This window comes from Anabrus simplex, chromosome 1 (assembly GCF_040414725.1).
Source record: "Anabrus simplex isolate iqAnaSimp1 chromosome 1, ASM4041472v1, whole genome shotgun sequence".
Taxonomy (NCBI): Eukaryota; Metazoa; Arthropoda; class Insecta; order Orthoptera; family Tettigoniidae; genus Anabrus; species Anabrus simplex.
The window spans coordinates 1365133596-1365590919 of NC_090265.1; the positions used below are offsets into that span (position 1 = coordinate 1365133596).

The window sequence follows — 457324 nt, forward strand, 5'->3', positions numbered from 1 at the left end:
CAGCCCTATGATAGCCCATAGATGTGGATGCCTTGGTCTATAAGGCGCTGGACGTCGGTGTGTGTCGGCAGTTGGAGTCTCACCAGAAATGTGGGACCGGCAGAGTTATAGATGCGGGATGCTCTCTTGACAGGTACTCCGGCCTGGCGAAGGTCACATGTGATGGCAGCAGGCGCTACGTTGGGGTCCATACCACGCAGAACACAGCTGTAAGTTGAGTTATGATCGGATGGTGGTGGTGGCGAAGATGAACATGCCGTATTGTCAGGAGGATCGGTCGACGGTCCCTCGATAGATGGTGGTTGAGACGTTTCCTGGTGACGTGTCTGCTCAGGGTTGGGAGGGAGAGGAAGAGAGGTCAGGAGAGGAGATGGATAGGCCTTCTCGTTCACCACCAGCACGCTCTCAAACCTACACCATCCGTCTCTGCCCCCGGCCGACCCCTCCTCAACCCGTTAGTCCACCCCCTCCTCCAACTAATTTCTTATTTTCGCCACCACCGTCCCCCGCTGACATTTTCCGACTCTTACTCACTTCTCTTGTAACTTTGTCATCGGTGTTTCATCTCCTTGCTCTTCAACTCCCTGATCACCCCCTTGCTTAAAACTTCTCTTCCTTCAATTCCGTCATGTCTCTCTTAAGTCATATATTAAAACCGTTCACATGCACCTCCCTATTCCACAATCCTACTTCCCATCTATCTAACTTTTCCTCTTCGAACACATATCCTATCATTTATGACTTCATTTACCCACCTTCCTTTTCCACACATCTCCTTGACCCGCCCGCATCTCTTGGCCAGAGCGAGGGCGTAACCCTCTAGGTGGCCCACCCCACCCCTTCAGGGTGGAGAATGAAAACGAGAATAGTAGTAGTTCACCTGCATACACCCCAGTGTCAGTGGGTAGGGTCTGACACATCCCACTCTGATGAGTCTAATGTCAGACCTAAGACGAAATGCTGGTTAATAGAGCAAACGCCTGAAAAGCCATACTTCTAATTTTTTATCTGATTTTTAATATGGTACTTTAAAACATGATTCATTTAAGATGCTGGCGGGACCATGTAATTTGAACAAATAATCTGGGAAAATGTAGTTTCTGGGAGCAGATAAATAAGGTTCCACTGTATAATACATCTAGAAGGAAAGAAATATAATACCTGTGAATCAGCTGCATGTTTTTCTTTTGCATCATAATATTGTAATCTCCTGACAGTTGAAACTATTAAGGGTCATTCTTTCTAATTCAATTACTGAACTGTCATACCTTTTCTGATTGAAACATATGGATGGTTTGAGGACAGCTCCTCTCTATATGACTGTCCTTGGGGCTCTGAACTGTTTCTGTTAAGATGGATGTCTACTGAGAGATCAGTAGGCTCAGCACTGCAATTAATCTGAATTCACTTGATGATGCAACAGCATACATACATACATACGAGGGGGGATCAAATATACTGTAAACGGGATTTTATCTTTTATTTAAATTCATTTATTGAAAAACACAAGGCAATTACAATTTATTTTTCCACATAGTTTCCTGTTTTAGAAATACATTTGTCCCAGCGTATGGGCAACTTTTTATGCCCTCATCGTAAAAAGAACAGGGTCATGTCACCAGCAAGTTGCGCATGAAGTCTTCCACTCTCTCGCCATCTTCAAATCGTTGCTTTCCTAGAGCTTATTTAATTGGTCTAAACAAATGGAAATCACAGGGCGATAAGTCCAGGCTGTAAGGAGGATGGTCAAGTGTAGTCCAGTGCATTTCCTGTAGCTTGGAGATAGTTAGAGCTACAGTATGGGGCCACGCATTGTCATGGAGGAGGATGACCTGTCGAATCGGTTGGTCTTGTCTTTTGCGGCGATATGCAACCCTCGCCTTGTTCAACAGCTCGTAGTAGCAAGCAGCATTGATTGTGCGTCGCTCATACACAAAATCAATCAGCAAAATGCTTCACAGTCGAGTCTTGGCTTTCACTGGTGCTGCCTCCCCTTTCCTCCATCACTCCTTACTGGCTTGTTTGGTTTCGAGAGGGTAGTGATGGACCCATGTTTCATCACAGGTGACGATCCAACTCAAAAATGCATCACCTTCTTCCGCAAACCTTGCTGTAAGCCTCTGACAGACCTCCAACGTATCAACTTCAGATTTTCAGTCAAAAGGTGAGGGACCCATCTCGAACACACTTTACAGAACTTTAGGTTGTTTGTGATGATTACTTCACAGCTCCCATAACTGATTCCGACTTGTTAGGCAATTTCTGATACTCTCGCCCGTCGATCGTCGTCAGTAATATCTTCAATCGCATAAATGTTTTCGTCTGTAATACTAAATCAAATCAAATCAAATTAAAATCTGTTTATTTGCAAATGAGGTGTCTTTTTTTTTTGCTAGTTGTTTTACGTCGCACCGACACAGATAGGTCTTACGGCGACGATGGGACAGGAAAGGGCTAGGAGTGGGAAGGAAGCGGCCGTGGCCTTAATTAAGGTACAGCCCCAGCATTTGCCTGGTGTGAAAATGGGAAACCACGGAAAACCATCTTCAGGGCTGCCGATAGTGGGATTCGAACCTACTATCTCCCGGATGCAAGCTCACAGCCGCGTGCCTCTACGCGCACGGCCAACTCGCCCGGTAATGAGGTGTCTACCTCTGTGGCAAATGGTACAATAAAAATACATTACTGTCAAGCACTAAATATTAAATTAACAAGAGAAGAAAATTTTCGTATAATACAATATTATACAATTTACGCTAACAATTTTTTCTATTAAACACACAGCTCATCCTTAATAAATTTATACTGTTTACAAAATTCTACTTATAATATCTCCTGTACTACTTACAAATATAGTCAACTGATATACAGTATGTGGAATTACTTCAAATGATACTATACAACTGGTATAAGATTAGAATTTACATTGCATTTATTTACTTATTTATTATTCTTTTTTTCTACCCATTCTGGAACATAAGTAGCATAACAACCTGCTGTGTCTTAACCAGAGCCCCTTTTGCCACCACTTTTCAGAGTTCCTGAAGGGCCTTCACAGCTACCGTAGCAGTCCCAGGGCCCTCGAAGTCCCCACTGTACTTCACCCCTACAGGCAGTCCCCTACTTTGGCTGTCCAAACTCCTTAGACCAGGGGATGGAATTAATTTATTCACACACATTTGTTTTATTTACAATAACCTGCACTGGTCGAATGCCCTCTAACACTTCATTTATTTTCTCTGTTGCTGTTTATTCTCTTCTTGAATATCTGTACAGATTTTGGAAAACGATCAAACACTATCCCTGGTAAATTGTTCCACTCCTTCACACCCTTCCCAATGAATGAAAATTTATCCCAATCGCTTCTGCTGAAATTCCTTCTAATTTTATATTTGTGGTCAGTCCTGCCGATATAATTATTTTCCAACTGAAGCCTCTAACGGATATCTCCCCATGCTTCTTCTCTTGTATAGGCTCTATATAATCCTATAAGTCTAGTTTTCTCCCTTCTCTTACTTAAAGTTTCCCACCCAAGTTCCTTTAACATTTCTGATACACTACTCTTTCTCCTGAAACCCCCTGTTACAAATCTTGCTGCTTTCCTCTGCACACTATCTATTTCTTTTATTAGGTATTCTTGGTGAGGATCCCAAACACTGTTTGCATATTCCAATAATGGACAAACCATACTCAGGTAAGTTTTTTCTTTTAATTCTTTGTTGCATTCTTTAAGTAGCCTCATTATGACATGTAACAATCTGTATGCTTTCCCAACAATGTCATCAACATGAGCCTTCCAGTGCAAGTTACTTTCAAATCTCACACCTAAGTATTTGCACTTGCCATCTTTTGGGATAACTACCTCATCCAAAGTATATTCAAATTCAGTTTTAAAGCTCCTGTTTGTAAAAGTTGTAACAGTTGATTTGCCTCCATTAACCTTCATATTATTTTCTTCAACCCACTGTTGGATACTTTCAAGGTCCCTTTGTAATTCTGAACAATCCTCAATGTTGTTTATTTCCCTATAAACAATTATGTCATCTGCATAAATCTTATTTTTGATGTTATATTGTTCCCTAAATCATTTACGTATATTAAGAAAAGTAACGAACCGATTATACTACCCTGTGCAATTCCCTTCCAAACTTTCTCTTCCTGTGATACATTATTTCCTACTTTGACTTTCTGAACCCTTGAATTTTGAAATGTTTTTATCCAATGTGTAACTCTTACGTCCAATCCTATTCCCTCCAATTTCTTTGATAATATTCCATGTTCCACTCTATCAAAGGATTTGGAAAGATCTATGGCTATGCAATCTAACTGACCTCTTGAATCCAATTGATCTGATATGTCCTGCTGAAATCCCACCAGTTGTGCCTCACAAGAAAATTTCTTTCTAAATCCATACTGGCTCCTCATGAACTAATTTTTATCATCACATATCCCTCTGATGTACTTTGATATTTAAACCCTCCAGTATTTTACAAACTATACTGGTCAGGCTGATTGGTCTGTAGTTCTCTGGTTTCCTTTTATCACCCTTTCCTTTATAAATTGGTATTATTATAGATTCCTTCCATTCCTTTGGTATTACACTATTATTTATGACATAGTCAAAGAGAACTTTTAAATAAGGCACTATGTACCACCCCATTGTCTTTAATACCTCCCCAGTAATTTGATCACTTCCTGCTGGTTTCCCTTGCTGAAGCAGTTGGATTTCTCTGAAAATATTTTCATTTGTGAATGAGAAGCTTCTTGTTTCCCTCTGTGTCCCTCACTCTCTATTTTCTGTTTCGGTTTCCAACTCCTGACAATCATCTACTGAATCTCTGAATTCCCTACTAAATAGGTTTGCTTTTTCAGTATCTGTTAAATAGTGTTCACCCCCTTCTCCCACCATTGTAGGAATTTGGATTCCTTTTCCTTTTTGATTCTTGATATATGAATACAGTTTTTTCCATTTCCCTTTTTGGTCATTACCCTCTTGAAGTATGCCATTCATATAATTATCTTTTGCTTCCTTTTTCACTCTATTCAGTTTCCTCATTAGCTGTTTTCTAGTTTCTCTTCTCTCCCTACCCTCTTTGATTTTCTTGTTTACTATTCTACATTTTCTTTTTAATTTTCTTATTTCCCTTGTATAATAAACAGGTGTGATGTCATTTTACCCTTCTTAACAGGTACAAATCTCTTCTCTCCTTCCCAAATGATTCCTTTAAATTTAGCCCAAAGTGTATCCACATTACTCCCTTCACGTATCCAACAACTGAATTGTGATTTAAGGTAAGTCCCAAATTCATCAACTTTAGTTTTTCTATACAATTTCTTGTCTTGTGTAACCCTTTTATTAAGCCTTTTTGGTACGAGTACTACATCCATTATTACAGCCTTATGGTCTCCTATTCCTTCAATTACCTCAGTTTTATCAACAATTTCCCATGGTTTAACCAAGAAAACATCTAGTAAGTTATTGAGACAAGTCGGTTCTTGTACTACTTGTGTAAATCCTCCCTCCCAAATTAACTTATTTGCCAGTTTCTGTTCATGGGCTTCACTTGCAGATCCATTCCATTCAACTTCAGGCAAGTTTAGATCTCCCCCAATTATTACCATATCATTATTATTGTTTTTATGAGTATAATCAATTATTTTCTCAAATATTTCCATATCTCTTTCCTCTCTTCCAGGCCTGTGTGTTCCTATAATTCCCTCCTCCTTCATATTATCACAAACTAATTTTATCCCTTTCATCGGTAAACCATTCATGTGAACAATAAGTTTCCTTCACCAGAATGAACACCCCCCTCCCTTTTTATCTCCTCGGTCTCTACGATAGACTGTGTACCCTTCTGGAAATACTTCTCTATTACCCACCCCTTCTCTCAACCACGATTCCACTCCTATCACCACATCAGTCTCATAAGATTCCATCAATGTACCGAATTTTAATTGTTTATTTACTACACTCCGACAGTTTACCAAGAGCAATCTCAGACCCCCTTCCTCCCTAAAACTTGACTGTTGCAATTGGGTAACTTGAAATTCCTTACTTTCCTGAGTTTCATTTTCTAGTTGACTGAGCCAGCTTGAAGTACAGCTGGCTTTTTCTACTAGTTTTCCTGGTCAGTATTATAACTCAAGGGAGTTGCCTGTTTTACAGTACCATACATATCTTAAGATTAATAAAATCTAGAACAATATTTGCTATCTTTCGTTTACCTGAATTGTTTAGATGGACGCCATGTTTTGTATAACAGTATCTCTCAAAACTGCTGCATTCATTAACCTGAGTATTCCGAAAATGTTTACAAATTTTAACAATATCTGTATTGACCTTGTCCACTTCAATGTTCACACACGAGTCTCTACTCAAATCATGCCTGTGGGGCACGTTCACTACAAAGACGTTAGTGTGGGTCAGCTTCCCTAGTGTATGTTTAAGTTGTGATCTTACATTCTTGGCGTCGTCGTGAGCAATGTCGTTCGTCCCTCCGATGATAAGCACTACATCGCCGCTCCCAAAGTTCCTAGTTGCTTCTTATACGTTTTCCAGGACACTGCTGATAGAAGCTCCTGGATATATTTCTCCGGTTGCTGCTATATTCTCGTCGTTAATCACTCCCGCAATTCCTCTTCCTTGGCTATCACCAAAGACAACTAGCTTTGCTGATTTAGGCCTAACTGAATCTTGAATCTGAAAGCTAGGCCTAAATTTTAACCTCGGCACGGCAACGGCAGCGGATCGCGATGATTTGGTTTCACGCGCGCGATCACTTTCTTCCAGAATTAAGTTATTTAGGGCAGAAAACCTATTTCTGATATTTATTTCCGGAAATTCAGTTGTAGATTTCTTCTTAGCCGGCCATCCATGAACTACGGTACTTGACACCACGTGCTCGAGTTTGTTACTGGTACTGGTATATCACTCGAAGAATGGTCAGTCCTAAATTCTAGCAATCGCAGTCTTTCTTTTAATTCTTGATTTTCAACTTTAAAGAGCCTCATTGTTGTTTTGTAGAATGTTTATAATTTCCAATGCACTTTTATATTCCTCATCGATTGTTTTCGGTGCTTCATCGTCAACGCCGTCGCCAACTAAAACATTCCGAACACACTGCTCACAAATCCAGTCAATATTTTCATTAGTTTTTACGTCTCTAGGGCAATTTCCGCACTTATAATGCCACCATCGATCACATGAATCACACAACATTCCATTTTTCACTAATCTTCGACATTTTCCGCACTTTTCGTCACATTTTACGGTTAATTTACTCGGAGGATAAAACACCACGTCGTCATTACCGGGTGCCATTTTGAAAAAAAGGACGGTGATCGTGTTGCTGATTTTACACACGTTCTCATCCTTCCTTGAACTTTTCATGCCAGGAAAGCATACATATCCTTCACAATGTTTGATCACCGAACTGTGCAGTACCCCTCTGGCAAATTTCCGCTACTGTAACTCCTTCTCGAGCAAGAAATTTTATAATTTGGTGTTGCGCAGCGGAGGGGTGCACCTGTTGCTCCGACATTGACGGCGGGAAATATCTAACAGCACGCTTTCCCCACTCCTAACGGTCCCGCCTAAGCATAGCAGAAGCACGGGGCCAGTCCTACCAACTGTTGATGTTCAGGAACAAAAATCCAGTTCATATTTGATAGTCTTTCATACACACATCTTCATTATCAGAGCTGGGAAGTAATAAAGTAATCAAATTATTGTAACAATTTTTTTTTTTCTACTTGTAATTGTTACTTTCACAAAATGTAATTCTTACTCCAAAGTTGCTTCTTGAAATAAAATTATAATCATTACTGGTACATCCTAGTCATTGATGTACATCGCATTGAGGATTTGTCAACTTTATAGCCCCAGCACTCCCACCAAGGGTATAAAGCAGAGGCTACAACATGCACTCCATTTACGCACAGCTTACTGTGGTTGCTAGTTGAGATTTAAACGATCTTGTACTTGTACTTGTGGTAAAAACAAAGCCAGAATAAACATGTGATGGCAAACGGGTTGAGGCATTTCCATTCCTCAATTTGAATAAACATTTTGAATTAATTGGCTCTGAAAATAATTAAAACATGAATGTGACACGTAAACTTTGTTTGGGAGCAATCATTCTGAAAGTTTGTTTAGTCTTACTTAGTAATGATAGCCACTTAATGTCTCTCTGCTAAAAAGCACCAAATGGAGTAATTGTCATCTTAATGATTACTTGTTGACAAAGTAGTTAGTAATTGCAATTGAGTAGAATATTTTTCAGGTAACTGTAATTCAACCTAGTTACTTTTATTTTGTACTTACCTATCACTGTTGATTATAGACTGTTATGCCTATCACTATACAGTCTGTAAGCCTGTGTGAATTTACTAAATACTGCAACAATCTTCTATTTGTAACTAGTTCCGTGGCCTCGTTTAGTTCTATACCTCTTATGATTAAATCATTAGAAACTGAAGCTAACCATAATCGTCTTGGTCTCCCTCTACTTCTCTTACCTTCCATGGCCAAGTCCATTGTTCTCCTAGGTAACCTATCCTCCTCCATTTGCCTTACATGACCCCACAATTAAAGCCGTGTAATGCATACAGCTTTATCAATAGGGTTCATTCCTAACTTAGCCTTAAACTCCTCATTCTGAGTACACTCCTGCCATTGTTCTCACCTGTTTGCACCACCGATCATTCTTGCTACTTCCATGTCTGGTACTTCTAACTTACTAATAACATATCCTGAGTCCACCCAGATTTCACCCCCCATAAAGCAAAGTAGGTCTGATTTCCTAACGACCAGCGTTCTGTGAAGTAAATATAATTTCACGGACTATTTGTTGACAAAGTAGTTAGTAATTGTAATCGAGTAAGATATTTCTTCAGTAACTGTAATTCAGCCCAGTTACTTTTATTTTGTACTTTTCCATCACTGTTCATTATAGATTGTTAAGCCTTTCAGCATTCCAAGAAATGAATTCCATTTTTGCTCAGTATTCAATTACAATTTTAAGATCAAAGGATTTCCAAAAAGAAATTTTGTTTAAATATATATCCACCTATTCAATACTGTACAACTAATTAGTTATATACTACCGCTCGTTAATTTCAATACACCCAATAATTGACATTTAGTTCTCTGTAGATAAGGTCTAATACCATGGGTACGGTTGAGGAAGCAAAGGAATAGTACAACAGTTGTACACGTCATGTTTTTTGTTTGTGGTCATTGAGATACAATAGTATCCAACAAACAATGTTGTGTACATGAACATTATATACCTATCGGATAAGTTTGTTTACCTATTTGCCAACAGACGCCGCATTTGGTGCACCTGTGTTGTTCCCGATACTGATGTGATATCTGCAGCGAATGGCAAGCATTGCTATGATACATAACATGTAGATCCTGCATGTCAGTTCCTTCGTGACAGTTGAAGTTTGCACATCACTAGTATGGCTCCACGAGTGGAGATATCCATAGAAAAATGTGCTGCAATTGTAGCACTTAGCCAAGCAGGTTTATTCGCCAAATTGCAAAACAGTGCAATGTGTCTATAGCGGGAGAGCAATACACCCTTCCCGCCAGAAGACAGCAGGTAGCAATAAGGACATACCATGACCAGGACAACCTTGTAAAACAACTAAAAGTGATGATAAATATATCAGAATTACCATTAAGAGAAATAGATTCAAAACAGCGCCCCAAATTAGTGCAGAATTGGTAGAAATGAACACGACAACAATATCTGTTGCAACAGTAAAAAGGAGACTGGTTGAAGCCAGCTTGAAAGGATGTGTCACAGAAAGAAAACCCCTTCTAAGGCCCATAAATAAACAGAAGAGACTTGAATGGGTTAGAACACATCGTAATTGGACATCGGAAGAGTGGATGAAGAAGTTATTCACCGATGAATTGAAGTTCGAGATTTTTGTAACCAGAAGGAGAATATTTGTTCGCTGATTTGTAGGGGAAAGGGTAGCCCAACAGTGTGTTCTACCTACAGTTAAACACAGTGGAGGTTCTATAATGGTTTGGGGATGTTTTACTGGAGATAGAGTTAGCGACATTGTGAAAATAGAAGGATGTATAGTGTACCATTATATCTGACCGCAAGCATGGATATTTAACGCAGTAATAATTTTGCAGTAGGGCGCCGTTTGTGAGGGCGTGATGCTATATAGAGCGCGGGAATCGAGAAGGTGATTTCCCGAGGCAAGGCGGCGTCAGGTGTGACGAAGAAAGAATATGTGAGGAAGAGAGAAAGAGAGATGGGATTTTGTCGGAGGGAGAGACCTGCCATCTTAACAGAGATTTTAGCGGGAGCAGACAGGCCCACCACATTACGGAAATTGAGCCGTAATTCCCGTAAGTAAAGGTTTTTCAAGAAAATAAAAAGATGGAAATGGTTACTAGAATTTTACGAAGCGGTAGATACCTCTAAGGTTATTAACATAGGATTAGATCAATAAATATGTTCCAAGCAGAACCACCGTGGGAAGCTCTGTAGTGGCCACATTCCAGACTCAAGTTGTTTCTCGGGACTTCCCCTGGCGTCCTTTGGTGTGCGGCCTCATATAAAAGCTGAGTGATATGGGGGGAGATCATCCAGTTGACTATCATATTGCTGCCGGCACGCGTCGCACGTCTGCCTAGATTGCTCCAGAAACCCTTTGTTCAGAACAAAGACAGTGTGTAATTATTACAGTGCGATAACTTTGATCCAGTGGATAGGAGACTTACGGAGACAGGTGTGGATCTGTAAGTGGCGCTATGTTCAGATACCTATCAATGAGATCGCGTGTGCTTAATGCTATCAGTAACCATAGAAAGCTGTACTTGCAGACTCGACTAAATAGCGGTAGGGGCGAAGCTCCCGAGGTGCCGAGGAAGTGTGGACAATCGACTGTGGAGGTCTATATTTATTCTCTGATAGAATGTTGAATCCGAATTAAGCGGGCGTAAAAACAATAACTGAGTAGATAGTTTCTAGAGCAGAAAATAGTTTGTGGTACAGTACACAAGTTAGCGAGTACGCTGCTATATGTGAAGAGAGGACGAGGAGTGTGCATTGCAAAGTGTTAGCGCTGTGTGCTAGCTCAACCTAAGTAAATGTCCAGAATGTGGTAGTGGTTAAAGTGAATCTCTCATTATAGTAAGAAGTCGAGGTATTCTGAGGGGAGTGAGCGGCTAGAACTTCAGAACGTGGCTTCGAAGACGTCACCTTGAACGAGGCATCCCTCAAGAAGAAGGCGGCACTATGGACCAGCGGGGCAGGAAGAATGGACTCCAAGAATCGAACCTGGATGAGACGTCTATCATGATGTGCTAAATCATGTCAGCCATACCCGGAGGGAGAGACGAGGAGATTATTTAAGATAAGTGGACCAATGAATTATTAGATGTATGGTAGAGTTAAGGTATCACGCAGAGATAGTAGAATTAAACGTGTAAATATTCATATAGGATTTGATGGTGGCCCATCAGGCTGCATATTAAGATTGTTTGATATCTACGGGTAAGAGTAGTTAGATGTGTTTTCTTGTATCTTTATATAAAGCGGACAATGAGGTAATATTTTGTTATCGCGGCAAGACGTAGTGTGCCTTGTGATACATATTTGTTTGCGTACCATAGACCGGATATTTTTTCTTTGGGGTCGATCGTGAAATACATTTTACTTGTAGGATTTGGCAATATATGTAATTCCCATTATATTCCAGGGGAAGGGCAGATATACCTGCGTTGTGTAATGTATGCAGGCTGAGGACATTTATTTAGTTAAGGGGCTCTACTTACGTGTGTTAGACAGGCGTAAAATATAGCGGAGGCGCAGGTTTTAACGCTATTCGACTCTGTGCTACTCTGCCAAATGTGGGGTTTGAACCTCTGACTCCTGAGGTTACTGTGTCGCGCCGCATATTGGCGGTGATGGTTTGATATGATTGAATTGTAGAACACTTCATGTGATTCGACTGCGACCCGAGTGAGTGGTCAATTGAAGTCAGGAGCGTGATGTGAGATGTGTTTTTCCTCACTTATTTTATGCCATTGGATGGTATATGTAGAAGCTTGAAAGTCCCTTTGTGAAAGAATGTAGGGTAAGACGTCTAGCGGGTGTTTGTTTACAAGTTTTTTTTGTGTGTGGAAGGGGGCTCCAGACCCGACTTCAGGTCAACGTTCGCCTGCTCCGTATTGGGGTGAGCTCGGCCATTTTTAAAGTGCTCTGGAGGTCGGTCAGTCTCCTTTGGCAGGGAGTCTTTTGCAAAACTGTGTGTCATTGATTTTTATCCATTTTGCCTCGTATTCCTTTCTTGTTTGATTCGCGTTATTAGGGTTGTGTATGTCTAAAAATGTGATCTTGGCACTATGCCACTGGTATATTTGCCCTGTTGGCACAAGTTTCTGCCTGGTGGACGTGGGTTCATATCCGTGTACATATGTAATTGAGGGCGCTAGAATAGGTTATCTTAGTTTATTTTTATTTACCTATTGTGCTGCCAATTTTTGTGTATATAAATATCCCGGTATGGGAGGAAACTTTCATCATAACGGTAATCTCTGCAGGTATCCTTAATTCTACCATTATATCATTTTATGTCGCAGACATAGGGATGTAGTTTCCATGTGTGAGAACACATCCGGTTTTTTTCTTCTTGGTTCACAGATCGACAAATTTCAGAATAACGTCATCATCAAGATTGTAATTGCTTTATTGTCCTTTTAAATTTGTAGAGGTGAGCCTTCGGCGCACGTATGTTGGCACTACAGGTGCAATCCTTGTAATTAACTTGTGTTGTGAATACAAACTTATGCTCAAAATTCTGATCATAGCGAAAGTGTTCCTCATTTGGTAGTTTAATGTAGTATTGAGTTTCCCATGATCCTCTCGTCATAAGAACCCAAATTATCGACCCTTTTCTGCCGATGGTAGCTGAGCTGGTGCCCGTATGCAAGAACAGAAGAGCAGGTAGGTATCATCCTGCAGTATTAATGTGCCCTGTAGGGTATAATAGATCAGAAGCAGTGCCACCGCATACTTCAGTATCATGCAATACCAAGTGGATTGTGCTTAACAGGGTAAGGGTTCAGCTTACAACAGGATAATGACCCAAAACATCAGTCAGCATACTGTACGAACTACATTGCATCAAAGGAAAAACAGAAAGTACTGAAAGATGTGGTATGGCCGTCCCAAAGCCCCGATTGTAATCCCATTGAAATGGTCTGGGATGAAGTGGACAGACATATCAGGGAAGTTAATATATCCAACAATGGACATCTCTGAAATATTGTTAAGGATGTGTGGAATCATATAGATTCACGATACCTACAAAAACTGATTGACCGCATGCCTCGAGTTTGTGAGGCAGTCATTAAATCCAAAGAACCAAAGAAGGATATTTTGATGAAAGTAAAACATAATGATTGTGATTGTATTATATATGTGTAAGTTAATATAATTATCTTTTGTGAGAAATAATGATTTGTGTTGTAAATCTGAAGTACCAGGGTGTATTGAAATTAATGAGCGGTAGTGTAATAAGTGGGTAATTTAAGTTAAATTAGGACCTTGTATGGATCATCTTCAGCTAACATGAACAGTACAAGCTAAAATTACAAGAGTACAAAACACAGATATGCGGTATTTAAAATACATCTTATAGAATAATTGCTTTTTTGCATCTAAAAAGGATCAAAAACAATTAATTCCTTTGGTGTTCTTTAAAAGCAAAATAAGAAAAGACAAAGCCAGTTATTTTTTATTTTTTTAAAATGCTATTTGTTTAGGGCGTTGACCCATGTGGATCTTTTGCCCCTACTGGCACCATATTGTATGAATCTGCGTGTAATTGGAATGGCGGAAATGTGGAATGTTGTGTGAGGGGAAAGGAAGATTAAGGACGTCCCAAACACCCAGTCCCCAGGCCAGGGATATTAATCATTACAATTAAAAAATCCTGACCCAGCCAGGAATGAAACCCGGGGCCGCCAGGTGACAGGCGGTCGCGTTGCCCCCTACACCGCGGGGCCGGACCAAAGCCAGTTAAATTAAATATTAAACACATGGACACGTTTAGAAAGTCTTTTAAAATTCTTGCTGATTAGCATCTAAAAAGATAAAAAACTGATGCTTTGGGTGTTCAGTATAAAGCACTGGTGAAGAAATAGATGCTAAAATGTTCCTTTGTTATGGCTAAATGTAACCATCATTATGTAATACCACTGCTAGTTCTTGAATATGGAACAATTAAGATGATCATTGTTTGAAATCCAAAAATATTATAATAGCAATCTGAAAAAAGGATAGAAAAAGAAATAATGAACGGAAACAATATATATATTAAATAAAACAAGGTGAATAATTAATTAAAACTGCTCACTGAATTATCCTCCTGCCTCGAAGTGTACCGTACACATACAAGTGTTGTTACATCTGAATGAGTGCGAACATGTGAGTGCCTTGAGACAGTACCATCGGAGGGGAGTGGAGAAGAGGGGGAGGGAGTGATATTGGTGGGAACGTTGCATTTGCCTTGTCCAACTAAACCAAAATTTCCTTAAGAATGTGCATTGGATTATCGCTTTGATCAGAATGAATATGCAAGTTTTCTAGTACGTTTAACACTGGTCCCTTATCAGCTATTTGAATGATAACATTTGTTCAATGAGGCAATAATAATAAATTCCCATTTAAAAACAAACAGGTTGCCATCAACACGCTGCAAGCGTGACGTCACGCCAATATCACCCCCTCCCACTCTTCTCCACTCCCCTCCGATGGGACTGTCTTGAGGCTATCACATGTTTGCAGTCATATAGATGTCAAGAACACTTAGTGTGTACCAGTACGCTTCGAGGCAGGAGGATAATTCAGTGAGCCATTTTAATTAATTATTCACCTCATTTTATTGAATATATATCTGTTGTTTCCCTTCCTTATTTCTTTTTATTTCCTTTTTTTTGGATCACTTTTATACATTTGTGTTTTATAAATTGTTCCACACTGAAGAACAAGCAGTAGTTTTACATAATGACGGTTATGTTTAGCCATAATAAAGGAACAATTTAGCTTCAAAATCCTCATCAATGGTTTTACTGCTTCATATTGAACACCAAAAGCATCAGTTCTTTTATCTTTCTAGATGCTAATCAGCAAGAATTTTAAAACCTAATCTGTCCATATGTTTCATTTTTAACTTTACTTGTATACTTTGTTTACTTTACTTTTCAAAGAACATCAAAGGAATTACGGTAGAAGTTCATTACAGCGAAAATTCATAACAGCAAAAATTGTACTCGCTGTAGCAGATTATTGTTATATCTGATTTTTGTATAAAAGTCGGAAAACCTTCCATATACATTAAAATGGGTATGAAATGGCAATCAGTTTGTTCAAAACTTGCATTTCTGTGGATGATATCCACACTACGGCTTACTTGTTTGTTATTTTTCGAAATCCAGTGCTACATAAAAATGTATGTTTAATTTCATTCTGAAAAAATTAATAGTACCGTGCTTCTCTGAATTCAAGACAAACCCCACTTTTTCCTTCATAAAATTTAAATTAGGCTCAAAAAGTGCTTTGTAAAATCATATGAATGCCCTCGTTGTACAGTAGGCCTACGCAATTTTAGACTTATTTTCAGATGCTGAACATTGGCTTTCGTTATGCCGTATTTTTTTGCGGCTGCACAATTATTCTTTATTTCCGCAGGTTTAATGACAATTAACTATAAATTGGCATCATAGTACTGAAGCAAACCCGTTGAAAATTTGCTGGCAGTACATATTCTATGCGTTTCTACAATACGAGGATCCATCAGGAAAATATTCTTGCTGTTACTTTTACTTAGCGTCAGATATAATCGGCTACCGCTACATGCACATCTCGCTTGCTGGGTTCGGCCAAGTTCAGCGACTAGCGATGTATAGGCCTAATTGTGGACGTTGAAGGTCAACGAACAAGATTACTGTGGCACGGTGTGGCCATTCCGCCCTTGTGTTTTTTGTACACATACCTCACAATTTCAACTTCGACTTCTTTAAAGCGTCCTTGTTGTGGACCACTGAATGCATTTTTTGTACAGAAGGTCTACGCATTCTTTTAGCTATCTTTGTCTTCATGCTAATGCCCAATATTGGCTTTAGTTAGGCATATGCCGTATTTTCTTGCGGCTGCACAATTATTCTACGTTTTTGAGTGTTTAATAACCATTAACTTAAAATAGACATCATAATATTGATGAGAACCTGTTGAAAATTTCCCGGCAATACCTCTTCCACCTATCTTTACAATATGACTATCCATCACGAATATATTCCTGCTGTCTATAAACTTAATTTTACTAAGCGTCAGACACAGTAGACTCTGTCACTGAGTAGCTGTGGCCTATCTAAGAATTCGAAGGCTCGCATGTTTTGATGCCCTTCTGTAGATTTGAGAAACTTTTTTTAGAGGATAGTAGAACACCATTCTCTCTTCGCTATTTCCTGAGATCAAGTGATGTTACACACAAACACTGTACAGTGGCGGCCGGTCAATACGTGCTACCGGGCTCCAGCACATAGCTTGCAACTGTAAAGAATTATTTATGTACAGTACAATTATCCTGGTGCCTTTTCTTTGTTTTGAGTACAATACAAATTTATGTTTTGTGAAAATCAGGATGATGTCTGTCGAACACCTAGCTCTGTTCTCCCTGGGAACTTAGCCCATGCTCATGTGAAATGAGCTCTGGCCTGTAGCCTGAAGGAAGCAATATGCAGGCGCAGCCAAGCTTGCAACACACCCCGCAGCCGGTGGGCTATACCATAAACAGGGATCAACTTTCACTGATTCCGTCTATAGTTACTTTCCCTCCCATAAGAGGGTAGGACTGCTTGATGTCTCCTGCTACCCCGATGTTGAACGTGGTAAGCGATTCTGCCACTAGAGTAGCATTGTCTGGGCTCAAAAGTAAAGCGTAAGTGGAGGCAATCTATCGCAAACATAATGCTGTTATTCAGGTAACCAACCAATGCTCATTTAAATATCCATCTTCCTTTCGTGTTGAAAATAGGGAATTCATAGGCGAGTCAAAGAATCTTTGACTGACCCTAAATGTTATCCCGCATTACAATGTAATTTATGCTGGTAATAGGGGAGGTCTCAATGATTCAATTGCTTTGTGCAGTTTTTGATCTCGCGGTTATATTGCTGGTGTGTGTTTTTCTATCATTGTGTTAGTGCTAAAGCTCATACGGAGATTTATCCAAGTATTTATCCACTGCAGTGTATATAAAGTGAAATTAAATTAGTGCTCTTAGTGAGGATCTATATTCCCACGATTCTGTTTGCACTGATGTAGGTTGGAAAGTGAGTATACAGCATGAATAGTGGGGACAGTTTGATGAAAGAACCATTTTCTAGGAGATCATTAGAAGAAAATGTGAACATAAAAATTATAGGTCGTCCCATTCCAGTCTGAAGCTTAACTCAGAAGGCTTCGAGAGGGAAAAATTCCAGTTATGTCAGGCATTTCAACTGTAAAGTTTACGACGATAACAGTTGGATATGTGGTTGTGATGAAAGAAATGCTTTATTTTGTTTACCTTGCATCTTATTAGGAAAATAATGATATCTGGAGTACGAAAGGTGTAAAGGATCTGAAAATCCAGGAGTGTTCTTGGGATTAGTTGATTTCTTGAACAGTTTATGAAGTGCCATTAAGGAATACATGAAATCCAATAAGGTATTTAGGGCACATCAAAAACCATCCAGACTGAATTGCTAGACTGTATGTTGGAAGTCTGCCGTGAAAAGATACTGGAGGAAGTATATAACACTAAATGCATTACTATCATGGCATATGAAACTACTGATGTCTCTGAAGAGATACAGTTGGCAATTGTGTTCAGATACGTATTAAATGGCCAACCACTTGAAAGATTTTTGGGATTTTTTAATCCAGATGGACAAACCGCAGATGCAATATTTGAGTGCATACTGCAGCAGGTCAATAGTATTTTTTGAGTTAATCCAGAGAAAATTATCACCCAAACTTACGATGGAGCATCTGTAATGAATGGTGAAAGAGGTGGAGTTCAAAGGAAAATCAAAGCTAGTCAATTACATTCACTGCTAAGTCCACCAGTTCAACTTCTTATTTGAACACACAGCCTCTCAAAATCAAGCTGCACTCGTATTTTCTGCAGCCTATTTGCATTTTCTGCATTCTATTCCAGATCTCTTCAACATCTGGCAGCTTTGGAAAAAGTGGTAGTACAACAAATTCCAGGATGTTCATTAACAAGATGGAACTTAAAGTCTAGAACTGTCAATGTCTTATATGAAAACAATGATACTTTGTAGCAATGCTTTCTGGACCTGAAAAAGTCAAAATCTGTAAGGACAGTTCAAGAAGCACGTAGACTCAGACACAATTTGGAGGATGAAGAGTTTTTATTTTGCCTGTCCTTCTTTCACAGAATAGTGCCTCATGTAGATATTTTGTACTCCCAGCTACAAGCAAGATCAACAGATGCAATCAAAATAAGAAATGCTGTTGGCATTTTTACGAATGCTGTTGCTTCAGTCAGGGATTCTGTCGATCAAATAGCAAATGAAGTTTCTTCAGAAATGCCACAAAGCAAAAGACGCAGAACGGAATACTACAGGACAGCTGATGCTAAGGATGTTTGTGATCGAATCACTGAAGAGTTAGGTCGAAGATTTGAGTCTGTTTCTTATTTAGAGGTTGCAAATTTATTCGATTCAATTAATTTAAGCAAATATTCAAAACAGTTCCCTGTAAAAGGAATTAACACTGTGTGATGTATACAGACTCCCAGTCAAGAATAGACTAATGACTGAGCTTAGCGTTCTGTACTAATGAACTGATTTCAGAGAAACTGACGGTGCAGTTCCCTTGCTTCAACTGATTCTAAAGAAGAAACTGCAAGATATCTTCACCCAAATAACAGAATTGCTCATGATTTTTATTACTAATTCAATGACCACTTCAGAACCGGAAAGATGCTTTTTGAGTCTTAAAAGAATTAAACCGTTCCATCGAAATACTGTGTGTCAGGAATGGTTGAATGCATTAGCGATGCTATCAAATGAGAAAAAGCTTATCTCAGAAACAATGAACTTCAACTAAAAGGTGATCGACTAGTTTTGCAGCAAAAAAGATCGCAAAAGTGATAAACAATGACACTCCTGACGTCACACGCCACGATCACCATCAATTTGACTGGGGAAGGATTCTGATGGATCTTCTGTCCCTTTGGTGATCCAGCATGTCGCCACTCCACGGACTGACATTTCAGTCCTGGTTCGTATGCACTGGCCCAAAATTCATCGATGGCGATTATTCGTGACAAGAACTGATCGCCGTCCTGTCGCCAGCGTGCAAGGTGGTTGGAGCATATTGCATGGCGCACCCACCTTTGAACTTCCGTCAGTGCATGCGGTACCCACCGCGATGTGATTTTGCGCAGTTGCAGCTCATTACACAATATCCTGTGAACGGTGCGTTTCTTGATGCCACTTGCCCTCTCTAACTCCAGTAGTGTCCATCGTCTGTCTTCATCCAGGAGCTGCTCGATGACGGCACGTGCCACGTCAGTCCGCACACTGACAGGTCATGCCGAAAGTTGCTCATCATTGGTGACACACGTCCTTGCTGAAACTTTCCTACCCACCATGCTACTGTACAGTATGGTAGGGCATTATTCCCAAGGGCTTCCACTAATTCACTGTGACATCCCATCGCATTTCTCCCTTGGAGAACGGCTATTTTGATGTAAGTGCACTGCTCAACACGGGTTACTTCCATCTCGCACGACACTCACCAACTGACTGATTTCACAGCCCTCGCTGCGCTACTACCAGCTATCACAGAGCCATCTGTTGTTCTGCATACACTTCCACACGACACATATACGTTTGTGATCCAAATCAAAATCAAATCAAAATCTCTTTATTTGCAAATGAGGTGTCTACCTCGGTGGCAAATGGTACACTAAAATACATTATAGTCAAGCACTAAATATTAAATTAACAAGAGAAGAAAATTTTCCTATAATACAATATTTTACAATTTACGCTAACAATGTTTTCTATTAAACACACAGCTCATCCTTAATCGTTTACAAAATTCTACTTATAATATCTCCTGTAACACTTACAAATATAGTCAACTGATATACATTATGTGGAATTACTTCAAATGATACTATACAACTGGTATAAGATTAATATTTACATTGCATTTATCTAATTATTAACTTTTTTTTTTTACCCACTCTGGAACTTAAGTACCATAACAACCTGCTGCGTCTTAACCAGAGCCCCTTTTGCCACCACTTTTCAGAGTTCCTGAAGGGCCTTCACAGCTACCGTAGCGGTCCCAGGGCCCTCAAAGTCCCCACTGTACTTCACCCCTACAGGCAGTCCCCTACTTGGGCTGTCCAAACTCCTTAGACCAGGGGATGGAATTAATTTATTCACACACATTTGTTTTATTTACAATAACCTGCACTGGTCGAATGCCCTCTAACACTTCATTTATTTTCTCTGTTGCTGTTTATTCTCTTCTTGAATATCTGTACAGATTTTGGAAAAGGATCAAACACTACCCCTGGTAAACTGTTCCACTCCTTCACACCCTTCCCAATGAATGAAAATTTACCCCAATCGCTTCTGCTAAAATTCCTTCTAATTTTATATTTGTGGTCAGTCCTGCCGATATAATTATTTTCCAACTGAAGCCTCTAACGGATATCTTCCCATGCTTCTTCTCTTGTATAGGCTCTATATAATCCTATAAGTCTAGTTTTCTCCCTTCTCTTACTTAAAGTTTCCCACCCAAGTTCCTTTAATATTTCTGATACACTACTTTTTCTCCTGAAATCCCCTGTTACAAATCTTGCTGCTTTCCTCTGCACACTATCTATTTCTTTTATTAGGTATTCTTGGTGAGGATCCCAAACACTGTTTGCATATTCCAATAATGGACGAACCATACTCAAGTAACTTTTTTCTTTTAATTCTTTGTTGCATTCTTTAAGTAGCCTCATTATGACATGTAACGATCTGTATGCTTTCCCAACAATGTCATCAACATGACCCTTCCAGTGCAAATTACTTTCAAATCTCACACCTAAGTATTTGCACTTGCCATCTTTTGGGATAACTACCTCATCCAAAGAATAATCAAATTCAGTTTTAAAGCTCCTGTTTGTAAAAGTTGTAACAGTTGATTTGCCTCCATTAACCTTCATATTATTTTCTTCAACCAATTGCTGGATACTTTCAAGGTCCGTTTGTAATTCTGAACAATCCTCACTGTTGTTTATTTCCCTATAAACAATTATGTCTCAGCATACAATCTTATTTTTGATGTTATATTGTTCCCTAAATCATTTGCGTATATTAAGAAAAGTAACGGACCGATTATACTACCCTGTGCAATTCCCTTCCAAACTTTCTCTTCCTGAGATACATTATTTCCTACTTTGACTTTCTGAACCCTTGAATTTAGAAATGTTTTTATCCAACGTGTAACCCTTACGTCCAATCCTATTCCCTCCAATTTCTTTAATAATATTCCATGTTCCACTCTATCAAAGGATTTGGAAAGATCTATGGCTATGCAATCTAACTGACCTCCTGAATCCAATTGATCTGATATGTCCTGCTGAAATCCCACCAGTTGTGCCTCACAAGAAAATTTCTATCTAAATCCATACTGGCTTCTCATGAACCAATTTTTATCATCACATATCCCTCTGATGTACTTTGATATTAAAATCTCCAGTATTTTACAAACAATACTGGTCAGGCTTATTGGTCTGTAGTTCTCTGGTTTCCTTTTATCACCCTTTCCTTTATAAATTGGTATTATTATTGATTCCTTCCATTCCTTTGGTATTACACTATTATTTATGACATAGTCAAAGAGAACTTTTAAATAAGGCACTATGTACCACCCCATTGTCTTTAATATTTCCCCAGTAATTTGATCACTTCCTGCTGCTTTTCCTTGCTGAAGCAGTTGGATTTCTCTGAAAATATTTTCATTTGTGAATGAGAAGCTTCTTGTTTCCCTCTGTGTCTCTCCCTCTCTATCTTCTGTTTCGGTTTCCAACTCTTGACAATTATCTACTGAATCTCTAAATTCCCTACTAAATAGGTTTGCTTTCTCAGTATCTGTTAAACAGTGTTCAGCCCCTTCTCGTATCATTGTAGGAATTTGGATTCCTTTTCCTTTTTGATTCCTGATATATGAAGACAGCTTTTTCCATTTCCCTTTGTGGTCATTAGCCTCTTGAAGTATGCCATTCATATAATTCTCTTTTGCTTCCTTTTTCACTCTATTCAGTTCCCTCATTAGCTGTTTTCTAGTTTCTCTACTCTCCCTACCCTCTTTGATTTTCCTGTTTACTATTCTACATTTTCTTTTTAATTTTCTTATTTCCCTTGTATAATAAACAGGGTGTGAGGTCATTTTACCCTTCTTAACAGGTACAAATCTCTTCTCTCCTTCCCAAATGATTCCTTTAAATTTAGCCCAAAGTGTATCCATATTACTCCCTTCACGTATCCAACAACTGAATTGTGATTTAAGGTAAGTCCCAAATTCATCAACTTTAGTTTTTCTGTACAATTTCTTGTCTTGTGTAACCCTCTTATTAAGCCTTTTTGGTACGAGTCCTACATCCATTATTACAGCCTTATGGTCTCCTATTCCTTCAATTACCTCAGTTTTATCAACAATTTCCCATGGTTTAACCAAGAATACATCTAGTAAGTTATTGAGACAAGTCGGTTCTTGTACTACTTGTGTAAATCCTCCCTCCCAAATTAACTTATTTGCCAGTTTCTGTTCATGGGCTTCACTTGCAGCTCCATTCCATTCAACTTCAGGCAAATTTAGATCTCCCCCAATTATTACCATATCATTATTATTGTTTTTACGAGTATAATCTATTATTTTCTCAAAGATTTCCATGTCTCTTTCCTCTCTTCCAGGCCTGTATGTTCCTATAATTCCCACCTCCTTCACATTATCACAAACTAATTTTATCCCTAATATTTCATCCCTTTCATCGGTAAACCATTCATGTGAACAGTAAGTTTCCTTCACCAGAATAAACACGCCCCCTCCCTTTTTATCTCCTCGATCTCTACGATAGACTATGTACCCTTCTGGAAATACTTCTCTATTACCCACCCCTTCTTTCAACCGCGATTCCACTCCTATCACCACATCAGTCTCATAAGATTCCATCAATATACCGAATTTTAATTGTTTATTTACTACACTTTGACAGTTTACCAAGAGCAATCTCAGACCCCCTTCCTCCCTAAAACTTGACTGTTGCAATTGGGTAACTTGAAATTCCTTACTATCCTGAGTTTCTTTTTCTAGTTGACTGAGCCAGCTTGAAGTACAGCTGGCTCTTTCTACTAGTTTCCCTGGTCAGTATTATAACTCAAGGAAGTTGCCTTTTTTTACAGTACATATCTTAAGATTAATAAAATCTAGAACAATATTTGCTATCTTTTGTTTACCTGAATTGTTTAGATGGAGGCCATGTTTTGTATAACAGTTTCTCTCAAAACTGCTGCATTCAATAACCTGAGTATTCTGAAAATGTTTACAAATATTAACAATATCTGTATTGATCTTGTCCACTTCAATGTTCACACACGAGTCTCTACGCAAATCATGCCTGTGGGGCACGTTCACTACAAAGACGTTAGTGTGGGTCAGCTTTCCTAGTGTATGTTTAAGTTGTGATCTTACATTCTTGGCGTCGTCGTGAGCTACATATCTACAAGAAAAAAATAGTTGCCTTGACTTTTGCCCCAATCCTCATATTTAAACAAAATTTCCTTGTGGAAATTCTTTGATCTTAATACTTTCAGCATTCAGTCTGCAAGTCTCTGTGAATTTACTAAATGCCACCACAATTCTTTATTTGTAACTAGCTATGTAGCCTCATTTCATTTTATATCTCTTAAATCGTTACAAACTGAGGCTAACCATCATCAACTTGGTCTCCCACTACTTATCTTACCTTCCATGGCCATGTCCATTGTTCTCTTAGGTAACCTATCCTCATCCACTTGCCACACATGACCTCAACACTGAAGCCACTTCCTAATACTTGAAATTATCTACCTGTTCCAGTTTTGTATTATCAAAGTTACATTTAATTCTCTAACGTTTCTTACTGACTGACATCACTTTATTCTTGAAAATGCTAATTTTTATATCATACTGATTGCAGCTAGTTTCATATTCCAAGATATTAGACTGCAGGCATTCTGTACAATCTGCCACTAACCCAATGAACTCAAATGATGAGGCACACCCACTTACGAGCACATGGCCTACAACTCAGATGATGGGTTGGGCCCGCACATTGCCAGTGTTCAGATATCTTTCTACAGTCCTCTCAGTTCGCAAGAGATGGCTCGTGCCTTAAGATTTTTGTATACTACAAGGTTGACGCAATGGCATGTCAAAGTTTCGCCTTGTTTGACCTTCACACAACGTGTATTTGGAAATATTTCAAATTCCTTTCAAGCCAGTAGTCAATATGGCAACTAGCAGCACGCACATTTTGGAACATGAAGAATTAGTGAAGTTAATTAACAGTGTTTAAGATAGTAATTCCAACGTTAGTGTGAGTGAAGATCTTCAGAAATTAGAAGGCGATAATTTGTGTGAGGAAGTGTTGAGTGTAAATAGTGTTAATGAGTCAGGAAATGTATATATCACTAGTGACTCATAGTGATGATGAGCAAAACCTTTGCGCCAGGCCTCCTCAACTAAAACATGCTTTGAAGTTTATCTTACAAGAACATCATTTTAGGTTAGTACATGTATTCATTCACCTTATTACAAAATTTCATGTTAATATCTAGTATAGTTTTCTTTTAACAATATATTTTTAATTATGCTGCTAAAGTTTAAAACAAATCTAAGAGGTTTATTGAATCCTGATGATGAAGAATGATGCACATATACAAGGCGAGTACAAGAATTGATTTTACATGGTTGTGGATTGTTGAAAAATATTATATTTGAGGGATAAGCCAGAGTACTACCATTATTTATGGAACTGTGTCATGACTTCACGTGTACAGAACATTTAGCATTAATCACTGAAGCTATTCTCAATTTTACTGGACAAACAAAATCATAATACTCAAATGTAAACAAATCTGAGTGACATCTAACCTAACACAAATTGTTTTCCCAATGGAAGAACTTTACATAATATAATACAAACAAATACAAGCTTCAGAGGTCTTGGGTTTGGATCGAATCCTCACCCTATACACAAACTCATTGCACCAATGGGGAACACCATTGTTGACGCTGAATGACATCACAATACAATACACACTAAGCACACACGAGAAATACAAAATTTATATACACAGTACATATGAAACACTAGTCATCTGTCCCAAGTGGTGGTGGTGGTGATATTTGTTTTAAGAGGAAGTACAACAAGGTAATCATCCTCTCTGAACAAATAAGTGGAAAAGAAATTTAAAATATAAAACAAAATTATTTATTCAACAAAGGAATTTGGAAATGCAGTACAAAATAAAACAAAAAAAAAAAAAATAGAATTAGGCCGAAAGGATTACTAGCGTATCAAAAGGGAACGTACGTTCCTGGAGTAACAGTACACTTGAAATTTATATACCCTTGAATAGTCCACTGTCGCACATAAAGTGGATGACGAGATCAGCAGTAGTCGCGTCATCGGCTAGTATGCGTTCGAGTGTTTCCTGCAGGCCAAGGCTCCGTCCTAGGCCAGAGAGATCGGCGCACTCTGTGAGGATGTGGGCCACGGTGAAGTCGGCACCACAAGAACACACTGGGGGGTCTTCCCTCTTTAGGAGATAAGAGTGCGTTGATCGTAAATGACCTATCCTCAGCCTGCACAGTACTATGGCCTCTCTCCGTGAAAGTCGGAAAGAGGACCGCCACATGGTAGTTGTCTTCTTAATTGCTCTCAGCTTGTTGGGAGTTCGGATATCTAGCCACTCCGATTCCCCGGACGCCAAGATGGTTCGACGTAGCTGAGAACAAATATCCTTAGCAGGTACATTGACAGGTCTTGGAGGTAAAAGTGCAGCTTCCTTTGCTGCTTCATCCGCAAGTTCGTTTCCCGCAATCCCAACGTGGCTTGGAAGCCACGCGAACGTGATTCTGGTGCTAGCATGTATCTGCTGCGCCAGCAGGTGTTGAGAGAAACAGGTTTCAATAGACTGCAGAGAGCTTAATGAATCGGTACACATAAGAAAGTGGCTTCTTTCATCACGCAGTGCAAACTGCAGAGCCTCTACGATGGAGTAAAGCTCTGCAGAATACACGCTACATACTTTAGGGAGCAAGATCTTAGTACTCATATCATCAATGACGAAAGAGCAACCAACATTATCTCCGATTTTAGAACCATCCGTGAAGGTAACTCTCGCAGCCGGATATTGGTGAACGAAGTCCTGGAAATACATCCGATGAACGGAGGAATCCGTGTTCACCTTGCGTCTACGGAGCAGATCTAGACGTATATCCGGTCGCGGAACCAACCACGGAGGTACCTCACTAAGAGTTTGTTCAAGGCAACCACCGATATCAATATTCAAATCATAACACAAGCTATCAATCCGAAACCCAACCGGCCGTGTGGCATTCGTCCGGTCTTGGCACCGCTGGTGGTATTGGATGCGATAGATGCATTGATAGCTTGGATGTAGTGGCATTTCATGAATTTTGGCAGTGTACGTGAGGAGTAACTGCTGCCTCCTTATCCGTAAAGGTGGAACTCCCGCTTCAGCGAGCAGGCTGGGAATGGGGCTAGTACGGAAAGCACCCGTTGCCAGCCTTACTCCACTATGGTGAATACTGTCTAAAAGGCTCAGCGTAGATTTTGATGCTGAGCCATAAGCCGCACTTCCATAGTCAATCCGGGAGAGGACCGTAGTCATGTAAAATTGTAGCAGTACCGCACAGTCAGCCCCCATGAAGTGCTACTGAGAAACTTAAGCTTTTAAGTCTCTGCATGCAGGCAACCTTCAATTGACGGATGTGGGGCTGCCACGTAAGTCTCTTATCGAAATGGAGACCCAGGAATCTGCAGGTGTCAACCAATGGTAAGACACTGTTTCGCAAGTGGAGCTCGGGTTCGGGATGCACAGGCCGACGTCGACAGAAGTGTACAACAGAGGTTTTCACTGCTGAAAATCGAAAACCGTGTTGCAGGGCCCATCTATCGACTCGGTTAATAGCTTGCTGTAGCTGTCTCTCAGCAAACGCCACCCTTCCGGAGCTGTAATGCAGAGCTAAGTCGTCTACATACAGCGAAGGGCCCAGCAGCGGCAACTATGCCGTTGATGGCGATTGCAAACAGCGTGACACTCAGTACCGATCCCTGAGGTACTCCATTTTCCTGAACGTAATATTGAGAAAATGGATTCCCTACTTGGACTCGAAAGAGACGGAGGGACATGAAGTTCTCAATAAACGTTGGCAAATTTCACCGAAATCCCCACTGGTGTAGTGTGGAGAGAATCCCATACCGCCAGGTAGTGTTGTAAGCTTTCTCCAGGTCAAAAAACACGGCGACTAGGTGTTCCTTCCGGAGAAAGGCCTCCTGAATGGCGCTCTCCACTCTGACCAGATGATCAGTGGCAGACCGATGAGAGCGAAAACCACACTGGTAGTTAAACAAGAGACCCTCCTTTTCCATGGCCCACTCAAGATGCCAGTTAACCATCCTTTCAAATAGCTTACAGAGGCCATTTGTAAGGCCTATTGGCCTATAACTATCCAGAAGTTTTGGTTCCTTGCCTGGCTTGGGAATTGGTATCACAATTCCCTCACGCCATTGAGATGGAAACACGCCCTCACTCCATATTCTGTTGAATAGGGTGAGGATATCCTTGAGACATCTGTCACTCAAATGCTTAAGCATTTGATTATGGATTTTGTCTGGTCCAGGAGCCGTATCTCTGCATAGCGCGAGTGCACTCCGCAACTCCCACTCCGTGAAGGGCACGTTGTAGGGATGCGAAGCACTAGAGGCAAAAGAGAGATGGTGTGCCTCTGCTTCGCACTTAATAGGAAGAAATGCAGGGTCGTATCTCCTAGAGCTGGATGTATCTGCGAAATGTGACGCGATGTGGTCTGCAATGACTGAAGGAATCATAACTATATATCCATTAATGGAGATTCCCGGTACTGAGGGCACATTCTGTACTCCGATAATACAGCAGAGTTTTGTCCACACTTGTGATGACGGAGTATGTGCCGTGATGGATGACACATACTTTTCCCACGTAGATTTCTTACTTTCTCGAATCAAAAAACCGGGCCTTCGCACGCAGACGCTTAAATGTGATATGATTGGCCATCGTAGGATTCCGACGATAATGCTTAAAAGCCCATCGGCGATCACGTATGGCTGCTGCAATTTCGTCCGACCACCATGGGACCTGTTTCCGGCGACGAATACCGGACGAGGAAGGAATTGTTTCCTCTGCAGCAGCCAAAATTCCAGTAGTAATGGAAGAAATGTGGTCGTCAACAGACTCCAGCATATCATCAGCCATCACTGCGCGTTTTGTAAATTCTGGCCAATTTGCCCGCCGAAGTAACCAGCGCTTGGGTACTTCGGACTGTCTTTGATTCAAGAGAGACAGAATTATCGGGAAGTGGTCACTATCACAGAGGTCGCCGGGTACTTGCCACCGTAGCAGGGGAACTAGCGCACGGCTGCACAAAGTGACATCCAGGTGTGAGAATGTGTCATGCGTGCTACTGAAATGTGTCGGTTCCCCTGTATTAAGCACACAAAGATCAAATAGATTGATCATTCGCTCGAGCATCCTCCCCCTAAAACAGGAAGACGGAGAACCCCATAGTATGTTATGGATGTTCACGTCTTCCAGCATGAGGAAAGGAGGGGCAGCTGACTGAACAAATCTTGTAGTGCACAAATATCAAGGTTATAATCCGGTGGAAAGTACACGTTGCAAACCGTTGTCATTACTGGCAACGGAGTGCGAACTGCAACTGCATTTAGCTGAGTATGGAGCGGTACTTCTTTGCTGAAGATGTCGGAGCGAACTAGGGTACAAACGCCCCCAGTTGCCGCGCCATCCATAACTACTCTGTCTTTGGAAAAAAGACGGTATCCTCTCATAGTCGTGTCGTGTCCAGGTCTCAAACGAGATTACTGTAGACAGACTATGGAGGCCGCATAGACGGATATCAATTGACGTAACTCAGCTAGGCGACAGTGGTAACTACTGCAGTTCCACTGCGATAGTGCCATTGTGTGGATCGGTAAGACTTCGAATTTAGAGCAATTTCTTGCCCTTCTTTTTGTCCATTACCTGCCATGTTCTGCCGCCTTTATCGGTTTCATTTTTGTCACAATCACCATCCACGACAATGAGTGGTTCGGTCCCCATTGTCTCCTCAGAAGAAGGAGGCACGGTGACTGGACCCTCCGAGGACGGTGATCTCATTGATCGGTTACAGTGGGCCTTCTTCCTGGGAGAACTAGGTTCTCCAGAAAGTGATCGAACAAGAGGCCGTCGGGGCCTCTCGCTCTTGCCCACCGTTTCCTTCTTTTTTGGAGGAGAGCCGGCAGATAGCATACCGGATTGCTTCGGGGATCCTGTGACCTCCGATCGAGTTGGAGAAGGCTTCTTCCCCAATTTCTTAAGGGAGCTCAGTGGCTTCCCTTTCTCCTCCTTTGTAATCTGGGCATTGGAAGGAGGGCTGGACTTTCCAGCTCTATTTGGGGAAGTCTTTACCCCCGCCCTGTTGGGGGAGGACTTCCCAGCCGAGCGTTCCTGGGAAACAGCCTTCCCAGGCAATGTCGGCAATAACGCACTTTTCGTTTCTTGAGTTGTTAAAATTCCAGTTTCCTTAGCGATTTTCTTTTGTTGCTGGCTTTGACTTATCGATGCATTTTCAATACTGCTGTTCTGTACAAAACTCTGTGGAGTGATCCGCACGTTTGCAACCTTTTCAGCAAAGGAGATGGAGAACTCCGGAGCAGCCATGGATTTGAACTTCCTCCGGGCGTCTGGATAAGATAGCTTATCCAGCGTTTTCATCTCCTGGATCTTCTTCTCCTGCTTGAATGTGGGGCACTCCTTGGAGATAGGAGCATGCACACCCGGGCAGTTGACGCACACAGGTGGTGGTGTGCAGTCAATCCCAGCATGCTCGCACTTCCCACACATTTTGCAGGTCGTCGTACCTGTACATCGCAGTGAGGTGTGGCCAAACTTTTGACAGTTATAACACCTCATTGGTGCTGGAATGTACGGACGGACAGTGAGACGATACATTGCTACTTTTATTCATTCAGGTACGGTCTTTGCGTCGAAGGTAAGGATGAAAGCACCCATATCGAGTAGCTTATCACCCACACGCCTCTTCAACCTCTTCACGTTGGTTACACCCCGACATGCTAGGTACTGGATCATTGTATCGTCGGAAGACTTAACCAAATCCCTGTGGAATGTAACTCCCTTGCAGGAGTTAACGGTTTGGTGCTTCTCGATTTTCACCTCTACTTTACCGAATGACTTGGCTTTAAGTAGCCGTCTGGACTGTTCAGCCATAGATGTCTTGATAAGTACGGATCCATCTCGGAGCTTGCACATCTTGTCGACTTCACCAATAACAATTTCTTCGATGGAATTGCTTATCATAAAAGGACATTTGTCAAGGAAACTTTTACCATCGACCCTTGAAGCAACCAGGAATCGAGGAAGACGTTCGTCACTCATGTAGTCTACAGGAACTGAAGTATACTGCTTATGTTTTTTAGCAATTTTAGATGCAGTTTTTTGAAGGGTGCCACCCTTTGTTAAAGAAAGAATAGAAAGAGTTTCCGTCTTTGGTCCCATGAGTACTCCGGAAATATGAGGTCAACCTTCGGCAGAGCCAAGGAAATGTACCGAAGACAAGGCTATTTACTCCAGTGTGTGCCCGGTATATGGAGGGGGTCGCTTGGAACTACTCTCCCAGTAGCCATGCATCACCTCGCCACGACCCGAAACTTGTGATTGGGCGAGGATAAAACCTCCGTACTAACCTAATCTACCCGAAGCAGAGGGGGTGGCCGTACAGGAGGAGGAATGGAATTGAAGATGGTGAGAATAGAAGGGTAGAAATAGTGATGAAGAAAAAGGAGCACAGACCCCTCTCAAGCAACTCGCGGGACACCTTGTTAGTCTGGCCCTACACCGAGGCCAATCCAGCATGGGTAACCCTAAGCTGGCACAGCCCTCGGGATCAACAAGCACACAAGCCCCCACACCGACGTCAAGGTCATGGTGTCCCTAGAAGGGGTCATCTGTCCCAACATTGTGAGACTGCTGCACATAAGCCCAGAACTGAACCAGGGTCCAAGACGTCTCCAGGGATCCTAAAGGCACTACTAATGATTTTATATGCAAGAAAATAATAAATAAAAGAAAACTGGGTCACATATTCCGAAGTATATCTAAACCAGTTGAGGAAGTAAGTCAAAAGGTCTCCCCGCAAGGACACATCACAATGATTTACAGTCTCACGGTGCATGTACAAAAAACCACAAAAAATACAAGGAGGCTCGCTTGTAAATGCAGGTACCCTTTCCTTCCACCTGTCAGCTGGAGAGGCATGACATAGTGACAAGCTACCACTGTCAGGTGAGAACAAAATCGCCCCTTTAAAATAATACATTCATAACAGAAAATAACTCCCTCATTACAGTGAGGTAATTAATAATTCATCTCTCAATTCATAAGCCTCCACATGTGTACAAACACGATCTGGCATCAAATATCTCACACCGTGAGTCCTAACTTCGAATCTTCCTAACTTCATCAACTGACGCAAGTGTCAGCAAACATTTTCTTATCTACGCACACAATCTTACACACAGCTGGTTCGGTATTAATCAAACACAAAAATCTGAATATCAAAACACTGGCTTCTATTATTATTATTATTATTATTATTATTATTATCATAGATCCTTTAAAATGTGCCTAATCTATACCTGATGTGCCTATGTGATTTACATAGTCATACATAGTCATAAATTTACCAATTTTTACTTACATCATGCCAACAGAAACACACACGTTAATTAAAAGAAAAACGTGAACACTGATAATTCCACACAATTTAAAGCATAACGGGTCCTACAGTTATTAAAACACATGTTAAACCAACGCAATAAAAATGAAATAATCCCTAGCTAAATATTACATTGGAGGTCATGGTTTGGTTCTTTGGGCGATTCTCACAGCTGCATTTCTCCTTTTGCACAATGTTTTTCAGTTTATCAATAATTGTTTCCAGTTTGTCGCTTAGATTTATTTTGGATCTCTCTGATTGATGTCCACCCCATGAAGGACTTTGACATTATAGATTTCTTTGTGGTACTTTTTATCCATTGCTACAGGTTCATTTTAACATTAAGGCATTTCCAGGTCATTAACTTGTGCGGTTTTCTCTTAAATCTTGTAATCTACTCTTTGTTTAATATTTTGGCAATTGTATAGGATTCTCTCTCTCTTTCTATTTTTGTTTTATATTCACTTCCCAGATAATTTATTCTCAGTCCTTTGGTTACTTCTTCCATTTCTTTTCCACAGAGTAGACATTGATTTTCATTATTTCTCTCCCTCTCCAACCCTTATTTTTATAAATTCCCATAATGCACCACACAATTCCTCTCACTTCACTGTTAGGAAGCCTTTCTCTCCTTATTGCCATATTGCGTATGATTTTACAAAATTCCAGCAGTGTCTTTTTAGTTCCACATTTTGCCATAATCGTCTTGTTTCTCAATATCCTTCACTCTGACCATTACTTTCTTTTGGAATTCCTTATCTTTATACTGAATCTCTTTACCCCATTAGCTTCCCATTCCTATTCTGTCGAGCATCCTTTTCACTTTTGTTAGCCAGTAATCATCCTTTAAGTGTTCCATCTGCTGTTTGTATGCTAAATACATTATTTCCCTCCCCTCTCCCCTTCTTAGCCTTAACCAATATTTTATTACTTTCCTGGCTACGTCTGCTTGAATGCTTATATCCTCACATAGTCTTGAAACTCCAGAATTTGATGTGCACTCTGGAAGCCTCATAATTATTTTTCAGAATTTATTATATCTATTTTTCCCCCCTCTACTTCAATGCCCCATACAATGTTTTTGAAATCACTAGCACATTTAAAATATTTTTAAGCAACTTGTATTCAGTATCTTTCTCTCTGAACACCTTAAGCTGGATAAAGCAGCCAACCCTTTAATTTTAGCACGTCTTATTTGCTCATTACACTTCCCATTCGACGTCATTATAATTCCTAGATATTCCATTTTATTGACAACTTTCAGCTCTATACCCTCTAATCTTCAGCCTCTTTAATTTTTCTTTAATTTCTTTCCTTTTTATATTCCATTACTTTCGTTTTATTAATATTTATTTTCAGATTCCATATTCTGCAATATTCAGCAGTTTTATTAAGAATGTTTTGCATACCACCTGGTGATAGATAGAGCAGTAGGATGTCGTCCGCAAAAACTAGGCCGGGAATTTCTGTATTAATCATACATGGACAAGTTCTATCCTTTCCTTGATTATATAATGCACCATTAATGAAAAGTATGAACAATATTGGTGATTATTTACATCCCTGCTTTAGTCCAATATTTGAGTTTATTCCTCCTACTGCCAAGTCTTTCTTAACTTTAATTGTGCATATCACCTCTGTGTATAATTCTTCTATGGCCCTGATTATTTAGTTTGACAAGCCTATCCTAGCCAGCTTTGCAACAATAGCCCACCTACTCACTGAATCAAAAGCTTTTTGGAGATCTATCGCTGCAATATATAATGCTGCCCAGTTCTGTACCTCAATGTTTCTGATACAAGTTGGCGCTTCCCGGGATGCTAAAACTAGGTCTATCACGCTCCCTCCTGATTCAACAATATACATTAAGTTTCCTGCTGTATCCGCCGCCCATCCACTGTTCACAATATATAATTAATCTATTGCACACATTTATAGTAATTTCTCACCATTCTTGTTACATACTTTATTTTTGGTTCTTCTTGCTTCTATTAGCATTTCATCTATTTCTCTATCATGCATTGGATTTTTTCTCCCAACCTTGCATTGAGATCTCCCATTATAATTATTCCTGCATCTTCATTATTTAATTTGATCTTGTTTATTTCTCTAAACAAGATCAACAAAGAAGGATTTCTTCTCAAAAGGGGACCTAACGGGATGCTTGTAGCAAAAATCAATGAAAATGTATTTTTTCTCCTGCTTTCTTTTATTTATTTTTACTCGAATCATTTCATCCAAACCCACTTCCCATAGCTCTACCTGGTTACATATTTTATCTTTTATGAACACTGATATCCCTCTGGGATAGCGCCCTTTCAGACTCCTCCTTTGCTTCATTTTACTTCAGATTTTATAACTCGGTATTTGCAACTTATATCCATCCGCCATCCACGTTTCAGTCATTGCTGTAATCTCATTTCCCTGCATTAAATCCCTGATCTCATCATTTCCCAATGTACTCATTATACCCTCTATATGTATTACTCCCGCACCCCAGCCTAGTTATTTATTTGCAAGTATATCTGATAAGCTTGCAGCTCAACTCCTGATCATTCTTGATTTTTCTAAGTGAATAATAGATCCACTTGCGGAACTAATTATTATTTCTCCCCCACCCCTAGTTTCCTCAGTACTAGTCACAGCCCTCTTTTTAGGCCAAATGTCCTTTAACACTGGCTCACGTTTTTTCTCTCTCTTCTTCCTGAGCTGGTATCTCTCCGTGGACCACTCCTTCCGTTGCTGCTTATCTGGATTGGTGATGACTCACTTTCGTAACTGGGTTGTCATGGCCTCCATTTCCACTTTGATCAGCAACATCTGCTGTGGCTGCTGCTGTTTCTGCTGCTACTGCAGACTCAGCTAGGCTTTGTTCGTTGTCCATATTCCTGACCTTCCGCATAGCTGACACATCAGGCCGTTGCTCCATCTCGCGTAGCTGGTTCACCAACCACTGACTACTCCACGTGTCACCTACAACCATGAGTCTGTTTCCATGGATATAAGCTTTTAGTCCTGATTGCAGTGCTTTTTGTAGATGAAAGCAAAGTGTTTTCATATTTTTCATTTCCTCTTCATCAAGTTCTTTCTTGATCCATATTTTTGACCCTTTCAGCTTCTTTGCATCCTCCAAAATTTTTTGAGCCTTCAAACTCAATACCATGCATACTGTGATCTTTCTGTATTTTTCCCTAATCTGAATATACAATCAATGTCACTGTCATAGCATTCAACTTCCAGTTCCTCCCCGATTATGGAAAGTACTCTATCCAACAAATCGTTTGGGTTCTCTTTATCCGTCTCTATCAATCAATAGATTATGATATTTCTCCTCCCCTCTGCCTTCTCTCAAATCCGTTCCTGTACTTCCATCTTTCTTATACTTTCTTCTAATTCCAGGACCTTATTCTTCATTTCAGCCATCTCAGTCTTATCCTGTAACAGGCTCTCCTTGCTACCACTGAGTTCTGCTTCTAAGAAGGTCCTCAATTCCTTCGATTCTCTACTTTGTTCCATTATCATTTCCTGTGTCTTATCCACTTTCAAGACCTCTTTAAGCTTTTCTGTATCTTCCCAAGACAGCCCAGGTCCTGGGTTTAGTTCAATACCACCGATCACCAACAACACCATCACCACCACTGATGTTAACACCATCTGCATGATGTTATGGTTATTGATTCCATCCTGAATTGCTTTCATTTTCATTGTGCCTGAATTGCAACTGATAATAACCCTTATAATTTGTTAATAACTATAGACAGGATGTACACCTACGTGGTTACCTCACAATTGTTGTCGAAGGGTAGCTTCTTGTGATGCAGACCAGGCCAGATGTGTTCTGTGACGATTTCCCTTCATTGATATTATGTGTTTTTAAGTTCCGGATCATCCCAGAAGTATTTCTGCCAACGTATGTTACTTCTTTTGAACAAACAACACAGTGGGCTGTGCTACGTGGCATCTCTTCAAAATAACCGACACCCGCGACTTACGTTGTGTTTCGGACACAATTACACATTGCACTGTCATATACCAAAGTACATAATTATGATGCGAATGCTCTATAAAAATGTAAGGAATTATTTCCTTCATCACAAAAATTACGGTAAACACAAGTAGTGGTCATATGATATTGAATGTGGGGTCTGATAACAGTGTAAACCTACAGTACCTGTCCGAAGAACTGGAACAAACTCAAGGAAGTTTAGATTACACATTCCACTTGTAACCGTACGTACGATCCCCGAATTTTTAGGTTAGGAAATTTCGTATATAGTTTGTAATGTTAAAATCATTTAATTTTGTTTATTGAGAATGTAAAAACGTAATATTATAAGAAGAATGTGTAGTTAGGGAATATTGCATATGTGCATCATTATATTTTGTATAAATTTCCGTTTGGGTAAGAGTCTGTAAATATGGCCTAGCCGTAAGGATTGTGCAACCGGGAAAACTGCGACTATATCGGGAAGGACGGTTGAAGTCTGCTGAATGTGTTGCAACAAAGTGGCTTGGAAACACGGGGTACGGCAGGTAGTATAGGCTGAAGAATGGGAGTGGATCAATGTGGATGTACGTGAGTGGACGTTCGATGTCACATCAGACGCACGATAGCCAATACGAGGGCTTTGTTTTAAGCAAGGTTGGGTTGACTGAGTGACGCGTGAAGAAGTGCCTGTGAGAGCGTTGCTACCAGTAAACTTTCCAGGACGTTATAACCACGTGCAGCAAGCCTATATAAGCATGTACGCGTGTGCGGCAAGTCATGACGATCAAGGAGCAGCTGACTGTCGTAGCGGAAGGACATACGTGCCTCTCGCTCCACACTCTCTCTCCTTGCCAGGCGCTCTGTACTTTTCAAGTATCAGCCAGGCACTTGTACTTATAAGTACATCTTCGAAGGAGCATTGTCTGGGCTGTAGCACTTTTCAGTGCTCGCTCTTTCTTCTGTTTCAGGATCTCTTACAGGAGGACCAGGATGGAGAAGCCGACCCTACCAGTGAGACTGGTCGACTACGACTACGAGGCAGCCGTCGAGAGGATACTAGACACGCTCGACACGACGGATACCCCCATCTACGAACGCCTTGGACTGGTGGTGTTCAACCGGCCGGGGGAAGACGACCACAAGGGGACGCTCCAAGTATTCGACAACCTGAACGCGACTGCGGAGTACATCGGAGGGCCACTCCTGCCGATCGTCGGCATTATGGTTCCTACCTGGGCGATCATTATTCGCCCTAACGACGCAGCCAGCTTCAGGATCTACGAGGAGCGCGCGTCCCAGCAGTTCCAGGTCGCCCGGCTACCAGGACTCAGGGAGCACCTGGACGTCTTGGGCTACCAGGAGGCAGCCTCGCAGACGGAGCCAACGACCAAGGACGACGGCGGCGCTCCTGAGCGCCGTGACCCCAGTTGGAAAGCTGTACTGTACGAAGTACACGCAGACCAACAAGGTGCCAACCAGGGCGAAGTGTTCGCAGACGCAGGCCTACCAGGAAGGGCCTGTTACCCGGGCGCAAACCAGGAACGCGCCCGTGATGGTGGAGAGCAACACAGCGGTGGAGAAGGACGCTCCCTGGCGTACCGAGTCTGCTGCCCAGGTCCAGCCTGCCTGCACGTCTGTCGAGTTGCAGACCTCGATGTGCGCCCCCCAGGACAGGGAATGCAGTCGAGTGTTAGCACCGACCGCCGCCGCCAGCCAGGAGAAAGAAGAAGATGGCAACGCAGCAGAGCCACCAGCTACCCCGGGGTCACCAGGCCGGGAGGAGGGCCACCAGGACGAGGCCTCTTCCCCCGCCGAGAAGCAACCCCTGGGAACGACCGCCGCCGCCAACCAGGAGAAAGAAGAAGATGGCGACGCAGCGGAGATACCAGCTACCCCGGGGTCACCAGGCCGGGAGGAGGGCCACCAGGACGAGGCCTTTTCCCCCGCCGAGAAGCAACCCCGGGAAGAAGAAGAAGATGACGCCGCACCAGGAAGCAGAAGGCGTCGCTGGCTCACCAGGAGAGGACCGCCAAGCCGCAACCCAGGACTGCTCCCAGGACCGCAGTCAACCGAGGAGCCAATCAGGAGAGGACCTCAGCAGGCAGCGGCAGTCAGGTGAGAGTAAAACGTCCCCCTCAGCAGCTCTTGCAGTGTTTCCGCTGTCTGAGGTGGGGCCACCGTCAAGTTAGCTGTGGACTCCAAGTGAAGTGCAACCGCTGTGGTGGTGATCACCACTACACGGTCTGCGCTTGCTGTTTCTGACTCTGATTCGGATTGTGTTTCTGTCTCTGATTCTGTGTGTTTCTCACTTGGACCGGCGCGCGGGAGCTACTTTGCGCATAGTCCTAGGCAATGTTGTATTGTTCTTGAGTATCGTTTTCGGAGTGAGCACGCTATATGTCGCTGATGCTAATGAGTTTCTGGTGGCTGTTAGGTCAAAGACGCTACTTAAGTGTTTATTTGTAACTCCAACTCTGTATAATAGTTGGACTACAATTCACCTACGAGATTATGTACAGTGGATGTGGTGATGCGTACAGAATCGAGATTCGGTAGTGGATGTGTGTTTGAGCACAGAGCTGATTCTTGGTCGAGGAAATCGTCGACCGAGTATCCACTTTCAGTTGCAGAAACCTGAGGCGTTACACCAACCTGTGCGGCTCTCGAGAAAGACTCAAGACGTCGATGAAGTGTGTAAATAAGGTTAGGGACGCTCTTCGTAAAGAAGGTTGCATCCGTACGTAGAGAAAGTCGTCGTACTTTTCTCTACCAGATTAGGCTTTTCTTCTGCAACAGTAGAGTGCAGTGCAACTCTTACGTGCAAGGTATGATAAATGTAAATAGTGAAAATAATTTTATGGTGGTTTGAAGATGTTTGTAATTTGTCTTTATAAGCGGCAAACACGAGTTGGTCTCGTTAAGTGATTTGTTTTTAAATTGGTGTTTTTTAGTGGTTTGTAATTTGCCTTGTAAACGGCAAACACGAGTTGATCTCGTAAAGTGATGTTTCTTTCTTCATGTTGGTGGTTTGTAGACGTTTGTAATTTGCCTTCATAAGCGGCAAACACGAGTTGGTCTCGTCAAATGATTTATTTTTGTATGTGGTTTTTAGTGGTCTGTATATTTGCCCTTTGTAAACGGCGAATAGGTGTTGGTCTCATCATGTGATGATTATTGAGGTAATTTATATATTTTTATTTATTTTGGGAGTAAAGTCATGGAAGGAAACTTGCAGTGAATCTATTATCAGTAGAGTATGGATGAACCTGGCTTGCTACCCAAATCTAATTTCAGGGGTAAACAGGTAAGGTTATAAAGTAAGTCTGGAGCTTCGTCAGCCTGATGACCGTTGCCTTGGGAGAGGGAGTTACTCATTGCTCTATATAGTTATATATTCCTGTAATTGTTTTACAGGTGGCGCCCAGACTTGGTATTTACACTTATTTCACTCACCGTTAATTCATTTCATATTTTCTATAGATTGCAAATGGTTACACACTCGTGCGTAATGGTGGTTGCATATGCATCATCAGGTTCTATTGGTTCCAACTTGGATTGGGAATTTTCCTCACACCACAGCAAGAATCCATTATATTATAAGAATGTCGTACGGTTTTATCTACATTTAATTTCTGTATCAGAAATATTGGACCTCAAGCAAGACAGACATGCGTCAATGTTCAACTTTCAATTCTCTACCTGAAGATGCACTTGAAATTTAGAACTCAATAGAAGTATCTGGACCTTGCATTCAACCGGCATATTACACTTCTAAGTGCAATTTTAGAATATTCACTAACAAGGGCATATTTTAATCATCATTGTAAAAATTGTGTGATACTATTCTTACAGTCTAATTGTAATTGACGTAAATCCTGAAAATTTTATTTGTCATTGATCAGTACAACATTATTTTATCTATCACATTTCATCCCTTCACCATTTTATATATGTACATTATCGCTTCACATACACAGTTCGTTCTTTTAAATTTTATTTCCACAATATAATTTTGTCTTAGAACTTCGGCAAATTTATAAGTGTATCTTAGTTAGGCTGATGATGACCCACATAGGGTCGAAACTAGTCCCTTGATAACACATTGTAATGTATTTATAGACATTGCAATTATTGTACAGTATTGAGTAGGTGGAATAAACTTTGTAAATTATATTTATGTAGCAAGATGCATCTTGCCCCGTCTCGAGTTTGAATAATGCACGTCTCTAATATCCAGGTAGGTGTACCTGCAATAGATGTCAGTTTCTGTACTAAGTCTACTCATTTGTGTACTTACCACTGCATACAGTGCCAGAATGTGTATAATTATGTTATACTGCATCAAAACAGCCATCGGTAGAAATGAACACCCTAGTCACTTGTTGACACGTACCTACGGAATGGCGAAGGCACGGACACGCTGTTCGCTACACAATATGGGGACAACACTCTCAAAAATTTCTCGCGAGATGTAGTGTCTGCGTTAGTCTTGATAAATCTTGAAACCTCATCTCAGAGTGCACATTACTAGCTACAATATCTTATGAACTTTACAGGATGAATTAAATTGTGTGGCTTTGTCATGGGTATTCACATTTTGCATACGATGCACTTAAATTATAAAAAGGTTCATAAAAAGAGTCAGTTTATTATATCATATGTCCTCAGTTGCTGAAATGTCTTAGTTAACTTCTGTGTTAATAATAATAATAATAATAATAATAATAATAATAATAATGTTATGGGCTTTACGTCCCACTAACTACTCTTACAGTTTCTGGAGATGAGGTGCCAGAATTTAGTCCTGCAGGAGTTCTTTAATGTGCCAGTAACTCTACCAAAAGGAGGCTGACATATTTGAGCACCCTCAAATACAGTGTCAACTGTGATGTTGCTTTGTAATTACCGGTAACTGGTCATCTCAGTGTAATTAATTACAGTCAGCTCCAATTAGCAATACCAAAACCCAAGTGTAGATAGATTGGAATGTCAAGTGAAGAGAATTCAGCTGAATGAACATCTACAGTCCGTCACAAATGGAAAGCTGTTTCTGTTGCAGTCATTTATGAAAATGAAAATCCACATCCTGTTTCCAGTCATTTGACCGGGTCAGGAATGGAATGAATGAAGCCCCCATCTAGCAGTGAGGATAGGAATTGTGCCAGCTGCCGAAGCCTGTCGCACTCCTCTGGGGAAATGATTAATGAATGACAAATGAAATGAAATGATATTAGAGAGGGTTGCTGGAATGAATTATGACAGGGAAAACCGGAGTACCCGGAGAAAAATCTGTCCCACCTCTGCTTTGTCCAGCATAAATCTCACATGGAGTGACCGGGATTTGAACCACAGAACCCAGTGGTGAGAGGCTGGTGCACTGCCACCTGAGTTACAGAGGCTCTCGCCGTCATTTATATGAAGTAAAAATATTTTGGCCAAGTGCAAGTGATTTTTAATGCAGTGAAAATTTTTTTTGCTAGTGGCTTTACGTCGCACCGACATAGATAGGTCTGATGGCGACGATGAGATAGGAAAGGCCTAGGGGTTGGAAGGAAGCGCAGTGGCGTTAATTAAGGTACAGCCCCAGCATTTGCTTGGTGTAAAATGGGAAACCACGGAAAACCATCTTCAGGGCTGCCGACAGTGGAATTCGAGCCCACTATCTCCCAGATGCATGCTCACAGCCATGCGCCTCTAACCACATGGCCAACTCGCGCAGTAGACATTTTTCACAGAGTGCAATGCAGAGAATGGGTGGGCTAATGTGACAACATAGAAGCCCTTTGGTTGGATAACACTAAAAAAGCTTCTTGAGGCCTAAATGCTTCCCATTTGACACGACTATAATGTGTCTTATCAGAGATCTTTTACATGTTGAAATAACGACATGCATGCTATCGATTTTTCCCGCCTTAAAAAATCCACTAATCTTCGACAAGATTTATAACACAGTCTTCAGTACAAGTATGGCACTGGACCACCAGTGCTAGTTGATAGTCAACTAAATGTAGGTTGATAAATGCTCAGGTAAGAAAGCAAGCAGGAGTCAAAATAAGTCTATGAAACAGAGGGAGAGCAGCATCTTACCATACGGATAGAGTACACATAAAAGAAAAAACATGCATCCAAAACTTTCCACAGCAGCCTTTGTCAGTGAAGGATAGAACAATAATAGAACAGGTCACTGTTGGCAAGTAGATGCAGTGAGAGGTTGAGGGAGTAGTGGAAAAACAAAAAACACACACACATAAGAAAATGGAAAGAAGGAGCGCTTTTCTAATGTTAAGGCTGGGTGCTTCCCTGGACCTGAAAACCAGTTGATGTCCAACTTCGGAATCTCTACAGGCAAGAGGGTGGGCGTTGGGGGTAAACGTTTGAGGACTTTAACTGTAAAACATCCATCAAACGTGGTTTGGTGGTGCCTGGTGTGAATGGGGACAGGAAGATCAATGGTAGGGGTTTTGTAGGTACTACAATGGCCACATATACATTTAAGTAGTGTGTTGCAGTTCAACTATTAAGTGTATATTTATATTTGTCTTGTCATTTTAGAACATACTGCAAAACATTGCCACTAATAACATTTTAAATATAATAATATAAATATTAAGATTAATATCAAATCTTGATTGTCTGCATGTCCTCCACTAGAATTAATGGTAAACAATTCATGTGGTACCACATTTTCCAATCCAGCAACTTCTTCACATCATGTGGACAGTTTATCACATTGCTTAGTTAGATATGTGAAATTTATTTAATATTAATAAATTAAATTAAAATTTTATTTTTCCATTTCCTTTCTTTTCTACCAATTTCTTAAAAGCACAGGGAGTAGAGATAACTCAGATATTTGGGAAAGAAGTAAGATGTTCAACTTACTGCAACATGTTATTTTAATTTTAAAACTTTACAAACGAGGTAGTCATCAATAATTACATGTTTTTATAAATAAATATTTCTACAGTCTTTCAGTTCAGATGATTCTGGATCATCCGCATTGAACTTTATACATAATTAACATAGTTTTCATCTTTATAAAAGATAAATATAGTTAAACCTGAGGCTATTTTTGGATATTCACAGAGAAAATCTTTACAACTGTGAAACTTGATTAACTTAAATTACAAACATATTATACATGTTTTAAGAGTAGTGTCTACAATTGTTGTCCGTAAGTATTTACAGCAGCATGTTGCAAGGCACGCTCCACATCACGGGTGTGCATGCCAGAAACACAGGGCACTCTAACCAGTCCACATTGATATCCAGTTGCTATCCATAAGAAACTTCGGCAATTAGGATTCCACTGGATCTGCAAATCAAAGAAGCTAATTGAAAACCCTCAATTATAAATTTTTACATTACACACTTACGTTAAGGACTGCTACCAATGCACATTCTTTTGGAATTCAGTTTGGAAATGAGAAAAATATACTAAATTCACATCAATAATATGCAGAAAGGAGGTGGAAAAAATAAAAAAATTACAAACTGAATGCTGAGTACTCAGCCCGAAAGCTGGTTGGTTCCTCAACAGGTGTACTAAGAGAAATTGGTAGTGAAGAAGTTTCCCTGTTACTTTCCTCGCTAAGGCAGAAGGCGTTATTACATATTAGTTTACCAAGCCTACTGATATGCAAACAGGAACCAATCCTATGACCAACATTTTCACACAATTCATCACACAGGACTGGCTACATAACAAATAGTGTTACTAGTAATACTCATATCTCAGTCACTTTCATATCATCAAAGCCAAAGATGAGACTGAGAGAGAGAAATTAATATCAAAATGACGACAATGGTGATGTTTGATGTTTAAAGGGGCCTAACAGCTAGGTCATTGGCCCCAATGGTACAAGGTGCAACGAAATGAAACAATAATTTTAACTTCAAAATGTATCCCCTGAATAAAATCTAAAACAAATGATGAAAAAAATGACCATGAATCCAAAACAATCAGTGGATCCAATTCACAATGCCTCATATTCTGAGATGATTGCTTGTTGTCCAAAGGGGTCCAATATCTAGGTCACCTGCCCCTCATAATTGTACTAATCACAATTGACATAGATTCATGGTGCTCCTCACACCGTGGTACTATACTAGACTTAACTAAAGTTGGCGAATGACAGGTGAGGTTGGAGGGAGGAGCACTGCACGTGGCATTTTACGATGTTGCAACATTCCAGCATTCCTTTCTACATTCTCTTACTCCTCACTTCCGGCTCACTTGTTCCCTCCTTCATTCTGACTGCTGTAACATGAACTGGTCTTTCTTCACATTCTTGTTTTCCACTGTAATGGGAGTGATCGCAAATGGGACAAATTTTGCTGCGACCGTGAGCGACTTGGTCTCATGTTGCGTTATTTTTAACAGGGACTGGCCTGATAAGCACAGACAGTAGAGCGCTGGCCTTCTGATCCCAACTTAGCAGGTTCGATCCTGGCTCAGTCCGGTGGTATTTGATATTGCTACAGAACGTACAATCAATAACATTATTATTCTTTAACAGGGGTGGTACCTATAGCCTGACAAATCCTTCAACATGCCCTCTGTCCTATACTTTGTCTCTGTACACCTTATTGGCATAAGTACAGGACGTAAAATAAATAAGAAAAAGTGAGTTCAAGGGCAAGAGGGTGAGCGGGGAGGACGGGGAGTCATAAATCGTGTGTACTCTTTTCCACACCACCCAGCGGTAGAGTACCTGGTGCTTTTCATCGTACTCGAAATATAAATTAAAATACAATGATTGTACATAGTATGTTAATAGTATTATGTTTGGTGTCCTAGCTCCTTAGTGTGCTAAAAGTGTTTTCATATCGATGTACCAAACTCTCTCTAGTTTATGTACTGACCTAACCCGTCCATCACTGCGTGTCTATAGTCAGGCTTAGTGTAGCAGTGCTACGGATACTGTCTGAGTTCTAATTGGACCTCACCGTATACTTGTAATCAACCTAACTGTAACTGAGTATATCTCTTGGAATTTTAACTAATTATCGTGACATCTCTAAGTGTAACCCAAACCTAACCTTTAAATAATTGCATCGTCACCGTTCTTATTATCGCACGTCACAGTGTCATTGTATTTTAAGTGTCTCCCCGCACGTTACAGTGGTAGCAGAGTATTGCAATCGTGACCTTGTCATCTTACCTAATTTGTTAATTAATTATTTCTGTTAACTGATTTGTGACCCCTTTCTGCATTGCTAATCCTGTTGTTCTCTTCCCCTTACCATGAGTGCACGGAGATTACCAATTTTAAGTTTCCTTCGTAAAGAGGAGCTTGAGTATGAAATTTGCATCAGAAATCACTCTTCTACTGGTACAGTGGCTGGTGATATTAAATTGTTAAAAGATTTAGAGGATGTATCCTTTGCGATACCTGATAGTATTGAGAAAACTGCTGGTGAGTCATTGTCCTTGATTTTAAATAGAGTTGATGAGATTCAATCAATTTTTAATTTTCTTAAACAGGGTGAATCTTCTGGTATTCAGTTTAGACGTATTAATAACCGCCTGAAACATTTTGTCGATCGAACCAGAGATCTTTTAACATTTGATCTCCCGTCCCATCTTAAAGATGGCTGTAATCATGTTCTAAACAAGTCCATTAACTTGTTGTGTGATATTAATGACCTTTTAGACAGAGCAACTAATGACACAGATAAGTCTGACCACCCTACCCCTGATGTTAGTGCTAGAAGTATCAGTCAGCACATTAATCCTGATTCTCTGGTTTGTAATCCTGTCAGTCAAGTAAATTCTGATCACCCAGATTTTTCTGGAGCTCCTTCTAAGGTCAATAACCATAGTGCAACTTCGTCGGGGACTGCTGATAAATCTGAAACTGTTCCCTATGATGTAGTAGGTGGATTTCAAAACCTGTGTATTGGTCAACAGACATTCAGAAATTTACCTCACCCAATTTCGATGCTGCTAAAAAATATTTCTAAGTTATCTATTAGTTCCTTAGAAGAAATCGTTTCCTTTCTGAGATTCTTAACTGAATTTTGGGATGTAGCTAAAGTGTTCAATTTCTCATCTAAACAATTATTCCAGGTTATTTATCCCTATTCGACTGGCATTCTATCAAACCTGATTCTTGATGCTATGTCCAAGAATAAAGCTGTCGAGAGTTTTCACTCTGAAATATTAAGTAATTACATCCCATATAGGGCGTTGTCATCCTTAGTGCAGAAATATCACTGTAGAGTTCAAGGAATGAATGAGAATCTTGCTGATTATATCCAGGACATACTACTGTATACCAAAGTGTTCCAGTTGGATATTTCTGAAAGGAACCTAGTAAGCAATATTATTGAGGGAATCTCACCTGCATATCGGTCGTACCTATGTTTTGTTAATAAACCTAATTCTATTAAAGAACTCCAAGAAATTTCTGTAACGGCTGAGAGTGTAAAGTATGCTGATTATTCTAGACAATTTAATACCCCACCTCCCTTAAAATCCTTACCACCTACCTCCCACCATGTCCAACTTACCAGCAATAATCAACGTAAATGTTTCAACTGTGGCTCTAATAATCATTTAAGGAAGAATTGTCCTAGGAAAAACCAACCTAGAAGAACTAATGAATATAGTATGAATCATTTCTGACTAAAAGGTAATATGGTTAACAAGCATATGAATAATTCTAAGATTCATCTAAATTATCCTGCAAATTATTCTGTTAATGACCTATGTTTGAAAGATTTTCCTAAACCATCACCTACCTTGCCTTATGTATGTTGTGACCGTATAGTCACATGAATAATTATTCAGAATTATATATTTAAGGAATTAGTAGGCTTGTAGCTTCCTTTGTTTGGATGCTGGCAGTAGCGTCATATTGCATAACACTTCGCGACAGAGAGGCGCCTAGATCTCCCAGGGGGTGGCTTAGAAAAACTCCCGAACTGCGCGCGTATCATGGAAAAAGGGGAAGAAGAATACAATTTTGCTGACTCCATATTGAAAACAAAAGCCAACGTCCAGCGATGCCAAAGCGATGGGGCGATTTCAGGGGTATTTTCAACTCAATTAAGGCTAAACTAACCAGAAAACATACGGCAAAGTAATAAGAGGATTATTGGATGAATGGAAAAATTGAAAATCAAGGTAGAATAATCTCGCCTACGAATATGCATCTTCAAATGGTTACGTAATTTCCTCGGCGTCCCCACGCCTACAGGGTCGCCAAATACTCTTAGCGAATACTACCCCCACCCCGATTGTATTGGAATTAATTACGACAAATCCACCGATCATCCCGAGTTCCGCATAACAGCGTGTATTTCGGAGTAGTTGGCCACACAAATTGCCGCACCGCTGGGATTCGTAAGCCTTGTGGATCTGGAAAACTAAAATGTGTAGGAGGAAGATGTCTCCCCAAGCATTCCCCACCCTAGAGAGCCTTTATATTTGCCTGCACATATGAGGGTGAAGGCCAGTCTTTGAGGAGTCTACGAGGTGACCACACGGCCGATTTGTGGTCGGGCTTGCCTTTTCTTTGTATAGAAATGTTGATATAAACGGGAGTGCAAATATGTATAATTTCTCATACGAATTGTCGGTAGAGAACTTAACGGAGCGATAGTGCTGTATGAATTACAGATTGTTCGCAACGCGCCACAAAATTACGTGAATTACGTCGTATGTTCGCATCGCGAAACTGTGACGCCGTGATGTGCCGAATCTCGGACGGAGAAAACAATTCTTCAATTCATCTCCCGTGGTAAAGAGAGTCCGTGGTGTGTGAGGAATAATTTGAATTTTGTGAAGGTAGACATATAAAAAAAGGTAGCACGAAATTCCGTGTAATATGATATAAACAGAAAACAAGTACCAAGTTATCGTGCTGAATGACGGCGTAATTGTAGAAGTACAGAGAAACAGACGTACGAGACAGGGTTTTGAAATAAATATAGGAACCCAATGTCACGTTAATTCAGTTTAATAAACTATTGCAGTGACGGAACCGTGATTTCTGTACTTTCTTTGTCGGACTGAGGTAGTATAGCTGCGTCCGGCATCAAATTAATAAATATGCAACTTTCATTCCGCAAAAGATCGCAATCATACCAATAAAAGGGAAAAATTTGCCTGTAACGCGAGTGGAGGAAGTTTTGTAAAGAAAAGTGTAAACAGTGTCATTTCAGTGGTCAAACCCCAACGCTATGGATTATTCCAGGAGCATCATGGAACGTCTTGAACCAGCGATCTCCCACTTCAGCAGGATGGGTTAAGACCTACAAGGCAGCCCTCCTCGGGGCTCGAGAGACGGACGATGGACAACGGACCAACATGTTGAGTACAAAATTATGATCTTATGATATTGATATTCCCTGTAGATAAATCATGTCAGAATATAGGAATAGCATGGGATGATGTTAAATTGAATAATTATAGGAAGATTAGAGTGGTCGGTATTTTCATTTTAGTTTAACCTTTTAAAGTTGTTTGGGAAGGAAACAAATTAGGAATAGAGTATGAATTTCCCATCTAGTTGTCTGTATTGCACGAGCATGATTATATCCTTGTTTTATGAGTACTGTCAGAGGAGACGGGGGGAAAAGGTTAATTAATTTCGTTGAGGTAACAAAGGAGCCTTCATTCTGGGAGAGATATGTGGAAGAAGACAGGTTAAGATGACGTAAGAATCATTGCCATATATCCTGTGAACCAGATAAAGTTGGATAGATGAAGTACTCGTTTTAATGTAAAGTAGTTGGATTTTATGCATGATAATGTAAGGCGTTGCTGTCCAATATGTGTGTGAAGAGTCATGGCACCGAGGTACAAATGTCCACCCTACCAACTCTAGCTAGTGCCCCGTTAAAGAAAATATTTTTTTTTTGTGTGATTGCTTAAATACCTTTTTGGTAGTCCATTTGATTTCATTTAAATTAATCAGTTTGGTCGGATAATCTTATGCCGATCTATTAAAGAATTATAACTTCATGTCAGGTACATAGTCCGTATTATTATTATTATTATTATTATTATTATTATTATTATTATTATTATTATTATTATTATTATTAGTATCATTATTGTGATTATTACGACTATGGTTATTAGTAAATTCTGTGAGGTTATTAAACTCTAGTTTGCTAGCCCGTGGATTGTGGTAGTTTTACTATGGGAGGCACGAAGATGGAACTCCGGACTCATATGAGAGAGAGAGAGAGAGAGAGTAAAATCATGTCACGGCCCAAAGGTTGAGAGATTGGTCTGATGAAGAATACCTGAGCGGGTTTGAGCATAATTCTATGCACCTGTTTGTATTGGTTATTTTGTTCGCGTGAATAAATTGGCCCACTGAATAGGCTTTTGTAAACGCACTAATGTTGGGTTTTTAAAGAAAGAAGTATGTGGCCGGCATGAGGGCGGTTGACAAGGGAATTTATGGCAGCTTTCCCCGGGAGGGTCGAGCTCGCTTGACGGGTCAAACCAGAACTGCTGAAAAGGCAAATGTATGGCCGTCCGTCTCAAGGAAGTGTTTTTCCTCAATCCCTGTTTCGCTCTGCTAGTAAAGGTTTTTTTTTTTTTTTGTTAATCGATTACCACAATCTAATACGGCTAAGAAAGAATGAATGCAGTAACACTTAGTTCATACACATAGAGAAGCGATAGATAGGGTCTTGATTTTTCAGGTTCCCCGACTCGAGAGACCTGTTGGTCTCCCGTTCGTACCTCGGACATGACAAAAGGGAGTCAGTCACACAAACGACGGCTAATGGTAATCCAGATGCAGTTACCATGTATGGAAAATGTTATATTTGTGTTTTCTCTTCCAGGTGTGATAATAGTGTAAATAGGATGTTGTTTTGATGCTAATTGATTTGTTTAATTGAGGCTTCGTGAAAAATCCTTTGGTAGTTCGTTTGAGTGGAGGGTTCAGGCCCTAGAATGTGTATAGTTAGTCCTCAAATGAGGTGATTAGCAGTAACAAGAATTATGTGCATTTCATGTTTTTGCGAGAGGTTGCGACGCCGTGAAGTCGTTTATCATTTTATGATTTTTTTTAAATGTCTTTAAATATTATATTTCTCGTGTTATGTTCGATGTAGGTGGCCACTCTAATCTTAGAGTAAATTAGTGTAACTTGCTGTGTTTTAAATATGTAATTTGGGAATTAATCCCGGGAATATTTATATCCGTAACATCATAGTTTCCTTATAAAATTTTGTAAAAAGTTTGGTTCATTATAATAGTGTTTACCGTACTCAGCAGGTAAAATAATCGTGTCCGCAAACTCGAAACCAAGTTGATCAACCAAGAGCGTAATAAACGCAACTCAAATTTCTCTGAGTTGTTTGAAGTTAAATGTGAACACCCATGTGCTTAATCCGAATAGGTGATTGTTTTTTGTGTTATAAATTTCAACAGTGTATGTCAATAGACCACATTATGAATCTTATAATGATGGGGATAAAAACTTCACTTGGGTGGCAGCCCGGACAAGGTTGTCCGTGGTTGGTATTAAAATTCTATGATGTAATTTAACGTTGAAGTTCAAGGTTATAGATTGTAAATATGTTCAACGGGAGTGAATTAAATAATCAGAAAATTTATTCGTGCCTATGTTTCTTGCCGATAGTTAGCATCCAGAACCTCTTCCGTTCATGTTATGCCTTTAAGTTAGTTGTAAGATATTTTATTTTTTTATCGCCGCGGACGGTCTGCGACTCTGAGTAGCCGGGGTTCAGATCTTAGGAACGGGAGAGTGAGCAGCGACCTTGCTAGGCCGCAGGGCGTTGACCTCTCATGTGAGTGGATTACTTATTCAATCCCAATGAGAGGGAATCGTCACAGGCCGAAAAAGGTCCCTTGACCATCGCCTTCCGTGGAGCATGGTGCCATGTGTTCATGACCCGACAGGGTCACCTCTTTGTTGGCACATGGTACCATGAGCTATGGGGGATGGTGGGAAAGGTCCCATATGGCGCCCTTCGTGTTGGCATTTTCGGCATTTCCAGTAGGTTTTTTCGGTTTTTTCGGTAGGCATTTTCGGATTTTAAATTTTCTGAAAAATGGGCGCATGGCATGGTAATGCCAGAATTAAAAATTTGTAGGAATGGCCAATTATGATAAAGAACTGATTTAGTTCATATTACTGGATGCACATGATTGGACCAATAGGTGAAAATGAATGACGAGTGACAGTAAAATTTAATTTGTACGTGTACGGCGAAGATTGTCGTATGTCATGGTTATTATCATTATTATTATTATTATTATTATTATTATTATTATTATTATTATTATTATTACTACGGCAATAACCATGACGGTCATTCATAGCAATTGACGTACCCAGAAATTAATAAAGGATTCTATTGAATCCGGGAAACAATGGAATGATTTTCCCGAATCTGAGGAAAACGAATATCGATACCCTTCAGGTAACCATATTCATGGGTATTAGTCAGGAGGTACTACTTGCAAGAGGCCTCATTGCTAAAAGTGAGTGTTAATTCATGTGACGAGTTAGATTCTCCGCGGAGTAGCCAAGGTGACCTCAGGCCTTTGAGCTGATTCTGAAGATGCAGTAGATTAGGCTTCAGACGGAAAGTCTTGGGACGGTATTACCCAGTGTATCAGGTGTATCTGCCTCAATGCTGGAAGGATGACCTAATTTATTGGCATATACCACCTGTGTTGGTATTTTATTTCGGATAGCTAATGTATTCAAAATTTTATCGTTAAGTATTATGGCTACATTCTTTAATTTTGATTATGCTCCCGGTGCAACAGGGGTGTAAATGTTAGGCAACTTCGAGTTAGCGTTTCCGTTTTGTGGCTACGTTTTGGACTTCATTCTATTAAATTGTAGAAATTTTCGAAGTTGAGTGGGGAAACAACCTTGAAGAAAACTTGGTTTCGAGTTAATTGACCCAGGTCCTAAGTTCGAGTCTAAAGGGGGGCTCATTTAATGAAAATTGTGTTCGTAATGGAATTAGAACAGATGAAAGAATGGATGCAGGAGATGATTCGCGGTAATAGCGAAAGCATTTTGGCGAAAATTAATCAGAATAACGAGGACATGCAGGGTATGAAAGAAATGATGCGTGAAAATAACGAGGACATGCAGGGTATGAAGGAACTGATGCGTGAAAATAACGAAGACATGCAGGCGAAACTAAATGAGACTAGTGAGGATATTCAGGTAAACATTAAAGAAATGATAGAGAAGGTACAGGAGGAATGCAAGGAAGGGAGAGAGGAGATCAATAAACGGCTAGGTGACTTTGAGGAGCGGTTCGAGCGAATGACTGAACGTCAGAACGAACTAGTTGACCAACTTAAAGTCGATCGAGAACGTTGTAAGAAGGTTACCGAGAAATTAGGAGCGCGAGTAGACGGTGTAGAGGAAAAACAGGAAATTTTTGGCAAGATGATCAACACAGCGGTTGAGCGTGTAGGTTGTATTGAGGCCCAAACTATCAGTATGGCGGAGCAACTCGAGGAACACATTAGAGCGACAGTGGCATATCAGGAAACTACCAGTAGGGAGATTGAAGCAACTAAGGGGGAGATATGTCAGGCTCAGAGCAAACTATGTGATGTGCAACATCAAGCCGTGGCGGTGCGTAAGGAATTTGCTGAGTCAATAGAGAAGCAGGTATCCAAAGTCAAAGAAATAACGACCGAAGAAATAATTTCGATCCGAGAAGAGGTTCATAAGAGGGACGACCAAATATCAGATAGAATCGAGGATTGGTCCCATAAAATCCAGAAGGCGAAAATTAGGGTAGATACCCATGAAAACCTCATCCAAGAGTTGAGAGAAGAGGTAGGAAAATTGAAAGTACGGGAGGATTTTCACGGAAAGGGAAAGGAGTTCAGTCCGATAAAATCGAGCCCCGTTAACCCTTTCGAAATGAAGGTGGAGCCGGAAGGAACAGGTCTTTTTGCTAGGATTAATACCAGTCAGGAACAGTTATCTGGAACGCAAATGCACAATTCGACGTCAATTCCCATTGAACCAATACCCATTTACAATATGATGAAGATGGCGGAAGATAAGCCGAAACGGTTTAAACCTGGGGGAAACATGACTCCAAAGAAATTCTTGCTCGAAATGGACGGATATATGGCCGATAATCGGATAACGCCAGAGCGAAAATTGAGGGTTGTGGAAAGGTTTTTGGAAGACCAGGCCCTCGTTTGGTTCCAAGCGTTCCGGTAGTGCTTTGATGGATATGAGAGCTTTAAAAGGGCATTTCTGGATAAGTATTGGGGAATGCAGACTCAACAGGGGTTGCGATTGGAGTTGTACTCTCGTCGGTACTCCATGACTGGCCCAACGCGCTTCTGTGAGTACTTCACTGGGCAGCTAGTCAAGATGAGAGAACTAGACAATCCCCCGGCAGAAATTGAGCTAATGGCAGCCATTAGTAAGCAATTTCCCGCCGACGTTCAACGCATGTTAATAGCCGCGAACGTAAAGACGGCGGTGGAAATGGAACAGGTGTTGCGGCACCTTGACCAAACGTCCAGTGGGCAGCATATACGAACTAGGCAGACAGAGATGGTCAACGTTTTGGATTGCCAAGGGAGTGCTAATCCAACCAGCCAGAAAGATCAGGGAACAAGTACACGGGAGCTGTACGTTGGGAACCGAAACCCAAGAGATGCGAGGTGGAGGTCTCGACCATGGGAAGAGTCCAGACGTAAATATGATAGACCGGCTTATAAGCAAAATGGTAATAATAGAGAGCGTCGACCATATCCAAAATGGCAACCGCGCAATGACGGAAATTCCCAACAGCGTAGGGAATACTACCAGGGCGACCTTCAGGACAGAAAAAGGGAGTCACAACAGTACGTCCGGGAGCTAAATGCATCACAAAATGTTAAGGACATATGGGAGCAGCCCATTAGGCGATTAACTCAGACGACCGAATGTAAAGGGGCTGAAAGCCTTGCATTGCAACAACACAATGCAAGTCAAAGTAGATTAGATCCCCGTGCGCCAGAATATGAGGCAGCTGAGGGAGATCGTCTAAAAAAAAGCCGAAGTACTAGATGAGGAGATAGCCGAATTTTCGAAGGCTATCGACCCTCAAACATTGTCATGGATAGTGATCACGATCGACACGTGGGTTGTACAATCTGATGAGTTATTGGAAGATAAGTTTCAAACCGACATCAAGGTCGTGAGGGAATTGCCTGTGATTTATATCAGAGTTCATGGGGTCCGAGTTCGTTGTCTTGTGGATACGGGAGCCAGCGTGAGCGTCGTTTCTAGAATACTATTACAAGAACTTCAATCCAAGAATGAAATCCCGGTTATCCCAATATCAAATGTCAAAGTTCGTGGGGTAATCCCTGACAGGACCACGATCTGCAATAGTCAAGCGTATTTGGATCTGGAGATTGGGAAGGATATTATTTCCCACCCGTTCATTGTTTTGTCCAAAATGGAATATAATGTTATCATCGGTTCAGATTTCCTAAGGGAATATAAAGCCCATATCAATATGGAAACAAACGAAATTTGTTTAAAGTTGGATTCGGCCCAAACTGAGATAAAGTTAAATGATTGTGAAGACTTAGAAACCGAGGAAAGGATTTGGATGACGCAGCTCTGTTCAGGAAACACGGAGGGAGAGGAAAACTGGATAGGAGTGGACGGAATGTGCCACAACGTTTTTGAGGAATCTGGAATGACAATCGCCGCATTGGAAACAGAAGAGGAACCATCGTTGGATTCAACCATTCAAGGAAAAATTCATGAAGCCAAAATTGGGGAAAATGAGAAGGATCAATTACTCAAAATTTTAGAGCAATGCAAAGAAGTTTTCGGTTCAAGACCGGGGAAGATCCCAAATTTCCAGTATACCTTGGTAGTAAACAGTTGGGAACCATTTAAGCAACGCCCGTATCCGGTACCAGAAAAGTATCATGACAAAGTCAGTCAAATAATTAGCGAGATGGAGGCTAGTGGTTTGATTATGAAGTCACCAACACCTTTTCTGAACCCACTCGTAATCGTGGAGAAAGCGAATGGGTCCCTTCGCGTTTGCCTTGACGCGAGGGCCATTAATAAGCGCTTAGTCCCCGAGTATGATCAAGCCCCCTGTATCAAGGACATCCTGAAGAAATTTCGGCATATGAAATTGTTTTCTGGGGTCGACTTAACTTCCTCTTTTCATCACGTAGAGTTAGACCCGAAGACCAAAATTTTGACTGGGTTCATGTTTGACCAAACGACGTACGTCTTCAATCGTCTTCCGTTCGGCATTATGAACGCGGGATCCGCTCTTATCCGAGCTCTTGATAGAAACCTTAGCGACGAGGTAAAAGCATTCACTGTAAGGTACATTGATGACATTCTGGTGGCGTCTGAGACAGTCGAGGATCATCTCGAGAAGATCAGGAAACTCTTGCTCGATCTGGATCGAAACAACTTTAAAGTCAACCTTTCAAAGTCACAGTTTTGTCAAAGGAGTATTTTATTTTTGGGACACGTGATTGATGCCGATGGCGTGATCCCAAACCCCATAAAAATTCAAGCAATCCAAAACTTTCCAAGACCAACTAGGGTCAAGCATGTTCGGCAATTTCTAGGGATCTGTAACTTCTTTTCTGATCATTGTCCTGGGTATACCGAAGTCGTAGCACCCCTCCAAAATTTGCTAAAGAAAAATAACCGTTGGAAGTGGAACGAGGAATGCGAAGCTGCTTTCGATAAGACGAAGGAACTCCTCGCCAACAGCGTCAAATTAGGTTACCCAGATTACTCAAAGAAATTCATCGTGCAAACGGACGCATCGAAAATTGGGGTCGGTGCCGTGTTGTACCAAGAAGACCCGGAGGCACGACCAAAGATCACATATCTGGCATTTATGAGCCGAAAATTGAGAACTCACGAGCTCAAATACACAGTGACTGAACTCGAGATGTTAGCCATCGTCACAGCCCTAGGTCATTGGCGAAAGTATATCTACGGTTTCCCCATTGTCTTACGGACGGACCATAAGGCGTTAACGTTCATGCTCAAGTCGACAATGACGAGCGAAAGGGTCAATCGTTGGTGTCTTTTCGTCCAGCAGTATGACTTAACAGTAGAGCATTGTGCTGGGAAAAACAACATTATCGCAGATGCATTGAGTCGAAACCCGGACCCCAGCGAAACTTCCATTTTCCACATCCAACTAGAAGATGAAGACCAGGCCACGCTAGAGAAGTTGAGGACTATAGGGGAGGAGCAAGAAAGAGATCCGGAAACAGGGAAATTGATCAAGTTCTTCAAGCGGAAGATACAACCAGGTACCGCCGAGTACTCAGAAATAGAGAAGAAGGCAGAACGATACAATTACTTCAATGGGATTCTACACAAATTTGTCGATGATAACCACACTCGATACAGGATTGTAGTGCCGCCCGTCTTACATGAAGACTTAATTTGGTTAGCCCACCGAGCCATTGGTCACGCCGGGATCGACAAGGTTGTATCTACGTTAAAGGAAACCTTCATTTGGCAAAATTTGAGGAAGATTGTCCGCCGTGTATTGATGACGTGCGATATATGCCAGCGGGTGAAACACAACACCTTTTTGCTCAAACAACTGCCACGACCTTTGTTGCCGAAGGAGCCCAAAGAGCTCTTCGCGCTAGATTTTTATGGTCCTTTGCCCAAGGCACGACGCGGAATGCAGCATATTTTGGTGTGCGTCGATGTTTTTTCGAAGTTCATCCAACTTTGCCCTGTACAAAAAGCAAATACCAGAGCTGTCATAAATCAGATAAAGAATAAAATCATTCCGAGGATGGGTAAACCGGAGTGTATTTTAACAGACCACGGTTCCCAATTTACCTCCGGAGCTTTTAGAAGGGATATTGAACGGCTAGGGGTGAAGCATCATTTGAGTTCGATTCGCCATCCCGAATCTAATCCAGCTGAGCGGATCATGCGGGAAATAGGCAAATTCTGCCGAATCTACTGTTCCCGTCAACATTGGCGATGGGTGGACGTCCTCCCTATCATTGAGGAGTGTGTTAATGGGACAGTCCACGAATCAACTGGGATGATCCCAAGCGTCGTTCATTTCGATGAAGTGCCCAAGAGACCCTGGGTGAACGTGATCCAATGTCCCCAAGACCCCCGTTTATCCGCGGAACTCTGCATCCAAACGACGGCAGAATACTTGAAGGGACAGGCGGAAAAGAGATTACGACGTCTGCGTGGGAAAAGGTACCATCGGCCGCTACGAGTTGGTGAACTCGTCCTTGTTAAACGACCAGCGATCTCCGATCCCGCAAATAAAATCTATCACAAATTTGCGGAGCTATACATTGGGCCGTATAGGGTCATCGAAAATCTCGATAATAACTCGTACAAGGTCCAGAGTATGGACGGCACAACTGAGACAGTATACAACGCCGCAAATTTGAAAGTATACCATCCTCCAGGAAGCGGCAGAATAGACGCAAATCAGGTGGATGAGAACACCGAAGAAGAGGAAGAGGATCTGGAGAGAGAAGAAGATGAGGATCCATTGGACGAGGAAGAGGACGTTCAAGAGGATGCAATGGTCCACGTGATGTCAACGGTCGAGCAGGAGAACCAAGATGACCAGTGTTGTGAAGAATGCCTAGGATTGTATCAGAAGCGTGAAGCCTTGGGACGGATATGTTTCCTTCTCGAAAGAGAAAATGCCTGGCTGAAATTTGAGTCTCAAAGATTAAGTACTGTCAGAGGAGACGTTCCTTAAAGCAAGATTTAAACCAAGAAATTCGTAACTCCGTTCCAAATTTCTTGAAACCAATGGAGGGGCAGATGTGACCGTATAGTCACATGAATAATTATTCAGAATTATATATTTAAGGAATTAGTAGGCTTGTAGCTTCCTTTGTTTGGATGCTGGCAGTAGCGTCATATTGCATAACACTTCGCGACAGAGAGGCGCCTAGATCTCCCAGGGGGTGGCTTAGAAAAACTCCCGAACTGCGCGCGTATCATGGAAAAAGGGGAAGAAGAATACAATTTTGCTGACTCCATATTGAAAACAAAAGCCAACGTCCAGCGATGCCAAAGCGATGGGGCGATTTCAGGGGTATTTTCAACTCAATTAAGGCTAAACTAACCAGAAAACATACGGCAAAGTAATAAGAGGATTATTGGATGAATGGAAAAATTGAAAATCAAGGTAGAATAATCTCGCCTACGAATATGCATCTTCAAATGGTTACGTAATTTCCTCGGCGTCCCCACGCCTACAGGGTCGCCAAATACTCTTAGCGAATACTACCCCCACCCCGATTGTATTGGAATTAATTACGACAAATCCACCGATCATCCCGAGTTCCGCATAACAGCGTGTATTTCGGAGTAGTTGGCCACACAAATTGCCGCACCGCTGGGATTCGTAAGCCTTGTGGATCTGGAAAACTAAAATGTGTAGGAGGAAGATGTCTCCCCAAGCATTCCCCACCCTAGAGAGCCTTTATATTTGCCTGCACATATGAGGGTGAAGGCCAGTCTTTGAGGAGTCTACGAGGTGACCACACGGCCGATTTGTGGTCGGGCTTGCCTTTTCTTTGTATAGAAATGTTGATATAAACGGGAGTGCAAATATGTATAATTTCTCATACGAATTGTCGGTAGAGAACTTAACGGAGCGATAGTGCTGTATGAATTACAGATTGTTCGCAACGCGCCACAAAATTACGTGAATTACGTCGTATGTTCGCATCGCGAAACTGTGACGCCGTGATGTGCCGAATCTCGGACGGAGAAAACAATTCTTCAATTCATCTCCCGTGGTAAAGAGAGTCCGTGGTGTGTGAGGAATAATTTGAATTTTGTGAAGGTAGACATATAAAAAAGGTAGCACGAAATTCCGTGTAATATGATATAAACAGAAAACAAGTACCAAGTTATCGTGCTGAATGACGGCGTAATTGTAGAAGTACAGAGAAACAGACGTACGAGACAGGGTTTTGAAATAAATATAGGAACCCAATGTCACGTTAATTCAGTTTAATAAACTATTGCAGTGACGGAACCGTGATTTCTGTACTTTCTTTGTCGGACTGAGGTAGTATAGCTGCGTCCGGCATCAAATTAATAAATATGCAACTTTCATTCCGCAAAAGATCGCAATCATACCAATAAAAGGGAAAAATTTGCCTGTAACGCGAGTGGAGGAAGTTTTGTAAAGAAAAGTGTAAACAGTGTCATTTCAGTGGTCAAACCCCAACGCTATGGATTATTCCAGGAGCATCATGGAACGTCTTGAACCAGCGATCTCCCACTTCAGCAGGATGGGTTAAGACCTACAAGGCAGCCCTCCTCGGGGCTCGAGAGACGGACGATGGACAACGGACCAACATGTTGAGTACAAAATTATGATCTTATGATATTGATATTCCCTGTAGATAAATCATGTCAGAATATAGGAATAGCATGGGATGATGTTAAATTGAATAATTATAGGAAGATTAGAGTGGTCGGTATTTTCATTTTAGTTTAACCTTTTAAAGTTGTTTGGGAAGGAAACAAATTAGGAATAGAGTATGAATTTCCCATCTAGTTGTCTGTATTGCACGAGCATGATTATATCCTTGTTTTATGAGTACTGTCAGAGGAGACGGGGGGAAAAGGTTAATTAATTTCGTTGAGGTAACAAAGGAGCCTTCATTCTGGGAGAGATATGTGGAAGAAGACAGGTTAAGATGACGTAAGAATCATTGCCATATATCCTGTGAACCAGATAAAGTTGGATAGATGAAGTACTCGTTTTAATGTAAAGTAGTTGGATTTTATGCATGATAATGTAAGGCGTTGCTGTCCAATATGTGTGTGAAGAGTCATGGCACCGAGGTACAAATGTCCACCCTACCAACTCTAGCTAGTGCCCCGTTAAAGAAAATATTTTTTTTTTGTGTGATTGCTTAAATACCTTTTTGGTAGTCCATTTGATTTCATTTAAATTAATCAGTTTGGTCGGATAATCTTATGCCGATCTATTAAAGAATTATAACTTCATGTCAGGTACATAGTCCGTATTATTATTATTATTATTATTATTATTATTATTATTATTACTATTATTATTATTATTATTATTATTATTATTAGTATCATTATTGTGATTATTACGACTATGGTTATTAGTAAATTCTGTGAGGTTATTAAACTCTAGTTTGCTAGCCCGTGGATTGTGGTAGTTTTACTATGGGAGGCACGAAGATGGAACTCCGGACTCATATGAGAGAGAGAGAGAGAGAGTAAAATCATGTCACGGCCCAAAGGTTGAGAGATTGGTCTGATGAAGAATACCTGAGCGGGTTTGAGCATAATTCTATGCACCTGTTTGTATTGGTTATTTTGTTCGCGTGAATAAATTGGCCCACTGAATAGGCTTTTGTAAACGCACTAATGTTGGGTTTTTAAGGAAAGAAGTATGTGGCCGGCATGAGGGCGGTTGACAAGGGAATTTATGGCAGCTTTCCCCGGGAGGGTCGAGCTCGCTTGACGGGTCAAACCAGAACTGCTGAAAAGGCAAATGTATGGCCGTCCGTCTCAAGGAAGTGTTTTTCCTCAATCCCTGTTTCGCTCTGCTAGTAAAGGTTTTTTTTTTTTTTTTGTTAATCGATTACCACAATCTAATACGGCTAAGAAAGAATGAATGCAGTAACACTTAGTTCATACACATAGAGAAGCGATAGATAGGGTCTTGATTTTTCAGGTTCCCCGACTCGAGAGACCTGTTGGTCTCCCGTTCGTACCTCGGACATGACAAAAGGGAGTCAGTCACACAAACGACGGCTAATGGTAATCCAGATGCAGTTACCATGTATGGAAAATGTTATATTTGTGTTTTCTCTTCCAGGTGTGATAATAGTGTAAATAGGATGTTGTTTTGATGCTAATTGATTTGTTTAATTGAGGCTTCGTGAAAAATCCTTTGGTAGTTCGTTTGAGTGGAGGGTTCAGGCCCTAGAATGTGTATAGTTAGTCCTCAAATGAGGTGATTAGCAGTAACAAGAATTATGTGCATTTCATGTTTTTGCGAGAGGTTGCGACGCCGTGAAGTCGTTTATCATTTTATGATTTTTTTTTAATGTCTTTAAATATTATATTTCTCGTGTTATGTTCGATGTAGGTGGCCACTCTAATCTTAGAGTAAATTAGTGTAACTTGCTGTGTTTTAAATATGTAATTTGGGAATTAATCCCGGGAATATTTATATCCGTAACATCATAGTTTCCTTATAAAATTTTGTAAAAAGTTTGGTTCATTATAATAGTGTTTACCGTACTCAGCAGGTAAAATAATCGTGTCCGCAAACTCGAAACCAAGTTGATCAACCAAGAGCGTAATAAACGCAACTCAAATTTCTCTGAGTTGTTTGAAGTTAAATGTGAACACCCATGTGCTTAATCCGAATAGGTGATTGTTTTTTGTGTTATAAATTTCAACAGTGTATGTCAATAGACCACATTATGAATCTTATAATGATGGGGATAAAAACTTCACTTGGGTGGCAGCCCGGACAAGGTTGTCCGTGGTTGGTATTAAAATTCTATGATGTAATTTAACGTTGAAGTTCAAGGTTATAGATTGTAAATATGTTCAACGGGAGTGAATTAAATAATCAGAAAATTTATTCGTGCCTATGTTTCTTGCCGATAGTTAGCATCCAGAACCTCTTCCGTTCATGTTATGCCTTTAAGTTAGTTGTAAGATATTTTATTTTTTTATCGCCGCGGACGGTCTGCGACTCTGAGTAGCCGGGGTTCAGATCTTAGGAACGGGAGAGTGAGCAGCGACCTTGCTAGGCCGCAGGGCGTTGACCTCTCATGTGAGTGGATTACTTATTCAATCCCAATGAGAGGGAATCGTCACAGGCCGAAAAAGGTCCCTTGACCATCGCCTTCCGTGGAGCATGGTGCCATGTGTTCATGACCCGACAGGGTCACCTCTTTGTTGGCACATGGTACCATGAGCTATGGGGGATGGTGGGAAAGGTCCCAATGTGCACACATCAATGATGTTCCTGTATGTATGTTACTTGATTCTGGCAGTTGTATTTCTGTGTTAAGCCATTCTTGGTATTTAAAATTTAAATCCCTATGCAAGTTTTCTGATATTAAGAAGGTTGAATCTTCATTTCGGTCTGCAAATTCTACTGCTCTGGAAATCTTGGGTTCAGTTGAAGTAAAAGTTAGAATAGGAACATATACTTGGAAGTTCAGTTTTTTAGTTGCTAGTCACTTATCCTGTGATGGTATACTAGGTCATAATTTTCTGTATCATACTGGTTTAGTGTTAAACATCCAAGATCAGTATTTCTTTTTTAAATTTTCTCCTTCGGTTAATTTTCCCTTTTGTCAACATGTTAAGTATAACGTGGCTCATGAAAACAACCTTGTTAACCATGAAAATGTAATTTCCGCTTCAGTTTCTACTAAGAATTTTACTTATCAGGGTCAGATGCCCCTTGAGAACAATTTGATTAGTCCTGACCATGTAACTTCTGATTCTCATAAAGTTGAAAATATTTATTCTGATCAAAATAAGGTGCCCTGTGAGGACTATTTTGATGATGATGAAAAGGCTGATCCTCTTCCATTTAATCTTGAACATCTCAATGACCTTCAGGCTAAGAAAATCAGGGATTTGTGTAACGAGTTTCCAGATGTCCTTACAAATAGGTTAGGGGTTACTGATGTAATTAAGTACAAGATTGAATTAACTGACCCAACTCCAGTGAGATCTCCTCCATACCGTCTATCTCCACCTAAAATGAAAGCATTAAGGGAAATTATTGACCAAATGCTAGAGGAAGGTGTTATCAGAAAATCCACCTCTCCTTATTCTTCACCTATTTTCTTAGTTCCCAAAGCTCAAGGGGGATTTCGAGCTGTTGTTGATTACAGAGCCGTCAACCAGAAAATAAGCATTCAGTCCATCCCTCTCCCTGACATTCATTCATGCTTCGCATGGTTTGTTAATGCTAAGGTCTATTCCTCCTTCGATTTAAATCAAGCCTATTTCCAAGTTCCTTTAGAGGAAGAATCTAAGAAGATTACTGCCTTCGCCACTGACTGGAACCTCTATGAATTCAATCGACTGCCCTTTGGCGTCTCCAGTGGCGCAGCTGTTTTGACAAGGCTGTTAGACAACATTTTTAGTGACATTAAATTTAAATACATCTACCATTTTCTTGACGATCTTGTTATATATAGCGAATCATTTGAGGATCATTTGATACACCTCAAGGAAGTATTGACCAGACTTCGCAAGGCTGGATTAACTGTTAAACCCTCTAAGGTCAAATTTGCATCTTCTGAAATTCCCTTCTTAGGTCATATTATTTCTGGTAATGGGGTCGCTATTGATCAGAGTAGGACTCTTGCTATTCAGCAATTTCCACCACCTAAAGATGTCAAAGGCGTTGCCCGATTCATTGGCATGGTAAACTTTTTCAGGAAATTTGTCCCTAAGTTTGCAGAGAGAGCTGCTGCATTAAATTCACTAAGAAAGAAAAATGTAAAATTTCAATGGGGTGTACCCCAGCAGGAAGCCTTTGATGATCTGAAACTAGCATTATGTAATGCTCCTGTTTTAGCTATGCCAGATTTCAATAAAGAATTCATTTTACAAACCGATGCTTCTCACAATGCTATTGCTGCTGTACTACTGCAAGATAGTGAACTTGGTAGACGTGCCATTAGTTATGCATCAAGAACTCTTTCTGATACTGAATGTAAATTTTCTGTTTATGAACTTGAGGCACTTGCTGTTCTATTTGGACTTGAAAAGTTTAGGCTTTACCTTGAACATGTTCCTTTCATTCTGGAATCTGACAATCAAGCTCTTAGTTGGGTACTAAGTAAACCTAGGAAAACTGGTCGCATTGCTAGATGGGCTGTAAGAATTTTAGCATTTAAATTTCAAGCCAGACATATTAAAGGCACTGACAATGTAATTGCAGATGGTCTTAGCAGAATGTTCTCCTCTAAAAATGTAAATCATAATCTAGGATCCTCCCCTGAGAATATCACTAAACCTACTAATCCTGTCAATCTGCCTCCTACAGATAGCCTAAAGTTAGGATCATCCTTAAATAATTCAACCAATGCCATATTAACTGATTGCCCATTCCTTTTTAAGGACATTGCTAAGACTCAACTAGAAGACCAGGAACTAAAAATCCTCATTGATAGGATTAATAATGGTGAAGTCATCAAACCTTATGTGCTTAAAGATCAGGTCTTGTGTTGTAAGGCTAGAGCAGATAACAAGTTCAAAATTGTAGTCTCTGCTATTTTAGTACCTGCATTATTTAAGTACTACCATGAATCTGTTTTTGGTGCTCATTCTGGAGTTTTTAAAACTAGAGAAAGGATCAGAAAACATTTCATTTGGAAAGGAATGGATAGTGAAATTAGAGAAAGGATTAAGAATTGTAAAATTTGTTCCATTAGCAAACCTTCCCTGAATAAACACATTGGCCTCTTGTCATCATCTCAAGCTCAACGACCTATGGAAAAGTTGTTTATCGATTATGTGGGACCATTCCCCCGTAGTTCACGCGGTTCCAGATTTGCACTTGTATGTGTTGACGGATTTACCCGTTTTACCTGGATTTTCGCTACTCGGGTTGCTAACTCCCAAACTACAATTAACTGTCTCCAACAAATTTTTTCTTCCTTTGGAACCTGTAAGTTTTTAGTTTCTGACAATGCCCAATGTTTCAAAAGTCAGTTATTTCGCAAATTCTGTTTTGACTTATCTATTGCTCACATTACTACCATTCCATATTATCCTAATGCTTCATTTTCTGAACGTGTCAATCGGAACCTTAAAGCGGCCTTGATTGCATATCATCATTCTGACCAAGCTAAATGGGATACTTCCTTACATTGGCTGGCCTTTGCTTTCAATTCTGCTATACATGAATCCCACAAGAAGACCCCCTTTTCATTAATGTTTACCTTTCCTCCTAATACCCCTCTTACCAATTTGTGGTCCATCAATGATCTTCTTCCTGAAAAGATTGATGCTGGTGAGATCCGCAAGGTGTGGAAGCAAGCTAAGAAAGCATTAAAGGTTTCATATGACAAAGTTGAAAAACAGTATAATAAAGGACGAAGAGCCACCAAGCTCTCTCTCGGCGATAAAGTCTATGTTAAAACATACTACCAAAGTTCTGCTACTAATAATTTTTCTGCTAAGCTATCACCTCGTTACAGAGGACCCTGTACCATTTTGGAGTTTCTCTCTCCTGTATCTGTTTTGGTCAAGGACGATGAGAACAATCGAATTAGCAGATTTCACCTTTCTCAAATTAAAAATGCATGATTGTAAATGTTAACTGTGGTGTATCTATCTAATTGTTGTAACTGTATTTATTTCTATCATCATTTCTGGGTATATTGTAAATTCTAAACTCCTTACTTGCTTAAGTATTTTACATATTTGTTATCCTGGCTGGTGCATTCTATTAATGCTATTTGTTTGGTTTTCATGTTCTGCCTTGGGTTTCCCATCCACTAACACATTGCATGGAGGTTGAATGATGTTTTGTTGGAGCAACATTGATTTAATTCTTATGGAGATGGTTTGGTGGACATCACATTGCTTTAAGGGTTTGATATTAAATTTGTTCCCTCCTGGACTGGGAATTCAACAACCATGTAAGTCTGTAGTCTTAAATTTTAATTTATTATTGGTATTAAAGTTATATTTGTTTTTTTTGTTCTCCTTGTTCTCTTAACCTTGTTTAGGTATTTTTCTAATTGAAACACTATGTGGATCTAACCAATGTTATCCCTCTATTTTACCAGCTTGATCTGTATATCACCTATGCAGTCCTGTGAACTTCTTGGAAATATCCCTTTGTTGAAGTATATCATAGTGTTTTATCTTGTCCTAATCTTACATTATGTTTCCCTAGCCGCTGCCTGAATTATGTCGAGATGCTGTTACCTATTTAATTATTTATCATGCCATTTATTTCAGTATTTAGATCCCTGCTTATTTTGGGTTTTGGTAAATTATATTCCTTTTCTCTCCTTGTAAATGTTGTCCTTGAATCATTATACCTCATGTAAAATACTCCATTTACAGTGTCCTACTAGTTACGCCTTGTGTTATGAAGTTGTGATTTGAACCTACCCTTACCTTCAGCATCCATATGTTGGTTAATCTGGTTTTAAACCTGTTAGAGAATGTATTGTGGATTATTACTCCTTTTAACTGTGAATGGTTCAGTGTCATGTAGGTAAAGTACCTGCTACATTAGTTGCATGTATTGGTGTGTAATCTTGCAGTAACCTGAAATTAACCTTGTAAACTATTTCCTGAATTATTATCATCATTTTGGGTCTGGTTCTAGTGGTAAATTTGTTCCTGCCTGTCTGCAATTTTTTGTTGTGGTTTTTTCCCTTGGCCTGTTATCCTAAATTTTAATTTTAAACATTTATTATTGTTATCTATTACTGGTAGTTTGTGGTAATGTTATGGGTGATAGACCCAGCCTTATTTAGTGTTGTTCTTGCCTGAACATGGTCATGTGTTATAACAATCTTTGAAAATTTTTCCTGTAGCCCTTGTCTTGGTGGGAAGTAAATTCTATTGCTTATGGTGTCCTAAATTTTCTCCTCCTTATGTTCTGGTGCTCCTTTAGAGTACTACCTACCTAGTTTTCTGTTCTGGCCTCATATCCTGAGATCTAACCAATTCGTGTTGGGTTATTTTCATTTAATTTAACACCATGGTACGAGGTATGTTTCTTGAACAAGTTTAATTTTATCTGGTGTGTACCTTGGCGGTGGGGAGGATTCGGTTCATGTTAGTATTGTCGGTTAGGGGATCTTCATTACCAACTCTAATATTTTTGCTTGTCATCGTTTACCCATCTCATGGCTGGTATATTTTATTTAACCTTGATGCCTAGTGTTAGGTAAGGTTGTTACAGACGGTATGGGACGTCTCGTATGTGAGTTTATTCACCCTATTTTTAGTTCAAGGTTTCCCCTGTGTCCCTCTTAGGGAATCTGTCGTTCTTGGGTATGCATCGACCCCTGACTTACGTTGAATTCGGTGTGTTTCGGTATGGAACATTATGTTCTTTCTTAATTTGTATCGGATCACCTGGTTTCTTATGTAGTCACTTGGTTCTTTCAATTCAGTTTGGTGAACATCAACCCACCCATTGCCTTCATTCTCTATCTGTACCCTTGTATTATACCCTTCGCTGGTTCTGCTTGTCCTGTCTCTCCGTGGGTTAATAGTTACTGTATTCCTTAACCCTGGCCTGCCTGTGGTATCTTATTCAGGTAATAGGTTGTTGTTCATCATTGTTCCTTGGATTGGTGATAGTTGTCGTAGATTTCGTGTGGATTAACCTTTGAGCTCTCTTGTACACCTATGGAATTCCAAATATCCCCACATAATCTCCTTCTGTTTTCCTTCCTGGACATAATCGGATGCACATTGCTTACCTGTGGATTTTAGATTGCTTTCTTCCTCATTTCTTCAAACCATTTACCGTTTTGAATTTTTTTTCTTCTCGCACACCTTCTAAACTCCATTGGTACATACCAGTTACAATTATCTGTAAAAATATGCCATGGTAATGTGGTTTCTTGATAACCATGCCAATAGGTAAGAATTATCTCATGATCTAATCATCTCATTTACCCTGCGATACTAATTTCTCTCTGTGAAACTCGTGTTTGCTTGTTATTGTCTCTTGGATATTATACCAGTAAAATTTAATCAATTTTGGCATCCTGGTATTATTGCTTGTGGTATATCGTTGGGGTTTTTGTCCTACCTTGGGATCTGGCATGTTCCAATGAAGGTTATAACTGATATTTTTGGAAAACTACTACTGCTGGTCATCATTTCTGGGTTACATGAGGTTACCTAACATATGTTATCTGGTGATATTCTTCAAATTTTCCATTTTGTTAATTCTTGATGTACTACTTACTTCTTGATTACCCTAACCCTTATTAGGATTGTCCCAAACCTAGGGTTTTTCTTGTGTGTTCTTATGTGTGATTGGAGTTTTGGTGGTTTCCTTACCCTAGTTGATATTGAATGTATTAAGGAATTGTGCTGAGGGTTCGATGCCCTTTTAAACAATGGTGCAACGTCTCTTCTGATTGTTTTGGTTTCGGGGGTAAGGCATGGTAGACATGTAGGCTAGATATGCTTTAGGTATGTTATATGTGGGATGGTGCGGTTACCATTTCTGATCTGTTTGGGGTTCTTGGGGTAAGCGTCGTGTTCATGATGTGAATTTGAATCTTGTTTTTTTTTAAAAAAAATTGGTTTTTATGGTGGGAATTTTGTAGTTCTCTTAAAATTACATGCCTTGTTGAGGGTCTAACTGTCATGTCAGGTTGTTTGGTACGTGTGCATGCCTCCTTCTGTCATCGCCCATGTTTTCGTGTCCTATTTCCTCCTCGCATATTCCATTATTTTTATGGAGTGTGCCTTGGTTTGGTTCCCTTATTCGGGTGTGGGCTGTCTGTCTTGCCTCATCCGTTTATGACTCGGTGAGATCCATACAGTGTGCACTTGCATGTAAAGTATTCCTAGATTGGTTGCGTTGTGCATTTCATGTTGCGAAGACACAGACATTTGGGTTGTTGAGTAATAATTAGAGACTTTTGGGCAATTGTTGGCCTTGTTTTTATGCCAGCCAAACCTACTCCATGTTGTTATGTAATTCATTTAAAATGTTACATATTAGGGTCACCCTCCGTGAATAATACTATTGAATGCAACCTTCTAAGGGGAATGTACTAATCATTCACTAACCCTTATGTATGTTAACCTCGGGGAATATAGTTGTACCTTTAATTTTGAGACTGTTTGCTCCAAGGAGATGAAGTTAATGCGGATTAGTATTTCCTTGTGTCACTTAATAGGGCTTATTATTATGATGTGGTGTCACATGAGTTATTTTTGTTTTCATCCCTTGGAGAATTTCATTTAAATAACACAGTCTCGGGTGGAGGTTTTTATTCAATGTAAGCATTTAAGTCTACTAAATGTAACCTCGCTTGTAGCCTGAAAGATAAAGTTTTCTTTCCTCGGTGGTCATATTACAATTAAGAAAATCTATTACTTGCCACTTCTAAATTACTCTTGCAAAAATTTTGTAACATCATACCTTCAGTTATGGCATATGACATTTCAATAATACTGCGTTTTAGTCGCATTATGGTTGTTCTGGTGGTGCTGTGGCCTTCCCCTCTTGTTTCAGAGCTGGTCTGGAGCTCTACGTTCGTGATATTCAAAAACCAGGACCATGGTACATCATACCCCTGATTTGATGGAAGTCTACATCTCCCTCGATTCTCCAAATGTATTGCTATCCACGTTTAAAAAAAAAAAAAAGAAGGCCACATTGTGAAATCTCGAAAGCCTTTGGACTCTAGTATTCGTAAACGTATACTGGTGCCTGTGTATCCATGATCGCTACTCATGTTATATTAATTTTATTATTATTGATTCATTTTCTATCCCCTGGGGGGGGTTTTGGGGGGGGGAGAGTTGTAAGGTTAATACTTTAAGTTTAATCTCCTTCAAACATGTCCTCCTTAAATTGTTAGCAGAGGTATACATATCTTTGTCTGTGTACCTCTGTATCACGCTGCTCTCATTGTGGCTATTTTCCTCCTTCCCCCTCCACTCGCTCCCTATTACTAGCGATAACGGCGGGGCCTTGATTAGTGTTGTGGAAGCCATTTTGCATTTTTGTTTCCTGTCCTTGTACGGGACGGACGTGCCATGTGAGGGTTTATATTAATCCAGGGTTTTCCCTGGTTTTTTCCCCCCTTTTGGGGTGTAATTTTGGTAGGTTCTGACGTTTTTTGACTATTCTTATTTTATTTACGTAAATTCAACTTGCGTTATATTTTTCTGTTCTGATTCTCCTTCGGAGCCGTCATTCTCGCTAGTCCATAACTGACCCCTTTTTAAAACTCATTTTCTTCTGGTTCTCGGTTTTATTTTTCAGTGGTCGGCTATGCTAATTTAACCTTCCCTTTATGCAAGGTATCAAAGTTGTTCTATTGAATGAATGTAATTCTGTATAGGGTTATACCCATTTCAAACTTGGCAAGCTAAATATGCCTGACAGATCTATAAGCTTAAACCTTTATCACCAACCACCCTGGGTGGTAAATTGTTATTTCTTAACGGAGCTGAGAAAAATGAATTCCAATCCCTTCAACAGTGTTTGGTTTCTCGTTGACCGTCTAATTTTAATTTTAGTTCACGGTTGCCTTGGTGACTTTTATTGCCATTGAGATTGATTGACATTGTTCGATTGAGGGAGTTGACTAATGTTTTTGCTGGAAACTGACACGGGTACGTTTACTGTTGGTTCTTGTGAACTTGACTTGGAATTTTGGGGAATTATTATTATTGATTTCTTTATTTCTCCACGGTAACTGATTTCTTAGTGAGATCCGTGCGATCTCTATTGCGATTTGGGTACGTGAAGTGTTGAATTTGGGAGTAACTTCTCCGTTTCCTGTAAGGCTCTGGTTGTGTCGGTGTGGAATTTTATTGCAATTACTCCTCTGCGCTTGTAATGCCGTTCTGATTATGGGCATATGATCTAACCTATGAAATATTATATCGAGCAGTTATTTCTGCTCCCGCCGATACGTTCCTGAAGTATTGGTAAATATATTACCGTGTTTCCCATTTCTGGTCTCCACTGGCCCTGTGGTGTCACACATTGAATTTATTTCTTAAAACTGTATTCTGCTATTTCTCGAGTTAACCATTTTTATTGTGCCCGTGCTGTACCTCTGGTTTGTGAGGTTTTTCATGTTTCGCGTTTTGGGGCTTTTCCTGTTTTCTGTGTCCTGTTAATTTATGCAGGTATTTCCAGATTAACATCGTGGTAAGGATAGAATTCATTTCTCTCCTTGTGATTGTGAATTCATGTAAATTATTATTAGCTCCACCCTTTGAATCTTTAATTTCGCAAACCTCTTGATTAATCTTCGTTTAGTTCAACCTGGTGTAGTATTTCATTTTGTGTTTAAATTAAATTTCTATATTCCTAAAACCTCGGCTTATCCTTTCGTGTTTATGAAAGTGCACTAATTGTTAGATTACCATGATACTGTAACACTATTGGTCACGGTTGCAAAGATCCAAAAGCACCTTCTACATACCATCCTCGAGGTAAGTTGTTTGTTTTTTTTAAAAAAAACTGGCATTTACTTATTGCTTTCGCTGTTTCTATGTGGTGACTCTGTGTGATAAGTTACTTGGATTTTCTGGGTGCATTATCTTCGGTAATTGCTGTGCACCGGAATACTTACTGCCTTTGAACTGTCACTTGACAAACGCCTACTACATCACTGTGTCTCGAGACTTACCAGATACCTTGGTACCAAAGGATTATTAACTAGTGAGTCGCTCTGAGCTACTAGTGTTATGTTTGGTGTCCTAGCTCCTTAGTGTGCTAAAAGTGTTTTCATATCGATGTACCAAACTCTCTCTAGTTTATGTACTGACCTAACCCGTCCATCACTGCGTGTCTATAGTCAGGCTTAGTGTAGCAGTGCTACGGATACTGTCTGAGTTCTAATTGGACCTCACCGTATACTTGTAATCAACCTAACTGTAACTGAGTATATCTCTTGGAATTTTAACTAATTATCGTGACATCTCTAAGTGTAACCCAAACCTAACCTTTAAATAATTGCATCGTCACCGTTCTTATTATCGCACGTCACAGTGTCATTGTATTTTAAGTGTCTCCCCGCACGTTACAAAGTAATCTCATGGTTCCAATTCCATCACCCCTTGGTCGCCCCTTTTAGTCTCATCTTACGATAAGCAGGAGATACCGTGGGTGTATTCTTTGTCTGCATCCCCCACCCACAGGGGGTCAATATCAAAATAGAAATAAGTCCTTCAAAAGGGAATGAGTATTCCCTGTGTAAACAGATATTTTAAATTTAGGACTCTTTTTAATAAGCCCACTCTCTCTCATAAAGCAAATGACGAGATTAGTACAAGTCTCATCATAAGCTAATGTGCGAGCAAGTGTTTTCGGGCAGGTGAAACTGGCTATATGCAAACACACTGGAGGATCTTCTCTCCTGAGGAGATCTATCCTCAACCTACATAAAACTACATCCTCCTTCCATAGACCAGAACAAAAACTGCTACAGAGGAGTTGTGTTTTTAATTGGCCACAGCTTCATGGGCATTGGAACAGCTAGCAATTTTGACTCCCAAGACATCAAGATTCTTTGGAGTGGATGAGAGGTAATATCCCTGCCAGGTAAGTCCGTATATCTAGATAGTAGCGAAAGCATCTCTTTCTCAGCCTGATCTCTTGTTTCTTCATTATTCTCATGCACTTAAGCAATGCACAGGCGATTCTGATGCCAGCAACAAAAAATATGTCTTGCGGGGAAGCTGTATTGCCTTACAGAACAGTGGCACACTGGGTAAAAGCCTTCAACGATGGTCGGCAAACTGTGGCGGACATTCATCGGGCATGGTACCAAAGATTTAAAAAAAAAATTTTTTTTTTTACAATTTGCTTTACGTCGCACCGACACAGAGAGGCCTTACGGCGATGATGGGACAGGAAAGGGCTAGGGGTGGGAATAAAGTGACTGTGGCCTTAATTAAGGTACAGCCCCACAGACCAAACCTGATGTGAAAATGAGAAACCACAGAAAACCATCTTCAGGGCTGCCGACAGTGGGGTTCAAATCCACTACCTCCTGAATGCAAGCTGACAGCTACGTGACCCAAACCGTGTAGCCACCTGCTCGGTATACCAAAGACTGTTGTGGTAAACAGAAAGATACTGACTACAAAGAAATTCAAAAAGTCGGTACACAGGAGAAAGTAGCATCATTCATTTTACATATTCGTCTGGCAATTTTTTTTTTACAATTGGCTTTACATGGCACTGATTCAGCCAGGTCTAACAGCAATGAATACATAGGACTGGGAAGAAAGCAATTTTGGCCTCAATTAGGATACAGCCCCAACATTTACCTGGTGTCAAAATAGGAAACAACAGAAATCTATCTTTAGGGCTGGTGACAGTGGGGTTCAAACCCACCATCTTCAGAATTTAAGCTAACAACTACACGACCTGAACCGTGCAGCCAATTCACTCAGCGCATGAAGCTCTGTGGTATATTCACTTTAAATATCATCGAGCTAGTGTTATAGCAAATGAATGAACTTACAACATCCTCAGTAACATTAGAGCTGTATACATATACCAGTCCCAGATCAGGAAATGGGTGAATGAGACTCTGGAAATATCTATTACTAGCAAGATACCAGTGCTTCGCTACGGATTTAAACTGAAAGTTATCATTCAAAATTCTACATTTTGGAGAGTCCACTGACGGCTGAGCCTGTTAATACACCCTCAATTCATATGTTAAACGGTTTTGGGAAAATTATTATTTATTTTCTGATCTAACACTCCTTTGAACCCAGTAAGAAGAATTAGAATGTTTTAAACCCCACCTTATTTAACATCTGGGACGTAAAGGTGACCAACCTATGAAATTTTGATTTTGTACGCAGAACAGTAATGGAGGAATTAATGTATTTTTGGGAAGTTTATTAATGTCTGGGACATAGAAGACCACCCTTCATGTAAAATTTTAAGTCTGTGCCTGGAACGGATTTGGGAGAATGGATAATGTGTTTTTGAGACTAAACAACAAGCTAAATCCCTTAGGGGAGAAATATTTTAAGTATACGATATTCTACATCTACGACACAAAAGAAGAACCTTCTTGCAAAATTACAACTATGTACGTCGAACAGTATTGAAGGGATGAATAATTTTGTTTCCGTAACTAACCTCATTTAACATCTTAGGGGTGGAATGTTTAAAATGTTTTAATAGGATTTTAAATATATACCGCTATTTGAAATTTTGTCTTCATAACTTAAACGGTTTAGGAGGAAGGAATGAATATATTTCTTTTCAGATCTTAACCCCATTTAACTCTCTGAGGGGATAAATTTGTTTCAAGCCTTCTGTTAGTTCACACCTAGAATATCATTTGAAATTTCAACTTCACAATTCAAACAGTTTCATACAAATATATTTTTGTCATGATTCCTCACCCCGACACCCCCAGTCAAAACCCCTTAGGGGTGTATTGTTTGGAGACCACTTCTTACTTAAAATTTGATATAGAATTTTGTTTGTATAGAAGGCAGCACCGATCTCCGAGAAATAACGAGATGAAACCACATTTATTATTTAGGCCTATTATATATATTAAGCTTGTGGAATTTGACTGGTAATTTGAGTGGTTTAAATCATTAAAAATGAGACATTCAACATGCTCAAGAATATGTATGTACCATTAATGGTGTACAGTCTTAAAGATGTTCCTCCAGTTGTATATTAAGTTGAAGGTTATTTCAGTTAAATCCGCCGAGTTTTACAAATCAAGTTTTGCGGCAATAAGGAAAAGGAATACGAAATTTGGTTGAGTACCTTGGCAGCTGTGAAGACTTAGTTTTAGAACTTCAACTTCCACATGGTCCCAATTCTTATGTATGTGAAATATTTTGAATTATATCATATTTGAAACCTAGGACATTGAACATTCTTGTAAAATTACAAATTCACACGTCAAATGGTTTGGAGGGATGAATAATTTTGTCATAAATATTCACCCCCCACCCCCACCCCGGCCAAACCTGTTAATTGTGTATTATTTTAAGACCTGTTATTATTTAAAATCTAAAACATATAGGAGCAACAATCATGTGTGTTGTTTTAAGACCACTTCTTAATTACAATGTAAGGCATACAGGAGCAATCATCATGGGAAGTTTCAACCTCGTATTTCAAATGGTTTCAGACAAGTTAATATTTTTATCATCAGGTACAAATCCTGGTCAAAATATCTTAGGAATATATTGTTTCAAGACCACTTCTTATTTAAAATCTAAAATGCATAGGATGAACAAACATGAAATTTCAACCTCATATGCCAAACGGTTTCAAAGAAGTAAATATGTTTGTCATTGAACATTACCCCCACTCAAAACCTAGTTCTTATTTAAAATCCAAGACCTCGAGGAGTGACCACCATGTGAAATTTCAACCTAGTAAGTTAAACAGTTTTAGAGATATGAATATTTATGTTTTCAGGCCCTACTTTCCCAGTCTAAACACCTTAGGGGTGTATTTTGATTTAAAATCTAAGATGTATAGGACAAACATCATGTGAAATTTCAAGCTCGTATGTCAAACGAGTTGAGAGAAATGAATATTTATGTAGTCAGCTAGCCCACTCCAATCAAACCCCTTAGAGATGTATTGTTTTCAGACCACTTCTTATTTAAAATCTATTCAAGTACAGGAGCAACCATCATGTGAAATTTCAACCTCATATGTCAAACGGATTCAGAGAAATTAATGTTTTTGTTTTTGGATATTAAGGCCCCACTTAACATCTAAGGGCTGAGTTTTGCTTCTAAACTTGTGGTATTTAACATACAGTTCATAAAGGAACAAACATTAAGTGAAATTTCAATTTTGTTTGGTGAACAGTTTCAGAGTAATGAATATCTTGATTTTCAGTGTTTTTCCCCCTATTTCATCCCCTTAGAGGTGGAATTTTTTGAAACCCTCCTTAGTGGGTGCCTACACCACATTAGCAATGTATCGCCGAAATTTAATTAGATTATGTCGAGTAGTTTTGGTTGGGCATTGATTGCCAATTTGTCAGGACATTGCCTTTTATATAAATAGATAAGTGTCCTCATAAAAAGACTTCAACCGCCTAATCACTTTTTTCACCCCCTGAAGTGGATTTTCCGAAAGCTACGTGTTTCATTTTTTAAGGGAATTCCAAATACCGACTTTCATGTCTCTTACATCTTCAAATTTTGATACAAAAGTATCCTCATAAAAAGGAATACAACTCTTCCAAAACAGAAAACGTTGTTAGTGGAATGTAAAACAAATAATATTAACAAGAATACAACTCATTTTTCACTTCTTTTCCCTTTAAGTGGATTTTCCAAAAACAAAAGAATATATGTTCCTTTAATTTAAAGAAGATCCCAAATACCAATTTTCACGTCTATGTTAAAATTTTGAGATGTATCATCATAAATATAATAATAAACCCTTTTTCAGTCTTTCCCCCATTATGTGAATTTTCCAAAAACAAAAAATATGCACATTTCATTGTTTTTAAAGAATTTTCATGTCTGTAGCATGTTAAATTTTGCAGATACACTGAAGATATACTCACTTTAAAAATTAACCGCCTGTTTCACAACCACTTAAGTGCATTTTTCAAATACAAAAAATAACTGTATCTTTACTTTTAAAGAAGATTCCAAATACCAATTTCCACGTCTGTAACAAGTTATTACTTTTTTTCCCCATTTGCTTTACGTCACACTGGCACAGACAGGTCTTAAGCGACAATGGGATAGGAAAGACCTAAGAGTGGGAAGGCCGTGGCCTTACTTAAGGTAGAGTCCCAGCATTTGCCTGATGTGAAAACGGGAAACCACAGAAAACCATCTTCAGGGCTGCTGACAGTGGGATTCGAACCCACAATCTCCCGGATGCAAGCTCACAGCTGCGCGACCCTAACCGCACAGCCAATTTGTCCGGTATGTAACAAGTTAAAGTTTTGATATACTGTATGTGTCCTCTTAAAAGTAATTTAACCACCTTTTTCAGATTCACCCAACCCCAGGTGGATTTTCCGAAAAAACATGCATTTCTCGATTTTTAAAGAAGAATCCAAATACTAATTTTCATGTCTGTAGCATGTTATATTTTGAAGATATATTGTAGATACACTTACTTTAAAAATTCACCCCCAATTTTACTTCTTTTCACTTCCCCTTAAAGTGCATTTTTCAAAAACAAAAAACAAAATTGTGTCTTTACTTTTAAAGGAGGTTCCTAAAACCAATTTTCACGTCTGTAACATCTTCAGGTTTTGAGGTATACATACATACATACATACATACATCATTATAGACCATTATGCCTTTCAGCGCTCAGTCTGCAAGACTCACTGAATTTACTAAACATCGCCACAATCCTCTATTTGCAACTAGTGCTGTGGACTCATTTAGTTCTATACCTCTTATCTTTAAATCGTTAGAAACTGAGTCTAACCATCATAGTCCTGGTCTCCCTCCACTTCTCTTACCCTCCATAACAGAGTCCATTATTCTCCTAGGTAATCCATCCTCCTTCATTCGCCTCACATGACCCCACCACAGCAGCCGGTTTATGCGTACAGCTTCATCCACGAAGTTCATTCCTAAATTAGCCTTTACCTCCTCTTTCCGAGTTCCCTCCTGCCCTTGTTCCCACCTGTTTGTACCAGCAATCACTCTTGCTACTTTCATGTCTGTTACTTCTAACTTATGAATAAGATATCCTGAGTCCAACCAGCTTTCGCTCCCGTAAAGCAAAGTGGGTCTGAAAACAGACCGATGTAAAGATAGTTTCGTCTGGAAGCTGACTTCCATCTTACAGAATACTGTTGATCGCAACTGCGAGCTCACTGCATTACCTTTACTACACCTTCATTCAATCTCACTTACTATATTACCATCCTGGGAGAACACACAACCTAAATACTTGAAATTATCGACCTGTTCTAGCTTTGTATCACCAATCTGACATTTAATTCTGTTGAATTTCTTACCTATTGACATCAATTTATTCTTCAAAAGGCTAATTTTCATACCATACTCATTGCACCTATTTTCAAGTTCCAAGGTATTAGACTGCAGGCTTTCGGCACAATCTGCCATTAAGACCAACTCGTCAGCATAGGCCAGACTGCTTCCAACATTTCCACCTAACTGAATCCCTCCCTGCCATTTTATACCTTTCAGCAGATGATCCATGTAAACTACGAACAGCAAAGGTGAAAGATTACAGCCTTGTCTAACCCCTGTAAGAACCCTGAACCAAGAACTCATTCTACCATCAATTCTCACTGAAGCCCAACCGTCAACATAAATGCCCTTGATTGACTTTAATAATCTATCTTTAATTCCATAGTCCCCCAGTATGGCAAACATCTTTTCTCTCAGTACCATCATATGCTTTCTCAAGATCTACGAAACATAAACACAACTGCCTATTGCTCTCGTAGCATTTTTCAATTACCTGGAGCACACTGATAATCTGATCCTGACAGCCCCTCTGTGGTCTGAAACAACACTGGTTATCATCTAACTTCCTCTCAACTACTGATTGCACCCTCCCTTCCAGGATGCCAGTGAATACTTTGCCTGGTATACTAATCAATGGATGGTGTGAATAAAAATGAGTGTAAGCGAGTGAGCGTGTGCTTGCTGAGTGCCTGAGTGTCTTCCTGCCGATGAGCTTCCACTCCGCATTTGCGGTGAATAAAAATATAGAGCGCAAGCACAGCGTACACTCGAGTGTCTGGAGCAGCCACTCAGTGTCACTGATCAAGGTCGTGCATGTGCCATGTTATATAACACCTTAGACTGCGATAACACTTCGATGACTTCCAGGTAGTTCAATGCTTAACATGGCACTGACAGTGTGGAATTCCAGTCCGCTTTTATCTCCATTTTAAAGGTACATACAATTATGTTTTCTATTGCTATTTGCTTTACGTCGCACCGACACAGATTGGTATTATGGCGACGATGGGACAGGAAAGGCCTAGGAATAGGAAGGATGCGGCCGTGGCCTTAATTAAAGTACAGCCCCAGCATTTGCGTGGTGTGAAAATGGGAAACCACGGAAAACCATCTTCAGGGCTGCCAAAAGTGGGATTCGAACCCACTATCTCCCGGATGCGAGCTCATAGCTGAGCGCTCCTAACCGCACGGCCAACTCGCCCAGTAATTATGTTTTCAAAGTCACAGTTACCGGATAAGATGCACAAGAAAACAAGTGCAATAAATGCAGTTCAGTGTGAACTACTCGCTAAATTTAACTGAAACATTTCCGTCCAACAACTGTCTGATTTGCTGAATGGTCAGCATTGAGGCCTTCGGCTCAGAGGGTCCGGCTGGGTCGGGGATTTTAATCGCCTCTGATTAATTCTTCTGGCCTGGAGACTGTGTGTTTGCGTTTGTCCCAACACTTTCCTCTCCATATTCGCACAACACACTATGCTACCAACCATCACAGAAACACGCATTAGTGATTAAATCCCTCCATCTAGGGTTGGCGTCAGGAAGAGCATACGGCCGTAAAACAGGGTCAAATCCACATGCGCGACACAACTCGCACCCAGGACCCCACAGAGGTGGGAAAAGCGGTAGAAGGTGATGAAGAATTTCCGTCCAACAACTGTTGGTAAAAAATTACAAAACATGAAAAGAAGACATATATAAAGTAGAATTAAAGCGTACGGGAAACAAATGCATATCGTTAAATAATGGGAGAAGCGGCTGATGAATCTGATGCAGAGGGAGAATAACCCTACCATCAGTAGGTACCAAAGGTAGGAAATCATAGCCTGAATATTACGACATTAATAAATTGAGGAAAATGGTAGGCCTATAACGTAAATAACAAACATTAATTATGATGAAAATAATATATTGACAATTGAATGAAATTTTTTAGGAGCCAGATCTGCAGGACCGGATGAGTTGGCCGTGCGATTAAGGGCGCGCAGCTGTGAGCTTGCATCCGGGAGATTATGGGTTCGATCCCCACTGTCAGCAGCCTTGAAAATGGTTTTCCGTGGTTTCCCATTTTCACACTAGGCAAATGCTGGGGTTGTACCTTAATTAACGCCACCGCCGCTCCCTTTCTACTCCTACGCCACTCCTATCCCATCGTCGCCATAAGACCTATATGTGTGTCGGCGTGACGTAAGCAAGTTGTAAGATCTGCAGAAGTTGTCATCCCTTCAACTTCCTACAGAGGCGTCATAACTCTGCAAACATCGGAGTTTCTCCAAATTCGGAAGTCATAGACAGAGTCAGGCCGTGATACATCTACACTGGTTGAATTCTTCCTTTCCGTTGCAAGTGGCCTGTGCGTTAATGCTAGGGACCCCTTTTCTGTAAATGTAGTTGTTACGGAGATATCCGTGGTAGTTAGAGGTGAAAGAAGGTGCGGGCGGGAATAGGTCTCAACTACAAAATTAAAGTTAATTTAAAACTTTAACAAAGGTTATATTTTCAAAACTTAACAATGATGACATAGAATTTATAAACTTAACAAGTCAACAACAAGCCAAAATCAGGTACAAAGAAATCACAAGATTTAGGGGGTTATTACAAGATCTGGGCTCCGAGCCCCAAATATAACTTCTGAGCTCTCAGCTCACAATAACAAGATACCAAAGGGCAGAACACCCTTAATTACATGGAGCATTAGCTCCCAACTTTACATCTCAAGCCTCTCTAAGGCACTTTTACCACAACACTATAAAGAGCTGTCCCGCTCTCGATCTTTCAAGCCTATAAAGGCAATAACGGACTCTTACACAACCTGCCATCAAGGCATAATAAAGAAACAGGGGTATATCGTACCCAATCTACTGGGCCTTCGCAGGAAGGAAAACAAACGGGTTAAGTAAATGGCCCAATTTACAAAATTGAATGGAGGCGATAACTTGCACTCCTACACCAAGTTTTGTCTAAAACCTATGTGGCGCTAGGCCGATCATACAGGGGCTAATCCCAAGCTAGGGAGGTGACACGTATGAGAAAACTTTACTACATTAAAGAAGAGAAGAACGGTTATGAAAACGTAGTCACCTCCTTTTTCAAAAATGAAGGGGAGTTCGAGAGGGTGAAGCACTCTCTATCCCCGCTTTACAGATTTGTAATTTATAGACAGACAGAAAAGAATTTACGTTTTAAAAAGGTGGGTTACGTACTAAAGGTTTCGAACCCTCCCCGAGAGTTAAACTGCTGAGCTAGCAAGAAATAAAGATGTTAACAGGCCATTACCTTGTAGATGAACTGCTGCTTGAAGAAAGAGGCGCTTCCCGCCCCCTGCTACATATTCACACATTAAGAGAGATGTTACTGAAGTGGCACCGAGACAAGAAAATCAGCAGTTTATATATCCTCGTGGAACATTCGAGACCTTTCATGAATGATAACAACCCGCCCACAAACTTTTATTGGCCAACAGCAAAAATTAATACACAAGACGAGGAAGAAACACCTTACTGGTGGAAAATTAATTACGTAAATTCATGACTGGTTACATTCAAAACGGGCAGAAAGAAAGGATTTATATTGCCAACCCACAAACCACAGAACAAAATTTAGTAAAAATAAAACTTAGGAATACAATATTTCTTCAAGAAAGTTCATTCCATTGCACCAGAGTGTGTTACCATAGTTTTGGGTAGTGACATCTGTTAGAGAATGTTCAAACTTCTTGATACGGAGCAAACAAACACAAATCAAAATAGACACAGTTCAGAACACTTCAAAATTACCATATTTACAGTAGTGACATCTTCTGAGAAACCGTTGAGTTAATACAGTTTGTTAAAGTTCAGACTTTCTCCTGTAGAGAAGTTTCAACTGGCGCAATATTTGAATTAGCGGCGTGGAGGTGTACCACCCGGTACAGTAGTCATTCCCATGAATATGTGGCTTCTGAAGTTGTACATGAGTACAGTCTACAGTTCCGACAGCATAAGTGAAGCTCAAACGTTCTTGCCACTTAGCCCGTGCTTCCTGCATCTGAGCAACATTTGCTGGAATTTTATCTAGTAATCTGCTTTCATTTCTCTTCATGTCGAAACCTGCGAAAATGTTCTTGACACAGTTCTCCGAGATGTCTTCACCAACTCCACTCTGAAACCCAGGTTCACCAACATAACGCAAGAAGATTTACAGTTTTTCTTCATTTGTTAGTGCACCACCTCGTGTTTCTTTGGAATGCCCAAGGAAATGCTCCGCTAACCATTCAGCATGCTCCTTGAAAATCCACAGCCTGTTTCCAGTCATCTGACCGGGTCAGGAATGGAATGAATGAAGCGGTGAGGATAGGAATCGTGTCGGCTGCCAAAGCCTGTCTCACTCCTCTGGGGCAATAATTAATGACTGACAGATGAAGTATAATGATATTGGAGAGTGCTGCTGGAATGAAAGATGACAGGAAAAACTGGAGTACCCAGAGAAAACCTGTCCCACCTCCGCTTTGTCCAGCACAAATCCAGGGGCGTATTCTCCATGAATGCAAGGCATTCATTGCATGCGTTATGATAACACAAAGAACTGTCTGATGTACGATTTTAGGTTGTTTCAAGTCAAATATTAACGATTTCATCTCTCAGAAGTTCAAAAGGTCCGCGCAACTGTACTGGTTCCGTTGATTGACTACGCGTGGTGCTGGTGTAGTCTCGCTGTCTACTCCACTCTAGGAAAAAAGAGACAGCGAATGGAGGAGTTAAGGATGTAAGGCATTCAATCTTAAAATTGCATTCGGTGGCAGACATAGTTCTGAAACCCTCCGAACGATGTCGCTGCAATTGAAACTTGGTCAGAATTTGTCACCCCATACCCGTGCTACCCTCTGCCATCTGTTAGCAACTTGGAGAAAGTCGGCATCTTTACAGCGAACAGGACCCACAGATTACCCCCCAGCGAGAACCCAACGTGACGAAATTGACCAATGCCACTGGGGTGACTTACCTCCAGTGCTTGAGTTGTGGCTAACTAGTGAGTTAATTCATTGTGTTTTCGGTGTTTTATTATATTTTGCGCACATGTGGTATTAGCGATGGATCAGTCTAAAACGGATATAATTGTAAATCAGTTTGAAAAGCCATTTACTGGCCGTTCGTCTGATGAAGAGATTCAAATAGTTAAAGTTCTTCTTCTTCTTAATCTGCTTACCCTCCAGGGTTGGCTTTTCCCTCGGACTCAGCGAGGGATCCCTCCTCTACCGCCTCAAGGGCAGTGTACTGGAGCTTCAGACTCTGGGTCGGGGGATACAACTGGGGAGGATGACCAGTACCTCGCCCAGGCTGCCTCACCTGCTATGCTGAACAGGGGCCTTGCGGGGGATGGGAAGATTGGAAGAAATAGACAAAGAAGAGGGAAGGAAGCGGCCGTGGCCTGAAGTTAGGTACCATCCCGGCATTTGCCTGGAGAAGTGGGAAACCATGGAAAATCACTTCAAGGATGGCTGAGGTGGGAATCGAACCCACCTCTACTCAAGTTGACCTCCCGAGGTTGAGTGGACCCCGTTCTAGCCCTCGTACCACTTTTCAAATTTCGTGGCAGAGCCGGGAATCCAACCTGGGCCTCCGGGGGTGGCAGCTAAAAACACTAACCACTACACTACAGAGGCGGACCCTCGTAAATTTAAAAACAGAAAACAAGAATTGTGTACGCACGTTCAATCCAGAAACTTACAGTAAAACTGTTTGGCTCGAGTTCACCTACATGTAATTAGGGTGAGTAGAATTGAAATTTACTTAATACATTATGTTAACTGCATGGTTACTAGTTGCATGCCTCAGTGGAGATTCCAGGATACGCCACTGCACAAATCCCACATGGCGTGGCCGAGATTTGAACCACGGAACCCAAAGGTGAAATGCCGGCGCGCTGCCGTCTGAGCCACGGAGGCTCTTCAGCATGCTCCTTACTGGACCTTTGTAACACTCTGTAATCAAGTTGAGATGATTCTCTTCTTTCTTTCTTTCTTTCTTAATCTGCTTACCCTCCAGGGTTAGCTCTTCCCTTGGACTCAGTGAGGGATCCCACCTCAACCGCCTCATGGGTAGTGTCCTGGAGTTTCAGACTCTAGGTCGGGGGATACAACTGGGGAGGATGACCAGTACCTCGCCCAGGCGGCCTCACCTGCTATGCTGAACAGGGGCCTTGGTGGGGGATGGGAAGATTGGAAGGGATACACAAAGAAGGAGGAAGGAAGCGGCCGTGGTCTTAAGTTAGGTACCATCCCGGCATTTGCCTGGAGGAGAAGTGGGAAACCTTGGAAAACCACTTCCAGGATGACTGAGGTAGGAATCGAACCCATCTCTACTCAGTTGACCTCCCGAGGCTGAGTGAACCTCCCTCCAGCCCTCGTACCACTTTTCAGATTTAGTGGCAGAGCCGGAAATCGAACCCGGACCTCCGGGGGTGGCAGCTAATCACACTACCACTACACCACAGATGCGGACGAGATGATTCTCTGCGAAGTTTATATAATTTTCTTTTCCGATTAACCACCACCATTACCTCTGCCATGCTATTGAATGTGATACTATCATTTGGAGTCACCTACTGAGTTAGCTCAAGGAAACATGAGCAGGCGCTTACCAGAAAGAGTGCCTGCTTTATCTTTATTCACCAGAAATCCGGAGCACCCACTCTGCTACTCGAGCGACTGGAGTGTGTGCTCAAGGTCACAGGTCTGCTGCGAGTGACTGCTTCCGACAGGCGGTTTTTATTCACCTCATTGCGAGTGCCTGTTCTAAATTCGCGAGTAAAGAGTGCGTGCTCATTTTTATTCACACCACCCAATGAGATACCTTGACAGTTGCTGCAATTCTTCCTGTTCCCTTGCTTATAGATAGGTGCAATTACTGCTTTTGTCCAGTCTGAAGGTACCTTAACAACACTCCATGCTAATCTTACCACTCTACGAAGCCATTTCATTCCTGCCTTCCCACTATAGTTCACAATTTCAGGCCTAATTTCATCTATTCCTGCTAATTTCCTTTCCACTTCCTCAAGCGTAATTACACCAACATCATTTTCCTCCTTCCCATGAGCTCGGCTATTCGCAACACCACCAGAAAGATTTCCTTTTACGTTGAGAAGATGTTCAAAATATTCCCTCCACCTCTCCAATGATTCCCTGGGATCTATTATGAGTTCGTCTGAATTACTCAAAACACTGTTCATTTCCTTTTTCCCTCCCTTCCTAAGATTCTTTATTACTGTCCAGAAAGGTTTCCCTGCTGCTTGACCTATCCTTCCCAGGTTATTACCAAAATCTTCCTACGACTTCTTTTTGGATTTAACAACTATTTGTTTCGCTCTGTTTCTTTCATCTACGTACAAAGCCCTGTCTGCCTCAGCCCTTGTTTGGAGCCATTTCTGATAAGCCTTATTTTTATGTTTACAAGCTGCTCTCACTTCATCATTCCACCAAGATGTTTGTCTTTTCCCATCTCTACATGCAGCTGTTCCTAGGCATTCCCTTGTTTTTTGTACTACAGCATCCCTGTATGCCACCTATTCTCTTTCTATATCCTGAACCTGCTTGCTGTCTACTGTTTGAAACTTCTCACTAATCATATCCATATACTTTTGTCTAATTTCCTCGTTGTGGAGATTTTCTACCCTTATTTGTTTGCAAACAGATTTCACTTTCTCTACCCTAGGTCGAGAGATACCTAGTTCACTACAAATCAGATAGTGGTCTGTATCATCGAAAAATCCGTGGAAAACCCGTACAGTCCTAACAGACTTCCTGAAATCAAAGTTGGTTAAGATATAGTCTATTATGGATCTGGTAACCCTAGTCTCCCATGTGTAGCGGTGAATAGCCTTATGCTTGAAGAATGTATTTGTAACTGCTAAACCCATACTAGCACAGAAGTACAGCAAATGCTTTGTACAGCAAATGTTTGCCATTCCCATTAGCTTCCATATCTTCCCCACATTTACCAATCACCCTTTCGTATTCTTCAGTTCTATTTCCAACTCTCGCATTGAAGTCGCCCATTAGCACTATCCTATCCTTGCTGTTGACCCTGACTACAATGTCACTCAATGCTTCATAAAACTTGTCAACTTCATCCTCATCTGCACCCTTACATGATGAATACACTGAGACAATTCTCATCCTAATTCCTCCAACTGCCAAATACACCCACATCATTCGTTCATTCACATGCCTAACAGAAACTATGTTGCGTGCAATAGTATTCCTGATAAACAGTCCAACCCCACACTCTGCCCTTCCCTTTTTAACACCCGTCAAGTACACTTCACAATTTCCTATCTCTTCCTTGTTATCTCCTCTTACCCGAATATCACTTACTCCTAGTACACCCAGAAGCATCCTCTTTGCCGACTCAGCCAGTTCTACTTTCTTTCATCCATACGCCCCATTAATATTGATAGCTCCCCATTGAATTCCATTTTGTTTGCCAAGTTGTTTCCAAGGAGTCCCTCGCCTGTCAAATGAGAGTGTGACTTTGTTACTCCCCTACGTCCGAGGCTTGCTTAAAATGTTCTGTTCGCGGTAAATTTATGAAGCAGGATGCTACCCTACTTACACATAGTCCAAGTGAGGATCTCTCTTCTAACGGGTTAGGTACCCCGGTGGATTGTATAGTCTTAGCCGCCTGAGCACAAGGAGGGCCATGACTCAAAATATGTTTGAGATGTCCACTGCTATTCCATAGCAACTGGTATCCCGATTCTCAGAACCACTTACTACATCACTCAGCCGTTGCCCATGGTTCATGAACTAGGACGTGACTACAGTAATCCACACCATGAACCATTCATATAATATAATACATTCATATAATATATAACTGAAAAAACTTACCTTATTAATGGATGCGATGGGATACATGTGAGCAGGTGGAGAAGTCATTTTCTCTGATTTGCGCATCCACTGCCTTGATTCTCGAGGCATCTCTTTCAAATCTCTCTAAACAAGAAAAAAAGTCTTCATTTTACAAACGCTGCTAGGAACATTAACTTTCAACTATGCTGCTATATAAATAATGCATAGTAATCCTCTGTGGCAAAACTGGAACACGGTTATTTGGTCCAGAATATCATCATTTGCCTGTAAAGTTATAGTTAATTAATTAAAAGCAAAAAATGTTCCAAAAGTGAACCGTAGATAGTGAAGAAAAGTTATTATTATTATTATTTTTTGCTAGTGGTTTAATGTTGCATTAAAACATCAAATTTTTTTTTTGTTGTTGTGACAAGGATGGAAATTAGTTAGGTTTGGGAAGGAGCAGATGTGGCTTCAGCTAAGGTGCAGCCCCAGCATTACACAGTGTGAAAATAGGAAAGCATGGAAAACCATCTTTAGGTCTGCTGACAGTGGGATTTGAACCCACCCTCTCTCAAATGCAAGCACACAGCTGCATGACCTGAACTGCGCAGTTAACTTGCTCTTGTAAAAGTTAACAATGATTCAAGTACAGTAGAGTCTCAATAATTTGAGATGGACAGGACCAAGACTACCTCGAACTATCAACAAATTTGGACTTATGAAATTACATGAAAAAGCCTGTGTTCACAAAAAAAAAAATTAACTTAGTTAAACATGACAGCACAGTAATTTAGAAAACAAAAACATAAAGATTGCTTAAAAAAATTGTCAAGTGTCCTTTGAAAATAAAAAAACTCTAGCTAAATAATGTGGGACCTATTCCAGTAGTGATGAAATAAACACATACTTCATTACATTTAAAAAAATGTCAAGAGTCTTCTGTTTTAATGAACTGCACCATTCCCAAGCAGCAATGTTACACTACAGTCTATACAACAGGTTATCCGTCAGGTTCACCTTGCGCTGTTGTTTGATGATGTGCATACCTTCCTCTAGTACAGTGTGCACTCCACACATCAGTGGTACAGTATCTGTCACATCCTCATCACTTTCACATTTTGTTGGTGCACTCATCATATCTATGTATTTGGTCAATGCATAAGTTCGTGCAGTTCTTATATTTTATATTATATTATTTTATTTTACTGTCACTGTCATGCACTGTAACTCACGTCATCAGTGATATATTCACCTCCACTCTCTATGACCTTCTGCCAACATTCAGATAGCAGTTGAATACCTCGCCTGTAGAACTGTTTTGGTTTTGACCGGAAGAAATCCATTAGCCAGCCATTGGTCAAGAGAAGCTTTATCAGGAAACACTTGTCCCTGAATGTGGTTAGAAAGAGAGAGGAAAAGATGAAAATCTGAGGGGACATAGGTCAGGGATATACGGAGGATGAGGAAGATATTCTCAGCCAAGTTCGGCAATAACGCCTTTGGTCCATTGCGCTGTATGTGGATGAGCATTATCATGGAGAAAAAAGACTGGTTGTTGTCTTTGTCTTTTGTTTCTGTATCTCACCCATCGAATGCAAATGGGGTACAATAGTTGACCAATTACATTAAAAAACTTGTGCCATTTCCCACGTTGTTTGACAAGGATTCTCATGAAACAACTCATTCAAGCGATTTTCGTCAAAATCTGAAGGTCTTCCAGAACGTGGATCATCACACAAGTCAAACCATCCTGCTCGAAAGTGGGAAAACCATTTCTATGCAGTTCTTTCAGCAATTGCTTCATTCCCATACACTTCACAAACTGTTCTCACAACTCCTGCTGCACTGGATCCTCGGTTATAAACTCAAAGAGTAAAATGTGTCAGAAATGCTCACTTTTCTCAACTTGACATTCCATATCTGTTTGTCTGAAATATACACAAATAATATGTTCACAATGAAGAAAGCCTGTGTTTCACAACACAGACACTCCAAACTCAGTTAAAACAATGGAATAACAATAAGCAATCCCTTCATGCCACATTGTTGCAACCCAAAAGAATACCGACCGGGCGAGTTGGCCGTGCAGTTAGGGTCGCGCAGCTGTGAGCTTGCATCTGCAAGATAGTGGGTTCAAACCCCACTGTCGTCAGCCCTGAATATGGTTTCCCATTTTCACACCAGGCTGTACTTTAATTAAGGCCAAGGCCGCTTCCCTCTCACTCAGAGGCCTTTTCTATCCCATCATCGCCATAAGACATCCATGTCAGTGCGACGTAAAGCAAATAGTAAAAAAAAAGACACCGTAAGAACGTATGCATTGACCCAATAATTTCCAGTTGTTCACCACCTTTTATCATACCACAATGTCCGTCTCATTGGCGCTTTCATGACATGGAAGTCTTTTAAGAAGGTTATAGCCAGCAACTGGCACCAATACATTTTCTTCAGGCATTCCACAACTCCCATATCCACAGGCTGAACTAAACTAGTGATGATAGGTGGCAAAAATAAGGCATGGATACCATGACTCTGTGGTTCATCTTCACTTGGATGTGAACCCGCACTGTCCAGTGTTAAACTTGCTTTTCATAGGAAACCTTTCTCATTCTGAAAATACTTCACCTGTGGTATACAATCATTAAAAGTCCAATTCTTGAATATTTCCTGTGCCGGTTGCTACAGTCTCTTCTATAAGCAATAGAAGATTATTATAGCATGTGTGTAGATGATAGGCAGTGCTGCCATGGTAACGTGTTGAAATACTAGCAGACTTTCTGATAACAAGTTTAAGCTTATGATTTCATTAACCGTTGGATGCAGCCAGAGCTGTAAGACATTTCTTCTTTTATATATATATATACTAGCAAGATACCCGTGCTTCGCTACGGTATTATAATGAAATTTATAATTGAATGCTTAACGTTTCATATACAATCCGCCGATATTCGTGATATGACCCGTTTTCTGAGAGATTCCCCCGAAATTCGCGATCTGACTCGTTTTCTGAGAGATTATGGCAACGTTCCTCCCATTTTTCAATCTTTCTTTCCAGCAATCGATTTCGTTCTTCCCGGGCTAGGTCCAGGTATTCCACCCGGTCACTTGGGTCCCTAAATCTTTGCCATCTTTTCCTATAAGCATTTTTAATGTGGATCAAATCCTTGAGGAGATCCGAGGTAGTGTCGTCGTGGGTGCCTTGGCGGTAGTGAACCCGCGGCCTGACTGCATTCGTAGTCATTACCCGTCCAGGACCCGTTTCCAGCGCGGTCCGCACATTTTGACGACGGTCCAGAATATTATTATTATTATTATTATGGTGGGTGAAATTAGTTGAATTTAGGTTATTATTATTATTATTATTATTATTATTATTGATGTTCTGGACCCCACAGCAAGATGAAAGACCGCTACTTGGCGGTAAATTACATCTGCTGCCATTGTCATTGATGACAATATGACCAGCACCATTGTTGCCCGTAGTCAAGTGCGCAGGATTTCTGGCGATACGAATGACATACTCCTGTGCATTATTGACCTTATTATAGAGGTGAGCAATTGAACGGTCAATCTCATTACTATAGTTTATTTCATGTGTTTACATTTTTATTTCTATGCCAGAAGAATCTGCTGTAATCTAAGAAGATTCTCCACAGGAAAAGATGGCTCTTGAAAATGAACCCGGGAAAGATTAAAAATGATCGGTTGATCGGTTTATGATCTGAATAAGTACATTGTAAATCCACAGCCCATTTCTAGCCATTCAACCGGGTCAGGAATGGAATGAATAAAGCCCTCAGCTAAAGGTAAGGATAGGAATTGTGCCGGCTGCCGAAGCCTGTCGCACTCCTCTGGGGCAATGATTAATGAATGACAAATGAAATGAAATGATATTGGAGAATGTTGCTGGAATGAATGATGATGGGGAAAACCGGAGTATGGGAAGAAAGACCTGTCCCGCCTCCGCTTTGTCCAGCACAAATCTCACATGGAGTGACTGGGATTTGAACCACGGAACCCACTGGTGAGAGGCCGGCGTGAGGCCGCCTGAGCCACGGAGGCTCCTTATAAGTACATTATGAACAGTAAAATCAATTAGTCTCATCTCTATTTTCACGTCACAGTGGTTGATTTATCCCCCCTCCCCCCAAAAAAGGTGTGTTTCTTTATGTTTAAAGGAGAATCCAAATACCAATGTTCACGTGTGGTACCTTCAGTTTTAAGATATAAGTATCCCCATAAAAGTAATTAACTTTTTTCACTTACTTTCACACTCCCCCCTCTTAAGTGAATTTTCCGGCAAAAAATATTTGTTTCTTTAATAGTAAAGGATCTTCTAAATACCAATTATCTTCAGTTTTGAGATATGTGTCCTCATGAAACGAATCCAACTCCTTTTCACACCCGCCCCCAAAGATAATTACCCCCCACCCCTCCAAAAAGCGTTGTTTTATTTTTAAAGAAGATCTAAATACAAATTTTCACGTCTGTAACAATTTTAGTTTTTATTAGATTTAAGTATCCTCATACAATTAATACAATTAATTTTTCAATTTTTTCACCTCCCCCCTCCCTTCATTGGATTTTCCGAGAATACCTGTTTCTTTACTTTAACAGAAAAATTCCAAATACCAGTTTTTACGTCTGTAAGATTTTACATTTCTAACATATATTGTAGATATAGTCTTTCTAAAAATTCACCCCAATTTGTCACTCCTGTTTAACCTCCATTAATTAGATTTTCCAAAAACAAAACAAAAAAATGTTTATTTCTAAAGGAGCCATATACTAATTTTTAGGTCTGTAATATCTTCAGTTTCTGAATTATATGTATCCTCATTAAAGACATTCAACCCCTTATTCACAATTTTCACCCCTCCTATTGGGATTTATAGAAAACAAAAAACTATGTGTTCTTATTTTTAAAGGAGATTCTAAATATCAATTTTTACATCTGCAAACTTTTAAAGTTTTGAGATATAGATAAACTCATTTTAAAAATTCACCTCCTTTTCACCCCCCATTATTTAGATTTTCCAAAAACAAAAATACTTTTTTCTTAATTTTTAAAGGAGGTTCCAAATTTAAATTTTCATGACTGTAACACCTTCAATTTTTGAGATATAAGTCTCCTCATAAAAGGTGTTCAACCCCTTTTTCCCCCCTTTTCAGCCCCCTTCATGGGATTTTCCGAAAACAAAAAAATACGTATTTCTTTATTTTCAAAGAAAATTCCAAATACCAATTTTTATGACTCTAAACCTTTACGTTTTTGAGAAATAGATATCCTCATTTTAAAAATTCAACCCCGTTTTCACCCTCTTATTGACGAAATATCCAAAAATCCTCCCTTAGCGAGCACCTACATGTTAATATGAATGTATCCCCAAAATTTTATTTCTCTACGTCCAGTAGTTTCGGCTCGGCGATGATGAATCAGTCAGTCAGGACAAGTTATTTTATATATATATATTTTTTACCAGGAGCATGATTTTTCTTTACGCAAAGCAAGATGCTTAGTCGGTGACTGGCCCTGAAAGTGGGCTTCCTTTTATCTCTGCTGGATAAACCACATGTACAGTGAATCACTCTTTTCTTTTTAATACTCTGATGCTTTCAATGACTTTCAGTCAAAATTCATCAGAGCATTTATTAGATGAAAATATTTCAAGTTTATTTCTGTTTTGCTGACTGACCTAACCAACACCCTATTCTCCAGCAAGATTTTCAAATGTCTTACACTTGTCATTCTTCTTTATGCTTCGAACTTCACTTTTGAGGTAACACATTTCCTTGTGTGTTTTGTACTTTTGTCAGAACTCATAGTGAACAACAACAAAATATTACCGGTAACAAACTTCAACTGGTCAAACAAACATAATGAACCACAACCACATGCACAAACAATACAGTCAAAGATCTGACTGATTCCTTTATAGGACATTGAACAATGTAGGCGAGGAGGAGGGAGTAGTGGATAGGGGCAGGGGTAGGGGAACTGCCAGACTGTGTTCAAGGTCAGTCTCTGTTTAGCTTTCACCTCAAATAAAGCAACCACACAATGAAAACTGAAAATTTAGTACTTTTGATAATTCAAATTTTTAAACTCAGATTTATGGAAATACTGAACAATCGAGACTCTACCGCATCATTTGGCAGTACAGTATAGAATTTGGTATAAGTGACAGGCATAAAATTCTATTCAACATTAAATGGTGTGAAATTTAAAGAGAAGCTCGTGTGGCATACAATATTTTCACTAACAAACTAAACAAAGTACTTAAACTACCAATTGCACCCAAGGGTATTATTTAAACTCTTACAGCATGTACTTAATTTTTTTAATGCCCATCACCGTTCCTACTATGTAATAATACATTCATACATAATAAGGAGATTCTTTCATAAGTCCTAGCAACTCCATTTGTCTTCCAATAATGTGGGAGCATGGTGAATTTTAACAGGGTAGCATATGAAGATGTGGAGATTTTCCTTGTCCTTTTGTGTTTTCATGTTTATCCTTGTCTCCTATTTATATGTTCCCTCTTCCTACACAGATTTGTTATTGTGTTCATCCTATTATGAGTTTCTATTCATGTTTCTCTCACTATACAACTCAGTGTATATGTTTAAAAACCTGTGCCACCATCAGATGGCGTTTGTGTGGACTGGTGTCTTGTTAACAACACACACAAAAGTTACTGTGGTACTGGCCATTCTTCAAGATGGATGAAAGTTGAATAGCAATAATATGAAAACAGCATTTCCTTGAGGCAGAAATTCACATCAGTGTCATACAGAGCTCAGAGAAGTGTAGGGTGATGGAGCTTTGCCTTATCAAACTGTTTAGGCCTTCAAACATACATGTGTAACAACTGCTGAACTGTCACAGAATGGACGTCCTACATCCCGCTGCACAAAAGTATCTGTGACCATTATCAAAAAGAGTTTAACAGAATACTGACAGTGTTTCAAATTTTAAGGGTATTTCTGTGGTGACAGCATTGTGAATTTTACAACAGGCCTTACAGATGTGCAAGATTTGTGTTCATCTTGCCCATTGATAAAATACTGTAATGATTTTTATTTGCCATTCAAATGCTCCTTGCCACTAGCTCTGTACTTCGATCCACTTTGATTCTAGCATTGAGAAGCACATTCCTGTATCTTTGAAATGAAGTGGATTTACATTGCTGCTGCTTTATTGGAAGATATAACTAGAGTTGCCATCACTTACAAAACCATCCTTATATTAGCTGTCTGAAGTAAAACCATTTTCAACAATTATCCTGTTGGTTCTAAGCTAGGTCATTCGTAAAGTGTAATCTCTAATGGAATAGGTAAATGTTCAACTTTCTCCACAATCTAATGGAAATTAAAGGAAAAACATAATATCCTGACCCCCATCCTACTGCATGTATTCTGTACACCAGAAGAGAAGCAAGGTTTCCGAACCTATAGGATCATCATTGTCTTAATGAAGGAGAGTTCATATCCCTATCCAAAAGTGCATGTTCTATTATATTAATTTTTTGTATATGCTTATTATATGCACTGTAAACAAATGCAGTCTGTCACGCAATATTTTCTATCTAAGAATGGTGTAGTTGTCACTATCCAATTTTCTACTCATTGCACTGATGTCATCTTCCGATCCAATGGCCAGATCTAATATTTTCACTGACCGAAGGAAACAGCTTTATTGTGAAATCAATGTTCAGAGAAGAACCATGCATGAGAAGAGATTGTGAAAAACTGATGTTAATAAATCAATGGCTCTATAAACACAGAATATCTTATACAAAACACTTGATACTTATGAAGCAGTTTGTTATGTCCGCACCTATTTAAAGCACTATAATATAGTTCAGAAGGTACTGAGTGGAGTGGCTGCATGTGTTAACAAGCAAAGGCTATGGAACCAAGTTCCACAAAGTGAGTTCAAACTCCAATGTTGGCTGTCCTGAGAATGGTTTTCTCTGGTTTCCCATTTTCACTTTCAGGCAAAGGATATTTCCTATTCATAGGTCACAACCAATTCCTTCCACCTCCTTACACAATTTCATTCACCATTATTTCATCTTCTTTAGCTCCTCAACTGAGGTTGGCATTAGGGAGGGCATCCAGTCATAAAAAACATGCCATGTAATTTCATCTCACCTTATCCCCGACCCCATATCGGGGAGTGGGACTAAGGGATAGACATACACTACAGTTCAAATAGAATAACTTTGGGCTTTTCCCGCTGCTACAATGATTTGAGAGCAAGGCATAGCCTTGAGGCTATCAATCACGTGTCAACAGCATGTAGGATCCACAGCTGTGATTGGTGATCTCAAGGCCATGCCTTGCCTTCAAACCAGTGTAGCGGCAGAAAGCGCCCAAAGTTATAACTTCCGAACTACAAATATGTCAGAAAATGTGGAAAGTTACCACCAACTGTGTTCACACATTTATGTGCCTCCTAAAAAAACCTGATGATTTTTACTGTTATGGGTTACCCAACCCAAGTAACCACCAGGTTACCAGGTTTCCCGAAGCCATAAAATATGTCCACAGACTCCCCAAACAACCAAACGTAGTACTCTTTATAACCACACATCCTGGTCTAAAAAAGAAAAAGGCATTCAACTCTTTCCTTATGCTCACCTCAAACCCAAGATCATTGTCTAAAAAGCCCCACAATCACATTCAGGTGCCCACCAGACCTCGAAAACATCCTCACTCTCTATGAACAATACCAATCCTCACCCTCTTCTGGTTCTCCCGCCAGTGAGCACAACTGCTCTAAGACTGGCTGTATATAAATATACAGAACCATTTTCACCCGCAGCACTACTACCAAGTTTTTTTTTTTTGCTATTACATAGCACAGATACAGATAGGTCTTATGGCGATGATGGGACAGGAAAGGTCTAGGAATGGGAAGGAAACGGCTGTGGCCTTAATTAAGGTACAGTCCCAGCATTTGCCTGGTGTGAAAATGGGAAACCACAGAAAACCATCTTCATGACTGCCGACAGTGGGGTTCGAACCCACTATATCCCGGATGCAAGCTCAGAGCTGCGCGCTCCTAACCGCGCGGACAACTCGCCCGGTACTACCAAGTCTTAACCCATACAAGGTAGCCATGACAGCATTTCATCCCACATCTATCAGCTTCAATGCAGGCTCTACCCAGCTTTCTACATTGGCTTAACCACCAATACTCTAGCCAAATGAACATGTCGTCGCCACAGTACCTGCAAAACCCATAACATAAATCTTCTGGTTCCCATCCAAACCTGCCTCTATCAAACCACATTTGATGATTGTTGCACAGTTCAATTCCTTAAACATCCATTACCATCTTTCCACTCTCTTGCCCACAGAGATTCTGAAGTTGGAGATCAACTGCACCCAGTCTTAATATCAGATAACTCTTCCTTTTACCCATTTCCTCATCTCATTCATCTCTCTCTCCCTTTACCATATAACAGCACTTATTAGTCAACACTGAACACTACCAGAGCTGTCCATTGATTAAAAATTTTGATTGGTTAACCGAATTACTTTAATCGATTAATCGGCCAATTAATCACATTTCAATTGGTTTCACACCTATAAGTTTGAGAAAACCATCCAGCATAATATATATTTATAATTCGATATGCTATAACGAAGACATGTTTTTATTTTAAATTTTAATTGTATTGGTGCCATGTAAGTACTGGTAATCAAAAATTTAAAAAAAGGTACGTTGATATTTTGAATGTATGTCAATATTGATGATTTAATGGTACAAAAGTTTGAAACTGTGAAGTTGACAATTACAGTCACACCTCTTTGCTCCAGGACTTCAAAATTGTTAGTACATTGACATAAACAGAACAAAGGGACGTCCTTCCCTTATTAACAATATTTCCAGCATCACTAAACACTCCCTCACAAGGAACTGAAGTAGCTGGAATGCAGCAATTTTTCCGCTAAGCGTGCAAGATGTGGAAGCTGGACTGAATGTATTTCCTACCACTGCAGAGGGTCTGTGAAGTCATCTAGTTCCAGCAACGACTTGTCGAGTGCCATCTCCACCATAAGTGGTGTCAAACTTGAAACCATAATGGCATGACCAGAATCTTGTTTGTCTTCGACAGTTTCAAAATTCAGTTTTCTCTTCTTGCTGCATGGTTTTATTGGAAATTGTACTCCGTCCACGTCTCTCTCCGAAATTCATTTCCACATGGATTTCTGGTCCTTTTTTTCAATACATCTATTTAAATGTAGGATCAAGAGCAGTAGCTTCTTGGTATGTCTTCAAATTACACCGATCATTTATCCTAGCCATTAAATCTTCTACAAGAGTCCTTTTAAATCTAGCTATGTACCCAGGCTCGGCATCGGAGCAAGGTAAAGATAATTTCAAGCGTGTTACTTCAGGCAATACAACGCTACCTGTCATATACCATATTTACGTGAACAATCCCCGCACTAACTTTAGGGAGGCTGATTTTGAAAAAAATAGCAAGCACCTCAATTTCGTGCCTCAATTTTTTAAATATATGTGCGGGTATTATTTGCGTAAATACGGTATTTGCTACCATTAAGTAGGTCTGATATTTCTAAGCATGGCTAAAGGCACACTATCATGTTTCCTATTACCTCCTATTCAAGTGCTGTTAGAGGTTTGACATTTGAAGAGTGGGTCGATATGACATCTATAATACCCCTTTTAGCCTTCATTTAAACTTAATTGTAGAGTGTGGGCTGCACACTGAAAATAGTCTTAGTTCACTCTTTCAACTCGTAGAAGGATGTCTCTAGCATTGTCAGTGCAAAGAGCAACAATACACAAACTACATCTTTAAACTCTTCTGTACAGTTAGCGGCATTGTGGGTTCTGAAACATGATCTTCTTGTAATGTTGAATTAAGATCGGGAGGTTGTGGGTTCGGATCCCACTGGTGTCCGGCTGGCCATTTTTGTTCTGTACTTAACATCTCTTCAACATGTACTACATGTACGTAACACGGCCTAATATGTTGAAAGTCTGTTTCGATTACAATGCGGTCATGAAAATTCAATATTCATTGAATTAAGATATTCTTGATTTGAATCAATCCAGTGAGCTGTAACCCCCAAGTAGCTACAGTTAGATATGGAAATCCACTTCACTAGTTTATTCTTAATTTTAGTTTCCTTATTAGAAGACACAGTCTTCACTATTAGGTGCTCGAACGTTGACTGAGAAGATGAACTAGTAGTGACATTGATACATGTTGGTATACTTTGGGAAGGATGTACGGGATGATATTGAAGACTATTTGTACTTTCCGTATAACTGAACGATTTTCTGCATTTCTTACAAAACTTTTTTTTTTTCTGTCACCTTACTTAAAATAAACACGAAATTCTTACAAAATTTTCCACCTTCTCAATACTTAAAAAATTTTGTATTTATTTTAAGTATAGTCTTAACTCAATATGGAACCTAACCATGAAGTTTATTACTTTGAATGTCACCTTACCATAACAGTTTCGTTAAAATCCAAAACTTTTACTAAGTTTTCTTTGCTTCGGTTCATAAGCCATATTTGTAACTGAAGTTCACAAACACTGAATGTGAATAGTGAATATATACTGTCTTCTGAATAATAACCACACATGAGCTGAGGTTTAAGTTGTCACTTTTCCTACTGCTTCTTTCTGGCAATTGGTATCTGTCCATTCACACATTATCTGGAAATTCCTTAATGACAGTCCCTTCAAATACCTTCCCCACCCCTACCTATTATGCTGCCCGACCGTGTTTTGTAAAGGTCCGCAAATATACTACAGTGGCCTGTCCGGAATTTCCTTTCCAATAGTTTGTAAAAGCAATGGTCTTAATTCTAGTATTAGAAGAAAGCAAACAAGCTATTTTGTAGAGCCTCCGTGGCTCAGACGGCAGCGCGTCGCCCTCTCACTGCTGGTTACCATGGTTCAAATCCCGGTCACTCCACGTGAGATTTGTGCTGGACAATGCGGAGGTGGGACAGGTTCTTCTCTGGGTACGCCGGTTTTCCCTGTCATATTTCTTTCCAGTAACACTCTCCAATAAAATTTCAATTCCTCGTTTTCCATTAATCATTGCCTCCCAGCCGGCACAATTCCTATCCTCGCCGCTAGATGGGAGGTTCATTCATTCCATTCCTGACCCTGTCAGATGACTGGAACAGGCTGTGGATTTTCATTCAATAGATGTATACTTACCAGATATTGTAATAGGAGTTGAATCATGGCTGAGAAAAGATATAATGGATGCAGAAATATTCTCACGGAACTGGAGTGTGTATCGTAGAAATAGCATAGGAATGGCAGGAGGGGGAGTATCCATTCTGGTGAAAGAAGAATTTGTAAGCTACAAAAATGTTAAAGATGACAAACATGATATTCTAGGTGTAAGGATCATCTCTAAAGATAATAGGAAACTTAATGTCTTTGGAGTGTACAGACCGAGAAAGGATAGCGCTGACGCTGATTCAGAATTATTTGATAAGATAATCATCTATGTGGGAAACGATATGGAAAGGAACGTGATTGTAGCGGGTGATCTCAATTTACCAAATATCAATTGGGAAGGTAATATGAACGACAAGAAACATGACCAACAAATGGCAAGTAAGTTAATATGGGAAGGACAGCTGATTCAGAAGAAAATGATGTAACCAATTAGAGGCAAGAATATTCTGGATGAGGTGCTGGTAAAACTAGATGAGCTCTATAGAGAAAACAAAGTAATAGATGGTATTACTGATCACGAAGCTGTCCTTGCCATAGTTAAAAAGAAAAGTTATAGAAAGGAAGGTCTTGAAAGTAGGACTATTAGGTGTCTGGTCTCGTGGTGTAGGGGGCAATGTGTCCACCTGTCACCCGGCGGCCCCGTGTTCGATTCCTGGCCGGGTCAGGGGTTTTAAATTATTATTAATATCCCTGGCCTGGGGACTGGATGTTTGTGTCGTCCTTAACATATTCCTCATATTCAACACTCTACACTTCCATGCAGGTTCATATCATACGGTGAAAGTAGTGGCAAAAGACATACAGAGGTCGACACCATGAACAGCTAAGGATAAGATGATGGCAAGCATAATTAGCAGTCATATAAATTTTAGTGAAAAATGGAAGGCTATGTATAGGTACTTTAAGGCAGAAACAGGTTCCAAGGATATTCCAGGAATCATTAATGAACAAGGAGAGTGTATATGCAAGGATCTTCAAAAGGCAGAAGTATTCAGCCAGCAGTATGTAAAGATTGTTGGTAAAGAAGTAAAGAACAGGTAAGAAGAAGTAAAGAAGTATTAAAATTTACCTATGATAACAATGACATTTACAGTAAGATACAAAAGTTAAAAATAGAAAATCAGCTGGAATTGATAAGGTTTTGGGGGATATACTACAGACAATGTGTTGGGATATAGTACCATATCTTAAGTACTTATTTGGTTATTCTTTGGTTGAAGGAGCAATACCAAATGAATGGAGAGTTGCTATAGTAGCCCCTGTGTATAAACGTGATAGACAAAAAGCTTAAAATTATAGGGCAGTCAGTTTGACATGCATAGCATGTAAGCTTTGGAAAGGATTCTTTCTGATTATATTAGATATGTTTGCAAAATTAATAACTGATTCGATAGAAAGCAGTTCGGGTTTAGGAAAGGTTATTACTCTGAAGTTCAACTTGTAGGATTCCAGCAAGATATAGCAGATATCTTGGATTCAGGAGGTCAAATGGACTGCATCACGATTGACCTATCTAAGGCATTTGATAGGGTAGATCATGGGAAACTACTGGCAAAAAAGAGTGCAAATGAAGTAGACAAAACAGTGACTGAATGGGCGGCCATATTTCTAGGAAACAGAACTCAGAGAATTAGAGTAGGCGAAGCTTTATCTGACCCTGTAACAATTAAGAGGGGAACTCCTCAAGGCAGTGTTATTAGACTTTGTTTTCTTATATATATCAATGATACGAGTAAAGAAGTGGAATCAGAGATAAGGCTTTTTGCAGATGATGTTATTCTGTACAGAGTAATAAATAAGTTTCAAGATTGTGAGCTACTGCAAAATGACCTCGATAATGTTGCAATGGTACGATGATAAACAGGGTTAAAAGTCAGGTTGCGAGTTTCACAAATAGGATAAGTCCTCTCAGTTTTAATTACTGCATTGATAGGGTGAAAGTTCCATTTAGGGATCAATGTAGGTACCTAGGTGTTAATATAAGGAAAGATCTTCATTGGAGTAATCACATAAATATGTTGCCAAAAAAGGGTAGAGATCTCTGCACATGGTTAAGAGAGTATTTAGGGGTTCTAGTAAGGATGTAAAGGAGAGGACATATAAGTCTCTGGTAAGACCCCAAAGAGAGTATTGTTCCAGTGTATGGGACCCTCACCAGGATTATTTGATTCAAGAATGGGAAAAAAATCCAAAGAAAAGTAGCTCGATTTGTTCTGGGTGATTTCCGAAAAGAGTAGCGTTACAAAAATGTTGAAAAGTTTGGGCTGGGAAGACTTGGATGAAGGAAGACTAGGTGCTTGACTAAGTGGTATGTAATACCAATATAGTTGGTCTGTTATTGGACATTATAAATTTTCCAGCTAACTCATTCCTGGTTGCCAGTGTTTCGCCCCAGTGTGCTAAGCTGGGCTCATCAGATGGTAAATAGCACACCTACCAAGACGCAAGGCTAGTGCATACCATGGAGGCCACTGCGTAGGCTACTTGGAGCCACCGGCAGTGTCAATGGACGGAACAAATATTTCAGGTTCCCTACGGTAAGTTATTCCAATCCCTAACTCCCCTTCCTAAAAATGAATATTTGTCCCAATTTGTCCTCTTAAACTCCAGCTTTATCTTCATATTGTGATCTTTCCTACTTTTGAAGACATCACTCAAACTTATTTGTCTACTGATGTCATTCCTCGCCATCTCTCCACTGACAGTTCGGAACTTACCACTTATTGCAAGTGATTAATTTCACTTTTAGACCATATTGAAATTCAATATATTAAAATTTACAATTAATTTACTGAAACCCACCTGTTCAACACTTTACAGTCTTTATGACTATTATATAATTATTCTATTAAGATCGTTAGGGTATAGGTTTCACCTGTCATAGCAGGCATCATCAGCCATAAATTCTATACTCTTAAATCAGCACTCTGAAATGGATGTTATATTTAAAACTATTCCTTAAAAACTAGTTTACAATAATTTACAATGATGTATAAGAACATTATGGTCACATTTTGGATTGAATTGGTTAATCTTGTCTTAAAGTTTTAATATGATATTGTATTTATGTTCCCATCTAATGGAGACAACGTAAAATAATATTAATACTAAGTTGACAAATGAAGTCAAATAGGAGTCAAAATATTTACAACAGATTTTTCAGTATATACAAAAAAATCAATATGCTCAGTTTAAAATGATTTGTGGATAATCTAAAATCTTCTGTATATTGAAATCTTTTCTTTATTAAAATGAGAGTCTTTATTAATAATATTCGAAGTGAAAATGCTGGTTAGATAGCAAGTATAGCTAGTGGAGGATGCTGATCAAGTCTCATTCATAACAAGTTATTCCATCCTCTCTTTAAATATGCTAGTATGCTGCCTAAGTTATGAAACTTGTGAAGTTATCACCCGTGTAAGTCTGAGAATCCAGTTGAACTCCTCTTCAGACTTACACGGGTTATAACTTCACAAGTTTCATAACTTAGGCAGCATACTAGCATATTTAAAGAGAGGATGGAATAACTTGTTATGAATGAGACTTGATCAGCATCCTCCACTAGCTATACTTGCTATCTAACCAGCATTTCCACTTGGAATATTATTAATAAAGACTCATTTTAACACAATCACATCATTTGACAACCCTAGCTCGCATAAGTTATTCACGGCTTATGAATCCAATGATGAGCTCAGCTCGCAGCGATGCACTGCTGTATATCAATACATGTAGTTCAGTTACTAACTCAAAGATGCCACTTGTATGCATTCTGAGCTGAAATTTAGACATTTGGCTTTGGTTATTTCCTACACTCCAGGTTATCACACACTTCTGGAACAAAAGATAAAAGAATCCTTGTTCAAATTATTTCGCTCACGTCAGCTGGAATCATGGCGCCAAGCAGATGTGTTGATGTTCATGAAGATGGAATACGAAAGCTAATAGATAGTGTTTTAGAGAGCGATTATGAAGACAGTGATGTTTGTGATGACGAAATAGACCCTGAAGGTCTCAGGTCGAGTTTAGTAGTGCTGATGACACGGAAAGTGATACAAATGGTGATGGTGGGCAAGTCTACAGCGAGACCACGTGACCTCCAGAAAGGTCGTAGTTTTCTGTAGGCTGTAGATATGTCATTGAAGATTTACTTGCTTTTAACTCCTAAAGGGGTAAAACACCTCAGCGTGTTTTTGTGGTGCCGAATTCATCGTGGCCCACATCCTCACAACGTGTGACGCAGTGCTGGATTTAAATGGATTTTCTCAGCGAACTGCTACAGTATTTAAATAGGATGTGAATGGGTTAATAAAGAAAAGATTTCAATCTATAGAAGATTTTAGATAATCCACAATTCATTTTAAGCTGAGCATACTGATTTTTTATACATACTGAAAAATCTGTTGTAAATATTTTGACTCCTATTTCACTTCAACTGTCAACCTAGTATTAATATTATGTGTGTTAATATAATTTTACATTGTCTCCATTAGATAGGAAAATGAATACAATATCCCATTAAAACTTTAAGAAAGATTAACCAATTCAATCCAAAACGTGACCATAATGTTCTTATACATCATTGTAAATTATTGTAAACAACTAGTTTTTAAGGAATAGTTTTAAAACATCCATTTCAAAGCTCTGACTTAAGAGTATAAAATTTATGGCTGATGATGCCTGCTATGACAGGTGAAACATGTACCATAACAATCTTAATAGAATAATTATATCATAGTCATAAAGACTATAAAGTATTGAACAGGTGGTTTTCAATAAATTAATTGTAAATTTTAATACATACCACTTACAAGTGACATACAAGTTAAGTCGAGCAGCTCGTCTCCTTTCTCCCAAGTCTTCCCAGCCCAAACTTTGCAACATTTTTGTAACGCTACTCTTTTGTCAGAAATCACCCAGAACAAATCGAGTTGCTTTTCTTTGGATTTCTTCCAGTTCTCGAATCAAATAATCCTGGTGAGGGACCCGTACACTGGAACCATACTCTAGTTGGGGTCTTACCAGAGAATTATATGCCCTCTCCTTTACATCCTTGTTTACATGCTTCTAGACCTGTAAGAATATCATTTGCCCTTTTTTTCCCTGATACTTTACTTTACAGAACATCACCTCAAGATTTTCATATGTTTCTTGCATAATAACTAAATGAGCAATGGGAACTGATACAAGTTCACTTTCATTGCGAAGAAGAACACACTTCAAAACAAGCGTGGAAGCATCAGTAAAAAGTCACCAGTGAGTGGTGTCATAATGTGGTACTCCTAGTTTCAGCATAATCTCTGGAACATAGCTGCAGTAAACCAAAGTTCCCTCGTTAGAAAAAGATAGAAATTCTTCGCCTTGTCTGTACCAATAGTACGTCGTCCCTGGTGCAGACATGTTCCTTTCATGGAGTCTAGATCTAACTACCTCAGCAGATTCCTTTGTAAGACAAAGATCTCAAACCAAGTCATTTAAGAGACTTTTCTTGAAAAGTTTGGTTTCTTTCCTAGCAACTTCTGGTGAGAAATCACAGTCAAAGATAGCAGCAGCCATTTCTGCCTCATCTTCAGAAGAGGAGCCATCATATAATCGTCCCAGACTCTATGATACTGGTACATAAGGGCCATGATGAACGGGTAGAATTGTGGATGAAATATTACTTGGATACACAATCTTACTTTCGTTCCTGCTGCTAAAACCCATCAAGCTCACCAAACAGAAGTAGCAGTGGAAACTGTGGTCTGTAGGTTGTCCCCACCCCATTGTGTTCTGAATGGCAGCGCTGTATTCTTGCAATTCATCCACTATCATAACTGCTCTACAAAGGTCCTGCAAACTTTACGAGTCTCCAACAGCTTGTCTTGGTCTCTCTGTTTGATGCCAAAGTACACACAATAGGCCTTTCTGACGAACTCTATTATATTGCGCCACTGTTTTATCAGCACAAAACTTCCACCTGCTTAGCACAATATATCTGGACTGTTCATGCAACCACGATGTAACATGATGATTTAAGTTCAATATAGAGAATAACATATTATGTCACTCACATACAGGACACTATCTATTCTCATTAGCAAGTGAAGTATGACCCAGACTGAAATGCACAAAACACTGCAACAGAAGGGTGCTAATCAGCAAACGTACTGTGTTGTAGAGAGTTGTCAACTCTAAGTTGTGAATGTGATTATGAAGGTTTCCCAAATGGCTGCAGTAGTTCACATTAATAAATTAATTCAGAGAAGTTATTCAAGGCAACACTTCTCACAACAAAGAAACATGTGTATTAGTGTGTGTGCATAAAAAAAGAAATATGGGATATTAGAAAAACATAATAGGGTTTTTAAAGAAATGTGATGTGATGCAGAAAAAGTAACGCCGGATCCCGTTTCAGGGTGCAAAAGCCATCCTAGAAAACTATACAGGATGATGGCAATGAAACCATCGCAGGGCAGTGATATCAGTTAGAAGGAATAAACCAGCAACAGATAGAGCATGCATGGGCCAGAACCTTAAACCATAAAAGATCACCTTCATCTAACAGTCTACAAATCAGAAGTACTGTATATACTGAATCTACTTACCGTATAAAAGTCACACAAAATAACACCATACTTTTTAGCCACATCTTCATACATTCCAGGACGAAAGGTTGCACTGCTGTCATGTGTTCCAGAAGGATCACTTGCACTAACACTTTCTGAGGAAGATAATTTCTTAGAAAGCTTCGTCCGTTCTTTAGTAGTACTGACAACCATTTGGTACACTTTCACATTATCAGGATTACCCGATTTCTTTTCTGAATCTTTACTAGAAATTGGATCCTCATTATCCTTACTAATTGCTTTATGTAAGGGAAAGGACACTTTAAATTTTGATGTTAAATTTAGTCTTTCCATATCTTTCTTCACAGTACGCAACAGTTTTTTCTCTGGCTCACTCAGCATTGAGTAACAGCGTTCTTCCACCGCATCATCAGGTTTTGCAGAGACAACTTCCATATCAGTTTCACTTTGAAACTCATCGGATAGTACTTCTTTATTCACCTTGAACATTTTTTCTTTCACTTGCTGGAATGGCAAAATGATACACTGCTTTCCTGTCCGCGGGTGTCTTTCTACCAGAAATGAAATACCCTGCTCATCTTCAAGACTTTCCATGGTAGTTGTTTCATCCTCTGCTGGCACTTCACTTAACTTCTCTGGACTGCTTGGTTGTGTATAAATTGGAGATGAATTACTATTCTCTTCAACTTCATCTTGCTTCTCTTCAACAGTTCTGTCTGTAATACTGGAAAGTTTTCGACAAGGATGCATACATAAGTGATGACATGTATGCACTCCGTCAACCTCTTCAAAATCCTTCAGTTCTATGAAACTCAGTATCTGTAAATAAAAACAAAAAGAAGAATGATTTTAATTTTCATCTCTTTCCAGTAAGTTACACAGATACTGTATTTATCAAATTTAACAAATAAGGTAAGTGCTCCAGTAAATGACCATTTAAGCATCATTAAATCTATCATTTACATTTAATCACTAATAATCTAAGAATACAAAGTTCTCCTCAGTTCATATTTGAAGAATTCAGACTTGAACTACTTGGTTTAGTACCTCGACATGCAAAGAAGATACAAGATATATGGTGACAAACTTTCCATTTGCTAGAACATCAATGAATGACCATTTCATTCTATTTGTTAACTACTCTTGCACTTGTAAATAATTAGGAATAAATCCAAGTTACAAGGACTTCATTTTCTTATTTATATATTTTTAAAATGTTTTACAGCAGTTGGGAAGTACGAGGGTGAGTCAATAAATACGTCACAAACGTGTGTGCCTTATACCATTTGAAATGTATATTTACTCATTTACTCATTCAGGACTAATATTTCAGGTTCCCCATGGGAATTGACATCTATATCATCTGATAGCCAGGCAGGCATCAATTTCTGAAAATGAGACTAAGTCTCTCATAGTGCGTTGGCATTGCCGGTGGCTTCAAGTAGCCTGCGCACTGGCCTCCACGATATGCACTAGCCATGCGTCTTGGTGGGAGTGCTATTTACCAACTGATGAACCCAACTTAGCACACTGGGGCGAAACGCTGGCAACAAGGAATAAGTTAGCTGGAAAATTTATAATGTCTAATAATGGACCATTTATATTGGTATTATAAATTTACTCATTCGGGACTAATATTTCAGGTTCCTTATGGGAAGCAACGTCTATATCACCTCAGACATCTGTCTTTTCCCAAAAAGACTTCATGAGCTGCATAGTCTAGGATCACCTCGTATTCTACCAGAAAGTCATGACCTAATATAATGTCAGGTATTAGGTTCTGAATCACTGCAACGTTAATTACAATAGGCAGGTCCATGCATTTAGCGGTTAGGTTAATCTGTCCTTGGATGGAATAAGTTACCCCGACCGCTGCTCCCACTACCCTTCCGAGATGGTGAGACTTCTTAGGTGGTAGTAATCTGGCAACAGTCTCAGTTACAAATGAGTGGCTTGCTTGGCTGTCGAGTATGGCTGAAAAATGCTCATAGCCTATCTTCAAGATAATAACTGGGCAAGGTTGGCCTGTGCTGATCACAATCGGACCAATTCCTTTCCTATCTGACCAGGGCTGCTTGTCTGTCTGGTCTTGAGACGCATTCGTGTTCCTGGTTCCACCCCCCCCCCCCTCAATCCAGAATGGGCCGGACCTGGTTTTCCGATGCCAAAGTTGGGCATTTGTTCTTCAGGTGTCCCGTTCTTCCACACTGGTAGCATTTCCTAACCGAGCTGGTCTCTTCCATGGCTTTGCTCATGTGTTCTTCTTCCAACTGAGTGATGATTCTACGTAGATTGTCAAAGGATGGTTGCGATACTTTCACTAGGGGTCTAATCTTATCGTGGAGTAGCTCTACGATGTCTGGTAAGATCTCGTTCTTGCTTCCTTCAGGATGCAGCCACTTGAAGAGCTGGTACTTCTGGAGGATGAACGCGCTAGCTCTCAAGCCGGTGGGTTGTGCATCAGTCAGTAGCTTCCTTTTCAGAGCTCTTCACCCCTTCGGAATTAAACCTAGCAAGAAATTCCCTCTTGAAATCAGTCCAGTTTAAGTTTAAGCCCTTCAAGTTATTCCACCAAGTAGCAGCTTGCCCCTTTAACTGTGGTGTGACGAGTTGAACGAAGATGTCCTCCAGTAGAGTAGTCCTTCCTAGTAGACTGACTGACCCCTCAATGAGTTAGTCGGGTTCTCTTCCAGTTGCCCGTAGTATTCCGGAATGGTCTCTTTAATGACCTTTGGGTCTAGGTGTGCTGTATTACCGGTTAGGTTTGAGGGGGTTGAAGGTGTGGCGATAGGTCCTGTTCGAGTTAATCTATCTTCTACCACATGAAGGATACTTCCTCTTATATTCTGCACATCTCCCTTGATGGTCGAAATCCGGTTTTCTAGCCTTCCTTCAATGGCAGAATATGCCTCCCAAAATTTCCTTTGACGTTAGAAATTCTTCTCTCAACCTGTTGTTTGATGCCGGAAACCTGGATTTCCATCTCCTCCTTGAGGTTTGAGATGTCCCCTTCCAGCTGGCCTACCCTACTATCAACCTGCTCAACCTGCCCCGGTTTTGACCTGATGTCCGATATCTGCTGTGTTAATTGACTGGTGACGTCACTAATTTGGGATAAAATTTTATCATCTATGGTTGAAATTTTTTATCCTAGGCACTGTTCTACTTTGTAAACCTGCATGTACACTTGATATATCTGCCTGGTTAAAACTGTACTAGTTTCAGAAACCTTGTCATCTACCTTCAAAATTTGCTCGGAAATCTGTTCTGTTAAAATGGAATTAACTTGTGAAATCTGTTCTGTTAAGGTGGAATTAACTTGTGAAATCTGTTCTCTTCAGGTGGAATTAACTTGTGAATTAATGTCTGCGATTTTGTCATTTACTTTCAAAATTTGATCTGTTGAGGAGGAACTGAGTGTCTGGATCATGCTCATTAGGTTGGAACACACTGCGGTCATATTTGCCTCCTCTTCCAATGACGAGTAAGGTTGTTCATCCACCTCGATAAAAAACTTTTGCGGATCTGCACCGTTTTTAATGAGGTCTTCTTCTAGCCGTGTCTTCAATGTTCTCTTACCGCCATTCATCGGAAGATTTCGTTTTGCAAGTTCGTCTTGAAGTTGTGTTACAGACATATTTTCCAGTATCACTTGCATTTTGTTCTGATTTTCACTTACACTCTTATTCACTACCGAAAATTATTCTCACGCCCTGACACACATGGTCGCCAGTTATCGTATTTACAAAGATGCACACAAGGGATGTTGTCAATTGCGTACACTATTTTATTTACAAATATATCACGCACACACGCACACACACACACTAATAAACTGTCATCTTGAACCAATCAAAGAAGCATACCCTGCCAGGCCAGGCTTCTACGAAAGTATGACCCAACATGTTTTTCTCGAATCTTCTTGAGTCTCCAATAACCTATGTACAAATTAATAGAATGTTCTGTAAAACTCTTGTGACAAACGTATGCTGTTCTAGACTACTACCCTGTGTTGCGCAACTTTACATTAGATTTATACATCATATTTACAGGTAATACGAGGGTCGAGTCATAAGTCATGGCAACTACTTTTTTTCTCGCGAACAGGAGACAACACGGAAAATTTAAGATATGTATTTGGAAATATGGGGCATGTACTTATGCATAGTGCCTGAAGACAATTCTACCTTCAGGAGATTCTCGTAGGAAAGTGACAGAACACAGGCCATTGGTAAACATTGTTTTATTATGGTACAGACAGAAAATACACAAGGCTACGTACAAAGGGCAGGTCTCCACTGGTTGCAGACCTTTGAAATAATCACCCAAGGTTTACGGTGCATTGCCAGTGTTGGGACAGGTGCTGAATACCATTCGCTGCATGTGTATCGTTAACGTGTGGCACCTCCGAAATGCTGTTACAATGTCGTCTTTGTTAGCAAACAATTGTCCACATAATGGTTTCTTGACTTTGGGGATTAGACCATAGTCACATGGGCTCAGATCAGGCAAATAAGGCGGGTGTGGAGGAACCTCCCATCCCCACCGGTGTGAGCGATGCTGAACGATGGCTGCTGTGTGAGCTGTCGCATTATAGTGTAGGATTATGGCACTGTCCAAAAGATCTGGACGTTTGGTTCACACTGCACGGTGAAACTGGTACAATAAAAAGGAATTGTAATAAACTGCACTGACAGTGTGCCCCTCACGCACTGCATGACACACAAGAACACCTTGAACATCGTATGCCAGCATGACACACAAGAACGCCTTGAACATCGTATGCCAGGATTACTATAACCCCGTCCGGCTCCATGGCTAAATGGTTAGTGTGCTGGCCTTTGGTTACAGGGGTCCCGGGTTCGATTCCCGGCAAGCTCGGGAATTTAACCATCATTGGTTAATTTCGCTGGCACGGGGGCTGGGTGTATGTGTCGTGTTCGTCATCATTTCATCTTCATCATGACGCGCAGGTCGCCTACAGGAGTCAAATCAAAAGACTTGCACCTGGCGAGCTGAACATGTCCTCGGACACTCCCGGCACTAAAAGCCATACGCCATTTCATTTCACCATAACCTCGCCACTGTTCTATAGGGCATGGCATGCACACCTAATGCTTCCTGAAGCTCTGCATGGCATTGGCATGCATTTCTGCCGTGGAGAACTGCTATTTTAATATACGATCGTTGCTCCTGCTTGTTGATGCTCTCACTCACACACTGAACTTGGGGGCATGCTTAGACCCACACTGTTATTTACATACACCATCTAGTGGCATCATACACAAGTACATACTTTACGTTTCCAAATGCATATCTTAGATTTTCCGTGTTGTCTCCTGTTCGCGAGAAAACAATAGTTGCCATGACTTATGACTCGACCTGCGTAGTACATTATATACTATTAATTACGTGTTCTTACATTAACACTTTAGCGTACCCACGGTTCCTGCAAAAAACTGACATGGTAATGATTCATTGTTACCAGGCTTTGTTGTTATTATTATTATTTCATTATTTACATGCCAAATAGCAGCATTTTGCACAGAACAAGAAGAGCACAGTTTTAACTCCCCGGGAACTGCCAACTATCTGTATTTATTAATTTTCTTAGAGTTTAAAACATGTGCTCACTGGAGTTCGGTGTCTTGTTTACATCATGGTTGGTGTCCGACTCGTTGGCTGAATGGTCAGCGTACTGGCCTTCGGTTCAGAGGATCCCGGGTTCGATTCCCGGCCGGGTCGGGGATTTTAACCTCCATTGGTTAATTCAAATGGCCCGGGGGCTGGGTGTTTGTGCTGTCCCCAACATCCCTGCAACTCTCACACCACACATAACACTATCCTTCACCACAATTACACGCAGTTACCTACACATGGCAGCTGCCACCCACCTTCGTCGGAGGGTCTGCTTTACAAGGGCTGCACTCGGCTAGAAATAGCCACACGAAATTAAAAAAAAAAAAATCATGGTTGGTGGCAAATTTGCGATCATTCCTCTTTGTTTTCGTTGATGATACTGATTATATAGTGAAATTAAGCAGTATCATATGTATTATATTTAGATTACAGTAAAACCTCATTAATTCGAAGTCGTTGGGTCTCAAAAATCAGACTTCGAATTACGTGATTTCGAATTAACCGCCAATTCGCAATTCAGAAGTACCAACCCTCGCTGCGTTACAAAATATTCTAAGGCCCGTTACTGCATGCAGTTAACCTTGATTCACAGTTTATACCTTTCAAATGCCATGAAAAAAGACTATTTCCAAAATGTATGCAAGAAGGTGTATTTACAGTATTCAAATAATGCACTTGGATATCTCGCTGGCAAACATAACCTGACGCAACGAAAGAAAGAAGAAAAAGCACGATTCAAAGACGAGAAATCTATGCTGGCTCCCATGTGCAAGTACTTTACTCACTGAATTACTATACTGTAAGCATTTCAGATGCCTTGTATTTACACAGAAAGTGCCCGATGTCCTTAAAATCGAAATTTCCGATGCCTATACTTGTACGATTTCCCGCCATGGCACTTCTCTTGTACTTCAGAAATGTAAACACTTGCCGCGTCACAAAGTATTTTAAGACTCATTAATACATGCAATCACCTCGATTCACGGTTTAAACCTTTCAAATGCCATGGGAAAAAACTATTTCCAACATGTATCCAACAAGGTGCATTTACAATGTTCAAATAATGCACTTGGGTAAATAACTTACAAACATAACCTCACGCAACGAAAGAAAAATATCACACAATTCAAAGACGGGGATAAATTATGCTGGTTCCCCTGTGCAAATGCATTATTTTTTGGATTTCTGTACTGTTTGCATTTTTAGATGCTTTGTACTGGCATAGAAAGTTCCCGACGCCCATAACATTGTGGCTTATCGATCTTTCCTATGACGAGGGGATGAAGTTGCTCGCTTCCATGTGCATTGCAACAGCTGCCTACGTTATAATACAAGGCCTTGAAATGCACTCGTGGAAACGGGTTGCTTCCTAGTTCAACATTCAGCCGCTAGGATCGCGGTCTTGCCCCCTTGTATTTCGCATGGCCGTGTATGTCAATAAGTAAAGTATATCCTAAATAAAAAGAACTGAATGTTTTTGCGAGTATTGACAGTACTTTATTTATAGAGCGGTGCTGCATTGGCTTGGATCTGTCATTGAAGTTTCAAAACTTTCCTTCTGAGGGGCTTCTTATCAAGTTTCAAAACTTTCTGTCTTCTACTTGAGTGGCTCAAAGCAATGTTGTCTAACAGAGGTCTCAGAAATTTTCATAGTAGAAAAAGAGGTGGTTTGTCGCCTTTACACTTTCCACACTTAATTTCACTGTTGAACATGTCTTTCAAAAAAATAAACGTACACCTTTTAGTAATTCTCTTCGGGACAAGTACTACGTAGCGGAAGTGACAAATTCCGTCGTTCACTGCAGAAGTGCCACAGACGATGATTTTTGGTATCTGAGGGCTCCTCAATCTTGAAAACGAATAAGACACAATGTTGGACTTTGAGTAGCTGGAGAACAGATATGTTCTAAACAGCCTTTACAGTCTGTTTTTTCTTTTGCCACACGAACCATAATGTCATTGTATTCCACTTGGCGTCTTAGGTAGCTGAAGAAGAGCTCGATGTATAGCTCGTTAGGTTCCTCGTCAATGCATAATGCAAATGTATACTTATGAGGTATTTTACGCAGGCCACAGTGGACTGGGTAGTCAAGATCTATGCCTGACACATTTCTCTCATGATTCTTTTTTACTTTCTCTGAATGCATTTTAAGTTTCTAAATATATGACAGGAAATCATTAATTAACCAACTGAGGAGTTCATCGTCAGTACTAAAAGATGTTTTTTTTTTTTTTTTTTTTTTTGCTAGTGACTTTACATTGCACCGACACAGATAGGTATTATGGCGACGATGGGATATGAAAGGCCTAGGAATTGGAAGGAAGCGCCCGTGACCTTAATTAAGGTACAGCCCCAGCATTTGCCTGGTGTCAAAATGGGAAACCACGGAAAACCATCTTCAGGGCTGCCGACAGTGGGATCCAAACCCACTATCTCCCAGATGCAAGCTCACAGCCGCGCGCCCCTAACCGTACGACCAACTCGCCCGGTTACAAGATGCTTCTTTGTTCTCGTTCCTGAATATGTCCCATGTGAGGCATTGCAGACGTTATGCGCATTGAACAATTTAATAACATGCTCCATAAAACAAATGGCTTATTTTAAACTGCATTTTATGCTCTCGGGACAAAACCACCTCCATACTTTTCAAACCAGAGATTGTTTCAGGGGAAAATACAATATTTTTAGCTCTTGCTACATTCATTTTCGTGAAATTTGTTGGGCAAATTATTTTCCTCGTTGGTTTCCTAATTTAAGATTTCTGAGTTTGAAGATGCCTCTCAAATGATTGCCGGTCACGGTAGCATAGTTTAAAGAAAAGTCCAGTGACAAATTTTGGGATCGCCCGATTCTTATGACGTAACTCGGATAAAAACTTAGGAACAAATGCCTACTTCGATCAGCTTGAAGTCATATCTCATGCGTAATACTTCCTCTGTATAATGTTTCGAACATAGAACATTCACTGGAAACTTGTGAAACGAAATTCCATTACCTTCAATTTCTCGTGAATAAACTATGACTGGAACTGCGAATGCTTAATTAACATCAGACAAATACATAATACATTCACAACTAACTCAGTTAATGAACAAGTTTAAAGGCGCGAGCCTGGTAGACTGGGGGCAGGAAAGCGATCCTAGCGGCCTGGCATTGAACTTCAATGTAACCACTTCCGTAGCGTTTTACGGGCTCTACTTCCAGGCCTTGTACTATAACGTAGGCAACGATTGCAACGCACTACAATGACCCCCATCCCTCACACTTGTACGATTCCCCGGCTGGCACTTCCTCCTTTAAAACCATATGATCATTTGGGCTCGCATTAAAATAAAGTAATACAGTTTCATCGGCAATGACAATATTGTTTGGTGCCTACGAATTTATTATATGAGCCACGTTTTTTTAAATATTATTATTATTTTCATCAACTGTCGGCATCGCCAGTGTTCGCGGATTCTGTTTTCCCGCACACTGCCCGTTGCGTGATATTACGGCGTTCCTTAAAAGTTTGAATACAAAAGAATTCCGATTTCATTCAACTTGGTAATCATGAAGCGCACTGTAGATCCAACGAAGTGAGTGTAAATGCGGAAAGCTACGGTACCACTCCACGTTCCGGAATACGCGTTCTATTATGACGCGGATAAATTTTGAGTTGAAATTACTCTGTAACATACTACTGTTTTAAAATGTAACGGCAGTTTTGAATTAAAAGTCTAAATTTCGGTAATGGGGCCGACATTGTACTTCGAATTACGAATTATCCGTATTTCGAATTAAACAAAGTAAATAACATGCAAAACTGTATCTCATGTTTCCGGGAACGAGACCTCCTTCAAATTAGGCGGGATTTTGAATTAAGCGATTTCGAATTATCGAGGTTCTACTGTACTTGCTAGTTCATTATGACATAGTTTTCTTAGGTAATTAGGTGCATTTTGTAAGCGAGGTGTTAGATATACTGTTGACAAACTTAACCATAATAGGTATTATGTTTGATCCTACAGTGACTTGTCTGAATCTGTTACAGAACTATTTAAAATAGTTTTACTTGAGTCTGCCTTGTCAATACACCTTATAATGATAGAAAACTATTTATTTTACCAAACATGTTTCGAGAAACACATCCATTCCCTTCATCAGTGTTAGATATAGCCTCGTCGGATATAGTTCCTTTAGGTTAGGACTAGTTATTTATCGCATGCGACATGGCAAATAGAGTAAATTTAGCCAACAATTTCACTGAATCGATATTCAAGTAATGATGTTTCTTTGTCAGAATCAGAAGGTGTAAATGACGATGATAATAATCCAGCATCTCCAGTAAGAAATGTGTATTTTATATCAAATGGCCGACTTTTTTCAGTGATACATCACTTTACACAATTTAATCTATCCTTGTATCTAGTGCACATAGAATCTTGATATTTACCATGCTAGTAAACAATAATATGACCTTTCTACTAACATCAATCTCAAATTTGTACACTGAACACCGTTTCTCAGAATTACTTCAAAACTTTCAAAATCTGAAACTTGTAACTTTGTTTCCACATTTATTATTAAAAATAGAATCCTTCTGGTTCAGGGATATGACTTACATGCAGTTATAATAAGTAATATATACTGTAAGTTTACAAACTTTCATGCCGTTATCTTTATTGGTGTGCCTTCCACGTATTTTAAAAAGAAATGTGTGCATAGTGGGGTAAATATGGCTAATAATTTTCACACATCCATCACTTGAGGGCTTGAAAGTGAAAGGGTTAAATAAACTCTTATTAACCCCTTAACTGGGTATTAAATTCTCCACATGCGTAACTTGCCCTGAGTACTTTTTCCCCACTTTGTGATATTTAAATATTTCCTTCATAAATGTCTACGCAATTAGTTAAATCTAATACGATAATAATAATAATTCTTTAATAATGAGATACTAACATTATGAAACTGTCAAAATACCTGCACAATCAAGCAGATCTCTTTTACGTTTGGAAGTCATTCTTCGCGACATAAATGGCTGCGCGGGAACTTCACGCCAAAACAAATACATTTCACGAAGCTGTGACAGCTCTAAAAAACAATACACAGTGTGATCTCGTGGAAAACACATCAACTAATGCGATAGACTCCATGGCAACGCCATATGCCTTCACATTCAAGATAAATAAGAGATATATTTTACAATCGACTAATGCCGCCATACCCACTGTAGAAGCACAGTGCGAAAACGTCCACAGACGTCATACCCACTTAAGGGGTTAATATACATACAACAGATGTATCGTGAATTAACCTTGCATATTTTGTTACACAAGACAGATCATACAACACTCAAGTAATAAATGATACAACCACAATTTATACCAAATAAAGTCCATAGATAACTACGTAAATAATAACAACACCACCAACAACACCAACACCTACTAACCGAGCTCGATATATTCACTATTTACCCATGTGTTTAGAGAATTGTTTCCAATTCATTGTATAAAATTTTAGATTATTAGAAACTTTAGTCACACCACATGAAGGTGAATGTGAATAAACAGAGGCTAATCACTATTTGTTCCTTTAGTTTACACAATAGAGTAAAATAATATATTATTATTGGTCCACCTTTTCAATACAAAATGAAAATTACATAGGGACTAGTTTCGACCTAGTAATAGGTCATCATCAGCCTGAAGTAAGTCAAAGATCGAAGAAAACATAAACAATGTAAACACAAGTACAGTCTCTTTAAAGGTACATACCAAGTGGGAAGTTGAGTAGAGATATATTAAAAATAATAACTCATCCAAATTGACGAAGCACTGAGCGGAATTTATGTAAAGTTCGGTGCGCCGTATATTATAAAAGACCACTGTGAACTAAATGATGCAATAAAGAAGAATAGTAGGTTGAATGCTGGCTTCTTCTTAGCTGTTGTATAATCGAAGAAGATTACGTCGTGTTTTATAAAGTATTGATAGACGTCAAAATACATGGATGTTGGAAGGCTCTTCAGTTTTTTTGAACATGGCAATAGTTGCGTGTGGAGGCTTAGGAAACCAGAGAAGCGTTATATTATGTTTATGTTTTCTTCGATCTTTGACTTACTTCAGGCTGATGATGACCTATTACTAGGTCGAAACTAGTCCCTATGTAATTTTAATTTTGTATTGAAAAGGTGGACCAATAATAATATATTATTTTACTCTATTGTAATCACAGTTCAATACGGATCTATCATTATGAAACTTATTTCTTTCAGTTTACACATTTCCCAGTTGGGATTTGAACAGAGTTCTCAGACTTGCCGAATATCTACATTTAAACCGTGAAATTAGAACTTTACATGAATAAAAGAAGTTTGAAACCTTCCCCTCAAGCTATCTGCCTGGAGCTATCACATGTTAAGAATATTCTGCCATTACCTTGAGTTGCTGGGTCTTCCGAACGCCGGCAGTGGCCCCTGCCACCTTAGTATATGCCGCACACAATAAACTGGAGTGATGACAAATTACGATACAGCCCTAAAGTGCCCAGCTTTTATAGTATTTCAAGGGGAAGTTCTCAGAACTCTTTACAGATAGGCTGTACACATCCCCAATTTTAATTGGCTAGAGAGAATATTCACAAAAATTGTGATTGGTTGATAGATACAGGAGTTGGAGGGGGCAGAAGTGTTGACAACCTTGACACAAGAACAAAACAATCTTCAAAAACTAAGGTTAGCCAACTGTGAAAATCAACTTTTCCTTAAGAATTCATTGTCCTTAATCCCACCTGAGGGGGCACTTAGGCCGATGGTAGAGACATTTAACAGTTGCAAACCCAAGTATCTTGCATTACATTACTTCAAGTTCTATTATATAGATGGCCTTATAGCCTGTCGCACTCCTCTGGGGCAATGATTAATGACTGACAGATTAAATGAAATGATAGTGGAGAATGTTGCTGGAATGAAAGATAAGAGTAAAAACCGGAGTACCCGGAAAAAAATCTGTCCTACTCCTGCTTGTCCAGCACAGATCTCGCATAGAGTGACTGGGATTTGCACCATGGAACCCAGCGGTGAGAGTCTGATGCGCTGCCGTCTGAGCCACAGAGGCTTACGTGGAACCCATTGTTCTACACAAAACCACAGAAGAAGTCACGTCAAGCAGAGTATGTAACTATCCAGTTGAAAGATAAACCTTCCATAAGACCATCATCTGTTATAAAGTCCAGAGAAGTTACAACCTAGTCAAAATCGAGAAGCCAGAAGTGGCCATATCAAAGTGTACATAGCTTGGAAAAGGACCGAATATCAAAGAGAAACATAATGAGCATAGAGTCACTAGACAGATCGGTTCAGCTACAGTAAATCCAATTTTGAAGCGGTACAGACAAACAGGGTCCTTTTTATCACTGACAGAAGGAAGTTGTGGTTGGGCAGCTCAATGAAAGTGAGCATGACATGTTTGCTGATCAGGGTGTGGTTTCGTGATAAAGATAAAGAATATTTGGAACTGGTGGAATTCATGCCAAATGTATTGCTGTTGTTTTGAAGAACAGAGGAGATCACCTCAAGAATTAAAGTATGTTTTTCTATACAGTGAAACTCGGTTAAGAAGTTCCCGCATAAGAAGTTTTACCGCCTAAGAAGTGTGATATTCTTGGTCCCTTGATCAGTTGCATTAAGACATATGTATATTTTTCCCGTTTAAAGTGTTCTGTTGTAAATATATTTCCCGCTTAAACAGTTCAGATTTTAGAGCCCCTTGAGATAGAAAACGTCCGCTCAAAGCAGCCCGTGGTTAGAACCCTCCAGTCTCCGCGCAAGTTGCACCCTGTGTTAGACCGTGCGCGCGCTCGCGGTGTGTGTCTGGTGTCACGGAACATGTGCGGGCCTGCCACGGCCATATGACGTCGCGCTATGACAACACGGACAGCAGATGCTCACTCTCGACTTGTGGAATCGAATCGAACCCATCAGTCAAAATTTCCACTCCACCGTTCCATCTAACGGAATAAAATCGAACGGGATTCTATGTAAGAAACATAAAGTACGCAATGAATGATTTGATAAAACTTTAATGCAGTAATTTGCGGGCCGCGACAGGGTGAAGTCATTAATCGAGGTGGCCTAAACATTAATTAAAAACCGTAAAGTGCATTTGCCCACAACATTACTGTTAACCTACCACAAAACTGAATATTCTAACCTGTCTGATTTTTCATTCCCTTGCTTATTTCCTTCCAGGCATTCTATCTTACGTTGTTGCAATAATACTTGTGGGCCTTGGCGTAGAGGAAATTACGTTTTTGAACTAAACTGATAAGATTTTCCGTGTCTATTATTAGTGAGATGAATAAAAACAACTTCGCGACTCTATGCAGGAAACAGCCGATTTGCCAGCAGCCAGCTGATACACATGCCGCCAAACAGCCAACCGAAAGATCCCGATCGTGTACGAAGTTGAACGAATGTTGACAGACAACTGGGTGTTGAGGGAGGCACACATAGGCATTGCAATACCACGTGTTGGCATAAAATTGAAAGTTATTTTTAATTTTACCTTTATACGAGCTAAACATTGTATTATCGTGTTACTCGTAATTATTACATCACATTATTAGAACGTAGCACAAGGATGAGGAGACATGAAATAAAATTCTTGCGGGGAAAGAAACTGTTTACGTTTAGATGTGCTAGCGTTGCTACTGCACCTTTATCTCACCCACGTAATACCCCGGATACATTTCCATGCACTAATTTCTACCAACTTCGAACCTGTGTTTCTTTTCTTCATTACCTATAGCATGAAGAGGATTGAAGCGGGAAAATAAACTCAATACTGGCTTGGCCATGCGGTACTTGTGAAACAGCCAGAAACTACGCCCGTTGCCGTGACAACCAGTAGGAATGCAGGGGCGATTTAGGCCTAGGTTCTAAGAATCTCTTAAGAGTAAGTTGCTAGATTTCCCATTTGCTGCCGTTATCCTTGAAGCAGGTGTCAGGGGTGTGAGGAAGATAGAAAGCACATGCTAACAAACTAGTACACGTCTTGTCTTTGCTTCTTGTAAGCCTAAGCTACGGATTGCCAAGCATAGTGTAGCGTCGTAATTAGTATGAATAGGAGTAGGTGAAGTTAGTTGTACTTGTAATGTCAACGTACAAGCTTTTTTTTAAAAGTGAAAATGAGCGCAACTCAGAGGAAAGAGATCAAGCGAAAGGCACTAACAATAAAAGACCAAGTGGAGATTATAAGGAAAGTGGCGTCATCTACACTTTCTCGTGTTGCTTTGGCAAAGGAGCTGGGGATGCCGCCGTCTACTTTGAACGATATTATAGCGAAGAAAGAAGAGATATCTGCTTCTGCAGGGAATACTGCAGCAAATTGTAAGGAAGTTAAATCTGAAAAGTACGATGAAATAGAACAAGTTCTGCTAATATGGTTTAAACAACAGCGAAGTTTAAACATACCTTTCAGTGGGACTATTGTGCAGGAGAAAGCCTCATGCAAATTAAGGGTACCTTTTACCGCGTCGAGCGGGTGGCTGGAACGCTTTAAAAATCGAGCCGGCATCGTTTACAATGCCGGCCCCGTGGTGTAGGGGTAGCGTGCCTGCCTCTTACACGGAGGCCCCGGGTTCGATTCCCGGCCAGGTCTGGGATTTTTACCTGGACCTGGTTCGAGGTCCACTCAGCCTACGTGATTAGAATTGAGAAACTATCTGACGGTGAGATAGCGGCCCCGGTCTAGAAAGCCAAGAATAACGGCCGAGAGGATTCGTGGTGCTGACCACATGACATCTCGTAATCTGCAGGCCTTCGGGCTGAGCAGCGGTCGCTTGGTAGGCCAAGGCCCTTCAAGGGCTGTAGTGCCATGGGGTTTTTGGTTTTCGCTTACAAAACAATTTGTTGCGAAGCAGAGAGTGTAAGTTCGGAGGGAAGGGAAGTGTGGAAGGACATGGTTCTGCCTGCTAAAATAATCAAACCTTGCAACGTTTTTATATAACTTAATATGTTCCCTTCTCTTATCAAATATATTTATAATATGGTATGTTCAATTATTTTACTTTATCTCTAAAAATATTGTCATGATAATCAAATTTTTATATTGTGGCTTTCTGTAAGCAGCTCTTATATATCGGCCTATTTCGGTATTGTTCACAAACAAGGAAATCTGTTGGCTGTGTGTTTCACATGTATTTCAAAGTACAGAATAAGTTTTTGGGCATTACCCCTTTTAAGAAGTTTCCTGCTTAAGAAGTTTTTTTTTTGCAGTCCCTTGAAAAACTTCTTAACAGAGTTTCACTGTAATTGAAGAACAGATTTTCAGTAGTTCTTATGGCATATTATGAGAACATATTTCTGTATATTGTTTGGATTAATTTGCATGCTACTGTATGTAGTAAAAGGAGCAAGAAGTATGATAGTAAAACATTATAATATGTACATACCATTCTTTTATCCTTCATTCCCTTCTCCGTATCAACTGCTACCAACAACTGATGTGGAAAGATGGCAGTCAACTCTCCAGCTTGGGTGCCCTGGGCAATACTGTTCATCCATTCACTGGCAGATATAGACTGAAAAAACAAAGAATTTTTTTTAGCAATTGCTTTCAAAAAATGAAAATGAAAAAATTGGGATAGACAGACTTGGAGTCACTACTGCTGAGACATTTGGTGGAAAATGTATTACCCAAGGTGCTGTACAGTTGGTAAGAAAGAAATGAGTAATGAACTTGCATGCCTTTTATTTCATTTATTTCTCACAATGCTAATTTGTAAAATTTTGTTGACAAGACAATGGATTTATAACTGTTAAGTTCTTCAGTCTGTTGAAACTAATTTATGAATAATTAAAATTTAGGAAATAAAACCTGAAAAAGAAAACTTATAACAACAGATTATACCTGAAAAGTAAACAACTTAATAAAATACATTGATATGTCCTGTTCTTGATGGAACAACATCAAATTCTATCAAATTACACACTTTTTTTTTTTTTTGCTAGTTGTTTACGTCGCACCGACACAAATAGGTCTTATGGTGACGATGGGATAAGGAAGGGCTAGGAGTGGGAAGAAAGCAGCCGTGGCCTTAATTATGGTACAGCCCCAGCATTTGCCTGGTGTGAAAATGGGAAACCACGGAAAACCATTTTCAGGGCTGCTAATAGTGGGGTTCGAACCCTCTATCTCCCGAATGCAAGCTGAAGAAAAGTTGGGAAACATTCACCCAGGAAGATTTGAACTGTGAGAAAAAAATTATTTGGTATTATAAGAAACTGTTAGAATGAAATGGTAAACACAGAATTTGTGAAGAATAAAGGAGTAATACAGACAAAACCAGAAGAGATAATGAACAGATGGAAAGAATATTTCAGTGAACTGCTGAACGTGGGAAACCAGACTATGTGGAGAAGGTATCCAGGCAACAGGAATAAAAGAAGGTAACAGAAGGATGATGATGATGACTGTTAATGTTTAAAGGGGCCTACCACCTAGGTAATTAGCTCCTAATGGTATGAGGTGAAACTAAATGTAATAGTAATTAGAATTTTAAAATGTATCCACAGACTAGAATTTAAAATTGATGGTGGAAGAAATTATTATGAATTTGAAATAATCAGCAGATCTAATTTGCAATTCCTTATTTTCTTATCAAATGATAAAAAATATATTAAAGTAAAACAAGACATTGCTCTTGAAGTGAAATCATATATACAGTATACTGTAATTCAAATTAAAAGTTAAAAACACATTAAAATACACAAGGACTAACTAAAACAGAGTCCATACAATAAAACGTAGTTAACAATAAAATAAAAATGAAAAACAAATGAAAAATTCACACAGGCCACTGACCCTCATAAAATGGATGACGAGATCTGTTGACCGCTTGTCACCTTGTACAATGACGGAGATGAAACTCGGAAGTTTTAGACTACGGTGCAGATCGGCCAGGTCCACGTACTCCATAAGGATGTGTACCACGGAGAGGTGACCACCACAAGTACACACTGGGAGGGCTACTTGCTTCAGTGAGTAGGAGTGCGTTGCTCTAGCGTGGCCGATCTGAAGACGACATAATACCACTGCTTCTCTCCAAGAATTCCAAAGGGAAGTCTTCCATACCTTCGTAGTTCCTTTTATCGTTCGCAGCCTATTTGGAAGAGAGGTGGTCTGCCACTCCATCTCCCAATGGAACATAACCAAATGTCTCAGCTGAGAATGAATATCACTGGCTGGAACCTTGTAAAGCAACGGCGGGCAATGGAACCGCCTCCTGGGCAGCCTTATCAGCTAACTAGTTTCCTTCTACACCCATGTGGCTTAGGAGCCACAAAAACATGATTCTGATGCTGGTTCTTCAACATCCGGCCAGCAGGTCTCCTGGATCCGGTGCACCAGAGGGTTCAACAATGATAAAGGTGTTTTAATTTATTCCACCTATTCAATACTTATATTATCACGTATAGTTGTTACATAATTAAATTCTTAGTTGCATGGGACATGTTTCGCCCTCAATTAAGGGCATCTTCAGCCTAAATACAATAATCAAAAATACAACTAAATTAAAAGTGGACGTTAAATACAATCATCAAAAATACAACTAAAATAAAAAGTGGAAGTGACACCAGAGGGTGTCAAGGGAAAAATGCATCAATAAACTGCAACAAGCTCGAGGAGGCGGTACACAGCAGAAAGTGCTGGCGTTCATTGGACAGCGCATACCGCAGAGCTTCAAGGATAATACAACACGTTTGCGAAAACATCCCAAGAAGATACAGGAGGCTATCCTCGCTGAGGTGTTTCAACATCTGGTTAGGGACATTATCTGGTCTGGGAGCCATGTCATTGCAAAGCGTCAAGGCAAGTCTCCTTATGCTTGGTGGCAAAACTAAGAGGACAACATTCTGCCTCCCGCTTCAGAGCTAGGGATTCAGGATGGTAATTCCCAGAACCACATACATCTGTGAAATAGCTTGCAAGGTACTCAGCAAATGCACATGGATTAGAGACGATACTGCCTGCATTGGAAATACCCGGTGCTGAGGATAGTCCTTGCACACCTGAAATGCATGTAAGTTCAGTCCACACTTGAGTTGACAGTGTATGACTTCACATATCTGTCCCATGAAGCTTTCTTCTCTGTTGAATAAGAACTCGCGCCTTAGCACAAAGTTTTTTCAATTTTATCAAGTTGGCCACAGTGGGGTGCTCATGATAGCATTTATGAGCATGACATTGTTCTTTTATAGCTCCTAAGCAGCAGCAAGAATAACTTATTTGATGTAAGTTATATCTTCGTCTATGCTGCAGCTATTTGCATCATTAAAAACAGCTAGTGATATGAACTTTGGCCAATAAGCACGTTTAAGAATCAACTGTGGAGGAGCCTTGATGGATTTCTGTTTGAACAAAGTAAGAATACTGGGGAAATGGTCACAGTCACAGAGGTTATTGTGTACATCCCACCGAAACAGGGGAACGAGCACACGGCTGCAAAGACTAACATCACTGCGGGAGAAGGTACCCGTGCACTATGCTGAAATATGTTAGTTCCCCTGTATTCAAAATATATAAATCCAGCTCTCTTATTAACTGTATTCAAAATACATAAATCCAGCTCTCTTATTAACTGCCCCAACTCCCCTTGTGGGACAAGGCATTTCAGGGCCCCATAATGGGTGACGGGCATTAAAATCTATAAGATCAATTACATCATTGTCAGAACAAGTGAAAATACCATCGCCACTGGAAGCCCAGTTGGCACAATCCTGTTTCGTCGAGTATAGTCTAAAATTTCTCAGGACCATATGATGACCTGGTCTGAGATTAGTTTCTTGAATACAGACTATACTCGCCGCAAAAAGACTGATTAGCTGGTGCAGCTCAGTTAGATGCCTGTCATAACCATTACAATTCCACTGTAACAGTGACATAGCGTGGAATTTTTGGAAGAGTTTTGGGTCATAAGCGGCGAGACGCTTTCTAACCCAAAGATGGAGATGGATGCTCGAGATGCATCACTTCGACACCGGAGGTGATGTACACCTTGAGCTTTTTAGACACTCTTCGGGAGCAGCGTTTCCTCCTATGGGGGAAGTACGCAGATTTTCCAGCAGGTGGATTTTCTGGCGCTGATACATACCCTCCAAATGGAGGACATGTTTCCCCATTTGTAGGAGGGTGGGGAGCGCCTGGTAAGGGTGTCCTTTCTTCCCGCCTTCTTTCCTTGGTTAGACAGGCTGGGAGATGGATTCTTTGCTCCGCCGGCTTGGGCACGGTACGGCTTTCACCAATCTCTTGGGGGAGGGAGACTTTGGCTTGTATTTCTTAGCCGGCACAGGCATCTGTGTGGTCGAAGGCTGGGTAGACCCCATCTTTGAGCTTTTACTCTTTGCAGCGTTACTCACCGTAGCAACTGCTGCCTTGGACACAGCAATCTTCGCACGTGTTGACGAAGCAAACGACGAACCTGGTAGAATCTGTGCTATCACGCTAAAGTCTAGTGTTTTGAAGGAGCATTCATGGAATTAAACTTACAGTAGAGGAGACCATCTAGGATCTTCTTCTCAATGAGATATACTGGACAGTTTCTATCTCGAGGAGAATGAAGATCAGAGCAGTTAGTGCACTTGTTCGGGAGTGTGCACTCTTCCACTCCATGAGCTTCTCTTCCACGTGTACTACACACAGATGGATTCGAACAACGAGATACCATGTGTCTGAATCTTTGGCATTGATAGCACTGCACTGGATGCGGGATATACGACCTCACATCGCAACGATAGGTTGTAACCTTGACTTTCTCTGGCAACTCTGACAATTTATAGGAGAGAATGAATGCACCCGTGGCAACATCTTCAACATTAACTTAGCGTGTAATGCACCAGACATGTGTCAAGCCATGTGCTTCTTCCATCAACTTACCGCCAGTGTTCAAGATGAGATCGCGGGGGATGATGACTCCACAACCCCGATTCAAGGACAGGGGTTTCGCCAAAGTGGTCCAACTTGAGCAACTGCTCAAGCAGAACTGCAGTGCGCGTCTTCAGTCACAAGCTACCGCTGCACATTTTTTTAAGTCTTCAAGTTTGTCATAGACACCTTCAATGTGTCTACTGAACAACATAGACTTCACCAGCTTAAACCTTGCTATTGTTTCTGGTAGCAATCAGGAACCTATGGAAACTGGATCTCATGCCTTCGCACTGTGCTTGATCCCAGGGGTTTGCCACCCCACCCCCCACTCAGGGAATCATAAGTTAAAGACTTGCGGGCAGACCATCCGGGGCAGACTGTAGGCGTTTGTTTCCAGCTATGCCCAGAAACATCTTCCCCGAATGCCAACCACTCCGATCACGGGTCTCTGTAGCCGAACCAAGCTGCCAAGACAATACCCACCTGGTCATAGCAGGTATTGCCCAGGGTCAATATTCGACAAGATATAATATTACAAGTTACAAGTATAATATGGGCTGACTGAGGCAATGAGCATTAGCACTCCCTTGCTCAAATCACCCGCAATAGCACCCACCCCATAGCGTGTACAGAGTGATAAGTATACATTAAAAAAAATTTAAAAATAGTGCGTCCTTTTGGCATTCAGCTGTGCGAGGACCAGTGTGCATTGTCAGGTCAGCTGTGCGAGGACCAGTGTGCATTGTCAGGTGGATACTACTATTGAGTATATGGTGCTCCCACCCAACTGGTCTCTTGGGATACCGTCTGAGCTTTCGAGCATAATCGCACACATAAGAGGCCCATTCCCAAGCAGCATGCACATCAGATTTTGATTCGGTCTACAACTAACCCTAAAGAAGAAATAAAGAAGGGACCGATGGCCACATGACCCTTTTAGTCACCTTCTATGACAGGCAGGGATTGCTTGTGGATGTATTCAGCCCCTCTCAACTACAGGTGGTACAACACATGGTACCAAAGCTACAATTCATTTCTGTGTCTACGTCACCCCTTTTAGTAGCCTCTTACGACACGCAGGGGATACCATAGATGTATTCTCTGTCTGCATCCCCACCCACAGGGAGTTGTTTTGTTTCTTTCAAGATATAATATGTCCATAAGAAATAAAGGCGATTCATACCATTTGAAACAGAACAACTAACTTTTGTAGTATTAAAAATTAAATAATTGAAGTTCAACCAATTCAATACATAAAAGAATGACTTGAAAAAACAATTGTAAAGAGAAATTGTTTTTTCAAGTCATTCTTTTATGTATTGAATTGGTTGAACTTCAATTTATTTAATTTTTAATGTTAATAATTTCAATACGGAACAATGAAATTTTTATCTTTAAATAAATTTTATAGTGCATATAAATCCATATATATGCGCATATTCTTGACATACGTGCACATAAATACATACATAATTGCAGTTTTTATTATTATTATTTTGTATAAAACAACATATAATATTCATATTCAAATCGGTACAACAATGCAAAGAAATGAACGTGTAAAAATTCAGTTCGCCACTGGAAGCCTTTACAATACGGTGACCAGATGTCCCTTATTTTGCGGGATTGTCCCTCATTTCTCTAAAGTGTCCCACTTTCCCAGCAAAAAATATATTGGACACATATTGTCCCATTTTTCGTGAGCCGTTCCATACATTTTAAAAGACCCTGTTTAAACTTTATTTAACAAAAATCTCTGATGTATATTCCTCATTGTGTAAAGTAATTACAGTTTGTTTCCTTGGCACTAAATATAAAAAAACCAGCGAGACAGATGCACATAAAATGTAAAAATGGCAACTTATAATCCTACATATTGAACACCGTTTTGACATGAATATGTCTTATGGCTGGGGGTCATCCGAGAATTTGTGTAACGTGACAAAATGTGTACCACCAGTGACATCACATTAGTTGTTACCATAGGCCTTGGTCGCCAAAGATAATGCGGTTGTGGATTTGCATAAATAGGGTGTGTTGAAATAGAAAATGTACCGTCGGTGACATCACATTAGTTGTTACTGTAGGCCTTGGTCGCCAAAGATGCTGTGGCGGCTGTGGATTTGCATAAATAGGGTGTGTTGAAATAGAAAGTGTACTGTCACTGATGTCACATGCTCTATGAAATGATGCAAATAAGTGTTTCATAATCAATATTTGAGTTTTGTTTATTCAGGGTTCCCACAAGTAAGCTAGGTCTGTTTCCGTGTATTTTCTCCTGTGTTTTCCCTGGGATATTTCCTTTTTCCCTGCGTTAAATTTAGTGGGACATGGTACATAAGAGTGACGATCAAATATGCTTATCACTCTGGAATCATCATCTAGAAACATACTGTATTTAGCACGAACACTTACAGTAGCATAAAGAACTTTAAATGTATTGTAAATCAAACAAGCTACATCTTATCATAAAGTGCCAATCTGTGAAGTGGGCTATCAGTAACCCCATCGTACACAGCCACTATAGAAAACATTATAAGCAACAAAAATTACTACAATGTTCTCAGCAAGCCATCAATCACTCTTCAAACGAATGCCTGTGTTCGTCAGGGACCTTATTCTTGAAATTGGCATTGAGTGCCAACTAAGGATAAGTTATAAGGAGATTCCCACCTTCCAATACTTGTTAATTTCCTATAGCTAGTTTATTGTTTACATGATATAATCCAGCTTAATCTAAGTGCATACAAATTAGAACATGTTTCGTTCTGATTATGGAACATCTTCAGCTAAAAGATTTGCAAATGATTATGATGATGAAATAAAATGTTCATTCATGTTGAGTTAAAATTTCCAACAAGTCAGTGTCCAGGTAACGAATAAAATCGGCGTAAGGGAGGACGCTAAATACAACACGACCGATTACGAGACTCATTTTAACAGTCTAACTTCAAAGCTCAACTTCAACTACGGTTGTTTCAAGAGTTCCCCCGACAACCATATTTTAAGAAAATCTTTTATATACTCAATTTTATCTTCAAGATCAACAAGCATACATGTCTCCAGCATAAAGAAGACCACTTACGCCGATTTTATTCGTTACCTGGACATTGACTTGTTGGAAATTTTAACTCAACATGAATGAACATTTTATTTCATCATCATAATCATTACATGTGTTTTAATTGTCCTGCCATTATTGTCAAATCTTTTAGCTGAAGATGTTCCATAATCGGAACGAAACATGTTCTAAGTTGTATACACCTAGAGATTAAGCTGGATTATGTCATGTAAACAATAAACTAGCTATAGGTAATTGACAAGTATTGGAAGGCGGGAATCTCCTTAAAACTTAACCTTAGTTGTGTTGAGCCGATACGGGACAAAATATGAGATTTATAAGCTGTAATTGAGTGCCAGTTTCTAAACATGCTCAAAAGAGAAACGTATGGTTTCGTGTTCAGAAACTCAGGTATGAGTTCTGTTCGTTTAGCTAATGGAAGTGTTATTCGAATACATATGTTGGTCAACTAATGCATACAAAAAAGCACCAATGACACATTATATTCTTTGTAGAATTAATTTCTGTGATGATTTCAGTTTCTCATAATAATTTCTCCTTAATGGTGAGATGAAACCTGTAACCATTATGGGCAGTCCATTACAGTTAGTGCCTCTACGCTATGTAAATTATATGGGTACCTTTTAAAACACTGGGCGTTTTAAAAAGAATGTTAAGAAGAAAAGAGTTATTGTCTTTTTAATTTAGAATACACACTTCAAGAAATGTTTTGCACCAACTGTATTTATTGTGTTCGTGAAGAATTTTCGCTCTAAGAGTTGTTGCACGACAGACAGACATTCGAATGACGTTTAATGCTACCTGTTAATGGACGTAGAGGTAATAACACAGTTTCAGAACAGTCTAGAAGAGTGCACTGTTCCAGTCATGTGTGAACACAACATGACAAGAGCACATTTATGTCCTGTGTAGTACACAGACATGCCTCAAAGAGACTTTACTACTTTTGTCCATATGCGCATAGTGATACTGCATCAGGGCAATTGCTGGCCTGGATGGTGTACACCATAGCTATATTGTGAAGACATACAGCTGCTATTGTGACAGAAAATGTTGAAAACCGTCCTTGCAGTAGTCGCCTGCGGTCAACAACAGCATCTGATGATCATCACATACCAATCCTGGTTCGCAGGAACCCAGCGGACACCGCAATAGAACTGCGCAATGTCATATGGCAGGCAACTGGTAAAGCTGTATCTATGCAAACAACCAGAAACAGTCTCCACAGAGACCACCTATACTCAATTGTTGTACACTGAAACTAAATAAGGCCATTATTTTCCATGTTCCTATAGTTTTGTCACTAGCAAGACCTAACCAGCCCAGACCAATATTTCGTAGCGCTAACATATCTTTACCGTTCATGTTTTGTGTTCTTCAGTAACTGTGGATAATGCTCTGACGTTGGCAAGCCTGTTTAGTGCATTGCGAGCTCACCAGAGCCGTTCCTATGTTGAACCTATAACCTATAGGTACTTATATTTTTCTGTTGTACGAAGACCAGTAACCACTAAAATCCTTGCCAAATGAAAAAGCAAGTAGAAGTATTCTGATTCAGCAGTTGATATTTGGAGAACAAACCTTATACATAGAGGAAAAACAAGTATTTTGCAAAGTACACAACAGTGCATATATTGCTGGGTTTTAGTCTACAGATGCATGCAAATTTTTCCATTTTCAGTGCATATGAATACATCCTCTAGTGACAACTCAATAGAATATGATATAACAATGTTAGAGGTGGAATTAGCAATTCGTAAAATGAAAATGGGCAAGGCACAAGGTACGAAAGAAAACAGTGTGGAAATGATAAAGGCTGTTGGACTACAATAGGTGTACTACAGACTGTTAAAGTGCATATGGAAACAGAAACATGTGCCAGAAGACTGGGGAAAGGGAATAGGCTGAAAAAAGAAAAATAATAATAATAATAATAATAATAATAATAATAATAATAATAATAATAATAATAACCATCTTTAAGAAGGGGGACAAAAAAGTGTGCAATACCTATAGAGGAATCACACCCTTATCACAAGTGGAAAATTATACTGGAAAGGATATTAAAGAGGAGAATAAGAAGGTAGAATAAGAGTTGCAAGAAAAAAAGTATGGCTTTAGAAGAGGAAGATCTACAGTGGATCCAATCTTCAGCATGAGGCAACTGATGGATAAGAATTGAGAATATGGAATAGATCTGGTCATGACATTCATAGATCTAACAAAGGCATACAATAGCATTCCCAGGGAGAAGGTTTGGGAAACCATAGTCAAAAAGAGACTGGATACACAAACTGTAGAAATGGTGCAAGCAATGTACAACAATTGTGTCAGCAGCATAGACTCCATTGGGAAAGACAGAAAGGTTTAGAAATGAAACTGGACTAAGACTGAGGAGTGAGCTGTCACCTCTTTTGTTTCTAATGGTTATGGATGAAATTGTAAAGGAGACAAAGGAATCATATGGGAGTAAGGAGATTAAGTTATTACTAACTGCAGAAGATACTATGGTCAGGAGAATGAACAGCAAAGAAATACAAGAACAACTTCATGCACTGAACAAAAAAATTGATAAGTATGGTATGAAAATCAGTGCAGAGAAAAGAAGACCATGGTGATATCAAGAGGAGAAAGACAAGAGAAAGGTAGTGTGAAAAGTGGTAGTCAAAATATTGAAATTGTTGACAGTTTCAAATATCTAGAGAGTGAATTAATGCAGACTATAAGGCTGGACACGGAGATTACCAAGAGGATGCAACAGGGCAATGCATTCTACCAGAGTGTAAGAAACCTTGTCTGGAATAAGGAAGTACCAAGCAAGTGTAAAGAGATAGTGGACAAAACGTATTATGCACCCATACTGACGTATGCGGCAGAGATATGGACAATGACAAGTAGGGAGGAAAGTAGAATTCAAGCCAGCAAAACGAAATACCTAATAAGTATGATCGGAAAGACAAGAAAAGACAGACTGAGAAACAAAGATGTGAGAAAGGTGGTCGGAATAGAAAACCTAAAGGAGAGAATTGATAGGAAGTAAACCAAGATGGTTTAGACATGTTAAGAGGATGAAAAGAATACCAAAACAGATGATGGAGATAAAGTTTGAGGGAAAGAGAGCGAGAGGGAGACCTAGAACCAAGGTGGATCAATTCAATAAAAAGAAGTGCAAGAAGAAGAAATCTGAACTGGGACAAAATGATTGAAGAGGAGAGAGGAAGGTGGAGAAGTGTCATAAATGCCCCAACCCGGCAGGAGCTGAATAAAGGGAAAGGAGGGATGATGATAATGATCTAATTTTTTATCACACGACATGGGAATTACAATTTTCATTGAAGCTTGCGTTACAGACTATGTATGACATTACTGAACCACTACGTCGACAAAGAGGAAGTCTCTCTACAAGATTTAATAAATTTGGTTTTAAATATTTTCTTTCAATGCAAATTCAAAATGCACCTCCATCCAACAATACAGTTTCAAAAATAATGAATTTAGAAATTAGGTGTCATACAGAAACACATTTCAACTCATAAGAATCAATATGAAGAAGTTATTTACAGAAAATGATTCTCAGGTAATGATAAAGTAAGGTTCCCAGCCAAGCCTGATATTATACACAGTTATTTGAGCCCATTTCATTTCTTTGATCTTTTCATTATGATTTTCTCTGGTCACTGTCCTTGTTCTGACTGACATTATAGGTTTATGGAAGCTAGAGAGTACATTCACTGTTGACCTTCAATGACGCTTCTTCATAGCATCCTGACACTTGACTTTTTAAAAGACCTTTCTCTGTTGAAGAAAGCGGGGGGGGGGACTAACTTGATTTCCACAAGCAACCAACCAACTAAAAGCATTCACTGAAAAAGAAATTACTGTATTTAAACATGAGAAGTCTTACCCAAGCAGCTGAATTTTGAGCAAGAAGAGGATACGGTTTAAAACCAAAGCCTCGGGGAGTATTGATTGTGCCATTACAGTGGCCCATACTGGAACACAACAGAAACACATAAAGATCAATAATAATCAACACAAAAGACAATAAATGTTTCACTTAATAACTGTATTATTAATAAAAATAAACAGAAAGAAACTCACTTATATACATCATCAAAGGAAATAATGGAGGAAGGCCAATGGGGAAGCCACAATCCATCAGTGATCATACCCCTTCGAACTGTATTAATAGGTGAAGATGTATCTTCCAAGTCCCATAATTTCATCGTACAATCCACTGAGCCTGTCATCAGATAACGGCCATTTTCCTCACGGCTGAAGTCCAGAGCTGCATAAAAGAAAAGGAAGATCCATTTTTAAAATTTTTTAAAATGTGATTATGTTACAAATTGAATTTATAAAAGCTGCAGAATTCATAAGGATACATTTTAATTTGAGAACCAAGTATTTGAAGAATCGTGAGGAAAATTGAGTTCCAAATCCTAAACCCGATAAAATACAAACTATTACAAAATATCACGATGAACAAGGTAATCTGCCAGAGCCAAAGCTAATGTTTAGTTCTCAAGTAATCTAAAACATTCAAGGATATTTCATGTTGTGTAAGGGAATTTATAAATTGCATACCAATTACTATAAAAATCTAAAGCTTAGTGAAATAATATCTTCTTACTCAATTCCTGTAACTAAATCATTTTCTCTGTACATTAAGAAAAATATGATTTTGTGTGACTAAAATAACCATCCCATCAATATCGCATAAATCCACAGCGACCACTGAATCAATTTCTGTCTATATGAATGAATGCACGTTTATTTCAATACCACAGAAAAGCACCTGGGCATACTTTTAAAAAACTCAGCATGTATTTTACAACTGAGGCGCTCAGCATAATAACATCAAAGTATGAGAGTATACTCCTCATCTATCTTTCATATGCTGAAGTCTCAAATGAATTGGGATATGCCAGAACTCTCATATTCCACCTTTAAAATTCATCCGTATTGAAAATGAACATATTCCCGGTGAATAAATAACATATCCCAACAGTGTGCACTTTTGTTGATGTCCACTGAGAGGTCATGATATCGTAGACAGTAAGGCAGCATCCGTGCCCAGAGTGTGTTGTTATTCCCGAATTTCTGGTAAAAGGGCAAAACTCAACTGGATGGGTTGTAAACAAAGGGAAGTTGAACAGAAACAGTGGCAAAAAATTTCACAGTGGTTCCAGAAAAAATATGGGAACCATTAGAGATTTTCTGTTAACATTCGTCAATCATCTTGATTGTCTTACGGCATTTGATGGGAGAAAACTCCAGAAGTTAGGCCAGAACTGAATCACACATATATTCCATAATTTAACACGTATCAAGCTTATATTGATCCATTTCACAATTATAGGAAAGTGCTGTTATTTACAAATGGAACCTATAAAGATCAACATTCGACATATATAAAAAAAAAAAAGGCAAATTATGGAAATATAACGCAAGAATCAAGGCCAACGCGTTTCAGTGTCACTAAACACACTGACTATATTACTAGACATTCAAGTGTTTTTAAAACTTCTGTAGTAAATGATAAGCATTCAATTTAATAGACATTTATATTTTATACAATACATAATCAACATAATATGAAACTTGTAATTTTATGCAAGAAGGAACTGACATTTAATCATTAGATTTAAAAGCCAACCATACACGGCATATTTAAACATTATCAATATCTGATGTTATATAAGACAAATTGTTATAATATTTTACCACATAACAACGCAAGATCCAAGCAATAAGTATTTTAGACTTTAAAGTACAATGATTAGGCTTTAAAGTACATTAGTGTGTTTATGTAAAAATATTTTATAGAGGTCAACACGCATTTATATTTTGCCTAAAATAATATCACTCCAGCAATAAGGTATAAAGATGTAACATGATATTTTATTATAATTATCACGCAAGCTTTATTTATCAAATTTTACTGATAGTCTATTCACGATTGTACATAAGTATAAAAGGGATTCGATTCAACAGAATAAGCAACAATACCTAAGATAGATGCTTAATCAACCCAAGGATGCATTCTGTCAGCCCAAGGGCATGTATATAATAGACAAAGTTTTGTAATTTTAATTTTTAATTTTAACACAACGCTTAGAAATTTGTAAGTTTTTAAGATAAATTTTCACTGAAAATTATGAAACAATATATCATGAAGGTCTTTCAGAGGTATAAGATAGAAATGCAAATGTGATTCTGATATAGCTGAGGATGACCTATGCAGGGTCGAAACCGGTCCTAGATTGTAATACTTTACAAGAAAATAAATGTATTGATTAGGTGGAATTTTTCTTTCCTTTTATGAAGATTCGTCAATCAACTTGTGTGTTTCAAAGTTTGTCTGGTGATGTGAAGGAGACATACTTTATCCAGGTTTATGGACTTGTGATTATAATAAGCAGAATACCTTTTGGATTTCATCGAGAAAAATCAACCTCGAAAGGCATTCAAAAAGGACAGACTTGTCAGAGAAGAAAGTAAGTCCAAGTTTACCTACAAGTATGATGTTATGGTGAAGAATGAAGTTAAGCCACTAAGTCAGAAGGCATTCCTGAACATATCTGGTATTACTCTATGAACATATCTGGTATTACTCTACGTCGCATCAAGGTAAGAGGTTTGTGTGTTGTTACCTAGTGAGGTTATGTTTTACACTGCTTATATACACACTGTAACAGAATGCAATATGGCCTCCGTTTTACTAATTTTTTAAATGTTTCCTGCAGCCTTTATGAATACATTAGCGTATCACATACAAACTATTGCTACTATTGCAGACAATATTTTAACCAGGGTCTGTCAATAGCTTCTTTCCTTTCATTACAGGATAACATGTCTCTACATCCCCTTTAGCTGTGGTTCTATTGCTGTGATATTTCGATCTGTGGCTGTGAAAGGCTTTTTTTTTTTTTTTTTGAAAATTGTATATCTATGGGTACACTTTTTGAAAACTGTGAATTCACTTCTCCTGTAACAGGCTAGCAATACCTGGCTGCAAAAACAGCAGGACCGCACTGTTGACCTGTCACTGCTAAGCAGTGTCTCGAAGGGGGGGGTGCCAATCCAACTAATGAGCCCAAATGGCATGCCTGGGTGAAATTCTGCAAACGCACACAGTCTAACCATGCAAAAGCTGCTTCTATTGCTGTGATATTTATACATATCTTCAGTTCACTCAGTTGAGGAAATGTACAGACTTTATGTTCAAGAATGCAGTGAAAAATTTGCTGATAAAGGTACAGATTCTGATCAGCAAAGAGTAATACAAATAAAGCTTCACACATATTGTGATGTTTTCGATATATGCATTAATAATTTTAAGATAACTTTAGCAGACACTTGCAAGTTTTGTGATGAGTAGGTGCACAGCTCTGGATTTAGAGTAATAAAACAACTGCATTTAGCTCAAGTGGCAGCAGAGAAAACACAAATGACCCAAAATATATAATTGTGTAGTGGTGAAGATAGTTGTAGTCTACTTCTTAATGTCAATCTTGTGTCAGCTATGGACACATAACGTTGGTATTCATATGTTAAATGATAATAGAGCAGTTAAGAATGTATGATCTGAAAATGTAGTTTCAAATGGCTGAGATTATATTGGTTCCTGTTTCTTAAAACTTCTCTCTCAGCTGATATCAGAGTTCATTTCTAATAACCTGATCATACAGACTGATTTTTCATGCCAGGATACTCACAAATGGCTATAGATAGGGATTTTGCAGCTACCAAAGAAAAGAAAGATGCAGTGTATATATTGCACTGATTGATGGTGTGTTGTCATTAAAACATTAAGAGTAAAAAACCCTTCCAATATTAATAAAATGAACAGCTAAGGAAGAATGGCTGAACAAGAAGTGCAGGTATGGTGAAGCTTATATGGTCCCGGGACTGCATTTGCCCGAGCCTCTGTGTTCCTGCACGGCCAATTATATGTATCTTTCTCCAGAGTTATATCTTTCAATAATAGTTTTGTTTCTCTCAGCAAAAATGAGAAACAAGTTGTACTCGAAGACTGCATTGTCACTTCCAAAGTTGTATTTAAGGAGAGACTGTAGATATAGGCATAAATAATTGTAAATCATTTGCTTGAAATAAAAAAACATAACCTTTTTCCTTAAGTCTCTCATTATAAACCTATTCGGGAAAGTGTAGTTTATGAACATGCAAGATTTATCGCACGGGTCTGCTAGTTTATTTTCTGTTATTAATGTGTTCTCTAAGTTTGGTTTTTTGCATGAATAAAATTATTTATAACTTAGCCTACACAACTGCACTTTATTCCTAACTTTTACATTCTGTTCAACCATTTTTCTCGCAACTCAGCTAGTCTAAATACAAGATTATCTCTGTTATTATAGGCTGTAGAGAAAAATATGTTAAGAAAAAATTAGGAAATTTATTTTCTAGAAATTTGTTCATGTTGTACTTTTTGATAGAACCACTAATAACATGATTATATGAAGATAGAATTCTAGATTTTATCCTAAACAACTATTTTAGCTAACATAAATAAAATTATTCATCATCTACATAATAACATTTATTCTTAACCTTAATAGTTTGTAGCACATAGTTACTGATACTTCATGCCTATTATTCAAAGGTAAAATGATTGTCTACACAGCACAGGCTTGTTCCTACACAAATTCCATGTTAGAGTTTTATTCCTGACCATTACATATGAACTTCTATTACATTCAATTCAATCATTTTCCAACAATCGGCTCAATTCAATCATTTTCTCACAATCGGCCTGGTTTTAAATAACTTCAAAAAACGTTGATACATTTATATTCTAGAAACTCTACCATTCCTCAAATTAAAGTTGAAAATCAACATTATTAGTCAGAACTTGGAGTAGAGTAGGACTAATGTAGAACACAAAATCAAGCAAAACTTTATTATGTTTTAAAAAATCACATTTTTTTTTTAGCAAGTGTACACTTTTTAGTAAACCATGTTTAGCCCTAGATAGTCTCTGCTGCCTTCATCTACTAATTCCTCCACCTAGCAAAAGTTTTCCTTTCAATGCGCCTGCAACAACAAGTGCTGCTATCTTCTCAGCAATTGTAGCATTAGGAGACTTCACATACTGCATAACTTTACAAAGTAGAATTTTATCAGCTGCATGTCTCAGTTCAGGTATGTTTTCACGTTTACTAGCATGGCAAGCAAGATCATGTTCTTTGCAAGCAGCATCTAACATATTAATACCAGGATCAGCATGTGCTAGACAAACATCGAATTGAGTGCAAGGGTCACAGTATTGATAGCTTGGAAGAGGAAGCTCAATAGCAAGAAGATCAATTACTTTATTAATAAGCGCATGCCCAGCATGCTTCCTCAATGCACGTCTCTTCTGTGTTTGCTTGTTCGCTCTCTTTGTAGCCATGTTAAATGTTCATAAGTGAAGTCAACTAATTTGTTTTAGGGCCATGATACAGTTTAAATAGTTGGCATATATGACACTGTCCCACTGAGCACTTTTAGATACACTTGTTGATCATATAGACTACACGCCAGAAGCCCTGACAGAATAGGATCTCTAAATTTTACAATATTTAAAATTCTTCCACTGTTTTGATACTTTTTTTGCCTTTGGCAGAAGTTTTTTATTTGTCAACAGTACATGTTTCGTTCCTTATTTAGGAACATCCTCAGCTGTTATTGTAGCTTAGGTGAATTGCTAAGATTTAAAATACATTAATTTGCAGGTACGGCACATTGATTCATTTAAAAACTACTGAAATTACCAATTACATTAAAAACAATGTAGGTTTAGTGTGTTAATAATGTGAGAGCGGATGATTACATAGTTGGTCAGCTTAAAAACTATGTCTATTCATTTGAATAGTTGTTAAAAATTTCATTTTGTTACATTAAAAAAGTGTTTGCGGTTAAAAGTTTTAAAAAATATTTGACTTCGTAACACTGTTCAAATGATTGAATTTTTTATCTTCTGTTCCTTCCAGGTATGTTGTTATATATTATGAGTTTGCTTATGGTGCCTTTGATTGAGTCTAGTGTGGAACTTTGAAGCTGATTGCTGAACAATATTTGTGAAGGGAGTTTCGTTTCAATTTCTGAAATGAAATAAAATAAGGAAATGGAAATTTGTTTAAAAAACATGTGTCTTTACATGATAACTAAAAGTATAAAAAAGTTCTTTACCTTGCTATGGTAGACTCCAATTCTACTGTGACCCTGGAGGGACGTTTGTTGCTGCTTTGCGTCTTGTATAGTAATGGTGTGTGCGTTCCGTTGTATGCTCCTCCTTAGGGGGAGGCAAGGTTGCGGAGAGGGTAGGGGGCGTGTCGGTTACTGTGACGGCATCAACTTTAGAGGGGCTAGGGAGAGGGGACTTACAAAATGGCGGAGGTTCGTTCTTATTTATCCTGTTACTGTTTGTATTGCGTCTTTTGCCTAAAATTTCAAGACTTGATAGTGTTCCCTCAAATATAGGATTTCTAATGTCAATAGTTTCATTTAGGTTATTGTCCTGATTGCTTTTTTGTTCTAAATAAATGTATAGATTTTCTAATGTGTTAAGGAGAGCTCCTTTGTTTATTTTATGCAATATAGTTAAATCCTGTTCTATGGTTGTAAATTGATGTCCGGTTGAACTCATGTGTTGACCCATCGCAGAATTTTTTTTATGTCTTTCAGCGTTGACATGCTCCTGGTATCTTACAGTAAAACTGCGCCCTGTTTGTCCGACATAACTTTTCTTGCATTGGTGACACTTCAATTTATAAACTCCTGATTCAGAATGTTTGTTTTTTCCTAGGGAATTAACACTATTGTAATTAAATAATTTATGCTTTGTGTTATTGCTGGTTGAATATGCGATCTTATAATTATATTTTCTAAATAAATTGGTTACTGTGTATAAATTAGGGTTATTAAACGTGAACTTGGCATATTTGCCTTTCTTTTTTGTTTCGGGTTTTAGGTTAGTTTGTAATTTCTGTTTGAATTTACCGATTATTTTGTTTATTATTTTTGGTTCAGAACCGTTGTATTGGGCTTGTTTGCGAATAAAGCGTAGTTCTTTTTCTCTTTCTGTGTGTGTAAGGGGTATATTAAACGCTCTATATATGTAACTTAATAAGCTGACCTTTTTTGCGATTCTGGGTGCAATGAGTAGTTCTTTATTGTAATGGGAGTGAAAGTGGGTTTCACTGTGTATCTTGAAGACAAACTCTTCCTTTTTCAGTGTTACATTTATGTCTAAAAAGTTAATGGAGCTTTCTTTTTCTTTCTCTAATGTAAACTTTATTCTGGAATCAAGTGTATTTAATTTAGTGAGGATATTGTCACTGTTATTCTCTCTTTGATCTATTAAGGCATAAGTGTCGTCCACAAAGCGTATCCATAAATTGAGACCTTCTATTTGTCCTATTATTTTGGTATGTTTGAGGTAATCAAGATAAATATTGGCTAAAATGCCGGAAGCGGGAGCACCGATTGGGAGGCCTTATTGTCTGTATATTTTTTTTATTGAAAGTGAAGTAATTGTGTTTAGTAACGAATTTAAGTATATTAATGAAATCTTCTACTTCTGGCATGCCGAGTTGTTTGTGTTCTATAAGATTCTTCCTGATAATTTTTATTGTTTCGTCCACTGGAATATTTGTATACATGTCCTTGATATCAAAGGGACATGTTACTTGATGTGGTGTTAATTTAAAGTTTTTGAGTACTTTGCAAAAATCTACTGAATTTTTTATTAAAAAACAGAAACTTTTCTTAATAACAGTACTTTTTTGGAAATAAAATCAACACTAAGATAAATCAACACTGATCTGCATTTAGGGCAGTCACCCAGGTGGCAGATTCCCTATCTGTTGTTTTCCTAGCCTTTTCCTAAATTATTTCAAAGAAATTGGAAATTTATTGAACATCTTCCTTGGTAAGTTATTCCAATCCCTAACTCCCCTTCCTATAAATGAATATTTGCCCCAGTTTGTCATCTTGAATTCCAACTTTATCTTCATATTGTGATCTTTCCTACTTTTATAAACGCCACTCAAACTTATTCGTCTACTAATGTCATTCCACGCCAACTCTCTGCTGACAGCTCGGAACATACCACTTATGGAAAATTCTAAGTTCCCATGGAGAATTAGATACTTTTCACCAATAGAGCTTGTCATATCATCCCACTCTGATGAGTCTAGTGTCAGACCTAAGACGAAACGCTCGTTAATAGAGCAAACGCCTGAAAAGCCTTACATACCACTTAGTCGAGCAGCTCTTCTTCTTTCTCTCAATTCTTCCCAGCCCAAACTTTGCAACATTTTTGTAACGCTACTCTTTTGTCAGAAATCACCCAGAACAAATCGAGCTGCTTTTCTTTGGATTTTTTCCAGTTCTTGAATCAGGTAATCCTGGTGAGGGTCCCATACACTGGAACCATACTCTAGTTGGGGTCTTACCAGAGACTTATATGCCCTCTCCTTTACATCCTTACTACAACCCCTAAACACCCTCATAACCATGTGCAGAGATCTGTACCCTTTATTTACAATCCCATTTATGTGATTACGCCAATGAAGATCTTTCCTTATATTAACACCTAGATACTTACAATGATCCCCAGAAGGAACTTTCACCCCATTAACGCAGTAATTAAAACTGAGAGACTTTTCCTATTTGTGAAACTCACAACCTGACTTAACTCCGTTTATCAACATACCATTGCCTGCTGTCCATCTCTCAACATTTTCGAGGTCACGCTGCAGTTGCTCACAATATTGTAACTTATTACTCTATAGAGAATAACATCATCTCCAAAAAGCCTTACCTCTGATTCCACTCCTTTACTCATATCATTTATATATATAAGAAAACATAAAGGTCCGATAATAGTGCCTTGAGGAATTCCCTTCTTAATTATTACAGGCTCAGATAAAGCTTCACCTATTCTAATTTTCTGAGATCTATTTTCTAGAAATATAGCAACCCATTCAGTCACTCTTTTGTCTAGTCCAATTGCACTCATTTTTGCCAGTAGTCTCCCATGATCCACCCTATCAAATGGTTTAGAAAGGTCGATCACGATACAGTCCATTTGACCTCCTGAGATCGAGACCCTACAATTAAAACTCAGAAAGAGTTAAAAACACTATTAAGAAACGCAACCTTTATTTTAAGTGAACAAGACGTCCAAAAACTGATAAACATGAATCCTGGCCTTCCAACAGCAAGAGCCTTACCAAAGTTACATAAAGGAGGAATTCCTATAAGACCAATAATAAACTTCCGCGACAGCCCTACTTATAAAATGTCGCAATACGTACATCCTTTCCTAACCAAACATTACATTTTTCACAACAAGACACCAATAAAAAATTCAGTAGACTTTTGCAAAGTACTCAAAAACTTTAAATTAACACCACATCAAGTAACATGTCCCTTTGATATCAAGGACATGTATACAAATATTCCAGTGGACGAAACAATAAAAATTATCAGGAAGAATCTTATAGAACACAAACAACTCGGCATACCAGAAGTAGAAGATTTCATTAATATACTTAAATTCGTTACTAAACATAATTACTTCACTTTCAATAAAAAAAATATACAGACAATAAGGCCTCCCAATCGGTGCTCCCGCTTCCGGCATTTTAGCCAATATTTATCTTGATTACAAACATACCAAAATAATAGGACAAATAGAAGGTCTCAATTTATGGATACGCTTTGTGGACGACACTTATGCCGTAATAGATCAAAGAGAGAATAACAGTGACGATATCCTCAATAAATTAAATACACTTGATTCCAGAATAAAGTTTACATTAGAGAAAGAAAAAGAAAGCTCCATTAACTTTTTAGACATAAATGTAACACGGAAAAAGGAAGAGTTTGTCTTCAAGATAAACAGGAAACCTACTTTCACTCCCATTACAATAAAGAACTACTTATTGCACCCAGAATCACAAAAAAGGTCAGCTTATTACAGTTACATATATAGAGCATTTAATATACCTCTTACACACACAGAAAGAGAAAAAGAACTATGCTTTATTCGCAAACAAGCCCAATACAACGGTTTTGAACCAAAAATAATAAACAAAATAATCGGTAAATTCAAACAGAAATTACAAACTAACCTAAAACCCGAAACAAAAAAGAAAGACAAATACGCCAAGTTCACGTTTAATAACCCTAATTTATTCACAGTAACCAATTTATTTAGAAAATATAATTATAAGATCGCATATTCAACCAGCAATAACACAAAGCATAAATTATTTAATTACAATAGTGTTAATTCCCTAGGAAAAAACAAACATTCTGAATCAGGAGTTTATAAATTGAAGTGTCACCAATGCAAGAAAAGTTATGTCGGACAAACAGGGCGCAGTTTTACTGTAAGATACCAGGAGCATGTCAACGCTGAAAGACATAAAAAAATTTCCGCGATGGGTCAACACATGAGTTCAACCGGACATCAATTTACAACCATAGAACAGGATTTAACTATATTGCATAAAATAAACAAAGGAGCTCTCCTTAACACATTAGAAAATCTATACATTTATTTAGAACAAAAAAGCAATCAGGACAATAACCTAAATGAAACTATTGACATTAGAAATCCTATATTTGAGGGAACACTATCAAGTCTTGAAATTTTAGGCAAAAGACGCAATACAAACAGTAAAAGGATAAATAAGAATGAACCTCCGCCATTTTGTACATCCCCTCTCCCTAGCCCCTCTAAAGTTGATGCCGTCACAGTAACCGACACGCCCCCTACCCTCTCCGCATCCTTGTCTCCCCCTAAGGAGCAGCATACAACGGAACGCACACACCATTACTATACAAGATGCAAAGTAGCAACAAACGTCCCTCCAGGGTCACAGTAGAATTGGAGTCTACCATAGCAAGGTAAAGAACATTTTTATACTTTTAGTTATCATGTAAAGACACATGTTTTTTAAACAAATTTCCATTTCCTTATTTTATTTCATTTCAGAAATTGAAACGAAGCTCCCTTCACAAATAATGTTCAGCAATCAGCTTCAAAGTTCCACATTAGACTCAATCAAAGGCACCATAAGCAAACTCATAATATATAACAACTTACCTGGAAGGAACAGAAGATAAAAAATTCAATCATTTGAACAGTGTTACGAAGTCAAATATTTTTTAAAACTTTTAACCGCAAACAGACTTTTTTAATGTAATAAAATGAAATTTTTAACAACTATTCAAATGAATAGACATAGTTTTTAAGCTGACCAACTATGTAATCATCCGCTCTCACATTATTAACACACTAAACCTAATCGAAACCGATTTTCAACATATTAGGTCGTGTTACGTACATTTAGTACGTGCTGAAGAGATGTTAAGTACAGAACAAAAATGGCCAACCAGACACCAGTGGGATCCGAACCCACAACCTCCCGATTTCGCGCCCACAACCTCCCGATTTCGCGTCGGATCCCACTGGTGTCTGGTTTGTCATTTTTGTTCTGTACTTAACATCTCTTCAGCACGTACTAAATGTACGTAACACGACCTAATAGGTTGAAAATCGGTTTCGATTACAATGCGGTCGTGAAAATTCAATATTCATTGACTTGGCCCTCAACGGGCAACTTAAACGCACTCTACAGTGTGATGGTAGTAGTACCAGGCCTGTAGCTCAGATCCTTTCTAACAGAACAAAGATGGCCTAGGCCACCATAGCTCAATTGGTAGAGCAACCGACGCGAAATCGGGAGGTTGTGGGTTCGGATCCCACTGGTGTCTGGTTGGCCATTTTTGTTCTGTACTTAACATCTCTTCAGCACGTACTAAATGTACGTAACACGACCTAATAGGTTGAAAATCGGTTTCGATTACAATGCGGTCGTGAAAATTCAATATTCATACACTAAACCTACATTGTTTTTAATTTAATTGGTAATTTCAGTAGTTTTTAAATGAATCAATGTGCCGTACCTGCAAATTAATGTATTTTAAATCTTAGCAATTCACCTAAGCTACAATAACAGCTGAGGATGTTCCTAAATAAGGAACGAAACATGTACTGTTGACAAATAAAAAACTTTTGCCAAGAGCAAAAAAAGTATCAAAACGGTGGAAGAATTTTAAATATTGTAAAACTTAGTGATTAAATTTTGATACGGAAAATGAAGTTGATTACTTGCAAGAATAGGATCTTGCGCCCACTCACGGTGAACTTTCCTCCAGATCTTCTTTAGAGCATTCACAGGCCCGTCAGGAACTCTGAAAAGTGGTGGCAAAAGGGGCTCTGGTTAAGACGCAGTAGGTTGTTATGTTAGTTAGGTTCCAAAATGGGTAAAAAATAAATCTATATAAATAAAAATGAACCTTTAAATGTGTTGCTACGCGCAAAACTCAGGAACGGATGGGCCAATTTGGCTATTTCTTTTTTTCAAATATTTGCCGAAGTCCGAGTAAGGTTTTTACAAAGAGAAAAATTGGAAAAAATGCCAGGAAAAACATAAAAGCCCCACTTCTCTTTTTCCATTCAAACTGTTCGTCTCTCTTTCCTTCTCCCATGTTTGCACTTAGCGCTGTCCTCCTCTAACCCAGCGTGTTTGCTGTCCGTAAATCTCAGTGTTATCCGTTAAAATGGGAGAATATCGGATTATGTACGAAATTTCAAGCCGCATTTGATGCCGTTAAAAAAAAAAAGTTTACAAAATAACTGAGTGTGAAAATGTTAATATAATTAAATGTTACCTCAAATGCAAAATCTTAACTGCAAAGAACTTATGACATAACTCCTATTTTATATTCACTATATTTGTAATTTTTTCACTGCTGGTAAAGGAACACTTCAGATTGATGTAAATAAGTTTGTTTTTAAATTTAAATGATAAGAACGTGCACTATTTGTGTTTCTTTTCAGTTATGTTCAGAGATTTTTATGTGCAGGCACGAAAAAGTCAGTCGCTGGCCAACTTCTTTGCTAATGAATTTGCATGGGGGGTCAAAGCGAGGCAAATGGTCTTCAGATATGGAAGTTATTTTTAAAACAAACCCCAAGTTCTTATCTAGCTTAGTTCTCAGTTTGTGACAGGAAGGATGTCTCCTTGGGTTTTGGTTTCGCGCGTACGCTCCCTGACTGTCGCATGCAGTGTCGTGTTTTGTTATAGTAGACCTTTGTCTACCATGATTGTTTCTAAATCTTCGCTTCTCAACAAAAAAGTTTGATTTCTTTGGTTGATTGGTTTATTTTGTGTGTGATTCCATATACAGTATACTCAATTCAAAACTCATCCCGCCTATAAGACGCGGGCGGAGCAACTTAGGTCGAAGAACTCGAAATGCTACAAGCCAAGCTAATTTTCAGTCTAATCAGACTGCACAACAACGTGAAGAGCGAAATGAAACTGAAAGGATTCGGATATCACAATTTCGTGCAGCGTGTCGTTCAGCTAATAATCTCCCATGAATCGAGCTGCTATCAGTTACAATGTTTCAATTGACTACAGTGTCCGACTCGTTGGCTGAACGGTCAGTGTACTGGCCTTCGGTTCAGAGGGTCCCGGGTTTGATTCCTGGCCGGGTCGGGGATTTTAACCTTAAATGGTTAATTCCTACAGCATGGGGGCTGGGTGTATGTGTTGTCTTCATCATCATTTCATCCTCATCACGATGCGCAGGTCGCCCATGGGAGTCAAATAGAAAGACCTGCACCTGGTGAGTCGAACCCATCCTGGGATATCCCAGCACTAAAAGCCATTCGACATTTCATTTTCAATTGACTACAGTTCCTACCAATGCGTTGCTTTTGGATCTATGAACTCAGTTTGCCAAAATTGTAAGGCACTGAAATACAAAAATGAAGCCGCTGGATTGTGTTGCGCAAATGGCAAAGTGAAATTAGTTCCATTGATTCCACCACCAGATCAATTGTACTCATTGGTTTCAGGAACAGGAACAGATTCCATACATTTCCTTACAAATATCCAAAAATATAACAACTGCTTTCAAATGACTTCATTTGGGGCAACAAATGTACTTCGGGACAATTTCATACCAACTTTCAAGGTAACATATAACTAACAGACTTATCCCCCATATTGCTTTGTTTATTTTATTTTATAGTTTTTGTGACAAAAATTTAATTTACAGATTACTTGATTTGCAACGGGGGATAATTATGGCTCTGTGAGGGGTTTGAAGACCTGCTGAACAGTTCCCATCTATGTTACAGTCAATCAGGGTTATTTCTGGGTAGTGATAGGTGGTGACCTATTTGAGCATTTCCTTATTCACTATCAAGATATTAATATTGCAGGTAATGAAAACATGTTTTTCTAGTAGTTTGTTACTAACTTTTGGTAGCAGTAGAAAATTAACTCATTTGATGTTGATGATGTAGTCATTTGCATTATTCTGATTTTTGCATGCAGTATAGACTGAATTTGAGTTCGTTCCATTGTCATTTATTTTTGACAGAACGACGTCTGTCAGGTCAGCTAGTAAATAAATAAATGCAATGTAAATTTTAATCTTATACCGGTTGTATAGTATTATTTGAAGTAATTCCATATACTGTATATGAGTTGACTATGTTTGTAAGTACAGGAGATATTATAAGTAGAATTTTGTAAACAATATAAATTTATTAAGGATGAGCTGTGTGTTTAATATAAAAAATTGTTAGCGTAAATTGTATAATATTGTATTCTAGGAAAATTTTCTTCTCTTGTTAATTTAAAATTTAGTGCTTGACAATAATGTATTTTAGTGTACTATTTTGCCACCGAGGTAGACACCTCATTTGTAAATAAAGAGATTTTGTTTTGATTTGATAATAGGTCCTTACTATTCCCTACCACATTTAAAGGTACATATCTGTTTTAACACTCCTCAATAACTGCTTTAAACCTGTGACCTGTGCTGCAATAGTTTATATATTTACATTTGGCCATCAAAAACGTTTTGGATTACTTAAAATTGTATTAAATTTTATCATCAAAATTTGGGGGACACTGTACTGCACGTGTCGATTTTTCTGGGACTTGCACAAGATATAAGCTTATAGATATTTCCTAACAAGTGTCCAATTAAACATTTAATTTTCATTGGTTCTTTCTTTATTTGTGTCAGAAGTATCAACCTTACTTACAGATATTTAAAAAGAACATGATATCTACATTCCTACTATACAACTATACAGGTCTATTATACAGTCGCAGTATTAAAAAAAAAAAAAAAAAAAAACAACAACATGATATCTACATTCCTTAATATTTAGAAATTTCATGATCCGTATTGAAGTGGGATTACAATAATTGAAATTAAGAGGGTTCCTCCCATTCAATACAAAGATATTTATTAACATGAATGAATCGCATATCGTTCACATAAGGTACTAGTTTCGGCACCAAATTATGTGTCATCATCAGCCAACAAGTCAAATCGGGCAAACACAATATAACCTCAAAACAACTTTAAAGCACACTATAACACTTGCACAGATGAATATGAAATAAAATATGGTACATGATGATGATGCATTTCAGTTTAAAATCCGTTAAAATGACGATGACTCCGTTATTGTATACCCATGGCGGTTTGTCCAGCCTGTACATGTCTTTAGTTTTGTAAACTATTAAATTATGCTGCGGAGTTTGTCATATGTAGTTGACACTATGTGTGTTCTGTAGTTTGGTCCCGAAAAATAAACATAAACATGAACTTGGTTAAATCCAAATAATTAATTCCCACTTCAATATGGGTTTTGGAACCTGGAGAAGAAATTAAAAGTCGAATTAGGCAAAAGATCGGAAGTAAAGATTAAAAAGAAAAGTCTAGAAAACCCGAGAGAATACTAGAAACAAACTCGCCCTGAGCAGCGTGAGTGATTGGCGGATGGAGCTGGACTGATGGATGCGATCATAAGGTTAAGGGGCGAGACGGAAGGGAGGAGAGGGGACGGGTAGAGGCGGATCAACTGTCACGGAGCTAAGGTGGAGCGGAAGGATGTGGTAGTGGGGGTAAATAAATATCTTTGTATTGAATAGGAGGAACCCTCTTAATTTCATTATTGGAATCCCACTTCAATAAGGATCATGAAATTTCTAAATATTAACGAAAATGCCTACCAGGCAAACAAAAAAAAAAGCCTATCAATATATGGGTTTAAAAATTAAAGTCGCCAAATTGGGCAAAGATATTAGCTTCTTGAAGCAATGCATTATACACAATTTAACACCAAACTTTCTGAAAGGAACGATCAAAAAACATCGTTCCGCACCACATTCCGTCCGAACCCAACAAAAAACGAACAAAATTTGGTTGAAACACGAACTTTATTTTTTTATATATAAGAAAAAATCGTTTTTAAACAATAAACTTTACGAGACTCACCTTGAAGCAGCCAATCTGCTTCCTGGCATTCAATTTGAATTTATTTCTAAATCAGGTTAATAACAAACTGTTTGACATACTCTCACAAAAACAGTTTACGTTAGAAAATAAATTAGCTGCATTAAAAATGAACAGAAATGCATCAAAAACTCAGCCCAAAGAAACCAGTTTGCAAAGAAACTTAATCGAGAATTTCCATCCTCCTGTAATCAATCTTTCAAACGTAATTTTAACCTTGGAAGAAACCACTATTTTAGCGAAAGATCCGAAACATAATTGGCCTAACATGAACAAAATAAACGCAGTCACTAACTTAATTATTGAGTCGGAAGCTACAATCAATAAAATGCCACTAGAAGATCAAGATGAAATTAGATTTGAAGTAAAAAGACAATTAGATAAGATGTTCAGTTCTAATAACGTAAATAAAAGAAATCCCCCTATCAATTCCAATGTTAATAATTTTACTCCCGAATATAAACAAATCGCGGAACTTAGAAAGAAAATTAAAAATAACGATCTAATTGTCACAAAAGCGGATAAAGGAAATACTACAGTTATCATGGACAAAACTAATTACATATCTAAAACCAAAGAATTTTTTAACAACAGCACATTTACAATAATCAATAAAGATCCTACACAGAAAATACAGCGACAATTAAAACAAACGTTAAAGAATATATCTTTTCTTTTTACAGATCAAGAAAAATCGAAACTATTAAATATGAATCCAGATTTACCAACAGTTAAAGCCCTCCCTAAAATACATAAAACTGATGTTCCTATCCGGCCTGTTATTAACTATAAACCTAGTCTTCTATATAAAATTACGCAATTTTTTCAACTAAGAACTATCAATTTCTCTCTAAAAAATCCATCAAAAACACCACCGAACTAATTGAAAAAATGAAGTCATTTAATGTACAACCCAATCATACCGTTCATTCTTTCAAAAAATACCGGGCGCGTTGGCCGTGCGCGTAGAGGCGCGCGGCTGTGAGCTTGCATCCGGGAGATAGTAGGTTCGAATCCCACTATCGGCAGCCCTGAAGATGGTTTTCCGTGGTTTCCCATTTTCACACCAGGCAAATGCTGGGGCTGTACCTTAATTAAGGCCACGGCCGCTTCCTTCCAACTCCTAGGCCTTTCCTATCCCATCGTCGCCATAAGACCTATCTGTGTTGGTGCGACGTAAAGCCCCTAGCAAAAAAAAAAAAGTAAATATGTATAAAAGCATACCCACAACCAAACTTTTCTCCATTATTGAAAATAACTTAAACAGAGCTCTCTCAGCTAATTAGAAATACAAGATTTTATTTCTCTTCTGAAACTGGTCATCAACAATAATTTCTTTAAATTTGATGAAACCATCTATCAACAAAATGGACTGGCCATGGGATCACCCGCATCGGGAATTCTAGCGGACATTTATTTAGACTTTCTGGAATATACAAAAATAATTTAGCATTGCTTTTCCAAACATCCTCATGTGGGCGAGATATGTTGACGACACATTTATTATAATCGATGAAGAAATCAAGAATGCGATCTCTACCCTGCAAGAACTAAACAACATTGACCACCACATCAAATTTACGCTTGAGTCCGAAAATAATAAAGTAATTAATTTTCTGGATTTAACTATTCTCAGAAAACCATCTGCTCTTTCATATCGAATCTTCCAACAGACACAAACGGCCAATACTATTCGTCAAGATTCCAAACACCCCCAAACACACAAACGTGCAGCGTATAATAGCATGGTGCACCGTGCATTCCTGATACCTATGTCTAAAAAAGACCTCAATAGTGCACTATAAGAGCAATCGCCAAATTCAACGGTTACAGCAGATCATTTGTAGAACAGATAATCAATAAATTTAGACACCGGCCCAAGACTACTCTCACAAAAGAAAAACCTATAACTACCATTTCATCTACTTTTACATTCAATGACGGTATCCATCAAATCACCAATCTCTTTCGAAAACATAACGTAAAAATTTTCTTCAGAACTAATAATAGGACTTCAGAAATTATACATAATTCAACATCAGTCAACACTTCTAACAGATTTTCCAAATCTGGGATCTATAGATTCAAGTGTATCAAATGCAGCGCCTCCTACGTGGGACAAACAGGACGCAACTTCACAACCAGATATTCAGAGCTCGTCAACGCAGTAAGATATAACAAGTTTTCTGCTATATGCCAACACATTCATGACTCTAATCATAAGTTTACTGATATAGAACATGATTTTGAGATAATTCAAATAGCAAACAAAGGGCCAATTATGAACATTGTCGAAAATTGTTTCATTCACTGCGATCAATATTTCAACCCTAACTATAATTTAAATGAAATTTCTGAGAAATCTAATATTCTTTATGATTTCTTAATTAAATGGTTAAGAAATATTAGACCACCTAAAAACAATTTGATCTTTCAAACCATACGCAGTATATATCCACATCATTTACCCCCACTACACACATCCTTCCGCTCCACCTTAGCTCCGTGACTGTTGCTCTGCCTCTACCCCTCCCCTCTCCTCCCTTCCGCCTCGCCCCTTAACCTTATGATCGCATCCATCAGTCCAGCTCCGTCCGCCGATCACTCAGGCTGCTCAAGGTGAGTTCGTTTCTAGTATTCTCTCGGTTTTTCTAGACTTTTCTTTTTAATCTTTACTTCCGATCTTTTGCCTGATTAGACTTTTAATTTCTTCTCCAGGTTCCAAAACCCATATTGAAGTGGGAATTAATTCTTTGGATTTAACCAAGTTCATGTTTATGTTTATTTTTTGGAACCAAACTACAGAACACACAGTGTCAACTACATATGACAAACTCCTCAGCATAATTTAACAGTTTACAAAACTAAAGACATATACAGGCTGGACAGACCGCCATGGGTATACAACAACGGAGACATCGTCATTTTAACGGATTTTAAACTGAAATGCAACATCATCATGTACCATATTTTATTTCATATTCATCTGTGCAAGTGTTATAGTGTGCTTTAAAGTTGTTTTAAAGTTATATTTCATATTCATCCATGCAGGTGTTATAGTGTATTTAAAGTTGTTTTAAGGTTATATTGTGTTTGCCCGATTTGACTTGTTGGCTGATGATGGCACATAATTTGGTGCCGAAACTATTACCTTATGTGAATGATATGTGATTCATTAATGTTAATAAATATCTTTGTATTGAATAGGAGGAACCCTCTTAATTTCAATTATTGTAATCTACATTCATACTATACAAATATACAGGTCTGTTAAACAGTCACAGATAAAGCAACAGTTCAAGGGATAGATAATTCTTGCCCAGTATTGGGCGACGTCAATAGCGTTCGGGGAGGCTGCAATCAAGTCTTTCACAGTGCACATTGAAGGACATAAAACACACTGACATAGATGTTGGATTGTCTGCTGCTCTCCGCAATCACAAAGTGATGAATCACTTGAGATTTTTTGGTTTAGATTAATCGAAAGGTAACTCCTGTGCGCTCAATGGGCTTTACTTTTGCAGTGCCACTTCCAGTTGCACCATCTAGTGCAAGCTATCTTCAGGAAGCATGTCGCAGGGTGTTTGAATTCTGTCTTCAGCACCATGCAGAATGGACGTGTTGTCCAGAAGCTCTGTGCTCTATGGGAGCTCTGGCTTCTCTTGTGGTAAGCAAATCTTATATTTCCTATTGTAACTTAACTTTACTTTTTTCACTGTTTAATTTGTCACAGGAGTTTACCCATCAATTTTTCTATCAGAAATAGATTGTAATTTACGGTGGTGTAGGAGGTTTTACATCCATGTTCACGTTGCCACGAGGAAATCCTTTTTTAACAGTTTTGTAACTTAAATTAATTTTTCATTAGGCTTGACCTCAGTAATTCTGATTCTTTTTAACATGTTTTCCAATGACCTGTATTTTATTTCTTTAGTGAATGTGGGCGCTTCACATTTAAGGTGTTTTCCATGAAGACTAGCATCGGTAAGATTGTAAGACTGCAACTTTAGGGTTTGTTTTTCTATTTTCGGTTTTACGTCAATGGTAGTGTTCATTATTTTGTTTTTGGATGTTTTTATAATAAATAAGTATTTACAATAAGTAGATATTAACTAAAAAAATTTTTGTTCGAAGTTTCAGCCCCAAAAGTTTCTTCGATCCACAACCTCGTAGGGTTCCTTCCGCTGTCCACATCCTGCTCTTCGTTTGTGTATTTTACCTTGTTTAATTTTGATTTCATGAGATGGTTTTAACTATTCTAAATTGCATTTAATGTTCCAAATATTGTGTTTTTATTTTATAATTGTTAAATTAAAGCCCCAGTCACCGCTACAAAACCCACCCCATAGACTGTTTACATTTTTATTTACCATTTTCCATTGATCATAATAGCTATTTTTAAATGTCCCCGTTCCCTTTTTATCAGCCATATGGTATTGCCCAATAGCCTTACTTTTACAACATTCCTTTCAAAAACATTTATATTTAACTCTGACAAGACAGTTTACTGATCGCTTATACCATCTATTACTTCAGTTTCCCTACAGAGCTCATCTGGTTTTATCAGCACCATGTCTAGAATATTTACCCTCTAATTGGTTAATTACTATTTAATTCAGCTATCATTCCCATAATCACTTTTTCACCATTTGTTGGTCATGCTTTCTGTCATTCGCATTCCCTTCCCAGTTAACATTTGACAAGTTCAGATCACCCCCTACAATAACGTTCCTCTCTGTATTGTTCCCCACGTAGCTGATTATCTTATCATATAATTCTGCATCAGCGTCAGTGCCAGCCTTGCCGGGTCTGTACCCCCGAAAAACATCAAGTTGCCTATTGTCTTTAGAGACTAGTTTTACACCTGTAATATCATGTTCCTCATCCTTAATTTTTTCATAACTTACAAATTCTTCTTTCACCAGTATAAATACTCCCCCTCCTATCATTCCTAACCTGTCCCTACAATAAATACTCCAGTTCCATAAGAAAATTTCCGAATCCATAATTTCCCTTCTCAGCCATGATTCAATTCCTGTAACAATATCTGGTAAATATATATCTATCAAATAACTGAATTCTATTCCTTTGTCTACAGTTTAACACACTAACGATTTTATGTCATCCTTACTCGACTTCATGCTTCCTAAACTGTCATCACCACTCCCTGGTCCACCTCATTTTCCTGAATGTACCTCTCTATAACTCTTCCAAACAAACCTCCCAACTTATACGTACCAGTGCAGTTCAAGTGAAGGTCATCTCAGCGTAGGTCCATATCTCCTACCCACTCATTAGGATCTACAAATCTCACTTCCAATTTCCCACATTCCCATTCCGTAGTCTCATTTAAATCCCCAATTACCCTGCATTCAGTATCCCTCCTACACATATCCCACTGATAACAATCTCTGCTTCCTTAAACTTCTTCCGTGCTGCTGTAACCAGATCCCAAACATCTCCAAATGTGTTAGTACCAATTCCTGCTTGCCTAATAATAATAATGTGTGTGTTGTGTTTGAGTCATCAGTCCACAGACTGGTTTGATGCAGCTCTCCATGCCACCCTATCCTGTGCTAACCTTTTCATTTCTACGTAACTATTGCATCCTACATCTGCTCTAATCTGCTTGTCATATTCATATCTTGGTCTACCCCTACCGTTCTTACCCCCTACACTTCCTTCAAAAACCAACTGAGCAAGTCCTGGGTGTCTTAAGATGTGTCCTATCATTTTATCTCTTCTTCTCGTCAAATTTAGCCAAATCGATCTCCTCTCACCAATTCGATTCAGTATCTCTTCATTCGTGATTCGATCTATCCATCTCACCTTCAGCATTTTTCTGTAACACCACATTTCAAAAGCTTCTATTCTCTTTCTTTCTGAGCCAGTTATCGTCCATGTTTCACTTCCATACAATGCCACGCTCCACACAAAAGTCTTCAAAAACATCTTTCTAATTCCGATATCAATCTTTGAAGTGAGCAAATTTCTTTTCTTAAGAAAGTTCTTCCTTGCTTGTGCTAGTCTGCATTTTATGTCCTCCTTACTTCTGCCATCGTTAGTTATTTTACTACCCAAGTAACAATATTCATCTACTTCCTTTAAGACTTCATTTCCTAATCTAATATTTCCTGCATCACCTGCCTTCGTTCGACTGCACTCCATTACTTCTGTTTTGGACTTATTTATTTTCATCTTGTACTCCTTACCCAAGACTTCATCCATACCATTCAGCAACTTCTCGAGATCTTCTGCAGTCTCAGATAAAATAACAATATCATTGGCAAATCTCAAGGTTTTGATTTCCTCTCCTTGGACTGTGATTCCCTTTCCAAATTTCTCTTTAATTTCCTTTACTGCCTGTTCTATGTAAACATTGAAAAGGAGAGGGGACAAACTGCAGCCTTGCCTCACTCCTTTCTGGATTGCTGCTTCTTTTTCAAAGCCCTCAATTCTTATCACTGCAGACTGATTTTTATACAGATTGTAGATAATTCTTCGTTCTCGGTATCTGATCCCTATCATCTTCAGAATCATAAATAGCTTGGTCCAATCAACATTATCGAATGCCTTTTCTAGATCTACAAATGCCATGTACGTTGGCTTGTCCTTCTTGATTCGATCCTCTAAGATCAGACGTAAAGTCAGGATAGCTTCACGTGTTCCTACATTTCTTCTGAAGCCAAATTGATCTTCTCCCAACTCAGCTTCAACTTGTTTTTCCATTCTTCTGTAAATAATACGTGTTAAAATTTTGCAGGCATGAGATACTAAACTAATGGTGCGGTAGTTTTCACACCTGTCAGCACCGGCTTTCTTGGGAATAGGTATAACAACATTCTGCTGAAAATCGGATGGGACTTCTCCTGTCTCATACATCTTGCAGACTAAATGAAATAACCTTGCCATGCTGGTTTCTCCTAAGGCAGTCAGTAATTCAGAGGGAATGTCATCAATTCCAGGTGCCTTGTTCCTATTGAGGTCACTCACAGCTCTGTCAAACTCTGACCTCAAAATTGGGTCTCCCTTTTCATCAGCATCAACAGCCTCTTCATGTTCCAGAACCAAATTATCTACATCTTTACCTTGATACAACTGTTGGATATGCTCCTGCCATCTTTCTGCTTTGTCTTCTTTCCCTACGAGTGGTTTTCCATCTGAGCTCTTAATATTCATACACCTAGATTTCCTTTCTCCAAAGGTTTCCTTGATTTTCCTGTATGCAGCATCTACCTTTCCCAGGACCATACAGCCTTCGACATCCTTGCATTTCTCCTTCAGCCATTCTTCCTTAGCTGCCTTGCACTTTCTATCCACTTCATTCTTTAATCGCCTGTATTCTTTTCTGCCCTCTTCATTTCTAGCATTCTTGTATTTTCGTCGTTCATCAATCAGGTTTAGTATCTCCTGAGTTATCCACTGATTCTTAGTTGATCTTTTCTTCCTTCCTAACATTTCTTCAGCAGCCCTACTGACTTCATTTTTCATGACTCTCCACTCTTCCTCTATAGTGTTTCCTTCAGCCTTTTCATTTAGTCCTTGTGAAACATGTTCCTTGAAACAATCCCCCACATTCTTTTCTTTCAACTTGTCTAGATCCCATCTTTTTGCATTCTTTCCTTTCTTCAGTTTCTTCAACTTCAGATGGCATTTCATGACCAACAAGTTGTGGTCAGAGTCCACGTCTGCTCCTGGGAAAGTTTTGCAATCCAACACCTGGTTTCTGAATCTCTGCCTAATCATAATGAAGTCTATTTGATACCTTCCAGTGTCTCCAGGTCTCGTCCACGTATACAGCCGTCGTTTGTGGTGTTTGAACCAAGTATTGGCAAGGACTAAATTATGATCAGTGCAGAATTCAACCAGACGACTTCCTCTTTCGTTCCTTCGTCCCAATCCAAATTCTCCTACTGTACTACCTTCTCTTCCTTGGCCTACCACTGCATTCCAGTCTCCCATCACAATTAGATTCTCGTCACCTTTTACATATTGTATTAAATTTTCTATCTCCTCATATATTCTTTTGATTTCTTCATCATCCGCTGAACTAGTAGGCATATAGACCTGCACTATTGTGGTGGGCATTGGTTTGGTGTCTATCTTGACGACAATAATTCTTTCACTATGCTGGTCGTAGTAGCTTACCCGCTGCCCTATTTTCTTATTCATTATTAAACCAACTCCTGCATTTCCTCTGTTTGATTTTGTGTTGATAATTCGGTAGTCGCCTGACCAAAAATCTTGTTCTTCCTGCCAACGTACTTCACTTATGCCAACTACATCTAACTTTAGCCTATCCATCTCCCTTTTCAGATTCTCTAACCTACCACAACGATTCAAACTTCTAACATTCCACGCTCCGACTCGCAGAATGTCAGTATCCATCTTCCTGATGATCGCCACCTCTCGTGTAGTCCCCACCCGGAGATCCGAATGGGGGACTAGTTTACCTCCGGAATATTTTACCCGGGAGGAAGCCATCATCAGTACATCATTCATACAGAGAGAGCTGCATGTCCTCGGGAGTTAGTTATGGCTGTAGTTTCCCGTTGCTTTCAGCCGTGTAGCAGTATCAACACAGCTAAGCCATGTTGAGTATTATTATAAGGCCGTATCAGTCAATCATCCAGACTGCCGCCCTTGCAACTACCGAAAGGCTGCTACCGCCCTTTCGATGAACCATTCGTTAGTCTGGTCTCTCAACAGATACCCATCCGATATGGTTGCACCTGCGGCTCGGCTATCTGCATCATTGGGACACGCAAGCCTCCCCACCGCGGCAAGGTCACATGGTTCGCAGAGGAGGAATAATAATAATAATAATAATAATAATAATAATAATAATAATAATAATAATAATAATAATAACAACAACGTTATTTGCTTTACGTCCCACTAACTACTTTTACGGTCTTCGGAGACGCCGAGGTGCCGGAATTTAGTCTCGCAGGAGTTCTTTTACGTGCCAGTAAATCTACCACCACGAGGCTGTCGTATTTGAGCACCTTCAAATACCACCGGACTGAGCCAGGATCGAACCTGCCAAGTTGGGGTTAGAAGGCCAGCGCTTTAACTGTCTGAGCCACTCAGCCTGGCTCCTACTTGCCTTGCATTGTTGGTACCAACATGGAAAATTACCACCTTCTCCTTACCCTCCTCCCTTCCTTCTATTTTCTTCAACATTTGCCTTAACCTGATTCCTGGATAACACTCTACCCTCATTCTCTTTCCTTTTTGTTTTGAACAGTGTAGTTTACATACGTCACATATATCCCGGCATGCACTGCTACACAACTAATCAAAGAATATACACGTATGATGTAAAGATCGTTTCAATATTTCTTCACTATGCTCCTTGACAACAGTTCAAAATTATGGACACCCAAATTCATGCAGATCAATAACTATACATGTTGATTGTAGACAGTCATGCAACCATTCCTTCTTTTCACAACCCTTCACAAACACCAGATCTGCTCCAGAGAAATAACCATTTATGGGCATAGCTAGCATGCGATAAGGAAGACCTTTTTCTTTCCATTGCAGTCCTAAATTATTATTAATCCATTGTGTCTGCTTTTTATCATCATCTGTGTGCAAACAATATGGGAAAGGTGGGCTAAATACTAAACCTACAACATTTGGTGCCCACAATACAGTGCAATCTAATTTAAACACAAATTTGTTTCCATTCTCTTTAAAACCTTGCACATCAACTAGTGAAGCTCTCATCATGATGAACTAAAAAGCTGGCAAATCTCCAGCACAGTATTTTGTCCACTAAGTAAAATATTCCTACACATAGCATATATAAATGCTTGAGCTAACGAGAGAGAGCTTGTCAGCAAACAAGTTTAAACATGTCCATGTAATCACTGTGTGTCTGTCAGCTGATCAGCTCTGCCCTTCTACAAGTGCCACCTGCTGTTGTTTTGTAAAACATGCTACTCCTAGATAAGAGTGTGGGAATGCACACCTGCAGTTTACAACTGCTGTTATTCCTTATTTCATGCATGCTCCATAAAGTTTGAATCCCATTAAACCTTGCACAAGACAGTGTAGAGAGCTAACTGGTAGGTGTACCTCTACCTCAACTTGTGACACCACCTGAACTTCCACGTCGCCTCCTCAGCTTCCACCTCAACTTCTGCCTCTACCTCTATCAACTCTTCAGCCTCCACCTCTACCTCCGCCTCTAGGATGAGCTGCGCTGCAGGTGTAGGCAGTTAGGAAATGTAGTTGATATGCTGACCATGCTTCGCCTGACTACCTACAGGCTAACTAGCTGGATGGTTGACATGGATAGCTTAGAGATTTTTTTGCTAGTCTGCTTTACGTCGCACCGACACAGATAGGTCTTATGGCGATGATGGAACAGGAAAGGGCTAGGAGTGGGAAGGAAGGGGCCGTGGTCTTATTACCAGATATTGTAATAGGAGTTGAATCATGGCTGAGAAATGATATAATGGATGCAGAAATTTTCTCACAGCACTGGAGTGTGTATCGTAGAGATAGGGTAGGAATGGTGGGAGGGAGTGTATTCATTCTGGTGAAAGAAGAATTTGTAAGCTACGAAAAAGTTAAAGATGAGACACATGAAATTCTAGGTGTAAGGCTCATTTCTAAAGATAATAGGCAACTTGATATATTTGGAGTGTACAGACCGGGAAAGGGTAGCACTGACGCGGATTCGGAATTATTTGATAGGATAGTCGGCTATGTGGGAAACGACATGGAAAGAAATGTGATTGAAGCGGGAGATCTGAATATGCCAGATGTCAATTGGGAAGGAAATGCAAACGACAGGAAGCATGACCAACAAATGGCAAATAACTTAATATAGGAAGGACAGCTGATTCAGAAAGTGATGGAACCCACCAGAGGGAAAAATATCCTGGATGTGGTGCTGATAAAACCAGATGAGCTGTGTAGGGAAACTGAAGTAATGGATGGTATTAGTGATCATGAAGCTGTTTTTGTCGTAGTTAAAAATAAATGTGATAGAAAGGAAGGTCTTAAAAGTAGAACTATTAGGCAGTACCATATGGCTGATAAAGCAGGAATGAGGCAGTTTCTAAAAAGTTACTATGATCGGTGGAAAACGGTAAATAAAAATGTAAACAGACTCTGGGATGGGTTTAAAGAAATTGTTGAGGAATGTGAAAACAGGTTTGTACCTTTAAGGGTGGTAAGTAATGGTAAAGACCCACCTTATTGTAATAGAGAAATGAAGAGACTAAGAAGGAGGTGCAGACTGGAAAGAAATAGAGTTAGAAATGGCTGTGGAAGTAAGGAGAAATTGAAGGAACTTACTAGAAAATTGAATCTAGCAAAGAAGTCAGCTAAGGATAACATGATGGCAAGCATAATTGGCTGTCATTTAAATTTGAGTGAAAAATGGAAGGGCGTGTATAGGTATTTTAAGGCAGAAACAGGTTCCAAGAAGGACATTCCAGGAATAATTAATGAACAAGGGGAGTGTGTATGTGAGGTTCTTCAAAAGGCAGAAATATTCAGTCAGCAGTATGTAAAGATTGTTGGTTACAAGGATAATGTCGAGATAGGAGGAGGAGACTAAAGCCACAGAAGTATTAAAATTTACATATGATAACAATTACATTTACAATAAGATACAAAAGTTGAAAACTAGAAAAGCGGCTGGAATTGATCAGATTTCTGGGGATATGCTAAAGACAATGGGTTGGGATATAGTACCATATCTGAGGTACTTATTTGATTATTGTTTGGTTAAAGGAGCTATACCAGATGAATGGAGAGTTGCTATTGTAGCCCCTGTGTATAAAGGAAAGGGTGATAGACATAAAGCTGAAAATGACAGGCCAGTAAGTTTGACATGTGTTGTATGTAAGCTTTGGGAAGGCATTCTTTCTGATAATATTAGACATGTTTGTGAAATTAATAACTGGTTTGATAGCAGGCAGTTCGGTTTTAGGAAAGGTTATTCCACTGAAGCTCAACTTGTAGGATTCCAGCAAGATATAGCAGATATCTTGGATTCTGGAGGTCAAATGGACTGTATCGCTATTGACCTGTCTAAAGCATTTGATAGGGTGGATCATGGGAGACTACTGGCAAAAATGAGTGCGAATGGACTACACAAAAGAGTGACTGAATGGGTTGCTATATTTCTAGAAAATAGATCTCAGAGAATTAGAGTAGGTGAAGCTTTATCTGACCCTCATTCTCATTTTCACACCAGGCAAATGCTGGGGCTGTACCTAAATTAAGGCCACGGCCACTTCCTTCCAACTCCTAGGCCTTTCCTATCCCATCGTCGCCATAAGACCTATCTGTGTCGGTGCGAAGTAAAGCCCCTAAAAAAAAAAAAAAAAAAAAAAACTACCCGATTACAAATCAGAGGAAAGTAAGGAAGCAAACGCATCACAATTGTGACGAGCGGGTTGCCTACCCAACAGCACGTGAAGAAGATTTTTTTCAGTGTTAGTGTACCGGTACTGAACATCATTACAGTAAAGCCTCATTAATTCAAAGTCGTTGGGACGCAAAAATCAGACTTCGAATTAACCATCAACTCATAATACAGAAATACCAAACCTTGCCGCATCACAAACTATTCTAAGACCCATTACAGCATGCAATTAACCTTAATTCACACAGTTTAAGCCTTTCAAATGTCATGCAAAAAGCTATTTCCAAAATGTAACCAACAAGGTGCATTTACAGTATTCAGATAATGCACTCGGGTAAGTCAATGACAAACATAACCTCACACAACAAAAGAAAAACAAAGCATGATTCAAAGAGTAGGAGAAATCTATGCTGGCTCTCGTGTGCAAGTGCTTTATTCATTGGATTACTGTATTGTATGCATTTTATATGCCCTGTACTTGCATGGAAAGTGATCAATGCCCTTGAAACTTCGTGGCTTAACAAAGTTTTCTATGACGAGGGGATAAAGTCTACTGCTTCCGAGTGCATTGCAACACAGTACAATGACCCCAACCCTTGTACAATTTCCCGGCTGGCACTTCTCTTCTTTCAAATAATAAGTTTGTTAGGGCTCGGCATTAAAAGAAACAATGCAGTTTCATCAGCATTGACAATATTGTCCGGTGCCTCCGAATTGATTATATAAGCAACGTTTTCTTGCCAACTGTCGGCATCGCCAGCGCTTGCGGATTCTGCTTCTCTGCATACTGTTACGTGATATTGTGGCGTTCCTTAAAATGCTGAATACAAAAGAATTAAAATTTCACTGGAACCTAGCAAATATGAAGCACACTGTAGACACATCGAAGTGAGTGAAAGTGTGGAAAGCTACCCTGTACGTTCCGGAAGACGCGCTCTATCATGACGCGGATAAATGTTGAATTTAAGTTACTCTGTAAAATACTTTTTTTTTTTTTTTTTTACTCTAAAGGCAGTTCTGAACTAAATTTGTGTTAAATTCAAGTGCAGTGGTTGCTGACTACCTTAAATATTCATTTGTGCCTGGGAGTGTTCAGAAAAATATCACAGACTTTTTTCAAAAAATAAAGTCTAGGAGATAATGTATCGGTACAGGGTAAAATTTGAGATGCTGAAAACTTCTTACAAGTACCTGTACTTTATGTTATTACTTCACGTAAATATAAGTATCCTAATTTTCCTCTCATTTAATAAATATAGTATTAAGGTTTTTTTATGTGTAAATTCACATTGAAATAACGTAGATTCTTCAACAGCTTTAGCAATAGGCGAGTTTTTAAGAATTGAATTATTTCAGTATAAAAAAGTTTCACTATTACAAATTAATTTCTGAAGTCCCCAAAATTTTGTTATACTGGTATTTAACTGGATATGTTTGAGTTCTGTTTGTTGTCTACATATTTTTGTGCCCGGTCCTCAGGGTAAGGTTTGAGGACGGGGCCAGAGCCCCCAATTATAATTATTAATACACATACTCCCATTTGCTCACTGATGCAGCAGACAGTGACCTTTACTTACATTTTCTTCTTCTTCTTCTTCTTCTTCTTCTTGCGTTACGGCCTCTGTAGGACCACGGACAGCTCCTTCACGGATTGCATTTTCTTTTTCTCTTCCCAGAACCTCTTCATCCTTTCTCTTCTTCTCTCCCGCTCTTCTTCCGAGATATTCAGTATCCTCTTCTCTTGTCTACTCCACTGGTGACTCTCAATCCTTTTCCTGTATCCATCCCTATCATTGATCTCTGGCATATTAGTCGGTATGTACTTGCTTTTCCAATTTTCCTTTTCTTCCACCTTGATCCCCAATTCTGACCAATCTTTCCGGAGTTCAACTACCCACTTGGTTCCTGTCTTTCCTCGTGTCCTCGCTGTTGTTTCCCATACTCTTTTCGTCATTCTATCCATATTCATCCTGATTACATGTCCCACAAACCGTGCTCTTTTCAGTCTGATTTCTTCTGAGATTGTCCTCATGTTCCGGTATAGTTCTTCCCTGGGTCTCCTCATCCATCTCTCACCTCCTCTCTTAGGGCCTAGTATTTTCCTCAATATTTTTCTCTCTTCTTTCTCTAGTTGTTCCGCACCATTTCTTCCTAGTGCTATTGTCTCAGCAGCATATAATACAGCATTTCTCACCGTTGCCTTGTAATGTCTGATCTTTGCGTCTGTAGATATATTCTTTTTATTGTATATATCTCTGGTCATACAGAAGGCTGATCGCATCTTCTTTATCCTCTCTGTTATTCCCTCATTACTCCTATTCCTTCCTGTTATAAATTCTCCTAGGTACTTGAATTTGTCCACCTTTTGCACGGTGCCTTCCGGTGTTGTCCAATCCTCAGTGGTATTCAATGTCTTTGTCTTGTTGTAGGCGATCCTCAGTCCTACCCTTCCGGCTATATTGCTTTACTTACATCAACTTAAAGGTACGAATTTCAAGAATATCCAGTGTTCTCCCTAGGCCCTTTCAAATGGGCACACCGTCCTGCCATTTTTACACATCGCCCAGCTAACGTACAGTAATCTAGATATATGCTAGTTACATAATATTAATACATATTTGAGTCAATAGGTGTTCCAAATTAAAATGTAAATACTGTAAACCTGTTAATTTAAATGATAAATATTCCTTATTGTCAGCATAATTGAATCAATTACATTGGAGTTTAAATGTTTATCTTGACTATCACGTAGTGCCGTACACGAGCAGTGACTCAATTAGCACGTAATCCCATGCGAGCACGTCACAGAGCGGTAAGCTGATTATGAACGAGCAGTAGAACGCTAGAAGTTCAAAATACTCTATTATGATAACACTAAAATAGTTCAGTCTTGCAGTTCACTTCTCTGATTATTGTTAATTAAAATTTCATCATATTAACTTTTTACATAGTATTCCTCGCCTGGCTACTCATTTCTGCCACCCGGCTGATGAAAATTTCTGTAGAGAACACTGGTATTATTAGCTTTATTTATGTAAAGAATCATTCTGAAAAGCTACTAGCAACAATTCTGGGATTTTAAAACTTCTGTATGGAAGAATAGGTAAGAAAATAATTCAGAAGCAATTAAAAAACGACAAATACACAATATCAAAAGATGAAAATATGCTAAAATGCAACCAAATAAGGAATCCAATTTCAGAGTTGGCTACACCATTATTATTTTAACCTCCCAATGGGAATAAGAAAATGAGGAAAAGGAAAGGACGTGGTCAACTTCTGGGCCCTGTTTCAAAGGACACATCATTGCCCTCCATATGAATGTAAGTGTCAAAAGGGTATCATTATTTCTCATGCTACAATTAATGTGGATAAAAAGAAAATTAGTGTAGAAAAAATTCTAAAATATTATAAAACAGAATGAAAAATTTCAACCATAGAAAGTCAACAAAACTCTCAAAATAAGAACAGACCATACCTGAAACTGTTGCTTGATGTGCCTGGAATACGTGAAATGGATAAATTATATGGGACTTTCCCTCCATGTTTGACAAGAGAGAAGATGATGATCCTGTGTCCCACACAGCTACCATCCCATTACTAAAACTTCCAGCAATAAACCTGAAATGTATCAGTAAATATTTGAGATTTGGTGTTTTTCATTGTACAATTAATTTACTATTTTTGCATCAAAATCATGCATTATCATGTTCTTCCTGTAACCAACTGTCACTCACATACAGGGAAATGGACTAAAAATATGGACCATCTAAGTAATTATTAGCTCAATGCTGGGAAAGAGTATGAAGTTGGAATATTACAAGACAATCTATACAGAGAAGCACGATTACAGAACACACACACATATATATATAAAATATATATATAAAATATACACACACACTGTATATAGAACCTTTGTCGTTAAACATTCAAGAATATTTTGAACAAAGTTAAATTGTAAGCTTTTTATAACCATCATTTAATATAAACCCACAACAACATTAAAAACCAAGTACTGAACCTTGCAAAAGAGGCTCAGTGTCAAAATAGCTTTTTGATAAGAAAGAAATACATTACTTTAATATAAATATTTCAAAGTTTTGTATGCATAAAAAATGTTGTCTATTTGTATGAAAATCCCTGTAAAGTGTAAAACACTGCAAGTACAATCTTTCAATTGCATATGACATCTTGAAGTTAGAAAATTAGGGAAGATCAATTGTTAATGCATTTTCCTTACAAATTTTGGTTCATGCCATTCCTATGACAATATTATGATAATAAAGAATGTGTAAACTGCTATTATTCCTAAACAGGCACTTCTGGCGGAGAAAAAAGTTAACTGTGTGTTAAGTTCCTCAATAATCTAATTATTACATCAAGTCCGAATATAGATTCCCATAAAATATATAGTGCTCCTCTTCAGAGAGATATTCCATCATGGGCTTCAGATCACGCTTCTTTCCAGAAGTTATGCTGTTTTTTAAACTACTTAAATGAAGCTCAGCCTTCAGCAGGTTATCCACAGGTCTTTCTTCTTTTTGAGGACAGAAATCTGTTTCCATTCTCTGCCTTCATTGAAGGCATCTCTGATGAAAACGGTGCCAGGAGACATCTTTTCAGCTATCTCCTGAAAGTTAAAAAAGTCACCTTTTCCCATTTCCAGAAAGTGAATGAATTGCTCAGCTTGGCAATTTTTACAACTGTGAGGAGGTCATTGGAAATGTAAATTCATGTGCCTCTTTTGTTTTCTATTAGAGCAAAATCACTGTTAAAATTCATTAAACTGTGTCTGCTTACAAATAATGTATGCTCTATTATATCAAATACATTGTTAAGCCACCAGAAACAAATACAAGAAAAACAACATGATGTTCTCATCCTGCCCTATGCAATTGTCATTCCAGAAGCGCACCTTCCTGGTTCTCCTCTCCTACCTGTCCGAGTTCATATTGTAAACAACTAACACCTCAACATTCACTACAAATCTGCAGAAGCACAACAGAACAGCTGTTACAGCAAGATAAGGGATAAGGAAATGACTTTGTGACACACCTTTTGCGCCATTTTGTAGTAACCATAACAAGCATTACACTGAGAATATCGCTTAGTTCTTTTGAAGTGCAATCTATAATGATATTATTTAACACCATTCTATGGCAAAATCTTAATATATTAAAAATTAGCACAGCCCCTTTGTAAGGTTAAGTATTCAATTATGACATTTCTTACATTTCTGAACAGTTCAACAATTTCATAAATTTGCTCTTTTAATACGTATGGTTATGAGTGAACATGTATTAAGAATACTTAAAAAAAAAAAAAAAAATTAAACTTTCTTCTGCCACATTTTTTCCACATTTTGGGCCTGTCTTAAAGCCAGATGTTCTTCCTGACATCAACTCTATCTGGAGGGACATATACACTGTTGAATGTTTCTACCGTGGTCAGCAGTGTGGTGTGTACAGTATATTAAAAAGGCATTTTTATGACAAAAGTACTAGGTTGGTGAGCGAGAGGAGTTAACCTGACACGGCTAAAACCCCTGATCTGGCCAGAAATTTAACATGAGACCCTCAGACCTCAGCAATGAATGTTTTCTTTTATTTTTATTTTTACAAGTTGCTTTACGTCGCACCGACACAGATAGGTCTTATGGCAGTGATGGGATAGGAAAGGGCTAGGAGTTAGAAGCAGCCGTGGCCTTAATTAAGGTACAGCCGCAGCATTTGCCTGGTGTGAAAATGGGAAACCACGGAAAACCATCTTCAGGGCTGCCGATAGTGAGGTTCAAACCCACTATTTCTCGAATACTAGATACTGGCCGCACTTAAATGACTGTAGCTATCGAGCTCCGTACTGAATATTTGGCCAAGGAGCTGGAAGAAAGGACATTAAACACATCATCATCATCATCATCATCATCATCATCATCACCATCAATCATCATCAGAGAGCCAAAATTCTTCTTATGTAACAAATCTTTTTTGGACCGACCTCAGTCAAATTATATTTGCTTTAATTATTGCTTATATCTGACATTAAAACACAGTAAGCAGTCTTTACTCATCTGAAAATGAAACGAAGACACTATTAAAGATAATACTTTTAATTCTGATTATGGGTTTATTTAAGCAGACATCTATATGTCTTTTCACGAGAGTTTAATCCTGATGTAAACATGGTATGTCCACACCTCCCCCAAAGAAAGAGTTGTGATTTGCTGAGCATGTAGTACCGAACTCCACCCCGTGTTCAGACGTACAGGGCTGCGCATCACACACGACAAAAGTGCGAAGATGTGAACTTATGAATAAACGGCTAAACCTGGATTCAGTTCATTTAGTTTATTGAACACATTCACAATGCACTGCCTATGGTCACTTCTGAGCGGTATTCCTTTTTTGTGCTTCACTACATGCGATGGTCCTACCTCTTGCTCCATTTCTCTCACTATGAATACCGACACTGACTGCTGCTGCAAGATGCAACACCTTATCTTCACGGTGTACAGCTTGGGACTTCCCCTCACTACGAGATGATTTCCTGTATTACACCACGCCTTGTGCCTTCATCTCTCGTTATTTAATCACTATTTTATTAATAAAAGCATACATATACCAGTATATGTGACAACCATATTTTAATTTGATTACGAATTCTTCCAAAGTCTCTAAATGTAATAAACTAAAATAAAATAAAATTAATGCGACGTACTACTTTTCTTCGAGCTCGCATATAGTCGAGCGAGTGTGACGGTTGCTTCTCCAATTAACTACGTTTATGTCCACGTGCAAAGGAAGGTGCTCCACCTATTTGTTTACATCAGGATTAAACTCTCGTGAAAAGCGGTATAACCAACTTAAGAACAAGTATTTCAGTCAAGATGTTAGTCTTTAGAGTACAGGATTTCACAGCAAACTGAGCATCTATTTGAATGAAATACAACAGATCAATGGTTTTATATTACTCCTAGCACACATTATGCAGTTATTCAGTCAGTGTACCGTACAGTCATACGGGTCTTATCTATCCTGCTCTATTCCACGAACTTTAATTTTTTTGTAGTTCATATTTTAATGTGTTTAACTTAAATTCCTTACCAGTACTTGTCAGTTTTATGTGGTTTCCCATTTTCACACGAGGCAAATGCTGGGGCTGTACCTTAATTAAGGCCACGCTCGCTTCCTTCCCACTCCTAGCCCTTATCTTTTCCCAGCATCGCCATAAGACCTATCTGTGTCGGTGCGACGTAAACAACCTTGCAGATTATAAGATAGACATTACAAATACTAAGTAAATAGGACTGTAGACAACAATAAACTAAGTTCTAAGAATGAAGCAAGGGCAAATCAAAAAGTAAGTTACACTTCCAAGTTATGACCATTTATGAAACCACCTACACATAGGCAACACGGTTATGACAACATACAATATAAGTTCACTTTTCCATATAGTCCCAAAAAGACTAAACATTTCTCAGAACGGTCAGCCAACTTTTTGATTATGGATGCGTAGAAATCATCTCCAATGCTATGTTTTCACCTGGAGACAGCTGCTTTCACCTCCTCATCGTTTCGGAATCATTGTCCACCAAGATCCTTTTTCAGCTTACCAAACACATGATAATTGAATGGTGCTAAGTCTGGACTGTATGAAGGATGTTGCCATACCTTCCACTTGAATCGCTGAAGGAGTTCGGGCATTGCATTATCGTGCATCAAAATCACACCGGTGGTCAATTTTCACTGCCAATTTTCTTTAATTACCTTATGCAACCGGATCAATGTTTAACAGTATGAAGCCGAGTTGACTGTCTTGCCTTTCAGCATAAATTCTATGTGCACAAGACCCTCCATGTCAAAGAACACTGTCGCCATTACCTTTCCTGCTGAAGCTTAGACCTTGGCCTTCTTTCGCGGTGGTGATGTGGTGTGCACCTATTCCATCGATATTCTCTTTGTTTCGGGGGACCCACGTTTCATCCCCTGTGATGATTCACCGCAGAAACTCGTTGCCCTCCACAGAATACCATTGTAAAAATGCCAGTGACAATTGAAAATGTTGTCCCTTGTGAACATCGGTGAGCAGACATGGGACCCATCTTTGACACAGTTTACGAAATCCAAGGTGCTGGTGAACAATGAAGAACACACTGCCATACAAAATGTTCTGCATGCTGGCAATTTCCTGCAGTGTTATGCGTCAATTCTCTCTAATGATCCCATCTACAGGGTCAACATCTGCAATGGTACTGGAATTGCGGGCCTGCCTTCGCGATATTCGTCCGTGAGATCCATGCGCCCGGCGTCAAATTGCTTACACCACTTTACAATACCTGAGCAAGAAATTGCACACTCACCACGTAGAGCAGTGATTTCACGATGAATGTCCATGCAATTGAGGCGTTTATCCCACAGAAATCTGATCGTTGCACACACCTCCAATTTGGAGTGAACATCTAGTTAACACGCCATTGAGCCTAGCCCACTCTGCACACACAACACGACATGATACCACACCAACCTTCCTATTGGACGTGTCAGCAGTTACTGTTGTTTGCTACGCATTGGCCACGGTCACGACACACAGCATGCTCTTGTGGCGAGCTAGTGAAACTTACTTTTTGATTTGTCCTCATATAAACACTGTGGTCTTACACTAGTATACGGGCTACCCAGCCGATGTATGGTTCACCCAGAACATGTGTTATATTCGCCATTAGGAAGTTAAAAATTTAGAAACAGGATTTCCACTTCTGGGGAGGTGTATTACTCTGAGTTCACTCTGTCTACATCAAAACTGAATATCAGGTTAATTCCTGCGTGAAAAGGCAGCTGAGCAGAGAGATGACCTTGCTATCCCACTTAGTGCTGAGGTTATAAAAAGTGGAACCCTTCACCTTCACCGTGCCTCCTTGATATGTATGGAGACAGATTTACTTTACATTAGCCTAACAAAATTTATGTGGGCCCACTTCATAATTGATGTTTTCTATTTCAATTTAAAAATTGACACCAATTAAATGTTAGATAGAATCTTTTGAAAACATGGTGCCATGAAGTAAAATCTGAAATCTTACAACAAGAAAGAAGAAAATATACTAGAAGACTGGATTAAAGGTATAGACCCATTATGTAGGAAAATGAGTAGACAGAAATCTAGTAACTACAGGGATATTACCATTCTGTCACAATGATGCAGCATAATGGGGGGGGGAAAGCAATACAGCAGAAACTAAACACTACAGTACAAAAAAAGAAGGTAACAACAGATCTGATGCTTGCTGTTAAGGACCATGGAGAAGTGTTGTGAGAAAGGAAAAAAAAAAAAAGTGATCTTATATTCCTTCCTATTGCAAAGGCGTATGATAGTGTACAGAGACTCATCTAATGGGAATACATGCAGAACAGGAACATACAAAAGTACTTTGTGAATTAACGTCAACATGCTCTATGAACACAGCCAGAGTTGTGTCCAAATAGGTGTTGGATATCCAAAGTAGATTACAGCAAGTTGAGTAGCACAACAAGGCAGAGCATTACTGTCACTTTTATTCACCACTCTAAAGGATGAAATAATTGAGTTATGAGACTTATCAATCAAGAATACTGAGGTAAAACCCTTACCTTTGCATAGGATGTAGTGATATGGGGCAAAGGAAAGGCAGAATTATTGGAATGATAAACCTTTCTAATCTCAAATAAAATAGTAATATAAAAAATTAAGTTCTGAGAAGGAAACCATAATTTAATTTCACTGATTGCAAAGGTTAAAAACATTTAGTCCTTTTCAATCATGAAATTACCAGCATTTTTCCCCAGTGCACAGTGGGCCAGGAATCATATCTAGCTGGACAAAAGTCGTTTTGGGAAGTTAATTGGAACAATATTTCATTGGCTTGGAACAAAAACAACCAATGTCCATTTTTTAACATTTTCAGGTTTTAACATGCTCTTTATAATTCTGAGCGATCTTTCGAATGGAACAACAGCCAATGTCCTACATCATCTCTAAATACTATTTTTTTTGCACTGTCACAACCAATCTCCTTTGGCAATGTATCAGAAATCTGGGGGCTAGAAGAACTAATGTTAACATTGGTTGTTTTTGCATGCACCGAAAGAGGTCAACAAATGTCAGCAACTGCAATCAAAGTGTATATCAGGCAAGTTATTGTTCTCGTTTACAGCTGTGTTTTGCACTCCCTGTCTTGGTTAGAAGGATGGTAGTGTTACAAACATGTGTATATTTGCCTGGTCATTGTTTCTCTGCTGCTTAACAATGGATGAACACAGTCGATCTTGGAAAATTCTTCAAATATGTAGAGAGATTCCGCTAAACACAGGTAAGCCACCCTTAAATTCTTATCTTTTCAATCTATTTTCATGTAAATAATGCTTGGAATTCACGCTTTATGTTTTTACTCCTTATCCTTGCTATGTTCTGTTTTGCTTACGTGGATAATTCCTGGAACTAGGTGGATATTATCAATCTTCAATTGTTTTTTGCAGATGATGATCTGTTACCCAGTGACCTTACATCCAAAACAGAAGGCAGCACTTTCCCTGCGTGCTGTGTTATTAACCCACCAGCTTACCTAACAAGTCGAATCAACGGGATGCACGAGCCTGTGCCCGGCTTACTTAACCGTTGAATCGATGGGGTAATGCAGCGTCCTGCTTTATCGATGGTAAAGGGAAGGTAGTACATTATAAACTCAACAAATGGCATTACAATCATTCTTTATATCTGAAGGAAGTCTCTTCCGCTGTATTTGAGTCATGTTTAGGGGATTAACTGCATAAATTGAAGATAGCATTGAGCTGATGTCACGGGTGTTCAGTGAGTAAAGATGAGCACGCACGAGGCTATTACCGAGCGAGAAATCGTGGGTATTTTACTGAATAGTGATTGTGAAGAGGATTATTATATATCTGAAAGTTCTACCTGTGAATCTAGTGATGTGTATACGTTAACTGTGCTTATTGAAGTTAGTGATAGTAACACGAGTCAAGAAGCAGATGTAAATATTACGAACGTAAATGTTCCGGTACAACGTAAGAATTACTATGCGAGTTTATAGTGCATAGTTCATATTTTTCACTGTAATGTAGCACATTCCATCGAAATGATTATTTTTGAGTATTTCTATGAAAGTTTGACACAGTTTGAGCCAGTAGTTGCAGTGATATTATTATTTAAGTGCAGTCTTGCATGGACCTTATAAACACCAGCATTTAAATGGTAATTTAAAGATCCGGAATTGATGTTTATAAGGTAAGCAGATGGGTTAAGGAAATACTATTCACTGTATCTCAAGATGAAGAATTAGTAAATGGAAGTGGCAAAATTACCAGCAGAAGAGAAAATGCCAGTGAGCGCTTATACACTTCTGAAGGTAAGCCCAATAGAATGCATATGGAATTGAACTGATCAGCAGAAATTGTGTAGATACAGTCACATAAAAAACATAATCCTACTATCATTAAAAAGTCATCTTTTTTTTTTTAAACAGATACCTTGATACAAGCTCTTGAACATGAACCAATTTTTCTAGAGGAAGGGAACAGTGTATTGAGTGCATATGTAGCTACTGAAAATGATACGTAGTTCGAAGTGCAAGTAGTATGTGAAAATGAACATGTGAAAAATGTAGAGACAGTCACCTTTATTACATTGCAAAATTGTGGAACTGATGCCAAGTGTAGCTACCTATGAGCACTTGGAGGTGAATAAGTTTTCATCTCACAGCATATTTTCCTTCACATTCTTAATTATTTTATGAACATGCAATATGGTCATAAAATATTTATTTAGACACCTGTATTCCCCATTTTTACAGATGATACTGTTAGTGAGACTGCTGAATATCATACACCTCATTCAAAGGAGAGCAGCTCTTCTTCAGATGTACATGAGATGGAGTATGGAGAAGAACATCCAAACCTCATCGAAGATCAATTACAGGTAAATTGTACAGTGAGCAAATTGAGACTAGATACTGAAGTTTCAAGACAAGATAACAGAGACGAAGGTAGCCAGTCTAAACCTTGCATGAAAGGCAGAAAGAAAGAAGGCAGTTCATCTAGAAAAAGAAAAAGAAATCCTGATACTTAACAAAGGAACGTCAGAAAGAACGTTGAGCCGCAGGTGAGCCATATCTGTCAGACGTAAACCTGTGCCGGGTAAGGTACTAAACCTCCATGTTGTTGTCGCCATAAATGTAACATACCAGAAGGTAAAAGACTACAACTGAATTTCTGGAAATGGACTTCACGAGACACCGAGGACCACATCGAAATTAAAAATCTCATCTTCCGGAGCAATTGGAGCGCCTCCATGCAGAGCCTGCCACAAAAAAAGACTAACCTTAAGTCTGTTCTGGAATATATTCATCCCTCAAGCTGACCATTTTACCACAACTTAGAGCAAACTGAAGATGCTGTAGACTTGGCACCATGTGTGAGTTCATATGAAGAGGAAATGTAATGACTCATTAAAATTACTTAACTCTTGCTTGAGGAAAGAATGTATCATAATGTAGGCTGAGAATGCATAGTTATCCTTGTTCAAATTTTCTTATCAGTGATGTAAAAAGAATGTTTCCAATATGTGTATAATAACACAATAATTCGTAACTTTCAAAACTTAAAACTGTTTGTAAACTTTATTTATCATGTAAAGTTAGGTTCAACAAGCATTCTGGAGAAAGAAAAGTATAATGTACAAACAACGAATGTCCATGGATTCGGCACTTACTTACATGAACAACAAACAATGTCCCCTTTTTTATCGCTATTATTAGCATTAAACGGTTATTGAGGCTGAAACATTTGTAAGACAGCTAACAAATAGTCAATAAAATAACAGGTTAGGCGAAACAGCTGATAGGTCCGCAGCAATCGAATGCCAAAGTCGTGCTCCAAACTTGAGACGCCATTATCTCACCAGGTATCAATTTTTAGTAGAGACAAAGTCTCTCATAGTGCCTTGGCACTGCCGGTGGCTCCAAGTAGTTTACGCAGTGGCCTCCATGGTATGCACTAGCCAGCGTCTTGGTACCAACTGATGAGCCCAACCTAGCACACGAGGGCGAAACGCTGGCAACCAGGAATGAGTTAGCTGGAAAATTTATAATGTCCAATAACGGACCATTCATATTGGTTCACTTTCAATGTCACAAATGAAGATCAAATAAACACTGAAGTTGTGATGCATCAGCCACTTCCGATAGCACGCCTCTTAATGCGTTAGTTGACAAGGAACTCTCTTTGTCATAACAGGGTGAAGAAGAAACGGATTAGTTTAATCTTGGTATTAGGTTGTCGCAAGGGGTAAGCACTTATATTTTTAATGTCTATAATAACTATTGGAATTGGGCCCTGGGAATCAATTTGGGAGGAGTCATTATGACTCTGGCAAATGGGAGTGAAACACGTTGTTGCCAATCATCTGCAACATGAAAATATTGGATTCAGCAAGAGAATCCAACTAGCCTCTTTCACTCCAACTCCCGCATATAACCTGCAAGAGGTGCCCCTGCTAAGCCGAGCAACCCAGTGGAAGGTTGGGTACCAATCCCAGCGGAAAGTTGGGTCGGCAAACAGATCAGTGCTGGGGGCTTCAAGGCTTACAACCTGGACAGTTAACAAATAGTTACCTCGGGTAACCACCCTAAACTTTTTCTTAACTCTCGCAACATAGAGAAAACGACCAACAGAAAAACTACCCCCAGGTAGCATAAAATCCACCCCCAGTTTTGATCGGGCAAGCAAACCTTTGGATTCAGGGGAGCTTGCACCTTCATGTGAGATGAAGAAATGTTTTAAGTTCTTGGTGACCATCAACATCAACTCCCTCCTAGAGACAGGAAAAGTAAAACGTACACTAGATGTTTTACCTGAACACAACATCCTGATAACAGCTGTACGAGAGACCAGATTCCTCAATCAAGAAGTGATAGAATCACAAGGTTATCGGATCTGCAAAGGGCAACCAGGTGAAAGAGTGATGAAGAATGTGCCTCACTTGGGGACAGGCTTTATAGTCGGCAACAAAATGATCAACTCCATCATCTCCTTTTCATCTCCAAATGGAAGAAAGTCCACTATAGCCTTTAAAACTCTCAACAAAGCATACACAGTTGTTAACTTCCATGCACCTATTAATGACACCAACAGGAAAGATATTGAAAATGTGGAAATCTTTTGGAGGGTATTCGAAGAGACAATGGACGGGATCCCAAAGCACCACATAACTATTTTAATGGGAGACTTTAATGCCCAGACTGGCAAAGAGAGAAAATTCAAGAACATAGTTGGAGATTACCCACCCCACAAGAGGACCAACAGGAATGGAGAAAGGCTGATTAACCTGTGCAAAAATTACAACTTAGTCCTCAAATCTACAGCTTTCAAAACGCCTTCCTAGAAAAGCCATGACTTGGAGATGGCCTAACTCAATGCTTGGGGAATTTCAACTGGACCATGTAGCCATCAGCAAAAGGAACAGCAAAGAAATGCTGAATGTCTAAGTATTGAGAAGTGCAAACATTGATTCAGACCACTATCTTTGATCAAAACCAATTTCATACCTCTTAAAAGAAGCAGAGAAAACCACTGCACCAGGTCGCGAATTCCAAGGTTCAATCCAGCCAAGCTGAAAGATAACAATAACTTAACCGAGACCCTGGCTAAAAACAAAGAGAAAAAAAGATTGGCGTCAACTACAGAAGGCACTAATAGATGCAGTGACAACCACCATCCCGGAGGTCAGAAAGAACAAACATCCACAGTGGACAACTATATGTGACAAAGCAATAGGAGAGAGAAAGCAAGCATGGCTAAAATGGAACCGTAACAAAAGTCTGGATAACCATGAAAACTTCTTAGAAGCTAGGAAAACTGCTACTAAAATTATCAGAAACACTAAGAGGCAGTACAATAAAGATATTATTGACCAAGCAGAGAGGGATTTTCAAAGAAACAACACTAGAGACTTCCACGAAACTTTTAAATCTCAAATAAAACCCTACTCAGCCCCTACACTTCACCTTCAGGGAGCTGACGGAAAGCTGAAACTGAACAATTAAGAGTGCACCACAGTTCTAGCAGAGTATTACAACAACCTTCTAAATTCAAAGGAACCCAAGGAGAAACTTCATTTTGAACCTCAGGATGTTACTATGTCGGACTCTCTCCCACCAACAAAGGGGGAGATCCAGAAAGTAATTTCAGAATTGAAATCTAACAAAGCAGCGGGCGAGGATGGAATCATAGCAAAGCTCTGGAAATACGCTGATGAGGAGTCTGTCCAAAGTATCCATGAAATCATATCTAAGATCTGGGTGACAGAAGCGTTACCTAGCGGCTGGACCTCAGCTATCATCCACCCGTTACACAAAAAAGGCGACAAATCAGATCTCAACAACTACAGGGGGATTTCCCTCGTATCAGAGACGTACAAGATACTCTCCAAAGTGTTACTCACAAGAGTAGAGGCTCAACTAGACTGCTGCATCGGAGAGTACCAGGCTGGGTTTCGCAAGTCAAGGTCATGTGCCGAACAAACCCTGAACCTCAAAACCATCATCACTTACAAAAACCTAAGTGCCTCACATTACGTGGCAACATTTGTCAACTTTCAGAAGGCCTAAGATTCAGTAGATAGAGAGTCACTCTTCCAGGCACTGGCTGAACTGGGACTAGATAAGAAAACCTTGAATCTTGTGAAAGCAACTCTTACCAGCACTACAGCCAGAATCAAATTCAGAGGGGAACTGTCCCAGAGCTTTGAGATCAAAACACGTATTAGACAAGGGAATGGCCTATCTCCAATTCTCTTCAACTGCCTACTCGAACAAGTCCTTCGTAAGTGGACGAAAATGCTAAAGGATGACTCGGGATTGAGAATAGGCTACAAGAAAGACAAGTTAACAGTCAAGTGTTTAGCCTTCGCAGATGACCTTACACTCCTGGTATCCAGTGTGGGGGAAGCTATCCATCAACTATCCTCTCTCGACCACATAGCAGCTAAAGTAGGGTTGAAGATCGCCATCAACAAAACACAGTTTATCGCCAAGATCAGAGATGCACCCAAATCAATCCCACTGGGGGACAAAGCAGTACAAAGGACTCCTTCAAGTACCTAGAAGTATGGATAACCCCAAACATGAATGAAGATCAGGCCATGAACAGCAGATGCATCAAATTGGAAAGCGCCTATCACCTATGTAAGATTATGTACAAATCCAAATCTCTCTTCCTTAACCTCAAAATCAGGCATTACATTACTGTAGTGAGACCATCAATACTATACGCCTCAGAATGCCTAAACATGGTAAGGAAAGGACAACTTAGAAAACTGGAGCTGAAGGAAAAGAAGATCCTGAGAAAATTCATGGGTCCTATTAAAGAAGAAGGTAAGTACAGAATCAGGCACAACAACGAACTGTACCAACAATTGGAGAGCATTACAACATCTATGAGGAAGAGGAGATTGAACTTCTATGGTCATGTCATGAGAATGGACAATCAGAGGCTCACCTCCAGAATCTTCCACACCATCTCTAGAGGGAAAGCAACTAATGCCAAGCAGGCAAGACTTGTCAGAAAAAGACCTTCAAGAACTGGACAATGCTCCCATTGAAATCTATGACAGGAATAGGTACAGAACATTGATTGATTGATTTATTTATTTATTTACCGTATGATGAATCTATGTACACACATGTATATAGTTCAAGGTAAATGTGCATAGTCACAAATCCGTACAATACTATAACTCAAGGTCTAGCATTTTGACCCAATCAACTGCTTCATCCGATGTGCGGTGAATGTCCATTAGTGTTCCTTTGAAAGCTCGAATTGGGCAGTCAGCAACAATGTGGTGGATTGACTGAGAAGAGACACCACAATCACAATCTGCAGAGCTAGTCCAACCCCATTTGCACAACAGATAACCACATCTGTCTTGTCCAGTTCTTATCCGATTGATGATTCTCCACTGTCGTCTTGGAAGATCAAATCCTTGTACTAGTTTAGAAGGATTCTCAACCAGATGTTTGTTCACTACTGAAGACTGATCCCACTGGGCTTTCCATGAACTGTTAACATGAAAAGAGGTTCTTTCAAAATCCACTGCTGTACGCCAGGGTGGTTTCCTTGATTTCAGTCGTTGATGTTCAGTGTGCGTAATATCTTGATGGATGGGTAGTTGGGGGTTCTGCTCAATGTTCTTCCAAACCTTTAGGAGAGCTTCTGATCGTCTTAGGACTGGAGGTGGAATATTGCTGAAAACAAGAAGCCATAGTGTGTTCATGCTCCGAATGCAACCCGTGATTATGCGCATTGCCTGATTGAGTTGTACATCGATCTTCAAATCAAAATCAAAATCTCTTTATTTGCAAATGAGGTGTCTACCTCGGTGGCAAATGGTACACTAAAATACGTTATTGTCAAGCACTAAATATTAAATTAACAAGAGAAGAAAATTTTTCCTATAATACAATATTATACAATTTACGCTAACAATGTTTTCTATTAAACACACAGCTCATCCTTAATAAATTTATATTGTTTACAAAATTCTACTTATAATATATCCTGTCCTACTTACAAATATAGTCAACTGATATACAGTATGTGGAATTACTTCAAATGATACTATACAACTGGTATAGCATTAATATTTACATTGCATTTATTTATTTACTTTTTTTTTTTTTTTTTTTTTACCCGTTCTGGATCCTAAGTAGCATAACGACCTGCTGCGTCTTAACCAGAGCCCCTTCTTTGTGTGAACACTATTGATCCAAGAGGGGCAGCAGTATTCAGCAACAGAATATGATAAGGCTAATGCTGTTGATCTTAGAACAAGAGTATTGGCTCCCCATGATGTACCAGCAAGTTTCTGAAGAATATTATTTCTAGTTTTTACTTTAGCAGCTACATTTGAGAGATGTTGCTTGAAAGTCAAAGTTCTATCAAGTGTTTTTCCCAAGTATTTTGGTGTACTGCAGAACGGCAGCACTTCACCTCGGAATCTGACTGTTGGTTTGTAATTAGACTGTTGCGTAAGTGGAATGTAGATATAACTGTTTTTTGAGGATTTAGGTGAAGGCACCATTTCTTGAAGTATACATCCAGAGCTTCCAGATCAGTGGCTAAAGTAGTTTCAGCATCATAAAAGTTGGAGCACTGAGTCACCAAACAAATGTCATCAGCATAAATGAATTTTCTTGATGATGTGTCTGGGAGGTCGGATATGTACAGATTGAAAAGAAGGGGGGCAAGGACTGATCCTTGAGGTAAACCATCATTTAATTTAAACACTCTACTTCTGTCATTATTAGCGTAGATCTGGAAGTACCTATTACTGAGCATATTGCTAAGTAAGGCCGTAAGTTTACGACAGGGGATCACACTCAAAAATTTTAGAAGGAGTCCTTCTCGCCAGGCAGTATCATAGGCAGGTGATAGATCCAAAAAGGCAGCCACGCTTACTGATTTCCACTCATATCCATTTTCAATATACGTGGTGAGAGACAGTACTTGATCAATACAACTTCTTCCACGTCTAAATCCTGCTTGCTCTATAGGAATGTAGCTGTTGATTGTTTCATAAATTCTATTGTAGATCAGTCACTCAAGGAGTTTATATGTAACACTTAGAAGTGCTATTGGATGGTAGCTTTCCTCTGTAGATGGATCTATATTTGGTTTCCGTATGGCTATTATCTTTGTTTTCTTCATCAGAGGTGGTATGTTTCCAGTTTGCAGAATATTAGTGAAGAAGTTGGTTAACCATTTTATTGTGGCTGGTCCGCAATGAGCCAAAAATTCAGGATAAATTCCATCAAATCCTGCAGCTTTTCCAAGTTTCATACTTTTTATTGCGGCTTTAGTTTTCCCTTCTTTGAATGGAGCAGAGAATTCAGAAAACGGCAGCGCTGCTCTTTTCTTCAACTTTAACTTGATATCCTTGTTGGTTCGCTTGTCTTTTGTGTTTTTGGAAACATTATACAGAGCCAATTGTGACCTGTGAAAAAGTATGATCACTTACAAATTTACTAAATTACCATAAACTTATAAGGAATTCAGCCCTATTCATGACCACAACATATAGCCTATAGAGTGTTCTTCAATTTCCATCCTTCAAATGTTGTGCACATCAAACTCTCTCCAGTCACTAACAGAAAAAACAGTACATCTGTAAGGAGGTGTGAAATGGACTCAGGAGCGAAAAGACATTCACAGTGCAAGAATGATTTTCTATTGCACAAATATGATCTCGATATCTCTAAGGACATTTTAAGGACTATTAAAAAATATAAGTGCTTTTAAGTGTAATTTTGGTATAAAATGGAAGCAGTGTGGTAGAAAGAAAGATTGTTTTCTTACCAAATGCAGTGCATGGCTAGATTATTTAATAAAGATCAGGGACTTGTAATGGAGAAACCTGGTCCTTCAAGAATGGGAAGACCAAAGAAGTTTTTTACTGAAAGTGGAGTTAAAACAAAACGTAGACATATCCAGCGTTTAGTAGAAGAGAAATCTTATGACGAATTTGTATTGGCCGCGGAGGTATCACTTAGGTCCACTGGTAAAAAGGATACTGCAGGTATTCTTAAAAATATTGTGGAATCATCACTGCAAAGGGCTACGAGGTTATAAGAGAGCTTTCAGATCACTATCAGTGCCTCTCATGTGTTATAGCGCAGGAGAAGCTTTAGGGTTTTTGATAGATAATGAGTTTTCAAAGAGACAGTATGTCAACATACAAGTTGGGGCAAAAGTTAGGAAGAGTGACATTTATACAGCTTGTAATGTTGTGACAGAAACAAAACTGAAGCGCTACCCTCCAAAGGCAGCTCTCAAGGTAACAGAGATGTCTGCTGAAGTAATATTGCAGGCTCTTGTAGACCACGCAATTCATCGACTTGTAAGTGTGCAAGCTGAAAGCAGTATTCAAGTGGGGCTGAGATGGTAGTAGTAATCAAAGTGTTTACAAACAAAAATTCCAGTTGGAAAATAGAGAGATAAGTGACTCAGATATATTTGTTATTTCTTTGGTGCCTTTGTAGTTACATTCCGTTTCAAATGGGACAAAAGTAATAGGCATCTATGGCAAAATCCTGATCGTTCCTGTCCAAGATTTCGTCGTCCAATCAAGATCCTGTACCAAAAGGAGATATCGAACATGTGTAAGAGAGAAGCTCACTGTACTGAGGAGAAAATATGATCTTTGGTTCCCAGTAAAGTTGTTGCTGAAGGCGTGAATTGTAATTTAATTACGGACTTTGCCCTGACTATGGCTGATGATAAAGTCTGCAATTTTCTGTGTGAAATGCTAGCACAAAATGTTATGTGGAGCTACACCTAAAAACCTGAACAATATTCTGTTTAGATCAAAATGAGATGTCAGCCATTTTTAATTTGGTCTTTCACCCCTACATGTATACATTAGATTTTTTTAATGCCTTTGACATATTGCCTACCGACTTGATGTAAAAGCATGGCTGATTAGAAAACCCGAAGATAAAGTCAAGCTGCTATGAGGAAGCAGCAGATAGTAGCATGATTTCACTCTGAAATGGGTCTAATCGTTGATGTGGAGGAGCAGAAAATTCCAATGATGGGAATACTGCTCAAAGATTCTTGTGTGACCCAGTCAAATCAGCTAGAATTATTGGAAGGAGTGAAGAAATAATCACAAGATTTGCTGTGATTCTGCATGCCGTATTGACTGGGCTTCCTGTTGTTGATAAATTTGATAACTTTACTGCAGACACAACACATCTGTATCTTAAGTTATAACCATGGTATTTCCTTCCATCTACTGTACACAAGATTCTTATACATGGAGGAAGTATAACTGAATCAGCCATCCTGCCAATATACGCTGAGTGAAGAAGCGCAGGAGGCAGGACATAAGCACATTAGGCAATACAGCGAGGGTCATACAAGAAAATAGTCTCGAGAGTACAACATTCAAAATGTGTCTAACAGGCTTTTGTTTAGTTCTGTCCCGGTGATAACAAGTACTTCTCCTTTCTTGCATAAGAAGAACGAGCCTTTGCCATTTGAAGTGCGGCAGTTGCTACGGGAACCGACAATTTTCAGCGGAACACAAACCTTGCGACCTGCAGATGAAGAGGATGACGACAATGAGAGAGCCGATGACGATGAGGATGATTTCTAGGAGCAGTGAGCAAAGATAAAGACACATTGTGTTACTATAAAACCGAGACTATTTTCAAATCAAAGGAGTATTTATAATATATAGTATAGAGTATATAATGGGTGGTCCACCAGCCCCTTGCAATCCAGTTTTGTGCATCTCTTCACATTTACTACAATTCTGATCAACATCGGTCTCTCTCCCTAAACCGGGGTAACATAACGAGATTTGTGTTTATGGGCTAGAAGACAGCAGGATTCAGGAGCGCCACTATTAATTCATTATGGGTACCTCAAATGAACCCGTAAAATGAGTACAGATGCGCAGAATAAGTAATTTAAAACAGGAAGTGGACATAAAGACTGGGAGCACGGTACTGTATAGGCTAGGAAGTGGGTGCTGTAGGTCAAGTGTTGCAGTAGCTCTCATGGTAAGCGGGCAGGGAGGAGATATGTGATAGTGCATAGTGCTCGAGGTAGGAGGTTCGAATCCCACATAAGAATTCTTTTTAACAGCCAGTTGCCCGGGATGTGGCAAGGTTGTATAACCAAAACCGGTATTTTTCACAGAATGATTTGTTTATTTGGTCCTGAAAAGGGCTGATGGTCTAGAGCTGGGTTGATAGAGGCTAAGAAACATGAGATAGGATTTCCGCTATCCATGTTGTTTAACGCAGCACCTGCTCGAACTGACAACCTCCGTGGTCAATACAGAGCTGCGTGCGATGTTGTAAGGACTGTCTGGCCCATTGCAACATCTCTGGCAAAACGGATCGGCATGCCTCGGTGATGAGCTGTCTAAGGTGACAAGGACTGGCCGGCTCCTGTGCATATACCAGTACATGGCCTCACAGAAAAAAAATCCAGGGGCGTAACATCGGGTGATCTGGGGGGCCAGGGGACAGGTTCTCACCCTTCCTATCCACTTATCCGGATACGACACATGGAGATGGTTCCAGACGACCACCGCCGAATGCGGTGGAGCTCCGTCATGTTGAAACCACATCCTGCAGAGGTCAAGGAGTGGCAAATGTTCCAATAATGGTGGTAGTTCATCTTGGAGAAACCGCAGATAGCATTGGGTGGTCAGATGGCCCTTAAAGAAATGGGGACCAATGAGGTGATCACCCATGATTCCACATCGTACATTCACACCCCACTGTACCTGAAAAGCTGTCTGTCACATGCAGTGGGGATTATCCACACTCCAGTAATGCATATTATGGCGATTAAGGGTTCCATTGTCATGGAATCGTGCTTCGTCCGTAAATAAGAAAGTTGCTAGAAAAGCAGGATCTGTGTCCAGATGCTGTAGGATCCATTAACAGAATGGCACCTGGGCATCGAAATCATGACCATGGAGCTCCTGGTGTAAGTGCAGATGGTACAGGTGAAACCGATGGGTATGCAATATCCGCATAACAGAAGCTCGGCTGATGTTCGTCTCTTATGCAATAGCCTGTGTGCTTGTATGAGGGTTACGCCGGAGAGCGTCAAACACGACTTCTTCATTGTCAGCAGACATCACGGGATGATCTCGAACAGGTCGTGTCCTTCCCAGGGGTGGTGGACCACCCAGTATGTACCAGTACATGTCTAACAATAAAATGTCAAACGTAAAGTATTACAGATAAAAACGACTTTTGTCCATTCAATATGATTCCTGGCCCACTGTGCAGTGTAGCAGTGGGCTCTTCAGTTGGAATGCTACACCTTTCTACGATGCTGTAGTGGTGTCTCAATAGCGCACTAGCCGCCAGTGTCTTGGAAAAGTGTAGCAATCCAACTGATGAGCTCACTGCTACACGGGCAAAACGCTGGCAATTTCACGACTGAAAAGGCCTAAAGAGTTTTAAAAGTTTTTAACAATAATACAAATCAGTGAACAGAAAATCTGCATCACTCTAGATAGAGCAAACCTGGAAGTAGAGACCTTCCAATAATGGCATAGTAAAACGAGAATACTGTAATTCATCATCTGCATAAATTCCAGAAAGTGTACAGAAAGGAGTACAATTTTACCACCGAATGAGAAAGCTCCTCAGGGATAAACAAGTTCCTTCAAGATCCAAATTAGTACAACAACCGGGCGAGTTGGCCGTGCGCGTAGAGGCGCGCGGCTGTAAGCTTGCATCCGGGAGGTAGTAGGTTCGAATCCCACTATCGGCAGCCCTGAAAATGGTTTTCCGTGGTTTCCCATTTTCACACCAGGCAAATGCTGGGGCTGTACCTTAATTAAGGCCACGGCCGCTTCCTTCCAACTCCTAGGCCTTTCCTATCCCATCGCCGCCATAAGACCTATCTGTGTCGGTGCGACGTAAAGCCCATAGCAAAAAAAAAAAAAAAAAAAAAAAAAAAAAAAAAAAAAAAAAAATTAGTACAACAAAGGAATTCTTTGTATCAGACTACACACTTGCCATACCTAGCAGATGGAATCAATAATTCTTGACAGTGATTAAGAACTTTATTGAAAACTAAGTACTGTACTGTAAAAGAACGAGTGACAAATAATCATACATATAAAAAAATAGAAATTTTATACAGAAAGAAGAGACAAGGGCAAATACTGAAAACATAAATGGAGGTACAGCCCTAGCATCTGCCTGGTATGAAAATGGGGACACCATGGGAAACCAATATTCAAGGCAACGGACAGTGTGCTTCGTACCCACCATCTCCCAAACGCAAAGCTCACAGCTACGTGACCCAAACCACACAGCCAACTCGCTCAGTATTTCTTTCATCCATAAGCCCCACTGATACTGAAAGCAACCCATCGAATTCCATTCTGTCTGCTACGTTATTTCTATGGAGTCCCTAGCCTGTCAAATGGCAGTAGGATTCTCATAATGCCCATACAATGAAGCAAGCCAAAGCAGTGGACAAGGCATTCAACCAGACATGCTGAATTATCATTGGGTGTCTACATCTCGCTCCATTATCTTGCTAATATAGTACCTGCCGACATCTGTAGAAAAGTAACTGACAGGAAAGAGAAGAACAAGGCAGTAACATCTTTGGCCCATCAACTGTTTGGATATTTTTTTGTTTTGTTTTTGTTTTACGTCGCACCGACACAGATAGGTCTTATGGTGACGATGAGACAGGAAAGGGCTAGGAGTGGGAAGGAAACGGCCGTGGCCTTAAGTAAGGTACAGCCCCAGCATTTACGTTGTGTGAAAATGGGAAACCACGGAATGTTTGGATATCAGCCAACATCTCAGACAGAGTAGGAGCTCCTTAACATCCACCGAGGCATTTGCAAAAATATGATGGCAAGCATGGGATCAAAAGTGGCATATGAGAAGTAAGCATCTAAATGAATGGCTGATGCCAGATGAACATCTTCCTTGTGGCCACGTGGCAGATTGGGTGACTTGGAAATCAAGCAACAGAGACTGCATTCAGGAATCACAAGATGCAAGACATACCTCAAGAAGTGGGGCTTCAGTGTGGATTCCACATCATGAAAATGTGGAGAAGAGCAGACAACAGCCCATTTGTTGCAATGTAATACTAGCCCAGCTAGTTGGACAGAAGAAGACCTGCTCAAGGAATCAACTAATGCACTTTAAGCGGCTAGTGTTTGGTCCATAAAAGTGTAATCCTGTGATCAAATATTATTTTTTAAAGTACAGTGAAACCTCATTAGCACGTACCTCATTAAGACATTTTTTTACTTAGCACCTCATAAATTCGAAGTCCCGTTTCATGTCATATTAAATCTATATAAAAATACTCCACTTATACGCCACAAATTTTCGCTATTACAGTTTAGTATGATCAAATTTTTTGTAGCTCTAAATTAAAAAACAAAATCCCTTTTGAAAGGAACATGATTTCCAAAACAGGTCAGAGAAATTTGCACACAAATAGGAAAATTACTTCAATTCCTGAATTTTATAGGGTAAATTACACCTTCGATGAACAAGGCGTTAGCCTCAGGGAAGTTCAATTTTGCTGGCCGGTTTTCAGTGATATTGCTGAATAAACTAGTAAGCCTGTTTGTGCTTGTATTTCACAATCAATTCATAGATCATCATCATCATCAATGTCCCACTCCAGTCACCTGGGTGTGGTTCAATTCATAGGTAAAAAAATTAATTCTGTGTTGAGTGATACAGTGAAAGGCACAGTAGTGAATATTTGTCGCGTGATAGCCTACCCATGGATAAGGCACATAATCGTGTGAAATTGACTAGCATGATGCATATTTGTCTTGTGGTAGCCCAGTTATGGATACTGAAAAAATTGTGAAATCACTTACTAATGAAAACAAAATGAAAATCTAGGAAGTGGACAGACATCCGCATCTTTCAAAGGTTGTGCATATATTGAAACTTGCACCTTCGATCTTCAACTCGAGTTGATTGCAATGTTGTCACATTCAAGATTGCAGTCAAAATAATTCTCTTGTACATGGCCAAGGTTAACCTCCAAATAATTCAAGGTCAAAAAGAGTGACCAGAAAACAATGTGTAATAACCCATTCATCCGAAATATAAGGCTTTAACTAACATTTGTTTTAGGAAGAGTGCAATCTGCAATGACACGTTGATCATTTTCAGGTGCCAATGCAAATGTTTTTATATTTGTTTGCTGTTTTACACACCTTTTAATACACTTGTTATTTAATAAACTCCAGAGGAAAAGCTTTTCATATTTGTTTTCTTGTCTCTTTTACGCATTTTAATACTCTCATCTCATCTTTAGAAACGATAGACAGGCTATAATATTTCACTGTATGCATATATAAATGATGTAAAATGCTAGCTTGTCAAAAAAAACCATACTGAATATTTACATATCCTTATTGGATAGTTTTTATTTGTGTATTCAGCAGTATGTTTTCTCGCTTAATACGTTCTCTTTCCCTGTCCCCTGCAGAAACATCTTAACAAGGTTCTACTGTATATATGTATTAGTTTTTCAGTGTGAAATTTGGAAACTGAAATGGTAAATAAATACAGGTCGAAGGGTTGCTAAAATACATTTTTATAACACTAAAAGTAAATTTATTGGATTATCGGGAAAGTGCTAAGACAACAATATTAAGCCCCATGAAAACAATGAGGCTCAGAAGTTAGTTGATAGTTCAGAACACCGAGCTCGATAGCGTAAATGCGGCCAGTATCCACTATTTGGGAGATAGTGGGTTCGAACTCCACTGTCGGCAGCCCTAAAGATGGTTTTCTGTGGCTTCCCATTTTCACACCACGCAAATGCTGGGGCTGTACCTTAAGGCCATGGCCAGTTCCTTCCCACTCCAAGCTGGTTAGCTCTACACCAACGATCTAGATAGGTAATATAAATAACCAAGAAACTAACATCTACTGACAACAGAATGTCAAATGGCATTGCAGGAACATTTAAACATCTAGTCAAAATGTGATAAGGATTTTTAACGAGGAAATAGTTGCTTGTTTTGGTAATACCGGTAACATGACAGCAATGAACCAGAAAATAAGCTCACCACAACACGTTCAAGAAAATTACAACTCCTTTCCTTAGCTATCCTTGAATTGCTTCAATACTATATTTCTATTCATGACTATGACAATGCATATTATTTTAGGGATTAATATATTCAGCAGAAATTAATGTATACAAATCAAGAGCTAAATCCATACCTAATCATAAATACATCTAATCCTATACAGAAAATAACATGTTTAACAAAATTAAGAAAGCAAAGCAGTAGGCAATTAATACTAATATTAACAAGTTACATGGAGAATGACAAATGTATATCAATATTTTCTTCTTTTACTTCTTGTTGTTACTGTAAATGTCAGGTATTTGCTGCGGTACGTCCCATGAGCATACCTTCCGCAGGCGATATAATTTTAAGAAAGCAGACTGGAACAAGTTCACTGCATATCTGGAAGATGCTGTATCTTATGTAAGTATTTCTATGACTGACGACGACCTGTTTGTAGATGCAGTGAACAAGAGCTCCAGACAGTCAATTCCCAGAGGTTGTCGAATGAATTATGTTCCTGGTCTCAATCAACATTCCTCAGCTCTGCTGGCTGAATACATTGATCTATTCGAGACAAATCCCTTTAGGCAAAGATATCAGGGATAATTTAATAAAAATCCACCTATTTAATACTTGATCTAAATAAGTCTACATATAATCATGTAGATAATAACTACATTAAACGTGGAAAGTATTGGAAAAAAAAAAAAATGGGAAGTATTGAATAGGTGGTTTTTATTAAATTTTTTTTTTTTATTTTTTGCTAGGGGCTTTACGTCGCACCGACACAGATAGGTCTTATGGCGACGATTTTATTAAATTATCCTTGATATCTTTGCCTAACGTCATCTTCAATACGGATCAATAATGAGAGTTGTTACTTGTAACAAATCCCTTTGGCGAACAGACTGTGCAGAAAGGTCTAGAGTTGACAACAATGCTAGCGGAAGATAAACAAAATCATTGGATATCTACCCTTGAAGAGCTGGACATGTCTAAAAGTAGTCAGAAAGCCTGGCGACTCTTAAAGAGGCTTAATAATGACTTCACAAAAGCCCCTGTACACGTCAATTTGTCCCCAGATGCCACTGCTCATCAACTTTTGCCCAATGGAAAAATAGGGGGTTATATGAATAGAGTTAAAATAGAACGCCAAATAGATAAGGAGTCTAGCAACCTCACTAATAATATCACCCTAGAGGAACTAGAGAAAGCCATAAACAAATCCAAAAATGGCAAGGCTACAGGTCTGGATAATATGAGAGTGGAACAAATAAAACATTTTGGTTCCAGAGCAAGGAAGTGGGTTGTTGATTTTCTAAACAATTGCCTGCAGAGTAAACAGATACCTAAGGTGTGGAGGAAGTCTAGAGTGATAGCTATTTTGAAACCAGGTAAGGATCCATTATATCCTAAGAGCTACAGGCAAATTTCATTACTTTGTCACCTATATAAGATATTTGAGAGGATCCTACTTGAGCGCCTCACATCTAAAGTAGATCAACATCTTATTCCAGAACAGGCGGGCTTTAGATGCGGAAGGAACTGCACTTCACAGTTGCTCAATTTAACTCAGCACATAGAGGATGGGTTTGAAAGACGTAAAATCACAGGAGTGGTATTCGTGGACCTTACAGCAGCGTACAACACAGTGCATCATAGAACTTTGATCACCAAGCTCTATAACTTCACCAGAGACTATGGTTTCACGAAGATTGTTGAAACTCTCCTGCAGAATCGCCGGTTCTTTGTTGAGTTTCAAGGAAAGTGCAGAAGGTGGAGGGATCAACGGAATGGACTTCCTCAGGGCAGTGTCCTCTCGCCAATCCTCTTTAACATCTACACAAATGACCAGCCAAGGCCTTCCTATACAAGAAGCTTCATTTATGCCGATGACCTGGCTTTAGCTGTCCAGTGCGACGACTTTCAAACCACTGAAATGTAGCTCTCAAATGCACTTAAAGAACTTTCAGTGTACTATCAGAAGAACCGGCTACTGCAAAACCCGACTAAGACCCAGGTGTGTGCATTTCATCTTCGAAATCGAGAAGCTGTGCATGACGTGGGAGGGTAAGCAACTGAAGCATTGTTTTACACCAAGGTACCTGGGTGTCACTTTAGACCGGACCTTAACATACAAGAAACACTGTGTTAACTCTGGACAGAAAGTCTCAGCCCGAAATAACATCCTCCGTAAACTTGGCTCAAGCAAATGGGGAGCCCATCCAACTTTGTTAAGAACCTCAGCTCTTGCTCTGAGTTTCTCTGCAGCTGAGTATGTGTGTCCTGTATGGTTCAGGTCAGCCCATATGAAGCGGGTGGATGCAGCCCTTAATGAAACATGTAGAAAAGTAACTGGGTGTCTGAAACCTACTCCCACTGACAAACTCTACTGCTTGGCTGGTATTTCTCCTCCAGACATTCGCCGAGAAGTGTTTGCAAGGCAAGAGAGGCCGAAGGTAGATCTCACAAGCAACCACCCGTTACTTGGACATTGACCTCCACCCAGAAGACTGAAGTCCAGGAAAAGTTTCCTCAATGTCTCCAAGGCTCTGGATAAACCAACAAGAACAGCACGTTGTGATAGGTGGCGAGCAAAAATGGAGCATCTTTCTGATTGGATGGTGCCTTCTGAATCTCCACCCCCCTGGTCATCATTTGGAATGGACAACCTGGAAGGCACTGAATCGTTTGAGGAGTAGAGTAGGTAAATCCAAGAATAACCTAAAAAAAATGGGGTTATCGGAAAGATCAGTCAGACCTCTGCGATTGTGGTGAGCAACAAACTACCCAACACCTGTATGACTGTCAGTCCTGCCCTGTTCGTTGTACACTTCAAGACTTGATTCAAGCCACTGAAGAGGGAATTTCTGTTGCCCATTTCTGGGCAGACATTGTGTGAAACATGTTTTGTGACAAACTGTATTTTGTTTTATTTGTATATAATACCTTATTTATATTTTTAAGTTTCTCAACACTCTGACACGAAATAAATAAATAACTGTAAATGTAGTTGACCTTCAGCTGCTCCTTTCAGTTCAGGGTCAGCAAATACAGAGAGAGTAGTCTTGTCATTGGTGTACCAGCTCTTCTGGAATATATTGCTTCATGAGCAACTCTTTGCCAAGATCTTTTCCATATAGCCCTTGGTTTTCCTTTACCAGTGGGTGGTGGTTCAATTCTCAAGGCTCGATGGGCCAGATGGTTTTTGTTTCATCATTAGACATGACGATTTCATTTCAGCTGCTCAGCATCCATTTCCTCTATGACAGGATAGGCTAACTTAATACCTATTCAGGGCTAAATTAAATTTAATACATCTATCAGGGGCAAGATGATGCAATAACTTTTGTTTTACCCATACAGAGGGAAATATATACTGTAGGTAGTTACCATTTAATAAACAAAAAATGCTGAAAATTTGGCATTACTCACCACAAAATAGAAATAAAATGAATTATCTTTCTGCAGGAATGAGCACAAGAATCTTGTGAAACACAGTTTTATGGACCTTAAACAGTAAGTGTGTGTATGTGTGTTCAACATGAGTATTGTGGTTTCTGAATATGGGAAACCAATTATTTAAAATCCAATTCTAATAGTGAGGGGTGCCATTCGAAGAGTGTGAGAATAATGAATCTGCAAGTCTATTTCTGTTCTTAGATTTTGCTTGCTTCAGTGAAGAAAATGCTGCTTCACATAAGATGGTGTTTGCAAAATAACCAACAAAGTGAGAACGTGTACAGTCTACTGCAAAACACTGTAAACTTGTGCAGTGTTCTAATAACAACTAAATACTATGTCAATACTCCAATCAAGTTATGATTTTGAAAAGTAAACCTCCGCCTCCCGAAGGTATCACCACCTTGACGAAGGCAAAATATATTTTGCCGGGTGTTTATTGGAGGCTTGCGTGGTCAAATGATCCTTAGAGCTATGCCGGCGGGAGCATCTGCTCCTGGTAGGGCCACCCAAGCCGGACAGGTCTAAGGTGATGATCCAGACTAAGAGTGATACCCTGGTCCTCCAGGTTGGGGGTTGAGCGTAGGGTTAACTCCCCTACCTCGTAAAAAACCAACTGTTACGGATAAATCAAATCAAAATCAAATCAAAATTTCTTTATTTGCAAATGAGGTGTCTACCTCGGTGGCAAATGGTACACTAAAATACATTATTGTCAAGCACTAAATATTAAATTAACATGAGAAGAAAACTTTTCCTATAATACAATATTATACAATTTACGCTAACAATGTTTTCTATTAAACACACAGCTCATCCTTAATAAATTTATATTGTTTACAAAATTCTAATTATAATATCTCCTGTACTACTTACAAATATAGTCAACTGATATACAGTATGTGGAATTGCTTCAAATGATACTATAAAACTGGTATAACATTAATATTTACATTGCATTTATTTATTTACTATTTTTTTTTTTACCCGTTCTGGATCCTAAGTAGCATAACGACCTGCTGCGTCTTAACCAGAGCCCCTTTTGCCACCACTTTTCAGAGTTCCAGAAGGGCCTTCACAGCTACCGTAGCGGTCCCAGGGCCCTCGAAGTCCCCACTGTACTTCACCGCTACAGGCAGTCCCCTACTTTGGCTGTCCAAACTCCTTAGACCAGGGATTTATTCACACACATTTTTTTAAATTTACAATAACCTGCACCGGTCGAATGCCCTCTAACACTTCATTTATTTTCTCTGTTGCTGTTTATTCTCTTCTTGAATATCTGTACAGATTTTGGAAAAGGATCAAACACTACCCCTGGTAAACTGTTCCACTCCTTCACACCCTCCCCAATGAATGAAAATTTACCCCAATCGCTTCTGCTAAAATTCCTTCTAATTTTATATTTGTGGTCAGTCCTGCCGATATAATTATTTTCCAACTGAAGCCTCTCACGGATATCTCCCCATGCTTCTTCTCCTGTATAGGCTCTATATAATCCTGTAAGTCTAGTTTTCTCCCTTCTCTTACTTAAAGTTTCCCACCCAAGTTCCTTTAACATTTCTGATACACTACTCTTTCTCCTGAAACCCCCTGTTACAAATCTTGCTGCTTTCCTCTGCACACCATCTAGTTCTTTTATTAGGTATTCTTGGTGAGGATCCCAAACACTGTTTGCATATTCCAATACTGGACGAACCATACTCAAGTAACTTTTTTCTTTTAATTCTTTGTTGCATCCTTTAAGTAGCCTCATTATGACATGTAATGATCTGTATGCTTTCCCAACAATGTCATCAATATGACCCTTCCAGTGCAAATTACTTTCAAATCTCACACCTAAGTATTTGCACTTGCCATCTTTTGGGATAACTACCTCATCCAAAGTATATTCAAATTCAGTTTTAAAGCTCCTGTTTGTAAAAGTTGTAACAGTTGATTTGCCTCCATTAACCTTCATATTATTTTCTTCAACCCATTGTTGGATACTTTCAAGGTCCCTTTGTAATTCTGAACAATCCTCAATGTTGTTTGTTTCTCTATAAACAATTATGTCATCTGCATACAATCTTATTTTTGATGTTATATTGTTCCCTAAATCATTTGCGTATATTAAGAAAAGTAACGGACCGATTATACTACCCTGTGCAATTCCCTTCCAAACTTTCTCTTCCTGAGATACATTATTTCCTACTTTGACTTTCTGAACCCTTGAATTTAGAAATGCTTTTATCCAACGTGTAACCCTTACGTCCAATCCTATTCCCTCCAATTTCTTTAATAATATTCCATGTCCACTCTATCAAAGGCTTTGGAAAGATCTATGGCTATGCAATCTAACTGACCTCCTGAATCCAACTGATCTGATATGTCCTGCTGAAATCCCACCAGTTGTGCCTCACAAGAAAATTTCTTTCTAAATCCATACTGGCTCCTCATGAACCAATTTTTATCATCACATATCCCTCTGATGTACTTCGATATTAAACTCTCCAGAATTTTACAAACTATACTGGTCAGGCTGATTGGTCTGTAGTTCTCTGGTTTCCTTTTATCACCCTTTCCTTTATAAATTGGTATTATTATAGATTCCTTCCACTCCTTTGGTATTACACTATTATTTATGACATAGTCAAAGAGAAATTTTAAATAAGGCACTATGTACCACCCCATTGTCTTTAATACCTCCCCAGTAATCTGATCACTTCCTGCAGCTTTTCCTTGCTGAAGCAGTTGGATTTCTCTGAAAATATCTTCATTTGTGAATGAGAAGCTTCTTGTTTCCCTCTGTCTCTCTCCCTCTCTATCTTCTGTTTCGGTTTCCAACTCTTGACAATCATCTACTGAATCTCTAAATTCCCTACTAAATAGGTTTGCTTTCTCAGTATCTGTTAAATAGTGTTCACCCCCTTCTCCCACCATTGTAGGAATTTGGACTCCTTTTCCTTTTTGATTCCTGATATATGAATACAGCTTTTTCCATTTCCCTTTGTGGTCATTACCCTCTTGAAGTATGCCATTCATATAATTCTCTTTTGCTTCCTTTTTCACTCTATTCAGTTCCCTCATTAGCTGTTTTCTAGTTTCTCTACTCTCCCTACCCTCTTTGATTTTCCTGTTTACTATTCTACATTTTCTTTTTAATTTTCTTATTTCCCTTGTATAATAAACAGGGTCTGAGGTCATTTTACCCTTCTTAACAGGTACAAATCTCTTCTCTCCTTCCCAAATAATTCCTTTAAATTTAGCCCAAAGTGTATCCACGTTACTCCCTTCACTTGTCCAACAACTGAATTGTGATTTAAGGTAAGTCCCAAATTCATCAACTTTAGTTTTTCTGTACAATTTCTTGTCTTGTGTAACCCTCTTATTAAGCCTTTTTGGTACGAGTCCTACATCCATTATTACAGCCTTATGGTCTCCTATTCCTTCAATTACCTCAGTTTTATCAACAATTTCCCATGGTTTAACCAAGAATACATCTAGTAAGTTATTGAGAGGAGTCGGTTCTTGTACTACTTGTGTAAATCCTCCCTCCCAAATTAACTTATTTGCCAGTTTCTGTTCATGGGCTTCACTTGCAGCTCCTTTCCATTCAACTTCAGGCAAATTTAGATCTCCCCCAATAATTACCATATCATTATTAATGTTTTTATGAGTATAATCTATTATTTTTTCAAAGATTTCCATGTCTCTTTCCTCTCTTCCAGGCCTGTATGTTCCTATAATTCCCACCTGCTTCATATTATCACAAACTAATTTTATCCCTAATATTTCATCCCTTTCATCGGTAAACCATTCATGTGAACAGTAAGTTTCCTTCACCAGAATAAACACCCCCCCCTCCCTTTTTATCTCCTCGGTCTCTACGATAGACTGTGTACCCTTCTGGAAATACTTCTCTATTACCCACCCCTTCTTTCAACCACGATTCCACTCCTATCACCACATCAGTCTCATAAGATTCCATCAATGTACCGAATTTTAATTGTTTATTTACTACGCTTTGACAGTTTACCAAGAGCAATCTCAGACCCCCTTCCTCCCTAAAACTTGACTGTTGCAATTGGGTAACTTGAAATTCCTTACTATCCTGAGTTTCTTTCTCTAGTTGACTGAGCCAGCTTGAAGTACAGCTGGCTCTTTCTACTAGTTTTCCTGGTCAGTATTATAACTCAAGGGAGTTACCTGTTTTACAGTACATATCTTAAGATTAATAAAATCTAGAACAATATTTGCTATCTTTCGTTTACCTGAAATGTTTAGATGGAGGCCATGTTTTGTATAACAGTATCTCTCAAAACTGCTGCATTCAATAACCTGAGTATTCCGAAAATGTTTACAAATTTTAACAATATCTGTATTGACCTTGTCCACTTCAATGTTCACACACGAGTCTCTACTCAAATCATGCCTGTGGGGCACATTCACTACAAAAACGTTAGTGTGGGTCAGCTTCCCTAGTGTATGTTTAAGTTGTGATCTTACATTCTTGGCGTCGTCGCGAGCTACGTCGTTCGTCCCACCGATGATAAGCACTGCATCGCCGCTCCCGAAGTTCCTAGTTGCTGCTTCTACGTTTTCCACAACACTGCTGATAGAAGCTCCTGGATATATTTCTCCGGTTGCTGCTATATTCTCGTCGTTAATCACTCCCGCAATACCCCTTCCTTGGCTATCACCAAACACAGCTACCTTCGCTGATTTAGGCCTAACTGGGTCTTGAATCTGAATTCTAGGCCTAAATTTTAAACTCGGCACGGCAACGGATCGCGATGATTTGGTTTCACGCGCGCGATCACTTTCTTCCAGGATTAAATTATTTAGGGCAGAAAACCTATTTCTAATGTTTATTTCTGGAAATTCAGTTGTAGATTTCTTCTTAGCCGGCCATCCACGAACTACTTGACACCACGTGCTCGAGTTTGTTACTTGTACCGGTACTATATCACTCGAAGAATGGTCAGTCCCAAATTCTAGCGATCGCAGTCTTTCTTTTAATTCTTGATTTTCAACTTTAAGAGTCTCATTGTCCTTTTTTAGAATGTTTATAATTTCTAATGCACTTTTATATTCCTCATCGACTGTTTTCGGTGCTTCGTCAACGCCGTCCCCAACAACAACATTCCGAACACACTGCTCACAAATCCAGTCAACATTTTCATTAGTTTTTACGTCTCTAGGGCAATTTCCGCACTTATAATGCTACCATCGATCACATGAATCACACAACATTCCATTTTTCACTAATTTTCGACATTTTCCGCACTTTTCGTCACATTTTACGGTTAATTTGCTTGGAGAATAAAACACTACGTCGTCATTACCGGGCGCCATTTTGACCTGGTCAAAAGAATGAATAATGCAGGACTGAAAACTTGGTGACGAACCGGCGAGAAAAACGGCTAAAGAGAAGGAAAAAGGATATTATATTAGCAACGTGGAATGTTAAGACATTGAAGAGACCTGGCAAGTTGAAAGAATTAAGGAATGAAATGGATAAGTATGGAGTGAAAATAGCAGCTCTACAGGAACTAAGATGGAAAGGGCAAGGGATGATGATGTCTGGACAACATATTTTGATGTACAGTGGAGAAAAAGCAGGCAGTAATGGCACAGGATTCCTCATACATAAGTCAGTAAAGCAAAGCGTGATCAACTTTACTCCAATCAATGATAGGATGTGCTCTGTGAGAATTAGGGCAAAATTCTTCAACGTAACTGTGTTTTGTGTGTACGCCCCTACTGAGGAGGCAGAAGATGAGAAGAAAGATGCATTTTATACCAAATTGGAGGAAGAAATTAATAAAGTTCAAAGGCATGATGTGAAAATTATCCTTGGAGATTTAAATGCAAAAATTGAAAGAGAAGAAGTGTACAAACACTTAGTAGGGAAAGAAAGCCTGCATGAAGTAAGTAATGATAACGGATTGAGATTGATTGATTTTGTGAGTGGAAAGCAGATGATAATTAAAAGTACTTGGCAACCTAGGAAAAACATTCACAAGGAGACCTGGATTTCACCAGATGGTGTGACAAGAAATCAAATAGACCATGTTATCATAGACAGGCGACATGCATCAGATATTATGGATGTTAGAAGCTGCAGAGGTGCTGATGCAGATACAGACCACTATCTTGTTAGAGTCAAGTACAGACAAAAAATAGATTTGGCAAGAACGGAGAAAGTAACAAGAAAGGCAAAGCACAATATTGAAGGACTAAAAAATGAGGAATTGCAAGAGAAATACAAAGAGAAAATAGCTGAATCTTTGGCAAAAAAAAAAGGGAATTATGGGAGAAAGGAGAAGTGGAAGATAAATGGGAGATACTGAAAACAACTATCAGTGAAGTTGCAGATAGTACCCTGGGAAAGAAGAAATTGGTAAAGAGAGCAGTGGTTTGATGAGGAATGTTCAACATTAATCCAAGAGAAGAATGATGCTAGGAACAGAATGCTTCAAAGGAGAACAAGACAAACAGTAGAAGAGTATAGAGAGAAACGAAGAAGAGCAGATAAGATATGTAGATATAAGAAAAGAGCTTTTGAAAGAAAGAGAATCGAAGAACTGGATGAAATGAAGGATAGAAACGAGGTACGAAAGTTCTATGAAAGAACAAAAGACATTAAGAGAGGGTTTCAACCAAGAGCTGTTTTCTTAAAGGATAAAGATGGAAACCTTCTGGGTGATAAAAGCAAAGTGCTTGGAAGATGGCAGGAGTATTTTTACGAGTTACTCAATGGAAATAATGAAGATGATAGAGAGGAGGAAAATATAAATGTTGATGGGGAAGAAAGAGAATTGGAAGAGGAATCAGTAAAAGAGCCAGACTTAGAAGAGGTCAAAGCTGCAATTAATGCATTAAAGAATAATAGAGCCCCAGGTGAAGATGGAATGGAGTCAGAGCTGTTGAGATATGGGGGAGAGGGAAATAGAAATGGCTGTTTATGAATTGATTAAGGAGGTTTGGACAAAGGAGGAAATACCCAAGGATTGGACATTGGGTATAATTTACCCATTGCATAAAAAGGGAGATAAGGCAGTATGTGGAAATTATCAAGGGATCACCTTGCTGGATGGAACGTACAAGGTTTTTGGTAAGGTACTAGCCTTAAGATTGGAATTATGGATGGAAAGAATATTAGGGGATTACCAAGCAGGTTTTAGAAAACATCGCTCTACTCTGGATCAGATATTTATATTACGACAAGTGCTAGAGAAATTTTATGAATATGACAAACAGCTACATCAGCTGTATGTTGATTTTAAACAGGCATATGACAGTCTAGATAGGGGTAAAATTTACAAGATTATGAAAGAATTTGGAATCCCAAGGAAATTGATTAGATTAACAGAAATGACTTTGAAAACAACGGTATGCAAGGTGAGAGTGGAGCAAGATCTGTCAGAGGAGTTTTTAGTGGAGAGAGGACTAAGACAGGGAGATGTACTTTCCACACTGCTTTTTAACCTAGCATTGGAAAACGTAATCCGTGAATTGCCCATCAACCCAGGGGGAACCATTTTGAACAGATTAGTACAAGTGATAGCATATGCTGATGATGTAGCAATAATTGCAAGAAATGAAAGAGCTCTTGAAGAGAGCTACTCAGTATTAGAATGGAAAGCACGGGACCTAGGACTAGAAGTGAATATAAACAAAACAAAATATATGAAGATGGGAGATACAGAGGGAGTAAGAGGAAGGACCCCAGTAAGATTAAATGGGAAGGAATATCAAAGAGCCACATCTTTCAAATATCTAGGCTCTACAATAACAGAGGACAATAAAACCTCCGTGGAAATACAGGAGAGGATAACAAGTGGAAACCGATGCTTTTACGCCTTGCAAAATATGTTTAAATCCAGGAATGTCAGCAGGAATACAAAAATTAAAATATACCCAACAGTACTAAGACCAATGGTTATGTATGGCTCAGAATGCTGGGTGATGACCTCCAGAGAAGAACAGTGGCTGTTACGGTGGGAAAGGAAGATATTGAGAAAGATATTCGGTGCAGTAAGAGAGCAGGATGGGTGGAGAATAAGGACTGTTTGGCCAGCCAGATATTGTTGCTAAAATTAAGCAGGGAAGAATTAGGTGGGCCGGTCATGTTCAGAGAATGGCAGAAACTTGCACCGTAAAAAAGGTGTTTATAGGGAAACTTGATGGAAGGAGGAGGAGAGGAAGACCCAGGAAAAGATGGATTGATGATGTTGAGGATGACCTTAGAAAGTTAGGAGTTAAACGTTGGAGAAGAAAAGCTGAGGACCGAGATGAATGGAGGCAGGTGATAAAGGAGGCCAAGGACCTACAAGGACTGTAGCGCCGACCAGTAAGTAAGTAAGTAAGTAAGTAAACCTCCGACTCCCCAGGGTCATAATATATCACTTCACGGGCTGCCAGTTGGCCATCACTGCTCTATGAAATCAGTGGTGCCCACTTATTCTCACACGTCTTCATTCTTGACCCGATCTTTGATGGTTACACCGACTAACTAAAGTAGCATCCGCATTTTAGCAACATGCATATGAATACAGCCTACGGAAAGTAAATATCCGGCATAGTTACCGAAGATGGTGCTACAACCATTAAAAATTATATTCCTGCACATTAATAAAGGTAACTTGCTTAGCTTAAAAAAAAAAAAAAAAAAAAAAAAAAAAAAAAAAAAAAAAAAAAAAGCCAAAGAAATCACAATTCATTATGATGAATCTATCTCTAAATTAGAATTTTATTTTTATTATTTTTTTTCCAGTCTGAATCTGTTACCGAGCGAGAAGTTTTGCAGTTTGGGACAAGTACCTGCCAGCTTGAATTCGGGAGATAGTGGGTTCGAACCTCACTGTTCGCAGCCCTGGAGATGGTTTTCTGTGGTTTCCCGTTTTCATACCAGGCAAATGCTGGGGCTCTACCTTAATTAAGGCCACAGCCACTCCCTTCCCACTCTTAGCCCTTTCCTATTCCATCGTTCCCATAAGACTTATCTGTGGTGAGTGATATTATAAAATGGTATTATAAAGAAATTGTTCTCCGTATTCTCAATCAATACCGACCAATTAGTGCAGGCCTATTTTTAAAGAAATTATTTTTCTAATTTTTATTATCAGTAGTTTCTAAGCAGGGAGAAGTTTAAAATAATGAATTTCCTAGGCACTCTCACTAAATTTCTTCCAATCACATTTACTTCCCTTGACTTTTCATATCCAAATGGAATTATCTGACTTTTTCCTGATTTCTTCCAGTCAATCTCATCATCATCAATGTCCCACTCCAGTCACCCAGGTGTAATATACTTGCAATATACTTTAAGAACACATGTCTTCAGTTTGAGAAATTTTGGTCCTATCCCCCATACTGACAATCAATGAATTACATTTCTTGTGTTAAAGGTTAGTAAACAAAAGTATAGTTCACTGAAAAAAAATCTAATTTTTCGAATTTAAATATAATACAGTACTACAGAATAGACTATTCTTCCAGGAATCACATATTTACAGTAATACTACGTAAGTATTAGATGTATTGGTACACTTACCTATGACCTTTACCCTTGTACCAAGAAAGTCGAACACAACTCCATGTATTGCCTCCAAGCTTTGCCATTTGTAAGGAATCCAATAACAGAACCATTGATGCCTCACATTTGAAGATTGGGTACCTGTTTCAAGAAAGTAAATGATCAAAAGGTAATTGAAGATCCATAATAAAATTAAAGACAGAAAAGCAATACTAAACCTCTACAATCAAAGAATAAACATTGAAAGTAATGAAAAAGTATGCAAGGTGAGGATCAGGAAAGAAGTAAGACAGGGGTGTCCCTTATCACCATTTCTAATTAATCTGTACATTGAAAAGGCCATGAAAATTTTAAAATCAAAAACACCTGGCAATAAAATAAATGGAACAACTGTACACAGTATTAGATTTGCTGACGACATTGCACTTCTGGCTGACAATGAGAAGAACATGCAGATCATGCTCAACAAATTGACATCCATCTTAAAAGATTTTCAACTTAACATTAATGTAAATAAAACTAATGCTATGGTTGTAAGCAAATCTAAAATGAGCCAGCAGCACATCTCAGAATGGGAAATATTTTAATAAAAGAGGTGCATAAGTTCTGCTACTTAGGATCAGTTATTACCGATGAAATGAAATGTCGTATGGCTTATAGTGCCGGGATATCCCAGGACGGGTTCGGCTCGCCAGGTGCAGGTCTTTCAATTTGACTCCCGTAGGCGACCTGCGCGTCGTGATGAGGATGAAATGATGATGAAGACAACACATACACCCACCCCACATGCCGCAGGAATTAACCAATTAAGGTTAAAATCCCCGACCCGGCCGGGAATCGAACCCGGGACCGTCTGAAACGAAGGCCAGTACGCTGACCGGTCAGCCAACGAGTCGGACAGTTATTACCGATGAAAACAGATTTATTATTATTTATAAATTTCATTTTCCGTATTGACAGATTCAAAGTATAGATAAGAAAAGTGTTTTTCCACCAATCAATACACAATTTATTTTAAATAGATTAAACTAGTACCGGTTTCGGCTCTTTAACGGCCATCATCAGCTAGTACATGATTTGTTTCCAGCCATTAGACAATTCACAAGTTGTTATTGTATTAGACATCTGGATGTCTACTGGGGGATGGAAATGTATACAGTAGCATGTAATTAAAATATCAGTAGTCAAGGTAAAAAGTTACAATAAGTTAGAACATGAGTATGTAGGACGTATTAAAACATATGGGTCATAATATAAAACACTTAAAAAGTTTTGACACATTAAAATTTGGTAAGTATAGGTCGACACTTGTTAAAAATTTTTAGTTCATGTTACATAGGTTCCATTCTTCTATCTTCTGTGTAGTTCCTTTGCTTTTATGTTATGTTGATTTTAGCTGTGTATGGTAATCTTCGAGAAAGTTCTGAAGCTGGTATGCGTCATATTGATATGGACCCTTGTCATGAAGAAATTTTTTATATTGTGTTATATATTCCAACTTGTGATGTACTCTGGTAAGTTTTAATATAGTAAACAGCAGGTCTTGAGTTTGAATTAGAAGTAGTTGGTGGCAACACCTCTCTCGTCTACGTTTCTGGTTGTAGTCTGTAAAGATATACTTAGAACATGCGAATTTGAAGCTTGGTGTGCATATCCACAAAAAGGAAGAGGTGTTGAGTTATTTGCTCAAGTTCCTGCTGCTAATTCTTGGGTTACCAGAAGAGATGGTTTAACTTGTTCGGAATGGAGGGAGATGTTGAAGATGACAGCGATGGTTGCACCAGTACGTACTCTGCCGGGACGTTCTACCAGCACAGGCCACTGCAGACACTGCAGTGAGTATGAAACCTTACCACATGTGCTGGGGAGTTGCCCTCAAGGAGAACTGCTTAGGATCAAACGCCATAACATCATCAGAAACCTGATTGCTAATGCTCGTCTCAAAAATCTAGAAGTGTACGAAGAAGTCCACTGCCTCGCCAAAGGAGGCAGCACTCGCAGGATTGATATTATAGCGATTGACAGACAGAGGAACGAAGCAGAAATTATTGATCCTACGGTACGCTTTGAATCTTCAGCCTCTCAGCCGACTGACGTAGACAATGAGAAAAAGGATATCTATAATCCAACCATCCCTTTCTTTCTTGAGTCGTATAACCTTAAAAAAATTACGTTGACTGGACTTTTCTTTGGCGCGAGGGGAACAATTCCCAAATCTTTCGTCACATGGCGACAAAAATATAAACTAGCGAGAAGCCTACAAGATGAGATAGTCGCCTCACTCATCAAGTACTCCGTTTCGATTCTTCGTCACCATTTATATGGAGTTCATGCCATTTAACATGGTTAATTGTAACCTATCATTTTTTTAAACATTAATCTTTTTATCTTCCCTCAAAATTGTTATTGTGTATTATTCTGTGTCTTATGGCAAATCTAGGGTGTCCTGGATCAGACTAAATAATAAAAATAATAAAGTATACCGGTGGTGTGTGTATGGAAAGAGTACTTACTTTAGTTGTTGTGGAAGTCTTGTGCCGATGTGTTTGAAGGCTTGTTGTGCTCTACTGCGAGTGCGTCTGGAGCTCATATTAGCTGTGGAGGGGGATGTAGGTGCAGGGGAAGAAGGTGTGGCCGTTGGGGAAGTAGGGGCGGGGTCGGGCTTGTGATTCGTTGGTTTGTTGGAGCGTGTGTTTACTATTTTGAGGTAATCATTCTTTAATGCCGGAATGGCTTTGTCAAAAATGATGCTGGTTTTTTCAGTAATATCATTAATGTTATGATTGGGGTTAGCGTATTGGTCTAAAGAAATGTAGAAATCTTCGGTTATGTTGAGCATTAGACATCCGGATGTCTAATACAATAACAACTTGTGAATTGTCTAATGGCTGGAAACAAATCATGTACTAGCTGATGATGGCCGTTAAAGAGCCGAAACCAGTACTAGTTTAATCTATTTAAAATAAATTGTGTATTGATTGGTGGAAAAACACTTTTCTTATCTATACTTTGAATCTGTCAATACGGAAAATGAAATTTATAAATAATAATACGGAAGCCAACCAGGCAAAACGTAAGGCATTTAAATATCAGAACTTGAAAATTAAACTAATGAACGCAACCAAAAGCATTGCCTTTTTGAAGGAATGCCTTTCAAACAACTTAACACCAAAGTTTCTCAGAAGTACAATAATAAACACAGACGAACTGCTCAGACACGCAAAACACAAAACAGGACTAATGAAATTTGGTTAAAAGAAGAAATAAAATTCCTATATCGTAAGAAACAACACCTTAATAATGAACTTAACTCAACACACCTGGAAGCATCCCATGAACTCCCACACAACTATTGGAATTACTTTCAACGAATTTCCAGAGAAAAAATAGAAGACTTAGCCATAAAGAAACAAAACACACTAAACAAAAAACTGGAAACACTGAAACAACAACAAAGTAAACCAAAGCCACTAACCATAATCCTAAACAAAGATCCCTCTCTTTCTAACAAGAATTCCCAACATAAATTCCATCCGCCTATAAAAAATCTTACGCAAACCGTATTTGACGACGTAGAAACGGATATGTTGAGCAGGGGACCCAAACACAACTGGGGTAATGCATCATCCTACCAGAATATTATAACTACCATTACCGAAACAGAACTTGCTTTACAAAGGATCCCATATGACGTACGAGACGAAGTTAGACACGAAATCAGCAGAAAGATCCCGCAATACATCAATAACATTCACAATAATAACCTAAACATGAATACCACCAATAGATCGAACTTAAACAAACTTAAAAATAAAATAAAACAGAACAATTTACTAGTAACGAAGGCCGACAAAGGCAACACTACGGTTATAATGGATAAAAATGAATACATAACAAAGACTAAAAAATGTTTCCAAGACAATACTTTTTCTATTAAACGCCGAGATCCAACCAATAACATACAAAGGAATTAAAAAATTTTACTTAAAAACACACACTTTCTTCTCACCGAAACTGAATCTGCTAAACTCATAACAATGAACCCCCAATTACCGTCCGCGAAAGCCTACCCAAAAATACATAAAGAAGACGTACCTATGAGACCAATTATAAACTATAGAGCCAGTCCAACCTACAAATTATCGCAATTCATCCAAAAAATTTAAAAAAAGCACTATACATTTTTAGCAAACAAAACAATACTAAACTCAATAGATTTCTGCAACAGAACCAAAGAGCTAAAGATCAAACAACACCACACCCTTGCTTCATTTGACATAATAAATACGTACCCTAACATTCCTGTTAAACAAACAATCAAAATAATAGAATCTAACCTAAAAAACAATAGCAACTTGAGCACCTTAGAAATAAACGAATTCATAAACTTACTTGAATTCGCCATAAATAAGAACTATTTCAGATTTCACGATACCATTTATCAGCAACAAGGCCTACCTATGGGGTCTCCTGCCTCCGGAATATTAGCAGAAATATATGTAGATTACTTAGAATACACGTCAATCAAAGAAATAGATAATATACATTTTTGGTGCAGATTTGTTGACGATATCTTCGTAATTTTAGATAATAGATCCACTGACGCACAAGCTATAGTAGACAAACTTAACACTCTAGATCCCCAAATTAAATTCACTAAAGAAACCGAAAATAACCGTACACTAAATTACCTAGACTTAACAATAACCAGACACGACAACCACTTATCTTACAAGATCTACAGGAAACCCACACACACCTCAAATACCATAAAAAATTACTCCATTCATCCCAATACACAAAAAAGAGCAGCCTATTATAGTATGATTTACAGAGCTTTTAACATCCCAATGACAACAGAAGACCAAAACAATGAATTGAAGTTAATCCACGACATAGCTAAACATAACGGATACAGCAAAGAAATGGTCAACAAAATCATTCACAAAATAAAATCACAACCTAAAACTAAATTAGCAAAAACAACCAAACCCAAAAAAGACTATGCCCTATTTACCTTTAACAACATCCATATATATACTATAACTAATATTTTCAAGAAGCACAACATGAAAATAACATTCAAAACCACACACAATAGTACCAACATTATACATAAAACTAAAACAGTCAATAATAACAATAAATACAACCAATCAGGTGTCTACCGTATCAAATGTAACAACTGTGACACAAGTTACATAGGACGTACAGGCAGAAACTTCACCATCCGCTACAATGAACATATAAATGCAGTAAAACATAACCATTTTTCATCAATAGGCCAACATGTAGAAGAATCCAAGCATAGTTTCACAAACATCAATAACGACATGATGATACTAAACATAAACTCCAAGGGCCCACTGCTCAACATAACCGAAGATTTCTACATTTCTTTAGACCAATACGCTAACCCCAATCATAACATTAATGATATTACTGAAAAAAAAACCAGCATCATTTTTAACAAAGCCATTCCGGCATTAAAGAATGAACACACGCTCCAACAAACCAACAAATCACGAGCCCGACCCCGCCCCTACTTCCCCTCCACCTACATCCCCCTCCACAGCTAATATGAGCCCCAGACGCACTCGCAGTAGAACACAACAAGCCTTCAAACACATCGGCACAAGACTTCCACAACAACTAAAGTAAGTACTCTTTCCATACACACACCACCGGTCTACTTATATTACCTTATCTTTACAGGCTACAACCACAAACGTAGACGAGAGAGGTGTTGCCACCAACTACTTCTAATTCAAACTCAAGACCTGCAATATTAAAACTTACCAGAGTACATCACAAGTTGGAATATATAACACAATATAAAAAATTTCTTCATGACAAAGGTCCATATCAATATGACACATACCAGCTTCAGAACTTTCTCGAAGATTACCATACACAGCTAAAATCAACATAACATAAAAGCAAAGGAACTACACAGAAGATAGAAGAATGGAACCTATGTAACATGAACTAAAAATTTTTAACAAGTGTCTACCTATACTTACCAAATTTTAATGTGTCAAAACTTTTTAAGTGTTTTATATTATGACCCATATGTTTTAATATGTCCTACATACTCATGTTCTAACTTATTGTAACATTTTACCTTGACTACTGATATTTTAATTACATGCTACTGTATACATTTCCATCCCCTATTAGACATCCGGATGTCTAATACAATAACAACTTGTGAATTGTCTAATGGCTGGAAACAAATCATGTACTAGCTGATGATGGCCGTTAAAGAGCCGAAACCGGTACTAGTTTAATCTATTTAAAATAAATTGTGTATTGATTGGTGGAAAAACACTTTTCTTATCTATACTTTGAAAACAGATTTATTTAATCGTGTCAGAAACATACATTACCGTATACTTACAATTATACAGGACAATAACAAATCTGGTACTATAATCATTAACCATTTCTGATGATGGCAGGTAACGATGTGATTTAAGCTGTCCATAAATACAAAATTAATTAAATGTGGTGGGACCAGTAAGCGGCTAATTTACATGCTTCCTTGGTAGCGTCCATCACATTCCGGAGAAAACAAGTAGTTGGACACAAGTTACAAACAAGGAGATGGCTCACTGTCTGTTCTTCACCACATTCACATAGAGTGGAGTCACAGACAAAACCCCACTTTCTCATGTTGGTCTTTGTTCTTCCAACTCCTGAACGCAACCTGTTGAGAGTCTTCCATGTTGACCAGCTTTCCTCGTGGCCCGGAGGAAGTCTTTCGGAAGGCATAATCCATCCTGCAAGGTGGCTGGATCTGGAACGCCATGAATTCACTCTGAAGTTCGATGGTGATTCAGTGAGGCTTTCAGTTGTATGGAGAAAGCTTTTCCTTGATTTGAGCCATTGGGTTGCTGGATGGTACCCATATAAAGTATGAGTCGTCAGGTTCAGTGCTTTAGATTTCTCCAGTCTGGATGCCCACTCACGGCGAATATCTGGAGGTGAGATACCTGCTAGACAATAAACTTTATCAAGTGGTGTAGATCTCAAACATCCTGTAATGAGTCTGCATGTTTCATTTAAGGCGACATCCACTTGATTAGCATGACTAGATCTACATCAGACAGGGCAGGCGTATTCTGCTGCTGAATAACAGAGGGCTATTGCTGATGTTCTTAAAAGGAGAGGATGCGTCCCCCAGGTTGAACCCGATAATTTCCGGATAATGTTGTTCCTTGCAAATACCTTCCTTTTGGTATTCAGACAGTGTGTTCTATAGGTTAGTGCTCGGTCAAGAGTTAATCCTAGATATTTGGGAGTGAAGCAGTGTTCTTATATTATACCTTCCCAAATCACTTGCAATTTTCTCACTGTCGTTTTTTTAGGTGGAAGGCACAGATTTGTGTTTTTGATGGGTTTGGTTTTAGTTGGTTCTCTTGGTAATAACCACTTAGAATTTGTAGAGCTTCTCTTCAACTAGTTCAAACGTTTTCTCTTGAGCTGCCAGAGCGACATCATCTGCACAAATAAAGCTCTTTGTCCCTTGTGGGCGAGGCTGATCATTGGTGTAGATGTTGAAAAGTATAGGTGCTAGCACACTCCCTTGTGGAAGGCCATTCTTTAAGTTCCTCCATCTACTCCTCTGGCCTTGGAATTCAACAAAAAACCTTCTGTTCTGTAGAAAGCACTCAATCATTTGGGTGAGTTTATAGTCCTTAGTTATACTGTGCATTTTACGAAGCAGTATATGGTGATTAACTGTATTGTAGGATGATGTCAAGTCAACAAAAACTACTCCAGTGACTTTGTTGTTTTCATAGCCGTCTTCTAGATATTGTGTGAGGTGCAGTATTTGGGAAGTACAGCATTTCTCTGGTCGAAAGCCGGCTTGTTCTGATATAAGTAATGGGTCTATCACTTCAGATAGTCTGTCCAGAATTATTCTTTCTAAGATTTTGTATAAATGGCACAACAAAGAGATTGGCCGGTAGTTCTTCGGATCACCTGCATTCTTGCCAGGTTTGAGTATTGCTATAACTCTTGCTTTTCTCCACAGTTTAGGAATTTTGCAATATTTGATGCAGTTGTTGAATAAGTCCAAGAGCCATTGCTTACTCACAGGACCAAATCTTTTGAGTTGCTCAATACAAATGTCATCAAGGCCTGCCGCCTTACCATTTTTGCATTTATTCAGCGCTCTATGTAGATCTTCCATAGCAAATCAGTTAGAGAGAATGCTGTTTTCCTGATTACTCAGCTTTTCTTCTTTTTGTTTTGATGCTCTCCCACCTTTATTTGATTTGCCGCTCTCTACGAGCTGACTACCTATTTGATTTGCAGAAACGTTGCTATGTACTAAGGTCTTAGTTGTATCATTAATGAGGTGCCTAAGTAACCTCCACGCGTTGTAACCGTTTCTTCCCATGTCCAGCTCTTCCATTAATTTTATCCATTGGTTACGTTTGGATTCTGAAATAGAGGAAATAACATGCTGTCCGCTGTGGATAGTTTCGTCACTGAAAGGACCTTTTTTGAAAAGGTCTTGATATTCTTTCAGCAAAGTGGATGTTTCAGAGGTAAGACCTGATTCCTGCATAGGTAGTCAGCATTCCAGAAACAATACAATTCATACAAGATGAGTAAGATGAAAACAGATGCACTGTGGAAATAAAAAGAATAATTTCCCTGTGTAAGAAAGCCTTTGAGGAGAAGAAACACCTCTTAATTAATAAATCCTTAGATAAAGAACAAAATAAATTGTTTATCAAAACATTCATTTGGAGTGTGCTGCTATATGTCTGTGAAGGATGGACTCCCTTGAAGTAGGACATGAAACGACTAGAGGCAGTGGAAATGTGGCTATGGAAGAAGATGACAAGAACTAGCTGGATTGAGAAGAAAACTAATGAAGCAATGCTCAGAGAAATAAACACCCAGAGACATTTAATAAGAACGATAAAAAGGTGAAAGGCGTCAGTTTTTGGTCAGATTCTCTGGCATAATGACTTCGTAAAGAACTTGTTCGAAGGCAAGGTGATGGGAAAGAAAGGCAGAGGGAAACCACGGAAGAAGATTGTTGAAGAGGTAGTTGAGATGACGGGATGGAAAGGTTATGGAGAGATGAAAAGGATCGCAGAGAGAAGAGATCAATAGTTGCAGCAACAAGGCGAAGCCTTTACATAATGATGACAATGATGATAGATAATCACACCACATTCATGATTTTGACTGCTATAGTAATGGAGTAAATCATACAGCCAGTGTCTCCACGACGAGTGTTAGATGGAGGTAAATAGCCTGACCCGCTATAAGGACCAATGGCTAAGGGCGGAGGAGTTCTTATAGAAGGAAAATGAGCCCTCAGTGGAGGAAATGCCACTGAAACCCCATATCAACTGTAGCGTCTGTACTCCAGAAGAGCGGCTACAAAAGGCGTCTGTTCTCCATATTTGGAGCGGCCTACAAGTTTCGACTGGCAGTTGCTCTAAAATGCCTTTGGGAGAGGAGAACCCATCGTAATAAAAGCCTATATGATGACAACTGTACTGAAGCATCGGAAAATGCTAGGGCGTTCCCCACAAGCGAGATGCAGTTCTTGTAATGCTGGCAGAAATGTGAGAAATGGGTGACCAGCAACCAAATACATCAAGATAGCGACCACCAATGTAGTGACACTAACAGGGAAAGTGGAAGAAATTGTAGATTTAGCATTGCTGGGAATCAGTGAGACCAAATGGAAAGGAAAAGGTGTGAGGAAACTAAAAAAGGGATACACCTTATACTAGAGTAAAGGAAGAGAAGCCAAAAACGGTGTAGGTCCCATAATTAGAATAGACCTAAAGGAATACCTAGAATTGGTGGAAAATATAAATGACAGGCTGATTAAGGTCAGACTGAGACTTGAATCTGGTGTTACAGATATAATTCAAGGGTATGCTCCACAAGCAGGAAATACAGATATGGATCTAGAGGAATACCTTGAATATCTGGAAGGCCATATACAGGACAAACAAGTTGTGATTATAGGAGACCGAGATATTTTCGTAGACTTTTGTAGAAGAAATGAGCTGATCATTGGTAACACACGGGTTTCGAAAGTAAAACAGAAGATAAGATATAGTTGGGATAACAAAATCAAAACTCTGATAGATTAAATTTTGGTCGAGAAAGGTAACAGGAAAATGTTGGTAGATGTAACAGCCCTCCCAAGTGAATCTTTTCAAGGAGATCACAGAGTTGTGATAGCTAAGTTAACGATGGGAAAGATACAAAAGATGACTGAGATTAAGCAGAGAAAACTAAGGGTATGGAAATTGCAGGAGAATGAAATAAATGAAGAGTTCCAGACACACATTAAAACAAGTATACCTAAGGAAGACATCGGAAGGGTCGAAGAAGATGGGCGTACTTTAAAACAGTCATGGTGGAGTCTGCAGAAAGACCTGTGGAAGAGTATCAGGAAGGAAGAAAGATCAAGAAACCCCCTGGTGGAATGAGAGGGTAAAAGATATAGTTAAACGGAAGAAACAAGCTTGGAAAAGATGGCTAAGAAACAGAACAACAGAATGCAAAACAGAATACAGGCATTGCAAGAAAGAGTGCTCTAAAGTGGTTCAAGAAGAGAAAAAGAAATGCTGGAAAAAATTCATTGAATCTCTGCAAGAAGATACAACCGGAAGCTAAACGGTCTTATTCCAGTGGGTAAAAAAGAAGAAAAACTCAGGTGAAGGTGCTAACTTCATTAAAAATGAACAGGAGGAAGTGATGACACAGAAGCAGGATATATTGCAGAGGTGGGGAAAATACTCTGAACAGCTTTAAACATGCAAAATACCTCGGTACAAGGAGAAATCGAAGAATCAGATTTAGTACAGATGGAAGATAAGGAAAACGAATTGTCCATAGCAGAGATTGACTGGGCCACTAATAGAATGAAACGAGGCAAGGCAGCTGGAATTGATGAGGTCACCATAGAAATGATAATAGCAGTACGAGCAGTTGGTCTACAGTAGTTGTATAGACTCTTCAGAGCGATATGGAGAGAAAAGACTGTTCCAAAAGAGTGGACGAAAGGTGTCATTATATCAATTTTCAAGAAAGGAGACAGAAAGCAATGAGAAAATTACAGAGGAGTGACACTGATACCTCATACAGGTAAGAACCTTGAAAGAATCTTGGATAAACGAATAAGAGACAAAGTAGAGGGAAAATTGCCAACACTAGTATAGATTCAGAAGATGCGTCAAATGATAGAAAGGTATTGGGAATATGGAAAGGACATGGTAGGAACATTTCTAGATGTTGAAAAGGCATATGACAGTGTCCCCAAGAATTTGGTATGGAAAACATTGACAGAGGCACAGATTGGGAATGAAACAATGCAGATAGTAATAGCATTGTATCAAAATTGCAAAAGCAGTGTTAGAACCAAAGTGGGTCAAACTGAATGGTTCAGAGTTGAGACAGACTTAAGACAGGGAATTATATTGTCTCCCTTACTCTTCATTATCATAATGGACAGAATTCTACATAATATCAAAGAGAAGATGATGGGCAAGCAAGTAAAGTCTATGTGCTCTTTGCTGATGACATTGTAGTTTGGGGGGATAGTGAAGAGGAAGTACAGACATAAGTTGATTTATGGAATGAGGAGATCAGAAATTTTGGAATGAAGATTAGTACTGCGAAAAGCAAGACTTTGATCATGACAAGAGGTAAGAGAAAATCCAGGGGAGTGATAAAAATAGGAAATGAACCTCTTGAAGTACTAAACATTTTTAAATATTTGGGCAGCATGATGTCACAAGATGGAAATTTTTATCAAGAAATTTATTTTAGAATACAACAGTCTCCAAGTTTCTACCAGTGTGTGAGAGACATTGTTTGGAACAAAGATGTGCCAATGAAGTGAAAGAAGGTTTTCAACCCGTTCTGTTATGGGGTAAGTTTTATTGTTTTCCTATCTGATTATCCATTCATCAAAGTTGACACATTTTCAATGGGTGTATGGGAACAGTGAGAAGGTGACCCTGCTCTCGTTTACTGAAATGTTGCATGCAAGAAAGACAGCAACCCTTGTGGGACTCACCCTGTTCAAAAACAGTAGGAAAAAATAAATTGCATTGTTATCTTCATCCCTTTTCAAATTATCTATCTTCAAAGAAAATGTTTGCACAACTCATTTAAGCTGTATTGAGAGATTAATTTTACATTCACTAACATTTAAGTAAAAACTAGGGAACTGTACCCTTTCTAATATACATATGACTAAGTCTTCATTGCCATCGTATCCAGAACGGAACTTTATATGTGACCCGTTGCGCAGAAAAGGATCCAAAGTTAGTAATGGAAATTTTACAGCACAGGTGAACAAAGTTGTCTGGAGTGTAAAAAACATATTTCAATGTTTTGACTTCTTGCGCTACCTATGGATATTCTCAACTAACCAAGTTACACAGCAGTTTGAGTATTCGCCACTCGACGTCATCAAAACTTTGCATAAATGGTAAGAAAATTAGTGAAAGCTGCAATTGTGTTTTTCTTTTACGTTTTTTTTTTTTTTTTTTTTTTTTTTTGCTATTTGCTTTACGTCGCACCGACGCAGATAGGTCTTATGGCAACGATGGGACAGGAAAGGTCTAGGAGTGGGAAGGAAGCGTCCGTCGCCTTAATTAAGGTACAGCCCCAGCATTTGTCTGGTGTGAAAATGGGAAACCACGGAAAACCAGGGCTGCCGACAGCGGGGTTCGAACCCACTATCTCCCGAATACTGGATACTGGACGCACTTAAGCGACTGCAGCTGTCCAGCTTGGTGAGTTTTTCTCAAAATATAATTTTCTTAATAGAAATTGTTGTGTGACCTCCGCCTGGAAGCTCCGCAATCCGCTGCCACATGGAATCTACTCGATGCTTCGAGTGTACGGACTGCAGTGCTCTGACGTATATTGTGTGATGTCAGCCAGCATGTATATATTGGGGCGACGTCTTTACCGCTCCAGGCATTCAGCTGTGTCCAGCGATCAGACTACACTGTATGTCAGACACGGAGGCACCCTCTTAAAAAAGTGTACTGAACAGGTGGACTAATTCTGATCGGGAGGTTTCACCTCAGGACAACTACGCCTCAAGATACCCGCCTCCCGTGTAACTGACATACACCTGCTTAGCATTCTGCTAACACGAACTTTGCTCCAAGTTCCCTTCAAATTTCTCAAACTTCAGATAGCCATCTGCTATCGTGAACATTCACTCCTGTGGACATCCTATCTCATCACAATAGATCGCATTGTACATATAGAATTCAGATTGTATATATGTATGTATTTCTCCGACCAACAGTCAACTAGCTTATGTTGTTATCTAGCGTGTACAGCATTCCAAGAAGCAAGTCTTAATTCCTTTCATTTTGTACATATTGTATGAAAGACTGCAAACTAATAAACTTTTATGTTGTGTTTTGTATATCGTGCTTCTTGTATACAACAGAAACAGTCAATATTTAATACATTCTGAAGTAATGCACCTACAAGCATGAACTATTTCTTAAAATGCTCCGTACCTTATGCCAATTTTAGAACTACAAAAAATTCAAAAAATGGAAATCAACTAGGTCCCTTTCTGCACAATGGGTCACATATACCTACGTAAATACCACAGCCTATATCTACTATACTTTGTAATCTAAATGCCTTACCCTCCTCTTCCATTCTCGTTCTACTGCTTTTCTCTAAAATTATGTGAATAATCCTGGGTTCCTCAAGATGTGTGCTAGCAATCTGCCCCATCTACTAAAATTTTTCTCAAGCCGATTCCGGTATTAAATTTCTCTTATAAAATTTTGTCTTGCATGAGTCAATTCTAGCCTGTGTCATATACATTTAATTTATTATCAGAATACCATAAATCATTTTCCTGAAGATTTTCTGTCTTTTTTTTTTGTCCTAATATATTTCCAGAATCACAAAAATGTTCTTTTATATAACTAATGGGCATTAAATACATTCTGCATTCTGTGTTTAAAGGTGATTTAGTTTAAGCTTAGTTTATTTGTTATAAATTGTGTTTGACCAGATGGAAATATTTTTTTCACATTTCACATTCTAAGTTATAGAACAAATGTTCCTTATTACACAGTAATTAGGTTGCATTTATAGTAACCAATATTCCATTCCACACTACGTTTGTCTTATTATATTAGCTTCATTTAGCACACATAGTTCAGTGAAATATTCGATGGTCCTAGGATTGAAAACTCTTCCATATACTGTTTTCAGTAATGCCCATTTGTTGCAGATAATTTTTGCCCACGGTCACATTACTCATAGTTTTTTTTTTCTTTTGCAAGAGCATACTAAATAAATTCAATTTATATTTAAGAGTGTAATTCAAGAGACCCAATGCCAGTACATTTACCTCCATTTACAAGGACAATTCTGGCATTTTTAGTGACACTTAATACCAACTGTAGTTGAAGGGATATAAAAATAGAGCCCTGTAAAACTCTAAGAACATAAACTAAGCTGAAAGATGGTGAAAGCAGGAAAAAAAAAAAAAAAAAAAAAAAAAAACTGATGAAAGCATATATTGTATTTCTAATTAATTTCTACTCACATGCCCTGCTTTTTATCAAGTTCTGATGGGAAACAAACAGAAAAAATTCGAACAGCTCCATCAGAGAAAGCAGCAGCCAGTAAACCTAATCTCTTTAATCTTCCTTCATCACATGGGTCAGTATCATAACACCCTGATGGACACCATTCAAAACACCATACAACACCATACTCGTGTGCGATTCCAAGTACAAATTTTGGAGGATACAGAGGCCTGTGAACAAATAAAACAAGACCAAAACAGTGCTAAATTTATGAATTACAATTACAAGCATAATATTATACTCACAATGACTATTTTTGTTTTTTGAAAATGCTATTTGTTCGGGATATCAACCTAAGAGATCTTTTGCCCCTACTTGCAACATGCGCTATGAACCTGCGTGTAATTGGAATGGAGGAAGTGTAGAGTGTTGAATGTGAGGAAAGGAACGTTAAGGACAACACAAATACCCAGTCCCCAGGCCAGGGATATTAATCATTTACAATTAAAAACCCCTGACCCAGCTGGGAACTGAAATCGGAGCCGCTGGGTGACAGGCGGACGCGTTGCCCCCTACACCGCAGGGCCAGACATGACTAATTTACTACTATCTGTATTTGTACAACTTAATTGTTTAAAAATGTGTTTTCTTTTGTGTTATTTTAAGTTGTTTAAGATATTTTTTACTTAATCTTTTAATATATGACAGAACTATACAAGGCCAAAGAGCTAGTTACAAATAGAGGATTGTGGTGGTGATTAGTAAATTCATAGAGGCTTGCAAACTGAATGCTGAAAGACATAATGTATGTATGTATGTATGTATGTATGTATGTATGTATGTATGTATGTATGTATGTATGTTTCAACATATATTTAACTAGAAAAATTATATTAGTATTAATATGATATGATATTAATACTCATTTCTTGATAAATATTAGAACATACAAAACTGTGTCATGCAGGATTTGCTAAGAGTCTTTATGAACATCCAGTAATGTGTAAAAGTAGCTATATCAGATTGGTTACCATTCACAGTTAGCATTAATGCTCTTTCAAGGGCAACACAGTGCACTCTTTTGCTCACTCAAGATATTTCAGTAGCTCTACTATAGTTGATGTAAGTGTGAACACTTTATGGTGTTGAAGAGTGAAGGGAAATGTGACAAAATATGGAGGTAAACAATAATCACAAATACTGGAGGCATTCTCCACTTTGTAAAGACTCAAAACATATGAAATGAAAGATTTTAAACCAGGGTGTCATTACAATCAATAGTTTGCTAGTTAAAAGTTTAAAAGGTGTTACTGAAAATAAATTCAGCACTCTGTCTGGTAAGGGTTCATGGTTTCAAAATGACTACACCTGAATTATCAAAAGTTAGAATATGTTACTTTATGAGCTGACAGCAACAAAGACCAAATGTTAGAATTGATTGAATGGACACCTAATATGTTCTTTTATGGGCTGCCAGCAACAAAAAGGCGAGCCATGGATTTTCACTCCTTCAAATATTCATCAACCTTAGGCAGGATAGAACCCACAATCTCGAAACAAGAAATCAGTTCACCAACCACTCAGTCACCGGCACCAATGTTACAATGCCAGCATCTTGTAATACAAGACCTGTTTAAATAACAGGATTTTGAACTGCAATTTCAGTCTGATCTCTTCAACTTACTGAAACCATCATTCTTTCAGGGTGAATTCCAGTTTGGGAAATAAAAAATGTCTGCCAGGGCTAGATTGGGTAAGTAGGGTAATGGAGAAGCATAGTTGTCTTCACGTCCATTAAAAATCACATGAATCAACACTGATGCATGAGCTGCCGCATTCTCATAATGGAGGCTTCAAAAGTTGTTTCTAAAAAAAATTTTGCTCGTTTGTTTTCCTCCTGACATTTTCTCTCTAACATCTTAAGACTTCAATAATCACAATAATAATAATAATAATAATAATAATAATAATAATAATAATAATAATAATAATAATAATAATAATAATAATAATAATAATAATAATAATAATCTACCACACTGTTGTCCTCCCTGAAGCACCCTACGCAACTGAGACATCAACACTTACCATTAACATCAAGGACATTGAGAAAATTGAACAACAGATACTGAGGAAGATATTCAGGCCCAAGTTTCAAGAGGGTAAATGGATGCGAAAAAGCTCAGAAGAACTCTACGCATTAACTGAGCGATTCACTTCAGTCGCACGCAAACAGCATACAAAATTTTATGGACATTTAGCACGAATGGATGACTCACGACTGACTAAGAAAATATTTCTTATTATCAATGGAAACCGACAAAGCAAAGTTCGCTGGCTAGTGGATGCACAAAAGGACCTCGCAGAAGTCGACGTTGATCCAATGGCAACCACAAGGAATGCATACAGACAAAAGATCAACAGCCATAAATTTGCACCTAAGAATCCATCTGAGAAAAGCTTGAAACTCAAAAACTCACGGACACAAGAAAGACGGCAGGCCCATAGTGAAAGGATGAGGAAGTTTTGGGAAGATAAGAAGAACAAGAAGGTGAAGAATACCAGTGCTATTTAATGGTTCCACGTGCTCCCTAAAGGGCTAAACGAATGTGTGTATAAATAATAATAATAATAATAATAATAATAATAATAATAATAATAATAATAATAATAATAATAATAATAATAATAATAATAAGAAAAATGCTTTACATCCCACACTTTTTTTAAAGGGTTTTGGAGACAGCGAGGCACCCGAAATTAGTCCTGCAGGAGTTTTTTAATGTGCCGATAAAACTACTGACACAAGGCTGACATATTTGAGCACCTTCAAATATCACTGGAATGAGCCAGGATGGAACCTGTCAAGTTCCAACAGTCTGAGCCACTCATCCCAGTGTTAAAACTTCAAGATAATAACAGCAGTTCATTGTTTGACCCTTAGATACAAATTCATGGTGCACAAAACCACGGATGTCAGAAAAGACTACAACACTTTCACAGTCAACCTGACATGCAGCATGTTCTTCAGTTTCAGCAACTGCCATAAAGTGTCTTCTTCATTTTGTATGTCTCTGTAACTATTTTCCCCAGTTTGTAACAAACGTGAATGTTAACATACGCTCATAATATTTATATATCTCGGCAATCACAACACATACTCAACATACTCGCAAACTAACAATTGCTGAGAAAAATGAATTGTCTCAGAAATGTGTAACAAATGGCTAATTACTGTACTTCGAAAGGATACCACTACTCAGCATCACTTACCAGAAACTGCCCAGATTTCGTATTTAGTATTTTCAAAGTACACTTATTTTCTGAACATGTCTTGTGTATAAGAATTCCTGCAAAAGTGTTCTGCTATCATCAGAAGAGTAACAAAGTTCTTCATACAAGCAAGGTTTCCAATTCAATGAACATTCAGGAGTGAGAAAAACAGTATGGTGCAATACTGTACAAGAATCAATTTCTTCAAAGTTTCTTTTAACCAGATTACCTTACATATGATGCTGGGATGGCACTTTGATGGGGATAAAGACCAAATATGTTTCCAGTTTATAATATCAATAAACAATAATTGAGATAAAAATGAAATTATCCTGGCATGGTCTCTGAATGGTTAAATGGTATACATATCTTTCCTATCCAGAGTGCATTTAGTCTACTTATTTGCTACAAGTAAAGCATACTCCTATGACTAAAAGACAATGAATCACATAAGGAACTCACTGCCGAACATTTTCCAGTGGTCCAAAATTCCATATTTGAATGAGACCTTTCCCCTCGTACTTCTCATGACTGTAATATCTGTCATCCATTCCTCTATGACAGCTCACAGCTAAGAACTGATCCATATTAGAACCGACCTTAATTGCAGAAGGAATAGGCAGAGGACACCAAGCAAGTGCCCAAACAGGTCCTCCAGTGAAAAACACCGGGACACCTGAAACAGAACAATATTAAAGAAAAGACACACTGCATAAATCTCAATAAAGGTATAAAACTGATAAAAGGACTAAGGGAAATTTAATAACACGGTAGATAGGAGTATCTACAGCTGGCACTGTGACTACAACTGATCCCTAAGAATAAATTAGATTGAAGTATCAAAGATTTAATTTCTGTTAATGTAACCACAGTGCCAATCTACCTTCTAAAATACATGAATGCTACTGTTTTTTTCTTTTCTTACTGGTTTTATGTCACACATACAGGTCTTATGGCAATGATAGGATAGGATCAAGCTAGGTCTGGGAACGAAGTAACCAAAGCCTTAATTAAGGAACAGTCCCAGCATTTGCCCAGAGTGAAAATGGAAAAGATAAAAGAAAGGGAAAAACAAACAAAAAAACAAACAATCTTCAGGGCAGAACAGTGGGGGTTGGAATCCACCATCTCCCAAATGCAAGATAACACCTACAATGCCCAAATGTGCAGCCAATTTGCTTGGTACTTATGCATTTTTCTTGCCTCATTTGTGATTAGGAGTGTATTCTGCAAAGACATGTGCTATATGGCAGTAAATTGTTGGAATGTGTTGCAGAATGCCTAAGGGAAGTACAGTTATTGTACTATTAATAAAACAATACAGTTTGTAAGACTATCACTTCAGGTTATCAGGATCCTTAAAAGTAAACTGACTACGCAGAGAGGTAGCGTGTTTTATTACTGTAGGTGAACTATTGTCCGGTCTAGAAAGCCAAGAATAATGGCCGAGAGGATTCGGCGTGCTGACCACTCGACACCTCGTAATCTGCAGGCCTTCAGACTGAGCAGTGGTCGCTTGGTAGGCCAAGGCCCTTCAAGGGCTGTAGTGCCATGGGGTTTGGTTTGGTTTAGGTGAACTAGTGGGCTATGCGAGGGGTAACATAACCATGATACCACATGTTAGTTAAAAGAATGGTTTATTCAACATCCCAACATCTCTGTACAAGTTTACTCTTCTAGTACACAGCTTACTATGTCGTAACTCATGCACAACTACCATCCAACTGTTCACATATCCAACTGTACACGTATTCAACAACTGTACATCTACTACTGCTGGTTCCTCCTACTACTGACACATATGAATATAGGTACACAGCTGATCCAAGGAGTCTATACATTCTCAATGAGTAAATGCCTCAACCAAAGAGTATACGATATGAGGAAATATTGACCCTCAACTTTCCCCCCCGCCTCGATGTTAAACACACATTTTTACATAACCTCAACATCTCAATATCTTAACAGTTTACCAAACCAAGACCTTTCATACAATTGTCAAGAATTACATAGTTCACAGGCTTAGTTAACATATCAGCTAGTTGCTTGTCTGTTTCGATATATTCTACATGTACATGTTTCTTTTCCACTTGATGTTTTACAAAGTTATTCTTAATGTCTATGTGCTTCATTCACTTCTGATCTGGATTATTTACAACCTTTATTGTACTCTGATAGTCTTCAAATATTGTTATACACCCTGTATCAGTATTTAAGTCTACCAACACTTTTTTCAAGAACATTGCCTTTTCAGTAGCTTGACACAATGAGATTAATTCTGCTTCTGCAGTGCTTGACACCACAACACTTTGCTTCTTACATTTCCATACTACCGTGTTATTAAGCACCTTAAATACACATCCTGTAGTTGACTTACGATCAAAGTCTCTAGCAAAGTCTGCATCTGCATAACCAGTTAACACATCACAGTTGTTTGATTTACAAACTTCAGTCTTATGTCCAAAGTTCATTTTACATATCGAAGTACTCTTTTTAAAGCTAACCATAGCTCATCAGATGGTTTCTTTTTTTTTGAAATCTACTAAGATAGGACAATGCAAAAGCTATGTCAGGTCTTGAACCATTTGTTGCATACAAAACTTTTTTTTTTGCTAATGGCTTTACGTCGCACCGACACAGATGGGTCTTATGGCGACGATGGGTCAGGAAAGGGCTAGGACTGGGAAGGAAGTGGCCGTGGCCTTAATTAAGGTACAGCCCCAGCATTTGCCTGGTGTGAAAATGGGAAACAACGGAAAACCATCTTCAGGGCTGCCGACAGTGGGGCTCGAACCCACTATCTCCCGAATACTGGATACTGGCCGCACTTAAGCGACTGCAGCTATCCAGCTCGGTGCATACAAAACTGAACCAATACATGATCTACATAATGTTTCCTTATCAGGAGTAATAACACAATCTTCAATGATTCTAAAATTATTGTCCATAGGTGTTCTTACTGATCTACACTCAGACATATTAAATCTGTGCAAGACACTCATCAAATAGCTTGTCTGATCAATGTAGCCTACAGACAGTTAACTTTTTCAATGCACATACCTAGGTATTTAAGATTAATGGATACTAAATCCTTCACCTTAAAGTTCAGGCTTAAGAAGTTTTTCAGTTTGTTAATTTCTGCCAAATCATTACCAAAAACTAACAAATCGTCTACATAAACCAACACATACAATATCTTTGATGTACAAGCAATAATCATTCTCTGACCTATGAAACCAATACTCTTCCATTTTCTCCCTAAATTTATACCAATATTTTGGTGATTTACAGAGTCTGTATAGTGACTTTTTCAATTTGAGAACAGAACCAGACTAAACTTCCACACCTGGTGGGAGTTTCATAAAGACATTTTCTTTGATCTCTCCATACAAGAAAGCACTTTTTACATCCATCTGATAAATTCCCAAATTATTTTGAACAGAAACTGATAACAATATTCTTAAAGTTTCTAATTTTGCAACAGGTGAATAAGTATCCATTTATGTTACTCTGTAAAAAACCAAGTGCAACTAATCTTTCGTTGTATAGTTCGGGACAAAACATGACGACCTCGCCTCACACCACTACCCTCCAGTGGCAACCGAGCATCTATTAGGGGCTAATAGGATTTACTACGTCTGCCGTAGTCAGAGTTGCCAAATCATCTACCTCATTAGCACCAAACGAGCCAGAGCAGGAATAAAACCTGTTTATGGAATCTTTGTCATTTCGATGTAAACTGAATTATTATAATTATTATTATTATTATTATTGTAGCTCGGGAATTTAGACATGAAAAAAATAATGTTAATATTGTATAACGGCAATCTAAAGTAGGTTATGAGTTAACGAAGGGCGACCCCTGAATACTTAAACGACCCATAAACTGGACTAGCTCAGTGATAGTGCGACGGGCTAGTAACCCAAAGTCGGGAGGTGCCATGGGTTCAAATCCCACTGGCTGTTCTTGAAATGATTTCTGTAGTTTTCCATTTCACGTAAATGCCAGAACATTATAAGGCTGAAATAGAGACATGTAAACAATTTTAAAAGTGAAAATAATATTTTATTCATACTGAATGAAGAGACAACTGACTTATTATTAACTGTTCATAATTAGTATAATTATTGGCTCCCCCGTGGCCCAGACAGTAGCCGGTGATAGTTAAGGGAAATCAATACCATTTAAGGCGTTAACTCCCACTTTAGGGTGTTTGGCAAACCATAAAAAGTTTCAAATAGGTTGGATTAGTGTTATTTATTTACTTTATTATCTATAAATATTTGCCGGCCCTGTGGTATAGTGGTAGCGTGCCTGCCTCTCACCCGGAGGCCCCGGGTTCGATTCCCGGCCAGGTCAGGGATTTTTACCTGGACCTGAGGGCTGGTTCGTGGTCCACTCTGCCTATATGATTAGAATTGAGGAGCTATCTGATGGTGAGAAAAAAGCGGCCCCGGTCTAGAAAGCCAAGAATAATGGCCGAGAGGATTCGTCATGCTAACCACACGACACCTCGTAATCTGCAGGCCTTCGGGCCAAGGCCCTTCAAGCGCTGTAGTGCCATGGGGTTTGGTTTTTACCAGTTATAACACCGCCATTTCCTAAAACACCTCATAAGACATTTTTAATGTTCCTCACCAAATCACGGTTTGTTTTCGTAATTTAACACCTCTGCCAATCACATTTTTGTCACTTTTAGTTGGAGTTCTTGGTGAAGAAGAAGAAGAAGAATGTACAGACAGCTGATTTAATTCCTCTTTATTACACCGTGATTCTTGATTTACCCAAGGCCGGAAGAATACCGACATATTACTGCTCTTGCGCTAAACTGATAAGTTTATTACAAATATCAGTTATTTCATATCTTACTATTAATAATGTTCACTGGGTCACTGCACTGCACTCGGCATGAAGAAAGAGTTAAGACTGAAGAGAGTGGTTTGGCAACCTCCCCATACCAAGCAAGGATCACATGGAGCTCATTAACTCAACAGGGTGCAGGGTGGGATTTACAGCTGGCTTCCAGCTTGCTTCCAAGAACTGAGGTCGTCATGTTTTGTCCCCAACTATACACCATTGAACCGCCTACTTCTTTCTTAGTAAATACCCCCTTAGAATCTATGACCGTTTCATCACTTGTTTTCTTTACTTCTAACCACGTATCATTTTCTTCAAGTGAATGTAGCTCTTCCTCAATAGCTCTTTTCCATTGTAATCTATTGCTACAAAACTTAACATCACTGCAACTTCAAATCAAAAATCTCTTTATTTGCAAATGAGGTGTCTACCTCGGTGGCAAATGGTACACTAAAATACATTATTGTCAAACACTAAATTTTAAATTAACAAGACATGAAGAAAATTTTCCTAGAATACAATATTATACAATTTACGCTAATAATTTGTTCTATTAAACACACACATCATCCTTAATAAATTTATATTGTTTACAAAATTCTACATATAATATCTTACATAGTCCAACTCATATACAGTATGTGAAATTACTTCTAATAATAGTATACAACTGGTATAAGATTAAAATTAACATTGATTTTATTTACATAGTAGCTGATGTGCCCGTGCTTCACTACGGAATTCTAAATTTTATACAGAATTCTAGGTTAAGTAGTGTAAACGTTGTGAGCAAGATTGTATTAAGTTGCATAGCTCTTAAAGTTGCCCTAGAAGCACGACGGGCAAGTCACCAACGTCTTTACTCATATGAAGACTGGGTTAGGGAATTTTCATTGTAATGGTAGGCCAGCTTGCCTACCGTCAGTCACAATCAGGTTGGGAAGTTTTCATTATAATGGCAGACACTCACTCTCCGCCCGCCTGTATAGATTCTCAGAAAGACTCTCTTAGTGTTTCCAACTGAAATGAACATGGATCATTACAATGACGTCAGTAGGAATGGCGCGATTAAAAGCAATGCCTTCATATGAAATACTCGATTAAAAGGAAAAAGCACACATTTTCTCACTTTTAACGAACAGTACTATTCTGCCGAACTAACCGTCCAAAGCTACAGAGCTGGAATGACCAAGACGCAGACATCCGTGATCCGTGAACAGTCTTCGTCCTTTTTTCGGCGGGGGGGGAGGGGGTTTTCAAATAGTGGATAGTCCCAGGGCAAAAACTATGCCCGTTTACTTATCTGTTTCCTGGGAGTACCCGATGAGTCGGAAAATCTCAATTCACTACACTGGCGGGGGAAAGAACTGTCTGACGTGGAGGCAATTTTTACTCCAAGCCAGAGAAGAAACCACATCTTCGTTGCTAATTTGGAATAAAATGAATGTAGATTTAATGAAAGTGAAGAGGAGGATGCTTTTCCTAAGAAACGGCTCTTTTCAGGGTTGAATTTCGAGTTATTTAGTGAATTGTGGTCCTATAATTTGGAATAGGACTAAATTGTAATTCCAGACCAGTTCATACTACTACTCCTACTATTACCAACTAAGCCGCTGACTTAAGTGCGCACACTGCTCATTCAGAACAGTGCATCAGAGTAGGTATCGAATAGCTGGCATACTATGATGAACCAGTGTGTTACGTACCAGCAGTATCAGAAAATGTATGAACCAGAGGACTGGCATGCTAAAGAAGAAAGTTATCTAACTCCTCAGCCATTTCCCGCCAATATTCAGTTAGGCTGTTATACTCAGTACGCAGCAGTAATCCCATCTATCGGAGTTGAACGGCAGCATAAGAGACAAAGAACATTACAACAAACAACGGTCAGTGTAATGTTATTGTTGATCTATGTTACGCGCTTTCGATATTGTAGGCCGTCACATTATTAATTGTCTCCCGGTCCTGAAATACCACTCTTATCATAGTCGGTATGGTAAAACTGAATAAAACATACATGATCGGAAATTATATTCTCTATAACTTTTGTTATGTAGTACTTTTCCATAGGACCAAGAACATAGGTATTTAAAAATTAAATTTTAGGTGCCTTCCCCTAAACTACCATTTCACCCACGGTGAATAACATTGTTTATAGCTTAAACTGTAGTTTCTGTCTGTCTGTCTGACAGACAGACAGACAGACAGACAAACTGTAGACTCTATATACCGATTTTCATTAAATTCTGCTTACCCATTTTGTCGGGGCTCGGTGTTGATATGGACTTAGCAACAAAAATCCAAATTCATGAATATCTCTGTTATCATAGCCGGTACGGTAAAAATGCATAAGACGTAAATGATCAGAAATTTAATTCTATATAACTTTAGATATGTAGTATTTATCGATAATAATATAAATAATATAAATATTTGAGAATTGAATTTTAGGCCTTCCCCTAAACTACCATTTCAGTCAGCGTGAATAAAATAATTTATAGCCTAGATTGTAGCGGTTCACCCCCCGACTCTACATACCGATTTTTATTAAATTCTCTTCAGCCATTTTCTCGTGATGCGTGTACATACATACATACAGACAGACAGACAGACAGACAGACAGACAGACAGACAGACAGACAGACAGACAGACAGACAGACAGACAGACAGACAGACAGAAATTACGGAAAAGTAAAAACTGCATTTTCTTGTTACTGTGGACATGATCGATACAGAAATACCATTCTTTTCAAATTCTGAGCAATGTACAGACAAAACTCTTATTTTATATATATAGATTTATATTTTACCCATTTCGGAATCTAAGTAGCATAACGACCTGCTGCGTCTTAACCAGAGCCCCTTTTGCCACCACTTTTCAGAGTTCCTGAAGGGCCTTCACAGCTACCGTAGCGGTCCCAGGGCCCTCGAAGTCTCCACTGTACTTCACCCCTACAGGCAGTCCCCTACTTGGGCTGTCCAAACTCCATGGACCAGGGGATGGAATTAATTTAATCACACACATTTTTTATTTACAATATCCTGCACTGGTCGAATGCCCTCTAACATTTCATTTATTTTCTCTGTTGTTGTTTATTCTCTACTTGAATATCTGTACAGATTTTGGAAAAGGATCAAACACTACCCCTGGTAAACTGTTCCACTCCTTCACGCCCTTCCCAGTGAATGAAAATTTACCCCAATCGCTTCTGCTAAAATTCCTTCTAATTTTGTACTTGTGGTCAGTTCTACCAATATAATTATTTTCCAACTGAAGCCTCTAACGGATATCTCTCCATGCTTCTTCTCCTGTATAGGCTCTATATAATCCTATAAGTCTAGTTTTCTCCCTTCTCTTACTTAAAGTTTCCCAACCAAGTTCCTTTAACATTTCTGATACACTACTCTTTCTCCTGAAATCCCCTGTTACAAACCTTGCTGCTTTCCTCTGCACACCATCTAGTTCTTTTATTAGGTATTCTTGGTGAGGATCCCAAACACTGTTTGCATATTCCAATAATGGACGAACCATACTTAAGTAACTTTTTTGTTTTAATTCTTTGTTGCATCCTTTAAGTAGCCTCCTTATGACATGTAACGATCTGTATGCTTTCCCAACAATGTCATCAACATGAGCCTTCCAGTGCAAATTACTTTCAAATCTCACACCTAAGTATTTGCACTTGCCATCTTTTGGGATAACTACCTCATCCAAATTATATTCAAATTCAGTTTCAAAGCTCCTGTTTGTAAAAGTTGTAACAGTTGATTTGCCTCCATTAACCTTCATATTATTTTCTTCAACCCACTGTTGGATACTCTCAAGGTCCCTTTGTAATTCTGAACAATCCTCAATGTTGTTTATTTCCCTATAAACAATTATGTCATCTGCATACAATCTTATTTTCGATGTTATATTGTTCCCTAAATCATTTGTGTATATTAAGAAAAGTAACGGACCGATTATACTACCCTGTGCAATTCCCTTCCAAACTTTCTCTTCCTGTGATATATTATTTCCTACTTTGACTTTCTGAACCCTTGAATTTAGAAATGTTCTTATCCAATGTATAACCCTTACGTCCAATCCTACCCCCTCCAATTTCTTTAATAATATTCCATGTTCCACTCTATCAAAGGCTTTGGAAAGATCTATGGCTATGCAATCTAACTGGCCTCCTGAATCCAACTGATCTGATATGTCCTGCTGAAATCCCACCAGTTGTGCCTCACAAGAAAATTTCTTTCTAAATCCATACTGGCTCCTCATGAACCAATTTTTATCATCACATATCCCTCTGATGTACTTTGCTATTAAACTCTCCAGTATTTTACAAACTATACTGGTCAGGCTGATTGGTCTGTAGTTCTGTGGTTTCCTTTTATCACCCTTTCCTTTATAATTTGGTATTATTATAGATTCCTTCCATTCCTTTGGTATTACACTATTATTTATGACATAGTCAAATAAAAATTTTAAATAAGGCACTATATACCACCCCATTGTCTTTAATACCTCCCCAGTAATTTGATCACTTCCTGCTGCTTTTCCTTGCTGAAGCAGTTGGATTTCTCTGAAAATATCTTCATTTGTGAATGAGAAGTTTCTTGTTTCCCTATGTCTCTCTCCCTCTCTATCTTCTGTTATGGTTTCCAAGTCCTGACAATCATCTACTGAATATCTGAATTCCCTACTAAAGAGGTTTGCTTTCGCAGTATCTGTTAAATAGTGTTCACTCCCTTCTCCCACCATTGTAGGAATTTGGATTCTTTTTCCTTTTTGATACCTAATATATGAATACAGCCTAGTGAACATTTGCCTGCCAAAACCTAAAGTATCTACTACACAGACATTTCTAAAACTCTTACATAATCTCTTGATTTTTATATTTACATCATGTACAGCTTTGTTCACACACGAGTCCTCTAAAAGGTCATACCTAGGTGGCACATTAACTACAATTACTTTTGAGTCAGGTAGTTTGGAAATCTTACCTCTGAGAGTCGTAATTAGTTCCTCACCTTCATTTGCAGCAATGTCATTTGTACCACTCACAATCACCACATAATTGTCCTTCTCTAACACAGGATCACAACTTGAAAGGACGTCTTCAGTTTTGGCACCTGGTTTTATTAGTCAGTTGATGGGACATCAACCTCTGACTGAACAAATAATGCAAACAGCATCTCTTTTCCTGCTTCTTCAACCACTTTATCCACATCTGTGACAATCATCATGCCATACTGGTTTCCTCCTAATTCTTTTCTCTTCTACAATTTGATCTGAACTCCCTGCATTACCTTCAACTTCATTTCCAATACTGACTTCAACTGATTAAACATTGACATTTTGAGGCTGAGACTGGACTGATACAGTTCCTTCATTTTTGTTCCCTAATTTATGTTCATCAAAAATCATATTGAGACCTAGACAATCATTCTGTTTTTAGCATGCGATAATCTCCAACTTCCTGCTGGAGCATAGCCTACCATGACTACCTTTTCACTTTTTGGGTCTAGTCTTCTCCTGAACTGTCTAGGCACATGCTTAAAAGCAATACTACCAAAAACTCTAAGGTTACATAAATTGGGTTTTCTACCTTCCCATAGTTCACTAGGAGGTTTGTTACAAGAAACAGTTGGACTTCTATTTGTTAAATGAGTTGAACAATAAATTGCTGCTCTCCAGATTTCTTTGGGTAATTCAGATTCAATCAATAAAGTTCTAGCCTTTTCTTCTAAGGTTCTATTCATTCTTTCTGACACTGGATTCATTTCTGGATTGTATGGACAGTATATTCTAGCTTTATGCCCTTACTTCTGCAAAAACTTTTCATATTATTACTAATATATTCACCCCCCATTGTCTACTCTAAGTTTTAACAAATTTTTAAAGAAATGATCTGTTGCATAATTATAATATTCAACAAATTTTTCATATACTTCATGCTTATTTCTCAACAGATATACTGCAGTAAAATGTGTAAAGTCATTGGTATATGTTACAAAATATTCATATCCATCCCATGTTAAAGGTTTAATGGGACCACACACATCAGTATGGACAGGCTCTAAGGCCTTAACTGATGTTTCTCTTCTACCACTAAGTGGTTGACTAGTCATCTTTCCAAAAATGTAATTTTCACAACTATAATTTTCAAATCTAACATCTTGTATGTTACTTAATCCATTAACTACCTCTTTCTTTGCTAAAATACTTATACTTTTGTAATTCAAGTGACCTAGCCTTCTATGCCATAACTCTAAAGTCTTCATTGGGTTTACAATTCTTCAAAGAATTACCATAGCTAGCATCAGATTTTTCAACTTTCATCTTAACAGTGTACAGTGAACCATCTTTCTGTCCTGAAAGTATTAATCTATTATTCAAGAAATCTTTGACACTACTCCTATGAAATATCACTTTGCAGCCAACCTGCTCCAACTTTGACAATAGATTTTTTTCCGAGTTCTGGTACATAATATACATTTTTAACCCTTTCAGACCGTGTACGCACAATTGTGCGGGTTCGTATTTTATTTATGTCTGAGCTTATTTGACGTTTTCTTGGCGCTAGACCGGACTGCAGTGCTTGTGCGGCCACGTAGCATGTACTTCAGCTGTTTTTATTTAGTACTTGACCACCAGGGGGCCGGAAGAAGAGTTTAAAAATACAGTTCATTAGCAATATGGTGGGAAGCAGTAATGCCTGAAGTTAGTATTAATTTATTGCATTCATATTAATCTAGAAGCTTTACTGAATACCAGAATATAATCAATGAAGTGTGTAGATTGTGTAGCAAACGTAAATTGTGAACTTACAACATCGTACGTAATACCATGAGGTTTTGAATGTTGATACGCACATATGTGCGGGCTAGGTTTCCTTACAGGCAATGCATGCAGGAGTGCTGGGTGCTGTCACAAAAAAGACTGTGAAATAAAAACTCGTACCCTACATGAGAAATGTAATGTATAAGATTTTAATTGTTTAAAATCATTCCACACTGTAAAATAGAACATTTGATCATGTACATGTGCATATTCACATGTACTGAGTTGAATTTTTTTAAATTTTTAATCTTTTGCAAGTAGTGAATGAAGTTCTGACATGCACAATTGTGTGGGTTCTGTTTTTCAGCCGATAGTTCTTATTTTGTAAAATAAACTGTAGAAACATGTATTTGAGAGCATTTTAGTAAGTTTTTTATGTTTTGACACCTCCAGATTTCTTTCAGGTCTGACGACAAGCTGCTGCTGCCAAAAGGGCAGTAATAGCAAAACTCCTCCTCAATGTAGAAAATGTAATGTTTACTTGTGTTTGAACGAAGATTTAATTGTTTTAAATTATTCCCCACTGTAAAATAGAACATTTGATCATGTACATATGTATATTCACATACATTGAGGTAATTTTTCTTTTTTGTACGTAGTGAAGTAAGTCCTGACACGCACAATTGTGCGGGTGCTTTTTTTCAGATGTTAATTTTTATTTTGTAGAATAAACTAAAAATATATATCTTTAAGAGCATTTTAGTCAATTTTTGATGTACAAACAAACATTCACACCGCCAGTTTTCTTTCAGGTCTGAAAGGGTTAATAGTACAAGGAACAATTGTTGCATTTGCATACATTTTAGCATTAATATCCACCATACCAATTGCCTCAATGTCTATGCCATTTTTGGCTACACTTATCTTCTTTGGAAGTCTTAATTTCACATAGGTATCATTAACATTTAATTCAGACATAAAATAATCAGAACAACCTGAATCCACACTCCAAACAAGATCACTCTCAGTATTACCTTGCTTAATTTTTATCTACATTACACACAATGTTATCAGAGTTACATGAATTTAAATTTTACCATAACTCACTTTCACTTTGAACTTCATTTTCATCTTCTGCATAAAATGACACTTTGTCATCTTCAGTGTTGAAATTATTTCCCCTGCTGTCCATTTTCTATGAAGTATTTCCACGGTTCGTGGAAACTGGAGTACAGGACTGTGCTCGACCGTCCTTTTGACCTTGAAGATCCTCTTCCTCTGTCTGGATTGAACTTTCCTCTTCCTCTGTAGAAGCTCCTAGATGAAAAACTGAAACATTCTTTAAACAGATATTGAAGTTTCTTCTGTTTTTCTTCTTCTCCTAACAGATGATTTTTCACAAAATCTAATGTTAAGTTTGGTTGAGTTTCAAGAGCTGTCACCACTGAATCGTAACTACGAGGCATTGAAACTAACAAAATAATTCTGTCATCCTCAAATAACTCACGATCAGCGTCCTCCAATTTCATAATATGTTCTGCTAATGAACTATAACCATCATATGTAGTTTCATTCAAAAGTCTCCTCAAATATACATGACTTCTTGCCCCTTTAGCTTTAAAATTATCTTCTAAACTCTTGAACATTGCACAAGCTGAATTATGCTGTTTCAGAAAATTAAGATGACTATCACTTTCACCAGCAATGAGTAACGCCTGAGCTCTTGCTTCCTTACCAGCATTTTCCGGTTTCGTAGCAAAATCATCAACTTCAATAGCTTCTAACACTTGACCTTGACGTAATACACTCTTCATTCTAAATGACCAGTTCCCAAAATCTGCACCTGAAAACTGCTGAATGTGATACATTTCATTAATCGCCATTGTCTCTGGATAGCCTTCAGTATTTAAGCAAGCACACCGAAAAACAATTCACAGGAACTTCCTGGAACTTTGTAGCTCTGTCAATCTTCTGGAACCTTCTGAAACATACGGAGCAGACTGTCGATCTGGATCTCTGGACCCAAAACCTTCGTAAGTGAACTAACTATCGGGCTATGCGAGGAATAACATAACCACGATACCACATGTTAGTTAAAAGAATGGTTTATTCAACATCCCAACATCTCTGTACACGTTCACTCTTTTAGCACACAGCTCACTACATCATAACTCCTGTACAAGTATCATCCAACTGTTCACATATTCAACAACTGTACATCTACTACTGCTGGTTCCTCCTACTACTGACACATATTAATATTGGTACACAGCTGATCCAAGGAGTCTATACATTCTCACTGAGTAAATGCCTCAACCAAAGACTATACAATACGAGGAAACATTGACATTACCTACGGCGAAAGCGTTACCAAAGATTCACAAGGCGGATGTCCCCATAAGGCCCGTTATTAACTTCAGAAGTAGTCAGACGTACAAAATATCCCAATATATTCACAATTTTCTTAAAACACATTATTTCTTTCAAGCTAACACGTCAGTTAAAAATTCCTTGGAATTCTGCAATAGAATAAATAATCTCCGGTTACCGAAACATTACACCCTTCACTCCTTTGACAGTCAATATGTTACCGAAGGTACCCGTCAATAAAACCATCGAAATGGTAAAAAAAACAATCTTTCCAAATTCAGTAAATTGACCGTAGGGGAGATAGAAGAGTTTGTTCAGATCCTCAAGTTCACATTAAATAATGGGTTTTTCACTTTTAACAACATCATATACCAACAGAAGGGTCTTCCTATGGGGTCACCGGCCTCAGGAATCCTCGCTGATATTTACGTAGATTTCCTTGAATACACTCATATTATAGGTTAAATTAATGGGATCAAACATTGGACTCGGTATGTGGATGATACTTTTATTATCCTGGATTTTCACATTACTGATAACAACAATTCCCTTAATTATCTCGATTTAACTATTACCCACAATCAGAACAAAACCCTTTCTTTTAATATTTACAGGAAGCCCACTCACACAATAAACACAATCCACCAAACTTCTCTACACCCAGGGACACAGAAGAAGGCAGCTTACAATAGTATGATTTTCAGAGCTCTCAATGTTCCGTTATCCCGTAAGAATTTTAGAAAGGAAATCAACACCATTTATGCAACAGCCGAAAGTAATGGTTTCAGTACAGCTTTCGTGAACAAAATTCTCAATAAATTTAAAAGTAAACCCAAGACCACCTTGGAAAAAGAATCTACCCCTAAAGAGAAGTTCACCACATTTACCTTTAATAATAATAACATATATCCTATTTCAAACATCTTTAAAAAACACAAGTTAAAAGTAGCTTTCAAGACCGTTCACACCAATGCAAATATTTTTTTTTTAAATTCTCATACTGTCAACAGCCACCAAAAATATTCAAACTCTGGGATATACAAATTAAAATGCCAATCATGTCTTTCGACCTATATTGGGCAAACAGGCCGCAGTTTCAATGTAAGATACTCCGAACACCTCAATTCCCTAAAGTATAATTGCTACTCAGCCATGAGCGAACATTGTAGAGAGAAAAATCATAAATACACAACAATTGATCAGGATTTAAAGTTCCTGCATTACGAACAGAAAGGTCCCTTACTTAATATACTAGAGAATATTTATATAGATATTGACCAATATAACAATCCCATATACAACATGAATGAAATCAATGAAAAGAAAAATATTTTATTGGAAACCTTTGCGCCGTTCATCTGTGAACAATTCAGTAGTAAAAAAGTTTCATTACCAACATTCTAGAACAAGACCCGGGCCTTACATCAACACTCTCCTTCCGTGATTCACATCGTCCCTCCCTCCTTGCCCCTCCCAACCACATCGACACAGATACACAGTAAACCACACACAGGCGATGTGACTTGAGACTGACAAGGTCATCTCCATTCGAGACGACAACTTTTGTTTACAAGTAAGTTATATGAGTTTTCTTTTCGTACATTGTTTTTTATCTTATTTTTCATCCACTCATATTTCCCTTTTCTCATTACAGATGTTACACACGTTTTAACCCATAGTATCGATGGTCTCACTACACTCCTCAGCACAGTGTCTTCATTTTAACAGTCAGCAGCTTTAATTGACAATTCAAGAACGTTCTATTAGACGAGGGGACTTTATACCTCAATATGTTTTTTAATTCACTAATCACTAATTGTCATTTCACTTCATTACGATTTTAAATTTGTTTGTGTATTATGTAATTTAATGTTCTGCTACTGAAGATGGCCTTGAGATTAGGCTGAAACATGTTTAGACTTTGCTTCATCTAACAGATGAGTTGATTTGTATTGATAAGGAGGATTTTTAAATATTTTCTTTTGTAAAGTGAAACATTGACTCTCAACAATTACTGAGTAAATTTTTCCCTACTAATTTACAGTTACAGTATTTACAAGTAATGGTTCATGGTGAGGCTTACGGTAGTCACGTCCTAGTTCGTGAACCATGAACAATGGCTGAGTGGCCTAGTAAGTGATCCTGAGAGTCGGGATACCAGTTGCTATGGAATGGGAGTGGGCAACTCGGACATATTCTGAGTCGTGACCCTCCTTGTGCTCAGACGCCTAGGACTATACAATCCACTGGGAGTACCTAATCCGTGAGGACAGATCCTCACTTGGACTATGTGTAAGTAGGGTAGCATTCTGCTTCATTAATTTACCAAGCTCAGAACATTTTAAGCAAGCCTCGGACCAATGGGAGTAATGGAGTTCCACTCCCACTTGACATGCGAGGGACTCCTTGGAAACAACTTGGCGAACAAAATGGAATTCGATGGGGAGCTATCAATATTAATGAGGCTTATGGAAGAAAGTAAGTAGAACTGGCTGAGTCAGCAAAAAGGATGTATCTGGATGTGCTATGAGTAAGTGATTTTCGGGTAAGGGGAGATAACGAGGAAGAAATAGGAGATTATAAAGTGTACTTGACGGGTGTTAGAAAAGGAAGGGCAGAGTATGGGGTAGGGCTGCTCATCAGGAATACTATTGCACGCAACATAGTTTCTGTTAGGCATGTAAATGAGCAAACGATGTGGGTAGATTTGGCAGTTCCTTGGAAACAACTTGGCGAACAAAATGGAATTCGATGGGGAGCTATTAATATTAATGGGGCTATGGAAGAAAGAAAGTAGAACTGGCTAAGTCAGCAAAGTGGATGCATCTGGATGTGCTAGAAGTACGTGATATGCACGTAAATGAGCGAATGATGTGGGTAGATTTGGCAGTTGGAGGAATTAGAACGAGAACTGTCTCAGTGTATTCAACATGTGAGGTTGAGATGAGGATGAAGTTGACAAGTTTTATGAAGAATTGAGTAGCATCATAGTCAGGGTCAACAGCAAGGATAGAATAGTGCTAATGGGCGATTTCAGTGCGAGAGTTGGAAATAGAACTGAAGGATACGAAAGGGTGATTGGTACATGTGGGGAAGATATGGAAGCTAATGGGAATGGGAAGCACTTGCTGGGCTTCTGTTCTAGTACGAGTTTAGCAGTTACGAATATATTCTTCAAGCATAAGGCTATTCACCACTACACATGGGAGGCTAGGGGTACCAAATCCTTAACTAACTTCGAATTCAGGAAGTCTGTTAGGAACGTACGGGTTTCCCAGAGATTTTTCGATGATACAGACCACTATCTGATCTCTAGTGAACTAAGTATGTATCTCTAGACCGAGGAAATTAGACAAAAGTACATGGATATGATTAGTGAAAAGTTTCGAACAGTGCACAGTAAGCAGGTTCAGGACATAGAAAGAGAATGGGTGGCATGCAGGGGTGCTGTAGTAGAAACAACAAGGGAATACCTAGAAACAACTGTTGTAGCGTTATTAATATAGAAACTCTTATTGTGTCATATACTTGGACCATCTACTGTTATTGGACAGTTATTTAAATTGTGTTTATTTTTGACACTTGTAATTATTACTCTCTGCTAATGACCTTGGGTTTCCAGCCTAGTAACTGTGTTGAACTATTATATTACCACGTTCATGTGAGGCTGGAGTTCTACTGTACTTAAGTATTAAATTAAGAAAGCCTTCGTATTTCGTGAACTCGGATTATATCTGCCCTAGCAACTTGGACGCTCGACTACTAAGTGCCGCTTCTGTGTGTTGTAGTTTCTAAACGTGTAATTGCACTGTAGGCCAGCTACAGGGACTGCTACGCTATCTATCAGACTGCATGTAGTACTAATGAGTGTGATGTGACAGTTGCTCACCAGGGCGCGTATCTAGTCTTCCATGTGTCACTCCTAGCGGGGAACTGGGAAGCGCTGCATTCTGCGCAGGAAGCCTTGGCGACAAGACGTTGGAACTATGGCGTGGCGGACTGTTGCTCAAACTGTGTGTCCACAGACTGGGATAGGGTGATAACCCTGAAAAAACACCACATCTAGGATTTTGAGTTTCCTTATCCTTTTAGTTTTGTAAATGTGTAACTAAGTAGGTAGTTTTATTTGTACTTGTGGAGTGGTAATGTTAGGTCAAACTACGAGGTGAGTTTATCTTGGCATAAGGCTTGCTTGTAAGTGTTTTAATGTATCATTGCTATTAATATTATTTTACTGTGTGTGTGTGTGTGTGTGTGTGTGCGTGCGTTTTTTTTGTTTTTTTTATATTCGAATTGGTGTGGAATATGAACATTGTGGACATCTAAGTTTTAGTGATGCCGTGTTCTGCTCCTAGTGTACGTGCGGTACATAACGGTAGGCCATCCTTGTGCTAAGATAACATTTTGAAAATTTTTTTGTGTCCTTGTTTTTAGTTTGTCATTCTCTTCGCTCGGGCTTAACCTTTCGGTGTTCTGCTTGTGATTTTCCTGGTTATGCCCATATGCGTGTGCCGCTTTTCTTTATACCCTTGGCATTTTATTTGTTTTCTTACGTGTGGTATTGTTGGCGTATATTCGTGTTTCGGCTTGTCTCCTTGTGCGAATTGTGTTGCTTGTCGCATGTTTTGGCTATCCTGTGCCCGTATTTTGACCTAACACTGCACCTACATTTCGCTCTATAATTATCTTTAATATTTTATTTACATTATTATTATTACTAGTCACCTTTGGTAAGTTGAATTATGCTTAACCCTCAAATGGTTAAACGACGATTCATCGCCCTTTTCGTACACGTTGTTGTGGTCAACGACGATACATCGACTGTTTTGCAGCCGTTCATTTGACACGCTCTCGTTATGCGTAGTGACACACAAATGTGCTCTATTTAGTATCATTTTAAACAGCAGATTACAGTCTCTCTTTTTACTCTAGTTGCTAGGTTGTAGACTGCCGTTTAAATGTACTGCACAGTCTTAAAATTCAGTCGTTAGGCTCGCTACCTTAACTGCGCAGTACAATATGGCGCCCTGCCGCGCCACGGTGTCGTTCTGTTGTACGCCCCGTTTCTATCAGTGTTTTGCGGAAATGGCAAGTAATTTAGTTTCAAGACCCAAGAAATTTTGGTTCAAGTCCCATTCGGAAGATGTTGGATGAAATAATGAGTGACGCGAGTGATATGAGTGATAATGACAGTGACATTGACAGACCTCCTGAAAAGCTGGAACGTTTATGCGTAATCTGTGGACCAACAAAAAAAGGGGAAGGACCTGTTATTTGTGCCCTGGTTGTAACTGTGCAGTTCACAGGTAGTTTTACCACAATTTGCAGCACTTCTGGAGGCCTGAAAGGAGAGAAAGAAAAAGGAGAGCACAGTCTAGTTCAGGTAGCTCCTCTGAGTGACGTTGCGGGAGTGTTCTAGTGCTTGTGTATATATGTATATCTCTCTTTATTTTCGTATATAACATCTAAAGTGTTTATATTTTTTTGAAGTGCAAAAAATTGCGCACAATACTGTGATTTGACTTTCTCGGGTAAGTCGAATATTTTAGTGTCTGGTATGGGCGCAAACATTTTGATAATATCATTTTGGAACACTTTTTTGAAAACTCAGGATGGCTGTAAAGATATAATGAAAGGTACAAAACAAAAATATATTTCTTTCCAATAGCCTATGATATTAAGATTTAATAAAATGTATTACACTGCATGATCTCCTTTTAAAACCTATTTTTAAGAATTTTTAGTGAAAGTGTACAAAAATCCTGAAAATAGTGTGACAGTAACAGTTGTTATATGGACCATTTGAGGGTTAATTTTCTTGGTGAATACTTGAGTTGAGTCTGGTTTAGTTATATTATTTCCCTTTGAGGGCTTTAAATTAAATATCACTCCATTGTTGGTGTAATATCGTATAAATGTTATCAGTTTCAACAATACAAGTAATGTTTAATAGGTCGAGGGCTGGACAGCCCTGGAGAAAAGGATGGTTCCTTATCTTATCTTTTCGTGTGGGTATTGTTGTTATTATCTCTTCGTGCCTGACAGTTATGTAAGATTATTATTGTGAATGGAGTGTGCATTGTGTCTGCCGCGATGACTGTATCGTGTATTATACTCCATAAATTATTCGTTGTATTGATTTTTCTTCTGAATCTGTTGGTTCTATATTGTGTTCTGGGTTATGCTAAGTGATCTGTTCGTGCTTTTTCCTGATGTTACTGTGGCTCATGTTTACGTTTGTTTACCACGGTTTTGGTGATAGAAAATTAATTGTAACTTGGGATATATTTCTTTTAAACCGTGCCGTGTGGGCTTGTGATTGTAACATGCTCGTAATTGTGGCTTGATTTGACTGTCACATTCCGTGGTGCTGACTTCGTATCCGGGTTTGGTGTGGGCCATTTACTTTTACCGGGTGCTGTCACAGTCCTCGATTTGCTATCCCCTTTCTCCCCTTTCAGGCTTAAATGTTAAAGTTTCATTTAATTTTAGAATACGTCAAACATGTGCGTACCATGGTACCTACATAGTTTTCCTGATGCATCAGTATATAGGTATATAAAAATGGTTGTTTGTAAAGAAATGAATGATTTTATTTATTAGAAATGAATTTCCTTCTACTTATATTATTCGTTGGTTTTCTGAATATTTATTTTAAACTAAATGTTGGGTGCTAATTGTAAGTTCAATACTTTTCTCAGGTTATTTAAATTTTATCCAAAGGTTTAAATTGTAGTGTAAAAAGATTTATTTATTATATTTTATTTTAAATTTTTGAATATTTCTGGTGTCATTTCTTGGTGTGTTTGCTAAGCAATTTCCTGATCCCGTCCTCTCTCATTAAATGGGTAGGCTCCTGGTCCCTACATGCTTCCTCTTGTCCGTTTCCTTGGGTATGTTTTACTGTCTTATCTTATTTTTTTGCTCTGCTGAAATTTATTTGTAAGTGCTCGTCCCTATGACAATCGTCATTTACTCATACTTACTAGGGGCGTTGCACTGTGTGTGAAGATCCCATTCTGAATACCAATGTAAATGGTCCATTATAAATTTACTCATTCAGGACACATATTTCAGGTTCCCTATGGGAATCAACATCCATATCAATATCATCTGATGGCCAGGCAGGCATAAATTTTTGGTAATGAGGCAAAGTCTCTCATAGTGCATTGGCACTGCCGGTGGCTCCAAGTAGCCTACGCAGTGGTCTCCACGGTATGCACTAGCCACGTGTCTTGGTAGGTGTGCTATTTACCAACTGATGAGCCCAACTTAGCACACTGGGGCGAAACGCTGGCAACCAGGAATGATTTAGCTGGAAAATTTATTATGTCCAATAACGGACCATTTATATTAGTATTATAAATTTACTCATTCGGGACAAATATTTCAGGTTCCCTATGGGAATCAACATCCATATCAACTTACAGTATATTGTACAATCTCCAGAACATGTCCGCGGATGGCAGGTGCCAAAGTTATAGGATCCCACAATGCTTGGCACACCATATTATGGTCCTCCATCAGGGTGGTGTTTCTCGGTCGTCCCGAACCTGCACGACGTGACTGGGTGCCCTCATGTACCCAACGAGTCAAACATCGGGCCACTGTGACATCTGAATCGCCCACATGCCTGGCAATTGCACGATATGACCAACCAGCCTCATGCAGTGCCACAATGTAGCCTCTGTCAAATGCTGTCAGTTGGTGGATAGGCTGTCTAACGCATGTGCTAGGCATCACGGGTGTTTTGTACTGTACGTAGTCCTCTCTGCAAGTCTTGCTTAACTGTCTGGCTCACAGCAGTTGACTGGTAACAACTTACGAACAATCGGGTGGTGCCATCACAAATGCACTCTGGTGGGCATTCTACACATTACAGATCCTTGTTAATCTAATCATTTACTCACACATCAATAGTATGCATGTATAATGAAATGAGATAATATTGCATCACTCCTTATGGGTGCTTGACTTTTTCTGTTATTCAGGCACCCTTTGTCCTTGGGCAACCTGCAGCTGTTGCAGGAAGATTGTATAATAAATATTAATGACTACCACCGAAAAAAGGAAGGGAAACTGACCAGAGCACCAAGATAGAAACCTGGACAGATGGATCCTCCTCATAATTTTAAAGTTAGCCTTAAAAGTGCTAAATGGAAAATTCTAAATTCCCATGGAGGGAATTAGATATTTTTCACCAATAGAGCATGTCAAAAACATACCAGATGTAAGGCTTTTCAGGCGTATTGCTCTATTAACCAGCGTTTTGTCTTAGGTCTGACACTAGACTCATCAGAGTGGGATGTGTCAGACCCTATCCAGTCCATGGGAATTTAGAATTTTCCATTGAGAATTGCTAGGCGGGCAATAATTCCATTGCGGAGATTTATCTCCCGTATGAAGTTATCAGACTGTGCCTCTTATAAGGGCTTTTGATAGGTTCACCTGCATACACCCCAGCATCAGTGGGTAGGGTCTGACACATCCCACTCTGATGAGTCTAGTGTCAGACCTAAGACGAAACGCTGGTTAATAAAGCAATACGCCTGAAAAGCCTTACATCTGGTATGTTTTTGACATGCTCTATTGGTGAAAAATATCTAATTCCCTCCGTGGGAATTTAGAATTTTCCATTCAGAATTGCTAGGCGGGCAATAATTTCATTGTGGTGATTTATCTACCGTATGCAGTTATCAGACTGTGCCTCTTATAAGGGCTTCTGATAGGTTCACCTGCATACACCCCAGCGTCAGTGGGTAGGGTCTGACACATCCCACTCTGAAGAGTCTAGTGTCAGACCTAAGACGAAACGCTGGTTAATAGAGCAATATGCCTGAAAAGCCTTACATTTGGTATGTTTATAAAAGTGCTAACCGACATTGTTCTGAATTAACTGAAAAATATAAGAAATAACCTATTCCATAATTTCTGGAAGAACTTTGATTGGCACCAAAATAAGGCTTATGTAGCTTCTCTTGTTGTCCTAGTACTGCCGAAAAGAGCTTAAGAAAAAGAAAACAAACAAAAAAAACAGAGACGTTTCACTACCTCCGTATATTTTCTTAAAATTGGAGATAAAAAATAGTGATGTATAAGAAATTCTGCAAAATTGGGTAAAATAAAGTATCGTCATGGTCAGAAGACAAGAAGATGTACCTGAAAACCAAACCCATGTTGAAATAGAAGATGGTGAACCAAACTCTGAAAATAATAGAGCTAGAGGATTAAAGAAGAATGAAGTAAGAGGAAAAAAGAAAGAGAAGGCATATCTCAGGGAATTCTTAAACAAAATACAGAGAGTTCCTTCCCATTACTGTCAAAGAGACACCAACAAGCTTTTTACATCAAAAAAGTAACTTTATGATCTCTACCCAGTCATGCTATAAATACTGTTACAAACTTTTGACGCAAGCTGTACAACCGGTTTGACGGGTAAAGAACCGCCAGTGTCCTTACGTTAACTTTGAACCATTGTGAGCTTGTTTGTGAAAGAGGAAGCATTTAGCTGCAGGTTTAAACATGAAATGAGGCGACTACAAAAATCGTGTTGCCGTGATAGCATTACATAAAGTTGGAAAATCTGCAAGTGACATTTTCAAGATGTTACAAAAGCATTCAGCGATTCACTGAAACCGGGTCTGTGAAGGATCGTCCAAGAGAGCATCGCCCAAGCAGTGTCAGGACTCCAGCAGCACGAAAAGCAGTTGTGGCTCGTGTTCGGAGAAATGCAGTGCAGAAGCAGGCCCATGAAATGAACATTTCGAGAAGGTCAATGTCCAGGCTTCTGTCAGAGGACCTTGGACTGAGGGCTTATCGCTGAGGTACAGGCCATTTACTTTGACGCACACCTAAATTCATTACCAACTCTTATATTAAAGAAGATCAGAGTGCTTAAAATATTGATGTCTCCTGCAGAGTTAGCCCATAATGGTGATCAGAAAATCCTCTTCACCAGTGATAAAATATTTGCCATTGAAGAGTCTTTCAATCATCAAAACGATAGGGTTTATGCAACAACCTCTCAGGAAATCAGTAAAAAAAAGTTCTAAAAGCTCTGAGGGCCCAATCATCCCTCCCTCCTTTTTTTTCTTTCGCTAGTGGCTTCACGTCACACTGACACAGATAAGTCTTATAGCGACGATGGGATAGGAAAGGCCTAGGAGTTGGAAGGAAGCGACTCTGGCCTTAATTAAGGTACAGCCCCCAGCATTTGCCTGGTGTGAAAATGGGAAACTACGGAAAACCATCTTCAGGGCAGCCGACAGTGGGGTTCGAACCCACTATCTCCTGGATGCAAGCTCACAGCCGTGTGCCCCTAACCGCACGGCCAACTCGCCCAGTCATCATCATCATCCCTCCTTCAGTGATGGTTTGGTGCAGGGGGGTGGGGGTGGGAGGATGAGTTATTCTGGCACCACCCAGCTGAATTTTAGTGAAAAGGGAGTTAAAACCAGTGCCCGAGTGTATGAAAGCACCATTTTGGAGCCTATTGTGAAGAACTTAAGTGGCACAGTGTTTCAAAACCAACCCTGGACTTTCCAGCAGGATTCTACTCCAGCCCACAAGGCAAGGTCAGCTCAAGGGTAGCTTTAGCATCATGTCTGTGACTTCATTTCGCCTGAAGATTGGCCCAGTAGCAGTTGGACCTGAACCCTTCGGATTGCCGACTGTGGTCAGTGCTTGAGGGCATCGTCTGCAAGAGGAGACACTCCACCATTGAAAGTTTAAAGTGTTCCTTGTTGGCAGGAGTGGCAGATTTTCCCTGCATGTCATGCGTTCCGCTATAGACGAGTGGCCACAAAGACTCAGAGCCTGTATCAGCGCAAAAGGTGACAATTTTGAAAAGTGATTGGTGCTCTGTGTAGTGAATGTATGTAAGAAAAACGAACTGAAATCAAATTAAAATATCTCTCATGATAGTAATAGTAATAAGAACTGCAATAGAACTGAAGAATACCAACTTCAATATTACTAAGGAATGGCAGGGAAGACAAGATACTAGGCCTGAGTCAACTTTGCCACACACAGGATCGTCACTCCCACCTGGATTTGAGCTTCCTCGGAAAACCTGGTCTCCTCTTAACAGGATATGATCAGGCCATGGTAACTGCGCAGATTTCCACTACAAGTGGAAAAGAATTCCTACGCCTACCTGCGACTGTGGTGCCTCTAAGCATACCATCTTGCACACTATCAGCGAATGTCCAAAAAGAAAGTACAGTGGCGATATCAGTGACTTTGCTCGTGCGTTTCCAGAGACAGTTAGCTATATAAATAACCTGGATATAAATATATAGTTTGTTCTTCAAAATCATTGTGTGTTGTATCTGTAAAGCCATACACTAAATAAATAAATTTCATGATGGTTGCGTTTTTCAGTTTTTAAGTTGTAACATTATTTATGGCTAGACTACGTACATGGGAAAATGTACAGGCAGTGACATGACCAGTTAGTGATACTTTACTAGCGAAATATTCAAGAACTTTCATCTTTCTCTTTTCCATCCTTGAAAGGATGTGTGACACATGTAGCCAATACAGAGTTGGAAATCCTACAGAAGAGGCATGGAAAACTCATGAAAATTAAAAGTGAGATGCACTGGAGAAAGAAAGAGATAAAGTTGATGCTTTAAAGAAAAAATATTACATTGTGAGTATAGGCTTGTAATCTGTGGAGACATGCCCTGTTGCTCAAGCTGGGGCAGTGTATTACAACACAAAGTTCTGTTGTCATAATTTCACCTTCTATAATGCAGAGAGCCATCAAGCCACTAATTATTGGTGGAATGAAGCAGGAGATCTAGCAGCATCAGTAGTCCTGTGGACTATCAACAAGAACATGAACCCCAATCATAATATAGTGATGGGTGCGTATATCGGAGTAAGAACTGTGTAATGGCCAATGCTCTTCTTCAGTTTTCAGTTCAGAATGGTGTTGACATAATTCATAAATACTTTGTGAAAGGGCACAGCTATATGGAATGTGACAGTGTTCATGCTTCCATTGAGAGGAAACTGAAGAACAGAGAAGTTAATCCCCTGAGTGATTATGCAAGAGCAACAAAAGAAGCCAGGAAAATACCTTCTCCTTGTGACATAAAGTGCCTTTCTTTTGATTTCTTCAAAGACTTCACAAGTCAATCACTACAATATTGAGTTGATTCGTCTAGGAAGGAAAACTGGAGAACCAACAGTCACTGAAATGGCAGTGTTTCAATATAAGGATGGGAAAATAGCTTATAAGCTATCTTTTGATGAATAATTCCAAATGTTGCCTAAATGACCAAATAAGGTAAATAAGAGTAAAAAAATTCCTACATTTGTATGTGTGGAGTAGAATAGAAGGACTGCAAAAGGGTTATTTTATATGCATCTAAATATCTTCAAAAAGGATAACACTTTCGTTTTTATTTTTTGTAAAATATAATGTATACCTAGCTATTTATATGTGCTATGTATAACTGTATTCACTGATGATGTCTATAAAAAAATTTTGTTCTGATTTCCTTCGAGGGAAAAAAGAGCTAGAGGGAGACCTAGAGCAAAGTGGATCAATTCAATGAAGAGGAATGCAAGAAGAAGGAACCTGGACTGGGACGAAATGATGATTGAGGAATGGTTGGAGGGGAGAGGAAGGTGAAGAAGTGCCTTAAATGCCCCGAGCCAGCAGGAACTGGATAAGGGGAAAGGAGGATGATGATGATGATGATGATGATAATGATGATTCATTTGAATTGCCACCACACACAGAACTGGATGAGAGTCCTATGCCAGATGTTATCAGGATTCAAAGCCGAGATGGACAGACTCACCATTGTGGGACAATTTTGTACAATACTAGAGTTAATTTTTTGTTGCTCTCATGTCTGTCAGTTAGTTGATAATAATTGTTTATATTGATACATAAGTGGATCTAGTGACATGTAAGATATATTGAGGTGTAACGTATACGGTAGTTTTATTATTGAAGTATGCTTGTTTAGTTTATAAGGAGAATATCTATATTTGTATATATTAACATATGATGAAGGCTAATGCACTTGTTTAATACCAGATAAATGATTCAATGATATTACACCTTGTGTAGTAATGTTTAACCAGCAAAAACCTCTTTTACTCATCTGATATTGTGACAAGTCTGCTTTGTAAACATAGCTGTATTTCGTATTTGTACATATTAATAAATATGATTTTATGCTTTCACAGCAGTGACTTGGGGAATTTGAAGATATTCAACTGAATGAATGCATCATGTCTTTCAGTGGTTAATAAAGACTTTTGTTTCAGCTCTCACATCATAATCATCAGTTATTGTGTTCAAATGAATGGGGAGTTTACATTCTAGTTGTTCTCCAGTTTTTATTGTCACAGATGAGGTCAGTGAGATTTGAATGCTTATTACTTATTGGGCCAATTGCAGAAACGGTATTTAGACAATGTTTACAGTTAAACAATGTCTAAGTATGGCTGCCACATTGCAAAGATGTTATTTATCACTTAGACACTGTCTAAAACCGATGTTCAACTGGCCATGTTTAAACACTACCCAGAACACTGTTTAACCTCAAATTTTAGGAGTGGATCACAATCAGAGGTTATGTATCATGAAACATATGACACAAGGGACTGTCAACTTGACTACTATTCTTGCCGTGTAAGCAATGAACTTCCTTGTTAACCCCTTAACTGGGGAATAATTTCATAACGTCAACCAGCCAGTGGGTAATTATTCAGCGCAACGTGCACTTTTGGAATGGGTACAGTAGGATGCGACAGATGTAAATACTCAACAGAAAAATATATTTTACTTGATTTATTTAAATTATTAGTGATACAGTAGAAATTCAATAGGATTATATTATTACCGTTTTCCTTGTAAACCTATACATATATATATATATACACACACACAGTGTGTTCATATAAAAGTGAATATAAAAAGTGTTCCTTTCATTATTATGATGACATTTTTCAATTTTGCAGATATGCATCAATAGGTTATACATATTTTCTGGTTCAACGTCATTCAGAAATTGCACACAGTGTGGTAAATATGGAAGCATGGGCAAGCACGAAGTGCCACGTCACATTCTTCACAGCAGTAGACAGTTTCCCGTCGCCTCTGGTTTGACAGGCACACAACACAACGTTTTCTTGAATGATTCCTACTTCCGGTCAGTGGGTTCTCAGATATCAAGTGACGTGCGGTTAGTCGCTGAAACTGGATCTCCAGAAGTTCTCCCTGGATGTTTTGGTTTCACTGTCGAATCACAATACTTCTCTGTCAGTTTTGATACCAGATTGAGATGAAAACTCAGTTGAGAATCAGTCCCATCTTTCTTTTGGAAGAGAACAAATGAACTGAAAACAGCAATGTCAAATAAGTGCCGGAACATTTTCATGTAGTACTTCTTTAGTCTCCCCCGTGCCATTGAGTAACTGGCAACGCACTGGTTAGACAAATAGACTCCTCCCATTCCTTTGCTGTACTCTATACTCAGAGTAGGCTTGAACTTATTATTTTCTCTCAACAAGATGTTGTTAATTAAGTTGAACACTGTTGTCATGGATGGTACTGATCATATGAACATCTTTCTTGTCTGCCCACTTCCTTATCATCAGTTTGTTCTTGTACCAGACTGTAAACCCTCCCTTTTGCAACTTTCGAGTCTTCAGATCTTAGGGTACATCCTTCCTGTTTACACGTAAAGTGCCTGCGGCGTCAGTTTTCTTTTCAACCAACAATTCAAACAGTTGTGGAGAACAATAGTAATTGTCCATGTATAACTTATACCCTTTGCCTAGTACGTCACCCATTAGTGACAGCACGACTTGGGAAGGCTTGTCAAGAGTTTTTAGTTCAATACCGTCAACTTCAGCTTGAACCTGTGTAGATTTTCCAGTGTACACTAGAATGTTCCGAACGAACCCAGAATCAGATTCGCACAAGTTGAAGGACTCCATCCCAAACCGTGCTCTTTTCTTCGGAATAAACACTCTCTATCCAAAGCGACCTTTCCACAACAACAGACTCTCATCAATGGCAATGTCGCAGTCAGGGGTGTAGGCTGCTTGAAATCGCTCAACAACATATTTCAACACAGACCAAATTTTGTAAAGGTATTAGGGGCACTTTCAGGATCAAAACTTGCACTGTCCCTGAAGTGCAGGAATTTCACTAACAAATGAAATTGTGATTCAGCCATGATATCGGTAAAGAATGGAGTATAAATCAGTTTGTTTTTACTGAAAAACATCCCCATTGTTGGCTTCTGAACTATGCCTTGTAGTAAAAATAGGCCTAACAACAGTTTTATTTCTGAGCTACTAGTAGGTTCCCACTTTTTGTCACGACGTCTATTCTTCATTTTCCCAGCTTGAGTTTTTTCAATTGATTGTGTGGCATATACATTTGTTTGATCAGCAATTAAGAGTACATAGTTCGTCAGTAAAAAAGAATTCAAAAATGTTTAGCGGATCACATTCCAGTACTATGTGTATACCTGCATCTCCAATGAAAGGAAATCTAGACCTAGGCTTACTTGGAACATCAGTCCATACAGTGTCACTTACTACTACTACTACTACTACTACTACCTCTTCAGGATCGTCGTTTTCTGTGTCACTTTGGCCATGAGTGGACGCATCACTGTCAATGTCAGTATCTTGTAATAAATGTTCCACTATTTCATCGTCACCGCTATAATTCAACGTCTTTCCTAACCAAGCCATGTTCACGTCACATGGAACAGTTTACCACCATACACAGACCAATTTAAAAAAGTTATCTGAAGATGGACAATGGCATTTGCAGAACAACTGTATCATAACAACAACAATAACAACAACTCGCAAATTTAGTAATTTCAATGTACATATACACGAATAAATTCTTTACAAAGAATTTGGCACGGACCGCACAAGGTAACACGAGACAGCTGTCAGACTGCCGCCTAGGTGCAAACTACCCAACTGGCATGAGACTGGATAAAAATGAATAGGACAGCAATAATCACATCTAATATGAATGGAATTAGTTTTAAATTACGACAGTAGACGGCAGAAGTGATTAAGAATAGCCAGACGCCTATAGGCAGCTAAACCCACCATAAGAACACATTTAGAATTACAAGAACGCCTAAAGGCATCAAACCCAATACTTGTGCGACAACTGTTGATGCCTTTAGGTGTCAAACCCAGGTAAGAGGTTAAGCCCCTATTGATGGATATGGCTTACTTTTCTTACTAAAAGCCTTTATTTTACCACCTAAACAATACACAGTCTTTCATTGATTAGTACTAGTTTCGGCCAATATGATGGCCATCCTCAGCTATTCACAACAAGATGTTGTTAATTAAGGACACAGTAACATTCCAAATATCTTAATAAAAGCAAGTCGAATGGGGTTAAATCCCAAGAAGCTAGGACCACAGATGATCACAAACACACACAATATATGCATATTCAAAATGTTCATTACAGTCTGTATCTACGAAGCGTGTTTTTTAAGTAGGGTACGTTTTGTTGTAGACACTAGTAGTTCGCGCGCACATCGCAACGAGCAAATGCGTCGTGTACCGCCATGCCTCGGGAACAACTGTGCTCAGTTTCAGCTCTCTAGCTAACCTGTGCGGTTCTATTCTGTGCTTTCAAAATGTTTAAGACTATCAACTCGCCCACCCCGTGTGAGGTTCGGTCAGTAATACAGTTTTTGTCAGCAAGGAACCTGTCTGCTACAGAAATTCATCGACAGATTTGCGAAGTGTATGGTGATACTGTTATGAGTGAAAGCAAAGTGCGTAATTGGGTACGACAATTCAAAGATGGCCGTGACAACGTCCATGATGAGGACCGCTCCGGTCACCTTTCTTTGATTACAGACGATTTGGTGGCTTCAGCTGATGCGAAGATTTGTGAGAACGGGCGCTTCACAATAACAGGTATCTCAAACGAATTTCCTGACATGTCGAGATCAGTGCTTTACAACATTGTTTCTGAACACCTAAAGTTTAGGAAACTGTGCTCCCGTTTGGTCCCGAAACTCCTAACAAAGGACCGAAAAAACAAAGATTTGAGTGTGCGATGAAGTTCTTGACGCGTTATGACGAAGAAGGTGACGGCTTCTTGAGTCAGATCGTAACTGGAGACGAAACATGGGTTTCGCATATCACGCCCGAATCGAAACAACAGAACATGGAATGGAGACACATACACTCGCCTATAAAGGTGAAGGCCAAACAGACTCTGTCCCAGCGCAAAATCATGGCGTCGGTGTTTTGGGATAGGCATGGTGTTTTGTTGGTCGACTTCATGCAACGAGGAACCACTATTAATGCAGAAGCATACTGCCAAACCCTGAGAAAGCTACGCAGAGCGATTCAAAACAAAAGATGCGGCATGGTGACAAAGGGAATTGTCCTTCTCCACGACAATGCAAGACCTCACACTACAGGTCAGACCCGCGATTTATTGGACAGTTCTGGCTGGGAAATTTTGGACCACCCACCTTACAGTCTTGATCTTGCGCTGAGCGATTACCATCTGTTCCTCCACCTCAAACATCACCTCAGTGGCAACCATTACAATGATGACGACAACGACATGAAAACGGCAGTGAACTCTTGGTTATCGGAGCAGGCGGCAAGTTTCTATGAAGAGGGTATTTTAAAATTGGTTACGAGGTATGATAAGTGTTTGAACAAACTTGGCAACTATGTCGAAAAATAGAATGAAGTATGTACTTTCTGAAAATAAATTAATTTTTTTGAAATAACCTTTCGTTGTGTACTTATTTTCAAACGGACCTTACTTAAAAAACACGTCTCGTAATACTTAACACTTGATCAGTTGAAATTACAGTCTAATGGAAAGTGTTAAGTTTTTAGATACACACAACAAGGAACTTTTTTAACAACTGTTTACATAAGTTATATGTGTTTTTTATGATAATTTATAGTCCCTAACTTTTTGGGATCCAACTCCATTTTATCTGGTCAAGTGTTAAGTATTAAATACAGACTGTAATGAACATTATGAATGTGCTTATATTATGTGTTTTTCCTATCATCTATGGTCCTAACTTCTTGGGATTTAACCCCATTTGACTTGTTTTTATTAAGATATTTGGAATATGAATGTGTCCTTATCTAACAGTATCTGGTTGTGAATAGCTGAGAATGGCCGTCATATCGGCCGAAACTAGTACCAATCAATGAAAAACTGTGTATTGATTAGGTGGTAAAATAAAAGCTTCTAGTAAGAAAAGTAAGTCCAATTCTTGGCAACTTATACATTTTATTATATTTGGGATAATTTCCCCAGAATTATAGGTCACTTCGATTACAATCATATCAGAATAACTTGTCCCGATTGTCAGAAGGCCGTCACATACATCAACTGGAAGAGATTCATTTATTACATTTACTGCCAAGTGGCGAAGTTATGGCTCTTGGCCCTCTCTTACACTTAACCACATACAATTTTTTTATTTTTACAGTATTAATCTAAAGTATCATTGTAATCAATTACTGTTATTGAGATATGTATGTCAGATAAGGAATTACAATAATACAATTAATTAAGGTTACTACTGATGAAAATTATAAGATAAATAGAAAGTGGATAATAACAAAAAATATATCAACTTATAACCTAAAGAATGTATCTACAACTAGCTTAAAGAAAAACTTATTCAAATATAAGGCTAAAATAAATTAACTAGTATGTTATGATCTGAGTGTACTAAAATCAATGTTACTATGTAGTCTATTTCTATGAACAGTCTATAGCCTTAAATGAGAGTAGTAAGAACGTAAATGGGATAGCCTAAGAACTTAAATCTAGTACGTCATTTTTGGTTTCATTCACACGTCATTCACTCTTACATTCATTCTAGTCAACTGTATGTACTCTGGAGGAATTTACGGTAGGCTGTTTTAAATGTCCTAGACGAGCAAGACTTTTTAATATCATCCGGGATCGTATTCCATAACCTCGTAGCGGAGACCAGAAATGAATGGCTGTAGGTATTCATTCAATGCGGTGCTATTTCAAGTAGTGATCCGGAACGAGTGTTAATTTCGTGGAACGAAGAAAGAAGCCTAAAATTGGACGACAGGTAGGTGGGGCTGTTTGAAGAAAGCAACTGATAGACAAGGGTCATTTGGTGCATGTTTCTACGGTCATTTAAAAGAAGCAATCCCAGCTTTTTGTAGTATGGTGTTATATGAGCATCATGTCGGAGCTGGAAGGCATATCGAATGCAAGAGTTCTGTACACGTTGTAGCTTTGTTGCTTGTTCATAGGTTAGATCAGTCAATAAACTGTCACAGTAGTCAAAGATTGGAAATAGAAGTGTTTGTATGAGTTTTAATTTAAGGTCCAGTGGGAGAACATTTTTATGACGCTTCAAAGGATAAATAGATGCGTGTACTTTTCTGCACACATTGGTTATATGTTCATTTCAGGTCAGAGTCTCATTTAAGGTGACCCCGAGGTTTGTCATAGAGTCCTAACAATAAGGAGTTAAATCGTTGTACTTTCAAATTCACGTCATGCAATTGACGTATGGCACTTCGGTATCATCAATGGTAATTGGAGGAGGATTGTGATTACTATTTAGAGCACATAGTAATTTTTTGTGTCCAATTATTATGCTTTGGGTCTTTAGTGGGTTGATGAGTAAGGCGTTGTTCCTGGCATACGTTGTGAGGCGTCGTAGGTCTGTATTCATATGCTGGATCGCTTCGCATATACTATCTACACTGGTATGATAATATACCTGTAGGTCATCAGCATACAAGTGGTATTTACAGTGCACAAGTGGGGATGAAATATCATTGATATGCAGGCTGAATAATAAAGGTCCAAGCACAGATCCTTGAGGCACGCCAGATAATCTGATAACCCATTTAGACGTAACATCATTTACTGAGACACACTGACGACGATTTGTGAGGTAGGATATAAAGAAATTGAGCGCATTCCGGTCAACGCCAAGGAAGCGCAATTTTGAAAGGAGTAGTTGTATGTTGACTGTATCAAATGCACTGCTAAAGTCAAGGAGCGTGAGTACCGTCACCTGTCGCTTATCCATAGCAAGCCTGATATCATCTGTTACCTGAAGGAGTGCTGTCGTCGTACTGTGGCCCTTCCTGAAGCAAGATTGTAACGGGTCTAGTAGTGAATGATTTGTGATATATTCAGTTAGTTGCTCGTGAATAAGTCGTTCAAGGGCTTTCGCAAGCGGAGGGAGTATAGATATAGGGCGGTAGTCTGATGGATAATTTGATGTGGTGTTCTTTAATACTGGAATCACTAGAGCATCCTTCCAAATGTCTGGAAAAGTTCCTGAGTTTACACAGTAATTGAAGATGTGAGTAATGATCGGTAATACTGCGCCGATGACATTTTTTATGAAGCCTATTGGAATATGATCTGCTCCTTTCGCTTGAGATTTAATGTAATTTAAGACTCGTTTTACTTCGTTTATATTGACAGTTCGCAATGAGAATGTAGGTTAATATTCAAGTAATCGCCATCTTCGTGTAACGGGATTCTGGATTGGGGTCGAGTTTCTTTAATTTGATTACCAGTGAAATGAGAGTTAAGTATGTCCAACGATATTGTTGGTATATGAGGTTCTTTAATTTTTCTTATTCCTATTAAGCGTAACTGATTCCACGCATTAACTGTATTGAGATTTTTTGTTTGATTTCTGATATATTTAAATTTACTGTTTCTAATTAATTGTTTCGTTTTGTTCCGTACAAGACAGTGTTGTTCAAAATCCGTTTGCTCTTTTGTTGCTCTGTTCTGGCGAAACAAAGCATCACGGCGGGCCATTGTTGCTTTTATCTCAGTGTTTAACCATGGAACAGGAGGGCGAGTAATCCTTGCCTGCAGAACGGGAGCATGCTTGTCATAGAGTCCTAACAATAAGGAGTTAAATCGTTGTACTTTCAAATTCACGTCATGCAATTGACGTATGTCGTCCCAAGGTAAATTATATACATCACATTGTAGTAGAGTTAAGTCTATATTTTTCATGTCTCTGTAGTTTACATACTTAGCTTTACACTTCAGCACCCGCAGTGAGTAGCATAGATAGATAAGATCGTGTGTAGAGATGCCAGGGACAGAGATTTGTCCGTGCTTGACAGCCTTATGGGGATTATTTGTCACTAAGTAGTCAATTAGGGTGTGGGTTGAGCCGTTACGTGTATGTACGTGGTTAGTTGCGTCGAACGGTAAGATGGTCATGTCCATTGACATGAACAGCCTGTGAATTCGGTCTGAGTCACTAGTCTGGGTCAGGAGATTTATGTTAAAATCACCGAGGATTATGATGTGTTCGTAGCCTGGTATAAGTTTCAGCAGATCCGCTTCAAGTGCGTCTATATTACTTACCTTGGGTGGCTTATATTCTACTACTATTAACAATTTCTGGTTGTTGACAATCGCCTCAGGGAACATATATTCAGTATGCGGGGTGACATTGGGGGAAGATTTACAAATTATTTTGCTCTTAATGTCATCTCTACAGTAATAGCAACTTCTAGCTCTGTGAGGAAAGCAACAGGAAACTACCTCACTCCTCATTTCCCTAGCACTCCTCTTCAGTGATGCCTAGGCCATGTATGACAGCTGATGGCGGAGCTGTTGAGGATACAACCAGCCTTAGGGCTGAAGAATAAACACACACAAGCACACATAATAGTGACATCAAAAAGTAGGTTGTGTGTGTGTGGGTATTTTACAGATAATCACTGCCCTAATTCGGGTAAGTTTTCAGCAACTGAGATATGAAAAGGCAAGGACTGGGGATGAAGAGCCATGGCCATAACAACAGCCTCTGTATTTACCTGATGTAAAAATGGAAAAACTACGGAAAGTAATCTTCAGGACTGCCGATGGTGCGTTTCGAACTTATGATCTCTAGAATGCAAGCTACAACTTTATGGCCCACACGAGTCATTCGGTTACACAGTACTATAGTTCCATCTTCCCATTGCAGAAGCTATTTAGATTACACTTACTGTAACAACACTATAATCAAAGCTCCACTTCCTCATACAGTGGCATGTCGCTTTAGTGTTGATAATATTATGAGATTTTATTTCCACCGAAAGCAATATTCTTATCTGTGGGCAACTTGTGCTCATGCTTAGCCATATTTGTATAATGTGTAGGAAGACTACAGCTGACTGATGTTTGGTGCACACACCAACAAATTTCATTGCTTTTGACAAGCAAAGAGTTGCATGGAAGATGCTTCAGATACTTCTATTTCCATTTTTGAACCAATATTGAAACTTTAAATGACGTTTATAGCTAAACACCAGCTGAACATTGTTTATGCAACGAAAGATCGTGATTGACTTAGACATTGTGTACGTAGATATTGTCTGAGGCTTAAAACTAGACGCAATTTCTGCAATTGGCCCATTGTGTTCAAATGAATGGGAAGTTTACATTCTAGCTGTTCAATATACCGTATTCTCCAGCTTTTATTATCACAGGTGAGGTCAGTGGGATTTGAAGGTGTTTAAATGCTATCATTCATACTACTACTACTACTAGGTTTATTTTTTTGTGCTAGGGGTTTTATGTCGCACCGACACAGACAGGTCTTATGGCGACGATGGGGATAGGAAAGGCCTAGGAGTTGGAAGGAAGCGGCCGTGGCCTTAATTAAGGTACAGCCCCAGCATTTGCCTGGTGTGAAAGTGGGAAACCACGGAAAACCATTTTCAGGGCTGCCGATAGTGGGATTCGAACCTACTATCTCCCGGATGCAAGCTCACAGCCGTGCGCCTCTACGCGCACGGCCAACTCGCCCGGTACTACTAGGTTTTATATCATGACAGATTTTAGAGATGCTGAGGTGCCAGAATTTTGTCCTGTAAGAGTTCTGACACAAGAAAGATTTTTTTTTTTTACCTTCCCAATATCACTGAACTGAGCTGGGAACAAACCCACCAAGTTGCAATCAGAAAGGCAGTACTCAATAGCCTGAGAAACTCAACCCAGTGACACAATGGAATGATATTTTAAAGACTTTAACACAGTACTTAAGAAGAGCTAAACAATGAGGAGTATATATTGACAACAAGACATACCTTCAATTATTTCAGACTGAAATATTCTAAACTTTATCCACTGCAAATCTGCAATTCCATATGGATCTACAACTTCACTTTTCATACAAATATTAGCTATAGGAACAGACTCCTCAGTCTCTGGAATATAGTGTACACATTCCAAATCTGGTACTGGTATCCAATCAGCATGGCTCGTGTGTGCCAAAGGAAACAGGTATTTTGAGTCAGTCATCGAGTGGCTGCAACACAAGAAACATTTCTCACCAATAATACAACTGTAACAAGAAATAGCTACTTCCAACTTAGTGTGTGTTAACAGATATCTGTAAGAGTAACCTGTATGTAGGCATAGAATTTGAAACTAAATTATCACTTGCATTCCAACATGGATGAGCAAAAATTACATTTTAGGTATATCACATTGACAGTCATGTCAAAACACTAGTAAATTTAATGGAAAGTATCTGTAGGTGAATCAATATTTTGGAAGAGGTTTGTCAAATTCAGAACAGATTTACAACATTTCAGCTAATAAAAAATATTCATATAATTAATCAATCAATCAATCAATCAATCAATCAATCAATCAATCAATCAATCAATCAATCAATCAATCAATCATCTATCTGCATTTAGAGATCTTGCCCAGGTGGCAGATTCCCTATCAATTGTTTACCTAGCTCTTTCTTATAAGTTTTCAAAGAACCCAGATATTTTTCAAACATCTCCCATGTTAATTTATGCCAACCTTTTACTCCTTGTCCTATAAATGAATGTACTCCAATTTGTCCTCTTGAATTCCAACTTTATCTTCATATTATGATCTTTACTATTTTCTTCTTACTCCCAAGTCTTCCCATCCCAAAGTTTGCAGCATTTTTGTAACACTATTCCTTTGTCGGAAATCACCCAGAACAAATCGTGCTGTTTTCCTTGTATCAAGTAGTCCTATACACTAGAAGCATATTCTAAATGGGATCTTACCAGAGACTTATATGCCCTCTCCTTTACATCCTTACTACAACTTCTAAACACTCTCATAACCATGTAAAGAGATTTGTAACCTTCCTTAACAACCTCGTTAATATGATTACTCCAATGAAGATCATTCCTTATATTAACACTTAGGTACTTGCAATGTTCCCCATGAGGTACTATCACTCCATCAACACAGTGATTTAAACTGAGAGGACTTTTCCTCTTGGTGAAACATACAACCTGACTTTTCATCCCATTTACCATCATCTGCTCTCCATCTCACAACATTGTTTAAGTCTCCCTGCAGTTGCTCACAATTCTGCAACTCATTACTGCTCCATACAGTATAACATCACCTGCATACAAATTATAGTGATTTAGAAATTAGCAGAGCCCCTGAAAATTTCCACTGAAGAAGTCTTAGCAAAGCTTGTGCTCACTACTTACTAAATGTCTGGGTCTTATCGAAACTATGCTTTACAATGACAGGAGATTTAAAAAGAAATAATGTATTGAGCTTGTGGATCTGACCACGATTTCACTTGAGCAATATCTTGATTGGAATCCACCAAACTGTGATCAGTTTGTGGTTGATGGACTGATTGTGCGGTTTGTTAATGTGTTTTATGTGTCTGATAGTGATGTCTGTAGTGACTGGGCTTTTTTATTATTATTATTATTATTATTATTATTATTATTATTATTATTATTATTATTATTATTTACATTTTATGGCCTTCACTGAACCACTCTAGCCAACTTTATACAAATAATTTTTCAGTTTCCTGTCAGCCCAGTACTTCGTCATTCTCTCTGATTGCTTGTCTGTGAGTTTCAGTGACTGGGATTTATTATGACAATTAAGTATAGCAGTGATCATCATGACACCCATATTGTTTACATTCCAAAAGAGAAAGGCAACAATGAAGAGAAAAATATTAATATCAAATGGCATAACAGAGTCATTTTTACACCCGCAGGAAAAGAGGGATGAGGCACATCATGAATAGAGGATCAAAATCTTCTTACACACTACCTATTGGTGAAGTTGAGGAGTGTGGGTTCCCAAAATAAAACAACACCTCTTTAATCCCCATCAGAAGAGACAGTGACTTACCTGAGAAAACAGAACTGTCAGAAAAAGATGTGAACTTAGCAATGTGTAAAATAAAACCCAATACTGTTCCTGGACCAGATAGAATAGAATTTTGCAGGATTTGAAAACGGCAATATGTTAGCTTTCTTGAGAAATGCATTGCTCATATTTCGTGTAGCTCCTAAACAAGTGAAGCATGCGAGGACAACTCTTATTCACAAAGGAGATGATTCAGTATATTTGAAGAATCGGAGAACTATCACCATCTTCTCCATTAAAAGAAGAATTTTTTTGCTAGCGGCTTTACATCGCACCGACACAGATAGGTCTTATGGCGACGATGGGATAGGAAAGGCCTAGGAGTTGGAAGGAAGCGGCCGTGGCCTTAATTAAGGTACAGCCCCAGCAGTTGCCTGGTGTGAAAATGGGAAACCACGGAAAACCATCTTCAGGGCTGCCAATAGTGGGATTCGAACCTACTATCTCCTGGATGCAAGCTCACAGCCACGCGCCTCTACGCGCATGGCCAACTCGCCCGGTAAATAAATAACAAATAAAAGAAGAATAGCTGAAGGAGTACTGAACCAAAAACTCAGCTCCATTTTGTCCCTTTCTTAGATCTTACGCAAGCCAAGTGGGAAGCTCCTATACAAAACTTAATATCTGCAGCTATCTTCTTTATGTTAGAGACTATCACCTTCACACTATCAGAGACTTACGGGCAGGAAAGAAATCGGTGTTGAAGGAATTAGATATTGATTATACTAATAATCCATTAACTGGTCAGCAAATTCAGAAACTACTATGAGAGCAAAACTTCCGTACTTGGATATTACACTCTTTAAGAGGAAAAGGTGTTGATGTTTATGCCAATCACCCTAAAGCAAACTTCTGGATAAATAAATGGAAAGGACTATCAAACTCCGAAAGGGCGAACATGCTCAGGATAATACCAATATAAATGGTCCGTTATTGGACATTATAAATTTTCCAGCTAGCTCATTCTTGGTTGCCAGCATTTCGCCCTCGTGTGCTAGGGTGGGCTCATCAGTTGGTACCTAGCACACCTACCAATACGCTGGCTAGTGCATACCGTGGAGGCCACTGCGTAGGCTAACTGGAGCCACCGGCAGTGCCAATGCACTAAGAAACTCTGTCTCATCACTAAAAATTGATGCCTGCTTGGCCATCAGATGATATAGATGATATAGATGTTGATTATAAATTTATAATGTCCAATAACGGACCATTTATATTGGTATTATAAATTTGCTCATTCACGACAAATATTTCAGATTCCCTATGGGAATCAACATCTATATCATCTGATGGCCAAGCAGGCATCAATTTTTAGTGATGAGACAAAGTCTCTTAGTGCATTGGCACTGCCGGTGGCTCCAGTTAGCCTACGCAGTGGCCTCCACGGTATGCACTAGCCAGCGTATTGGTAGGTGTGCTAGGTACCAACTGATGAGCCCACCCTAGCACATGAGGGCGAAACACTGGCAACCAAGAATGAGCTAGCTGGAAAATTTATAATGTCCAATAACGGACCATTTATATTGGTATTATAAATTTGCTCATTCAGGACAAAATATTTCAGATTCCCTATGGGAATCTTTTTTTTTTTTTTTTTTTTTTTTTTTTTTTTTGCTAGGGGCTTTACGTCGCACCGACACAGATAGATCTTATGGCGACGATGGGATAGGAAAGGCCTAGGAGTTGGAAGGAAGCGGCCGTGGCCTTAATTAAGGCACAGCCCCAGCATTTGCCTGGTGTGAAAATGGGAAACCACGGAAAACCATTTTCAGGGCTGCCGATAGTGGGATTCGAACCTACTATCTCCCGGATGCAAGCTCACAGCCGCGCGCCTCTACGCGCACGACCAACTCGCCCGGTCCTATGGGAATCAACATCTATATCACATGCTCAGGATGTCGTGCAACATCTCGGCGGTTCGAGCAGTTCCTGGTAGATGTCCTGGCACAATCCACTGCCGCGATCCAGACTGTGGCAAGAATTAAACTTTTGGTCATGTATTAGGATACTGCCGCAAAGGAGAATTTCTAAGGAATACCTACCATCACAGAGTGAAAGCAATCTTAGCCTCTGCACTTAAAATGAAGAATTTATGAAGAAGTACATTCCATCTCTTCCACAGGGAACAACAGAAGAGCAGATATTGTTGCCATCCACCAGCAGACTCGAACAACTGTTATTCTTGATCCAACTATCCAGTTCAAAAGAGACTTATCTCAGGCCAAGGAAGTTGACCAGGAAAAAAAAGAGCATTTATGAACCGTGCATCCCATATCTGAGCGAGAGACATAACATTCACCCAGAAAACTGGTCCGTGATGGGTCTGCTATTTGGAAGCAGAGGCAGTATATCTAAGCATATGTGGGAAATCTTGAAAAAGCTTGATATCCAGCGCACAACTTTGGAAAATATTATAGTGGAGATTTTAAAAGATTCTGTGACATTTTTAAATCATCACTTATACTATTATTAATGATAAATTGTTTAGTGTTTCCTTTCTTTATAATCATTTTAATATTTTTGGTTATGAACATCTAAATTGTAAAAATTCAGGATCCTTGTGGTTATTTACGGTTTGTAAACTGATGACTTTTGAAAAATATATATATTCTTCCCCTGGTACTAACATTAACAACAGATTAGTCAATGGATGTCCCAGGGCTTCTAAGTATGGTAAATCAGACTACTGTGATGTTTTCTTAACTATAAACAAAGCTATTCATTCCACTGGGTATGAGCATTTTCTTGTTTTTTCTTTTGCTATTGGTTTTACGTCGCACTGACACAGACAGGTCTTATAGCAACGATGAGATAGGAAAGGCCTAGGAGTGGGAAGGAAGTGGTCATGGCCTTAATTAAGGAAACCACAGAAAACCAGTGGGAAGGAAGTGGCCATGGCCTTAATTAAGGAAACCACAGAAAACCATCTTCAGGGCTGCTGAAAGTGGGGCTCGAACCCACTATCTCCCGGATGCAAGCTCACAGCTGCGAGCCCCTTACCGCATGGCCAACTCACCCGGTATGAGCATATTAAAAGATCCTTGGATAATACAGAATTGTCTACAAACTTCTGTGAACTGATTGTAAATTTATTGAGGGTGAAATTCAGATTGAAGTGGAAGTCAATAAAACTAAACCAAATTTTGGTTAAGAAAGGCAAATAACCCAATATTTAGAATCAATTTTCTTTAAAATGTTATTATTATTACCATCAATGCGAGTTTCTTATGTTGTAAGGTTGAGGAAAGCAAAGGGAAACTACCTCACTCTTCATTTCCCTAGTACATCACTTCAGTGATACCTAGGCCATCTATGACAGCTGATGGCAGACCTGTTGAGGATCCAACTAGCCTTAGGGCTGAGGACTGAACACTCGATTCCCGGCCAGGCCAGGAATTTTTCTCTCGACCTGAGGGCTGGTTTGAGGTCTACTCAGCCGATGTGATTAGAATTGAGGAGCTATCTGACGGTGAGATGGCGGCCCCAGTCTCGAAAGTCCAGAATAATGGCCGAGAGGATGCGTTGTGCTGACCACACGACCCCTCGTAATCTGCAGGTCTTCGGGCTGAGCAGGCCAAGGCCTTTTCAAAGGCGTTAAGTGTCGTGCGGGGGGGGGGGAGGGCAGGGGAGGGGAAGATATTGAGACAGAAAGTGAAAAAAGTTTTCCTTTTCCTGAAAATGAACATTACTGACAACTACAATATCAACATTAAACCATTTTTAATTCTTTATATCAGTTGTTTATTCTATGTAGTCGACACGTGGAAAGTTTCTTGCCGCCGTTATTTTCCATACATCAATAGATATACACAAATTTTTAAATGCACATATTTTCAGTAAAAATGACCTGATACTTTAGAGTAGTAGAGTGGAGGCGGAGCGCTGGCTTCTTCCGGCTAATGGTGAACGGTCAATCAAATCAGCTCCTGGCTCTAAGAGGGTTAAGTATGTACAACCCATAGCCTCGCAGTGTTTGAGCAATTTTCTGTATAATGTAGTGTGCGGTAGTTCATTTTTTTCCAACCAATACATTGATCTTAGGGCTCTGAGAAAAGCATCTCTGTAAACTGTTTAAAATAGAAACTGATTTTTTTACTTGCACAAATTCAGTTTCTTTGAATGCACGTCTTTCACTTACGTTTGAACCAGAATTGCTTTGTTCATGGTCAACTAAACTCTCCTTTCAAAGTCTTGCACACGGTATAGTCACCCAAGTCACTTCCTTCTTTGTCGTTTTCTTCAATGAACATTTCAAACATGTGGAACATAACATACGATTTTCTTTCACGACTAACCACATAAACTGATGTAACCAGTCATTGCTGATGCTCGATAAGCGGTGTTTAGAAGAGTGTTTCACTTGTGGTTTTCATTTTGAATACTTTCCACTTCACCAGATGAGCTGGCCTCAGCAATGTCTTTTTCGAAAATCTCATCTGGTTTTGAATGATTACTTTTACTAGGTTCTTTCTTAAAGAAACTTAGAAGAGTAGATGTTTGACCAGATTTCCTGCTCATTTTGAGAACATAAAATTTGGCATCAAGAAAACAAAGAAATGAACCAGGCAGTTCAATTTAGATCATTCCTGCCAGAAATTGAAAATAATACCAATATTCGTGATGAATTAGAAAGTAAAGCACAAGTGGAAAACCCTTACATTAACAATAGTTAAAATGTGATTAAATCAGAACTATAAGTCAACTGAAGTCCATTGTTAGCAGTAGTAAATGTTAAAGAAACTAAAAGAACACCGAACAAACAGATTTGCTTTAAAAACAAGAAAGTTGGTGACACTGAACACTAATACATACTCTATTGATTCCTGCGTTTCATATTCAATTGTAGATCGATATTTTCCGTCAAAATGGCTGCCGGAGCAAATACCTAATACCAAATAGTGCATTAAAGTATTTGGTAATACCAAATATTTATTAAAACATTGTGATGAGCTAGCGATAGAGAGTCGAGAAAGTCTCAAGTCGAGTCCTATGCCTGGAAATGGACACTGCTCCGGAATCGAGTCCATGGGAATACTGTTGGTATCTCTGACCATTCGTAAAGTTAATTGTAACAACGAAACTAGCGGGAATGAAATTGTGATATAACGAAGGAAGTGTGTTTAAAATAGCGCTTATTGACTCCAAGACAATGATATGGTTCAATATATGTGAAGTACATATATTTCAAATCAAGAATAAAATAATGAACACAACCCCAAACTCGGTTATATCTTAATTTACAATAATCTCATTAAACATTAGTGTGGTAATCGCCTTACCACTTCATGAAATTAAATACTGAAGGACCAGATGTCAGTAATATCTATGTAGCTGCTAGTGATATTGTTGCCCAGCTGAGTGGTTCAGATGGTTGAGGAGCTGGTCTTCTGACCCCAACTTGGCAGGTTCAATCCTGACTCAGTCTGGTAGTATTTGAAGGTGCTCAAATACATCAACCTCGGTAGATTTACTAGCACGTAAAAGAACTCCTGCGGGACACAATTCCATCACCTAGATGTCTCGTAAAACCGTCCAAAGTAATTAGTAGGACGTAAAGACAACATTATTATTAGTAGTATAACACTACTAATAACTTCACCAAGTTGAGTGGGAGGATGCTGGTACCAAGCATCATACTGGGATGAATGACTTAATAATGCTGCTGCAACAGGCAATCCTCTCCAATTGTTTCATAAATGTATTTCTATATTGAGAGAATGTAGTTAGAATTTTGTGTTTTAGAATGCTACTAATATATCGCAATCACTATCTCATTCTCATAATATTACACGGTGTGTTTCTTCCATTTTTATTGCATGGAATTTGTTATAATCATTATTAATTCAAGTATTAAGAGAGAATTTTGAACTTCTAGTGTTCTACTGCTCATTTATAATAGTGTATCATCGGGCTTGTCACTCCATTGATGTGGAGTGCCGTGCAGGTTTGTGAATTCATACGGAATCGAGCCGAGTGCTCACATGCGATTCCACGCTGATTCAAGAGCCGCTAAGTGATAGTCAAGTAAAACAAACTCCAATGTAGTTATGCTGACAATAATGAATATTTATCATTTAAATAAACAGCATCACAGTATTTATATTTTAATTCCAAACAACCAACGACTCAAATATGTGTTCATATTATGTAACTAGCACATATCTAGGTTACGTTAGCTGTGCGGTCTGTAGAAACAGCCGATTAGAAAGGTTCTAGGGAGAACATTGCATGTGCTTTCACAAACAAATTAAAGCAAAGCAAAACAAAAAAAATAAATCTTTAATACACAGAAAAATTAAATCTTCAGCTATGCCATAATTTTACCAAATTTAGCCATGCAATAATTTAGGAAGTCTCAATTGCATACTCACAGTCTTTTTTTTTTTTCCAATATGATATATGAAGTTACATACAATCGCTTTTCTAAACTGCTAAACATTCATGCAATACTTGGATCAGCAAAAAAAATTGAGTTTATGTACTTGTAAAATTTTCTATCAGCTGAGCAACATTTTGGAAATGCTAGAATGAGAGATGCAAAGATGTAGGATATACCTATTACAGCCATTCTTCTCAATTACCTGGTGTCTGCAAAATTGTTGTAAGTCAAGAAAGCACATTTGTTGGAACAGCAAAAATTAACTGCCATTCTTAAAACAAGGTTACCAAGAGTTTGATATGGTAACACTAGAAACTTACAATTTTATACTCCATCTCAGAGCTGGAAGATAAGGTCTATCACCATACACAGTGCCACTTAGTTCTCTGTGAAGAAACTTCATTTTGTTTGAAAGTTCTGAAACAAATTTTAAGCAATCATCAGCGTATCTGACAAAAGTTAATATAATATAATATAATATAATATAATATAATATAATATAATATAATATAATATAATATAATATAATATAATATAATATAATATAATATAATATAATATAATATAATATAATATAATATAATATAATATATAATGGTAAACTACAATTGTAGATAACTCTGTAAGAAATAGAAAATTCATTCAGTTGGAGTACAAAATCGGATTAAATCATCATGCAAATATTAAGTGATAGGTTCTTAGTTTTTACACAGATTTCAGAAATCACAACTGATTTCATCTTTTACAGTCTTTACAGCCCTGGATAATTTCTTAACATAAGGGAGATGGCAGTTTTGATGCATGAAATGGAACCTTAAAACTATTCTAGATCAAGCATCTGATGACGAGGTTATCAATTCATTTTTAAAAACCTGCATAAATATAAATTTGGTTATTATGCTATTTTAGCCATTTTACGGCATTTTGAGAAAGACAACCAGACTTATTCAAGGTAGATAAATAGAGTTAAGTCATATCATTGAGCCTCCATGGCTCAGGCGGCAGTGCGCCACCCTCTCACCACTTAATTCTGTGGTTCAAATCCCAGTCACTCCATGTGAGATTTGTGCTGGACAAAGTGGAAGCAGGATAGGTTTTCTCCGGCTACTCCGGTTTTCCCTGTCACCTTTCATTCCAACAACACTAATATCATTTGATTTCATCTGTCAGTCATTAATCATTGCCCCACAGGAGTGTGACAGGTTCGGCAGCCGACATAACTTCTATCCTTGAGGCTAGATGGATGCTCCATTCCATCCCTGACCCCTTTGAATGACTGGAAACAGGCTGTGGATTTTCATTTTTCATATAATAATGACCACTTTTCCATTTCATGTCAGCAGAACATAGCCCACGAAGTCCCTCACATGTCGCGAGTTGCTGTGGAAGACACAAGTGTGTGACAGGCTATCTTCACATAATACTCTTGGTGTCAACGGAAAAAGGAGATGATTTATCTGAGGTGCAAAACAAAACCATGATGATTGTTTAAAGGGGCCTAACATCTAGGTTATCAGCTCCTAATGGTAAAAGATTAGAAGAAATGTAATGACAAAACTTCAAAATTCATCCACTGAGCAGAAGTCAAAACATGATGATGAGTGAATGAATGAATTCAAAATAACCAGTGGATCCCAACTCACAATATTGAAAGATAAAATAATTCCAAATCCATCCAAAAACTATAATTCAAAAAGAAGATGAAGAACAATGATTATGAACTTAGCAATCAGTAGATCCGACCTGAAATCCCCCACCTTAAAGTCAAAGAAATATTAATGTTTATTTAATCCACCTATTCAATACATAAAAGTGGTTTTAATTAAGAATTAAAATCTGTGAATAAAATTATAGGGACATGTTTTGCCCTTTATTTAAGGGCATCTTCAGCCTTAATCTCAATCTGAAAGATGATAAATCTGATCCTGATTGTTCTTAATTGTGGTTGATTTAAAAAAAAAAAATTACAAATGAATGTGAGGATGATGTAGGAAATATGCTTCAAAAGGTGAGCGAGATGGTTGACACTAGTTAAGATATTCTTAAAAAAGTTTTACAAACAAATAGTCGTAATTTATACACTTTTTTTTAAATGTCCTTGTCTAAAAATGTTTGGTAACAAGTTGCATATTGGTAGTTTTATAAGAACGCAAATTGCTACGTTGAATCTTGTAAAACCGCGCCCTGAGTTGGTTGAGGGCGTTAGAGAAAAGTTTGGATCCTAAACAGTTTAAACATCAGAATAATGATGAAGAATGTTGCTGATTACTCCAAGTGGAGTTTAAATACATTTTAAACAGTTTGATCTTAGAGACATGATGAAGAAGAGTATTTCTGAATACTTCAAGTGGGGTTTATAATAATATATAAAGTGGTTAGATTGTTGTAAATCTCGTGTGAAGAGATAAATCTGTAATCTTCTTAAAGCACGAGTGAAGAAGAGTGCCCAATGGTAAGCAGCTGTGTTAAATATTAGCTGGAAGGAGCGACTGTAACTTCTTGTATAGAGTCGAAAGGGAAATTTGGTTTAAAGTCTGTAACAATAGGAGACTTACGTATTAAGGAATGAATTTGAAGGGAAGGAAAGTTCAAAGAAAAACCGATGTGTGTAACTTCACTTACCACTTTATTAATGTTAAATTGGTTAACGTAAAGTTGAGTTGGAGAGAAAACGTTGTAATTTCACTTATTTTCAATTGTAATAGTGTTAAATAAATGCTATGGTAGCGTTGAAATGACTGATACTTGTGTTACTGGTGTTACAACGATGTGAGATTAAAGGAGGAGAGGGTCTAAGCGGGGTGCCAAGTTTATATGCTATTTGCCGCGGCGGGCAGCGAGAAATGAGTTCAGTTCTCAGAACAAAAACAAAGAGAAACGCTACTGACTGCTTCAAGTGGAGTTCAAATAAATATTAGAGCCAGCCTGTAGTCAATCCTTTATGAAGAGATAATTCTGTCGCCATCTTAAACTACGTTGCAGGAGTGAGGGAATAGCCTGACAGTAAGCAGCCATACGGTTCTTTCCGAGAGGAAATAAAGGTATAGTGCAAGAAGTGTGCACAGTAGTCACAAAATAGCAGACAAAAACAGCAATTACCCCTGGTGGCAGAGATAAACATTCCTTGAAATGTCACTCGAATTTCAGTGACAAAACACTATCGAAATAGAAATCAAAGTATATCATTCGAAAGCTAAAAAAGAAAAAAAAGAAAGAAAGAAAGAAAGAAAGAAAGAAAGAAAGAAAGAAAGCTTTGATCGTAACTCAAATGGTTTGGCTATCTGGTCCATAGAGATGCTGAAAGCTAAATGGGTGGTCTGTATAAAAATGAGCAAACTCTCTTTACTAGCGAATACAGAGCAGAAACTCGCAATGAGGTGAATAAAACCTGCCAGTCGGTAGCAGTCACACAGCAGATCAGTGCCCTTGAGCATACACTTCAGTCCCTCGAGTAGCAGAGTAGGCGCTCCAGATTTCTGGTGAAAAAAGATAAAGCAGGTAACTCATTCCAGGAAGCGCTTGCTCGAGTTTCTTTGAGTTAATTCAGTAGGCGACTCCAAGTGATAGAGTCAAGTTAAATAACATGACAAAGTTTATGACGGTGGTTAATAAGAAAATAAAATTATATAAACTTTGCAGAGAATCATCTCAACTTGATTACGAAGTATTATATAAGTCCAGTAAGGAACATATTGAATGGTTAGCGGGACATTTCCTTGGGCACTCCGAAGAAACAAGAGGGGGTGCAGTAACAAATGAAGAAAAAATTAGAATCTTCTTGCGTTATGTTGGTGACCCTGGGTTTCAGAGTGGAGTTTGTAAAGTCATCAATGAAAGTCGGAGAACAGTGTCAAAAAATTTCGTACATTTTGACATCAATAGAAATGAAAGATTATTGGATAAATTTTCCAACAAAAATGTTGCTCAGATGCAGGAAGCACAGGTTAAGTGGCAAGAATGTTTTACCTTCCCTTATGCTATCGGAGCTGTGGAATGTGTTCATGAACCAATAAGAAGCCACACATACATTAGGATGAGTGCACTTACAGAAAAGACGTCTCTAACATTAAAGTACAGGCCACTTGTAATAGAAAGGACGAGTTCACCAGTGTAGATGTATCATGGCTTGGCTCTGTCCACAACTCCCGGATTTGGGAAAACTTTTATATTTGCAGAGTTATGACGTGCCTGTTGAAAGTCGAAGGGATGGCAACTCCTGCATATCTTGCTCCTTAGAAAATACATTCAACTGTTAATATACCATTTTCTTCAAAATGAACATTCATTATTTACATAATACCATTTTTCTCAGTTTATTTATGTCAATTTTCAAGCTATGATTTCCTGCCTTTCAGGTGGCAGATGGTGGATTATCACCCCCTGGATTAGATTCGTCAGTAGAGGCACCTGTTAGTGGTGATTTCTTTTTGCCTAATTTTGTCATTTAGAAAAGTTGTTTTGGCATCTTTCTTCACTATTTTCATTTAATTTCGTCAATAATTTTGCTTATACTTTTTTTCACATTTCAGTAATAAAACTTAAACTGAATGGTAGTTATTTTCAATAAAACATATTTTATTTTGACATATGTACAAGAAACATGAGATTTATACTTGTGTTGAAAACACATATTGCCTGTATCAAAGCAAGAACGTTTGGAAAAAAGTTCTCACTTTAACAAGACGTAGGGCCTAGTCTACGTACATAATATACACATCAATCTGAAAAAGAAAGTGATAGGACGTTCTCTTGTCAGGCGGCATAGTACATTACGCTGCAAATGACCCCTCACATTACTGACGGAGATCCATAAAGCCTTCACTGTAGCTTCCACAAAATGCCCATTTATTCTGACTTCAAGGAAAGAAGAATGGCTATCACATCAATATTTTTACCTGCTCTACACGAACACCCAACTAGTTCTCTAAACACTGTGTATGGTTGAAGATATTCTGATACTGAAGGTTCTTGCAGAATGGGAATTTGCTTTATTTTCTTAATCACCTTTCATTATGCTTCTTGGATCAAAGAGTGATTCCGCATAATGTCGTCAGTTATGTTGTGATTTTACTTAATGGTTTTGAGTTCTGAGCCAAATTTGTAAAATTTTGCAATTTCACGCTTTGCGAAAAACATGTACCTCTATTCATCAGTCATTTCTCAAATTATTTTAACTATATGGGTTTGTTTCCAGTATGATTTAAATCTACTTTAAATTTCAGTCGTGTTTTCATGTTGTGCAATTATATATATATATATATTTTTTAAGCAAAAGTTGCTGGACTGAAATATTTAAATTAAATTTTGCAAGTAGTTCACAACGAACTGCATTTATTGCTCTTGTTTCCTTGTGCTCCGTATCCAGTAACTGAGACTTCAGAAACAGAATTGGATGTACCTGTAAGATGTAGATAAAAGCAGACTGGAATTCCACACTGCCTTCTGCCATCTTGAGCACTGAACTATCCAGAATTTACCAAAATGTCATAGGTATGGTACGTGCACGACGTTGATCAGACACTTGAGTTTACGCTATGCTTGCACTCTACATTTTTATTCACCGCAAATGTGGAGTGGAAGTTCTTCGGCAGTGAGACACTCAGCAAGCACACGCTCATACACTTAGACTCACTTTTATTCACTCCACCCAATGTGAGTTTGACACTAGACATGAGAGAACCACAAGAGAGGGACATCCACGAGTGCTGTGGGATAAGATGGCCTGTGAAGTTGCAAAACACTGACAATATCCGAATTTACAAAAATTAAGAGAATTCTGTTACACAGTTTCACAAGTGTAGCAAGCTGAACCGCAAACCCTTATTATCAGCCATGAACATACAGAAAATTCCGTTATCCTGTGCAATAAAAAAGATGTTACTTCAGTCATAAAGTTGAGAAAATAATGTAATACAAGAGACAGGTCCTTTCAAAATGGCAACTGGGGACTGGAACTCAAATAATGAAAGCCTTATCATAGAGTACTCAAGACTTGATACACTAACCTCATTGTAAACTGAAATAACACATAGCAAACAATAGCACAGGTAGCACATAACCACCGTACGTCCACAATTAAACTTACGATGTTCAGTATGACACACAGTATGGGCTGTAATGATCATAGGAGTCTGAAATTTCGTAGACATGCTAACTAAGCAATGCACTCATGAATTACGCAACAAAAAATAATTAGTTCCAAGTCTTGCTACTAGGCAGGAAAGATCAAACACATGATAACAGTGGTTCTGGCGCATTAATTAGGACTTACGGTTACAAACACAGTTGAATATGGCTTCCCAACTCAGCAACATGTTGCACCCATAACACAGCATGGTCAACAAGTGCCCGCAGCTTATCGGGTGAAATCAGAGCAGCATGTTGTTGTACGCTATCCTTTAGATCAGGCAGAGACCAGATATGTCCCTGATACACACGATCCTTCAAATAGCACCACAACCAGAAGCCACATGGATTTAGGTTGGGGGATCTTGAAGGCCACATATCTGGAAAATACCTACAGATAATTCGGTCATTACTGAAGGCTTTTCACAGCAAATCTTTCACCCAGCAAGCAACATATGGTGTTGTTCCATCTTGCAAGAAAATAACAGTGTGGTCACAATTGCTAAGCTTCACAAGAAAGTCCCTACAATGTTCAAATGTCGCTGTACACCTAACAGGCCCACAAGTGGTCATCTGTCAAAGAAAATTGGACCAAGAATGAAGGAGCTTGTAAAACCACCCCAAAAGGTCATGTAAGCGAATGGTTGTTCCTGCACAATGTGTGGAGAATCGAACCCAAAAGCAACAGATCCATACACCCCCTACACCCTATAGAGTAAAATGCTCCTCGTCAGTACACAGAATATTCTCCAGCCACATGTTGTCCACTTCAATGTGCACCAAAAACTGAAAGGCAAAGTCATAACATTGTAGAACATCTTGGAATTTCAATCTGTGAAGAATTTGAAGTTTGTACAGATACCACTGTAAAATGCACCACAAAGTCTTGTGAATTGTTGACCAAGAGAGTGATGATTCACATGACATAGACAGAGCACTAGTTCCAGAATTGGAGGCATGTACTGCACGGTCAGTTACAGGTACAGCAATTTTGTCAACTTCATCCATGTGAACGGGCTGCCGTCCTCGCCCTGTTGCGATGCCTAATTCACCTGTTTCCTCAGATTTCTTAATAATGTTCTTTAGCCAATTAACTGATATGGGACCTCTTCTCAGCTGGTTTTGTCAGAGATATTCTCACTTAACATTGCTATTGCTGCCATTCTGGTAAAACAACATCCGCAGTACACGGTCTCTCTTCCCAATGGTCACTACATTTCAAACTTTCTTAAGTTTCAATGAACATTCACTACACAAAAGGAATCAACATTCATCACCAAGCAACAACCAAGGAAGTGAGACAACGTAATTCCACCGGAAGAACATTCTGATGTCAAGAGTTACGGAATATTGCATGTTTTGACGTGCTTACAGCACCATATTTTCACCTGGTGACAAGACTTTCAGTTTATAATTCTATGGCATAATTTGAAAGTGCATTGCTTAGTTAGCATATCTAACAAATTCCATACTCCTATGATCATTACAGCCCGTACTGTGCCACACTAAACACCGTCAGTTTAATTGTGTACACTCAGTATATGGGACTAACGAAATAAGACAGATGCCTCAAACGATTAGTGGTACTGTGTCCGACTCATAATCCCAAGAATGAATGAATGAAAAAAGAAAAGAAAAACAACCAACCATTCCAGGTACAGAAAAAGAAAATACAATCAATACTATATGCAATACATACTGAAGTAACTTTTCATGGGTTCAGGCTTCTTCTCAGGTTCACCTTCAGATTCATCACCCTCAACATGCTTGGCATTAACATGAGCTTGTATTTCTGCTTCATCTGGCACAGCAAAGTCACAGAAAAGGCACTGAAAATTCTGGAAGAAAAAAAAGGTGAAGTTAATCACAGTGTAACATTTTCCACTGTCAAATAAACCTGTACTACAGTATGTGTACATGTTTGTACTCATGTGACAATTTAATGGGATCATTTCTGGGTGCCAAAATTACATATATGAGAAAGAAATCAAGACAAACGACATTTAGGTTCCAACTAATAATTCAAAGATAGTGTTAATACGGCCTTTTAATGTAAGGATGAATTTCAATTCTCTGCAATCATACAGAAATATAAGAGTAAAATCTTGTTAATCCAAACACTGATAAGCTGGACTTCACTTTAAAAAAATATATTCTGAAAATGCAGAGTCCAGAGTTTCAAAAATGCCAGGAAGTCAACAATCATTCTCGTTACTTAGCTTCCAATGGTTCAGTTTGTTCGCCCATTGCTGTAGATACACACAGCAGTCAGTTCCTATTAAGCAACTTTATCTAATGGATCTCATTCTTTTGTAGAGTAATGCATCTTACTGAATTATAATATGTTACACCTTTTTATGAACAGTAAATAACACATAATATAAGCAGTAATAGAAAACCATATCAAACCATAGCGGATGGGTTTCTGTCGAGAGACCAGACTAACGAATGGTTCGTCAAAAGGGGGGTAGCAGCTTTTTGGAAGTTACAAGAGCAAGTCTAGATGATTGACTTCTATGGCCTTGTAATAATACTCAACACGGCTTAGCTGTGTTGATACTGCTACATGGATGAACAAGAGAGGAAGAATGGACAGTCGTGAAGAATGAAGTCTATAGGGATGCTGAAGAAATGATAGGAAGAAAGGAAAGATGACCTAAGAATCAATGGATAACTCAGGAGGTGCTAGACCTGATTGATGAATGACGCTAAGTACAAGAATGCAAAAAATGAAGAGGAAAAAATGGAAGACAGGCGATTAAAGAATGAAGTGGATAGAAAGTGCATGACAGCTAAGGAAGAATGGCTGAAGGAGAAGTGCAAGGATGTTGAAGGTTGTATGGTCCTAGGAAAGGTAGAGGCTGCATACAGGAAAATCAAGGAAACCTTTGGAGAAAGGAAAGCTAGGTGTATGAATATTAAGAGCTCGGATGGAAAACTTCTGGGGGAAGAAGAAGGGGCAGGAAGATGTCAGGAACATACCCAACAGTTGTATCAAGGTAAAGATGTGGATGATACGGTTCTGGAACAAGAAGAGGCTGTTAATGCTGATAAAATGGGGGACCGCACCATTAGTTTAGTATCTCACAGCACTTATTATTTCTGGAATTGAGCCGCTCTTTTTCACTGCAATTGGACTAGCCGAACTAACATTACTTAAGAAAAACAGGTCATCACCTGAGCCTATCCTCAATACTGTTCCAGAAAAACAATGCCACTTTTTACAGTCTGGTCATCCATGATTGGATCAAAAATTAGATGTATGGTTTTTCAGGCGTTTGCTCTATTAACCAGCGTTTCATCTTAGGTCTGACACTAGACTCGTCAGAGTGGGATGTGTCAGACCCTACCCACTGACGCTGGGGTGTATGCAGGTGAACTTATCAGAAGCCTATTTAAGAGGCACAGTCTGATAACTGCATACAGGAGATAAAACTCCACAATGGAATTAATGCCCGCCTAGCAATTCCGAATGGAAATTCTAAGTTCCCATGGAGGGAATTAGATATTTTCCACCAATAGAGCATATAAAAAATCAGATCAAAAATTAGATGTATGGTTTTTCAGGCGTTTGCTCTACTAACCAGCGTTTCGTCTTAGAATTGCACAGGGTAGTATAATCGGTCCGATACTTTTCTTAATATACGTAAATGATTTAGGGAATAATATAACATCAAAAATAAGATTGTATGCAGAGGACATAATTGTTGATAGGGAAATAAATAACACTGAGGATTGTTCAGAATTACAAAGGGACCTTGAGAGTATCCAACATTGGGTTGAAGAGAATAACATGAAGGTTAATGGAGGCAAATCAACTGTTACAACATTTACAAACAGGTGCTTTATAACTGAATTTGAATATACTTTGGATGAGGTAGTTATCCCAAAAGATGGCAAGTGCAAATAGGTGTGAGATTTGAAAGTAATTTGCACTGGAAGGCTCATGTTGATGACATTGTTGGGAAAGCATACAGATCGTTACATGTCATAATGAGGCTACTTAAAGGATGCAACAAAGAATTAAAAGAGAAAAGTTACGTAAGTATGGTTCGTCAATTATTGGAATATGCAAGTGTTTGGGATCCTCACCTAGAATACCTAATAAAAGAAATAGATAGTGTGCAGAGGAAAGCAGCAAAATTTGTAACAGGGGATTTCAGGAGAAAGAGTAGTGTATCAAAAATGTTAAAGAAACTTGGGTGGGAAATTTTAAGTAATAGAAGGGAGAAAACTAGACTTATAGGATTATATAGAGCCTACACAGGAGAAGCAGCATGGGGAGATATCCGTGAGAGGCTTCAGTTGGAAAATAATTATATCGGCGCAGGACTGACCACAAATATAAAATTAGAAGGAATTTTAGCAGAAGCGATTGGGGTAAATTTTCATTCATTGGGAAGGGTGTGAAGGAGTGGAACAGTTTACCAGGGGTAGTGTTTGATCCTTTTCCAAAATCTGTACAGGTATTCAAGACGAGAATAAACAACAACAGAGAAAATAAATGAAATGTTAGAGGGCATTCGACCAGTGCAGGTTAATGTAAATTAAAAATGTGCGTGAATAAATTAATTCCATCCCCTGGTCAAAGGAGTTTGGACAGCCAAAGTAGGGGAATGCCTGTAGGGGTGAAGTACAGTGGGGACTTCGAAGGCCCTGGGACCGCTACGGTAGCTGTGAAGGCCCTTCAGGAACTCTGAAAAGTGGTGGCAAAAGGGGCTCTGGTTAGGACGCAGCAAGTCGTTATGCTACTTAGGTTCCAGAATGGTTAAAAAAATAAATAAGTAAGTAAAGGCAATGTAAATTTTAATCTTATACCAGTTGTATAGTATCATTTGAAGTAATTCCACATACTGTATATCAGTTGACTATATTTGTAAGTAGTACAGGAGATATTATAAGTAGAATTTTGTAAACAATATAAATTTATTAAGGACTAGCTGATGTACCCGTGCTTCGCTACGGGATTCTCAGAAAGACTGACTTTGTGGTTTTCCTAACTGAAATCAACATAAGTCATTACAAAAACGTAAGTATCAATGTAGCGATTAAAAGCAATGCTAACATATAAAATACTCGATCAAATCGAAAGCCGCATGTTTTATCACTTTTAGCGAACAGTGCTGCGGTTAGATTGCGGTGCCAATCTAATAGTCCGAAGTTCCAGAGCTGGAATGACCAGGCCGCAGATTGCCATGAACACTCATCTGCCATAATTCCGCTAAATATGCACACTGTTCATTCCAATCAGCGCCTCAGAGTAGGGATTGAATAGCCCGAATGCTATGATGATCCACTGTGTTACGTACCAGTAGTATCAGAAAATTTATAAACCAGGGGAATGGCATGCTAAAGAAGAAAGTTATCTAACTCCCAACTACTTTCCATCAATATTCAGGCAGGCTGTTCCACTCTGTACGACTGGGCGAGTTGACCGTGTGGTTAGCGGTGCGCAGATGTGAGCTTGCATCCGAGAGATAGTGGATTCGAACCCCATTGTTGGCAGCACTGAAGATGGTATTCCATGGTTTCCCACTTTAACACCAGTCAAATGCTGGGCCTGTACCTTAATTAAGGCCTAAGGCACTCCTAGCCCTTTCCTATCCCATCGTCGCCATAAAACCTATCTATGTCGGTGCGACGTAAATCAAATAAAAATACTCTGTACGCAGCAGTAATCCTATCTACCAGAGATGAGGGGCAACAGAAGACACAAAGCATATCACGACAAACAATGGTCAATGTAATGTTATTGTTGATCAATGTTATGAGCTTTCTATTGACGTAAGAAAAGTTGGATGGCGCAGCCACGCGGTAGAATGTTGAAGCTGCAATATAGTGACTGGTGAGGATTATTTACATGGCGAAGCATTGACGTCGTGATGGAAACAGAAACAAAATTGTCAAATTTGAGGAGATACTGCTCTGTATACGGTTGCAAATCGTATAAAACGGATGCGAAATCTGTTCACTACTGTCCTGTAATAAAAGTTCAGAGAGAAAGATGGGTTTCCGCGCTGTAAATTGGAAAACGTGTTACGCGATACTTGACAGTGTGCAGTCTGCATTCTCGTGAAGACGACTTCTTTCCACAGCGTAGGTACCGGTACTGTTTATTGTATTCATTGATAGTTATTGTCTCTAATTTGTATTCACAAAGATTTAGCTACATCAAAAATACTGATAAACTTGAAGCCTAATACTTCTGTGCCGCACATAGAATGTAATCCGCTCTTTGTAAACTTCTTCATATGTGTAACAGCAGACAGTAAATTAACTATCTACATGTGAGTAATATCTTTAACTGGCAGTAATTACGCACTGCATTTAAATTGCCTATAAAATACTTCTATCAATGAAAGAAAATATGTAGTATTTTGCCGTCAGTCCTTTTTTGCTATTTTTGCTATTTGTTTTACGTCACACCAACACAGATAGGTCTTATGGCGACGATGGGACAGGAAAGGTCTAGGAATGGGAAGGAATAGGCCGTGGCCTTAATTAAGGTACAGCCCCAGCATTTGCCTGGTGTGAAAATGGGAAACCACGGAAAAACATCTTCAGGGTTGCCGACAGTGGGGTTCGAACCCACTATCTCCCGGATGCGAGCTCACAGCTGCACGCTCCTAACCGCACGGCCAATTCGCCCGGTCATCATAAATTAGAAGCCATAATCTAATTATTTGGTAGAATTGGACAAACCAAGTATTCTTCAACCCCAAACAACTGTGACTGTAGAGGTTATAGTACTCTTAAATTATAATTTTCCAACTTTGCCCTGCATATTCTGTAGGTAGTTATAATTTTTATACTTATTATTGTCGGTTCTAAGTTCTAACTTTCGTGCTGATGGTAAAAATGGAAGAACATGAAGTTTATGTGGGCTGTTCCAACACAAGCCTGTATAAAGCCTAGGATTTATTTTGTTTACAACATTTAGTTAGTAGAATTATTATTTTCTTTCTTCCCCAAGATTACAGTTTACAAAACAGGTAACTCCCCCGTCACCTGGCTAAGGCTTTGGCATGGACCAAATCAACAAGAAATTACTCCATAACCTCTAATAGTGGAAAATTACAGTAGCCTAACTGTTAAGGTGAATTAGCGTGTCAACGGTAACATTTCTCTGACAAACCCGCTTTACATATACAGTTGCACTTCACATTCTCACCCCCTTGTTCAAGACAACATTAACTTTGTGCGGATATGAATCGATGTGGGATGATTGTAAACACAACGCTACAACACCAGTTTCATCTTCTGTTTCAAACTTTTTACCTACACATATCAAGTAATTACGCTCGAATATTTCTTTCCCTTCCACTAATGGACGCGTGAAATCTCTGACAACTCTCAACAGTTCGCATACAACACCAAAGACATTTTGAACACTTAATAAATCCTACAGACGCACACCCGATCACTGTCGTGTTTACTTCCCGTCACTATCTCGCCGCCATATTGGAAACAGCTGACCGTAAGCTCCTCCCCCGTTTCGGACGTCAATATTGTAGGCCTACACATTTAGTTTTCTTTCGACTCTGTGATTTGTAAAATATTTTATACCGTAAACTGTAGTTTCTTATTCTCCGACTTTACATACCGATTTTCATTGAATACTGTTTACCCATTTTCTCGTTACTCTGCGCTTATATGAACTTAATAACAAAAATCCAAATTCATGAATATCTTTGTGATCATAGCCAGTACGGTAACAATGTATATGACATGAATAATAGGAAATTTAATACTATATAACCTTAGTTATGTAGCATACATCGATTACACGTCTAATAAGAAATATTTGAGAATTACATTTTAGGCCTTCCCCTAAACTACCATTTTACTCAGCATGAATAAAATAATTTACAGCCTAGACTATAGCGACTTATTTCCTGACTTTGCATACCGATTTTCATCAAGATAGGACTACTAATAAGAACAATATTTGAGAATTAAATTTTAGGCCTTCCCCTAAACTACCATTTCACTCAGCGTGAGTAAAATGATTTATAGCCTAGATTGTAGAGGCTCATCCCCCGACTTCACATACTGATTTTCATTAAATTCTCTTCAACCGTTTTCTCGTGATGCGTGTACATACATACAGACAGACAGACAGACAGAAATTACGGAAAAGTAAAAAGTGCATTTTCTTGTTACTATGGACATGACCGATACAGAAATACCATTATTTTCAAATTCTGAGTAATGTACAGACAAAACTCTTATTTTATATATATAGATATATATAGATGAGCTGTGTGTTTAATAGAAAAAATTGTTAGCGTAAATTGTATAACACTGTATTGTACCATGACGCTATCCCTAAAATACAAATATTAGTCAGATCGCATTAAATACAATGGCTGGCAGTGGCATCAAACAAAGTAAATAAGCATGCAAGGTCATAGAAATCCAGATTATCAGGATAGCATAGTACATAAAAACATTGGTGATTGTTAAGACGGACAAAAAAAATCTGCAACTACTTTTTCGGCAATCCAAGTGTTCACACCTAACTCAGCCCAGATAATAAAAAGATCTTATAATACAGCAGAAAGAAGAGAAAATATGGATCTGAAAACGTATTAAGAAACTGAGTTTGCCAAATTAGTGATATCCAGTAGCAGAGAAGAAGTAAGAACATGTTTTCCGACGAAAAATACAACTGGGAGAAGAGTAGAACATTTTACGCCTACGGAATCGCTGCACGGAGAAGCAAAAAAGCAAAATTAAAGATCAAATATAAAATATCCTGTAGAAAGGAAATAAATCTATACTGTCGTTAGTTAATTATGAAGCTAGTTGAGAAGATAATCATATAAAAGAAATTATTGGCCAGATTAAATTATAAAGGGCTAATATTTATTATCAATTGAAAGATTGGTATAGAGAAGATTTATTTAATATGTATTGTCTGACCCAAATCATCTATTGAATTTGCATGAACGAGCCACGAGTCATGGAGAAGTTCGAACTGCATGGGGGAAATGGATTACTCGGAGCCATCTGACCTAACCTAGGATGAGCCGAGAGCCCAGATGACAACAGCCGAGCCGCTGCCAGTCCCAAGATTCGCTGGCAGTAATGATGCAGTCTAGTCCATCCCAATGCCGCTGAAGAAATGAGATAAGTTCCTTGTTATTTTAAGATATTTATGTAGTTTAGTAGAGTTAATTATGTTTCTTTTGAAAGTGTGAAATAATTTATGTGCCTGTTGTGATCAACGAAATCAACTCCTATGACATGCCTAGCTCTCACGATTAACAGATGTGGTAGTCCATGTATAATCAAGTAAAAAGTGACCGTAGTATAAATGAAAGATTTGATAACGTAGAAGAGCATTGCGAGAACGGCTGTAGTTCCCAAATCATAGCCTAGGTTAATACTGATGTCAGTACAATCAGAGAGGTTATAAGTTGTATTAAATAGGGCTGTTTATGTAAGAGTAATGATCTCAGATAAGGTAAAGGTTATAAGCTATCAAGAAGAGATGGATCCTATGTTGTTATGAAGGGAAATAGAAGCAAATGATACGTCGAGGGAAGTATTTTTGATACGTGGAGTTGATGTTAAGAAATACGATATGAAGTGCAATATTCTAAGGTAGAAGAATTGAATGAAGTGAAATATGGAATATGAAGTATGTTAATTAAGAAGATATGGAATATGTTAAGGAGTAATACAGGTCAAATAGGATCATACTTACCCTAGAATATATCAGAATGGTTATTGTCTTAGAGAACAGGGATCCCATCACAATTCCAACGTACTCAAGATGAAATATGAGTTAATATAGTGGATTGTAGTCACCTGGTAACCTCAATACTGTAAATAAATGATGGTATACTAGGTTATGATGATGGTTAATCACCTTGTATGGAGCCGTAATATTCATGATGAACCAAATCAGAGTTGAGAGCTACGAAATGACTTAGGCTAGTGGCATGCTAGAGAGAATATGAGATGTATCTTAGGTTATTGAAAGTTTTAACGCATCTTAACGGCACATAGGCAGTAAATGAGGTAGATGTGACACATTTTAGTTTGTTAATGTTATGCATATACTGAAAGTATGACATGTAGGTATAATATTGAAATTAAATATAGCAGATTTTTAGCAGCGTAGTTTGGGCTGCATGTTACAAGGAACTTGTCCCATTTTCCGAAGCATAAATAATAAAGTCCATGATGACACCCCGATTCAGATTAGATTGATAATTAAGAATGAATGTTAGTTGAAATCCAGTTCAGAAAGATTGTATATTTGAAGTTATATAATTTATAAGGCACCTATGTTGGATCATATATGACTCAAAGTCACTGTAAATATCATAAGAAATATTTCTATTTTCAAGTAAGAGATGTGCTTAAAAGGCTATGCTGAGACATTACTTATGAGATGCAAGAAAAGTAAAGAGTTTAATTTGAATAATCGTACGCTGAACATGACAGTAAGAAAGTTTTTTTTTTTTGTTCTTGGATTAATGTAGGATAAGCTGATCAGTACGATAACCATTGGAAATATAGTAATTATTTTTCCCTTCTAGTTTTAATGTTTACGCATTTCTATAGATATTTATTTGTTAATAAATAATATTAGTTTAAGAAAATCTCACTGATGATTATAAGTATCATAGTAGAATAAGGTATTGTAGCCAAGATTTTCAATGACTGAATGCCATCACAGCTGAATCGGATGGAGATACCCATCGAGGAGGTTAAAAAGAAAGGTAATAAACCGCAAGGTTGAAAATGAGTAGCCGTGTCAACGCATCGAAGTTCTCTTCGGATCCCACGATTTAAAAAAATATATTAAATTACATCGCAACTGCAAGAACCTCTGAGACCGAGCTCGATAGCTGCAGTCGCTTAAGTGCGGCCAGTATCCAGTATTTGGGAGATAGTAGGTTCGAACCCCACTGTCGGCAGCCCTGAAAATGGTTTTCCGTGGTTTCCCATTTTCACACCAGGCATAAGCTGGGGCTGTACCTTAATTAAGGCCACGGCCGCTTCCTTCCCACTCCTAGCCCTTTCTTGTCCCATCATCGCCATAAGACCTATCTGTGTCAGTGCGACGTAAAGCCAATAGCAAAAAAAAAAAAAAAAAAAAAGAGAACCTCTGAGAAGCTGGTTGGAAAATTCTTTTACGTAGACCTACCTGGATGAAGGAAAATTTTCTTCTCTTGTAAATTTAATATTTAGTGCTTGACAATAGTGTATTTTAGGGTACCATTTGCCACCGAGGTAGACACCTCATTTGCAAATAAAGAGATTTTGATTTGATTTTTTGATCTGATATTTTCATACAGAAAAGCTGTTACAAACATTTCCTAATTTTCATTTATCACATTTTTCATAAACTGGTTCTGTAAATTACCATCATTATGTAATGTATGTATGTCCTGCCTGCTGTCATTTCTTGATTTCGCATCTTTCTCTTGGCACAGGCCAGAGCAAAGTGTAGCTTCCACTGAAGTCCCAGTCTCATCCATGGCTGTGACAATATGGAAGCTGCTGGGGTATGGGTGGTGCAGAGTAATGATATTCAAAGCACAACCAATGCATCTGAGTCTCATGAAAGGTGTTGCTCATAGGGTCAGTTGTGCTGCAATAGCACTGTCTGCCCCAATGAGGAAAGCAATGGCAAACTACCTCACTCTTCGTCTTGCCTAGTACACTTCATTTTGGTATTGCCATTGGTTTTTGTGGTCTTCCTGTAACTGCATAGCCTTTGGTGGTGCTATTTGAGGATCCAACCAGCCTCTGGGCTGATGACCTAACAGAGAGGTATGTATGTATGTATGTATGTATGTATGTATGTATGTATGTATGTATGTTTCAACTATAATCCCAAAATACTTTGTAAAATAGAGTACATTTGTATTGGATATTCATAATAATAATGTATTGAGTCATCAGGCCACAGAATGGTTTGATGCAGCTCTCCATGTCATCCTACATCTGCTCTAATTTGCTTGTCATATTCATACCTTGGTCTACCCCTACCATTCTTAACCCCTACACTTCCCTCAAAAACCAACTGCACAAGTCCTGGGTGTCTTTAAGATTTGTCCTGTAATTCTATCTCTTCTTCTCGTCAAATTTAGCCACAATGATCTCGTCTCACCAATTCTATTCAGTATCCCTTTATTCGTGATTCGATCTATCCATCTCACCTTCTGCATTCTTCTGCAACCCTACACTTCAAAAGCTTCTATTCTCTTTCTTTCTGAGCAAGTTATTGTCCGTGTTTCACTTCCATGCAATGCCACGCTCCAAACGAAAGTCTTCAAAAACATTTTTCTAATTCCTATAGCAATATTCGAAGTGAGCAAACAAGTTTAATGTGAACTGGGAGAAGATCAATTTGGCTTTAGAAGAAATGACTTTACGTCTTATCTTAGAGGATCGAATTAAGAAGGACAAGCCCACATACCTGGCGTTCGTAGATCTTGAAAAGGTATTCGATAATGCTGATTGGACCAAGCTATTTGAGATTCTGAAGGTGATCAGGATCAAATACCAAGAAGGAAGAATTATGTACAATCTGTATAAAAATCAGTCTGCAGTGATAAGAATTGAGGGCTTTGAAAAAGAAGCAGTAATCCAGAATGGAGTGAGGCAAGGTTACAGTTTGTCCCCCCCTACTTTACAATGTTTATATAGAACAGGCAGTAAAGGAAATCAAAGAGGAATTTGTGAAGGGAATCACAATCCAAGGAGAGGAGACTAAAACCCTGAGATTTGCAGATGATATTGTTATTTTATCTCAGACTGCAGAAGACCTGGAGAAATCGCTAAAGGGTATGGACAGAGTCTTGGGTAAGGAGTACAAGATGAAAATAAATAAGTCCAAAACAAAAGTAATGGAGTGAAGTTGAATGAAGTTAGGTGATGCAGGAAATATTAAATTAGGAAATGAAGTCTTAAAGGAAGTAGATGAATATTGTCATTTGGGTAGTAAAATAACTATGGCAGAAGTACGGAGAACATAAAATGTAGACAAGCAGAAGCAAAGAAGGCCTTTCTTTAGAAAATAAGTTTGCACTTTTCGAACATTGATTTAGGAATTAGGAAGATATTTTTGAAGACTTTTGTCTGGAGCGTGACATTGTATGGAAGTGAAACATGGGTGACAACTAGCTCAGAAAGAAAGGGAGTAGAAGCTTTAGAAATGTGGTATTAAAGAAGAATGATGAAAGTGAGATGGATAGATCAAATCACAAATGAAAAGATACTGAATCGAATTGGTAAGAGGAGAACAATTTGGCTAAATCTGACCAGAAGAAGAGATACATCTTAAGACATCCAGGACTTGTGCAGTTGGTTTTTGAAGAAAGTGTAGGCAGTAAGAATAGTAGGGGTAAACCAAGGTATGAATATGACAAGCAGATTAGAGCAGATGTAGGATGCAGCAGTTACGTAGAAATGAAAAGTTTAGCACAAGATAGGGTGGCATGGAAAGCTGCATAATACCAGTTCATGGACTGATGACTCAAACAACAACAGAAAATCATGAGAAGAATGTGTCCCTGGCTAATATTTGTGAAGAATACAGAATTGTAAAAAACTCCATTAGGAAGAAAAAAAGTGAACCATTAATCACTCAGGCTGGTTTAACGTACATATTACATCCGCGGGACTCTACTCATTCAGCCGGTTCAACGTACCACAAACGGCCGGTGCAGGCGAAGTTAGAATGCCTATTACTCATGTAACACTGCTGCTTCGCGGGATTTGTTTTCACCTTATGAATCAAGAAGTTACATATTTCCATGCCATCTCTGTTTCATAATTAGAACTAATACAAAATTGATCGATATCTGTTGCTTTTGAATCATATCGGTAAGCGTTAGAACATGAGACATGCTCTATTTAGTTCCAAGGCATTTGCTTTAAAAGGTTCACGTCCTTTCCTGCCATCTCGAGAATATGTTGTAAACTATATCTAACTTGAAAATTCTTGCCACTTATGAATAGGAAGCACTGAAAGCACATACTGCACAGATATTTTTTTTGCTTCGCAGGCTAGCGGCTACTCAGTCGCAGAGGAATGGTTGAGCCGTCTCGTTCTCTTACGGGTGCAGAGATTATTGGTTTGATAGATGACAGTAGTGGAAGTGATGTATCAGGAAGCAATATTTTCGGTAGTGATACGGACAGTGACTATGCATGGCAAGAGGTTGCTGGAGAAGTGGCAGGCATCGCAGATGAAGAAGAAATAGTTTCAGTCGTAATATGTTCATCCACTGTTGAGTGGTTGAGAGGTAGATGTCGTCATGAGCACACAAAAGATCCCCTTCACGGGTATGCCAGATACAAGAAAGCATTTAATGTCTATTTTGCTATTTTGCTATTTTTCGACGACAAAGTGACTGACTTAATTGTTCGAGAATCAAATAGGTAAATACCAATATAGTTGGTCCGTTATTGGACAGTATAAATTTTCCAGCTAACTCATTCCTGGTTCCCAGCGTTTCGCCCCAGTGTGCTAAGTTAGGTTCATGAGTTGGTAAACAGCACACCCACCAAGACGCATGGCTAGTACATACCGTGGAGGCCACTGCGTAGGCTACTTGGAGCCACCGGCAGTGCCAATGCACTATGAGAGACTTTGTCTCATTTTCAAAAATTGATGCCTGCCTGGCCATCAGGTTCCCTTTGGGAATCAACATCTTTTTCGATCAAATAGGTAAGCGGCAGAGTGCAAACTTGGCGCGGCCTTGAAACCAAGGTCGAACACCCAGAAGTGGAAACCAATACCAGTGACAAGGGAGGAAATTTGTGTTTTCTTGGGGCTTGTAATGTTTATGGGGACAAAAAACTCACCCTGAAGAGCTATTTCACCAGGGATAGATTTTTAGAAACCCCTACATTCCATGAAACAATGGCAAGGGGGCAGGTTTGAACTCATTTTGCAATATTTACATTTTGTTGATAATTCTACACGATACACACACGAGACCTAAAACGCTTTTAAAAATTCAGCCTTTCCTGAAAGTTACAAACAGAATTTTCAGACGGCCTCATCCCCATCGAAAATATTTCTGTGGATAACTCCTTTACACTCTGGAAAGGCAGACTTGGAATAAAAATTTACATTCTTTTTCTTCTTCTACTGCTTTTCCAAACCTGTGGGGTCGTGGGTGCGAACACACGCGCGCGCGCACGGCTGGATGCCCTTCCTGGCGCCAACCCTATATGTAGGGATTTAATCACTATTGCTTATTTCTGTGGTGGTTGGTAGTGTAGTGTGTTGTCTGAATATGAAGAGAAGAGTGTTGGGACAAACATAAACACCCAGTCCCTGGGCCAGAAGAATTAATCAAAGGCGATTAAAATCCTCGAGTTGGCCAGGAATCAAACCCAATTGAAACAAGACCAACAAGTCTATTCCATGTTCCACGAACACATGACAGGTTTAAAAAAAAAACCAGAACCAAGAACTTTTTAAGTGCCAAGTAGTTCATGTCTTTGTACATTTCATTTCAATGTGTATATATTTCATCCAGTTTAATTAGATAGAAACAAGACTATCAAGTCCAAAAACATTCTTAAAGCACCATGTGTTTCATATCATTATACGTGTTTCATGTTGATCTGTATATATTTTCAATCAGTGCATATGTTTCCAGTGTTCCTTGTTCCATGAAGACACGACAGTTTAAGCCAGAACTAAGAACTTTTTAAGTTCCAAGTATTGCCTACCATGTGTACATTACAATTCAAGGTATATGTTTTGTAACCCATTGACGTGCTTTCAGGCAATCGCCATTATGTATATAATTTTTATTATGATCTCTTATGTCAACCAATCGAGCTGTACGTAGGAACCCTAATGATGATTGTTATCAGATTCCCCTGGATTTGATATTCAACAAGAACTGATGATGACTCCAAGGGAGTTGAAACCGGTCTTAGCCCAATAAATTTAATATATTTTACAATGTGTTGAATGGTGGAACATCCCTCTAGACCGAAGGCTTCAACGCTGACCATTCAGCCAAAAAGTCGGACGGAATAAAAATTTATATTCCCTTCCGATATTTTTGTAAATATTGCGTATGATTATCGACAACCCTGAACAGCAGCCGTCACATATATTGCTCATAAAAACTGGACTTGATCTCGGTAAGTAGTCCTAAAATTTTCATTATGTTATCTTTCGTAGATTTAATATTATGAATTCTTTAACTTGGTGTCTAAACCTCTGCTGAGCTTCAATTTAAATACTGCCTGAGAAGTGAGCACTCTGGATTAAATTGCTGGCTTGAGGGGTTAACATTGGTGCTAAAATATAATGTTGAAAAAGGATGATGTAAAGTGGAGCGAATAAGAAAGCCTGTAGAATAAACCCTAGAATATGCTATGTACAAGTAGCTTTCACCATTACGCTTACATGGATTGGTAATCAGAGAAATTGAAATTGAAGTTGAAATTGGAAGAGAAAGATAGGCAAACCAGTTAGGAATAAACTTTTCAGTCAGTTCACACTGGCTTTTCAGATTTCAAAGACGCCATTAATCAATAAATTTCTTTAAGATTATGCCCTTTAACCGTAATATAAGTGTATTCTTTTGCTGTAAACAGAGTTGTAATACTCATAGGTTATTATTTTATTCATCTAGCGTATGGCATTACACACTGCATTCTTTTTTATTATATTAGAAAAAGAAAATCCACAGCCTGTTTCCAGTCATTCGACCAAGTCAGGAATGGAATAAATGAAGCCCCCATCTAGCGGCGAGGATAGGAACTCTGCCAGCTGCCGAAGCCTGTCACACTCTCTGGGGCAATGATTTGATTATATTAGACACATTTGAAGAGTGGAAATGTCAAAAGTTCTAAGTGCCAGTTTTAAAAATTAGTTTTATTTCACAAGTACGTTCTATGTGCCCAGGAGCATATACCTAGCCGGGTTCCAAGAGCCAATACACGGAGTAAGTAGTTCAAAGAATCTGTAACAGCGCTGTTCTAAGAGCTATGCTGTGCTGCCATCTCTTGTTCCAAGTGCCATGCTTCTTTTTACGAGTGTTTTGTTCTGTGTGTTGAGAGCAGGAAATTGTATGTGATTAGAAAGTACCTTAATAAATGGAATAAAACATTGTTTATAATGGAAGGAGAAAAGTTGAGATCGGGAAAGGTAAAACATAACTGGAGAAGAGAACAAATGAAGAAACGGATATCGGGAAAATGTTATGAGAAGAGAAATACAAAGTCTGTTGTTCCAAATAAACAACTGCCCACAAATGAGGTTAGTAATCCTTATCAACTATGCAGGACAATAATGAAATGTTGTGTTATTTCAATTGAAATGGGTATCAAGAATAAACTTTGAATTCTCTGATCAATATTTTATGTATTATCTATCCTAGCATACTTTTCAATGCTACTTTTACAATAAAGGAATTTTATGTGCATATTGTTTTAGGTGTCCTGTAGGTGCAGTTACAAGTGTGCAGATGTATCCTTTCAATGGAAGCAGAAACTTTTCAATGATTACCATGGATTAAAGAGTGAAAGCAAACAAGGAACATACTTGTAGGGTTCAATGCAGATCACTGTCAGTTGTCAGGAGAGAATGTGAAGATTGATAGGTATTTTTTCTTAAATAAAATATATTTTTGTAGTTTTCTCCTTAATAAGATGCAATGTTTTGTGTATAATACAAGTATATATGTTCCTACTAATCATTTATGTTATTGCTATTATTATATCCTCCTAAAACCTTAAATAAAGTGTACCAACAGATTGAATGGCACTTGTAACTGACTCGATCATCACATGGCACATAGAGTGTTCTTGTTGTTATTGCTTTGTTTCTCCTAAACCATAGTCTTTTTGGCACAGTTTCTTAATACAAAAGAATTCTGTAGTAGGAAACTGCCTACATACGTATTTTTGATGTAATAAATTAAATGCAAGCAGAGATAGACAGTTTTTTCCTTTTCATGTAAAATTTAGAAAATGGCACTTAGAACATTTGACATTTCCAATATTCATTTGTAAAGTTACTAACAGATTTGAAACAACGCAGTTCGAGTCTCGGAAAAGTTATTCCAGTGAATCTCAACTTGTAGGATTTCAGCAAGATATAGCAGATATTTTAGATTCAGGAGGTCAAATGGACTGTATCGTTATTGATCTATCCAAGGCTTTAATAGGGTAAATCATGGGAGATTACTGATGAAAATAAGGGCTATTCAACTAGAAAAAGGTAAGGCTGAATGGGTAACAATTTCTAGAAAAGTGAACACAGAGAATTAGAGAAGGCAGAGTGATATGTGATCCCGTAATGATTAAGAGGTGGGTTCAGCAGGGCAGTATTACTGGACCTTTATGTTTTCTTGTATATAGAAATGATATGAGTAAAGAACTGGAATCATAGATAAGGCTATTTGCGGATGATGTTTTATTGTATGTAGTAGTGGGTGAGTGCATGGGGACTTAGACAAAGTTGTGAGATGGATAGCGGATTATGGTATGATGGTAAATGGGATGGAAAGTCAAATTGTAAGTTTCACGAAGAGGAAATGACTTCTCAGTTTTAATTACTGTGTTGATAGGGTGATGCCGGAAAAACCTCATGGTGAACACTGCTTGCATCAGAAAGCAGCAATTACAATGATGCCAATTTTTTTTAAGGTAATGAGTGAAAGAATGTTGCAGGATTTGTAAATTTGTAAATTTTCCTCTTCTTGACCAGTGTAGTAAATTATGGTAATATTCTATTTTAATCTAAGATATATATTGCAATTAAATACTTAGCTGGGCACTTATTTTCGGTTACATTTTAAAATAAAATATTCTGGCTTAGACTGGGAAATTATGATAATTACATGAAGACAAAAGAAGTAGCCCGCCTGGTGGCCATGATCGTTAAGGCGCTGAAGTCTAAAACGGTCTAACACCGAGGTTAGCCGGTTCGAGTCCCGTTGGTCGAAAAAATTTTCACCATCAGAATGTTGGCCGGCAGGGTAGGGGAGGTGGTGGTATACAATTTCTAATCACTAGATTGCGTGCCAAATGCCTGGATTAAATTCCAAACCTCTCCGCAGTGATCATATGGAGTGAGGGCATATGACGCTGTTGATGGTGATTCGTCCGTCGGATGGGGACGTTAAGCCTTGAGCAGACCCCTTGGTGCTATTCGACAGGAGTAGGCTATGTGCCGGCACCGGGTTTCACCCTCTCCCTACTATCATACATCACGTCATTCATTTCATCTCTCATTAACTCCTCTGATGAGGTTGACGTCAGGAAGGGCATCCGGTCATAAAAAACCGCCACGACAAATTCATCTCACCTCATACCCGACCCCGTAGGGAAACGGGACAAGGGTTGGACAAACAACAAACATGAAGACAAAAGAAGTAACGTCCCTTACTTCCATTTACCTTCAACAGGAAACAATTGGATTTATTCCCTTTTGCATGCAAATATGTAAGTTAGAGTGTCATAAGAACAATAAGGAACAAAAATTAAATACCTAATAATTATATAATAAAAAATAACAATAAGACTACATTTACTTACAGTTAGCAGCAAGTTCATTTTTTAAAGAAAATGTATCAAATACAAAATATATTACGAAGGGAAAAGTAAGGTGATAACATTTCCTAGTTTGAAATTAAGACAGGAGAAAATAATACAGATTTTTTTCATAATGTTGTAGCTTTTGTGGAATCAAGATATTGATTGTTGTCAAATGTCCAATTTAAAAATCTCTTTCACAAGTTCCTTAAACATATGAATAACTAATGAAGCTGTTCATAAGAAATTCTTCAGGTGCAATATACAGGAAGATTAATACAGAAATCTAAATCTTGTCTATTCTTTCTAGTCATTTTGGGTACAAGTTCTTTCACAATACTGTAGCATCTTTCTTCTTGGGGTCCATTCAATCAATCAATCAATCAATCAATCAATCAATCAATCAATCAATCAATCAATCAATACTGATCTGCATTTAGGGCAGTCACCCAGGTGGCAGATTCCCTATCTGTTTTCCTAGCCTTTTCCTAAATGATTTCAAAGAAATTGGAAATTTATTGAACGTCTCCCTTGGTAAGTTATTCCAATCCCTAACTCCCCTTCCTATAAATGAATATTTTCCCCAGTTTGTCCTCTTGAATTCCAACTTTATCTTCATATTGTGATCTTTCCTACTTTTATGAACGCCACTCAAACTTATTTGTCTACTAATGTCATTCCACGCCATCTCTCCGCTGACAGCTTGGAACATACCACTTAGTCGAGCAGCTCTTCTTCTTTCTTTCAATTCTTCCCAACCCAAACTTTGCAACATTTTTGTAGCGCTACTCTTTTGTCGAGCTGCTTTTCTTTGGATTTTTTCCAGTTCTTTACCGGTTAATCCTGGTGAGGGTCCCATACACTGGAACCATACTCTAGTTGGGGTCTTACCAGAGACTTATATGCCCTCTCCTTTACATCCTTACTACAACCCCTAAACACCCTCATAACCATGTGCAGAGATCTGTACCCTTTATTTACAATCCCATTTATGTGATTACCCCTTTCCAACACTCTCCTGTTGACATACCCCAGTTTTTTTCCCAATCTGTTTTCACATTGAATGCTTATTTGTTGACCTGTGTATACTGTTGCAAAATCCACTTTGTGTGAAAATATATTCTTACCTTTAGCAAACTTTGCACACATTATTTAATCAAATAATGGCATGTTGTAACCCTTCAATGTTTTGGCAGGCTTCATCCAAAATTTGTTATCTATTTTGCAGAAGTCTCTTTCAATCATTATCAATGTTCTCAATCTTCATGAAGCAGTATGACAAGCACTGATGAAATCTCCTAAGTCAAGCTAATCAATATTTTTCTTGATGCTTGTCATATTTTGCCATGTATACCATCAGCTGCATTATAAGTATGACATGGAATTAAATACTTCATTTCAATTTCTTGAGTAGCTGTACTATTGTTACCGTATTTCACGGCATAATCGTCGCACTTTTTATACCAAAATTTTCGAAAAAAATTGTAGGGTGCGACCATTATACGATGAATATTTAATACCAGTATTTGTATTACTCAAAAAATGTATTTATAACTAAATTGTATTTGATACAAATTTAAGATGCACGTAATACTTGCGTTTATACATCAAAATAATTAAAATAGTCTAGAACAAAATTCATAATTTTTCGCAACAATTCGGCGAACGTTTTTCCAACCTGAAAATAAAAATGAACGTATTAAGTTAATTTGTCATTAATTTGAGTATTAAAGTTAAAATATTACACTTGCAAAAAATTATCGCTTTGTTGTGAAATGCGGACTTACCAGTACGCAATTTATTCCAAATCTTCGGTGTCGCTATCTGATGCGCCGTCCTCGCCTCTGTTAATACCAGTATCATATTCTTCGTCTCCCTGCCACACTGCGTCATCTTCGGAACCGTCTAGTGCATTCGAAATCCCAGTCCTTTTGAAGCTCTTGGAGACTAGTTCAGGTGGTATAAGATCCCAACTCTTCTTCACCCACGAGCATAACAAGTCCAAGGGTGGACGCCTGATATTTCCGGCGGGCGTCAATTGCTGATCGCCGCTCATCATCCACTCGTTGTAAAATCGACGTAAGTGGTCTTTAAAGGGTTTATTAACACATACGTCTAGTGGCTGCAAAGCAGATGTTAGGCCACCAGGAATGACTATCTGTCGTGTCTTATTTGCAGTGAGAATTTGCTTCACTTCGTTCGAGGTGACCTCGGAAACTATCTAAAACAAGCAGAGCTGGTTGTTTTAGTAGTGCACCAGGTCTTCTATTCCACACAGTTTTAACCCAGTCCAGCATGAGTTCTACGTCCATCCAACCGGAAATATCGTACATGAATTCCACGGGGAAACTGTATATTCTTAGGCATCGTTTTCCTCTTGAAAATCATGTAAGGCGGCAACTTTCTCCCGTCAGCTGTAATGGCTAGCATTGCCGTGCATCGCAACTTCTCACTACCGCTGGTTTTCATTAATACACTCCGTGATCCTTTTAGCGCAATAGTGCTGTTGCGAGGCATATCAAAAAAGATTGGAGTCTGATCGGCATTAACGATTTGAGAAAGCAAGTACGAAGTTTCCTTGCGCAAACGTATGACAAAGTGGTGAAAATTTACAATCTTGTCCGTGTAATCAGCAGGCAACTTTTGGCTTAGTGTTGTTCTCCTTCGCACTGACAGATTGTGTCGTCGCATGAACCCCTTAATCCACCCACGAGTCGCCTTAAACTGAGTTACCGGTATGTTGTGTTTGCGCGCTACCTCCTGTCCCTTAATTTGTAACATTTCATATGATACACTGCAGCCATTGTTACGTATTTCACTGACGTACTTAAACACTTCTTCGTCAATTATAGGAAACTTCCCTGTTTTAGGACCTCTAAACGCGCGTCTAGAAGGGTTTGTGCTTTTCAGCTTGTTTTTTACTTTCCGCCAGTCACGCACCAACTTTTCACTCACAGAAAATTTTCTTTCTGCAGCTCTGTTCCCGTGCTGTTCAGCGAAGGCAATTACGCTTAGCTTGAAGCCCGCAGAATAGTTTCTATATTTACCCATAATCGCTTATAAATGCTTCACACGTTAATGTTTTGCGATATAAATGACTTTCCGTAATTGTTCACTATTAAAACAAATTATTTCTGCAAACACCCAAAACACAAATTAAAAACTTAAATTCTCACGCACACATGTCTACAGTAATCACGTAAATCTGAAACAAATAAATGCATCTGTGATCTGTCCATTCCAGAGCAGCCAATACTGTCAGGCAGCAAGGAAGCATGCAACAATTTATCAGTTTAGCTCGTTGGTTGCGACACACTACTGCGCTTGCGCAAAGCTCGCAAACCGGAGCTCTAGCTAGCGCGGTGTAGATCTACTGTATAGTTGACTGTATTCCGAGACGTCAGTAACAAACATTCATTTTTTTCAATTTCTTTTAAACATACGGTAATTAGGTTAATATTTCTTCCCAGTTATTGATGATTTTACATTACACTACTGACGAGTTTATAAAATAAAACTTTGATAGCATTGGATAATAATTATCTTGACTGCTTGGATAAAAGTTTTCATTGCATCCCCGGACACTTATGACGTAGTAGTAAGATAAGAGTCTAGCGATGACAACTGAGACATCGTAAATAATTCGGCTGAATAATTCCGTGGAAATCTGCGTTATCATCTTGGATTTCACTTCGTGCGCAATAACACAGGAGCCGGCCCCATGGTGTAGGGGTAGCGTGCTTGCCTCTTACACGGAGGCCTCGGGTTCAATTCACGGCCGGGTCAGGGAATTTTACCTGTATCTGGGCTGGTTCAAGGTCCATTCAACCTACCTAGCCGGTATTTCCTGGCGACGTTGCCGATAAGCGATAACTTACAGCCTTACATATTTCAAATGGGAACTCATAATATGTAGGTGGTGAATAAATAGTACACTGTCTCGCGACCACGTTGTCAAACTGCCGATAGTCTACCGGTAAGCCATGCGTCGTACTTATACCGGTATTATTTATTTATATGTTGTGCAACATGTCGCAAACGTGACTGTGTTGCCAAATTGCCCATAAACCATACACGTATTTAAATTGCGCATTCATGTGCAACTTACGTTGCAGTTCCATTTACCTTTTAACCAGATTAGTGAACAAAATTTGGACGTGTGACGATTAAGTAATTAAAGGTTTAAAGTCCGATTTTTGTATTGAAAATAAAGGATGCGACGATTACGCGGTGGCGACGATTATGCCGTGAAAAACGGTATTTATTAAAGTTATGAGTGCAGAATAGAGGATGAAATTCTTGTTCTGTGCTGAACAGTTATCTAACCACATAATTATGTTTTTCAGGTCCCTGTGTTATTGCAGAAACTTAATAAATGCTGAAGCAATATCTTCTCTATTCCTTCATGCCTAAAGCCATAAAATGTTTTTCATTTTTTTCTTCATGTTTGCGAATGTTTCGTTGTACACTTTCAGTCTTGAAATGAAGAACGAATCTTTATGGTGGGCATTCGAGGCAGGAGTTGGACTTTCTGTAACTCCAATATTGTCCTTTGTTTCCTCAGCCATCACATTCATAGGCCGCATGAGTATTGTTAGACTTTTTAAAATGCATTTCTCTTTTAGCAACATTATCCTCTGATGGATTTGCATCATAGTCAATACAGTAGCTTCATGAATAGAAATATGTACAGTAAAACCTCATTAATTCAAAGTCATTGGGATGCAAAAATCGGACTTTGAATCAAGTAATTTTGAATTAACCGCCAACTCGTAATTCAGAAATGCCAACCCTTGTGGTGTCACAAAATATTCTAAGACCCGTTACTGCATGCAATTAACCTTGATTCACAGTTTAAACCTTTCAAATGACATGAAAAATAACTATATCCAAAATGTATCCATCCAACAAGGTGCATTTACAGTATTCAAATAATGCACTTGGAGAACTCGCTGGCAAACATAACCTCGCACAATTAAATTTAAAAGAAAGAAATAATGATTCTGCTTATTGTTTAAAGGGGCCTAACACTTAGGTCATTGGCCCAAAATAAAGATTCAAAGACAAGGAGAAATCTATACTGGCTCCCCAGGATTACTGTACTAAATGCATTTTAGATGCCTTATGCTCTCACGGAAAGTACCTGATGCCCTTAAAACATTGTGGCTTATCGAACTTTCCTATGATGAGGGGAGAAAGTCTCTCACTTCCCTGTGAACTTAAACACAGTACAGTGACCCCTAACCTCATGCAACGAAAGAAAGGAAAAAACAACACAATTCAAAGATGAAGACAAACTATACTGGCTCTCCTGTGCAAATGCTTAATCTCTTGGATTACTATACCGTTTGCATTTTTATATGCCTTGTACTTGCATGGAAAGTGCCCGATGCCCTTAAAACATCATGGATTATCAATCTTTCATATGACGAAGGAAGTCTCTCACTTTGCAACACAATACAGTGACCCCTACCCTTGTATGATTTCCTAGCTGGCACTTCTCTCCTTTAAAACCATAAGTCAGTTTGGGTTCGGTATTAAAAAAATGCAGTTTCATTGGTACTGACAACATTGTTCAGTGCGCATGAATTGATTGTATGAGCCACACTTTTTCGCCAACTATCAGCATCGGCAGTGTTCGTGGATTATATTTCTCTGCAGATTGCCTGCTACCTGATATTGTGATGTTCCTTAAAACACTGAATACAAAATAATTACGATTTCACTCGAACATAGCAAATATGAAGCACACTGTAGACACACCGAAGTGAGTGAAAGTTCGGAAAGCTAACCCTACATGTTCTAGAAGACGCGTACCTTCATGAAGAGGAGAAATTTTGAATATAAATATAAATTACTCTTGAAGTCTTGTAGAAATATCATTTGTATCAGAATATTATGTTGCAGAAAAGTAATGAAGGTGACAATTTTGTGTCCCAACGACTTTGAATTAATGAGGTTTTACTGTACTTCTTTTCATTTTTCTAATTGCCACCTTCACAACTTTTCTGCAACATGATTTTCTGATGACTGATATATTCTACAAGACTTCAAGAACAAGTGTTTTTTAAAAATATATTCTTATTTATAATTTTGTTTATGTTTTATTTCTTACATTATGACACAGTTGTGACCCTTCAAGATCAATTCTATTTTTATAGACTTTTAATCTGGTGTTTTCTCTGGATCTTTTCTATAAACTATATATTCTTTTCATGACTGAAGAAGGACCAAAAGGGCCAAAACATGCATCATTAATTGTGTTTCTAATCAACATTTGTGTATTAACTAAGGTAGACTTTTAATTTATATATTTCTGTACTGTAAAGTCAATGCGTATCAACTATGAGATTGTTTCATAAAATGCGTGCTTCAATGAAATTTTCGATGAATAGGCACGAAAACTCTCAAACTCTCCCATTATAGCTTTCAAAAATGCTGATTTACTTCAGATCAATATTTGTCCACAGTCACTCAGCTTTCCATTGCTTAGTTTTTTTTTTAAAACGTAAACTTACGTTCCGTGACAATGGGTACATGGAAAGAAAAATTTTAAGATGCTTTTAGTGTTTGGATAGAACGCATATATCACCGAGAGTATTTAACTTATGACAATGTTTAATGTCTCAATTGACAGATAAAAGGGGAGACTACCTGTTGCAAAAAAAAAAAAGTGCTAAATATGTGACATCACATGCATACTCTGTTATAAGATGGCACTGTGTTAACTCACATGCTCAGCTGGAGGTTAACTGTCGTGAATACATCGTAGTCAGTTGTATAGAATAAAAATATTGATGTCACACACGTACTCTGTTATAAAATGGTTCTGTGTTAACTTGCACACTCAGTTGTGAACAATTAATTTCATTGTTAGCAGGAAACTACACTTGGAAGAAATTGGTGCTTGTGATAGATGATAGGATATGAAAGCGCTAGGAGTGGGAAGGAAGAGGCCATGGCCTTATTTTGCATGGTATGAAAATGGAAAACCATGGAAAACCTTCTTTAGGGGCTGCCAACCGTGGGGTTTCTTTACTTTATCCATGCATTATTCTGAATCAAGTTTAATGACTGGCGTGTTTAATACTGATGTTGATGTGCCAGTCATCAAGATGGCGATTTTAATATAGGCATCCAACGAAATTAAAAGGCATCTGATTTTCTCAAACATCACTTTGACCCTAGCAATACCAACCCTATACTGGAACATATTTTACCAACGAGGGGGCCTCGCGGGCCCATAAAATATTTTTCTAATATTACTGAATTGAAACAAGTTTCCTTTTAATAATAAATGAAAATAGTTAACTTAGAACAAAATATAATTTAAAATATGAAACATTACAAAAAGTTTAGAATACTTTAACCCACTGCACATATATATCAGACTGCATTTATTTATTTATTTATTTATTTATTTATTTATTTACACATGTAATTGTGTCTTTTGAGAGTATAAAACTGAATAATAATATTTTATCTGAACACTTTCAAGCAGAGCAAAGCCATTCTAAGTCATCAAAGATGTTGCACTTAGAACACAATGATGTTTTCTTTCTGTGTTTTCCACACACTTGTTTGTTTCATGGGGAACATGTGACTGTTGATTTCCCTAATTTATCATACTTCATCTTCTTAGACACTTCACTGCTGCAGGTGTTGCACCTTACACATTTGACTGGCTGATTTGGTACTGGAATCAGAGCTTGAATAACGCATCTCAAATTTCTTTCTAGGATGGACTCCACTGACGCAATGGTTGGTTTCCGCAGCCCATATGAATTGTTGGCTTGGCTGTCAACATAAGGTTTCATTAGTTCAGGACCTAAATTGGAGAGAAAAATTCTACAACATTTTGCTGACTTTTCTTTCCAGTCTGAAAAATTCAGAAGATATACTGTAAATGCATTTACAGCTGCCATAGCAATGAGGATGTAGAACGGAGACAAGGGCAATCATCTTGTTCCCCTTTTTGAAATGTCTTGCCATTTGATCGACAGTAACCACTCCACCATTCAGACTGATTTCTGTTTTTTTCTTTTCATCACTGCTGACCACAGCCCCAGTGTGCTGTGCTGAGAGCATCAAAAATAGTTTTTTGGCTTCTCTCTCAACAGAGTTGATACAAGAGTAAGTGGCGGCCGCCGAGACTCTAGACCGGTGAAAGCAAAGAGGGTTGAATGCAAACTACGTCCAACTGTTGTCTTCAGCTCCTCAGGAATATGTCTTCTATTTGACCTCAGTGTCCCAACAAGTGTACGGTGGAAGTTTGTCCAAAGTGTTTCTGCCAGGTCTACTGATGTTTAGTATCAGTCCGTAATCACACTGCACCCTGAATTCTGAATGGGCTTTACCAGTCTCTTCACTACTTCTGCCGGCCCACTCTGATCTTGGGATCTGTTGGACTTTCCCGCATACACACCCATATTAATAACATCTCGCCTCGGAATCAGTCAACATTCTTATGAGAATGCCGTATTTCCCAGGCTTGTTATTGATAAACACTTTGAATGGACCTTTTCCTCCTAACAAAGACAACATTTCATCCACGGTAGTGAGAAGGGCAGGAATGAAACACTTTGTATATGTCACAGTGAATTTCTGAAACAACTCCCTCAATGGTGTAAACTTTACCGTCAGGCAGCAAATTTTTCTTGCACATTTGTCATCAAACGTAATAATTCTCGTTATTTCAAAGAAACGTATTTGACTCATTGCTCCATAATATATTTGTCGACCATAGAGAAGAGATTGAAATAATAACAATAAGTTAATTTATTAATTTGACCATGATTTATTGTACTGTATTGTATTTCAATCAAATATCATCAATATGGATCAAAAATGATATTTATCACATGTAACATAGAGAAGAGACCGTAATTCTTGAATTGGTACACTTGTGTTGTGGTTTGCGCCCATTACTAACAAAAAACCAATGTAGCAAAATAATTCATCTTTATCTGTTGGTTCTATGCCTAAACGAGAAGCTTCTTCATTGGAATGAACTTCTATGAGATCAATGATATGAGGAGTAAATAATAATTCTGCAGCTTCCATGATAGTCTTTATTTTCCCCCCTCTTGGCAGAACCCCGTCTTCTCCCTCACAATGTTTTGTGATGGTTGGTACGAAGGTCGTGGTGGCTGACCCGATTTTGTAATGTACTTGTCGATGTTTTCAATTCTTACAGTAGAATTACGTGCCGCCTCCTCAGATCCAACTTCTATGTTATCTTCCACTTCATTGGTTATGAGATCTAATTCTTTTGAATCGTGTAAAACTTCATTTACTACTCTCTCAAATGAACTTTCATGAATATGTCTTCTCACTGTCATGGTTCATTCTTTTGTAAAGAGTTAGTACAAAGAACAGAGTACAACAATCAACTGTGACACCGTTGTTGCAACAATCATGCCAACCTAACATAAATCACAGCATTAGAAACAAAATCACTAACAATGAAGTGACTGTTGATAGGTCAGTTTCCCACGTTTTGCTAGAACATCATCATACCAATCCCGGTTTTACAATCACTCTACTAGTATTCCTTGTTAAAATTTGTGTAAATTGAAGGGAGGGGGAGGGGGTCATTGGAAGCCCATAGCAAAATTTTCAGTATTCATTAGTCTTCAGACTATAATATTAGAAAATAATAATGATTTTTATGAACTTCCACATATTTATGACAATATTATATTGCTTCCCAAAGATGTCATAAAACTATTTCATATACTTAATAGATGAAATAGTTCTTATGGACCTCCCAGCCCCCAGCCCCGTTGGTATTGCTAGGGTTAATTTGAATATTATGCCGAGCACCTATCCCAGCACATTGGGAAATTAATTTATTGATCTTACTTTTACTTGTAATATTACTCTCGAACTCTTAAATTATGTCCCTTATATCTCATGTCACAGACCCAAACTACACAGAGTTATTACCAACATTCCAAGTGTACCATGTTCTACTGAATAAAATTTATTATCCAAATAATATTTGTCTGTTACTTTTAATAATGAAGTCTACTAAAACCCTGCAGCCATTACAATAGTGATAGCCTACTGCCACAATTTTTTCCCTACAATTGCCTTTACGTCACACCAACACAGATAGGTCTTATGGTGACTATAGGATAGGAAAGGGCTAGGAGTGGGGAAAGAAGTGGCCGTGGACTTAATTTGCTTGGTGTGGAGATGGGGAAACCATGGAAAACCATCTTCAGGGCTGCCAACAGTGGGGTTTCATTGCTTTTATGTTTACACGATATTCTATTCAATGTTGTTCCTCACTTCACCGAAATACATGCATACGCTACACGACATAAATTTGCAGCAAAAGCAGGCAATAGAAGTATTAATATATGCAGACAATTCATTACTAAATAAGAGATAACAGAACATGAACTGAATATGTATACTGGTAACTGACATTCTGAACACACATACTAGTAATTGACATTTATCAGACAATATTACCCTCGCAGTTAGAGATTGTAGACAAATGCTGCTATCTCGTCATTTCTTTACCAACTATTTTCTAACAACGAGTCTCCACTGCACGCAAAGTATTTTTCATGTTCGAAAGAGAATTTATAAAGAGCATTTCAATTTAGTGATATCCGTAATAATCAGTACTGCTTTCGTATTGCCGTATGAATTATGGAAAATCTGCAGTAGCTGGCATCTCTGGATCTGCACCAGGCCTCCTGGAGGCCACTTGATATCACCACAATATCATCATGTCTATTTGGTGGCCTCTCCTTGTTAGTTTCACCATAAGCAGCTTTCTATGACTGTTCTTTGATACCATCTAGCATGCAGATACAGCATGCATTTCACCAGCCAGCAGACCAGAGCCAATGCAACAATTTATTTATTTATTTATTTATTTATTTATTTATTTATTTATTTATTTATTTGTCTTTTTGAAAGTACACAGGCAGTAGGCCCAATACAGTACCACAGTTTAAGTAGTGATGCTGCACAGTTATAAAATAAAGACCTTATATATGCTTTCTTTCTAACCTGTTATCTCTCTTTTAAAAGGTTTACATTTAAAAAGATGTGTGTGGCAATCACAGGACCCCAGTTACTTGTTTACATTCTTTCTCTTCTAGTGGTTTTATGTCACACTAATAGAGGTTTTGGTGGAATGGCACAGGGCTAGAACCAAGAAGGTAGCAACTGTGGCCCTACTTAAGGTTGCACCCGCACGCGGTCTGTGCAGTTTATAATACCAATACAATAATACCAATAAAATTAGCCTACGCAGTGGCCTCCACGGTATGCACTATCCAGTGTCTTGGTAGGTGTGCTAGGTACCAACTGATGAGCCCAGCCTAGCACACGGGGGCGAAACGCTGGCAACCAGGAATGAGTTAGCTGGAAAATTTATAATGTCCAATAACGGACCATTTATATTGGTATTATAAATTTACTCATTCGGAACAATTATTTCTGATTCCCTATGGGAATCAGCATCTACGTTATCTGTGCAGTTTAGTCGAAGCGGCAGCTGGGCACTGGCACTGTGGAGGCCATTTTGTGAACTGCCGGACCCCCCTTGTACTCTGAGATACAGTGGGCTGTGGACAGTGAGGTTTGTGGCCATCATCACCCAAATGTAAACTCACAGCTACATGGACTGTACAGTACAGCCAACTCTCCTTCTTTGCTTCCACTTACTTGTACCAGACTGTTCCTGTTCTCTGTCTTGTTAAATTTCTCATGGTTAACTCTTTACTGACTGATGGTATTAGCTTCAGGCAGCTACATCTTTACAATTTGTTTTATATGCACCATCTGTTCTCCATATTAGAAGCATATCTCCATCTTAAGAACATCCGAATTATAAGCTGGTATAAGCACACAGAACACCAGAGAGATGGAGATTATCATGGACTTGTTCATAACATTCAGCGGAGAGTGTGGAATGGATATCAACGTTGATAAGTCAAAGGTCATGATCGTAGACCAGGGAAAAAACAAACTTGTCACACCTGAGACAACTAGGAGCCTTTGAGGTGGTGAGCAGATTTGTTTATCTCGCTGCCCTATTAACGAGCAATGGGGGCTGCTCGGATGACATCAGGGGACACCTTGCAATGGTAATGCAATGTGGCAGCGAAGATGACCAAGATCTGAAAATGATATGGATATATATTCCCTAATGAAAGTTTCAACTTTTGCAAAAGAGACTCTCTCATAGTTTGCTGGCACTGCCGGTAGCTTCAAATAGCCTATGAAGTGGCCTCCATGGTATGCACTAGCCATGCATCTTGGTATGTGTCTAGTTACCAACTAACGAGCCCAAATTAGAGCACTGGGGTGAAACGCTGACAACAGGAATGAGTTAGCCTGAAAATTTATAATGTCCAATAACGGACCCTTTATATTGGTATTAAGAACTGAAAAGACAGAGCCATCACTAACACCACCAAACTCAGACTGGCAATGCTCTGGTTTTTCCCATCGTCACATATGCAGCCGAAACCTGGACAATTAATATGGCTGACAAGAGGAAGATTGAAGCGATGAAAATGTGGGTGTACCACCAAGTTTTATCCGCCTCCGTAGCGTAGTGGTTAGTGTTATTAGCTGCAGTCCTCAGGGGGCCCGAGTTCGACTGCCAGTACTGCCAGAAATTTAAAACTGGCAGGAGTGGTACATGGTTGAAATAGTACATGATGCTCATCTCCATTGGGGAATTGTCTGAAAAGAGCTGCACCACCTCTGGATGAGGACACAAGTTTACTTTTACCAAGTTCTAAGAGTATCTTGGATCGAACACTGGACGAGCGTTTCTGACTTAAATTAGTTCAAATCAAGGACAGTCTCATGAATAAGATTAGCCAGGCCTATTTAAGATACTCTGGCCACACATCAATGACAGGAGCTATAGAAGAGCTGATTATAGATGGCAAAGTGCTAGGAACAAGGAAGAGCTCCAGCAAGGTAGATTGACCAGATGAAGGAGCTGGTTAGGAGGCCTCTACATCAAGCCATGTATCTTGGACAGAATAGAAGAGCATGGCAAAGACTCTGCAATCACACATGACATGCCACCACACCCTGTGAAGGGTACATGGATCAATGATATGTTGATACACCACATAACATTGAGAGAGTAAAAATACAACATGACCCACAACCAATGAAAAGCAGACACTGGAGCCACATTGCGGATCATATCACCCCGTAGAACAAACACTGAACAAGAAGAATGTTCCTTAAAATTATATACCATGTTTAAGTTACAATGGTGAAGTATTATCACATCATTTGGTCCAGGGCCATTCTGTTATTTTAAGCATTTTAAAAAATTCATTTTTAATAATTTTTACATATTTTTATGGTTTACTCTTCATAAGATCTTATATGGCTCCTTGGCTGAATGGTCAGTGCTGTGACCTTCAATTCCCAACCTAGCCAGGAGATTTTAACTGCATATGGTTAATTCCTCTGGCATGGAGACTGGGGGTTCAAGTAAATATCTTATGACACAAGTCAAAGAATCTCTACTTTAAAGAGTAATGTTGAATGAATTTACATTCATACAGTACTGAATGACAGAAAATGTTGAACTATCAAATAGTCAAAACTGATAAATATGACATTTCTAGAATAAAAACAATCTCATCTCACCTTCTTCGGATTATGTTTACACACAGAAAAATGGGCTGTCATGTCCTCTAATGACAAGCCTTTAAATTTGCAAGCATGGTTACGGCATGCAGCCTTTCCTTCTCGAGCAATCTGTCTCCTCCATGCACCAACAATAGGATTGCTGGGCTTGAAGAATGTTGGTTTCTTGTAGAGAGCAGACTGTAACAGAACAAAAAAAGGCATTTGTAAACAGTTTATTACAGAAAAATATATACTGTTGGTCATTAAATTTGCAACACTATGACAGACATCAGACATACATACATACATACATACATACATACATACATATATACATACATTACATGCAGTACATACGCACATAAATTTGTGGAGCACCCTGTGTGGTAATAACGACAGCTACAGTCTGCAGCATAATGAGGAAAAGATCTTGGATATACATACCTGCCAACTTTTGAAAAGGGCTATCAGTAAAACTCACGCGCGACGAAAAATAATCTAAGGATTTTCGACATACCCTGACATACCTTTCCATAACTGAATCACATCTTTACAGACGAAAGGACTTCACATCAAAGAGCTCTATCAGCGTCGATAAACCTTCGACTTTCGCTCCTTCAAACAAGATAAATACATCTATAGACACCCGAATGCTTTTTTCTTGCTCCCACAATTACTTAAGGAAGACTGTTATCTTATCATAACACATTTGACTTTCACTCCTTCAGCCAGTTAAATAAGACTGTAGGCAGCTGAACAGCCACTTAAGAGGGCTGTTGTCTTATCACAACATACGAAATTGGCATCTGTAATAGTCTATCAGCTTTGCTTTTTCTTATCCTCTAACAGGAGTATTCAAGGAGGCACATTTCTGTTTCATTATAAAGACTGAGCTGTTTATTGCTCTACCCCCAACAAGTTTTTCAACGCTCCGGAAAGTATAATCGTGTGAACTTTTGACATGCAGCTTGATACTGCAATTTTAGCCAAGGACATTCTAATAATTTGTATGTTTGGACACACACCTACAATGATACCCTCTTTTATGACTTGTAAGAGCAATCAGGATCCTGATTTTTCACCATACAGGTTTGAGTTTGAGGCTGATGATGCCCTTAATATGGGCGAAACATGGCCCTTAACATTTTATAATAATATTTAATTTCTAAAAATATCTCTTTGTATTGAATAGGTGGATAAAAAATAATAACACTTGTAACATACTTTGTATATACCCCGGCTTGATGAAAATATTAATACTTCTGGGCTACAAAATGCAATAATTCATACTTTAAACAGAATGTCAATGAAATCAAATCTACTTAAATCATAGGCCAATGATTTGTAGATGAAAATAACAATCAAGAAGAAATCCATGTTAAACAGCAGCAGGCGTGGTGAATATTAGTTTGGAGCATACATAACAGGACATCCTTGATAAATTAAGCAGATACGTGATAATCGAAAAAAGGCTTTACACAATAAAACTTGTTTAACGTAACACAGGCAAGAAAAAATATAATACACACTGCAAATCACATCTACTAACATCATAGGCCAATGATTTGTAGATGAAAATAATAATCAAGAAGATTAATCAGGTGGCAAATGCAACCTATGATGGCAATACCTGGTTGAGCTTCCTTCAGAACTGCTGAAACCCCATTTTTGTGTCTTATCATTACAGGAGCATTGTCAGAGCAGAAAGCCACACAGTTTTCAATTGGTATGTTATGAGAATTCAGCTGTGATAACATCAGGTTACCTATGTTTCGCCCTGTAGAGTCCCCCCTCTAACGCTGGTATGGATAGCACAGTGCTAACTACTTTTTCCCTCGGAATATCGTAGAATTCAACAACAATAGGATACAACTTGGCATTCGTATCATTGCTTCCATCTGTTGCCAAAGAAAATGATCCATTCTGAAGGCACTTAACAACTTCAGATGATGCATTTTTTGCCATTTCATTTACAATGCATGCCGTTTTTGTGCGACCACAACTGTATTTCTTTGCAACTTCTGATGTGGGAAACATCTTTTTAAATATTTTTTTTTTGCTATGTGCTTTACGTCGCACCGACACAGATAGGTCTTATGGCGACGATGGGATAGGAAAGGCCTAGGAGTTGGAAGGAAGCGGCCGTGGCCTTAATTAAGGTACAGCCCCAGCATTTTCCTGTTGCGAAAATGGGAAACCACGGAAAACCATCTTCAGGGCTGCCGATAGTGGGATTCGAACCTACTATCTCCCGGATGAAAGCTCACAGCCGCGCGCCTCTACGCGCACGGCCAACTCGCCCGGTTCTTCTCTTCTTAAATAAAGCAGCAGCATGATCAGCCGCATTTAAAGGCACATTGTGTTCAAACAAAAAGGAAGTAAACAGACACTCAGCCCTAATTACGTCACTGTCAACGTTTCCAGGCTTTGCAAAAGAGGTGTTGATTTTCTTGTTGTCATCCTTCGATTTAACGTAACTTACGTGTTTAGCGCACTTCACATGATTACTTAAATCGTTTCTTCCACCATGTGCAATATTCATATCACACCCACATACCGTACAAAAGGCAATTTTTCTCCCTTTCTTGATTTTAGTATGCACAGAAAATCAACAGAATATGATTCTTTAAATGTTTCTTGTTGGATTTATTCATGATAACCTATAATAGAAATATAGCGTATGAAAATGTCCGAGAAAAAATGTCTCTATATCCATTCAAACATCGAAAGGAACCTGGCTCACTGAATGTCACATAAAATTATAACAAACACTCAAGGCAGTCAAACACTTAAAATATGGCAAAGCACACAAAGCCTTACAAGATTAAATGAACACGAGGCCACCTCGTGAATGAAGAGTGTGCACATGGTAAAAAACATACATACGTGGAACGAATGTAATTATTATTATTCTTTGTAATTTAAGGGGCTTCGCTAATAGCGGTATACCCAGTCATTGGAAAGAGTGCAATTAGTCCAAGGAATACAGGAAACCATGAAGTTATAACACAAAACCTCGAATCCCTCATTAAAATATGTCATAACCTCAAAAAGCCACCAAAGAACAACAATCACGTGGTCAAACAATATACCGGTAGGTTAAATCACAAACAAATGGGGCATCATAATAGTTTGTAAAAAATGATTAAGAAAAGGGAAAGAGCAGCCTGTAACTATCAGACGTTTCACTTCACAATCCAACGAACGGAGCGAACAAAGAATTTGCGGAGCAGAGCCTGTCGACACCTAAGATTCACATGGAATTAGTGTTATCCCGCCTTTAAATTCAATTCTAACAACGACACGAACATCACACGATTAAAAATAACAATCATATCAAAGAAATGAGTTACTGACTATCGTGGACTTGCCTTCAAACAAGACAGACTACGATATATTGTAGTCAGTCTTGCCAAGACCGAGCATGCTTCGACCCACGCAAACAATCGATTGTACGGAAGTGGGGAGATTATCAAATGTTAGCGTTTCAAATTTTTGTCTGAGAAGTCGTAAAACGACACTGTCCATCCGTAAAACCGTAAAATGCTGCAATTTCCGTAAATTTTAAGGAAAAACCATAAAAGTTGGCAGATATATATATGGAGGTTGCTGATCTATATGGTTTCATCATGTCAAAAATTGTCCAAGAGCCAGTTGTCGTGTGATCATGTAAAAGGTACATTCAATAGGCGACAGGTCCTGTGAATGCACAATCCAAGAGAGAAGCGGAACATGGTGGTTCTCCTACAATTGCTAAATACCGTGTGTCACACATGGACGCACAATTTTCTGCTGGTTAATATGCTAGGAAGGCCTTGAAAATAAGGAACAATGCTAAGCTGCTGCTGCTACTGTACCACTACACAATGAAACCATCACCATGCTGCAGATACAAGTTGGATTCATTCATAAAGACTATGTAACACTATTTGACTCTCCATGAAAGATGATGAAGGTTCCATTATAGATGCAGACACTTGCTGTGTGCAGTCTAAGGTAGACAAATGAAAGGTTGGAAAAACATTTTAATGGTGCTGATGGTGTCAAATAATCCATGTAGAAACTGGTTACAAACAATGACCTAAAATCTTAAGCGAGTTATTGTGATGTGTCTGTATGATCTGTAGTAGCCTTGCACCTACTATTTTATTCAGTGGTGAGATATGGCTGTTGGAATTCTTTACCAACAAATTTCACCATTTTTGGTTCTCCTTGATCCATACTGACTAAGCTCATGTAAAATGCCACGGGTAGTTATTGGGTTCGCCCTGTCAATATTTATTATAAAACTAGTTAGTTTACACAATTATTCATACATGTTTCAAGATACAAACCACTCTCTTCATCAGCGAACTTGACATCATAAAACAAAATTCCTCATATTCTAAGATCTATTAACCTACACTAAAAGCACAAACAGTTAAAAACATTTTATAACACGCACCCACTAAAATGTTTCCTTAATAATGCTTGTCTAAATAGCATTAATAGTTATGTTTGTCCTTAATGTTGAGGAAGTACTTTAAAAATTTGTATTAAAAACCACTGTTGATCTTTTGGATGAAATCAAACATAAAACGGTTAACATCTATGGTCTTGCTTGCTGTTAAAAATACTGCTCAGAAGTTCTTATCCACCACTAAGTTATGGGCTTTCCACCTCATAAGACATATTTAGAATGAGTTGCCCCATGAAATGTAGCTTTATAGAACAAACTCTTCCTAATATGGTTCTTGTCTAAATATAAACAGAGCGGATTATACAAATCCACTGTGCCCTTAAAATGAGTGCCTGATTTTATTTTTCTAAAATAAGAAGAAAATCTTATTAGAATGATGAATTCAAAACCTGATACTGGATACTATTGTATGGAATAATGTAACCAAACTTACGTAAATGTACCCAAGTAGTAAATCCCTTCTTGCTATCCAGCTACACACAAACTAACAGCAGATGTTGAAATAAGCCTGAAGTGACTGGAGGCCCTAGTGGATAAGGGAGGGGAATGAACGCCTGACCTTGACTGTTGTTAAAGCAGGGAAGGGGGCTACTGGCTGGGGTGGGGTTAATGTTATTTAATTTTTTTCTTCTTTTTACATATTGATCAGCTAACCTGAACAACAGATTTTCTTTGGTTCTTCCGAAACATGTCACCCAGTTTTTGTAACATACACCTTCTGCCTGTGTAGCTTCTTGTATACTAGAAAATGTATCAACAACAGGAGGAGTAAGTTGAAGAAAGGCACCTATTCACGAGTCCAGGTCGGCTACATGTACGTAGGTGGATCAAAAGGTTAGTTGCACTAACACGCCGCAGCAGCACGCTGTGTGTCACAAACGTGGGCACAGCAGAGAAAGGGACAGACACTGCCCACACGTCTGTTAGGCAGGTCGCTGTAGTATCTTGTCTAGTATTGTGTGAATAGCGGCCAAATGCAATGGCGCGTCAACAGGACGTTCACTCCAAATATAAGGTGCGTGCGACAATCCGATTCCTATGGGCCAAAAGGAAGAATTGCATGGACATTAATCGTGAAATTAGTGCTGTGTATGGGGAGCGGGGCATTTCTCGGCAAGGTATCGTAAAGTGATGTCAGCAATTCGAAGCCGGACGCACGGATATCACAGACAACCATCGCGAAGGCAGGCCCGCAACGTCCAGGACCTGTGCAAAGGTCAACAGTGTGAATGCGATCATTAGACAGAACCGGCGCATTAAAATGTGAGAAATCGCGACGCAGCTGAACATACCAATATAAATGGTCCGTTATTGGACATTATAAATTTTCCAGCTAACTGATTCCTGGTTGCCAGCGTTTCGCCCCCGTGTGCTAGGCTGAGGTCATCAGTTGGTACCTAGCACACCTACCAAGACGCATGGCTAGTAGTGCATACCGTGGCGGCCAATGCGTAGGCTAATTGTAGCCACCGGCAGTGCCAATGCACTATGAGAGACTTTGTCTCATTACCAAAAATTGATGCCTGCTTGGCCATCAGATGATATGGATGTTGATTCTTATAGAAGGTAGTTTCATATTTTTAGGGAAAAGAAGAAATAACTTCATGCTAAAACTCAAAATTCTTACAGGTGCTGATTAGATATTTACCACAAATTTGAAGAGAAGTCAAGATTATCATGGTGCTTTGAACAGTGAGAAATCTCAGATATGGGTAGAAACACAATCATAGGATTAAGAAATATAGGACCCTGTGTATTGTGATGGATAATGTAGCATATCCCTGTAAGCTTGTGGAGCATCAACCGACAATGAAATGGAGGAAGGATCAATTAGTGGTTATTATAATAGAATGAATATTTTCTACTACTGAATTATATTTATAATGTTGTTACAGAATTTTATTTTTATTTTTCCTTTAATTTATAGTCATTGTGAGGCAGAATTGGGGTGGCTCCACCACAAAACTCAACAAAAGATGTGCTACAAAAGATGTGTCATATGAATCAAAGTCACTTAAAGAGGTACAGTAGCATCTAAGCATAACTTTAGGTAGGCTAATGTTGTTTAATTTCATGTATGCATAACAATATTTCTCTTTTTTTAACCAGGTATATTGTTGATGAGATTCTGCACAATGAAGGCCATGCTATGAATCAGAGGAGGAAGAAGAAGAAAGCTGAGAGTTAGCTGTACCGTTGTAAGAGCTATTCCATGAGATTAAGGGTTTTCTAACTTTGCTGGGAAATAATACATTTCTAATTGCCCTGTCCTTTCGGATATAACAGCATTACATTTGAAAATTGTAGGGAAAGAGAACAAGATATATTTAAACTTTGAGAGACACTGAATATTCTAGGTATCTGGTCCTTTCTATGTGCTCTGATCAAAATTTATCACGTTATTATGCATGTGTCTAGTTTTTTTTGTACAAGTTGCTTGCACCGACACAGATAGGTCTTATGGCGATGATGGGGCAGGAAAAGGCTAGGAGTGGGAAGGAAGTGGCCGTGCCTTAATTAAGTTACAGCCCCAGTATTTTCCTGGTATGAAAATGGGAAACCACGGAAAGCCACTTTCAGGGCTGCTGACATTGGGGTTCAAACCCACTATCTAGCAAATAGTGGATACTGACCGCACTTAAGCAACTGCAACTATCGAGCTCGGTGCATCTAGAATGGTAGTGCTTGGATCGCCCGATAGATAAATTTACAACTACACAGTCAATACCGCGTAATTAACTCGTTCCTTACCAACCTCAGTGCTCTTCTCGAATCGAATCTGCGTTTAGGGCAGTCACCCAGGTGGCAGATTCCCTATCTGTAGTCCAATTGCACTCATTTTTGCCAGTCGCCTCCCATGATCCACCCTATCAAATGCTTTAGGCAGGTCAGTCGCAATACAGTCCATTTGACCTCCTGAATCCAAGATATCTGCTATATCTTGCTGGAATCCTACAAATTGAGATTCAGTGGAATAATCTTTCCTAAACCCGAACTGCCTTCTATCGAACCAGTTATTAATTTCACAAACATGTCTAATATAATCAGAAAGAATGCCTTCCCAAAGCTTACATACAATGCATGTCAAACTTACTGGCCTGTAATTTTCAGCTTTATGTCTATCACCCTTTCCTTTATACACAGGGGCTACTATAGCAACTCTTCATTCATCTGGTATAGCTCCTCCGACCAAACAATAATTAAATAAGTACTTCAGATATGGTACTATATCCCAACCCCTTGTCTTTAGTATATCTCCCAAAACCTTATCAATTCCAGCTGCTTTTCGAGTTTTCAACTTTTGTATCTTACTGTAAATGTTATTGTTATCATATGTAAATTTTAATACTTCTTTAGTATTAGTCACCTCCTCTACACCAATAGAGTCTAGTCAAAAAAACATCCATAACACATTTTACATGTATAAAAATACACTGTGGTGTTAAATTGAGATCTGTCGTTAATGGACTATAGTTGAAAAATCTTAATATTGTATGTAGTAACACATGAAGTATAGGTTAGTGTTTGTTAAAATACAATACAATTATCAATCAATTACCTGAAAACAAGTCATAAAAAATATGTTCAGCACTTTTGCTGACGGCTGTGGTTCCTATTACATTGGACTAATGTCGAGGGGGAACATTTCTTCAAAGTTTTGCAAGCTGAATGTTGGGCTTGGTTTCATAAAGACATTAAAAATTATGGAGTATCATCGTTATTCTAGCATCAGCCTGGTCAGCCTGTGTGCCACCTAACTGCATGGTGAAAGAAAGATGTACCATGTGTGTTTATCATGATTTAATGCTATTCTGAAAGGAATAAATTTAATTTGATTCCCTCCAGATAATCCACTGAATGTTCCTATCATCTGCATGAACCATGACTTGCCGATACATTTCAAGCAATATCTGCAGTGAAGGCAAAGGTATGCATTCTAAAACTTAGAATAACAGAGTAAAGATCCTCTTGTATTGTCGTTCCAACCATTACTATATCATTCAATGAAATATTGTTAGATATTTTAGCAGATGTAACAAATATAACCCTCAGTTTTGTAGGTGAGCTACTAAGCTTAAAAACTGGATGATGGGGTAGATAATAGCTTCCACCTTCATTCCCTGACCTTAACCATTTGTCCCATGGCCTCTTACTCATGAAGAAAGTTAGTACTCATGCTTAAGTGAGGGCTGCCTACTGAAACGCAGTTCTAGTTGAGTTAGTCTTGACTTGCCATGATTGAAGGAGTTTCCCAGAACCTCAGGTTTCTGCTTGAGGGGTAAGCGAACTATGAATCTACCTGTAGAATCCCTAGAGGTATTCTCTGTAAAGTGCCTTTCTGTGGCTCTCTTCTCTTGTCATGTACCGAGCTCGATAGCTGCAGTCGCTTAAGTGTGGCCAGTATCCAGTATTTGGGAGATAGTGGGTTGGAGCCGCACCGTCGGCAGCCCTGAAGATGGTTTTCTGTGGTTTCCCATTTTCACACCAGGCAAATGCTGAGGCTGTACCTTAAAGGAGGCCACGGCCACTTCCTTCCCACTTCAAGCCCTTTCCTGTCCCATCGTCGCCATAAGACCTATCTGTGTCGGTGCGACGTAAAGCAACTTGCAAAAAAAAAAAAAAAAAAAAAAAAAAAAAAAGAATCTCTTGTCATGACTGGGGATGTAAGCTCTTCTATTTCCCAGAACTGCTGTAGCTGGGTGTCTTAACATGTCCTGTGACTTCAAAAAACATGTGATTAGAGTAAGACATTTTTCTTCCCTCTGGTGGTAGTGTCCAGCAACAATCCATCCTAGTTCAGTGTCTTTAAGAATAGGATAATCTGGTGGTTTATTTCTGCAACCAAGTTTCAATAATGAAAATAAATGTTCTGCGCCTATTAATAACTCGGTGTCACCTGGCTGGAAGAACTTGGGGTCAGCAAGCTTCAAGTCAGTGAGCAAGTTCCAGTGCTCAATCTGAATATAGAACTAATCACTCTACCCCACCAAGTGCCAAAGTTATGGATAGCGGAAGCCTTTACCTTTCACCCTTCCAATGGCCTTCATGGCTTGTACGGAGATGACTTTACTTACTCCATGGCACTACGGTCCTTTGAAGACCTTGGCCTCCTTGACCACAGCTCTCCAGTCGTCCCGATCTTCAGCATGCCTACGCCACCTCCTGACTCCAACGGTCCTCAGATCAGTCTCCACATCCTCCAGCCATTTCATCCGGAGCCGACCTCTCCTTCTGCCCCCAGGGTGCCCTGTCAGTGCCTTCCATGGAAGTCTTCCCTCCTCCATCCGTTGCACATGCCCCAGCCATCCAGTTTACTCTCATTTTGACTGAGGTCACCAAGTCCAGCTCCTTATACAATAATCTTATTTTTAATTTGTTCTGATTCTCCATAAATCTCCCTCCTTCACCAATCCAAATATCTTACTCAGTACTTTACTTTCCCACACATTTAATATTCTCTCTGTGGCCTCAGTCAATACCCATGCCTCACTCCCATGCATAAGTACTGGTTTAATTATTGTTTCGTAGAGAGACAGTTTTAAACTTTTTACTTCTCAGAAGAGGATACAGTGCTCTGTAGGATCTTTTGGCAGCATTAATACGATTTACAATATCTGTCTCAACTTTATTTTCTGATGTTATTACTGAGCCTAGATATACTGCTTCAAAGGTGTAATCATCCACTTGGAGTTTTTCGGTGTTCCTTCCACTTCTCTTCGTTACCATATAGGCTATTTAGATTTAGCCTCACTTATCTCTAAACCCAAAGATCCAGCTGCATCTTTCAGCTCCCTTGAGACAGTTGTAAGTGCCTCGTTACTCCTAGCAGTTATCACCACACCATCTGCATAAGCCAAAACTTGAATCAGTCCATTGTAAATATTATCACCTGGATTAGTAGTTATTGATCTTGCAGCTTTCTCCAGCACTATATTAAATAACACTAGTGATAAGGGATCTCCTTGCCTTAGGCCTTCATCGGTTCTGAAAGATCTTGACCGACTTCCCTGTACTTTTACCTGACTTCTGCTGTTCTCCAGGGTCATCTTAGTCAATTTTATTAACTTCTGTGAGAATTTAAACTCCTTCATTGTTTCCCACAATGTCGATCTCTTTACTTTGTCGCAGGCTTGTTTAAAATCTATAAAAAGATGTCCTAGTCGAAAGTTGTATTCATATGTCTTTTCCAGAGTCATTCTCATGGTGAAAATATGGTCCATCGTCGATCTTCCAGGTCTGAAACCAGCTTGGAACTCCCCTATAATTCTTTCTGCTCTACTACTAATTCTCTTTGTTATAGCTGTAGAGAGGATTTTGTACACTGTACTCGGTAAGGATATACCTCGATAATTCTTGCATTGCATGCGTGACCCCTTCTTATGTATAGGGCATACATATATTTGCTAGTGTCCAGTTCTCTGGCATTTTACCTGTTTCCCATACCTTTTTAATTATCTCGTGTATTCTCCTCACCAACACTTCTCCAGTTTTACCATTTCTGCAGTTATGAGGTCATTCCCTGGGGCTGTACTGTACTTCAATTGTTTTATAATTTCACTTATTTCTTCAACCGATGGTGAACCCACATCGTCTTCATTCTCATCCCCCTCACACTCATTTCTCTCTGAAGTTTCCATACTACCTGATCCTTCTTTTTGTTCATTTATTGGTCTGACAGAAAGTAATGTTTCAAAATGTTTTGCCCATCTTTCCAGAATTCGTTCTTTCTCAACAATCAGTCTATCAGTCTCATCCTTAAGCATTCCCTGGGGCTGTACTGTACTTCAATTGTTTTATAATTTCACTTATTTCTTCAACCGATGGTGAACCCACATCGTCTTCATTCTCATCCCCCTCACACTCATTTCTCTCTGAAGTTAACAGCTCTACATTATAGACCTTGCTCTGCTCAGCTCTGTCCCTGGGTTTAATTGCCTGTCTTTCTTGGAACTTGATCCTCACTAGTATGTGATCTGAATCACTGTCTCTAGGTTGATATCCCTTCTTTAATTGTCCAACCCCAAATTTTCTACCTTGTTGGTTTTCAAAATTCTTTTGCACTTTATCCAATCTCTCCCTTTTTCTTGTTCCTTATCAATGTCTTTGCTATTCACAGTTTCTCTTTCAAAACTGCCATATAATTTCGAGTGGGTCTCTGTAGCATTCTTTGTCGGTCCAGATTTCTCTTTTCTAGGAACCTTACCCACTTCTTCGTCATACCATTTATTTCTATTCTGTTTCCTTCTCTCTCCAAGTACTTCCTGCACTGTTGTATTTATTGCTAGCTTGGTTTCTTCCCACATTTTAATTGATGTCCACATTCCCGTTTCTGCCCATCTGTAGTTTTCTTTCCATCTGGTCTCTATATTCTTCCTCCTCCTCATCCCTTAACAGCTCTACATTATAGACCTTGCTCTGCTCAGCTCTGTCCCTGGGTTTAATTGCCTGTCTTTCTTGGAACTTGATCCTCACTAGTATGTGATCTGAATCACTGTCTGCACCATGCATGCTTCTCACATCCATAATATTGGAGGCATGTCGTGCATCTATCAGCACAGGGTCTATCTGGTTCTTTGTCAGACCATCCGGTGATATCCATGTCTCTTTATGGATCTCCTTATGGGGAAAACATGTGCTCTTAATCATCAGCTCCTTGCCATCCGTTCTCATTGGATTCTTGGTGTTTACTGTGATATCCTGCCACTGGGTGGTTTTCTTTCTCTTTGCCTATTTTGGCATTGTAATCCCCTAGGACAACTTAACATCACACTTGGGCAACTTGTCATATGCTTGCTCCGTTTTTTCATAGAACTGTTCTTTCTCTTCCCCTTCAGCATCCTCTGTTGGGGCATGGACACTAATTAGTGACATGTTGGCAGATCTCCTTTTCAATCTTAACCAGCATAGTCTGAGGCTTATTGCTTCATATTCAGTCATATTATGACTGATCAATTTCTTGACCATAAACCCTGTTCCTATTCAATTTTCTTCCTCCCCACTATTGAACAAAATGTAGTGCTGTAGATCTGCCACCTCGATTGTCTTCCATCTTATCTTCTGTAATGATGCCACATCTATGTTATATTTAAGTAATTCCTCCTCCAATTTTCTACTAGCCCCAGCCTGAAAGATACTTCTGACATTCCATGTTCCAATATATCCATATCGTTGCCATTTAGCACACTTTAGTCACCGTAAGTTTAGGACCGTCCAGTTATCTCTATTTGGTTTCTGAACAATATGTAGTTTTGTGGTGGTGAAGTTGTTAGCCCCAAGCACCAACCCCCAACCTGGAGGACCAGGGTATCTCTCTTAGCCTGGATCATCACCTTACACCTGTCCGGCTTGTGTGGCCCTACCAGGAGCATATGCTCCCGCCGGCCTAGCTCTAAGGATCATTTGAACACGCAAGCCTCCAAAACACCCGGCAAAATGTATTTTGCCTTTGTCAAGGTGGTGATACCATTGGGAGGACGGAGATGACTTTGCTTTTTAAATACTAGTACTCGTGTTTATTATTGTTTGTTTATTTATACCCTCTGCTTTGTAATTCAGTGACCATGGAATGGCTCGTGATGAGTAAATTACTGTATATTTATTTTTATTGCATACTTTTGTTGTTATTATTACTACATATCCCTTAAAATGTAAATAAACTAACGTTAAATATAGTAAATTATGCTTATTTCATTGCATAATGATATTGCTATGACAACATGACTTCTTTATGATGTAGATACAGTATAAAAGTATTTCTTCCCAAATACATTTGTTATACACTCCCATGGATGAGGAATGCAGACAAATACACCCACGGTATCCCCTACCAGTTGTAAGAGGTGACTAAAAGGGGTGACGAAGGGATGATTGTATTAGAACCATGAAACTACTTGTGATTAGTACCATCACGTGGGGAATAGCATGGGTCGCCTTTACTTGCGAATAGTACCACTATGTTAGGTACACAATAGGTTTGTGATTAGTATCAACATAAGGTGAGAGTACGGGTTTTCCAGTACCCGTGATTAGTACCATTGTGAGAAACACCACGTGTCTGGGCATCGCCTGTGATTAGTACCACTATATCAGCGGCACCGTGGGAGTAACACGATGGGAATACCGGCGCCCGTAATTAGTACACTTAGGTGAGGAACACCATGGGTTTGCGTTGCCTATGATTGGCGCCATTATGTGAGAAACACCATAGGTCTGCGTTACCTGTACAAAGTAGAATAGTTGTGAGTAGTACCATAATGTGTTGAACACCGTGAGTTTACACTATTTCTGATTAGTACCGCACCATGACAAATACCATGGTTCTACTTTACTAGCAGTAAGTACCATTATGAGGGGCTGTTGACCTGAATTTTGGACTGATTTAGACAACACGCATCCTCGATTCAGGATTGTGCTTTAGAAACAGTCCCTTGGTCAGTAATACTATTGTTTATGATAGTTTCTGAACTGGATCCACTGATTTTTTAAAAATTCATATCCAACCATTCATTCTTAATCAACATGCTGTTTTTTTTAAATTCTGGTCAGTGGATGATTTTGAACTTTTAAAATTGTCTCATTTTGTGCCATTAGGGGCTGTTGACCTAGATGTTAGGCCCCTTCAAACAACAAGCATCATCATCATCATCATCATCATCATCATCATCATCAGATTTGTTACACCTACACCAATCAAACTACAAACTAGGGAAGTATCTTTTACTAAGATACATAATGTTCTTACATATATGTATAATTGAAGAACTGAAGATCCATATACAGGTAAGTGGGTTGCCTTGTGGTAGAAGTTGAAACTGTGTAATTTGGGAGAGCAAGCCCATGTGGTAGGCCTATTACGCGTCATAAGAAACTGAGTGAACTGGCTGTGCAGTTCGATGACATTGCTGTGAGCTTGCTTTCAGGGAGATGGTGGATTCAAGCCCCACAGTCGGCAGGTCTGAAGTTATAATGCCAATTTAAATGGTCCGTTATTGGACATTATACATTTTCCAGCTAACTCATTCCTGGTTGCCAGCTTTTCGCCTCCATGTGCTAGGTTGGGCTCATCAGTTGGTACGCAGCACACCTACCAAGATGCTGGCTAGTGCATACCATGGAGGCCACTGCGTATGCTAGGCCTACTTGTGTTTTTTTTGTTGTGTGTGTGTGTGGTTCCCTAATTTTCATTTCAGGCTAATGCTGTGGCTGTACCTTTATTAAGGCAAAAACCGCTTATTTTCATTTTAAGCCCTAGCCTTCTTTCCTATACCATTCTTGCCGTACAACCTGTTTTCATGTGATTTAAGCCAATATATATGTAAAAATCTGGTAATGTTATTTGACTCATTAGCACCCTTGTACCTTTCCTCGGTTTCCCTAATGTTGTGAGCTTGAGATACACCAAGTTGCAAGCTGAAAATATGTTTAAAATGCCCCCATCCCCTACTGGTTATTGAAGAAAGAAGACAACATCCAAGCAAAAGGAAGGACACCGGGCTGTGTGGCTCAGACGGCTGAGGCACTGGCCTTCTGTCCTCAACTTGGCAGGTTCAATCCTGGCTTGGTCCGGTGGTATTTGAAGGTACTCAAATACATCAGTCTCATGTCTAGAGATGGGAATTATAGGCACAAATAGGTTAGAGAGCAAACGTATTTGAACAAGGCGCAAGTGAAATCTAGCCGCTCTACAGATATGTCGGGGAGTTGCATAAATTTTAGGGGTTCTAATAGTTCAGATCGATAATATTTATACAAATCTCACCGCAGAACCGTCATGCGGGTACCATACACTTGCGCCTTGTTCAAATACATTTGCATTCTAACCTATTCGTGCCTATAATTCCCACCTCTACTCATGTCCATAGATTTACTGGCACATAAAAAAACTCCTTCAGGACAAAATTCTGCCACCTTGGCGCCTCTGAAAACCGTAAAAGTACTTAGTGGGATGTAAAGCTATCAGCATTATTACTAAAAGGAAGGACAAATATGCTCTATGCGGTAAGTCCTTGAACTTACAGAAATTGCAATGTATTATGCAATCTAGCTTCTTTCTCCCTTTCCCCTCCCCGTTCCTTTAATAATACAGCTTTAGTAATGTGTACATCAGAATAAAGACGGGAAATGTTTTAAATTAATTTAAGCGAGTGAAGGAGAGAATGTATGACTAGCTCAGGTTGGTGGGTTCGAGTCCGGCGGTACTTGAAAGTGCTCAAATATACCGGTCTCATGTCTAGATCTACCAGTACATAAAATAACTCTTGCGGATGAAATTCTGGCACCTCGGTGTATATGAAAATGATAGAAGTAGATAGTAGAACTAATATTCAATTCTTCAGTGAGCTTGAAAGCTGACCTAATTTCCGTTCACGTAGCTTGGCACATTAGTGTTCCTATATGGTGGGTTCGAGTCCGGCGGTATTTGAAATTGCTCAAATACGCCAGTCTCATGTCTAGATCTACCGGTACACAAAATAACACTTGCGGGACGAAATTTTGGCAGTAGAACTTATAACATTATTTTCAAATCCGCAGTGAACTTGAAAGCTGACCTAATTTCCGTTCACGGAGCTCGGCACATTAGTATTCCTATGTGTTTCCTAATAAGCTTGAAGATATAACCAGCCTGCAGGCTGAAAATATGCCCAATAATCTCTCTCCTTACTGGTTACTGGTATTGAAGAGAGAAGGAAATTTTCGCGCAAAAGAAAGGGAAGTCATTGGATGTCTGGAACTTTTGAAAATCACACTGCAAACACTTATTAAATAAATTGCATTGTTTAACACGCCCCTCTTTTCAAGAATATGGTTATAGTACGTATATCAAAATAAAGACAGAAATATGCAACATTAATTTGAGTGAGAAAGTGTGTTTATTTCCTTAATTCCTCATTGAGCGTGGAAACAGACTTAATTATGAACATCTTGATTTATTTCATCTTAACTTTTATCATTTACTAGGGTACCGGTAGGGAAACATTCATTATCGACGCTTACATTGAGGTTAGTTTGTTATGGATGTGTCTGGTGATTTTAATATGTAACTAGGCAGTTTGGCAGCAGTGATCAGCCATTACAAAAAAAGAGAAAAGAAGAGAATCGGGCGGCGATATTTACTTTCTGGTGTATTGCCTTACGTGGCGATTACTATACATTAATACCTTTATGTATATTAACTAATAGTTAATGTGCCTTTCTAAATGGAGAAGCCATGGGGAAGCATTATGTCCAAACGTCCAAATTGGCATGTTTGAGAGTAAAATGGTTAATATAACACAATTCAGGTACTTAGGTATGGAGTTATCTTTTAGGCCTAAAATTCGTTTGTGGAACTTAACTTAAACTTAATTCTAAATTACAAGTACATTAAACACTTTAAAATACATACACACAATAAGCATTCCTTCAGTTTATAAATCTACTCACACCACTTTTCTGTCTTTTACAGACAACATATATCAGCATACAGTTATAGATGAGGAAGGAGCCACCACTCTGCATCAGAAATACTTACGCACAACCTAGACCACAATTTACTCCAATACTTAAAGATAATACCAATCACAGCTGCACATATTTACCTCCGTCTATATACTGGATTTGTTAATAATAGAGGATTTTACCACCCATACAAGTAGAAACATTTTAACACAAAATAGGACTTCCTAAAAGAGCAATGCCCATGAACGCAAGCACTGATTTATTCTGTAAATATATTGGACTCAAAACAAGAACTAGACTTACGCAAGACGTATAAATTCATTTCATCGAAAGTGTTTTATAGGCACTATTATAAAGGATTTTAACATGTACTGTGTATTGTAATATGTGATTTTAACAAGCACTATGTATATTTTTTTTTTTTTTTTTTTTTTTTTTTGCTAGGGGCTTTACGTCGCACCGACACAGATAGGTCTTATGGCGACGATGGGATAGGAAAGGCCTAGGAGTTGGAAGGAAGCGGCCGTGGCCTTAATTAAGGTACAGCCCCAGCATTTGCCTGGTGTGAAAATGGGAAACCACGGAAAACCATCTTCAGGGCTGCCGATAGTGGGATTCGAACCTACTATCTCCCGGATGCAAGCTCACAGCCGCGCGCCTCTACGCGCACGGCCAACTCGCCCGGTACTATGTATTTTAAAGTGTTTAATGTACTTGTAATTTAGAATTAAGTTTAAGTTAAGTTCCACAAACGAATTTTAGGCCTAAAAGATAACTCCATACCTAAGTACCTGAATTGTATTATATTAACCATTTTACTCTCAAACATGCCAATTTGGACGCTTGGACATAATGCTTCCCCGTGGCTTCCCCATTTAGAAAGGCACATTAACTATTAGTTGACATATGTAAAGGAATCAATTGTAACGGTCACTCACCTAATTACGGCTGCCGTCAACTGGAACTCCACTTGTCTTCCTTTACTCGCCGTTATTATCACTCATCTAACCGGCATTGGACTTTTGCTGCCGCCTCGCCTTGCGTCCGTCCTCCTGAACAGCTCACTGCATACTGGTTCACCACTGGATTACGTCACCCGCTGCGTCACTGTCTGATGCTTCTCGATGTTTTGTGTGCTTCATTCTTGAACTTTCTGTGGTGGTATAAATACTTCCCCCACTCACTCGGTCTTCAGTCCAGCGCTGATACCGAGTGAGGTTGGAGGGTCGTCTAAGGAGTTCCCAGTATTCTGCTGGGAAGCTCCATTTCTTTTCTGCTACTTTGGGTGAGCAACAGAGTACTTTATTTATTATCACCACCATCATTCTTTATTTAATGGATTTTGAGCTTACCTTCATTGCTGTGGCCAGTTTTCTTCTTAGTTTGACATGAGTGTTATTTCCCCTCAAAACATGAACTACAATTAATCATAATTTCAAGAGTTTGTGAATGATTGAACAAGTGGCCTGGACTCTGCAACTTTAACATGAACTGTTCCTGCACTCCGCAACTTATAGTGCTCAGGCGACTCCCACTGTTGTGATCCCGTCCTTGCCCCTTCCCAGTGCCTGCCTTCTCCTTTTGTTCATCCTTTTTTAAATTGTGTCATTTTTCTCCAAGGCTTGTAGTTCACCATGTCCGTTTGATTTCCCTCACATTATTGTTTGTAAATGGTCTAGGGATTTTCTTGTGATGTACATTATTCACGATGATCGTTTCATTTATGTATCAGATTTACGAACTTCTAAGTTGTGATTTGAGGTTAATTTCCTAGTAGAAAGAATACACTGTTTGATTAAGCTTTATTATTGTTCTTATTCCTACCACTGACCTCTCATTGGTCTTAGCCCTTTTCTCTTTGGATGGCCTGTCAATGAATCTTTATCAACTGCTGTATGTCGAAACAAGTTTGATTCCTTCTACACTCCTAATTCGTAACACAATGTACAGCTGATGATGACTGTTTATGGTCAAAACCGGTCCTGTAGTTAATAATAAAATTGTATTGATAAGGTGGAACCTTTCCTTATCTATATATTAGTGAACTATCAATATGGAAATGAAACTGCTAAATCAAGGACAGATGTTTGACCTCCAGAGATAATCACCAAATCAGTTTTACGCTGTTGCACTTCTTGAGTTGTGTGTCCGAAGAAGCTGTTCAGGACCATCACTATCACTATCGCCATATTCAATAGTTTTTACAATATGGCCTCTTTAAGTCCGAAGCAAGGTAGGTTTTCATGAGGTCTCTCCATCTGGGACGGTCTTGAGTGATGTTCTGCCAACTGATCCCAGTAATCTTACAGATGTCTTTATCCCATCTGTCCGGTGGTCTTCCCTTAGGTCTCAGATAATTTTTCGGACTCCACTCAAGCACAAGCTTTGTCCACCTACCATCAGTTCTCCGAGCAACATGGCCTGCCCACTGCCATTTTAGGGTAAATACCCTTTCTAAAATGTCACTGATCTTTGTGACTGACCTGATGTAATCTGCTCTCTTCCTGTCTTTCTTCGTGAAGCCTAGCATAAACCGTTCCATAGCTCTTTGGGTTGTTCTGAGTTTTTGCTTAAACTTGCTCATCATGTTACGTAAATTTAGCACTGCAGCTGGACGATATTACCAAACATACATCACCCAGTCAACCATAAGGTCACTGTCCATTCACCCTTTTGGATTTGCTCTCACCAGCATGCCTTTCAGTAATACTTTTGGAATGGTGTATCTTTCAAATATCACATAAGGTGGTAGCTTTCGCCCATCGCCAGTTATATACAACATGACCGTACACCCTTCTTTTTCATTGTTGCCTGTTTTTATTATGCTGGATTATCCTTCCTATTGACCACTGTTTAGCAGCATTTCAAAATAGACTGACGGTTGAATCGCATAACCAATATTTGTGATAAGTATGAAAATTCTCGGAATAACCTGGTTCTGTGGAAGCCTAATCCACTGCTAATTGAAAATATCTTGTTAGCCAGCCCCGGTTAGCTTTGAAGCCTATAATACCTAGTTCTTTGGCTATTAAAGGTCTGCATTTCACATCTGCAGTAGATCGAGAGAAGGCAATAGTGTAGTTAAGTAATGCTCTACTACTGTGTGTGTCTTTTCTGACCACTTGGTGCTAGACAGTCTGAGCTAACACACCATATTCGGTTCAACTGAATTGCATTCACATTTGCTGTGTGAACATGGAACAGGAGTCCAAGGACATGGCAAAAGTAAAGCTTGAGAAGAAGGAATATGAATTACAAAAGAAAGAAGGGTTATGAAGACTGAAGCTAGGGAAGACTTCCTGCTAGTAACAGATGTGAATGGACATGTTAGAATGTGTGTCATGTAAATGTTGTGCTCCCTTATTGATGTTTGAATATACTATGACACATATGAAAACATACACCATGCAGTCTAATGCAGTGCATTCATCAAACACCGCACTGCATGATGTCAAACAAAGCCATCAATGCGACAAGTTAAAGTAACACACGTTAAGCTGGTAACCCAATCAGTGACAAAAAGAACTTTCTTGATTCGTTCTGTATTGAAACAAATAAAACAATAATGGTAAATGTTTGTGACGATGTGAAAAAAGGTTAGTAAGGTGACAAGCTGATCTCACATTGTTAATGGTAAGTTTGTAATTACGTGGGTGGATCAAACATTAACAGGACTTAATTTATTGCGTGCTTGTAGAATGCCTGAGGAGTTTGATACTTCTAAGACATGTGTGGTGTAGATGCTAAGAGGGGGAGGTAGCATTGGGAGCTCGTCTCGTTCACACGGTCAGTCGCTATCACGATGAGTGAAAGAGAAGTGCACCCCACCAATGCATAATGTATTGTAATAAATTTTCTTCTGAATGAGAATGTCAATGGAGCTGAAATTCACCGTCGATTGCTCGCACAGTTTGGAGAAAGAACACTTTCATGGACCCGAGTGAAGCACTGGTACAGCGAGTTCAAGAAAGGACAAGAACATGTTGAAAACAGTGCTCACTCACGTTGCTCTCGCACCAGCATCACGACCCAGAACATTCGAGCTGTTAGTGAACTCGCTGAAATGGATCTTCACCTCAAAGTGCTTGGAATATCTCAAGAACTTCTCCCAAGCTACAGGAGTATCCAATCAATCATCTGGCAGGAGTTGAGAATGCTGACTTGTCTGGCTGGTTGAGACAGATATTTCGTTGGTGTTCCTTGATACGAGTACCAGTGAACCGGCAAGACTGGCCAATGCATACCTTGCCGTAAGAACAGGGAATTTTGACATCCTAGAATGTAATAATGGGGACAATCTGTCTTTGCTTTTATCTAGTAACTATTGTTTTCAAAGCAATAATATGGCACAAAAAAAAACTTACAGGATTGGTTTCAGGTGATCCTGGTCTGCCTGGTTCTTCATCCTTGATAAATTCTTGCATAAGCGTTGCAGCCCTGAAAAGATGTGTGTAAAGTATTTCCAATGAGTTGGTTATGTGTAAACAATTAATAACTGTGAATAAAACTAAACACACTGTACTCACACAAAAAACTGTGTTTTAATGTAGTAGATATAATGAAGTACAATTAACATATGTTTTAGGCATATTTTAAACTAAAATAAATTGTAGAAAGAGAAAACAGAAATACAGCTATAAAACTAATGTAGGGCAAGTAATAACCAATGAAAGGAGCAAAAGGTCAGAAATTATACCCAAATAAGTCAGTATAAGGAAATTATTATGAATCTTGCATAATTAATGAAGCACCTTATTCAACTGATCACTAAATTAAATAAATTACTATGATATTCCTAAACAAAAAAAGCAAGAATAAGATATGTTGCAGATACTCCATACATCTTAATAAATGAAGATTGATGTCATCATTAGGGTGGTAGTGAGTTTGCTCTGCATTGTCCAGTAGAATTTACAATTATTTTAAACTTCCAAGATAATAATAGTTTTAGAAGATATATGGGAAAATACATTCAGTTTATTCTGAACTATAATTACTAGATTGTGTGCCAAAAGCCTGAATTCAATTTTAAACCTTTCTGCAGTGTTCATATGAAGTGATTTGTCCACTGGATGGAGACGATAAGTCTTGAGTGGAACCCTTGGTGTTATTCGACAGGAGTAGACTACGTGCCGACACCGGATTTTACCCTCTCCATACCTTATTATTATCACATTCCACATCCAGATGTGGAGATCGCCCACTGACGTCAAAGAGAAAGACTTGCACCAGGAAATTCCAACATGCCCTCGGACACTCCTCACCATTATTACTACAAATTACATTTATCGGCCACACTGGGCCACTTGAGTCGTTCCACATTCACTTTCTATTTGAAGGATGTGCTGTTTGGTTCTTAAATAGCAAGGTCCAAATATTAAATAATTCTTCATTGAATTCTTTTAAGACAGTGTTCATTAAAAATCTTGTCTGGACCTGCAGTTCTCCTGTTCATTCGTATTAAGAACGGCAGATTTTACTTCTTCCGGAGTAATGAAATTCTTTATGTTTGGAGCAGGAAGCCTAGATTGCAGTTCCACTATGATGCTATTTTTATTCAAAATTGAGGAGAAATGATCCTTCCATGTTTCCATAGGTATGTCTGAGGTGAGAGTTGATTTTCTTTTTCTCTTGTCAGTATGAAAGAGTCCTGCTGAGCTTCTACCACCTGTATCTCAGCTTGTTCCTCTATCTAAAATGTCCATTTTTCAACTAATAACTGTTTATATTATATTCTTTTGTAAGTGTAACTAATTTGAACTTCATGAGTGCCAAATTGTTTGGCAAGATGCAATAATTGTAATGTTTCATGTCAAAGATTAAAACTTTCAGAATCAAACCATGGTTTAGCAGCTCTAGGTCTGGGTATCCATGCATCTCATACATAGTTTAGAATATTATTCAAAGCAGGGTTGATTTTGTGTTCTATGATTAGAGTTTCAGCAGCTTGTAGGGAAAGCAGGCAGTGTTTCGTCTTAGGCCTGCTAGGAATTGCTAGGCGGGCAATAATTCCATTGTAGAAATTTATCTCCCGTATGCAAATATCAGACTGTGCCTCTAATAATGGGCTTCTTATAAACTCACCCACATACTTCCCAGCATCAGTGGATAGGACCTGACACATCCCATTCTGATGTTTTATTAATTATTAATACAACTTCCCCCATGACGAGGCTGCCACAAGGACAAAGTATGTCGACTACACAGTATTTTGTCTTCTAAGTTTGCTAGTATGCCAGACAGAAATAACCATCGCAAGACTCAGGTATAAGTTTGGAACGAATTTGGAATGTGGCATGATGTATGGTTCTTCAAATGTTATAGATGGTTGCAGAGTATGGTTACTGAACCTCGTATTGTGGCGATAGCGATGTCATGAAGTCATGTCCGGTTGAGACTGAGAGAATCCCATATCTGTACAAGAAATTTAGGGATTGTGCCTTAAGCTCCGATCATGAGTCCATGGACAGAAATATTGTCTAGGTGATATAAGTCCTTATAGTAGTTCACAGTTGGCTGGTAAATCGACTTCTTCTCGGCGTCCAACTCTTCGGCCTGGGCAACGTGCGACTCGAAGCATATTGTGGGATCTAAGATTAGTCCTTGCTTGCTAGCTGGTTGAATAGCTACCATGTCAATACGCCTGTTACTTCCGCTGGTAGCTAGGCCAGAAACCTCTTCGTGCAGCATCAAACCGTGATCCCTCAGCGAGGTCGCGATCACGTGTCGTATTGTATGATGGCGGGAATTTCTCAATACCTCCCCATGAGGACAGGCACCCAGGACATGGGCAAGAGTTTTGTACACTCTGTGGCAATGCCGGCAGAGGGTGTTGTCCTGGGACCTTCCTGGCATGGAGTGAACGGAGCACACATTCGCTGTCATCTTGATGGCCTCTCTCCATTCCGCACAGGATAAGCCTCGGTGATCTCTTATCCATTTGTTTCCTGGTGTGCATTCCTGGAAGAGTCCAACGCCCTTTCCTTTGTGTGGCAGCTTCGTCTATGACTAAACTTCACTGTCTTATAGTATCTGTCAGACCTTCCTTACATTGGGAAGATGGCTGTTTTTGGACATAACTTGATTATTGATTTCTATGCCTAGATCTTGCAAACAAATTGTACGCTCTTGCTTCAAGTTCCTAGTTGCATTCCTAGTAGCCATTATTTGCAAGCGTTAATTTATTACTGATGTTAATATGCTATAGTTTGGCTTCCTAAGTGACGCGAAACAAACCGAGGTCTTTATACTTCCTTTCGGTATACACCATGTGATCCGGAACGTCTGCTGGTAGTTGTAATAATTCTATAGTTCAACTCTTTAATATTAATCCGCATCTGATAGAAAAGTTTGAGGGATCTTGTTTAGGAGAGTAACTTGGAGTGGGTAAATAGAGTAGATGATATTGGACTATTTAAAATTGAAAATTCAAGCTGATTTTGAAGTGCTGATTTCCAGGCTGAATTCCTTAAATCTTTCTATGGCGATCCTGGCTAGTTCAGCAGATGATTCGGTGTTTTTCCCAAATATTACCATATCGTTGGTGAAACACATTATAGTGAGGTTAGGCTGCTAATTTGCGATCGAGTAACAGTAATTCCCTGCTAAAGAATCTTCAGATAGTCCTTCCACAATATGATTGGTAGTGATGTTAAATAATGCCGGTGGCAAAGGGGAGCCTTGAAGCACACCACAATTAATTTTGATGGGTTTTGTTCCCTGTTTTCGGGTCTGTACCTGTGTTACGTTTCTGTCTTGTAGTGCAATTAGCAGCCTCATCAGTTTTTCGGGCACTCCGACTGACTCCAATGTGCTCTGGAGGTGCGCATGTCCGACATTATCAAAAGCTTTTCTAACGTCCAGAAATATAATGCATGCATCATTCTTTTCTTGCCTAGTGGGCTGTCTTCCAAACCTGAGGTGTTTATGTAAGTACCGGGTGTATTGGTGAAACCCCTTTAATTGTCATGAAACACAATGTAGTTCCGAAGCTGTTTATCAAGAACTTTCTCGATGACTCGTCTAATAACTTAGCATATAGTAATTGGACGCCAGTTACTGGGATCATTTACATCACCTCCTTTATGAACCAGAATTGTACGGGCTTTCTTGAAAGTCGATAGTATTAACCCTGTTGTTAGCATTCTAGTGGTGATGATTGCGATTATCTCTGAAATCGTGCTGTTTTTAATAGCTCAGAAGATTACATGATCAGAACCGCTTGCAGTGTCTATCTTGATTTTCTGTGTTGCCTGAACAATGTCTTCTTTAGATATGACCGGATTGTATAAATTGTTAGTCTCCATGCGTTCACTCTCAGTGCCTTTCTGAGGGTATTCTGGTCTTTTGTGGTTGTTCGGCCTAGAAAATATGTCCGAAAAGTACGTGTGCAATACTTCTTCTTTCAGCCTGCAAATTGGTTGTTCGTTTGCAAACATGTTGCGTATGGCTTGTCGCCGCTTATTGTAATAGTAGAACAGAGTTATTTCATACATGTACTTCCTTCTTCTCTTCCCACTTCCCCTTTTTGTTAATCTTTCAGGGTTTGAAGAGGTCCTATATGAAAGTTGGGAAGAATTAAGTTGGCATTTTCTTCTCGGTTCATAATATTTCTGAGCAGGATGTTTCGGCCCGGAAGAATATGTGGTACTGAAGCTAAGAATTGGACAAGGTCATTAACAGCATTGTCGAAGTAGTCGTCAGTTAGGTTTTCAGAAAACTTTGATTTCCATTTAATCAGATCGCGGTTGTACTCATCCATATTCAGAGCTGGAGTAGTAGCAGTGTTGGTTGTGGCATCACTGGACTAGCGATTCTCTGGGGAATTTCGTAAAATATTGATATTACTCAGCTTCTTGACCAAGGTATCTCTGTACACTGTAAGGTTAGCTCTGCTAATGTGTATGCTTACACCCCTATCGGATCAATAATATTTTGTTGTTCATTGGAAAGATTATTAGCCATACTATGAACATGTGTATTTGATCATATAACTTATAATTGAAATATTTTTATCGATGCGGTGTTATCCAGAAAAGAATATAAAACGAACCATGCGTTCTTCTATAATCACTGCTGTGTCGACTTGATTTTCTGAATGAGGCAACAGAATACTAAAATATATAACAAGCGACAATCATATAACAAGAGAATAAAAGTAAACCTCACTAAACGTTTCAACTATCAAAAATCTACACCACATGAAAGAACTATATACATTTCTAGTCCTCTCGGATACAGGATGTACTCCACCAGCAAAAACTGTAAAAATATGTAAGTTTAAAGTAATAAATATCTTCCTTTATCATTATCTCCATAAAACTGGGTCACGTTTTTTACGTATACCTTTCGCCAGGTTTGAGTGAAATGTAGATCATATCCTATGCTACACCGTGTGAAGAGTGCAGGTTGTCCTTTTTAAAGATAGTTGTCAAACAAAGTAAACAAACAATGTATACCCTGTGACCTAAGCATCATCATGGAGAGAGTATAAAGTTTCCATCTTCATTGTGATTCCTATGAGAGCGATGGAATACGCCTCTTCTTAGTATTATCTATGGACAATTATAGTCAAAACAAGATGGTTCTCACTTAGGGCACAAAATTTATAAGAAATACGATCCCAACATTGATTAAAAAGTCAAAGATTCACCTGACAATACTAACACGTAATTATAATTCAAAACAATGTCAGAATCACTTCCCTGACAGCATGAATGAAGTGTAATTATTCCAAACAGATCTATGTTTTGCGCACCAAATCTACACATGAACTTATTGCATGGAGTTTCTACATCTCTTTCATCTGGCGATGAGGAACGTAAGAATTTGGAAAACACCAAAATGAAATAACAATCATGAAGGGACAGGGAAGGGAAATACCTACGTAAATCCTTAATGGCTGACAACCACGTATTACGTAATTGATAGCCCCCGTGTCCCTGTTGAAACTGTTAGGATTTCCACGTATTTCCACAGGCTTCCCGTATAATCCTGCATCTGTAGTGTCTAGTCTGGGTAAGAGCTCTAGCATCTTGGAACACGACATCATGACCCGACGAGAGAGCATGCTCAGCTATTGCTGATTTGTCTGGCTGGTTGAGATGAATATTCCGTTCATGTTCCTTGATAGGAGTACCAATGGACCAGCATGTTTGGCCAATGTATACTTAACCGCAAGTACAGGGAATTTCGTATACCCCAGGATGTAAAAGTGGGGACAATTTGTCCTTGATTTTACCCAGACTGGGAGCAATTTTAGTGATAGTGCCAAACACTGTTTTTATATTGTGTTTATGGAGGACCTTGGCAATTCAATCTGTGGTGTTGTGAATGTAAGACAGGTAGGCAGTTCCCTTCACTTCTTCCTTCTGAGAGCTTTGGTTGGTCGTTTCTCTGGAATGCAGGGCTCTGTGAATCTGCAAATCGCTGTAACCATTACCCTTGAACGTGACTGAGTGTGTCCATCTCTACCTGGATATTTGATGACTCACAAATTCATCTCACCCTCTTGGTGAGTGTCGTGAGAATGCCTTGTCTTTGTGCTGGATGGTGGTGAGATTCTGCCGTCCAGTTTCTTTCTTACTAGAACATCCAAGAAAGGAAGGCATCGGTCCGACTCCATTTCCATAGTGAATTTAATTGGAGGATATTGCTGATTTAGGTTATTTAGAAATAGATGCAGTTTCTCAGGACCTTCTGTCCAGACCACAAATGTATCATCAACATACCTCCACCAAATCATAGGTTTGACGGGCGCCGAAGCAATAGCCTCCTCCTCAAAATGCTCCATAAAGAAATTAGCCACTACGGGCGAAAGAGGACTTCCCATAGCCTTTCCGTTAGACTTTTCGTAAAAATTCCCACACGCTAAGGCCAGCAGAATATATCAACGCGCTAGCAAGGCTCTTGTGATTGAGAGAGTACATTACACTCGTGGCTGTCTTTCAATCGCATTACTGCTATACAGGCTGTACGCAAATTCAACCAGGTGTCATCCAGAAAGATATAGAAGTTCCTCTGACTAGCTCAGAAACAGGCAGTCTCTCGAATGAACCTGGATGCTAGTAAAACTGTTGTCAATCTTTCCAAGAAATCCTTGGACGAGAACCAAACAGCAGTTCTAGCCAGGGGTCTTAATTTCGCTGTCGCTCCCTCTAAAATTCCCAGTGAGAAGTTAATTACTTCCACTGAAGCAGCCATTCACAAACTACCTACAGATGAGGCTGAGGAGTTAAGACAAAAATTTGTGAGAATCATAAGGCCTGCTGTTGTCCCTGCACCCAATTTAAAATGAGGCGAGAGGAGAGCTCTGAAGGAACTTAGAGATGATTCTGAACTGACCATTCTCCCAGCTGATAAGGGTAATGCAACGGTGATTATGGACACTGACAAGTATAAGATCTCGGCTACATTGTCAGAGCCACTCGTGTGTCCAACGCCACTGTGAAGCTCTTACGGTAATCTTCAATTCCAAAAGAGGTTAAACAACTGTCCCAGGGGATGCAGTGCCTCCTAGATTAGATGGACTTCCTAAGATCCATTAAGAAGATGTCCCCACAGACCTATTGTTAGTGAGACAGGTTCTCCTACGCATGCTGTGGCTAAATACCTGCGCAAATTTCTTCAGCCACACATAGGATGTACTGAATCATTCTTTAGGGATTCATGGTATTTTGTCAAGTTGTCAACCGTAACCCTTCAACCTTATGCACTTTTGGTGAATTTCGATGTGGAGTCCTTGTTCACTAAAGTACCGATTGACTTGGCCATGTCTCTCATTGAACATCTGTTCCCTAAAGACATTACTAAGCTATTTTACCACTGCATGACTTCCAGCTATTTCTTGTGGGGTGGGAATTTTTACGAACAGACGGACGGAGTGGCTATGGGAAGTCCACTTTCGTCCGTAGTGGCTAATTTCTTTATGGAGCATTTTGAGGAGGAGGCTATCGCTTTGGTGCCCGTCAAACCTATGATTTGGTGGAGGTATGTTGATGATAAATTTGTGGTCTAGACAGAAGGTCCTGAGAAACTTTATCTACTTCTAAACCACCTAAATCAGCAACATCCTTCAATTAAATTCACTATGGAGATGGAGTCGGACCAATGCCTTCCTTTCTTGGATGTTCTAGTAAGAAAGAAACTGGACGGCTCCTTAGAACATTAAAGTCAATGAAATATTAATGTTTATTAAATTCCACCTATTCAATACATAAAGAGTAATTTTAATTAAGAATTAAAAATTAAGTGAATTATAGGGACATGTTTCACCTTTTTTTAAAGGGCATCTTCAGCCTTAATCTCAAACCTGAAAGATAATAAATCAGGATCCTGATTGCTCTTAATTGTAGTTTTTTAAGACATACCATCTATCATATGCCTACTCACACAAAACAATATCTTCATGCAGATTCTCACCACCATCTAGCACAAAGACAAGGCATTCTCGTGACACTCACCAAGAGGGCAAGACGAATTTGTAAGTCTTCAAATATCCAGGTGGAGATGGACACATTCAAAGTCACGTTCAAGGGTAATAGTTACAGAGATTTGCAGATTCATAGAGCCCTGCATCTCAAAGAAACGACCAACCAAAGCTCACAGAAGGAAGAAGTGAAGGGAACTGCCTACCTGCCTTCCATTCACAACACCACATATCAAATAGCCAAGGTCCTCCGCAAACACAATATAAAAACCGTGTTTGGCACCATCACTAAAATTGCTCAGAGTCTGTGTAAAACCAAGGACAAATTGTCCCCACTTTTACATCCTGGGGTATACAAAATTCCTTGTACTTGCGGTAAAGTGTACATTGATATGATATAGATGTTGATTCCCATAGGGAATCTGAAACATTTGTCCCGAATGAGTAAATTTATAATACCAATATAAATGGTCCATTATTGGATATTATAAATTTTCCAGCTAACTCATTCCTGGTTGCCAGCGTTTCACAACACATGCTGGTCCATTGGTACTCGTATGAAGGAACATGAACAAAATATTTGTCTCAACCACCCAGACAAATAGATTATAGAGCAAAGTTCTCTAGGAAATGTAAACAATTTCAATTTATTTTCATGACACGGCATAAGGCAAAGTATCAATGGCAACATCAAATTTTCAACTTTTTAATTTAGAAATATGACATTACTTTGATGTCATATGTAATCAGGACGGTAGGCAATGGAGGAGTGCTGAAAAGTTCGAATGAAAAATATCAGCTGGTAAAAAGATTAGAACACAGAAGGAATAGATTCATAGATCACTTATTAAGACATTCTAATTGGTGCACCAATCTGAAGGAGGGAAGGGTGGAGATCTGCCAAACTGCCTTGATCTCCTTGATGAACTTTAGCTTCCATGGAAAATGTTGGATGAGTGTTATTGTGGAAGAATATCACGTTGTAAACAATATTTACACAGTGCATGTAAGTGCTTGTCATTCAGGCTTTTTAGTTAGTCTCACACTGTACTGGAAGATTTAACTGTTTTTCATAGATGACAAACACACACAGATGTTATAAATTCATAATGCACATACCTCCTACACTTAAATGATATAGGTTAATACTCTTTGGAAAGAGTTATGTATCGGTTAGAGCAATAAGTGAATGCCATCATTTTGCCACCTGACAATGAATTTGAAGTGTACAATGGGAAATCTCAGTCTGTTGCAGAAGAGCATAAACAAACATCAGTAAACGTCCAAGGACCTAGTCAAACCTATGTGAAAAGACCGATTGTTTTTTATCATATTTTCACTAGCGTTACAATACAATTTTCAAAAAGCTCACTTGTCATCCAGGCTTTTTGGTCAGTCTTGTACTGTACTGGAAGATTTAGCTGCTTTGAAAGATCTTGGTTTTGCTGATTTCCCTATCCATTAGCAACAGTAACTTTTCAGAGCCATCCATATATTCCCCAACCAGAACTGTTACTCTTTCCTTGCTGTTTTTCCTGCCACTGAATATTTCCCTTTAAATTTAAATGTTTCATCTGGCATGCACTAAAAAGAAAACAAAAAGAAGCTGTTTTCATCTACATTGAAGATTTCTTTCGGTTCATAATTTGAGTCTGGACAATCCATTTAACCACTTGTTGACAGTTTCTACATTAACTGAAGTACTTTCATCACACACATTCTTAAAACAAATCGCATTTCTTCCTTTAAACCCAGTAAACCAACCTGAACTTACTTTAAAATTAACAATGCCTAACTTTTCAGCATATTCTTCTGCCTCAGAACGCATTACAGGGCCACGTACTGGAACGTTATGAATACAGGATTGTATGAACGACTTTAAAAACACTCATCAATATCAGGAAATTCGTCACCTTTCATTCGATTGCTATTTCCTCTGTTTTTAACACCCAGCTTTCCATGATTTTGTACTTATTTTTTATGCATGCTGACAATGTGTTAGGCTTGATTCCATACTCTTTAGAGATTTCAGTCTTCAATATTATTATTATTATTATTATTATTATTATTATTATTATTATTATTATTATTATTATTATTATTATTATTATTATTTGGCGAGTGTTTAACTACTGTATGCACCACGTTTTGTTGATATTTTGAAAATACTAAGAGATGAAAGGTTCACATTCCATGGTTGACAACTTCAGGATGGGGGAAGAGGAAGATTTCTCGTAGCTAAGTGCAGATGCCTGTAGAAAAGTGGTGGTCAAGGTCATGCCAATGACATTTGCAGAGATAAAAGTTAAGTCTGTTAAGAATAGTGACTACCTGACCATAACTAGGAAGCTACAATATAAATATAGAATTCCTGGGAAATATTTGAAAGCTTCAATTTGTGGAACCGTTCCAAAATTAACTTGCAATAAAATCCTGACTTCAAACTATCCAAATTTAAGCTTTGATAATTTGAATTAAATGACTATCTTGCATTGATTAGAATAGGAATTTAAAGGGGAATAAACTTTTGTTTGACTTATCTAATGTCGAATTAACCACAGCCTACTATATATTGTATGTCTAACTTTTGTCCCATTTTTCTGCACGGTCGGATATGAAGTGAGATGAATCTTCATAACAAGTTTTAATGACCTCATCAGAGGAGCTAATGAGATGAAATAAATGACATTATAGCAGGAAGGGAGGGGGTGAAACCTGGTGCTGGTACTTAGCCTACTCTTGCTGAATAGCATCAAGGAGTTTGCTCAAGGCTTAATGTCTCCATCTGACGGACGAATCACGATCAATCGTGTCACATGACCTCATTCCATATGAACACTACGGAAAGGTTTGGAACTGAATTCAGGCTTTCAGCACACAATCTGGTGATTAAAAATTGTTTACCAACATCTCTTGTACCCTGCCAGCCACCAATCTGATGGTGAAATTTTTTCGCCCAACGGAACTCAAACTGACTAAACACAGTGTCAGACCATATAAACTTGACACCTTGATGATGATGGCCGCTACTAGGCAAGCAAGTTGAACACAACATGACGGGAGTAAATTACTAGTGACCTGTCCAAGGGCAATTTAGGGACTATATTAGATATATACAAGGGGTAGATCATTTCAATCAAGAGAATCACATTCCGTGTCTTTGAGATTCCAGAAGTGGTAGTTCCGAATCTTTTACTTCTTGTTATGCTTGTTGTACACTAAAACGTTTTTCTTTCAATTGAATACATCACAAGAAAAATTGTCAAATCTTGTCAAAGAATGTTCAACATTGCTGAAGCTTTGACAAGTTTTGAAAAGTTATGACAAGATTTGATAGCATTTTGTTTTAAAATGGAGGAAAGGCAAGCAGCAGTTGTAGTTCTTAGGCTTAGTGATGGGATAAATGCTTAAAAAGAAGAGAAATGTAGAATAAAGAATAATTTATGTAGGGTAAAGATTAATGTGGTTATCTTCCACATAATTTTTGTAATGTATTTAATGCCATAACATCATTTGCAGATTTTATGTTATATTGCATTTACTCAGATTAATTGAATTAAAATATAGAAATGCAATAGAAATTCATATCTTAATACATGAAAACATATTAGGATTTCAATAATAATAATAATAATAATAATAATAATAATAATAATAATAATAATCATAATAATAATAACAACAACAACAACAACAACTAGCAGTTTCCCGCTGGCTCCGCCCACAATGTACAAAGTACGGTGTTGTTCGTTACTATCCTCAAGGATATATTTGCAAAGTTTCGAGTTAATGAAATAAAGCACATGATCTGCTGTGGTAATAGAATGTAATATTATGTCAACAAAACACTTGAAAATACATAACACAAAGAAATTGAATTAAATGTTCCTTGGAACAACACCACGCGCCGAACTGTTAAAAAGTCCTTCAAAGATCTTCGTCATGGAGACAAATGTACTCATAACTTTTCTCAGAATCTATCAATTTAAGTAGTTATTACCTCAAAAGAAAGTGCTTAATCCACTGAGTGTTTTTTAGAGCAAAACGAACTGTGTACCTCAATTAGAACGAAAGATATGATTGCTTCAATGAGAAAAAATGTTGAAGAAATGAGACGTCAAATTGAATGTGCACACATAACTTTCCTCAGAATCAACCAATTTGTATAGTTAAGAGTTGAAATGAAAGATCTTGATTCACTGAGTATTATTAGGCCAAAATGAACCCCGTCCCTCGATTAGAACCAAATATATGATTGCTTCAAGGAGACAAAACATTGAAAAATCAAATAATTTGAGGAAGGTGGAAGTTGAGTGATTTATAGTACCTGATGACAAATCTATGCATGAATACCTTTCAGTTTTAAAAAATGAAGGAAACTGACCAGATAAAATGGCCGGACTGACTGACTTTAGTTTTCATAAATTTTTTAAATATATAGATGAAATGGCGTACGGCTTTTAGTGCCGGGAGTGTCCAAGGACATCTTTGGCTTGCCAGGTGCAGGTCGTTTGATTTGACGCTTGTAGGCAACCTGCACGTCATGATGAGGATGACATGATGATGATGATGAAGACGACACATACACCCAGCCCCCGTGCCAGCCAGGTGTTAATATAAGGAAAGATCTTCATTGGGGTAATCACATAAATGGGATTGTAAATAAAGGGTTCAGATCTCTACACATGGTTATGAGGGTGTTTAGGGGTTGTAGTAAAGATGTAAAGGAGAGTGCATATAAGTCTCTGGTAAGACCCCCAACTAGAGTATGGTTCCAGTGTAAGGAACCCTCACCAGGATTACCTGATTCAAGAACTGGAAAAAATCCAAATAAAAGCAGCTCGATTTGTTCTGCGTGATTTCCGACAAAAGAGTAGCGTTACAAAAATGTTGCAATGTTTGGGTTGGGAAGAATTGAGAGAAAGAAGAAGAGATGCTTGACTAAGTGGTATGTTCCGAGCTGTCAGCGGAGAGATGGCGTGGAATGACATTAGTAGACGAATAAGTTTGAATGGCGTTTATAAAAGTAGGAAAGATCACAATATGAAGATAAAGTTGGAATTCAAGAGGACAAACTGGGGCAAATATTCATTTATAGGAAGGGGAGTTAGGGATTGGAATAACTTACCAAGGGAGATGTTCAATAAATTTCCAATTTCTCTGAAATCATTTAGGAAAAGGCTAGGAAAGTGACAGATAGGGAATCTGCCAACTGGGCGACTGCCCTAAATGCAGATCAGTATTGATTCATTGATTGATTAACCAATGATGGTTAACATTTCCGAGCCTGCCAGGAATCGAGCCCAGGATCCCTCTGACCAAAGGCCAGCACACAAACAATTTAGCCGTGGAACTGGACATAATAATAATAATAATATGATGCGAAGATTGCCATAGATCAAACGTTGCTGATAGCGCTAATTCATAGGGTTTTTTTCTTTTTCTTTTAATTGACTTTACGTCGCACCGACACATATAGGTCTTATGGTGACGATGGGATAGGAAAGGCCCAGGAGTGAGGGAAGGAAGAGGCCATGACCCAGCATTTGTCTTGTGCAAAAATGAGAAACCTCGGAAAACCATCTTCAGAGCTGCCGACCGTGGGGTTCGAACTCACTATCTCCCGGATGCAAGCTCAGATCTGTACGGTCCTAATCGCACGGACAACTCACCTGGTGATTTATAAGTTAATATATGGTAATAAACATACAAGCTGTCAACTTCCTTGAGATATATCTCCTCATATGCTGCTGTTTTCTTCATTTTATTATGGTACTCTATTGTGCCCAATGAATGTAGGCAGGGGTGTGCCTCATACTTAGCAATTAAAAAAAACACACACACATCCTCAGCCATAAAGATGAAGCCACTTTTATTGTTTTGATTCCCAGCATGCCTGGCGACCTTAAGTGCATCGTTAATTCCATTGGCCAATTCTGTAAAAGACTTGTAAACAAAGGACTGGATAGGGAACAAGCAGACTGCCTGCTTCCTCTAGCAAGTCAGTGCTTGTTCTACATCAGACATTAGAGGTGAGTCTCACAAATAATTTTTCTTCTTTTTAATTTCTTTCCTGTATGTTTATTCATTCCTAATTCTGGCTATCGTTTCCAGATTTACTTCTTTGCCTGAGGTCCCAAGTCTACTTAAAGGCATCATCATATTATGACAAGATATTCATAACCATAATTTTTGTTATTATATATATTTTAACGTTATAATTATTCCTGCAACATTGTCTTTGTCTGGTATATATACAGTATGTTTTAGTTATCACATAATCTGTTTAATTTTTATATGGCTGAAGATGGCCACAAAGTGGCTGAAACTAGCCCCAAGACTGATGTAATATCATTTACTTGGTATATTGTATAGTCAATTTATTACTTGTAGGTGCATCATATGGTATAGGCATTTCTTGAAAAAATGTTATCTCTAAGGATGCAAGCATCCAGAGTAATTCAATCATGGTGTAAAGAGCAGGAATATGAACTTCATTGTCTTTCCTGTCCAACTCAATTTCCCAACTTAACATTATTGGACAGTTGTAAACACTTTTAGAGACAAGACTGTTAAAAAGATTTCTTCCTCTATCATCTCTTGAACAGTTGATTGACATGGGCGTTCATGAAGAATATCACAAAATTCCACTTGAGACTGTTCAGTGTTTGTTGGAATTTCTACCACTACACATATTAGCTGTAATACAGGCCAAACGCTTATTAGGCATAAACTGTGTAGTCTTGTCAGATGTTTCCATTAATTTATCCAATCTCTACATTCCTGATGCAATAAGCTAACTGATCCCCCCTCCCTGGACATTCAATTATTACCAGATAACAAGAGAAAGTGAACATACCGTAAGTCAACAGTCAAAGCTTTGCTACTTAAAAACCTGTAATGACAGTTAAAAATGACAATGTTTCACTTTAAATCATAGTTACAATATTTCACTTACTTTTCGGCAGCAGCTCGCTTCCTTGATACAGTTTCTTTTATCTCTTGTTGGAATGCTTTGATCCTCATTTCGCTCTTATGAACAGACATATGCACCTTCAGGCTAGCAGGTAGCATGTGGCGACCACAGACTGTACAGTTTACTTTCAAAGCCTCCCGTTCCTGTCAACCACAACATAAGGTAAGACAACATATAAATGGCCAGCAGCAGAAGGCCTACTATACTATGGATAATAATTAAAGGCATCATAAAGTCAGTAATCCTCAAAAACACGATGTGCCAATAATTAAAATGGAAATGAAACCAACAAAGTTTATGACTTTTACAATGAATGAACAATTACAAGCATATGATACCTCTATTAGGTTCCTTCTAGAACACGGCTATATATTTTTTTTCACTCACTCGTATTCGTTCTAAGATCATGGACTCAAGCGCGTTTTCTCCTAGCAGGGAGCACTTGAGACCATGTTGTTGAGCAAATTATGATAACGAGAAGGACAATTGCAGGAAACAACACGCAATCATTCAAACTATTTTATAAAGCAATAAAATAATCTCATAAAATTTAAGTTTGTTCTGATTTTCCTTTTCATTCCTTATATTTTAAGCTCAATGTCATGTTTTATGCCCAATGTCATCTTCATATTGCAACCACCAAATCAATGAAATTTACATAGAAAATTTTGTTCTTGTAATGAATATAATTATCATTATTTAAAATGAAAACAATGAAACTATCTTTTTTTACAATTTGCTTTATGTCATACCAACACATAGGTCTTATGACAATGATGGGATAGCAAAGACCTAACAGTGGGAAGGAAGCGGCTGTGGCCTTAATTAAGGTACAGCCCCAGCCTTTGCCTGGTGTGAAAATGGGAAACCATGGAAAACCATCTTCAGAGCTGCTGACAGTGGGGTTCAAACCTACGATCTCCCTGATGTGCAAGCTCACAGCTGCGTGCCCCTTATCACACAGCCAACGCGCCTGGTAATGAGACTATCATTATTTAAAATGAGAATTATATTCAATATTATTCCAATGTTGATGAAAATATAAATAATATAAGAATTGTAACTGTGAACAATTAAATAAAATAGTAAATAGTGTTCCATTCGTTTATTTACTTCAGTTTCTTTATATTAATTTGTCTGCCATTGTAATTTTTTAAATATGTATTTTTGTTGTCGTACACCAGACCAAACTTAAATTGTCATATTATGCATTGGGGTGAAAAATAATGAAAGAAAATAAATGGGAAATTAAACTTATTTAGTTCAAAAAGAAAAATAATTTATGAATAAAAATGAGAGCAAGAAAAATGAATAACAATTTATGTACATTTTGTTATGGATGATAGTGATATAGTGATATAATCACAGAAAACCATTCTCAGGACAACGGATGGTGGGGTTCGAACGAACAACATGAGGCTATTGTGTATCAGCAAAATATCACTGGCTCTATTGTTCGAATGAACAACATAAGGCTATTGTGTATCAGCAAAATATCACTGGATCTATCTGGGTAGAGAAGCTGCTTCTATCCGACAAGAGATATCCAGCAGCACTAAACTTTCTCTCACTCGCTGCACTATATGCAGGAATAGAAAATATTCTCCCTGCAATTGATGCAAGTTTGGGGAAAAAGGTACAGATTTTATTCCACCATTTAAGTGGATTGTTGTCATCAGAGATTGTATCTCTGGCAACGTAACAGTCAAATTAATGTAGTGACATTGCAGACTGACTGAGTAACTGATATGATAACTATACCACTGGGCTCAAGTAAATGGTTCATAACAGACCCCACAATTATAAGCGAAGCACCATCCACTCAACCACATGATGTACACAAGGAGAAATGTGATATACCGTATTTACGTGAATAATCCCCGCACCCTAATTTTAGGAAGGCTCGTTTTGAAAAGAATTAAGTGAACTAAAATTCATTCCATTGAAAGAGTAACATAGGCATAAACACACATTTCCTATCACTCCGCGAGGTCCACCTGATATTTACGCAAATATGAACGTGTAAATTTTCTGATATAACTGCTTTGCCTGAACATATTTGAGAAATATATTATCACTGCTATAAAATATATTTGTCATGAAAATTATCAAGTAGGCCCAGGCATTTCATTAATCTGAACTTGCAGTAGGCTCGATTCCCTTTAGATCGAAAGATTCAATGTCTCTTGCAACACTAGAATCTTCTCCTTAATTACAAATTCGTTACACACCACGTTCAAAACACTTTTCACACGCAAATCTTTTCTTTACACGGATATTAACATGACAGGTGGTGGATAATTCTTTTTCTTGCAATGTAAACAGTTGAAACAGACACACGGGCGAACTTGGATATTAGTTTTGCGATAGGGTAAAAATCTCGTTAATTCGAAGTCATTGGGACGCAAAAATCGGACTTCGAACTATTTGATTTCGAATTAACCGCCACCTCGTAATTCAGAAATGCCAACCCTTGCCGCGTCAAAAAAAATTCTAAGATCTGTTACTGCATGCAGTTAACATTGATTCACAGTTTAAACCCTTCACATGCAATGAAAAAGTAATATTTCCAAAATGTACCCAACAAGGTGCATTTGCAGTATCAAAATAATGCACTCGGATAACTCACTGTCAAACATAACCTCACGCAAAAAAAAATAAAAAATGTTCAAAGACAAGGAGTCTACGCTTGCTTCCCTGTGCATGTACGTTATTCATTGGATTACTGTAGGCCCTACTGTATGCATTTTTAGATGCCTTGTATTTGCACAGAAAGTACCCAACACCCTTAAAACATCGTGGCTTATCAAACTTTCCTATGAGGAGGGGAGGAAGTCTTTCGCTTCCATCTGCATTGCAACACAATACAGTTTAAAAAGTCCATTTGGGCCAGGCATAAAGAAAACAATGCAGTTTCATTGGCATTGACAATATTGTTCATTTGTTAAAAATGAAGCCATGTTTTCCAGTGTTGACTTAGTTAAATGTAACAAAGGTTTTTCAGTCTGTCAAACACACAGCAAATACAATGTAAATTAAAACACTATAAACATATCTGTAAAACACATACTAACATACAAAGAATGACATGTTTCGTTCTACAAGAACATCCTCAGATTCTATCAAATCACTTAAAAACAAGCTTATATATGTACAGTAGTGTTTACGTAGCGTAAACTTGTCAATGATAGAGAGATTAGTGATAACATGAAATAGTAATGACAAAAAATAAATAAAATATATACAATTATTAATATAATGAAAAACTTACGTATTTATCTAGACTGCCGACGTTAAGTCCGTTGTCACCAAACACCATTTCAGGACTGTGGTCATGGAAAGTTTGTGGTGAGCCACGCTGCGCGTGGAGAGGGGACGGCAAGAAAGGGAGGGGCCTTGTAGAGCGATGTGGATCTCTCCTATTGGATGATTAAATCGAGTAGACTATAGAGTGGAGAGGGGAGGGAGATGTAGGACAGAGCGGCTGGAGCGCTGTGGAACCTTCCATCAACATTGGAGAGGGGAAAGATGTTATTGACCTATTTCATGTTAATTGTATCTTTGTGTAATATGGATGAATGCAAATTAATAATTTTTATTTTATTTTAGGTGAATAAAGTAAGGAACGGTATTATTATTATTATTATTATTATTATTATTATTATTATTAATAATAATAATGTTATTCGTTTTACGTCCCACTAACTACTTTTTAAGGTCTTTGGAGACGCCGAGGTGCCGGAATTTAGTCCCGTAGGAGTTCTTTTACGTGCCAGTAAATCTACCGACACGAGGCTGTCATATTTGAGCACCTTCAAATACCACCGGACTGAGCCAGGATCGAACCTGCTAAGTTGGGGTTAGAAGGCCAGCGCCTTAACCGTCTGAGCCACTCAGCCCGGCATTATTATTATTATTATTATTATTATTATTATGATAGAAGCAATTTAATGAGTAGGTGTTGTCAGATATTATGTGAGTAGAGCGAATAGGGGGGAATTATTTAAATGTGTATGCTCATTCAGGTTATTGGCATTAGCATTTTTTGCGACGTAAATTTCTATAGCTTCTTTTATATTCAGAGATTTACTTTTATTTTTGAAGTGTAAAATTTTTAGATCAGTGTTGATGTATGTGAAATGGTGTGAACAGTTGTAGATGTGCTCCCCGAAGGCTGAATGCCGATTATATCTGATCGTGTTTTTGTGTTCTTTGTATCTTGTATGGAAATTACGTTTTGTTTGACCTATGTATGTGGCGTTGCAGTTAGGTTCTTGGCACTTGAGTTCATACACTCCTGACTTTGAGAAAGGGTCCTTTTTGTTTAGGTTGCACCTGCTGAAGTGTCTCTGTAGTGTGTTATTCGTTCAAAAAGCTACTTTTAAACCTTGTTTCTTGAAAATGTTAGCTACTTTGTATTTGTTATTGTTAACATAGTTGAGAACCACGTAGTTTTCTTTGTCGTGTGTGGTGCTTTCCCGGCGACTTTTCTTATGTTTATTTAATAGTTTATCCACTGTGCCTGGAGGATGGTTGTTTTCTTTCGTGATTTGTTTAATGATTTGCATCTCTTCATTGAAATCTGTTGTACTCATTGGTATGGAAATAGCGCTATGTATCATTGTATTCAGCCCTGCTATTTTGTGTGTGTATGGGTGGTTCGAGTTGTTGTCAATAGTGTGCGACGTCTGAGTGGGCTTTCTGAATACTTTGTAAGATAGGTTGTCATTATTCCTGTTGATTGTGATGTCTAAATAGTTTATTTTCTTGTTATTTTCTGGCTCCATTGTGAAGCTGATTGATTTGTGTAAAGAATTTAGAGTGTTTAATAACTGGTCTGCATTAGTGATGTCATTATCACATATGCATATGACGCCATCCACAAATCTGCTCCAATGTAGGATTCCTTTTGAAAGCTGGCCCATTAAGGTGTTTTCGAAGTTATTCAGAAAAATGTTTGCTATTGTACCTGATAATGGTGAGCCCATGGCTAGCCCTTCTTTTTGCAATATATTTTGTCGTTAAATGCAAAGCAATTTTGGTGTAGTATTGTTCTAAGAAAGTTAATAATTTCTTTGGTTTCTTGTAGAGAGGTGTTTTCTTTAAGAAGGTTTTCAATAATTTTAATGGATTCATCTATTGGTATGTTGGTGTACATGTTAGTGATGTCAAAGGATATCATACGTGTGCTCTCTGTTATTTTAAGTTTATTTAATTCTCTAATTAGTTCTAGGCTGTTTTTAATTGTTCTGCCTCCTTTAAGTGAAATTTTCTCTTTTAGAATGATGTTCAGTTGTTTGCTTAAATTGTAACTTGGTGCATCTTTAAAATTTACTATTGGTCTAATGGGACACGGCTCTTTGTGTATTTTGGGCAGGGCTCTTAGTGTGGGGAGTTTAGGATTTTTGATGGTGAGGCTTTCTTTTTCTTGTTTCGTGAAAATTAAGTCTGTTTCCTTGATAGCTTGCTTTATTTAGTTTTGAAATTTATTTGTAGGGTCGCGTTGCAATTCTTGAATACCGTTGTTGTTGATAAATTCTATTTTTTTTTCTATGTATTCGCCTTTCTTCATTATGACTGTTGTGTTACCTTTATCTGCTTTCGTGATGATAAGGTTGTCGTTTTTAATTTTGTTCTTAACTGTTTTCAATGCCGAGTATTGAGTGGCGTATTCGGTTGTTTAGTGGAATTATCATGTGCGATTATTTTTAGGGCTTCGTTGGTGGCTACGTTTTTTATTATTTCTCTTTGTGGAGAGGGTATTTTGTCGCAAGCAATTTCTACGTCAGTGATGAGCTGTTTTATGTTGTTTATGTTATGACGTTCCTGGCAATTGAATTTGAGACCTTTCTCTAGCAGATTTATTTCATTCTTTGAAAAGGTAGTGTCTGATCTGTTAATTAATCTAGGGTGAAAATTCGCGAGTTTGTTGTGCTTAGCGTTTTCTGGACTTTTCTGTTTAATCATTAGGTTACGTATTTTATTGTCAATGACCTTCTGTTTCCGGATTGCTTCCTTTTTAATGTAATCGTGTAAACAGTTGGAATAGGATGTCCATTGTGTGCGGTGCCAGAAGTTGCTTAGGTTTAAATGGATGCGTAGAATTTGTTTATTGACTTGCTGTTTCTTTATGTACGCGAATTTGATTTCGTTTCTAATCCATATTAACTGTGATTTAGCTGTTGATATTTTAGCCGAAGTTGTTGTGAGTTTAGCTTTTATGGGTATGTACTTAGGGATGAGCTCTAATATATATAGATATAATCGGCATTCAGCCTTCGGGGAGCACATCTACGACTGTTCACACCATTTCACATACATCAACACTGATCTAAAAATTTTACACTTCGAAAATAAAAGTAAATTTCTGAATATAAACGAAGCAATAGAAATTTACGTCACAAAAATGCTAATGCCAATAACCTGAATGAGCATACACATTTAAATAATTCCCCCCTATTCGCTCTACTCACATAATATCTGACAACACCTACTCATTAAATTGCTTCTATCGTAATAATAAGAATAAGAATAATAATAATAATAATAATAACAACGTCCCTTACTTTATTCACCTAAAAAATTATTTGCATTCATCCATATTACATAAAGGTACATTTAACATGGAAAAGGTCAATAACATCTCTCCCCTCTCCAATGTTGATGGAAGGTAAATTGCTTTTTTCATAATAATAATAATAATAATAATAATAATAATAATAATAATAATAATAATAATAATAATAATAATAATAATAATAATAATAATAATAATAATACTGTTCCTTACTTTATTCACCTAAAATAAAAAAATATATTATTAATTTGCATTCATCCATATTACACAAAGATACAATTAACATGAAATAGGTCAATAACATCTTTCCCCTCTCCAATGTTGATGGAAGGTTCCACAGCGCTCCAGCCGCTCCGCCCTACATCTCCCTCCCCTCTCCACTCTATCATCCAATAGGAGAGATCCACATCGCTCTACAAGGCCCCTCCCTTTCTTGCCGTCCCCTCTCCACGCATAGCGTGGCTCACCACAAACTTTCCATGACCACAGTCCTGAAATAGTGTTTGGTGACAACGGACTTAACGTCGGCAGTCTAGATAAATACGTAAGTTTTTCATTATATTAATAACTGTATATATTTTATTTATTTTTTGTCATTACTACTTCATGTTAACACTAATCTCTCTAACATTGACAAGTTTACACTACGTGAACAATACTGTACATATATAAGCTTGTTTTTAAGTGATTTGATAGAATCTGAGGATGTTCTTGTAGAACGAAACATGTCATTCTTTGTATGTTAGTATGTGTTTTACAGATATGTTTATAGTGTTTTAATTTACATTGTACATGCTGTGTGTTTGACAGACTGAAAAACCTTTGTTACATTTAATATTGTTCATTGCGTACGAATTGTAATCTATAATCTTCATTTCCTAATTGACGAATTACACAATTAGAAATAGGAAAGGATTTCCACCTATCAATACTCGTTTATTGCACTTATTGTGCTACAGGACCGGTTTCGACCCTTTACATAAGGTCATCTTCAGCTGAACCATACATACATATCTATGTGATGAAGCTATGATTAAGATTGTATTGTCAAAGGCTTGCCATACGATAATAAACATTAGGTCACATCCAAATGGGGCATGTCGTAACGTGAACTGGCGTATATGTCACTATGTGCAACAATGCATTGTATGTCTAAAATAGTATGTTTAAGATCTTAAAATTAGTTGATAAAACACATCTCTACTTAAAACTAACTTATATATATATGTACAAGATGAATACAATATATCGATGGCCTAGACTGAATACCTCGTACCTCAAAAAGTTCTTTCTATCCATTATTTCCCTTAAGACTGGTCACGCCTCCCAGCCACATTTGGATATGCAGTTCATCAGAACAACGTTCGTTGGGTTGATTTTCCTATGCTGAAGCGTAAAGTAAAATGAACCTTATAAAAATTATACTCTAGGAGTTAGTAAATAAGTCACACAGACATACTTTCCTATAGTACGGTATGATAAGGTTCATTTTCCTTCACATGTCGGCATAGGAGTAAAGAACACAACAAACATTGTTCTGATGGACTGCATATCCATGCGTGGCTGGGAGGCGTAACCAGTCTTAAGGGAAATAATGGATAGGAAGAACTTTGTGAGATACGAGGTTTTCATTCTAGACCATCGATATGGGAGCACTTCATGCACATGAACGTTCATGTCTTGCTTGTTGTTCAATTCATCGGCAGACTCCCGTGTTCAAGTCTTATGTACACAGTTGTACACTTAGCTGCTGTTCCTGGAATTTTAATGATATGGTTTGCTTGTACAATTGTATAAGTAAAAGATTTTGTCTTCATGTATGTACATAGAATAAAACACTTTCAATTTTAAAAAGGTGCCAGACGTATGGATAAAATTAGATTAAAATATGTTCAGCTCTGCTGTGTGTGTTGCCTTATGTTAAAATCAAATCATGTTGTCCTGTGACATCCATAAAATTTGAGTGACATTGGGTTCAAAGTAGTGGCGCCTTTCCCATTTGTAGCTGTGCAGTGATGTTATATTTATCTGTGGAAGATAAGATTGAGCTGTGAGTGATATTTATGTTGGAGGAATGACTAAGGGTTGTGTGTACTAATTTGAATGTGTACTTACTGTTGTTGGTGTGGCTGAGATGTGTTTGATATGCGAGCTTGTGTACTACTTCGTGTTCTTCTTGGGCTCATACTAGCTGCTGTGAGGGGATGGGAAGGAGGGGTAGGGAGAGTTGCTGTTGTGGGGGTGGAGCTGGGTGTGTTGTTTGATGTTTTTCTGTCACGTGTCGCGTTCTGTTTATCGATTATCTTAAGGTAAGAGTTTTTTAGGGCGGGGATAACTGTATTGAAGATGATGATGTTAATTTTTTCTGTGAAGTTCATTTATGTTGTAATTTGGATTGGTATACTGATCTAGAGTGATGTAAAACTCTTCTGTTATGTTGAGCAGGGGGCCTTTGGGGTTTATGTTCAGGATTTGCATGTCGTTCTCGATGTTTGTGAAACTGTGTTTATAGTCTGCGACATGTTGTGTTTTACCGTGTTTATGTGTTCATTATATCGGGTTAGGAAGTTTCTACCGGTGCGTCCGACATAGCTTGTCTCACAGTTATTGCATTTGATACGGTATACCCCTGAGTAGTTGTATTTGTTGTTGCTGTTGATTGTCCTGACGTTGTGTATGATGCAAGTGTGGGAAAAATAAGGAAGGTAATAAGAATGGGAAATGTTTGCTGGACTTCTGTGCTAATATGGAATTAGCAGTTACAAATACATTCTTCAAGCATAAGGGCTATTCAATGTTACACATGGGAAGGTAGGGGCATCAGATCCAAAATAGACTATATCTATCTTAACAGACATTGAATTCAGAAAATCTCTTCAAGTATGTGTTGGTATTTTAGGTTATTTTTGATGATGCACACCATTATCTGATCTGTAGTAGACTAAGTATTTCTTGGCCTAGGATAGAGAAAGTGATATCTGCAGACAAGTAAGGGTAGAAAATCTCCAGGATGATGAAATTAGAAGTACATGAATTTGATTAGTAAAACGTTCCAAATAGTGGACAGTAAACAGGTTCAGGATATAGAAAGAGAATGATACAGGGATGCTGTAGTAGAATCATCAAGGGAATGCCTGGGAACAACTGTGTGTAAAGATGAGAAATGGTGAGAATCTTGGTGGAATGAAAAGTGAGAGCAGCTTGAATATATAAAAAGAAGGCATATCAGAAATAGCTCCAAAGAAAGACTGATGCAGACAGGGAGTTGTACGTAGATGAAGGAAAAAGAGCGAAACAAATAGTTGTTGAATCCAAGAAGTCATGGGAAGTCTTTGGTAATAACCTGGAAAGGCTAGGTCAGGCAGCAGGGAAACCTTTCTGGACAGTAATAAAGAATCTTAGGAAGGGAGGGGAAAAAGGAAATGAATAGTGTTCAGGGTAAATCAGGTGAACTCGCAATAGATGCCAGGGAATCAGTGGACAGGTAGAAAGAATATTTTGAAAATCTTTTCAACATAAAATGAAAGTATACTGGTAATGTCACAAATAACCAAACTCATGGGGAGGAGGACAATGAAGTTGGTGAAATTATGCCTGAGGAAGTTTAACGGTTGGTAAATAAACTCCACTGCCATAAAGCAGCAGGAAAAGATGAAATTAGATCCGAAATGGTGAAGTATATTGGAAAGGCAAGGATGAAATGGCTTTATAGAGTAATAAGATTGGCATGAAGTGTATGAAGTGTTAGTAAGGTACCTTCACGTTGGATAAAAGCAGAATTGCACCTATCTATAAGCAAGGGAACAGGAAGGATTGCGATAACTATCGAGGTATCTGGAAACTTGGAAGGAAGGGTGTGATTAGTGGTTGAGAGTAAGTTGGACAAAAACCAGTATGGTTTCAGATCACAAATGGACTGACAGGATCAGATTTTCACTATGCGCCAGGTAATTGAAAAAGCCATTAGAATAAAATGGAAACACGTTTCCCTTTGCGAAAATCAAACGATCATAAATATGTCTCCCGATCATGGCCATCCATCAACGACTGCTACTGTAATTTCAGATAGGACATATCCTGCACGGTTGCTAGGTAACCATGTCTGTCCATCAATCCACCCATACCTTACATAACAGCCTCCAAGGTTGCTTGGGTTACACTTCTGTCACACTAACTACCTATGTCAATTAAAGACATACTTGTAAATAATTGAATCAAACACATCAACACTCACCGGGCGAGTTGGCCGTACAGTTAGGGGTGCGAAGCTATGAGCTTGCATCTGGGAGATAGCTAGTTCGAATCCCACTGTCGGCTGCAATGAAGATTGTTTTGTTTCCCATTTTTACATCACGAAAATGCTGAAGTTTTACCTTAATTAAGGCCCACGGCCGCTTTCCTCCCACTCCTAGGCCTTTCCTATCCCATCGTCGCCATAAGACCTATTCGCGTCGGTACGACGTAAAACAAATTTTAACATCAACACTCCCATCTATGTACATATACATGAAGTAAATGCCATTTAAAAAATTGATAAATCCAATGACAGGGCATTCGTACATAATTATAATACTAGACGTAACCATGATCTGGAAACTCCTTATCATTAGCGAAACAAGGAGTATTCTATTTCTGATAAAAATGATGGCTAAAATGGAAAGCATCTACTCGTATGTGTCTTTATTTATTCCATGCCTTTGTTTACTTCAATGGTATGTTTTACTGTACAGTTTCGAAAATCTATGGAAGGCATATGGCAGAGCACCGAGGGAAAAGATGTTCGCCGTAGCCTACTGTGGGACTATGGGATAACAGATAAATTATTAAGGGACACTGGGACTGAAAGTTTGGCGAAATATATGTAAAATATTGATTTTCGGCTTTTTCCATATTAGTACACCCCTAACCCCCGCGGATCAGATAGCAGTGTTTTCATCCGAATTCCTCCATTTTTAAAGCTCTAGCGTAGCTTTTAAATGGCTGGCGTGCAGTCCTTTAAACGCCCACTTTCGTTCGACTCACGATCAGCACACATTAGTGGTGTATTCAAGCAGATTTCACGATTTCATTTCATAAGAATAATTCAAAAAGGCCTCCTACATCAGTCGGTCTGCATTTTGCTGCTTTCTAGTGGAGGAAGTAGGCACTTTTATTACGTAAACTATATAAGAACTACAAAAGTTTGAAAAATCTGAATGAAAATTACAGGTGGTGGTGTGGTCTTGCATAATATATTGAGTAAATTTTTATGCCTATTTTCAAAGACAGTGATTACTTATTAAAGAAATATTTATTAGTTTCAACATTATTTATGACTATTTCCGTACATACCATGTGCAAATCCTGTTTGTTTACAAACAAGTTGTTTTCCAGTTTGAGTGTGTTGATGTATGCGAGTATTTTCTACTAATGTTTGGTGTTGTTCTGTGGTGAAATGCATACAATAAGTTCTCGGTGGCATAAGCCAAAATCCAAAAGTAGGAGAAAACAAGAAATTTCTTTGAGATTCTCAGCTGACAGTACAGGTTATGAGCATTGTCCATTATTTTAAAAAATTGCTTTTTCTCTGTTTCACTTTTTCAGACATTCAAAATGTTACACGCATCATAAATCTTATGATATTGCTTTCAAAATTTGCATGTATTATCTTCATTGCATTGACTATAAACCTGCGGATCGATTTTTGGATTGCACTTTTGGTCTGGCTGCAAAAAAATTCAAACTTAAAAAATTGAAGATTTTTTGTAGATTAAAAACTTGGATATGAAAAAAATTTATTTCTTCATATTCATTAATGCAATTCAAAAAAGAATCCGTAGGTTTCTTCCAATTGTATTAATGCAATAGAATATTACCTAAAAGTTACACTATCTTGATTGGTTTAATGCGGCAGACCTTTATAAATATTGAATAATTTGCACATGAAAATTTATAAAATAATTAATATCTCAAGAACTAATCAACTTGCAATGCTCAAATTTACCACAGTGGTTTATGTTATGACTATTCATAAGCATACAAAATTTCAAAGCTGTACCTCAGTTTATATAGAATTTGGAAATTTCAGTCCCAGTGTCCCTTAAAACCTATCAAAGGCATTTATGTTGACAATTGGGCTGCAGTGAGAATTGATGGTAGAATGAGTTCTTTGTTCAAGATACTTACAGGGATTATACAAGGCTGTAATCTTTCACTTTTGTTGTTCATAGTTTACATGGATAATCCACTGAAAGGTATTAAGTGGCAGGGAGGGATTCACTTATATGAAACTGTAGTAAGCAGTCTGGCCTCTGCTGACGACTTGGTCTTAATGGCAGATTGTGCCGAAAACCTGCAGTGTAATATCTTGGAACTTGAAAATAGGTGCAATGTGTAGTGTATGAAAATTAGCCTTTTTAGATTTATGTCAGTAGATAAGACATCCAAGAGAATTGGATGTCAGATTGGGGATACAAAGCTGGAAAAGGTAGATAATTTCACATATATAGGGTGTGTGTTCTCTAAGGATGGTAGTATAATAAGTGAGATTCAATCAAGGTGCAGTGAAGCTAATGCAGTGAGCTTGCAGTTTCAGTCAGAAGGGAAGTCAGCTCCCAGATGAAACTATCTTTACATTGGTTTGTTTTCACACCAACTGTATTTTACGGGATTGAAAGCTGAGTGGACTCGGGATATCTTATTCAAAAGCTAGAAGTAACGGACATGGAAGTAGCGAGAAAAATTGCTGGTACAAACAGGTGGGAACAATGGCAGGAGGGTACTTGGATTGAGGATATAAAGGCCAAGTTAGGAATGAACTCAATTGTTGAAGCTGTACGTATAAACCAGCCTCGCTGTTTTGGTCATATGGGGCGAATGGAGGAGGATAGGTTACATAGGAGAATAATGGACTCTGTTATGGAGGGTAAGAGGACTAAAGGGAGACGTATAGGATGATGGTGAGACTCAATTTCTAACGATTTGAAGAAAAGAGATCTAGAACTAATAGAGGCCACAGGACTAGTTACAAATAGAGGATTGTGGTGGCAATTATTATTCCTTGCCATGTAGGCTTGTACACCAAGGGTACAACCTTACTCTTTCTCTCCTATTAATGCTGAAGGTAGTGATTTAGGGCTGGTTTACACGGGTAGAGTAGCGAGGCGAGTAGAGTGGATAGTAGAGCTACTAGCATCGTGTAAACGACCGGGATAGTAGCAAGTAGAGTAGAGTAGTTAGTAGGCAGTAGAGTAGAGTGGGTTTCCGCTGCGGTAAAGTAACTCTACCACTATCCTTCCCCCTCCACCGGAACCGAGCTCCGAGAGCTGGCGCAGAAGTCCGAGGACGTTCGATTTTTCAGCTGACGCGTCATTCGACTGCTGTATTTGCATGTGTGTACATGCGGTGGTATTACGTCGAGCGTTTATTTGGCGGCAAAATGAAGTGGACGGAAGAAGAAACTTGCAAATTTGTGGAGCTCTACAGCGAAAAAGAATGTTTATGGAACATAAACAGCGTTACTTATAGAAATAAGAATATGAGACGGGCGGCGGAAGAGGACTTGATTGCGAAAATGGCTAAAGAGGGTTTTGGGTTAACGGAACTGAAACAGAAAATAAAAAAAATACGATGTACATACAATCAAATACTCATGAAAATACGAAGATCCAAGAAGTCTGGAGGTGGTGCCGCAGACATCTACACTCGAAGATGCAACATAAAATATAAACAAGTGTCAGCTGGATTTTCACTTAATATGAAGATTTCTCAAGTTTCAATGTTACACAGCGTGTTCATCATGTGTCTCGACATGTTTAAGTTAGGCAATACAATGGTGCAGGACTGTGTACATTAATCATATTAATAACATACATAGGGATCTTCTACATATCACTTGCCACTGCCGTTAATTTTCAGCAATAACAGTAATTTCCCCAACAAATTGAATAGTTTCCATATGTTGTTTGAAATATCCAAAATAATTATTGTTTACAGTACAGTGTCAGATCTAGAAGCTTAAGCTCTACACCTGGGCCGTACAAGCAACGAACAAAAAGAACAAAAAAAAAAAAAAGAAAGATCAGTAATTGGGATATTTATGGTGAAGAAGCTACTGCAAATTACGCCTACGCCAGCGTAATTTACAGTGTACGTATGGCCGGTTTCGTCTCAAAACTCACGTGCAAAAATTAGTAGCAAATGGTATCAAAACTCACGACTGCAAACTAATAGCTAAATTAATATTCCAATGAGTCTCAAAATCCACGACTCCGGATAGCAGGTGCCTGCGATGACGGCAGGAGGGGTGAGGTGAGCGGTGACTCACTGACCAGGCCTCTCCTGAGGCCACAATACCATTAACATTAAATTTATATCAAAAGGAAAAATACGTTATATTACCTTTAAGACCACAGAAAAATGTTTTGATGATGATAATAATAATAATAATAATAATAATAATAATAATAATAATAATAATAATAATAATAATAATAATAATAATAATAAACCTCTGTGTCATTCATCGACCATTATTTTCCCCTGTGTGTTGGGGTGGCAGAGTAACATCCACAATATCCTCTGCCTATCGTAAGAGGTGACTAAAAGGGGCCCCAGGGGTACTTACATTTTTTAGAAAAGGCCCTTGTCTTTCTTTGCCCGAAACCTTCATTTTCTCGAAGTATGGGCCACCTTCCATTTTTTCCCTCTGATTAGTATTAATAGAGGATGGCTGCCCAGTTGCACTCCCTCTTAAAACAGTAATCACCACCACCACCTTTTCCTTCATTGTTTTCAACACTTATTGATTTTTAATGAACCTTTCCACATTTTCTTGGCTGGGGAAAGAACCACCATCATAAAATATCATCAACATCAGCGCTGTGGAGTCTTTTTTAAGTCATATAGCAACAGAACGTCAAAGATAGCGATTGGCTACTTCGCTATATTTCAGATAAAATTCTGACACATTTTAATTTATGATTTTATAAATTTGGTGAGCCAAGTAGTCAATACTACAAGTATATAACATTGCGTATCGTGTAATCGCGTGGGGGCGTGATGTAATATATTAATCTATGCTAAGTAAGGCATCTGGGAGTACATAACTCAGTCATACGTGTGGAGCATGAGTTCATATTATTTTCGGAAAGCGTGTCAGAGACCGTTCATCATACTCGCCCACTTTCTGAAGGGAATGGAGATAAGTAATTTAATTTCCCTGCGATGAGATTCATGACCAAATTAATCTCTAATGAAACTAAATGAGTGAATTAACAGTCGTAATATTTAATATCGGTAAAATAAAGTTTCTTATATAAATAAATGCCGTCTTCTGGCCTCATAATAGAACTAAGCCCCGGTAATTACTACCAACTGAAAATTTATTTTAACTAGCAGCAGGCAATATACCTACTTTAATTGTATGTCGTCCGGATGCATGGATACATGGTTAGCATGCTGGTCTGTGGTCCAATGGGTCCAGGGAGTCCCAGGTTCGACTCCTGGCCGGGATTTTCACTTTCATTTGTTAATTCCTATGGCTCGGGAACTGAGTGTTTGTGCCGTCTTCAGCATTGGACTTCATGGATTGCAAAAAAAGAGGCGTATTTCTATTTTTCATCTATTCACATAATTCAATCGATTATCCATCCGACACACACCGAAAAATGTATTCATGACGCAACCGATTATTCTACGCGATATAACTGAATGATATTAGAAATTCATTTGATTATTTATTCCATTATTTAAATAACCGGATGGAAGCTATTTGATTTTTAAAAAATATCCGATTATATCATCACTAGTAGGGTGGGCACATATCCATTCAAAGAAGAATTGGTCCTGCTCGTGAGGTTTGAGACTGGCCCAGATAGAGAAACCTATTCTTGCTAATCCTCTTCTTAGAATTCGTGAATTTTGATACTCGTGAGTTTTGAGACTCGTGGGTTCTGAGACGACACACTGATGGCCAATGGGCATTCTTTCTATAACTTTTGAAATGAATTCTGTAAAATTTCATTCGGATAAGATTTAGGTTGGCTAAAAAAAAAAAAAAAAAAAAAAAAAATAGAAACATCACTACAGTCTAACTGGGGAAAGGAGTACCTCACCCCTTCACCGTGGAACAAAAACCTTCGCCAGAATTATGATCTATAATTAGACTGGAGCTCGTTCATATAGATTTATCTTAGAAATCACCACTACAGTATTTACAGACGAAGACTAGTAAAATCCTGAGGGGATGATTACACTGTCGTTACTTTCTGTACAATAATGAATAAAGTCATAACAATTCAATCGTTTGTGTTCCTGGGTTAAAATACATGCTTGTACTGCCAGGGAACTGCTCCTTCATTAACAAAATGATTCCTGAGACGATCCCTCATGTTCTTGGCCAACTGTGTCGAGTTTGTCCCCCCATATTTCTCCAAATTGCCAAGTTCTCTCAGAATTAATGCCGATGCCCCGAGTGTATCTCTCCTACTAAGCCAGCCTCTTACCCATTCCCTTTTTTCCTCATTTACTTCTTCTTCTAACGCTTCACTAACCTCTTGCAGTAATATGTTTGTAAATGTCTTTAAACACTTCCTTACGATGTGCTTACGTCTTGACATGGTGCTACTACTGTACTCTACTCTACTGTATGACTACTCCCGTATGAACGATACGAGTGTCAACTCTACCAGACAGCGGTAGAGTAGAGTAACGTGGCTACTCTACTAACTACTCTACTCGCCTCGCTACTCTACCCGTGTAAACCAGCCCTTATAGTTATTGTCTGACAATTGGGTTTGGTTCATTGTCCTAACCATACAGTTTAGGTACCCTAGTTGCCAATACGTCGTCTTACAGTTACTGTTAATCATGCATGTTGGCACTATATAGTTGTGGTTTTTTCATGACTTCTGAGATTTACGTATTGCCACTACTAAATAACTAACTAACCCCATCGCACTACAGCTTTAAGGGCCTTGGCCTACCAAGCGACCGGTGCCCAGCCCGAATGCCTGCAGATTTCGACAGCATGACAAATCCTCTCGGCCGTTATTCTTGGCTTTCTAGACCGGGGCCACTATCTCACCCTCAGATCCAGATAAAAATCCCTGACCTGGCCGGAAATCAAAGCCGGGGCCTCCGGGTAAGAGGCACGCACGCTACCCCTACACCACAGGGCCAGCTATTGCCACTGCTGCATTGTGAAAATTATTAGTGTTAAATTTGCCGATATAAGTAAAGCATATTTTCTATTTCTGTAAGATTATAAATCCGTTTGGGTAATACCAGTTAAGTAGAAACGTAACATGTTCGAAGGATGGGCGGGGCCGGGCGTGTCCATACACACAACAAGGCTTCCCCCACACACCCCTCCAACCCCTCTACAACAGCCGACAACATTATCAGAAGTACAAGGTACAATACGCGACAGACAGCCAAACAGCATACATCTCAACCACCCCACAGCAGTAAGTAAATTTCATAGAACTCACACTAGTATTCAACTTTTATTTCACTCAGAATTTCTAATTCAATCATTTCGACTTGCAGATATTCACCATCATAAGAAAGGAAAGAGCCACCATTAACGACCTTGGATTCAAAAAGTGAACAATTTCTAGAACATTAATCAACGTCAAACAAATAGATTATCCAAAAGTTACAAATACTAAATTGGAAAGTGGTTGAGTAATATTCAATACATATTGGCAATAATTACAATAATTTAAGCTTAAAACTTGCAAACAACATAAGAAAGTGTCTGTCTCTTATTAATTTGGACTGTCAACTGAAGTTTACATCCAACGCACATTACAGTGATTTTAATGTTTTAATGTGTTTAAGAGTTTTACTTATGAGCTATTTCACATAATTCTAACATAATACCCATTGCAACAACGTAACAACTACTATTATCTGCCGCTTGAGACAGTCAACAGTGCAATTAATTTAAACCATGTCCACTAAATTTTTATTGTGACTTTTATTGTTTTAATGTGTTTCAGTGTTTATGTGCTAACTTCTTATTATTCTAATATAACCCGAACTGTACAACGCAAGAACCAATGTCACCTGCTGCATTAGACAATCAACAGTGCAGTCAAGCACGTTAAACTATATTTACTAATGTTTTATTTTGGCTAGTCATTTGTTTTATTGAACTATCAACATGTATATCTCTACATTTAGTGTAAATTATTGTTAAAACGACTATAATACTGATCATTTTACAATTGTTCAATTAAGTTCATTTCATTCAGGACTAAATACTCAAAAGATTGGAGATCAATTAAACTGACTAAGCAAATGCCTATGTTTAAAAATACTCTGACATACTCATCACATTAAAAAAAAAACCTCATATTAGTTTCTCACATTTGTACATTGAGTGTAATGAGAGCAATTAATTTCTGTAATTGTATAATATTGAATTCTCAACATGGGTATAACCACTTTAAAATCATTGAATTCTAGAGTATGTCATTAGCTCTCAATATGAGGCATAATATGTAAATGCAATTCTAGTGTAGCTGAGGATGACCTTTTGAAAGGTCGAAACCAGTCCTACATGTGACAATAAAATAGTATTGATTAGGAACTTCTCTTTCATTTATGACTTATGTCATATTTGTGTCAAGTTTTCGGAATTAAATGGCTTTCCATTGTCACTACTAAGAGGTATAGGCAGTTTATATTATTGGTGTATTTATTAGTGAATAGTGTGAGTTGTGGTATGTCTTAAAATCAGTAGTTCAAGGCACTATTTGGTTAATGACAGCGGGTTCCATTGCAGGAGGTAGTGCAGCAAAATGTTCATGTGTTTCATACCCAACTATAGTTCTGGATATGACCAATCGTTTTCAGGTAGGTATTTACACTGCCTGACAATAAAGCGTCCAGAAGGAGTGGTTGAAAGTGAATGAAACTACATATGCCGAAAGACCACGTGCCTTTAGTGAACTGATTACAATATGGGATGAAAGAGACAAGGCTGTGAGCAGTTATAGTTGGAATGTTGGCGCCAGGTCAGTAGGGTATCGCACCCCCTCTGGCTGCAATGCATACCCTTATGTGGTTTAGAATGGTGTTACACAGCCTTTTGATCCTCTCCTGAGGCAAGTTCGTTCACATTTGTTGCAGCTGTCCCTCCAGATACTGCAGGCTGGTACTGGGAGGGAGTCCCCTTCCAATGTCATCCCACACGTGTTCAATGATGGAGAGGTCCGTGGATCTTGCTGGCCACTGGAAAACCTCAACATGCTCTAGGCAGTCCATAGACACAAGTGCTGTGTGTGGACGTGCATTATCTTATTGGAACACTGACCTAGGGTGCTGTGCCATAAGGAGTATGATGTGTGGACGCAGAATGTCTGTGATATATCGCTGTGCCATCAAAGTCTGCTGAAGCACTACCTATTAGAGGTGACCTGAATGCATATACTTCGGCTCTCCACATACTGATGTCAACGATTACACATGCGTATCTTCCCAGAGTATGGGCAGCATCTGCTCTCAACGCCGCCAATCCCGCATGCAATGGTCTTCGGAGGTTATGGAGAAGCGGGACTCATCACTGAACATGATGTAATGCCAGTCGGCCTCTGCCCATGCCGCCCGGGCAAGACAGCACTCCAAACACGGGCGTTGGTGTTCCGATGTCAATGACAACCAATGCATGGGGCAGTAGGAACCCAATCCGGTGGATGCGAGTCGTCGAGACACTGGGGGGAACTCACAGGATTTCGCGTATTACAAACATCCAAAGGAAATTAAAAACTTTACTTAGGAATTCCTTCTTCCTATTTAATGGAAATGAGATCCAAAAGCTACTGGTTATGAATCCACAGCTTCCTACAGCTCGCACTCTGCCTAAGATGTACAAGGCTGGGATCCCCATTAGACCTGTTATTAATTTCAGAAATAGCCCCACCTATGGCACCTCAGTATTTATTCATAAGTTTCTTAGTAAATATTATGGGGCCGATTGCAGAAATGGTATTTAGATGCTGTCTATGGTTAAACAATGCCTAAGTATGGCTGCTGCATTGCAGAGACGTTATTTATCACTCAGACACTAACTAAAACCAATATTCAACCAGTCATGTTTAAACAATGCCGAGAGCACTGTTTAACATCAAATGAGAGGAGTGAATCAAAATCAGAGGTTATGGACCATGAAATATGTAATTTGTATTATGTTGAGACGATTCCGGGAAGAAAGGTTAGTCTGATGGCCTCTCTGTGGGTCGCCCGCTGCTAAATCGCAGCAATTAGTTTGACATGCATGGGGAGATAGATCTTAAAATAAGGTTTAACTTTTCGAGAGACTTGTTTCGTGAGACTGACTAAGTGACAGTCCGGTAACTGTCAACTTGAATACAATTCTTGGCAACCGATATATCTGTATTATATAAACGGGGTGATTTCCATGGAATTATAGGTCACTTCGACTACATACATATAAGAACTAGGTGCCCCGATCTTCAGAGGGCTGTCCCATACATCAACCGGGAGGGATTCACTTATATTTACTGCCAAGTAAACACACATAATAGTGAAAACTAAAAAGTAGGTTTTTATATATATAATCGTATACGTTTTCGGCAACTATCAGATATAATCATTGTTTAAAGAGAACTGGGGAAGAAGAGCCATGGCCATGGCCTAGTATTTGCCTGGTGTAAAAATAGGGAAACTACGGAAAACAATCTTCACGGCTGCCAATGGTGTGTTTCGAACCTACAATCTCCAGAATGCAAGCTACATCTATATGACCCGTACAACACACTCGGTTACACATTACTATTGCTTCATCTTTCCTTCGTCGAAGCTACTGTATTTATGAATAGATTACACTCACTGTAACAACACTATAATGAAAGCTACACTTACCTGTACGGTGGCATGTCACTTTAGTGTCGATAATATTATGAGATTTAATTTCCACCGAAAGCGATACTCTTATCTGTGGGCAAGTCATGCTCACCCATATTTGAGTTATGTGTAGGAAGACAAACAGCTGACTGGCGATAGGTGCAGAAAAGAATACAGGCGATTAAAGAATTAAGTGGATAGAAAGTGCAAGGTAGCTAAGGAAGAATGGCTGAAGGAGAAGTGCAAGGATGTCGAAGGTTGTATGGTCCTGGGAAAGGTAGACGCTGCATATAGGAAAATCAAGAAAACCTTTGGAGAAAGGAAATCTAGCTGTATGAATATTAAGAGCTCAGATGGAAAGCCACTTCTCTTCATTTCTAGCATTCTTGTATTTTTGTCGTTCATCAATCAGGTCTAGTATCTCCTGAGTTATCCACTGATTCTTAGTTATCTTTTTTTCCTTCCTAACATCTCTTCAGCAGCCCTACTGACTTCATTTTACATGACTATCCACTATTCCTCTATTGTGTTTCCTTCAGCCTTTTCATTTAGCCCTTGTGAAACATGTTCCTTGAAACAATCCCTCACACTCTTTTCTTTCAACTTGTCTACATCCCATCTTTTTGCATTCTTTCCTTTCTTCAATTTCTTCAACTTCAGATGGCATTTCATGACCAACAAGTTGTGGTCAGAGTCCACATCTGCTCCTCGGAAAGTTTTGCAATCCAACACCTGGTTCCTGAATCTCTGCGTAATCATAATGAAGTCTATTTGATACCTTACAGTGTCTCCAGGTCTCGTCCACGTATACAGCCGTCATTTGTGGTGTCTGAACCAAGTATTGGCAAGGACTAAATTATCATCAGTGCAGAATTCAACCAGCCGACTTCCTCTTTCGTTTCTTTGTCCCAATCTGAATTCTCCTACTGTATTACCATCTCTTCCTTGGCCTACCACTGCATTCCAGTCTCCCATCACAATTAGATTCTCGTCACCTTTTACATATTGTATTAAATCTTCTATCTCTTCATACAGTCCTTCGATTTCCTCTTCATCCACTGAACTAGTAGGCATATGGGGTCCCCATTAGACCTATTATTAATTTCAGAAATAGCCCTACCTATGGCACCTCAGTATTTATTCATAAGTTTCTTAGTAAATATTATGGGGCCGATTGCAGAAACGGTATATAGATGCCGTCTATGGTTAAACAATGCCTAAGTATGGCTGCCGCATTGCAGAGATGTTATTTATCACTCGGACACTGTCTAAAACCGATATTCAACCCCTCATGTTTAAACAATGCCGAGAGCACTGTTTAACCTCAAATGAGAGGAGTGAATCAAAATCAGAGGTTATGGACCATGAAATATTTAATTTGTATTATGTTGAGACGATTCCGGGAAGAAAGGTTAGTCTGACGGCCTCTCTGTGGGTGGCTAAATCGCAGCATTTAATTTGACATGCACGGGGAGATAGATAAAGCAGAAAGATGGCAAGAACATATCCAACAGTTGTATCAAGGTAAAGATGTAGATAATTTGGTTCTGGAACAAGAAGAGCCTGTTGATGCTGATGAAATGGGAGACCCAATTATGAGGTCAGAGTTTGACAGAGCTGTGAAAGACCTAAATAGGAACAAGGCACCTGGAATCGATGACAATCCCTCTGAATTACTGACTGCCTTAGGAGAAACCAGCATGGTAAGGTTATTCCATTTAGTATGTAGGATGTATGAGACAGGAGAAGTCCCATCCGATTTTCGGCAGAATGTTGTTATACCTATTCCCAAGAAAGCCAGTGCTGACAGGTGTGAAAACTACCGCACCATTAGTTTAGTATCTCATGCCTCCAAATTTTAACATGTATTATTTACAGAAGAATGGAAAACAAGTTGAAGCTGATATTGTTATTTTATCTGAGACTGCAGAAGATCTCGAGAAGCTGCTGAATGGTAAGAAGTCTTGGGTAAGGAGTACAAGATGAAAATAAATAAGTCCAAAACAAAAGTAATGGAGTGCACAAACGAACTTCATAGGTTGCGACAAGCAAAGAGTTGCATGAAAGATACTTCTGTCTCCATCTTCAAACCAAAACTGAAACTTTAAGCAATGTCTAGTTAAACATCGACTGAACATTGTTTATGCAATGGAAGATCGTGCTCAATTTAGACTTTTTTTTCCCCTAGTTGTTTTACGTCGCACCGACACAGGTAGGTCTTACGGCGACGATGGGACAGGAAAGGGCTAGGAGTGGGAAGGAAGCGGCCGTGGCCTTAATTAAGGTACAGCCCCAGCATTTGCCTGCTGTGAAAATGGGAAACCACGGAAAACCATTTTCAGGGCTGCCGACAGTGGGGTTCGAACCTACTGGATACTAGACGTTGTTTAGGTAGACGATGTCTAAGGCTTAAAACTAGTAATCGTTTCTGCAATTGGCCCTATAAGTTTCACGATTCTGAAGATGATTGGGATCAGATACCGAGAACGAAGAATTATCTACAATCTGTATAAAAGTCAGTCTGCAGTGATAAGAATCGAGGGCTTTGAAAAAGAAGCAGCAATCCAGAAAGGAGTGAGGCAAGGCTGCAGTTTGTCTCCCCTCCTTTTCAATATTTACGTAGAACAGGCAGTAAAGGAAATCAAAGAGGAATTTGGAAAGGGAATCACAATCCAAGGAGATGAAATCAAAACCTTGAGATAAATAGCTTGGTTGGATCAACATTATCGAATGCCTTTTCTAGATCTACGAATGCAATGTACGTGGGTTTGTCCTTCTCGATTCGATCCTCTAAGATCAGACGTAAAGTCAGGATTGCTTCACGTGTTCCTATATTTCTTCTGAAGCAAAATTGATCTTCTCCCAACTCAGTCGAACGAAGGCAGGTGATGCAGGAAATATTAGATCAGGAAATGAAGTCTTAAAGGAAGTAGATGAATATTGTTACTTGGGTAGTAAAATAACTAACGATGGCAGAAGTAAGGAGGACATAAAATGCAGACTAGCACAAGCAAGGAAGAGCTTTCTTAAGAAAATAAATTTGCTCACTTCAAACATTGATATAGGAATTAGAAGGATGTTTTTGAAGACTTTCGTGTGGAGCGTGGCATTGTATGGAAGTGAAACATGGACGATAACTAGCTCCGAACGAAATAGAATATATACTTTTGAAATGTGGTGTTACAGAAGAATGCTGAAGGTGAGATGGATAGATCGAATCACGAATGAAGAGATACCGAATTGAATTGGTGAGAGAAGATCGATTTGGCTAAATTTGACAAGAAGAAGAGATAGAATGATAGGACACATCTTAAGACACCCAGGACTTGTGCAGTTGGTTTTTGATGGAAGTGTAGGTGTTAAGAACGGCAGGGGTAGACCAATGTATAAATGTGACAAGCAGATTAGAGCAGATGTAGGATGCAATAGTTACGTAGAAATGAAAAGGTTAGCACCGGATAGGGTGGCATGCAAAGCTGCATCGAACCAGTCTATGGACTGATGACTCAAACAACAACAACAACAACAACAACATGTATCATCTTGCAACAACAAAGATTTTTTGACTCACCACATACGTCCACCAGGAGAGAATATTTAGAGTGCTCACCAGAGGTCGAAGACTAAGAGAGAACGACATGCTTAAAAAGTCAAAGAAAGCATCCTTTTTGATACTCTGCAGGAATATCCTCACTTATCATTACATCTCAAAAATTTAAGGAACTATTAACTTGATATTCTAATGTAAGTTGAATAGTGGTCAAGGGAGTTTAAATAATTGAGAACATTCTGACTACCATTAACTTCCCGGTCAATTATAATGAAGGTATCATCCACATAACGGTATCACATCTTAAGGCCTGGTATTTTCCCCAAGATCTTGGTGTACTCTAGATGATCCAAGTAAATGTTTGCCAAGACACCCGAGGCTGGGGATCCCATTGGTAGGCCTTCCTGGTGAAATATTTCATTATTAAAAGTGAAAAAAAAAAGTCATTTAAAATGAAAAGTCAGTATTTTGACGAAATTATCAATTTCTAGTTTACTAAGGCAATTTTGACCAAGTAAGTTATTACGTATGATACATATGATTAGAATACATATCCTTACTATCATACAAACACATCATATGATCAGAAGAAATTTGAAAGTCTTTATGTTTTTTTGCAAAAATCTGATGAATTTCTCAAGGAAGAATGGCGTTTGTGTTCTATGATTCCCTCCTTATCACTGCGACCTGAACCCTACTGAACTGATACGGTTTAGTGAAATAAAAACTGCTCCAAGCAATGTCAGTCATCCTTCACACTTAGCATTGAAGGGACTGGCCCATTACTGCACAAGTGAAGTGACCAGAGAACACTGAAGTGAATGTACATAGTTGCGCCTCACTTTGCAAGTTGTTCCAGTACCTGTGCAACAGGTCGGTAAATGTTAGTGTGCTCACACACTAAGAGTAAAGATTGATCAAATAAGTATTAAAAATATAACTGATAAACATAACTCTTTGTACGTGACATACAAAAAGGTATTTAATGTTACACTCAATACCCAGAAGAATGTAACCAAAACAAAGTTTAAAACAGCCACCACTCACAAACTTACCTCACAAGACTTTTGACAGAAGTTTAAATGGCTAATGAAACCAACAACACTCTTACTCTCTTTACCACATATTTCACATGAGAGACATTTTCTTTTCCGAGTTTTAAGTACCTTCCACAGTAGAGAAGCCATTTTCTTTTCATCAGTAGTATCCTGAAAAGACATAATTTTAAATATAAATTCTGCACTGCACACCAGGAACAAGACAAGACTAAAGGGGATAGAGAGGAATGTAGGATGGAATGAAGTTTAGTAGTAATAACACAAATAAAATATCCAGTATCATCTCTAATTAATTGAAAATAAGAGGCAAAAGTGCAAGATTGTAACCTGCATTTTTCAAAATCAAGTTTCTATGCAAAAACATTGCAGCCACAATAGAAATTTAATTTATTTTTGTTAATATTTGAATTAGAAATTAAGGTAAAAACAGGAAAGCAAATTAAATGGGACAAGAAACCACTTGAGATGAATACAAGATAGCCATATGTACAAACAGGAACCATCAAAACTAACAAAAATGCTATATGAAGAAGCATGTGCATAAAAGATATAAGTTCAGGTACTGTATTTAGAGTGGAAATAAATTTTTCATGAATTTAGAACATTATAAATTACGTATTGTAATAGAACATTGTAAATAAACATCATAACCAATAAAACAAAGCTATACGGTACCTTAAAATTTAATGCTGCAATACTTGGAACATATTTTGTACATAGGGAATTAGTTCAATCGGAATAGCATTAATTTTCTTTTACTAGCTGTTTTACGTCACACCGATGGCGACAATGGCATGAGAAAGGGCTAGGAGTGGGAAGGAAGCGGCTGTGGCCTTAAGGTACAGCCCCAGCATTCACCTGGTGTGAAAATGGGAAACCAAAGAAAATCATCTTCAGGGCTGCCGACAGTGGGGTTCGAACCCACAATCTCCCGAATACTGGATACTGTACAATTTACAAATTTCATTGTATAGATCCGTATTGATACAGTTAAAACTAAGAAACAATGTTAGGTTTTGGTCCACCCAATCAATGCACATCACTTTACAAGTGAAAAACTATTTAATTAAAAAACATATTAAATATGTGTATTGATTGGGTGGACCAAAACCTAACACTGTTTCTTACCTTTAACTGGATACTGGCCACACTTAAGCGACTGCAGCTACCGAGCTCGGTGGGTTAGCATTAACTTTGTGTCATATAATTAATAGTGAGCACAGCTGAAAAGCTGCCTACATCCAGCTGTTCAATAATGTAGTTAAGGCAGCACATAAATATACAACAGATTTTTTATTTTGAGGTTTTCATGGGCTTCTCTTGTTCCATGTACCAATTTGTACTTTTGAATCTGTACTCAGGGTCATCCTTTTTCCTTCGATACTGAAAAGTTAGTAGCAGCTGTTTAAATACCTGACATTTTATTTCCCTCAAACCCACTAGCGAAACAAAGGAGCAATACTGGGTAGGGTAACCTCTATCTGCCATTGGGAGGAGCATTATCAGGACATTGCAGTTACCCAGAACAGTATGGCACTAGTCACTGGAAATTTCTTAAGCATAAAGTTATTTATCATATAAAATTACTGTGGTAGGGGCACAGGTCAATAATAGATTTTTAATTTTTTTTTGTTTGTTTGTTTGTTTGTTATTTGTTTAATATCGCACTAACACATCAAAGGTTTTCGACAACAGAAGGATGGGAGGGACTAGGACTCTGAAGGTAGCAGCTATGGCCTTATTTAAGGTAAAGCCTTGTGTGAAAATGGGAAAACACAAAAACCATATGCAGGGCTGCTGATGGTGCGATTCGAACCCACTATCTAATGTATCACGCAATTCAAAGATTCCACTATCTTCCGAATGCAAGCTCACAGCTGCACAGCCAACTCACTCTGTAATAACAGGATTACATCTTGATTGTATTTAAAAATTGAGAAATCCGTAAGAAATGTACAAGATTTCTTTGGATTTTTCAATTATACCAACCACAATCTGTTCTCCAGTAAACTAGGTATTGCCAGGTCTAAGGTGTACAAAGAGAAACCTATCTTTGTATGAATACGAGTGGAAAACGATTAAGTTACAAAGTTATAAATAACTATATGGACATGATTCCTGAAAACTTCTGAAGTAGAGACAATAAGGAAGTATAGAATAGTAAAGGTTAACAGGTAGCATGGATGCAAAAGATAGATACAGTAGATAGATACGATAGATAGATAGATAGATAGATAAGATAGATTTATTTATTTATCATCAACAGGTTATTTGCCCAATTATAGATGATTCAATAAAACTGTATATACAACTAATACACCTTAAATGATTAACACTAATTTCCTAAAATAATAACCAAATTTAAATTAACCTAGAGACATTTACCGTATTTACTCGCGTATTAGACCTTTTTTTCCCCATTTTTACAGCCAAAAATAATAAAGGGGGGTCCAATATGCGATAACCTCAAAATTTTGTGCAGGAAACACATGACTTCTAGGTTATAAAGAGCTATAAATTGTATGCGTAAACATTCTATACTATTATTTAACAAATTTAGAAAGTATTTAAATTATACTGGCTATTTTCGTCGGAAGGCAGTATTTCTAAACGTAAAAAGACAAAAAATGGTGAACACCACTTTTAGGCCTACGGTACATATAAAAGTCCGTTTTAGTTACTCATATCACATCATTCGTTACATCTCATTAATTCCTCTGGTGAGGTTGACGTCAGGAAGGGCACACAGCCGTAAAAACTCACTACGAAGATTTGTCACACTTCATACTCGATCCCGTAGAAGAAAGGAATAAGGGTATCATGTTATCATATTATTAAATATTGATACAAAAGAACTTAATGGCCAGTCATTTGTCACTGTCAGTTCAGCAGTAGGCCATACAGTAAACCTGATCACTGCTTTCATTTGAATTATCGCCTTGCGCCACTAACTTCCCTGCCTTGCTACCGGCGCGGCGTGTCAGCATTCCAAGTGAAGTCATCTTTACTGCTATCTCTTGTCAATCGCGTCAGCCATGCTTCTATTTTTTGAGCCATGCACTGCAATCAAGAGCATACGAGGTCCCGTCTTTTTGAACCTTTTAAAAATAATTTTGTTCTTGACTATAGAGTCTAAACAGCGTAAACCTATTCCCAGATGGTCTCTGATATTCCCAGTTGGTGTACATGTAGCATAATCCACTCCTTCCAAATAAAGCCATACTGTAGAAGGCATGCCAAACCATCAGCTGATAACTAGCGTATGTTACGAGTTGTACATCCGAATGTAATACATAGTAACTGGAAGCATTCTTTTGATAACTGCGGCTGTTGAAACACAGACCCTTATTATTAACTATAATTCATGCTTGTTCTCTACATGTATCACATCAGAATTTGCGTAAACACCTGTCCATGAGATAAGACAGACCACATTGTTTAGGTTAGGTATATTATCGCCCTGATAGTGCCAAAAGTTCAACAGAAAAATAAAAATAAATAACCGGAAACTATACCGCATTTATGGATATCTACAGGTGTGACGGTAATGCGTTTTATTATCACAATGTTTAATTTTGTACATTCGTTGTCTTTTTATTAACAGGTACCCTAGTATGTTTTGTTTGGCGTCTCCGAAAATCGTTTAAAGTATGTGGGGACATAAAATTATTATTATTATTACTTTTTTTGTTAGGTACGTTGACGAGTAAAACAATCGTTTTAATTGGATAGCTTTTATCACATTTTAAACTTACTTCTCTCCAAATATATACCTGTATTGGCCCGAGTTACGAGTTATTAAACTACCACTTTGTTAATGATCTCGCCTGCTGTATAAACAGCAACAACCACAAATATTTCTCAACTAAGGTAAACTCGTTTCCTCATCCCAGTGGAGGGGACTTACATGTACCACTTTTACCGCACACCAACCTTCCTGCCATTCGTAATTCTGTCAGTACGGTACCGGGAATTGAAGTCAGACCCCCGAAAACAGCAACTAATTGTGCTAACCATTATGCTGGTGGACATTATTAACTACAAAACACAGACATATAGCATGACTGATGCATGCTTGCAATGCGCGGGTTGGATACGAAGCTAGGCCTATTCATCTATCTGTGCGATGTCATCAGAGTTGCAGTAGACCTACGTCACAGAGGCGGACATTTCTTAACTACAAAACACAGATGTACCGCATGGATTCGACGCTTTTTTCATTGCGTAGGTCGTATGGACGAAACTATTCACAAATTTATGCGATGTCATCAGAGCTGCAATAAGACTTGTACCTGCTTTGAAGCGGAATTGTCATCGTTCTCTGACGAATTACGTTGAGGGGTCTTATAGGCGAGATTTATCTGTTTTTCATTTTCTTCGTCTCGAAAAGAAAGCGGGGGGTCTAATACACGAGTATATACGTAGTAGGGGGGGGGGGGGCAAAATATCTGGACAGCTCCTATTTCCGGACACTCATAACGTCTATGTCATTTACATTTGAAATAAGCGTCAGATGTGTTTTCGAAACAGATAACTAGATGACAGCACCTTCTTGCAGTAGAGTGAATGGCAGGAGTCGTGCGGTTCTTACTCCAGACAATATCAAAAGAAACACCGTAACAGGCGCCTCCTATACTTTTCCTTGACTGTATATTTACTGTATTCTGATCTTTCATTTCACTTAAATTGAGAAAATATACAACCTAAGAGTAAGAGAATCTGTAGTATTGAAGATGAAAGTTTTAACCAGGCAAAGTGTGGGTGGTAACATGTAGGTCACGGCACGTGTGATCATGTCACAAAATTTGAATGATGGCCACACTTGTTTGTATTTCCGAATGCTCTATCGTTCCCAATTCTGGACTCCAATACATACCAGTGATATATTCAAAGCTGGTCAATTGTACTGGTTGTAGAGATCACAGACATGTATAAAGACAGTTATTAAATATTATTACTCTTTTACGTTTGATAACTTTGGTTCTCAAACTATCAGTTCAACTTAGAGGGGTGCCCAAGTTAAAGGGGTATGAATTTTTCTTCACATATCAGTACAGTAGTGCTGTAGATACGTTCTGAGATGATGAAATTACTCAATGAACACAAGATACTATCTGCACCTGACGGGAAGTCGCAACACCTTGTAGGTACAACAGGAGTTACAGATACTGTACTCATTACAAACATTAGTCGTGACAGAAAAATCAGATCCATGTTCATTATTAAGCTGTACATTATGCAGTACTTACAGTAAATGTACAACTTACACAGAATTGTACTACCACTTTAAAACTTCACACCCCCTCAATTTACAAGAGTCACCACGGACGGAATAGTTGTTTACTGTCAGGCCTTGAGACTCGAGATAAGAGACATGCAGCAATGCTTACCTCTCACACCTGTTACCCCGCAACCATTCGACTTCTTTCACTTGCTTCTTATTTGAATGCCAAGTGGGAATAAGGAAGACACAGTTACGGGGAAAACACACCCTCAAAAGCTATTTCTCCAAGCCCACTGTGTATTGAGTTCAAGATGACTGACCCTTATCAGGTACCCATATCAGGCAATTTAGCACTTTTAACAGGACTGACTTGATATGACCCTCAGGGCTGTGCCAGCTTCGGTTATAGAGGGGTGTCGAAGATAGAAGGGAAATGAGGCTCTACCTCAACCCCACCCTAAAAAATTAAAAAATGACGAGGGCTATACATGTTTATGTGTTTTTGTGGTATGGACTAATTCAGTGACGTTTCTGCACAAATGGGATCAAGGATTCAGTGTGGCCCGTGCCAGATATGGTTTCACAAAGTTTGTGTGGGAACAGCACGAAAGCATGATTTTGTGTGTGGCAAATGTGCAGTAAAACAGTATGAAATATAAATAGTAACGCACCTTGCATGTGTTAAGTTGAACAGTGGGTAACGAAACCGTCGTAACTGGCAAATATATGATGTCCGGAAAATGGCACACTATGTTTCAGTGATGTCCAGATTTAAGAGCATCTCTTCCTATTATCGGATGTTTTCAATTAATTTTTAAAATATTGTTTTTGTGCATGTAATATTATCTAAATCATTAAAGCATACTATATGAAACTGTATATATTTCAGTAGTAGAAATATTCACTGCTATGCGCTATATCCAAAAACATCTAAATCGTCTGAATATAGGGCCCCCGACCCTATACATATTTACAACACCTTAAATAAGTAAGTAAGTAAGTAAGTAAGTAAGTAAGTAAGTAAGTAAGTAAGTAAGTAAGTAAGTAAATAAATAAATAAATAAATAAATAAATAAATAAATAAATAAAAATAATACAGGGGATTCATGTACATTTTCCAGAATCCACTTTTTTGAAAGCCCTCTTTTCCTAAAGGCTACTTTCATATTTGTAATTTCTGAAAAGCTTTCGTCCAAAACTTCATCATTTTGAATTATATAATTTCAAATGCTAATAAACATGTGTAAATACATAATCTTTTTAATGGTGTATCAAATTTCTGGATAATGGTATATACTGAGGCTCTAAATAATAAAATTATCTCCAAGGTGACGTGCCTCTGCATTGTACATTTTATACAATGGAATTATCCACTTCTTTTTGGCATAGCTTTCATAGTCCCACCCATTCTGAATTCTCTTAACATTACTACCTAGTCTTTCTTTTTTTAAAGTATTTTGCAGGCTTTCTTCTTTCATCTGTTCTATTCCAGTTTGTTGTTTAATTTTTGCACATTTAGCTCTTTCTGTAAGTATTCATTTCTCACTCTATCCCTTCTTGTGTTCTGTACTATACTCCTCAGGAATTTCATTTCAGTTACCTGCACTCTATCCCATTTCTCTGAGTCAATGTCCAGGTTTCTGCTGCATAAGTCATTACATGTAAGTAATATCCGTTATGCATTACCTCTTTAGCTTTCGTTGGTACTTCTTTAGTAATCTCTGTATTTGGTGATAAAAGGCTCTCCCCAGTTGTATTTAAAAAAAAAAAAAATGGCTTGATACTGAATACAGTTCTTAGAAGAGGCAGACCAGTGCCATTTACCCTACTTTCCATAGTTCTTCAGCGTTAGTGTATCTTCCTTTTTTTCACTCCGATCAGGAATAAAACCCCAAAAAGAACCATTATTTATGTTCTCATTTTATCACTGCAGTCTCTCTCTTTCTCAAATTCAGCTTTGGAGCACAATTTGTCAATAAAGATATTAGTTAATGAAACAATACTGTCAATGATATCAAAGCCAAAGAACTTTAGAAACGCATCAAGTTCAGTTCTAGAATCCCTCGCAACTCGTTTTGGACCACGAATTTTTGAAATGATATTTCTTGACTTAGTTTTGCCTGGCTCAATAACCAGTTTCCTATACCAGATCGTGTCTAAGTTTATACCAAATAAAATCTGAAATCGTCTCCGTCGTCATCAGGTTCACCCGCTCCTAAATCCACTGACTGATCCATATCACAATCGTCTTCTTCCCCCACCACAACTACATGATTGTGATCATCGTCCTCGTCTTTGACCTCGCGGAATTGAGGTTGAAGATCTGGATCGTTGGAAACTGGTTTTTTTTCTTCTTGCAAGTTGCTTTACGTCACACCCACACAGATAGGTCTTATGGCGACAATGGGATAGGAAGGTGCTGGGAATGGGAAGGAAGCAGCCGTGGCCTTAATTAAGGTACAGCCCCAGCATTTGCTTGGTGTGAAAATGGGAAACCATGGGAAACCATCTTCAGGGCTGCTGACAGCAGGGTTCGAACCTACTATCTCCCGAATACTGGACACTGGCCGCATTTAAGGAACTGCAGCTATTGAGCTCGGTCGAAAAAACTCTAGAAGGATCTCACAAATGTCCACCATGATTGCCAATCTTTCAGCCCTTTCAAAAGAAATAGATATCTAGGAATGTTTCTTTAGATCAAGAAACAATTTGTGAACAAAATGAAAGGAATCTCCTATGGTATATTTATGATAATGAAATTGATCTGAAACATATTTGCCGATGTGAAAAATAATATTGGGACATTCACAGCAAGAAGAGATGTACGAACAATACTTACGCCACAACGGATGAACTGCATGAACTATAAAACAAGCACACATGGAGCAAACACTTCCTACACCAAATACAAAACAAAATGTTACGGAATGGGAACGCGCTTTACTCAGTGTGGCATCACAGTTCCTGTCAACTTCCACAGCCCATAGATGACTGATAAGAGGCAAATAAACAATCCAGTTGAAACCTAGTGATCATATAATGAACACAGTATACCTTGGCTTCCAAGGCAGGAAATAACTATGTTCTTCAGCAAAGTGAAAATAAACGAGTTTGCAGCACTCAGTGCGGCCGCGTGGCCACCGGAGCGTTAAGGTTTTATTTTCCATATAATCTAATTTCCCATTCCCTCATGATTTTTTTTAAATACCAAATTAAGGAGAACTAATGAATGTCCATCACCTTGTGTTGATTTTGAAAGGGTCAAAGTTAATTTAGAAACTGAACTTTTGAGGTTGTGAGTGTTTGATCAACCTGTTTTTTAATATTGTTATCTATCCTCTAATTCTGCAATAGTTAGGAATATGGACAATCTTTCTTACGTCAATGAAAGAGAAAACTGTGTTGAGATTATGTATTGTTCTGATTCTAAGGATTGTCATCCACAAAAATACAGAATCAGCCTAAAACATTAGGTAAGGTATTTTCTAATTGGACACGAATGGTAATGCATCAATCCCAAAGCAAGGGAATGGAAAAGACTGTAGCAACTAAGGTGTTACTTGGATCAGTATTCTACAAAACGTCTTTATAAACTTTATGGTACAAAGTATTATTGATGGAAGAAAATTTTGTTTAAGTGGAAGCCATTTCATTATCAATTTCAACTTCTTTTAAGTTTTCCAGTCTGTTGAAATTTATGCAAGATCAATAAATTCTAGAAAATACCTGAAAACGAAAATATTTAATGAATAACAGAATAACATGTTTCTTTCCTGAAGGAACATCATCAGAATCTATCATTTTACACTTTTGATTAAAATGAGTGAGGGTTATGAACAAGTGTAAAAACATTTATATTAAAAATCTGTGTTCAGTGCCTTAATAAATTTGTCAATATTTTCTGAACTAATCTTACTGCACTTCGTCCTTTATACTTTATCTTCTATCAGCTGCCCAAGGTGGACTGCGTCATGCAATACCGTGCATCAGACCAGGTGGTTAATCTTCCCAGTAACTTTCCGCTCATCCAGTTTCCGTAGATTTCACCAGTTTTTGTGGAAATATACTTACAGTCCATTTTTGTTTTTGTTTGTATTTGAAATTGTTTTGGAGAAACTATTTTGAAATATCTATGAGCAATAACAAATAATAAAACCTGAATGTTAAATGAAGTGTGAAATGTTGCATTTCATCAATATGTTGTTAATTATTCGAGTGAAGAGGGGGGGGGGGGGGGGGGGGGATTTTTTCAGGTGTGTGTGATTAATGATTATGTTTTGGTTGGTTTTTATCAAGATATGTATTTCTATTTACTACTTTATATTTAATTATTTTTTATTACTTTTAACGTGTAATATTTTAAAATCTGTGCTGATTTCTGAAATGATGGGAGTTATTAATGAAGTTAACCATATTTGGTTCTTATCAGATCGGTATTGACCATCAACAACCATCAAACCTGTGAAACAGGACTTTAAGAGCTAAAGCCCCGTTTCACAGGGTTGATGAATGGTGGGAGTTGTACACGAGTTCACAGAAGGCTGAATGTCTGTTGTGTCTATATGAATTTTTGTGTTCTTTGTCAATTGTTTCCAATACCTTAGCAGCATTATAACTCAAAATGGCTGAAGCTCAAGATGAAATCACCATCAGCCTTCAGAAAGGAGCCCATTTTTCACAACCCAGTCAGGAATCTCCTTTAGGACAGTCAATTTCCTTTGATATCTAAGAAGACTATGTATCAGGCCTACATTGTACCAATAACATATGGACTGGAAACCTGCACCATCAACAGAAGGGATAATAGTACACTTTAGGCTGCAGAAATGAAATTCCCGAGGTCAATGTTTCAGAAAACAAGAGGAGATACTGTAACATCAGAAATGAAAGTATTCAAAAAGACGTCCACATGGAACCACTTGGTGAAACCTAGCAGCATCTGGCCACTGGAAAAGAATGGATCCAAATCCAGTAACAAGGGAATGGTTTGAGAGGGATGTGGAGGGCAAGTGACCTAGAGGCAGGCCAAGGACAAGATGTATAATCCAAATAATAGAAAATTTACACGGAAGAGGCGTAGATGGTGTGAAGTTGAAGAGGAAGGAATATACTTGTGCAAACTAAAATGGAGAGCGCTCTTACACTATACCCAGGAAACTGGGATTGTTAAAATGTGATGATGATGATGATGATATAGTACTTGGTGTTGACATTACATTTTGTTTGGCTGATATGTCACACTGCAATTTAGTTCTTGGCACATGAATTCATCTACCCCTGATTTGGAAAATTGGTCTATTTTATTAAGTTGTATTTGCTAATGTGTTGTATGTTCTGAAAGCTATCTTTCAAAGCAGACTTCATACACAATAGACAACAGCAGACAAAACACAAGATCATTAAATATAAAATTAAGCAATAGAAATACACATAGCAAAAAAAAAAAAAAACTAAACACACCTAAAATATCCTCTACTAATTAGTCTACTAAATTAACTACTAAACCTATCAATAAAGCACAACATTTTACACTCCACTTAAACTTCAATTTTTTTTATTTTTTTTTTAAAGGTGAAGTATATTTCAACGAAAACTGGTACAGTAGAACCTCGATAATTCAAAATCCCGCCTAATTCGAAGAAGCTCTCGTTTCCGGAAACATGAAACACAGTTTGGCATGTTATTTCAATTGTTTAATTCGAAATACGGATAATTCGTAATTCGAAGTACAATGTCGGTCCCATTACCGAAATTCAGACTTTTAATTCAAAACTGCCTTTACATTTTAAAACAATAGTATGTTACAGAGTAATTTCAACTAGAAATTTATCTGCTCCGCATCATAATAGAATGTGCGTTCCTGAACGTGGAGGGGTAGTTTTCTGCACTTACATTCACTTCGGTAGGTCTACAGTGCGCTTCATGATTGCTAAGTTGAATGAAATCTGAATTCTTTTGTATTCAACCTTTTAAGGAACGCCGTAATATCACGCAACAGGCAGTGTGCGGGAAAACAGAATCCGCAAACACTGGCGATGCCGACAGTTGACGAAAAATCGTGGCTCATATAATAGATTCGTAGGCACCGAACAATATTGTAATTGCCGGTGAAACTGCATTGCTTTATTTTAATGCGAGCCCAAACGGTCTTATGGTATTAAAGGAGAGATTGCCAGCCGGGAAATCGTACAAGGCTGAGGGATGGGGGTCATAGTAGTGCGTTGCAATGTACATGGAAGCGAGATACTTTATCCCCTCGTCATAGGAAAGTTCGATAAGCACAATGTTTTAAGGGCGTCGGGCACTTTCCATGCCAGTACAAAGCATCTAAAAATGCAAAGAGTACAGATATAAAAAAAATAATGCATTTGCACAGGGGAACCGGCATAATTTATCCCCGTCTTTGAATTGTGCGATTTTTTTTCTTTCGTTGCGTGAGGTTATGTTTGTCAGTGATTTATCCAAGTGCATTATTTGAACATTGAAAATGCACCTTGTTGGATAAATTTCGGATATAGTTTTTTCCATGGCATTTGAAAGGTTTAAACTGTGAATCGAGGTGATTGCATGTATTAATGGGTCTTGGAATACTTTGTGATGCGGCAAGTGTTTACATTTCTGAAGTGCCATGGCGGGAAATCGTACAAGGATACAGTCATAGGAAAGTTTGATTTTAAGGGCATCGGGTACTTTCTGTGTAAATACAAGGCATCTAAAATGCATACAGTATAGTAATCCAATTAATAAAGCACTTGCACATGGGAGCCAGCATAGATTTCTCCTCGTCTTTGAATCATGCTTTTTTTTCTTTCTTTCGTTGCGTGAGGTTATGTTTACCAGCGAGATATCCGAGTGCATGATTTGAATACTGTAAACGCACCTTCTTGGATACATTTTGGAAATAGTTCTTCTTGTTATGGCATTTGAAAGGTATAAACTGTGAATCAAGGTTAACTGCATGCAGTAACGGGCCTTAGAATATTTTGTAACGCAGCAAGGGTTGGTACTTCTGAATTGCAAATTGGCGGTTCATTTGAAATCACGTAATTCAAAGCCCGATTTTTGAGTCCCAACGGCTTTGAATTAACAAGGTTTTACTGTATATCACCAGAGCATAACGAGCTGAAAGTTACCAGCAAGACCAACTACCTGGTCTGATGCCAGGATTCACGTGACGCTGCACACCCTAGGCAGCCGAGAGAAGAAAAAGTACAATACACGTAGTGCAATAAGATAAGTTTTAAATAATTACCACATTTAGTATGGCATCTAACACAGAATTTTAACATAAATTGTTTTTTCCTTGTTCATAATATTAACTCATCGTTATTCAAAAGCGTGATTTGATAGAATCTGATTATGTTCTTTCAGTAATGAAACATATTGTTCTGTTATTAATTGAATGTTTTCTTTTTTCAAGTATTTTCTAGTATTTATTGACCTTGCATTACTTTTGAAGACAGTAGAACTTAAAGGAAGAAACTTGATGGAAGAATACGTGAGAGTTTAATGAAAACAAACCACAAAGGAGTTCCTAGAGCCAGACCTACAGGATGCCTCAACCAACCTCGGGATGCATTATGCTCCCAGACTAGATGATATTGTTATTTTATTTGACTCTGCAAAAGATCTGGAGAAAATGTTGAATTGTATGGACAGGGTCTTGGGGAAGGAATACAAGATGAAATTAAATAAGTCCAAAACAAAAGTAATGGAGTGTGGTCGAACAAAGTCAGGTGATGCAGGAAATAATAGATTAGGAAATGAATTCTTAAAGGAAGTGGGTGACTACTGTTACTTGGGTAGTAAAATAACTAACAATGGTAGAAGTAAGGAGGGCATAAATGCAGACTAGCACAAGCAAGGAAGGCCTTTCTTAAGAAAAGAAATTTGTTCACCTCGAACATAGATATAGGAAGTAGAAAGATGTTTTTGAAGACTTTCGTGTGGAGCGTGGCATTGTATGGAAGTGAAACATGGACGATAACTCGCTCAGAAAGAAGAATAGAATCTTTTGAAATGTGGTGTTACAGAAGAATGCTGAAGGTGAAATGGATAGATCGAATCGTGAATGAAGAGATACTGAATCGAATTGGTGAGAGGAGATTGATTTGGCTAAATATGACCAGAAGAAGAGAGAGAATGATAGGGCACATCTTAAGACACCCAGCTGGTTTTTGAGGGAAGTGTCTGTGGTAAGAATGGTAGGGGCAGACCAGGGTACAAATACGACAAGAAGATTAGAGTAGATGTAGGATGTAGTAGTCATATAGAAATGAAAAGGTTAGCACAGGATAGGATGTTATACAGAACTGTATCAAACCAGTCTATGGACTGATGACAACTCAAAAAACAACAGAAGCATATATTGATTGATTTCAAGGTAAGAGATTCAGGAGTATCTAGACCATAGTACAACTGTAGACAGGGGAATTGTTTAATTTTGAAGTTTTGCAAACCGCGTACCTACTGAACATCAGAATCAAGCCAGCTTTTGCCCTTTCACTCCATGCGAAGTTTCTGTCCTCGCTGAGCTGGCCTTAGGACACCAAACGCTGATAAGCATGAACTTCTATAATGATATATATAACTATGCATCTTCAGATTTAAAAGTTCCTATTATTAAACTCAGATTTATGATATAATGTAATACCGTATTTCCCGGCATAATCGTCGCACGTCCAACTTTTGCTCACCAATCTGGTTAAAAGGTATAGTAAATGGAACTGCAATGTAAGTTGCACACGAATTCACATTTTAAATACGTGTATGTTTTATGGGCAATTTGGCAACACAGTCACATTTGCGAGATGTTGCACAACGTATAAATAAATAATACCGGTAAATGTACGACACATGGCTTACCGGTAGGCTATTGGCAGTTTGACAACGTGGTCACGAGACAGTGTACAATTTATTCACCACCTACATATTATGAGTTCTCATTTGAAATACGTAAGGCTGTAAGTTATCGCTTATCGACAACGTCGCCAGGAAATACCGGTACCAACACACACTTGTCTTCTAGTAGACAGGTTTTCAGGTTGGAAAAAACGTTCGCCGAATTGTTGCGAAATCACATGTCACGATGTCAGAGGTTAGAAATTCAACATGGCGCGCATCCAACGATGTCAGCCAGCTAAGCGATGCTGCCAACTTAGGAGTTAGTTTCAAGACCAGGCTAGTGAAAAGATTATCACAAGATACGACGCGATTAATAACCCTGTGACTAATTAAAATGTACCCGGCGCATGCCGTTACTATTTTAAACCGTGCGATTTTCTCATTTTCAACGAAACTGGCATGCTCATACTATACATAACTGTATCGAAATATTGCGATCATGATATACGCAATGAAAATAAAAAGCGCGACTTATAGGCCGTTTCGTTTCACTCTTCCTTCCAATGGAAAACCTTCAAGGTCAGTTCTCTTATTGCAAATGAATGATATACGTGAATATTACGGCAATAACCTTTATTTTGGTGATGATTCCGTAGACCCTTCGCGAACGATAGGTTAGAGATCCCACATGACGCGACTCGGCGAATAATTATGAATTTTGTTTTAGACTATTTTAATTATTTTGTTGTATAAACGCGAGTATTACGTGCATCTTAAATTTGTATCAAATACAATTTAGTTATAAATAAATTTTTTGAGTAATACAAATACTGGTATTAAAAATTCTTCATATAATGGTTGCACCCTACTATTTTTTCGAAAATTTTGGTATAAAAAGTACGACGAGTATGCCGGGAAATACGGTACCATATTACAGATGAGAAACTGTTGTTTTTTCACAAAATATTCAATTAACTGAAATTTTACATCCACTTCATGTTATGTATGGTAATATGAAATAATGGAAATTTTTGTATTTAAAAGGACAGTGAAATCTCCATACAACAATTAACAATACAACGATAAAATATTCTAGTCCCAGCATTAATTCCACAAATTCAGTGCAAGATCCCTCTTGATTTAACGAAAATCTCGTTAACAAGAAATCTCTCCATTATGATTGCCTATGCAGTTCCTTGCAACTTGCTTTCCTACCGGTACTAAGATAATCCAAGCACAAAACTAATAAGGAACATCTATCACTGTCATATAAAGACTGAACTTTCCTACTTCATAAGCATAGCAAGCATGAGGGTTTATAACAGTGTACTTATCTGAGGGGTGGTTTTGTTGAGCAACTGTGGGAACTCGGCAGCTAAGAAATTATATGAAGATCTAGGTAGTGTACATACCACAAGCATATGAACGGCAGTACAGCTGCTTAAAACTATTATCTTGTTTTGGCATACTCGTACATTCCAGACATTATTGTAATTGTAGCACTGAATCTCGACATAATTAAGTCTTTGTTTGTGTCTCTGTCTGTGAAGAAGAATGTGAAACAGACTGCCATTTCAGATTTATTGAACTACAGTAGTTTACAGTAGTGAAATGCTGCATAGTGCAAACAATTATGAGAGAAAAATAATAACATGGTCAATATGAATGTACTCTTCTGGGCATTTTGTATTTTTTTGTGCGTTTCTGTTGTCGAAAACCTCATAGTAGTGGAAATTAAATGATATGTTGTTGCAGGTAATGTAATTCAGTTTTCAGATGGTAGAGTGTTCACCAATTGACATGAGAACCCGTTATTCTATATTCCTCTTTATGTCGATAACTCCCTCTACAATTACATTTTTTCTGTCCATGTGGTATCTCTGTATGAAGATTTCATTGGATAATAGAACTTAGGGGACTAAAAGTATTAACTTACAAAAGGCTCCTCGCCTTCCATCCAGCCGAGGCCATTGTGTTTCGTAACATTGTGGTTCTCGAAGTTACTTAGCATACACTCTTCTTTACATTTTCCACACTGGATCTAGAAAAGAAATCAAGATATTAACAACATGTCCTTTATCTTACAGTATCAAACAGGTGTTACAGAAAAATTCTATATAAATTAACGAAACATTGTGAACTTTACTTTCCTTTATTTCACTGCCTCAAATCTACATTTCCTACCATTAGATTAATAACAAGAGTAATTGAACAACATGAGAGAACATATACACAATAGTTAACTACAACTTCTAAGCATGACCTAGTAAGTAATCTAGCATGAAATATTAATTATATCCTTTACTTATGAAAATTAGCTTTTAGTGATAATTTTTCACAGAGAAATCATGCAAGTAGTATCAGGATACTCTGCTATACGAGGTATATCTGCAGTACAGGAAATCACTACATATAAAATACTGCGTAATTAGGGTTAAGGAATTGCTCAAGACAAAAATTCAATAAGTTATCATTGTCCCTCAATTACCTATTTATGGATTATAGAGTATATGCAGTGGACAATGGGATGTAAGGAAGGTGGAGGATCATATGTGACACACAAGGGGTCACACAACTCAACAGAGAGCTGCTGTTACAGTATCACACAAAAGATAATGATGAGATATTTAAGCGTAATGAAAAAAAAATATTTTCTTTTGAAAATGCTATACTATAATTTACTATTCTAAATAAAATACAGAACCTTCAATAAGTTTTATTCACTTGTTTGCTTAAAGTTATAGTTCTTCTGTTAAAATACATTTTAAAAATTCAAAGTAAGTTTTTTTTGTTTTTTTTGTTTTTTTTTTTGCTATTTGCTTTATGTCGCACCGACACAGATGTGTCTTATGGCGACGATGGGATAGGAAAGGCCTAGGAATGGGAAGGAAGCGGCCGTGGCCTTAATTACGGTACAGCCCCAGCATTTGCCCGGTGTGAAAATGGGGATCCACAGAAAACCATCTTCAGGGCTGCCGACAGTGGGGTTTGAACCCACTATCTCCCGATTACTGGATACTGGCCGCACTTAAGTGACTGCAGCTATCGAGCTTCGTCAAAGTAAGCTAGAGTGACCACACATAATGCTATGAATGGTATTGTCCTTGTCTTCAGTACCTGTCATGTTGTCCTGACAAAATTAAATGGGATGTGTAACTGTACCATTATTTCCTGTCTGCATTGACTGGAGATTTAAAAAAAAAATATCCAAAATCCAAAAGGTGCTGTGCTTTGTTGGCAATGTACCTTAACTATTCGGTTTATTCCTTTATTGATATGGCAAGCATGTCATCAAGATTTTCTGTATTTAGAAAGCTATGTAAAAAGAAGATATCATAACATTGTGGCAAACACAGTCATTTTAAAGTTAAAATAAACTTTATGTTTTCATTTTCTTCAGCAAAATAGCATTTAAAATTTTGAATTAATATTTTTAAAAACATTTTTCTAGTATATTTTGTATTAGTAATACAGCATCATAAGAATTACAACATTTGTTTTCATTATGCTCTTACGGGGATATTGACGATATTTATTAGAATTTGCTTCACTGATCAGCATCATCCCATAAATTGTAATTACCAAACCTTGTTTCCTTCATGTGTTATTCACTGTTATGCTGTAACAGGCAAAGCAAGTTCAGTTCAGCTACTGATACACCTACTAGCTTTTATATTTTGAAAAGCCAAAATGAAAGTTTTTTTTTTTTTTAACAAATGACATGAAAAACAAATCTCTCTTTCTTCAAGATAGATGAAAAAATATGTTGTGCTAAATTTGCAGAAGCGCATTCAGCAGTGAGCATGACAGGATATCAGACAAGCAACACGCAAGAAAGAACAAGTAAACTTGCTCAAGCACACAAAATATCTCTACAGAATATGTTTTCATTTCTCACCAGTACACGGTTAACAGAGGAAGGGAAATGGCAAGCTGCTGAAGAATAAATGTTTGTATTTTGTACCAAAAAATACAACCATCTCTTCTAATCAATGGATTGTACTTCAACCATTATTAGAAAGTTGCATGAAAAAAAGAAATTCACTTTGCCAGAAAGTGTGAATCAAATGTTGTGAACGTTTTGGGTTAATATGCAATGAAACTAGTATGTAACGATTTTAATGATGAAAATTATATTTTAGTTATGGTAGACACTTCAAACCAAAACCATTTAAAATTACTACCAATTCTCACAATATACTTTATACCCAGGAAGGGTATTGAGGTTTCACTGATTGAACTTCAAAATATAACTGCAGAAGAGTAGTTACAATATGCCTTACAAACCCTATACTACAAAAGTTCAATTTGACAGAATAGACTGTGGCATTTTGTGATGACAATTCCAACACCAAATTCTGCAAGAGCTGGAGGGAAAGAAATCAATAATTTGTCATCAATGTTGAAGTCATCATTCAAAACAGAGTTGTATGGCATAGACAACATAGCCATCATCCACAATGCAGTCCAGACAGTTACCGTATAATCTCGAATACCACCTGCACTGTTTTTTCGAAAATATCGCTTCCAAAATTGGGTGTGGATCTTATTTAAAATTTTGGGAAATTTATCTTCCCGAATGCGCGTAAATCGGGCATCACCGCTGGCACGGCTTGGCAACAATGCCCTCTCCGCTCTCACTACACCCTACTTCCACGCTTGGCGTCAGTCTCACGCACGTTCTCAGAGTATCAACATGAATTCCACAAAGCGTTTGCGATCTTTTACTGCGAGTGAGAGACTGAAAGTAGTTCAGGAAGCTGAAATTATTGGAAATCGTGCTGCCGGTAGGAAATACGATATTGACAAGTCGTATATTCACGATTGGATTTTAAAGGCATGGAATCGTATCCCTGGAAACCTCATACGGAAGAGCTTCAGGAAATGTAGCATTTCTAATGCTATGGATGGCAGCGATGACATTTTGTGGGAAGGTGATGGTGATGAAAGTTCCGAAGTTGGTGCATACCTGCCAAGTATTCCGGTTTTTCCGTAGGCTGTGATTTTGAAGAAAAGATATCCATGAAAAGTAGCAGGCTGTGAATTTATATATAACAACTTTAGTAACAGTGTCGTGCTTTGTAGCAGCTGTGAAAGGCTTTGTCTGTGTGTGGGTGTGAGTAACATTGGTGGTAGTTCTGAAACTCTTGGAATTGTATGACGAATTTGTAAGCGATTTAGTATTTTTAGTGGTGTTCGTAATGAGTTCAACTAAGAAACCATATTATCAATCTTTTAGGAAGGCATATTCTGCTTGATTTCCTTGTGTTATACAATCACGGAAAGTGTTCCCAGTGTTAAGTGGAAACAGATGAGCACTCATGAAGATGTAACCTTGTGTAATTTCAGGGGTGATCATAACATATATTTGACTTGTATTAATATTGTTTCTAATCCCCCCCCCTTCATTATGTCTCAAGACTCTGCGACGCATGGGTGCGTTAAAAACTTTCCGCTTTAGGATCTTCTGAATTTCTCTTTTTGAAAGTTGGCAGGTATGTGATGATGATGAATGAACTCATTGGATATCGTTCTGGAAATGTTTGTTTACTTTTATTTGTATTTTCTAATCATTTGATGTGTGTTAGTAAAGATTGCAAATAATTTTGACTTCATTTTTAAAATTTTTTGAAATTTTGTTCTTTCAAAATAAGGGTGCGAGTCTTATTTGGTGGCAGGTGGTATTCGAGATTATACGGTAAGTCCTGCCTGTTGATACTGAAGCTGCAGTAAATTTGTTCACAGTTATAGTTTGAATTGAAAAAATAATTTTGTATTTTGTGTAATTAGAGTACCAACAGATACGTGGGAGTGTAAAAACAAGGTGGTTACCTCTGGAAGCAGTTGTGACAAGACTCACTGATATGCATGTTTATCACCCTTTCATTTGTACACTGGCACTACTATAGCAACTCTCCATTCATTTGGTGTAGCTCCTTCATGCAAACAGTAATCAAATAAGTACTTCAGATATGATATATTATATCACAACCCACTGCCTTCAGTATCATTATCCTCCTCCTTACCCCTTACCAAGCTTCTGCCAGATAAACATTGACAAGACAAAGAAGCTAAGGATCAATGCCAGAAACACAAACCCACTAGTATTAGAGAACGAGACAGAGCGAGTTGACAGCTTCTGTTACCTAGGAAGTATTATTTCTAGAAGTGGAGGTGCAAATGAAGATGTCCAAAATAGGGTAAACAAGGCCAAAGGGGCCTTTACCCAGCTCTGGCTGGTGTGGAAGTGCAGAGAATTGAGACAAAGACTAAACTGAAGATCTTTGAGACAAATGTGAAATCACTGCTCTTCTACGAGTGTGGGATGTGGAAGATGACTGGAGAGATAACATGCAAAGTCCAGACTTTAATTAACAGATGTTTATATATATCTGCGATGGCCAGATATATCAAATAAGGAATTATGTCATGTATTTATCGTATGAATCTATCAGTTTAATAAAATGTTTAGTAAATATTCTTAACAAAGATTCTTCTCATTTAATAATATTAATGTATTCCTCTTACATTATAGAGAACCCTATTTTTGTTATATTTAGTGTAGTGGCCATTTTTCTTTTACGAACATTCCATTACCCGTATGTTTCTGAGCTTTAGCCATTGATGGAATGAAAGTAGAGAGGAAGAGACTTCGAACCCCGGGAAGTGGTTTCAGAAGGTTCTCATCCAGGAATTCCATTTATGTATTTGTTTGTGAGGGGTGCAAGGCAGTTGGATGCGCAACGAATAGCCTCTCCAATTGCAAAACCTTCCCGTGGTGCTCCCTGTTATCACAGACGAGGCTCTGGCGACCGAATATATGGCAGAATAACCATATCACAATTAAGGATGCAGTAAATGGCATCCTTTCCACCCGTAACATCTGAGGTGGGAGCAAGTGTCAAGGGTTGAAGGTGGCAGCCCCACCATGACACTCGGTGAATGTGGGCTAATAACTCGCAGTCGCTTAAAACTAACTTATTAAAGAAACTAAGAAAAGCAGCCGGACGGATCCTAAGACCTTTGGCTTGAAACAGGACATGAAAATTGGATTTTGGAATGTCAGAACTCTGTATCAGACTGGGAAATTAACACAATTTGCTACCGAGGCAGAGAGGTACAGACTGGATATCTTAGGAGTTAGCGAAGTAAGGTGGAATACATTTGGAGAACTTTGAGGGGACAAACATTCCTCTACTCTGGTAAGCCAAATGAAGATGACCCCCATCAGGAAGGAGTTGGATTTCTTATAAACAAGAGATCAAAGAACAGTCCAACAGATTGGAAGCCCATCTCATCAAGGATTATCACGGCAAGATTCAAGGGAAAGATCAGGAATGTTTCGATTGTCCAATGCTACGCACCTACAGAAGAAGCGGAAACAGATGATAAGGCTAAGTTTTATTCAGAACTACAGAGTACCATTCAGGCAATAAACAAAAGGGACATTGTGATTGTTATGGGAGACTTCAATGCCAAAGTGGGTTCTGAAAATCTGGGTCTTGAACAAGTAATGGGGCGACATGGACTTGGTACTAGGAATGAGAATGGAGAACTTTTGGTAGACTTCTGCGCGAGCAATGAACTTGTTATCGGTGGAACCCTATTCCCTCATAAAGAATGCCATAAAGTAATGTGGATCTCACCAGACCAGCGAACTCAAAACCAGATTGATCACCTGGCAATTAGCAGAAGCTGGAGAAGGTCTCTTTTAGATGTCAGAAATCAAAGAGGTGCAGATATAGGCTGAGACCACCATCTAGTGACTGCCAACATCCGGATTAAGATTGCAACTGCAAAGAGGCGATTTGATCAACAAACGAAAAGGTTTGATGTTGGAAAGCTAGAAGATGATAGAAGTAAGGAACAGTTCAACCTTGTCCTCAGTAACAGGTTTACAGCACTACAATTAGATGACGATGATGTTGAAGAACACTGGAAGAAAGTTAAAACCACTTTGACAAACACAGCAGATGAGGTACTAGGCTTCAAGAACATCAGGAGGAAAGATTGGATGACATTAAATACTTGGGTATGTATTGCACAACGTAGGGAGCTGAAACTAAAGTTGAATAATTGTAGGACACGAACCCAGAAGGTTGAACTCCAAGCGGCATACCATGCTAAAGATGGGGAAGTTAAGAAGAGTGCAAAAGCAGATCGGAAAAAATGGGTATAGACCTTGCTGAATTAGCGGAGACTGCAGCAAGAGAGAGAAATATGAAAGGCTTGCATGACATCACAAGGAAACTTGCCAAGAAGAAATTTAAATAAAGCAGACCCATCAAGAACAAACAAGGAGATATGCTCACTAGTGATGAAGCTAAGTTGAATAGATGGCGAGAACACTTCATGGAGGTGTTGAACAGAGAAAATATAGATGAAGATAGACAAGTGGTAGAGATGAACGAAGATTATGAAACTGATGGTATCAGCACTGAACCACCCTCAAGAAATGAGATAAAAGAAGCGATCAGCCAAATAAAGAATGGGAAGGCCCCAGGAGTGGATAATGTAGCACCTGAGCCTCTAACTGCGTACCCCGACATGACAGCCGATCTGTTGCATCCACTGTTCACAAAAATTTGGAATAAGGAAAGAATGCCAAAGGAATGGAGAGAAGGACTACTTGTGAAATTACCAGAGAAAGGTGGCATGACCAACTGTCACAACTGGAGAGGTATCACCTTGCTCTCGATTCCCAGTAAAGTGATGACACGGGTGATCCTGAACAGGATAAAACCAAGGATAGAAAACCACCTGCGCAATGAACAAGCAGGTTTCAGGAATAACCGCTCATGCATAGATCAAATAAACACTCTACGAATTATTATTGAACAGTTCAATGAATACAATTCTGGCCTATATCTTCTGTTTGTGGACTTGGAGAAGGCTTTCGATTCAATGAAAAGGAACACCATGTGGAGAGTGCTACAGAAGTACGGCGTACCAACTAAAATCATCAAAATCATCAAAGAGACTTACGACTTCACGTGGAAAGTAATCCATGAAGGGAAGCTTTCGGAGCCTTTCTCATTTTTCTGTTTACAATAATAATGTTGTTGGTCTTTTTATATTCTTTGTATCATTGCGAAGTGTAGATACAACACTTTTACACTTTATATCATTTATAATCTTGATGAGATGTAGACTTGAGCATATATGCAAAGTAATGCCCTAATTAAAATATGAGTTGAACAACATTAATGCATATGTGCCCAATTCCATACATCAAGATTGTGAATTTCGACTTGTATCTACGTTCTTGAATACTATGAAGAATACTAAAAGACTTCTTCTTCTCATATATTTCCACAGCTAAGTGAACAAAAGCGTTTTAAGGAAATTCTACAAAGTTTTTTTTTCATAGTGCCAAACTTCTATGTTTTAAGACCATCTTTAAAACAACTGTGTTTCTAATACGTTGTTCTATACGCGATATGGTTGAAGATAACCTTTAAATAGGTCAAAACTAGTCCCATTAAATGTTTATTTAATAAACACTATTTAATTTGTATTAACCTCTTCAGTGGCACGCCCGAGAAATTCTCGGGTGGCGCACGCCTGCCCATAACGTCACGGCCCGAGAAATTCTCGTTTAGCTGCAGTGTTCATTTCGCGATCGCCCAATAATTTCTCGGGTACTCTAATCGCTTTGGAAAATGTTTTCAAGCATTCTCAACAGATGGCGGGAGGATTTCCAGCTGTATTCACGAAGCGTCTGGCCTAAAATATGCCTTATCTTCTCTGCTTTACATATACAACCTCTGGCCAGCTGACGAGGTAAACAGAAATGGCGAGCGCGAAACGGAAGAGAAGTTTGTCTGAAGACAAAATAAGGAACTACATCAAAGATGAAGCTCTAAGTGACATTAGTATTTCTGATAGTAGCTATAATGGTACTATTGATTCTTCAGATGATGACCTCAGTAATTGTAGTGAAAGTGAAGAAGATATTACGTCAGAAGCTAAGGTGATGGTAGGTGTTGAATATACATTCGTTTGGAAAAAGTGTAAGCCTGGGGATAGTGTGAGACCTAATATTATTCCATTTACGGCAAATCCTGCTGTGAGGATTATCAGAGGTGAGTGCGATGACTGTTTTGAACTGATTCTAACAGATGAAATTGTAAATTTGATAGTGCCCGAAAAAATTCGTAGGCCCTATTCTAAAATTGCATTGAAAAAATTGTAAATAAATCTCCGCAAGGAAGGGCACAGTTTTGGAAAAAATAAACTCTTACAAAATTTGGCAATTAATTACGTTAATGTTGCTGATGAGAATAATACAAAAGCCTGAAATAAGAATGTATTGCTCACAGGACAGTATAGGTCCTACTCAAAACACCAATGTTTTATGAAACTATATCACAGGCCTACTGTAAAAAAGTGTAAATAGAGTGTAAAGTAAGATTTTATTAACCTTGAATAATATATGAATGTGTTCCCTTAATAATTGTTACTCATTCCTTGCTTCCTAAAAATAAATAATTTCCTCCGGAAAACCTCACTTTTCTGGCACAGGAGGTCTCCCAGAACCCGCCACCGAAGGGGTTAAAAAGGTGGATTTAACTCGCTTATTTTAATTTGGTTTAAAAATGTATAGGACATAAATGATAGGAAATTTAATAACTTTAATTATATAGTATTTATCGATAGGGCCAATAATAACAAATATCTGAGAATTAAATTTTAGGCTTTCCCCTAAACTACTATTTCACTCAGCGTGAATATAATTGAAATGAAATGGCGTATGGCTTTCAGTGCCGGGAGTGTCTGAGGACATGTTCGCCTCGCCAGGTGCAGTGATGTCCGTAGGCAACCTGCGTGTCATGATGAGGATGAAATGATGATGAAGACGATACATACATCCAGCCCCCGTGCCAACGAAATTAACCAATGATGGTTAAAATTCCCGACCCTGCCGGGAAACGAACCCGGGACCCCTGTGACCAAAGGCCAGCATGCTAACCATATAGCCATGGAGCCGGACTGAATACAATTATTTTACAATTATTTATGGCCTAGATTGTAGCGACTTTTATGTACCGATTTTCATTAAATTCTCTTCAGCTGCTTTCTCGTCATGGGTGTACATACATACAGACAGAAATTACGGAAAATTAAAACGTGCATTTCTCCTTGTTACTGTGTTCACGACCGGTACAGAAATATCATATTTTAAAAATTCTGAGCAATGTACAGACACACTTATTTTATTTATATTGAGATAAAGTAGTGTAACGTGCTCCCCTACGTATTTATTACTTCAAGTATTTACTTTACCATCTGTCAACTTCTCCGGCCTGCTCTCACTACAGCGTGTGCTTCGACTGCTTACCCAGCCCGCTATGCACTCTACTACTGCTCGCCTTCCGTCCCCTCCCTCTGCCGCTGCATGTATACGTCACATCTGTTTCTCGTACATTCTGGACTCTGCTATCTTCCGCTATAAATGCCTGCCCTGGCCTCGAACAGGCAGTCAAACATTCAGTGACAAACTGTGTAGAGGGAGGCGTTCGCACTCGCATAATGGCTGGCCCGTATGCAATATCTGATTTTAACTGCAATATCACATCTGAACTTCCGACGGCTGACTGGGTGAGCAAAAATTTTTCATATTGTGCTTTCAACTATTATTCTCTTCCATTATGCCCTTCAGGCTGGATTCACAGTGTTACATTTTGTGTGGCAACTAAAATTATCAACGAGTATGTTCATTCTGAACTTGATTTGAAATTTTTCAAACCATTATTGCCACTAGACTTACTTCGTGTACAGACGCTTGAAGAGATAATCATATCTGTGACATTCCTTGTTTTGAAACAGTGTGTACGCCTAATTGTGCGAGTGGCTTAATTACTTTCTGGAAACTTTATGCAGGCTGAAAATCTTCCTTACCCGTCCCCTCGCCAGCCCTTTGATTTCTTTTTTCTCCCCTATTGCTCCTTTTTCCTCTTTCTACGTGACCCTGGTGGTTTTCTTACTGTACAGTGGCCTTTGTGGTTTTATAAACCTTTCTGAATATGGTGTTGTTTTTTTAATGGGGTGTTAGTCATATTGTAATCTAGTCATCATTTGCAGGATCTAACCTTATTCATTAGTCCTGTGTATTAAATTTTGTAAACAGATGATGGTAGCTTAATACAAACAGAGGAAGGGATCAGGGATGAAATGAAGAAGTAATTCAACATGCTGTTCAATGGAGATGGGGGCAACACCACCACCAATGATTGTAGTGTAGATGAAGCCAAAAACAAGAAATACCCATTAACAAGGCTTGAGGTAAAAACAGCACTAAAGAGCATGCGAAATGGGAAGTCCCCAGGCTTTGATGATCTCAGCTCAGACATGATAAAGGCAGCTGGAATACCAGGCTTGAATTGACTATATAGAGTGTTATCAGTGATTTGGGAAAGTAACAAAATTCCAGAAGAATGGAGTAAAGGAGTCATCATCCCACTGTTCAAAAAGGGCAACCGACGGAAATGTGGAAATTACAGAGGCATCACCCTGTCACACTCACTGAAGCTGCTGGAAAAGATCACAGAAACAAGACTTAGGAAGATAGTGGAACCTTTGCTTGAGGAAGAACACAGGTTCAGGAAATGTCGAAGTACTGTGGATCGTATCTTTGCAGTAAAGATGCTGACAGAAAAGTACTGGGAATATGGAGGAAATCTTGTGACTGCATTTGTGGACATTGAAAAAGCATATGATAGTGTTCCTCAAAACAAGATATGGGAATGTCTGGAAGATCTAAAGGTGCCAAAGTAGTTAATTGACAAAGTCAAGATGCTATACCAGAAGTGCTACAGCTGTGTCCAGATAGGCAACAGAGATCAAAATTGTTTGAAACAAAGAGGGGTGTCCAACAAGGAAGTGCTCTGTCACCACTCCTGTTCATAATAGTAATGGACAAGGTCATCAACTCTATCAAGAAAATGGACAGTGAACCAAACGCCCTGGTATTTGCTGATGATGTGCTTTTATGGGGAGAGACAGAAGCTGAAGTTCAGAAGAAACTTAATGAATGGAACAACACATTCAAAAATTTTAGACTGAAGATGAGCATAACAAAGACAGTGGAAATGACCATCAACAGGGAAGGAACAAGCTCAAATATATTTCTGAAAGGAGCAAAAATCGAATCAGCTTCCCACTTCAAGTACCTTGGAAGCACAATCTCGAAAGACAACACTGTTAGGTAGGAAATACTCAGCAGGACACAGAAAGCATCGAACTTTTACAGTCAAGTCAGAAATCTTTTCTTTTCTTTTTTTTTTGCTAGGGGTTTTACGTCGCACCGACACAGATAGGTCTTATGGCGACGATGGGATAGGAAAGGCCTAGGAGTTGGAAGGAAGCGGCCGTGGCCTTAATTAAGGTACAGCCCCAGCATTTGCCTGGTGTGAAAATGGGAAACCACGAAAAAGAAATCTTTTCTGGGACTGCAAAATACCACAGAAAGTGGAAAACAATCATGTACCACACTTACTTTGTACCAATCCTCACGTACGGTTTAGAGACATGTACCCTACTAAACAAAGATGTCAGTAGAATCCAAGCAACTGAAATGAGATTCATTAGAACCATGAACCAAACAACCAGAAAGGACAAGATCAGAAATGAAGTGAATAGGAAAGTAGCTGGTATTGAGGTTCCTATTATCAGTGTCATAAAGAAACGCAGACTTCAGTGGTATGGGCACATAATGAGAATGAACAGGGAAAGACCTGGCAGAAAATATTTCTACCTTAATCTCGTAGGAAGAAGACCACAGGGAAGATCAAGAAAACATTGTGTAGAGACTGTAAGATCAGATGTGGAGGAGAGAGGATACAAATGGGAGGATGTACTGGATCAGAAGATGTATGAAGACAGAAGGAGATGGCGAGCGCTTGTACACCACACCCGAGAAACTGAAGTTGGGAAATGATGATGATGATGATGATGAAAATTTTTCTCTTCTCTTCCTAATTGAATTTATACTATTATGAATTTGCCCCTTTTTAATGGTGTTAAAATTTCTAGTTCCTTGGTTTCAATTAAATCTCGTCTACTCTGTAAAAATCAACTTATACACTAAAACTTGCCTATGTAACCATATTTTTTTATTGGTATTTGTAATATACAAGTGTTGTGCAAATCTATGTGGTTGTATGTTCCTGAGTGTCATTTCATCTTTCCCTTGTCAATCTGTACTTACCACATAAAACTTCTGGAAAGGTCTCAGCAAAACGCTTTGCGCAAAACTCTGCTCACTAGCTGCGATTTGGATTTTGAAACATAATTTGATTCGTCTCCTATTTATGAAGCATCTTATTAAATGCTGGGCACTCATAGTGTAAAGGTGTCCACAGTCTTTACTGTTTACATCGGCAAACTGCAGTTCATTGCCCATGTGGCCTGTGCCAACTACACTAGTCAGACTGGTGTCTCCATTTTGGAGTATATTTCTATTTCAATTTTTACTTGTCTGAGTACATAATTGTGAGTAAGTATAATCGACCATAAGCCATTCCTTTTATATCTTGACCAATCAACTACAACTATAACTACAAACCCAAAAGTCAGAAATGTCCCCAAATGGCTCCTAAAATCTCTAGAAAAATCACTAGTCGTTATCATTGAAATTCTGTCACTAAATTACTAAAAAAGAATCCATATCTAGTGACTAGTCTCTAGAATCGTCAAGACTGATGTGAACGAACACAAACATAGCACGCGAAAACGAGAGATTGATAATCGATATACGCATCGCGATATACAAGTTTCAACAATCATCGCACATTCACACACCTCACATTAATAAAAGTCGATATATCGCCTGAAAGCAGCCAACGAGCAAAGAACTTCCAGCCACTGGCGTAAAAAAAGCTGAAATGGTAGGATTTTAAAATAAATGTTTGAAGTTCACCAAAAAACAAGCTAAAATCAGGAGAAATAATAGAATAATCGGGAGGCGGGAAAAACTGTTGAAAATCAGGAGTCTCCCGCCTAAATCTGGAAAGTTGGTAGGTATGTTATAACTATATTATAACCTCTTTTAAGAGCAGCTGCCACAGTTAATAGCCAAGGCCAAACTATGAACAAAAACATGCAAAATAGTAAATAACTTACCAGTTTATCCTCGAACTGAACTTCCTCCTCTGCATTATCTCCATCTGCTGTCTGTATTCCTCTCCCTCTACCTCTTCCTCGTCCTCTTCCCCTTCCTCTACCTCGTCCTCTTCCTCTTCTGCCCCTTCCTCGTCCTCTTCCTCCACGACTTATTATACTTCCACCCCTTCCACGACCTCTACCTCTACCTCTTCTAGAAGGCATAGGAATGTAATCATCATCATCATTTTCATCAGATTCAGAACACTCTGCTGACTCATAGGCATTATTTCCTGAAGAATCAGATGCAGGGGAAAGGGGTAAATCATCATATGATATATCTACAGCACTTACAGAAAGAATATCATTACTATGACTGGAAGTACAATTGTCCAATAAACTCTGAGTTTCATTATTATCATCTAATTTCTGGTTCAATTCTTCAGTATTCAATTCTGAAACACAACTTTTATTGGGTTCATTATTTACCATATCCATTTCTTGAAGAGCAAAACTTTCAGCTCCAGTTTTGTCATTCTTTTGTAAATTCCTGCAACCGTACATGTTACTTATTTCTCCCTTACTGTTAGGGTCTTGCAATTCATCTATGATACTTGAAGTCAACTCACCATCAGCAGAATTAGTACCAGAGCCTTTCTCTCTTTCCTCATTAGATTCATCCAAACCTTCACTAAAAGTTTGTTCTGCAAGTAGAGGAGTAATTTTCTTCTGTAAATCATCATTACTTCTTATATCATGACTACTCGAATGAGACGATTCCAACAAATTTTCAGTAAGTTTTTCCTTATCAACATCACGGACCAGATCATTCTGTTTTTTAACTGTGCAAAAAGACTGAAATTCTTCTTTATTCATTTGGTTAACTATATTCATAGATAACTCGTTTTTCCTTCTCTTTTTGACTACTATTTCAGAAGTAGGTAAATCAACCATATCATCATTATTCTGCTGATCTTTGACCAGTCCTGATGTCAACTCACTTCCAGTATCATAACAAGCAATCTCACGACTACTCCTTGAAGACTTTTCCCTCATCTTTACGGGCAACTTCTGGTCAGGCAAATCAGAAAGCAGTACATCATCACAACCACCACCATCATACAATTTCTGTATTCTCTTTCGTTTTCCTTTACGAGTACCCTGATTGGCAATAATTAACTCAGAATCACTACAGTCTTTCTTATCTTCTTGAAGACAGTTATCTATAGTTTTTTCTTCCTGGTATCTCCTCCTTTTAGCACCACTAAAGTCATAAAATAACATATCATCAGAATACACCTTCTTTGTTCTCTTCCGTTTTCCTCTGCCAACGTTTTCATCAATACACACAGCTTCTAAATTAGGAGTTCCCTTTGTTTCATCTGCACCATCATATAATATTTCATAATTTGTTCTCCTTTTCTTTAACGGTGTAGAAGCTGCTGCAATGCAAGATAAAGAAATTGATCTAATTCCCTCATTCTCTTCATGCTGAACCATCATATTTGGTACTGATACAGCACTTTTTACACATTCAGAACTAACAACAGGGTTAGGAATTTTATCAATATTACATGCACTAACTGAATTTGGCACATCATTAAAAAGCCTGTCACTTTCACAATTAGACCACTGTTCAAGATCATCCTCCATATTCCTTCTTAAGTTACAGCTATTTTTTGACTTGACTTTGTTGAATCCATCAGATAAATGTAATCCCTGCATTTCAAAACTATCTATGCTATTCAAAGAAGTTTCTTGCACATTTTCTCCAGTGGTGGGTTCACTGCTTTCAACATTTCTGCAGTCATTCATCAGGGATGAATTCTTTCCTTCAGCAGATTCTTGTTCATTCACATTACTTCCATTTGATTTTATCATATGAACATTTTTAGAAAGCACTTCTTGTGTTTGAGATACTTCATTCACATTACAAACCCCCGTATCATCCTGTTTTGAAGAAAACTGCTCTTTCAAATCATCCCTGATAGAATTGTGCTTTAGATTTTCACAGTTATCTGAAACAGCTTCCACTGTACTGTCTGTCTTTTCATTTGTAGACAATGATGCATTTTTTATTGTTACCAAATCATCTTTTCGTGAAATTTCGATCGCAGACAACTTTAAATGGCCCTCGCTTATGTGCTTTTCAAAATTTCTCAAATCAGCTTCCTCCTCCGATGTATCAACAGTTCGTCGTTCCACATCCACCTGATCTTCTGAAAATGATATTTCAGCTTTTGAATCAACAGGCCCAAGATTACATATATCATTAGAAATAGATTCTTGTAGTCTATTATCACTCATACCATCAATAATGGATGGTTGAACTTCAGAACCGATATCAAGATTAGGTCCAGAATCATCAAAAGATTTTACATTACCTTGCAACTTAGAGAGAAACGTCTCTCCACTTTTATTTGATGATACATCCAAGATATCATGTGAAACACTTGGTAAGTAATTTGAAGTCTCAGTGATAGATAGATGAGAATGATTTACTAACTCTTTTGTGACAATTACTGATGGTTGAGGAAGGTCCAAAGATAATGGGCTGGGCTGCAATGTATTTCTCATATGAAGCCCATTTTCAATCCCAGGTAATATATTATTGCATAATCCATTGTTAGTTTTAGAGTTTGCAATACTTGAGCCAACCTCAGTACCTATACTGGAATCAGATATATTACTTCCACCACAAGGTCCAAGTGATGAGCAATTTGAATTTTTCGTGATCAATAAACGAGATGGAGATGATTCCTCGTTAACAATAACTTGCAGCGATTGTTGAATAATGCTTGACTGATCTTCAAGGGAAGCTTCAGAATGACTACGAATGAAAGATTCTGATTTAGCAGCAATATTTGCATCATTTTGAGACTCAATACAAAGGCGATTTTCATCCAACAATACATTACTGATATCCTGAGAAGAAACTGGAAAATTGTTGCATGGTGATGCGGATAAATGGGTCGTCACAATTACTGATGGTTGAGAGAAAGTCAATGTTGGCTGAAAAGACTGCACAGTGTTTGTTGATAGCTCTTCACCACCTGGCTCCCTTCCACAATTCTCTTGTGAAAGAACACTTTCTTTCTTTCCTGGTTCAAAATCCTCATGAACAGTATTTGATTGACTTCCAATAGAAACGTCATCTTGAACAATGGACAGACAATCAACAGCAATATTTTTCTGAACATCAAATTTGGAAGAATTACCTCGTTCAACATTCTTACTTGACAAAATACAGCTCACATTCCCACTTTTATTTAAAAACATACCATTTGCTTCTCCAACATCATCTGTAGTCAATAATGAATCACGAACACCACAAGAGTTTAAAACTGGCAGTGACGGCACAGCTGATGAATCCTTTGCTACAATAACTGATGGGTTATGGAGATCTGGGGACAATTTAGTGAACTGGGAAGATGTTCTATGCTGAGATGTTGCTTCCTTATGAGCAATGTTAGAAGGAGACCCTTGCTCTTCAATCTTTACTTTAATCTCCTTATGATCACTGCTACTTAATTGAACTCCCACACAATCTTCGAAACAAATCTGAACAGTTGATTCAGACTGATTAATTGGCTCATTTGAAGGAGTGTTTGAATTGTTTTTCCTTAATGCATCTTCCTGAGATATACATGTTTTATTAGGTTCATTATTTAGTAATAAGTGAGGTGAAACAGATAAACCCTTAGTCACAATAACTGACATACTAGGTGTACTTGAAGATAATGATGTTGAAATTACTGCATTTCTCTGCTGTGATTCAATTCCATCAGCACATACTTTCTCAGAGTTTTCCTGAGATAAAGACTTTTCCTTCACATTTGATTCATGTTTATTGAAAGCTTCAGGGAATTTCAAAGCATTAACTTCTAACGCAATGCTAATACCAATATCAGAGTGCTCCTCTGAATGGATATCCAAAGCAACATTTTTATTCAATGATTTATCAACATTCTCTAGGGAAACATCTACAGAAGGTGAATTTGGCAAGGCCTTTGTCACAATAACAGATTGTCCAGAGAGCTGAGAAGACAATGAGGTTGACTGATCAAAATCTAATTTCGATACACATTCTTTAGTTGCTGGCATCTTATCAGAAACTTTGCTAGAGAGAACCTCGAGTTGCTTTGTTTTGTTACTAATCTTAATGACCTGATTAGTAATAGCTAGCTGGTTTTCAATGTGAGGAGGATAAATATTAGATTCTGGTTCATCAATATTTTTCAAATCAATCAATAGTTCAGATGGAATGGTCTTGGGGAATTCCTTCGCCACAATTACTGATTGGTGAGGGGGACTTGCAGATGATGAAGTGGACTGAATTGTGTCTAACTGCGATGCATTATCTGAAGAGACCGATTTTTCAATACATGTATCATATGATTCACACTTTTGCATTACTCCAACACAGTTTTTTATACTCTTAGTAGTGTTGGCTGGGTGGTTGCTTTGAATATTTGATTTAGTCTCTGTAGTAATAATAATTTCTTCATCCTGCAATGGAGTGGTCATTTCAAAACCTTTACATTGAAACCTGTCAATCTTCTGAAAATCAGGTGGTAAACTTGCAGCCTCACTAGGTGATGAATTTGAAAGAATAGGTATATCCTTTGCCACAATGACAGACTGCTTTGATAGATCTGAAGTTACTGAAATTGGTTCCACAGAATTATCCACATGTAACATAGGATCATCATCCAGAGTTACTTTATCACTCTTCTCATATGGAAAATATTCTTTATTTTTCTTATTTACATAAACATCACACAAATTACTACTTATTTCTGATACACTTTCAGTAGAATCCTTAACATGTCTCTGAATATCAGATTTCACTGAAGGAATAGCCATTAAATCAACCTGCAACTTTGAGGAAACATCTTTCACCTTTTTACTTGTCGCTGTAACAGCAGTAATCTCTGTAATATGACAAGGATTATTTGAAATGCTAATAGGAGAATTCTTGGCTACAATAACAGACTTCTGATAAGTATGCAGAGATAGTGTATCAGGATGCATCTCATCTTTCAGGATTGACTCCCTTTCTGCATCAACCAATGTTTTTTCTCCTACATCACTAGAGAAAGATTCACATTTTCCAGCAATTTCAATAGAATCTATAGCAGCAGAAAAATCTTTAATGGAGATTTTATCATTTTTAACAGCACATCCTTGTTCAAGCAGAACATTTTCAGCACATACCTTAGGTGAAGTCAATTCCTTAACATTGTGAATAATAGAGTTAGATGGAACACATGATTCAATACCCTCAATAGAGGGACTTTCTTCCAGCTCAGAATCTCTTTCATCAAGCATTTTAGATGGAATTTGTTCTTCACCAATATTCTCAATACTGGAATTTGACTCAAGCAAGCAATCTTTCTCACTCAGAACCTTAGACAAAATAGGTACTTCAATATTCTCAACAGCAGGGATTGACTGCAGTAAAGAATCTTTCCCGTTCTGTATCTTAGATGGACCAGGTACTTCAATATCCTCAACACAGAGGTTTGGCTTCTCAAGTACAAAATCTTCCTCATTTTGTACTTTGCATGAAACAGGCACTTCAATATTCTCAATACTAGGGCTTGACTCAAGCAGAGAGCCTCTTTTGCTCCATACCTTAGACAAAACAAGTACTTCAGCATTCTCAATATGGGGGCTTGGATCAAGCAGGGAATTTCCTTCACTCTGTACCTTAGACAGAGTAGGTACTTCAACATTCTCAGTACCAGGGCTCAGCTCAAGCAGGGTATCTCCTTCAATTTGTACCTCAGACAGAACAGGAACTTCCACATTCTTAATATGGGGGTTCACCTCAAGATAGGAATCTTTTTCACTCTGTGACTTGGACAGAACAGGTACTTCCACATTTGCAATAGGAGGGCTTGGCTTAAGACGGGCATCTCCTTCCCTCTGTACCTCAGACAAAGCAGGCACTTCAACATTTCTAACATGGCGGCTTGGCTCAAGATGAGAATCTTCTTCACTCTGTAACTCAGATCGAACAGATACTTCCACATTCTTAATATGAAGGTTTGGCTCAAGTAGAAAATCGCTTTCATTCTGTACCTTGGACAGAACTGGCACTTCCGCATTCTTATTACAGGGGCTCTTTTCAAGAAGGGAATCTCCTTCAGTGTGTTCGTTACGGAGAACAGGTACTTCCACATTCTCAATACATGAACTCAGCTCAAGAAGGGAATTTCTTTCACTTTGTATCTCAGCTAGAACAGATCCTTCAACATTTTTAATACAGGGGCTTGGCTTAAGCGGGGAATCTTTTTCACTCTGCACTTTACAAGGAGGAGGTATTTCAAAAACTTCTTTCAAGTTTGACTCTTGCAAGGAATGTCTTTTATGTGAAAGTTCAGATGGATCAGCAAATTCTTGAGTATTAGGAACTTTGGAGTCTGGTTTAAGCACTACACTCATGAGATTAGCAGGAGCGATTACTTCAAAACCTGAGTGTGGCTCATAAGTAGTATTGCCTTTACTCCTCTGCTTAGATGGAAAAGAAACTTCAGAAACTGACTGTGATTCATCATTTTCATTTATAAACATAGATGGAACGACTGCTTCAACATTACTACTTAATGTTTTGCCAGTAACCTTCTGTGGAATGAATGGTATTTCAAGAACAGAATCATCTGAGTGTGTGTGTGTTGCTGTTGAACCTGATATAAATGACTTCTGAGATATCACTACAACATCTTTCTTATCTCTTATGAAAGAAAGCTGAGATCCCTCATATATTTTATCTGGTTGCATAGCTTCCATATCAACAGCTTGCTTGTCAGCTATGGGATTCAATCTAACACTTTTAATTGAATGTGAATGTTGGACTGGGGTATCTAATGCTAGCTGGCATTTCTCAGCGAGAATTTCATTATGAACATCAGTAGACTTCAATACTTGCGTATCAGAAGATGACATAGTATTACCATTATGAGAAGAAACTGCAATATTATCATCAGAAATTAACGGTATATTTGGAAACAAATTAATCTTTTCTACATTCTGGACATATTCTAATTGTACATATTCTTCAACATTCTCACTGATACAGGAAGAGGTACCTGACAGTGATGAAATAGTTGAAGGATGTGGAAGGAAAAGATTTCCAACTTTGGATTTTGTAACAGCATCAGATTTTAATTTCTTAGGTGCTACATTTACGTTGTCATCTTTCTGTGAAGTTAATTCATCTATAACCTGAGAAGGAATAACCATGTGATTTGCATTAACTTCCTTAGATCTTAATGAGGAGACAGGCTTTGATATATTATAAACAAACTTTGTCACATTATTGTCAGCACTGTTGGGTAAAATCAGCTTTGATTCTTTCTTCTCTGTATGTGATTCTAATGGAGAATTTTCAGTTGAAGACATTTCAAAAGGAGTCAGTAATTTGTTATCACTATCTGTGGACTGAATGCCCATATCTTGCAGCTTGGCTATATCTACAGTCTCTCTGTGGCTGGTTTCATTTACGCTTTCAGAAGATAAGATCTCTTCCACGTCACAACTATCTTCAGAAACTTCAAGTGAAATTATACATTCAGAATTATTGGTCTTTTTCAGCTTAGTTACAGAAATATTTTCTGGGATACTATCAATCACAGAACAAGAAGAAACATATCCTGAAACAATGGATGAGGAAGTAGAGCTGTACGAAGACTTGCAGACCTCCGGTTTAATCTCCGTACCTTCTACAAGAGTTACACTGTCTAATGTCGATGACTTATGAGTATCCTCACTTTTGTTTGATGAGAGAATTGTGCTATTCTGGGAAACGGATTGCAGAGAAGTATCAAATTCTGAGATAGAAACATTTACAGATTTAAGTTCTGGGATAACTCCTGAAGAGTTTAAATCAACTGCAAATTCTTCACTCATCTCTAAAGTTCTTTTACAACCTAGACTACCAGTCTCAGAAACCCCTAATGATTTTCCAGTAGACTGGTTGATATCCTCATCTTCTAACAATATGCTTGCTTGTTCATTTGACTGAAGATTAATTTTGTTAGAATTTGTTTCCTGGTTCAAATCACTGCCATGCTCCAAATGAGTTTCAATGGTAGTATCTACGTTACCTAAGCTTTCAAGCTTATCACTAGAGCTAGTTTCCACCTCTCCAGTCATTTTATCAACCATTGAATTAGAAGAAGCTACCACTGCATCCACACATCTCAATGGTTTCATCAGACAAGAAGTTGATGTCAAACATTTATCTTGACTTTCTGTGTTCAAATTATCATCAGAAGTTGTACATGAACCCAACAAAGGATTTTTAACAGAAGAACAAGATAGTGGTGCAACTACTTCTGAATCATCTGCATTTTTAGTAGGTATACAGCTCTTTGTATTTCCAATTTCATCATCTAGTTTTGGACACTGGGATACTGCCATTGGCTGCGACTTACAAGTTATATGGGACAGCTCCTCAGTAATTATTTCAGGGCTATTAGATACTGCATTTGTTGCTCGATTTTCGTCATAGTCTGCATTTTTAACACTATGAGAATCACGATTACATGAAGCTGTTGGTGAAGTACAAGAAGGTAAACCCAAATTCTTTTTAATTCCTCTTGAAGGATCAGTACTGTGTTGTTCTACATCATCAATGACAGAAGGTGAAGTTTGCTGAATTTCATTTGGACATTCAGCAGTTGTAGTACATGACTGATTGATGGAAGATGATGTACTGTCTATAGAAAACTTTGTTTTGTTATTACTGAAAATGAGTGGTGGATGGAGGTCATTCGAGACAGTATTAATTCCCAAAGGTTCTACATCATTTTCTTCAGTCTCTATAACTGAAACTGATTGCAGCTTATCATTAACCATTTTCTCAACAAAACAACTAGCAAACTGAGATTTAGTCTGTACTGGTAATGATATGGAAGAAGTTTTCAGCGTAACTGATTCACCTTTATCACACTCAACAAGTTTATAACTATCAGATGAATTTGGTTCAACAATTTCAGTTGACAATAAAAGAGGATTATTTTCAAAACTAGTTGTACAAATTTCAAGTGATCTCTCTTCTGCAACACTTTCACTTAAACTCTGAACATAGCTTTCACATTCAGTATTTGTAAAATCAGTACCAAAACCAGGGTCTCTCATGGCATCTTTGGAAATTTCACCTGGAAGTTGCAATCTTGATTCTTCTAACACTGGTGCCTAAATGAGAGAAAAAAAATGATTTCAGAACACATAACAAAGTAAAGGAAAGAAAAAAAGAGATGAAGGGGATGGAAAGGAAAAGAACAAAAGGGACAAGTACAAAACAGAAGTAAATATATATATATATCCATTTGCAAGTTTCAGGTTTTGAGGCAATCAATCAATCAATCAATCAATCAATCAATCAATCAATCAATCAATCAATCAATCAATCAATCAATCACTACTGATCTGCATGTACGGCAGTCGCCCAGGTGGCAGATTCCCTATCTGTTGTTTTCCTAGACTTTTCTTAAATGATTGCAAAGAATGTGGAAATTTATTGAACATTTCCGTTGTTAAGTTATTCCAATCTCTAACTCCCCTTCCTATACACAAATATTTGCCCTAATTTGTCCTTTTGAATTCCAACTTTATATTCATATTGTGATCTTTCCTACTTTTAAAGATACCACTCAAACTTATTCGTCTACTAATGTCATTCCACACCATCTCTCTAATGACAGCTCGGAAGATACCGCTTAAAAAATAAATAAAGGTGTTCTTTAATCCAACTATTCAATACTTTAATTTCCACTTACAGTCGTTACATAAACAGACTATCAGTTTAATGGGACATGTTTTGCCCTCAATTTAGGGCATCTTCAGCCTAAAAACAATCTTCAAGTATACACCTAATATTAAATATGGAAGCTAAAAGTTTAGCTAGTTACTAAAATTTGGTACTAAAATGTGAAAAATGATAAATTATACAAACATGTTAATGGAAACAATAATTAAACTTAAAACTATTTTGTCAGAGATTAAAACTTCTTCCATTAAAATTCTAATTAAAATGGTTCAATTAAAATTGTTGTTGGAATACCAAAGTGATAATGACATAATGCCGATGACATGAGGGCGCGAACACATTATCACTTTGGTATTCCAACAACAATATTAACTGAACCATTTTAATTAGAATTTTAATGGAAGAAGTTTTAGTCTCTGACAAAATAGTTTTTAGTTTAATCGTTGACAGTGTTTCTATTAACATGTTTGTATAATATACCATTTTTCACATTTTAGTACCGAATTTTAGTAACTAGCTAAACTTTTAGCTTCCATATTTAATATTAGGTGTACTCTTGAAGCTTGTTTTTAGGCTGAAGATGCCCTAAATTGAGGGCAAAACATGTCCCATTTAACTGATAGTCTGTTTATGTAACCACTATAAGTGGAAATTAAAGTATTGAATAGGTGGATTAAAGAACACCTTTATTTATTTTTGAACTGTAAATTTTCAATATGGACCAAAAATTAGATTTTTTAACATATAACAGATATCGCTTAGACGAGCAGCTTGTCTCGTTTCTCCCAAGTCTTCCCAGCCCAAACTTTGCAACAATTTTGTAACGCTACTCTTTTGTTGGAAATTACACAGAACAAATCAAGCTGCTTTTCTTTGGATTTTTACCAGTTCTTAAATCCAGGAATCCTGGTGAGGGTCCCATACACTGGAACCATACTCTATTTGGGGTCTTACCAGTGACTTATATGCCCTCTCATTTACATCCTTACTACAACCCCTAAACACCCTCATAACCATGTGCAGAGATCTGTATCCTTTATTTACAATCCCATTTATGTAATTACCCCAATGAAGATCTTTCCTTATATTAACACCTAGGTACTTACAATGATCCCCATAAGGAACTTTCACCCCATCAACACAGTAATTAAAACTGAGAGGACTTTTACTATTTGTGAAACTCACAACTTGACTTTGCAGTTGCCCACAATCTTGTAACTTATTTATAACTCTATACAGAATCTTATTTCCACAAAAGTATTGCTGAACACAATTAGTACTGATGACCCAACCAACCACATTTACCTGACAGAAATTAAACTGAAGTGAAATTGTATGAGAAGTAAAACTGATAACTGGAGAAATGAAACACATGGGCTGCAGTCAAATTCTGGACATCAGAGGTAAACTATTGTAAATGCAAAACGAAGATTTTGACGTTTTTATCATATGTGACTTGTTTTGGTCGTCTTCTTATGGATACACTATTGTATGTTTTGCAGGAATGAAGATAAGCTATGCGATACTATTGTATGTGTAAGGAGAACCCAACGATAAACAATGGTAAGTAATCATACAAAAGTTCAACTTTATGCCAACCGTCACACTCCTTACCGTATTGACTCCTATGATACGTTACCATGGTGAAGACTGTCAAATCGACCTGCCTTAAAGGTAGCAAAATTGTGACTGCACGCTTCTTTCTACTCTCTTGTAAAGTTAATGAAATGCCACTTACGATAGTTTGCTTCCGACATTCAGAATTGTGGATCAAAAACACAAACTCATTTAACTCTGAAAGAGTAAAAATTGTGTTCATTAAGATACATATCCACAAAATTATTTCCAGTGATAAGTTTAGGTAGTGGATTTACGAAAAAAGAAATTTTGGTCTGTGGGAAAAAGGGCTTCAATTCAAAAACTGAAATTTACTACGAGGATAGGAAAAAGAAAATTGAGGGGGGAAAAATTTCATTTTCAAGCTTAGATAAAGCATAACACACATGGACTTTCACTTCAACACATTTATCTTGAAAATAGCTCATTCTCTCTGTTAGAAGTGGCTTAAAACTGCATTTTGGTGAAACAACGTTACAAAAAGAACAAAAAAGAACAAGACAGGTGTAGGACTTGCACTCACTGATAAATTTATCCAATTATGAGGTGGTGTCTCTTATCACTGCAAATTATTTTGTCATATGTTACTGAAACTAAAAATAAGAAAAAGAACAGGTTGACAAGTTTTTCATAAGTATCATTAACCAAAGCACATAGAATGTATTGAAACACAAGTTTATTGTATTTTAAGTACATTTTTAAAAACACAACAAACAAAAAGAAATGTTAATCAAGGAAATGTCAACGTAAGCAGAAGACACAAGCAACATGCCACACCAGTAGCGAGTGTTGCATCCTTGAGCTCAGATGACAGTCTTCATTCACTGAGGCATACTTCAAATTAAACACCAAATAACATCCTGCAACAGGGCTTATTCCTCCTAGAAGATGGCAGCTCACGTTGAAACCTATATTCATTTTTTTTTTATGATTGAAGTTCTATTTGCAAGCTCTTTTGTCGAAATTTAAAGATGATGTTGGAGTCGATTAGTAATACCCGTCGACTGCTGTAATCTAAAGAAAATTCGAAATGAAAGAGGATAACCCCTTTTTTGTAATAAGTGCCTAAATAATGTGGCCAAGGCCATGGCCGCTTCCTTCCAACTCCTAGGCCTTTCCTATCCCATCGTCGCCATAAGACCTATCTGTGTCGGTGCGACGTAAAGCCCATAGCCAAAAAAAAAAAAAATAATAATAATAATCTGGCCGATAGAAGTTGTTAACTCGTTAAAAATAAAGGATGAAGTTAAGTAACAATGTGATGCACCTCAAGATATGGCAGAGTCATCACCGATTTCAGAGGATAGTTCATATTGTCTCACGTCTAGTTACGTTTCGGAAAGGCTATTCACATGTAAATTTTTTGTGAGGAGATTATAATTTCTCTACATGCGTTTCAAATATGTTTTCATGATACATATACGGTTAGCTTAGGAGATGCTGTCTGAAGAAGAAATCTGAAATGTTTGCCACAGAAGCCCCTGGGTGATACCATATTTCTCCAAATCCAAGACGAAGTTTCTTCCTCAGAATTTCATGCAAAAAGATCAAGGGTTGTCTTGCATTCCCGGCCTAACAGTAACGAATACCACTGGCAAATACTGCAGTAACCACGTTACTTTCTTTCACCCCAACATGCGCACGTACACACAAAAATGTCACTGGATCTTGGGAAATAGTGAAGGGAGAATGACTTTCTATTAGCCTCTACAAAAATGCTTCTTAAATCTGCAGAATGGCATCAAAACATGCGAGCCTTCGAATTCTTAGAAAGACCATGGCTACTCAGTGGCAGAGTTATAACGCGTCTACCGTATCTGACGCTTAGTAAAATTAAGTTTTATAGACAGCAGGAACATTTTCATGATGGATAGTCATTTTGTATAAATACGCGGAACAGGTATTGCCGGCAAATTAACAATGGGTTCCCGTTGATGTTATGATGCCAATTTTAAGTTAATGGTTATTAAACACTCGGAAATGCAGAATAATTGTGCATAGGCCTAACTAAAGTCAATATTTGATGTTAGCGTTAAGACAAAGCTAAAAAATGCGTACTGTTCAAAAAAATGCATTCAGTGGTCCGTGACAAGGACACTTTAACGAAGTCAAATATGAAATTGTGAGGAATGTGCACGAAAAATTCAAGGGCAGAATAGCCTTACTGTGGCACAATAAACTCGTTCTTTGACCTACAATGTCCACGATTAGGCCTATACATCGCTAGCCGCTGAAGTTGGCCGAACCCAGCAAGCGAGACGTGCGTGTAGCGGTAGCGTTATATCTGACACTGAGTAAAAGTAACTGTTATATAGGCAGCAAGAATATTTTCCTGATGAATAGTCGTATTGTAGAGACGCACGGAATTAGTATTGCAGGCAAATTTTTAACAGGTTCTCTTCGGTATTACGATGCCAATTTTAAGTTAATGGTCATTAAACCCGTAGAAATAAAGAATAATTGTGAAGCCGCAAAAAAAAAAAAAAAATATATATATACGGATTAATGAAAGCCAACGTTCGGTGTCTAAAATGCGTACTGTACAACAAAGGCATTCATATGATTTTACAAAGCACTTTTTGAGCCTGATTTAAATTTTTTAAGGAAAATGTGAGGTTTGTCTTTTCGGAGAAATACGGTACTATAATTTTTTCAGAATGAAATCAAACTCGCACATTCACGAGAGAAAAACAAAACAAGTACGCCTAAGCCTTAGTATAGGTATCATCCGCAGAAACACAAGTTTTGAACAAACTGATTGCCTTTTCATATTGATTTTAATGTGTATGGGGGTTCTTCTGACTTTTATACAAAAATCGGATATAACCACAATCCGTCATAGCGAGTAAATTTTTCGCTGTTATGAATTCTCGCTATAATGGACTTCTACTGTACTTAAGAGTTTAGGCAGTTTCGGTTTTTATTCCACTCAAGAAATGAATTTTTCACCTTATTGTCATATTATGTTCTCTGCAAATAACCTCAGCCTTTGTGGGTGGGGTTAACTTCCAATAAGCAACCAGGGGAACCTGACCCCTACAGAGCGCGTCCCCAGGTGGCGGATAGGGAGCCCCTACAGTACGTAGGGCTGGTTGAAATACCCAATACAACCTGCGGACCAATCAGGTAGCCCAATTCCTGGGGGCTTTAAAATACTGGAACACTCTCTCTCTAGGAGTCATAAATATGGAAGGCCCTTGCACCGAGTTATGGGTGAAGACCTCAACGGCATCTACGGCAGAGAAGATGGACTTTGGTACGGTGGAGATGGTGGAAGGGGCAAACCTTCTGTACCCCAGAGGAGCGGCTACAAAAGGCGCCTGACTCCATGTAAGGGGTGGCCTAATTTGAACCTGGCAAAAGGTAATAAAATGCCTTTGGGAGTGGCGAACCCATCGTAAAAAATAACCTATAAAATGAATGCAAGTGAATCAAGGCCTCGGAAAATGCTAGAGCATCACCCTGAAGTGACCCGCAGTTCCCAGTGCTTTGGGAGAACTGTGAGAAGTGGGCTACCAGACATCACAAGAATCGGTATCATCAATGTCAAGGTAGAAAAACTGATAGAGTATATGGAGAAGAAAGACATACCAATGGTGGGAAGAAGTAAGACAAAATGGAAGGGGAAAGATAAAAAAGAATTGAAGAAAGGGTATAGATTATATTGGAGCAGAGAAAAGATGGCAACAAATGGTGTTGGTGTTATACTGAGAGAAGACCTATCGCAATATGTCGACAAAATTGACCAGATCAGTGACAGGATAATTTAAGTTAGACTTGAGAGTGGAATCAAGGATTTTATACAGGATTATGTCCCTAATCGGTGAATGCAGATGAATGTTTAGAAGAGTTTCTAGAAGAACTGGAAGGTTGTATTGAAGACAAAGAGGTTATAATAATGGGAGACATGAATGCACATGTTGGAACAGACAGACAGGGAAAAGAAGAGATAATTGGGCCCCTATAGTTATGGAAACCAAGATGAAGAAGGAGATTTGGTAATAGATTTTTGTAGAAGGAATGGATTAATTGTTGGCAATACGTGGTTTAGAAGAAATAAATCACAAAATATAACTAGATATGGTTGGGGAGATACTGTAGAAAGACAAAGACAATGATTGATCTTATTCTGGTGGAGAAGGAGAAACCTAGACAACTTGAAGATGTGACAGCAATGCCAAGAGCAGATTTCAAAGGAGACCATAAGGTGGTGGTAGCCAAATTAATACTTCGTAAAATAACGAAGTTAATAGAAAAAAGGGAAAGAAAAATAAAGGGATGGATGTTAAAAGAGAAAGAAATAAGGGAAAAGTTTCAAGAGGATCTGAAGAAAGAAATTCCCAAAGGTCTTGAACAGTGTAGAAGAGAAATGGACATGTTTCAGAATGGATTTGTAAAGTGTGCAGTAAATACCTGTGGAAGGCTATAAGGGAGGAAAAAGGAACAGGAGACTTCTTGGTGGAACAGCAGGGTAAAGAAAGCAGTTAAAGAGAAACAAATAGCTTGGAGGAAGTGGATAGGCAGCAATAGTACAGAGACTAGGAAGAAATATAAAGAAGTCAAAAAGGTATGTAAGAAAATAGTACAAGAAGAGAAACTGAAGACCTGGGAAAGTTTCACAGAAACTTTACAGGAGGCTATAAAGGGAAGTGAAAAGGTTTTGCATGGTTTGGTGAAAATAGTTTACAAAATAGGGAAGATACAAAATTTGTAAAACTGAAACAGGGCAGATACTGAAACAAAGTGATGACCTACTAAAAATATAGGAAGAATAGTTCTCAGAATTGCTAAATATTGAATACAGTGAACTGGTAGATGAGAAGGACCAAGAAGATACAATGGGGAAAGAAGAAGAACAAGAAAAGGAGAAAATGATATTAGAAATAGAGGAAGCCATACAAAAGATGAAGAGCGGTAAAGCAGCAGGAGTGGAAGAGGTAACTAAGGAAATGATTAAAGCAGCAGGACCAATAGGGCTACAGTGGCTGTATAGATTATTTAGAATAATCTGGAGGAAGAAAGAGATCCCAGAAGAGTGGGGAAAGGGTTTAATTATCCCAATATTTAAAAAAGGTGATAAAAAGGAATGCAATAACTACAGAGGGATCACCCTTATTGCCCATATAGCTAAGATATTTGAGAGAGTATCGGAAGGAAGACTGAAGAGGAAGCTTGAAGGAGAAATGGAAGAACAACAGTATGGTTTTAGGAAAGACAGATCAACGTTTGACCTGATCTTTACATTAAGACATATGATGGAGAAAAGATGGGAGTTTGGAAAAGACATAGTGATGACATTTATTGACACTGAGAAGGCTTATGACAGTGTGCCCAAACAGTTGGTATGGGACACATTAAACCCTTAAGTGGGTATGACGTATTTAGACATTTTTGCGCTGGGCTTCTACAGTGGGTATGACGGCATTAGTCGACCGTAAAATTTATCGCATATTTATGTTGAGCTGAAGGCATATGGCGTTGCCATGAAATCTATTGCATTAGTTGATATGTTTTCTGCGAGAACACGCTGTGTATTATTTTTTAGAGCTGTCACAGCTTTGTGAAATGTATTTGTTTTGGCGCCTTGCACAATGTTCTTGTGCAGCCATTTATGTCGCGAAGTATGGCTTCCAAACGTAAAGTAGATTGGCTTGATTGTGTGGGTATTTCGACAGTTTTAGAAGCGGAGAGTGATGATGAGATATCTTCTTTATCTGATGATGATGAGTAGATCCATACTGATGAAGAGAACAGTGAAAGTGATCCTGAAAGTGAAGTTGTTTTCGTGAAAGTGTGAACCAAGTGAAGCGGACGACATTAAAAATGTAACTCAACTGGCCCACTTCGTTGCGCATGGTGCCCCAAGACCAAGGTTTGCTTTTACAGATGTAAATAAGATAAATATAAACTTTAGTGACAAGGCTTTTTGTGTAACACCTTGTTTCTGCTTATATCACACAGATAATCTACAAAACCTATAACAATCTGGATTCAGAACAACGTAAATAACCCATTTAGATTCACAACAATGTAAACAATGTACATAATGCTAGTATCCCATTATTGAAGAATAATAATTACTATCCTATCAAATTAAACTAATTGTGTACACATTTTTGAAGGAAATTTTTAAATATCACAAAGTGGAGAAAAAGTACTCAGGGCAGGTTATGCATGTGGAGAATTTAGTACCCAGTTAAGGGGTTAAAGAAAACACAAGTTAACAGAGTGGAAGTGCAAATGATAAAAGCTATGTACAAAAATTGTGTTACTTGTATGAAGACTAGTATAGGAAAAACGAAATGGTTTAAAGTTGAAACTGGTCTCAGACAGGGACATGTACTATCCCTAGAGTTTGTGACTTTTAGGATTTGAGATAAATGCAAAATAGGTCGAAACTTTGTCAGTGTATGTGCCTTCATCTTATATGACCCGTACGAGTGGTTTTTAGCGATTTTGAATTAGTGATAAAATACGAAATTGGTTCAAAATGCAAAATTATGCAATTTATGTGAAATAGATGCGAAACTCTTGGTTAACTATGCAGTAAAAAAGAAAGACATATGTTGTTATTTATTTCAGGATGTTGTTATTTATTTCAGGAGAAAGAATTATTACGGCGCCCACTGCGATCGTAAGGTGGTAACATACTTTGACGGACACTTCCGTCCTGGTGCACGGAACATTTATAAGTTCATTATCGCGGTTAGCTGGTCAGAGAGATTTATTCTGTTTGTTTTACAGCCTACCCGAGTGATGTCAGATGATACCTGAAGCTATTTTCTCTGTGTACATAGTAACTCTGAGCTGAAGTACGGAAAATAAAAAGCACCTCAGTTTGCCGCTCGTTGTAAACAATCATGGCAGCATCCAAGCTCGGCATGGATGAGGTTATTCGTAACTGGCTTAAAAATAGTGATGTTGAAAGTAGAAATGATTCTCTGGAGAGTGAAAATAATTCTTCTTCTTCTTCAACTGACAGTGATGAAAGTGATTCTGATTTCAGTTCCGAGATGATAGTGCCAATTGAAACTATGTGACAAAACCAGAATGCAACAAGAGCGGGTGAAAATTATAGTAAAATGTTACTTTGAATTATGATCTTGTTGACAATAAGCCTGTTTCTGTAACATGCAAACCATTTTCTGAAATTCACTCTATAGTGAGGAGGGGATTGGGAAATAATCCGAAAGAAATGGACGTAGGGAATGAATTTCTAACCCCACAGCTCTGGGATCACGTTATTAAGGAAACCAATACCTATGCCTCTAATTTTTCTTGCTAATTTATCTGCTTCCCTTGAAACCAGCAATACTTACGAACAAAAACATTGGTTTCCTGTTACTATAGACGAGCTAAACGCTCACTTTGCTCTGTGTAATGTATGTGATTAGTCAAATTTATGTTAAAGTGACAAAAAAAATACATACAGTAAATGGTATGCAAGGGAATATTTCCTTTCACAAGAAATGGTTGGCCAAAGGGTTAAATCATTCAATGTGTGGAATATCTTTCACTGGCCAAAGAGCACTGCAGAGAACAATCAATCAAACAGCAAATACATTTTCAAGCACACATGTTTATTCTCTTTGTGTTGGACCTTGATCATAGTCGGTTATTCTTGACATTGGTGTTGAGCAGTAGTACTGTTTTAAAGTATGGTAGCAATTTATTTTACTGTCTGGTAGCCATGGGTAGAAGCGAAGTGACGATCAAACAGCATGCCAAGAGTCACAAATCAGAACATTTTTATGTAAGCAATACAGAAGGGCCTATATTGATGTGCCGACTTTGCAATCAAAGACTTGAAGGAAAAAAATGTTTTGCAGTCCTTCCTTTGCCTCGGCAGCACTGCTGTGCATTTGGGCCTCCACGAACAGTGTAGATGTAGAATTTTTTTAGCAAGTACAAGCCAATTGTAACTGATAGGTGGTCTCGAATGAAGGAGGACACTGTTTAAACTATTGGCATGTTGTACTTCAATCATCATTGAAATTCCTGTTCCTTGTAGGTGTGTTGTACTGTGATAAATACGTTCAGAATAGAATTTTTCACTTTGAAACTGTGTTTGTAAATTTGTAAATAGGCATATTCTTCTTGCAGTCTTATGTTGATGTTTGTCTTATTTTCTATAGTGAATTCAAAGGTTGTGAGTTTGGATCCCACTGGTGTCCGGTTGGCCATTTTTGTTCTGTACTTAACATCTCTTCAACACGTACTAAGTGTATGTAACACGACCTAATAAGTTGAAAGTCGGTTTCGATTAGCAAATTATGCCTATTTTTAATCAATTTGCTACAAAACACTAAATTTGAAAATCAAAACGCTAAATCTCTGATTTTTAAATGCTATAAACCACGAACTCTAACTATCCCCCATACTATTCATCATAGTCATGGATGAAATTCATAAGAACATTAAACAGATATTGGAAAGAGAGTCAACAAAAGCCATATTGTTTGCAGATGATTTAGTGATATGGGGTAAGGATGAAATGGAAGTGCAAAACAAGTAGACGCAGGGTATCAAGAGATAGAAAAATGTGGGATGAAAGTAAGCACAGAGAAAAGTAAAACAATAGTGATGACAAGGGGAAGGAAGAAAGGAAGGAACGAAGGATGAGGAAAGATAAAACTGAATTGTAAAATTCTGGAAGTGGTTAAAAGTTTCAAGTACTTGGGAAGTGTGATCGCAGAAGATGGAAAGATTACTGAGGAAATTGGAAAAAGAATACAACAAGCAAACAGCTTCTACCAGAGTGTAAGGGGTATTTTGTGGAACCAAGATGTCCTGAATAAATGTAAGAAAGTATTATATTCAACCTATTATGAACCCATACTAACATGCGCAGCTGGATCGTGGACTACAACTAAACGAGAGGAGAGTAGAATACAGGCAGCGGAGAAGAAATTCCTAAGAGGAGGAGGATGATGATGATGACTGTTCTTTAAAGGAGCCTAACATCTAGACAGATACCGACTCTTTGGTAATTATACTGATTCGATATTTAAGTGACAAATGCGGTGATTGTTACCAACTCTGATCGACATGTGTTCTGGTTGGTCCTGAAAATGACTGTTAGTGGACATAGTAATCACTATCATCTGCTTGTTGCTGTGTAGCAGCACCTTCGTGGAAGAATCAACGGTGTACCACCGTTGCCCAGAGAATGGCCGAATGCCTTATCAAGCACTCTTCGGGGAGGCTTATTGTCATACGACTCTTAGTGCATTTGCACGATGTGGTGATGCTTATAAGTAGCGATGGGAATATGCCTAGTTGCCTATTTTATTTCTATGTTCAGAAATGTAGGCTTTTGAGATATAAATCTGTTTTAGGATCTTTTTAGCTAGATGTTGGTTTTATTGTGCCTATTGTCCCCTTCAAATTTGGCCTACAATGAACATTTTAGTTTGTGTTAAAATAAGAGGCTGTCATTTCTTTATTACGGATGATGTATCTCCAAGTTCTGGCTTACGAAGATGTGTTTGCATGCACGGAACCAGTTTTTACCAGCCAGGAGCGAAGTATTGATTTTTCAATCGATCAGTCAGCTGTATAATGTGACCTAGTGGGAACTTTCAAGGCCAAGGCAAGGTGTATTGTGTGTATGGAATATTCTGGTAAATGTAATTTCGAGAAGTGTAGTAACCTATCAGATGTGAGAACGACGTCCAATTACGAGATGATATGGAGACAAACCCACCCTAATGAGTGCTTATATACTCGTGTTTGACAAAGAAACTCTTTCTTATACCATTGGACTCTTATGTTATTGAACTCTTATACTCTTGCATTCTTACTACGATATTTGGACTCTGCAAAGTTTTAATTTTGATACCCTCTAACAGTATAATATTCAACGAGTCAAGCAGATTTTCAAGGGCTAAGTTACGTACTGTTCTTATATAAAATTCGACGTGTTTGTGTGTGGAACACATACTAAAATGTTGTGTCAGTTTCAGCCATGACCTTACCAAGAAAGAAGAGGACTGCAACGTGTTTATTGAATTTCATCACAATGTTTCAACTACCTGAAGAGGAAACCTACAGTATCTCTGGTCTGAATTTCGCTGCTATTATGGTGAACTAAGATGTAGGCAACATCTGACATGGGGAGATAACAACAGAAGTAGATGACCAGCCACATGTGATCGACCAATTCCAGATCATCAGCAGAGATCCACTTTCATCAGACAGTTAAGTACCAATTTATAATGTTTCTCGTGTTCATCTTTGTAGAATTAATGATCACTTATTCACTAGTGGTAGTATTTCTATTAGATTTGCATAATTAGATGATATTTCCATTCTTCTTTCACATGGGTAATGGCAGATTTGTTACGTTGTGAGTGAGTGAATTATTGGATTCTATTAGAGTAGTTAGATTGTGTGTGTCTTCTATTATCACTCTAAATGTCCCAACTAATAGTTCAGTGTTATTTAAAAATCATTTTCCTCAGCAATAAATGAACATTATTTTTTTGAAAGAATTTTCAAATGTGGAAGGCATGTGGGACAGATTTACGGCATATTTATTACGTTGGATTTCAGTGTAAATTTTATCTCACTTATTTCGTTGGATTTCACGCGTGTTAGTATCATCTGGTTTATTGTCAAACTCAGATTTATATGAAAACAATATCCACTTGATCTCATTGTAAAATGTTGACATGTGCTCAATTAAGGTGAATATGAGCCTGGAATACGGCGGAATCCTGACAGAGCATTTATTGAATTATTGAATTCATTGAATTTATTTGGAGAGTACAGTATGTGTTGATGAATCATGACTACTTCAAATGTTGGAGCACGTATTAATTGATGTGTAGATTTAAAGTAATAATCATTTTTGTGACTCGTGAACCATTAATTCAAGGTTTTAGCGTTTGACCTGTATTATGTGTGTGTTTGTAGTTGACAATTCTTCCAAATATTAAACCGCTGATATTACTATGACCAATGTTGTGAGAACTCCATTATCTCTGACTAAGTGATCACTCAGATTTTCATCACATTTCTGTGAGGGTCGTAATTGGATTTTGACCGATACAGTCATCTTGAGATTCCATGTGCCGATGGTAATAATCAAAATCTAATATTCAAAGTCTAGAATTCGCACGTAAATAATATAAATAATATTCATGTGTCTTTGAGTGAATGTTGAGTGAGTGCTGTAGTAATTTTCAGTTATATGTGATTTTCTTTGAAATGTGGTTTTGACCTGGCCACATGTTCATCATGTTCGGCCCAGGTTATCATCATCGTTGTTTAAGATGATTTAATTTATCGGAAGTTAAACATTTAGTAAATTTAAGATGAGGCAAGATTAAGGTACCCGACACCAATGAATAAGTTGTGTATTGTTTCAATCGTGCAGGCAAAGATTCCCATATTCACAAAGTTTGTAAATGTTAATTTTTTAAGGCATCAGATACTGAGAGTTAGCCAATTTCACTTGTTATTCAGTAAAATAATGAAGGAGTTTCATGAAAATAATTATGATGGGAATGTAATTTAACAATAGCGAGTCTAATGGAAACAAGGGAGGTCTACCTATTCAATACCATACAATGTTATAAGTTAAATTATAACATTTTATTACTCTTAGTACCAGTTTCGATGCTGGTGTGCATCTTCATCAGCCAAAAATAAGAAAAACATACAATGACAAGGCTACCAAATCAATGCATAAATTTTACACAAATTTTACAAAACTGGTAAGACTTAATTAAAAAACAAGATCCGTAAACATTAACCAATATAAATGGTCCGTTATTGGACATTGCTCATTCAGGACAAATATTTCAGATTCCCTATGGGAATCAACATCTATATCATCTGATGGCCAAGCAGGCATCAATTTTTAGTGATGAGACAAAGTCTCTTAGTGCATTGGCACTGCCGGTGGCTCCAGTTAGCCTACGCAGTGGCCTCCACGGTATGCACTAGCCAGCGTATTGGTAGGTGTGCTAGGTACCAACTGATGAGCCCACCCTAGCGCACGAGGGCGAAACGCTGGCAACCAAGAATGAGCTAGCTGGAAAATTTATAATGTCCAATAACGGACCATTTATATTGGTATTATAAATTTGCTCATTCAGGACAAATATTTCAGATTCCCTATGGTAATCAACATCTATATCATCTGATGGCCAAGCAGGCATCAATTTTTAGTGATGAGACAAAGTCTCTCAGTGCATTGGCACTGCCGGTGGCTCCAGTTAGCCTACGCAGTGGCCTCTACGGTATGCACTAGCCAGCGTATTGGTAGGTGTGCTAGGTACCAACTGATGAGCCCACCCTAGCGCACGAGGGCGAAACGCTGGCAACCAAGAATGAGCTAGCTGGAAAATTTATAATGTCCAATAACGGACCATTTATATTGGTATTATAAATTTGCTCATTCAGGAAAAATATTTCAGATTCCCTATGGGAATCAACATCTATATCACAACGTATGCATGCGAACAGAAATTTTCAATTCTGAATTTAAATAAATGTAGAACTAGGACTTCTCTGTCTGATGCGGACTTAGAAGCTGTACTTAGAATTTCTACTGCCAAATCGATTGTACCCATTATTGGTAAATTAGTTGCTGCAAAACGATGTCAACAATAGTCTTAAACGCTAAATGTACATTAAGGCAAATGCAAAGTATGTACAGAATAAATTGTGTGTTTATGTGTTCACAGAACTGTCATAAATAATATTCTTTTCATAAGCTGCGCGCTGACTTGAAGATCTGTGGTTCTGCCTGTGCCACCTCCCCTCCTTTCCCCACCACCTCAACGGTGCTATAGCACAGCACCGGGGCTGCTGCCGGGGCCGGCCGGGGCCTTGGGAGCACCTCAGTTGGAATCGCTTGCAGTAGGGATTGAATAGCTTGAATGCTTAGATGTACCAGTGTGTTACGTACTGGTAGTATCAGAAAAATTATGAACCAGAGGAATGGCATGCTAAAGAAGAAAGTTATCTAACTCCCCAGCTACTTCTCGCCAATATTCAGGCAGGCTGTTACACTCGGTACGACTGGGCGAGCTAGCCACGTGGTTAGGCTGCACTGATACAGCTTTCTGTACTCGTGTCAGATGCATCGCCCTGTTTCTGTGTTGATCTATATGGATTTTTCCATATTTGATCCAAAAATAATAAAATTGACTTAAATTACAATGTTCCTACATCTTAAAATTTCTACAGTTGGGTTAATTGGCAATAATGCTTAGTATATATCATGCATTTGTTTCATAAAAAAAGGAAAAAGACTATTAGAGATGATGATTCCAGAAATACAAAACTTTAAAGCAGGAACAAGGGACTTCATAATTTACATGGAAATATATCCTCAACGATTTTTCAGTTATAATTCGGCAGTATCATAACGAGTTCACAGGGTGAGAAAAAAACAATAAAAATGACATGAAATGATACTGGAGTAGTATAGAGGAGAGATTCTTACTTATATAGGAGTATTAAAACGGAGGCACTATAAATATCAGATTTGTGAACATTTTATTTGTTGCTATTCGCCGGCTTAGGTCAGCCGGGTGAGCTGTCATGAAGACTATTTTCTGTTGCCTGCAATAGATCCTGCATCATGTATGCCTACAAGGCTGCCACCCTCATAACTTGAAATTGTCGTAGCGTGTCCCCATAACCTTAATTCTGTCGCAATTTAGCGAAGACTCTAGAGGCTTGTTGGCTGCTTCGCGGCCCTAAACTGGGAGCTTACACCTCCCATATCCTCTTTGCTTGCCCCACCAGCACAGCAGTTATTAACCGGACCTCACCAATCCAGACCAACAGTCTTTTCACTGGCCTGGTCTTGTTAAGATAGTCTTGGCAGCCTTGTAAAACACGCTGTGACATCATCTGAGCCGTGCCATGTTGTATGCCTAGCCTCTGTGACATCGTCGTGGCCACGCTATATTGGATCTTCAACCTATGTTTCGCAAAGGCTTAGAGTAGAAGCATAAGAGAGTTCAATATAGCTTACATGACGACTTCAGAAATACAAAACTTTAAAGCAGGAACAAGGGAATTCATAATTTACGTGGAAATATCTTTAAAAATAATTGCATTTCAGTTCTAAATCTCTATTTTCATAGGAAATGAATCACAGTTCAAAATAGCGATATTTAATTTTCATCCACTCTGTAACAAGAGACCACTGACGTTCTAACTCTTCATTCAGTAATTAAATGATTATTTACGTCTTCACTTTACAAAGGTGAAAAAATTGAGTGATTACTCCAATTCAATACATCATATATTCCATCATTAGACGGAGTAATCAAATTCAAACATGTTTCGGCTCGTTTGAGCCATCATCGATCATTCACTGTCACCGCCTCGAGATGGTGGAATGCTTTCCCCAAAGACGTCAAGGACGCTGCTGCATCAAAAAGTATATTTAAAACCTCGTACCAGCAGTTCCTCATTAAGTGCTTCCAGCAAGGTACTTGTATGAGTGGAATGAGTGATTGTGTGTGAAAATGATGTTATGAGATTATTTACAATTACATAAAATACTGGGTTAATGAAAATTAAGTTTAGTTCTGTAACTTTTCAATCTGTAACTTTCATAGCTCTTTTTCGGACTTAATGACTTTCTGATACAAGAGTGTGTATCAACAATTTAATTCAATTTATAAAAATCCATATTTACCAATTAGAAGTAAACATAGCTTTTAGTTATTAATGTATTTAATTTAGATTAGTACAACAAGCATAAGATTAGTTAAATTTCCTTTAATATTTCTATTAAGCTTACTAGTATTTTTAATGTTGCATTTCTTTGAGCTGTTGTATTGAAGTCAGCATTTTTCAAATCTGTATTATGTAGGCAGTTCTTTTTTTTTTTCTTTCTTCTTTGTGTGTATACATGAATATTTTTGTCTTAAACATTACTGCTGTAGTTCATAGTATTTTAAGTTTGTCAGTTTCATAGTATTAATAATTAATAATATATTGTCATAGTCACAGCGTCTGCCATGTCAACTGGCAGTGGGCCCGGCCCGGCACCGTGTAGACCCACCCCTTACGGTTCAACTGCGCCAATCACTAGCAGCTTAAGTGCTAGGCCAGCCTCACTCGCTTCTGCTCGCGGTCCCGTATGAGAGGAGTATGGAAATGACTCCACGATTAATCTGAAGTGTTCCGTCTCGCGATGTTCCTGGATCCATCCAGCATCCAGACGATTCTAGAAGGGCCTGCGCAGGTACATAAGAGAGGAACGACCTGCCTGCAGTTAGTGAGAGTTAGACTGAGTTAGAAGTTGGTGTGGTTCAGTCATGAGCGACTGCCAGTGTAGTGAAGTATGTGAACTGCCCTGATTATCGGACTAGTGTGCTACAGTGCGGACTGTCAGCGAAGGAGAGAACGTGTAGCCGTGCGACGTGGGACCTTGTGTGTGAGTGTAAAACTGTGTAGTGTAAGAACAAGTGATAAACGAAGGGAGAGAGAGCGCACGAACTGTGTAAGTTTGTGTTATGAGTAACAGTTGTGTGTAGTCTTGTATAGTTTAGTGCTAAGTAAATAAATCTTAGTATTGAAGCTACCAGGCTAATGTTAATTGATCATACCACCCCGCCAACTCGTAACAACTGGTGTCAGAATCAGGATCAACTGGTAGCAGTAATTTTGTAACTAGGAATTTCTAGTGAATCGTAAAATGGATAGCGAACAGTTTCAGGCTCTCCTCAGTAAGTTCACCACAATCTCATCCAAACAGGATGGAGTCAAGAGCGAACTGAAACTAGAATTAAATTAACTTAAGGGTGGACAAAGTAAATTAGAACACGAAATGCGCTCTCTCGAAAGAAAATTAAAGAGTGACATTATGCAGCACGTACAGGAACTGGTTGAAAAACAGATCAAAGAAATACCACAGGTTGTGGAGTCAGGGGTTCGAGACCTGAAAGAAGAAGTAAGTGCCCTGCGTACGAAAGTGACAGCCATGGAGACTCGTGCTAGGGCCACCTGCAGCGACAGCGGCTCCAGCGCCGGGAAAGTAAAACCCCCGCGCTTCGACGGCACATCATCTTGGCGGACCTTCCGGGCCCAATTCAAGACCGCGTGCAGGCACAACGGTTGGACATCGGAGGAAAGGGCCGTGTACCTAATCGCCGGAGTGCAAGGACCAGCAGCGGAAGTGCTACACAGCCTTCAGCCGGGTGCCACTTACGACGAGATTGTTAGAGCGCTTGACAGCCGATACAGTGACCACCAGCTGGCAGCCGCCTACCGAGTCCAGCTAAGGAAGAGGATCCAACGCGCTAATGAGACGCTGCAAGAATTCGCGCAAGACGTGGAGCAGCTAGCCCACAAGGCTCTGGATGGGCTGCCTCTGGACCACATTCAGCGGGAGGCAGCCTATACATTCATTGATGGGCTCCGCGATGCTGAGATCCGTCAAAAGCTGATGCTCAGCGGGGAGCATGACCTCATAGAGGCCCTGACGTTAGCACTGAGGGTGGAGGCAGTGAAGAGAACAACGGCACCCTCACCAAGAATATAAGCCGTGAGAAGCGAGGACGCGCTGGTAACCCGCGCCATTACGGGAGAACGATGCACACCGCCGCTGAGACGTCGACGCACCAACGAGATCAACTGTTGGAATTGCGGCGAGCGTGGCCACCTGCGGAGGAACTGCCGTATGGAGGCGGCCCCTAATCAGGGAAACGAGTAAGGGCCGACAAGGAAAGGGGCTCGTCGGCACCATCACTACCGTCCCCTCGTTTCAGGCTAAATGTGGTCACCGAGCGGAGTGATGACAGCTTGATCGCCGACGGGTGGCTCGGAGACAGGCCGTGCCAAGTCACGATAGACATGGGAGCGGCATTGACCATCCCCAGGCCGGACATCGTTGAGAGACAGCCAGAGAGGGAACCCCACCGCACTTATATGCTGCGAACGGCCTCAGGAGACACCATCCCTGTCTTGAAGGAGGCGCTACTTCAACTGACGCTGGGACGACGCCTACGAGTCTGGGCCTTCGTCGCCGCCATTTCAGGATGAGGTCATCCTGGGCCTAGAATCGCTACGGAATTACGAGGCGACTGTCAACGTGGGACGACATGTATTGTGGCTCGGCAAACAAGAGGTAATGCTGTGACGCCCAGGGACGCAACCTCGAGTAGCGCGGTTAACGTTGGCCAGCGACGAAGTGATACCAGCCAACAGCGAGGTGATGGTTACGGCACGCTTAGAGGAACCCATACAAGGGGACAGCGTGCTCGTGGAACCCAGTTCACCGACCACTGATCAAGGATTCTACCTAGCCAGGACGCTCGTTCCGGCACTCTTCGTGCCGGTACGAATATTGAATTCGACGTCACGGGAGCAGAGGGTACCCAGCGGGACCGAGCTTGGGACTTGTGAACCAGTCACGTGCGTCGTACCAGTGGATGACGAAGACGCACAGACCCTGGAAGCAGGCAAAGGAATGGATAAGCTCCGGAAGATTGTATCCGACGCCCGGAAACATTTAGAGGCGAGACAGCTCAGGGAGGTTAAGGAACTAATCCATGAGTTTCAGGACATATTCACTGCTACCGGAGGTGACAATATAATGGTCCGTTATTGGACATTATAAATTTTCCAGCTAACTCATTCTTGGTTGCCTGCGTTTCGCCCTCGTGTGCTAAGTTAGGCTCGTCAGTTGGGACTTAGCACACCACCCAAGACGCAAGGCTAGTGCATACCGTGGAGGCCACTGCATAGGCTACTTGAAGCCACCAGCAGTGCCAATGCACTATGAGAGCTATGTCTCATTTTCAAAAATTGATGCCTGCCTGGCCATCAAATCATGTAGATGTTGATTCCCATAGGGAACCTAAAATATTTGTCCCGAATGAGTAAATTTATAATACCAATATAGTGCATTGTGCTCTCATAGTGCATTGGCACTGCTGGTGGCTTCAAGTAGCCTATGCAGTGGCCTCCACGGTATGCACTAGCCTTGCGTCTTGGGTGGTGTGCTAAGTCCCAACTGACGAGCCTAACTTAGCACACGAGGGCGAAACGCAGGCAACCAAGAATGAGTTAGCTGGAAAATTTATAATGTCCAATAACGGACCATTATATTGGTATTATAAATTTACTCATTCGGGACAAATATTTTAGGTTCCCTATGGGAATCAACATCTACATGATTTGATGGCCAGGCAGGCATCAATTTTTGAAAATGAGACATAGCTCTCATAGTGCATTGGCACTGCTGGTGGCTTCAAGTAGCCTATGCAGTGGCCTCCACGGTATGCACTAGCCTTGCGTCTTGGGTGGTGTGCTAAGTCCCAACTGACGAGCCTAACTTAGCACACGAGGGCGAAACGCAGGCAACCAAGAATGAGTTAGCTGGAAAATTTATAATGTCCAATAACGGACCATTATATTGGTATTATAAATTTACTCATTCGGGACAAATATTTTAGGTTCCCTATGGGAATCAACATCTACATGACCGGAGGTGACTACGGAAAGACGGACAGAGTGTACCATCGCATTAACACCGGCGACGCCGCTCCAATCCAACAGCCACGTCGTAGAGTACCCCTGGCGAAGAAGGTGGAAATCGACCAGAAGCTAGATGACATGAAGCAGCGGGGAGTCATCGAGGAGTCAAACAGCCCGTGGTCATTGCCAGTCGTCCTGGTAAAGAAAAAGAGCAGTGAACTCCGTTTCTGCGTCGATTACCGGAAGTTGAACGACGTCATGAAGAAGGACTGTTTCCCGTTACTGCAGATAGATGACACCCTGGACACATTATCTGGAGCCCAGTGGTTTTCGAATTTGGACCTGAAGTCTGGAAACTGGCAAGTAGCGCTCCATCCGGAAGACAAGGAGAAGACGGCGTTCTCAACCGGCCAAGGGCTCTACCAGTTCACCGTGATGCCCTTCGGCCTCTGCAACGCGCCGGCGACTTTCGAGCGACTGATGGAGGCCGTGCTGAGAGGGCTAACTCACGACGCTTGCCTCGTGTACCTGGACGACATAATTATTGTGGGACGCACGTTCAAAGAGCACATGGAGAACCTGCGGAAAGTGTTCGAAGGCTACGTTAGGCTCACCTAAAATTAAATTCCGGAAAATGCCAACTGTTCCAGAAGGAGGTCCGCTACCTGGGCCACATCGTGTCATCGGAGGGAGTAGCGACGGATCTGGAGAAGTTAGAAGCCGTCAGGGACTGGCCGGTGCTGAAGGACAAGCGAGAACTAAGGAGTTTTCTCGGCCTTTGCACGTATTACTGCAGATTTATAGCTGGCTACGCAGACATCTCAAAGCCTCTTACACGGCTCACCGAGAAGAGGAGGTCTTTCCAATGGTCAAGCGAGGCAGAGGCTGCCTTCCGGAAGCTGAAGGAGTCGCTGTGTACTGCACCCATCCTCAGATATCCTAAGCCTGGGGAGAAGTTCATCGTCGATATTGACGCCAGCGACGTGGGAATTGGTGGGGTACTGTCACAAGCGCAAGACGGCCAGGAGAAGGTGACTGCCTATTTCAGCAAGACGTTGTCAAAAGCTGAGAGAAATTACTGCGTGACGCGTCGGGAATTGCTGGCCATCGTGAAGACCTTGGAGCACTTCCACAAGTATCTGTATGGGCAGCCTTTCTGCCTGCGCACCGATCATTCCGCATTGACCTGGCTCCTAAACTTCAGAAACCTGGAAGGTCAGACAGCACGCTGGGTGCAACGCCTTCAGGAGTACGACTTCACCACCGAGCACCGACAAGGAAAGAAGCACTGCAACGCTGACACTCTATCGAGAAGACCGTGCCCAATAATAATATAAGAGAATTTATTGGACTCCAACCTATTCAATACATTACACGATGTTAACACTTTTAGTTAAACATCGTTAAAATGGAGACATGTTTCGCCCCCCATGTGGGGCATCATCAGTCATATCAAAGCACCTCAAAATTAAACCAGACGTCTGGTTGGAAATTATGAACATAATATGTAAGAAAGAATACATTAAAAAACACGTACAAGGTCCTGTCTTAAACGAAATAACAATAGACTAGTTACACATAGTAAAATACGCCAGTGGTTTCTTAATATTAAAATGAGGCCATCATATGTACAGTATAACAAATGAAAGTAATCAAAGTCTATATGATATTGAGTTCAAAGGTAGTTCTAAGTAGTATATACAAATTTTGGCAAAATAAAATACAATTTACAATTACTGTACACTTATTTATAATTGTTAAAATTGATGAGGTAAAACATTCCAATTTGTCTATTTGTGATTTGGCTCCAACCAAAATAATTCGCCCTAGGATTCATGAGGTAGTCAACTCCGTTGGTCACTCTCTATACGAATGGAGTGCACAGTGCAAGCAAACAGCTTTTGTTAACTATAAAATGAGGCTGTGCTAAGACAGAGTTAAAACAACACCGGCTTCAAATGAAGATAGTTAAAACATCAGTTGACTAGAGGTTTGCGTATATTTTTGTTGTTGGAATGTGGGAAAGTCAGTTGTTGGTTGAATGGGCAACGGTTGAAAATGTTGTGCAGTGCAATCGGTGTTTGAGCTGTCCTACATGTGAGGGAATCTGAAAGTGGAGGATTTGTCTTAATTAATTAAGTGAAATGAACGGAAAAAGAGAAGAAAAGGGGGGAAATCATTGAGAAATGAAAATGTGAAAGTTAAAGCTTACCTTGAAAGCTGTTGAGCTGTTACCTAACGTTTGAACTTTGAATCAGATGTCTTCAATTTTTTCTCTTGTTGTAAGAAAATAATTTCAATGAATTATTTGTATATGAATGAACACCAATCCCACAAATTTAATATGTAATTATGAGAATTCCTAATGCACAATGTTCTGAAAGAGACCTTAGGACATCCTTAACACTTATTCCTTGTCTGCCGGCACCCTTGGGATAGTGAGTCTGCCTCTTGCCTCTTACATAAAGGCCTCAGTTTTGATCTCCCACCAGATATGGGATTTTTACTTGAATCTGAGGAATGGATCGAGGTCAATTCAGCCTATGTGAGAAAAATTGAGAAGCTATAAGATAGCAGTCCCGATCTAGAAAGCAAAGAATAACACTGACCACGCATCACCTTGTAATCTGCAGGACTTTGGGCTGAGCAGCAGTTACTTGTTAGGCCAAGGCTCATCATGGGGCTTGGTTTCAGTTTGTTTCTTGTCTGGAGTATTATAATTGGCTTGATTCTGATATCCTTACCTTAAGTACATGTATACAAAGTTATGTATTAGTATTTCTGTCCAAAAAGGCAAAACTCAAAACAGAAAAGGCAAGAAAGCAGAAGGAGTGGCTTAGCCACAGCACAGAATCACAGTGCAGTGGCCCAGGTTTGGGACAGCTTCTTGTAATGAGGGAATGAAGAATTAATATCCACCACCTGGGCCACAATTTGCAAAAAAATTCTCCCAGCCTTTGATAGTAGCAACTGTGAGATTGATCTGACAGCGTATTTGTTTTTAAAAGGGGACAACTTCAAGAAATCTTCATCCAACATACATTAGGTGGACAACTTTGGTCCTGATTTAATTAACTCCCCATCCAAAATGTGAATGGTGATTCTTACTTGACCTCCCTCAGTACAAAACATCCTACAGTACATAGTAGAATGGCTCTGCAGCAGTGTTTGATCCTTTTCAAAAATCTGTACAGATATTCAAGAAGAGAATAAACAGCAACAGAGAAAATAAATGAAGTGTTAGAGGGCATTCGACCAGTGTAGGTTATTGTAAATTGTAAATTTAAAAAAAATGTGTGTGAATAAATTAATTCCATCCCCAGGTCTAAGGACTTTGGACAGCCAAAGTAGAGGACTGCCTGTAGAGGTGAAGTACAGTGGGGACTTCGAGGGCCCTGGGACCGCTACGGTAGCTGTGAAGGCCCTTCAGGAACTCTGAAAAGTGGTGGCAAAAGGGGCTCTGGTTAAAACGCAGCAGGTCGTTATGCTACTTAGGTTCCAGAACGGGTAAAAAAAAAAAAAAAAAAAAAAAAAAAAAGTAAATAAATAAATGCAATGTAAATATTAATCTTATGCCAGTTGTATAGTATCATTTGAAGTAATTCCACATACTGTATATCAGTTGACTATATTTGTAAGTAGTAGAGGAGATATTATAAGTAGAATTTTGTAAACAATATAAATTTATTAAGGATGAGCTGTGTGTTTAATAGAAAACATTGATAGCATAAATTGTATAATATTGTATTATAGGAAAATTTTCTTCTCTTGTTAATTTAATAATTAGTGCTTGACAATAATGTATTTTAGTGTACCATTTGCCACCGAGGTAGACACCTCATTTGCAAATAAAGAGATTTTGATTTGATTTGACTACGAATTCATGATTTTAAGAAAGAACTGTTATTTAATAATGGATCATATGTTTAGAAGATATTCATATTCTTAAGAATATGCTCAACTACTCTTTTCTAATACATATGCACGGATGTTCATGATAAAACTCATCATCGGCTGCAACTTGTATCCGAATAAACACATTCTTCAGCAGTTTACATTTTTACACTCTCAATGCTATGTGAATATTCCATATGACTCAGTAGCCCAATCTTGGCATGAAACATACATCCACACAGATCACGTGGAATGGCTGAGGGAGGGCAGAGCTGAGCTTGATGGAGCTTCAGTGCTTGTTGTTTATCCTCTTTGAGTCATAGTCATTCCTCTTCAAACACCGTAATTTATGTAGAAACAGTGTGCTGCCAAAGTATACAATTCTCAGCAAGCGTATCCCAGGATTCTTCAAGCTTTCTTTAGCTGTCACTTTTCATTCCAAGTCCAATGGATAAAACTATCTGATGTATTTAACAATTATTTTCTTGAATTTTCAAATGACTTAAAAACAGGAATTACTACGTTGCTTTGCTCTTTGTCACTGCTTCCATTCTGTAATCAGAGCTTCTTGTTTCCAAAATCTTAACAGAACGTCCATATTGGAAGGTATCTCTCTGGAGGCTGCGTGGACCCCCAAAAGAAGTTAGTTCAGTTTTTAATTTTAAAGATATAGACAAAGCCATGGCAAGTGTAATTCTTGTATTAAGGTTTATGAAGAAGGTGTATTCTGAAATTTCATTCTTAATTATTGTACCAAGAGGAACTCTCCTTCGTCATGAACTTTTAAATTTACAATTCATACAGGTCGATCTGCATATATTATATCTTTGTAACATGTGTGTTTTTTCTTCCTATCTTAATAAAGTATAAATGTTGTCCCGTTCCCTTATGGCCCCAGGGAAATGCGAAATTATTTCCGCCCTGGTGGCACCCTCCAAATTGGGTTGGCAAGCCTTCCTCCGACCTGCGCACTCGTCGTGTTCTCTCTCCACCTTGCCCCTCCTCGCCTCTGCCGAGGGATGGCACGGTGCTCGCAGTAAACTTCGTTCAGTTCGCTTGGAGCGAGCAAGCAGCTTGGTCATCTAGCCGCGAGCATGGAGGTAGGAAAGCTTACCAACCAACGTTAGGCTTAGGGAGGGAGTTGCCTTATATTGAGAATGTAACGTGTTTGTTCTCTTGTTAATAGAGGCTAAGAGCCTCAGTAAATAGTAAGAGGGTTTGCTTCTGTAAAAGTTAATGTGGTTTCTTTTAATTTAACATGTTGTCACTAAAAGGAGTTTGTTAAGAATTGAGAATTGAGAGTTGTAATATTTGAATTGTTGGAGGGCAGGTCCCCCAATGAATACGGATTTCATTTGTGCGCACTCATTATTGTAATAAATGTTCAGCATTACAACGACTCGGTTTTCGCTCACTGCGTTATGGCTCTCCTTGCTCGTCACTGGTAGTCAGCCTTCGGTCTTGAAGCCCGCACCTTCCTTATTTCCACATCGCTGCCAATTTTACTTGGTGCAGCAGTCTGGTAGCAGAGCATTTGTTTGTGCTCCTACCAGTTCTTTCGGGCAATTTTGAGTGTGCGTGGTCTCTCTCTCTTTCGGTTACGGTGTTTCCCGTTCAGCTTGGTGGCCGGCGATATCTTTACCATGGCTACTCGAGACGTGGCATATCCTGGGTCTCTTAGAAAAGAAGAGTTGTTACACGAACTGTCAATTCGTAATGTAGAGTCTAAAGGGACAGTTAAAGCGGATGAGTTATTATTACGAACTAATTTAGATAAAATTGTTGTGGTACCCAAGGTCTCTGACGGTGAGGCTGCGAGCGTGGCGTCCCTTATTCAGGCCAATTTGACTGAAATATCCTCAGTTATGGATTTTTTAGAGAACGATGTAGCGTCTCTTCATCAGTTAAAACAAGTACAAGGGCGTCTAACCCATTATGTTTATCGGACGGAAGATTTACTCTCCTTAGAATTAAAGGAGGAGCTAGTAAGTCAAATTGGAGCTTTGAAGGACAAGGCAGTCCAACTTTTGGGAAAGGTTGAGGCTTGGTTGGCCGCACTCTCCATTAAATCTAAACCTGTCACTCCTTCTGTTAATCGGGTTGACGAGGAACCCAATAAGGTTATTGGTAATCCTGAGTTGGATGGTGTGCAAGGCTTGCTGGAATCGCAGCAAGGTCCCTTACCTAGGATTCTCCCCCAGGCTAATCTTCCAGTTCAGCAATCGATCTTGCCTTCTGTGAATTTGCCCTTTTCTAGTATCCCTCACCCATTAAGTAGTATGTTGAAAAACGTTCCCCGTTATTCGGTAAATTCTGCCGATGATGTAGTTACCTTTTTGCGATTTTTTGTGGAATTTCAGGATCATGCTCTTGTGTTCGGGCTAACTCACGTTCAAATATTGCAAATTCTTTATCCGTATACCACAGGGGTGCTTTCCAATAAAATAGTTAGTGCTATTTCTGATCAGTTGTCACTTCAGCAGTTTCATGCTTATTTGCTTACTCATTTTATTCCGGCTAGGGCTCTCAGCTCTCTAGTGCTGAAATTTTATTTCAGGGTTCAACGCTCGGACGAGCCTTTAACAGAATATGTTGCTGATGTTAAATTTTACGCTAGGGTGTTTGCGTTACATTATACAGAAGAGGAGATCGTTCTCACGATCGTAGAGGGCATTTCCCCGTTATACCGCTCCTGTCTTTGTTTTGCTGCTCAACCTCACAGTTTTGCGGAGCTCGAAGCGATAGTGGTATCGGCCAAATGTGTTCGCCATGCGGACTCACTTCGTATTACTAGCTTGCCCCCGGTTGGTTCTAATGACAGGGAGTCTGTGGTGGTTCGTAAACCTAACTTATTAAGAAAGTGTTATAATTGCGGTGCTTCTAATCATTTGCGTAATAAATGCCCCTCTCGGTCTCGTAACAACAGTCAGGGTGCTAGTGCTGGTTCTAGGGTAGAGGTTCCGCCCAGAACCAGTAATATTGTATGCTTTCGGTGCGGGGTCGCAGGTCATCTTGCGCGACATTGTACCACCCATTCAAATAGCTCTCGACTACAGCGGGAGGTGGTGCAGGACAATGGTACCACCTTGCCTTCCCCTGTTATTAATCAAACATCTTGTTCGTTTGGTGAACCATCTCCTATTTGTCCTGTGGGCTGTTTAGAGATATCTACGGAAATTAAAGGTGTGAGTCCGTTGGTTGAGGTCGAAATAAACAATGAGCCCGTTTCGGCTCTTCTTGATTCTGGTAGTGTGGTGTCATTTATTAGTGAAAGATGGTTTGCTTTACATAAAGCTGTCTGTAAATTCCCTCATTTATCTCCGGTTTTGCATTCGTTTGTATCAGCCAATTCTTCCAGAATTGAAGTCCTGGGACTGGTAAAATGTAAGATTCGTCTTTCCAATTTTACTTGGAAATTTCCCTTGTATGTTGCGAGTAATTTGCCGTATCCTGTCATTCTTGGTTCAAATTTTTTAGATTATTCTGGTTTAGTCTTAGATATTCAGGAGGGTTCATGTTGGTTTAAGTTTTCACAAATGAATAAAATACCTTTGCACATTAGTAATTCTGCTTCAGCGTCGTCGGTATCGCCGCCTCAGGACGAAGTGGTGTCAGATCTTAGCCATTTGACTGAGGATGAGGCGCAGCGTATTAGGGAGTTGTGCGAGGCCTACCCGGATGTGTTTACTGAGAAATTGGGGATGACGAATATCTTAGAGTATAAAATAGAGGTCACGGATTCGGTCCCTGTCAGATTTCCGCCCTACCGTTTATCTCCTCCTAAGATGCAGGCATTAAAGGAGATCATTAACAACATGCTTGAGGAAGGGATCATCCGGCCCTCTACTTCGGCTTACTCTTCCCCCATTTTCCTGGTGCCCAAGCCCCAGGGTGGTTATAGGCCTGTTTTGGATTACAGGGCTCTTAATCGTAAAGTGGTCTTGCAGTCTGTCCCGCTCCCGGATTTACATACGTGTTTTTCATGGTTCAAGAGGGCGATGTACTTCACTGTCCTGGACCTCAATCAAGCTTATTACCAGATTCCGCTCGCGGAGGAGTCTCGTCAACTGACGGCCTTCGCGACGGACTGGAAACTTTATGAATTTTGCCGGCTGCCTTTTGGGATCTCGACAGGCGCCGCCGTTCTCACGAGACTCCTTGATCAGTTGTTTCCCGACATTAAATTTGACTTCCTTTATCACTATCTTGATGACGTAGTTTTGTATTCGGAGACGTTCGAGGATCATCTCCAGCACCTTGATGAAGTATTGTCACGCCTGAGGAAGGCTGGCTTGACAGTCAAATTGTCCAAGGTCTCGCTCGCCAAACCTCAGATGTCCTTTTTGGGGCATATTGTATCCTCTAACGGTGTCTCGGTCGATCACTCCCGCACTCAGGCCATTCAGGATTTTCCTCCTCCGCAGGATGTGAAAGGTGTGTCCCGCTTTGTCGGAATGGTTAACTTCTTCCGAAAATTCGTCCCGAATTTTGCCAGTCGTGCGGCCCCTCTTAATGCACTCCGGCGTAAGGGAGTAAGGTTTCAGTGGGGAGCTTCTCAGCAGGCTGCTTTTGACGATCTCAAGCTGGCCATTTCTAACGCTATGTTAGCTATGCCGGATTTCACTAAGGTCTTCATAGTGCAAACCGACGCTTCTTCGTCAGCTGTCGCAGCCGTTTTGCTCCAGGAATCTGAGTTAGGGAGACGCCCCATTGCTTATGCTTCACGGGCTCTTACCCCTTTAGAAGCTAAGTACTCCGTGTACGAGCTTGAAGGCTTGGCTGTTCTTTTTGCTCTAGAACGCTTTCGTGTGTACCTAGAGCATGTTAAGTTTGAGCTTGAAACTGACAACCAGGCGTTAAGTTGGGTGCTTGGGAAACCACGGAAAACTGGTCACTTGGCTCGTTGGGCCATTAGAATTTCCGCCTTTCAATTCAACGTCCGTCATATTCGGGGCTCTGAGAACGTTGTAGCGGATACTCTCAGCAGGATGTTTTCTGAACAACCTATTCTTGATGACGAACCAGGTCCTTCTGAGTCCTCTCTAGCAATATCCTTGGCTGGAGCGATTTTATCTGATTCCCCTCTCTTGTATCACGATATAGGTAAATTTCAATTGGAAGATCCGCTCTTGGCTCCTATCGTCCAAGACTTGAAGGATGGGAAAATTGTCGATCCGTATGTATTGAGGAACGGAGTTCTTTGTTGCCCCTCCCGTCATGATCGTAAGATGAAAGTTGTAATTCCATCTGTGTTGGTCCCCATGATCTTTAAGTATTTTCATGAAACTCCCCTCGCAGGTCATCAGGGAGTATTTAAAACAAGGGAGAAGGTCAGGGAAAATTTCATCTGGAAGGGAATGGACGGAGACGTTCGTGAACTTGTCAAGGCTTGTAAGATTTGTAGGATTAGTAAGCCATGTGTTAATTCTCGGGTTGGGTTGTTATCCTCTACCCAAGCTACCCGTCCTATGCAACGTCTATATATCGATTTCGTAGGACCTCTCCCGAGATCGAAATCTGAATCAAATAGGTTTATTTTGGTCTGCGTGGATGGCTTCACTCGTTTTACATGGTTATTTCCGACGAGGATGGCCAACGCTGAAACAACCATTAGATGTTTAAAAACCATATTTTCATCATTTGGTCCTAGTCAGTATTTGGTTTCAGACAATGCTAAAGCCTTTACATCTAATCTATTTAAGAACTTCTGTTTTAGCCTGTCGATTACTCACGTCACGACTTCCCCTTACTATCCCCAGCCTTCGTACGCGGAGAGAGTTAATAGGAATTTACGCTCGGCCCTCATTGCTTTTCATCACCACGATGTTCAGAGGTGGGACACCACCTTGCCGTGGCTGGCTTATGCTTTTAATACTACGGTTTCCCCCTTTCTCTCTCATGTTTTCGTTTCTTCCGAACTCGCCGCTTTCCAATTTGTGGCATATTGATGATTTGTTGCCTGAGAGGGTGGATCCTCTTACTATTCGCGCGAACTGGAAGAAAGCTAAAGAGAATCTTCAGGTCTCCTACCAGAGGAAGAAGGAGCGCTACGATAAGGGGCGTCAGCCTACCAGCCTGGCTGTCGGGGATGAGGTATTCATTAAGAATTTTGTTCCCTCTGGGAAGTTGGCACCCAGGTTCCGTGGTCCTTTCCGGATTATTGATTTTCTTACCCCGGTCACCCTGTTGGTGAGAGACCCCGTGACCGAGGGAGTTTTTCGTGTTCATCTTTCTCAGCTTCAATCTGCTCAATGAAGTTTTTGCTTTAATTGGTTGGCGAGAACCGATACGTCTGTGGTGTTCATGTTTGCGGGGTTTGTTCCCCTGTTGTTTTGCTAACTTCTGTATTTTATGGGGAGTTGTATTTTACTTAGTCTGTAAGAGTTTTTAAATTTGGTATGTGAGCCCTCCTGCAGCCCTACCTAGCCTCCTACCTACACGCCCGGCGCGCTAACCCGGGATGGTCTTCCTCCACCTTCACTCTTACATCTTATCGACTCTTGTGAAGACAAAACTGCTGGCCTTAAACTTGTATGTTTCAGCATTATGGAGGTTCCATCTTCGCCGTCGCTCCGTGAGAAGGGCCCCTCATGTGGGCGTGTTTTGGCATGCGCTGACTCCATCGGCCGTCCTTCCGGGCCGTTTTTCTGCATGTTGTATGTTTTGCGCTGGCTAGCATTCGCCGCCAGTTGTGGCACGCATCATCCATCTGGCTTATTGCATCTTGGTGTGCCTGGTTGCCGCGTGTTCGGCATTCGTCATTCATTTTGAGCCATGCCAGCTTCGTCGTCACTTGGACTTGCAAACCGGTAGCTCGCCCGGCGATTCTGCTTCAACTTATTCTAATCTTTGAGATGTGCATCTTGAAATATGGATTCTCACGGACTGGCTTTTATTGCCTTTCGCCAAGCTAAAAGGTGTTTACCTAATGAAATGTTAGGCCAGTTGTTGGGGTATCTTTAGCAAAGACTCTTTCTCCGAGTGTTTTTAATTGCTTAAGCAAACTGATATTTATTTGTTTGAAAAAAAAAGAACCTTTTATCAAGAGCTCTTGTGATGTCTAAAGTAAAAGAAGAAAGACTTTTTCCAACCTGGTTGGAAACTTAGGGAGGGAGGTCTGTACCAAGAGGAACTCTCCTTCGTCATGAACTTTTAAATTTACAATTCATACAGGTCGATCTGCATATATTATATCTTTGTAACATGTGTGTTTTTTCTTCCTATCTTAATAAAGTATAAATGTTGTCCCGTTCCCTTATGGCCCCAGGGAAATGCGAAATTATTTCCGCCCTGGTGGCACCCTCCAAATTGGGTTGGCAAGCCTTCCTCCGACCTGCGCACTCGTCGTGTTCTCTCTCCACCTTGCCCCTCCTCGCCTCTGCTAAGGGATGGCACGGTGCTCGCAGTAAACTTCGTTCAGTTCGCTTGGAGCGAGCAAGCAGCTTGGTCATCTAGCCGCGAGCATGGAGGTAGGAAAGCTTACCAACCAACGTTAGGCTTAGGGAGGGAGTTGCCTTATATTGAGAATGTAACGTGTTTGTTCTCTTGTTAATAGAGGCTAAGAGCCTCAGTAAATAGTAAGAGGGTTTGCTTCTGTAAAAGTTAATGTGGTTTCTTTTAATTTAACATGTTGTCACTAAAAGGAGTTTGTTAAGAATTGAGAATTGAGAGTTGTAATATTTGAATTGTTGGAGGGCAGGTCCCCCAATGAATACGGATTTCATTTGTGCGCACTCATTATTGTAATAAATGTTCAGCATTACAACGACTCGGTTTTCGCTCACTGCGTTATGGCTCTCCTTGCTCGTCACTGGTAGTCAGCCTTCGGTCTTGAAGCCCGCACCTTCCTTATTTCCACATCGCTGCCAATTTTACTTGGTGCAGCAATTATTATGACTGTTTCTTTACTTGAACATATATTCCCAATAATGTATGGAGTAGCATTTGCTAAGTGGTAGCAAAGCCAAGTTAACAGTTCCCAGATTTGATACACCATACCACTAGACGCTAACACCACTGCTGTTCACAATCCACTCAATAGCTTGGCATAAAGCTGTCTGGTATTGTAGTAGTGAAGTGTGGTGTTAGACAATCTGGAAAATGATATAGCATTCCTGTCAAAAATTCTGTTCTTGGATGAATCGCAATTCCACAATAACAGCCATTTACTGAAAATATGCACAAAAGGGAATATTTCATGTACAATGAGATTACATAAAATCAGCTTCATGGTCCGTATCGCACTTCAATAGATTCACAATTAAGTATTTTTTTTTTTTTTTTTTTTTTTTTCACCTAGTCGATACAATGATTGCTTAAGGCAATTTTTAATGGTCAAAAGTGGTACATGGCTGAAGATGTTGATAATATACGAAACATGTACCACTTTTGACCATTAAAAATTGCCTTAAGCAATCATTGTATCGACTAGGTGGAAAATAAATAAATACTTAATTGTGAATGTACAATGAGAGACGAGATCAAGAGTATCCCTGCCCCAGACTCGAACATATCACATAAGACTGGCATACTATAGCACTCGGCTTGCTCTTACCATATATGTTATACTGCACCGTGATACAGTGTGTGTAGATTACAGCTCATGTGACAGTTTCAACACAGTTGCAATATCCACTTTGTGCTTTACAGACATTTCATTTACATATCAAATCATTTAGAAAGCACACTCATGGTTTCTTTTATTTAATATGTTATGGCATAATAGCTTCATATTTTTGTATAGGCTGTAAATACAAATAAACAGTAAATGCACAATCTCTGTGCTTACTATGCGTACCGGAAGGACAGATGTTTTCAGATGTCTATAAAGCTGTGGTGAGAGAATATTGTTTTCAAGTTATATCTGTTCATCACACTTGCATCACAGTGCAGTTTGATGAATTATGCAGTAGCAAACACAACATTAATATTCTGATCTCGAATATGATGTACTAGGCTAGGCCCACTTTTATCACCCACTATGCCACAAGCACCATCTGTTACCACCAATAACAGATTTCCCCATCTCAGACCATACTCTGACATAGTTGCGCACAGTGTCTGATATATGTCTTCAGCACGACTGCGTTCAATAGCCTCGAAGCCAAGGAATTCTTCCACAAACCAATCATTAAAGTATATACCACACATGAGCGAAGTCAGTCCTGTCTGAAGATTTGTCCAAAGGCACGGAGTACTCAGAAGCACCACTCGTTCCTGCTTGAGTCTAGTACAAACATCCACTGATAACAATATTCTACCCTGGGCACATTTGTAGCAGCAAACAGAGGTATACATTTCACAAACTGAATCACTTTCACATCACTTGGAAATAATGCTCTGACCATTTCAACAAGACACTCTTTCAGTTTCAAAGCTGACAAATGAATTTTTTTTTCCCTACTTAAAATCCAGAATACTTGTAAAAATGCTGAGGTAGCAAATGGGAAACCTGTTCACTCTCATACATTCAGAATTCGGTACTACCAGTTGTGGAGCATATACTGTTTTAGGCCAGGGAGCGTATAAATCATACATTACTCTCTTTTTACTGCTTTTAATTGTAAATTTCCCTTCTTTCTTACTCTTTAAAAAGGGCATTGGGGTCCAGATCCAGGCCAGAGTTTACCACTTGAAAACCCTTGGAATAAGGGATGAGGTGAGATTAAATTATATGGCATATTTTTACAGATGGATGCCCTTCCTGATGCCAACCTCAGTTGAGAAGATAATGAAGATGAAATTAATGATGGTGAATAAAGTTTGGTGAAGGGAGTGGCCTATGAATAGAACTGTCCCAGCATTTGGCTGGAAGTGAAAATGGAAAATTACTGAAAACCATTCTGAGGACAGCCGACTGTGGACTTCGAACCCACTCATCTCCCGAATGCACAGCATCGCTCCATAGCCATAGTGCGTTAACATGCAGAGCCACTCAGCTTGGGAAAAGCCACTGCCATTTACTGAAATTTTAAAAATATGCCATCATTCCTAGAATTCAACACAGATAGACGTGATCAATTGCCGGAGAGGCTCTTTACTATGTACCCCTGATAATTTAGACCACTGGAGTGTCACTATGAGCCAGATTTGTCCAGACGATTAGACATCTCATCAGCAATTGGTATCATGCCTGAGGCTCCCTACTTTATAGTTCTACCCACAAAAACTTAATACCAATAAGCTTATCATTGTCCTTTATCTTTCTTATTTTGGTTCTGAGTACTTTTATGCTGGTTTAAATTTTACGTTCATTCCTTTCATTACCTGATATTTTGATAAGAGGAAAGAAAAAAACATAAACGATCCCTTCATAGAGAATATTTCTCACACCTAATCATAAGGAGGTAAAATATCACACTCATTTGTAATTCAGCTTACATTTTGAGTTTGTGCACTGACTTGTGCAACAAAGTCATGCAACTTCTCCACCACCAGGACATCCTTGGGATTCGCTTCGAGTATGACTGGATCAGCAGGAGCTGAAAATAAAGAGAGAAGTATCACCTTACAGCAGTGGTATGCCAAGAAGTTCATAAAAGTGAACATACGATATGAAAAGTATCCCAAGAATATGGTCAATATATGCAGCGAGATCAATCTTATTGGATTGCTGAAGTGCTTAGTTCATTCACAGAGGCTTGCAGACAGATTTTCTGCAAATGCTGTCAACATGACAAGCGGTTAACAGGTTTTCTCAAGATATCCATATGCACAAGTTACATGATTGAGTCAAGGAAATGTGCTGGTATATGCATGTCGCAACTAGCAAGACTGAAGCAACCGTGTGGTCGAGTAAAGGCACGCTAACAAGAAAAATAAAGTTAATTACAGCTGACATGTGGAGGAGGCTCATATACCACACCCGGGAAACTGGAGATGGTTTAGGATAATGATGATAATGACAGCTGACATGTCAAAATCTGAGGCAAAGGTTATAAAAATGTGAAGAGCTATGGAATTTTTTTTTCTTTTCTTTCCTGCTTTTGCTGTCTCGTTTCTCGGAATTAAATGTCCGTCTTACTCTTATCACAGCTATTTAGATTCTTTTTTTACTTTCCTCATGGTCTTCCCACCTAAATTTTGCCCCTCTCTCCAGCAGTCCAAGGCATCCTCACCTCCCAAACCTCAGCGCCCTATTGTAATGGGAGTAAAATATTTTCCCAACCATCCTTCTAAGTGTTTATGTATTTGTACGCCTCTGAGCCTTCGTCATTTTCTTTTTCATCTCACCCTTTACCTTTCACTCTTCGTAATATCATCATCACAATCATCGTTGACCATCTTCAGCTGCCCGGGTGTGGTGTACGAGTCCCCTCCAACTTTGTCCATGAACCACTTTTCTCTCATAATCCTCTCCCAATCTTGTCCTCTCTCCTCGATATCTTTCTTCACCAAATCGGTCCATTTCCTCCGGGTCTGCCCACTGGTCTCTTTCCTTTTACTTCTCTTTCGTATGTATACTTATATCTTGACCTTTTTCCAGCTTTCATATCTAACTTTGTACTACTGTAGATAAGTTTTTTTGGAACACCTCTCTGCACCAATTGATTTCTGTTCTAGATGCATCTGACCAGTCTCCTACTGACCTGATGTTACATCATGCACCCCCGTACATCTTCATCACTGCTCTACGCAAGATACTCTAAAAATGGGCGCCTTTCTTCATCTTTTGTGGACTGTCCCTGCTGCCAGCGACACCCCCTGCCTTTCATCTTCAAATCATATTTTCTACTGCACAAGATGATACAAAATATATATATATATACTTTGGATTTTTTGGGGGCAGCTGGCGGATACTGTAATGATATCAACTCACCTCCGCCGCCACCGACGCGCAGGTCGCCCACGGGAGTCAAAATCAAAAGACCTTCATCTGGCAAGCCAAACCTGTCCTCTGACACTCCCAGCACTAAAAGCCATACGCCATTTCATTTCATTTTACCTCCTCCGCCTTCGTCATTTTCTGTTCTCTTCTTCCTGGTGTATGACATCCGCACTCCGCTGCAGCTATGGGAACACTGTCAGTCAATTACCTGCGGCAAACTCAAATGACGTCATCGGCTCTAGATTCTACACTCTACACCCTTCAAGGATGTTCTTGGCATTTCTAGTGCTGCGTATTATGACTTCTCCTGTACCTTCCCTCTCCAACTGGCCTACATAAATAGCTCTCTTTGACTGCTACTTTGAGCCACTATTTGGCTGTTTGAGACAGAGCAACATTTTTGTGCTATACTGGTAAAGTATATATTTTCACCTCAGTATGGGACTTGAGTATTCAACCTTGAGGTATTGTAAACTTCGCATGATTACGTTCCCGAGTGGTTGTACTCGATTGTGTATGGATAAGGCATTTTGTTCATCTGAAGATGGCTTGGCAATTTTTGTTCATCCTTAGTGTCCTTTGTATTATCCAACTGCGTGTACATTGCTATTTATATCACCCCCACCTCTTTGTACCATCCACCATATACCACTCATTGTCCAGCACTTGAATTTATCGCTTCCACTATTTATACTCTTTGCCCAGCACATTGTGAACATATCACTGTCCTGTTCCATGTAAATGTTTTTTTAATTCTATTTGGGCTGGGCTGAGTGGTTCAGACAGTAGAGGCGCTGGCCTTCTGACCCCAGCTTGGCAGGTTCGATCTTGGCTCAGTCCGATGGTACTTGAAGGAGCTCAAATACGTCAGCCTCGTGTCGATAGATTTACTGGCATGCAAAAGAACTCCTGCGGGACCAAATTCCGGCACCTCTGTGTCTCCAAAAACAGTAAAAGTAGTTAGTGGGGCGTAAAGCCAATAACGTTATTACTATTATTATTATATTTGGATATAATCCAAGTCATATATATGTAACTGATCTATGTAAAATCTATTGTGAAAAGGGTTCTAATATTTCGATATTTTGGTGCTGTACTATTCCTAACTTCTTCTGTCTTGTGTTTGAATACATCTAGTTTGTTCATCCGAAGTTGGCAATTTTTGTTCATCCTTAGTGTCCTTTGTATTATCCTAACTGCGTGTACATTGCTATTTATATCCCCCCACTCTTTCTTTGTACCATCCACCGTATACCACTCATTGTCCAGCACTTGAATATATCACTTGCACTATTTATACTCTTTGCCCAGCACACTGTGAACATATCACTTCCACTGTCACCTTTATTTTTCGTAATAATAATCTACTCGTCACATTTGTACTGGTGCAACAACACTTCATTGGAAGCAGATTTATCTCCCTCCTAGCTTTTCTCAACTCTATCTTCATATTACCTTACATGTAATTGTTGTGCTTTTCCTTGTCTCTCGGTTTTGATAATGGTATCTTATTTCTTCTTGCAGTCACCTCAAATTTCTCGTAGTCAAGCATGCCATCGTAACTTATACCTATATCCCATATTTCTATGTCGATTTGTGTAGCATATCAATCATTCATTTTTTTGAATGATACTTCATGAAATTTTCGTAACGATATTTTTACAGGGCGTCTTCTGAATAACGTCCATAACATAATTGTTCATTGGAGTAATAAACCTTGATCATAGGTAATAAATTTCATATTATTCCTTATGGAAGAGCAATATAATGTAAAAGAAGAGCTAAAAGGTTTCCACCTATTGTAACAATATATGAGTATTGAATAGGTGGAAACCTTTTAGCATTTGTAAGATTAATGAACCTTGACTCAAAGTTTTAATGTTTGGCAATTGGTTGCCACAGTTTAGGTTGTTAGTGTGATAACTATGTTGTTGGATATTCAGCCCGAAAGCTGGTTGGATCCTCAACAGGTTCACCCTTAGCTGTCATAGATGGCCTAGGTGTCACTGAAGAGGCGTACTAGGGAAATGAGGAGTGAGGTAGTTTCCCGTTGCATTTTTGTGATGTAATATTTAGTGTTAAGATTTAAAGTTTAGTATTAACTTTCAAATTTTTAGAGTTTAGTATTAACCTTCAAATTTTGACTTAATCTTGACCTACTCGCTTCTTTCCCCAACCCTCTCTCTCTGATATGCTACTCTATTCGACTGACTATTCTTATTTCCATCCTTTTAGTAATTTTATGCCCTTTTCTTCTGATAGAGTAATTTTTTTCTCTTGGAATTTTTTCTTTTTTTGTTGCCTTCTCTCTTCCATATAAGCTTATCTTATTGTTCTGCTTACTTCTCTACTTAACCTAGAATATTGGAATAATGTGCTTAACATCTGTCACCTAGTGAAGTTCTAGATTTTTGATTCCGTACTGACCAAGGAAAAAAATTACCCTCATGATCATTTCCTGTCAAATGTGTCCTCTTTTATTGAGACTTTTTTCTTTTCTTTCCTGCTTTTTTTGTCTCATTTCTCAAAATTAAAAATCCGTCCTACTCTTATCACAAATATTTAGGTATCTTTACTTTCCTCATGGTCTTCCCATCTAAACTTTCTCCCCTCTCTCTCCAGCAGGCCAAGATATCCTCTCTCCCAAGCCTCAGAGCCCTACTGCAACGGGAGTAAAATATATTCTCAACCATTTTTCTAATATATATTTGTAGCCCTCCCTCTTTGTTTTTTTCCTTTTTTATCTTGCCCTTTACCTTTCGCTCTTAGTATTGTCTTATGTATATTTATTTCTGGATGTTTTTCCACCTCTCATACCTAAGTTTACACTACTGTAGATAAATTTTGTTGGAACACCTCTGTGCTAATCAATTTCTCTTCTAGGTACATCTGACCAGTCTCCTCCAGACCAGATGTTACATCATGCAGCCCTGTACATCTTCATCAATGCTCTACGCAAGATTTTCTGCAAACGGACGCCTTTCTTCTTCATCTTTTCTAGACTGCCCCTGCTGCCAGTGACATTCCCTGCCTTTCATCTTCAATTTGGATTTTCTGCTAAACAACATGATACAAAATATATATATTTTGAATTTTTGTGGGGGCAGCTGGCGGATATTGTAATGATATCAACTCACCTCCAATACCTTTGTCGTGTTCTGCCGTTTCCTTCCCGGCATCCGCACTCCGCTGCAGCCAAGGGAACACTGTCAGCTGACTACCTGCGGCAAACTCGGATGTCATCAGCTCTAGATTCTGCACTCTTCATGGATATTCTTGGTGTTTCTAGTGCTGTGTATTATGACTTCCCCTGTACCTCCCCCCATCCAAATGGCCTACACAAGTAGCTCTCTTTGCCTGCTACATCGAGTCATTCTTGAGCTGTTGGAGAGAGGGCAACATCTTTGTACTATTCTGGTATATATTTTCACCTCAGTATTAGACCATCAGGTACTGTAAACTTTGCACGACTATGTTCTTGGGTGGTTGTACTCTATTATGTATGATAAGACAGCAGATGAATCTCTAATTACTTTATTTGGAATGGTGTTGGAACTTAATGTGAAAATGATCTTTCTGTCTGTCAATACTCACAAAAACTTCTGGTACTTGAAAATTTGTTTACATTTTCCTACTGTGTAAAAGTCTTGTCTGAACTTGTTTACGTTTACTCTGTTGAGCTAAATGCATCTGTGCTACATCCAGTGTTTTCTAGAACTTATTTGAATTAGGGCTCCATTCTCCAGTCAGGTCTATACTTACTACAAATCCGGACTCTGTAATTTAAAATGTTGTTCTTTAATTCATTGCCCTATTCTATTGTTTTTCCTATTCCCGTATGTGTCTTAGTGTACACCTGGTTGGGAAACATTTGTCCTATCTCATGAACGTGTTTATTTTTTTTAACTCTATTCGGATATAATCCTGTCATATTTACGTAACTGATCTCTGAAAAATCTATTGTGAAAAGCCTTCTAACCTTTTTATATTTTGATGCTGTACTATTCGTAATATGTTGTGTCTAGTGTTTGAATATATCAATTCTGTTCATCCAAAGTGGGCAATGCTTGTTCATCCTTAGTGTCCTTTGTATTATCCTAACTGCTTGTACATTGCTATTTATATCCTCCCTCCTTGTTTCATCCACTGTATACCTCTTGTTGCCCAGCACTTGAATATATTGCTTCCACTATAATCTTTGCCCAACACATAGTGAATATGTCACTTCCACAGGCTCCTATATCTTTCATAATTATTTATTTACACTGTTTACGCCCACACTGAAGCACCAAAATCAACCTTATACAATAAAACCTTCAAAAAATAAGTATGTACATCAAAAATCAAGTTCATTTTTTAAAACTTGACAACTTTTTCATTCTATTACAAGATATTAAAATCATTCCGTATTGACAGTTTTCACTTCACAAAACAAACTGAATATGTCCTCCTGTTCAATACATATATATCTCAGTCTTTGGATGAAGTAATGGAAACAAAATGGAAACAAAACAAAATATGGAAACAAAATTTTCCACATACCTTAATGAAGTACTCTAATATCTCTGTAGGGTGTGGTAGCTAATGTCACACTTTCCTGGCTGAATGGGAACACCACACTTTCCACAAAAATAGCATGTTTCACTAATAATTTTATTTTTGAAGCACACTTTGCAACTTCTTGAAGGGAACTTTACTTTATTTGATGGTGGAAACTTGAAGAGAATATGCTCTTTTCTCTTCCCATCTAACCTAAATGGTGGATCCTTGGCCGGTGCCCTTTTTTGGAGGCAAAATCGCGGGACGTTGACTTGGAACTGATGAAGTAGATGGAGCTGAGATGTCGGAGAGAGGTGACTGTACTTGTATGTCGGGTTCACTTTTTTCCTGGAGCAAGTTCCTAACTACTGTCTGCATGAAATTCAGAAATGTTTTTGATTTTTGAGGATTTGAGTTCTGGAAGAGCCGAAATGAGTTAAAAAGTGAGCAGTACAGTAAATAAAAAAACACCTTTTTTGGCCACTTTATAGTTTTCCTCATAAAAGGATAGAGCACCAAGTACTAGTCTGCAGTATCAACACCATGCATGTGTTGATTATAGTCGGTCACAGACTCTGGTTTCATTTGTATTTTTCCAGATTTCTTTGCTTCGACCATTTCTGCCGAATGGATGGTAGTCACCATAGTAATAACCTTTTTGTCTCTCCAAGAAACAAGCAATACATCCTCGTCCCTCCTGAAAGTTATTTCCCCCCCGTTTGAGAATTGCCTGGTGTTCCTTTAGATCTTTTGGTACACCCCTATTTGACCGTATTGTTCAACATACTGCAGTGTTCTGTTCCCGTAATTGTTTCGTGAGTCCAACGCTATTGTAATAATTGTCCATATAGACTGTACAGCCCTGGCCAAGATAATTTTCAAGCAGCTGAAAAACTGTGCTTTGTAAATTCGCACCACTTGCATCAAATATCCTGAGTTTACAGATGTACCCCGCGTTAGACTCACAAACCATCCTCACTAAAATGCCATATTTTATTATTTTACCGGGGTTGTATACGCGGAATCTTAGGCGCCCTCTCCAGGCTAGCATTCCTTCGTCCAGAGCAATTTTCTGTTTGGGGGTATAAAGCTCTGTAAATCTGTCCGAAAGTTTCTGTAAAATAGGTCTGATTTTATACAATCTGTCAGTGCTGTGCTCGTATTCGCTGCTGTCACTAAAGTGGAGAAATGAGAGGATACTTTCGAAGCGATTTCATGACATTGTCTTTGAGAAAACAGGAGTGGAGAAAATTTGATCTTCTGTCCAGTACATTCTGAGACATGGTTTACTAATGATGCCGGTAGTGAGCATCAAACGCAGGAACTGTCTCATTTCTGAAACAGTCACCGGACTCCACGTTTGAGCAAGAGAGTGTTTAGAGAAGGGGCGCGGCGCAGCACTGATTACATGACTCGCATACAGATTTGTTTGCTCGCATAGGTATTCGAGAAATTCAGCTGTGAGAAATAGATTTACAAACGCCATCTCGTTAGTGTTATCTGTTTCAGTATTTATACCTGGTTTAGCAGTAAATGGGATCGCAGGGGGGCGATATAAGGGCGAACATTCAGATACCGGTACTGTGTTTTCTGTCACGTGTCCAGGAGAATTGTCTTCACTGTCATCACTGTCACTTTCAATTTCACTTAGTTCAGGAATCAGTTCATCACCTGAGTCTTCATTGAAAAGGATGTTGGCAATTTCGTCAACACTTACATTGTCCCTACACGCCATGGTTGCACTTCAGAATGCGACTATAGACACGCTTGTGCAATCAGAAACCAACTACGCAGCCATCTGGGCCAGCGCTAGGCTACCTTCAGAAACAAAACAAAAAACGTGCATTGGGAGGGAAAATCGCCGTGGCCATGTGGTTTCTGTTGAGTAGAAGCATTCATCTCCCTCGCACATATTTGTGACCAAAATAGATCCCAACTGCGTAGGAACGGCTGCAATTCAAGGTTGCGCTTATCCGGGCTAACTCGGATACGGTCCACAGCATGCTCATACGCTATAGGCAACAACTCGGATACGGGCGTGAATGTGTTAAAATACCTTAAACATAACATATTCTGTCACAGATGAACAACAGCCAGGAAAACGTGATCACTTACCACAGCAAAACTCTATCCAAAGTTGAGCAGAACTATTGTTTGCTGCATCAGGAAATACTGGCCATCATGAAGACCCCAGAACACTTCCACACTAACCCATATGACCAACCATTCCATGTGTGTACTGACCACTCTGTTGCCCTGACAAGGCTTCTGAGCTTCTGTAACCTGGAGGGACAGACAGCCTGTTGGATACACCTCCAAGAATATGACTTCACCACCAAACCCTGTCAGGGAAAGAAAAGAAAAAAAAAACACTGCAGTGCCAATGCTCTGCCAGAAGGCCGTGCCCAAAGAACTGTGCTCACTGACAGAAGGTACTGGGCCGTGGGCCGTTAGGGCTGTCACCACCGAAGACTGGGATCAAACCGCTCAGACAAGGGAGCAGCTCAACGACATCAGGCAGGTTCTGAGGGACATTGTGTCGGGACAATTACCAGACTTGAAGGACACTGCTGAATGCAGCCCAACCTACAAGGCAAACTGGGCCCAGTGGACATCTCTGAATTCAGCAAGAGGGCGCTAACCCATGTGTGGGAGTTGACTGATGGCAAAAAATGGGTCCCCCAGCTGATTATCCTCAGAAGCCTGAGGAAAGACGTGGCAACCAAGTTGCATGCAAGCACCACTTCCAAACATCTGGAAGTCAAAAGACTTTAAACAGCGTTCGACAGCGCTACACTGGGTGCACCTGAGGAATGATGCTGAGAGGATGTGTCAGATGTGCAACACCAGCGCTGTGAGCCAAGGCCCACGTACCAGGAGTATGGGCCAGCTGATGCAGTGCAACTTTGGAGCGTCTTTCGAGAGGATCAGCAGCGACATCGCTGGGCCATTTCCCAAATATGATGCTGGAAATCACTACCTACTCCTGGCCACGAAGTATTTCACCAAGTGTCTAGAGGTCTATGCCATCCATAACCAAGCGGCATTGACAGTAGCCAATGTACTAGAGAAGAACTACTTCTGCCGCTTCAGTGCACAGAGGTAACTACACAGAGTCTAGGTAGGAACTTCAATTAAAGGCTGATGCAAGAAATTCTACATCTGGGATTTCGGAAGACCCATATGACTCCTCTTTACCTACAGTCAAATGGCATGGTGGAGCCCTTCATATAGACCATCCAGAAGAGCCTAAAGAAGGTGGTCTCAGCACACCAGAGGGAACGGGATGAGAGGGACCCATGCTTCTCGAAAGCCTATCGACCGCCTACCTCAGACGACAAGCATGACACCTGCCAGCATGGTCTTTGGGAGGGAACTACGCCTGCCATGTGACCTGACATTTGGATCAGCACCAGATCAGGAGCAGCCTGCAACGGACTATGTGTGAGGGCTGGTGGACCAGCTACACGGCATCCACGACTATGCCTGGCAAAATCTGAGGGTCACTAGTGACACCTGTTGACCTGTTGACGAAAACTGCAGGTGACCAAGTTTGGCTGTACTGACTTGTGTGGACGAACGGGAAATGATGGAAGCTTAAGTTGCCATGGGAGGGTCCATATATACTGTCATCCCAGGATCAACAGCATCTACAGGGTCCAGAGGGCTCCTCACAGAAAGATCATGTTTGTCCATGTACATCGCCTAGCATCGATCATAGAGCAATTCAGGACAAGCAGCCTTAAGGAGGGAGCAGTGTGACAATGTCTGCCATTTTGTTTGCTAGACTTTGACAGGACTACAGAGGGGCACATTAGCTTGGCCCCATCTGTGAGCACCCGCTGCTAGTTTTAGCCCCACCCCTTGCTGCAAACCACTGCTCAGGAGAACGAATCAGGAGCATAGGGCCAGCCTTTCTGACACCTCCCAGGTAGCATCTGTTGAATACATGAATCCTTGAGAGAAGTGGGGATCAAGAATGATGCTGGTAAATTTGCCTTCTGGATTGTTCTCAGCTGTTAAGGCCTCCCTAAATAAAGCTGACCCAACAAGCTCAGTCGGTAATTGCTGTGGAGTTCAGTTGAGTGAGTCAGTATGGAGTTGAGTCGAATTATTGCTGTGGTTGTGAAGTATGGCCAAATGCAGTTCAGGAGTTGTGTTGTGCTGAGCTGCAGAATTGTGTCTGCCGTGGAGTGAGTTCTGATGTGGAGTTGAGGTTCCAGTTTGTATTCAGTCCCGGGCTGCATATGCCAGCATAAGAATCAATGAAAACCAGTGGCAAACATCGAACAGAGACTATTGGAATATTCAACCAAGAACAAGTTTCTGTGACTTATTGTGACAGATACATACAAATCATGGTACACAAATCGTCCAAAACTACAATATAAATTTTCTCTGTCCTCAACCAACCAACTTAAAATTGCATGTCCTCAATAACTAAGCTACTGACTTTCTGAAGTAGTGCCATTTAGGCAAACTGTGTATCAATGATTATGTTCTGACTACCACTTAAGAGTAAAAGCTTAACTCTAGTGGACAATCTCAAAAGAGTAACAGCTGAACAAGTGAGCAAAACATATGTATTCATTAGGACTGTGCCACAATACTGACACTGTGATTGAAGAGAAGATTACTATTGGTTCTAAAATAGTTACAGCTATGCAAGCTGAGGTCTATAGAATGATTCAGTACTGTTACTGGTATTTGAAACCATCATCAGAATTACAAGCACTTGTGCCGATATAATGTAATGAATTGGGCCATAGTGGTGGACTTTTTCTAAAATCTGCTTTACATCACACCAACACAGATAGGTCTTATGGCAACGATGGGAAAGGAAAGGGCTAGGAGTGGGAAGGAAACGACCATGGCCTTAAATAAAGTGCCTTGTGTGAAAATGGGAAATCACAGAAAACAATCTTCAAGGCTGCCAACAGTGGGGTTCGAACTCTCTATCCCCTGAATGCAACCTGCACAGCCACTTGCTCGGTCATTGTGGCGCATACTACCCCAAACATTCAGTCGAATTATCATTTTAATTACATTTATTATAAATTCAAATTTATTACATTTCATTTTTTAAATTTGTTGTGTAGTCCAAGATGGAACTGATAGTAAATTACACCTTTAATATAACTGAATTTTACTCCAAAAAATGTTTCAATTCAACAGCTTTGCAAAAAAAAAATACACACATACCCTTATTATAGACTACATTGCCTTTCATCATTCACTTTGGAAATCTCTGTGAATTAACTAATTGTTTCCACAATTCACTATTTGCTTTACGTTGCACCGACACAGATAGGTCTTATGGCGACGATGGGACAGGAAATGCCTAGGAGTGGGAAGGAAGCAGCCGTGGCCTTAATTACAGTACAGACCCAGCATTTGCCTGATGTGAAAATGGGAAACCACAGAAAACCATCTTCAGGGCTGCCGACAGTGGAGTTCGAACCCACTATCTCCCGGATGCAAGCTCACAGCTGCACGACCCTAACCGCATGCCAACTTGTGCGGTCCACTATTTGCAACTAGCTCAGTTGCCTACTTCAGTGCCACACCTCTTACATACCTGCCAATTATTGAAAAGGGCTATCAGTAAAACACACGCGCGATGAAAAACCAAAGGATTTTTGACATAATTCCCTCCATGGGAATTTAGAATTTTCCATACCCCGGCTTGACGAAAATATTAATACTTCTGGGCTACAAAATGCAATAATTCATGCTTTAAACAGAATATTTCAATGAAATCATACATACATACATACATACATACATAATCATTATAGACTGTTATGCCTTTCAGCGTTCAGCCTGCAAGCCTTTCAGAATTTACTAAACGTCGCCACAATCCTTGATTTGCAACTAGTGTTGTGGCCTCATTTACTTCTATACCTCTTATCTTTAAATCATTAGAAACAGAGTCTAACCATCGTCGTCTTGGTCTCCCTCTACTTCTCTTACCCTCCATAACAGAGTCCATTATTCTCCTAGGTAACCTATCCTCCTCCATTCGCCTCACATGACCCCACCACCGAAGCCGGTTTATGCGTACAGCTTCATCCATCGAGTTCATTCCTAAATTAGTCTTTATCTCCTCATTCCGAGTTCCCTCCTGCCATTGTTCCCACCTCTTTGTACCAGCAATCATTCTTGCTACTTTCATGTCTGTTACTTCTAACTTATGAATAAGATATCCTGAGTCCACCCGGCTTTCGTTCCCGTAAAGCAAAGTTGGTCTGAAAACAGACCGATGTAAAGATAGTTTCGTCTGGGAGCTGACTTCCTTCTTACAGAATACTGCTGATCGCAACTGCGAGCTCACTGCATGAGCTTTAATACACCTTGATTCAATCTCACTTACTACAGTATATTACCATCCTGGGAAAACACACAACCTAAATACTTGAAATTATCGACCTGTTCTAGCTTTGTATCACCAATCTGACATTCAATTCTGTTGAATTTCTTACCTACTGACATCAATTTAGTCTTCGAGAGGCTAATTTTCATACCATACTCATTGCACCTATTTTCAAGTTCCAAGATGTTAGACTGCAGGCTTTCAGCACAGTCTGCCATTAAGACCAAGTCGTCAGCATAGGCCAAACTGCTTACTACATTTCCACCTAACTGAATCCCTCCCTGCCATTTTATACCTTTCAGCATATGATGCATGTAAACTACAAACAGCAAAGGTGAAAGATTACAGCCTTGTCTAACTCCTGTAAGTACCCTGAACCAAGAACTCATTCTACCATCAATTCTCACTGAAGCCCAATTGTCAACATAAATGCCTTTGATTGCTTTTAAAAATCTACCTTTAATTCCATAGTCCCCCAGTATAGCGAACATCTTTTCCCTTGGTATCCTGTCATATGCTTTCTCTAGATCTACGAAAGAAACACAACTGCCTATTCCTCTCGTAGCATTTTTCAATTACCTGGCGCACTGAAAATCTGATCCTGACAGCCTCTCTGTGGTCTGAAACCACACTGGTTTTCATCCAACTTCCTCTCAACCACTGATCGCACCCTCCCTTCCAAGATGCCAGTGAACACTTTGCCTGGTATACTAATCAATGAGATCCCTCGATAGTTATTGCAATCCTTCCTGTTCCCTTGCTTATAGATAGGTGCAATTACTGCTTTTGTCCAATCTGAAGGTACCTTACCAACACTCCACGCTAATTTTACTACTCTATGAAGCCATTTCATCCCTGCCTTCCCACTATACTTCACCATTTCAGGTCTAATTTCATCTATTCCTGCTGCCTTATGACAATGGAGTTTATTTACTATCCTTTCCACTTCCTCAAGCATAATTTCACCAACATCATTTTCCTCCTCCCCATGAGCTTGGCTGTTTGCAACACCACCATGATGATTTCCTTTTACATTGAGAAGATGTTCAAAATATTCCCTCCACCTCTCCAGTGATTCCCTGGGATCTATTATGAGTTCAACTGAATTACTCAAAACACTGTTCATTTCCTTTTTCCCTCCCTTCCTAAGATTCTTTATTACTGTCCAGAAAGGTTTCCCTGCTGCTTGACCTAGCCTTTCCAGGTTATTACCAAAATCTTCCCATGACTTCTTTTTGGATTCAACAACTATTTGTTTCGCTCTGTTTCTTTCATCTACGTACCAATCCCTGTCTGCCTTGACCCTTGTTTGGAGCCATTTCTGATAAGCCTTCTTTTTACGTTTACAGGCTGCTCTCACTTCATCATTCCACCAAGATGAAATCAAATCTACTTAAATCATAGGCCAATGATTTGTTGGTGAAAATAACAATCAACAAGAAATCCATGTTCAACAGCAGCAGGCGTGGTGAATATTAGTTTGGAGCATACATAACAGGACATCCTTGATAAATTAAGCAGTTAAGTGATAATCGAAAAAGGCTTTACACAATAAAACTTGTTTAATGTAACACAGGCAAGAAAAACTATAATACACACTGCAAATCACATCTACTTACATCATAGGCCAACGATTTGTAGATGAAAATAACAATCAAGAAGATTAATCAGGTGGCAAATGCAACCTATAACGGCAATACCTGGTTGTACTTCCTTCAGAACTGCTGAAACCCCATTTTTGTGTCCTATCATAACAGGAGCATTGTCGGAGCAGAAAGCCACACAGTTTTCAATTGGTATGTTATGAGAATTCAGCTGTGATAACAACAGGTTACCTATGTTTCGTCCTGTTCAGTCCCCCTCTAACGCTGGTATGGATAGCACAGTGCTCACTACCTTTTCCCGTGGAATATCGTAGAATGCAACAACAATAGGATACAACTTGGCATTCGTATCATTGCTTCTATCTGTTGCCAAAGAAAATGGTCCATTCTGAAGGCACTTAACAACTTCAGATGATGCATTTTTTGCCATTTTATTTACAATGCATGCCGTTTTTGTGCGACCGCAACTGTATTTCTTTGCAACTTCTGATGTGGGAAACATCATCTTAAATAAAGCAGCAGCATGATCAGCCTCATTTAAAGGCACATTGTGTTCCAACAAAAAGGAAGTAAACAGACACTCAGCCCTAATTACGTCACTGTCAACGTTTCCAGACCTGGCAAAAAAGGTGTTATTTTCTTGTTGTTTTCCTTCGATGTAACGTAAGTTACGTGTTTAGCGCACTTCACATGATTACTTAAATCGTTACTTCCACCATGTGCAATATTAATATCACACCCACATACCATACAAAAGGCAATTTTTTCTCCCTTTCTTGATTTTAGTATGCACGGAAAATCAACAGAATATGATTCTTTAGATGTCTAGAAGTACTGTTTCTTGTTGGATTTATTCATGATAACCTATAATAGGAATATAGTGTATGAAAATGTCCAAGAAAAAAATGTCTCTATATCCATTCAAACATCGAAAGGAACGTGGATCACTGAACATCACATAAAATTATAACAAACACTCAAGGCAGTCAAACACTTCCTTAAAACATGGCAAAGCACACAAAGCCTTAAAAGATTAAATGAATACGACGCCAACCTCGTGAATGAAGAATGTGCACATGGTAAAAAACACACATGGGGAACTAATGTAATTAATATTCTTTGTAATTTAAGGGGCTTCGCTAACAGCGGTATATCCAGTCATTGGAACGAATGTAATTAGTCCAAGGAATACAGGAAACTGCGAAGCACAAAGTTATAACACAAAACCTCGAACCCCTCGTTAAAATATGTCATAACCTCAAAAGGCCACCAAAGAACAACAATCACATGGTCAAAGAATATAGGTTAAATCACAAGCGAACGGAGCATCATAATAGTTTGTATAAAAAATGATTAAGAAAAGGGAAAGAGCAGCTTATAACTCTCAGACATTTCGCTTCCCACTCCAATGAACAGAGCGGAACACAGAATTTGCGGAGCAGAGCCTGTTGACACCTAAGATTCACAAGGAAGTACTGTTATCCCGGCTTTAAATTCAATTCCAACAACGACACAAACATCACACGATTAAAAATACCAATCATATCAAAGAATGAGTTATCGACTATCGTGGACTTGCCTTCGACCAAGACAGACTACGACATATTTTAATTGTGATATTCAATACGGAACAATGAAATTTTTAACTTTAAATATCAAATGTTAATGTTTCATATTTTTGTCCGCGAAGTAGTAAAATAACACCGTCCATCCGTAAAACCGTAAAATGCTGCAATTTCCGTAAATTTTATGGACAAACCGTAAAAGTTGGCAGGTATGCTCTTATTATGTATGTTTATGTTGGGTATTCAGCCCGAAGGCTGGTTTGATCCTCTGCAACTCCGCCAACAGCTGTCATAAATAGCCTAGGCGTCACTGAAGAGGCGTACTAGGGAAATAAGGAGCGAGGTAGTTTCCCGTTGCTTTCCTCACCGAGCCAGCCGTTGCTATTACATATCAGTCTGCCAAGACCAGTGAAATGCATACACCAACCGACCCTATGAGTGAAATTTTCACACCAATCATAACAGGGACTGGCTGCATAAGGAATGGTATTACTAGCATCACTCATACCTCAGTCACTTTCATATTGTCAAAGCCAAGGATGAGACTGAGACAGGTCAATGAAAGTAACAAGTTTGATATGGCCCATACCAGAAGACATAGTGCACTGTAAACACTACATCTTGCCAGCAAAGGCATCCTCTTATCATAAAAATAAAAAAATAAAAAAACAGGTTTAACCATCATTGCCTTTGTCTCCCTATCCTTCCCTTGCCCTCCATGACTGAGTCCATTATTCTCCTCCAAGGTAATCTTATCTTCCTCCATTCACCTCACATGACCCCAACATCAAAGCCAGTTTATTTATGAGTAGAGCTTTATCCATCGAGTTCATTCCTAACTTAGCATTTATCTCCTTTCTGAGAACCCTCCTGCCATTGATCCCACTAGTTTGTAAACATTCTTGCTACTTTCATGTCTATTTCTACAATACAATACAATATCCTAAGTCCACCCAGATTACATTCGCGCACAGCAAAATTGGTTAATATGTAAATTGCTATGGATATGATGGAGCATTTTATTTCAAGACTAGCTGGTCAGTACGCTCTATTATTTCAATATAATAATAACAACACTTTGAGGGTACACTACCACCACATGAAACCCGCTCCCAAAGTCAGTTTTCCAGGTAGTGCTTTCCCCTCGTAAGAACTTACTTTTTCCTTGCAGAATACTGTTGGTCGCAACTGTGAGCTCACTACATTAGCTTTGCTGCAACTAGATTCAATTTCACTTCGTATACTATCATCCAAAGACCAAACAACTCCCCGGTTGTTAATGATTATGAGACACAGGCAAAATCATATTGATAGGGCTTTGAAATAAATGTGATTATTCTTTTGCATCATATTCTGTATATTTGTTTTAGAGTCTCAAACTTTCCTTATTTTCTTTCACTATTAGAAATATGAGATGCTTTTGATGTGCAGCGGGAAGTTATTAAGGTACTAAATTGTATCATGTATTTTTGAAGTACTATAACTCTATACAAACAAACACTACCGAATCATTATAGCATAATGTATGGTAATGAAAGACTGTTTTACGGACAGTGTGTAATAATTTTTCTAAGTAGGGTCTATAAGATATAATTACATCTAACTCTTCCTGAATCCCTCTCAACCCACCTTTAAATTAAGCATAATTTGAATCATAATCAATGCAATTTCGAATCATGCCATCATAAGCCACAGGACCTAGAACTTCAAAATACCCTAAAGTTTAACCACTTTAGGGTGAAACTACTAATGTCATCCAGCAAATATGCTGGCTTACTTCTCAGTAAT

The 457324-nt window shown here is 38.8% G+C and overlaps 1 protein-coding gene and 1 pseudogene across 1 annotated transcript; both read right to left on the reverse strand.

Annotated features, from left to right (window-relative positions):
* Positions 1-42974: 42974 nt before the first annotated feature.
* LOC136859080 (uncharacterized) lies at positions 42975-399987 on the reverse strand. The gene is made up of 19 exons (XM_067138671.2): positions 395905-399987; positions 382718-382822; positions 366711-366863; positions 340658-340818; positions 325637-325709; positions 304394-304573; positions 272904-273042; positions 265399-265495; positions 256605-256825; positions 219939-220152; positions 216221-216433; positions 201643-201765; positions 165451-165593; positions 133262-133448; positions 133065-133152; positions 121604-121732; positions 105541-106341; positions 86732-86836; positions 42975-43484 (listed from the first exon to the last, which is right to left on the reverse strand). Exons 1-19 carry the CDS (start codon positions 399985-399987, stop codon positions 43329-43331), a joined length of 7371 nt encoding a protein of 2456 aa, XP_066994772.2. The 3' UTR covers positions 42975-43328.
* On the reverse strand, positions 298237-299461 carry LOC136858846 (uncharacterized; annotated as a pseudogene).
* Positions 399988-457324: the final 57337 nt, after the last annotated feature.

Bases quoted from the DNA above. Each gene is read 5' to 3' on its own strand.
- LOC136859080 (XM_067138671.2), bottom strand. From the start codon at position 399,987: ATGCCAGCAACTAAAGAATGTGTATCGAAATTAGATTTTGATCAGTCA. The intron at 216,434-219,938 runs GTGAGTTCCTTA...ATTTGTTCACAG, and splicing joins CCACTGGAAAATGTTCGGCA to GCCTCTGTATCCTCCAAAAT. The intron at 121,733-133,064 runs GTAAGACTTCTC...TTGTTTTTTCAG, and splicing joins CTCAAAATTCAGCTGCTTGG to TCTATATCTGCCAGTGAATG.